This window comes from Podarcis tiliguerta, assembly GCF_965153285.1.
Source record: "Podarcis tiliguerta genome assembly, chromosome: 10".
NCBI classification, from domain to species: domain Eukaryota; kingdom Metazoa; phylum Chordata; class Lepidosauria; order Squamata; family Lacertidae; genus Podarcis; species Podarcis tiliguerta.
The window spans coordinates 7606627-8095975 of NC_139543.1; the positions used below are offsets into that span (position 1 = coordinate 7606627).

Genomic DNA, 489349 nt, shown 5'->3' on the forward strand with positions numbered 1-489349 from the left:
AACAATTTTTTTTGAAAAAATCCCTAAACCGCGCGGTCACAATTTCAGCAAAAATCTGACGTTCTGATTAAACAGAAGCGTACAAATCTGAATCATAGCTGTCAACTTTTCCCTTTTCTTGCGAGGAATCCTGTTCGGAATAAGCGAATTTCCCTTTAAAAAGGGGAAATGTTGACAGCTATGATCCGAATGTATTTGGCTATATAGGCACCCTCTCCTTACATAACAAGCAGAAATTTACAAGATGCAGCCTTTCTGCACCATAAAAGTGTAGTAAAATCAGTAGATATTAAGTTTATGCATACCATGCAGCTCTTAAAGACAAGGCACACACGATCAGGAAAGAAGATGAAGTATGCATTATCATCACACGAAAAGGCACTGTGCTACTTTAAGAGTAAAACCTGGCCTAGTAAAGACCTTTACACTTACCAGGTTCGTTTCTTGGGTTGCTTGCGAGCCAATATGTCAACAATGAAGTTTGCCAAACCTAAAGCTGTTGTGAAAGGGGAATGTTCCTTCTAAACAGTTGCTGTCATGAAGCTCCGTCATTTATTCCTGAGATGCATTTTGTTATATTGTCCAGTAGATGGCTGTAAAACATTTTCTAAGAGACAGCCGGAAACTACACAGTATTGGGAAACTGGCTGGCTAGCATCCCAAGAAAAGCAAAGTGTTGATGCTTAAAAGACGTACAGTTTGGAGAAAGGAAATTATATAGGCAACCCCACAGAGATTGTTTTGTTCCTCTTTATGCACTGGAAAGGTAAGATGTTATTTTAATAAAATAAAAATAAAATGGTATTGGGAAAACAGAGGCCTCCGTATACGCGTGTGTGTGTGTGTGTGTGTGTGTGTCTGTCTGTTTTTGCTATTTATTTTGCGTTTTTGTGGCTCTTTTTGTGTGTGTGTGTGACCGTGTGGAACCCAGTTCAGCTACTGATTGATTGATTGATTGATTGTGTGACTGCAGTACATTGTTTATTGCTTTCATTTTATGGATCAATGGTCTCGTTAGATAGTAAAATTCATGTAAAACTGCTGTTTAAGGGTTGTTTTTAAAAGTCTGGACCGGATTAATCCATTTTGCATTACTTTCTATGGGAAAGCACGCCTTGGTTTTAGAACGCTTCAGTTTTGGAACAGACTTCCGGAACGGATTATGTTTAAGAACCAAGGTACTACTGTACAAATATCCAATAAATAGTGGAGTACCTGGAACGAAGCTAAGTCCCATCTGAAAGGTTAATATTGAAACAAGAGTCAGAGATCCTTTGCAAATATTTGTCCTGGCCAGGGACAGATACTCTTGTTGTGACACAAGGGATGGATTTATTAGGAAACTTGAGGTGAAGAAGCTGAGCGGTTCTTGATCAAAGCTCCATGGCTGCAGCAATGTGAGTTTGCTGGTGCTGCTGCTTCCATCACCAACAGCTGTGTTATCTGGCCCCTCCTTTAAATGTTGTTGTTGTCGTTTAGTCATTTAGTCATGTCCGACTCTTCGTGACCCCATGGACCAGAGCACGCCAGGCACTCCTGTCTTCCACTGCCTCTCGCAGTTTGGTCAAACTCATGCTGGTAGCCTCGAGAACACCATCCAGCCATCTTGTCCTCTGTCGTCCCCTTCTCCTTGTGCCCTCCATCTTTCCCAGCATCAGGGTCTATTCCAGGGAGTCTTCTCTTCTCATGATGTGGCCAAAGTCTTGGAGCCTCAGCTTCAGGATCTGTCCTTCCAGTGAGCACTCAGGGCTGATTTCCTTCAGAATGGAGAGCTTTGATCTTCTTGCAGTCCACGGGACTCTCAAGAGTCTCCTCCAGCACCATAATTCAAAAGCATCAATTCTTCGGCGATCAGCCTTCTTTATGGTCCAGCTCTCACTTCCATACATCACTATTGGGAAAACCATAGCTTTAACTATACGGGCCTTTGTTGGCAAGCCATAAAAAGCCAAAGGTGAGATTGACTGGCAAAACTAACATTCAGCTCCATATCAGCAGCTAGTGGCCACAAATTCCTACCCTACAGGGTTGTCTGTTCTTTGTATTTATCACTCTCTGAGAAGTTGAGAGCAGCAGCAGCAGCAATAGGGAGGGTACCACCCTGTTTTTTTCTCACAACGATCCTGTGAGGTAGATTAGGCTGAGAAGGGGCAGCCCACCAAGCATCACCCGGTTACTCCGGTAAGGAAGGCCTATAAAGTCTCCTGTTTCCTCTTTGTGGGAATACAAAGGCAAGGAGTCTATTTTATGGGCTCAGCCTGCTGTCGTCATATCCTCCTGGGTTCGTGCTTACGAAGAAGCCTTACATTCATCCCCGGAGCTCAACGCAGCGTTTCCTTCCCGCAGAGGAAGCTGGTTCTTGTTTCTTTCCCCTCGCAGAGCCCCACCTTTGCTCTCCTTGGAAACTCCAGCCGGTCCCAAGTGCCTCTGGGACAGACGCCAGGGTAAACATGAGCAGCAATTGAGGCTGCTGCTTCTCAGCCCCGCTGCATGAGTCAGCTACAGCTGGGTTGGTTTAAGCGAGCTCATTAGGAGTCAAGTTGTCCAACTCTGCTGCTCTAACCTCACAAAGCTTTTTATGCTGGGCTCTAATCTCGACCAGAAAGACGATGGTCTCCATAGCTACTCCCAGCCCCGTCGTTTCAGCTGTGGCCTCACTTCCCCTTCTCAGTTCATTACGGGACTAAAGATTTGTGCTAGAGCATGGCCCTGTATGGGATGCGGGTGGCACTGTGGGTTAAACCACAGAGCCTAGGGCTTGCCGATCAGAAGGTGGGCGGTTTGAATCCCCGCGATGGGGTGAGCTCCCGTTGCTTGTTCCCTGCTCCTGCCAACCTAGCAGTTCGAAAGCACGTCGAAGTGCAAGTAGATAAATAGGTATTGCTCCGGCAGGAAGGTAAACGGTGTTTCCATGCGCTGCTCTGGTTCGCCAGAAGCGGCTTAGTCCTGCTGGCCACATGACCCAGAAGCTGTACACTGGCTCCCTCGGCCAATAAAGTGAGATGAGTGCCGCAACCCCAGAGTCGGCCACGACTGGACCTAATGGTCAGGGGTCCCTTTACCTTTATGGCCCTGCAACACTGGAGCCATGCCATGCTTGACAACAGTGCCATCCAATAAGTCCCCTTTCGCCAAACAGGTGCCCTCCAGATGTGTTGGACTACAACGTCCATCATCTCTGGCCACCAGCTATGAGCTGATATGAGCTGTAGTCCCATCATCGGGGGGGGGCACATGGTTGGGGAAGGCTGCAAAAAGTGCACAAGATGGGGTACATTGTCCTAAGTAGGCCCCTAGACAGCATCTTAAAAAACAGAGCCATCACCTTGCTGACAAAGGTCCGTATAGTTAAAGCTATGGTTTTCCCAGTACAGTGGTACCTCGGGTTAAGTACTTAATTCGTTCCGGAGGTCTGTACTTAACCTGAAACTGTTCTTAACCTGAAGCCCCACTTTAGCTAATGGGGCCTCCTGCTGCTGCTGCGCCGCCCGAGCACAATTTCTGTTCTCATCCTGAAGCAAAGTTCTTAACCTGAAGCACTATTTCTGGGTTAGCGGAGTCTGTAACCTGAAGCGTATGTAACCTGAAGCATATGTAACCCGAGGTACCACTGTAGTGATGTATGGAAGTGAGAGCTGGACCATAAAGAAGGCTGATCGCCAAAGAATTGATGCTTTTGAATTATGCTGCTGGGGGAGACTCTTGAGAGTCCCATGGACTGCAAGATCAAAACTATCCATTCTTAAGGAAGGGCAGATCCTGAAGCTGAGGCTCCAATACTTTGGCCACCTCATGAGAAGAGAAGACTCCCTGGAAAAGACCCTGATGCTGGGAAAGATGGAGGGCACAAGGAGAAGGGGACGACAGAGGACGAGATGGTTGGACGGTGTTCTCGAAGCTACCAGCATGAGTTTGACCAAACTGCGGGAGGCAGTGGAAGACAGGAGTGCCTGGCGTTCTCTGGTCCATGGGGTCACGAAGAGTCGGACACGACTAAACAACAACAACAAAGCAGACGCAGGATTGTAGCCTGGAGCAATGTAAGCATGTTAGCTTCAATGCACATTCTTTTCCTCAAAGAATTCTGGGCTCTCTGGTTTGTTAAGGGTTGTTGCTGGGAATTTCAACTCTGTGGGACATAAACTACAGTGCCCAGAATTCTCCAAGGAAGAGAATGTGCCTCAAATGTACTTTGGAGGTATTGTGTGTACACAGCCTTGGACTGCACAGAGGAAGCCGATCTCGATGAGCCAAGTGCGGCCTCTAAGTCAACAGGCTCTGCTTGCCTCCTGCCTCAAAGCTGCTATCTGAGAACAGTGATAAATCACTTGACAGTTTTCATGCATTCATTCAATCCTAATAGTAGGCCAGTATTTATTTTTCTCTCCTTTCCGTTAGCACGTTCATTTCATTTATTAATTTTCTATCTTGCCTGACCTTCCAAGGGAGCCCATAAAAACAGATGTGCACTTTGTCAAGAAGGAAAGGTCCAAGAGTAGAATTGGTTGTTGTGGCTCTTAAAAACAAACAAACAACAACAACAACAAACCATTTACACAATAGCCTGTTCTTTTCCTTACTCCAATTCTAAGTTTTTAAAGAGAGATATATACCCAATTTTAGATCGATAGATGATAGAGACAGACAGACAGACAGACAGATTAGATAGATAGATGGTAGATAGATAGATAGATAGATAGATAGATAGATGATAGATAGATAGATAGATAGATAGATAGATAGATAGATAGATAGATAGATATAGATAGATGATAGACAGACAGACAGACAGACAGACAGATAGATAGATAGATAGATAGATAGATAGATAGATAGATAGATAGATAGAGATAGATAGATGATAGATAGATAGATGATAGATAGATAGATAGATAGATGATAGATAGATAGATAGATAGATAGATAGATGATAGATAGATAGATAGATGATAGATAGATAGATAGATAGATAGATGATAGATAGATAGATAGATAGATAGATAGATAGATAGATAGATAGATGATAGATAGATGATAGATAGATAGATAGATAGAGAGAGAGAGAGAGAGAGAGAGAGAGAGATGATAGATAGATAGATATAGAGATAGAGATCTAGGTAGATAGAGATCTAGATAGATAGATAGATGATTGATGAGCGAGAAAGAGAAATACTCTCTCACTCTCTCACTCACTCTCCCCTCCCCCCCCCCTCATGCACACACCATTGGAATGGCAATGCCCATCAACTGGGGGGGGCAGCCCTCTCAAATATTTTATTGGGGAGGCCGAAGGGACCTCAGTCCCTAGGAGTTGGCTCCTATGATATACACACATAAACATGATGGAACCAGATGTGTGTACGTGTGTCTTGAATATGTGAATGCAAACAGAGAAAGTAAAGCAAGAATCAATAACTGGAAAGTTTTCATTACTCAAAGTTTATTTGCAATCAAGGTGATTTAATCACCTGGATTGAATCAGATGAATGCATGTGTGTGTGTTTGCATTTGAAAGTGGACGTTTCTGAACATCATGCTGATCTGCAGAGGATGTTTGGCGAAAGATGAAACTGATGTGCCATCTCAGACCATTCACGGACCACTTACATGATGAACTGGTATATATTCACTTGATAATGAAACAGTATAGAATTGTTGCATTAGACTCACATGAGCCACCAATCCCTGAAGTGGGATGGGAGCTAAAGTGAGTTGGATTAAAAGCTGTTTTCCCTTTCAGGTTTGTTTATACCACCAGGTCCAACGGTATAAAAGTCTTACTAAGGCTGATAACTTTGAGGGTATCTGGTGGCCTCTCCTGGTGTTTGTTACTTGATCGGGAGAGCACAGTCAACCTCTACTCTCACAACTCAATTTTTGGAGACTGTTTAGGTCAGTGGTCGTCCATTATTCTTGGTACATCTCATATAATAGTATGACATTTTACCATTTTAGCTTTGAAGTGCTCTCTCCCTTCTGTATTGTTTGCTTTTCTCTCTTTTACTGTATTATCCTTTTTTTAAATTCCCTTTCTTGTTCTGTTTGTCCTCCTTTGAGGTTTGTAACTGCTTTCCTTACTTACGTAACAAAACGAAATAAAGAAATACTTTATGGAAAACAACGGCAACGACATCTGACAGAGCAATCAGCAGATTTCTAATGAGGAGCATGGGAACTGCGCATGAAAAGAAAGGCTCACTCATGCAGACAGGATGCTCTTCCTCAGAGTTGCACAAGGCACCCAAGCCACAAGACCTGTTCGTCTTTTTTATTTTCAGGGCGTGGTCCTCTCTGCTCTGCTGTTCCTTTGTGTAAGGAGACCGCTGCTGCTCCATCTTCTGGGCTGCACTGCTTTTGATCAATGTCTTCTCATCTGCAAGCCTCTACTCATGGGAGGTTATTCCGGTGATGCAGACGATAACGTCCATAGATTTGCCATGGCCCCTCTACTGATTGCAGAGCCCAATGTGAAACCCCAAGCACCCTTCAGAGGTCTTCTTCCAGGAGTCCCTTTTCAAACAGTGGTCCTGTGTTGCTGGACTCTTCATTCCCATCAGACCCAGCCAACGTGGTCAACAATACCTGCAGGTGACAAATTAGCCACCTCTTGGTCCAACACCCCTCAAAGGAAGTGGCTTTGTAAGTTATTTTGGCTGTTTCCCTGTTACTTAATTTGATCGTATCTTTAAGATATATCTTAACTCTACATGAACAGCCTGCATTTTTCTCCCCTGCAATTTAAACCCGTTGCATTTATTGTATCCTGATGTGATGCTTTTAAAATAAATCAATCATCTGACAACATTACTCAATATTTGAAAGTTGTACATTTTGAAGGTGTGTAAGATGGCATAACTTCCCAGAGCAGTATGCTATTATGAAAATAAAACTATACAGTGGTACCTCGCAAGACGAATGCCTCGCAAGACGAAAGAGGTTTTTGTTTTTTGAGTTGCTTCGCAAGACGAATTTCCCTATGGGCTTGCTTCGCAAGACGAAAACGTCTTGCGCCTTTTTCTTAAAACCGTCAATGCATTCCTATAGGAAACCGTCAATGCATTTCCTATGGGAAACCGTGCTTCGCAAGACGAAAAATTCACAAGACGAAAAAACTCGCAGAACGAATTAATTTCGTCTTGCGAGGCACCACTGTATAATAAATTTAACAGCAAAAAAAAAAAGTGTTTTCTCCCTCTTAGGCTGCAACTATATGCCAGAGTGGCGAACCTCAATCTCAGGGGCCAGTCCTCTCTGTCTGGCTCTCAGAACTCTCCCCTGGCTATCCCTACTCTGCTCACACCCTTCGTGTGCTCTGGTTTGTACCCCAAATATTTTTACCTGACTGGAATGTGCCTTTGACCTCTGAAGAGTAGAGAAGCCTGTGTGAGTGTGTGGAGAAACTAGGCTGCTGAAACAAAGGTAAAATGTGTGTTTATTGCTCTGCCCACTTTTACCTCTGGCCTGAAGGATGAGAAGAAGATGCCCTCCAGGCTAGCAGATCAGGATAGATGCTCATTGTCATCGGGCAAATCAGAACAAACGCTCAATCAAGAGTGGATGCCGTAAGTTTTGTACAAGCAGACCAGGATGGTTGCTCCATCAACAGGTTGCCTGGGTGAGACACAGGTGCCCTTATCAAACAAGAAAAATACCCTCTTTGCATGATGATGCCTCTTTCATGCCCTACCTAAAATGGCCACTCACCCAGTCCCGGCGGTGGGCCATGTTTGCGGCCCAGCGTGTGGCTTCCCCGTCCTCCCAAAGCCAACTGGCGGGGCACAGTGCCCATAGGGGCAGAGCGCATGGCACCCATAGGAACTGGACGGGGTGCATGGAGTCCTGTGCTGTCCCTATGGGTGTCATGGCATGCCCAGCCCCGTCCCTGTGGATGCCACGTGCCATGTGCCGTGCCATCCCCATGGGTGCTGCGGCACACCCGTCCCTATGGCGGACAGCGCAGAGCCTTCAAGTGACAAAATGTGTGACTCATGCACGCTGCAGGCCCCGTGGTGACGAGTGCCGCCCGCCATTTTGTCACTCCCATTCAGGGTGACACCCGGGGTGGACTGCGCCTCCCGCACACCCCTCCATATGCCCCTGCCGAAGCCACGCTGCTTTTGTCAGCTGTCGCTCCACTCCCATGGCCATTGTGGAGCCTGCTGGGTTCCCACCAAAGGCAGATTCAAATTTGGCCTATCTATGGCAGCCTGGGGGGCAGGGCAACTAGAGCAGACCAAGTTGGAGCTGGCTCCACTCCGGTCCGCTGATGGCAAATAACGAGGGGTGTGCTGGGATGCCCTCATGCTGAAATTGCAATAGGCAGGCACTTCACACGATCCCCAGGATGCTCATTCATCTGGGCAAGAATGATCTGGTTGCACAAAAGAGCATCAATTTAATCATGGCAGCAATCGTGGACATTGAAAGAATCCAGGCAATGTGCCCAGATAACACCATCTTTTGGTGTGAGCTCCTGCGCCTGCGATGGAGAGGGGCCTTCAAGCCTTCTCGCCTCAATTAGGTAAAGGTAAAGGTACCCCTGCCTGTACGGGCCAGTCTTGACAGACTCTAGGGTTGTGCGCCCATCTCACTCAAAGAGGCCAAGGGCCAGCGCTGTCCGGAGACACTTCCGGGTCACGTGGCCAGCGTGACAAGCTGCATCTGGAGAGCCAGCGCAGCACACGGAAACGCCGTTTACCTTCCCACTGGTAAGCGGTCCCTATTTATCTACTTGCACCCGGGGGTGCTTTCGAACTGCTAGGTTGGCAGGTGCTGGGACCGAATGATGGGAGCTCACCCCGCCGCGGGGATTCGAACCGCCAACCTTTCGATCGGCAAGTCCTAGGTGCTGAGGCTTTAACCCAGAGCGCCACCCGCCTCAATTACGCCCCAGTAAAAACCAACAGGCCTTTACTTAACGCGACCCTGCCTCTTGGTGGCCGAGTGATCAGACATCCGGACCTTAAAACTGACAAATTGGACCTTTTCAGACCTGACGGAGTGCACCTCACCCCTATAGGTAATGAACATTGGTTGAGAGCTTTGAAGCAGGGCCTTGAGGAATGGTTTCAGTTGTAGGTAGTCTTGGTGGCCAGACTGCGGTTTTGCTGTCTCGAGTGGCGGTTTTTAGGCCTTGGGCGGAATCCCTTAGTCTGATAACTGATGAAGGGGTGAAAGGATAACTCGCCCCTTCCATGACGGCAATAACAGGGTACCCTGTTAGAGGGGTCTTGAGGGGAGTCTCTGTCCACAAGCGGACAACAGGTGGGACATCGCACGTTTTGCAGTGGTTCCATATTCCTGTTTGACCCTGTCATGCCTCAGACCCCCAGCAGGGGGCTGAGAGGGATACATGCCCAGTGCCTATGCCAAGGTTTCCTACGTCTGAAATTTAAAGAATGTTGTGGCCAATTTAATCCCAAAATACATTGTCATGTCTTCTACTTTGATATCTGGGGAAACAAGGGGGGCTGTGCCTGGGCATGCAAAGAAACGCTTGTCCATGCTTAATACCTCTACTCAAGTGCAATTCCCCAATATCTGTGAGCAGATATTGTTGTTTTTTGTTTTAATGTGGATTTCTTGCACCACAGCAACGGAGAATTTTAATCCACTTGATTTCCTTAAACCTAAATTTCCAATATGCAATTGAATCCCCCCCCCAATGCCACCAATCTGCAGGTGATCCAGCACACATTTCCACTGAAAAACAGTTCCTCACTCAGCAACTGGGTGCTTGCTTGTTTACTATATTCTGTCCCCTATCAGCACCATTCTTCATATGAAGCACTCCATTAATCTTCTTTGCCTTATTCATCTTACCTGAAGTGTAAACCCCCTCTAGACTCACCTGGAGCCCCTTCTGTTTCCTGTGCAGCTGCAGCAGTTAGCACAATGTGGAGGCTAAATAAATGTGAAGCTCTAGCCAACTCCCTATCCCCTGCTGGGAAGACTCTGCTGGCTTAGAATCGCATACTTGTTCCCACAGGCATGGGTCCAGACTCCACAAGCACAGAGCTGTTGGTTTGAGCATGTTGCCACATCAAATAGAGGAAGTCTCAGAACACAGAGCACATTCATGCTGTTTTACCAGCCCATGGGGTCCACTGATCAGCTGGCACTGGGAGGTGGAGTGTGCAGGCTCCTAGCAGCCGAGGCAACATTCCCCCGAGGCTCTGCTGGAAATAAAAACACAGAGCTCTCACCTGGATTTCTCCAGCTGGGGTACAAACAAGAGTTGCCGTTTGGCCATGCAGTGTGTGCATAAATGTGTTGCCTCTTTCCCTGTCTTTGCCGGATAAGACAAGACTCCTCTCTCTGGGAATTCAAGGGGTAATGGCTAGCACAGGGACCTTCGCAGCGGTCATTGCAAGAGGCTGCATACAAAGGAAGCACTAAAACCACTTACGTCCGGCCATGATATGTGGCCATATAGCTTCAGCCATAAAGCAAGAACACCTGTAGTACTTTGGAGGTTGCTTTTTATTGCTGTTGCCTCTCTGAAGTTAAACACCAACAGAGGAATAAAATCAATGGTCCTTAAACCATGCTTGTTTTAATACTTGCTGCTACGGTTATTCCCCAGCCAGCTCAAGCAAGCAGTTGTTAATGTTGTGCTAGGCTTGAGGATGGCTAAACTTTGTTGTACACCAGAAAGGTGCAATGTCCAGGATACCTGAGGTGTGGATAGTGACTTTATATAGCTTTGTCATAAGGTGGCACTATTGAACTGGGTGGAGTCGGAAGCTTTCTGTTCCTGTTCTGTCTTACTTAAGAGAGAGAGACAATCATCATCATCATAAAATCTTTATTACGGTCATAGACCGGCACAAGTAGGGTGGGGGTACAATCATTTAGCATATGTAGAACATTTTGGAAAGCTAAAAAGTATTAAAACAGAAGGTATATCTAAAGGACTATAAGAATCTAAAAGAAGGGTTAGGAGCATTAAACGGATGTGGAAGAACATAAAAGATTAGTATATAAAAGACTATAAAGGTAAAGGGACCCCTGACTATTAGGTCCAGTCGTGGTTGACTCTGGGGTTGCGACGCTCATCTCACTTTATTGGCCGAGGGAGCCGCCATACAGCTTCCAGGTCATGTGGCCAGCATGTCTAAGCCGCTTCTGGTGAACCAGAGCAGCGCATGGAAACACCATTTACCTTCCCGCCGGAGCAGTACCTATTTATCTACTTGCACTTTGACATGCTGTCGAACTGCTAGGTTGGCAGGAGATGGGATCGAGCGACGAGAGCTCACCCCATCGCGGGGATTCGAACCGCCAAACTTCTGATCAGGAAGTCCTAGGCTCTGTGGTTTAACCCACAGCGCCACCCGTGTCCCTTATAAAAGACTATAACTCCCTACTAAACATCTTACAAGACAATAATGCCCACTCACAACACAAAGAGCTCATAACCCACCTACCCTCAGCAGCCTGAAGCATCGTAACCAGACACTGGAGAGACCTGTCAGGAGTAAGCATGGACCAATGGTATCAAATAGTATGGGAAACAGCCTTGTTAGAAAAACTAACCAACAAATTGAAACTGACAAGGGGACAAATAGAAGAAGATGCCTTCGCCTGGTATGGTTCCCCTTTATCACATACACAGCCCAACCAGACAATGACAAAAATTCACCAACAACACACAAATCAATATGGCTAACCTGATCCGAAACACCCACCCACCCCACTCACACATGAAAACAGAGATCACCACAGCCAATCAAAGACAATCAACCACACCCTTGGCCACCCCCAATCTCCCTCACCACCAAAGGAAAACAAGCGAATAGTAAAGAGAACCCGCAGAAGAGACCCTGACACAAAGCCCCACACATACACTGAGTAGAATTGAAGCATTGCCCCCTGACCCCACCTCATTCACCATTCTACCTCTTTCCGAGCTGCCGAGACCACATAACACCGGTCTTGAAAGACCTACATTGGCTCCCAGTACGTTTCCGAGCACAATTCAAAGTGTTGGTGTTGACCTTTAAAGCCCTAAACGGCCTCAGCCCAGTATACCTGAAGGAGCGTCTCCACCCCCATCGTTCTGCCCGGACACTGAGGTCCAGCGCCGAGAGCCTTCTGGCGGTTCCCTCATTGCGAGAAGCAAAGCTACAGGGAACCAGGCAGAGGGCCTTCTCGGTAGTGGCGCCCTCCCTGTGGAACGCCCTCCCATCAGATGTCAAAGCGATAAATAACTACCTGACATTTAGAAGACATCTTAAGGCAGCCCTGTTCAGGGAAGTTTTTAATCTGTGATATTTTAGTGTATTTTTGGTTTCTATGGAAGCCGCCCAGAGTGGCTGGGGAAACCCAGCCAGATGGGCGGGGTACAAATAATAAATTATTATTATTATTATTATTATTATTATTATTATTATTATTTCCCCCTTTTTCTTCATAATGTGACACTAATGTCTCAACAAATGAAACTGATCTGCAGGAAATGTAACTTGGAAAAAGAGACATTGCACATGCTTTTGTAAACCAAGAAATCTTTAATAAAAATATTTTTAAAAAAATAAAATGCGATAATTATCCATTTAGGGAGCACTCTGATGTGAGTGTTCATTAAATCTAGTTTGTGACACAGGTCATCATCCGACGAATTTAAAACCACTCTTTGGTCTGTCTCTGCACAAAAGTCCAGTTTCTGGTAGTGGTGAGAGCCAGTGTGGTGTAGTGGTTAAGAGTGGTGGACTCGTAATCTGGTGAACCGGGTTCGCGTCTCCGCTCCTCCGCATGCAGCTGCTCGGTGACCTTGGGCCAGTCACACTTCTTTGAAGTCTCTCAGCCTCACTCACCTCACAGAGTGTTTGTTGTGGGGGAGGAAGGGAAAGGAGAATGTGAGCCGCTTTGAGACTCCTTCGGGTAGTGATAAAGCGGGATATCAAATCCAAACTCTTCTTCTTCTTCTTCTAGTTATACCAGGACTGGCCAATCCCCAGGCTTTGTACTGTCTCCCAATAGCAGGATATGACATCACACACCCCTTCTGTGCCTTAAGATGTCTTGCAGCCTGACTCCTAACAGTTCTTCAGTGGGCTAGGTGCCAACTACACCTCATTGTGGTCTCAGTTCAAGCTCTGGCGTCTTCAGACGCTTTTATTTAATTAAAATATTTACATCTTGCCTGACAAACCCCCAAAGCATGTGACAATCAGAAAACATTAGCACACAATGAACCTTTTTTAAGGGCACAGATCACTGGAAGAGTGAAGCTATAAAAAGTCCACACCCTCATATTCAGAAGTCATGACTGCAACTGATGTTTTTGGAAGCTTTCCCCGATAGCCACAGGGCGAAATAGCCTCCCCTGGAAGTGTGTTGCCTAGCAACTGGAGGCAGAGAGCACAGGCTGGTTCCATCCCTGTAGGTTAGTGTACCTGGACAGGTAGACAGTCTGCAGCTTCCATCTCTCCTCACAGCTGTAGCGGCTGATGAAGGCACTGTGGCGAGGAAGATGTAAAATGCCTGCTCTCCAGGCCTTAACTGCTCCTGCTTTTGTTGCTCTTACGATGATCGCCTTTGCTGAAAAACTCCTCCATGTGCCACATTTACAGTGTGGCGCTGTGGGTAAAAGCCTCAGCGCCTAGGGCTTGCCGATCGAAAGGTCGGTGGTTCGAATCCCTGCGGCGGGGTGCGCTCCCGTTGTTCGCTCCCAGCGCCTGCCAACCTAGCAGTTAGAAAGCACTCCCGGGTGCAAGTAGATAAATAGGGACCGCTTACTAGCGGGAAGGTAAACGGCGTTTCCGTGTGCGGCTCTGGCTCGCCAGAGCAGCGATGTCACGCTGGCCACGTGACCCGGAAGTGTCTTCGGACAGCGCTGGCCCCCGGCCTCTTGAGTGAGATGGGCGCACAACCCTAGAGTCTGTCAAGACTGGCCCGTACGGGCAGGAGTACCTTTACCTTTTACAGGCATGTGAAGGACACCCTCCCATCAAATGTCAAAGAGATAAATAATTGTACGACCTTCTGTAGACACCTGAAGGCAGCCCTGTACCAAGACGCTTTTAATGTGTGGTGTTCTGTTGGGTTGTTGGGGTTGTTGTTGTTGTGTTTCTGTACGTTATGTTGGAAGCCACCCAGAGTGGCTCGGGCAACGCAGTCAGATGGGCAGAGTACAAATGTAAATTATTATTATTATTATTATTATTGATGGTTATTATTATTGATGGTTATTATTATTGATGGTTATTATTATTCATAGTTATTATTGCCTTCCTGCAGTTTTACATTTGCTTGTGCGGTGCTGAACCCAAGCACTTTTGCCCCAGACACAAAAGGTCCGAATGCCAGAACCGCCTCTCCTGCCCATTTTTAACATTTTATTCAAGCCGGACCTGAAAGTTACAAAGGAGATGGAGCAGTTTCTTTGCAGGTCTTTCTCTCTCCTTTCCCTGATACCGCATCAGAACACCATGGATGATGAAATATACTCAGAGTCGCAAAGTGATTTCATGCTCTTTATTCAGCTCATAGTGGTGAGGAGGAATGAATGAATGTCCCCTCAAATTATCTGCTTTATATACATTATTTACACAATGGGCTGCACATGATTGGCTAATTCTGGAATTCTACTGTAAGCCAATCAGGTTGTGGATTCACTTATATCTGGAGCATGATTGGGTGGTTCCTGCCAACCAATCATACTGCTGCATTGTTCTAGGACCAATCAGACTGCTGCATTCTGAATCCTATTGTTCTAGGACCAATCAGACTGCTGCAATTTGGATCCTATTGTTCTAGGACCAATCAGACTGCTGCAGTTTGGATCCTATTCAACTCAGTACATAACAGATGATGTCTTAGAATCCTATTTATTGTACTAAATTTACGAAATTTGCAAAGGCTTGCCTAAAGAGGAGGAGGGAGATCCTTTTGACAAAATAAGCTGTAAACGGGCATTTATATCCAGCTGGGGCGGGCTGATCTTCCCTTCTGGTGGTCATGCGCCTCTGTTTCGTGGTGGCAGAGCCCAGAGTGGCTCCCAGGTCTCCTGGCAGCTGGAACTCTTGGTTTATTTGGGGTTTTTTTTCCAGGCTGGGAGGTCTTGGTCCTTCGGTTCTGCAGCCCTGGGGCAACCGGGGTTGCTTCCAGGTTGAGACATAGTTTGCAAACGTGCCACTGAGATCTCGGGAGCAGGTCACTGGCAACAGGGTTGTTGGTTTTGTAACAGGATGTTCCCTGGGATACAAACTGGATTTTGCATGCCCACAACGCCATGCGGATACTGCAGGAAAAAACTTGTGTGCATGAGGAGCACTGGTCGCACATCTGGAAGCGCCCTAGTGGGAGAGCAGCTTCTGGCAATGTGATATCAAAAGAATAAAGGGCAGTCATTGCTTCAGATCAGGTCTACACAACTTGTAGCCCTCTTTAGGCTAAACCTGCCCTCGCCTCTCCTTCCCTGTATTTGTAGTTCTAGCAGACAGTAAATGCAGCACGATCACCAGCCCTCTCACTGCTACAGATGCTCATGGGATGCATTTCGAGCACTGGGGCACTTTGGTCCGTCCATCCCTGTATCTTCCTCAACCCAACTTGTATCAAGCCAGCCAGCAGACAGATGACGCTTCTGGTGACTCATGGGAAGTTAAGTATATTTTGGCTCAGCAGATGTGCACATTGGCTTGCGTTCTGGCACTTGTAGATTGATTGAGGCATGCTCAGTCCAGTCACTTAGTCTAAGCCTCTTCCTCCCTGCCAGATACAGCCTTGGGTCCTTTTTATCGGCCTAGAACACATTTATCCTTAATGCACCTTGTTTTCAATAGAATGGCTCCAGGCAGCGTTTTGCTGCAGAGGAGAAAAAAGGGACAGCTGATCTTGTTCAGCCTTAAGTCTTCGGGGAAATCTCTTTTTCTGCCTGGCGAATAAGAGATGAGGTGGTCAAAAATTACTGTCCTATCCAGGACGGAAGATTAATACCTCAATCTAGGAGCGAAAAAGGAAAAGGAAATTAAGCCGAACTTGTTTCTGTGTTGCCAAGGAAAGACTTCCGCAAGCTACTGAGCAAGGGGTGGTTGAGATCCTGTGAACAATGCAGTGAACAAAGTCTCTTTTATGAGCTGGACTGTAGTGCAGTGGCAGACCTACATTTTGGGGGGCACTGAAGCTTGAATTGATAGGGGGGCCCTTTGCCACCAGCAACAAGGGACTCAGCTATACAGCTGCTGCAAATAAAACGTTTTAAGTGTGTTGTAAAGTGCATTATACAAATGTGACACTAGAGGGCGATGGTGAGCTATGGCAAATTGTGTGTGTGTGTGTGTGTGTGTGTGTAAATTAAAAAGCATTTTCACAATGTTTTTTATATGTGTCTGGATTCCACCAAGGTCTGGGGAACCACTGCTATCTTCTTAATGGGGTTGTTCCACAACATACCACCACACACGCACACACACAAAAAGCTACATCATTTCAGATTTTGATTAAAATTGCTGCACTGGATTATCTCACATGTCAAAGCCACTGGTGTGAATAAAAATTTCCTATGCCGTATAATTTTCAAGTTATGGAAGAGGAGTGACAATTAGGAAAAATTAGGGAAATGTTATATGCAGGCATGATGCATTTTTAAATCAATTTTTAAAAGCAATGTGAACTAAAGTTGCTTTTGGGTCCCCTCCAGGAATAGGAGGTCTGAACTTTAAGCTTCTTTCATTTCATTGTAGAGCCATCTCTTCTGTAGTACTCTGGGTTCACAGTCTGTCTAAAGCAGGAGTAGGGAATCTTTTTCTGCCTGAGGAGACATTCCTTTCTGAGAAACCTTCCAGTAGATGGCAGGGCCAAAGGCAAAAATGGGCGGAATGTAAATTTTATCCATGTACAGAAAGCTAGTTTGTACACACGGGTCTTTCTGTCCTCTGTCCAGACACACAAGAGTCGTCGTCAAGAGTCCTATGAAATTCCAGCCAGGAAGAAACACTCAAACAAGGTGTGATGCAAAGCTTGGGCTGCCATATTTCAAAAAGTGAGCTTTGTTAGTTTTCCCCCAAAGTTGTTGAGCTTTTCCTGCAAAATCTCAAAAAAAAAGTTTTTGAGCTATTTTTAAGGAAATTCGCCAAAAACTAGACTTCTGACATGGGTTGTTGTACATCCAGAATTTCCCAGACAATTCAGTGATTTCCACCTGGACACTGTTGCCGACAGCTGAATTCTACCTATGTCTTGGAAATTCCAGATGTATGGCAACCCTAAGCAAAGCAGGTGAAAGGTCTTACCTGGGGAAGAGTCTGTAGGGCCATGTAAGAGAGGCTTGTAGGGCTGCATTTTGCCTCCAGGTCTAAGCATGAGAACATCTAGAAGTTATCCACAGAAGCCAAATATTACCAGCATCCCCTCTGCTGCTACCAAACTGTACATTGGCTCCAAATGGCAAATGCAGAACCAGGGAAGAGTGACTGGTGCCCCAGTTGCAGAACCTCTGGGGTGCTGCAGGGGGTGCTGCAACTAAGGCATCTGTTACGTACTGAGTTGAATAGGATCCAAAATGCAGCAGTCTGATTGGTCGTAGAACAATAAGATTCAGAATGCAGCAGGCCGATTGGTCCTAGAACAATAGAATTCAGAATGCAGCTGTCTGATTGGTCCACAGGAGCCACCCAATCCAGCTCCAGGTGGAAGTGAATCCGCAACCTGATTGGCCTACAGGAGAATCCCGGAATTAGCCAATCATTATATACAATAATGTATATAAAGCAGACATTCTGGGGGAACTTCCATTCCTCCTCACCACTATGAGCGGAATAAAGAGCATGAAATCCACTCTCGACTCCGAGTATATTTCAGCATCTAACAGAAGGTGAGAGGCGAGGGGCAGCAGATTTAGGTGTCGCACAGACCACCGTTGAAATTTTAGATGCCAAGGTCTGCCACTGCAAATGGGGAGAGTGCAACACAGCTAGTCTGCGACTGCTTTGGACTGTGATTCACTGCTGCCTTGCAAGAGCCGCCTATTATGGATCAAAACTGCTGATGCATTGGAACCTGAAGCCCCATCTGAATGGCAGAATCTTCTTTGTAGGAGAAGGCAGCTGTATTGCAGTGTGCAGCACCTTTCATGGGGTTGTGAAGATGGCATCAGCAGTCTCATATGTGTACATGCGTACATTCTTTGTACCTGCGAACACAAATAGCCCAGATGCACACTCACAGGTAACTAACTTTCGGGGACGCGGGTGGTGCTGTGGGTAAAACCTCAGTGCCTAGGACTTGCCGATCGTGCGGTCGGCGGTTCGAATCCCCGCGGCAGGGTGTGCTCCCGTCGTTCGGTCCCAGCTCCTGCCCACCTAGCAGTTCGAAAGCACCCCTAAGTGCAAGTAGATAAATAGGTACCGCTCTGGCGGGAAGGTAAACGGCGTTTCCGTGTGCTGCACTGGTGCTGGCTCGCCAGAGCAGGTTCGTCACGCTGGCCACATGACCCAGAAGTGTCTGCAGACAACTCTGGCCCCCGGCCTCTTAAGTGAGATGGGTGCACAACCCTAGAGTCGGACACGACTGGCCCGTACGGGCAGGGGTACCTTTACCTTCTTAACTAACTTTCAGTGAGCATGCTGTCTGAGAACCTGCACGGACAATAGCTGAGCTGCCCAAATCGGCAAGCGTACAGTCTTCCACGCAAACACTTGCATACGCTTAGAAGCAGCTTGTCTGTGTGTTCCGTGTAACAAATGAGCAAGCCTTGCTCTTCGAGATAAGCCTGATGCTAGATAACACACTGCTGTGAAAGAAGAGTAGACGTATTACTGTTCTTTCGATTGCAAAATTGAATTATTGCCTCGGGCATTATGCTGGAGGTTCTCCTGCTTCCATATAATCTCCGGAGATGGAGAGATCCATTATTGATACTCTAGGCGTGGGTTGCATTAAATTTTTCATGACAGCTAATTTCAATAGCACCTTTCATTGCACAGTATACTCTCAGCCCACCAGGGCCCTCTCTGTGCTTCCCTCTCTCATGTCTCAAGGCTGACAGATGGATAGCGGCAGGCAGCTTGCCTCGCAAGAGCCGGGTGTCGAGCCAGTGAAGAATGGACGCCTCCATCTTGCCTCAATTTCTCAGCATTGGGGAACCAAGCTATTTTTTACCTTCTGTCATGCCAAGTGCCCTCCTTCTGTATAATGTGCTGACAAAGGATGGCAATCCCATTCTTTTTCCCAAGGTGACAGAATTGTAGAGGACATAATGATACAACTGCGTTTGGCTAAAGCGGTGTACGTTTCCTTCGGAGCGAGTCCCACTGAAGAAGAAGAAGAGTTTGGATTTGATATCCCGCTTTATCACTACCCAAAGCGGCCAACATTCTCCTTTCCCTTCCTCCCCCACAACAAACACTCTGCGAGGTGAGTGGGGCTGAGAGACTTCAGAGAAGTGTGACTAGCCCAAGGTCACCCAGCAGCTGCATGTGGAGGAGCGGGGAAGCGAACCCGGTTCCCCAGATTACGAGACTACTGCTCTTAACCACTACACCACACTGGCTCTAGGAAATCTGGGGCTAGGAAATCTGCAGAATGAATCCCTGATAGCAGGACAGAGGTGAGGAGAGGGAAACCTGCAGTCTTTACATTTTAGGCTGACTTGTAAATCCCTCCTCATTCCCATGAATTGGGCCCAGAAAATAAACTGACAATCAGTGCAGCTGTTTTAAAATGGAGTTACCTGAAACTTGTTTTGATGAATTGGAAGAGCTGCGAAAAGATTCCATTGAGCACATGGATTGATAATATGGACAGATTAGCTACATACGAACAAATTTCATGTTGACGCAAAATAAGAATGGATAAATATGAGGAAATCTGGAACGAATATTTAAGCGATAAGGCGGATAGTGGTGGGAAGTAGGGGGAGGAGAGAGAGGTGGGAAAATATTGTTTAAAAAGGTGTAGTCGTAGGTATATCAGTGTATTCAAATCTGAATTGTCAGATTGTGTTATTATTGTTATTATGTTTTTTGTTGTATGTGTCTTTTGCGGCTGATGTTTGTATCGAAAAAATGATTAAATAAATTAACACTTGAACATTTAAAAGGGGGGGGGGGTATCTGAGTTCTAAATGGATCCCCCAGCCAGTAAATCTGCATTTTGGACCCACCTGAAGTCTCCAAATCATCTTCAAAGCCCCACAAAAAGCATGTTGGAACCATCCAATCTGGAGGTTACTAGAATATCATAGTGCCGAGCTCTTCAGCTGTAGCACAGACCCACTCAACCCAGATGAGGGCACGCCCTGATTTGCCCGTCCCCTTTAGCATATCTGGAGTCAGAGATACCAGTCTTCCAAAACTGGAGGGGCCTGGCGTGCTTTGCGCATGTGTGATGCCACACAAAAAAGGCTCGTCTCCCAGCACTGCGCAGACCACTGCAGTCTTCCACGACATCATTTCTTCTGGATGAGGCCAAGCTCTCTGGCGGAGCCGGGTACTGAAGCTGTGCTGTGCGTCACAGAGAAAAATAATGATTTTTGCTTGCTCCTTTGCTTCTGCTTTCTGATGCCTTAATGTTTCCATTAGTGTGCTTAATAAGGATGTGGCACACTGCACTAAGTGCACCATTGGTTTACTTGAAATGTGCCCATAAATCGTTGCATTCTTGAAACTGTTCACCCCTTTCTTTGGGGGGGTCACTCATTGAGAGAAAAGGGGGAGGCCGCTGGCTTGCGACTGCCTGCTTCTCTCTTGCTTTGGCAGCCTCCTGTTCACAATTCCCTGCGCACTGGTGATCTTTCGCCTGCAGCGAGGATGGAATTTGGCATTTGCTAGGGGTTTCTGGAGTGAGGCTGAGGTTTCCAACCAAAAGAAGCCTTCTATGGGAGTAAACAAACTGAAAGAACAAACAGCCAGAGACCACACATACGGTTAATGACAACATCTTGCAATTGGAAATGGCAGATGCTGTTGAAAGAATGGCCTGCAGGAAGAGTCGCAAGCTGTTTTTGTGGAAGGAGTGTGGCTCTGTACCGGAGCACACACTTTGCATGCAAAAGGTCCAAGATTCAGTTCCTGGCATCTCTGAGTTGGACTGGGAAAGGCTGAAGTTTCAGAGAGCCACTGCTAGTCAGATGAGCTAATGGCCGCGATAGAAGGACGCTTCCTGTGCTGCTTCGGTTTTGTCTTTTGTGCCACAGTAGGTACAAACATGTGCCATGATGAAGACAGAGAAATCTATTCTCACTATATTGCATCAGAGAGACTGTGACCACCCTGATTTCATGTTTTCCACCTGCAATTTGTTCTCTCTTCACCTACTAGTCCAGCTCGTATGTCCCCAGTGATTCTTCCCCTGCTGAACCATCCTAATCAATTTCTATAATTTATCCACAGTCCCAGTGCCAATGGGATTTCTCAGTGGTGGAACTTGGGCTCTCAGATTTCAGTGGTGCCTCTTAGGGTTGCCATTTTTCAAAAAGTAAAAACCAGGACACCCTGAATGAGTTTTGTTTTGGTTTTGTTTTTTTTTTTTTTTAGGAAACCACCAAAATTGTTGATTTTTTGATTGACTTGCCTAAGATCCAAGCAGTGGCGTAGCGTGGGTTGTCAGCACCCGGGGCAAGGCAAGTAATTTGCGCCCCCTAACCCTAACCCGAAGATGTTGTGCCCGGTGCGGCCGGCCCCCCCTGCACCCCCCACGCTACACCACTGGATCCAAGACAAAGTGCCGCCTTTCGAAAATTCCTTCCGGACGTCAATTCCACCTTTGAAATCCTGATAATGTCCAGAAAAATCCAGATGTATGGCAGCCCTAGTTCCATTCTAAATAACAGTTGCGGCATCCCTTGTGCTCCCCTAAATCCGCCTCTGGACAAACCTTGGCCCCTGGCCTTTTGTCAGTATCCCCTGCAAAGGTTAAGGGGAGATGTCCCTCCCCAGGCATAATGTTAGTGAATAATGTTATAGGCTGGCTATATGCCTTCAAGCCAACACAGTTCCCCCAAGCTAGCTGTTTGGCAGTCAGAGCTATATGAAAAAAGGGCTCTGTTTGCCTTCTGCCCTGTTGTTAACTGTGCAAACAAGCAGTTATCTTATTTACAATGGAAATGCTGCACCTTTACTTACTAGGGGAAAAGGCTGTGTTAATAACCTATTCTGGGATTTCAGTACTATGTTTGGAAGTAGTCCAGCCTTTTCCAATGTAGGACTCCTCTTTCACCACAACCTGCAACAGAGGGGACCTGCTTCTAATTGTTTCCTTTATGTGTCTTCCTCCTTTCTCTTTTATTTTCTTTTTTAAAAAGAATAAGCCCAAAGGTTTTAATGATAGTGTTATGTACTGAGTTAAATAGGATCCAAACTGCAGCAGTCTGATTGGTCCTAGAACAATAGGATCCAAAAGGCAGCAGTCTGATTGGTCCTAGAACAATAGGATTCAGAATGCAGCAGTCTGATTGGTCCTAGAACAAGGCAGCAGTATGATTGGTTGGCAGGAACCACCCAATCATGCTTCAGATAGAAGTGAATCCACAACCTGATTGGCTTACAGTAGAATTCCGGAATTAGCCAATCATGTGCAGCCCATTGTGTAAATAATGTATATAAGGCAGATACTTTGAGGGGACTTTCATTCATTCCTCCTCACCACTATGAGCTGAATAAAGAACATGAAATCACTTTGCGACTCTGAGTATATTTCAGATAGTAAAGACAAAATCCAAATGCTGGTGGTTCCCCTTAAGCTAGATCCAGATATGCAACCAGACCTATGCGTTGAAGATCAGGCCAGAGCTATGGTCCCCTGTGGATCACTTGAACATTGTTGAGGGTCTTAGCAGACCGTTTTATGGCTCTCCTGCTGCTACTCTTTGAATTCCATAGATAAAACATAACAGAAATAGAAGAAGCAACAAAAACACAATTCAAAATCAATATGAGCGCATTGCAGTAGTCCAAGAGGGAGATAACCAGCGCATGTACCACTCTGGCGAGACAGTGCGCAGGCAGGTAGGGTCTCAGCCAGCGTATCAGATGGCCCTGGACACAGAACCTGTGTCTCCCTGGACAGCTGTGAATCCAATATGACCCCCAGGTTGCACAGCTGGTCCTTCAGTGGTACAGTTAACCCATTCAGGACCAGGAAAAGTACACTAAAGGGGAGGGCTAAGAAGCATCTCTTTAGGACCACCAGAATTCCTAGTGCCTAGTGTCCAAACAACTCATTTATCCATCAGACTCCTGAGGTCACTTGTTGGATGAAAACACTGCAAGGTGGAAGCAGCCAGGCTGACTCATCTCAAAGAAATTGATAAGGTACCTAAACATTTTGCTCCTTTATATAGAGTCCATGACGTATAGCCATGCAAAGGCGGTGATCGCTCAAAGATTAAGGGATATTGCCAGACAGGAGGACATAGCCCGTGTGAAACCTGGGTTGTTTTTGGGGGAGCAGTTGTATCGGGCTGCTCCAGCTCGCTACCTGGCGGATATCCACTACGTGGAATACCGCAGACTATTTACTGCGGCTAGGCTGAATGTTCTTGACTCGGCGGTTCTGAAGGGAAGATATGGAGGAGTCCCATATGACCAGAGATTATGCCACTGTGCATTGGGTGAGGTAGAATCCACAGAGCACATTTTACTGAGCTGTCCCATCTACAACGATTTAAGACAGTATCTTATAACTCCATACTTACCCCAGCTCAGTTCCCGACAAAGAGGAAAGCAGACAGCGTATCTGCTAAATAACTCTTCTGGGAAAACAACTTTGTCAGTGGCTAAATTCCTTTTCCTGGCACTCAAGTGTCGGAAGCGTATAATTGAATGCCTTGATGTGGGTTATCTGTGAGAGGTCTAGTATTGTGGCCCTATTTATTTATGTACCCCCACACGATGTTATAGATTATATTTATTGTGTAATGTTTTATTTCTGACTATCGGTCGAATAAAGGAAATTGATTGATTGATTTTGCTTCGTAACTTTCTTTTTAGGAGTACAAGACACACAAACTCTCTCTCTCTCTCTAACAAAAACTCAAAGTCTGGGGGCCTTTCTGGCTGTGGCCCCCAGGACCCGCTGCTCCAGCTTCTCATCGGCCCTAGTCCTAACCACAGGCTTAGCCTAAAGGGCAGAAGGATGGAGGGGGGGGCACAAAAGTTAGACTAACTATTAGGGTAGCAGAAAGAACTGGTCACCTGAAGCTGATTAGAACTTTTAATTGATAGGCACTCCTATTATCAGCCGGGAGAGGATTCTGTAGAATGGAACTTTCGTATACATATTGTTATCAAATATTCACCTCCTCCATGGAAGCCACAGGTGGGGCATGGGGCTGGACCAGGAGCCAGGAGTGCCCCAGGCAGCAGGTCCTGAGGGCAGGAAGCAGACAACACTATGTGTATTACAAAGATTGCTGCATTCCCTGCTGGCTAGCCTGCTACCGCCAGGAGTGTGTCACCTGTGTTGGGCAAAAAAAATGAGAGGCACAAATACAAGATGGGTGACACCTGGCTTGAGAGCAGTACATGTGAGAAGGATCTAGGAGTCTTGGTTGACCACAAACTTGACATGAGCCAACAGTGTGACGCGGCAGCTAAAAAAGCCAATGAAATTCTGGGCTGCATCAATAGGAGTATAGCATCTAGATCAAGGGAAGTAATAGTGCCACTGTATTCTGCTCTGGTCAGACCTCACCTGGAGTACTGTGTCCAGTTCTGGGCACCACAGTTCAAGAAGGACACTGACAAACTGGAACGTGTCCAGAGGAGGGCAACCAAAATGGTCAAAGGCCTGGAAACGATGCCTTATGAGGAACGGCTAAGGGAGCTGGGCATGTTTAGCCTGGAGAAGAGGAGGTTAAGGGGTGATATGATAGCCATGTTCAAATATATAAAAGGATGTCACCTAGAGGAGGGAGAAAGGTTGTTTTCTGCTGCTCCAGAGAAGTGGACACGGAGCAAAGGATCCAAACTACAAGAAAGAAGATTCCACCTAAACATTAGGAAGAACTTCCTGACAGTAAGAGCTGTTCGACAGTGGAATTTGCTGCCAAGGAGTGTGGTGGAGTCTCCTTCTTTGGCTTGACAACCATATGTCAGGAGTGCTCTGATGGTGTTTCCTGCTTGGCAGGGGGTTGGACTCGATGACCCTTGTGGTCTCTTCCAACTGTATGATTCTATGATTCTATGAGATAAAACTCTGTTGCCCGTCTCGCCAGCTTCTTTGCACAGAATATGGGGGGATGGCCACCCTGTCTCCTCTGAGGCAGCAAAAAGTCCCTGTACAGAGTTATCCTGATGTGGCTATCCTCTTGCAGTAGAAATTTAAGTTTCTTCCTACAGTGGAGGCATGATTGATTAATTAGTACTGCTACTGGGGGGGGGGGAGCGGAGTTTAAAAATAAGGAAACCTGGACCCATGTCAGGACAGCTGGTGAATGATTTATAAATCTACAAATAAGGAAGTGGCTGAGAAGAGGAGGGAGGAGAACAGTCAAGCTCTTTGATCCGCAGAAAATCACAAGCCTGGCTCTCCCCATTTATGTGAATATGAAGTTAGTGTGTTGATAAAAAAAGGAGGAATGGAGGCATAAAGACATTTATGGAAGAATGGAAAGGTTAACTGAGGGAGTTGCATGTTATATTTGTGGCAAAATAATAAAACAGTTTGCATAAGGCTGCAGCTGCCCTTTTATTTATCATTTTTGTTTTGACTTTCAGTTTTCTCCTGCATTTTCTGGTGGTGGGGGAGGGAATAACTATCCAGCCAGTGTGTTGGACCTGATTAAAATATACAAGTATTTAGCATGCATGGTCTTTATTCTTTAAATCTCAGTCATGGCAAGGGGAATAAAATCAGAACTTGGACCATGGCACAGGAAGGGCTTTTTAACCATTTCCCCACACACTGCTCTCTGAAAGATAACCCTGTCCCACACTGTTATCCTATACTTGTTCATATTGCTTTTTAAAGATATGGCAAGAAAGGTTCTAAAAAGGAGGAAACAGTATGCAAGATTCCATAAATTCCATATGAATTTAGCTTCCACATCTGACATTAGTGTTGTTCACTTATTTTGTTTTGTATGCCTAGGACTCCTGCCAGTCTTAATAATATTAATAATATCTACCGAATAACCATTAGTTATATCACACTTATTCCAATATCTCCAGATAGGACCTATACCAAGACTGTGATAATGTGCACATTTAACTGAATAGGTTAAAAAGCAGATCGTCCATTCATTAAAAACTTAATTGATGGGCGGTCATAGTGGCAGTGCACCCAAGCTAAATAAAACTATGCACAATAACGAGATGAAATGTAATATACATATCTTTTGCACAATAAATGTGACAAAACACTTGTTTTCCTAAAAGGGGAAAGATTGTGTGTGTTCTAACAAAAAGGAACACTAGAGGGCACCAGACATCTCCCTAGAATCTCAACATCCCTATTTCAGGTACGTTTATTTCCTCAATACTGTATTGTGTTTACATAAATCTCTCCACTCACCACTGTGTTTTAAGAAGAGCATTGGTATGGTCTGGGGTGTCGCACCTGGACCCAGAAGAGAAGAGTTCAAATTCCTGCTCATCCATTATTACCATTAGCAAGATACATCTTAGGCTCTTTATGGAACAGAGAAACTGTTGTAAATCTCCCTTAATGGTTTTGAGGCTAATGTTGGTAAACGACTTTCCCCACTATGCAGATAGGGACAGGATAGGTTCTTACTGGCTGGTGTCAGCAATGACAAGGGCCAGGTTTATCCCCCACCTAATTAGTGGTGTCCCAAAACGTATCCCTTTTAGAAGAACATAGAACTGAGGATCAACCTGAGTTTTGTAGATTCTCCTACCTAGGCAAACATGTCCCATTCATTCTTATGGGATAGTTATAAATCACTACACTTGAAGATGGGAGAACTTGCAATTGGGAAAAGAGAGTTAGAGAGATCACCTATTTGCAGGTGTTTAATGGATAGGGTTGCAGGTCACACTGTGGTCTAAACCACTGAGCCTAGGGCTTGCCAATCAGAAGGTCCCAGTTGGTATTTCCGTGCGCTGCTCTGGTTTTGCCAGAAGTGGCTTAGTCATGCTGGCAATGTGAGCCAGAAAAACTGTCAGTGGACAAACACCGGCCCCCTTGGCCAGTAAAGTGAGATGAGCGCCGCAACCTGAGTCATTCACGACTGGACTTAACTGTCAGGGATCCTTTACCTTTTAATGGGTGGTTGGGAGAGCTGTAGGGACACAGGTGGCGCTGTGGGTTAAACCACAGAGCCTGGAGCTTGCCAATCAGGTCGGTGGTTCGAATCCCCGCAATGGGGTGAGCTCCCGTTGCTCGGTCCCTGCTCCTGCCAACCTAGCAGTTTGAAAGCACGTCAAAGTGCAAGTAGATAAATAGGTACCGCTCCGGCGGGAAGGTAAACGGTGTTTCTGTGTGCTTAGAAGCAGCTTAGTGATGCTAGCCACATGACCCAGAAGCTGTACGCTGGCTCCCTCGGCCAATAAAGCGAGATGAGCGCCGCAACCCGAAAGTCGGTCACGACTGGACCTAATGGTCAGGGGTCCCTTTACCTAGAAGAGCTGTGCTATTCCACAAGGCAGGGGAAGGTTTGGACCAGTTTTCCTTCTAGATGGGCTGCCTTCCCAGTGGATGAGCCCAATCTGCCCCTCTACAGCACATGCAGAAAGCATTTTCTTAACCACTGGACTCACTATTGGTCTTGTCCAACCTGCCAGAGCTTGTCTTCACATGCAAAGAAAGTCCCTAAGCCACCAAAGGTTTTAGATAACATTGGCTACCCCCACCTGGTTTAGCCAGCTGGTCAGTCATTCCTGCGGTGGGGCTGCTTCTAGGAGCCACAGGTGAGAGCCAAGTGCAGAGTGGGGACCAAAGGTGGACGTACTATTCCAGCAGCACAGTGTCCCCCCGTCAGTTAATACCCCTGCTCTAGCACCCCAACTCTCAAGTGCATGAAAAAACTTGTGTATTCATTAGGCACTGTCCAAATTACTTCGGAAGCCCAAACCTCCTTGCCTGACGCCAAAATGAAAAAGTTGGCACCAGGTAGATCTCCCTGGGGAAAGTGTTTGATAGATGGAGAAGCTACTGCAGGAAAAACCACCCTCCTTGGAAGTGATATGCAGAGGAGCCTCCAGTAAGGATCTCGGGCTCTGGGGCAGGTTCCTACGCAGAAAAGGAACAAGCTGTGGGGGAGATAATGAATGGGCACTCTGCATGTGTCAATCTTCAGAAGACCTAGCATGGAAGTGTAAGAATCAGAGAAACTGTTGAAGTAGAAAGGGTTTGGTGGCTGCATTCTTTTTGAAATTGCTGGGCTTGATCCTAAGAAGTTACAACTTGCTGCACTCCATAAAACATAGGCCAACACCTATTTCCAATTAAGCAAAACCGGTTATGAGACAATGGTTATAAAATGATTTTTAAAAAATAATTGTATTTTCTGTTTCTACTTTGTTCCCTTGGTCATTCTGTGCATGCGAGGAAGAAATACAAGAATAGATTGGGCACTTTTTTTCCCAGAGGGGAAATGGTTCAACCCAGAGTGATTTCTTAAAACAATCGTTGTAGTGGCTTAAGCTGCAAGTTCGTAGTTTGTTATGTAAGAATCCACTTCCTGAGCAGCAAGAGGCCTATTAATATTGTTTTGCATTTCCTGGGGCCGGGCTTCTCCGTTTATTAGAGGCAAAAAAAAGGCACAAAACACTCTATACAAAGCTCTCATTCCCCACTCTTGTTTTTTAAAGAAACCAGACTCTGAAATGCAGTGTTGGGGAACAAGGACTTCAGTTCCACTCATCTGTGAGCATTAGCCATGAAGTCTGGGGGTGGTGGGAACGCAACAGTATTTGGGTCGCAGGTACATTATCACGGATTTCTTCCTCTTTATACCTGCCAGCAGGCAAGAGCAAATGAAGACAGGTACAGTAGGGAAGCAATGGCACAGCCCTTTCTCAAAGCTCAGGAGCTAAAGAAGCAGTGGGTAACCTTTTGCAAATGTCAACTCGGCCACTTCATGTGATCCACTTGGTTTATTTTATGCCAGTGCTGCTACACTGAGCAATGCCACAATGTGTTGTATAGCTGTGGGGCTGTATTAAAGGATGAGCAAACTGCTGTTCCTGTTGTGTTCAGTTTGTGCTTTGTGTTTACTTTTTTAACAAGACGGTGCCCTTAACCAGTAGAGGGCCCCATTTGTTTGCTTGCATAGGGATGTGCCACGGAAGTTCCCAAATGCCTTTCCAGCTGCAGTTTCCACATAGCCCTTGAAAAATCAGATTAGAGGCACAAAAGCAAAGCCGAACAATAGGCATTCCTGTCAGCTGCTTCTGTGAACAGGATGTCTCCGGAGCTTGTGTGAGCTGTTTCAAAGTCCTTAGTAAATAGCCAGACACATAGACAGCATTTATTCAGTTTTATTGCAGGAAGGAGAGTGCATTTCTAACATCTTTCATTCCAGTTCTAAGTCTGTTATTATATACTGGCAGGCAATACTTGAAGGCGTAGCAGCTCTAGAGGACAGGGTTCCTGGGTTTTCATTACTGTCTAGGAGGAATATCACCAGCTCTCAGCTCTTTGGTAGCCTATCGCCAAAACCATTTATTTGTGAAAATACACGAAAACAAAGCTGAAAAACAAAACGTCAGTTTGACTTACCATTTATCACACCGCAAGAAGGCAAGTTTTGTGGTTTTTCTAACTTCCTGTTTACAAAACTCTTCACATTAACTTGTCTGCTAGGAAACCGCTGCAGTGTTCTAGAGGGCAAATGCAGGGTACCCGGGGTGTTATCCAGACCTTAAAATGGGAGTGCTTCCCCTTTCTCATTTATTGATGAACAGTTCGAAAGTCTGTGAAGAATAAAAATTCTTATTTGTACTATTAAGCGGTTATTCACCCGTGCATATATATCACTTGATGACTTGCAGCAGGCTAAGTATGTTGATCTTTAGGCGAGTAAAGCTCTGCCTGGAACTTTCACAGATGCAGGTCACTGCTTGATGTTGGGGGTTAAGTTCAGATATGAACCAAGGCTTGGCAAGACTAACAGGTGTAAATGCCGCTCTGTCCTATTTGCCACCATGCCAGAGCTAGCAGGACTGCTTTGTCCCAGTCTCCAGAAGTGGAACACAGAGAGGCATTAAGTTGGGAGAAGCCAGTTTCACTTTATGTTCAGTCTCGGTGTTCTTCGGCTATGCAAGCCAGCAATAAAGAAAGATGAAGGGGGGGTGGTCTGTAAGAGATGGAATTTAAAATGGAAAGTTTCTCTGACAAGTTCAGAGAACTCCCTTTGCTGCCTTCAAGAGCTCTGAGAAGTATGGGAGGGTAAGGAAGAGTTAAAAGTCTGCCTTGAGCTCACCCAGCGAGTTGAAAGCTGGACAGGGATTGAAATCCTTCCTCCCTGGTCCAAGGCCAAGACTCTTATCAACTCCCCCACACCAGTGTTTTGAAGTCTAGACATAGTTGAGAAAAACTCCCACCTCGTTGTGGTAATTAAATTTAAGCAAAAGATAAGGAAATTGAGATTACTACAGCCTTGTCCAGCAGCAAGCACAGCGGTAGCACAAGCTGTGGTTTGCTCTTGCTAAAAGTCTCAGCTTTTGTTTACAGTATTTGCCTGATTAGTTGCACGGGAAAAAATATATTAGCAACAGAAAAATCAACTTCTACCTCTCCGTGGTCTTTCTTTCTTTGTTTCTGTATCTTATTGTGTTATTGCTTCTCTCACTTGCTTTTAAACTTGTACTTTCTTTAGAATGGCTGGGTGCATTTTAGAGCAGTCAACCACGTAAAGACCTTTGGGCCTCTGCATTTGTTAACTTGCCTTGTTCTTTTAGCACACGGGTGTCAAACACAAGGCCCGCGGGCCGAATCCGGCCCACCAGACCTCGTCCTGTGGCCCGTGTAGCCGCCGCCGGCCTTCACCTTTTATTCTCGCTTTTTTTGATGACACAATAAAGCCGCCTCTTCAGCGCATGCGCGGCAGCCTACAAGCCAGAGAACGTCTGCCCTCTAGCGGCGCCGGCCGTTCTACCCAGGAAACCTCCACTTCACATGCATTCAGGAAACCTCCACTTGTTTTTATATTGAGCGCATGCCATCCTGTGATGTGACAGATCCAACGGCTGCCTGAACCCTTCTCACCTGTACTGTAAGTCCTACAGATACAACCGGCCCTTTGAGGGTGACCAAACTGCTGATGCGGCCCCCGGTGAATTTGAGTTTGACACCCCTGTTTTAGCAGGACAACAGCTTCTTCAAGCCTTCGAGTATCTAAAGCACTTGAAGCCTGCCTTTCGGAATAAATCACGTGTTCCTCTCCTTCTGCTGCATATAAAAGGAGAATACAGCTTACTCCAGCAGGAGAAAGGGGACTGTGGATTAATGGACAAGACCTTGCACAACTCTTCCTAGTAGAGCTTGCCCAAGTCTCATCTTTGTATGCACCGCATATGTACCAATGTAGGCATGCAGGCAGCCGTTTTACCTGCATGTATAGCCATTATTATTATTATTTTGAGATATGGGATTTCTGATATATCAGATTTACACAATATAGTTTAATAATAATAATAATGTGTCACGCCTACCCCCCCCCCCCCACTCATGAAGGGGCACCTCACCAAAGCAGCAGGCAATATAGTGTTAGATGTTAGATGGCACGCAGCAAAACACAAGAACCCACCCCACACAATTCACTTCAGTATGCCCACAGTTGAGCCACATACAACTGTATGCCCCCCATACTGTTCAGAGCAGGAAAATCCACATTAAATTGGGGGAGGGGGGAGGTCTGCCAGTTGGATGAGGACATCATGTTGACGATGCAAAAAAACATGCACACATGGGATGCAATGAAACCAATTTAAACTGCTGTGTGTACAGTTTTGACAGCCATTTGCCCAAGGTCACCAGTTGGGCTTGAAGAAGGGAGATTTGAACCTGGTATTCAAATCTAAAAGCTGCCACTGAAAAGAGCAAGAAAACCCGAGGCTACTTTGGTTAATACACGGGCATCTAGAATGTAAGCTTAGGGCTGAAGAAATCCTCCTTTTACCAGAAATGAAATCCACATTGTTCTACTTTCAACTCTGCTAAGACAGCTGTAATAGAGAAGATGAAAGAGGGAGATGTCCTCCTGCGCTTTCAATGGGACAGGGCGAAATGAAACAAGTGGAGCTTTGCAACCACACTGATTGAGGTGAAAAGGTAATGTGCACCTCTTATGTTTCTTCTACCTCCAGCCATTAGGGTGAGGGGGAAATTGCAGCCCTTTAGGAAAAAAAAGGGGGGCAGATGCTTTTGTACAGCTGCAAACACTACATTGGCAAATTTTCTTCATCACGGTTTCCCCTCCGGTGAAGTTGTGTGAGTGGCACAGCTAGAGAAGGGAAAGAAGCTGCGACAGGAGGCTGCCCGTCACTCAGCCTATGTACTGAAAAGGCTCCAAAGATGTAACAGGAAGCACAGCAATCTTGAAACTAGGCTGCCACCTAATTGTTTCCTGATGGCGGGAGGGGGAGAAGAACATCTCTCAAAAGGAAACTCCCTCCTCAACCCCTGCTGCTAACATTCCTCTATGCCAAACAAGATTTCCATCTCTATGAACCCAGTATCGGTTTCAGCAAAGCCGACAAAGGAGTCTCAATCACACCACCACTGCCCCCAATATCTGTAATGAAACTCCAGTTCTAAAGCAGATACAGGGGCTTCCTGTTTGTTCCCAGACCCAATTCAAGGGGCTCATCTTTTTGTGTAAAGCCCTAAACAACTTAAGTCTTCTTAGTCCTCCTGGTGGTACCACCACCTTCACAGAAGGGAGAAGTAAAAAAAACACACACATTTAAATAGGATACATGTCCATGCTCCCAATTGTCAATTATGGATGGAAATAAAGCAAAGACATAAATATAGCTAGTTACAAAAATATTACCAAATACAGTGGTGCCTCGCAAGACGAAATTAATTCGTTCTGCGAGTTTTTTCGTCTTGTGAATTTTTCGTCTTGCGAAGCACGGTTTCCCATAGGAAATGCATTGACGGTTTCCCATAGGAATGCATTGACGGTTTTAAGAAAAAGGCGCAAGACGTTTTCGTCTTGCGAAGCAAGCCCATAGGGAAATTCGTCTAGCGAAGCAACTCAACAAACAAAAAACTCTTTCGTCTTGCGAGTTTTTCGTCTTGAGAGGCATTCGTCTTGCGAGGTACCACTGTATATTCTAGGACAACCATACACATGCTTCCTAGAGCAGCCGCCACGGTGGTGGGAGCAGCATGAAGGGAGGATAGACAAGGGGAGAAAGTCATTCCTCTCTCTCCTGCCCTTGGAGGGGGGCAGGAATGCAACCTCCACACAACTGGGGGTTGCCTGTACACCAATGTATCGTTTCATCAGTATTCATGGTGCTTTAACACATAAAAGGGGGAATTTTCCTGCCCAAGGCCCTTGCAATCTCAAATTTAATCTTTTTTAGGGAGGAGGAAGAGGAGAGGAAGGACGTAGAGGCAGGGCAAGAGCAGAACCAACACGCAATTGTTAGTTCCATGTGCTTAGGCTTGACTGTAATAGGGCAAGGGAACTGGGCTGTTGAATCAAAGGCTAGTTTTAACCTTCAAAGCCCTATAAGGCCTAGGACCCTCGTACCTAGGGGACCGCCTCTCCTGGTATGCCCCACAGAGGAACTTCCGGTCTTCAAATAAAAACATCTTGAAGGTCCCAGGCTACAGAGAGGTTAGGCTGGCCTCAATTAGAGCCCGGGCTTTTTCGGCTGCGGCTCCAACCTGGTGGAACGCTCTGTCACAAGAGACCAGGGCCCTGCAGGACTTGACATCTTTCCGCAGGGCCTGCAAGACAGAGCTGTTCCACCAGACCTTTGGTCAGGGTGCAGCCTGACTCCCTCCTTTGGCAATCTTTACAAAACTTTAGTTTATGGTTGCCATCAATTTTGATTTTAATTAATTTTTATAATGTTTTTATAATGTTGCACTATTTTAGTGTTGTTAGCCGCCCTGAGCCCGGCTTCGGCTGGGGAGGGCGGGATATAAATAAAATTTATTATTATTTGTGGAAAAGATGGGCTTTGAAAGTAGCAAGAGAGATGGAATCGCACAGGTATTCCAGAAGGCAGTGCCAAGCTCACATGGAAGAGAACCCTTCCAACCAGGTGGAAATGTCTATCACAAGAATGTCCAGAAGGAAAACACAAGTAGGGACAAAACTGGGAAGTCATTTAGTGTTCTGCACTTGGGGGCATTTCTACAAGTTGGAACTAGTGGATGATATGGGAGAGGCTCATGTTTTCTTCACACTTTGTAATGGCAGGGCCTATTCATCATACACACCCTGCAACTGCAGGCAATTCAAACTTAGGTTGATGTAGCAAAATGAATCTGTTGAAATCTTGCATTTTTGCACGCTGATTAAGGTGGTGCAGAAAAGAAGTACACTGTTTATTTACAGTGGTTCACATAAGCCAGCCAGCTACTGATTCTCCCCCCCACCCCCATGCAATCTCTAACATATAGTGGTGCAGTTAGGTAATTTTAGATTCTGAAATTAAACATTGTTAAGGAGCGAGTTCAACTTTTCTCCACTATCTATCCTTGAAAGCCCATTGTTCTTGGGAGTAGAACTCCAATTTTGTTTCATTCCACCTTATCTCCACCATAAATATAAAGGTAAAGGTACCCCTGTTAGGTCCAGTCACAGACGACTCTGGGGTTGCGGCGCTCATCTCACTCTACAGGCCGAGGGAGCCGGCGTTTGTCTGCACACAGCTTCCAGGTCATGTGGCCAGCATGACTAAGCTGCTTCTGGCGAGCCAGAGCAGCGCACGGAAACGCCGTTCACAGAAACCACAACAGTGCAGGCCTCGTGATCCCAGCAACTCTTCCCACTAGGGCTTGCTCCAATGAGGCAGTTGCAAGGACTGAAGGTCCCTGCCTTCCCAACATGCTCTAAGGCTCCTTCTCTCCAGGGTTTTCCCCACCAGTCTCAAGCTGCATCTGCACACAACCAATCTCTGCTCTGCTGTGTTCTAGGAGACTGGGGGGGGGGGGAGAGAGCTGGTCGCAGAAGGGGGACACTCCCTGGATTCTTCAGCAGCGTGTCTCAGCTGTCTCTTGGTCAACCTCCTCTCCAGTCTCTGCATCTGAACTGCTCTCTGCTGCAGCCTCCTCCTTCTCACTAAACCCTGTTGCCTATTTTGTTCCCAACACCTCCTCCTCCTCCCAGTCTGCTCCCTCTGACCACTCATTATCATTGTCCCACCACCACACCCCTAGCTCTTGAGCCTTCTTCTTTTGCTGGTTCCCTAGCTGGTGCCTCACACGATTCCTGAATAGCTGACTCTAAAAACTCCCCATGCTGTACCCCTCACTGGCAGATTCACGCCTTCTTCCAGTCTAGCTGGAATGGGTCCTTGAACTCTGATAATGCCTTCTGTTTACCTGGAGAGAAGGGTGTGGAGAGAGGGGTGTGGAAACTAGCCTGCCTACCGTACAAAGGTAAAAATTGTATTTGCTGCTCTGTGCACCTTTGCCTCTAGCTCCACCCACCACACTGGAATGCGACTCTTGGAAAGTTGCCCAGAAGGGAATGTAGCCTTTAGGCTTAAAACGTTTCCCCATCTCTGTTCTAGATCTCTCGAGTAGGGCCATCTATCAATAGCTAAAGCACCTTTTTGGCTGCAAGGAGCAGCACTCTAGGGGTCGAGAAATTCCTGTGGGCTTTCACGGAACGGATTAGGCAACTCGTATAAGGGAGCCATCAGCAAACACTTCCTTACCTAACAAACTCTGCATAAAAACGTTGCACAATTACATTGGACTGTATTTCTAATGCTTACAGATTATGGGTTCCTACCACTTGTGGATTCCCCCCCCCCCACACACACACACATTACACCACATGAACTATTAAGTTGTATTCCCCCCCCCCTTAACTTTTGTTTTAAAATGTTTTTTGTTTCAACGAAACAGAAAGCCTAGGACACACAAAGGAGGGTTCAAGGTAACATATGGGGCTCTCCCTCCCCCCCCCCTTTTATCTTAACCACCACGAGAGACAGGTAAGAACAATAACTGGGCCAAGGTCACCCAGTGAGCTTCATGAGCATCCAGACCTATGCTGTTGCCTGACAGGTTCCTAGTCTGACACACTAAGCATTATTCCAAACTGGCTTTCACTAGAAGTAAGATAGTCCCCAAGGCCTATCCTGTCCTCACAAGGGTATTCAGATTGCTACTCCAAAAGGGGTTTCCAGAAACAAGAGGTTCAACTTCCCAAACTGATGCCTTCCCAGTTTAGTCATGGGAGCTCCTTCAGGAAAGAGTTGTAGCCTTCAATATGTTGCTGGAGGGCAAGTTTTCCAAGCCTGCTTTAAGTCTTTTAGACACCACACGCTTTCACTTTTGCTGCCAGCCCTTGGAGATTAAGTGTGTGAATGCAAATGATATGGTGCCATAGATATCCCTACTTTTTCCCAAGTTCAATTTGAAGGTTTCAGTCTTGCATTATGTAGTGGCTGCACTAGTCTATGATAAACAGCATTTCCTTACCATTATAAATATTTAAAAGTGGCTGTATTGGATCACAACTATCGCCAGGTATCCTCAAGTCCAAATAATTTGGTATTTGGTACTTTTAACAAGAGGACAGATCCATTCCTTAAACAGATAGCAGTACAGTAGTTGTGTTCATGGTTAGGACCAGAATTCTGGCAGTAAGCACTAATGCTAGGTTCCTAACATTACTGCTTACATTTCCCCCCTCTCAAAATAAGTTGAACTGGAGCCACAAAATGTTTTGAAGGCCATAATTCGAATACATACATCCAGCATGATCATGATACACCCAGCTTATCAATTGCTCCCAGCTGCAATCTACTAAACAGTTAGGAATAAACCACAATTTATTGTTTGTGGTTTGAAATGTTAGTTAGTTGGTAGATTGCCATTCAATTTATTTTACAATCGGAGAAGCTGTCTTACAGTGCAACCTTATACGTATCAACCCAGCCCAATCAAGCTGAATGGCACTTGCTCCCAAGTTAAGAGTACAGAATTGCAGTCTTACTTGATTTCATTCTCTTGAAGTAATTCAGGATTGCACTAGCTGGGATACAAGTGATTGAAGTTCAGAGGCTTTGCAAGATGCTGAGAACACCCTCATGCACTTGTATGATTTCCTTTTCAAACAAGCAGCTTGGGAGCTGTTCAATGCTCTTGTCCCACCATCACCAAGGATGCCTCGCAATCCAGGTTTGTCACAGTTCTGGATGTTAACCTCACTACAGAAAGGCGATGCACCGTTATTTGTTCCCCAAAAGTTGCAGACTTATGTGCACATCTAATGATGTAAAAAACAGTATCTCAGATTATAAAGTTAACAGGCTATAGTTACTGGCATTGTTTCAGCAGCTCCTAAAACCCTGACGTGCGAGCAGCGAGACGTATAAATGCTTCCAAAGTACCATATTCTCTCCTCCACTTTCTCTCCTCCAAAAATGAAGGGGAAATGTGTGTGCGTCCTAGGGGGTGAATGCAGGCTTTCGCTGAAGCCTGGAGAGCGAGAGGGGTCGGTGCGCACCGACCCCTCTCGCTCTCCAGGCTTCAGGAAGCTATCCACAAGCCTTGGGAGCCCGCGGGAGTTCCCGCTGGGCTCCCAAGGCTTGCGGATAGCAGCCTGCAGCCGGAAACCCGGGGAGCGCAACGGAGCGCACCCCGGGCTTCAGGCAGATATCTGCAAGCCTGGGGAGACCGGCAGGACCTCCCGCCGGGCTCCCAAGGCTTGCGGATAGCAGCCTGTTCTGGGGGCTGGGGTCGGGCGAAGCTCGGGCTTCCCCCGCCCCAGCCCGGGGGGGGATAATTTTTTTTCCTTTATTTCTCCCCCCCCCAAAAAAAAACCTAGGTGCGCCCTATAGGGCAAAAAATATGGTAGTCTGCTCATCCCTTGTGTTGTCAAGTGGGCCTTACATTTTCCCATAGCCTTAATAACAATGATAGAAGTAGCAACATGAAAATTGCTTTTAAACACCAGACAAGCTTAAGTTAAATAATCCTCCAGTACCAAAAACCTACATCTAACCAAACCTCAGACTACAATGAGAAAGCCTGGTCATACTGCTTTTAGAATCCCATTGCCCAAATTTGCATCTTTTTCTCATATCTTTTTTTTTTTTTTGGCCTTGTTTACATTCTATGGTCTTCCCTGTCAGGGGGGTTCAAACTTGCTCACCGCAGCAAATCTCAGCCAGCCTCTATTAAAGGTGATGTGTATCCAAGGCTTCCTCACAGTCTTGGAGCTGCAGGAGGCAGAGAGAGTTCTCATTCTTTCCTCAGCTCCCAAATTAGGCAGGAGCCTCAAAGTTTTTTTGGCTCTATCCTGTCTCTGCACCTGCCTCAAAGGAGGGAGGCACAGAGGCAGGCAGGCATTCAGGGCACCTGGCAAATACAAAGGAAAGTTAATATTCTTCTCACCATCACCTCTGAGCTTGAGGGCAAAGGTGAAGCAAAGCTTATCTGCATTTGCTGGATGCTCCAAGTAGCCACCAAACAGAGCCAAAGCTACCCTTCACTCTTAATCTGCTCCAAGCTGGGATTGAAGAAGGGGACAAGGGCTTCTTCTTGCACTGCATGGAATGCCCCACTTTTGAAGCTGCAGAAAAGATTATACACAGTAAAAAAAGTTGGGAGTAAAAAAAACGGCAAGACATCACAACAGGAACACAACCAGCAGGGAAGAGTTAGCAGAGATCGCTAATCCTCAAAAGTATTTTCAACTGGTATGTAAACATCTTAGAAGTATGTGCAAATTACCCTGGGGAGGGCATTCCAAAACTAGGACAGGGCTACTGGGAAATCAATTTCATAGTCACCCACCTAACCTCTGTAGGTAAATGTACATGAAGAGCCTCTCCGAAGCCTTCCTAAAAAAGTCAAAACCTTTATTGCATTAGCAAACTGCCATAGCAAAGTAAGACAATACAAAAAAGAAAAAAGACAAACTAGAGACAAGCAACCCAGCAAAATTCAGGTGTTTTGGCTGGCGTAGTGACATTTAAGTTACCCGAAGACAATAATGCAAAGATATAATAGCCAGCGCCCAAAAACTAGTATGCGGGTATATATAAAGCACAAAATGGCCCCAGAACAGACTCAGCATATTGAGTTAAAAGTAATAAAAAGATTAAAACAGGTCCAGGTCTAGGGCACGCTACCCTTTCAGAGTAGCCCTGAGTTTCAGAGCCTGCACTATGAATATTGCCACCCCACGTGAGATTTGGGGATTTGCGTCCACAAGAAGCGATTTCAAACAGTCTTCCTTAGATGTAATGGTGGACGGGATCAAAAGGAGGAGCTTAGATCTTATTGGCTCATAAATAGGGCAGTAGAAAAAGAAATGTATGAAGTCCTCTACTTCATTCATTGTGCATGGACATAGACGCTGGATAATAGGGGTCTTAGAATAAATCCCCTGCAGGAAGGCCGTGGGTATAGAATGGAAGCGGGCCATAGTAAACGCTCTTCTCAAGTTGGGCTCCGTCAGGTCTATCAAGTAGTTGGCAAGTGATCTTACCACTTTCACTTTAGGGAGCCACATGGAGAGGCGAGCTGAGGTGGACTGTGCCCGGTCCATGGCCTCGTCTCTTGTAAGAATCCAGGCCCGGATTTTATGTTTGTCCCAAGAGGACAGCGAGTCAAGATTTGGGAGAGAGTAGCGTGCAGTAATAGTCACCATGGCCTTGGACCATTTATTGCTTTGAGAACACGTTAAAAAGGCTTGCCTGGCTAGTAGGGGACCTGGGGCATTGATTAATTTACAATAAAAGCTAATAATTCTAATGTGGGCTCTCGCAACAATGGAGGGGAGGCCCAGTTCTGTTCTTAACTGTGCTGCAACCGAGCCCTTGGGGAGACCCAGTATCTTCCGTGCAAAAGAGTTTTGTAGAATCTCCAGCCGTTGTAGTGTTTTTAAATTCCACCCCCAGATTTCAACCCCATACAATAACATCGGGAGGACTTTGCTGATAAATGCTTTTCTGATTGGTGGAACCAGCTGGCCGCCTTTTGCATAGTAGAATTTCTCCAAGGCTTTGATGGTTCTGCGGGCAGCCAGGATGGTTGTATTTAGGTGAGCTGACCAGCTAAGCCCATGCTGAAAAATGATACCCAAATACTTGAATGCTGAACAATGTTCAATAGAATGGCCCTCAAAATTCCAGAGTGACTTCCGAGTTTTCATGCCAAAAGTAAGAATTTTGGTTTTGGCGAAATTAATTTTAAGGGAGTTGGTATCACAATATGTCATGAGCCCTCTGAGCATGTTGTTTAAGCCCAGCTTGGTTAATGACAGTATCACCATGTCGTCCGCATAGAGTAATATGGGGATCTTGAGCTGTTGTAAGGAGGGGGCAGGTTGATTTAGGGCCTTCGTAGTTGTGACGATGTCATTGATATAGAAATTGAATAGAAAAGGGGCCAAGAGGCAGCCCTGTTTGACCCCTTTATTCAGAGGGAAAGAATCAGAAAGAGCTCCCAGAGGGCCGAATTTTACTCTGGCCGATATGTCATTATGAATTTCCATAAGAAGGAGGAGGAGTCTCTTATCTATGCTGGTATGACTAAGCTTCTGCCATAGCCTATCTCTGGGAATGGAGTCAAAGGCGGAGGTCAGGTCCACAAAAGCCGCGTGTAGTTTGCAGTTGAACCTGTTTAGGTATTTATCAATCAGGGTAAGTAGAACAAGACATTGGCCAGATGTGCTGTGACCTTTGCGGAAGCCAGCCTGTTCCGGATGGAATAGCTTTGTTTCTTCTGCCCACTCAATTAATTTCTCTAGCAAGAATCTAGAGTAAACCTTGTATGATATGTCCAACAGGCTGATAGGTCGGTAGTTGCGCGGATCTTGTGGGTCCCCCTTTTTATGTATTGGGATAACTATGCTCTGTTTCCAGTTAGGTGGAATCTTAAGAGTAGCATTAATGGTGGTAAAGAGAGATGCTAAGATAGGGGCCCACCACGACTGGTTCGATAAGAATACCTCAGGTGGTATCATATCCTCCCCCGGGGATTTATCCCCTGATAGCATGCTAATTAGTTGAGTACATCTCTCTGGGGAGACTGGCTCCCAGGTGGGCAAGGCAGATGCTGGAAGGGTGGTGACTACATTTACGTCAGAATCTGAGGTGGAATACAGCTGAGCAAAGTGAAAGTGCCAGCTGGCTGCTGTGATGTTATTAACAATGAATGAGGGGGGTCTTAGACCTGCATTAATTAAATTCCAAAATTTCTTGTCGTCACGGGTTTTAATGGCCACTGACAGAGCCGACCAGCGTTCTTTCGCAAAGAGCAATTTCTTATGTTGGAGCAGCTTCTTATAGTATGAACGAAATTGGGCTAACTCCCTGATTTTGCTCTGAGTGCTGTCTGCTTTCATGTCTGACTGGAGAAATCTAAGCCTACTTCTGCACTGTTTGCATTCTTGGTCGAACCAGGTTTGATTCTTCCAGGATAGAATCGCACGGGAAGGTTTCGTAAGCGAAGGGAGCAAGTAGACTAGAATTTGCTGGAAAATTGAGAAATGATTCACATTCGTTGTTAACAGCTGAGCTTTCAGGGCTAGGATCTCAGGGGAATTTAGGAGGACTTTTATGTCTTGCTCCAGGTAGATGTCCCACTTCTTGCGACCGGGGGCCAGGGTCGATGAATCCTGGGGGTGTGGTGAGCTGGGAGGCCCCAGCTGTGTGTGGTGAAAGGAGATGGCAATTGGAAGGTGGTCACTTTCGGTTCTGTTGAACACATTGAAACAGTATGCCTCATCATTAAATGCTGAGGAGGACCAGATGTAATCTATAACACTTGCCCCTCTAGATCCTAGAAAAGTATAGTATCCCCCGGACCAGTCTTTGGGTGTGCCGTGCAAGCTGTGCAGCCCGCAGTTTATAGTGAACTCCAGCAGTATGATGCCAGCCCTATTAATGGTCTTGTCCTGTGAATTCCACGTAGGAAACCACTCCTCTTCTATGAATAATTGCGACTTATCGGTGAATAAGCTTATATCTGCTCCGATTCTGGCATTGAAGTCCCCCATTATAAGGATCTCTGACTTTGGAAATTCAGCCCCAGATTTATCTAGAATAAATCTTAAATCCTCCCAAAGCTGATTTGAGTGAGAGGAGGAGTAGGTAGATGGATTGTACAAGTTTACACATATGAATTCCCCAAGCGAGCTGTTAGTGATGTGCAAAGTTTGAATGTAATTACTCTCTAACCAAAAGATAGGAGAGATATTAAGCTGAAGCTCCTGCGAAACAAATGTTACCAGGCCTCCACTAGGGCGCCCATACAAGTGTGTTTTGGTCGCAGGAATCACAAAGGCGTCATAGCCCGGTAGGAATGGGGGGGGTGAAGATTCTAAGCACCAGGTCTCTTGTATACCCATAATCTGGAATTTCGCTAAAAACTCTTTCATATCCCCGTCATCCTGTTTGGGCGTCCATCCTGCCACATTCCAGGATAGCACATTAAAGCAATTTGAGGAGGGACTATGTGCTAGTCAATTGCTCTGGTTGCTGGTGGGAAGGACATTGCCAGGGGTCTGAGACAGCTCCAGGCGAGGTACTACCGAAGGTATCGAAGGGGTGGTGAGTTGATTGATGTGACCAGCAGGGTCTTCAGTAAAACCTAAGTTGTCTCTTTGCACAGTGGGTTCCTTAACGTTTATATATTGGCTTGAAAAGGTTGCTTCCTAAAGAAACTTGTCCATCTTATAAGGATCACAGTGCGCACAGGATATTCACATCTGCGGAATAGATTTTCCTGAAAATTCTCCAACACAACATCCAATCTGCCTGCCACAATATCTGCATTTTTTCAGTAGGGAGATGTGGTCTATTTCTATTCCAAAACCATATTCTACGTTCTAAGGTCAGTACTTCACTACATTTGCTTGCCTGGCCATATCTGTTTTCAGTATATTCCTTCCAAACACAGTTCAGTACAAATACAGAAATGTCTTGCCCAAATCAAATGCACTTTTTTTGAAGCTGTGGTAAACATACAGGCAGCCCAAGTGAACTGAGCTGAGAGGAAGCTACCAGGTGGTTTCTCAATTCAGCTAAATATACCCACAACTTTCAAGGAAGGCGTAGCTGAAGAGAGAAAACCAGCTTGAACCTTCTTTCACTCAAAATAGTCAGAAGACAGAATTTGAATACCTAGGGGCTTTTTAATACTTTCTGTATAAGCTGTGACATTCTAGGGTTTAACTCTAACTCAAGGGTGGCTAACCTGTAGCCCTCCAGAAAGCAACAACTTCCACACGTTCCCCACCCACTGTTCTAAATGTTTGGCTCAAATGCCAATTTCACTTGACTGCCTTTACTTGGAAACAAAGAAATTTATACTGGCTTTATTTCAAGTGTTCACGATGAACAGCAAGGTGAAGTATGAACAATTTTTGTGGTCCGAGTAACAATTTTACTATTCTATTACAGTCTTTTTACTGCAAACTATGTTACTCACCACCACCAAATTTCCTGTTACATTCACCCACACACAGAAAAGTTTAGCAAACGTATAGCAGTTTTGACAAAATAGGCAGTACATCTTGTTTTTGGAAATTCACAATGTCCTTCACAAGAGAAAATTCAATAGTTGTCCTGGGTTCTGGAGCTGGGTTCACTGCATGGAAAGAACTCATTTGCATTAATTACACGCTATGTGCCATTCATGGCATGGAAGGAATTGTGCCCACTCAGGGGCACACTGCTGGCCCTTTTTGTTGGAACACCAACTTCAGAAAGGTGTTTCCCAAACTATAGTTTCTGCTTTTCTGATTATCCAAATCAGATTGCAAGGAGGACGGACACAACTACAGTGGTGCCCCGCAAGACGAATGCCTCGCAAGACGGAAAACCCGCTAGACGAAAGGGTTTTCCGTTTTGGAGGTGCTTCGCAAAACGAATTTGCTATGGGCTTGCTTCGCAAGACGAAAATGTCTTGCGAGTTCCTGCGGGGTTCCCCCCCCCCCTTTTCCCCAAGCCGCTAATCAGCTGATCCGCTAAGCCGCTTATCAGCTGATCCGCTAAGCCCGCTAATAGCACTAATCCGCTAAGCGGCTTGCTTCGCAAGACAGAAAAAACCGCAAGACGAAGAGACTCGCGGAACGGATTCTTTTCGTCTTGCGAGGCACCACTGTATTTGGAAGAGCATCTTGCAATACCTTTGAAGTACTGCCTGTGGAGGTGAATGCTTATGAGTAACTTGCAAATGTGACGTGAATTATTGTGGATGCACTGCAGCAATGACAGCATGCTGGATTGTGAAGCACTTAACTTAGTAACTCTTTCCCCAAAGCATTAGAAAACCAATCAGATGTCTAAAAATTTCATGAACTAGAGATTTGTCCCAAGGCCATCTTGCATTGCTCCTGGGCACAGATCACACTCCCGAGTATGAACATATCGCAATATATCTGCTTATGCATCTTTTTGGGAGTCACTTTGTCACTGTGCCGTTTCTCTCCAAAAACCTTGTAGGTAAGCCCAGAGAAGCAACTCAACTTCTCCCTGCTATTTCACCTATAGTTACCAGCTCTCCAAAATATAACGATATATTACTTTTTATGAATATGGGCATTTTTGCATCATGGCTACAAGTTCACCAGGATACTCGCCTATCTTGTGGAAATTGAACATCTTGCCTTGATGATCTGGGTGTCCTTGGTTATGGGCTAAGATAAATGGCAATGAAACAGGATGACTGAAGCACATAAAGCAATGGTGGTAGTAACACCCTGTGGCTGAAGTCAAATCCATTATGCAGTTTATCCAAATCTGGATGCTTCCCCCACCCATCAGCACACTTCTCAGTCAGGATGTAACTTCAAGAGTTCCACTTCATCAAATGGGTTTTTTCAGTATGAACGTTCACATGAGCTGTGTCTGTCAGTCTCCACAAAAGCAGTTGCGTATCTTAGAATCAGAATCTTGAGTGAACTCGTTTTTTTCTTGGCTGATGTTTTTGGGTTGTACCTGATGATTCTGTCACACAAACTAAGTTTATTCCTTTGATATCTGGCAGAGTTCAAGACTTCTCTGTCTGAAATACTAATCATTTTTGGACTTACTGAAATTCCTCAAGGGTTTCTACTCTTCGTGTAACACTTAAAATAATCAATTCTTATTCAGCTGTACTTCTCCGCTGTACTTGAATTGCTGCCTCTACAAATAAATAATACCATCATTAGCACCTGGTACATAACAGTATTTATGGGAATATGGTGCTTTTAGTTAAACACCTGCCACTTTTCAATACAGTGGCTCCTCCTCCCCAAGCTGGGTATATTGGGATTTTCCATGTGGTTTATTACAGCTATCAAAGGAGCAGATCCTATCATTTTGGCTTTTAATTCTAAGTGAAGAACTAACTTCACTCAACTAATGGGTAAATTTCAAGATCATGATTGTGCTGATGATGACTATCAAATTTCATGCCAGGTATTACTGTATTTCTGTTGTGTTCACCAAGTCCACAAACAAGCTGAAGTAGTTTTTTCGTCACCAAGCTAGCAATGAAGGAGAATAGGTTTATCTAAATACTTAGGCTTCAGGATTCATAAACAGTTGAAACTGCCAATAATACCACCTACAACAGACCAATCCAAGTCAAACATTTTTGGGGGCACAGTGGGCCTGTAACAAACAAAGTTAAAAGCAGAAGGTTATAAAATGGTTAGTAATCAAATGGGGGAAGGGTGAAATAAAAGAAGAAAACTGGTAAATTTGGTCCTGAACTATTCTGACAATAGGTATGAATGGTCTCAGAAGAGTTTGTCATCAAATTTACCAGTTTCTTCTTTTATTTCACTCTCCCCTCAATCATCCCAGTGTGAAGCAAATTTTGTAAGGAGGAAATGTCATGCAAGCCACTGTTTGTCTAACACTTGAAAGGAAGCTGGGTTTGACACTGTCAAGGTTGCATCTTCCTGAAACATTAGTCTTCAAATAGATCTACCTCAATTTTAAAATCTACAAAAAAGCCCCATGTTAAACGTTACTTCCTACAGTGTTTTAAAACTTGTATTCTGTTCGATACCATGGAAAAGCAAACAGCACACTTTTTAAGAATTCCCATTGTTGTATGCTATTAAAAAAAAATTCCCTTCAGAGCTGTAACTAAAGAAGATAACTTTAGCAACAAAATAAAGTTATGTAAGCAACTGGGCTTCACCCTCAGCTATAGCTTATATATTTTAGATTAATATCCCTAAATAGTCCTAACACTGGGGGCGGGGGAGGCCAAATGTTCAGGTGTCTGTTTTTAAATGTTACCACTGTAAAACCAAAACAATCCAAGATCCACCTATTGATGGTTAGGATTAATAATGCAGTTCAGCAACAAGCACATGCAGCACAACCTAGTAATATTTAGAACTAGAAGAATGTAGGTTCTTCTTTTTTTAAGAGCACACAAGTTCCAAGGGTATTTCCAGCCCTTGCTAATTGATTAGTTAACAGCATTTTTTAAAAGTCAGGCTACATCCAGATATGGTCAAATATGTCCAGTCTGATGGGTTAGGAATGTGCCCTGTTACTTTAGGTTGCACCAAGCCATGTATTTTCTTCAAAAAGAGTGTAGCTAAGAAGGTCTATCCTGTTACATTTAGCCTCTCCTTCACCACCGTCATCCTTGGAACCTAAAATGGAGATCAGAACGCTCCCTGCAAGGGGAGGGAGATCAGGATCCATTAGTTTCACAGAAAGGCAGCTGCACTACACTAAAACAACCATGCTATCATCGATGACCAACTTCCTCCTTGCATCCCCAACACGGACTAGGTGAAGTGTGTCATATTTTCCCTTGCAAGGCGCGGATGTGTCTGGAAATCTGGAAAAAAACTGAAGGATGGAGTCACTCTGCGCCACCACCAGCTGGCAAGAAGAAAGAGGCCTTAATGCGGGGTCGCACAAGCCGGTTAGCAAAGTGGATCCCCACCCGTGGGCAGGATTCCTAACTGCAGGGGGGGTCAGACTACAGGACCCTCGGGACCCTTCCAACTCTGCCTTGTTTTACAGAACCACAGAACTGCAAACACGAGCCCACCCTCCCTCGCAAAAAAAAGGGAATGGTTTTACTCCGGAGTCCCAACAGTTCCTCTGCATTCTCAGTCCCGCGAACGCAACGGGATCGCAGTTCGCGTCCCTTCCCCCCCCCCCCGCCTTTAAGCCGCCGCGGGAGTCACGCGCTCCGCCTCCCCCTCCCCCCGCGCGTGGAAAAAAAAAGGGAGCGAGAACTTTCCCTGGCAGAAGCGGCGGCTGCGGGGGGAGGGGAGGTCCCTGTCAAAACAGTCGACGCCCTTCGAGGGAGGAAGGAAAGACGCTTCGCTGAACAGCTGCTCGACGCGGGTGGGGGAGGGGGGAGAGGGGCGTGTATGTGAAAAGAGGAAGGCAACCGCCGCGGCAACTGCCCCGACCGCACGGAAAGGGACTCCCCCTCCCCCGTCACATCCCTGTCAAGCCGAAGAGCCACGGACGCCGCCGCCGCCGCCTCCTCCTCCTCCTCCTCAGCCAGCTTGGTCCTCCGCCAAGCCCCACACAAGAATGCAACGCGGTCACATGACCTCCGGCGGACGTGCGGCTCCCTTCCCTCTCCAGGGACACCCCGCGCCATCTTGGACTGACGCAGTTACAGCGGCCGACGAGACGCCGCCGAGCAGCGGACCTTCCTCCGAGCCCCGCCGCCGCCGCCGCCGCCACGGTCGAGGGGAGGGCGGGCGGGCGCGGCTGCCCGAACCCCGCTGTCCTCCCGCCCCCTCGGCCCCGCCGTCCCTAACGCTTCTCCGGAGAAGCCTCTGCCCCCTCTCCTCACCCACCGCGGCTGGTATCATGGCGCCCGTTTTCTCCCTTTGCACCAGCCACCCCCGACAGCTCCCCGAGCCCTGCCCAGCAGCTGCGTCTGCCCCTGCTGCAGGATGATGTCAGCGCCTGCCAATCGGAGCGCGCCTCCGCGGCCCGTCCACAGAGCTGATTGGCTCCCCACCCTCCCCCCGCCTCCTCCTGACTCAGTGCGCTCTCCGCGGTTCGCTGCGGAGAAACGGCCAAAGACAGGAAGGGGGAGGGGAGGGGAGAAGGGCAGAGGGAGGAGGAGGAGAACAACAACCTCGCGGCGCGACAATCACCAACCGCCCCGAGACGGCAGTCGCCATTTCGTATTACAACAGGCGGAACCCCGGGCGAGCAGCCCCACCAAGCGTCCTAGAAAAGGAGAGAGAAATAGATACACATCGGGATTAGACAAGGGGGGGGGGTGAAGAAAATAATAATAAAAAACAATAAGCACATCCACACACTCCACCATGGTCACAAGACATTTAATCGCCCTCCCTTTCTCACCCCTCTGCATACTCCCCATGGCAGCCGCCTTCTGTGGGGTCCAGTCGGGCAGCCAGACAAGTGCCATTGCCACCTCAGCTGCTTCTTCCTCCTAGCGGGAGCGAGCTCCTCTTATCTAAGCCTGTTCCTAACTCCCTCCTCCTGCCACTCGATGGTCTCGGCTCCATCAAGGCAGGGCAAGAGCTGCCAGCCCAGCTTTTATCTGGTGCCCCGAGCTTGCGCACTGAAGGAGGCTCACTCAGCCCCTGGTGGGCGTCGAGCGAAAACCCCAGCCTGCCTGCCTGCCTGCCTTCCCCTCCCTCGCTCGCTCGGCTCCCGCCGGAGGGGCTGCGAGCAGGCGGGCCGGGAAGCGGGCTCCGTGCGCAGGCAGAAGTCGAAGCCGGCGGGGAAGGAAGGCGCTCGGCCTTGACGGGGAGGCCGCGAGCAAAATGGGGGACTGGGACGCGCGGCTACGAGTTGCCCTCTGAGCCGGGACAGGTGTCCCGAGATTTCCAGAGAAGGGCCATTTCCTCCGCTGCAGTAACCGTTTTGAGGAAGCGGATCCGACCCTTCGCTCGCACCTGTCCGAGGGTGAAAAGGAGAAAAAGAATCCCTCCGATGAAAGGCTCGTGCTGGCGGACGCCACGAGTCGCAGCTGCCGGAGACGAGCCGCCGAGCTGCAACCCTGAGCCCTTGGCCTAGAAAACAAACGCAGTCGAGCGCGGCTTCCTCCCTGGGCGCCCAAACGCTAAAGGGACCCGTTTCTGCCAGCTGCTGAAAAGGACTAGTTTTCACGTCTGAAGTCCAATGCACGGCTTATACGCGTGCACAAACCCAGAGCCATCCCAGTGGTCCCGAGATGACACTTTGCACGTTGCTCACCGAGGCCCCAGTTTGTTTTGTAGATCCTGAACGTGAACTCTTAAAACATACATAGACGGTCGGGGCTGCGACCCGTCAGTCTTCCTTAGGAAATCCTTAAGGCAGTCACTCGCTTCGGGCAACTTCCCTCACCGCCTGTCACAGCTGAAAGCCTTGCCTGGCCGCCCTGAATACGAACCCAAACGTCTCCCCCTGCCCCCGTCCCACCCGGCGCTTCCCCGAGCCTCCTTTCCTCCGTGCGCGCTGCCCCTATTCGCGCTCCCGTCGCCTGGCTTTATTAAGGAAACACACACACATTGCAAAAACGGGCCCGGCGAGGGTGGGTGTCGGGCGGGGGGCGTCTTGCGCTGCCGGGCACCAACGGAACTCCAGCCCACAAGCAAAATGGCGGCTGTTTGGCTTCGCCCTGGTAACCCTGCCCCTGCCAGGCGGGACGGGTGAACCCCGTGCAGCGGGAGAAGGGGGGGGGGGGTGAGGCGACGCCATTTTCCCAGAGAGAGAGAGAGGCAGTGACATAGGAGGGAGCGTAGGCGGCTGCGAGGAGGGAGACGGGAGCAGGAGCAGCGGCGGCCGCGGCAGCAGCAGCAGTGGCAGTTAGGGGGTTTGTGCAGAGGTCCTGAGGCGAAGGCGCTTCTCCCTCGGCCGCCGCGGGACTCCGGTGCAGCCCAGCCGCCTTCCTCGGGGTTCCCTGCTGCCAGTGAGCCGCCTCTCCCCACCCCCAGCTCCCCACAGGCGGCTGAGGGGCTCCGTCCTGCCCAGGCGAGGGACATCCGCAGTGGGACTGTTGCATTGTTTTGGTTGGGGTAAGAGAGGGGCTCGGTTAAGGGGGTGCTGCTTGCCTGGCCTGTGACCATTACAGGTGAGTCTGCCATTATTATCCTTATTTATTGTGGTTGTCATGCCCCGTGATGGGAGCCTGAGGGGGAAAGGCGGCCGGGGGGGGGGGGGGGAGAGACACCTTTCAAAAAGAAAGGCTAAAAAGTGGCGGCGCATCTCGTTTCTTCTGGGGGTGTGTGTGTATATATCTATATATACGCGTGTATTATATTCATTCTGGATTGTGGCTCTTCTTTTTACTCCGTAGGCTCACCTCGCTCCGGTGGTGGGGGTGGACTGGCTTAAAAGGGAGAGGGAGTCGCTCTATCTTGCGAATATGGCGCGTTATTGTAACTGGCGGAGCTGATGGGTGGTGTGTGTGTGTGTGTGTTTGGGGTGGGGGCCCCCGCTATGCCAGCCTCCTGCTAGAAATAAACCTCCCAGGGGTCGCTTAATGCGATGAAAGCGTGCTTTTTTTTTTTGCTTGTGTTGTCTCTCGCTTTAAAGAACAGGCGCGGGTTTTTTTTGGCAAATATTTATTGGGAACCGAGGTTCCCGTAAGACGAATTCGGGCGCTATGTCCTTGTTCAACCCCCCCGCACCGCCCGCCCCGGCCACTGTTATTTGTTGTGTTTTGTGGTTACTGATAGGGCTCATTACGGGCCTAATCTTCCTTTCCACACACACAGACACACATATATACATATACACCTCTCTCATTATATCTTCCATCTTCTCGTTTCCCCGATCCGTGTATATAGTAGTAGGCGAACGGCGAACAGTTCCGAAGACTTTGAGGAGCAATTTAAAAGGGGGTGGGGTGGCAGGTGGGGGGTTTACCCCGGGGTCCCCCTTTTCAAAAAACTGGTTGCATAAGGTTATATTTGCCCTCATCTTTGTGTTACCTTCCGTGCCTCCTGGCCAGGGCTGGCGTACCGGGAACGACACATAGGGAACCTCTTTCTTGAAAGGAGTTGGTGGCATAGACCCTAGTGCTGCAGACATGGGGGAGGAGAAACAAACGGTCCACTGTGTAGTACTAAATAGGGTAGAAGAAACATACTGTAATATAGTCCAATTAGAAAGGTCCCGTCCTTCTCAGCACTCAATCATCGAGGAATGCGCGGTGATTAAAAGCCTAGTTAGTGGTTTTCAAACGATGTAGTAGACAACTCTCCGAAATGCTACTCTTATAGTAAACCAGATGAATTTAGGGCTGTTTTCCTCCTCCGTATATTTAGATTACCTTTAAAGAGATTAATAGTGGAACACTTTCCCCCCCCGTTTAAAAGCATAACTAAAAGAAATCAAAGCAACGCCGGGAAACCTAGGTGACCTACAGAGGAGGTTTGATGACACACGCTATACTTTTAAAGTTACTTTCCATAAAAGTGGAGTAAAAACTGTAATTTCCCTCTTTTGTCCTTTAGAGATTCTAAAAATGGCGGCCTCAGGCTGATGTTGTGGTAATCTAATCAGCTCGGGTCCTCCACACCCCATGCAGTGCATTTGTCTGCAGCACATTTATAGGCTTAATATGCTTAAATGAAAAAAAGACTGCCGTCTTTAAGTCATGAACGAAACGTATCTCGTCTTTGCTACGATTAAAATGCTGGGTTCCAGCTGATTAATTTTATTGGTTATTTGTGTGAAAGGCACAAATCAACGAGACCAGTCTTCCTAGGGGAGGGGATTGATGACGGACTGGTGTAGCTGCTGTGGTCTATGTGTGTATGTTTGAAGTGAGTTCATATGCATGCCATATTAATCTTTTTACTTTTGTTTTTAAAATGGTGGACAAGTTCCTCTTGGCCTCTTAATCTAGATTTGTGCTGTAATGTCTAATGCTGGCATGCAACCAGCATTACAATGAGAACATGAAAATAATTTTTATCATGGCACTTCATTTGAGATTGTGATAGCACTATCAAGCCAAATAATTTCTAATCTATTAATAATCTGTTGCTGCAGGACAGATTTTTCCTGTGTTTCTCCCTCCCCCAAGGAATTATACAGACAGATTTAAAACTCCCCCTTCTTCGAGGGGTGGGTGTGTTAAAGGTTACATGTCTTTAAATGTGACTTTTCTACATGATTTTTTTGTTACACATTACATGTGAAATGCATATTTCACTGTGAAAAGGGATTGTTTGTAAGGTGCTAATTGCCACTGACAAATGAATAGTGATGATGCATTTAAAATACAGTAACTATTGTGCTGTTAAGCCTTCTCCTTTATCCTCCCTCCTCCCCTGCCCCCCTTCCGGGTCTGTTGAATACAGTTGAGAGCAACATGCTTATCTAAAAGTATACGAAAGTTTCACTTAATTATATTTTTAATATTTTTGCAGTTAGAATGACTTGAGGGTCAAGTTGCAACTTTAATGTGGTTGTGTAACCTTCTGCAAAATATTATTTAGCAGTGGATTTTCCCTTCAACCCTGGCAACATTAATTTACATATATTAACTTGACTGTCTTGCATAGTTAATAACCTGCTTCTTATACGTGTAAATGGGGACAAGGTATGCATTACAGGGCTATTCATGTATGCCTTCAGTATGTTGTGAGGCCAAGAACATGTTAGTTTACACATGGTTTAATGTATGGGACTACAATCCTTTATCCATTTAGCAGGGAGTAAACACCATTGAACTTAATGGGACTTGCAGCTGAGTAAATGTGCATAGGCATATCTAGTCAAAACGATTGTCACTTTAATGATTTTAATATTTTTCATACTGTATATACAGCCTTGTAAACCTGGAAAAAGTTGATCCTTGATTATAAACAATTTTGCTTAGGTGTTCATCTTCTCATTTGAATTATAAATTGAATTTTGTGTGCTGAAAAATCAAGGGTGGCATCTAACTGAGTTAGAGTAGAACTTAAATCCATTGATTTAAATGGGTATACTCTGACTATAGAATAGTTAGTTGGGTGCCATCCAGATGGTTTGCTTTTATTTACTACTTATGATGTCAGTATTTGGTTTCTCCAAAATGGGATCCCAAGAAAACAGAATATTATGTTAATTCAAAACCCACCATTAAAAGAGAATTGAAGCCATTTTAAGGCCTTTGTTCTATGTTGTCTGTAATGTGGAACTGCTAGTAATGTTGCATTCCACTAGTGGGTTCTGAACTGTACATATCCTTATTCTAAGTTTTATTTTGTTCATTGAGATTTTTAAAGAAGGCTCACCTGGTTTAGTGGAGCCACAGTTCCTGGCTGTCACTTACTGGGGAGGGGCAAAGCAGTGAGCAGATTGCCATGGTGCACTGGCAGAGCCAACTCAGTGCTTCCACTAGTGTTTGATTCAGGATCTCTTTGCCCCTCTCCCTCCCAGCAAGCAGCAGTGACATATCTTTTGGGAAGCAGCATTGCAGCTCTACCTCAACAAGAAAGGCAGTTCTGCACCCAGCAGAATTTAGGGTTGCAGCCTAAATGATTTCGTACTGCAGATTCATTTGTTAGAATCCAAAAGTGAGCTTCAATGGGTCACAAATCTGGGACACAACTCGTATATTTCATCCAGTGAACCATAGTGTACCTTTTGGTCCGCTGAGAGTCACAGTAATAGGACTTAAGAAAGTCTTACATGGCTTAAATTATTTTTTCCATATGTGGAAATCTTATGCATGTTTATTCAGATATAAGTCCAGTGGTGGGCAGCATAGTGGTGTGGCAGTGCTCACTTGACCTCCTGGCAGCAGAGTCACTTCTGCTTACCTGGAGGAAGAGCGGGAGGGATGATTTGGCTGGGAGGTCAGCGCTGTGCAGATGCACAGGTAGAAGAACCATGTTGGCTCTGCTGCCTTGTTTGCATCGTGCTGACTTCCCCACCACCTCACCTCTCCCACTCTTGCTTTTGGTAAGTAGCAAATCAGTGATCCAGAGGTCTGGTTATTTCATTTTTCAGGAATTACATTCTTCCTTTAAAAGTGCAGCAAGGTCTTTGATCTGAGCTTCTGTTAAATAAACTTTGGTACCAGAAGTGAGATGAGCCTTGGTTGAATTCTGAAACTTCTTTTCAGAAAACTTCTTTTTGTAAATTGCTGAGTTATGGAGCACTATAAAATAGAATAAATAGAGCTAACCTAAAATTTGTTGGCATATTTTCTCTACAAGGAGGACAAATTCTTGTACAGCAGCTAAGTAAACATATGGGGCTCCATTCTTCTCATAGAAGGAGCTTCTAGTTTACAGAAGAAATCTTCTGTATGAGGATATCAGAAGCACTGAATCCAACATATGACTATAAGAGGTCCACTGCATGCTGTTCGTCTCAAGCCTTTGACCAAGACAATGTCTCAAATAAAAATTCAATGTAATTTGTAGTACAGTTGATCCAAAATAAGATGGTTTATTATTTCTGATAAGAATTAAAATATTCTCTGAACTACACTGAGTGACATCCATTTGTGTCAGCCTGCTTGTGCCAACAGGGCTCCCCCTACCTGTCTCCACTGTTGCTTCCTGAGAGCCCCCCAAATCTGCTCTAGGGGATTGGAGGATTCTCTGAAACAAACTGGGGTGTGGTTGGGTTGCAGCGGTGAGGAGAGGAAGGGGAAGTTCTGTTGCTTTTGCTGGCACAGCTGGACATCGTCTCCTGAGTCTGTAGCTCAAATTTTCATTAGTCTGTGATGTAATGGAAGCCTTCCCACACCCCGTGCTTTGTAACCTGTAAAAAAATACAATTGTATTTTATCTCTTTAAAAGAGTGAATATTCAGATTTTTGTTTTACTTAATTTTAAAAATGCCTGGCACCATCTTTATCTGTTTTTAGATGGCAGACAAACCCCCTCCCATGAGCTTTTGGACCTTAAGTTGAAGAGTTTGAAGTGGTTCTCATCTCTTAGTGGGGCTGGTTCTGTGAAGCCATTGTATTGTAGGTTTTTTTTTTTTGGTTTGTCATCACTCTTTTTAGTGTTTATACTTTATTGTAAGTCACTTTGGGTCTCTTTTGTGAGTAAAGCAACTAATTAATATAAAAAATAATAGAATTAATCTTGTGTACATGTTTTGTATCAGGGCTTAACATCTAATAAGGTTCAAAGCTTGTGGCTCAAATTTTTTTTGGTGAAGTTTCCAAATCATATCCTGAAATATTATCTTAAAAGGAGCAGCACCCTCTGCATCTTGGACTGAAGGTGGGGAAAGTAGTGGTGCTTTCTTGTCACTTATTTAAATGGTGCAGTGCATTTCCTTTTCATTTGAATTGCAATGTAATAATGGAAAGCTTTAGCAGGAATGCAGTGAACCTGACACTAAGCCAAAGATTAGCCTCAAATGCACATTTGGAACTCCAATTTAATTTAGGCCGTGATATACAGAAGAATATATTTTGATTCACCAGTTACAATTCCAACATTTTCAGATTTCTTTGTTGTTGTTTTTCTTATTTATTACATTTACAGTATATGCAACCTTTCCCTCCAAGAAGCTCAAGGTGACAGACATGTGTCTTCCCTCCTCATTTTATCCTAACAACCCCCCCATGAGGTAGGTTAGACTGAGAGGCAGTGAGTGGCCTAATGTCGTCCAGTAAGCTTCATGGCTGAGTGAAACCAGACATTCTATAATCTTCGAAATATGCCTTATTTGACACTGAAAAGAAACCACCTATCCTTCTACTGTTTATTGAATTTAAATATAAGGAGAAGTTGGTTATTGGGGGGGGGGTGTTGCATGCATGCTTTATATAGTTGAAAGTAATAAACTGCATTATTTTTGTGGGATGATTTCAGCTTTCTCAGGAGTAGAATTCTATTACTGGAATACTCGCACTGGAGGAAGAGAGGCAATATTTACTAATTCCTCCTTCCTGCAGTTCTCCTTGACCCCTGAAAAGCTGCTCTAAAAGTTTGATGATTCTCCCCCTTCCCTCTTTCCAGCAGGAAATCCCTTTGATTTCAGTCCTGTCTGTGAATGGAAGGAACACTGAATCCAATCTGATGGCTTTTTAATGTTTTAAACTACAATAATAGAATACCATTTTTCAGCATCACCTCCTTTGCAGTGCATTGATGCAAGACTATAGGAGCGCAGCCTTCTGGGCAGTGTTAGAAACTCAGATACATAAGCTAATTGCTAAATGGCACCTTAAACCCAGGTTATGATTACCACAGTTGAATGTCTAGGCACCCCCCGGAGGGAGATTTATTATTATTATTATTATTATTATTATTATTATTATTATTATTATTATTGATTTCATTTCTATACCACTTTATATTTTAAATTAAAAAATCCCAAAGTGGTTTACAGCACATTAAAACATCAAATCAAACAATCCAGAATACAAATTCAAGCTTCAGGGGAAATATTTCAGATCCTTCTCCAAGTGACATTTTGTTTTCCACATATTTATTTACCGACTTAATGTATATAGCTGCCCCATAGTACTGTAGGAAGCCAGTGTGGTTAGAGTGTCAGACTAGGATCTGGGAGAATCCCCACTCTGTCATGAAGCTTACTGGGTGACCTTGGACCTGTCACAGCCGTGTAACCTACCTCATAGGGTCATTGTAGGGATTAACTGGGGGGACGGGACCATGTACTCCTTGGAGAAAAATGTGGGTTATAAATGTGATAAATAAGCTCTTCTGCTTACCAGTTTAAGAAAGCTGGAGAGCCAGCCAGATGGAGATGTCAGTCACCAACCTGCCATCCAGAGATCTCCAAGTGGTCGCAATTGGACCTGCGCCAGTAGCAAAATGCGCCTGGCTAATTTCTAACACTGCTTCTGGAGTAGTGCATATTTTTTAAATAAAGAGAAAAATATCTTCTCATCATGTTATTTCCGATGAAATAACCGTTAGTAGCCACCCACCACAGTCAAGTTGCAGCACATATATTCCTTTCAATGTAGCATTCTGTTTCAGTGGTTAAAGAAAAGGCAGCAACCTTCCTTAGAGACCACAGACTAGAATGCTTATGGCAACTGATCATAGAACCATTTTCTCATATGTTTTGGGAGAAGGTTTAATTGTTGTTGTTTATTCTACCCAGTTCAGGAGTAAAAACTAGGAAAAATATCTAAGATTGCAATCTTAACTACACTTACTAGGGAGTAAGCTCAATTGAACACAGTGGAGCTTACTTCTGGATAAACACAGATAGGCTTGTGCTATAGTTTCTGCTGTCTTTTGAGAAGGTACTAATTTTGTCAGGGCCTGTACAGGACATTTTGCTGCTTGAGGCAGAGCAGCAACCCCTCCCCTCAAAAAAAAATATGGTGCATAATATCCAAGGTCAAACAAGTTATTCTGGCAGTAAAAATACAGCAATAATAAAATAGTTTTAAAAGTTGCTGCCCTTTCAAAACAGCCCAGATCAGCAGCCTAAGCATTGCTAACTCTTAGAAACATTAAGTTCATTTCATTGTTATCCCATCCTTCCATGGGGCAAAGTGTGGCATTAACTTCCCCCATTATCCTCCGTAGGAGAGAGAATGAACAGAGATCCCAGATGTCCCTGATTTAGTCCACCAATCTGACCACTACACCACACTGCCTTTTTAATATCAGGACTTTATAACACAAAATTATTTCACTTGATATGAAATGACACAAGCTAATCCACATATAAAAAGTACAGTAGTACCTCCGGTTACATAACCCTCTGGTTACGTAAACTCCAGGATGCAAAAGCAGCAAACCCGGAAGTATTTGACCAGGTTTCGCCATGCATGCGCAGAAGCGGTCTACTGCCACACGCGCATGCGCAGAAGCGGTCCTCAGGTTGCGGAAACCTCGGGATCCGACCGGACCTCTGGAACAGATCCTGTCTGCAACCGGAGGTACCACTGGATTGGCTTTATTATTTTCCAATTAATCTGTTCCACTACCACCACACACCCTATCCTACATTTTCCTTACCTAATCACCACTTGATTCATGTTTGTCTTCCCTACCATAGCTAGAGAAGGGGGGGAATCCAGGACCACATTATTATATACTAGATTTACAGTATATCCCAACCTTCTTCCAGTGAACTAAAGTTGGTGTATATTATTTTCCCTCCCCTTCACCGATATATCTCCACAGCAACCCTCTAAAGTAGTTCTAGTTAGCCGTGTTGGTCTGCCGTAGTCGAAACAAAAACAAAAAATTCCTTCCAGTAGCACCTTGGAGACCAACTAAGTTTGTTATTGGTATGAGCTTTCGTGTGCATGCACGCTTCTTCAGATACCTCTAAAGTAGGTTAGGCTGAGTGATAACTTAAAAAAGAAGTAAGTGTCAAGTTCCAGACTGTATGGGAGGGACCCACAACTTAAAACGGGGACTTCAGTCTCACCTCCTCGTGCCCAGCAATGCACATGGTGTTAGGGAGAGCAGAGGTACTTCTGCTTCCTTGTGATGTATTGTTTTCTTCCTCCTCCTGCTGTTCCCGCTCTTCTACAAAACTGGCAGGAGGAGGAAAAGCAGAGCACAAGAAAGTGATGTGGATGGCAGAGTTCATGGGGTCCCAACCAGTCTGCCACTTGTAAAGCTGCCCCCTATTGTGCCACCTGAGTGGCTTGCTTCAATGTGCCTCATTATAGAATTGGCTCTAATTTTTGTACCATCACAGTACTTGGGATGCTAACAGAGTAAGAACCAAAAAGTTAAGTCTCTGTACTGAGGAACTTACAATTTGAAATTTTAGATTTGGGCTGCCAGGGGATGAAGATTGGAAAAGAGATTAATCAAAAGAATATGTGCCTAGTTAAGTTAGACTTCACTTTAGTGAGGAGTATACCCAGCAATAATTTCATGGAAAAATTGGTTTTCCCAATTAAAGCAGCTCCATACATTAATTATTCAGAATTTTAAAAGGTGGAATTATGAATGTATTTGTATCAGTACTTTCCATTGTGCAAGCAATACTTGGAAGTTGTAGATTTCCTGGCCTGGGCCTTGGTCACCTTAAATGCGGAGAGATTGACTGTTACAGTTCTTAGGAGTTTGTTTGCTTCCAAATCTCAAACTAGATTAGTCTTTGTTCCTGGATCTGAATTTCCAGGCCACAGGGGAGGCTTTAAAGAGGGTTCAAACTTCATTTTAAAAAATGGAAGCAGAATGATGCAGATTAAATTTATTTTGTGTTGCTCCCCTCCCACCTTAAAAATTACTGTTTCCAAAAAAAGGCACCTAAAAAAAGAAAAAATAGCAGGACTGGAATGGAGACTGCTACAAAGAATGGGCTGGGAGGAGGGGAAAGCCATAGATAAGTGAGTTAGGTAAAAGGGACAGGGAAGCCTTTCCCACTGGCCTCCAGTAGTTCTACATAGCTTGATATTCAGACTTAAAGATACAAACATGCATTCAGTGCATCTAATACCTGCTAACCATCTTCATCATCATCATCTTCTTCTTTTACTTCCAAATGAAAGTTAGAATTCTAAGGATGTCAAATTCTACCTTGCAAGGTAAGCAGATATGAGGTAGGCTATATACACCCTAAACTGGACTGCTCTGGCAGGTCCTCCGCCTTTCTGCTTTGAAAACAAATGCTTGTTATTTCTAAACTTAGACAGCTGTTACTGCTTTAAATACCCTGTGTTCTAGAAGTAGAATAGAGCTTAATTGTAGGGAGGTACTATAGGTGCTTTTACTATTTGGAAAAAGTGATTTTTCTTTGTATTTTGATTGCTCCGTGGAACCCACAGACTTGTGAAGGCCAGATAGAACTACATTTTTCAGAACGTCAGCAGACATATTCTAACTCTTTATAGGTTGACATAAAAAGCTGAGTAGGATATGCTGTAGAGTCCCATTACTTTAGTCAGAGTCATTGGCTCTTCTTGCAGTACATGCTAACAATTACAATATGCTTTTTAAAAAATAATAATTAAAGAATATGCCTGTTTCTTCTCCATCTCTCCACTTCCCTTCCTTGTTTCCTTTATTCTGTTGTAGAAAGGGGCTAGAGACTATGTAGGAGCCAACATTTTCTTTAGATAGAACTGTTGGCAAAGCACAATTCTATTCAGGTGCTCCAGGAGGGCATGCTGAGCATTGTCTATTACAGCCACTTTGAGCTAAGTAAAGATAGATATGGATATAGGTGTGGGAAATCGACTGAAGGAGCCAACCATCTGGCTTAAAATACTGGTCCAGGATCGTACTGTACACTACCAGAACACCTTGCAACGTAAGATGGGCTCTCCAGGTGTTGTTGAACTACACTTCCCATTATTTCTGGTCAGTGGGTGTGCTGATGAGGGCTGATGGGAGTTGGGAGACCAACAGCATCTGGAGTGCCATAGGTTCCTAACCCTTGACCTAAGGAAACTGCTGGCCTGAATTGCTGTACTAAAGCAACACTACTGCAGATTGCTAGATAACATTATTGCAGCTTCCAGCCCACCTGAGTCTTGCTGATATGAGGAGCCAGTAGATTCTTATCTGACCTCATAAAGCTGCTGACCTTGGTCTGATTCTTCAATTAGAGATTGTAGGCTGATTCTCTGCTGAAACACCTGCCTGCCTCTAGACTCCTAGCCCTAACAGTTGGCTATAGTGTGAACTTGAGATTTTAGTCTCTTATACCAAAACCACAACAGAAGTATCAAAAAAGCAAAGCAGAACAGAATTGTAGAACTGTTACCCTGAAATGTCGTCAAAGCAGCCTTAAGTCTGGCACTATATGAGGTAATAAAACAAATTTGCAAAATAAACAGGATTCCTGTTTAACAGATGTGAGAAATTGAGAATAAGACTATAAATAGATTACCCATGATCCATCATTTTAATATTTTTGAATTAATAATTAATATTTTGTGAAGGAAAAGGTTGAAAATAAAGTGTATACTTTTATGCAAATATTTTTATTTCATCATTTGAAGTTCTCAAAGGAAGATCAAGAACATCCAGTCGATGGATCCAGATCAGGATAAATGCTGAAGGTTCTGTAAATAAGTTGCACTCTGTTTCTAAAGCTTTTGTTCTTTACTGAGTGCAATCAAGTTCATTTATGTTGTGTAGGAGTCAATAGGTGAGATCCAACTAAACTACACATGGAGTAGATCTGTTTAAATCAATGGATTTTACTCGTTCATTTGTTTCAATGAGTCTGCATTGAGAATGGTGTAGTTGGATACCACCCAACAAGGGTTTCACATTCTCTCTTCATCAGCACAACTGTTCAATGAAGAGGATAAGATTGCATTTAAAGATAATATAATGGGATTTATACAGTTGCCCATAGTTCTCATTTTTGAATTCAGGGATTTCAGAATAGTGTGTTTTGTTTTAGGAAACTGTGTTGCTTTGGAAATTTATCCCTGGGTTAGCGATGGTGGACAAGCATCCCCAGATGAATGCTGCAGTTCATATTCACAGGGGAGTGCTCATGTGCCCTCTCCTGAAGCTTTCCTTGTTTGAAAACATGGTTTCACATGATATCCAAACTAGGAAGGGACTGTTGTTTAAGTGCTACTGCCAACCAGGATATTCCTTCCTGAAGACTTCACAGCCTAAATAGACAAGATACAAGGGGGTGGATTAGGTAGAATATAAGAAGAGTGGTAATTAAGAGAAGGGGAAAGGGTTAACCTGGAAGGTGAAAGCAGCTTGATAAAGAAGTCCTAATCTATTCCGCTCTCTATCCTCCATTTCCCTTTTCAAATTGCTGTGGAGAGTCTATGCATTCAGACATATAATCTTGACCATGGTTTATGTTATCAGGAATGACCTGAGGCATTCCTCTGGCTCATGTTCCTTCTCCTCTCCACATAAGGAGAGTTAAAGCATCTACATCATGCAACTTGGGGAACTATGATTTAACCAAAGTTAGTTTAAACAAAATTGAGCCTAAAACTGGTTTAAGATTCTTCTTGTGTTAACTAATTTAAGTTAAATCAAACCACAGTTGTCAAGAGATTGTACTGTTTTGCATTCAAGGGAAGAAGTTGGGGCAAGAGAGTGTGCAAGTTAAGATTCCTGCAGTTCATTCCAAATCACCTACACCAGACCAAACCATAGAGTTTGTATTCTTGCCGCATCCCACTTCACCATACAATTTCAGTTTAGTTGATATTTTCCTTTATTCCAACAGCACTTTGCTGTTACATCTGAGCCAGCAGTCCTTTGAGCGAGCCTTCTAAAGCATGATTGCAAACCATAGTTTGATTATTTTGGTTCTATTTTAGTTGAATAAACATCCAGTTACTTACTTTATGGGGACTCATTTAATAATCCCGTTTGAGGACTGTTAGTGCAGGAAAATAGTTATGTTGATATTGTATGCAACTTTCCTGTAAATAATGAAGACATCTGGGTTTGTCGGCCAAGGGTGGTTCTTCTGTTTGTTCATTCAACATATTGTAGCATTTTGCTGGGTGAAGCTTAATTCAGCAAAGGTCAAGCTGACTCACAAGTATGTCCTTTTGGGTTGGGATCTAGTGCTAAAAGTGAGCTTTTATAAAATACTTTCTGAGTATTCAGAACAATTAACATACACTATCTCAATAATCACAAATATTCTATAATGTAGGCAGCCATCACAGTTGGGGGCTTGGAAGATAGTAGTTTGCTGTAGGCCATCTTGTGAGTTTGTGCGTGAAGTAAGATCTAGGAACATCCCAGTTTGTAACTCAAACTCTTAGCCGTTGTACTATCTATACTAGCTAGTTCATAGATATATAGGTGCTATTAATGGAGTGAGCTCAATGTTAGATAGTTTTGGAAATACATTGAGGCTAAGTCAGAATAGGCTTGCATACCTGTACACTAGGACTGGGCAATATACTGGTTTGAAGTCCATATCATTTTATCTGTTTAATAAGTTTTGACCTGGCAATATGTCGCAAATCATGGTGGGTGTGCTACACAAAAATCACAATGCGGGGAAAACCGTGACGCCAGCCAGTGCCTCCTCAGACATCACAATATTTCTGTGATATATCACAATGTTGAAAAACAGATATTGTCCAGCCCTCCTGAATACTTGAAATACCATGTTTCAAGTGTGTTCTCCATTTTGAAGTTTGAACCTACATGCAGTGAATATAGCTTGAAATTTTGGTACATGAGACTTACCTTACTATCGTTATAGTCTGTTGGATTTCTGTGTCCAGTGTTAACCATAGCTTTTGAAATATCACAGCGATATGAACTCCTAAAGGTGTTAGGAGTAGAATTTCATGTTTATTTTTATGGCATACGAAGCTGTTGGTTGCTACATCTAGGACAGTGCCTACAGAAGATGTAATGAATATTGCATCTTCAGTATCTTCTTAGAGTAGAGGGCCATACCAGGTGGCACTGACTTGTGGAAAGCTGTCACTGGAGATTCATTTGTATACTACAACATCTTTCTTCTCCTGCAAATCTTCCTTTTGCACTTTTCCTTCTCTGAACTAGGAAGATGGATAGGATGTAAGACCTCATGCCAAAGTTATGTTTCTGGCATGGGATGAGGGAAAGATAGGAAGCAGAGATTATTGGACTTTTGACTAACAGTGGCTCTGCAGCCACTTATTGCCTCCAGATGGCATAACTTTTTCATATTTGATGCCTCTCTCCTTCCTTCCATATCCTGCACTGCCTGATACAAAGAGGCCTGTGTCTGCTGCCTTGGCTCATTGCCTCATACTACCTCTATAGTACTGGTCCATCAGCAAATTTAGTTCCACACCCATATTTTAGTATGGTGCTATGCTGTAAATATCGACATAATTCACTGTTTCCTTGTTAAAAGTTTTTGAGGTGACTGAATTAAGAGATTAAAACAATTATTGTTACTAATGTAGTTAAAGTGGACTAGTTTTAACTTTTAGAGCTGTTTGACGTTAACATCATGGTTATGAGATGCCTATTGCTTTCAGGTAATAAAGATGATTTACTACAGTTGGTTGAACAGCTTCATCCAGACAATAGTAATGAATGGATCAGCATCAAACTGGAAAGAGGTATCAAGTGGGATTCCACAGGGATCAGTTCTGAATGCAGTGCAGGTCGTCTCCATTAATGGCTTAGATGACTGAGTGGACCTCAACTCTTAGCAAATAGGTTGGAAATATTTTAGAATATTCTACAGTGGCCTTGATAAATTGGATAGCTTGCTAACAATAACATTTAGACTACACTTACATAAAAAATGTGTATGGGGTTTAATAATCGGGACTAACTGTTTTTCATGTTCCTGGGTTCATTTGATGTGGCTCAAAATTTGGTGTTCTAAAAGTCTTGGCAAGAAAAATTCAAACCCACCAGCTTTTTATTTTCCTCTGGTTAGAGGTTCTGATGAATGCAGCTAGCCTATTGGCAGGGCTTTGTTGTTTAAATTGAGTTCTGAAAAAATATTTGATGAATACTAAGAAAATTGTGTGTACTCTCACTAGTTCCCTGTCAAACTCCACTGTAAACACATTGGTACATGAAGGCAGGATTTTTCGAGGCCTGCAAGTCTGTGTTAACATAACTTGTTACATTTGATGTGTTAAACTTTAAGATCAGTATTAGTTTTAGCAACACTGGGATGACAGGATCTCTGTGAATGTAATGACATTTCTTAAGAAGCTGTATATATAAAGATTCTGTTTTAAGTGACATCACTCAGCTTACTTTAAATATATATATCTTGCCCATCCTGTGTCTCTCTTGTAGATCTGTCTTGCAGTTAGCAACAGTCTTTTTTTTAAGGATCTGTGAGGCTTTTGTATCCCCCACCACAAAAAAGTCAGTATCTTCCAGTTAGCTTTATTGGTTGTTAAAAGTAATTACAGCCAAACAAGATCCTAGCCATAATTACAGTACCCTTACATTTCATATTGTGCACCACAAAAGAAAGAAACAAACAAAAAAAGAACAGGTTTACATCTTTAGTGGAGTACTACAATTTTTTTAAAAAAGCAGGGAGCCATTTAAAACTTGAGCTTTAAAGCCAGAACAGTGTTGTAATAGATGCACGCTTCTGAAATAACTAGTGTCTCCTCCTCTTCAGATCAAGATTTTCTCTGCTTAGAAAACCAACCTTTTCTGCATTTTTTTCTGGCAGATGTGTCAGTTTCATTCCTGCTGAGGCAGTCAGAACAGATGGTAAGCAATGAAATAGTTCAGACACACAAGAGGTTTGCTTATCGAACCTATTCCATATATATTTTACAACTAGGGAAAGTTTCTAAGCTGGGAGATTGGGTACAGTGACTTAAAATTTGTAATTCCACACTTGTTTACAGCACCACTGGTTGAGCAATACCTTTCTCTGAGATTTGGTGAAATACTACTTGTGAATGGGTACCTTGCCTTACAAAAGGTTAAATTACAGAGGAGGAAAAGGTTACAGAAATAAAAACACTAGACCCAAATGATATTCAGCGTGCACAGGTTAATGTGGTACAGATCTAGCTACCTTACTGAAGAGAACTGTAACAGATATTGTCTCTTGTGGCTAAATTTTAAAAAAGGGAGAAAAACTATTTCAACAGCTCAAGTAGTATAGGTTTAGAAAAGGAGTGCTATACTTTGTGATTCAGGCAGCATTTGGCGGCAGTCGATGTACACAAGTTGTTTTCAGGCTCCTCCTAAAAACAGCTGGTTTGTTTTACACAGGAAACTGCCTGTGGCATGAATGTATATTAAATATAATGAAGTGAGCATGCGTGCATTCACACACACACACACACACACACACACACACACACACACAACGTAACTTTTTAATGTAAATAGTGAATCATGCACATACATATCCATCCTGTTGAGCTACAAATGATACTCCATGTAGAGCTAGAAATGCAGATTTTTAAGATCTTCAATAACATTTTCCATCCTTCATCAAATCATCAGCATTATTATAATACATTTAACTGAAATATAACTATCTCTGTTGATTCAAAACAGCATAAGAAACAGGAATTTGAATATGGTTTGAAGAGTTCTCTGTAGGGCTTCTCTAAGTGTCTTTTATATTGAAAAAAGTCTTTAGTGTGCCTGTATTGGGGTGGATAGCTTGACTTCAGTTAACCATTTAGACCAAGCGTCGGCAAGGTTTACCTTGCCTGGGCCGGTTCACTCCAGCGGAAATCCCTCTGTGGGCCAGATTGCACGCCCACGATTTCTGGCGTCTGCGCAGATGTGATTTCCGGCACCGTGGAAGCGAGTCCCTGTGCCAGTTTAGCACAGGGACTCACCGAGCGCGTGGCTCAGTTCTGGGGTGGCTTGTGGGCCGCTTGTGGCCCATGGGCCTTAGGTTGCCTACCCCTGATTTAGACTGCAGTTCTGTACATACTTATCTGTGAGTAGAGTAGATAGCTCCATTTTGAGTTCTTATTTTTTTCAGTAAGTTTGCCACATTCCACATTGTTTGTCAATTTTTTTCAAAAAAGAAAAGTCCTGCCAAAAAATCCATCAGCTTATTCGTTCACTTTTCTCCTAATATACACTTCTTGCCTACAATTTCCCCTATATAAACATACAAAAATGCATTTTTTTATCTAATATGTACATTTTTGCACACATTATTTGGTTAGAAAACTCCCATCACAAAATTAAGAGACGTACAAATTTGGAAGGATAGCTGCATTTTGGTTTGCACATTGTTTTCAGAGATGTGAATTGGCAGGTTCACATTAAAATCTGAACTGACTTTCTCCATTCCTGCTTGGGATTTAGCTCCACTGAATTCAGTGAGACTGTACATCTGTGTAGATATGTATAGAATTGCACTATTTATTGACAGTATTAAATCAGAGATAACCTTTAATGCAGAGACTGGAAATCTAGGCACTGATATCATCACCCAGTTTCAGCATGTGGGCTGGGAAAAGATATTTGGTCTGTAGACTGAAGAAACAGGCAATGACAGAATCAAAAGTAGCATAAGAAACTGGTCTCCACTTCCTCTGCTGCTGTTGGGACAGAAGGAGGAGAGAAAGTGACTGCAGAAGACTTGATGTGGATCAGGGTTTCCCAAAATTGGGTTTCCAGTTGTTGTTGGACTACATCTCCCATCATTCTGTGTCTAGGGCAGTTGTCTACCATTTCCATCTGGTATGCTGGCTAAGATCCTGCCTGCCTGTTGCCAGAGTGGTACATGCTCTGGTTATCTCCCTCTTGGACTACTGCAATGCGCTCTTCGTGGGGCTACCTTTGAAGGGACTCGGAAACTACAGCTAATCCAGAATGCAGCTGCCAGATTGGGAGCATCTGTTGCGACCATTTTACACAGGTCCTAAAGGCTCCCAGTAAGTTTCCGAGCACAGTTCAGAGTGTTGGTGCTGACCTTTAAATAGCCTTTTCACACCTGAAGTAGTGTCTTCATTCCCATCATTCAGCCTGGACACTTAAGATCCTGTTCCAAGGGCCTTCTGGTGGTTCCCTCACTTGGAAGTTACAGGGAGCCAGGCAGAGGACCTTCTCAGTAGTCGCATCCACGCTGTGGAACGCCCTCCCATCAGATGTCAAAGAAATAAGCAACGATCTGACTTTTAGAAGACATCTGAAGGCAGTTTATAGGGAAGTTTTTAATGTTTGATGTCTTACTGAGTTTTAATTTGTTGGAAGCCACCCAAATTATCTGGGCAACCCAGTCTGATGGGCAGCATATAAATAATAAATTATTGTTAATTACCATCAGGGATGATGGGAATTGTAGTCCAAAACCAGCTGGAGACCCAAGTTTGGGAAACTCTGGTATAGGCTCTCAGTTGGTCACCCTTAGTTTCAAAATTGGCATGTAGAGTCTTCATTTTTAATTATCTTAATGTTCTTTATTTTTGCTACATTTATTTGCTAAAGGAATCTCTAGACCTGTTTACTGTGAGTAACCATTAAAGCCTTAATACAGATGTTTGCACATAAACATGCACATTTATAAATGAAGGCTGCATGCATTTGTTAAGGGCATACAGTAGTGATGCAGATACTAACTTAATCAGTTTACTTTTAGCAGAAAGGGTTGGAATTAATAAGTAACATGTAAGAAAGTAGTTGAAATAGATTTTACCCTTTTCTAGGATTGACATCTGAGTAAATGTGCTTAGAGACTGTGCTTATTAGAGACTGTTCAGTCTCCAATAATTCAATGTTCATACTGAAATTTTTAAAAAAGGTAAGCTCTTTTAACTCATACATTTGAAATAAAAATTTTAAGTTTCTCTTTTTCTCTTTTGGTTAACAGAGTTTGTGGATGCACTTAGATGTTTGCAATGAGCACTGTGGCTGGCATGCCCCAGTGTTTTGGATACCAATGCATAGAACTCCATAGTAATCGAATTTATCAGAAACGAACGTCATGAGCATAGTGGTCCCGTTGGGGGTTGACACAGCAGAAACGTCATATTTGGAAATGGCTGCAGGCTCAGAGTAAGTATTGTGGCACAACAGCAAATTTGCAAAATTGGTTCTATCTTACGTTTCATTTTCTGCATCTCTGCAGTGTTGCTGAGTTTCAGTTGATTCACTTCTGGGCATAATAAACAGAATCAAAGTTTGTTGAACTCTACCTGAAATAGATGTAAATTTTACAGTTCTTAGCTTATAGTTTTCCTTCTTAAAAGTCTTGACTTCACTTACATTTCAGTATGTATTGGAGCCCATTTGGTTATGTTCTGACAAAATTGCTGTTTTAAAAGTTTTGGCAATTTTTTTTTTTCATATATAGTGTTCATTCATTTCTACTTTAGCATCTACGGTGATTCTTAAATTAACATTTATTAACTATTCTCACAGTGAACATCCCCCCCCCCCCCTTTGCTCTGAGCTATTCAGTTTGGGGTGAAATCAGAATACTGATACATAACTTGTGAACATAATAGAAAATAAAGTAATCAGGAGCACCTTCCTTCAGGGTCTAGCTTTATTGTTCCTTAGTACAACCTGTAAAATACATCCTTTCAGGATACAGTGCTGGCAACACAGGAAACCTGTGGTGCTGTGCTTATTCTGCCACTAGATGTCATAATTTATTGGGGTTTCAGATACTGCTAACAGCATATGGGCAGACTCCTACGCTGCATATGTGTTCTCAGAAACAATAAGAATTATTGATACTTGTGTACTCCTGCCTTGTAATCTTTTTTGTGCTTCTTTGTTTTACAACATTGTTGTCAGTGTTGTTCAAATGGATAGTATTCACTTGATAGTGCACACCCATGCCACTACAGAAACTTTAAATTAATGTTGTTACTGACAGCTTGCCAGACATTTATTTATTTTTGACAGGAGCATAGGAACAAACATTTCCTTCTTTACCTTTATCATAATACCGAAATATTCAGCAATTTGGAACAAAAGGGAAAGCTTAATGTTTGTCTTGCTTTTCAGACCTGAATCTGTAGAAGCTAGCCCTGTGGTAGTTGAGAAGTCAAACAGTTATCCACACCAGCTATATAACAGCAGTTCTCATCATTCACACAGTTATATTGGTTTGCCTTATGCGGTAAGTTTTGTTTTTAAAAAAGCATTTCTTCAAGGTTCTTTCCAATAAAGAGAACTTTTAAATGTGCCTTGTTTGGTTGATTTTCCGGCTTATTGTGGGAAGTCCTCCACTAAAACAGCCAAAATCATGACACTTATATGGTAGAGTGGTTCTGATACTAGAAGTCTTGTATTCACTCTTTATTACTGTCTCTCTTTTTTCTTTTTTTTAACAAAGTGGGTTGCATCCAGACCTAAATTTTCACGAATGGAATGCCAAGATGAACATATAACACCAATCTTGGCCTGATTGTACTGGCTACCAATTAGCTTCAGGGCACAATTCAAAATGCTGGTTTTGACCTACAATACCTTAAATGGCTGATAACCGCAATACCTCAAGGATCACATCTACCCCTGCAAGCAGAACCGGACCCTGCAATCATCATTTGAGGCCCTTCTCTGTGTGCCTCTTCTGTGACACTTCTGAAGGGTGGCAGCACGAGAATGGGTCTTTTCTGCAGTGGCTCCCTGCTTGTGAAATGCTCTCCCCATGGGAGATGACCTTGCTCCTTCATTACATATCTTTAGGTACCAGGCAAAAACATTTCGCTTCTCCCAGGCCTTTGTTTAATTAAACAATCTATGGCCTTTTAAACTGGGGTGGGGTAATTGTTTTTATTTGTTGCTATGGTATGTATTTTTGTGTTTTTAAATTGTAAACCACTCTGCGATCCTTGGGTGAAGGGTAATAATAATAATAATAGGCCTCAATTATGTCAATGTGCACCAGTTTTTGATGTAATATGGCCCTGGGTGCTGCACCAAAGAACATTAACTGACACTGATACACCTGAGCCTGTCAGTGTAGGATAATGGGATCAATCTATAAATATTTTCAGAGTGATGAATAGGCTTGCTTTTCTTCGTGTAGATAAATGGCACCTAAATGGGGACGGTTGCTATACATGTATAAAATAGAAATATGCCTTTAGTTAAAGAGGGTAAGTCATGCACTTCACGAAAATGCACTCCATTTTGAAGAATTCTGGCATTTCTTCTAGCTAGGTGAAATCTGTATGGGTGCCGAGAAACAAGGTGTGCTTTGTGTCAGTGCCCTTTTTAAAATTCAGCTCAGATAAATTTCTCTGCTTTATTATGTCATGATTGGGGAATGTGAGTGTGCATGTAGAGCCTTGACTAGTACCATGCTCAGTGATGCCTGGCAGTTTTCCTAGATAAAGTTATTAGTGATAAAAAGATGTTTGCTGTTCAGATGAAATGTGAATATCAACAAGCTAGCGTGCAGTGGAAATTTGAGGAAAGCAACGCTTTCTTCACTGTTTAAAGAATAGTAGAAGATTAATTAAATGAAAATACTTTTAGTGTATACATTAAACCATCCTTTTCTGATCTCTTCTAAGTTAGCCACACCCAGCTGAAGGTGTATGCCAAAATCATGTGAATGGAAATTAACTACTTCTGGTAACAAAACCAGTTGAAGCAGATCTCTCCAGTACACAAGTAATTACATTAGTTTTCAGGTACTGATTTATGCTTAGTGCCTTTCAAAACCAGGATAGTTTGTCACCTGTTTTTTAACATCCCCGTTAAGGTAGCTTGAGCTTCAAAAGTTTGGGAAAAAAGTTTATATGAAAGTTATAAAAGAATGGAAGAGAGTGATATGTACATTGATTCTTTTAGAGTAAGCATTCCCATGAAAAGAAGTAATATATATAAAACCATCTACCTTCTAAATATCATTTCCCAGGACCATAACTATGGTGCTCGCCCTCCTCCAACACCTCCAGCGTCTCCTCCTCCATCAGTTCTCATAAGCAAGAATGAAGTAGGCATATATACTGCTCCAAATTTTGATGAGACCTCCAGTGCTACTACTATCAGCACTTCTGAGGATGGAAGCTATGGAACTGATATAACCAGGTGCATTTGTGGATTTACACATGATGATGGATATATGATCTGTTGTGACAAATGCAGGTAAAGTAGTGCCATATATGCAAACATTTCTTAAATATTTTTCTTCTGTGCTACTGAAACCAGCCCTTCTTGTCCCTAATTGCTTAGAGCCATTTCCTTCCTCAGGCCCTTCATAGGCATTGTAGGGCATTATGCAAAGATGGGAGAAAGAGAAACCATCGCCATTTTGTTATTGTGATAGCTGCCATTTTGCCTTCAGGATGGAGAGGGGAGGTGACAGACCAGCCAAGCCAGCAAAGACTTTCTGCAAGCGGGGGTCATACTAAGAAGGGTCACGGCTCACAAGTCATTGTTAACCCTGCAGAAGGGTAAGAGGGAGGACTTGGGTAGGAGGAGCTTGACCAACTGTTGGACGGGTTTTCTGGGCCAAGATTAATGCCAGGAGGCGACACATAACTAAAAGGGGTGCATGGAAATATACCAAGATGTGACATCAGTTTAATTGGAAACCCTGGGGAAAACGCAGCGTGTATTTTGGCTGCGTTGTCCCTTGGAACTGAATTTGTTTAAGATTGCTAGACTGCTTTATGAACTGCTCTTATGAAGGAGAATTCAAAAAAAACAAACATTTTGGAGTTTGGTTAGGGAAATTCTGTCATCCAAAGAGGTGCGTATGCACAGCTGAACTTGTTCACAACAGTGAAGTGACTTGCCTTTTTGAATGTTCATAATTTATATTTTTAAATATTGTTTGAGGTGGAGTAATAGGGTATGTTGATAAAGCAGTGTATTAAATGAGTGATCAGATAGTAGAATGGAGCTTTTGGGGGAAAGAACTTGTAGCAGTATATCCAGTGGAAGAGAAATGATGGAAGCTGTGTGAACTTCCAATATCCTGCAAAAGTAACACTATTCTATTTTCTAAATCATTTAAGTGTTTGGCAGCACATCGATTGCATGGGGATCGACAGGCAGCATATTCCTGACATATACTTGTGTGAACGTTGTCAACCTAGGTAAGTCGCCTGTGGTCAATTAAAAAAAAACCCCTGTTGTTTGCATGAGGTTTGAAATTCATAGCTCGCATGTTGAAGTGACTGTTGCATGTCATCTTCATGTTGTTTAAGTAGATGTTTAAAATTCCTAAACTGTATTGCTAAATTAATCATTAGAAATGGAATAATAGAAATAATAGACTTGGGCTACAACCTGGAAATAATAATTCATTGAATTAGCCTATAATGGTGGCTTCCCTGCCATAGGTTATAAAAGTGCCTTTGCCTAGCAGAAAAAAATAGTGACTGCTTTTTCAATGAATGAAAGCTATTTTGCTATCTTTGAAAGATACTTCTATCACTACATGAAACTATTATTGGAGATCACAGTAGATTTAATAAAATGAGAAAATCAGTTGTCCAAGTGCAGGTGTGAAATAAGGTTTTTGCATGTAGGTCAACTGCTGAATGGGCAAAAATATGGGCCTGATGCTGGGGAAAAGCTGCAATCTTGTACCCTCTTACTTGGAAGTAAGACCCATTGACATGAATAAGTAAGACCTGAGCAGTCATGAATAGGATTACACTGTTATAGTTCCACACAGGAGGTGATAGTATTTCAGCAATGCACACCCTAATGTACAACATACAAGTAGCTTTCTGCTACTACTGTTCTCTGAATTGGAACCATTGGCAATCAACTGCCATTGCTCCGTATCTCATCTGAGGCATAGTTTTGATACCCGACTCCTTCCTCTGTCTTGGGACAGTAAAAAGACATGCAATCCATGTGAGAAAGGGATTTGCTTGCTGCTGGCACTTGGAAGGGTGGGTTGAAAACAGCTCCAATAACAATAATTGGGGGTTGAATGAAGCAGCCATTCTGCAGCACAGTTTTTGTTGAATGGCTGAAAGCACCCTCTTGTTCACTCTCACCGCTTATTTAATTCTCCCCTTTTCACAATGAAGTATTATTTATTTTACTTATATCATTTCTTCCCTGAATTTATGAGCCAGGAGAATCCCTTAGCTAAATATTTCAGCAGTTTCTCCTCTTAACTGTGAAACTGGAATACTGGAAGGGACTGCAGTGCTTTAGTTCTGCTTTGTTTTGGTACAACTGTTTCATTATGGGCTTTATACTAAATTGTAAAATTCCTAGAGCAGGGAACTCCTTGCTAGGGAGTTTAAGTAGTTATTGTGAATATTGAAAATGAATTTCCATACAACAGTGAGTGGAAACAATCATTTTATATCTCTAATTATTCCATTTAATGTGTAGGAGCTATCTGTCAGAAAGTTTAGATGCTTCAGCAACAGAGTAACATGTATTCAGTTTTATTTCTTATTTTCTTTTTTTGTCAACAGGAACTTAGATAAAGAGAGGGCAATGTTGCTGCAGCGTAGAAAAAGGGAAAATATGTCAGGTAAGTAACAAAGTTCTTAAACTAAGATACAATTAGTGAGTGATTCTCCCAAAAGCTACTGACACAATGCTTTTGATTTACAGCCTTATACTGTTCAAGTTACTGCCAGTGGTTATTTTTCTTTTTAATTCTGTATGACAGCCATGTTAGATAGGCAATAGGGCAAATGCAGAAGTAGATGCTACACGTACTCATACTCTATTACAGTAGTAGTAGTAATAATAATAATAATAATAATAATAATAATAATTTTTTATTTATACCCCGCCCTCCCCAGCCAAGGCCGGGCTCAGAGCGGCTTACAAGCAATAATAAAAACAAGATGAATGATTACAACTTAAAAACAAAAGTAAAGTACAACATTAAAATAATGGAACATTAAAATATTAAAATGTAGCCTCATCGCAGGAGGAGAAGGAAAAGAAAAAAGAAAGAGAGGGAGGGAATCAAATTGGCTCCAAGCCAAAGGCCAGGCGGAACAACTCTGTCTTACAGGCCCTGCGGAAAGAAATCAGATCCTGCAGAGCCCTGGTCTCATGAGACAGAGCGTTCCACAAGGCCGGAGCCAGAGTTGAAAAGGCCCTGGCTCTGGTTGAAGCCAATCTAACTTCCTTAGGGCCTGGGACCACTAGGGTGTTGTTATTTATGGACCTTGAGGCTCTCCGTGGGACATACCAGGAGAGGCGGTCCCGTAGGTACGAGGGTCCTAGGCCGCGAAGGGCTTTAAAGGTCAAAAGCAGCACCTTAAATCTGACCCTGTACTCCACCGGGAGCCAGTGCAGCTTGAAAAGCACTGGGTGAATATGCTCCCATGGCAGAGACCCCGTGAGGAGCCTCGCTGCAGCATTCTGTACCCGCTGGAGTTTCTGGGACAGCTTCAAGGGCAGCCCTGCGTAGAGCGAATTACAGTAGTCAAGCCTGGAGATGACCGTCGCATGGATCACTATTAGACCCGCATAAGTTAAAAACATGTAAACTAGACCTTCCGTTTTAGACCTGCTATGTGACACATACCATCCTCTGACGTATGTCAATCATAGCAGCACAGTATCTGGCAATTGAATATGTTATATCAGGATTTATATCTTGGAGCAGATATAAGGTTGTTGTGGGGATTAAATGAGGAGGAGGAGAACCAAGTGTGTCACCTTGAGCTCAATGGAGGAAATATCAATAAATAATCAGAAAGGATAATGGGTGCACATGCCATGCCAGGCAAAATTAGTTTCTCTTGACATTAAGAATCCTTTAACTAAAAAATGCATATGCAAATTTTTGGAATTAGCCAGACTAACATTAGTGTTATTGCTACACTTCAAAAATGTTTTTTCTCCTGCAACAAAAGCTCATGTTTTTTCAGGGTTCCAGTTTGCACACATTTTTTATGGTTTAACATGCCCCAATGCTAAGTGCCTCCTCTACTCAAGCTGCTGCCACACCAGGGTGAAAACAAGCCAGAGTCTGGTTCGTAATGACATGTGAACCTGAGCTTATTATTTGTTTCTCTCTAAGGAGGCCACAAATGGTAAGCCTAGAACAGAAATTGGCCCCTACTCATCGTTTGTTTGGAGAGAAACTGTGAGCTTAGGTTCATATGTCACAACAAGGAAGACATGTTTTTTTTAAAATATTCTAAAATAAAGATTTATCTATACCTCTAATCCCTATTTCTATAAAAGAATGAAGGAAAGGGTATAGTTGATCTGATTATGAGACAAATTGCTCTCTATTTTGCAGTTAACAAAAAAACTGATATCTTACCAAAAAAGTGAGCCAAAACCTTTTGGGTGTCTATGGTTTTTATCTTTTGTATTCTTGAATTTTTGCCACCCTGTGTCCTGATTTTTTTCTATTAATTGTTGATAAAATCTGGGCTCATAGTTATGCGCTTCCACAGACTATTAACCATATTTTGATTACTTTGATTCCCAGGGGTTCAAAGTGGACATAAAGAAGTTGAGACCACATGGTTACAGTTGTTTGGATGGTGGAGTGTTAGATTTTTGAGAGCTCACTTGGTGAGATAAGCCACATGTTAGGTGATCTAGCCTGAAATCTGAGAACAAATAAAACCTATATTTATGTTTGAGATGCAAGCAGCCATTTACGCACATGAAAGGGGACAGTGCTTGCATGCCTTTCTGTTTGGCTTTTACTGCCACCATTCCCACAGTCTGTGAAACAACCAGTGTTTAGAAGAGGTTAGTGACTTGCTTGGTTGCAAAGGCTTTAGCACCAAACGCTGCAGCTGTGGATGTCATTTCATTACCTATTCTAGATGGCTCTTTTGGACTGTGAATAAAACAGTGCTTCAGGTGGTTACCAGGCCAGAAAAATACCACCCACTTCAGAAAAGGCTTATTAGCTAACTTAACAGTTTTCACATAATATTAGCATATTTCCAGGAATGGTTTTAGTCTTATTAATCCTTATTTATTATTACTGAAATGCTTCTCAAGGTCAATTTGTATCATCATTTTTGTATTCAGTTTTTTTCTTACATAAATTTATACTGACAAATTGATGCACACTGAGTATAAAACCCTTCTTGCAACCTAATATGTATTTTATTATGTTGTACATTGTGGATTAAGCAAATATAAATAAATGAATTTCTTATCCAAGCTTTGATTTGATTTCATGCCTTTGGAAATCTTGTAATACTTTTGAAAAAACATAAGCTCCCCTAAGTTAATTAGATTACTTGAGTAATCTAATGCAAAACTGGTGTGGTGTTCCCATCCCCCAAAACCTGAACATGTAAATATAAATTTTACTGTCATTTAGTTACCAGTTTTATTACCATTTCCATAATATTATTTCCATAAATTGGTAATTGTATGTAAATACTTTTGGCAATTCAGGGACATGCATTCATTATTGGAAACAGTTTATAAGATATATTTCCTGGCTTCCTTTTTCTTTTTAAAGATGGGGATACCAGCGCAACAGAAAGTGGCGATGAAGTTCCTGTAGAACTATATACTGCTTTTCAACATACACCAACTACAATTACTCTGACTGCTACACGAGTTACCAAGGTCACAGATAAGAAACGGAAAAAAAGTGGGGAGAAAGAACAAAACATTGCAAAATGTAAAAAGGTAAGTTAATTCAATTTTCAATTTCTCTTTATGTTTTGGGAGGTTCATTGTGTTTGAAAACTTTTCTTTCTATTTGAAATAAATCTGGATCACTGCTCTTGAAGGAGCACGATCATTCTCCAGTGGGGTTTGGAGAATTCAGAGGCATCTCAGTAACTGAGAATGGGCTATTGCAGAGTAGGACTGAAGGATGATGATGATAAATTCATTATTTATACCCCGCCCATCTGGCTGGGTTTCCCCAGCCACTCTGGGCAGCTTCCAACAAAATATTAAAAATACAATAAAACATCAAACATTAAAAACTTCCCCAAACAGGGCTTCCTTCAAAAGGAAGCAGCGACAGAAGACTATTGAGATGAGAAAGTATAGAGAGGCAACACCCATGGCAAAACGAACAGCAAAAAGAAGGTGGTATTCAAGACCCAGGAAAGAAAGATGGAGGAGAAACTGGGGCTGGCTCCTAAATTACACCACACCCATTTTCATAATTTGGTGGGCATCTCCTTCCCTCCCCCCAGTCTATAATAAAGATAAAGTAGCAATATAGAACACAGCATTAAAGTTTTGTGCTACTGGTTAAAAAGCACATAGGTGAAGGAAAACTTCTGGATTTGTTTTCACAAACAACATTTTCTATTCTGCAAGATAAAATATTTTTGTGAAATGAATCTCTCCTTCTCCAGAGGAATATATATACTCATACAAACTGACATTTTAAATTATATTACAGGCTTTTCGTGAAGGTTCTAGGAAGTCTTCAAGAGTAAAGGTAAAACTTTTGTGCTAAATTCTTGCTGCTGTTTGGTTTCGAACAATGAACCATAAATTTGTCATCCATTTTGTCCATTATTATAGGGGATTCAGAAGAGTCAGGAGGCTGGTTCACAATTCCTGCCTTTCAGAAAGTAATGCTCAAAGTGGTGATTCATGAAAGCACTAAAACCATAATAAAAACTGTATAAAAGCAAGCGGCAAATAAAATAACAACAAATATCCCAAAGATCTACAACACAGTTACAGCAGCAGACTATCCAGAAGATAGCTAAAAAGCACACTAATGAGCTTCAGGCAGCTTTGTACAGTATAGACAAAATGCTTTCTTTAAAAAGGAAGGTTTTCATCTTGCAGCAAAGCCCAGTAGAAAGTGGGCCTTCCAAAGAATGAAATTTGAGTACTGAAGTGCTCAAAAGGGGGCCCTGTCTGATTCTTGGGGTCGTTGACCTGTGGGATACCTGGTTTGTCCTCCAGAAGACTCCATGTCTTGTCTAGGCATGACAGTATCCTCATACTAAACAGTAAAGGACTTTAAAGGTTATTCCCACACATTCATTTGGGCCCAGAAACAAATTTGAGGCTATTAACAAAGTAGTTTCATGCCTCTGATACCTAGCACCAGTCAACAATTTGGCCACAACATTCTAGATCAGCTGCAGTTTCTGGACGCTCTTGGGCATCATTATTACAGCAGAGCAAATGTGATGCAAGGAAGGCATGTTTCACCATGGCCATACTTGGTTTTCTAGAATGGACACTGCTGATGCACCAGCATAAATTGAGCAGAAGCATTCCTGGTTGCCACTGTCACTTGGATGTCCATGCTCAAAGTGGGACCCAGGAGCACTCCCAGACTGTGAATTTGACTTTTCGAGGAGTGATCCCCCATGCAGTAAGCATTAAACTCCTATTCCTAGATTGACATTCTTAACTGATCTGGAGCACCTCTGTCTTGCCTGGATTAAATGTCAGTCTGTTTGCCATCTTCCAGTCCTTTACTGACTTTGATTGCAATTCATGTCCACAGCCTAGGACTAGGTGAAAAGGAGAATTAAAGTTAAGCGCTAGCCAAATACTAATGGCATTGCACTCTTATCCTAACAACCTCTCCCAGCAGTTTTCTGTTGATGTTAAACTGCCTTGAGTGACAATAGAACACCGAGAGAAGTCAGTATCCAAGGAATCCAACAGGAATCTATCCCCTGGTACCCACCATAAAATAGTTCAACACAATCCCATGCTGGCCAGTACATCCAGAAGGCAACAGAATGCTCACCATGGTGCAGGTGGCAAGTGAAACCAAGGCAGTCAGCTTTGTTTTCAGTTTAGCAATGGGTTTCTAGTGTCAAATTAGCCACTAAGCATTATAAGCTGATTTGCTGTTCCTTAACTGAGTAGCATGGGGATTTAAATAGCTAATTTCTTCATACAAATGCATACTGAACTCAACATTCAGGAGTTATGTGTCTGTTCTATCCATCTTAATTGTACCCTACACTTCTCATCCAAGGCCCAACTCCCCAAGAGGTTCGGACGGTGGCAGCAAGAGAAAGGGCCTTTTCTGTGGTGGCTCTCCAACTGTGGAATGCTCTCCCCAGAGAGGCTTACTTGCTGCCATCATTACATGTCTTTAAGTGCCAGACAAAAACAATCCTCTTCATCCACGCCTTTAGCAATTAAACAAACAACGGCCTGTTAAAGCTGTTGGTGGGGGACTGTTCCTATGATTTTTTTACACATTTGATCAATTTACAAATTGATTAGCTAATTATTTGGCTGCAGAGTTTTAGTTTCATACCAGACATCTTGTCTAATTTTATATATCTTAACTGCGGTTTAGGGCTCAGCTCCAGAGATTGATCCTTCTGAGAGTTCCAACTTTGGATGGGAAACTAAAATCAAGGCATGGATGGATCGTTACGAAGAAGCAAACAACAACCAGTACAGCGAAGGGGTTCAAAGAGAGGCACAAAGAATAGCTTTGAGATTAGGAAACGGAGATGACAAAAAAGAAGTGATCACCAGCAACTCAGTCTTCAAACCTCCAGTAGAGGTAAGTGAAAATACATTCAACGCAACACCAGTCTTTTATAATAACAACATAGCACTCAGATGTTGCATTTCTCTAAGTAGAAACATAGTTCAATATGTTGATACCACATCTCCTGTATTTTTAGTACAGGAAAACCTCCTTGTTTATTGATTTTACATTCTGAAGTACTCAACAGTTAATGAGGACCAGGTTACCAGTTATGACCATCAGTTTTCAACATTTGGAATTTAATTGTCAGATCACTACTGCAGATATATATTTTTTCAGCTTTCCTGTTAAAACTTATTTTTTAAACAATGTTAGCAATTTGTCATAATCTAAATTAATCAAGTCTACCCGCAGAACAGGTGCAATGCCAGCTAAAACCCATCCCTTCCTTTGCCAGCTTCCCCACAAAAGCTTCTCCAGGGGGTAAGGGGACCTTGCTGAATAGGCTGGACTGTGGATAGTAGAAAGGGGGATCCCCCAAAATCACTAAGATACACATTTACAGTTCAGGATAACGTTCAATATGTAGCTATACAATACTAAAATGGTTCTGGAATGAGCTTCTTTGTGCCGGGAGGAAGTACAGACAGTATTTGATTCAGTGCCAGCTTTTAGGGCTGCTGTTAGATACATGGACATGGCTTCCCTTAACATTATTAACAATTTAAATGTAAATGGGAGAAAATAGACTCTTTTGGTTGCTGTTACCTAGTGGGTACAGGGACGCGGGTGGCGCTGTGGGTTAAACCACAGAGCCTAGGACTTGCTGATCAGAAGGTTGGCAGTTCGAATCCCCGCGATGGGGTGAGCTCTCGTTGCTCGATCCCATCTCCTGCCAACCTAGCAGTTCGACAGCACGTCAAAGTGCAAGTAGATAAATAGGTACTGCTCTGGCGGTAAGGTAAACAGCGTTTCCGTGCGCTGTTCTGGTTCGCCAGAAGCGGCTTAGTCATGACCTGGAAGCTGTATGCTGGCTCCCTCGGTCAGTAAAGCGAGATGAGCGCCGCAACCCCAGAGTCGGCCACGACTGGACCTAATGGTCAGGGGTCCCTTTACCTTTTTACCTAGTGGGTAGCTTTGCTATGCATTTTTGTATTTTTATGTCTTAGGAAGCAGTTTAATGATTGCAGTTGCCTCAACTTCAATTTTTTACTCTCCTCTCCTCCACTGTTAACTCCAGTGGAACTTTACACCTGTATTCTGATGCAGTACAGTTACTGTCACTTCAACCAAAATTTTAAGTAAGTAATGAAGGCAAAAGCATATTTCTTCCAAAATGTGTTTTTATGTATCCAATTTGCCAGTTACAGAATGGAACAAATTATGTTTATGAAAAGAGAAAAACTGCCACAAGTTAACTTTTGATGAAAAAATCCTGTTACTGTTATGGAAAGGTAGTTAAGGTTATTTAGTCAAATATGCCAACTAATAAGTAGGGTTAAGTGCCTAAGTCCTGGGCAGTCCACTTCTTTATTCAGAAAAACGGGTTTAATGGTGTGTACAGGAAAATAACAAAACAGTGTCCATAGATCTGACTCAATTTGAACAGCTTCCATTTCCTCTTTGATACAATGTTTACTCTTGGTAACGCAATTAGCCAAATCATCTTGTGTGGTCTTGGAAGATCCAGTTTGGCTCTTAGTAAAAATAAAATGTAGAAACTGTTTACCCTATTCTTAATTTTTTGTACACATCTTTTAAAAACAAAAGGGAACACAGTCTCTGTCTTTTAAACATCTAGGTATTATAGAAAAATGTTCAACTACAAATACTAATTTCTTAAAGTAAAATACCCCTTTGATATATCATTACAACTTCCATTCAGAGGGAATATTAATACTTTAAAATGATACAAATTGGCGCTTTACTGCCTTTACTGAACTTTTAGCCCAGGGAAGCAATTTCTAAATCCTCTGTTGTTCTGATTATCAGTACACATCTGGCCATTAAATCCTTATAAAGAAAAGTGCATCATCTAATTTAACTACAATATTAACAAGGACAATTATTTCCAGTATAAACAAAAAGTAAAATGTAAACTACTGCAATCTGTTAGGTACTGTAAATATCCCAACATTTCCATTTTTCCAGCACCCCATTCTTTACAAATACTGGCAAATAAGGAGGCACTTTGTATACTTTGTACTCTGTATGCTATACCAGTACGCTTAAAAAGTACATTGTTTGATCAATGGCAAACATGGAGATAGTCACATCACCTAATAATGTATAGTAGTTCCATTCATTGTGTGCTTGTGGTTTACCAATGGCAGCCACTTAAGAACTGACCGGAAAGTTCCTGTCCCTAGCAGAGGCTGTTGCCTTTTGTACCACCTAGATATTAGGTTAATTCACCTTGAAAATGTCATGTGGTATTTCCCCCAAACCCTGAGCAAATAATTTGTCAATAAGTTGCAAAAGAGAGTAGACTACAAAATGGCACCATCAGCCGCCTGTCATGCAGTCTTTGGAAGGAATCTGCAAGCTGTTTGATAAATTAATGTTGTTAGAGAGAGACTAAGCATAAAGGAAAAGTTACATTCTCAGATCTTGTAATAAGAAGCATCTTTGCTTCTTTCCCTCTAGCATCAGCATGGCGCACGTGACGCACTCCTTGGAGGAATGTCCCTGCTTGCAGAGACCTTCGCCTAGATATAGGCCAATTCTCTTTTGCTCAGAAGTGACACAATTACAAGAGGTGTGAGTTCCTTAGTTGTTGTGTCAAGAGTACAGTAAGATTTTTGCTTAGAAAGGTGTATTCCCACCTGAGGCTATTGAAATGCACCAGAAGTTTCCTTTTCCTAGAAATCAGCATGTTGACATTTTCATCAAAATGCCTCTTACTTGGCATCTGTCCTTCTGCTCTTGCCAGCAGATTAGAGAAAAGACTGCATATTTTGTGTGTTGTCATTACTTCCGCACACCAGTTTCTAGCCTTTTTAACCAGAGGGTTTGAAACATCTTTTGAGGAAGGGGTTCCCTAGTATACTTTGAAAGACTTGTATTGGTTTTCATTTTTTAGATACTGTGGTGTCGTTGTTTTCCCCAAAATGTAAAATGTCTACATAAATATAATACTGAATTTTATGGTAGGAATAAAGTCAATTAGCTTTTAAAAAGAAAGAATACTATTGAAATTACCAAGTTGCTCCTTAAAGTTGTATGTTATAATCTGGTTTCTTAATAGCACTAATGCAATCAGCTTAATTAGATTTCTTACATTTTTCTTTTCTTCTTCTAGAGCTATATTCAAAAAAATAAGAAAATCCTAAAAGCTGCCAAAGACTTGCCTCCAGATGCACTTATTATTGAATATCGAGGAAAGTTCATGCTGAGAGAACAATTTGAAGCTAATGGATATTTCTTTAAGAGGTACTTTTCTTTAAAATCTAGCTTTAATTACCTACGATCCTACAGTTATTCTTTTGTTTTTCTCTCTGCTTCTGGCAAATCTTGCATTTTTATTGCCCTGAGAATGCAACTGCACCTTCCGGTCTTTCATTACTTCACATCTCAATCCACTTACCTTTGAATATTCAGCAGCTAAGATTGTTCACTTGGGCTGCTATCCTGTACATACTGCCTTGGCAGTAGGCTCCATTGAACTCAGTGGGGCTTCCTTCTGAGTTGGCTGACATAGGATTGCAGAGTTAGTCCATCCCTTTGACAGTGTTACCCCAGTGTTGTGACAGGCTCTTCACAGCACAGTTTTGCCTCACCTAGTCTTTTCCGTGTTTCTCACTTCAGCTCTGTGTCATTAGACTTCATCTGGCTGCCATCTTCGGAGCCCTCCTCTTTCAGTTTACTTCATTCATTCTTCTTCTTTTTGCCTGGTACCCTTATATAATCCCCTTGTCTTTTGCCACATATCTCTCCCCTTTCAAGATGATAATGAGTGTTCGGAAGAAACGGAGTAATTGCCTAGTTAATGCTGCGCTTTAACACTGAACAAGATAGGAAGGAAAGGTTACTTCAGAGAAGAAGAATTGGCATCAGGGACCCTCACTGCCCCCTAGTGTGCCATATTGCATGAGCTGGCAGTGGTCCTCACAGGGATTAACACAGTTCCCTTGTGGGTCTCATACACTTAGAAAAGCCCTTGAAGGGGAAGCACATATGTCTTTGTATTCGCCTACAGTCTTGACATGTTACATTGCTTTTTGTCTATTTAAACAGGTACATCTTCCTGTATCTAGCATTCAAGCACGTAGGAATACACAAAGCTTTCTTCCCTTGTCCAATGAGACGTGGCTTCATGCTTCCTCCTTTACAATGCCACACACATGTAGGATGCTCTATAATAGTGGTTTTCTTCCCCTGCCTAAGATTTACCTGGGGTTGAAGCAGTCTGTATAAAACAATGTCCTAGTGGAAATGTAATGTTTGAAAGCTTAACGGCTAAAAGTGGGGACGTAAAAGCTAAACAGAGCTCCAAAACTGCCTCCTTTAAAATCTCTGACTCTTATCTACTTTGGCTCTTCTTCTAAAGCGTTTCTGTCTTTACCATATTGGCCTTCCTCATCAAGTTGATAGTCTGCTACAAATAAAGATGCGGGACGTGGGTGGTGCTGTGGTCTAAACCACTGAGCCTCTCGGTCTTGCCAGTCAGAAGGTTGGCGGTTTGAATCCCTGCAATGGAGTGAGCTCTCATTGCTCTGTCCCAGCTCATGCCAACCTAGCAGTTTGAAAGCATGCCAGTGCAAGTAGATAAATAGGTACTGCTGTGGCAGGAAAGTAAACAACGTTTCCGTGTGCTCTGGCTTCCATCACTGCATTCTGATGCACCAGAAGCAGTTTAGTCCTGCTGGCCACATGACCCGGAAAGCTGTTTGTGGACAAACACCAGCTCTCTTGGCCTGAAAACAAGATGAGCACTGCACCCCATAGTCAACTTTGACTGGACTTAACCGTCCGGGGTCCTTTATCTTACCTTTACCTTTTACAAATAAAGAGCACAAGCCAGCAAGCTACCTAGCATCATAAGTACCTGCAGGAAAATGAAACCATTCAGTAAAAACAATTCCAGATGAGGTATTCAAATATTCACAGGAAATCTCAAAAGAAAAAGAAAGATCCCACCAAGGGTTAACAGCCAGTCTGACCTAAGAGCAAAAAGAATAATCCTAAATATGGCAATTTGAGTTATTGTGAAAGCAAGCTTGTGCCATTAATATTCTCTAATAGACCTTGCCAAGGAAATGAATTGTCCCCATCAAATACCCTCTCTCTACTTCTGGGTGTCTGATTATATCTTGGATGATGACCAGGAAATTTCTGAAAGTTTGGGATTCTTATTGCACTCAGTACAGCATGGCTAAATAGGGTCACTATTTTAAGAACATTTAATTAAAAGATCAAGCCAGCTTTAAGATCAAGGCAACATCATGCCAATTTTAATTATGGGAAATCCTTGTAGTTGCATAGTGAATCTAAAAAGCAATTTGTGTACCTGATGCAATAATATTTGTTTCTACCAGCTGGAAATGAAGCTTGTCTACTCAGAAGGAAGTCCTTCTTTGTTCAGTAGGACTTACTTCATATCTGCATAGGATTGCAGTTGGAGAAAGGATCAGCTAACATCTTGAAACACAGGAGAAATTCAACATTGTGCTGTTGCAAACATTCCATCAGCGGAAGCATTTCTGCTTTCCCAGTGGAAAAGTCTCTCTTTCCCTCCTCATATACGCTGTTCTGGGGCTTCCCACAAACCCCAGCACAATTTTAGGGGTGCAGCTGGGTGGCAAGAGTGGGAGAATTCCTTTTATGAGAATTTGCTATTGTTGACAGTTAGCTCAATCCAGCTCACAGAAACGTATTTCCCTATTTTTTCAGAATTTTCCAAATGTTTGAAAAACTAATTTTATATGTGTTTAACGCAACAGTGGTGATATGTCTTGCTGGTTTTCTTAACTCCTTTAGGCCATACCCGTTTGTTCTATTCTATTCTAAATTCCACGGGCTAGAAATGTGCGTGGATGCAAGAACCTTTGGGAATGAAGCTCGATTTATCAGACGTTCTTGTACGCCCAATGCTGAGGTAAGCTTGCAAGTTTTAAAATATTTCGTAGTAAATCTTTTGCTGAGGGTGGCAGAATACAATTTGACTGTGTATACATATTTTCTGGTAATGAAATAGCGGCTCAGTAAATTAAAAAAAATCAGTGAATATATTCAACATAAAGTTCCAGAACATCAGTGTTGCTAGTTTAAAATTAAGGCAAGGACAGTTGCTGTCATTTCACAGCACTTTTGTAATCATAAAGTGCTATAAATATTTCCAAAGGTGCTATTTTCAGGATTCTCCAATTAAGTCTAAAAGAGGAATACATATTACTTAGTTGAAATCCACATATATTATGCCTACACTTAATTGTATTGATTAGGGTGTGGAAACAGAAGGTCTGTTTTTAATTTTTTAACTTAAAGGACCTGACCTGGACAGATTTTGCATATGTGGGACAAAATATGCTATTTTGATCTCTGCACTAGGATATAGAAGGCAACCACTTTAAAGTGATGCATGATTTTTGCAACATCCCACTATATCCAGAAAACTGTTTTCCTATATTCATCTGCAAAGTCTAAAGAAATTTATTGGAATACTGTAATTTTGTCTGTAAGCAGTGGAATGGGCTATATATATCTTTATAACTTACATAAGTTGATAGTAATGTTTACTATTTCAGTTGAGTGTTTCTGAACAGAGGCCTTTACCAAAGAAACAGTAACTGATTAAAGTACTTCGGTGGAACAAGTCTACAATTTTTGTTTCCAAATATATTAAAAACTGTTTAAATGTGTTATTTTTCTGTGTTTAGGTTAGACATGCCATTGAAGATGGAACCATTCATCTGTATATCTACTCCATCCAAAACATTCCAAAGGGAACAGAAATAACTATTGCGTTCGATTTTGATTATGGGAATTGGTAAGTCAGTTTGGGCACCAAATATTAGGGCTGAGTTGTCAGATATGAAATTGGTTTGTTATTGTTAATCAAGTGGTCTCCATTCATTTACATTTTTTAAAGATTACAATAATAGGATGCCATTAAAATGCAGTGTTCTTAAACCCCACAGTTTAACAGAGAATCTGACGTTGCTGTGATTCATATCACATTAGAATTGCAGGATCAGACATGTACATGTAACTAGCACATGTACTAGTTATGAATGCTGCTGGTAAGATTATCATTCCACCGAACACTGCGGAGTTTAATTCAGAGTAAGCCTACAGAGGATTGGGCTGCATAGAAAGCAGTACTGTGCAAATGCTTTTTACAAAGTTTTTCCATATTTCATTTTTTTATTATTATTATTTTTAGCAAATACAAAGTGGACTGTGCTTGTTTGAAAGAAAATCCTGAATGCCCAGTACTTAAGCGAGGCTCTGAACCTACAGAAAACATAAATACTGGATACGATACTAGAAGAAAAAAGGGCAGAAAAGAGAGAGACGCTTCAAAAGAGAAGGAGACTCAAAACCAGAACATCACCTTGGATTGTGAAGGAGCAGCCACCAAAACAAAGTTTCCAGACAACAGACAGAGAAAGCTTTCTCCCCTTAGGCTATCAATCTCAAATAATCAGGTATTCCAGCATATTTAAAATTAAAAACAGGACTCTGAAGCTTCCCATTTCCTTCAGGGTGGTGGTTGGGGCAACTCCCAAGAGCACAGATTTTGTGGGCCAAGACGCCGTATGCAAATACAAAACTCCCAAACCTTCAAGGAACTGTTGGCTTGGGGCATGGGGGTGGGGTTATATTAATTGGATGGCTTTGTGGAAGGTACCTCATCTTGAATTTTTAAAAATTAACTTGTTGAACAGCATCAGAATACTTTTGCAGATCACAAATGTAAGAACATCATGCTGTGCCTTGGGATCCAGGATCTTACCAGGGTTGGTAGGCTGGTAGCATTTATATTTCATAGTTGAGATATAACACAAGGGTAGGGAACTGTGGGCCCTCCAAATGATGGACTCCAACTCCCATGAGCCCCAGCCTACACAGCCAATGGTTAGGGAGGGTGGGAATCACAATGCAGTAACATCTAGAAGGCCACAGGTTCCCCACTCATGATACAATCAGCTGTTGAAAAGAACTAACATTATTTGTGTCACATAGGTCATAGGATGTTAACTTAAAAAAATAAATCCTTACAAAGCATTTATTTGTTGGATTGGCAAATGCAGGAGGGGTTGTTTACACAGTAATGTTTCTTTCCTCGGACATGGCTGAAAGTTCAGTTCCACCTAAGGAATGGAACAGGAGGTTGAGGATTAGATGGATTTGAAGCGATCATTAGTTGTACTTGTTTCTTTTCCATTTTCCTCGCAAGGCACAGCAAATGATTCCTTACAGATACTGATCTGCAGAGTCAAGTTACCATTGTTTTGCTTAGGGCATATCTGCACATATCTATGGAAAAGGAGCCGTTCTCTTGCCACAGGGGTATACTAGCTATTCTGTCGGAGGTATTCAGTGTCCCACATTTTAGATTGGTTTTTATATTCCATTGAAAACAACAAAATCCTTGGGAGACTGTGCATGCCAGGAAAACCTACTGTCTGGCACAACACTGCCATAGTCCTCTAGAAATCCTCTAGGGTAAGATCCACTGACTCTGCAGCACTGTTAATTTTCTTTTTAAGTCATATGTCTAGTGGGACATGAGAGATTTATTTTCTGTTTTAACATACTTTTTCTCCCTCCATTCCACCCCCAATCTGAGATAGACTAAAGGGGAACATAAAGGGAGCTGTTGGGAGCCATGCAGATCAGCGCACAATCTCCCAAGACACCTGAAATCCTCTTGCCTTTCTTTTAAATGCTACTGATTAAAACGCTGTGGACAGTGTTTAAAACTGGGAGGTAAGAGAGGAAGGTGTTTCAACCCACAATGTGCACTGCTACTGAAATGGTCAGAATTCCACAGCAGAACACAGAGCAAAATGAAATTGTGTTTTGGCAGTTGTCCTGTTTTTTTCCGGGGGGGGGGGGGGAGTTGCACTCATATATTTTCAACTTTTGGGAAGCCTGGTACCTCAATCGCAGAATTGTAATGAAGAGTGGTCATCTGTGCCCCAAGCAATATTCCCGTCAGGAGTATCTTGTATTTCTAACCATTTTCTGCACCCTTAAAACATCTAGTAGTTGTGAAAATTGGCTTTACGTGTCTGAAAACCTGCTTTTGAGGGTAGGATTCATCACATCAAGTACTTAAAAACTTTTTTAAAGGATTAAGCAGCTAGTATTATTGACTGCTCTGTGATAAAATAGAAATTTTCCAGTAGGCAATTTTATGCACATACTAGGCATGCAGTCTTGGACACACTTGGGAGTAAGCCCTACTGGTTTCAGTGGGACTTTACTTCTAAGTAGACATGTATAGGATTGTACTGTAAAGGAATAAATATTTTTAAAAACCTAGATTAATAGTGGATTAGCAAAGTTGCATATATATTATTAACTTTGAGGTGATGTTCTAGAAGTAACCCAAACAAAGATTGTCGTGCCAATTTTGGAGGCTAAACTGCCTACATTAAATCCTAGTTTCTTTTTTATTGTTAAAGCAGCTGACAGATTCAGGACACTTGTCTGACTGTACTAGCTTGCATGTGTTCATACAAATTAGTACTAAAACATATTTGGTTATTTCTTTAGTTGGCAAAAAAAGATGCTTTAGTCACTGGATATTTATTTCTAGATGTATGAAAGTTTGAATCGTTGCTTTTGCATGTTATTATGGCTAATTGGTTGGCTGCTTTTGCAGTGGTGATGCGAGGCTTTTTATGGTACAATTCTATATACATGTCTACTCAGAAGTAAGCCCCACTGAATTCAGTAGGACTTCTTCCCAGGTAAGTTGAGTATAGAATTGCAGCATAAGTATCATATAGTATTTGGAGTTCCCTCGGTTATAGCAGCAGTAGTAGTAGAGCTTCTGTAAAGCAGTCATTTCCATCTTTCAGGAGCCAGATTTTATTGATGATATAGAAGAAAAAACTCCTATTAGCAATGAAGTAGAAATGGAATCAGAGGAGCAGATTGCAGAAAGGAAAAGGAAGATGGTAAGTTGGGAAGCTAGTAGCTGCTTAAAGCTGTCACTACAGATTGGTGACAGCTGCTCTTCCCATGCTAATCGTTGCTGCCTCTCTTAGGTGTTTAGTGTTTGAGAATATTTGAAATCTGCTCCTGATACATGCTAACAATATCTAAAACTTGAGTCTGTGTGTTTCTATTTTTGGCTTGAGTGTTACTTTCTGGAAAAGGGCTGTGTGTGTTTGTGTGCGCGTGCGCTTTCTTGGGAGTTTACATATTCTTGATTTTGCGCTGCTGAAGTCTTGTTGCAGATCAAAGAATGAACTTTCTCTACCTTGATCCCAGTATTTTCCATAAGTGATCAGCCAAGTTGAGTAGATGTCTGAAGATTGGGGCGGGGGGGAGGGGTTCCTCCTCTGTGTAGATTTAACAAAGAGAAGTCAGATACCTTGCCCTTAATAAAAAGGACACAAACTACTTACATTGCTGTATGAATGTTGCCTTATTTAATTTTCAAATATGGAACTTCAAGCCGGGGCACAGGCACATCAGAAGGGGTCAGGAAACTGGGAGAATCCTGACGTAATGAAACGTGAGGGTTGACTGAGCAGTTGAGAAAGTTTGGAGGAAGACATAACTGTTCACAGAACTAGCACAAAGCGAGCCGCTGATACACCTCTTATTCCCCCCCCCCTTCCCTTAATTTCATTGTTTTGCTGCTACTAATGTGGAGACAGCACACCTCTCTCTCTCCTCTGTTCCCCACTCTGAGGTCAGGTGTTCCTCCTTGGCAGGTGGCACTCTAGGAAAGGTGGCCTCAGAGAATGACTAGATGCTGCCAGTTTTCTACATGATCACATGCTGTAATTGGTTACATGTCTAGCCATCCCATTATCTCAGGCCACTGCTCCCAGAATGCCTTGCTCTGAGGAACAACGCCTCCCCTTTCCTTCCTCAGAGCGATGCAGGGAGGAGCACGAGTTGTGCTGCTGCTGCTGGGATAGCATCCATAAAACATTTTCATTTGGTAAATCTTCCTTTGGTAATCTTGCTTCTGCTCAGGGAAATAATTAACTGCATCAGCTTTAATTTTAATTTTTGATGTTTTTCCTTTTTTCTGATACACGTCATGTTTTCCTATCATACAGTGTTTCTGTGCAGACTTCCCAACCTAACACTCCAATGCAGTCTAGATATACCTTGTTTTTTCTGCCTATCAGTTACTTTACCCCTTCCTCTTTCATTCCTTGGTTGTAGTTAGCTGTTGCTCATAAGGTTGCCGCTACTTGGAATTTGATTTTGGTATCATATCTTTTTAAATACTCCCCAAAGCCTTCTCACTTGCCCCTAGTCTGTTTGTTGTTCTGGTTCCTTATTTTGGGTGTCATGTTTTCTAATTCTGCAAATTCTGTCCATTTATGCAGCCGTTGTTCTTTCGTAGGAATTCCTCTTTCTTTCCAATTTCTAGCATATACTATTCTGGCTGCTGTTGCATAACACAATAGATTACGTGCCTTCATTGGTATGTCTTCGCCAATTATAGCCAATAAGAAGGCTTCAGGTTTTGGGTGGAATGTAAATTTGAAGATCTTTTTTATCTCATAGACCATCTCCCAATATTCTTGGGCGTGTTTACACAACCACCACATGTGTGTAAAAGATCCCTCTACTGCATCAGCTTTAAAGATCTGTCAGTTAAGTTTGTGTAGGAATATATATGGGTGAGGGTGGTTATTACCAATCACCAAAGTCACTAGCACAACAGTTTTGAGCTAGCACACAAACTAGTAGTTTGATAATTTAAAGATGTTTCTGTTCTGTTGGCAGTTTCCTTGAGTGAGGAGGCCTCATTTTTTAGGTCTCTGGAAAGAGAGGCTTATAATGTAATATATGAAGGGACGTTAATAGGAGGAATTGCAAAAGTGTGAACGCTGCTGGGTGTTATGTGGGTCTTTCATTATTCCACTATTCTTATGACCAGAGTGCATGGCATCTGATGGCAGGGTAGTGCCATGTTTCTGATGAAAGTTCATATTGCCTATACTAGGATGTTATATTGCCCTGTGGCATCAGCATTTATTTTATGCTGTATCTTGATCATGTTAAATTGATTCATATACTACCTTTTCTAGAAGTTCTAGCTTCTGAGTTATCTTTTAATATACCGTTAATATTTAAATGATTCCTTAGCACCAAATACTGGTGCTAGGAAAAACTTGTGATGAAAGTAGTCTATTTTCTCTGTGTTTCAGTAGCACAAGGATTAAAAACAGTAGGCAAATCTTGGGTCTTCAGCTGCTTTGTGCAACAGAAGATAATACATGCTATAACCTTTTTTTTAATGATCCGCCAAGTTCCAGTTAATCATTTTCACCTGTATAAGGGTGAAGAGGGGTCATGTTCCGTGATGAAATTTTTGTTCTTATATGGGGGAGTGGTATTATGAATAGGCCAGCTGCAATTTAAGGGGAGTAAGTTAGGAGGTCATCCACCTTTATTGGTGAAAAGCTATGAAAATCATGTTACCACCAAGCATGACACAGAATTTCCAGTCATACTACCTTTATATAATGCATTTATTATCTGGAAATGAATTGGGAGCCCTACAGGTCACAGCGTGACCTTGTAACAAAGCGATGAAACAGAAACAGTGTTATCCTTCACCACTGGAGATATGGGAGCCCTGACTGCAGAGTGCAAAAATGCAAACACTGTGAGGTAGTAGGTAAACTCTGTTATATTAAGTTGTGACCTGTCTCTCTAGTCTAGAGAAACAGAGCAGACTTGGCTAGTTCTTCTCCCTTAGCTAGGTGTACCAGCTGCATGGCTTAGCTGCCTTGACTATTAACAAGAGCATTTGGAAGGTACTTGCTGATAAACATCAAAGTGAGATGGGGGCACACAACACTTCCTAGCTTGCCAGGACAAAGAAACAAAAATGTTAAGGCAACTTTGTACCTGAGGCTGATACTTCCTCGGCTTCATGCAATGACGTCTTAAGAACTGCTTCCTGGAACTTTTAAGACCTTTCTTAGCAGGTACAGATCCCACCAATCTTGGCGGAGATCTTTGCAATTCTATCGGTATAAAACCACATAGAAATATTGCTGAAGTCAAGTGTTTTGACACACACTCCTGAGGCTCTGTTGAAGGCGCACAGGGCCTGTTCCTGTGTGTGTGGTCCCTAGTTACAGTGGAAATTTTGTTTGATTCCTTGTAGTGTGATGCCATCTCTCCCAGGAACATATGCCACTGCTTCTCATCACTTGAAAGATCCCTGGTAGTTCAGCGATGATTTACTTTCATTTTTCCCTTCCCTTCACTTTGTTGTCTTATGAAAGAGTGATGAAAGAGTGATAAGTTAAGAGCAAAGACTCATTAAAATTGGATCCATGAATGCAGGGATCTGGTGAGTTATTGGTGATGCATAAAGTGCCTGTTGGAGGTCCCCTGGCTTACATAATCAAATAATAGTTTGAATAATATTGTTCATTCTTAAGACTACTAAAAAAATAATAATGGTAAAGTCAATATAATGGATAAAAAATTGGAATGCTTTGTCATATTAGATGACACTTAAATAGAAATTGGGATGATAAGGTCTTCTGGAACAAAATTTATTTTTACACATCAGTAGAGAACAGCCAGTGCACTAAAATGCTCCTTATCATCATGCATTACTTTTCACCATTTTGAGGAACGGAAGTTGGCATTTTGACTGGGCACCTTATGCCTTACTAACATGTGGAAACGTTGCATAGCAGGTTTAAATGAATGCATTTCTCATGCTCTAAGAAGTCTAAACCCCAGTATCCCACCATCACAGATTAATGTTGTCTATCTTTACAGGCTCTGGTACACTCAGCGGAATTTGACGAGGAGCAAAATTACACTTTGTTAACTGTAAATTATAAACAGGTGTTTATAAAATAGTGTGTTTTTTAAAAAATCATGGAAAGATGCTTTTTCATTCAACACAGGTTGAAACGGGAAGATAGCAATGTTGATTTAAAATTGGGTATAATATAGTTTTAAAACAGCATTTTTCATATAGACGTGCACAGAAAATGTACATCATATACTTTCATTGCATCTTATTCTGTTAAAAATATTAATAAGCTTATTGTATTTTAATTCTAGTTAATATTCTTCTTTCTGTACCGTATAAGGAATTGACTGAAATTTATGAGTAAATATGGTGCTTGCACTAATACATAGCTGTTTATTGGCAGGTGTGTACCTAATTTGTTTTCTTTTGCTCCAAGTTAAAAAAAAACCACAGTGCTGTGCCTGAGTGTCAAACATCAGTATATAAGCTAGTATATAATGATAGTTCTGATCCTGTAACTTGTTTTGGCCGTTGTGCAGAAAAAGTTGGAACATGGCTAAGTTTTATGTACTTTTATTTTATCTTCAGCATACATTGCTTAAAAATTAATGTTGCTTAATTCTTCAGACCAGAGAAGAACGGAAAATGGAAGCCATTCTTCAAGCTTTTGCCAGGCTAGAAAAAAGAGAAAAAAGAAGAGAGCAGGCTTTGGAAAGAATTAGTACATCTAAAACCGAAATTAAACCTGAATGCAAGGAAACGCAGATCATCAACGAAACAGAATTTGTACAGGTAGTGACATATAACTTTATTAAGTTTAAGCTTTTCTGTTTATGTGATTTGGGCAACACTTTGCTGCTTTGAGCAGCTTTCTTTCACATCATCAAGGCTTTGTGTTGACCCAAAAGAGTGCCTTCAAAATCCCTTATAAAACTCAAGACTTCTGAAATGGTACTTGGAACAATTTGCATATTGTTAAAAGAAGACTGTCATTATGTGATACCAAAGTATCCATTGCTGAAAATGAATATTTTGGGATGGGGGAAATCACATTAAAAATCTCTTTCAAATATGTACTTACTATTGGAAAAATTTCAGAGCGGTTATTCTTTCTAGCTATGCAAGGTATGCAGTTTATCTGACGTTGGTGTTTCATGCATTTTACAAGGAACCAGCAAAAGAGGAAACTGCCACTAAGCCAACCCCTGCCAAAGTCAATAGGACAAAACAGAGAAAAAGTTTCTCTCGGAGCAGAACTCATATCGGACAGCAGCGGAGAAGGCACAGAACTGTTAGCATGTGTTCAGATATTCAACCATCCTCTCCTGATGTGGAAGTTAGTTCACAGCACAATGAGCCTGAAAACACTGCACTTTCAGCTGAGCCTGAAACTGAGACAACTGTTCCTGAAATAGTTCCTGAACCAGAACCCCCAGCACTTAACAAATGCCCTACTAAATATCCTAAAACAAAAAAGGTAAGTGTATTTCTAAGCTGAAACTGATACTTTCGTTTGTGTATTAAATGTCTGCCGTGATGTTCTTTGCAAAGCAGCTCAGGGCAGCATTTAAGCAGGAATATACTGGTTATCAGCTCCGTTTTGGGATGAGGAGGAGGGAGTGGCAGTGGTTTCTTGTTTGAGCAAGTGCAGCAATGCAGGGGTACCACAAGAAGACCTTGTACGGTTCTGAGATGCGTTATTTAAAGAAGGCAAGCGTGCTTTCTTCCTCTTGTACACTCACGTCCCCTGGGAAAAATAGGGAGGAACCTGGACACTAGAAGGCAGAAGATGAGACTGAGTCTCTGGTAGGAAACCTTGGGTAAGGATCAAGGGCCCCTGTTAACAGGAGGGGGACCCCCACCCCCAATCCAAGACACCAGAATGCCATCATGAGATGGGTAAATAGGGAGAGGTGCAAGACATTGGAAAGACCTCAAAAAAGCAACAAAAAAGCATAAGTGAAGACCTCTGGGTGGTGGGACTGCTCCTTGCATCTCCAATGATTTTGGGCAGGGAATGCTGACTACATACAGTCAGAAAATGAAGGGAAGGCTAAAAGGTCTCCGTACTTCCTCATACCGCCCAGGAGTTACCCTCCTATCTAGGAGAAGTGAATGCAATGGCTTTCAGGGTAGGGAGGGTCACAGCACTGAATTCTTGCACCTTAAAGGGCCTACGTCATGATTTGAGTGTCTGTCTGGAATGAGGAACAGTTGACATCTCTTATTTTGTCCTATAGGATGCATCTCCTGTGAGGTCTGGAGTTTGCCTTCCACTGAGAGGGAGAAAACACAGCATAGTCCTCCCTGTGAAGATATTGAAAGAGTTCATGTTAGGCTTTTTCTGTGAAACCGTAGACCATGGCATTGCTAACAGTCAGTAGTTTCCTTGGGTTGGGTTTGCTTTCAGTTGCTGCTAGCTTGGAAGGAAATGGTGATCTAGGTGTCACAGAAATAGAGCCAGTTCAGTAGTCATTGTTTTTTGAGCGCTTCTTTTCCACTAAGTAGAAACAAAATCCTAAAAAGGGAAATGAAAGTTTGTGGCCATCTTTTAACTGCGGGATTGCTCCAGTTCAGTGCATGCAGAGCATCTATGGAGGGGTTTCTAGTCTGGTTTCCCTCTTCCTCTGTGGTACATATGCATGGATGTTCAGCATACCTGAGCATTCTGGGAAGCCTATATCCAAGTCCAGCCTCTCCCTTCTCAATTCATTCAGGGAACACATTCCTTGCAGCTCACATTCCTTGACCAGAAGGATGGGAAGGGCTGGACACAAATTTGTGAGGTATGTCTCCCATTCCCTATAATGGCCGGGCATATTCTTTTGTGTGCATGCCACCAGCTGTAGATTTACTGTTTGTAATATTTTTATTTTTATCCTGCCTTTCTGTGTAAAATACCCAAGGCAACTAACAAAAACAAAACTGTTAAATGAAGTGAATGCAGCACAACAGCACAGCAATATTAAATAATGCAGTATTACCAGTAAATAATAGGTAAGGATTCTGCCATAGCACCAGAGGCCTCTGAATTAAGAGGGGGCTTTCATCAGAATACCAGAGAGAAACAGGCAGGCTTCTCGAGGAGAGAGTTCTAGAGCCTGCAGTAACAACCGGGAAATATGTTTCCGATGTTTACAACAGCAGCTACATACAGATAGCATGTCGCAGTAGCCCAGTGTGGATATTAATAAGGCTTGAGTAACTGGATAAATTGAAAGGGTGGTCTATTCCTGGTCACTGCTGCCATCTGAACAGCTCCAGGAAGGTCCCGTTTTTAAATTCAAACTTTTCTTAAGATAAGGAAATTGATTGGAACTTCAAGAGAGGACAGGCTGCTTGAACTGGCTTAAACAGTCCAATCCTGTTCACATTTACACAGAGATAAGTCTCACTGAATTAAGAGTGTGCTTTAGGTTGTTAACTCAGTGAGCAAAGAATGGCAGGGCTTGTGCGTGGTAAAAATGGTGACACCCGTTAGAAAAAAACATAAGGGAAGGCCTATTGTACAAGAACACCCGCCACCCTGCATGCATTTAGACAGAAAAACTTAGGAACGAGTAAATTAAAAAATTGCTGATGCTTGTAGTACACACATCACTTAGTTTAAGAATGCAGGTTGTTTCTCAGTAGCATTGGCAAAAAGGCTTGACATCAGCCTCGCTGGCTAAAACTTTTGAACAGTGGCATTTTACCACAAATTTACCACTTTCTAGGATTTGACAGCAAATCAGCTCTTACCGTCTAGTATATTTTACCTTGACACAGCAGCCACGTCTACACAATTAAATGCTGGTTTAATAAGTCAGAATACGTATGAGCTCTGTGTACCCACTCACAATTCCTTCCTGTGAGCAGGGAAACAAGCCAGGAAACCCCAATTTCCCCATTTGATCAGGAATTAAGGTTAATGGCTTTCAAACAAGCTATGATGCAAAGCCATGGGTTTAAAGGGGCTTACAAACTTGCTTGTTTAGAAGCCATTAACCTGATTGTGCAAACCTGGTCAGTTTCTTGGATTACCAGTGAACCTATAAATGGTGTATCTGTGTGCAGTTACAGCTTTCGTTAGTTACTTTAGTATTTGCACTCTCCCATGGTCTTAATGTACAGTTGATAACTACCTTCAGCAGAAGGGCTATGTTGACTTTTCCCTTTTCTGTTTAGCACTTGGTGAGTGAGTGGTTAAGTGAGAAGAACGAGAAGACAGGAAAACCGACGGACAGCCTTTCAGAAAGGCCCCTGCGTATAACGACAGATCCTGAGGTTTTGGCTACACAGCTGAATTCTTTGCCCGGTCTCACTTACAGCCCACATGTATATACTACTCCTAAGCACTATATTCGTTTTACATCGCCATTCCTTTCGGAAAAGAGGCGCAGAAAAGAACCTGTGGAAAACATTGGCTCTTGCAAGAAGGTAGTGTTGCCTTTTTGTTTTTCCTACTTTTGATATTAAGACAAATAGCTATTTCTTAAATCTTGTAAAATATCTACAGACTAGATAAGGCGGGTGGCTACTAGTGAAAGGTTTTTGCATAGTGCTACCTATTCATTAGAAGAGACACGGGTGGCGCTGTGAGTTAAACCACAGAGCCTAGGGCTTGCTGATCAGAAGGCTGCAGTTCGAATCCCCGCGACGGGGTGAACTCCCGTTGCTCGGTCCCTGCTCCTGCCAACCTAGCAGTTCGAAAGCACCAAGTGTAAGTAGATTAATAGGTACCGCTCTGGCGGGAAGGTAAATGGCGTTTCCGTGCGCTGCTCTGGTTCGCCAGAAGCGGCTTACTCATGCTGGCCACATGACCCGGAAGCCGTACGCCGGCTCCCTCGGCCAATAAAGCGAGATGAGCGCCGCAACCTCAGAGTTGTCCGTGACTGGACCTAACGGTCAGGGGTCCCTTTACCTTTACCTATTCATTTCGTCATCAAATGAAGACCTTATTTTCCATGAACTGTTAAATAACAACTTAGGCCACTTTTTGTTCCCCTTGTAAAAGTTTACGCTGTGTCATATCTTACATTATTTTGTAAAACAGGCTAGTGAGTTTTTTTAAAAATTGCACATGGCCTGGAAATGATTTAAATCAATAATTATAATGGATCTCACTTGGCACCCACGGACTAGACTTTAATTATATTCTTTTTCCCCCCCAGCGTTGGTTGAAGCAAGCTCTGGAAGAAGAAAACACAACAGCTGTAGATAGGTTTAATTCACCATCTCATGAAAGATCTAGAAGTCCCACAGTCAACGGTGAAAGTAGAAGTCCCTTGTTATTAAATGACAGTTGTTCTTTATCAGGTAAGGATTTTTGTTATGTGGTGCAAGCCATCCTCTGAAATGGTTTAACCCTTTTCATCAAACTTGCAGGGGATCTGATGCTTAAGCAACCACTTCTACTTACTTTTGTACTAAATGTTTATGGTTCGTGGCATCTTTCCTGCTGGAGAATATAGTCACACTCTGCTTGAAAGTTCAGTTGCTTCCACCAACAGAACACCCCGTACCCCCTGTGTGTGACCAAGATTAAATAGAAGAGCACTGCCCTGAGATATTTTGCTATCACAATCAGTTCGTGAAATCTGACATACAGGCCTTTCTCTTAGGCTAGGATCTATACCTCACCACCACCACCTTGTGGAGAACTGGGCTTGTTGGAAAGTAAATTGCAGGCCTCTAGTTATAATAATAATAATAATAAAATATTATTTATACCCCGCCCATCTGGCTGGGTTTCCGCTTTCCTTCTGTAAGGAAAAGTACCTCTGAGCTCCATGTGTTTTGAAAGGCATTCTTTGTGGAAATGGAAAGAACAGAGTGAAGCATCTGGAAACCAATGTATTGATTTCTAGCCAACCATTCAAGTTTCAGGGACCCACTTGATGGACTGGGAATGTTTTGCCTGTTCTGCATTTGGTGGGATGGTGGGAGGAGGTAGAGTTGGGTGTGTGTGTTTTTCCAAGCATAGCTAGTTTTACTTCTGTGGAATGAGTATTTTGTGGTGCTTTGTGGGGGCAGATACCTGGTTTGGCAATTGAGACTCATGTCGAATCTCTGTACAGTGGTACCCCGCAAGACGAATGCCTCGCAAGACGGAAAACCCGCTAGACGAAAGGGTTTTCCGTTTTTCGATGCGCTTCGCAGGACGAATTTCCCTATGGGCTTGCTTCGCAAGACGAAAATGTCTTGCGAGTCTTGAGATTTTTTTCCGCTCCCCACCCCCTTTTTCTAAGCCGCTAAACCGCTAATAGCCTTTTATCAGCTAATCTGCTAATCCCTTAAGCCTTTAATAGCCGCTAATAGCCGCTAATCCGCTAATGGGGTTGCTTTGCAAGACGAAAAAAACGCTAGACGAAGAGACTCGCAGAACGAATTAATTTTGTCTTGCGAGGCACCACTGTATTGTACTCAAGGTTCTTTGGGCAAGTTGCTATATTTTGTGACTAGTCAGACAGTTTCCCAGGTTTCCAAATGTTCACATGGACTCTGGATGCTTTAGTCGAGATTACTGCATTGCAGGGGGTTGGACAAAAACAGTTTATTGATGGAACCTAATAATTGTGTTCAAATCTTGACAGCTTAACGAGAAAGCATCAATTGTTGTTTTTTGTTTGCCTTCGTAACATGCAGACCTGACAACACCGCTAAAAAAACGAAGAGTCTACCAGCTGTCGGATTCTGCCTATTCAGAAACATCTACACCTATTCCTTCTCCATATGCCACACCAACCCATGCTGATTTCTCTGCCTCAGATCCATTGCTGTTTGCAACTCCTCCCAGAATAAAAGCAGATGATGAAACCTGTAGGAATGGTTATAAGCCCATTTACTCACCTGTTACGCCAGTGATTCCATGCGTACATGGAAATGCAATGCACTTTGAGGTGAGCTTTTGTATATTCTATACTCTTACCTGATTAATCAACTTGCATTGACAGGTTTTTTTAATATAAAAAAAAACCAGCTAGCTTAGCAAACAGCGGGACGTGTGGTAATGGCTACCAATCCAGTCTTTAGAAGGGGATTAGACAAAATTCAGAGAAGTTTTAACTCCTAGCATATATTCCAGGGAGGCAGAGTGAAATAAAGTAGTTTAGATGTTATTTAAAAAATGAGATGCTTCCATGTGTGATTTGCATTAAAATAAAACTTCCATGCTTAACTTTTTTAATGCAGAATATTTCTTCACCTGAAAGTTCCCCAGAAGTTAAGAGGCGAACGTATAATCAAGAGGTAAGGAGAACTGTAAGAAGTTACTGGGAAAGGCTTATATGCATTTTGCAAATCTTCCTCCCAGCTATGAACAGCTGCTAATAATTGTTTGGGGAAGAATTGGAAGCAGAGCACAAAAGGTCCTGCGTTTAATCTCTGGCATCTCTATGCAAAACAGGAAGAGTTCTATCTGGAACCCTGGAGAGTCACCGCAATTGAGTGTAGACAATGCAGAGCAATAATCTAGCTTGGCAAAAGGCAGCTTCTTAAGTTTCCCAGCATTACAAAATTATTTTTTCTTGCATTTTGCTGACAAACCTATTACAGAAAGCATGTAGTATTGCATGGAACATGAAAAAATGCATCTTGGTAAACCCACCATTGTAGCCAAACTAAATAATCCAGATCCTTTAAATCCTTTCTCAATATTGAGGATAGTAATAACAATAATAATCTCCATCCCACCATGTTCATTGGCGTAAGCAGTTCAATCTCCTGCCTTAAACCCATATTTTCCAAATATCTCAGAATTACTGCAAGGTCTCATTTCTCTAATTCCTGTAATTTACACCAGTGTTGAGTTCCAATATTTTTTATGAATTGACATACCTTCCATATATGGACTACATCTGTGTTAAAGGCACAACAACCAAAAATTGGATGGCACATTAGGATTTTATAGATAAATAGATAGATTAAAAAATACTTCAGTGGAGCCATCAATGAAATAACATTCAGCTAGGATCATACGGGGGTATCATTTTCATTTACTTTTCTCAGACATTGTGTGTTACATCTATTTTTTTTTTAAATAATATTTATTAGAGGTTTAATAGTTACAGAAAAAAGAGGGGGGGGACAATAAAAAATTTAACAGAGAATACATCAAAAATAAAAAGAAAGACAAAAAAAACCCAATACATCAAAACAACAAGAAAAACAAAAACATTTAAAAACACATCCAATATTTCCATATCTTTACCTTTCATTTACTTGTTTCCTCGACCTCCTCACACCTCCCTTTTTTGTATTCTAGTTCAATTAGCTATTTCAGCAAATCCTTTCCATCTTTCTCAATTTTTGTTCTATAATTTATCTTAACACAATCTAACTTTTAAATTTTCCACTTTGGCCCATTAACAATCAGTTTTTGCTTAGTTCTTTATAACATTTCTGCTAAAACCATATAACTTCATTCCAGCATTCTTCTAACATTCATTAATTTTGCAATATTTCTGTAAATATACTTTGAATTTTTTCCAATCTTCTTCCACCGACATTGTGTGTTACATCTAATTGCTTCTCTCTCGGTGTGCAGGGATTTGACCGGTCGTCATCAGCAATGCTAGCACTCAACCCTTTCAGAAATTCCAATCTAACAGAAATGTGCCTGCAAGAAATAAAGACTATTGGATATTCCAGTCCAAGAAACAGGACTGATGGCGCCAGGCAATGCTCCGGAGAAAACGAAACGGCCTCAGACCTCCAGTTGGGACTTGAAGCAATTGAGCAAAGTGCACTGCATAAAACTTTGGACAACCCCTGCCATGATAGGACTGATGCTAGCAGCCAGCTGGAAACTGCTCACTGTGGACGGGGAACAGTTTATCCAACTTGGGTAAAGAGTCCTGACAGGACAGGTGTCAATTTCTCAATGAATTCTAATCTGAGGGACTTAACTCCTTCACACCAGCTGGAGCTAGGAGGTGGATTCCGAATAAATGAATCAAAGTGCCTGATTCCCGATGATGCCAGAGGCGGCATGTTCATGGAAACACCTGTTTTTTGTACTTCTGAAGATGGACTTGCAGCTGGCTTTGGAAGAACTGTCAGTAGCGACAGCTTGATGGACGGAAATTGCACACCCCAGAATCCTCCACAAAAGAAAAAGGTTACAACCTTTAAGTATAAATTCACACTTTCATTTTTTTTATATCTGTACCTTTTCTGCCAAGACAAAATTAGATAAGCTCTTCTATTTACTATAGGAGACATTCTCAAATGGGTTTATGATTGTAGCCTTAGTATTTTTTAAGTTGAGCATTTAAAGTTCTAAGTTATCAAATTAACGTTAAGGATGCCTACGTTTGCCATTCAGTGTTTGCTCAGCTTCAAGAACAAAAATAAAATTTATAGTCTGTATTTACTAGTTTTGAGGAGACTTGATTTTCTTTAGCTTAGAGGAAATTCTTTCTATAATACATAATTGTTGCAGATATGGAACCTGGGATGCTTTTAAAATAGTTGAATAATTAAAAATAATACCTTTTGATCAAAACATCTCCCAGTGACATGAAATTTAGTAGTGAATGGTCTAGAATCATCTCATAAATGCAGCATTGTTGAAGCTTAGCAGGGGCCTTGGATAGGTGACCTTCTGTAAGCCATTCTGAGATTTGCCAAAGAGGCGTATGATTATGATATGAATCTAAAGGCAGTGGCTTTGATCCTCAATTCTATGAGCAGAGTGTTCCACTTTTGGAACAGGGTTTTCCAACCTCCCCCTTCATGCTACAGCCCCGCGAAAAGCTAATGCCGGCCAGAAAACCCTCTGGAATAGTCGCAAAGGAAGCTGCAGGAGGAAGGGAGCAATGGTTCACTGCCTCCCCGTAGCTAAACTGGTGTCCTGATAAAAATGAAACACGTGGAAAGGGTTCATTTTTAGCAGAAAGTTTAGCCATTAATGCTGGGGCCAATATTTTAAGACAGACAAACCAAATAGTTATGATGCATATACTTAAAGATTCTGAAAACTGTTACTGCCCCAGTTAATCTGAAAGGAGGGGAATTGCTCAGATTGTAAAAGGACATTTTCAGTAGTTATGCTTCACCGTTTGTTCTAATGTAGGAAGCCCAGTATGCAGTACCCCAAAATTATTTTATTACAATTGCGGCAGGTCATTAGGTTGGATCAAAAGGGTGCACTTTCACTTGTGGAAGTCCTCTTCAGCCCACCGAAGGAGTGTTTGGTACCTTGTACTGGAGCATTGTGTTATAAAAGTAAAATGCAGCCAAATATGTTTTTCTGGTTGCACCAGTGGAAGTGGAAGAACGGTTACAGAATTAACCGCTTACCCTCACCATGCAAATTCACACACAAGCAAGATAAACAACCAGGAAGCCTTGGGTTCATGCTATGTCTTAACTAAGGACAGTGGATTGTTGCTTCCTAAATTGCAATAGCCACAATAAATCAGAAAGTCTGGGTCCTCGTTATGTGTAAACATGCTCATTCTCTTACTCATTCTAATTTTAGATTCATTTTTGCAAGAGAGTTATCCTCAAAGCTAATGCCAGCCACTTTGCAACCAGATTCTGTGTTGAATTTTCTCTAAAAGATTATGCAAACTCCACTTTTATAATAGCCTAGAAAGAAATCTGGGGGAACTGTCAAAACAGTTTGAGTTGAGACATCCCACAACTGTTCTTTCTACTTTTTCCATAGGTGTCGCTTCTAGAATACCGCAAGAGGCAACGGGAAGCCAGAAAAAGCGGCTCCAAGGCAGAAAGCTTTCCCCTTCTAACCATATCGCCACACTCTGCTGGTGGAGGAAACAACGGTGGTTCTGCCGACGGGTATAACAGCAGCGAGAACGGGGAGCCAGTTGAGCGGGAGCACACGGCTAGCCTCCCTTTACCATTGCCAGCCACCGATTATAGCACCACTTCAGAAGAAACAGAAAACTCCTCTTCATCGAAAGAAGCTTCAAGTGAGAAGAACGATCCAGAGGTTCAGTGGTAAGCGCCTTCTAAATAAGTTGCTGTTAAAGGGACGCGGGTGGCGCTGTGGGTAAAACCTCAGCGCCTAGGGCTTGCCGATTGCATGGTCGGCGGTTCAAATCCCCGCGGCGGGGTGAGCTCCCGCCTTTCGGTCCCAGCGCCTGCCAGCCTAGCAGTTCGAAAGCACCCCTAAGTGCAAGTAGATAAATAGGGACCGCTTACTAGAGGGAAGGTAAACGGCGTTTCCGTGTGCGGCTCTGGCTCGCCAGAGCAGCGATGTCACGCTGGCCACGTGACCCGGAAGTGTCTCCGGACAGCGCTGGCCCCCGGCCTCTTGAGTGAGATGGGCGCACAACCCTAGAGTCGGACACGACTGGCCTGTACGGGCAGGGGTATCTTTACCTTTACAAAGAAAAAGAGGACTTTTGAGTAACACAAGTGTTCAGATCCTCAAAATAGGGTGGTGAAATTTCAGATTGATTAAAATTTAACAAGGTGCCCTTCTGCTACCATAAGAAATGTATGCGTCAGCCTTTAAGGGTTTGAGCTCTGTGGGGGCCAACTTCCATACAATTTGTGTAGTAGAATTAGGCAGAACACATGGCGTGCTTGCATGGGAAGTGCTTGCTGTGACCTTTCCCCCTTAAAGCACCAATCATAACTACTTTTAAAGTAGTTTTACTTGGCTAGAAAAGGCAGTATTAGTACTGCACGTTCCTTAGTTCCCATGGATTTGCTGAGACATTAAGAGTACTATAATCTATAAAAATAAAATAACGGATGTGGGTGGCACTGTGGTCTAAACCAGTGAGCCTCTTGGGCTTGCCAATCGGAAGGTCGGCAGTTCGAATCTGCCCAACGTGTACCATGCAACTAAGTGTTCTCTTGAGCAGTAGGGAGATACATTTTTTTCAATAAATAATTATCCAGCAAACTTAGACTTCATTCATTTTTGTTTTGAAGGACTGCTTCAACTTCAGTGGAGCAAGTGAGGGAACGAAGTTACCAGCGAGCTTTGCTTCTTAGTGATCATAGGAAAGACAAGGACTCTGGTAAGAAAACATTTGGTCGATCCTGAAAGTGTTCCTTTGAACTTTGAGCAATTTCATGGTTGTGTTTGGTCTGCTTCTGATTGAGCAGGAAGAAATGTAATTACTGGTCACCATCTGATCTTGCAATTCATATCATTTTATTAAGAATGCTTCAAGCTTGATTTTTAAAATTCAAACTTGAAAGTTTAATCCATCCAGTCAAACATCTTCATGGCCATTGTATACTTCTGTCTATAGACTTACAGTAATTCTTTTTGCAGATCCTGAAAATCCTGAGCCCACAAGTGAATGTCCGTCCCCAGATACTTCTCTGAAGGCTTGCAAGAGTCCTTTAAAAGTGAGCAAGGTACTACTATACAAAATATTTTCACGGTAGTGAATGCACACATACATGGCTTGAATGTCCCTGCTTCTTTCCTGGTCACTATAGCTTAAAACTGATGTTCTGAATTTTGCCTGAATGCAGATATACTCACTGCCAGATGCTGGCAAGAATCCATGTTTGTGAAATTAATTAATATAAGCATTTAAAAGCTTAAAAGTGACTCTTTATCCATCTGTCTCATTGATGCACATCTAAAGGAGGAACAGTAGCTAATCCAGTGAGTAACTACACAATATTGTTTACAAGCCGGATAGTCACTTGCTTCTGCTGCTATTTATATTAAGCACCACAAAGTCCCATTTTTCTTTAAATTTGATTTCAAAGTTTGTGTTTGTCTGCTATCCTCAGGAGTAAGAAGTGTTGCATTGAACCCCCTAAACCTCACTAGTTGAACAAGCCTGCATTGCGTCCATAGCTCTGAAGATAAGGAAATGGATATGCTTTAAAACTGAAGTTACAAGTCTGTTTTTCTTTTTCCTTCATGTAGACTTCTTCACCGAGTCCTGTAGCTCCTGTCCAATCACTTGGGAAAACACCCACAAAACAGGATGCCCAGTGGGAGACTACAGCAGATGCTCCAGAGGCAGAGAACACAACTCACCCCAAACCTGACCAGCCGCAGAAACCGCTGGCAAACAACGCCGAAGCACTTTCAAAAAACCACCAGCCCCAGCCCCATCCGCGCAGCGCAGCAGATCAGCTCTCGCAAAAGCTGCCTCCTGCGCCGTTGAAGCTACACTGTCCCCCATCGCCCCAGGTAGAGAACCCTCCTAAACCCTCTACTCCCCACACCCCCGTTCAGCACGGCTACCTTTCACCAAAGCCCCCTTCACAACAATTAGGATCGCCATGCAGACCTCATCCTCCGTCACCTCAAGTGGGAACACCTCAAAGAGACACTCACCGAAGCTTCTATGCGGCGACGCAAAGCCTTCAGCCTAGCGCCCAGCAGCAAGCCAGCGCAACGCTGTTCCCCCAAACCTCCTCCGTCTCTTACGGCCAGTTTCACCAACAAAATTTGAACGCAGGCGCCCCGCCTCCTCCCCCGCCTCCGCCCCCTTCCTCTCCTTACTATCAAAACCAGCAAGCCCCCTCAGGAAACTTTCAAAATTACAGTCAGTTAAAAAGTAGCATAACCCCCCAACAAACTGTCTTTCCCTCTGGACCAAACCAAGCACTTGCCGGCACCACATGCCAGCAGTCAGTTTCAGGGCACCATGTAAGCAGTGGGCATTTTTTGCCATCTCCGAACCCCAGTATTCACCACCAGACTCCAGCTGTCGGGGCTCCGCCGCCACCCCCGCCGCCGCCCCCTGCTCCGGGACCCCATCTTGTGCAGCAGCAAAGTTCTCATCAGCAGCATCCCGTGGCCCACGTGGTGGGTCCCGTCCACGCGGTGGCCGTGGCTCCGGGGTCACACATCCATTCTCAAGCTGCCGGTCACCACCTGCCGCCGCCTCCACCGCCGCCCGGTCCCCTTCCTCACCATCATCCGACTCACCCCACCACAGGTCACCAAGGTTTGCAAGCACAACACCAGCACGTAGTCAATTCAGCTCCGCCGCCTCCTCCTCCGCCGCCACCTGCCACCGTTTTAGGCTCTGGGCATCACACGGCACCGGCGCAAGGATTGCACCATGCATCTCACCAGGGGCCCCCCCTCTTCCCCTCCAGCGCTCACTCAACAGTCACTTCCTACCCCTCGCAGCCTCATCACACACCTCTGGGACCTGGGCCTCAGCATCAGCCTGCTGGGACGGGACCTCTTTGCCCACTCCCAGGCCAGGGTCCTCACATCCAGCCTCAAGGACCAAGCAGTATTCCAACACCGACCGCTTCCGGGTTCTGTCCTCATCCTGGCTCTGTATCCCTTCCTCACGGTGTGCAAGGACCTCAGCAGGCATCTCCGGTGCCTGGGCAAATACCTATTCACAGAGCACAGGTGCCACCAACTTTTCAAAACAATTACCATGGGTCAGGGTGGCATTAAAATGGACCCCTTGCTTCTAAACATTTTAAAAATGTTCTGTAAAAAACTGTATATTTCATATGTACCTGTTGAAGGTACTTTTTAAAGCTTGTACATGATACTTTGTATAAAAGCAAACACCAGTGCGCGCACTCTCATTGTATTCTTTCCATTTTTGCTTTTAAAAATTCCTGAAACTGTGCCCTTGAGCCAGTATTAGGCATTTTTTATTTTGTATGTGAACATTCCAGCTGTTCGTTCTGGCAGTAGATTTGATGCTGCGTAACTTTAAATTTTATTGTTGCAGTTAAATTCATTTAGTGAATGTTTTCTATATTTACTTTTTATACATATGTAATTAAAGTACACAGCTAAGTGATGGCACTAACAGGTTTTCCATCTGTCAAACAGTTTTTGTGTGCATATAGATAGAAGATGCAATACAGATTTTTATAGTTTGGTGTGGACATGGCTCTTATTTCAACAGTTCTTTGCAGACATTGTAATTTAATGTATAGATTGTTTCTAATGTCTCTGACAAGTGCTGTAAATACTGTTTCCTTTGCGTGTAAAACTGCTTAATGCTTCTCATTTGATATAGTATTGTACATACGAGTCTTTTGCAAAAGCGTGTGATCTTTGTGGAAGTAGTACAGTATATGAACTTTAATTTTTTTTTAATATACTGTCACATTGCAGCACTGGTTGGGCATTTTAATTCATGTTAATAAATCACAATTATGTCAGTTTTAATAATAGTTCCTGATAACTTGCTGTTTAAGAAAAATTATATCGCAACCATTGTGATAAGTAACATTCTGAGGAACACTAATCCAAGGAGAACCACAATTCCTATAGGAGAAAAGCTTCTCTCTCTACAACAGTCCAAAATCCTGGCCAAACACAATGTTCAGGAATTGGTTAAGTTGCAAGAAGCAAAGAGTAGGAAAAAATGGACAGTTCACCAATTGGAGAGTAGAAAGTGGAGCCCCACAAGAATTGGTACTGGAACCTGTGCTTTTCCAACAATCTAGAGTTGGGAGTGAGCACTGAGGTAGCCAAGTTTGCTGGTGTCATGGAATTGTTCAGGGTTATTTAAAAGAGATTGTGAAGAGCTCCAACAGACCTCTTCAACTCGAGTGGATAGGTGGTAAAATGGCAAATGTTAATTCAGTGTAAACAAGTGCAAAGTTATGCATGTTGGGGCAAAAAAAATATTAATTTCACATATACACTGATGGGGTGTAAACAGGCAGTGATGGACCAGAAACGAGGCCATAATAGAGAGCTCGATGCACAGTGGCGAATTTCATGCTAGGGATCATTGGGAAAGGAATCAAAAATTAAATGCTGATACCAAAGTGCCATACTAATCTACAGTAAACCACGTTTGGCATACTGAGTACAGTTGTCATCTAAGGTTGCAGCATTTGGGACTTTTTAGTGGAGAGGAAAGACGAGGCAATGTCATAGAAGTTAATAAAATTAGGCATGGCATGGAGAGACAAGTCCCACCCCCACAAAGAAGCTGAACATGGAAAGATTCACAACAGAAAAATAGTACAGTGGTGCCTCGCAAGACGAAAAGAATCCATTCCGTGAGTCTCTTCGTCTAGCAGTTTTTTCGTTTTGCGAAGCAAGCCCATTAGCGGATTAGCGCCATTAGCGGCTATTAAAGGCTTAAGGGATTAGCGGATTAGCTGCTAAAAGGCTATTAGCAGCTTAGTGCCTTAGAGAAAGGGGGTGGGGAGCGGAAAAAACCCCCAGGAATCGCAAGACATTTTCGTCTTGCGAAGCAAGCCCATAGAGAAATTCGTCCTGCGAAGCACCTCCAAAACGGAAAACCCTTTCGTCCAGCGGGTTTTCCGTCTTGCGAGGCATTCGTCTTGCAGGGCACCACTGTACTTCGTGCAGCACATAGTTGAGCGATGGAACTTGTTCCCATCGGAGGCAGCAAATGGCCATGAACTTAGATGGCTTTGAAAGAGGGTTAGACAAAATCGTGGGGAAGGCTATTGATACTGGACTAGATGGGCCATTGATCTGCCCCAGCAAGCTCTTGATGTTCTTAGTACAGGAGGAAGTCTCATCCTGCCAGGGAAGCCATTTATCTAAGCCTCTTGCCCATTCCTACTTCTCTAAAAGCCCCATTACCACGCTACGCAAAGGGCCCATCAGCAGCTTGCAACACTACCATATTAACAGTCAGGGCCAATGGCCCAGGGTCATTGCATCTACTGCCATCTCATAGGGCAGTGTGCTGGAAGTGGGTTACTTACAGGAGCAATTGTGAAAATGTTAGTATGGGTAGTCAGTTCCATACCTGTTTAACCAGCAGCCCTTTACAAAATAGCCTGCCGGCCATTGTTCTCTGTTCCATGTCTCATTGCCGTCAGTACTTTTACGGCAGGCCTAGGCAAACTCGGCCCTCCAGATGTTTTGGGACTACAACTCCCATCATCCCTAGCTAACAGGACCAGTGGCCAGGGATGATGGGAGTTGTAGTCCCAAAACATCTGGAGGGCCGAGTTTGCCCATGCCTGTCTTCTAGTCTACTGCAGGTGTGAGCCTTTGGCCTCGAAGATACTGCTGAACTACACCACACATAATCCCAGGCAATGCATTGGCTGTGTTTGCCAGGGCTGATGGAAGTTGTAGTTCAATATCCGGAGGAACAAAGTTTAACCACATTTGCTCTACCAGAACAAGCACTAACAGAGATACACCATAGAGAGAAATGGGCAAGTTAACAAATAATACACAGGTTTCATATACCAGCCACAGTCCAGAGATCCTGATGCTGATAAAATGTAGAACAGAAATGGCTCTCACCCATGATCAGTTCTCAAATGCAGGATGAAGATTTCGTCCCCTCATGTGCTTCAACAGATGAACATGAAAAAGCGCTTCTGAATAAATGCAGGTTATGCAGGCAGATGAATAAAGGCAAGATTTCTTCCTTTTACACAGCAGCCTATAGCGCCCCCAGAAGAGCAGACATGTTCATATGGAAAAAATACTGCTTGGCCCAAGATTTAGCAAGTGATAAGCCTTGCAGTTATAAGAATGATTGCAAATTAATAAGAAAAAATACTTTAATGAAGAAGCTGTATGCATTCCAGTTTTACGCTGTAAAATCTGAAGTTACAGTTAACAAGGTGGAACATCCTAATTTCAGAAGCTATGTTCAGTTTCACTTGTTTTATAATTCGGTGAAACGAGCTTGTGATAGCAATAAGCCGATTGTAATTTTTGCCCTTTGCAAGTATTTTAAAATAGCTTTGGAAAAAGTCTGAATAATTAATTCTAAGACCCTGCTTCCAGCATATTAAAATCTCTAAAAGATCTGAACAGATAAGAGGAAATAGGCAGCATACAATGTGAGGCCTGTGACACTAGCAGCCTTTAAGAAATAAAAATAAAATCTCAGTTTAACCCAAGTTCTTTTCCAAAGACATTGGTAAAACACTGATCTATACATTCCTATATTGGATACCTCCTATAATCCTCAGGAGAAGAGTTGTATCTAGTTGACTAAAGGCATTTGCTATACACAAGGTAATGTCACATGCCCCAGAAATTTAAATATTTTGCACATAAATATCAATGGCAGTACAGCTGTAACTTAAGATGAAACAATATAAAACATCGGCTTTGAAAGGTAAGCAACTGTAAATTACTTCTAGGTGTTTTTTTTTGTCCACATATGGATTCAATCCAGTATTAGCCCTGCTAACTCCATGCCCATCAGTCAGTTTTTGTACCACAGAACTGAGTTTTGGAGGCTGCATGGTATTTTTTTCACACTTTACAAAGTTGTCCTTTAGTGAGACAGTGTCATGCACACACATGCTGTAGGGCTAACATGTTAATGCTGGAAGACACTCTTGCAGCCTCCACCTCCTGGTTTGCGGAGCCCTTTGAAAGAAGAAAAACCGGGAGCAGGAAGTTTGTATAGAAAGGAGTGACAAAACAGCTGCAAACATCTGGAAGTGGAAGACTACCCAAAACATTTATAATGCTGCAGTATACATCAGTGGTAGCCAAACTCGGCCTTCCAGCTGCTTTGGGACTACAATTCCCATCATCCCTGACCACTGGTCCTGTTAGCTAGGGATGATGGGAGTTGTGGTCCCAAAACAGCTGGCGAGCAAAGTTTGGCCACCACTGGTATGCATTATTCACACCTATCGCAGCATTAGCTTCGCATTACACTGGCTTTTAGAATGATAGTACTCTTTGGTATGATCATTTAAGGGATTTGAGATTACAGATTTAGAAATGTATTGAACGGTTAACTTCCAATTCAAAAACTCAGTAGGGCAGACTTTGAAATTGATTGTGCGGTCTGGAGCTGATCCCAGTAATGGGCTTGAGGTGGGGCTTACGCTAAAATTCCTTCCAGCTGACCGCAACAATACGAGAGAGGGCAGCTATAGGTTCAAAGTGTGTTTTGGAGTGTAGGGCTCTCACATATGAGATTATAAGCGAGAGGGGCTGTGCTTGGGGATGTTTTATGCTAAAAAATAAGAGTCAGATTCCGTGTCAAAGATTAATTATGCATCAATGCACATACTGGGAGAAGCAGAATATATTATGCAAACTAATAATGAGGATATGGAAGAGACTGCAAGCTAAAAAAGTTCCTCCTCCGCCCCAGTGTCTACAGGAGCTATGTTATCACTATCCTGTACAGGATGCAAATAGATATGGGGCTGCATACAGTATGTAATGTTAGAGGTTTTGTAAAGCAGCTCTCCAATAAATCATTCCTGCTTGCGTCCCATACAGTGGTGCCCCGCAAGACGAATGCCTCGCAAGACGGAAAACCCTCTAGACGAAAGGGTTTTCCGTTTTGGAGGTGCTTCGCAGGACGAATTTGCTATGGGCTTGCTTCGCAAGACGAAAATGTCTTGCGATTCCTGGGGGTTTTTTCCCCTCCCCCTTTTTCCCAAGCCCCTAAGCCGCTTAACAGCTGTTCGCTAAGCCGCTTAACAGCTGATCTAAGCCGCTAATAGCCTTTTAGCAGCTAATCCGATAATCCCTTAAGCCTTTAATAGCCGCTAATAACCTTTTAGCAGCTAATCCGCTAATCCCTTAAGCCTTTAATAGCCGCTAATAGCACTAATAGCGCTAATCCGCTAATGGGCTTGCTTCGCAAGACGAAAAAAAACCGCAAGACGAAGAGACTCGCGGAACGGATTCTTTTCGTCTTGCGAGGCACCACTGTATATGAGCCTAACACTGAAGGAAGTTCAGGTGGTAGAGCATGAGACTCTTAATCTCAGGATTGTGGTTTCAAGCCCCACATTGGGCAAAAAGATTCCTGCATTGCAGGGGTTGGATTAGATGACGCTTGTGGTCCCTTGCAACAATTCTATGATTAGTCAGTGCTGTTATTTCTGCCAACAGGTCTATAGAGTTGACTTCTCTGATTAGGATTTCTTCCACCTATTGAGAAGAATGTAGGGCTATCAATCTACTTTTAAATTTTGCAGATTTATCTTATATGAAACGGTTAAATTAGACCATTTATTTGAACATCTGCGCGCAGCCCTGCCTCTCCTTGTCCTGTAACCTGAAATAATTTAAGAGACTTGCCACAGATGCTTCTTGCAAATGACCTCTGCAGTTGAAAGTTGGTTACTAGTGACGCATATACAACTGCTGCATTAAACAAGGCCAGCCTTGTGGACTGCTGCTCTTTGGTTTTGGCACATGTGGTTTGGGCAGCGATTTTGCAGTACATGCCTGTTATCTTTCTAGGCTGCCCTTCAAAACGAAGCACTTGAAAAGGCAAAGGGGGAAATCTTATGCAGCAGTTGGCACTGGAGGAGATTTCCAGGGAATAGATGACTCTAGGGAACCATTTGAATTCACGGCTATCAAAACATTCCAGGGAGCAGCACAGTTCTGGAAAAACAACCACTTTAATAAGACAACTGCAAGCACCTCAAACAATTGGTTATTGTTACAACACGGGGGGTATTGTCTCACAATCTAGTTATTGCAAAGGCATGTGAATAAATTTAAAATGGACAAAGTCAAGAAAAAGTGGCACCATAATCAAAGTGTAAAACCAGAAATAAATTTACATTCATTCCACTGACTTCTAAAAGAGGCTAAAATACACCTCCATATTTTACATTCTAAAATCTGTATTGCCTATGAGTTCTCGTTTGGAATCTACTTAGCTTTTTCGTATGAAAACACTTAAAATTTTGTGTGCAACTTACAAAGGAATATTAGTTCCTCGGTATGTCAATTCATGGGGGGAAATAAGCTAGTGCAATTTGTTTTAGAAACATGTAAAGCTATGTATGGAAGGTGCCTGGTCTTTCACTGTAATGTAGTTTTTGCATTTATCCTGTCCCTTTTCCTCAAGCGGAGCACCTTTTTTTCATCCAATGTTAATAATTCTGCGTGGAAAATGTTGTACATGTGCTCTTCAAATTCTTAAGCCTAGCACAAAAACCATCCTTATGAAAACACAGCGCCAAGTTTCCATGCCCTTACCTCACAACTGTAAAGCAAATGACACTTCTTCTAAAAAGCACTTAGATATATTTTGTCCATTTGTCCTTTGAATTGAAAGTTTTAGCCTTCCTTCAAGATGTCTCCTGGAGAATGAAATCTTGCAAATTAGAGCCACTTCCTTTCCAGGTAAAATGTGGTCACCTCTATAGGAAGGAAAGTTTTTGAAACTCCTGAAGCAGTTTGAAATCCACTACATGCAATTTGTACACTACAAGTCACTCTCGATTGAATAGCTTTACTCTGAAAATTGTGTCCCCGTCCCATTTTTAATGGAAATAAAACATTTACAAGGTGCATTTACATACACTATTTTACAAGAACAATGTCCCTTTGCCCAAAGAACTGTATGTTTTTTTCTCAATTCTGACTTGATAATGTCTCACACTTGTAAATTATATAATACTCAGCTAAAATATTTTCCATAAATAGTTACAAAACCTGCCAAAACACATGAAGGGAGAAGAAAGGATGTTCTGTTGAAAAACTTGATGTCTGAATGCCACACAACACAAGAAACAATGCTTAAAGACACATTAGTAAGTGTTTTTTTTTTTTTTTCCTTTCTGCAGAGAGTCTGTAAAACTACTAGCTGAAGACAAAAAGACTACCCTCCTCCCAGGAGCACAGTGCACAAAAAGCAAAATGTCAAACAGTACCTCAAAGCAAAATAAAGATCTGGGTTGAAGCCAGCTCATTTATGATCCTGTTAAGTGAATTTATAACAGTCACCATTTAAGTCTGATGTTAGGGGGGAGCGGGTGCTGGCCCAGCGTCGTATCTGGAGATTTTACTACGAATTCAACCAGGGGTGCCTAAGGCATTCACCAGCCGAAGCTCTCTTCTCTGGAACCATTTCTAGCATAGGAACCAGAAAATCTGTAAACTCCGCGGCATCTTCCTGAGGCCAGCCGTACTTCTCCACGAGAACGTCAAAGAGGCTCCAAGGTTTCAGTTTGGTAATGTGTCGAAGTTCTCCTGTATTTTTATTTTTTTTAAAAAAAAGAGGTAGGGAGGGAAAGGAAGAAAAATAATCAGATCTGCTGATAACTAGTCTCGATTCTCAGGAAGCACTTCCAGGAAGATTTAGCCTGGCCATGGAAATTTTATTCAGTAGGCAACAACAATAAAGAGGCTTTTGTACATATGTTCATTCATTTGGGGTGTTTGGACCATCCTATATACAATTAATCAAGTTAGGTAATGTTTGATCAAAAACATATTTGATACATACACACCTTTGAACAGATTTTTTTTTACCCAAACCTGTGACCATGCAAGGACATTCTTTTTCTTCTGTTGAGGACTGCATTTCCTCAAGGCCATTTTGTGAAATCTGCATTGTGGCAGGACCAAAGCCGGTAATGGGCGGGCTAGGATCCATGAGTGTGTGGGACCAGCCCTCTTCTGTCTCTCCCACTCTTCCTGCCTGCCAAGTGGGCTGCTGGGGAAAGGACAGATCGCTCTTGCCAGAAGACTCATCTTATTGAGTGTATGGCTTATGGGGGTGGGACTAAATGACCCTCCGACTCTACAATTCTATTATTCCAGGCTTCCTCAACCTTGGCCCTCCAGATGTTTTGAGACTACACTCCCCATCATCCCTGACCGCTGGTCCTGCTAGCTAGGGATCATGGGAGTTGTAGGCCAAAAACATCTGGAGGGCCGAGGTTGAGGAAGCCTGGATTATTCTATTGTTTGAAGAGAACTTTTGAAATTAGGCCTATAGTCAGAAATTGCCTGACCCAGGTGTAAGCTATAGACTTCAAAAAACATCAAGCACTGGAGAACATCAGCTGATTGACAGGCACCTATGGTTTGGGGAAATGGCCTCGTGGGCCGATAAAGGACACCCTGGCAGGCCAAAGGGGGTCCTGCAGTAGGTAACATCAAAAGTCATTAGCAAGTTGGAGGAACAGCTGCGCTGCACAGTGGCGTAGCGTGGGTTGTCAGCACCCGGGGCAAGGCAAGTAATTTGCGCCCCCTAACCCAGGGCAAGGCAAGTAATTTGGGCCCCCCAAATTGGAGAGGAGGAGCATAAAAATCTAAAAGCAAAAAGATGCACAAAATGGAAGGATCTTTGGACCAGAGCTGGGGGAGCGTAGCTGAATTTGCAACTTTTCAGAAATGGCAGGTGGAGGTGTTCTTGTGCGGTAAAGTGCTAAGGCACCGAGCTTCTAAAGAATTAATTACAACGAAAACTTCCGAGAAGTTACTTGTCTCTAGTGATGTCACACAGGCGCTGACAAAATTCCCCTGGAACTCACATTCCACCAAGTAGAATACGCAACAGCTGGATGGAAAGGGAATCTGATCTACCAAACACAAAATATTGCTCTTTGGAAGCAATGTCTTGAAAGACAAGGAAACAAGTAACAACAGCATATGTATTGTCATGTATTGTCAGTCAATAATTTGGTAAGGTCCCGTGTATTTCTTCCAGTTTATGTATGCAGGATTCTGTTTAATCAACGAAGAGATCAACAATATCAAACTAATTTGAAATGTTTTGTTTCGGATTGAAATGATTTCCGCAGACACTGAGCCTGTCTTAGAGTTGACCTCTCCCCTCCACACAAACACCCCACTCCAGGTATATACAGTGGTGCCTCGCAAGACGAAAAGAATCCGTTCCGGGAGTCTCTTCGTCTAGCGCACAGGTGTCAAACACAAGGCCCGCGGGCCGAATCCGGCCCGCCAGACGTTGTCATGTGGCCCGTGTAGCCGCCATTCTCACTGCTGTTCTCGCCCATCCAGTGCACCATCGCCTGGTTGTGCGCCGCGTCGCCTTTCAGCACGAAGGTGGAGGTGAGCAGAGAGGCTGCTCCTCCGCGCGCCCCGGAAGCCGCTGCTGGTGCCATGCTCGGCCTCCGCTGTGCCGCCGCCGGGCAGGGATGCGAGTCTGGCAGGCGAGGCGCGGAGGCGGAGAACGGGAGGGAGCGAGCCGAGATGGAGGCGGGAGCGCGACGCGAACGCGCGGCGTGGGAGACAACGTGCCAGCAGGGCTTCCACGCCCAGGCGAGGCGCAGCGCCGCCCTCTGCCGGCGGGCCCCACCGAGCCCCGGAGCCCGGCCGCCTTCCCCGACGGCTGCTGGCAGCTGGCAGCAGGGCTGCAGCGAGCGCACCGGAGCAAGTGGACGGAAGCCCGGCGCCTGGGCAAGCGAACGTCCCCCTCAGCCTCGGCTTGCCACGGAGGGCAAGGGAGGCGGCTGCCTCAGGCAGCAGGATCCACAGGGGCAGCTCGGCCCGTTGTGGAAATGTGCTTCCTCCACCAGCACCAGATTTGGGGCCGTGCGGGCGCCTTACCCGCCCCGAGCCAAGGGAGGACAAAATAATGATAACGATGCCTATTTATTCTATGGGGGGGGGGGCACCAAAGTTTGTCCTCACTCAGGGTGGGTGCCATATTACCAAAGTCCGCCCCTGCCCCCCCTCAATGGGATTTGAAATCCAGGGATTTGAAATCCAATAAATTCCTAGGAGTGCCCCTGTCCGTACTGAGTAAGCCCATCAGCCCCTAAAAGCAGACGATACCAACTTTTCAACATTGTGATAGTGATGTTGTGATACGGTAGCGATATATTGCAGTGTTGAAAAGTAGAGGGAAGAACAAGCAGCATTGGCCCCCGTCAGAAACTGGGTTGCAACCGGCACATCTCCCCCCCCCCCCCCGCCAGCACCTGGCACAGGGAGGAGGCAGCACCAGGCGGAGAAGGAAGAGAAGGCGTAGATAAGCCCCAGCCACAAGACGCAGTCCAGTAAAGGTGCCCTCAGACTGGGCCTGCACAATGTTATGATACATCACCACAGGGGCAGACTTTAGTAATCTTTCATAACAGGGGTGTCAGGCTGAATAAAATATTGAGGGGGGCAGGTAGGCCCCACCTCACATCATCATCATCATCATCATCATCATCATCATCATTTATTACGGGTCAAAGACCAGCTCGAACCTCACATAATTTATCACATGCCACACACATCCCATTTAAATGTCAAAGCCCATCAACTTTGGGGGTCTCAGCCTGCTCAAATATTTTAGGCCGATACAACCGGCCCTTTGAGGGTGACCAAACTGCTGATGCGGCCCCCGATGAATTTGAGTTTGACACCCCTGGTCTAGCGGTTTTTTCGTCTTGCAAAGCAACCCCATTAGCGGATTAGCGGATTAGCGCTATTAGCGGCTATTAAAGGCTTAAGGGATTAGCGGATTAGCTGCTAAAAGGCTATTAGCAGCTTAGTGCCTTAGAAAAAGGGGGTGGGGAGCGAAAAAAAATCGCAGGAACTCGCAAGACATTTTCGTCTTGTGAAGCAAGCCCATAGGAAATTCGTTTTGCGAAGCACCTCCAAAACGGAAAACCCTTTCGTCTAGCGGGTTTTCCATCTTGTGAGGCATTCGTCTTGCGGGGCACCACTGTATAAGCTGGGAGACTAATCACATTTGTCTGTAGCAAACTTGTCTTATGCCGTCACCCTCAGAATTCTTTAGCAAAACTTTTTACGCAGTTTGTAGTCAACCTATCAAGGTGTGATGTAGAAAACTTGATAAAGGAAGGGAAAGCGGATGAATCTGAAGAAAGGGACTGGAAGTGGCTGCTGCGAACTGGTTCAAGTCAGCCCTGGGTACCAATGCTCACCACTGCATACTTTTATCTAAAGCAGCTGAAGAAGTGAAGAACTAGATTGTTTCAGATTGGTGGTGGGGTAGAGGCTGAAGCACTAATATAAACAGCAGAGGACTGCAGTGGAAGACCCAAGGAGGCAACAGGATTAGAGCATCTGGGTTAGAGCATTTGAATGAGTAAGTGCATGGCCTTCAAAATAGGTTTCTCGTTATTATTATTATTATTATTATTATTATTATTATTATTAATGTAACATTAACTCATTTTATTAAGCTAACAAGTAAGATTTGGTAGGAAATACCAGTGTCATAAAGCATTATTATTATTATTATTATTATTAATACCCCGCCCACCTGGCTGCATCTCAGGACTCCATTACAGGGAAGGATTTAGCACTGGTGTAAAAACTTAACAAAGGACGGGACATGGTTAAAGGGAGCCAAGCATCATTCCTTAGGCGGCAGAGTCAAATCAAGGCCCTTGAAAAGACAGTATTGTATTGTTGCTCACCTCTTCTTTGACAACAGGTTAAGGAAACAGGATAACCTTTGGGTATACATCCCTCCGGGTACAATTATACAAGGGAACTCGGCATTCTTGGCAATGCGTCATTGTATATAGCATGTTTCAATTACGCAATAAGCTATATCGAAAAGCATTTCAAGAAATTTAGTTTGCTGGAAAGGTAAAAGCCACAAGGGAGCAACATGCAACCAGGTTTCTGCCTTCAACTTATTTCAAGCAAACTACATCTCTTTCATTCTTTTACTTTTCTCTGGAGAAAATGAAGGTCCCATTTACCTGAGTAACAAAGAATACTCTTGGTTGTGGCTCACCTGTTTTTCCACCCTCTTTCTTGGTTCAAATTTCTCTGAGCTACCCATGAAACTCATGAAATGCTTGGTTCAAAGCTGAAACAGCTCTGTTCAGCAGAGCTTATTCTCGAGGTACGGTATGCCCAGAAGGACATTTGAATTTTGATCTCTATGTATGGCGCATGACCTTGCGCAGGCTTCACAATCTCTCCTCTCAACCACCCCTCTCACCCGCCATGTCACTGCAGAATGCAGTGTAACCGAGAGAGAGGAAACACACTGTTGAAGACAGGAAAGGGGGGGGGGGGGACTGCTCATCAAAAGCGTTAGCCCAGCACAGTGACTAAGTGATAAAACTACAAATGAGGAAGCCCCAAACTAAAAGCCTTGCCACGAACTTGATAGATCTCATTTCCCCCCACATCAACAATATTGAGATAATCATACTGATTTGCTTTGCAAGAAGAATCTTTTAAGGATTACAACAATATAATCCGCTTCAACACATTTAACAGAGTGTGGCGCTGTGGTCTAAACCACTGAGCCTCTTGGGCTTGCTGATCAGCAGGTCGTGGGTTCAAATCTGGGCGACGGGCTGAGCTCCCGTTGCTCTGTCCCAGCTTCTGCCAACCTAGCAGTTCGAAAGCACTCCAGTGCAAGTAGATAAATAGGTACCACTGCGGCAGGAAGGTAAACGGAAGTTTCCATGCACTCTGGCACTCAAAAGGGTGTCCCATTGCACCAGAAGTGGTTTAGTCCTGCTGGCCACATGACCCAGAAAGCTGTCTGTGGACAAACACCAGCTCCCTCGGCTTGAAGCAAGGTGAGTGCCCTACCCCATAGTCACCTTTGACTGGACTTAACCATCCTTTACTTTTTTTACCTTATCTGATAGCGCTGTTCCCGGTTTGAAGAGAGAACTACATCCAGGCCTCCCCTTGCCCCTTATGTTCTCAGAATCAAATCAGGCACTGCCTGCTTGCCTGAGCACCCTGTTTGAATGTTTACCACATGAATTCTTACACTTCTAGTTTTCACTATGCAACAACCACCTTCCACAGCTGAATTCTAGAGCAAATCAATATGTACAAAGCACATCTATGCTCTTTAAGGTAAAGGTAAAGGTACCCCTGCCCGTACAGGCCAGTCTTGACAGACTCTAGGGTTGTGCGCCCATCTCACTCAAGAGGCCGGGGGCCAGCGCTGTCCGGAGACACTTCCGGGTCACGTGGCCAGCGTGACATCGCTGCTCTGGCGAGCCAGAGCCACACATGGAAACGCTGTTTACCTTCCCGCTAGTAAGCGGTCCCTAATTACCTACTTGCACCCGGGAGTGCTTTCGAACTGCTAGGTTGGCAGGCGCTGGGACCGAGCAACGGGAGCGCACACCGCTGCGGGGATTCAAACCGCCGACCTTTCGATCGGCAAGCCCTAGGCACTGAGGCTTTTACCCACAGCGCCACCCGCGTCCCTCCTGTTTTTACTTACTGAGCGTTTAAAAGTACGGTCGCCGACCTTTCAATCGGCAAGCCCTAGGCGCTGAGGCTTTTACCCACAGCGCCACCCGCGTCTATGCTCTTTATCAGTTATCAATGTACAAGTTCCCAGTGGATTGTGCCAAAGATTGTTCAAAGAACTGCCAGAAAGAAATATAAGAAGCACTACAGTTTGATAATAAAAATATTAATTCCCTGAAATTATTCCATCTTCACATGTCCTATGTAATCTGATTTTATGTAGGACACCTACACAATGCAGATGTGGAGGACCTGAGAACAGCTAATTCAGCTCAGGGTTACACAGGGTCGTGCATGGGTATCCTTCAAAGGCCTATGCATTTCTGTATCAGTATTTTTTTAACACAGCAAACAACTATGATTTTACTTAAAGTCTGAGTTGAGTTGACTTAAAGTCTGAGTTTTTGAGAAAAGGCTTTTAAAGTATTTTTACTTCCCTCTCCCAGTCAACCAAACAGAGAGTGGAGTCATGGCTAGTTGTATTTAATTGCCAAATTCCTAGGCTGAACTTTTGACTCTCCTCTGCAAAACTTCCTCTACTGACTTTTGTACCTCCTGTACATCAGAACCTCTAAAACCAAAAGCATCCAAATGACAACATAAAACGCAAAAGATGTCAAAATACTTGTTGTTCTTGTGGAAAAGCAACAGCGCTTTGAGCACGGACTTCTCAAACGGTTCTATCATTTCTAGATACAGTATTTTCAGGACATGAGCAAAACGTATATCTTTTGTGGTTAGAGCTTGAACAATATTTTTTTTATTTTTGACTTGCTACAGCTATTCAAGTATACAAGGTAAGAAGGCACAGGGCATCTTAAATATGTTTTCTTTTTGTTTCAGTGATGCTAGGAAACAAAATTCTTTCCTTTATTGATTTCAGATAGAATAAATGGAACACTAAGCAGATATATAAGCCCAATATTTTGGATAGTCAACACACCTGATAAAATAAATAAATCTGAATTCCCTGCTCTTCTTAAAAATGGAGAACATTTACACATCTTCTTTAACATGATGTTTAAAAGCAGCCAGACTCTTCATTACCCATTAAAAAGTGTTCAGTGTCTTCTTTGAAAAGAGCAACAGTTTAAATTAGGGTTGCAGAAATACTGTTACCTTTTTTGGTGAAAAACTCCTTGGAATATTTCCCCAACATAGCGTATTTTCGAGGGATTTTCCCCAGCAGTTCAATGATCAATGCTATGTGATCTGCATTGGAGAACATTTCCAGCAAAACAGAAACATACAACAGTTTAATCAATACATTGCATGCACACACCAACACTGGCCCGGTACAGACAGAAACAGATATGTTCTTAAAGAAAGCAGAAATGCTATTCAGTGTGAGGGTGAAAGCTATTCACTTCTAAGACAATTTAGAGGAAAAAATTCGTTTTGCCGAAAGAAATAAATTATAAGGTGACTGCACTGTTTGTTTTTCGCAAAGTGAAACAAACAATCTGTCAATGCTGCTGCTTTTTTCCAGCATTTGTTTTGCAAATAGAAATTGTTTGCAGTGTCATCTTGCAAAGTGTATGTTAGCTGCACAGGCTACAATGAGCAACTGCCAGTCCACTTCTGTCTGCATCACGGCACCTTTCAAAAAGAAGAGGTACTACCTCTGCGATTGAAGAATTCCCGAGAATATTTTCCAGAAAGAGCAAAGTGCCTTGGGATATTGCCTAGCAGCTCTATGATGTGTGCTATGTGGTCTATGAAGGAGAGAAGAAAGGGCACAGAAATGGGAAGGGAAAGGGGGAGGATGGGGTAAAAAGAGGAGGAAAGAAACTGGAATTAGTTTAAAATTCCAAAAAAAGTTCCGAACGCAACAATGTTTGCAGAAAACCCATGCGGAGGTTTCACGGCCAGCAAAAGACTGCCATCGCTCGTAGCACTTTGAAAGGAAAACCAAGTAACGGATGCCAGTGTTGTTACTGCTGCAAAGGACGTTACAAGCAAACAAGCGTGGAAAATGGACAGGTACACAGATGGAAGCCGGAGTTAATTCTAGCTGCTGCCTTGCTTTTCATTTAGTAATCAGCTTTCACAAACAGATACACGTCGGTTTTGTTTCCAAAATGCTGCAACCGTGCTTCAAAGTCCCACACTCAGATGCAGATCTTACAAGAGTTTAATTCTTTCGTCCAAAGCTTAGGGAAAGGGGCTGTGTCTGCTGCGGGGAGACCGCCCACCTACTGCTACTGGCGGGACTTTAAACTAAAGAGAGAAAATGTGGTGTTTATATTCCGAAATGAGACATTTCTGCCAGTAGACTACTTGAGCAAATAAACGAAGGCCTCTTCACGTTCTTCTGAGTCTATAAAGAGGCGCAGGGAAATACATAGACGTTAAAAAGATACATACCCTCGTCTCTGGAATAGTCTTCACCAGAATGCGGTTCAAACAGATAATCGCCAGTCGCGAGCTCAAATGCCTATGATAAAACAAGATACTGATGGGAGATCCAGGTGAGACAGCCTCAGACTTATTTCTAGGGGTGATAATGATTTTAAATGCACTTAAGTGATTATTATTTTAAATGCACAGAACAGGGGGAGAGGAAATTCCCTTTGAAAAGCAGGTATCTTGCTATACTGTAATCTCCTTCTGGGAGTCTCCCTTGCATTAGCATGGAAATATGGACATAACAGACACTCTGTATTTTTAAGTGATGCAAAGCTCTCCCTAAGACACACACACACACACACACACACACACACTCATGACCATTGTCTCTGCATAGCAAAAGAACAAACAACAGAGTCTGCAAAACACTTTGCCTGCTAAGACTATATTTACACAACACACTGAACTCCGTAATACTCACTGGGGCAAGGCAGTTTGGGCATATAACACCAATCCTGGCCTGACTGCACTGGCTGTCAATCAGTTTCCAGCCACAATTCAAAGTCCTGGTTTTGACCTAAGAAGCCTTAAATGGCTCAGGACCACAGTAACTCAAGGACACCTCTCTCTATGTGAACCGTCCTGGACCCTGTGATCATCATCTGAGGCCCTTATTCACGTGCCCCCTCAAAATGTCTGGAGGGTGGCAACACAAGAGCGGCCTTATCTGTGGTGGCTCCCTGTTTGTGGAATGCTCTCTCCAAGAAGGCTTGCCTGGCTCCTTCGTTCCATATCTTTAGATACCAGACAAAAACCGTTCTCTTCTCCCAGACCTTTTGCTAATTAAACAATCTGCGTCCTTTTAAACTGTGTTTGGGGGGGTATTATTTTGTTTGTTGCTACGTTATGTTATGTATTTTTGTGTTTTTATATTGTAAACCTCGCTGTGATCCTTGAATGAAGAGTGGTACACAAATTAACAAATAATAGTAATAATATTAGTATCAAGGAACCAAACAAAAATTGCTATTTTGTGGAAGTTATGAGATTCCTCCGCCACAAACCCTTAGCCCCCTTAAAGTTCCTACGGTTTCTTGGGAGGAACTTACAATTCTATGAGTCTATGAGAGAAACAAGCACACTTAAACCACCTTAAAAGAAAATAACAACAGCAGCTAGAGCAACCATTTTCATTAGGTTAGAATTAAGCATTCCTTCTCTTCATTTATTAAAATACCAGAAACCTACAGAAGTCTCGGGGTCAAGGTTGTTTTCTATCTCACAACATCAGCCTGAGCACAGCCACTGAGACACATGTGCTCTGTGCAGTTACTGTGAAGCAAGGGCTATGCAAAGTATTGGGGACATAAAAACAAGACAGAGACGCAAATTCACTATTCAACAGCGTTCTCCCTTTGTCTGGTCATCCCGTTGGCAGACTGGAATTGAGCCACACAATTTAGTATCTTCTTTACTGGTGCATGCCTAAACTGTGTTTTGTTTGTAACTTAAAAATAAACAAACAGACCCTACGCGGGTGGTGGTGTTAGCTTCTTTAAGTTATCTTTCAATTATCTGAAAAATTATTTATGAGCCAAGGCAGATGCACAAATGTAACAGCAAAAATAGCTGTGTACATTATCTTCTCTCTCAATGGCCAATGAATACATTAATGCACCAACAAGAGTCTGAGGGTGGAGCTGCGATCGTCACAATCGTTTGCCCTGGCTTGAGTCCAAGGAGTCTGAATAAAGACAAGCAATGGAATCACAGTTCTCACTCCCGTTCCCAGCAGTGGCACACGCAAGCCGCTGGCAGATGTGGCGAATTCCTATACATCATGGATTTCCTGCTGGTGTAATGACATACCTCACAGGACTGTGCAGTCCTTTCCCCAGGGAAAGACCTCTTTCCCCTTCTTTCATATGAGCAAAACACAGCTTCATAAAATAACGGGGACTTAGTCAATGACAGTGTAGTTTCTGACACATTCAGCCCAATTCTGCTTTTTTGTCGCAGCGGTTGCCATTATATTCCTCCCCCACAGGGTGGGGAGAGATCGATGGCGTCTGCTTTGACCACTAAGCAGAAAGGGGGTTTCAGTAACATCCACAAGGCACATAACCACATGTACAGAGTAGAAGCAGCAGAAGAGATCCAAGTCTGCACATGTATCATGACAAACCAATCTTACGCGCATTCCCAGTTACCGAACAGGTTTTTGTAATCCGGGCCCGTTCAGGTAAACCATGTTCCTTCTTAAGAGGGTGAGAAATGAACTAGGAGAGACTAAGCAATGCTTGCCACAAATCTCCATCTAGGCATTTTCAATGGCAACACAACCATTCACAAAAATCTAGTGTGCTATATGGATAACATGGCTCCGACTTTGCACAAAAATTGGCATCCGTATCACAGCACAGGGCAACACTGTGGTAAACAGAAGAGTTTGAGAGTCTGCGGACTGATGTGCTGACTCTTCGCCTATTGTGAAGAACCCTGTCCAAAGAGAAGCTTTCAGAGCATCAGGTCTCTTCACAGTGACGCAGCACACTTCAGAAGAGAGGGAGACTATAGCCTGATTCCACTCCGTGAGCAAAGGTTAGCCATTGTGTCTATAGCTGCCCTATGTCCAACTCACAACACATCTTTTTGTTCTGCAGCAGATGGTGGGCACAAGAGTTTGTCCCTTTGCATTTCTCACTGCATATTTACATAGATTGTTGGATCCCATGCAAGGAGACGGAATAAATTCAACAGCCACTTGTGGGGGGGAAAAAACAAAACTTATGCAGGTAAGGCCTAGCATAAATGGAAGGCCTTAAGTCTACTCCTGGATCTGTCCAGCCTGACTTAGCACAATTGTGCTTATTTGCCTACCAGACATTACATTTGGGAAACACAGATATGGTAACAAATCCACGTACATAATTTTAGCTGCAACCCTACATTTGTTATATGTGACACTGAAATCACTGGGAACAGAACAATACATGAAATACAATTTATGAATCATTCTGAACCAAACAAATTGCAGTTTAATTTATACATTTAGCTTTGAAAATATAAGCTTACGCTCCAATATAATGCTATTGCACGGCAAGCCAAGCCAATGTAATTATTTATACCTGTGGACCTGACACTTTTCAGCGTAAACCAAGCAAAAATGGAAGAGGGGTTTCAAATGTCATTTGTAATGTGGGCAGGGGAATCCGCTGCACAGCAGACATTTGAAATATTCAGCTGGGCACACCTTAAGTAGCTCTTTAGATCCAGGCCAATGCTTGAGAACATAACCAGTCAGCAATTCACAATTATAATCACTTGAGCTATTCCCATCCTGTCTTTTTCCATTTAACAACTTGCTCAGAAATCCTAATAATCTCACTGTGTTTTCAAATGAGCAGCGTAGCAATGAGGCACTGCAATCTCGTTCTTACCATGCATGCCGTACTCCAGATATCAGCCGGTGTGCTGTAACCTGCTCCTATTAAAACCTCTATTGATCTGTACTGCCGTGTCTGGATATCTTCTGTGAAGTGTTTATGCTAAGGACAGAAAAGACAGCAGTGGTAAGAAAACATTAGCATGTAGGTGGTAGACCAAAGAGCAAAGTCTTAAGACACACAAAATAAGTTCTACTTACCACCCAGCAAGCATTGCCCAGGTCAGCAATTTTAACTCTAATTTTATCTGCATTTCTTGGATCCAGCGGATTCACCAGTAAGTCGGCAGCACGGGTTTTTGCTATTACAAGCAAAGAAGTAGCAAGAGTTAGTACCAATGGCATATAATTCAGTTTCCACCTTAATGTGATTCTACTGGACCTCTTCAGGTACAGCCGAAGTGGCAATTTATGCTATTAAGTGGAAAATAGCCATGAAGCTCTATCCCACTTGCCATCAATATCTTCAGCTAATTATGCCTGTACAAAGGAGAATTTCACTGTTTACATCCCATTCTTACACAGGGTGGTAACTTCTTATACATTATAATATTAAAGACACTTTCAAAATGGCTGGTAACTTATATACAGTGATACCTCGGGTTAAGTACTTAATTCATTCCAGAGGTCCGTACTTAACCTGAAACTGTTCTTAACCTGAAGCACCACTTTAGCTAATGGAGCCTCCTGCTGCCGCCGCCGCGCCGCCGCAACCCGATTTCTGTTCTTATCCTGAAGCAAAGTTCTTAACCTGAAGCACTATTTCTGGCTTAGTGGAGTGTGTAACCTGAAGCGTATGTAACCTGAGGTACCACTGTAATTTGGCAGAATGAAAACTTGCCTAGAATACCCTCTTCTGACAACACTTATATCGCTTATCATTTCACACTGTCCCACCCCACCCCCCTTACAAAGTAAACCAACACACAGCATTCAAGGGAAAATTTATTAAGCAAAAATCAGGTAAGTGTTAGTCACAGATATAGCACACTAGTATCCTGAAAGTCTGCTGCAGCAGAGCACAGCGTATGAAATGATTTAGGGGCAAGCAATATCCTGTGACAAGACATGACACGTTCATCTTGCTCTGCAACTTGTCAGCTTTAAATGATTACTGCAAGGACAAAAGTTAAGCCCCCTGTGTTTCATATTTCTAAAGCATCCATGGAATGAAAAGACACCCTGAAGCAGGAAAAAAAAAACTTTTTGCAACTCCTGATATTTTAGGAATCCAGAAGAGAGAAGGTAATACTGAATCCACAGGTGGCTCAGGGGTAGAGCACGTAATTTGCATGCAAAAGGTCCCAGGTACAATTTCTGGCATCTCCAGGTAAGATTGGCAAAGACTTGTTATATCTGAAATGCTGGAAAGCTGCTGTCATTCAGTATAGTAGATATTAGCCTGGGTCACATGTAATGCTAAGTCACAGTTTGTTCAACAAACCAGCAGTTAATCACAAGTTGTCCCTTAGACAGTTAAGCAAACTATGGCTTGCTTCTTCAAAGTCTGATTCATTTTCAAACTGCTCTTGCCTCATGCATCTCTAGCTTGGTTAGCTTCCGGAAGAGGATGGCCAAACAAACCATGGCTAAGTAAAGTTCACACATATCACCAAGCCATAGTTCAAACAAGCCAATGTTTGCAAGCCAACAGCAAACAATGGCTTCAGATCAGTGTTTGTTGGCAGTTAGCAAACCATAGTTAAGATACTGAGCTGTTCACATCTAGAACCAAGCAACTGTTTAATAACTACATTGTATGCAAACTAAGGCAATATATAAAGAAGAAGAGAGTGAGAAGGATTTCTTTGTTTTTCCTCTCTCTTTGCCGTCTAAGTTTAGGATAACCAACTGGTAACCCAAGAGATGTCAGGCCCTTACCATGTAGGTGCTCCTCTCAGTAAAATTATTGTGCAACTGGGGCAAAACTCTTAAGGAGAAAGGACAGTAATGTAATAGCTTGGGATGGAGCTTACAGAAAGGGAACTTTAGTTTCTGATCATCTTAGCCAAGGAGAATCTGGTGATCCCTGGTCCCTGAACAAAACCTGAGTTTTAAATTTCTAAACTTACAATGTTGATCTGTCTTACCCTTGCTGAGCAACTACTTCTGAGTGGGATTCTTCTATCACCTAACACTAGATCAACTGTTCCCTGATTATTCTAATTCTCATAATTCATCAATCTGACGATACCTATTTTCAGAATCTGTTTGCTCACTGACAATTATTATCAGTGGCTGCAAAACCCGACTACATTCCACACCCACACATGTGTGTAATCATTATTCACAAACTTTCAGCTACTGTCAACGCCCACATACACCTTTCAAGCAAAGCTTGTTAAGACAAAATCCAAACAAGCTCTAAAACCTCCCCAGTTATCAGCTATTCATACAAAACTATTCATAACGCAGAACTGATCCTACCAGGCTGCCAGTCCTAAATCTGAATGCATTTACTACTAAGTGGATGGGTTTCTGGATAATTGAGGGGGGGTATGCTTTCTCGTTTATGTCCTTCTTCAATCCTGGCAAAGGAAGGGAGTTTTAAACTCCATGGTGCATCTCCCAGTCCCAATCTCCTGTTCTAGTATCTTGACCATAAGTGGTTAGAGCTGCCTTTATCAACCTCAGGTCCCCAGATTTCTGGAACTACAACTCCCATCATCCCTGACCACTGGCTATGCTGGCTAGGAATGATGGGATTTGTAATCCAAAAACATCTAGGGACCCAAGGTTGACAAAGGCTGGGTTAGATGCTTGATAAGGCAAATTTTCTCCCCTCTCTTTTTTTCTTTTCCTCACCTCATGAGATATCCTCTAAATTTGGTGAAATTACAAACATTCTGAAAATTGCCTAACAAATGCAAACACAATCCTTTACCTCATTACACATTACACAACAACAGATAGTGTGCTTATCATAGGCTTAACTATCACCAGAGCTGCACCAAAATTTTGTCCACTGGTAAGGCCCTATTCTGGCCCAAGTGTTTATAGTAATTAAGAACACAAGTTTAATATCAAAAGGTATGAACTTGAATATTATTTGCCCGATTTTAAAGACAACAACAGTAAAAATAATCCTAAAAATTACCAGCGGATCAGTTTTACAGATGTGTCACAAAAATTGTATGAAAACCTCCTTATCCCCAAATCCCGAATCTCCACATTACAAGTTGGGACATGTGCTGTGGGTAGCTTTCAACAATCTAATCCATTGTTAATACTGAAAGTTAGAGATGGATTTGAAGCTAATTTGACCTTGCAGCCCAAAATCTCCTGTCTAAAACATCTCTGAAGTAACACACTTCCAGTCCAACTCCAGTATCTAACCTGCCTGCAGAAACTTTGTGCTCCATTGAATTGCATCCAGCTGTAAGTAAAGGTAAAGGTACCCCTGCCCGTCCGGGCCAGTCTTGACAGACTCTAGGGTTGTGCGCTCATCTCACTCTAGAGGCCGGGAGCCGGCTCTGTCCGCAGACACTTCCGGGTCACTTGGCCAGCATGACAAGCTGCATCTGGCAAGCCAGCGCAGCACACACGGAACGCCGTTTACCTTCCCGCTGTACTGCAATTTAAAATATTTGAGCACTTTTAAAACCACATTTTTGTATGTTATAGGACTCCAGTTAGAAACGGTATGAACTGGTCTCTATGCTGCTATCTCCTGTGTCTGGGTTTTCCTGCATGTTTCCATTGTTGTCTACAGGCGGCTCTCACTTCCATACCAGGGTTGATAGAATGGGTTCTAAAGAACCCACCTCCATCTCTGTCTCCTGGCTGAGAATGCATGAGGATGACGACAGCACTCTAAACCAAAGCCATGCCATATTGTATTACTGGCTATCTCATCTTTCTTTAAAGTGTCAGTCACTTGAATAAAAACAAGTTTCATGCTAAGACAAGATTCCGAGTAGCTTCCCTTTTACCATCAGGTTATACAAAGTCCAAACAAAGACCACATATTGTGCACTTTTTGCAAATTTCAACCATTGTTTTTAAAAAGCACCTTATTAATTCAGGATATCTGCTAAGCTCACATTAACAAACACATAAATATGAAGTTGCAGTACAAATGTACTTGATGATATGCCCTCCATTAGCAGCGTGCTGATTTGAGGCAACAGTGGCTTACAAGGCTGGAGTTTATAATTCTTCAAGTGTTTTGAATGAATGAAATGCACGACTGCTGAAGACCGTGCCACCCTTTTCTTCTGGCTTCTTGTATTTCACCAAGTATCCTTAATTTCTTTTTCGGGGAGGCCGACTATGAAAGCAGTGGTGGCAACACTATGATCTGGGCTACCAGAGCAGTTTCAATCCCACGAAGAGGCTCAGCTGTACAAGAATATGAAGACATGGAGTGACTAGTGTTCTCATTAGGGCTATCCATTCCTCACGTCTCCAAAATTAAAGCTGCAAAATGCTGGGAGGTACTTTGCCAAAGACCTGTATCATCCGATCCAAGAAAGATGGGTGGAATGTAAACAAAGTCCCCAGGTCCTTAAACATTGAGATAAACTATGCTGCTGCTTCATTCATTTTGGCTATCCATGTTCCAGGTCTCCTTCTGCTTTATTCTCTTCCTTTGTTTGACCAACGGTTCTCAACATTCCTTCTTGGGTTGCTGGTGAAACTTGTTTATTCCATGGTAGAGGACTTCTGTCAATTCCTAGCTAGCTCACTGCAGTTCTCATGCCAGCCCAGGCTCCTTTTTTTTTTACATACAGCTAATATCCTTTGAACAACCTGTTGAGCCATGTAGGAGGGAAAAGAAAATGGAAAACGGCATGTGTTAGATGTAATGAAGATAGTTATTGAGACATCGCTAAAGCATTCTTCTTTCCCCACCATCCTTTTCCAGCCCAATTATTTTTAAACAAAGCATAGCACACATTCAAGAGCGCTCCTACATGACTAACAAAGCTCAAAAGTAAATTCATCCCAGCTCTAGCCACAGAAAACAGCTCTATTGTCTCTTATTCAGAGTGGTACTCATTACGTTTATTCAAACTCTGAGGGGGAAATATTTAATAGGTCCCCAAGCAGTCGTTTTTAGCAACATCTCCACTTCCCCAATGAAATCCGCTTCCCAGTCAAAGACCCTAGCCTTCAAAAAGTATAACACTACCAAAGAGGAACTGAAATTGTTGAAAAACAAGATCTTACCTAGATTTCCTGCTGGAGTGCAGATTTGAGTCAGTGCTTGGGATTAGGCTGGCTTGATTATCCAGGACTATGACGCTCATTTATCTGTGTCAGGTTCAATTATAGGGACATTAGCAGACAAATGTACATCCTTGTCCCGAGTACTAGATAAATGTAGGGATCAACGGAAGAGGTAGGCACACTGGCTGCCTTTTTAAATCACTGGAACAACTGTTTACGTTTCTTACAATGTTTTCACTACTTCGAATCCTTTTACTTTGTAATTGTAGACTGGAAGTGAGTATTTAAAAAGTGGGGACATTATCCATCCAGCATGAGGCATCAAGGTGCAGCTAAGGATACTCTTTGCTAGGAAGACTATAACTGTCAAGCACTGAGGTTGCAAATTAAGTATATGGACTTCCCTGTGTCCAGAACTCTTTTTCAAGCTTTGGGACTGGAATCGTGGCTCTGAATTCTCTGTAGGAGTGGAGGGACACAAAAAATTATTTCCTCCTATCCCCAAAAAAGCAACCACATAAGCACTTACATCCAGAATAGCGTGCAAATCACAAGGCAAGCCTTTTGGAAGTTCCTGGAGTGTCTTGTTGTGTTGCACAGCTTGATATTTCACTCAAAGATCCTTAGCCTTCTGTTGGGATTGTCTGGTAATCTGGCAAACATCCTGCTTCTCAGCATATCAGATATTTTTTTGAATGGGATCTCTTTTTGGAAATCAAGGTTCATGGATAACTGTATGTCTCCAATTAGCACTAAGGGTTCCGACGTCCACATCTGACCACTTCTGTTGCCCAGCAACGCTCGCTTTACTGCCTCCAATTTTTATTTATTTTTTTAAAAAAATACTGTTTCTTTAGCATGGTTCCAATATCTAACACAGGCGAAACTTGTTGGGACAGAAATAAACAACAAGGAGAAAATAAACAGCCTAAAATGCATATCCTTGTCTTAAAATAGCTGTGAACCAGAATTACAGATGGCATATTTTTCCAGTGGTAGAAGAGGGGAATCTCAAAGCAACAAAACCTTGCCTTAGAAGAGCCTGCAAAGCAGCAAAATCAATTAACATCATGGGAGACCAGCACAAGCAAAGCTTATTGTCTGACATATTTCTCAAACGCTCAGATGGGATCCAAACAAAGAGCTACTTTAGGCATGCCCAAGAGCTTGGAAAAGCCCAGTGAGATTTGTTTACTTTTTTATTATTTCCGCAGCAGGCCCTCACATCATGTCACCGCTTCTCGGTGCCCCCTCCATTATTTGCCACATGACTTGGTAGGTTGTTTAAGAAATGCAAGCCCAAAAGGCAGCCCAGGTACATAGGAAACAAATGGTTTTGTGGCTCCCAGGCTTAACAAGCAGTGCTGTGCTAATAAGAGAGCAACTCACTTCTAAAAATGGCAAAAGAACAGTTATGTAATGCAAAGTTCAACAATATGCACACAGAAATATTTTTAAGACCACATGTTTTCTACTCTCTCCCTCTCATTTTACAGTGCTGCCAAGTATAGCAATGCAAAAATTAAAAATGGCTACGCTTTAGATTATTCGTCACAAATTTCTTAAACCAAAACACTTACTTTTTGGCAAGTCTCCAGTACTGGATGCTGAAACCGTCCTGCTCCTATCATGAGATGGAGTGCTTCCGTCTCTTTCAGTTACAGCTGATTCTTCAGAAACAGCTGAACCACAAGCTACAGAATCTAAAGCTCCAGAGAATACGGAAGCCGAGAATTCAGAAAACTGCGACTCAGAAATTTTATGACGTCCATTTGGCAATTCACCATTAAATTGTTCGTAGGAGCTACTATAGCTGTAATCATTTTTTGCATTTGGCTCATCAAGATTATATTGCTCAGTATTTGGGCATTCTTCCTCTTCATCATCTTCATCTTCAATCTGTTCTTCCAGCAAGAAAGGACCATTTATAACGTGGCCATTTGTTTTGGGGGATTCTATCCAAGTGGGATCTGCAGATTCTGAGTTGACAAGTTCTTGTTCAACATCATCGTCTTTCTCCGTGTTTTCTTTTTCTGTATCTTCCTTTTCATCCTGATCTTCCGTTTCACCTTAGGGATTAAAATATATAAAGACTAGATTACACTTTCTCTCAGAAAATTATGGCCTCTTAAAACCAAGTGGGGTAAGTATTATCAAGTATCATTTGAATTTTCAGTTTCAGTACGTGTTATGTAACAATACTATTTCATCTGAGATAGCAAAGGCAAAGTAAAGGACTGCATAAATTTGTGCTTATATAAGTAAAGCAGATAGTCTTCTATAGCTTTTGCCTGGAGGGGAGCTATTACCCTGGGGAAAACTTTTTTTATATCAATGGCTGGTTACTTCTACAGTTGCCCTCGCCAACAAAGATGTCTCTTCAGCATTTTATTTTGGCACCACTCTGAACAAAACTTAGTGTGCTAAGCCGGTGGTGCACCCTAATAGTAATGGCACTTATTGATTTCCATGTTCCTTATGCCCTCCGTATCAAAAAGCACCCTCCACTTGCAGGATGGAATTGGGGGTCTGCTCTTTGCAGAAAAGACATGCAAAGCCTTTTGCAGCTCATGGAATGAGTTTCATGGTTCTTTGGCTCTGACCGATGGCAGCCTACAAAACAGATGGTGCTCAGAGCATCGTTGCAACAGCATCTCTGGACACACTGCATCTTTTATATCAAAATTTAAGAAGACCCAACACTTACCATCCTCATTCCCAAGTTCTTCATCTGCTACCTCCTCTAACTCAACAGTTTTTAGCTTGACTTCTGGGTGGTATTCATCCTCTTGTTCATTGGATGATACAGTAGATGTTACATTTTCTTCTGTTTTTTTTCTTTCAGCTTCTCGCTCCAGTTCCTCTATTTCCTGCAAGCGCTTTTCTAGTAGCTCAGCCTGTCTCTTTTGCTTTTTTTTCAATTTCTTCTTTTTGTTTTTAGATATTTTTCCAATCTAAGAAATTTAACATAACATTACCATTTATTGATCCTTATAGCCATCCAATGTGAAGGTTAGGTTACCCTATAAAAGTCCAGCATCTGTGAACTGAGAACACTAATGCATAGTATTGCACAACTGACTTTCTATAAAATTGAAACTCAAGAGGCAATTCAGAGGATAAAGTAGCCTCAAGCTATAATTGCTTTGCTGACGTAAGATATACAAGCTGAATAGAGAGGCCCCATTATTTCTCACTATATAAACCACTGCAAGCACAGCATACCTATCTTTTAGGCTACAAACGGAACATATTGTCATCTGCACTAGACAAGTTAGTTGTTGGGTGCAATTAAATGTGCTAGGATTGTCCTTTAAACCCCCAATGAAAAGTTTATAGCATCTAAACCTAAATCTAAAGATTTTACACATCTTGCTAAATAACTGGCCTCCCTGCCCAGTCCCGAAAGTTCACTTTCAGGGGCCCTTTGCTAGGTGCCCCCACTAAATGAAGTGAGGCAGGTGACAACTGTACTTTATCATTAAAAAAACCCCTATGGTTATAGCTTGTACAAGTGAGGTTTAGAAACCATTGTTTGAACTTGGCTTCTTTTAAGCTAACCATAATTAAAGTCTTCCTTAGTCTGTCAGTTTGGGTGGAATGGCAACCCACATGGTTAAGCAGAAGCAAACAAGAACACTTCAGAACTCCTCCTCCCAGGTATGCAGGAGAAAAAGGTAATGCAAGATTAATTTAGACAAAAGATCCTATTTATAAACCAAAACTGTAGTTAAATAAGGAAAATGCTAACAATTTTAACTTTCAACTCTTTAAACAGGAGCCCTGAATACTCAAGAAGAATAACACAAGACTACTTACGGGTTTTTGCTGAGGGGCAGTACTCACTAAAAAAGAAAATAAAACAAAAGAGGAAAGAAAGAAAACACTTAAGAGTCAAATTTATGAAGTGATATGTGTAAATTCTGTGCAATAATCAGAAACATCTTCTAATGAGAGGCTGATGGTCGGGTACTACCTTAGATCATCTTTATCCAACCTAAAGTGTCTAGAGGAGGAGGAAGAGAAGAAAAACCTGCACAATTTCTGTGAGACTCTACAACCTTGTTAGGGCCAGTGAATGGGTTTTAGGTTTTAAGCCCTAAGAAAGTTCTTCTAACAAAAGATGAACAATATTGAAATATTACTAACAAAAGATGAAAAATATTGAAATATTACTCTTTTCCAACCTTACAATGTTAAATTATTTGCTTGTAAGTAATCCAGTTCCTAGTTCATCCATTTTACTGATACAGACTATAAAAACTTTTCAAGATTCTAATACTACCAAAGACCACATAAAAGAAACATGGAAACAATGCACAGTGGTACCTCTGGTTATAGATGAGATCCGTTCCGGAGGCCCTCCGTATCCCGAAAAATCTGTAAACAGAGGCGCCCTTCTGCGCACGCACACGGTGTGCAAACACTTTGTTTGCAACCCAAAGATTGCATATCCAGAGGGATACATAACCTGAGATAAAAAGGTAAAGGTACCCCTGCCCGTATGGGCCAGTCTTGACAGACTCTAGGGTTGTGCGCCCATCTCACTCAAAGAGGCCGGGGGCCAGCGCTGTCCGCAGACACTTCCGGGTCACATGGCCAGCGTGACATCGCTGCTCTGGCGAGCCAGAGCGGCACACGGAAACGCTGTTTACCTTCCCGCTAGTAAGCGGTCCCTATTTATCTACTTGCACCCAGGAGTGCTTTCAAACTGCTAGGTTGGCAGGCGCTGGGACCGAACAACGGGAGCGCACCCCGCCGCGGGGATTCGAACCGCCGACCTTTCGATCGGCAAGCCCTAAGCGCTGAGGCTTTTACCCACAGCGCCACCCGCGTCCCTACATAACCTGAGGTACCACTGTATTATTAAAATATTCCACTTACAAACCAGTCAAAGCTAAATTTTGGGGGCTTCAGTTTAGTAAATAAGTAGTAAAGGTAAAGGGTCCCCTGCCGGTTAGGTCCAGTCGTGGATGACTCTGGGGTTGCGGCGCTCATCTCGCTTTACTGGCCGAGGGAGCCGGCATAAAGCTTCCGGGTCATGTGACCAGCATGACTAAGCCACTTCTGGTGAACCAGAGCAGCACACGGAAATGCCGTTTACCTTCCCGCAGGAGTGGTACCTACTTATCTACTTGCACTATGACGTGCTTTCGAACTGCTAGGTAGGCAGAAGCAGGGACCGAGGAACGGGAGCTCACCCCGTTGCGGGGCTTCAAACCGCCAACCTTCCAATCGGCAAGCCCTAGGGTCTGTGGTTTAGACCACAGCGCCACCAGTAGACATTAAAGGGCTGCACACACCCTGACATTACACTTAGATGTTACAGAATGCATGCCTTTTCTGAGAGACTACCACCTCCATGTGATACATTATAATGTATTAAGTGTGAGGAGTTAATATGGTCCACAGTATGAGATGGCCATTACAAGGTGGCAATGACAAACTGACAAATTGCTTATTCTTTTTTAAGTATAGCTGATTGATGTCCTGAATAATACACAAAATAGTAAGAAAAGCAGTACTGCTTGTTCAGCTTATTTAATTAAGACTTCATGCATTTCAGACAGGACTGAACCCAGTTTCACAGCTCAAAGGCAATGAAATATAAGGGACTTATTTGGTGTCTCGTTTGCATGTAGCTATATATATATATATATATGCATGCATATCGCTCTCTGCATATAAAAGAAATCCCCTTCATGTGTGAGGAAGTGGGATACAGAGGGCAATATCTTTAAAAATGCTGCAAGATATAAGAGTGCACACCTAAAACACAGTTTAAAACTTAAAACTGGGGAAATGTTCCAGATCACATTAGCTCATATGAATGTTGCATTAACAGCAGGAAACCAGTATAAATAAAGCTTGTAATTAAGGTTTTTCTGCCTACCAAAAATGCAGAAGTATATGAAGAATTGCAGCACTCGGATTGTTTTGCTACATTAAAATGAACACTTCTTATACATTATTCATATGCTAATAACATTCTTAAACATTCAAATTAACCACGTTTAAATTTACTATTCCCATTAACTAAAACTAATTAAATGTTGCTGCGGCAAGTATGCGATCTGTTTTTACTTAAAGGTAAAGGTAAAGGTACCCCTGCCCGTACGGGCCAGTCTTGACAGACTCTAGGGTTGTGCGCCCATCTCACTCAAGAGGCCGGGGGCTAGCGCTGTCCGGAGACACTTCCGGGTCACGTGGCCAGCGTGACATCGCTGCTCTGGCAAGCCAGCACCAGCACCGCACACGGAAACGCTGTTTACCTTCCCGCTAGTAAGCGGTCCCTATTTATCTACTTGCACCCGGGAGTGCTTTCGAACTGCTAGGTTGGCAGGCGGTGGGACCGAACAATGGGAGCGCACGCCGCTGCGGGGATTCGAACCGCCAACCTCTCGATCGGCAATCCCTAGGCACTGAGGCTTTTACCCACAGCGCCACCCGCGTCTCTCCTGTTTTTACTTACTGAGCGTTTAAAAGTACGGCCGTACCTGCAGAGCCAGAAGGAGGAGGAGCTCCTGCTTTCTGCCACTCCGTTGCTTCCGCAGCCATTCGACGCACATAGGTGTCATCCACGCACATCAAGATGTTCTCTGGCTTGATGTCTGTATGGATGATCTTGCACTTGCTGTGGAGGTAATCTAGACCCTGCAGTACCTGGTTTGCAAACCAATAAAAGGAAGAATAATTTCATTACAATGAAAGTTTCCTCCACTCATTGCATCACAAGAACTCAAAAGGCTACATGTGGACATCACTTTAAAATACAGTGGTGCCTCGCAAGACGAAATTAATTCGTTCCGCGAGTTCTTTCGTTGAGCGAGTTTTTTTGTCTTGCGAAGCACCACTGCAGTTAAACACTAACAACGGCGGGGAGGGGCGGGGAGAAGCAGGGCAGCTGCCGCAGCCGGTACCTCGGAGTCACCCGTGCCTTGTGGCCACAACGCGACGCGGCTGCTGGAGGGCGGCGGGGCTCAAGAGCGCGACTCTGGCTGCAACGCTGGCTGCTGGCGGCAGCGGCTCTCAGAAGAGCGCGCGAGGGCGGTGGGCAGCGGCGCGAGGCAGCCGGAAGGTCGGAAGGAGCCGGAAGAGTCGTCAGCCAGAAGGTGGGAGGGAGCCGGAGGAGTGGGGAAGCGAGCGTGCGTGCGTGCAGTGACCGTCGCCATGACAGGAGAGGCAGGGCTGTTTCGTCTTGCGAAGCAAGCCCTTAGGGAAATCCGTCTTGCGAATCACCTCAGAAAACGAAAAACCCTTTCGTCTAGCGAGTTTTTCGTCTTCCGAGGCATTCGTCTTGCGGGGTACCACTGTACATACATACTTGGGAAGAGAAATGACTAATCTAGTTCACAGAACTTCAGTTCCCATCATCCCTGACCACTGGCCTTGCTAGCTATACCCCTTTGCTGGATTATGCACATAAACTATGACTAAAATATTCGTAATAAAAATATTAGGGCACCTTGTTCTTCTTTCAATCAGATGACGTATGTTTTAGTAAAATAACTGGCACTTTTTCAGCAACTAACTTCTTGTGGAAAAAGCATTTTTCACTTCAGCTACGTGCTGTTAAGTGATGAGATGAAATGCACATAGGATATATTTTAAAGGAATTGCTACTTAAATTGTTCAGACTTAAACAATTTAATCAAGCAAGTAATTGAAGACATCACATGCAATAGCAGTTTTAGAGAGATTTCTAAAAAAATGTAGTCCTATCAGCCTGGGTAGTTATCAATTTTGCAAGCAGAACTGAAGTATTAGCACATTTGTAGCTTTGTTGCATTAAACATCTTACCTGTCGAATTATACTTTTCACACAACGGATAGGAAGCCCCTGGTAGTTGGACTTAATTATCCATTTTAAAAGGTGATGTCCAAGTACTTCAAAAACCATACAGACATCTGAGATTCAATTAAGGATAAATCGTAAGTAATTTAATGACTTTCTAACCATCCTTACAAGCCCACCACACAAGAAAACATTTCACAATATTTCAACTGAGAACATTATCCTTTGTTCTTGTGTAACGTGAGTTTTCCAAAAATATATTTCAAGCATTTTGGTTTCCATCTTCTACTAGCAACTGGGGCATATCCTATGGTCTCACCAATCTATAGATGGGTGGGCTATGCATACATAAAGCAGTTGAATCAGATAATCAGCATATCCAGTTTTGACAGAGCCTATTTTGGGATCAAGCTCCTCTTCCCTACCCTCTGTTTCAGAGCATGGTAGGCAATGGTCTAGTGTAACACTGAACTGTCCTGGAGAAATGAAAGGGGTATGTGTGGGAAAGTTCCAACCACTTTTCCTTAATCCCGGTTTACATTATGTCTTTACTGACCTTGTACATATTTTAGCAGTGGTCAGTCATTCCACTTTGAACCCAACAGAAAAACCAAATCAATGTAAGCCTGCTAACTCATTCTCAAAAGAGACCCACTAAAATTAAGCAGGTCATAGATACCTGACCATTAACTTCAATGGGTCTACTCTTTTATAGCTAATTTTAACATGGAACTGCAAGAGCAAAATAGAGAAGCCCAGAAGATTTTTGGGTTGTAGTCAACTTTTTTATTTATTAAAATAATGTGTTGGCCATTTTTACAGAGCGGAAGGAAAATTTATTTAATACGAATTTCACAGTGTCAACATTGTCAGAAGAAGCCAAATATCCTAGACTAGAGTTTGAACTTATGTTCAGATCAGAACCTGAAATATGTTTTTTAAAAATCCAAACCAACAAAAACATACAGATAGCTTACTATAAAAGCAACAGAAAGAACAGGTACGCCTTCATTCATTTAAAAAAAAACACCCATAAAGATAACAGCTTGCAGGTTTATAAACAAACATGAAGCACCTCTCAAATACACATCGTTTCCAAGTCTACCACAACAGCTTATTCTAAATATCCATATAATATTTTCAGTATTTCCTTCACTGTTATGCACTAATAATAATAACAATATTTCTGGGTTGGATCCAGACTTGCACTCAGCCAAGTTCCATTAGCGCTGGAGGAATGAGGCAGGGTGAGATTTTTGCCAATTCCCACTTCTCATTGAAATAAAAAATAATTGAAGATACCCATTTCCTACAGTTCAAAGGCTGTGTTGAATAAGAATCCCCTATGTGAATGGAAGAAGCCCTTCCATTTGCAGAACATTATGTCTGGAGCCAACCCAATGTCTTAAAAAATTACCTGCTAGCCTAGTGTTTTACTTGAAAAAGCATAAAGGTTTCCTGTCTTTTAAAATCAAGACACTGGGAAATCAGCAAGGAAAAAAAAAGATACGTATGCCATTCATGCCAGAAATTTTGAAGTCATCAATTAATTGTACAACCATGTCTTTATTTGGATCACTAGGGTCACTTTCACGAACCTAAAAAAAGAAATGAAACAAGTCACTTAAATTAAAACTACCGTTTGAAAAAAACTGTAAAGTTATTTTTAAAGATACTGCAGCTAAAAAATATTACATGGTAGCTGCAATTTTACTTACTATGTTTGTTTTACAGAATCACAAAATTAAACACACACACACAAAGAAGCAATTTCATTTACACTCAGTCACTAAGCTTGGGAGTGTTATCATAATACTTACACATTTAAGTAACTTTATTTCATCCAAGGCTGTCTCTGTATAATGTTGAGCACTTTTCACAACTTTCATTGCAACAAACCTTTTCCCCCTTTAAAACAGGAAGTAAACAAGCTATCAGAGCCAATACTTTTTTTCCTATTTAAGACAGACATCCAATGCCCTACTGGAGAATAAGTACAACTTTAAAACAATTTGTGGCAAACTTCAATAATATTCAAGTAAGTGAATGATAAATTTAACCTTTTTCTCAATTATTATTTTTCAAACAGTTAGAGAGCAATGTCTCTTAAGGGTTATTAAAGACACATTTGACTCAAGGCAAAGACAGCATTAATATCCCTATACAATGGTACTTATGTAGGAGATAGACTAGAAACATTTATATAACCTCAGCTAGACTCCAACCCATTAGTTATTCAAAATAAATCAAAGCCACCATTTACATGTATTAGAACAGGGGTAGCCAACCTGGTGCTCTCTAGATGGGATAACTCAGTTGGTAAAACATGAGACTCTTAATCTCAGGGTCGTGGGTTTGAGCCACACACTGGGCAAATGTCCCTGGATTGCAAGGGGTTGGACTAGATGTCCTTTGGGGTCCCTTCCAACTCTGCAATTCTATGGTTCTGTGATTCCTATCATCCTTGACCAATAGCCACACTTGTTATTGCTGGTGGGAACTGTAGTCTAAAACATCTGGGGAGCAACAGGTTGGCTACCCCTGCTTTAGAGAGCTAGCATGCAAAGGAGGAAAGTTGTTGTTTCTTACTGCATATCCCAGCATAGCCAGACTGTAGAGAAGTGTCCCCATCCTAATTTCCTGATAACATGATACCGACCATTGAAAAGATCTCCAATTTTCACTGGATGATAGCCACCTTTCAAAAAAGAGTGGGGGGTGGGGGGCAAAATTAGCATTAATTTGATTACCTATACAACAGTGTCTTAGCATTTCCAAGTAGCTTTAAGCTGTACAGTGGTACCTTGGGTTACATACGCTTCAGGTTACATACGCTTCAGGTTACAGACTCCGCTAACCCAGAAATAGTACCTCGGGTTAAGAACTTTGCTTCAGGATGAGAACAGAAATCGTGCTCCGGCAGGGCAGCAGCAGCAGGAGGCCCCATTAACTAAAGTGGTGCTTCAGGTTAAGAACAGTTTCAGGTTAAGAATGGACCTCCGGAACGAATTAAGTATGTAGCCAGAGGTACCACTGTAATCCTAAACGTACTTACAAGATGTAGTGTCCAATATGGCAATTAACAGGCCCGTTAGTAGGCCCATTACAATTAATAAACATGACTAAGTTAGGTCCATTCATTTCAATAGGTTTAATTTCAGTAAAACTTTGCTGAATACCATCCTAATGAGCAAGTCTCACTGAACTTGATTTCAAGTAAACATGTATATGATTGCACTGTCAAACTTGTTCTTCAACTTTAGAAAAAATATCAGATATGTCAGGAAGTTGCTTGTATAGTTCAATCTATATTTGCTTCTATAGAAAGACGTCAAAAACAAGAAAATCCTGTTGGAACCAGGAAATTAATAGGAGTGTGAACTCAGTTTCAACTAAGAGTATTGTGTTCAGACCAATGTTCCAGTTTAAAGCTGCATTTAAACCTGATTTTCTTCCCCTACAACTGGGATGAACAATTTTATCAGGGTCCAAACAGTGGTCCAGAAATTAATTATGTGCAGGCGTCATAATAAATCTGGCACCATCTAAGAGCACTGAGCTTCCCAAGTTTGAATCACATGCTCCCAAGCATTGCATTACATACAGGAATTCTGATTGACATATTGCACTCACAAGGTTTATAATATTAATGTATGGAACCTCTCATTATATATTTTATAAAACCTTTTCCTTGCTAATCAAGCTGCAGCCAGTTCCGCCACCACCATCCTCCCCACACCCCTCTGTAGTAAAATTTGGCAGAGCACCAAGAACTGGAGTGGGCCAGCAGACTGCCAATTGGCCATCCCTGCTGTACAACCTAATTATCAAGATGATTTTCTGCTGCACCACCTCAATTTTGAGCACAGAACATATTGTATCCAAAGTTCAGTACTAAGTTTCACAAGAGATCATACTTTTATTGAATTACATCAAGTATAATTCAAGCCAATGTTTTTTGAAAGGAATTTCTGCTTCTGACTTTGGGCTCGTCCACAACTTTGCTTGTCCCACCACTCTCCCCACTCTCCCCTGGGAAAACCTGCTCTTTACCATGGAATCAGAGCAATTGACATCTGCTCCAAGTGAGCGGTAAAGGTAAAGGGACCCCTGACCATTAGGTCCAGTTGTGACCGACTCTGGGGTTGCGGCGCTCATCTCGCTTTATAGGCCGAGGGAGCCGGCATACAGCTTCCGGGTCATGTGGCCAGCATGGCGAACCAGAGCAGCGCACGGAAATGCCATTTACCTTCCCGCCGGAGCGATACCTATTTATCTACTTGCACTTTGACGTGCTTTCGAACTGCTAGGTTGGCAGGAGCAGGGACCAAGCAACTGGAGCTCACCCCGTCGTGGGGATTCAAACCGCTGACCTTCTGATCAGCAAGTCCTAGGCTCTGTGGTTTAACCCACAGTGCCACCCGTGTTCCTTGCAGTATTGAGCAGTAAAGAGCAGGTAATCCAGGGGAACAGAAAGCCTCTCAGTCCCGTGCTTTCTAGGAGGCAGGACAAGCAAAGTGTGGTCAAGCCCTTAAACTAACTACTTCAGATGTCCAAAGCTTCAACAGCTCAATTCAGCAAACAATAGTTTGGCGAAGCTTATCTATAACTTGGAGCTTTGTCTGAGTAATGTAAAACATACAATGGTTTACTATTAGCTGACAAGCCAGAATTAAAAACCACAATTCTACATCATGCCTGCAAGCTATGGTTTGACATGACATCCAAATTCAAAAGCCACAGTTAGGGCCATCACTCGCCTCCACAGGCAGTTGCAATGTAAACACATCAATGATACCGTAAGTACATGGAGAACAAAAGCATAAACCACCACCACCCCCGACACACAACTCATCTTCAATAGTCTAATCTTGCTGTAGCCGTGGCTTTTACTGATTGTTTTCTGCATGGCAGACACTGCAAAAAGGTTTCCAGTACACAAGAAAGTAATTAAAATAAAAAGAGACCCCAAACTATACGGCCACAATGCCAACATGTTTGCTACCAACACATGCAGACTGAGAAAAGGTACATGCATAATAATTATGGAATCCCAAATCCATTCTGCTCAAGCCTTTTCATGATGAACTCAGCTGTGAACCACTGTGTTCTTGAGTTTAATTCCACTTTTCTATCCAGCCCTCAACTGAGTACAAGTTCAAAGGTTGCCTACAGGCACTTTAGGATTCTGAGTTAGCAACTGTGGTGAGACAGTGGTGAGAGAGGGCAGAGGATTTCCAAAACCTGCTACCTAAACTCCTTTTAAATGCCGCGGATTGGGATTTTCTGCATGCAGGCCCTTTGCCAGAGAGCCATATTCATACTTCAATGCCAGTTGCTGCCATCCATAAACAGTAAGACTTGATTTAAATCATTTTTTTACAGAAAGACTCATTCTTGCTGGTATAATCTTAATATTTACAACCAGATGTAGGTTTCATTTTTGGAATAATAAATTTTCAGTGTAGTTTTTACAGTTATACCAAAAATTACTGATTTGGATATAGTATTAGAAATACATAGACAATTGTTAAATTATTGTTTATATTTGGACAACTTTTCTGCTGTACTTTATTGGAAGGAGAGAAAAAATCATTTCCTTAATAACAATTTAAACAACTTGTAACAACTTAAACATTATAGCATATGTATCCATGATTGTTAACTGATGTGGTTAAATGGTTTAAAAAACAACAACAACAACCAGACTGAGTTTCAGCACAGGTGAAAAACTTAAATCAAATCCTTATTTCCTGATGAATAGCCTTTGGACTATAATGTAATTTAAATAGAAAACTATCTTTAGAAAGATTTTTCCTCCAAAAGCATTTTATTTTAAAAATCCAATTTTAAAAAAATAAATCCAAAATCTTTTATTTTTATCCACCCTGCTCTGCAATTTTCCATGGCAATGTCAATCTGCTTTTACAAACACTGCTCTTTCCCACAGTTAAGAGGGAGGGAAATCTAATGAGAAACGGTTTTATAATAAGCTATGGGGTTACGATGATAAAATAATTTAGCTTGATGCTATTTGTCTTTAAATGGTTCAGCGGGTATCATCTATCTGTTACGAGCCTGAATAGATACACAAGTTAGGTTTCTGCCAGCATTCAGCTACACTATCTAGATGAGGAGAGGCAGTACTGGAAAGAAAGTGACGTTTTTGGACAAAATGCTCAGGTGACGATTGTAGGGGACTTTGAAAGAAATTAAGGTAGAGGGGCAGAAACTTTCCAGAGACCAGTGCCTAAAAAAACAGGAACATGCTGACAGCTGTCCTAAGTGTTTCAGGAGACAATTAGTCTGCTCTCATGAGTAGACCAGCCAATGATAACACGGTAGTACACATGTCACCACTTTGCCAGCAGTCAGGCAAAGTAAGGAAGCGTGCTTTCTGATCACATCCAGGGACTCTGGTAGGACGGAACTGAGACAAAGAACAATGTATGCTTGGAGCCTCAAACCAACATTTGGCACAATGCCTAAATTGAACACTGTTACATACTAAGGGTTTAGAGTGCCTGGTACTGTGAAAAAGAACAGAATCTGAAAAAGTACAAGGATTTCAGTATACAGATCAAGGACCTAGATCAGTGGTGGGGAACCTCTGGCCTGAAGGCTTGATTAGACGCAGCAAAGGGTCCCGCTGTCCCACACCAGACATCATTTATGATATTGGGTGTGGAGCAGATTAAAGATGTGGCTATAAAGGAACAATCAAGAACCTTAAAGTATGCTCCCCATTGTTCCTTGGCAAACAGAAACTGTATTTGGCCTTTAAATTTAGCAGAAGAAGAAAACTCTGCTGGGATGAGTTCCACTCAGGAGCTCCCAACTGAAGCTGATCTCTGCCAAAAGCGGGGTGTGAAGCCACAGCCAATTGGCAGTGGCTGCGAATCCTGCTTCTTTTGCCAACATAGTTTTAAACCAAGCCATGTGGGTAGAGGAACATTTAGCAAGCCAGTTTGCAAAGGAAAACACTTCAGCTAATGCCACTATGATTAACAGGTGGGTGGATCTAGTTTCCCACTCTTGAACTAGATGCAGCTACCTCCAAGGAAAAACACTTCAGAACCCCAGTTGTAACACATTGGCCACACATCACAGCGGCCTGGATCACATTTAAAGTAAACTAATCCGAACTATGGCTTACCAGGGCCACACAAACAAGATGGCTCCTGGAGAACAGCTTGCAACCACTTTGCTACCCCACAGTCCTTTTATCTCAGAATGGCACAGCAAAGTTAGACTTTGTCCTGTGCTTTCTAGGCACAGGTCAGAACAGTTTGGCCTGTACCCCGCTGCTTCCCCCCGGAAAACCTGCTCTTTAGTGCTAAACTGGAACAAAGAGCAATCCGTGGAAAACCTAGTTGCTGTTTGTTCCGATTCAGTGGTAAACCACAGGTTTTCCTGGGGGAAAGCAGCGGGACAAAGTGTCATCTGAATCCCATTTCAAAATTAAGCTTTCTCTCCTTAACCATGAATCAGATTTGTTCTTGGTTTGGCCTAGCATTACATATGACACAACTGACGTCTTACACTGATTGCTTCACTATATATGCTTTGCTGCAGCACATAACACCAAACCTTGCAGATGTACAGACAAGCAGCAGCACTCCATATCCCCATGCCTTACATACAAATTCACGAGACTCCCTAGATTGCCAATGTGTGCTGGCACTGCCAATCCAAGTGAAAATGATTCCATAAATACTCCTAAATTTGTTTGAGAAGCCCATGCTTCAAAGTTCTTAATAAAAGTTTTGGGGTTCCCTGGCTTCATTTTAATCCAGGCTGGTGAAGGGCTTATTAAACAATGCTAAACCCAGGTAATAGGGAAGCCAAAGAATTCAAAGGGAGGAGACACAGAGTGGTAGGGAGTGCATAATCCTGTGGCACAGTTTCCAATCTCAATTTAATTTTTACATCTACACTGGACCATTCTTTATACCACTGTGTTTTCTTCAAGTGCTGGCATTCTATTTACACTACCCACCATGTTAATTTCTGGCTATCTATTCTAAAGAGTCATTTTTCACATTCGTATCTTACTTCATGTGTAGAATTTATGCTCCTACAAAGCATACAAAGAACCAAATTGTGCACCAGGGGGTGCGGGGAATGAGTCGTTTGGAAACAACAACATTGGTAACCTGAAAGTGTCTCTTTAAATCTGGCACTCCGAAGGTCATAAAGAGCTGTTGTGCAATTTAGCTCTGTATTGAAAATAATGTGATGCTTCATATGACGACTGAATGCTCTTGAAGCAAAAGGAATAGAAAAAGCAGAGATTACTCTTCCAGAGCATCTCATGAATGTACCAGTATTCTTAGCTGGAAATTCCTGCCTTTGTGAATTGGATGAATGGGAGACATCCCCAGAGCTGGACCAACATTAGCAAAGACAAGGGTTGACAGAAAAAATAATAAACTCTTCAGGCTGTGCAGTTTGCTCACACACACTAACCTTTGCAATAATCTGCAGGGTCTTCTTGCTCTTCATCATCGGATCCCAGAATCTCCTCCTCTGGCTCTGGAGGGGCTGGCTCTGGCAAAGGTGGAGGTGGAGGTGGCGGGGGTGGTGGCGGGGGTGCAGAGGGAACTTTCTGTTGAGGCTCTGGCCTGCAAATGCAAAATGGTACATTCAGTAAAGAATACTCTTGCCAAAATTACCCTGTGAGCACTTTATATTTCCTTTCTTGCCATTTAACAGTGCAATCCTAACCATGGCTACTCAGAAGTAAGTCCTATTACATTCAATAGAGCCAGCGTTTGGAAACATCTCAAAATCCAAATCCATCTAACCGCCAGGAAGAGAAAGAGAAAGAACTAGTATATATTTAATAATAATAATAATAATAATAATAATAATAATAATAATAATTTTTATTTATACCCCGCCCTCCCCAGCCAAGGCCGGGCTCAGAGCGGCTGCGAGCACCAGTGGCGTAGCGTGGGGGGTGCAGGAGGGGCCGGCCGCACCGGGCGCAACATCTGAGGAGGGGGCGCGCTCGCACTCGCAGCTCTCTGCCCCTACCTGGCTCACTCACTCTCTCTCACTGCAGTGCTGGCTGTGCGAATCCGATCCGAGCCGCCGGGTCGCCGCCCACTGTGGAGGGGAGGGTGCCAGGCGTGCGGTGCGGTGCAGAGAGAGAGCGAGGGACTATCTGGGGGAGGGACAGTGCAGCGGGCGGGGGGGGCGCAAATTACTTGCCTTGCCTTGCCCTGGGTGCTGACAACCCACGTTACGCCACTGGCAAGCACCACTATTATGCTGCATATTGGCTACAAACAATGGCCCTGACAATGCTAAGGAATATTGCAAAATGTAGTGTAAGTACAAGAAAAATCTGTTACAAACTCCAGAGTATGATACAAATGGGCCTTTGAAGATGAGTTCCATCTTCATTTTTACAAAGTTTTGAGGAGTATGTCAAAGGAACACGGCATTAACAATATTTAGAAATCAGCATAGCAGATTTTTAAATCTAAAAGAGGATCTAATTCATAGATTTCCTTCACAGATTTTTATAATACCAAGCTAGCAAATTAAGAGATTCATCCAGCAAAAAGAAAATCAAATAAGCCAAATATTTAAGACAGCAGCAAAAAAGAAACAAAACCCTCAAGATTTTTTTGTTAACTCAAGATTTCTGTGCAAATGTTTCAAATACAGAATTCTTTATTAAATCAGCCAAATATTTATATGAGAAGAAATCTATAGCAAGTCATGTTTTCAAATGGACCTACTGCACCCCATATGCAAAACATGGTAGATTTCCTATATTGTTTATACAGTAAGTTTAAGTAAGTTTTGTGATGAAAAGATAAAGCCAAGTCAAACTTGCTTTCTTAGATAATGTTCAAAACAAGGATCTCCTTAAAAAGTAATTAAGCAACACTAACAAAACTTGTTGAGTGGTACTGAAGGCTATTTTATATAATTAACTATACATTTTAGAAAGTAAAGCATATTCTATGGTTTCGCCTGACAAACCTGATGAGGACTTGAGGAGCATGTTAGAATATAAACACATTGCAATTGAATTAGAGATCAAAATCAAAATCAAAATCTTATTCTTCAATTATGACAATGGATTAAAGACAATCTATGTTAGTATACAGTTGCAACCAAAAAATATTCAACCCCCACTACAAATCAGGTTTAGCAAAATTTACAGACTTTCAGCTGTTTGCAATGCGCAAATCAAGCAAAAGCAATTGAAATAGGTCAATCCAAAGGATGCTTCAAGTGGTTTCATCAAATTCAGCTGAAAATGCAACTTATACTGCAACTTAAACCTGATTTGCAATGGGGGTTGAATGATTTCACTTGCAACTGTATCCTTTCAATAAATTCACAACTTGGTTCCTTCTTAAAATTGGACAGAGGATAGAAAGCACGGAAGGAATTGTGATGCTCAGGCCAGTTATGTTTCAGATGTCACACAAAACCAAGATGACAAGGAGCCTTTGACTGACGCCACCTATGTTACCAATGATGCCTTCACTCCATTACTAGTTTGGGGCAAACTATAGTTGAAGATTCTTTTGGGGGGAAGACTACAATTCCCATCATCCCTGACCACTGGTCCTGTTAGCTAGGGATGATGGGAATTGTAGTCCCAAAACATCTGGAGGTCCGAGATTGCCTATGGCTGTTCTTCCTTTTATAGGCCTGGAGCAGACTAGTGTGAAACACCTTTCTTTCTCATTGATACCACAACTGTGGGCAAATCACAGCTGAGTACAGAGCAAATCTCTCTTCATTCAACTACCTAATCCACTTCCACCTCAGCATCTCATGCCTGAGGAAGGATCTGAAGTTATCAGTTTGTTAGAAGGAAGATATAGTCAAAACAGAACAATGGCAGCAACTTCCCAGATTATGGAAGCAATCAACTCATTAATAATGTACACACCCATTCATAAAATCCCACCAACCAACAAAATGAGTACATGAAAAAAATGCTCAACAATTCTTCCCAGTCCACCAATAAATAAAAACTCAGTTTCACATTTAATCAATCTTGCATAACACAGGAGACAACCTCGCAAACTGAAATTTTCACAATTTAAAATGCTTTTTACATAATAATGCTAATATATCTCAGTAGGTTGCTGTTCCATGTATTTTAAGAAGGTGTGAATTTTTTCTGTGCACAAAAACAGGAGTAATAGTATATCCAAATAGCAATACCGTATTAATATTGCCTGCTATACTTCAGTGTTCCTATGGCAACTGGCTCAGATTTCTATTCCCATCACCAACCGCCAAAGACAACTCTATGTAAGGAGAAAAATGGCTTTAAGTGTGTCTGTTCAGAAAAACTTTACCAGGCAAAGTTAAAAATGAAAGCTCTGGAATTTTGGGTCTTGAAAGATAAATGACTCTTCTGTAGTTCCCATGTGTTTTGTGATAATCAAACTCTAAATCAAAAAATTGACTTATGTTACAGGATTTTTGACAATTATCTTCTTCTTCATTACCCACCCACCACCCTAAGGTTACAGGGTGGGTTACAAACATTAAAACACAATATTAAAAACATTTTTAAATGTTATGATTTTTTCCACCAGTCCAGACAGGCACACACAAACATATCAGGTAGTGTAAATACGTGCTAGTAGAATCTGAATTGCATTAAAATAGACTAGGAAAAGCCTTATTCTCTAGGGAAATTGAATCTAAACTACATTTCAAAACCAAAGCACACGTTGCAAGCCTAAGTACATGTCTGCAGGAGAAATGTCAGTCACTGCAGCCAACCATCTCATAAATGGATGTTTTAAGGAGCAAACAGGACAATGTAATTCAGTTTCACTGGGTGACATCCAGCACAGCATATGCAGGCACTTGCTAGTGAAATGGCACTTTCCCTTCCTTTTCTCTCCTCTCCCTACAGCCCAGTGGATTCCAAAAACTGCTCTGGGGGATAAGGGCATGAACAATGGACCGAAGGAGGAAGAAGAGAAATGCTAAGTTCTGCTGTACAAGCTGATTTTCACTGTTCATATAGGTGGACATCTTTAGAGCTTGCCACTTTGTATTAGTAACCATAAAATTTCTGGGTGAAAATAACCTTTTTCCTTGGTTTTTCAGTTTTACTTTTCAATTTTACTTTACAGTGACTACTTTCTTCAGAATTAATTCTTCACTACATTGCATTAGTGTTAAGCTGCACTTAATACTTCAGCCTTTTAGTGGGCTTTAATTATCATACTCCCACACTATTATCACTGTTTACAAACATTAAAAACTCCCCCCTCCAGCTATTCTTGTGATTAACAGAAAAACACCAACAACAAAAAATGCTCTAATTAGTTTTGGCTAAATGCTTGCTCACTTTGTCTATAATCTTGGATCTTCTTGCATCCTCAAATACCTACTTCAGCTTAATTAAAACCCTTGTATATTAGTCTGATACCCCAATGCAGGGCATACTTATCTTTACATTAAATTTGCCAATGTGTTTTACTTGTTGCCGATAAACAGTTCTTTCTGATCTTAATAATGAACTTTTTAGTTCCAGGGGCATTTGGGAGAATTTATGGAACAAGAATACGTGAGTAAAATAATAACATGTTGCATACTTCAAAGGATTGAAATATTTCCTTTTGCTCCCAAGCAGAAACAAGGAATTGTATACTTCCAAACATGATCTGGCTTTCCGCTTGACCCTGTTGAGATGGTCACTAAAAGGAAAAAGGAAAAAAACTAGCTAAATCTCTCAGGATCTGTAAATCTACTCCATCTCTTCCCCTTCTCTAGCGACAAGGTGAGCATCTTTTCTTCATTCAAAGAGCTACAGCTAACTGTTATTTTGCCAAAGCTTACTTTCAAAGAGACAAAATTATTATTGGCTGCTGTTTACATGTTCCTACACTGGCTAGCATTCTGTTACATTGCTCCTGCAATGTTTGTGTAGGTATTTTGGCTAGGATGCTCTCCTGGTTCAGATTGGAGTGCCACCTTCCATTTTGCCTGTTCCATTTTGGACAGCATAAACAGGCAAGTAGTTGCTTAAGGATCCTTTAGTTAAACCCCCAAAGATGCTAGGTGAAAAGAAGAAAATAAAAGGGCCCTTCCTTTGGTGCCCCTAATAGGCCAGATAGCTACTGCTCCTCCAGTTGCTTTACTTATTAGTATCACAAGAACCACAGAGGTGCAATGCTGTTTCAATGCTCTTTCAACAAGAAGTACAACTGACTTGTGCACAGCCCCGCTTCCTTCGACAAGCCTAGTGGGAGGCAGGCTACATAGATTTCCCTTGGAATGGGAAATACTCCTCAAAGACATATGGATTCTGAACAGTCCAAGCCTCACCAGATAATGGTCCAATCATGGCAACAGAATGCATTACACTACTCCTATACGCAAACCAAACCAAACCAAACCTCACCAAACCAAACTCATCCCAGGTGAGAGTCAGAGACCTGTCTCCCCTGCCTACAATTCTACATCCTGACTTGGGGAGGGGGGGTGAGCCCCTGCCCTGTGACTCCATGAAGTGTTGACCTAAAGCAATGAACCCTTTAGGATGATCCCACCACCTAGGGCAAGGTCTGGACCACACCCACACCCCAGCTGTACTGGCTCAGCCAGTAATCAAACAGCACCTACACTACAATTAATAGTATGCAAAAGAGGCACTGAGAAAAATTGGCTGGGTGAAAAAAGCTGCATTTAATCACAATTATAGTGTGGCATGTATGTAGGAGGAGAGAGAACCTAGTGGGTGTCATGCAGGTTTCAAGTTGCTCCTGGGACTGATGGGACAAAGAAGAAAAAACAGCTGATCCCACATGGCTCCTTTGGGAGGAACAGTAGGATATAAATTCAGTAAAGAAATAAATTGCTGAAATTATAAAATCCAGCAGTTTGACAGATCTGTCTCTAGCCTTAACCAAAGAACTCAGGTTCCCTGTAAGAAAGAGAACAAAAACAAAGAGAACCACGGAGGTATTTTATAGCAGCAAAGCTAGGAATTAAATTTTATGCGGAGAACAAGGTAAAAAGTAAGGTTGACAGAAGCCAAGTAGCAATACCCTGTGGCTGGAGATAACATAATCATCAAAAAAAATTAAAATAACATCTTGAAGTCCATTTTAGGAACTCAATCCTGAATGCCTAAACTTTGTATTCTTAAGGAGACAAAAGGCAAGTAAGCGGTGTTGGACCATAAAAAAATCAGACCATAGGGGTTTTTTGCATGGATCTACATGGCTTCCTTTGTTTTGTGGATGTCAAGGGTAAAATTATTCATGGGCAGAGAGCCAGTGTGGTGCTGAACTAGGGCCTGAGATACCAGGGTTCAGATCGCCACTCAGCTATGAAGCTCACTGAGTGACCTTGGACCAGTAAAGAAATCTCAGCATAACCTACCTCACAGGGTTCTTGTGAGCATAAAAAGGAGAGAGGAAGCACAATATATGGGACTGTGGTGTCCTTGTTTCAGTTCACATATTGTTTTGTAAAGTCTGATTCACCTTTAAATGCAAACCGGATTGAATTTCTCCACCTCACATATAATTAACATGGACAAGGGTAGTGTTCCTATCCTCTAGTCAGCAGGCCTGAGACCTCTGGAGTACGTACACACCCTACTCTCTAACTGATTCCAATCAATTCAGCCTGATGACATACCTGTTGATGTACAGCCCTTAAGAGGGCAGGAGGGGGGGGAACCACACAGGAAACACTGAGCAACCCAACTGTAGAATACCACTACAGTGGTACCTCGGGCTAAGTACTTAATTCATTCTGGAGGTCCATTCTTAACCTGAAACTGTTATTAACCTGAAACACCACTTTAGCTAGAGCCAGAGCACGATTTCTGTTCTCATCCTGATGCAAAGTTCTTAAGCTGAAGCACTATTTCTGGGTTAGCGGAGTCTGTAACCTGAAGCATATGTAACCTGAAGCGTATGTAACCTGAGGTACCACTGTAATACAATAAATGCATGAGCATCCATTAAGGTTAGGACTCACACCTAAAAGGATGTGCAAGAAAACCCTTCGGCGTCCCAATCACACTTTAGCATTCACTGCTTGCTGTAGGTGTGGTAGGAAAAGGCAATAATAATAATAATAATAATAATAATAATAATAATAATAATAATAAATTTTATTTATATCCCGCCCTCCCCAGCCGAAGCCGGGCTCAGGGCGGCTAACAACAATAAAACAGTACAAAAGTACAGCACAAACAACACTCTAAAATCATTCATTATAAAATTAATTAATTCAAGCCACTGGCAACCATTGGGCCAGAGCTCTGCGAAAATTGCCGAGGGAGGGAGTCAGGCTGTGCCCTGGCCAAAGGCCTGGTGGAACAGCTCTGACTTGCAGGCCCTGCGGAAAGATGTCAAGTCGCGCAGGGCCCTGGTCTCTTGTGACAGAGTGTTCCACCAGATCAGAGCCACGGCCAAAAAAGCCCTGGCTCTAGTTGAGGCCAGCCTAACTTCTCTGTGGCCTGGGACCTTCAAGATGTTTTTATTTGAAGACCGTAAAAGTTTCTCTGTGGGGCATACCAGGAGAGGCGGTCCCGTAGGTACGAGGGTCCTAGGCCATATAGGGCTTTAAAGGTTAAAACCAGCACCTTAAACCTGATCCTGTACTCCACCGGGAGCCAGTGCAGCTGGTATAGCACCGGGTGAATGTGATCTCACAGCGAAGACCCCGTAAGGAGTCTCGCTGCAGCAGTCTGCACCCGCTGGAGTTTCTGGGTCAGTCTCAAGGGCAGCCCCACGTAGAGCAAGTTACAATAATCCAGTCTGGAGGTGACCGTCGCGTGGATCACAGTGGCTAGGTCAGGGCGAGAGAGGTAAGGAGCCAACTGCTTAGCTTGGCGGAGATGGAAAAATCAATACCTTTCTCCTCTTTTGTCTTAGGAAAAAGCCCCCTCCCAGTTAACTGAGGCTTTAAGAGGCATCCTCATGCAACAACAAAGGTTCTATTTTATTCTAGTCTTTTGGGGGTGGCCTCCATTTTCCTTGGTTTTCCCACCCCCTCCATCTTCATTATTTTTGTATTCTGTTTTCCAAGGTCTCTGAGGGACCTTGTATCCGACCAGTGCTTTTGTTCAACCTCCATGACTTTCTCCCAAGGAAAGTTCCAAACGTTATGGAGCTCAAGGGAAGGGTTTGCCTAGCCCCGTTTCTCCATCACAGTATATCCCTTGTTATTTCTTGACAGCATGCTACACTTTGTAATCTAAGGGTGCCTAGACCTTTGAGAAGTCATAAGGAACAACCCAAGCAACTACAATGCCCCAGCGCAAAGGAAGATCTCAAGATCTAAGCAGAACCCAGAAATAGATAATGTTGGCACTCGGGCCTCCTGTGACTTTCTAACTCGCCAAGCAAGCATGTCACAAACACTGCCCCAGGCAGTGTCATTTATATTTGGCTTCTTTCTCTAACCTGAGTCAGCTCTCCATATGTATATCTGGTGCCCATTGCCTTCAGATTTTCTTGCTTAATATTCATTTCCCATCTCCTTTCTTCACCTGCTGCTCTGTCTCAGTCCTTTCCATCTCCTCCTTCTATAGATTTAGTGAAGCAATTATCAGTCCAATATGATTGCTGTGCATGTATCTAATATGTGTATTTTGTAATAAAACGAATATTTAATTACTTTAAACTCTGATTCATCATCTCCTTGGGCTTTTTGGAGGAGGGAGGAGGATATAAACTTAATAAATAAATAAATAAAATAGTGTCTTGGAAAATCTAGGTTTTGACATGACACATCATGATTCTTGGTTTCAATACACTTAACACACATTCCTTGGGTATACATTTGAAGCAAAATATTTCTGTAGACAAGGACACATGGTAGCAAATTGATGCTTATCCTATGGCCTGCCCAAGCCATTTTAGGTCCTCAGCTCCAGGACAGATTTTAAGGAATATGTTGGGTTAGAAGCAACACAGGTGCCTTCTGCAGGTAGAGAATGTTATAGTATGCTTCATTAAAAGTCAGCTAGAAAACTGTAGGAATGAATCAAACTCTCATTATTGAACCTGCAGACCACCCTGAATTCTCTAAAACAAACAAACAAACAAACAAACAAACAGTTTTTCTTCTTTTCTACACACCAGCCTCCTATCCAGGCTTGGGATGATAACCCATACATTCCAGTATGTCACAGGAGATGCAATAAGTTAAAAACTATTGGGAGCCAGCTCATCAGCGCATTAACATTATTTCTCAACAGTACTTTCTGGCATGAAGGCCTATCTAGCAATTGCTATTTATGGATCCTAAACCTTGATTCTTGACTACCCTGGTTCCCAGTACATAGGACTGTTTTCCAAAGCTTTGTAAAATGTGACTGGTGCAGAATGTTAACAGTTACCTGCTACTGGGGTGAGTATCCCCCCCCCCCCGCCGCCTGCACCTCTGAACATTTTATTTAACATTAACATTAAGGGGTAGCTATCTTGGCACACATATATGCATGTTACATGATTGCACTGGCTTTCAATTGCTTTCTTGGTAACAATGACCTTAGCAAGACTATCTGGAACACCATTGGTTCTTATATTCCTCATCATGGTGTCGTTTTCTTGGGCCACAATCTAGCTCAGAGGAAGAGGAGTCATATGCCCAGACTAACCAGGCCAAAAGGTGTGCCCTTCCTTGACTCCTCTAGCTGAGAAGGCATTGAATCTAGGCAGCACTCATCCTCAAGCCAGAGAAGCCAGCAACTGCAAAGTTGGGCAATGGCCTGTTAAAACAAGACATAGCTCCTTAGAGAGCGTAGGGCATCAGGTCAGCTAGCTCTCATAAGATTGAACCATGCTGCCAAGGCAACAATTCACTCCTGGTGAGTTTTGGCCTCCGTGATTCTGCTCAACTGTCTTCTGTCCCACCCACTCTTACTTGGTTGAGTCTCTTCAAGACCTAACAACTCTCCTAAAAATGTGGGTGCCCCAGACTCTATCTGACACCACCGTCCTAGACCCCAACCCAAGGATAGAACAAATACACAGTAACTACAGTGGGAAATGACATCTGAACTTCAATGAGCCTTAAGCCAATATAGGCAAAAGCACAAAGAAGGCATTCCCAGTAGCCACTCCACAACTACTGAACTCCCTTCTCCTAGAGGAGCCTGCCCAATCTTAAACACCCTGCAGAAGTACTGGGGAAACCCCTTTGCAGCCGATTAATTTATTTTTAATCAATTAAGTTTCATGTTTTTGTCCCATTTGTTTAATGGCGTCAGCTACCCCAACTCACGTAACTCCTCAAAAACAAAAACATCACAACATAGCTTACAATAGACAATATTCCAATCAAACACAGCTCCTGGGATGTCAGGTACCGAGAGCAGGTCTGTGTTGCACCATAGAAAGCCCTCAAGAGAATTCAAACACAGCACTGATAAGCTCCAAAGGGAACAAGCCTGCACTACGTTGGACAGTGATTCACTGCCTTTACGGTGAGCGGAATATAATGAGCAAATAAAATAAAAAAATCAATCACACTCTGGTACAGAACTATTAAATGCAGTATATTTGCTACATTTACAGCTGGTTAGAGGTGGTTTAGAAAGTTCCAAATTAAAATGCCAAGCCTAAATTTATGTCAGCTCATCTGCCCTAAGATGTCAGGATGCTGTTATGTTTCATAATAATTTATAATTTACTTTTCTGTAAACCCTCTCCTAAGAACTTACAATGTGCACAGAAAATTTCAAGGGTGAATGTTTGAGCACTAAGCAAAAAATGCACACTTGTTTTTGTAGCCAACATTTCTGACCTTTGGAAAACTTGTGCCCTGACTGGCACACTGAAAGCCCATTAATTGTTTTCACTGCACTGTTGTCTAAGCGTAGCAATGCTAACATTGCAAGATCACAAGGACTGCAACATGAAAGTACAGCTGAATCCAACTTTACAGTGGTACCTCTGGATGTGAACGGGATCTGTTCCGGATCCCCATTCACATCCAGAACCGAACGCAGCCCGCGTCTGTGTGCGGGTCGCAATTCGCTGCTTCTGCGCATGACGTCATTTTGACCGTCTGCACATGTGCAAGCGGCGAAACCCGGAAGTAACATGCTCCATTACTTCCGGGTCACCGCAGCGCGGAACCCAAAAATACTTATCCCGAAGCTACTTCAACCCAAGGTATGACTGTACTGACTTTCTAGCATCAGCTAAAAACACATCTTCTTTATCCAGGCATTGCAAGCAGGGTTTAAATTGTGTTGTCTGTGTCTTGGGATACAGAGGATTGTTTTTATATATTTTCTACACTGCCCTAGGATTCCATGGAAAGAAAGGCAGTCTAAAGATGCAATAAATAAATTCAATAAACAAATAAAACATTTCAGTAAAACGTCTTGGAAATCAGCCAACCAAGACAACTCATACAAACTGACCTCTGAACATCTTGATTATATTTTATTTTACAATCACTACTTCCTAGTCCCTCAAAATTAAGCAGTTTCCTTGATGAGAGGTTTAAATGTAGCTTGCACAAACAAAAGTTATATCATAACTGTAAATAGCTATTTGACCTTGATCAATATCGAGCATGGCCAACCTACTTTCATTTCTCAACTGTTTTCATGTGCCATGAAACCCTCCCTCTAATGAACAATTACTTTGCTCTTTTAATTGAAAAAGTCAAAGCTGGTGACTTGCTTTCACTCAGATTTAAGAGCCACAATTCTAAGCAGCTGTATTTATTTTAGTGCTCTATATCTCATACCTGAGTTTGCTTGTTTCCTCCTTCCATTCTCCATTTGTGCTATTTCTTTTGAGTTTGGAAACTGAACTGATTGTAATTGTGCTAGTTCAGAAATCTGTACTTATTTCATAGACTATGAGTCTATGTTGGAAGGGACCCCGTGCATCATCTAGTCCAACCCCTGCCACGCAGGAATATGCACCCATACAGGAATCAAACCTGTGACCTTGGCATTAGCAGTACCAATATCTAACCAACCAAGCTAATCAGATTTATTCATTTTTTCTTCCACAAAGAAGGGCTTCCAGAATGGCATGCAGATCATTACAAACCAGACAGTCCTTACTCTTGGGTTTACAATATGGTAGGTCTTCAAACTATAACACTTTAATGCAGGTGTTCTTAAGCTGTCTCACATCAGGCCTCCCCAAATCAGGAAGTAACTGTTTGAAGCTTCTATCAAATTAAAGTAAGCTCACTTCACTTTTTATTCTGTACAGTGGTACCTCGGGTTAAGAACTTAATTCGTTCTGGAGGTCCGTTCTTAACTTGAAACTGTTCTTAACCTGAAGCACCACTTTAGCTAATGGGGCCTCCTGCTGCCGCCGCACAACCGCAACACGATTTCTGTTCTCATCCTGAAGCAAAGTTCTTAACCCGAAGTACTATTTCTGGGTTAGCGGAGTCTGTAACCTGAAGCGTACGTAACCTGAAGCGTCTGTAACCAGAGGTACCACTGTAATTTGGATCCTGGAGCACATGATGTAGGAGCCAGCTATCAAGTATGGAGGTAGTGTGTACATACCCCTTTGAAATATTTTATTAAGAGTACTGAGGAATTGACCCTTAGTTTCTAAGTATTTTTAAGTGAGTCATCTCAAAATATTTGCTCCCTATATACTACACAGGAAGCCTTTTATTTAGCGTTCAGCTGCAAAATTTAAAGTGAACACTGACTTTAAAGCAGAAGAAGACAACTGAGCTGTCATTGTTCATTTTCATCCCCCAGCTACATGGCAAGCAATTAAATAGAAAAACGAAAAAGAAGAAGTCAGGACACATGAATGCATAGGATGAAGTGCTGGAGGAAAGAATCCTACAAAAGCAAAGCTATTGGAAAAATAAGTAGTTGCTTCATTGACCCCAGTACTCAATCAAGAAGATGAGACAGGCTGCCTTCTACAGTGTACCTCTTTAGAAGTAATGACAGGGTATTCTGCCTAACCCAATCAGGGGCGTAGCTAGCTGCTCTGGCACCCGGAGCAGAAGGCAGGGCGAGTCACCCACGGGGGCGGGGCGATCTGCCTGGGGGGCGCGCGTGCATTGAGCTGCCCATGGATGCAAGCCCCACACTGCCATTTCAGGCAGCGCGGGGCCCCAAGCCACCGCATCACTCCCAGGAGAGATGCGTGGCTCGGGTGCACTGCAGGCCAGGCCCCGCGGTAAAGGCCGACCCCCACGGTGTGCCATTTTGTCACCCCACTCAAGGATGACATCCGGGGCAGACCGCACCCCCTGCACCCCCCTTCCTATGCCCCTGAACCCAATCAAGGCAAATGTTAAGGAACCAAAGATACTGTTCGGTTGTCCCCTGGCTACTGCCAGATACGCAAGAGTTTATACATGTATGAGAAACTGAGGCTCTCTTTCCAATGAACTTTTGTGCATTCAATACAAATCAGGATTCCTCATTGCGGCACTTTGGGTAGCACCCCACAGCGTTTCTACCGTAGAATCATAGAATCATAGAGTTGGAAGAGACCACAAGGGCCATTGAGTCCAACCCCCTGCCAAGCAGGAAACACCATCAGAGCACTCCTGACATATGGTTGTCAAGCCTCTGCTTAAAGACCTCCAAAGAATATTTTGCATTTCAAAATATTATTTAAGGCACTATTGTGATTTTAAATTGTTGTGAGTTGCCCTGAGTAGTCAATAGAGCTTATTTCATATATTCATATAGCACTTAATATTAAAACACTCACTAAGCAGTTTCCAAAATACAATACTATGTATTTACAACAATGAAACTGAAACACTGGAGCAAAATACAAAACTACAATACAAAACAGTTAAGATCTCCAAAAAGAACAAAGCTGCACAGAATACAGCAGCACAAAATTACAGAAAAAATATATTTTAAAGTAACCATGGCATGCTCCTGAACACAAGAAATTTTAGCTATATGAGATCTATACATTTCAGCCTATACATGGTGTGTCTTAAGTGAAAGTGAAAGTGCCCCCCCTTGGATTATGTCTTTTCCTCAATAAGCAAGTAAACAGCAACTGAGGAGAGATTTAAATTTGGAACATGGGACAGGAAGAGGTCCAGGGGCTCAAACTGTAGGAGGCTCTGGGTGCCTGAGCACCCATAAAAATTTGTTGTGGGTGCTCAGCCCCCACACCGCAGGGGGCCCAATGCAATTTCCAAGATCTCTCAAGGCCTCTGACAACATCTCCGAGGCCTCGGAGATTCTGTTCGAGGTGTCACAAGGCGTTGGAGATGCTGTCCAAGACCTTCTGAGACCTTGGAACCTGACTTCCGGTGGTACCAGAAGTTGGGTTCTGAGGCTGGGGGAGGCAGGTGCATTTAACATCACGACACAATGTGACATCATGACATCATGAACACCGGGCAGCCAAGTCGGCTCCTCCGAAGAGATCAAAAACCTTCCTTCAGCCCCAGTCAAGATCTCTCCCAACCCCAGTTCATGCAGCTGCTATTATGGGAGAGGCTGCGGATCAATATCCTGCGTCATTTATTTATTTCTAGTCTGGCCCTGGGATAAGAATTCTAAGCTGATCAACTGAAAACCGTGATAGACAGGTCATGGTGCCTTAAGAAGATCCACATGACACTTTGAAAATGACTGCCTTTTAAATTTAATATAATGCCAACCAACACCACAACTTCTAATTTCACTTTAGGCCAACAAGGCATTTGATATTTGTCAACATAAAATGAGCACCTTAAACACTACAAGTAACTGATAGCAGCAACATAAAAGTTATCAAAGCCAGTCAGTGTATACACACATACAAATTACTACAAGCAGAACTCAATTGTGGGACTACCACACAGAGGCCAGGAAGAAGACCATCAATGCAAATCCCAACATATGACAATATGCGGCAATTATTAGTACCAGTCCTGGTTCAGTAATTGCTGCATCCATAAGTAACTGTGAAAACATCACTTACTCAGCAGCTGCTCAAGAATAAATGTACCAGGGAAATGACTGTGATAATAATGGGAGAATCATCTGTGTAATTTCTCCTTCACAGAAGGAAAGAGCAATGAGCAAAATGCTCAGAATCCACCTCACATTGTGGATTCTCATGAATACTATTAATAGAAGCTGACGGTGTAGACACAATTGCTGAAGACCCTGCTTAAATGTTCCCTTCTTTTAAAATATCATTTTGGAAATAATTGTTAACTTATATGCCAACTGATTACATGAACTATTTCCATTTTAGGGAGTGTTAAATGTTTACAGAAAATCTGAGTTTATTACATCATGCAACCCTTTAAGTCCGGCTGTTCAAAAACCAAGGAGAACTGGAGTTTTTGAACAGGAACCTGCCTTTTATGTATAGACAGGTGGGAACCCACAACAAAATGTTGCAGTGTTATTCCTAGTCCTTAGCAGGTGTGCTCTGGCTCAGGGTTTTGGAGTTTTGGAGTGCTAAGTACTCATGGAACAGGTAAGTCTCAGGAGGGAGAAAGGAGTGAAAGACATTGCTTCAATTTCTCACACTTGGGAAACTTTCTCTACCTAAATTGGAGGGAAAGATGGCAAGAAATTATGCTCCTGAGGGTAGAATTACATAGGGAGTCCAATCTTATGCAGACTTACTCAGACGTCCGACTAAGTTCAATACAGCTTATTCACAAACAAATGTGCATAGGATTACACCATTAATCACCAAAACTTTAGTATTTTCTACGTAAATTTTTATTTTGAATATACACACCATACTGCTTATATTTGCATATTTAATTGATTGGAAACACTTCAAATATGGATATGTTCATATCACTTGTTTCAAGGAGGTGAATCCCTATATTGTTAAGGCTTTATGTGTGAATGTGTAGCACCCCACTCCTTTTAATGGAAGTACAATGAAGACATCCTGCAGATTCTGAATTTGGGTTCAGAGATACTAATCACCCCTTTTCATTCATCAAAATATTCACATTAGCTTCAATGTTAGCATTAAACAGAGCAGAAAGTCAGAAAGGAATGAAAATTTCTGTTAATATGGCCATTTTAAAAAGGAGAAATAAAAAACAAGAAGATAGCTGTATATCTAAAGTAGGTATTTTCTTCAGCGCTGATAATAATACAAATTCCAAAAATAAGCAGTACTGTACTAAAAAGCCACCAAAAACAAAGTGGAAATAAACACACATGAAGATAGAAAGCTGTTTTGAAAAGGTGAATTTATCTTCTACTATAAATGCAGAGGGGGGAAATTGGGGGCTGGGGGGGGGAAATCAAGGAAAGTAGAGCTGGAAGGGACCCCAAGTGTCATCCAGTCAAAGTAATGAAAGTAAAGGTAAAGGGACCCCTGACCATTAGGTCCAGTCGCGGACGACTCTGGGGTTGCGGCACTCATCTCGCTTTACTGGCCAAGGGAATAATGAAAGTAAGCTAGGCTAAATCATGTAAAATGTCTGGGACTACTGGCAGTTTAACCAGTTGGGGTGCCCACAGCAGCCTGCAAAGCGAGGTGCCGCTCAGTTTTGAAAGCTGCTTATTTGGCAGTTGGATCTGTACATTTGAAAACCACCCAAATCTGTGGGTGCATTTGCATCCCTTCCGCCACAGTTATATTCATACACCTATACCATACTTCCCAAATATATAGTGTAACTAAATTATGCCTGCTGCTACAGGATTAAAGATTATGTATATTTACCCAAAAGACAATTTAATGAAGAAGTAGGGTATGAAAGGGACGCGGGTGGCGCTGTGGGTAAAACCTCAGCGCCTAGGACTTGCCGATTGTCAGGTCGGCGGTTCGAATCCCCGCGGCGGGGTGCGCTCCCGTCGTTCAGTCCCAGCGCCTGCCAACCTAGCAGTTCGAAAGCACCCCCGGGTGCAAGTAGATAAATAGGGACCGCTTACTAGCGGGAAGGTAAACGGCGTTTCCATGTGCTGCGCTAGCTCGCCAGATGCAGCTTGTCACGCTGGCCACGTGACCCGGAAGTGTCTTTGGACAGCGCTGGCCCCCGGCCTCTTAAGTGAGATGGGCGCACAACCCCAGAGTCGGACACGACTGGCCCATACGGGCAGGGGTACCTTTACCTTTTTAGGGTATGAAATGCCTTCTTGGTTTCAAAAGCATATCCTAAACCAGTAATTCTGGTGCATGCAATTGCACACCACACAGGAGCTCCTAAATGCAGAGGAAACTTTGCACAAGAAAAGCTGCTCCATTTGCTTCCATGTCGGAGAATGGTCAGCAGCTACAACTCTACAACTCCTGCAACACAAGGTTCCACAGTGGAGCTCTAGATACTAATAAGAACACATGGACACTGGACCACGGACAGTGCATCTTGAAGTAACTGCCGCAGAGTTCTTTTAGCATCATTTTTATTAGCTCTTTCTTAACTTGAGCCCCAAGATGGGGCAATCACTTGAGTTGTAGAAGCAGCAAGGAAAGCAAGCATCTCATTTGCTCTGAAAGATCAATTACTTCCAATGGGGGAAAATATGGAACATATAGGGAACACTGACAGTAAGTAAATGTATATAGCAGAGAAAAAGTACTCTCTCAAACTCCTTTTTATTATTATTCATTTATATGTAGTTATAGCCCATCCTGCACCATGAAATCCCTACCTTTTTGCGCATTTTGAGTACTGGTCTGAGTATTTTTTCAGGTCTGAACCACCAATTAGTTTTGTAGCACAACATTAAAGCACTCTGTGACCCAGGATAGTGTAGTGGTCCCTATTTGTTTTTTTATCTGGGAGATCTAGATGCAAATCCCTACTCAGCCTATTTTTATGTTTGATTCAGCAATAATTTGGAATTCTGAATAACTTGGGATGGGAAAACAAAATGAATGCTCCCTTGGTGCAGGCAATTCACATTCCCTGTTCTTCATACTCTCCTTTCTCTACAACTCCACAGCCTCCTGCTGCAGCCATCACCCATCCCTTGCCATTTTATCATACTTTTCTGATAAGAAACAGCAATGCAGAGGCAGGCAATGGTCCCAGCAACAGTAAGAGGGTGGGTGGTAGCAATATCAGGAAGAGGAAGTTGCATGCTACTTAGATGTATTCTCCCAGGGCAGTCAGTCAGTCAATTACATTTACCGTATTTTTCGCTCTATAAGACGCACCAGACCACAAGGAGGAGGAAAACAAGAAAAAAAAAATTCTGAATCTCAGAAGCCAGGACAGCAAAAGGGATCGCTGTGCAGTGAAAGCAGCAATCCCTCTTGCTGTTCTGGCTTCTGGGATACCTGCGCAGCCTGCATTCGCTCCATAAGACGCACACACATTTCCCCTTACTTTTTAGGAGGGAAAAAGTGAGTCTTATAGAGCAAAAAATACGGTATATTCTACCTTTCCTCCAAGGAGCTCACGGTATTGTACATAACTCTGTCCCACTCAAAGCACTACACCACGCTGGTTCACTCTTACCCGCCCTGGGAAAGCAACAAGCCACATTAACAGCCAGAAATCCTCTTCACTATGTTTGGAGGAGGCAGATCTACGATGGGTGCATACTATGGGAGCCAACATCATAATCTATTTGCATAGAGAGGACGACGTCAAGGCTGCTTCTAGCTGTGCTACTCCCTGGGGGCGAGTGAGTAACTGCAAGCGTTTTCCAGATCACTGCTCAAGGTGTCTTGCCATATTTAGGTACATGCATGAATGCCAACTGGTAAAGTTTTGGGGGAGCTGGGAAGTCTGTATTTATCTGAAGGGATAATTTACCACTAACTTCCAACAGAAATGCCAAAAGAAAACTCCACCACAATAATCCCAAATACAGAAACATATTGGACACCCACCCACCCCATTATCTGAAGCATTCATCCTCTATTTCATATAATCATAGAAGGGACCCCGAGGCTCATCTAGTCCAACCCCATGCAATGCAGGAATCTCAACTAAATCAATTCTCACTAAGGTATTACTCATCTTTTGTTGACACCTTTTATAGAATGGCTGGCAGGCAAGAGTCCAAAGGTCTGTATTTTCAATTTTTTAAAAAATATATATAATTCATTTCACTAAGTCTATCAACCAAACAAAAAGCTGATGCAAAACAAGGAAGCGAACCCCATTATTGACAAACAGATCAAGCCCAGTTTTAAAACCAGAATATAGCATGATCAAAGGAAGCAAAGAGTATCATGCAAGTGAAACACTAGAGTGTAAGTGCAAACATGGCTTTCAAAAAAATAATAAGAGATAGATGGAGAAGGGACTCTTAGAGAGCCAATCCTGGTGAGTCATTTTCTCTAGGAACATAGGTGCTGTCAGAGTGTTTATCAACATTTTGGATGACATGGATTAGTTGCTTTCCAGCACTACAATCTTCAACTCTAACAAATTTGAAGCCTTCCAAATCCAATCCTCTTCTTATCATTAGTCTACTAGGTCCCTTTCCTATTACGGCATAACTAATAGCATAATCCTATGCATGTTCACTCAGAAGAAAAGCCAAGTGTGTTTCATGGAGTTTAACTCAAGGAAAGTACGCATAGAAGTAAAGGTAAAGGTACCCCTGCCCGTATGGGCCAGTCTTGACAGACTCTAGGGTTGTGCGCCCATCTCACTTAAGAGGCCGGGGGCCAGCGCTGTCCGCAGACACTTCCGGGTCACGTGGCCAGCGTGACATCGCTGCTCTGGTGAGCCAGAGCTGCACACGGAAACGCCGTTTACCTTCCCGCTAGTAAGCGGTCCCTATTTATCTACTTGCACCCGGGAGTGCTTTCGAACTGCTAGGTTGGCAGGCGCTGGGACCGAACGACGGGAGCACACCCCACCGCGGGGATTCGAACCGCCGACCTTTCGATCAGCAAGCCCTAGGTGATGAGGCTTTTACCCACAGCGCCAACGCAGCCTAAATCTGAAAGCTTGCAAAGTGGCAACCATGTGTGCAGTGATATTAGGCAGAACATTTTTCAAGATGGAAATGTTCCCAACACTATATTCCACAGAAAAAAATCCATTTCTAAAAAATGTGTCGTTTTATAAAGGTAACATAATGGACACAATCCCAGTAAAACCAGGCAATTTCAGGTGACTATCCCTATGAAGCATGCATTTACATTACCGCTTTGGGTACACGCTAAAATTCATGTTCTCTCTTTTTGTTGTTAAAATTTAGAATGTGTTTGAGATGTGTATGCTATTTAGCTGCATTTCTTGAACTATTACCAAATATTCCAATTAAGATAGTATCAATTTGTTCAAAATAAATCACATCAGGGCCTGATTTGCACAGCACAGGTAAGTCAAACTCTGGCTTACTGTGAACAAGCAAGCATATCTTTTCCCAGAGTGCAGAGAAAACCAGAGTGTTGGTTTCACACATGTGAACTATCAAATGCAGCTTCTTCTCATAGTTAATTCGGAAATAAATGAACCACAAGCACTGGTTTGTAGGTTTCCACCCACTTGGGAATAGCAGTATGGGCACAATTTTAACAAGATATGTGAACTGGGCCTATATGTGCTTTATTTGTTAAAAAAAAATCCAAATGAAAAATATCAGTTCAATGTCAGCTATTAGAAAAACCTTTGAGATATTTATACAGCATGTAAAATTAACGTGGTGTATTTTAACATTTTGTTTGCTAAATATAAGCAAAACGTGCTAAATCAGAGCCTAAAACACAATTGATTTAGGAAATCAAAGGCACTTCTGGAAAAACCCATCACTGTATGATCAGACATCTGTATACTGTTCCAATTCATGAGAGTTTAAATAAATGTGTGAATGACACCAATGACTGCAAGCATTCACATGAAAGGATGGAGAGTATGCACAAACTAGCAGTGTGAACAGCATGAATGGGTTTTCACACATTGTCCAATAGTCGTGAATGTGCATAAGTCAAAGATTTTTAGCTCTAGGTCTAGAACAAGGGTGAGGGACCTGCGGCCCTCAAGACACCATGATCCATGGTTATGGATGAAGGCGGATGTTAAGTCCAACAATATCTAGAGCAGGGCATCCAATTTTTCATACTAAGTGGGTCGCAAGAGTATTTCAACATGGAACCTGTGCGTCATACACTGCCTTGTCATGCAGGCACGGGGAAGGCCAAAATTTGACACACACACTCCCAGCTCCCGGCCTTTGGAAGGAGGAGTGGGGTTCTGGCAGCATTCTGGAGCCCCCCACATCCTTCCCAAAGCTGGGAAAGCGCTAACTAGGCTTTAGGAAGGAGGCGGAGAGACTCTAGGACCCTATCATGACCCTCACACTGCCTTCCCAAAGCCCAGTGGCTCACAGATCCATCTTTGGGTAGGCAAAATGAAGGCTTGGCAGGGGGCATCAAATGTTCTTGAGGGCCAGCTAAAAAGGTCTCCACGGCCGCTCATTGGACCGCCCTGGTCTAGAGGGCCACGGGTTCCTCAACCATGCTCTGGAATGTTCTGAAGATGTTCAGTGCAGGAGCAGGGTTTTCCATGTGTGTTCTGACACACAGACCACAAATATTATCCTTATTTATGTTGTCAGTTTGTACAGAGTCTCCACACACCTTCATTTGAGTTTGCAGCTTTCAGGGCTTATGTTCGCTTTACACTAATCCCAAACTTTAGATTTCCTACCTGCTACAAAATAAATAATTAATAGTAATAATAGTGCTAATCTACATTTCCTAAGTAATTTATTTAAAAAATGGCACAGAGATTCTGAAATACTATTACCTCCTTGTAGTCAGTAACATAAAAATTACATCTTTAACTCACACAGGACCAATCTAGAAAAAGTTGGTCTCGTTTAGGTGTAACTAACTCTCCCTACATTGGGAGCAATGCAAGAAAGACATACTTCTGCAGTTCCGTGGTTTTTATAAAGTACATGTCTATGAAATTATATCAAAAGGCTAAAATATCTAGCACTTCCTGTCTGACCACAGCTAATCCACAATGTGGTCTTTAAAATTTACTGCTTGTAAAGATATATCTATACGGTACATTCATTTATATTCTTATTATGATATATTCTGTTGCTTTCCTTGCCAATCAAGGACATTTCTCATGGTCCATTAGCACAATGTCTGCCCTTAAATTTACTTCCTCCCTATCTTATTATGTGCATTTATGCATTAAGGAAGAAGATTAATTCCAATTAGATGCCAGTTTCATCTCACAGTTAAAATGTATTTCTGAACAGCATGAGCTATCAGCTCCTTCATTATGTATATGTATGTATGTATGTATATATTATATATATACATATATATATCAAACACAACAATGCTCTCATTGGTTTCACCCCAGTATCAGTGCCATTCTTTTTAAGAGAAAACCTAAAATCATAGTTGGCATTCTTTGCCTGTGCTATTTTCATCTCCATCCTCTTCCCTAACGTCATCACCTCCATTTTATTGGCATAACATTTATAGCTCATATAGAACCAGGTTAGGGATGGAAAAGCTGAACACAACCCAGTTAGCATTTTAATTCCGAGTTTCTATTTCTACAGCAAAACGACTAAACCCTTTCATTACATTTCTCAATTCTGAAAATACACCTTTAAAAAAAATCACCAAAATGAAAATGTGCCTTCCTTGATCCCCTACTCCACCCCACACACCATTTTATGCTTTTTCTTTGCTGAGAATATCTTGCATCTCTATGATAAAATTAAAGCAATCCTGGTTGATTACAGTAGCTTGCTCTCCCTTTTAAAATTTACAAATCCAATTAAATGCCTATTATTGAAAAGCTATACAAAGCATACAGTAGAGGCTCTGTTTTAATTATATGCCCTATATCCTCCTGATTAGCTGAGATACATCTACTGCATTGGAACTGTGCTCTCTTATGCCCATTTTGATGAATATTCGACATAAAATCAGAATTTAGGTTTACTGAATCAATAATTATGCCATCGTCTCCTATAAAAGAAATGGATATCACAGTATAGATCTGAGATGGAAAGATTAATGTAGGTTTAGTAACAGAAGTAGTGTTGCTACATATGAAACATAATTTATTTAGTATACATTCTAGTGTCAAAAATTAATCTTACAGCAAAGATGGTTGAACAGGTTTGATACCCATGCTACATACCAAGAAAACCAAAAGGTTACATAAATAATGCAAAATTAAATTACTAATGGATATTAGAAGCAGATTGACAGACAAAATGATTGTTCTAAAAACACTTCTGAGTCATTTTGTCCTTACCTGCAGGCATGAACCATTACTGCATGCAGCGACTGCTCCATTTCCTAGCACAGACTTGAAGCAGCATCACATCTCTCACACGGAATGTGACTAATTCATAGGTTTGCAATTCCTAAGCTATTAGCAAAGGACACTCCCTTTCAACCTAACATACTGCTTTTAACAGAATTTATTTTCTCTTAGCCTAAATTCAAGTACAATCCTATTTTTAAGTGACATTATCTGATATATGCATGTGTGTGTATGTACATGTGTGTGTGTGTGTGTTTGTGTGTGCGTGCAACATCTCTCAATCTAGATTTAAAAATCAAGATGCTTTCATGGGTGGAAACACACACGGAAACACACACGGAAACACACACACACACACACACACACACACACACACACTGCAGCAACAGTATAAACACGTATGTACCAGACGATGTATTATGGATTTGCATGCTGCACAGATTAGCCCTCATTTAAAAAAAAACATGAAATAATAAGCATTTGCCACTGTCGCAAAGCTTAACCAGCAACAGATTCAATTAATAGATTACAATGGCAAGCATGCAATACATCAACACAATTGGCACACTGGACAGGAAAAATACCCTATACTGCGTCTTAGCATTACTACACCGTTAATTGTTCATGCAGGAGATGTAGCTGTACCTTTCTGAAGAGGACGACTTCTCAGAGTTAACTGACATCAGCAGCTCAATCTTCTGCTTGATTTCTGGAAAAATCAGAAAATATTCACAACCAAAGACTGCCTGCCCTTGTTTTCCAATGCCTTATTCGAGAGAGATCTTTCCCCCTAATAATCCCCTTTGTTCCAAATGAAGCCACAAGATTCACTGTACTTCTGCAGAGGCAGATTCTATGGTGCTGTAAAAGAAAAAGCTCCAGAGGCATCAGGCCTTGCTAAACGATGCACATGACTGTTTATGAAAGCAGGAAGTACCATTTCTTTTACACAGAGGGGTGTTTCCTCTTTTGAGGCTGAACAGACATTTACCAGATGATTCTGAGAACAGGCTGCATGCAGAGGCACATTCCAGCTACTACGAAAAATCCAACAAATGGTTTATTGAGATGCACAGCGAGACAGCAAGAAATCTTTTTGTTGAAATATGCCATCGCTTCAAGAGATTCCAGGTTGGGGGAGGGGGACTGAATCGCTGTCACAAGGAAGGTGTTTACATGTTAATATATGGATTGGAAATATGAACAGTATTAAATAACCTGCATTTCCAGATTCATAGGGCACCAAATCATGAAAGTAAAAAGAAGTATTTTCTCCCTTCTGAAGCTTCCCCCTTCTAATGCTCTCAACCAACAAACAGCAACACCCTCAGACCTGGGCTGGCATATTATATTTCCCCAAGCTGAAATTGTCTGAGAACACCAACTAGATGTTAAAAGGATAATCAATTTTACTCTCTTTTCTGGGAAGGGTGGGGAAGGGGACTGTCATACCATCTGTGATTTCCATGTCAAAATCAAAGCTTATACATTTAATGTTTTCAAATGTTCTATTTTCTAAGCGGTTTCTCATTAGTTTTATGCCAACTGTATGAAAATTGCAGCATTGAACTACACACTTGATATGTATGAAATATGCTTCAAATGTTAACAGGTTTCCTGCAAAACATACTGAAACATTCAGCAACATCTCAATAGGCTAGAGACCTAGAAAAATAACAACTAAAAATGAATTTCAGCGAGGAAGAGAACCAGTCTTAGTGCCAACTATGGCCACATTGAGACCATACATTTATTGGAAGTGATACCCCTTTGAAGAGTCATGGCCTCTTCCAAATAATTCTGGGAGTTGTATTTTGTAACTGGGGTGATAGCTGTTAAGAGACCATTATTTGCCTTACAGAGCTGTGATTCCCAAAGTTCCTTGCAAAGAGAGATTGTTTATTAAACTCCTCTAGGACTTGAACTCTGTGAGGGGAATAGGGGTCTCCTAACAGCTCTAAGAGGATGAGGGTGGCACTGTGGGTTAAACCAAAGAGCCTACAGCTTGTCGATGAGAAGGTCGGCGGTTCGAATCCCCGCGAAGGCGTGAGCTTCCGTTGCTCGGTCCCTGCTCCTACCAACCTAGCAGTTCAAAAGCACGTCAAAGTGCAAGTAGATAAATAGGTACCGCTCTGGCGGGAAGGTAAACGGCGTTTCTGTGCGCTGCTCTGGTTTACCAGAAGCTGCTTAGTCATGCTGGCCACATGACCCAGAAGCTGTACGCCAGCTCCCTCGGCCAGTAAAGCGAGATGAGCGCCGCAACCCCAGAGTTGTCTGTAACTAGACCTAGTGGTCAGGGGTCCCTTTACTTTTACCTTTAACAGCTCTATGCACACTTAAACTACAGCTCCCAGAATTCTTTGGGGAAACCCATGACTGTTTAAAGAGCTTTAAATGCATGGTATGATTGTGACCTATGTTAAGCACATAAGTTTGACATGGCACAATTCTTTTTTTCTTTTAAAATGGAAGCCCGAGGGAGGACAATTGGGATTAGGACTCTAGGGCTCGGGGTCCATTATTTTCTCCTGTGTGGTAGTCCCAACAAATAATCACACACACACAACCCTGCAACCCTGAAGTTACTTAGCCTAGGAGGGAACGCTACTGGTGCCACTGGCATCATCCTTCCCACGGGGCGGGGGAATCTATTAGGATCAGAGTTTTCAAGCCACTCCTGATTCCCCCACGGCCCCTTTTCTAAAAGTTAAAAACATTCATACAGTAACCTATCTGTTTAAGGTAAGATTCAGTTTGGACCAAAGATGGGGAATAAATGACTAGGTAGCAACAGTTCTAAAGAAAATTTAAGAAATCTAGCAGGCACCAACTAATTGTTGACGTGCAAAAGTTCAAAGACATTTTAGATTACATTCAAAGAAGTACTGTTCCGAAGATTCAGCAAAAAGCACTGTTCAACTCAACAGTTATCAAGCCTCATTGTGAATACAGTGGTACCTTGGTTTACAAACTTAATCTGTTCCGGAAGTCCGTTCTTAAACCAAAGCATTCTTAAACCAAGGCGTGCTTTCCCATAGCAGCGGGGGACTCAATTTACAAATGGAACACACTCAACAGGAAGCGAAACATGTTCTTATTCCAAGGCAAAGTTCACAAACCAAAACACCTTCCAGGTTTGCAGCGTTCTTAATCCAAGCAGTTCATAAACTGAGCTGTTCTTAAACCAAGGTACCACTGTATTGTGTTCACTTTCAAGTGCTACATTTAAAATGATAGACAGCTGGAAAACACTAATAGAAAAGCTACACATATGGGTTTAGTTTCAATCCACTCAAGGAAAAGTTGAATGAACAAAGTCTGCTGATCCAACGGGGGGAGGGGGGGAATTCTGTCAGCTCAAAAATATTTAAGAAGGTGAAATGAGGGAGAAATAAAGAGGAAATAATAATTTATTCCATTCAGTATAAGACGGGAAACTACCCTTTATATTTCGAATTTTATTCCTCAAGGGCAACTAAAAACAGAATCATAGAATTTGAAGGGACCATGAGAATCATTTAATCCAAACCCCTGCAATGCATAAACATAAACCACGACCCTGAGATTAAGAGTCTCATGCTCTACGGATTGAGCTATCCCAGCAGTCAAGAAACCATGGATTCTCTTTCAGAAATTATCAAAAGTCTTGTTAGGAATGCTTTTGTATCGTTTCGCTCCAGCTCTTTGGGCAATAATCGGAGTCATACTCAGAGTAGATCTACTGATTTCAGCGCTGGATATCACCCTCTAATCCTAGGATTAAGAAAGCAAAATGGAGAGAATGTGTGAGCAAAGCAGAACTTGGAAAAGAGTGGTTACAAATATATAGATCACATAGATCAGGGATGCACAAAAGGTAGATCTGGATCTACTGGTGATTAGCAGTAGATCAGAAAGGCTTTCTGAGCCCCAGTTGTTTAACCATGGCAGCAACAAAATGGCCTTTCCCTTTAAATTAAGAATGCTGAAATAAAGAAGGCAACGAAGAATGGACTTTTCTGAGGTAGGACTGTGAGCTCAATTCTGGTACCCAAAGCAAATTCCTGATCTCAGCAGCTGCTCATTGGCATCCTGTTCTTTAATTTATTTTGTGCCTCGGCCCAGCTGATGGCTCCTGAGGGTTTAACACCACACATAGCAGGTCCTGGAAGTCTGCCCTCCCCCAATCTATGAACTGCTGTTCAAAGGTGGATTTCTAACCTAATAATGGAATGAGCATAAGGAGACCCCATTGGATCAGATCAAGGGCCCAGCTAGTCGAGCATTCTGTTCTCACAGCAGCCAATCATAAGTTTGTGGGAAGACTATAAGCAGGTCCTGTTTAAAAGCATTTTCCCCACTAGTGATTCCCAGAAACTGGCATTTAGCACCATAAGGCCTCCAACAGTGGAGACAGAATATAGCCATCGTAGCTAGAAGCGTCTGATAGGCTCATCCTCTTTTAAAGCCATCCAGGTTAGTGCACCTAAGTTCATGTTATGGGAATGAATTCCACACTTTTGCTGTGTACTGTGTGAAGAAATACTTCACTCTGCCTCTTCTGAATCTTCCAGAAATAAGCTTTATTGGATGGCCTCAGGTTCTAGTTTTACGAAAAAGGGAGGAAATACATCTCCCTATCCACTTTCTTCACAGCATGCATAATCTTACACCTCTACCATGTTATTTGCCTTTTTTCTACTAGAAAACAACCCAAATGTTTTCAATTTTACTCACAAGAAAGTTGTTCCACTACAATTTAGGTTGCCTTTTTCTGAACTCTGCCCAACTTTACAATGTCCTTTATGAGATGAGACATTCCCAAGAGTAGTCTTAACATACCGTATTTTTTGCTCTATAAGACTCACTTTTTCCCTCCTAAAAAGTAAGGGCAAATGTGTGTGCGTCTTACGGAGCGAATGCAGTCTGCACAGCAATCCCAGAAGCCGGAACAGCAAGAGGGATTGCTGCTTTCACTGCGCAGCAATCCCTCTTGCTGTTCTGGCTTCTGAGATTCAGAATATTTTTTTCTTGTTTTCCTCCTCCAAAAACTAGGTGCGTCTTGTGGTCTGGTGCGTCTTATAGAGCGAAAAATACGGTAGATTTTTTATCACAGCACTATTATATTGGCAGGTCTATATTCAATCGCTTTCCTAATGATCCCTAACATGGAATTCACCTTTTTCACAGCTGTTCCAACTACATTGAGCTATCCACTATGACCCCAAGGTCCTGTTTCTGATCAGTTGCCCCCAGGTCAGACCCCACAAGTGAAGTGGGGATCTTCACCACACACACACATAGTGTGCAACCCTTTACACTTGTTTACACTGAATCTCATTTGTCATTTTACTGCCCATTTACCTCCTCACAATCTCTTTTTCTTTCAACAACCTTGAACATTTGGGGGGGGATCATAAAATCTGGCAACCTCACTGCTCATCCCTAACTCTAGGTCATTACTGATCATATCATCTAAACACCCCCAGACCAACACTTAACTACTGTAGAACAAGTAATACCTATACAGTAACTTGCTCCTTAGTCCCATTATACATGTATACTGGAAACCTGCAAAGGCATTTTATTTACCTAGTAGTAACATGCATGTAAAAACCAGTTTTCAGTCTCAAGATCAAGGCAAAACAATCTAACAGTAGGAGAACCAAGAAAGAAAGACTGGTAACATATCTGACTTTCTCTTAGTTTTCAGAGATAGGTTGAAAAGGTTTTAGGATGCATTTAAAAAATAAAACAAGAAGAAAGCATTGTGGTAGGTATCTTAAAGAGTAGGGGAGAAATTCACACTTCCTGAAACAACTCAAACTGCAGCTATCATTCAAGGGAACACCAAAATAAGTCAATGTCTTATGTACCCTATCAGTGGTTGAACTCAAGTTGTTACTTTACAAGCTACTACCTTCTGCAATGATTATTTGAATCCATTAAATACTGAACTCAAACATGTTATATGGTTTGATATACAGTGTGACTGCTTTTTAAGAGTCCAAACAGAGAATGAGATAAATGAATACATAATGTAGATTATGAATTATCTACAAATTGTACTATTTAAGATAACAGGAATATCAGTGAATAGCAGAAAATAGTTTGAAAGTGGTTGATTGTTATACAAAATGCTGATGGAAGCTTTTTTTTCCAGCATAATCTGAGACTACAAAGCCATGTATGTTATAAGTTATATATTATAACTGAGGGTTTTGCAGCATGCTCAGAGTTGAGATGGGTCCTCTGAGGAGACAGGTTGTGCCATTTATCCCAGCACTGGCTGGCAGGAGGCAGAACCCTGAGAATGAAGTGTCACAGAACACATATGGTTGCTAACACATAATGCTCTTTAGAAGAGCAGCCCACTACAAGAAGCTGCCTGCATGTCTGGCACAGGGAACAGCCAAAAAGTTATAATGAGGGCTATAGCATGCCACTTAGCTGGTGTCCTGAATAATTCCTGAATAACAAATCTAGTGTAGATTTTTAATTCATACACACTTCAATTGTACAACTGGATACCCAGATGAGTTTAATGGTACTTGCTCCCAAATAAGCAACCACAAGGAAAAAGTCTAAATCTCTGAACAGTAGCATTGACTATGGTAGATTATTTGCAGGTTATCTGCAAATATTAGGTCTACTTTATACAAATGTCCTGCTCATGGGCTTCCCATAGACATCTGGTTGGCTACTGTGAAGGTAGGACTAAGGCTCTTGATTTGTTGCTCTCATCATTCTCAAGAATGAATCAACCATGATAGCAACTGGAGTCTATTATCATCTGGAGGGTCTCTGGTCTAATCAGCAACATGAGTCTTATGTTCCTAATCAGCAAGCTCCCTTAAATTAGAAACAGGTTGATCGGGATCCTGTGCATATGAACTCTGAAGAAAGTCCCACTGATTTAACAGGGTTTATTCCAATGTAACTCTGCATAGGTATCAGAAGACACAAGGAAACCTGGTTTGTAGAAGTACAACCCCTGCCCAAAACACCACAACGAGCACTGAAAACACTCAGTGGACATGAAATACTGACAGACATAAACTTGAGTAGTAGCATTCTACACAGCAACACTTTGCTGCAGATTCACTTTTTTAATGTAAAGTCATCGTTCTGGCCTTTTGTACAGTAATTATATGGCTTTTAATAAAATTCAAAAAGAAAAATATATGTACATTTTCTGGTACAAACCAAACTCTGCATATGAAGTTGTGGGTTTGGCTTTTGCTTCTGACAATAAGGTCTACCCAGTTTTATTGCTGCATGCCATATTGTAATGGAATTAGGATTTCCAGCGGGCTATTAGAAAATAATGACTGATAACCATGCCTGGACCTGTTTTGCAGCTTCTGTTTATACATGAGACCACAAATCAAACAGGAAATGGCCACAGAAAGCTCCCAACAGCATTAGTAAGTAAGTAGTAAGTACTTTACCTAAAAATATATATATATTAAACATTAAATAGGAAAAAACGTTCCTATTATCAACTCTGGAGAGAGAGAAAACAAGTTACAAGAAGAACACATAAACAACCTCCAGAAAGAAAACATTTCTATTCTTGCAGGCTTTGGCTAATTAAAACTGTACAGACATTGTTTGTTCCTATGGTATGTATTTTTTGTTTTTATATTGTAAACCACCCTGTGTTCCTTGGATGAAGGGCAGTATAGAAATTTAATAAATTAATTAATAAATACTATTTAGATAAACAAATAGGAAATATCTGACAGTGTCAATGTTTTATTGGAAGCAGATGTTTGTTTGGATTACAAGCCTGGCTCCTACAAAATTAACTACAAAATGCGGCAACACATGCTGGCTTAATACGACACTGAAATGTCATAAAAGTTTGAGACATTTTTCCATGCAGAAAAACTAATTTGCCCTTCACCTCCCAAGAGCTTTGGGTTGCATCGTGCCTCTGCCTCTCTGGTTTAGCTTCTCTAGTAAGCAGACCAAAAACTGTAACTGGAGCAAACCCACAGGGCATTTTGTATGGTCCTTGTTATTCCTCTTAAGCAATCGATTATGCATAGTTAACCCAAACAGAATGTCTAAGAAGTAAAAAAAAAACCTGTGTATATTGAGTTCATAATTATATTATCTCATTATAGACTTCCTGATCTTAGCTACCCTTTTTAATTAAAACTATTTTTTTTAATAGCAAGAAAATGCCAGAGGAAAATTTGCAGCTAGTGTTTTGGTGGTTCAGCTAGATATTAGTTAGCAGTTGCTTGGAGTCGCAAACAATTTGCGACTCCAAATTTAAAATCTCATCTATTTAATTCTCACCTCACCTCTCCAATTGGAACCAGCACAATCACAACCATAATAACCCTAGTGGTGCAGCAATAAAACTGCTAGCATGTTTGCAAAGCTAAGCAGCATTTGGCATGGTTTCAAATTGGATGGGGGGACTGTGTGTTGAAATTCCTGCATTGCAGGGGGTTGGTCTACATGACCCTTGGGGTCCCTTCCAACTCTACAATTCTATGATCCATGATCTATGTTTACTTGGAAATACCACAATTTAATGGGCTTCAAACCCAGGTGAGTGTGCTTAGAATTTAAGGGTATTCAATTTTGGCTAGATAATGGTCCACAACTCCAACAGAATTGGGGGGAAATTAGAAAGTTAAAACTTCAAAATAAGCATTTAGCAAATTATCAAGATCATGATTTAAAAAAAAAATAAAAAATGACACCCCATACATATCACACCCAGAAGTTTCTTACATGCTTAACAGCTTCAACATTTCTGCAATAAGATCTGAAAATAAGGACTTATCCGTAAGGAAAAGGTGATGGTGACTCATTTTTTGTAAGGTGCTCTTTATGGTTCTGTAACACATTCAAACATTCAGCTAAAACAATCTGAAGAGAACGCTGACCTATAAAATAGAAGGGGCACTGATATTTAAGAAACAGATACAGAAAAATAAAGAAGAAAATAACATGTTGGAAAGAAGCATTCCAACTTCCAAAAAGGTATATCCTGAAGCAATATGGAATAGATGAATAAGCGACTGCTTTTACTAAAAGCATTTATCATTAGATAAGATCCACACGTTTTTAGAGTTGGCAAAGGTAGAAATAAGCAGAGGTTAGCCTGTCACAATCATGCTCATTTTCTTACTGAAGCACCTTAAAAATGGATGAGGAAAATAATGCTAGTTATGGAGCTCTTGAGTAAAATTGAGATCTATTGGTAAGTCAAACACTTGGGTACAGAAAACAATTCAAAAAAGTTTGTGATAAGAACAATGTTGTGAAGCACAAGTTAAATCTAAGGAGAAGACTATGCTGAGAATGAATAGGTAGAAAGCACAATGCCATGTGGATAAGGCTGCTCATGTGAACGAATTGTGGCTTCTTTCAGAATAAAATTCAGGTGATCTTTCAGAATAAAATTCAGGGAAAAGAGACAGAACACAATGCTTGCATTAACTTTGGTTGGCCTAGCCCCTATGTGTTCTCATTTCTCCTTCAAGCAGAATGAAGACCCAAGAGAAATTATTATGGGTTTCCAACACTATGGCTGCATTCCTAAACAAACTTACTTGGGAGTAACACAATGAAAAAAGTAGGGTTTACTTATGGGGACATAGGCTGTCACGTTCATGTCATATAATAAAACAGGGTGGTCCAACCTCGCATGGCCTTTTTTTGGTAGCCCCAGACGTGGCAGGGAACAGGAAATAGTGGTTCCTGGGATGGTGGTGGCATTGGGAAGGAGGCATCAAGGCTCTGACAGGTCCCAGAGTCCTCTCACCTCTTTCCCAAAGGCTACTTAGCACTTTTCCAGCTTTAGAAAGGAGGTAGAAGAGCTCTAGGATCCTTTCAGAACCCTCACATCTCTTTCCCAGTGTCACCACCATCCCAGGAACCACTTCCTGTTCCCTGCCCTTCAAACTGGAACAGTACCTAATAGACATAACCAAGATAGAAGACAAAGCATTGATCTCAAGGTCTGGATCCACATTACAGCCTCTTGCATTTGCAAGCTGGTGCAAAAGCTAATGATGCTCATGAAGTCCAATGTATGGAACACCACACTGTAAGTCCCTTGTTTATAATGCAGCTCCATGCAACATGGCACTGAGGTGCATTAAAAATATATATTTTGATTTACTGTTTGTTTTTATTTGTATAGTTGCACTGTTTCACTGCTTGCTCCCCTGAGCTACTTTAAGAGGAAGGGTTGGGCAAGCAATTGAATGCACAAATAAATAAAAATAATAGTGGGAAGATCTACCCTTAACATGCAAGTTCCAGAATATACACAATGTAAACCAAAGTAGCCAACGCGGTGCCCTTCTAAGATCCATCAGTCCCAGCCAGCACAGCTAATGCTCAGGAGTTACAGGAAAGATACTCTAAAACACATGGAAACCATCCAATTGGCTACCCCTGATCTAAACCACAATTAAACAGTAAAGCTAAAGCAGCATAAAACAAAATTCAGACATAAAGTAGCAGCAGTGACAGAAATTCAAATGCACAACAATACACCTCACCCTGCTCAAAAAGTCTGGGCAAAGAAGTATGTCCCTTCACCTAACAGTGAAACTACATCAGTGGTCATAAGTAGCTTCCACTGTTGGAAACTGAATGCTACACTAAGTGGAATCTTGGTCTGATCCAATTTCTTGTGGGTTTTTGGAAAAGGCTGCGAACATGGGGCTATACAAATTTATAATCGTGTCTGAATTTTGATAGCTCATTTACACATATAATTCACAACCCAAATGATTAACGTGTGCATGCATGAACCATTCTTTCAATAGTGAAGAGTAACAAGCACAGAATAAAGCATTCAAATGTCTGTAAGAGCTAAAACAAAGTGACTAGATCAGCATCCAAGGTTATCTCCAGATGGAGAAAAATATGTAATATGTAGTGAGGTTCTAGGAGAACTTGGGAGAGTTTGAGTCCTTGATGCCGATGATATACATTTTGATAATGATAATTAGCTTTACCTAAGAACATATCAAGGAATACAGAGCTGTTTTGTGAGTTTTCCATGATTCCTGGGCTCTGAGGATTCAACGTGCTTCTGTGTTGTTGTGGGTGTCCTTCTCCCCAGCCATTTCTTCCTTCGATCTTCCTCCCTCTTTCCATGTGTTTTCTCTCTCACTGTTCTGTAACCATGTGAATTCTTCCTGAACTTACTACCTTGCCTGAATACTTAACTGACAAACCACCCTTTTGTTCACTGGACATATTGTGACATCAGAAGGTGCTGGGGGCAGTTATTGAAGATGTAGGCCCCCACATGCAGGCTTTTTGCATATGTATTAAAGCTACCCTAAGGTTATTGATTTCTGTACGAATTGGAGCATTGTATTAATATTGGTGAGTCTAGCTCTATATCATTTCTCTGTCATTGTTCGGCTACGTCCTTATGGAAGGTCTCTTTAAAAGTTATTCTATGGATTCAGCAAGCTCCACTGATGTCAAAGGCAATGATACTTTTAACATAGGGTGTCTTGCCTGTTTCCTACCTTTGATCAGAAGAGAGTAAAAGGAATTCTGGAACTCAGCATGCAAGAGGAAGTTCATATAAGAGAAGTAAAATTCCTAAAACATATTTATTTTGGGGAGGGGGTATCTCTGGATTTGTTACAGTAATGAAGCTTCTGTATTTCTATTAAATCTAGGCTGGCCTACCCTTCACTTCTCCCTCTATGTTTTTCACAGTGACTTCTCTCTCTCTCTCTGCCAATCATTTATCATTAGTTCTGGGAGATGTCTGTATTTTAGGATGTGTGATATATGGCATCTTGCTATGTGTAACATGTAGTAAGGAATACTGACCTTTTCTGTCTCATAAATAGTGGGAACTGAAACAAAAAGTTGCAGTACAGTCATACCTTGGGTTACAGACGCTTCAGGTTGTGCGTTTTCGGGTTGCGCACCGCACCGAACCCGGAAGAACCGGAACGGGTTACTTTCAAGTTTTGGCGCTCGCGCATGTGCAAAAACACTAAATCACGCTTTGCGCATGTGCAGAAGAGCTGAATCTCTACCCGCGCATGCACAGACACAGCGCTGCAGGTTGCGAACGCTGCGGGTTGCGAACGTGCCTCCTGCACGGATCACGTTCACAACTTGAGCGTCCACTGTATATTCCTTCTAAAATAACTTATTTTCCCATGTATAAGACGTCCCCATGTATAAGACGCCCCCTATTTTGGGGGACTCTAAATTAAGAAAACACCCCTCAGCACTACCCGTGTATAAGACAAGCCCCAATTTTAAACCTAATTTTTTGGTTAAAAAAACCCCTAGTCTTATACACGGAAAAATACAGTAAGTTCGCTTGTTTAGGGTCCCATAAGAAGAGCTCTGCTCGATCAGAACAGAGGCCCATCTAGCCCATCCTGTTCTCACAGTGGCAAGCTAGTTGCCTATGCAATTTCCACAAGCAAGGTCTGGGTGCAACAGCGCTCTCCCCACTTGCAATTCCCAGCAACTGCAGGCACACTACCTCCAACAGAAGAAGCAGAACTCAGCCATTGTGGTTTGTAGTGTCAAGAATGCAAACCAGAACCAGAGGAGGAGGGCAAAGTGACAAAGGCAATGGCACCAGTTTTCAAATGTGCTTTTTTAATTTCATCTATTCACAAATTCTCAATCATACAACATGTCCACACACACACACACTGCAGGCATACAGCTACCAAAGATAGTTGCTCTATCTTAACTAGATGGCCAGTCTAGTAGCAGAGAGGGATGAAGCAGGGTGATAGTGAAGCTTCACATTGGTCCTTGGGGTGCTGAAGGTCTTCACCCCAAAGTTCTTATACTCTCTCTGTCCTTTCGACTGATGTGTTGGCTATAGGGGTTCCTTTTCAATGTGAAGGCTATTATGTCTTACCTTATCAGGGTACCTTTACGCAAAGGGACACAACCATCCAGAAACATGATATTTCTTCTTCTTCCAAAGAAGGAAGTTAATAAAGTCCTGTTTATAGCTACAAGTGACTTTTTTTCTTTAGCAACCCTACAGAACCCCAAGTATTTAGACATCCATCTCATATATACAATAATTTTTCCTCAAGTTTTACTGCCTATGTAACTTTTTCCAAATGCTGTTTAAAAAATGCACATGAACCTGACCTTTAAAGAGTTTGTAAGTAAACCAATTTTAACTTACCAGGCTGCCCACGACAATTGGGATGAAGCACCCGCTCAGGTGGCAGAAGTGTAAGAGGCAGCACTCTGCCCATCCCACCGCTTCTGCCACCAAGAGGGAGGCATTCCCAGGCATGTCATTGCTGTTCATCTTCCTCACCCTCGGGGGGAAAAGCCGAGTGGCAACACTCTAAGGAGCACCTGGCTCCTGCCGGATTCAGCAAGAGCCAGAGTGTGGCAGCAGTGGAAGTGGGGCACAGGAGGAAGCAATTTCCATTTCACCTCAGATGGCAAAATGGGAGGGGACATCGTTGCCCAGCTAGTTTACACCAAAAATTGTGACACAGCCACTCAATATGATTGACAGTTTAGAAAAAGCCTTTGGATTTACAGAGACAGCAATGTCCTACTAGTTATTTCCATTCCACTAGGTTTCCATTATTTTGACGATAGATATACCCTCCTCTAAGACCAAGCTCTCCAGCTCACCTGTCTTGCTCTGTGGCTTATATAAACAGCCTCTTTCTCCAAACGTTTTCAGCACATATGTTTTACCCTAAGGTATAATTGCTACAATGTGCTCCAGCACCCTCCATGCCCAGCTTTACCCCTCCCCGCTTTTCATTTTCCCTCTAATTCCTGGGGGATGATTTGTTCTAAACTGGTTGCTCCTTGGTTCCCATTGCCTAACCCCTGTTTAATAGTTGCTCTAACTAAAAAAAATAAAAATAAAAATCAGCATCAACAGTCCAGTTCCAATCCTGTTTGAGCAGAACCTGTCCTTTTTCTACAGACCTAGCTTGTCCCAAAATGTTCCCCTGCTTCTAAGAAATCCAAACCACTCCTCCTGGCACCATTTCATCCATATACTGAGATGACACAGCTGCGCCTGTCTAGCTGGCCCTGCACATGGTATTGCTAGCATTTCAGAGAAAGCCACATTGAAGGTCCTGGCTTTCAGCATCCTTCCTAATAGTCAAAATTTCACTTCCAGGACTTTATAATTCCCCACATCACTGGTGCTAAAAGGCACCATGACCACTGACTCCTTCCTAGCACTATCCACCAGGCTATCTAGATGCCATGCAACATCTGTAAAATCCTGCCAGCATGGCCAACAACATGGGGGGAAATGACAGCTTCCCCCCCTCTGCTTTAAAACCCACATCTGGCATATCTGGGAGACATTTTCTCCCATACGTCACTTCACTGTCTGTTGCTACACTTGCATTGTACTCCCCAAGGGAGCTCAGCCTAGTTACCTCCCTGGCATTACTTTATCAGTCAAGTTTAAAAATAAAAAGCTTTGCCAAGGCTTGAGTGGAAATGTGCCAGATAGTAATTTCAGGAGCTGACTATCTGGGACTATTGATGTTAACATTTTCCACCACTGATTTATTGGGTTTTTATTGGGTGTTTTTTATTCTCTTCATATCTGCATTGCATTTTTAAAAATAGTAAAACATCTCAGCTGCCTTCAGAAAAAGAACGTGTGGTTCATACAATAGTTCAACTAAATAAACCTGCCATCTGTATTGCATAAAATTTTCGAAGAGAAAGTCTGAACCAACAACTTAATCTCAAATAACAACAGATTAGCTAAGATAAGTAAAGGTTGTAGTTGCCATGGGACCCTGCATGATGTCACTGCACTGCCATGGTAATCTCTAGGGAGACATTTATGCTCCTCTGGCCTACTTATTTTAAAACTCCCACCAATGATACAGCACCAGGCTGATAGCACCCCCACATTAGCATAGAGAGAGACAATTCACATATGGCGATAGGGAAAAAACCTCTGAATTGCTCTGGGCAGCCACACAAAGAACAAACTGCCAGGCTGTGATACACCATAGTGCCCTCTAACCAACCTTCCACAGCCTCTGATGGCAGAGAATGCCTTTCATCCAAGCAAGTAAAAATGTCTGGCGATCAGATGGCTTGCGAGACTTGCAGCCAGATCCCATACAAAGTTAGATATGCCTAAACTCTCTCTTGGCACACCTAATTATTCATACTATCAGCTGCTACCACAGCAGCAAAAACAGCATGAACAGTGCACTCAGAAGGAAGCTGTGCTTCCCAAGGCAGTAGCAGGGAGAAGATGAACAGAGATAGAGAGACCACAAATGGAACAATTTGCTGTGCATATAGAAAGCCGTGTGTGTGTGTGTGTGTGTGTGTGTGTGTGTTATTCTGCTTCTTAATGCTCCAGCAAAGGAAGCAAGGGGTGGAAGTAGGCAAGGTAATCTTTTTTAAAGGGGAGAAGGGGTTTTCTCAGTATGCAAATAGGATGGGGTCAGGTTAGGAGGGAAATTCTGCCCTTTAGCCCAGCAACTAAAGAAGCAATAGGAGGCAGCAGAAGGGCAGGTTCCCTTACTGGAAGGATGGGCAAGCTGTGACCATCCAGATGTTACTGAACTACCACTCCCATCATTCCTGACTACCGGTCATGCTGTCAGAGGCTGCTGGGAACTAAAGTCCAACAGCATCTGGTGGGGGCACAGGCTTCCCATCACTATAGTAGGAATGGCCTTGCTAACCCCTCCTGCTTCTTTTTTAGTGCATTTTGGTGTACAAAGGCTTGCCTGCCTGTCATTCCCTTTGGGAACATGTCCCACTGCATAAAGGTGTATATCTGCTTGCATTTCCATCCCGTGAGCCAAAGGGACAGCAGGGCTTGGTTGAGGTAGACTCTCCAGGGTGCTCCACATTTTTTGCAATTTCACGTATGTACACAGGGGCTCAGAACGGAACCCCCGCGTAAACAGGGAGTCACCCGTAGATTGAAATTGATATATAGTTCATATCATTCCAGAAAAACCTGCAGTTCAAAGACCACGACATGTTCAAAGACCTTGCCCAAAAATAGAATGTTAAGAGACAGGCCAGAAATTCTCCAATACAGTGGAATTCAGGGAGTTTCTACAATAAATTTATCATCATAACCTCTTTCAAACTTGCTGAGACCTCACCTTCTCATAAAGAGGCATTTACCACTCCCACAATCCACTCAACTAGTCTTGCATGTTTAATACAGGTAATTTACCTAAAAACATGTAATTACAACTTTGAAACAGCCCAATCTGAGTGGTATTTTATCTATTGTTACTAATTAATTTACTGAAACAATGCATTTTTATAAATAGAAAATGTTCTGTCCCACTTCACTACCTGACAAGCAACATCAATGTCTGAATCAGAAGAGGATGGGCAAGCAGGTCTAGAATCCACACTTCACATAGATTTCTAACCCTTCAGCCACGATAGCAGACAGATGAACACTGTGTCACTTAGATCATAAGTGATTTCCACAAGAGACCCTAGATCTGTAGAATACCACAAGTCTGAGATGCAAGAGGTATCGGGTAAAAACCCCTGGATGTGATCTCCCACTAGAAAAGGCTAGGATGAGCCCCAATATGACATATTGTGATAACCTATCAGGGAAGTAATTGCATAGGCCAGCTCTGAGGCTTCTCTCGTGGAAAACCCCATTCCAAAAACAGCCAAGGCATGTTTCACAGGGAAACATGGCAAACTGGCAAACATTTTACCAAACATAATACTGGAATGAGTTCTGAATCAAACAATTACAAATAATTAAATCAAAACATGGGCTTTTGTAAATCACGAAGCAAAAGTATGGAGGGGAGAGGTTTCTTGCCCTGGCTTTTCTGCAGTTATTTTTAAGTTCATATTTCAGTTAATCTCACATCTGAGTCATCAAACTGGTCCTTCAAGATAATGAAATCAGCAAAACCTCACCCCCTTTGTATTTCAAAGAGGGGAGAAACAAACAAAACACGCCCAAAGAAAACCCCATACTGTGCATTTACTTTAAAGCAAGAGCACAAAATCTAGCATTTCCTCCTTTACTGTGAACCTGAAACTGTTCTTACCCTGAAGCACCACTTTAGCTAATGGGGCCTCCTGCTGTTGCCGCGCCGCCACTGCATGATTTCTGTTCTCATCCTGAAGCAAAGTTCTTAACCCGAGGTACGATTTCTGGGTTAGCGGAGTCTGTAACTTGAAGCGCATGTAACCTGAAGCATATGTAACCCGAGGTACCACTGTATTTTGAACAATGATAAGAGATCACACATTGGAACAGGTGCTATTTTGTACCACTTGATACCTACACTACTACTCCTGGTGATTTCCCAAAAGACGGCAGAGGTTTAGGATTAGATGGCTGCCTTCCCAGGTTGACAAGAAATACCGACCCTCACTTTCCTCTGCAGCACAAGCAGAAACCATAAAGGCTTAAAGAAATGTTTCAATGGAAATACCAGTTATAAGCAGCACAAATGAAGCTCCAGTTAGTTAAGGAAAACCAAGCTTATTATTGCAATCCTATATACAGCAATCCAAGAGCATGTCCCATTCAACTTGGGGGCTTACTTCTGAGCAGACATGTGGGGGATCACACTGTAGAACACTGTAAGGACTTCTGTAATCAGAGGTACACACACTCTCTATGGGGCAGCATTTTGAGATCATTCTCTAGTCTTTACATATTCAGAAATCTATAGTAAATATCACCCAAACAAGTCCAGCTTTCAGGCACTAATAAGAATTAAAATCACTTTACATTTTATAGACTATTTATCTGTTCAAGAGATAAACCTATCCAGTCACTTCCAGATGATCAGCTAAAGAAAATTTACAGAAAGCAGGACTTTTGTTGTTGTTTAAACTCTGCAAATGACTAATACTGGCATGTTTTGACAAGAATGCTATTAAAACATTTAGGTAAGGTTATAATGGCTATGGATTTGAGGTTAGCTATTGCACTCAATATATTTTGAAATGGATCTTTTTCTGTCTTGAACTGGACTGAAAACAGATACACTATTTTTTTTTTAATTATTTATTCAAAAGTTACAATGCAGCTTTGTTCACTGCCATAATATCACGGAATGTAATTCTCTCTCTGTATATGTGTGTGTATATGTTTTACTATAATCAGTTTCCTGCCCTATGTCTTTTTATCAGAAGGCACATTAATGTTATACTAAGAAATAATTTTATATAAACTTAGGGTTATATTAAATGTAGGATTAAGCAGATCATTCTGTCAAGGCAATGATTTCTCCTTGTGCAACAGAGCATACTTCCCCTCTCCTCTCCTATGCACCCCCAAAATCTGTTCTAGGATTCTCCCAATCCTCTGTAACTGATTTAGAGACAGCACACGATGCATGCAAAAGGGGGGAGCCCCATTATGCTAGCACTAATCCTTGTGCTGGCGCAACTATTTAGTTGAATACCACCCTGAACATATATTTGATGGCATTCTCAAGCTCATTCAACTGTGTTTAGACTCGCTACTACACATTAAGAGAGCATATTTCTTTGTAATCTTAACCACCTGGTAATGAATTTAACGTGATTAAAGCCTTCCCCTTAAAATTCTTCTCTGTTTACTTTTCTGAACTTCAGGAGGTAATGCCTCCATTATGTAGCCAAAATGGCAGCACCAGCACAGAACAGGGAGGGACCGTTAAACTGGAGGGAACCCCAAAGTTTGCAAGGGTACAAAGCGTCTTACCAAAAAGCATGAATACCCCAATTAAGATCTCTGCGCCATGAGGTGTGAGGCTAAGTGGGGAGAAAACTGATGACTTGAATGGGGGGGGGGGGAGAGAGAGAGAGAGAGAGAGAAGAGAAAGAATGAATGAGAACAAGTGGTTGGGTTGGAACAAGAGGGCAGCACTCAGAGCTGAAAGAACCATTGTCTGTACAGGTCAGTTCCTAATACATCCCCAGAGACAACAGTGAGAGCTGCCTAGAGACACCAATAAATAAATCCAATATTTTAATGTTGCTAGAATTGAGTACCCCAGGGTGGAGGACCTTAAAAGGTAGCAAGCAAAGAGAGGAGTTCCTGCTCTAACTCAATTATATTTTTTGTGCAAAACATCTGAAAATGAAATACTGCTAATTTTAAAGCAAGTGCAAGTAATTGTCCCTGAACAGCTGGTTGAAAGACACTGTGGCTTCAGAAAGAGTGTCTTCAGGCAGCCGTGTAGTATAAGTTACAGTGAATACTGCATGTCTGGCTCTGGGTAGTTTACAGCACTTTGTTTTTGTTCAGTGGTATCAAACTCCTATTACAACGGGGATTGGCCTGAGGATTAGGGAGTACAACAACCCTGAAATATTATCCATTGCTTTTAGCCCAGCCTGCAATCCTGGGATGAAAGTAGCCCACAACACTCCTGTAGTGTTATTCAGTATTATAAAAAGGTACCCCTGCCCGTCCGGGCCAGTCTTGCCAGACTCTAGGGTTGTGTGCCCATCTCTCTCAAGAGGCCGAGGGCCAGCGCTGTCCGAAGACACTTCCGGGTCACGTGGCCAGCGTGACATCGCTGCTCTGGCGAGCCAGAGCCGCACACGGAAACGCTGTTTACCTTCCCGCTAGTAAGCAGTCCCTATTTATCTACTTGCACCCGAGAGTGCTTTTGAACTGCTAGGTTGGCAGGCGCTGGGACCGAACAACGGGAGCGCACCCCGCCGCGGGGATTCGAACCACCGACCTTTCGATCGGCAAGCCCTAGGCGCTGAGGCTTTAACCCACAGCACCACCCGCGTCCCTTATTATACCCCTATTATAATATCAGTATTATACCCCTATTAAAATTTGGGGGGTTGTGCTGAGAGAAAGTAGCCTTGCAGCACAGTTAATTTTGCAGGTTAGAGGTGAGGCTGAGGCTAGTTTGGGTTATAAAATATCCCTCATGCTTTACAGGTTGCAGCAAAGGTCAATCCATTCAAAGTGACCCATCAGACCTCCTCCTGGACCAAATGAAGCCCTCAATTGCATTCAGAAGACTGACTGCCCATTAACATACATGCAGATGGATACACTATTTTGAAAAAGAAATACAAAAGTTTGCACATGAAAAACCAAATTAGAACACTGATGATAATTTAGGGTTACCAGACGTTCCCGTTTACCGGGGACAGTCTCCAGATTTGCGAATAAGTCCCTGGACAAATTCCATCCCCAAAATGTCCCCGGATTTCATCTAATGTCCCCAGGAAATGCAGCATCAGCAGTCTCAGCAGCCCGGAGCAGTTGGCTCTGGCTGATTTCAGAAACTGCTCAGAAGTCCCCATATGATGGCGGTGCATGGTCTCCAAGATGCAGCTTCCAGGCTGCTTCCACCTTCCCTGACCCCAACAACTAAGCTGTGAAGGGAGGCTTCCTGCTGCCTATCAGAGCAGCCTCCCAACTCCTACTTGCGTGCAAGCAGGAGCGGGGTGGGGATGTCTCAGTTAGGCAAGGGGAAGCCTCCCTTCCCAGATGAGGGATCCCTGCCCCCTCCTGCCTGAACGCAAGTAGGAATGGAATTGGGGCTGCTCCGATGGGAAGGGAGGCATCGCGCTGCCGCCGCTCTCGACCCTCCTTCTCCGCCTTCCATGCCTGACCCACCAAACCACTTCCCCACCACCACCACCGAAGCACCAACAACTCAGGGGCTGCCCAGGCTCATGGAGAAAGGAGATAGAAGCCTCGGAGGAAGGGAAACGTGGCCGTTGAGGTCAAGGCGGCGGCTGCCCCTCTACCATCGAACAAACGTGTAGTATGTATGTATTTATTTATTTAAAGTGTTCCCCGGATTCATTGAAAAAAATCTGATAACCTAATGCCAATCCCTAGGGACGCGGGTGGCGCTGTGGTTAAAACCTCAGTGCCTAGGACTTGCCAATCCTATGGTCGGCGGTTCGAATCCCCGCGGCGGGGTGAGCTCCCGTCTTTCGGTCCCAGCTCCTGCCCACCTAGCAGTTCGAAAGCACCCCTAAGTGCAAGTAGATAAATATGTACCGCTTTATAGCGGGAAAGTAAATGGCGTTTCCGTGTGCTGCGCTGGTGCTGGCTCGCCAGAGCAGCTTCGTCATGCTGGCCATGTGACCCGGAAGTGTCTCCGGACAGCACTGGCCCCTGGCCTCTTAAGTGAGATGGGCGCACAACCCTAGAGTCGGACACGACTGGCCCGTACGGGCAGGGGTACCTTTACCTTTTAATGCTAATCCCCCCCCCCAATCTCTCTCTCAGAGATTTGGTAATACAGGAGCATGCTGCAAAAGTCTTGTTGTGACCAGGGATTTGATATACATTCCAAGAGGGTTTTGCTTAGTTTTATTTGATAGTTTTTCAATCTCATTCAGCGACTTTCAAATTAATATGTTGCCACCTAGTGGCTTGTTTTGACATCTGCTATCCAAACAAGCATGACAGTGCCTATTCACAGACAGAATGCCTATTCGAAATCTTCAAATTTTTACACTGCTACTCCTCAAATCAATTTATTTTTGGTTCTGCTGCATCAGACCAATGTGGGGATTAAATAAGTGTCTTTGAACCTAGCGTTTAAAAAATTCCCAATATGTGATAGCACTTGGGGATTACATTCTTTCTAAGGTCTTGAATGAAAAACAGTAGCTCATAAGGAAGGCTAATATGTAAGTTAGCAAATCAAAAGCATCACTAAGACAGTATGACCAATATAATCAATACTTGACACTTGAGCTTGTTTCCCAGATTTAAAAAATCACCACGGAAAAAAAACTTGCCAGTTTTACTACCAGATCCAGCACAAGTGTTTGTCTTTCAGAATCCCAGTTAAAAACAGATTAAAGCAAGAAAAATAAGTACTTAAATCCAATTACACACTACAACATATTAGAGGGGGTGGGGACAACAACAACATACTGGTTGCTAAACCTTTCTTCCAAACAGGAGCACCATCTCCTAGGGGCTGACCCTTTTGGGGGCCCCAATAGTTTCTGGGAGGAGCCGTCCGCACAAAAAAGTTAAATGGTGGTGAAAGCAGCCCCAGGCCAGTGCGGAAGGAGGAGAAGGCACAGGGCTGCTACTGTGCAGGGCTCTGCCCCGATCCTCCAGAGGAGGCCAAGTTGAGCCGTGGCTCCTTTTCCTCCTCCTACTGCCGCAGAGGGGAAGCAGCCCTAGGCCGGTGGCAGCAGCAAAAGGAGGCAGAGCTGCTGCTGTGCTGTTGCCACGTTCGGCTCCGCCGCTCAGCTCCTCAGATGCCCTGATGTCATACACACGTCAGGACATCATGCACACAACATTGCATGCCACGCGCTTCCAGCCCCCCATTCTTCTTTGGAAGGTGGCTCCTATGCTCCCATACATGCTAATATGCCGGAAGTTGCCAACCTGTTGGAGCCAATGGGCTCATTTGAAACCTGGGGAAATGGGTGTGAGTATCCTGCGCTCTCTGCAACTATGCACACACTTACCACAACCATACATGTGCACACATTTTCACCCCACCAACAAATGTTGTTTTTCTCTCTCTCTCTCTCTTTCTCTCTAATTGCTTTTTCAGGCCTAATTTTGGGACACAGGGAAATATTCCTAGAGAATGCAGCTGGAGAGGCAAGAGTTAACCTTCCCTCCCAGTTGCAATCTCTATGAAGATCAGCCCACATCACAACAATTAAGCTTTGAAAAAAGACTTCTAGTGGAAACAGCACAAGGCTTATGTCCAAGCCTACTTTCAGAGTGGGGAGGGGTGGGGGAAATGGGACCCTGCGGACGCCAGGAAAAACCTCTGTGGTTGTCTGTGTATCCAAAAGCACCATGGTGGTGATCTATTATATTTGCACCAAAGAGTTTTTCACGTACTGCCACCAGAGGTTCCTAATACAAGTGAAATATTGGCTTTCTTTACTTACCTGAATGGGATATGAATCTGTACGGTAGTTGCAGTGAAAGCATAGTTTTCAGAACCACTTTTATATAGTGTATTATTTTAAATGAGAAATAATCAGATTAAGCTGCTCATTATTCTTTAAAACAAAAGCATATCAGGAAATAACTCTTCTTATAAGCAGACTCTCTTGCCACAAGCATTTCATTTGCAAGTATCAATATATTTACTTCATTTGATTACACATAATAAACTTCACAAACTTTCTCGGTAGTGGCACCCACCCTGTGGAATGCCCTCCCATCAGACGTCAAGGAGATAAATAACTATACAACCTTTAGAAGACTTTTGAAGGTGGCCCTGTATAGAGAAGTTTTTAATGTTTGATATTTTATTATGTTTCTGTATATGCTAGAAGCCATCCAGAGTGGCTGGGGTAAGCCAGTCAACTAGATAGGGTACAAATAAAATTGTTGTTGTTGTTGTTGTTGTTGTTGTTGTTATACAAAACAACAAAAGTTGTTAATCTGTATGCCAAACAGGGAGGATGAAGAGAAATATTGGGCAGTATCCAATGAAGTGTTTTAACTAGTGCAAGGACTTTTGGCTGAGTGATGGAATTTCCCTTCCCTCTCCTCATGCATCCCCTAAATCTGTTCAGAGGTTTTTCCAATCCTAAGAAGCAAATTTGGGGAGGTGCCAGGGGGTGGGACACATGAAGAGAGGGGAGGGAGGGGAAGTTCCACTGTGCAAGTGGAAATCCTTGCAGAAGAAAAAGCACTTTGCTGAACACCTCCCATACTAATTGGATAAAATATACAGTGGTGCCTCGCAAGACGAAATTAATTCGTTCTGCGAGTTTTTTCGTCTTGCGAATTTTTCGTCTTGCGAAGCAATGCACCCTGGGTATTAACGGTTTTAAGAAAAAGGAAACAAACTTGCAAGACGTTTTCGTCTTGCGAAGCAAGCCCATAGGGAAATTCGTCTTGCGAAGCAACTCAAAAAATGAAAAACTCTTTCGTCTTGCGAGTTTTTCGTCTTGCGAGGCATTCATCTTGCGAGGTACCACTGTATATATTAGCCCAACAGGCCTCAGTTGCCTTCATTGTTGCCAGAACCATAAAACAAATTGTGAAAACAGGAAACTGCAGCATTTTATGAAGTACCAAGGAGGGATTCATCTTTCCAGCCTGACTTCAACAATATATGGGTATATTGACTGATTGATAGCTATTGATAAATTGATAGGGTTTTTTAATAATCATAATTCGAACATTCTGGTCCAACACCATGGAATTCTAAGACCAATGCTTTAGTTACTTAAGGCAATCCAGTTCCAGCATGTATGTCCTAAATTTCTCACTTTACTGCCTTTCAAAAGAAAAACCACATTTACACTCCTGGAAGATGTTCCAAAAGTATATGCAATGACAATAAATGCTTTATTTACTCCATACATAAACAGGTCTAAACAGAATGTGAACTTGCTTAAACTATCATAATATAAATTAAAATCTAACCTTAATGTTAGAACTATTTAGAGAGAGAGAAAATTCAGTGGACTTCTTGATACTACTTGTCTCAATAAAATGGCTGGAAGGGGACCGTAACTGCTTTCAAAGCAAATACATCTCAAGATAGCCAGCTGAAGTTTGAATTACCTTGCAGGTTTCTAAAAAAATATTACTTTAATGTAACACTCAACTAGTCACTTACCCCGCAAATGACAAGGCAGCCCTATTGACCCCGTAACAGTCGGCAGTAGGAAGTGTTAAATGTACACACTCACACCTATGGTTGACCTGTATTAAATAAAAGTGGCACACAGCACCCTTTCATTCTCTTTTCTAGCTTTGAAAGAGGTACTAGAAAGCTGGATTACTATATTCCACAGAAGCACAAAGTGCATCAGACCCTCTTTTTAACTCCTTCCCTCTTTGTTTTTTAAAGGTCAGTAAACAGAGAAGAAGTTGAATTTCCAGTAGTGTTGTATAAGAGAATTGGAGTAAACAGGAGAGAGAAACTGCCTAATTATTTAAAATGCTGACCTGCATTAGAGGAGAAATGCCACAGAGTTAGATCATTTATACAGATAGTAGCATAGACGGTGGAAACTTGATCTGCTCAAACTTCTAGAATGCCTGTGGGTATTTGCCCAAATGCAGTATTTATTAAGAATAAATCTTCAATCCTACACAGAAGCCATAGCATTATTAGTAATGAGTTAATGTGAAACAAGAAAAGTGCAATGTAATAGCATTAATCCAAATGCACTCTAAGAAATGTGCCAGTACTCAGCAGGAGTAAGCCAATGTTATAAATAACAGGTTTCACTGTAAAACTCAAACTGTAATGTGAAAGGAATAGGACATTTAAAAATAAATTCATATTAAAAGAAAGTCTCAAACAGCTACAGAAAGCTGTTTCTTTTTATTACTGAATATATCAGAGTATTCCATTTGGCTTCTAAATAGCTAACAAATACATAAAAACATTGTTTCATGCTGAATAAAACTATTTTGGCATAGTTCAAGAAAAATATACTTAACAGCAGTTCACCAACCTTTTAGTGTAAACTGGGCCAACAGAGCTCACTCTCATTCCATTAAGAAAAGACCCATTCAATCTTTCCCCATGTAACTAAAACACTTATTTCCTTAATGTCTGCTGCTCAACCCATTTAATCAGAATTTTAATTTAAACTTGTTTAAGCTTGATTCAACAAGATTTCAAGATGCAAGCAACAATTATATATATGCATGTTAAAAAGCACGTCTCTTCAGATTTTTATTACTTTGAATTTCTAGTGTTTAAACCAGAAATTTATTTAAGCACTGTCCAAGACCCAGAATCTTCTCAGTCACTACAGAGCAATACCACAAAATTGAGACATCCAGCATTATTTAAACAGTGGTGTAAACAAACATAGAAAGTGACTTTTCTGTTTACACACAGCATTAGAATTCAGATGGAGAAACCAAGTGTCAAACCCATGAATAACAGTTTTCCAGCAGACAGGCAGCACCTTCAGTGCAGATGAGGCAAGAAGAAAAAATACTAATATATGTTGAATCAACTCATTTGCAGTTTAATCCTTCCACTAATACACCCAGCAGGAATCCTCACCACTAATCCTTGCCTCATTTTCTATGCACTCTCACAACATTTGGAGCAAGGCACCGTTGTGGGAGAAAAGGATTTGATCACATGTATGTCAATTTATGTTCACTATTGCTTGATATATATCACATGGGAGCTCAATATACACGTAATCTATGATTGCCTCTGATGAACGTTTAAAGATTGTAGGCATGCTGAGCCCTGAACCACAAACACACACAGTAATACCTGCCAACACTGCAGAAAAACTGCAAAGCTTTCTATTGCTAATGCACATAGATCCCGTTTACCAAATACAATGTGATCCCTGGAAATGATTTTTGTTAGGCGTTCACATAACAAGTTCGTGATTTCCATCATTTCCTACGAAAATATTTCTAATCGGGGATTTGTCTGCTCTCTTTCCCCCTCTCTCCATGGTTCCTTCCTGAAATGGCTGCAGCAAATCAGCAAAAGAGAGGCAACAGAGGGGGAAGCTGATTTGTCCTCTCTCTACTGCTCCCTGATTTGTTTGATTTTTCCTGCTCTCTGATTTGTCCAATCCTGCTCCCCCACTCTGTGGTTTCTGTCCAAAAATGGCTGCTGCCAACTAGCAAAGCACAAAAAAGGGAGTAAGGAAATCAGCTGTTCCGATAAGTGAATCTGTGGAGTTTATAGCGAAGTTTGGGCAGAATTCTATAAGTATGAATAAGTGAATTTTCTGATAGAGAGTGTGCAGATAGCAGGACCTGCATGTACAACATATGAACAAGCCCTAGGAACCTAACTGGTTGAACAAAGCAGTGACAAAGTACAATTCAGTTCTTGAAATACAAGTAAATAATTTAAAGTGATTTTTCAGTCAATAAAACGGAACTGATTATCGAGAATAATAATTTACCTCAGAACATGGCCAACATTATTAAGATAGTTCATATTAAAAGGGGTATATTAATTTTCAATAAAGGGCGTTATTACATTAAAATAAAAGAATTTTTAAAAACCAACATTGAAACCTCATAACATTCCATAGAAAGGCATCCAAAAAAACAAATTACACAACTAAATGTATTAAATGTGTGGGCAAATGTATAAAATTATTGACAATGCACAGATATTTAATAGCCAGGTTCACATGTACTGCCATAATTTAGCATAATATGAGTGAGCCTTAGAATTATACATTCTCTGGCATGGTCACAGAAGCTGAGAGGCATTATTAACGGAACATGTTGAGGGAGACACATGGTAACAAAACTGCACAAGGAAACTTGTTTTGGACATTAGTGTTGCTATTACTTTGCTTCGTGGTCAAAACATTTATCCTGGTATATTACTGGGTCAGATTCAATCTGCTAATGTTATTTTTCAAACTAAGGATCATGTAGAGGAAATCTCTTAAATGAAAATGTAATACAAGCAAAAAACCTACTATGGATCTTGTGACAGAGACCTCTAGACAACAACTATATTTTGTTTGCAAGAAATAAGCTAGTCCTGTGTATTCAATAGCAAGAGTCTTTCTCTAAACATCAATACATTTGTTTCTCAGAAAAAAAGTGTTTTGCGAAGCCTCTTGATTTCAGCAGCAATACTCACTAGAAGATGGGAGTCAGCCTTCTTGTAACTTAATGCTGAGCGAGACATTTAGGGCCAATTCTATGCCACAGTTGCACTGGCAAGGGTAGTAGAGCCAGATATGGTACTCTAAGACAATTAAAACAAATGCTATATACTGGGACAATGAGAAAAAGGAAAGAAATCCAAGAGAATATATGTACAGTTTATAGCATAACGGATAATAACTACAACTTCAAAAAGCAAAAGGCAACTGTCTAGAATACAAATTTTGTGGTAACATGTTGCACTAATCTATAAGGTGACCACCCAATGGACTCCAAATCTTGTGGAACATCTAACAAGGAAGAATTAATCAGTGGTCAATCCAGCAGGAAAGGTGACAACACAAACTCAGCAGAATTTGTCCTGGGAAAACACAGTTACATTGAGGACAAGTAAATTTCCCCAAAGAACAAGTTGTAAACATTCTGATGTGAAATAGTGGAGGATTATAAATTAACAAAAACATCAATCATGTAAAAATGACGCACTCAAGAGGAATGACTCTTTCCTAAAAGCAGAAGTCCTCTATTAAGAGGGAGACAATATATTCCATACAAATATAGAAATATCTCAAAAGAACCCTAGAGACAAGGGATAAGGTAAAGGTAAAGGTAGCCCTGCCCATACGGGCCAGTCTTGACAGACTCTAGGGTTGTGCGCTCATCTCACTCTATAGGCCGGGAGCCAGCGCTGTCCGCAGACACTTCTGGGTCACGTGGCCAGCGTGACAAGCTGCATCTGGCGAGCCAGCGCAGCACACAGAACGCCGTTTACCTTCCCGCTGGTAAGCGGTCCCTATTTATCTACTTGCACCTGGAGGTGCTTTCGAACTGCTAGGTTGGCAGGCGCTGGGACCGAACAACGGGAGCGCACCCCGCCGCGGGGATTCGAACCGCCAACCTTTCGATCGGCAAGCCCTAGGCGCTGAGGCTTTTACCCACAGCGCCACCCGCGTCCCAGAGACAAGTGATAGAAAGATGGTAAAGAATAACCAGAAGGAGAGATGGTACATCAGGCATCTATGTAAAATAAAGTTTCCTTATAAAATAAGACAGAGATTTATTTATTCTGATTTCTGGAAATAGCACTCAACAGTATAGAAAAGCTGTGTACACATTACTAGGTTAAAATGCACATAAAATGTTCTATTTCTCAATTCAGATTGAAGCTGAGGGGGAAGCATAAGAATGCCATATTTCATAAGAAACAAATAGAAATGATACAGGATAGATATGGATTGTGCCTAATGTGTATACACCACTCCCCCAACCAGAGATAGAAGTACACTATGTACATATTAACTGGGTGTACAAAGCTTAAAAGAATAAAATTAAACATAAGCGCAAGCCATCCAAAAAGTCAAAACATTAAAAATCAAGACATAAAACAGCAGCTAAAATTGGAACAGTACAGCTGGCAGATTAACCTGGTTAGACTAGATGACCTTTGGAGTCCCTTCCAACTCTACGATTCTAACCTTAGGCCATAGGCTTGTCTGTATAAAAATGACCTTGCTCGGTTGGGAATCAACAAAAGAGAGAGAGCTTAAAGAACCTATTGAAAGAAGAAAGTTTAAAATATCAGGTGCAGCCACTGAAAAGGCCCTTTCATGTTTTTGGCAGGTCAGAGAAAGGCCTATATGGAAGATTTCGAAGTTCTGGTAGTCTGGATAAACTTCAATTTGTTTGCTCTCATCCAGTCCATTACCAGCTCCAGGCACACAATTACAACAATCTCCCTGGATTGAGATGCACAGGAGAGACAGAAGCTTCATGCAAATGTTGACTTGCCTGAAACAACAAGATGGGATACCAAGAGGCAACAGCCAGTATCAAAAAAGAAATTCTACCAGCACCATCAGGAAATAAACAAAAACTGCAGGAAAGGGGTGATGTTACTGAATGCTTCTCTAGACAAAAGAAAGATTGATCTCGAAAGCTATAATGTCAACGAGAAGACTAGGCTACACCACCTCTCCCTCTGTGGAGGAAAAGCAATCAGTAATTGAATCCCTTCAATAGTGTCTGAAGTTGTGCAGCCGGGATACAACTTGACAACTTCAGCAAGAACTAGGCCACAGCAATATGAAAAGTTATCCTATTAGTAAAATGAGTATCTTATTTGAATTATTTGACTGAAAGGTACATAGATAATGTAGCAATTAGTATATAAATACATACTACTGAAAATAACTATGAAACACCTCTATCCAAATACAAAAGATACAAAAATTAAAGCAGACTAAAAAAAATTGTCCAGTACAGCCAGCTGTGTGGTAAACATGCACTTGAAAAGGAGTTCCTAAACTGATTCCGAATGCTCCACAAGCTTAATTCTGCTTGAAGACAGCACATCTATTGCAATATATAAATTAATACTGATTTTAATTGTATTTTATTGCTTCTTCTGTGTCTTCTATTTTATTAAAATATTTATTCTATAGAATTCAAGTTGTAATGCAATAAATGCAATGCAATAAAATACATATACACTAAAAGCAGTAAAAACATAATTAAAAATTATACTGCATCTAACACAGCTCTCACAGTGGTCCATGGGGAAGAAGTTTTGGAACTACTAGATTGATGGCCCGATGGCTATAGAGCTAGACTTCAAAACTGGGAAGTCTCAAGCACAACAACAGATTGTTTTGGAAGGCTAGCCATTCTTGCTCCATCTTAGTTCACCACAAAAACAGTGACCTAATTCATAGAATTGTTTTCAGACTGAAATAAGGAAGTGCTGTAACCGGTCATCAGCCTTAGGGCTGGGTATAAGTATAGCATGATGTCCGGGGGTGGGGGGGGGGGTGTTATTGCTTTGTTTTTGTTTTATCATGCCTTTTGTTTTTTGTTTGTATGTATTTTGTTTTCCCATTTTGTACTTGAACCGCCCTAGGATTTCAGATGCAGGGTGGCATACGCATTAATCCTTAATGCATATATGCAATAACACCAGGCAGTGGCGTAGCGTGGGGGGTGCTGGGGGGGCCGGCCGCACTGGGCGCAACATCTGAGGGTTAGGGTTAGGGGGCGCAAATCCACGGGTTAGGGGGCGCAAATTACTTGCCTTGCCCCTGGTGCTGACAACCCACGCTACGCCACTGACACCAGGAAGGGCAGCATACGATTGCAAGGAGCAGCATGAGAAAAGCAGTTGTCCGAGGCAGGAAAGGAACATGTATGCACAATTTGCAAGAGCCAATATGTATGGAGGAGGGAGCTGTTCTGGAAATCCCAGCATCAAGTCGTCTAGCGAGCCTGACCCACAAACACAGAAAATCCTCCGTGCCCGTTGAGATCCGGCCGCCCGGACGAGAAACGGCTGCTGTGGCGAGAGGCGCAAACACGCAAAGACCCCCAACAGCGCCAGGAAAAGGAAAACGCGTGTCAACGAGGCGGCAGAAAATTAAAGTACGGGCTCCCAGCAGCAGCCGGCGCGACTTCACACCGCGAGGCGGGAGAAGAGTTTGCCCAGGACGGAGCTTCCCGGAGGAGGCGACGGGGCCGCGAAGCCGCGCAAAAGGCGCGCGCTCCCCCCTCAGGGAGAAGAAACTCACTTTTTGTGTGGCGCCGGCTGAGGAGGCGGCGGGTGCTTCTCTTTCCTGCCGGTCGGGTGCTTGGCGCGGCGCCTCCGGGCCTGCAGGGCCAGCACTGCTGGGCGAGAGAGAGAGAGAGGCCGGTGAGCGGAGAGGCGGCGGCGGCGGCGCCTCACGCTCCCCGTGAGGAGAAGGACGGGGAGACCCCGGCCACCCGCCCGCCCGCCCCGCCAACCCCGCGTCCTCTGGGGACGACGACGACCGCCCGCCCACGGTACCTCTCCGGGAGCTCATCGCCGAGGACACCGCCGTCGTCGTCGTGGGGCCGCCGCGCCCAGCGCCTCACGGCACATCGGCCCCGCTGCTGCTGCTGCTGCTCCTCGCCGGCCTCGACCGCGGGCGCCGGCTGAGGAGCAGGAGCTCCCGGACTCGGCGCGCATGCGCAGTTGGGCGAGCGGGAGGCGGCGCTGGAGCCGGAGGGGGATGGTCGCTAGGCAACCGGAGGGAGGCCTAGAGAGGGCGGCAGGTGCCTGACAGGGAACCCCGAGGTTTCCTTCCCACCCCTGTCCCGCCTTGCAAAGGCGTTGGCGGCCGCTGCTGGCTTATTATTAAACCAGCGCTGCTTCTGTCGCTGGTGTGCCTGAACACGTGGGCTGAGTGGCAGAAATGAGCAAAAGTTGGCAGCCCTCCTTTCTTGAAAGCAGTCTTAAGGTATTCATATATGGTGGGAATGTAAAAAAGTGAAGGGGTTCTGGGAGACGCTATATAATGAGTTAAAAAAGATGTTAAAATATAGTTTTGTAAAAAAACCAAAAACTTTCCTTCTAGGAATAACGAGAAATGAAATTAACAAAAAGGACTGTAAACTCTTTCAGTACGCGATAACAGCAGCGAGAATATTAATAGCCCAAAAATGGAAGCAGGAAGAACTACCGACTTTGGAGGAATGGAGAATGAAGCTAACGGATTATGCAGAACTGGATAAGTTAACTGGGAAAATTAGATATCAACGAGATCACAAGTTCATTGAGGACTGGAAAAAAATTTCGGAGTATTTGAAGAGTGTATGTGATGAGCAAACAACGCTAGTGGGTTTTGAAGAAGCTTTGTGAAAAAATAAGGAATATTGCAAAAATGCAAATAAGACTATTAAGATTTTTTTTTTTAAAAAAAAGGTGATACTAAATTTGAGGAATGCGTGGACAAAATTTTAAATACGGATGATTGCCTGAACACGTGGGCTGAGTGGCAGAAATGAGCAAAAGTTGGCAGCCCTCCTTTTCTTGAAAGCAGTTGCTTAAAAACATATGCGCATGGTTTCGTTTCGTTTGCCGCCTTTCCACAGTTCAGGGGATGCTCGAGGCGGCTCACAATGGAAGGAAAGTAACGTGACAACATCACGGACTCGTGAAGTTGGGAAAGGACCACGAGAGTCATCTCTAGTCGACCCCGTAAATGCAGGAATCTTTTTGCCCAAGGCGGGGCTCGAACCCACAACCCTGAGATTAGGAGTCTTCTGATCTACTGACTGAACAGTAAAAAAACATTTTAAAGAACACAACCAAACAGAAGAAGTTCCACACACAGTGGTACCTCGGTTTACAGACGCTTCAGGTTACAGACTCCGCTAACCCAGAAATAGTGCTTCAGGTTAAGAACTTTGCTTCAGGATGAGAACAGAAATCGTGCTCCGGCAGCGCGGCGGCAGCGGGAGGCCCCATTAGCTAAAGTGGTGCTTCAGGTTAAGAACAGTTTCAGGTTAAGAACGGACCTCCAGAATGAATTAACCCGAGGTACCACTGTATATCGCAACATGATCAAAAATGCAAAAAGCCAACAGCAACGAACAACAGCCTAAAAGCTCAAATAACACCCCAGCCCATTGCTGAAGTCAGTCAGGGTCCTGCCTTCCCATGTCAGGTATAAAACAGCCCTGCAAAACAGGAAGTAGGTCTTCCATTTACTGTAATTATAACACTGCTTTCGCATATGCAGAGTTATCATTAGTTTGCAGGTGGATTATGTTTGGCTTTACAGAAGGTTCATAGTTCAGTGGGCAGAGCATATGCCTTGCATGCAGGAGGTCTCAGCTTCATTTCCTGTGATCCTTGGTTTCATTACCTTCAGTTGTAAAGAGATCTCAGGTAGCAGGATTGAGATGATCTCTGCTTAGACTCCCTTACCAATAGACAAAATAGTCAGCACTGAGGCAGACAAGAGCATGGTCTGACATAAGGCAGCTTCCTGTGGTAGTAGATTAACTCTGGGGCACCGTGCCATAACCATTCATGTGGCAATTTCTCCTAGTTATGAAAAGCATGGAACAGCTGCATACATTTTGCACACCATCGCAATACCTAATGTCACTGAGTTTCCTGTGGCTTGTAAACAGTAAAATCCAGTGTGTACAGACACCCTAGATAAAGATCTCTTGCCTTGGTGAAGGAGTCACTGCCACAACATATTTTGTGCCAGGACAAAATCCAAATGGTGCCTATCATAGTGGTAGAAAATGATAATAGAGTAAAATACGTCCCGTATTTTTCGCTGCATAAGACGCACCTGCCCATAAGACGCACCTAGTTTTTAGAGGAGGAAAACAAGAAAAAAAATATTCTGAACGAAACAGTGGATGTATGATTTTTGTGGTTCATGCTGTGGCCACAGACATGTGATTTGACGGTGAGTTTGGGGTAGCCCAATGCAAAAATCCTGAGGATCCATGTGGATCCATGCTTTGTAGCCATGTTTTTGCGCCATTGCGGCCCGGCCTCACGCAACAGTGGGTGCGTGATTTTTTTGGTGCAGGCTGTAGCCATGGACATGCTATGTGATCTGATGGTGAAATTGGGGTGACGCAATGCAAAAATCCTGAGGATCCATGGGCTTTTACCTCCCCCCTCCCAAGCAGCCTTCTTTATCTCTAGCGTCCCTTATCTCCCTCCCCGATCGCTTGCCAATCAGCTGCTCAGCAGCTTAGTTTCAACACCCCCTTCCCTCTTTCTAAAAAAAAATGCACGACCTGCTTTTTGCCCCTGGGCAATTCAGCTCCAGGGACCACGCATTCGCTCCATAAGACGCACAGATATTTCCCCTTACTTTTTTGGAAGAAAAAAGTGTGTCTTATGGAGCAAAAAATACAGTAATAACATAGGAGTCTGCTGGATCAGGTCAATGGCCCATTTAGTCCGGCAACCTTTTCTCAAAGTGGTCAACCAGATACCCACAAGCAGAATGTGAGCACAACCGCAATCTGCCCAACTGGTATTCAGAGGTCTGCTGCCACTAATAGTGGATGTGGATGGAACATTACCATAATTTGCTGCAATTTAATTGTACCCCAAAACATACTACCTGAGGAATGCCACCCTGCCTGATGGCAGTAGGGCCCCAGTCTCAGCTGTCGCCTGCATGAGGGTCAAAATAGTTAAGATGCCAGAAGATCCATGAGTGGGAATACAGGTACTTCAAGATTGTTACTATTTTCAGGTGGTATTCCATTATAGGCTGGCAAAGTAAGTTTGCTCATATACAGTTGATTGGCAGGTCTTGTGCAATGACGGGGAAATGCACTGTAAAGTGAGAAATAACATTTGCTTTGATGCCACATCATCCAACCTCCCTACAAACAAACCAGGGTGATTATTCAATAAAGAGATCACCTGGAAGTGGCCTGGGTCTCTTTGTGAGTTTTGTCAAAGGTACAACAGCAGGTGCAGATGTCTTGATTTGGTTTTGGACCACAGTACTAAGGTTAGGAATCACCAATGCCATTTCCCCAAAATAAATTGCCTCCTAAAGCTGCTGTTTGCCCCATGAGGGGAAGTTACATGTGAGGAAAGGGTTGGCTTCTCTCCCTAATTATGTGTGGTCTGATCTGAATTGCCATTCCAACTCCCCACCCCCATGTGCCCTGTTAGCTTTGGGAAAACCCACAGGAGATCAAGTCACCCATTTCCCATAATCTAGTCTAGTTTGGACATCAATATACAACATTGGCCCAAGGCTTAATTGGAATGACCGAAGAGCTCCATAAGTTGTTTTTACATCCTACATCCTTCTAAGACAGCTGAAAATTGAATTTTGAAAACACAAGAAGCAATTTTAATGTTCTAAGGCAGGGGTCTGCAACCCGCGGCTCTGGAGCTGCATGTGGCTCTTTTACACCTTTGCCGCGGCTCCAGGGCGGATACTAGCGAGGGGAGGAGGCTCATTGTGCGCCCCGACACTCCCCACTGTGGCGGGCGCTGTACTGGCTGTGATGTCGCATGGGGGCAGTGTGTGCGTTAGCCACACACCGTCCCGACGTCACCTTCCTGCCCGCCCGCCCGCTACATTGTAAGGGGCATGTACGCTGGTCACTGCATTGAAAGGGGGCATGTACGCTGGTCACTGTTTTGAAGGGGAGTGAAGAACACACACACAAAAAAGGTAACTTGTTAATTTAATGTTTATTTCTATGAGGAGGAGTAATTCTGAGGGGTCAAACAAAGAAATAATTAAAAAAAGTGACAAAAAAGTTATTTTTATAATGACGAGTTTTGTGGCTCCCGGGTTTTTTTTCTTCGGAAACGGGTCCAAGTGGCTCTTTTTGTCTTAAAGGTTGCAGACCCCTGTTCTAAGGAGTGGACTTTGCATGGTGGAAGAGGAGGGGTCCTGGTAGCCCCACGTTTCTCTCTCAGTCTTCACCTCTCTCAGGGCTCGTGATGGCCCACCTACAAAGGAAGGCTGGCACCACTGCAAGGATAAAAGGAAGAAGCGCTGTAGAGTTTAGGGAGGGTCTGTCAACTCATCACAACCATGAAAAGGGCAAGAGCTGTCCAACCCACCTTTGCAGTTTTGAAGAGGAGGACCTAAAAAATGTGGGAAAGGCATTCTGTTTGAAGTCCAGATGGAAAAGGGGACACTTTTGTCCCAAAAAGGAACAATCCCATTTTTCTAGGGACAAGTGGCAACCCTATTGGTATCCCAAAATAGCTACTAATACAGTGTGATCATACCTTGCATTTATGCAGCACATGTAAAGTGTTCAACATGCTTAGGATGCATTATTTTGGTTCTTACAACAAACATATAATAAATTGTCCCCATATGCGGAGTGAGGACTCAGGAGCTGAAACACTTGTGATTTGCCTGGGGTCATCCGGTGAGCTAATAGTGGAGGTGAGGTTTGAATCTGAACTAAACACTTTTAGTTACTTTGGTGTCATATAATACAAGCCACATTAGCACATATTTAACTGAACTGTAATACATAGCTATGGTCTGCCATAGTGATTAAAACAGGACACATCAAAAGGCCACATTAAATATATAAGCAGCCTGGCCACAGCTGCCAGAACAACCAAGTTATCCTAAATGCACTATCACAGGAGCAGTCCAATTAAGAACACATTTTTCTTTATTCTTAAAGGATCTAAATTGTCTTAAGACTGTCCTAGATTCTCTCCAACTTTAAAGTTGTACTATTTCAAACTAGTGCTACCAAAAAACCCCCACATGATAATTAACCTAGTTTTTAGGTTATGGGTCAGCACTTTTTTCTAGATCCATGAAGGCTAGAAACTAAAGCATAATCCTCAAACTAAGTAACTCAGGCTTGCCCCATTAAATTCAACATTCAGTAGATCCTTCCTGGATTTGTGAATTGATAACTGCGGTCCAACATTTAAAATTTAAAGCATCATGATGAATAAGATTGCTCCTCCCACACACTGCTTTCCTTCATTTACAATAATGACCCTGTTTACTCTGTAAGAACCTGAAGACACTGCATATTTAAAGCAGTTTAATCACTATTATATGTGAGGCCCTGGGATGTCTAACAGATGTTTAACATCTACAAAACTATAGTGTCCTAAGTTTCTTAGGGACAACCACAACTGTTAAATTGATTTGCAATCTGCTTGTAATGCCAACTAGTGTGTCCTTGCTTTCCACTGTTTTTTACTGTCACGGTTTACTGCATTGTGTGGCTGAAACACTATAAATATCAACATCTACTCCTTGTCTTCAGTAAAGTGCACAGGATTTTTGAGGAGTTACAACATAACGGGCCAACATCCAACATGTTTAAAGCCTATCAAAAGTAATACAGTGATACCTCGGGTTTAGAACTTAATTCGTTCCGGAGGTCCGTTCTTAACCTGAAACTGTTCTCAACCTGAAGCACCACTTTAGCTAATGGGGCCTCCTGCTGCCGCTGCGCGATTTCTGTTCTCATCCTGAAGCAAAGTTCTCAACCCGAGGTACAATTTCTGGGTTAGCGGAGTCTGTAACCTGAAGCGTCTGTAACCTGAAGCATCTGTAACCCGAGGTACCACTATAGTCTCAAGTGTGCTTAACTTGACTTTGGTGACTAGAGAATACTTTGCCCATGGAAAATGCTGCCCAAATGCATTTTCAACTGTTGCCTGGCCTGACCAAAACTTTGTTGATGCCAGTCCTGATCCAAAGAGTCACATGATGTGCTCCATGTATCCTGCCTTTAGGAAACTGTTTTTGAGCCCCAGGAGACTTTCAGAAGGGGTTGTGGATAAAAGCAAAGAGAAACTCTGTGCAAGTTCCTGGGCAAACATAAACAAACTGCTTGGATCTTGACCACTGAAATATACTCAGAGTCGCAAAGTGATTTCATGCTCTGTATTCAGCTCATAGTGGTGAGGAGGAATGAATGAAAGTCCCCTCAAAGTATCTGCTTTATATACATTATTTACACAATGGGCTGCACATGATTGGCTAATTCTGGAATTCTACTGTAAGCCAATCCGGTTGTGGATTCACTTATATCTGGAGCATGATTGGGTGGCTCCTGCAGACCAATCATATTGCTGCATTGTTCTAGGACCAATCAGACTGCTGCATTCTGAATCCTATTGTCCTAGGACCAATCAGACTGCTGCAGTTTGGATCCTATTCAACTCAGTACATAACAACCACAGTATTTATTTACTAGCTGATCAGATGTGAAGTACAAATGAGAGTTTCCTAAAGGAAGGAATGAAAATCCTCATTAGCATGCCAGTCCAACACCCTTCTCTTCCACAGCCTCCCTCTTTGCTCATTTCCATGCCTATTGTATGCATCTGTGGTGACAAAGAGCTTCTATATGTACAAAGAGTTGGCAATTTTTCATTCCCAGTGACTAGCTCCATGCCTGCAGTTACTCTATGTCAACCTGGCTTGAAGAACTCTTGCAACAAGTTTGGTGAAAGGCTGCAATTAATATAACAATTTAAAAATGTGTTTGCACTGAGACAGACTTTGTTACTCCATTGCACATATGTAACATACCGCATCTGTGCAGGCATGAAAAGAGTCAGAATTGGGATTCTAATAAGATGTCACCATAGTAAAACAATACATTGTTTTGTTTGTTTTGTTTTAAAAAAAGCTTACAGTGGCTTGCTGGTGGCATTGTGGCTCTTCTGAAAGGCTACTTGGATGATTTTGGAAAAATGTATTATGATGAGAGACATGTGCTCCTAATTATGTAGTGCTGCTTACAGGTTATAGTAATGTTTTTAAAGAACAAATAAAATGGAAGTAGATAAATAGATGGGGCCTACTTGTAAGTAAGGGGGCACAACAACGCTTGCTACTGTGGATCAAGTGCTATGCTGTACAATTAAAATTAATTGCTGCCTTATACAGTGATCCTGTGCTAGATCCTTTAAAAAAAGAGTAATCTCTGCAGAACGTGACCTATAATGTAGCATGCAGTATGAAGAAAACATGTCCTAATTCTCAACATTTGGCATTTTCCCGGAAATAAAAGTGGCATATCAGTTATGGTTGAGGGCACTTAAATATAGTCTTGTTAGCAACCTTACATGTTGCAATGCAGGTGTTAAGATTAAAGACTGCTTATATGTTTTCCAGTGTTTAAACCACATCAAAATTAAACCATAAAAGTTAAGCCAATATATAAGCCATATTATATTATAGAAGAAATGTGTGCAGCAGCTACACGATCTAGATGCATGCGAAATCTCAACTATACAACCTTCTCCCTAATATAATAATAATAATAATAATAATAATAATAATAATTTATTTGTACCCCGCCCATCTGGCTGGGTTTCCCCAGCCACTCTGGGCGGCTTCCAACAAAGATGAAAAATACACTAAAATGTCACATATTAAAAACTTCCCTGAACAGGACTGCCTTCAGATGTCTTCTGAATGTCAGGTAGTTGTTTATCGCTTTGAAATCTGATGGGAGGGCGTTCCACAGGGCGGGCGCCACTACCGAGAAGGCCTTCTGCCTGGTTCCCTGTAACTTGGCCTCTCGCAGTGAGGGAACCGCCAGAAGGCCCTCGGAGCTGGACCTCAGTGTCCGGGCAGAATGATGGGGGTGGAGACACTCCTTCAGATATACTGGACCGGGAGAGATATATCTCCCTAAAATAATAGCATCAATGTTACATCACAAGTAACTTTTATGAGTCGCATTTTATTCAAAAACTAGCACGAGTTTTTAATGGGATCTGTGTAACTGGTTTCAACTGCTGCCTGTGCTAAGTAACACACCCCATACTCTCAGATAAGTGAGCATACAATTGCAGACTAAGGTTTTATCTTATTTTAAGCAGGAGTGGATGGATGCAAAAGGGTGGAGCACCCACACAGAGAGCCATTAACAGAGAGCCCATATTTCCTCATTTCAAAAAGGGGGCATTAGCCATGGTAACTACAATGCATAGAATTGAACTGTAGGTTCAGCTTTCAGAGACAAATGATGAAGTATTCTTAATTCCTGGGTTTCAGCCTACTTTATCTGGCTATAGTGTTGCTGCTGGTATAACAGTAGTAAAAGAAATAAACCTTGCATTTCTCAGAGAAATACAAGATTACTTCTCATTAAAACTTCACCTATCAAATAGGTTCCCATTTCACGTAGCATCAAGATCTCAAGCTAATTTATTGAACAGTCTGGATACTGATGCTTTCCCCCCCCAACACGTATCCAACAGTTTGGCTCTCAAAGTCTACTTTTGGCTTATCAAAGCAGGGCAACCTTCTTTAACTCAAATATAAACCAGTTACTGTGATACATGTATAAACAAACAGGAGCAGTCAATTAACATGCCGTCCATGACAGTGACTGCAGCTACATCTAGTGTTATGCAAGCAATAAATGAGGAGGCCTTGCAACTAAACTTTAGAATGGAAACCGTCTAACTATTGTGCGTTCATAAGCAGTAAAAATCCTCTTTTAAGTATTTATAAAGATCACTTATGAATGAACTTAGTCAGTTTCACATAACTGGGGAAAACAGCAGCTCTCTGCCTCTGGGCATTGAAAATTCTCTGTACTCCTACAGCAACTTCTGTGCTTTCAAAACAAAGTAATCTCTTGTTAGTGTTTCTAAATATGAAATGTGAGACTAAGAATTAATTTCCATCAGATTCTAACTTTATCTGGTGCAGTTTTAGATCTACATTTAAGTTCCATCAATGCCTGCCTTTAGCAACAAAAACTAGGCAGACATCAGCCAAAATTATATTTAATGTCATTTTTAGTTTAATTGGTCTGGTGGTGGAAGAGCTGCTACATTGTCCTAGTGGCAACTGTAAGATCACAGCCACAAAGGCACTCTGTACTGTGAGAGTTCAGAGGGTCATGTCTAAGCTTAATAAACCAAGTTATTAATAAGTCTCTTGAACCTCTCCCTTCAGAGTGGGAGCTAGCAGTCTAGGGTTTACAAAGACAATACTTTCCTAGTTCATCCGTTCCAAGAAACTATGGTTAGCAGTTTTGGAACAAGGCAGGATATTAAGACCAATGCAATCTATGGTTTAATATTCTGGCTTGTTCCAAAGTTGTTAACCAAATTACGTATGCAATGTATGTATGTATGTATGAATGAATGTATGTATAAATGACAAGCAGTATGCTATTTTATACAAATAAATAAAACTGAATAGTTTCCAGTTGTGTGGACCAAAAACGTTTGTTAATGAAAGACTTCCTGTTTTTTATGCTGATTTGTGCAAATAGAGGTGCAAAGGGGCTCTGTGCAGGGCTAAGATGCTCTTTTGTATCTTATTAAGCTGATTTATGGTTATCCAAGTGTGGCCACTGTGTGAAAACCTGGGCATGGCTTGCAGTTATGCATTCTCTTAGAGCCAGTGGCGTAGCGTGGGTTGTCAGCACCCGGGGCAAGGCAAGTAATTTGTGCCCCCTAACCCAGGGCAAGGCAAGTAATTTGCGCCCCCCCCCCCCGCTGCACTGTCCCTCCCCCAGATAGTCCCTCGCTCTCTCTCCGCACCGCACCGCACGCCTGGCACCCTCCCCTCCACAGTGGGCGGCGACCTGGCAGCTTGGATCGGATTTGCACAGCCAGCACTGCAGTGAGAGAGAGTGAGTGAGCCAGGTAGGGGCAGAGAGCGCCCCCCCAGATGTTGTGCCCGGTGCGGCCGGCCCCCCTGCACCCCCCATGCTATGCCACTGCTTAGAGCTTAATTCTCCCTCCATGTGTAACTCTGCCTCTGCTTTTCTCTCACCAGTGTGTCACTTATGTATGTCCATTCCTTTCCTTATTTTTCCCGTGGGCAAATGGTCCTCCACACACACGGCCTAGAAAAAGATGTATTTTAAACATTATTATTATCCCCTTATATATTTCTTGAAATGCCTCTCTCCATATCCACCAGTCCAAGTCCTAGTATTGGGAGGTAGGGTGGAAGGCTGCTTGTAGTATCACCAAGTGGTGTGACCGGGAACCTGGAGCAAGGCCTTCTCCGTGGTGGCCCCCCAGCTATGGAACTCCCTCCCCATAGAACACAGACGGCCATGCCACAGATGGACTTTCACTGCCTGGCGAAGACGTATTTATTTTCCCAAAATTTTGGAGGCCATGTGAACTTTACTTTACTTTTTAATGCCTCCAATCCTTTCTGATTGCAGTAGCAGCCATTTTTATTTGTTCAAATGCATAAAACAAAGAAATAAATAACAACTAAATCTGTAAAAAGAACTTCTTGATATAATACGGTATCAAGTTACTCTGACAAGGCGTTTTGTGGCTTTGTATTCAGTCCTTGAAATATATGACTACGTAATAAACCTTGGGACTTTGACTAATCCTATTGATTGACACTTGTGATATTTTATACAAATAAAAAAGAAATAAAAATTGCTGGATTGGAAGGAGACCTAAATGGCATCTAGTCTGACTATTTACACGCCTGCAGATCCTTACATTAGCAAAGGTAATTGGCAGTGTAATTAAGACTACAGTGCATAAGATCCTTACATTAGCAAAGGTAATTGGCAATGTAATTAAGATTACAGAGCACAAGATGCTGATTGAAGGAAGGACCAAGGATTAAAACAGTTTATGGTTAAATTGTCATATGGATAAACAAGTTATCACTATGTTACAATTTTCTCAAAGCGGTAAATTCATATCAATGCAAAAGTAAACAGGATTTTTTCCCCATATTTGCACTATCAGCAGGGGAAGATAATTGCTCGACCTCTCAATGCTGGTCACTTACCTGTGGCATCGCATTGTCATATATACAAGCCCAAAGAGGGGCAGATGGGGTTACTGTCACTTTCCTTCTTGGCACTTTTTCATGAAAGCTTTGTTAGCAAACATGGTTTGTACTATGTATGGTCTCGGAAGGGTGCATTAGCCTTCCTCAAAAAGATCTTGACCATTCAGACCACAATCTACCTGTCGACTCAACACCATTGTGACCTCATTTGGCAAGACGGTACATTTTCCAACCACAAGGGCCTATGCTGAAGAAGCCAATGAAATCTAGATGTAACTCTGGCCATTAATTTTAGCCAGGCAAATATAATTACTTTATGCTGTTATGCAGGTTACCTACTATAATATGGTTCCCTGTAATTGAATTCCCTTTGCTTACCTTAGTCTTCCCCTGTTTTAATGTTGCATGTTATCTCTATGTTATGTGATTAATTTCTATACTTGAATCCCAGAGCCATTTAGGTATTGAGTAAATTTTTTAAACATCTAAATAATATTAATAAGCATAATGAATATTCAGTCAGATTATTAGCTTTCAACCGTATATATTTTATCTGATTTTTATCTGGCGAGCTTTTCAAATCCTTTACAAATGAATTATTGTACCTACTTATCAATAGAGGAGAATTCAATTTAGATTAATGATTTTTAAAATAAAGATATAATGGTATAAAGCAGCCCTTCTCAATCTTGGGTCCCCAGATGTTGTTGGACTACAACTCCCATCATCCCTAGCTAGCAAGACTAGCAGTCAGGGATGATGGGAGTTGTAGTTCAACATCTGGGCTCCCACAGTTGAGAAATGCTGGTAAAAAGATATAACAGTATATACAAACATGTCTGAAGAGGGACATCCATTCATGCATTAATTGAAAGAAACTGAAATAATTATATGTGTTCTCCCAAGTTTTTGAGCTTAACTGTATTTTTAAAATTGAGGTAGACCATGTAGTAGTAAATAACTAGATAGCTAATTTGTTATGGATAGGCACTAATTGTGGTTTTGATTAACTTTTTGTATCTTCTTATGTATAGGAAATAATGGTGAATCCGGTTATCACTAGAAATATTATTGTCTTACAAGTTGGCAAACAGGTATCTCTTGGCAAAATCAGTTGTGTAATTGGCACTTGGCATGATCTAGCCCAGAGGTTATCAACCCTTTTGTGTCTGGAATTTTGGAAAGTGCTAAGGGCACCGATCACAAAATGGCTGCTGCCAGGGTTGTGGCCAAACACAAAATGGCTCCTGCCTCCAAAAGGGCAAAGAAAGAAAGAAAATAAATGGAAACATAAAAGGGTTGTAATATGGAAAAACCTTTTTATTTTTCCCAAAAAAATATGTTTGAACAACTTTCTTCTTTGCCAGATACTGCTGAGTTGTTATGTTGTCTGTTACTGGTGTGCTGCTGTAAATTAGAGTTAGAAAATAAAATATAATTGAATCCAGAAATTATTTTGAATTACTACAGCCACCCATACACATGCATAGTTACAAATAAAAAGTCGTACATAATGCTGGCTAGCAAGTTTGTTTGCTGTTACTGTTGCTATGAAATGTAAAAGAAGTACAAGGATATTACACAGAATATATATATATATATAGAGAGAGAGAGAGTGGTAGATGAACAATACTAGCCCAGACTGGTGTGATGTTTAAGGCTGAATATCATCTACAAGCTTCTTAGTATTTGGTGTGTATGAGAAGGTTAGAATAATAATAATATTGCAGCTGCTTTTGCACTGTGTTCTCCCCTCCCCAAACATATTGGGAGCCAGACAAGAGGAAATAGTGGTGATAATAATGATGATGCCTCTGAAATAGCTCCATCTGCCAAAAACAACACCACATAGTAACAACCAGGGAAAAGATTATAATTATTATCTCTATCATCATTATGATGTCTCTACATTACACTTCCTGCCCCCCCGAAACAACTTTGGAACAATCTCTACTATAAGAAACAAGAAAGCATTGCTATGTCCTCACCTCTCTTTAAGAGCTGTGTGCTCCACATACTGGCAGGCAGCAAAATAGACAATGCAGCAATGGGAGCATTCTTGCGTTTCTTCCTCTACCACCATTTTTTCATAGTTTCTCAAGCAAGCCGCCTCCGACTGTTCACATGGTCAGTGGACAACAAAGTCCCATCCTTCTTTCCCTACCCCAAACACACCTATTAAAAAAGCCTCTCAAGTACGGCTTGCCAACTGCTCGATGCAGCTGGTAGGCAGCAAAACAAAACAAATACTGCAGCAAACACGTAGAATCAAGAAATAGAACATAAGACAGAAGCCAGAAAGCTCACTAAAGGGGAGAAACAGCAGCTTTTTTAGTACTGCAGGGATTCCTGTCACCTGGGGTCCAAAGAACTTGGTCCTCAATCACATCTCTCTCTACATTCATTAGCTAAAAACACTGAAATGTGGGAGCAGCCATGCTGGCTCATTTCACAGAAATTGCTTTGAAGGGTACCTGGGCATTTTGCTTCATAACTTTCCTTTTAGGAGGGCTACAGATTTTATTTTATTTTTTAAATGAAAACTCTGGGGCCCTTGCAAGAGGCACCAATGAAGGCTTTTGTGGGTACCATGGCATCCACAGGTACTGGGGTTGGTGACCCCCCACCTAGCCAAAGCTGTGCACTTTAAAATCCTATCATTTCAATGGCAGAGATTTATGTACTTAACTATTCAATTAAAATGAATGGAACAACAACTTTTACTGGATCATGCACTCTCTTATGAAGTAGTCGCCGCCGCCACAGTCTGATTTAGGAGGAAGTAGGGCCTCGGTTTGTTTTGACAGTTCTAGCCTCAGGCCTTATTTTTAAATAGACATAATAAAAACATTACATTACATTCATGTAAAATACTTGTTTTCAGTATACCACTTTTCTAAGGCTAGCAGTGTGAATGAGATCTGTTGTTGTTGTTATTTAGTCGTGTCCGCTCTTCGTGACCCCATGGACCAGAGAACGCCAGGCACTCCTGTCTTCCACTGCCACCCGCAGTTTGGTCAAGCTCATGCTGGTAGCCTCGAGAACACCGTCCAACCATCTCGTCCTCTGTCATCCCCTTCTCCTTGTGCCCTCCATCTTTCCCAACATCAGGGTCTTTTCCAGGGAGTCTTCTCTTCTCATGAGGTGGCCAAAGTACTGGGGCCTCAGCTTCACGATCTGTCCTTCCAGTGAGCACTCAGGGCTGATTTCCTTCAGAATGGAGAGGTTTGATCTTCATGCAGTCCATGGGACTCTCAAGAGTCTCCTCCAGACCATAATTCAAAAGCATCAATTCTTCGCGATCAGCCTTCTTTATGGCCCAGCTTTCACTTCCATACATCACTACTGGGAAAACCATAGCTTTTACTATACGGACCTTTGTCGGCAAGGTGATGTCTCCACATTTTAACATGCTGTCCTACATTAAGGCATTTTTATGCATGATCCACATACACTTTTCATACTTAATTCCCTTACTTAAGCCTCAGATACCTTAAAAAAAAAGCATTATGCAAGAGAGACAGGAAATGTAGATTGAATTTGCATACATTTGCATTAAATGTGTGGGAAATGTAGAACACTATTTCCAGATGGAGCCAGAGGCCTATTCTTGAAGGAGGCTGCAGACTCCCAGGAGCCTAACAGGAAATCCCTTGAGAAAAAGGGTGGAAGATTTGCACAAGCTTCTGTACTACATAGGTTAGGTCCAGATTACATTGGAAAATCATGTTGAAGAGCTGGATAATGATTGGGGACAATGCCTGCCCTGCCTTAAATGAACCAACCAACATCTTATTGAAATACCAGAGTATATGAGGAACAAGAAGAAATCCAAAACATACACTTAGATTTATCGGATATAATGGGCATTGTCAAGATGCTACTGTGTTGTCAGAGAAGAGTTGGCTTCCAATTCAGTCACGCTCAGAGTAGGTCCACTGAAATCCATTGATTTAAAAGGATCTACACCAAGCATGTTTTAGCTGGATACCACCCAAGATTTATAGATGCTGAACTGTCTTTGAAGCTTGACAAAAATTGGTCTGCTTCTCAAAATAAACAGCTGACGTTGATAGGGTTGCCATATTCTGAAGAGCAAAAAAAGAAGACACAGTTGCCGACTTCCACTTTTGGATCGACATGACGACTTTATCCATTAAAAAGAGGATGTGCCCTGGAAATGAGGACATATGGCAAGCCTGAAAGTAGTACCTGCTCTTTTAGTTCCCCATTGCTTGTTCTTTGGCACTATGGAATGGAAGGACAAGTTGCTTTTCAAACAAAGACAGATCTAAAGGTTAATAGGTAAAAATCCCAAACATAGTAGGTAAAGGTAAAGGGACCCCTGACCATTAAGGTTCAGTCATGACCAACTGTGGGGTTGCGGCGCTCATCTCGCTTTACTGGCTGAGGGAGCTGGCGTGCAGCTTCCGGGTAATGTGGCCAGCATGACGAAGCCGCTTCTGGCAAACCAGAGGAGCGCACGGAAACGCCGTTTACCTTCCCGCTGGAGCGGTACCTATTTATCTACATGCACTTTGATGTGCTTTTGAACTGCTAGGTTGGCAGGAGCAGGGACCGAGCAACGGGAGCTCACCCCGTCGTGGGGATTCGAACCGCGACCTTCTGATCGGCAAGTCCTAGGCTCTGTGGTTTAACCCACAGCCCCACCTGCGTCCCGATAACATAGTAGGTATCATCTAGCTAAACATATGCATGTTGTAAAGACCTGCAGCATATTACCTCTGAAGTGGCATGCAAATATACCTTTGGTATATATTTCCGCAGGACATGTACTTGGCCGGATTGTGGCCATTAGGATTTGCATGGAAATAGCATGTTTTGAACCAAGATAATCATATTCTTCCAAGACATTCCCCTACAATAAACTTTTAGTAATCTTTAGTTACCTCAATGACACATGGTGCAGAAAAGTTGGATATAAATGACTGCAATAAGCAGGTCTTCTATGTTTTAATATGGTGCACTGCCTTGCTGTTTTATTATATGGCAGTACTGAAAGACTTCCACAAAGAAACAAGTGGCTATTTTTCCTGCCTGTGTTTTGTCAGTTAATTTGTCTTACTCTACTCAGAGAAAAAGCTGCCATAGACACAGCCAATATTCTATGAATTATGTTCCCACTCACTGCATTCTAGAAGACCTGGCCTCCCTTCTTTTGTTTCCTCCCACTAAAATGCACTTTATTCTTCACTTTGCTACAAACCTAATTTAAAATGGTAATAAGACTATAGAGAACTGTAAAGGTTTCTTTTAATTTGTATATAGACCAGTCGTCTGTGCTTACATGTTTTGGACAAGGTCTGTTACGAATGCAATGCCAGCAATACTTCAGGGTGGCAAAAGGGCAGTCACTCTTAAAAAACAACAACCGGTAAGAACACTTCATTATGTGAAGAGAACAATGATGACCAAAGATAGCCACTGTACCGATAAGAGACCAAGGCCTGGTCATCTTCAAGCATGGAAAGCCAGTGGGAAGCCCTCCAGAGTTGACCAACTTAACTAGAGTTCTGTCTACCACCTTGTACCTCCCTTATTAAACAGAACTTTAAAAAATGCACATTTTGAACTGGGTCACTCGTTTCAATATCATGGATGACCAGAGGACCCCAGCCCACGCAGCATTTGGATGAGCTGTCTTAACAATGGGCATTATGACTATTTTATGTGTATTTTAGTGAACTGAATAGAAAGATTATGAATCACGGGGGGCATGGAGAGAGTGCATATGAACTTAACAATGCTCAGCTTATTTTTTTAGTTGCCTTATTGTTAATGCTGTTTTATAGATTATAAATGCCATATCAATTGCTAATCGTGTAATACGCCTTTTGCTGCAATTGTGATGTTTGGCTTATTTTTTTAGTTGCTGCTGTGTTAATAGCGTTTTATAGATTGCAATTGTTTCATGCATGATGTTAATTACTTTGTAAATCATGGGCGTTTTTCCATTATGTTTTATTACATTATTGTTATTTAATGTTTGTAAGCTGCTGTAAAATTCATTTCAATGAAAAGCGGCAAGGAAACACAATAAATCAAATCAAACGAGAAGGCCCCTGGTATCTTCAGCTGGGGATAAAGACACCTCTTGAGAGGTGCTGCTAACCGCTGTAAACTCAACTGGACGGAGGTTAGAGGTATAGTAGCTCTGAATGAAGCAGGTGTCATCGGAATCATGTTTTTATATGTGTTGGAAACCGACCAGAGTGGCTGGGGCAACCCAGCCAGAAGAGTGGGGTATAGATAATAATAAAAAAAATTATGATCCTGCAAATTGGTGTGAGTTGTCTCAAGCAGCCTACATACTCAGGCAACCTGCTGCAGTTCTAAGAGGGAAGATCCATGTAAAGAAAAGGAAGGAACCTTTTTATCGTATGTGGTGGACCTGTCCCAAGGTGAAAGACTTCTGGGAAAAGATTTATAATGAATTGAAAAAAATGTTGAAATATACATTTATAAAGAAACCAGAGGCCTTTCTTCTTGGAACAGCAGGTTTGGAACTGCCCAAGAAAGATGTTAAATTATTTTTGTATGCCACAACTGCTGCTCGTATTTTGTTAGCTGAAAAGTGGAAAACCCAAGAATTAACAACGATAGAAGAATGGCAGATGAAGATGATGGATTTTTCAGAGCTAGCCGACCTAACCGGAAGAGTCCACGACCAGAAGAAGGAGGAGTATCAGGAACAGTGGATTAAATTTAATTATTACTTAGTTAAATACAGTGGTACCTAGGGTTAAGTACTTAATTCATTCCGGAGGTCTGTTCTTAACCTGAAACTGTTCGTAACCTGAAGCACCACTTTAGCTAATGGGGCCTCCCGCTGCTGCCGCACAATTTCTGTTCTCATCCTGAAGCAAAGTTCTTAACCCAAGGTAATATTTTTGGGTCAGCGGAGTCTGTAACCTGAAGCGTCTGTAACCCAAGGTACCACTGTATGCTAAGTTAAATTAACTGAAAACTGCTTGCAGATACTTAATTGGCTTAGGATTTTATTTATGTTAAGCGATGAATTAATATGTTTAATTTCATAAGGTGAAGATCTAAGGATGTTAATGTTGAAGTTAAATTTTATAAGAACTGTGATTTGTATGCAATGAAATTCAACCAAGGGGAAGCGAGGAAGTCAGTTAACAATGTTAAGAAGTGTAATTTTCAATAAGGCTATGATTTATGTTTGTTTGTTTATAATGTTGTGAAAACCAATAAAAAATTGTTTGGGGAAAAAAAGAAAATCTCCCCCAGGGAGAAAAGGCGCGTGAAGCAGAAGCGCCACCCCTTGATTCTTCATCCTGGAACCAGATTACGCCTCTCTCCCCGCAGCCTTCGAGAAACCCTCGCCGAAGGAGCTCGCATACAAATCCCCATTACGGCGGCCGAAGAGGTTTCTTCCTCTCCTTTCCCCTGCGAATTCTTCCCCGGTCAAGGCGGGGAGCCTACCCGGCGAGCGGCAAGGCATTCCGCTTGGGATTTACGCACTGCAGGGCGGCCCCAAGACGCGCCACGGTCCCCCGGAGAGGCGCCCGAGGCCAGAGCTCGCCAAACCGATCGCCAGCTGCGCCCGATCCTCCGAGCGCTGCCGGATCCCCCTCGGCCCTTGTCCCCAGGCAGCCATAGCGCCTGCCGGGCGCCGGAGGAGGAGGAAGCCAGCCCTGCGCTCTGCTTGGCCGGGGCTGTGCCCAGCGCGCAAGGGCGCACGTCACGCGTTTCTCCGGTGTGCCCCGGAACAGCCTGAGCAGCTCGCCCAGAGCCTGTGGGCCTGAGAGAGAGAGACCGCCCCTTTCCCCTCCTCCTGCCGCTGCTGCTGCTGCCCGGGCCTTCAGTTCGTGTGGAGAAGCTGGGCACGTGTGCGGCGAGGCTCGCTTGGCGCCGGCCGGGGCAGCTCCGTGCGCCCCGCTTCCCTTGGCCAGCCGGGAGAGCGCGAGGTGGGTCAGTGTTTCTAGGGCAGCGCCCTTGGCGGGGATGCCGGCGCAGGGGGAGAGCCCGGGCGGGTTGGAGGAGGACGAGGAGGGGCAGGAAGGCGCCCCGCCGCCCTCGCCAGAAAGGGGGGGAGGGCTCCTCTGCGGTGCCTTTTCTGCGTGGGCCCCCGCAGAGGCAAAGCGCTTTCGGAGAATCTTCCTTCGAAAGTGGGCGCCGCAGGGGAGCGATGCCTTTTGCGCCCCCGCCCAGCTGCCTTTCTGTTGTGCGAAGGCAGAAGGAGACACCTGACTTTCCAAATGGCAATGGGAAAGTTTTCACTTCCTTTGATTTCAGGCTCCTGGCGTGTCTGGGGACCCCGCCCCTCGGAGCCCCGATCAGTGGCGTAGCGTGGGGGGTGCAGGGGGGCCGGACGCACCGGCCACAACATCTGGGGGGGGGATGCGCTCGCACTCGCAGCTCTCTGCCCCTACCTGGCTCACTCACTCTCTCTCACTGCAGTGCTGGCTGTGCGAATCCGATCCGAGCCGCCGGGTCGCCGCCCACTGTGGAGGGGAGGGTGCCAGGCGTGCGGTGCGGTGCGGTGCGGAGAGAGAGCGAGGGACGATCTGGGGGAGGGACAGTGCAGCGGGGGGGGGGAATTACTTGCCTTGCCCCGGGTTAGGGGGCGCAAATTACTTGCCTTGCCCCGGGTGCTGACAACCCACGCTACGCCACTGGCCCCAATTCTCCTGTAGTGTTGCCATGCTGCCCATGACATTTCTTTGGAAAATCGGTGCACGTTGCGCTATGCCAACTTCAAACTTGAATTTGTGCTGCCTTTCCAGCGAGGGGGAAAATCACGGGTTATTTTTTTTAACTGTATTGGGGTTAGGGGAACAGCGTGGGGGGCTAAGTATATTTGGACTAGAGCCACTGAAATAAATGAACATGAATTAATTATGCCTGGTAACTTAAGTGGGAGTATTATGAGTAGGATTAATGTTAGATACAACTCAGTATGCGTATAGCAGTCCTGAACGTTCCAGAGCTATAGTTTGGGCAGATTTTAGGCTTGTAATTTGTTTTCCCCACTGAAATCCCAAGGCACACCCAGGGGAGCCAGATGTGCATTGGGAATTTAAAGGTGGACCCATATGCAATGTTGACTTGGGGGGTTGTAGACACTGGGATAATAATAATAATAATATTAATAATAAATTTTATTTCTACCACTCCCTCCCCAGCCACCTGCATATACAAAGTGCACATCTATATCTGAGTTCTGATCAGGGATTTCAATAACCTGAGGGGTTGGGCAATGGAATTGTTGCAGATCAGATGAGATCTACCAGTAAATCTCAAATCTTCTGCTCACCCCTACTGTAGAGGGAAAATATTTGGGACAAAGGAACTGGTCTGCTGCCTTACCTGATGCAAAGGACAAATATATTTAAAATTTTTAGGAAGAGAAGGGTATGCAAAGTCTTCTTGTTTTTTTGTGGAAGTATTTATCACTGATTGTTTCCATAGAGCATGATATTCTTTTCTGTTCTTCTATAATTTTCCACCTTTGCCTATCCAAGAGGGGACGTTGAAGCTCCTACTGAAGCACCCTGTTCCGAAAAAGTGAGTAAACAGCATTATTTCTTGTAGCAAGTTTGCTCTCCCCTTCCTCCTCAGGTAGCCTATTCACTCTCCTCTGGTTTATTGGAGGGGAAGGTTTTTAGCTCTTTGTCACCCTCCAGGTGAGTTCCAGAAAGAAGGCAGAAGATTCTCTTGGTGTTGGGGGTGGAATCCAAGCAATGGGGGGAAACTGGTGACACTTATGGTGTAGGCTGGATCAAGAGCAAATAACTTCAGATAATTACAGATCCATCAGGAAGACATGCTAGGGTCTAGAAGCTGGTAGTAAACTAAGGTTTGCTCAGAGTAGACGTACTGAAATTAACAAACATAATTAAGTTAGGTCATTTCATTTTCATGGGTCTACCCTGAGTAACACAGCTTAATATCACCCAGAAAAATCTACCCATTCCACAGCAAAACTGTTCCTAGACCATATCATTTCAAGCTGTAGATGGACACATTGAAGATCATCTGCACACAGAAAATAGGTGTCAAATAGGGATCTAATTTATCCATTGGTCTGATGTGTTATTGTTCCCCATTCTCCCTCTTGTGTCTTCTTTGGGCCTGTGCCTATGCACCTCATTTTAGGATGCAAAGGCATATTTTTGTGGGGTAGCAGCCATTCATGACATTCTCCTCTCATAAAACTACCAGGGCAATGGTCCTGTGCCTGAAAAGAGATGGAAAACTAGCTTGGTCTGCCATGTTCAGTTAAAAGAATGCATTTGCCTTTCTTGGAAGGTTTTTTTTTATTTCATGGGTGCAACACACAATGCATAGGCGTAACACAAAACAGTCAACACATAGTTGTCCCCTGTGTAACAGAGGCCTGACGGGCATTAACTAGAATTCAGATATTTAATGTCATTAGTCCCATGACGTGGAACACACTTCCAGCAGAGATTGGGCAGGAATCCTGACTTTTAACTTCCAAGTATTTCTTGAAGATATTTCTGTGCCTACAGGCTGATGCAGCTGTTTGAAACTTTCTTGATGAGCTAATAGTTTAGTAGCGTTTTTAACGGTGCTTTATGTTTTGTTGTCTACATACAGTGGTGCCCCGCAAGACGAATGCCTCGCAAGACGGAAAACCTGCTAGATGAAAGGGCTTTCCGTTTTTCAATGCGCTTCGCAGGACGAATTTCCCTATGGGCTTGCTTCGCAAGACGAAAATGTCTTGCGATTCTTTTTCGCTCCCCACCCCCTTTTTCTAAGCCGCTAAACCGCTAATAGCCTTTTAGCAGCTAATCCGCTAATCCTTTAAGCCTTTAATAGCCGCTAATAGCGCTAATCCGCTAATAGGGTTGCTTCGCAAGACGAAAAAACCGCTAGACGAAGAGACTCGCGGAACGAATTAATTTCGTCTTGCGAGGCACCACTGTATTGCTGTACGCTACACTGATATGTCATGAGATGGTGATATATAAACAAAAATACAGGGAATATCTTTTTGGGTTAAATAGTCTACTTTTCCCCCTGCAGGAGTTCATACCACCAACTTTATGCTTTAAAAATGGAAGCGGTAGAAATGGATAATGCATCCCTTAAGCGTCCTCATTCTGAGGACAAAGAGGCTAACGCGGATGAAATCAAAAGGCAAAAGGTCTTGGAAGAAGCACTGAAAGAAAGAGAGAATACTGACCAAAAGACTGAAGCTGAGGCAGAGCTCAAACCCATCAAACCTCCAGTTGAGGATGCAAAAAAAATAGTTCTTAATGAGGGAAGCGCAGGCCAAGATGAGGAAGAATTGGAAGAAATTGATGGAGAAGGAGACCCAGAGAGCTTTGCAGACATGATGAAGCACGGCCTGACAGAGCTAGATGTTGGCATAACTAAGTTTGTTAGTTCTCACAGGGGCTTTTCTGGAATATTGAAAGAGAGGTAAGTACTAACTCTTCTGCTGCTCAACCCTGTGGATGGATCAATGCTTAACGTAACCACTTTTGCTGGTTCAGCTTTAACATGGGTCCCATCTGCACAATGCATTTAAAGCGGTAAAAAGACATGGCTTTCCCCAAAAGAATCCTGGGAACTGTGGCTTCTTAAAGGGGCTGAGAGTTGTTAGGAGACCTCTAGTCCCCTCAGAGAGATACAATTCCTAGAGTGCTTTTAACAGTCCAGTCCATCTTCACAGGGAACTCTGGGAATTGTAGCCTTAGAAAATAAAGCAAGTAACCACGTCCGTCTGCAAAATCTGTAGTCGGATGGAGGGGGTAGATGTATAGCAGGGGTCAGCAAACTTTTTCAGCAGGGGGCCAGTCCACTGTCCCTCAGACCTTGCGGGGGGCCGGACTATATTTTTTGGGGGGAAATGAACGAATTCCTATGCCCCACAAATAACCCAGAGATGCATTTTAAATACAGTTGTACCTCGCTTTAAAAACCCTTCAGGTTACAGACGCTTCAGGTTACAGACTCCGCTAACCCAGAAATGGTACCTCAGGTTAAGAACTTTACTTCAGGATGTGAACAGAAATTGCACCGTGGCAGGAGGCCTTGTGACTTCGTAGAAACACAGTTTGCAGCTATTAAAATGGCAAGGATCAGTAGAGAATGTGTATCTCATTTACACAAATAATTATTATCCTTAACTATCAAAATGGCTGACATTTATATCTCTGAAGAAGCAGGGGGAGCCTTATACTATTTTCTTCACCCTTTGGATTTTAGGGAGCACAAATTAGCAAGATGTACATTATCAGTGCTTAATACCTAAGGTTGATATATATTGCAGTCTCATTGATAACTTTTGCATATTGACTTGGTTACTTGCTTTATTTTCCAAAGCTGCAGTTCTGTGCACACATATTTGGAATTAAGTCCCATTATACTTCTGAATCAACTTGCTTAAGATTGCATTGCAGAACTCGTAGGGTCCACTCTCTGCAGCAGTCAGGTTGGCTCCTTGTTAAACTGAGAACCAGCCTTTTTCAATGTACGCTTTCCCCCCTTTCTGGAGCAATTTCTCCTTTATACTGTAAAAAAGGTGAGGGTTAGTTTATACCATTGACCATGTCCTTGTGTTGTGTGTTCCTCTGCACAAACCATGGTTTTCTTTTATAAAAACAGAATTTGAAATCCTAGCTCGAAGTGGGTTTGCAAACTGCAGCCATGAAGAGTTCTGATTTTTGTTGACCGCTAGCCTCTTGGGCTTGCTAATCAGATGTGTAAGGTGAAAACACAATGCCAGGAAGAGAGAGGAAAATAACTTGGAGAAGGAAGGGGGATACACATTTCCCAATTTGGCTTTCAGTCAGTCAGTCAAGTTTATTCAATGTGTACAATGTCAATCAATAAAATATATACTAATTTGATACAAAAACTTAAAACATTTGCATTGTCAAAACATGACCTAATCTGCACAAAGCTATAGAAACTCCTTAGTATACAAATTAAAACATTAGACAATAATTATAAGCTAAAATCACTGCGGGGCCACTGATATGTGAAAAGTAATGTTAAATAATACAATAGACAATTATGTACAAAGTTTAGTGAGAAAGAATGTGGTGTAGATGGGGTCAAGTAAATTCATCTCCTTTACCGTTGATAGCTATCCCGGCTATATAATTTTTTCTAATTTTCCTGGCGGCAGTTGCAAAAAGTGCTACACGCCAGGTCACATACTTATCAATGTCTGCAACGAGATACAGTGGTACCTTGGGTTTAGAACTTAATTCATTCTGGAGGTCTGTTCTTAACCTGAAGCACCACTTTAGCTAATGGGGCCTGCCGCTGCTCCGCCACCACGCGATTTCTGTACTCATCCTGAGGTAAAGTTCTTAACCCAAGGTACTATTTCTGGGTTAGCCTGAAGCATCTGTAACCTGAAGCGTCTGTAATCCGAGGTACCACTGTATAGAATCATGTCAGAGGGATTCTGGCCAGGGGACCTTATCATTATATGTGTCAAAAACCGTTCACTTGCTTCAAGATATAATGGGCAGCACAAGATATAATGCGTAAGGTCCTCTAATTCAGGGCATCCCCTAATACAAACGCGTTCAGTTACTGGTTACTCTATGAGGCTTTCAGTCTGTAAATTATGTGTTTTAGGGAGCCCATACTGTCTTTTCATTAGCCTGTGTTTTTCCTGCTTGTTCCTTTTGCAAATGAAACTCTGCTGAAGTAGAATAAATCCTACATTTAGAAGCAAGATTCTTCTTATTTTTGGTTTCTTCCTTTTTAGTTTCTGGTATGAAAGGGCTGATAGACCCAGTGGCGTAGCGTGGGTTGTCAGCACCCGGGGCAAGGCAAGTAATTTGCGCCCCCGAACCCGTGGATTTGTGCCCCCTAACCCTAACCCCCAGATGTTGCGCCCGGTGCGGCCGGCACCCCCTGCACCCCCCACGCTACGCCACTGGATAGACCTGTCCCAAATTTAAAAGTATAGAAGTGTCTTCAGGGTTGCAGTTTAAGCTGAAAAGGCTCTTGTTTGACGTTTGTATCCCATTCTCTGTTGACTGTTCTGTCTTGTTTTCTACTTAGATACTCAGATTTCGTTGTTCATGAAATAGGAAAAGATGGGCGAACGATCCATTTGGACGACTTCTCTGTGCCTTTAGATAAAGAGGTAACTTTTCTCTGCCTACTTCCATCATTAAATGTGGAAGGCCACAATTCAAATCTTGGTTGAAAGATTTGCACAGATTTCTACTTAACATTCTGTGGTGTTTATAGGATCCTTCTGAGGAGATCTTCACAGTGTTGTCAGCTGAAGACAAGCAGCGGTTAGAAGACCTCCAGCTTTTTAAAAACAAAGAAGGCAGTGTGGCCATTGAGGTAATTGACAAAATATCAGAGCTAATAAATAAACAAGTTAATGATTGGCCAAATGATGCAACAGGATCAAACTGTTTTGGAAGTTGATTTTGTTCGATTATGCACCTGTGAAGGGTATATAAAAAGCTGCAAGGCTTTTTAATGAAGTGTTTTAACTTAAATTTCCAGAAAAGTTGGGAATAACTACAATCCTCTACATTTATCATCACACTGGTAAACAATGTTTCTTGTGACTAAATTTACATATAGGAGCAAAGAAGGCCTTTTCCTCTTGGGAATATACCCTCCTTCTTGCCTGAAGGCAAATGAGAGTGGTATTTTTTTGTAGTTTGTTGTATTGGTCTCCTTACTATTCTAAGGGATTATGAAAATGGGATTAAATGATTGCATCTGTTAAAACAATAACATAATGACAAGAAAACTGAATTTAATCATAAAATAATTTATTATTTATACCTCACCCATCTGGCTGGGTTTCCCCAGCCACTCTGGGCGGCTTCCAACTGAATGTTAAAAACATAATACAGCAGCAAACATTAAAAACTTCCCTAAATAGGGCCACCTTCAGATGTCTTTTAAAAGTAAGATAGTTGCTTATTGCCTTGACATCTGCTGGGAGGGCGTTCCACAGGGCAGGCGCCACTACCGAGAAGGCCCTCTGCCTGGTTCCCTGTAACCTCACTTCTGGCAGGGAGGGAACCTCCAGAAGGCCCTCAGTGCTGGACCTCAGTGGGGTGAAGATGCTCCTTTAGGTATACAGGACTGAGGCTGTTTAGGGCTTTAAAAATCAGCACCAACACTTTGAATTGTGCTCAGAAACGTACTGGGAGCCAATGCAGATCTCTCAGTACTGGTGTTATGTGGTCTTGGCAGCCGCTCCCAGTCACCAGTCTAGCTGCCGCATTCTGGATTAATTGCAGTTTCTGGATCACCTTCAAAGGTAGCCCCACATAGAGCGCATTGCAGTAGTCCAAGCGAGAGATAACCAGAGCATGCACCCCTCTGGCGAGGCAGTCTGCGGGCAGATAGGGTCTCAACCGGCGTACCAGATGGAGCTGTTAGACAGCTGCCCTGGACACAGAATTAACCTGTGCCTCCATGGACAGCTGTGAGTCCAAAATGATTCCCAGGCTGCGCACCTGGTCCTTCAGGGGCATAGTTACCCCATTCAAGACCAGGGAGTCCTCCACACCCACCCGCCCTTCCCCCAAGAACAGTACCTCAGTCTTGTCAGGATTCAACCTCAATCCGTTAGCCGCCATCCATCCTCCAACCGACTCCAGGCACTCACACAGGACTTTTACCTTTTCTAGACTATGTCACTTCAGATTTGGGCACCTGAATTGTAGTCCCTGCATACAGAAAAATCTAGCAGGTCAAATAAGGGTTTCTTATTGTGCAAAGAATTCTTTTTCTCCTGAGGAGCATTCAGTCCTAACCCCCACCGGCAGTCTAACATAGTGATGGTCAGAAATGGGCTTCTGTCCTCATCTGCTGTTTATGAGATGATGTTTACTTCTCTCCCCCCCCCCTTTCTTTAAGTTTGTTATTTATTGATTTTCAGAGTACACAAAATAGTAATACAGTGAGGTCTTGCAGGCCTCCAAATATAAACTACAAATACACAAAGAAACTACAAATATATAAACCAACTAAGCTATCACTTTTTGTATTATTATTTTCTATGCCGCTGCTTAGGTCATTGAAGACACTAAGGAAAAAAGGACCGTTATGCACCAGGCTGTGAAATCTTTGTTTCCAGGGCTAGAGACTAAAACAGAGGATCGGGATGGGAAAAAATACATCGTTGCTTATCATGCAGCTGGAAAAAAGGCTCTTGCAAGTGAGTTTGACCTTATTTGAAACTTTCAAAACAAAAATGGCTCCGTCGTATACCCGCGTGTAAAAATCTGTCTTAACAGTGCAATTCCAGACATGTCTACTCAGGTGCAAGTCCCATTGGGCTCAACAGAGCTCGCTTCCAAGTGAGCATGTCTAGGATTGCAGCCCAACTAATCAAAATCAGCATTCATTAGGCATTGATTGTGTTAGTTTAAGTCACATAGGATGGTAGGAAGTCTTGGAGGGACATTAAAACTCTGTGTACTTTCTTTTGCTTAGTGTATTTTTACAAAGCTATGGAAGAATTGTCCTTAAAGAAACAACAGTCTTGTAACAGACAGTCCATAAGTATGTAGTGGAAAATGGTAATATTCTAGTATGGGTCTGCACAGAGATTTGTCTAACTGTAGAACAAGCAGATTTGATGTAAGCTCAGCCTTTCCCCTCCTTTCAAAATGCGGTTTCTGTAGGTTTTTTTTTTTTTTAAGGTCTGAACATGCAGTCAGGTTGTACAAATAAAGTTAAAAGAAGTTGCAAGGGGTTACATAATCAACCTATGTTGCTGAAACACTATTTTGTATGATGGAATTGCTCACAGAAAATAAATACCTCCGTATAAACCTGAGGAAGCAAGCATTAAACAATCTGTGAGGATTTTAGAAAACGTATTGGTTTTAAAATAAATACTAGTCTAACTGTCTAAAAATGGGAAAAGTTTGGAAAGGGGGAAAAAACCCTGTAGGCTGCCATGCTGTCTGCTTACATGGGAATTAAGTCCCATTGAACACAGTTCCTTCTGAGTAGCCTTGGTAGAGGAGAAAAAATATCCAGGCTGAAAATTAAAGCATGGATGGCTAACCTTTTGCTCTCCAGAGGTTGCTGTGCTGAAATTCCCATCATCCTGAACTATTGGGCTTGCTGGGTGGGAATGAGGGGAGTTGGAACCAAAACAAGGCCACAGGTTAACCACCTGTATGGGATGAATGGACCCATTGCAGTCAGGTGCTACCTGAGGATGGGGCTAAATCTGTCATGCCCCACTTCTGCACAAATTTTATCTGTTCGGAAATACAAATTAACAATAAAATTAACAATTAACGATAAAAATGCTTACTTACATGAGGGTTCCAGCGCTGCCTGCCTGGTGCTTTCTGATCTAAATGTGTGTTTGTTCCTTTTTAAAAAACCCCGTCTTTATGTACTCTTTGTGCCTTTAAATAAAAACTAGCCAACCAGTAGGTTGCTCTGCAGCTCGGCATTTTTCCAGCATATGCCAAGATTGACTGGGAGAAAAATAACCCGGCTTGCTTTCTGTGTCTTTATTGGCACCTTGATCTGTTAAACAGCAGTCAGTAGATGATACTCATCTCCATAGAGTGAAAAACGTCAGTTTAAGCAGCTTGATAGGGCAGATAAATTTCTCAATCCTAGCTGCTCTGTGTCTTGGAATTAGAATATTGTTGCTCTTCACAACTGTGAAATCTATATTGCCTATTTTATTTTTATTATCACGGCCTAGGACCCTCATACCTACGGGACCACCTCTCCCGGTATGCCCCACGGAGGACCTTAAGGTCCATAAATAGCAACACCCTAGAGGTCCCGGGCCCTAAGGAAGTTAGATTAGCTTCAACCAGAGCCAGGGCCTTTTCAATATTGGCTCCGGCCTGGTAGAATGCTCTGCCTCATGAGACCAGGGCCCTGCAGGATCTGATTTCTTTCCGCAGGGCCTGTAAGACAGAGTTGTTCCGCCTGGCCTTTGGCTTGGAGCCAATTTGATTCCCTCCCTCTCTTTCTTTTTTCTTTTCCTTTCTTCTCCTGCGATGAGGCTACATTTTAATATTTTAATGTTTCAATATTTTAATGTTGTGTTTTAATTTTGTTTTTAATTTGTATTCATTCAACTTGTTTTTATTATTGCTTGTTAGCCGCTCTGAGCCCGCCTTGGCTGGGGAGGGCGGGGTATAAATAAAAGTTATTATTATTATTATTAATTAATGTGATTCAAAATAGGATATCAAAGATCTGGGGGGAGATGTGGTTGTCAATTGCACTGAATTTATTTATTGCACTGAATATATTTAAGTACAGTCCATGTTTGCATGCGTTGTGCATGGAGCATGCATGTTTACAGGTACAAACAGAAATGCTCAGGCCATGCTCTCCATCTTCCCTACTGTTGGAGCAAAATGCATGTGTTAGCATATGTTATCTGGGTGGTTTTTCTAAAATGGTTGAAGGGAGGGGGTGATGTGAATGTCTTTGTATGGTGCTACCAAACTTCAGGCAGTGACCTTTCAGACAGTCGTACGTTTTCCCAGACGTCTAGTCCAAGTGAATTTCTCCAGTGCATACGAACAAACTTCCTTCTGCGGAAGAATTTGCAAGTTTACTGTGTTCTGTACTGGTGGGGGGACGACACAACCTGACTCATTGAAATTTGTATTAATTAGACTCTCAGTTTTGAACTGGATTCTGCAGGCGCTTCTGTTCTAAATGGAACGCTTAATAACCTTTGTTTATCCGCTCTTTGCGTCGCTGCCCTCAGTGTAGTTTGTTTGCGTGTGTAGCTGAAACCTTTCCATTTGTTCACTTCTCCCTCTGCACGATTCCATTGCATAGCTGTCTAAATAGACGTCAGTCGCCACATTCACTGTTGAATGCTCCAGACATCTGCAGAGTTATAACACATAAACTTGCATGTTCCCATCTGAAGCACTTTGATACCTTTAAAAAACAAACACAAAATAAAACATTGCTCTCTTATGCTCTTTACCCCATGCCTATGAACAGAGGTCAGAACTTCAACAGGTAAGAAAGAGATGTTGGCATTTCATGTTAGGAAAAAATGAAATGCCAATCCCATCGACAGTAATTTAGACCAGCTAAACAGTTTTCCAATTTCATGACTAACGGAAATAAACCTTTCTCCAGCCCAATCCTATCTATCATAGAGTTGGGCCACAAGGATAATCCAGTCCAGCCCCCTGTAATTCAGGAATCTTGTTGCCCAGCATGGGGCTCAAACCCACAACCCAGATGACAAGACTCTCCTCTCAGCCTCGCTAAGGTGGTCCAAAGCAAAGCAGAGTAAGACATTTGGCACCAGCTTAGCTGCCTGAGCTGCCGGAAAGAGGTGTATAAGGCACCATCCAACTGTCTTAGGGACTCCACTCTGGGTTTGTGTAGGGTTTGCTCCTTAAGCCTTTTCTTTTCTCACAAGGCAGTGGAGATTAAGGACTAGAAGATGGGCAAGCCTCATCTGCCCCTCACTCATTTTCTGTGAGCCACCCAGAGAAGCATTGTGACACTACAGCAGTGTTCGCCAACCTTGGGCCTCCAGCTGTTTTTGGACTACAACTCCCATCATCCCTCGCTAGCAAGACCAGTGGTCAAGGATGATGGGAATTGTAGTCCAAAAACAGCTGGAGGCCCAAGGTTGGGGAACACTGCACTACAGCATACAAAAGCCATAAATCAATAAAAATAAATTTGTCCTCAACAAATATGATCCCGGATTGTCATAATATTAATATAGATAGCCTCTTTGAGAGTTAGGTTTTCAATATGCTCAGAATTCTTACATTCTACATAGCTTTTTTTGTAAACTGCCTTGAGGGTTTTCCCCGGTATGTAAATTTTATGAAATAAAGGATAAATAAAATAGTTTAACCAAAGTAACTTGGAAATAATCCCAAGTACAGTGGTACCTCTAGTTACGAACTTAATTCGTTCCGGAGGTCCGTTCTTAACCTGAAACTGTTCTTAACTAGAGGCGTGCTTTTGCTAATGGGGCCTCTTGCTGCTACTGCGCCGCTGGCACACAATTTCTGTTCTCATCCTGGGGCAAAGTTCTCAACTCAAGGTAACTCTTCCAGGTTAGCAGAGTTTGTAACCTGAAGCATTTGTAACCTGAGGCGTTTGTAAGTACTGTCCTTCTGCTTGGTTGCAGACCATAGCAGTTAATCATTCAGAAAATTATAACCCATTAATATTGTTCTCTCTATATAATGCTTTTCCTTGCACTTGAAACAACAGAAGACAAGAGAATTAAGTGTTAAAAGAAAAAGAAAGAAGTTCAAAGGCCCCTGAGGATACATTTGCATCATAACACTTAACTGCGGTTAATGTGAACCATGGTTTGCAAGTTCTGACCATAGTTTCTGCCCAATTTTGAACCATGGTGTAAATGTTCACCATATCTAACCAAAGTTAAGGAGAGCAAGCAATTCTTAGGCATTATGTCTTCTCAGAGCCTGTTTGAATGCAGTGGTGTACCATAATTGACTGCTGTGGGAACAAGGTTTGGTTTTGGCTACAGGTAGTGTTTAGCGAGGAGAGTGCTTAACCACGGTCCCAGGTTTGGATGACGTGCTAAGCCTAACCTCGACTTAACTGAGTGTAGCTCAGAGTAAAAAAGGGCAGGGAGGAGTGAAGTGGTTGCAAGCTCCTCCATGGGAGCTTTCACAGTCCAGGTAGACCATAGGTTGGTTTACTGTGACATGGGAAGAAGACCATTGAGTTTGTTCACATGTACTACCCAAACCATGGTTTAGCACTTTAGGGACAAGTCCTCTGCTTGAACAACGTTGTTTAATTAGGTGTGTCAAAAATGGAGTATGAGGAGGAGCATACTAGCCTCAGGCTTGGTAATACAACACTAAACCATGGTTTGGTATTAAGTGTGAACCAACCAAGTGCGCTTTTGAAAACCACCCAAGAGTCTTCATAAGGAAAATGCGATTTGAAATTCCCAGTTTTCAGTCCCATTTGCAATGAATGAAATATCTGGCAAGAAGGGTAATCGTTGCATTAATAATGTGTGACTTTGCCCTAAGACTATCCAATATAATGTTTTTTTTTTGTTGGTGGGACCCCTGACATCTGTGCATATGGGCAAGCTACAACAAACAATCTTTTCAGGTGGCGATACTTTGTTTTGCCCAGTACTGTTTTGTGGGATGAATTACGTTGCATAGTAGTAGCTCTTTGCAGTGTTCTGATGGACTCTTGCCAAGAGGAATTTAGCATTGTCGAAGGAAGAGGTAAGCCTGATATATTCCACCCCCACAAAGAATGGATAAAACACCAGCAAGTGTACAAATGATTTGCAGGGGGTGGGGGGAGGAGAGAGAGATTTACACAATATTTTTTTTTTTTGGTCTGAATTACCAAAAAAAACCACAACAACAAAAAAACCACCCTAAATGGAAAACAATGAAAATGGCCATACTTTAATACTTTGTATTTTTTAACATTTTGTCTTTAAAGATCCAAGAAAACATTCTTGGCCCAAATCTAGGGGAAGTTATTGCCACTTTGTCTTGTACAAAGAGAATAAGGACACCATGGATGCCATCAACGTGCTGTCGAGATTTTTAAGGTGGGTCAACCTGCAAAACTTGCTGTTTCTGATAGGTGGTAGAAATGCCATCCTTTGAGACGGTTGGTTTGGGCAGCATTGCAGCATGCTGAAGGTAAAGTGGCTGCTTTTTAGTGGTCAGTTTTGGAAATAACGTGTAGCCCGTGTGTAACAATTTGTAATTTTTGATCATTGTGGAATCCTGAGGCGGTAAGACTCCATTACAAAAATGGGAGGGAGAGAGAGAGAGAGAACCATGCATCCACGAGAACTATATGTGATTTAAAATAGTGTTTCGAACCCTCAGGGATAAATTCTCCCATTCAGTTTAAATCCTATGCATTGTAATAATAATAATTTTATTATTATACCCTGCCCATTTGGCTGGGTTTTCCCAGCCACTCTGGGCGGCTCCCAACAGAATATTAAAAACGCAATAAAACATCAAACATTTAAAACTTCTCTAAACAGAGCTGCCTTCAGATGTCATCTAAAAGTCAGATAGTTGTTTATTTCCTTGACGTCTGATGGGAGGGCATACCACAGGGTGGGCACCACCACCAAGAAGGCCCTCTGCCTGGTTCCCTGTCACCTCACTTCTTGCCGTGAGGGAACTGCCAGAAGGCCCTTGGAGCTGGACCTCAGTGTCCAGTCTTGTGTGTGTTCAAATACTTCTTTCCAAATTCAGTCTTGACATCAGCTTGGGCACAGCGCACATTGCTTTTGTCCTGCCAAGCTGACAACTTCTAAGACTATAACTGGCGACACATAATAGAAGCAAAAGGTTGGCTTTTGCTTGTGTGCTCTGGCTCTTAATTGCGGTTAACCGTGGTGAGACAGAGATGTGTGTTTTTCGCCTAGACTGTCGGAAGTCCTTTCCCTGAATTTTTGTTCTGCTTTGTACTGAACTTCAAGAGAAGCAGCCTCGGCATAAGCGCAGGGTAGAAATAAATAAAAAGTTTGCACTTAGCATCGGCTCGCCAGCTATTCAAGTGGTGGCAAACAGAAATCCTTATGGGTGGTTTTTATTTGGGAGAGGTTTTTTTTGGGGGGGGGGTGGCTCTTAACTGGATCAGATTGTTGTTGTCTCTCGAGTTTCTCTCCTGTGCATGATTATCCAGTTCTGGGCACCACAGTTCAAGAAGGACACTGACAAACTGGAACGTGTCCAGAGGAGGGCAACCAAAATGGTCAAAGGCCTGGAAACGATGCCTTATGAGGAACGGCTAAGGGAGCTGGGCATGTTTAGCCTGGAGAAGAGGAGGTTAAGGGGTGATATGATAGCCATGTTCAAATATATAAAAGGATGTCATATAGAGGAGGGAGAAAGGTTGTTTCTCTGCTGCTCCAGAGAAGCGGACACGGAGCAATGGATCCAAACTACAAGAAAGAAGATTCCACCTAAACATTAGGAAGAACTTCCTGACAGGAAGAGTCAGTGGAATTTGCTGCCAAGGAGTGTGGTGGAGTCTCCTTCTTTGGAGGTCTTTAAGCAGAGGCTTGACAACCATATGTCAGGAGTGCTCTGATGGTGTTTCCTGCTTGGCAGGGGGTTGGACTCGATGGCCCTTGTGGTCTCTTCCAACTCTAGGATTCTATGATTATGGATCAAATCAGCAATGGGGAACCTCAGATGAGGAGGCCAGACGTGGTCACCATGGCATCTCTGACCCTCGAGACTCATGCAAGCCCTGCCCCTTCCCCAGGCCACCCTCTCTCCCGAGACCAGGCCTCCGTGGGTCGTGCTCTGCCCTTGCGCAAGTCCTCTTACAGGGTGGAATATGTCCTTTAATTGTAACAGTGCTTCGCACTTGCCTGGATGAAAAGGAGCGTGTGTTTGTAGAAAGCACTGACATTTTTGCAGGGCTGGAAGGTAGCCTCCTGTACAGAGGTAAGAGTCACATCCGTTACACCACCAACTTTGTCCACCTGCTGACATTGCAGCCCCTTTCAAGGTCGCCCTAGCGGGAAGCTGGCCCTCAAATTTATTTAAATGATACACTGCTGGCAAGCAAAGGTACCGTATTTTTCACTCTATAAGACGCACCAGACCACAAGACGCACCTAGTTTTTGGAGGAGGAAAACAAGAAAAAATATATTCTGAATCTCAGAAGCCAGAAGAGCAAGAGGGATCGCTGCGCAGTGAAAGCAGCGATCCCTCTTGCTGTTCTGGCTTCTGGGATAGCTGCGCAGCCTGCATTCGCTCCATAAGACGCACACACACATTTCCCCTTACTTTTTAGGAGGGAAAAAGTGAGTCTTATAGAGCAAAAAATACGGTAATAACTTCTATGCTTCTTTCCCCTGCCTGTTTTGCTAGTGCTGAAGATTTTTCTTTCTCATTTTTTTAAAGAGTTAAGCCAAACATATTTTCATATATGGGGACGAAAGACAAAAGGGCTATTACAGTTCAAGAGATCGCTGTTCTCAGGTAAGTAGAACCAGGGCGGTGTTTAAATGTTACCTGGCTTGCTGACAGAAATATTTGAATATTATTATTATTATTATTAATTGTATACTGCCCTATACCCATAGATCTCAAGGCAGTTCACAAAATAAAATCACAATATAAAAATAATCTTACCTGTGTGCAAGATGGAAATAATTGATTTTATAAAAGTGTTGTGGCATTCAGTAAATACCCAAGGCATTTGAATCAGTCATCCCCCAATTCTGCAGAGTACGTGGCTGCAGTTAGATTTGAAAACCCTCAGTTTTAAACTGGGGGCATGAATGTTAAAAAGATGTAATGAATGGGCTGCTGGAATCACGGTTTCAGAAATAGGTTTCAAAAATACAGTCTGTACCTGTGCTTCAGTCACTGTACAGTAACTCCAAAATCAATTATCCGGTGTGGAGACCCCATTTTTGTGAAATCTTTCCCTCTCTATCTCCATGTTTAGAATCACGGCCCAAAGGCTGGCTCACTTAAATAATTGCTTGATGAATTTCAAGCTTGGAAACTTCAGTTACAAGAACCACCCGCTGAAGCTGGGAGAATTGCAAGGAAATCATTTCACAGTAGTTCTCAGGTAAAAGTTCTGTTTTCCAAGGCTGCTTTGTTACAGTTTAATGCTTTATGTTAAATCCCACTGTGTTGTGTGAAAGATACGATAATCACAGTTGACTTGGTGTTCTGTATATTTTTTTCTGTTGGAGAGATAGAAAATCCATTCATGTAAGAGTGGGGGCTGTATTAAAGAGATTTCTGAACTTCACAATCGTCAACAAAAAATGTGTCCAGCTTTGTTTTTCTTACCCAGGGTTATAGGAAAGATAAAACAAAGGGAGGTGATTGGTCTGGTAGCATCAATGTTAGGAATATCCCAGATTTAAAGAATGGTGGGTTAGATCCAGATTAAATTTGTTGCATTGGACCCATTGGGTTCTATTCAGTGCTGCATGAGCAGCGTTCCGCTTGCGCAGCATAACTTCCCCTTTCTCTCCTTTGCCTGTGTGCCCCCCAAAATCTGATACCCCAGATCAGGAGGGTATGCAGGGGGCTGCGGAGGAAATTTCATTGCAAAAGCTGAAGTATGTTATATGAGTGGGAACAGCAGTGTTGATCTAAGCGATATATTTATATCTAAGCATTGGCTACACTGAGGAGTCTTAATCGTGGCCACAGTGATCCATGCGACGGTCATCTCCAGGCTTGACTACTGTAATTCGCTCTACGCAGGGCTGCCCTTGAAGCTGTCCCAGAAACTCCAGCGGGTACAGAATGCTGCAGCGAGGCTCCTCACGGGCTCTCCGCCATGGGAGCATATTCACCCAGCGCTTTTCAAGCTGCACTGGCTCCCAGTGGAGTACAGGGTCAGATTTAAGGTGCTGGTTTTGACCTTTAAAGCCCTTCACGGCCTAGGACCCTCGTACCTACAGGACCGCCTCTCCCGGTATGCCCCACGGAGGACCTTAAGGTCCATAAATAGCAACACCCTAGAGGTCCCGGGCCCTAAGGAAGTTAGATTAGCTTCAACCAGAGCCAGGGCCTTTTCAATATTGGCTCCGGCCTGGTGGAACGCTCTGCCTCATGAGACCAGGGCCCTGCAGGATCTGATTTCTTTTCGCAGGGCCTCTAAGACAGAGTTGTTCCGCCTGGCCTTTGGCTTGGAGTCAGTTTGATTCCCTCCCCCTCTTTCTTTTTTCCTTTCTCCCCCTGTGATGAGGCTGCATTTTAATGTTTCAATGTTTTAATGTTGTATTTTAATCTTGTTTTTAAGTTGTAATAATAATAATAATAATAATAATAAATTTTATTTATATCCCGCCCTCCCCAGCCGAAGCCGGGCTCAGGGCGGCTAACAACAGTAAAACAGCACAAACAACACTTTAAAATCATTCATTATAAAATTAATTAATTCAAGCCACTGGCAACCATTGGGCCAGAGCGCTGCGAAGATTGCCAATGGAGGGAGTCAGGCCTTGTATTCATTCAACTTGTTTTTATTGTTGCTTGTTAGCTGCCCTGAACCCGGCCTTGGCTGGGGAGGGCGGGGTATAAATAAAATTTATTATTATTATTATTATTATTATTATTATTATTATTATTATATTTCAGTAGGACCTAAATTGTTTCTAATGGGACTTAAGTTTGTCTAATTTACCCTGAACACGATTCTTTCTTTTTAATACTTTTTTAAAAAAATATTTTTTGCACAGCCTGATTTTTCTTTATCGTGCCTTTTTCTTCTGGATGCAGCTCTGCCTGAACAGCTGCCAGGGCAGCGTTTGCATGCCTGGGCACGATTGCTCTGCAGTTGTGGAATCTGGAACTTTGCCCCAGGTTTGGCTGCTTGACAATCTTAAGCAATTCAGGGAGCAGTCATAACAATGACACCAGGCTAAGTTGGTATAAAGTCTTCTTCTTTGGCAATCCCTCGTAGCCGAGTAAGATTGTCTTCCATAAACACGGTTTTAACAATGAGTCCGTAAGTGACTGTGGAGGCCAATTCTGGATCCACATGTCCTTCCACAGCAGGGACATAGGTTTCCGGGTGGGAGTTGATCACAGTGTGGATTTGCCAAGCATGCCTTCCTCTTAGCACGTTTCTCCCTTGCGTCCTGAGTTCAAGCGTCTTCAAAGCCCATGACACCTTTGGTAAAGGCTGTTCTCCAACTGGAGCTCTCGTAGGCCAGTGTTTCCCAGTTGTCAGTGTTTATACTACATTTTTTTAAGATTTGCCTTGAGACAGTCTTTTGTTAACCACCAGTATTACTCTTTCCATTTCTAAGTTCGAAATACAGTACAGTGGTGCCCTGCAAGACGAATGCCTCGGAAGACAAAAAACTCGCAAGACGAAAGAGTTTTTCGTTTTCTGAGTTGCTTCGCAAGACGGATTTCCCTATGGGCTTGCTTTGCAAGACGAAACGTCTTGCGCCTTTTTTTAAAAAACCGCCAATGCATTCCTATGGGAAACCGTCAATACACAGTGGTGCTTCGCAAGACGAAAAAATTCACAAGACGAAAAAACTCGCAAAACGAATTAATTTCGTCTTGCGAGGCACCACTGTAAAGTAGTTGCATTGGAAGACTATCATCAGGCATCCACACAACATGACCAGTCCAACGAAGTTGATGTTGAAGAATCGTTGCCTCAACACTGGTGATCTTTGCTTCAGAAGTAGGCGAGGGTCTGAGAACTGATCTAGTCAGAAAAGCTATTTTTGCAGATAAACTTGATTTTTCTTCCCTGCTCCTGTTGACTCAGGGCTATAAATCTAAACACTCAATGGAGAAGCAAGATTGACCTCTGAATATATCTGTGCATAGGATTGTGCTGTTCACGTGCCAATTCATCGTCTTCACGTTCTAACGCGCGGTGTGTGCCTGTGTACTTTTCTCCTAATATAGTTTTTTCTTTTATCAGAAATATAACCGGGACCGATGATCAAGTTCAACATGCCATGCAGTCTCTCAGGGAAATTGGGTTTGTTAACTACTATGGGATGCAAAGATTTGGAACCACAGCTGTGCCTACATATCAAGTTGGAAAGTGAGTTCCTTTTATTTGGCATATATGTGGCACCCTAAAGCAGCTGGGAGCCCAGTGAGTAGGAATTTGGGGCCTGACAGATACGGATTCAAACCCCAGATCACCTGTCGCCTGTGGCCGGGAATGGGCTGCTATTTCTCAGCTTTAGCCCCTGTCAGTAATAAAAAATCAAATCAAATCATAAATCTCCTAGGCCATATGAGTGTGGGAAGGATTGCATATGGAATACAATGTTTAAAATTTTGGCTGCTGAAGGCACACTGTAAAAAATTTTCATTTTATAGGAATGGCATGTCTTTCCTTTGGAACCTTTAGTAGAACTAAGATTGCAGCCCAACCCACTTGTTTGCTGGTTCAAGCGATTCTGTGTTTTGCCTTGGCAGACTCATAGGATTTTCCTTCCTTGCTGGCAATGCAATATTAACCAGATGTTCTTCTATATTTTTAGAGCTATACTACAGAATAACTGGAATGAAGTCATCGATTTAATCCTAAAACCACGTCCTGGAGGTAAGTAATTTTTTTAGCCGTTTTGGACTCAATTTCATTCAACAGTGGTTTTACATACTGAAAGGAGCACTTCTATATAGTTTGCCTGTTTATGTTTTGAAAGCAAGGGATTATATTAATAAAAATATCAATAAACAGCTACAGTGGTGCCTCGGGTTACAAACACTTTGGGTTACAGACTCCGCTAACCCAGAAGTGGTACCTTGGGTTAAGAACTTTACCTCAGGATGAGAACAGAAATCGTGTGGTGGCGGCACGGCAGCCACAGGAGGCCCCATTAGCTAAAGTGGTACCTCAGGTTAAGAACGGTTTCAGGTTAAGAATGGACCTCCGGGACTAATTAAGTTTGTAATCAGAGGTACCACTGTATTCATTTAAAAAAATAGTAATAGAATGGTTCACCACAGTCATACATAAAACCATACAATTAAATCCATATAAAAATTTAAAATCAGAAATCTACTGAGAAGGATATTTTCTTCATGGCCAGCAAAAGTTTGGCAGCGTATAACAGTTTCCAACAGCCGCTTAAAGTTTAAAAGAAGCGGCTGAATCTCTGTTAGCAGAGCATTCCACAGGACTGGGCCAATAATGGTAATGGCACATTTTCTTGTTGCTGTCAAATGAGCCAGTGTCCAACATATAGATCCTAATTCATTTCAAATTGTGTCCTGATTCTATAATGCTAAGTATCGTAAGCTGGTGCTGTAGGATGGAGCTTGATATTTAAATTCAGAAGCTTTAAAATGGGGAAACAAAAGGATATGTGGGTTGCAGGGTAGGGAATAGTTAAAAACCCAGCTAAGAGCACAAATTGAAGATGGAAATATAGGTGGTCCACTTGATATGTGGGGACAGCTGTGGTTCCAGATCTTTGCATCCCATAGTAGTTAACAGTTAACATGAAGCTCTGAGGAAAATGGATTTTAAGGGCAAGCATGCTGGATTTTAAGGGCAAGCATGCTGGTGTTGGGACGCGGGTGGCGCTGTGGGTAAAAGCCTCAGCGCCTAGGGCTTGCCGATTGAAAGGTCGGCGGTTCGAATCCCCGCGGCGGGGTGCGCTCCCGTTGCTCGGTCCCAGTGCCTGCCAACCTAGCAGTTCGAAAGCACTCCCAGGGGCAAGTAGATAAATAGGGACCGCTTACTAGCGGGAAGGTAAACAGCGTTCCGTGTGCGGCTCTGGCTCGCCAGAGCAGCGATGTCACGCTGGCCACGTGACCCGGAAGTGTCTTCGGACAGCGCTGGCCCCCGGCCTCTTGAGTGAGATGGGCGCACAACCCTAGAGTCTGTCAAGACTGGCCCGTACGGGCAGGGGTACCTTTACCTTTATGCTGGTTTGTGGATCTAGATGTCAGACAGCGTACTTTGCACCCAGCGGATAGGTATTTGCTGAAATTCAGAGTGACTTTGATGAGGCTAACCTCAAGGAAGATGAGTAAGGTGTGCAATATAGCATGTTTCCATCTGTTCCAGGTGGTTAACTGAAAATGCAGGATAGTTTTGAAACTGGCTGAGAAGTATTTTGTGTTGTAGATACCATTGACTTAGGTTCTGTGTGGGCCTGTTTTTGAGCTGAACTCCTTTTACAAATAAAAAGGAAACCCGCTCACACGGTTTGAAATTAAAGCCCGTCCCATTTATTCAAACGGTTGTTGCAGCTGAAAAGGGATACTTGGTAAAATGCCGAGAAGAGTGGGCAAAAACGAAAGACCCAGATGTGGCCCTCAAAAAACTGCCCGTGAAACGGTGTGTGGAGGGACAGCTGCTCCGGGGACTTTCAAAGTACGGACTGAAGAATATAGTCTCTGCATTTGGCATAGTAAGTTGAAGCGTTTGCTTGTTTTTGTAGACAGTCTCTGAGCATGTCTGAAAACAACTTAGGGGTGAAGTCAAATTTATAGTGAATGGTAAATGGCCTACTGGAGAAAGTATGTCCCCCCCCCCTCCTTCCGTCCATATTTTTCATTAGGGTTTATTAGTTCTGACTTGCCAGGCCAAAGGGAGTTGTTTTTTAAAGATGTAAATTGAGCCAGAGGCCCCTAGTATTTTCTGGCGTGTATTTAAACCATTAACAGTGCCGTCCTTACATATGTCTGCTCAGAATTGAGTCCATTGGGTGGTGCTGTGGTCTAAACCACTGAGCCTCTTGGCCTTGCCAAACAGAAGGTGGAAGGTTTGAATCCGCACGATGGTGTGAGCTCCTGTTGTTTTGTCCCAGCTCCTGCCATCCTAGCAGTTTGAAAGCACACCAGTACAAGTAGATTAATAGGTACGGCTGTGGCGGGAAGGTAAACGGAGTTTCCATGCGCTCTGGTTTCCGTCAGGGTGTCCTGTTGTGCCAGAAGTGGTTTAGTCATGCTGGCCACATGACCCGGAAAGCTGTCTGTGGACAAACGACAGCACCCTCAGCCTGAAAGCGAGATGAGCACCGCAACCCCATAGTCGCCTTTGACTGGACTTCACCATCCAGGAGTTCTTTACCTTTACCTTACCTTACCCCAGGCATGCGCCTTACAAAATTAGCATCATGTTGATTAACACTTTTTCCTGGTCTGCAGATCCCAAGAAATAATCGTTTGATGTATATTCATAGCTATCAGAGTTATGTATGGAATAACATGGTGAGCCGCAGAATAGAAGAATATGGACTTGTTGCTGTGCCAGGAGATCTTGTACTTAAAGGAGGTAAAATGTCAACATTGCTTGATGTCAGGGCGTGTGTGTATGTGGTGGCACATAGTCAATAATACATTTTGGAATATTTTCCTAGTATCTTGTTCCCTAAAACTAGAGGTGAGCACATACACCCTCTCGTTTATTTAGAATAAGGCTTGGCAGACCAAACTTTTAAAGTGTTAAGTGGAACAAGTTTTTTTTAAAATGCCCAATTCTGGATTATGCTCTTGGTTATATCATTGGAAGTTCGATGGGATCTGAAAGTCCTTTGAGCCCGTCTCCCTTCTCACTCTGGATATGGCAGCGAGCTCTTCCTCCCAGTCGTTGCTCCCAGCTGGATTCTGGTATCCTGTGGGGTACTACATAAGGAGATTTCACCCCTCCCATATCCAAGAATCTCCTGAGGAGTCTGCGGATTCTGCAGAGAGGAGGAGGCATGTTCTGCTCTCTACTTATTCTGCTCCAGCACCACATCAAAGAGTCGGTCAGTGAGTCGGTCGGTCAGTCAGTCAGTCAGTCAGTGTGCTGGAGAGAGAGAGTGTTAGAGAGAGATTGTGTGTTTAGATAAGGTTGCTGCTAAGAGCAGCTGCAGACACTCAGTGCGGTTTAGCATTCATTTATGCTTAGGCTCATTTAGCTCTGTATATAGTTGTATAATAGTTGTAGATAGAATAAAGAAGATATTCCACACAGCTGCTCTCCGAGTTGTTTATGTACTCTGCTAGACTCTGCTGTACTCTGCTGTGCGACGACTGTCTACTTGTGGAAGTGAATCCGGTGCTCACAACTCTAAGCTGTGAGTCCACAGCACTTTGACCTGTTCCTGTGCAGAAGGTGGTCTCTGGAATGGCTACCCAGCTCGCCTAGCCCAGTCGGGCTGAAGTGGATGAGTCCAGTTAGTGGCATTGGCTCAAGGGTGATGCTGACACTACGTTTCCCAGGTTACCTGAGCTCTGGAACATGGTTGTTTGGAAGTCCCCTGTGTTCACAGGAAAGAGGGCTTTTCAGGAAGGGCTTCAGTGAGATACTGCTATCACTGCCTAAGTTAAGTAGGAGGTTTGGTGGGGGAGGTCTTCAGAGGGCAGAGGCACAGATTTTGGAGAGGGAGGACGTGGTGATCCGACTCAGCAACACTAGGACTTAGATTTGCCAGTAATTTGTCAGTGTACCTACCGGTGACAGTCTGGTGCCTTCCATTGTGTACAATTTTGTGCTACCCAGGCTGCCTAATCCTGTTTGAAACTGTATGTCCTCTTTGCTTTGTTCCTTGTTAAGGAGCTCATAAAGATAACACAATCAAGAAAAAGATTTCTCAGTAGGAAATCTGGTTGAGATGACCTGGAGATTACTTGAAACATCCTCTTGCTTTTAGGTACAGCTGTTTATATCGAAGAATCAGATGTTGACAATTACACCATCCATGATGTTGTGATGCCATTGCCTGGTTTCGATGTTATCTATCCAAAGCACAAAAGTAAGAATTCTATTTAAAGTCAAAAGTGGATGATATGTGCATAATCAGGTTTGCTATGCTGGCAGATAAGTGCTGGGGATGAGTGTCTGTACAAAAGTAACTGTCAGGGAACTGCCATCAGTGCCGGAGGGAGAGAGCAAAATCCAGAGGGATTCCAGAGAGCGTCCCGGGATTGGGAGAGGCAGCCCATCTTCTGGGGAAGAGAATCAGCGTAGCACCAGTGGAGAAGGGGGGCAGATGGGGGAAGCGGCGAGGCGGTCCCATGACTCCTTGCCGGGGACCAGCGGGGAGAGGAAGGGTCCTCCGCTGCCTAGGCCCTCCTTGCGCAGAAGGCTTTCGTGCAGAGAGAGTAGGAGGAGACTAGGCGTCAAACAGCTTCTTTGCTGGAAGAAGTTTAAGAAACGCCCACTGACGGATTCTGCCAGCGATTGAGACAGCCACGGGTGAGTGGCTGTCCGGACAGAAAAGGTTCACTCAGGCAACCCAGCCAGGTGTTTGCACCGGCTTACGCGCGAGCAACCCCTAGAACCACTACAGTAACTAAATGGGTTTTGTATCTGATTTCAATAAGCACAGATTAAATAGGTCCACTGACATCAGCTGGCTTCATTGATTTCAATGGATTTACTAATGTGACTAACATTTGATGTATAAATATTGCTGTATATTAATGGAGAATTAGGAGTATTTTCTGTATTTGGATCAACCGTAATTTAGTTGTAACCATATTTTAAGAGAAGATCATTCAGTCATTAAATAGTGTTCTCCAAACTAGTAGGATCAGGCATTAACGAAGTGCGGCTAGCAGGAGAAATAGAAAAGTTTTTTTTAATAAATATTCATCAGCTTGTATGCTAAAGGGAGAAGGAAGGAAAGAGAAACAGTTTGTTGGAGACAAATAGTCTAGCAGCATCCAGATTTAGGGCGTGTGCTGTTATTACTTCGTTCCTCTATCCCCAGCTGGTACACATTGTGTGACTGGAAGCATGTTAATAGATATTTTTAATAGGAGTGGAGGCACATCTAACTAATAGGGGCTTATATGATCATGGGCTTTGCTGCCACCCTAGTTCTATTTAGGATGATTGCCTGCTTACCAAAATGGCTTGAAAGTAGGTTTTTATATTCCAGGACCAGGGATTTCCTACAAATAATTCCTTATTAAATAGAGCTTTAAAGAACAAAGACTATGCTTTTGGGCCACGTTTCAGCATTACAGGTCAGAATTGCATCACATGCAAGAGTGGAAACTTACAATGCATTTGCCCTGAATTCCATGATGCCATTCATTTATATGTCTTTTTACGGCAGTTGGGAAAGCCTACGAGGAAATATTAGCCGCTGACAATCTCGACATCAGTAACATGAAGCACAAAATTCGAGACTATTCCTTATCTGGAGCCTACAGAAAGATAATCATCCGACCTCAGGATGTGAGCTGGTAAGTAAATAGCACACAGTTTAGTAGCCAGAGGAGGAGACGGGTGATAAGCCTAACAACTGCTACTAGAAATGATGACTTTATTGCTTCCAGAGTGTACCAGTTGCTTGATCTTAAGAGGGAGAGGGCTGCTGCGTTCATGTCCTGCTTTTGGAGACCCCAATGAGCATGGAATATTGCACTAGATCGGTCTTTGGACGGATTCAGCAGATTGTTTTTACATTCTGAACCATGTGCTTACTGATGGTTGTGCTCCACTGCTTATCTCGAAGAGCAGCATGAAGCCACAAGTCTATACTGCTGCTGCTGCTCAGTTAAAAAGGAGATAAAAGTTCCATGTTTAAAGGGGAACCCAATATGTATGTAACAAAGGTAACATTTAGTGTTTAACCTTCGTTAGAAAGAAATCCCAAGTCCTCCAAGATTCAGCCGCAAGACTCTGCTGAAATACTTGAATAAATCCCATTGGTTTCAGAAGGAACCAAGTAGGCGTGGAAAGTATTGCAGTGTTTAAGCTAACAGGCTTTGCACTGAAAACTTGTTGCCATCTTCAAGCTCAGATGTGGGGAACCATTTCTACCAAGTGTTCTGCTGCTTTATAAAACAGTCTCCTAGAATAATGATACAATGAGGAATTTCTAATACAGGTACAGTGGTGCCTCGCAAGACGAAAATAATCCGTTCCGCAAGTCTCTTCGTCTAGCGGTTTTTTCGTCTTGCGAAGCAACCCTATTAGCGGATTAGCACTATTAGCGGTTTAGCGGCTATTAGCGGCTATTAAAGGCTTAAGGGATTAGCGGATTAGCTGCTAAAAGGCTATTAGCAGCTTAGTGCCTTAGAAAAAGGGGTTGGGGAGCGAAAAAAAATCACAAGAATCGCAAGACATTTTCGTCTTGCGAAGCAAGCCCATAGGGAAATTCATCCTGCGAAGCGCATTGAAAAACGGAAAACCCTTTCGTCTAGCGGGTTTTCCATCTTGCGGGGCACCACTGTATATGATTCATTGTTGGGCACATTTTAAATCTCTCTATCTTTTTTAAAGGGAGCTAGTTGTGTATGATGACCCTAAGATTCCATTATTTAATACGGACTTAGATAAACTGGAAGGAAAACCACCTGCAGTTCTTGCAACAGGTAATATTTTTTCAATTGTGCCAAATATGATTATTCAGCCATGCATGTCCCTTTTTAACAACAACAACAACAACAACAACAATAACTTTTATTTGTATCCTGCCCTCCCCGGCCGAGACTGGGCTCAGGGCAGCGAACATCAAATATATAACATTGGTATAAAATCAAACAATAATTAAATTACCTCCCAAAAACAAGTCAGGATCAAATTAAAATCTAATTAGATGGCTTTCCGCAGAATTAGGGTTGGGAACAGTAGATGTTCATAAGGCCCAACTGATGCTCACAGAATCTAACTGCTTAGTACAATGGGTTTTTAAAAAAATAAAATGTTGGGCTGAAAGCTTTAAAAAGTATGTTTCTTCCCAAAATTAGATACTGAGCTAATAGACAGAGTTAAAACAGCTTACCAGAAACACTGGTACTTTTGCAGTAGAGATAAACATGAGCTGGCCTCTTTGAAGAGATGCGAGATACTGCTGATGGAGGCAAAGTTGCTGCCAAAACAACTCTCTCATTTGAGGGAGAATTGAAGACAGCCCTCAATTCTTGGTCACCTCACCCTCTTTTGCAATAGTTGCTCGAGGATATCAGATGCCTCTTGGCAAAAATCTGGTTGCCAGTCTAAAGACAAAATGTAAAAAAACATGGCGCAAGCTCTTTCAGGGGCAACTGGACTTGCTAGCAGACTGGTTTTGTTGAGTTGATCCTTCACTACTACCTTAGAGATGTTGTTGGATTACAAGTCCCATCATCCCTAGCTATAGGACCAGTGGTTGGGGACGATGGGACTTGTAGTCCAACAACATTTGGGGACCCAAGGTTGAGACAGGCTGCTATAGAGAATTTTATCTTTTTTACTATAAAGGATGTGTGTGTACTCCTGTAATGACACCGCCCAGGGAACACCCATTATTTCTCCCTCGCTCTGTACATTCCCACCCAGGAGATCAGATTCCGAATTCCTGCAGATCTGTATTTCTCCCAGCCTACATCTTGTGGCTCGATTTGCTTAAAGGCATCCGTCATTGTGACTTCAAATCTGCAAAGCAGGTTGAGAGATCCCACGGGAAGGAAGTGGCAGCCCACCTGAGTGTATGTTTAACATTAAGATCTTGGGAGTGATGTAAACTGAGCGGTTGGAGGCAATGTGTCTCTGAATACCACCTGCTGGAAACCACAGGAGGGGAGAGCACTCTCTTGCTCAGGTGCTGCTTCCAGGTTTTCCACAAGCATCAGAGAACAGGATGCTGAATAGATGGGCCATTGGCTTAATCAAGCAATCTCTTCTGTTTTTTGTTTTTTAAAAAAATAATATTTATTAATGGTTTTTTAGTTACAAAAGAAAAGAAAAAGACAGTAAAAAAAAAATAGGAAACAATACATCAAAAATAACAGAAAAAAAACCAATACATCAACACAAGAAGAAAAAACAAAAACATTTAAAAACACATCCATTTTCCATATCTTTATCTTTCATTGACTTATTTCCTCGACCTCCTCCCACCTCCCATTTTTGTATTCCAGTTAATAATTAAATCAGCAAATCCTTTCCGTCTTTCACTGCTTTCTATCGTTTAGTTGTCTTAATTTATTTTAACCTTATCTTACCATCAAGATCTTAAAATTTATCTATACTTAAATCCTTATCATATTTCTACTAAAGTCATATAATTTCATTCCACCATTTCCCAACATTCCTTAATTATGCTATATTACTCTGAATAAAATTTTAAAAATTTTCCCAATCTTCTTCCACCGTCTCTTCTCCCTGGTTTCGGATTTTGTCAGTCTTTTCTATCAGTTCCATGTAGTCCATCAGCCTGGTGCTCTTCTATCCGAGGCTCTTAACTCTTCTCCCTGTCCTGTCTGTAGATTTCTTTTGATGCCAAAGATTAAATCCCAAAGGGATTAGCAGCTCCTTGATTCCGTCTCAGTAAGTTTGCCCATACTCCATATTCGAAGCTGTAGTCCAAAAGATGTTCCAGGACAAGCAATCTCTTCTGAAGTTATTACGTCAAACTTAACACTGGTTGATATTTTGCTCCTCTGGGGGAGGAAGTCAGCTGTGTGACAAACTCTAGGCATATTTGATAACCCGTGGTTTTTTCCTTCTTCTCCTAAACATTAATTTACTTATGACAGAAGGCAGATACAAGGCATTGAAGATGGACTTTTCTCTTCCCCCATCAACTTACGCTACAATGGCCATTCGAGAAGTGCTAAAAATGGACACAAGCATAAAAAACCAGACACAGCTAAACACAATATGGCTACGCTGAAGATCCTTCGCAGTGATTGGATGAAAGTTTTAACATGAATCTGGTTTCGTATTTACTAGTTCTATCCAGGCAATTTCTAATTAAAATTGTATTTTTGTATTAGCTCGAGGTATATAATTTCAAATTCATTGTAAAATGGTGTTTATAAAAATGTAACTTTTGTTTTTAAGTAATCTGAGCAAACACGGTGCTTGAGCTGTCTGCACAGTGCAATTTTGCTGGCGTAGAAGAACATGGGTGGCTTTGCTAGTATTTTCGGGTCTGCAGAAAGCGTTTCTAAAATGTTTTCTCCAAATACAGTAGTAAACATGGCTTCATGAGTTTGGTACAGATGAAAACTGATTGCAGGCATGCGTAACACTGCAGTTCAGGAAATCTAATTAGAATAGGGTACTGATGAATGCATATTTATAACCAGTGAACAGATATATTTAGCCTTAAGAGTGCTGATAAGCTCTGCACTCACAACTGGCAGAATGTTCATGTCTTTTATGCATACACAAATGTGTACAGCTGCTTTTATTTGAGCTGTAGTTCATTAAACTTTTGTGTTGGTTTTTCACAACCTATTTCAGTTTCTGCTATGGGTAAAGCAGTGAGCAAACTATGTCGGAGTTTGTACCCTCAACAAACAAGGTTTAGCTCTAACATTTGTGGTTTGTCTGTTGCTGGCAATAGATGAACTAGGAAAATCTCTATCCTGGCATGTCAGGATTAAATAGCCATTCTTAATTGAACAGCTCTGATGTTGTACTCTCATTTTATTTCTAACACTCAACAAAAATATGTTTTCTACTGCTTGGTTTATTAAAGAGTGTACTGAAACCTCTTCCCCTTTTTTTGTTCTTGTGCCCCTAATTTCTACCAATATTATTTATGTCTTTACAGGCAACTCCCCCTTTCCGTGGCAGTTGTGTTCTGGGTCATTTTGCGCTTGTGTGAAATTGCTTATAATCAGAACGCCCATTGAAAAATCCTGCAAACACCCCATTCTGCCCCTGCCATGATCCGCCCCTTTTTGTGACATTTTTGAGTCACTTCCTGGTTTGGCATGATGCATGTGTGCGCGGTTGCGCACATATCGGAAATGCCTAAAATGGTTGCCGCCTGCATTTGACTTATTTAGTCACTTACTACAAAAAAAAGTTTCCAAGCAACTTACTAACAGGATAAAAGACAAAAAGGCTTTCTTCATTATCACACAGCAAAAAATGTATTTCTGCACACATTCATGTGACAAATGTACAACTTTGGGAAAAGTTGTGCTTTTGCAAACAACTCCACAAATCCAAAGCCATTTCCCCCAAAATTTACTAAGTACAGTGGTACCTCGGGTTAAGTACTTAATTCGTTCCGGAGGTTTGTTCTTAACCTGAAACTGTTCTTAACCTGAAGCACCACTTCAGCTGATGGGGCCTCCTGCTGCCACTGCGCCGCCGGAGCCCGATTTCTGTTCTTATCCTGAAGCAAAGTTCTTAACCTGAAGCACTGTTTCTGGGTTAGCGGAGTCTGTAACCTGAAGCGTATGTAACCCGAGGTACCACTGTACTGTAAAAACCAAGATACAGGTAGGTAGCCTTATTGGTCTAACGTAGTAGAAACAAAATTAAAAAAATCGTTCCAGTAGCACCTTTGTTGTTGTTTAGTCGTTTAGTCGTGTCCGACCCTTTGTGACCCCATGGACCAGAGCACGCCAGGCACACTTCTGTCTTCCACTGCCTCCCGCAGTTTGGACAAACTCATGCTGGTAGCTTCGAGAACACTATCCAACCATCTCGTCCTCTGTTGTCCCCTTCTCCTTGTGCCCTCAATCTTTCCCAACATCAGGGTCTTTTCCAGGGAGTCTTCTCTTCTCATGAGGTGGCCAAAGTATTGGAGCCTCAGCTTCACGATCTGTCCTTCCAGTGAGCTCTCAGGGCTGATTTCCTTCAGAATGGAGAGGTTTGATCTTCTTGCAGTCCATTGGACTCTCGAGTCTCCTCCAGCACCATAATTCAAAAGCATCAATTCTTCGGCAATCAGCCTTCATTATGGTCCAGCTCTCACTTCCATACATCACAACTGGGAAAACCATAGCTTTTACTATACGGACTTTTGTTGGCAAGATGATGTCTCTACTTTTTAAGATGCTCTACTTTTTAAGATGCTTTTTAAGTAGCACCTTAGAGACCAACTAAGTTTGTTACTGGTATAAGCTTTCGTGTGCATGCACACTTCTTCAGATACCTTCAGGTCACCTTAGTTGATCTCTAAGGTGCTACTGGAAGGAATTTTCTCATTTTGTAAAAACCAAGGTTTCTGTTTTTAAAATGGATAAAGGCAAACTCTGAAAAATGTTTGCCCCATGCCTATTCTCTAAACAGGCAAGGGGCAATCATTTTTCATCCTGTTCCTTTTTGTTCAAGCTAGAGCAACTTCACAATGTGGCAAGGAAATGTGTAATTCTTTTCCTTCTGGTTTAGAAATGGCCCATAAGAGTGACACTCATAATCTATTTACTGATCTACATAATATACCTTGCATCTTGTAGGTAGTGAGAGGTAAATATAAACAATAGGTATCATGAAGGAGAGAGTTTGGGGCAATACATATTTATAAAGCCTCCCCCCCATGCAGTAAAGGGACTAAAACTGCTTAATTTTGGCTATAATGAGCCCAGTATTTATTTGACAGGCCAAATTCTAGAATTGCTATAGTGTTGGTGCAGTTGTTATTACACCAGGAAAAGTCAACTATATATAATAGAAATACTAGTTTCTCAAAAGTAAAATATGAAGTCAAGCAGCTTTAGATCAGAACACTGAAGATTAAAATGCTCCCCACATTTCAGCAAATTTTTTCATCCTGTGGGAAAACAAAAAGCAACAATTAGAATGTATAATGGGCATACCATTCACTGTTCCCAATATACAGTATGAGGCTGAGAAGCATGTCTTAATTACATTGAACAGAGAAATTTCCTGCATGTATTTTGTTTACTCAACATCATTGCATGCTAAATCTGTTCTGGATTGTGGTCATTTTATTTTAAGTACCGAATGTTCTTCAAAGAATCTTTGCTCTGCGTTTGTTAATGCCACTTATTTCTATCACAGCTCACACTTTCCTAATTTTTCCACAGTAAACATGGCAAGTTTTCTTTAAAGTTAATCGCCTTCAAATGCCATAAATTTCAGTGGGAGAGATTTAAGCATTCACTTAACTCTCACTGAAATAAAGGTAAAAGGTAAAGGTACCCCTGCGCGTACGGGCCAGTCTTGACAGACTCTAGGGTTCTGCGCTCATCTCACTCTAGAGGCCGGGGGCCAGCGCTGTCCGGAGACACTTCCGGGTCACATGGCCAGCGTGACAAAGCTGCTCTGTCGAGCGAGCACCAGCGCAGCACACGGAAATGCCGTTTACCTTCCCGCTAGAAAGCGGTCCCTATTTATCTACTTGCACCCGGGAGTGCTTTCGAACTGCTAGGTTGGCAGGCGCTGGGACCGAACAACGGGAACACACCCCGCCGCGGGGATTCGAACCGCCGGCCTTTCGATCGGCAAGCCCTAGGCGCTGAGGCTTTTACCCACAGCGCCACCCGCGTCCCATAAAATAAGTGTACCGGTAACTTAATGCTAACTGGCTAGTTTCTGTTCCCAAAAGCTGTAGCCGGGAAATTCCAAACGTTGTAGTTGGCATTCGTCTTGTCTTGAGAGACAATGGAGTGCGCCTTTGTGAGTAAAGCCATACTGCTGTGTTAGCAACACGGAAGTGACCTCCCTGGGGTGCAAGCCTGAGCAGCGTGTATGGAGGTCCTGGGCTGCCCACACGACAAGCCCTTGCTTATGTGGTCCGAAGGAAACAAGGAGTTGCTGGAAGGAGGCCACCCAGCTGCCTTAGGGACTCCACTCTGGATTTGTGTAGGGTTTGCTCCTTGGCCTTTTCTTCTCCCACAAGATATCCCACAAAGCAGCAGAGGTTTAGGATCAGTTTTCCTGCACCTATATGGGCTATCTTCCCAGGTTGACAAGCCCTATCTGCCTCTCACTTCCCTCTACAGCATGGGTAGGCAAACTAAGGCCCGGAGGCCGGATCTGGCCCAGTCGCCTTCTCAATCTGGCCTGCAGACGGTCCAGCAATCAGCGTGTTTTTACATGAGTAAAATGTGCCCTTTTATTCAACTTACACTTTTCCCCTGAACTCCTCTGCTGTCATAATGTCAGTTTCTTCATAAATTTCATCCTGGATACTTAATCCCAAAGATTCAAGTGCTAAAATAGGGGAGAGGAGATGAAAGATGCTTAGAGAAATGGCTGCTGAAGCATACAGAACTCTTATAGTCAGTGCATTCTTTTCCATCTTCAGTTCTGCTTAGACAACTACTCAGATGTGGATGGGACAAAAACCTCAACCCAGCAAGCAACCTGTACATGCATGTATCCTCCTCTACCACTGCATAAAGTAAGGAGAATCACATTTTACTGGGTTTATCTAAATGAATAATAATAATAATAATAATAATAATAATAATAATTTATTTATACCCCGCCCTCCCCAGCCAAGGCCGGGCTCAGAGCGGCTTACAAGCAATAATAAAAACAAATTGAATGATTACAACTTAAAAACAAAAGTAAAATACAACATTAAAATAATGGAACATTAAAATATTAAAATGTAGCCTCATCGCAGGAGGAGAAGGAAAAGAAAAAAGAAAGAGAGGCAGGGAGGGAATCAAATTGGCTCCAAGCCAAAGGCCAGGCGGAACAACTCTGTCTTACAGGCCCTGCGGAAAGAAATCAGATCCTACAGGGCCCTGGTCTCATGAGGCAGAGCGTTCTACCAGGCCGGAGCCAATATTGAAAAGGCCCTGGCTCTGGTTGAAGCTAATCTAACTTCCTTAGGGCCCGGGACCTCTAGGGTGTTGCTCTTTATGGACCTTAAGGTCCTCCGTGGGGCATACCAGGAGAGGCGGTCCCGTAGGTACGAGGGTCCTAGGCTGTGAAGGGCTTTAAAGATCAAAAGCAGCACCTTAAATCTGACCCTGTACTCCACCGGGAGCCAGTGCAGCTTGAAAAGCACTGGGTGAATATGCTCCCATGGCAGAGACCCCGAGAGGAGCCTCGCTGCAGCATTCTGTACCCGCTGGAGTTTCTGGGACAGCTTCAAGGGCAGCCCCGCGGAGAGCGAATTACAGTAGTCAAGCCTGGAGATGACCGTTGCATGGATCACTGTGGCCAGGTCGGGACTGGAAAGGTAAGGGACCAACTGCTTGATGCGGCGAAGGTGGAAAAATGTCGCTTTGGCTGTTGCTGTAACTTGCGCCTCCATGGAAAGGGAGGCGTCAAGGATTACACCCAAACTCTTAACGGAAGGCATTAGATGGAAGGCTGAATGAGCTCAGATCATAGATTAGGCAGATCTGACATTCAAACACATATAGTACAGCGTAACTCGCATGCCGTTATCTCCATATAGCAAAGAGATACCCTTATCTTCTCATATCCAGTATCTAAAAACAAGGCTGGTTTATGATGGGTGGGTGAGAAAGGAGAGATGGCTGCTGAAGAAGAACCCAGCACGCTTTACTGTACTGAGTTTTTTTTACAGAACATCGCTCCCCAATGTTACTTGTTTCCTTTTATCAACATCAGGAACAACTAACAAACAGTAGAAATTTACTTAATATAAATCTAAAGGATTTGTTGTTTTACTCACTAAATTTCTATAAAGATTAGGCTGAGAATAATCTTGAAGCTGTTTTTCTCATGCCTAAACTTGCCACATGTGGCCAAAATATCCCACAGCAGGGGTGGCAATCTACTCACAGTTAAAAACTTGCAGTGATCTGCCCCCTTTTTGGGGGGGTTCATGAGGAAGCACCCATTTTGGGGGGGTGCATGGGGAGCAAAGGTGTTATCTGCCACAATCTACCTGTTGGACATGCCTGACCTACAGTATATGAAATGAGATGTTCATTTAAAAAAACGAAGGGCCGCTAACCTCCTTTGTACTGTGGTATGGTTATGTAACCTTGGCCTGCAACGTCTAGCATTTCAAACATTGCGTCCACGTTTGACTCGTCCATAAGATAAGGAAAGTCCGTAGAAGTCATTTTTGCATACTTTATCTTCTCCAGTGTCTTTATCAAAAACTCTCTTGGTCTGTCTGTAAGATAAAAACACACATACGTTCCCACTTCAACTTGTCCTGGTAGATACTCTCACTAAAATGTCTAATGTTTTCTAGGCATTGTGCAAAGGTTAAAAAAAGATGTAGGCTTTATCTCCAGACTTTCAGACTAGGATACAAAAAGAAACAGGTATGGGGTTGGAAGAGGAAAACAAGCAAGTTCGGGTACCAAAGCTTGCCAGTTACATAAGGTCCAGGTTGAATGGCCACTAGGTAGTTCTGGAAGAGGAGAACCCAAATAACAACTTGTCATAGCCAAACTGTTGTTGGGAATGTTTCTACTATTGTTCAGAGGCAGCTGAGCATCTTTGGTTCATTAAGTTGCACTTTCCCTGGGAACTGAAGCACTTACGGTATTTAATCATGATTGACAATGGTTTTCATGACCATGCCGTGGGTAGGGAGAAACAAACTGTGATTCCATGTTTGGAGGCACGGAAAAAGCCAAGCATCACGAGCAAGGTGAGAGTGGTAACTGGGCAGTGTGCGCTAGCAAACTGCTTGTTCACGGTAAGCTATTTAACCGCGGATGCCGGCAATGACAAAGTTCCATTTGTGAAAGAGGGTTTTCCTGTCGCCTTCTGTAGCATCACTGAAGTTTCTTCCGACACAGTTCTGTCTTCACAGGAAATATGCATGAGCTCTCATCTACAGGTCCTTGCCCCTAAAACACATGTCAGCCCGTGAACATTGTGAGGGGCTTGGCAACCAGGCCTCAATTCCACATGTTCTCTGCACTTCAATCCTCCCTACTAACTTCTTTTACTAACGGGACGCGGGTGGCGCTGTGGGTTAAAGCACAGAGCCTAGGACTTGCCAATCAGAAGGTCGGCGGTTTGAATCCCTGCGACGGGGTGAGCTCCCGTTACTTGGTCCCTGCTCCTGCCAACCTAGCAGTTCGAAAGCACGTCAAAGTGCAAGTAGATAAATAGGTACCGCTCCGGCGGGAAGGTAAACAGTGTTTCTGTGCGCTGCTCTGGTTCGCCAAAAGTGGCTTAGTCATGCTGGCCACATGACCCGGAGGCTGTACGCCGGCTCCCTCGGCCAATAAAGCGAGATGATCACCGCAACCCCAGAGTCAGTAATGACTGGATCTAATGGTCAGGGGTCCCTTTACCTTTACTAACGTCCAGTGGCGTAGCGTGGGGGGTGCAGAGGGGGCCGGCCGCACCGGGCGCAACATCTGGGGGTTAGGGTTAGGGGGCGCAAATCCACGGGTTAGGGGGTGCAAATTTCTTGCCTTGCCCCGGGTGCTGACAACCCACGCTACGCCACTGGTAACGTCTCCACCAACTAAGTGCTGCTGGGTTAGAGGACTGAATTGGCACCCCTGCCACACATTCTCACATACGGACCCCCCTGGGATCCAGGAAAAATGGGTGAGCGAAGATCTTCATTGGGAACAAGCAGGGAAGAAAGACTTAACATCCAGGATCTGCTGCCTGAGTGGATCCTTTTCCCCTGAGGCAGTCGCCTCACCTTGCCTCATTGGCAGGCCGGCCCTGTTCTGACATTTGCACCTGTGGCAAAATTATCCGTGTCACATGGCAGTCAGGACCAAGTGAGCTGTGGCTGTTGGGAGGGAGCACCCAATTTGGAGCAGCACAGATGGGTCCCCTACACAGGGTGCCAAGCCGAGAGGGGAGTAAATATTATTAACAACACCAAACAAACAAACAATAATACAGTGGTACCTCGGGTTAAGTACTTAATTCGTTCTGGAGGTCCGTTCTTAACCTGAAACTGTTCTTAACCTGAAGCACCACTTTAGCTAACGGGGCCCCCTGCTGCCGCCACGTCACCAGAGCACAATTTCTGTTCTCATCCTGAAGCAAAGTTCTTAACCCGAGGTACTGTTTCTGGGTTAGCGGAGTCTGTAACCTGAAGTGTATGTAACCCGAGGTACCACTGTAATGATAATAATAATAATAGTAATAGTAATAATAAAAGCTATATTTATATGGGCACCTAACAAGAAGATCCATTTAAAAGCAACTGTACCAAAAGGAATTATTGTGAAAATAATGGTTCTTTGGGTGGGTCAAATCCTGTCCTCCCTCCAGGCACCATATTTACCTGAGGGGGACAAGAGGCATGGCCAGGGTGAGGCGGGCTTACCTGGCCGGTGGTAGAGCAGCAAGGCGCTCAGGTTGTGCAAAAGCTCCGGGATTTTGTGCTGCGCCAGGTAAGCGCGACCCTCCGCTTCGCGGTCCATCGCCGTTGCTAGGAGACCGGAGGGAACGCTCCGGAGGTGGCGGGGGGGGAAGGGGCGGGTCACGTGACGAAAGGGCTTGGCGGCGACGGACCAATAAGGAGAGAGCCCTTCAGTCTCGTTTATTTTAGTACCGCCCGCTCGGCTGCAGGAAACACAGAGCAAGCGGGGCAAGCAAGCTTGCAGCTCACTTCAGAGGAAGCAGCAGTGGGAGAGAAATTCGGAGTTAAGCCTCTCCTGAAGCGGAGACTCTCTCTCTCTCTCTCCCTTTTGCTGAATTTGGGAAGCAGCCTCCGCGGCAGCAGAAAAGCCCCCTCGATCCAATAATATGGAAACTAAAACCTGCTGCCCCGCCGCACCACATTCGCTGCCCGTGTTTTATGATACACACGAAGGACCAGGGTGGGACTATAATAATAATTTTCGCGTTTTCTCAGGGCTTCCCTCCCCTTGCGGCTCCTTTCCCACTCAGCTCCCATGAGGGAGGTGACGGCATTGCGAAGAAGCTCACAGGGTTGTGAGGATGAAGCGGGGAAGAGAAGCATGGACAGCGCCTTGAGCTCCCCGGAAGAAAAAAGTGGCATAGAAATAAAATAAAGATATGGGAAGAATAAGCTCTTGAACGGGCGGTATTTCTTTGGTTTCCAAAATTAAAATTGGACCTCAGCAAGATATAGCTCGGTCGGTGGGAGCAGAAGCCTCTTAATCCCAGGGTTGCAGGTTCGAGCCCCACGTTCGCCAAAAGATCCCCGCATTGCGCTAATGACTCTTGTGGCCGCTTCCAAGTATATGATTTTATACTTTTTTTTGGGGGGGGGCGATGCAGCATATTTTGGCTGCCCAGTCACAACTACGCTGAAACACGCCGACAATTTAAACTCTTTCCCGCTCCTGTCCGAGCGCAGAGGCGGTTTTCCCAAAGCCAACCCGGAAGCACGGCGTGCGGGCGCGGCTCTAACGATTTACAGCGCTATCTTGCGCAGGCGCACTGGGCTGGAGCTCTTGCGTCTAAACGGCGCGCCTCCCTGCCACGTGACCCCTCGCGCTGCTTCCGCGCCGTCACGGCGCTGGGCTGCCGACGCGTCGACCTGGAGGCGGCGGAGTGGGCGTGGCTTGAGCCCGGTCCTCCTTCGCGCCCCTCTGAGGGGACGAGACTGCGTGGCGCTCGAGGCTCCAGCAGCGGCTCTTCTTCAGGTGGGACGACGGGGAAGGAGGTCGCTGAGAGAGCCGGGGTGGGGTGACCGCGTCTGGCTGGATGAGGTGGACAGGTGGCAGGGGGAGGCTGAGGGGTCGGCCGGAGCAGGGCCCCTGTGTTGGTGGCCCAATAAATGTGATAATGTGTAAGCCCTCTAAATCCTTGGGTGTGCTTCTAATAGAGAAGTTACGGTAGCCTGTTACTTTATGAAACTGCAGATTTTGCAAGTTGCTGCCCCCCATTGGGGCAGAAATACAGCTAATATGCGAATCACAAAGATCCAGCACAAAGCTAGAACATAAGTTGCTACGTGTAACACAGGTTCCCAACATGCACACTAACACAATGTAACAGAACACGGTGGGAATCAACCTAATCAGTAGAAATTGCCAGTGTTTATTGTGCATGTGTGTCTGGTCCCATCACCTCCTGGCAAATAGAAGGAGAAGAAATGGAGGCAGTGAGCTCCATGATCACTGCAGATGGTGACAGCAGCCACGAAATTAAGAGACGCCTGCTTCTTGGGAGGAAAGCAATGACCAACCTAGACAGCATCTTAAAAAGTAGAGACATCACCTTGCCAACAAAGGTCCGTATAGTAAAAGCTATGGTTTTCCCAGTAGTGATGTATGGAAGTGAGAGCTGGACCATAAAGAAGGCTGATTGCCGAAGAATTGATGCTTTTGAATTATGGTGCTGGAGGAGACTCTTGAGAGTCCCATGGACTGCAAGAAGATCAAACGCATCCATTCTTAAGGAAATCAGCCCTGAGTGCTCACTGGAAGGACAGATCGTGAAGCTGAGGCTCCGATACTTTGGCCACCTCATGAGAAGAGAAGACTCCCTGGAAAAGACCCTGATGTTGGGAAAGATGGAGGGCACAAGGAGAAGGGGACGACAGAGGACGAGATGGTTGGACAGTGTTCTTGAAGCTACAAACATGAGTTTGACCAAACTGCGGGAGGCAGTGGAAGACAGAAGTGGCTGGCATGCTCTGGTCCAGGGGGTCACGAAGAGTCAGACACGACTAAACAACAACATTGTGCATGTGTATTAAACATGAAATGAGGTAATGATGTTCCATGGACGCTCGGGTTGCGAACGTGACCCGTGCGGGGTGCACGTTTGCAACCCGCAGTGTTCGCAACCCGCAGCGGCGCGTCTGTGCACGTGCGAGTTGCGATTCGGCGCTTCTGCGCTTCTGCGCACGCGCAAAGCACTATTTAGCGCTTCTGCGCATGCGAGACTGCCGAAACCCGGAAGTAACCCGATCTTCCAGGTTTCAGTGGGTCCGTAACCTGAAAAAACACAACCTGAAGTGTCTGTAACCCGAGGTATGACTGTATATGATTGGTCAAAATTGAAATGCTTTGTTTAAAACTTTATAAATACCACTGCCTAGACCACCAGGCGGGGTTGCAGTTTTGCAGAATGATCTGACTAACCTATTGCTTTGCAATAAACAACATTGGACTCCTAACTTCTCACGTTTCTGAGTTTTATTGGCATAAACTCAGGAGTCCTGTTGTTCTGTGTAGCTGTTGCGGACAAGGAAAAAACTACAAATGAAGGTAAATCTTAAGAAGACCAGTAGTTTGAAGTTGCTATTACAAACATCAGAAGAGCCCTGGTGAATCATCTAGTCCAGCATCATATTTTCAAAGTGGCCAGCCTATAGGAAGCCTTCAAGCAGGACCTGAGCGCAACAGCATTCTTCCCAGGTGTCATTCTGTGCTACTGACATTCAGAGGCATTTTGCCTTTGACAGTGGAGGTAGCATATAGCCGCCATGGCTAATAGGCATTGAGAGTTTGGATTTGATATCCCGCTTTATCACTACGCGAAGGAGTCTCAAAGCGGCTAACATTCTCCTTTCCCTTCCTCCCCCACAACAAACACTCTGTGAGGTGAGTGGGGCTGAGAGACTTCAGAGAAGTGTGACTAGCCCAAGGTCACCCAGCAGCTGCATGTGGAGGAGCGGAGATGCGAACCCGGTTTCCCAGATTACAAGTCTATTGCTCTTAACCACCACACCACACTGGCTCTCTAATGGGTACATACATTTGTTCCAGTGAACCCCTTTCAAGTCTCGTGTGCTGGGTTCATTTTGTGATTACATCCAATATAATCTCTATTTTAAAGGCAGATCGTTTGATATTGGCACACTTCTTCATGTCAAATTATGCTGCTTGGTTTGTAATTTTCTGAAATGTAGATTATTTTTTTCCTGCAGAAAATACCCCTTCAGAGTGGGCTACAATGGAGATGGTTCAACCACTCTTGAACAGTGATGCAACTTTGGACCTTCAAGAGGCAAGTGAACTTTATTTCACTGTTTATCTATTTTCCAGATTTATACTTATAATATTTTTGCATTTCCAATCTGCCCATCCGAAAGCAGATGTAATGGATATTGCAAGACAGTGTTTCATTGCTCCTGAAAGCTGATATTGAAAGGAGGTGGACTCAAACTGTGCCTCTTTATCTCAGCAGGAGGCCAACAAAGAGGAAGGGCTAGGAGGAGAAACAGAAGATTCTGAAGAAGCTCAACTTCTATGGTGGGTACTCTCAGGGCTCTTCCAGACAACCTGTTTATTCAGCATTCATCCTGATTTACATGCCCAAAGCTTATGCAGTGGTTAGATGCTGTTCAGTCCTCATTGAGCAATCACTGATTTCTTTGAGATGAGGTTATATAACAATGAGCATTTATCCTGATTTGCTTGCAGGGTGTTAACATGTCTGCCCATTAATTATTTGTTCATCTCACACTTTTCAGTCTGTTTCTCCACCACTTTCCAAACGGCAAAAGTCTTGAGTTCTTGTTTTTAAGTGTTTTTTTCATACAGGGACAGCAAAGCATTTGCATTACCGTATTTTTCGCTCTATAGGACACACTTTTTCCCCTCCAAAAATTAAGGGGAAATGTGTGTGCATCCTATGGAGCGAATGCCGGCTCCTTGGCTTCAGCGATATCAACGCGAAGCCTCCAAAGCGCAGAGGGAGCGCTCCCTCCGCGCTCTGGAGGCTACGCATTGCTTTCGCTGAAGCCTGGAGAGCTTCTCGCTAGGATTTTTTCCCTTGATTTCCCCCCTAAAAACTAGGGGCGCCTTATGGTCCGGTGCGCCTTATGGAGCGAAAAATACAGCATATTAAATGCAAAAAGCATAGTTCTGGTATATGGATAGGAGCAGATTCCAGTTTTGTAACATTGCAGTAATACTTTTTTCTCATTGAAAAAAGTCTCTGGAGTAATCTGTTCTGAAGAAAATAACCACTCAGATATTTTGCAGCTTTTATTTCCATCTTTAATAAAATTTGCGCACCTCTGTCTATTAATATTTTTGTTGAACTGAAGTTCAATTAAAATTTCTTACTCCAAATGGACTTCACATTTGCTTTGCATACAGGTTAATTCAAACCTTTTTAACTCAGTACTGCAGGTGATCCAAAGATGGAAGCCCTGGGCAGCAGGAAAGAGAGAATTCCTAGAGACCCGGAGAGCTGTGATATCCCTTTTTATGTGTCTGAATTTGTGGAAAGGGAGGTTGGAACAGACTACGAGTCATTAAGCAAGCTTGGCAGACTTATTGAACAGCTGTCAGAAAATAAAGCAAAGCTAGAAGAACAGGTGAGTTGAATATGTTTGGTATGTGAACAAAGCGCACCCTGTTCACAAACTTTGAGCTGTGTTGTCTGTACAAATGATGGGGAGCATAATCCCTGATATTAGGGCTATGTCATGTTCACATATTGGGAATAACAATTCACTAGATTTAAGAATGCAGCCCCAATCTCTCCTTCAACATCTGGGAGGGATTTAAAAAACAATAACAGTTGTACAATTTGGCTTGCATGTGTTATCCTTGTAGATCATGTTGAAATATCATGTCCTATGCATGGATGGAATGCAGAATGGACACAATCCCATTCTGCTGACTAGTTGGAGGCCCATGCAGTTAGACCATTCTTTGCAATTTGCATCTTCACCATATATTCTTCCATTTATGCATGCTTTCTGTATCTCCTATGCTGTAGGTATAGTCCCTTGTTTACTTCTGTGGTTTCATTTCTTTAATACAGTTGCTATATTCCTTCTTTTATAATAGTTGTTTATCTTACATAAATGAGAACATGCTATTAATAAGGAATCAATTACAGTGGTGCCTTGCAAGACGAAAAGAATCCGTTCCACGAGTCTCTTCGTCTAGCGGTTTTTTCGTCTTGCGAAGCAACCCCATTAGCGGATTAGCGCTATTAGCGGCTGTTAGCGGCTGTTAGCGGCTATTAAAGGCTTAAGGGATTAGCGGATTAGCTGCTAAAAGGCTATTAGCAGCTTAGTGCCTTAGAAAAAGGGGGTGGGGAGCGAAAAAAAACGCAGGAACTCGCAAGACATTTTCGTCTTGCGAAGCAAGCCCATACGAAATTTGTCCTGCGAAGCACCTCAAAAACGGAAAACCCTTTCGTCTAGCGGGTTTTCCGTCTTGCGAGGCATTCGTCTTGCGGGGCACCACTTTACATTTGTTTCAGGGGAGGTGATAAGGGAACTAGAGGAACTTTGGCCAGAGTCCAAAGCAGACTTAAATGCTGTCAGGTTTTTTTATTTTCATAATTTCATTTCATTCCAGTTTTAGGTTGTTCAGGCTATTCATGCATATCTGAGAGTTGGCTCCACTGAACACAGTGGCCTAGTCCTCATGTCATATTAAACCATAGTTTAAAAGAACCCAAGGTTTCTATGTAAATAGGTAGCACTCATTTACATTAAATTCCTGCATTGCTTCTCCATGGATGAAACATGCCAGTCTTCTAGTTTGTTTCTCTCCACGCAAACCATGAGTGGTTGCCAAGACTGGCTCTGACCATTGGCCATGCTAGCTGGGCTGTTGGGTGTGGAAGAATAGCAACATCTGGAGACTCACAGGCTCCCCATCCCAGTTATAGATGGTCAGAGGTGTGAGGAAGCTGGGATTAATTCAACCAGTAGGGCCTGAGGCTCTTAATTTCAGGGTTGTGGGTTTGAGCCCCATGTTGGGCAACAGATTCCTTCATTGCAGAGGGTTGGACTAGATGACCCGCATGATCCCTTCCAACTCTACAAGTCTATGATTCTATGAGGTCTAGTATAGTGGTGCCTCGCAAGATGAAATTAATTCGTTCTGCGAGTTTTTTCGTAGAGCAAGTTTTTTCGTCTTGCGAAGCACCACGGCGGGGAGAAGCAGGGCAGCTGCCGCAGCCGGTCCTTGGACTCACCCGCGCCTTGAGGACACCGCTCGACGCGGCTGCTGGAGGGCGGCGGGGCTCAGGAGCGCGACTCTGGCTGCAACTCTGGCTGCTGGTGGCAGCGGCTCTCTGAGAGGAGCACGCGAGGGCGGTAGGCAGCGGCGCGAGGCAGCCGGAAGGTCGGCCATCAGCCGGAAGGTGGGAGGGAGCCGGAGGAGCGGGGAAGCGAGCGTGCGTGCGTGCAGTGACCGTCGCCATGACAGGAGAGGCAGGGCTGTTTCGTCTAGCGAAGCAAGCCCTTAGGAAAATCCGTCTTGCGAAGCACCTCAGAAAACGAAAAACCCTTTTGTCTAGCGGGTTTTTCGTCTTCCGAGGCATTCGTCTTGCGGGGTACCACTGTATAGTCTTACAGCTGAAACGAGGATTTAGGGATTGATCTGTTAGATTGCATGCTTCTCTTGCCTTTTCCCTCTCCAGCCTGCTCTCTTTGGGTTTCCTGTTACCTGTTCCCAGGGCAAGAAGAGAGAAGCAGTTTGTGTACAATCAAATCCCATGTAGCCCTTATTACGCCTTAAGCCTTAGTTTCAATTATTTGTCTGAACTGGACGAAATCAGCTACATATGTGTTCCTCTGCCACATAATAGAAATGTCTTACAGTGTTGCCTCTTTAACGTATATTTATATAGGTGCTCACGGTTTCGTCTGAAGTTCCCAAAAGAATTCAGAAGGCCTTACAGAATGCAGAAGACTCTAAAAAATCTCTCAATCAGCTTCTAGAGAAGGAAAGCCTGTTGTACGATTCAATTAATGATCACTTGATGACATCCAAGCCATGGATGGAGGATCTTGGTGTACTGATAAGTCAAATAAAAGAAGTTGAAAGGCACCTGGCTTATTTAAAATGGATTTCACAAATAGAGGAGTTAAGGTAAATAGTACCTCACGTTATGTGTTTTGGGCATGATGAAAGATTTAGAGTCTCCAAATACTTTAAATTGTTTTTATGTGTTGCATTATATCTTGTCAATTTGTTTTCATACTTTTTTTTGATAAAGTAACTATAACAATAGTAATAATAATAGTAATTACATACATGCCTTGAAACAAGGTAGGGTTCATAGAGCCCCCTCTTTAAAATTAAAGTTGCAATCCTATTGGTTACTGTGTGACGCAGAAAGGGTATATGACTGAATCAAGAGCCCTGTGTTCCCTCCCAGATTGGTAGAATTCTTATGTTTTTGAAAGGACTCTGTGTTGGATCAAACAGAGGAGTTATGTGCTCCGCCATTGCATATGCTATTCCCCATCCGAAAGGATCATTGCTATGGGTCCATTGTTTTATTTAGGTGTTTTTGTGCATGTGTGTGGATTTCTTTTAGTTTGCAAGCTTCTTTGAACAAGCTATAAATGGTTAACATAATCCAGATTTATTTGGTTTAAATAATTAAAAACTCCATAGGCATTGTAAATATTAATTTCCTACACAACAAAGTAGGAATATATGGAGCCTTCAGTTGGGTGGGGCAAGATAATAAAAATAGTTAATCAATGTTGTGGTGCATCTGAATTTTTATAGTTTATTTAAATAGATTGCCATGTGTCTTAGGTTGAGGTTTTTAACATTTTTAGCCTGATATTCTCTTGGTGTCCTGATATGCAGTAATCAGCAGTTGAAGTTTCTTACAGCATGGAGATGAGCACTGATACCTGCTAATCCCTGCATATCCTGTTGGTGGATATTAATTTTCTGTTCTCTTGTTTTGCGAGAGGGTTCAGACAGATTTCTATGATTTAGATTTATTTACATGATTTTAAGTGCAATTTTTGTAGTGGTATTTGTTCAACTCCTCTGTCTACAAACATGTCAGTTGGCCACGTGATAAGGCGCACCAGCAACTGTAATATTAAGCACTTCATAAATAATTGTAAAGGGACGTGGGTGGCGCTGTGGGTAAAAGCCTCAGTGCCTAGGGCTTGCCGATCGAAAGGTTGGCGGTTCGAATCCCTGCGGCGGGGTGCGCTCCCGTTGTTCGGTCCCAGCGCCTGCCAACCTAGCAGTTCGAAAGCACTCCCGGGTGCAAGTAGATAAATAGGGACCGCTTACTAGCGGGAAGGTAAACGGCGTTTCTGTGTCCGGCTCTGGCTTGCCAGAGCAGCAATGTCACGCTGGCCACGTGACCCGGAAGTGTCTTCGGACAGCGCTGGCCCCCGGCCTCTTGAGTGAGATGGGCGCACAACCCTAGAGTCTGTCAAGACTGGCCCGTACGGGCAGGGGTACCTTTACCTTTTTAAATAATTGTAAAATCAAGCAAGATCTTTTCACATTAGCCGGCTCACTTTTTTCTTTTCTAGTGACAACATTCAGCAATATCTCATGACTAACAATGTTCCAGAGGCTGCTACAACTCTAGCAGCCATGGCTGAAGTTGATATCAAGCTTCAGGAGTCATCTTGTTCTCATCTTCTTACTTTTGTAAGATCTACGGTTCAATTCTGGCACAAGATCCTGAAGGATAGATTGTCAAGGTAGGAAGATGAAATAATGCTTTCAATTTTGTTTTGCATTACTAAATCAGAGTAATTTTTATATGTTCTTCTATTGCAGTGATTTTGAGGAGACTTTAAATCATCTTCATTGGCCTTTTGTTGGACCAACACAATCCCAGCCATTTGGCTTGGCTACACCGCCAGCCAACGCCCAAGAGATATACACAAACTTTGAGACACTCTTTTCTCAGCTTCTGAAACTACAAACTTCGTATCCTTGGAAAAACCATAAAGCTGTTCCTTTCCTAGTGGGCATATGCATAAGCTCCAAAGTAGTGTAGATTAAAGGTAAAGGGACCCCTGACCGTTAGCACCAGTCGTGGCCGACTCTGGGGTTGCAGCGCTCATCTTGCTTTATTGGCCAAGGGAGCCGGCGTACAGCTTCCGGGTCATGTGGCCAGCATGACTAAGCTGCTTCTGGCGAACCAGAGCAGCGCATGGAAAAGCCATTTACCTTCCCCCCGGAGTGGTACCTATTTATCTACTTGCACTTTGACGTGCTTTCGAACTGCTAGGTTGGCAGGAGCAGGGACCGAGCAACTGGAGCGCACCCCGTCGCGGGGATTCGAACCGCCGACCTTCTGATCGGCAAGTCCTAGGCTCTGTGGTTTAACCCACAGTGCCACCCGCTGTGGTCGATTACCTTGTGCTAAATGAATTATTATGGCATGCTAATTTTGGCACTAACTGGGAAAACAAAACAAAGCGGCCTGGCATGCTCTTGTGCCTTGATCTGCAGAAACCGGCAGGTGAAGATTTTCACAACATGGAGATATGCATTGCCACCACCTTGCAACTGCAGATCAAGATGCGGGTGTTAAGGATGGGATCCAGACCAAGTTTGGTCCCATCAAAATCAAGAGTCAAAAATTAGTCATGTCTAAGTCTCGTAGTGTGACTAACTTGTTATGAATCCAACCAAATTGTCAGAAGTCAAGAATTCTGTGTTTAGTTTTAAAAGTTTGGACCAAGAGAAGTTTGAGCAGGGTTTCATTTCTACATTGGGATTTTATTTATTACGCAGTGTACACTGTTGACCTCCCTGTAAAACGGTTCCGGTTATGGGGATCCTCCAGAACTGTGTGGGATATGGGGCAGGTGAGCTGTAGCTAATATAAATCAATGCTTCTTGTCGTAGCAAAGTGACTTAATAACGCAAATGGAGTCCAGAGAGATAAGCCCTGATGACACTTTGCTAAGCAAACTGAACAAAAACAGGGTATAATTTGAGGAGGAGTGAAGAGAGAGGCTTTGTCTTTCATTTTGTATGCTGTAGATAGCAAGGAGGCGTACAACCAGATCACACTACTCTGCCTGCTTATCATGATCCCTTCCAACATTTTTCTCACTTAGGAAGTGGTCCAGAGATATATATGCCTGTATCTGTATGAATAAGACATTTAACTTTGACTCTTAAAAATCTCAGAGATGAACTATTAACCAAACCGAAACAGCTTCCAGAAAAATACATTCTTCCTCCATCTCCACCTATCATACTACCTATGCAAATCATGCTGGCTCCTCTCCAGAAAAGATTCAAGTATCATTTCACAGGAAACAGACAAACAAATGTGCTGAGCAAGGTAGGTTGATGGTGTTGTACAAAATCATTGTCTTAAATAAAGGTAAAGGTAAATGTACCCCTGCCCATACGGGCCAGTCTTGCCAGACTCTAGGGTTGTGCGCCCATCTCACTCAAGAGGCCGGGGGCCAGCGCTGTCCGGAGACACTTCCGGGTCACGTGGCCAGCGTGACAAGCTGCATCTGGCGAGCCAGAGCCACACACGGAAATGCCATTTACCTTCCCGCTAGTAAGCAGTCCCTATTTATCTACTTGCACCCGAGAGTGCTTTCGAACTGCTAGGTTGGCAGGCGCTGGGACCGAGCAACGGGAGCGCACCCCGCCACGGGGATTCAAACCGCCGACCTTTCGATCGGCAAGCCCTAGGTGCTGAGGCTTTTACCCACAGCGCCACCCGCGTCTTGTCTTAAATAGAACCTTCTAAAAGGATATATGAAGGAAGGTGGGGTGGAATGGGATGTGCATATGTGCCTCTCAAAATTTACTAGTCTTCCATTTTCAGCCTTCATTTAAAATACAACCTTTAGCTCTCTGGATGTTGCTGGACTCCCGATTCCCATGCGCCCCAGACAGCATGGCTAATGGTCAGGGACGATGGGCGTTGCAGACCAACATGCAACAGGCCACAAGTTCCCCACCCCTGCTCTTGCTCTTTTAACTCACACAGCTGCAACAGCAAAAATATTCAGACAACGTCTTATCAGTCGGACGTAAACCTCTTCCTGCATTACATTGGGAAGACTGGCATGTATTTGGCATTTTGCGCATCTTTTAAGATGTATGAAATGACGCCTGATTTTAGTAACAACTTTAAGTGAACTCTATTTTTTTTAAAATGATATTTATTAGAAATTTAATAATTACAGAAGAAGAAAAAAGAAGAAAAAATACAATAAAAAAGAGAAAAATAAAGATAAAAAAATAAAAAAAAACATAGAACAACCCCTCCACCCCACTAGAGAAAAAGCAAAAAAAATTAAAAAACCCTTCCATTTTTCACAATTCTATCCTTCAATGACTTATTTCCTCGACCTCCTCCCACCTCCCTTTTTTGTATTCTAGTTAATAATTAAGTCAGCAAATTCTTTCCATCTTTCACTACTTACTATCATTTAATTATCTTAATCCATTTTAACCTTATCTTCCCATCAACATCTTAAAAAATTATCTATACTTCACTCTAATGATGGGGGAAAAAAGAACCTTAAATCTTAAACCCTTAAATCCTAAAATCTTAAGTCCTTATCATATTTCAACTAAAGTCATATGAATTCATTCCACCATCTCCCAACATTCCTTAATTATACAATATTATACTAAATAATGTTTTTTTTAAAAAATTCCAATCTTCTTCCACCGTCTCTTCTCCCTGGTGTCGGATTTTGTCAGTCTTTTCTATCAATTCAATATAGTTCATCAACCTGGTGCTCTTGTGTCCGAGGCTCCTAACTCTTCTCCCTGCCCTGCCTGCAAGTTTCTTTTAGTGCCAAAGATTAAGTCCCAAAGGGCTTTCTTCTCAGGAGCAACTTTATCCCATCTCAGCATGTTTGCCGAACAACTTTAAGTGAACTCTAGACATCTTATAAACATATTGGACTAACTTGATCTAGGTTTTTGCTGCTTTGCATTGATTTCCAATGTACTCCATTCTCCCAGTTTCCAGAAAGGTAGCTGTGTTGGTCTGTTGCAACAAAAACAAGAAAGTGCCACTAGAGTTCATGGTTTATATCCCTTCTATTGGCCTGTGACTCGAATAGTCTATTTCCTATATCTTTTAAGGAAATTCTTGTCTGTACTGCAGCACACACCTATAGCAAGCAAGTGTTCTGCTTATTAAACTATTTTTGGTTAAGCACTTCCCTTGCCAAGCACAAACCACTTAATTTCTGGGAATATAAAAAGCAGTGGCGAGGGCTGCTAGAGGGGAACTGGGCCAACAGGCTAAGGTGATGTATGATGCTATGATCGGACAAAATAGGTTGCATCTTTGACCTAACAACCAATATTGTGAATTCTTCTCCTTTCTCAAAAGCCTGAATGGTACCTAACCCAGGTACTCATGTGGATAGGAAATCATGCTAAGTTTCTTGAAGACAAAATCCAACCAGCTTTGGACAAGGCAGGTGTATCGGTGAATGCAAAGGTAAGCATCTCTGTATATTGTTAACATACTGATAACCATGAAATTATACATCCAGCACAGGATGGGCAGAAGATTGACTGGAAACAACTGTTACGATCACTGGGTGTTTTCCAGTTGATCAGCAAGGATTTCTGACTCCCAATTGATTATTGGCAGCAGCAAGAAAGTGACACATGCAGATTACTGAAATTAAGAAAGATTGGGGGTGGGCAGGATACTCAATTTGAAAGGACTGTGAGAACACGTTCTAGGCTCAGGATTTTTTAATTCTAAATGTGTCTCTTTTGCGCATGGGTGTTGGGGCATTGATTTTTAAAAAAGTAGGTTCCACTAGCCTGAAGTTTAACCATTTCTGATACAAATGCAGCTGTCATCTGAATTAATCTCTCCGTTTCTTCTTAAGCTGGAATTTTCCCGAGCTTTGGTGATGCTGATCCTTGAGAAGCTGGCTGCCGATATCCCTTGCTTGTTGTATGACGACAACCTCTTTTGTCACCTGGTGGATGAGGTGCTTCTCTTTGAGCGAGAGCTGCACAGCGTTCATGGGTATCTCAACAGCTTCCCCAGCTGCATGCACATTCTATCGGAAGAAACCTGTTTTCAAAGATGGTTAACTGTGGAAAGAAAATGTAAGACCTGACTTGGTTAAAAACCAGACCTGAAGAAATTGGGTGTTTGGGGAGGGGGGGCCATTCCAAACTCCACTACCTTGGGGGAATAACTCTTTTAAATCTGAACAAGTCTTGGAACTAGAGTTGTGCCCTAAATGTTTGCATTTGGGATAGAATTTACGGTGTACAGTGGTGCCTCGCAAGACGAAATTAATTCGTTCTACGAGTCTCTTTGTCTAGCGGTTTTTTCGTCTTGCGAAGCAACCCTATTAGCGGATTAGCGCTATTAGCGGTTTAGCGGCTATTAGCGGCTATTAAGGGATTAGCGGATTAGCTGCTAAAAGGCTATTAGCGGTTTAGCGGCTTAGAAAAAGGGGGTGGGGAGCAAAAAAAAATCTCAAGACTCGCAAGACATTTTCGTCTTGCGAAGCAAGCCCATAGGGAAATTCGTCCTGCAAAGCGCATTGAAAAACGGAAAACCCTTTCGTCTAGCGGGTTTTCCGTCTTGCGAGGCATTCGTCTTGCGGGGTACCACTGTACGTAGTTTTCTGCAGAGGCCCATGATTGTAAGAAACACAGTCCGTGCTGCTGCTCCTAACGGTGTCAGGCTTTTGGTGGGGAGAGGTGTATAGATCTGTCTGATAATAATCCTGATGCACAGCAAAGGATATAGCTTGTTTCCTAATCAGGAGGCCTACTTGATAGCCGCTAGAGGGATATCCCAGGAATATGAGTTGTCAGACATAGCATGGTAGAACCAACTTTACTGGGAGAGGGTTAAGATGCCAATATCCATGAATTAAGGCTAGATTTTTTGCCATTGAGACTATTGAGATACACTTCTAGGAGATGGCTGAGCTTGCCAAAGGAACACTGCTGTAACATCTGAGCTCTTCAGAGCTTTTTATCTACTGCAAAGCAAATCCCTGACAAAAAAAATAGAGGCAAGAACAGACTGTACCACCAGAGATCAGGTAGCTGATGCATATTTACTTTCCATGTCAGATCCATCTTCCTATTTCTGCTTGAATAGTACTCTCTTTGCTATTGTTCTTGTTCCTTTTATTGTTCAGGAGACTTTAAAGTAGAGAAGAAACCACAATAGCAAAGGTAAAAGGTAAAGGTACCCCTGCCCGTACGGGCCAGTCTTGACAGACTCTAGGGTTGTGTGCCCATCTCACTCAAAGAGGCCGGGGGCCAGCGCTGTCCGAAGACACTTCCGGGTCACGTGGCCAGCGTGACATCGCTGCTCTGGCGAGCCAGAGCCGCACACGGAAACACCGTTTACCTTCCCGCTAGTAAGCGGTCCCTATTTATCTACTTGCACCCGAGAGTGCTTTCGAACTGCTAGGTTGGCAGGCGCTGGGACCGAAGGACGGGAGCGCACCCCACCGCGGGGATTCGAACCGCCGACCTTTCGATCAGCAAGCCCTAGGCGCTGAGGCTTTAACCCACAGCGCCACCCGCGTCCCACAATAGCAAAAGCAACCTGGAAAAGGATGCATTATTGCTAATTACCCCCTTATTACAGTTTATCGTAAAATTGAAGATCAGGTCAATAAGAAGTTGAGTTTGTAAAACCTATGAAATTCGAATAAACAACTGTAAAAATGTGGCACTAGAAAGTGTTAAGCTTTACTTTGGCTAATACTTGCATAAAGATAATACTGTTTGTCAGTTTTGTAAGGGATTTTAGCAGTTGGTATAAGAGAACTCATCTGATTCCAGGACGTTATTGATAAACGTGTTCTCTTACTGGGTTCATATTGGCTGTTTTAGCTGTTACTAATGTTCATTCAGTTAACTCCTTTAGTAGAAGCAGCATCTTAACTTTGATTTGAAATTGCCATATTTGATACGTTTTCCCCCTGTCCCAAATTTCATTTTAAAAAGGAACAATTTGTTTCCCTCTTGAAATAAAATTTGAAATAATAAGGTAACTACAGTAAGTTATTCTATTTTAACTAAGGTAACTATTTAAATATTCTTCATTGGTTTTCTGTGCCTGGCAGTTGCTCTTCAAAAGATGGACTCGATGCTTTCATCTGAAGCTGCCTGGATATCACAGTATAAAGACATTACAGATGTCGATGAAATGAAAGTCCCAGATTGTGCTGAAACTTTTATGACTCTGCTACTGGTTATCACAGGTAATTATAACGTTTCTGGCATTGGGTTCTGGCATTGGGTTGTTGATTGTGTTACAGTTCTTGAATTATTCAAGAACTGTAACGCAATCAGCAAGGAAATCAATGTCCTATCAGTGGCTACAGTTGTCACCAAATAACAACAACAACAACAACAATAATTTATTATTTCTACCCCGCCCATCTGGCTGGGTTTCCCCAGCCACTCTGGGCAGCTTTCAACAGAACCTTAAAAACAGAATAAAACTTCAGACATTAAAAACTTCCCTAAACAGGGCTGCCTTCAGATGTCTTCTAAAAGTCAGATAGTTGTTTATTTCCTTGACATCTCATGGAAGGGCGTTCCACAGGGCAGGTGCCACAACCGAGAAGGCCCTCTGCCTGGTTCCCTGAAACTTCGCTTCTCACAGTGAGGGAACTGCCAGAAGGCCCTCAGTGCTGGACCTCCGTGTCCGGGCTGAACGATGGGGGTGGAGACGCTCCTTCAGGTATACTGGGCTGAGGCCATTTAGGGCTTTAAAGGAGTAAGAGTTGGAAATTGGAATTGCAAATCAGTGTAGTTTCTGTTCATTCTTCTTTCCATCAGTGCATAATTCACAAGGTAGTCATGGCACTGTTAATACTAACAGCATGGATATGTTGGGCAATTACTGCTGGGATAATGTACCTTTAAAAAAGTAAAACTATCTAAGAATACTCAGAAACCTAAAAGAGACCAAACATTGCTAATAATTATAGTATGGATTTTGAGTGCACCGTAAGCAGGTACCTTATGCTTTGAGTAGCATGGAGCAGCATCTGTTAATTCAGAGGAAGTTAATTGCCCTTTCCATCATTATGTCATGCGTATTCCATTGAGTTGACTCACACTCAACTGTGTGTAGTATTTCAGGCTTAGGCCTGCTGAAATCAGTGGGGGAAAGTTAGTCATTGTTAACTTCAGGTCCATTGAAACCATGGTGGCTAACTTCCTCTCGATCCAGCCTAATGTGTTTTAGGTTGATACCCCTATTTTATTAATTTAGTTAGCAGTCAGTGTTTGCCATAGAACAACAGACAAATGCCATTAGGGGAATGAAATGTGGCCTTTGTGTGTCTACAGAACAAGTTCCCAGCCTGTCTTGTATCCATTAAAAATGGAGTACTGTGTCCAGTTCCGGGCACCACAGTTCAAGAAGGACACTGACAAACTGGAACGTGTCCAGAGGAGGGCAACCAAAATGGTCAAAGGCCTGGAAACGATGCCTTATGAGAAACGGCTAAGGGAGCTGGGCATGTTAGGCTGGAGAAGAGGAGGTTAAGGGGTAATATGATAGCCATGTTCAAATATATAAAAGGATGTCACATATAGGAGGGAGAAAGGTTGTTTTCTGCTGCTCCAGACAAGCGGACATGGAGCAATGGATCCAAACTACAAGAAAGAAGATTCCACCTAAACATTAGGAAGAACTTCCTGACAGTAAGAGCTGTTCGACAGTGGAATTTGCTGCCAGGGAGTGTGGTGGAGTCTCCTTCTTTGGAGGTCTTTAAGCAGAGGCTTGACAACCATATGTCAGGAGTGCTCTGATGGTGTTTCCTGCTTGGCAGGGGGTTGGACTCGATGGCCCTTGTGGTCTCTTCCAACTCTATAATTCTATGATTCTTTCTGTGGGACAGCAGAGACTATGAAAAGGAGGCAAAAATGTTAAGTGCCATAGCACGAAGCATTGAGCACATTAATAAACAACTTTTTGTAACACCATTCCCGTTCCTTAAAAAGGGCCACTTAAGTCTGTGATGAGATCTTGGACGGTAGGTGCTTTCTAACAAAAGAGAGCCTTTAAAAAGATGTAATAATTTACCAAATTCCTTGTAATGTGTTCTGCATAGACAGGTATAAACACCTTCCTGCAGCTGCTCGAAAGCTTCAGTTCCTGGAGTTGCAAAAGGAGTTGGTGGATGACTTCAGGATACGGCTCACTCAAGTTATGAAGGAGGAGACCAGAGTGCCCTTAGCCTTTCGCTACTGCGCCATCCTCAATGCTGTGAACTACATAGCAACAGTCCTGGCAGACTGGGCGGACAACGTCGTAAGTGATGGTCGTTTTACATAACTAGAGTTGCTCTTTGTGGATTGCCAAAACTTAATTTCAAAAGCATTTTGTGTTCTTAATTGAGTTCGACCTCATTCCAATAAATCTCCTTGGACAGATTTATGGTCTAATGGCGCCCGGCATGCTTCCTCTGCGCGGGCCTCTGTAGGTCGTAAAATCATCAGCAGAATTAGCACAGCTTTGCGTGTGATAAGGGATGACACCAGAGACGGCAGCTCCTCTTTCTCTAGCTTCTTTATTGTTCCGAAAACACATATATATACAGATTAGAATCCATCGGAGTGTAGCTGCATTTTCCCAGCTCCTCTCTCCCTGAGCTGGGCAGCTCAACTAACACTTTCGCTTTCCCCAGAACACAGACAGCATAGCAGGCTGTTTACGTCACGTCCTGCCTGATAAGCTCTTCCCTTCAGCTCCGAGGCACAGCAGATTAACTCCTTACTGCTCTCAACATTTTGTTACACAACTGCCCCTATTTATTCACAGTTTAGAATTGCCTTTCGCTTGCACTGATAGAATTCAGTACATTTTCAAAGTGCAGGGGATCAGGTTGCGGCCGTTTTAAGGTGCGACAATTTTGGGGCGACAGTGCACACAGCAGGATCTTCATGTCTATCTAGTTCTTTTTGCAGCTTCAGCAGGCGGCGCTGGAAGTTTGTGCTGAGAGCAACGCACTAAGTAAGCTGCAGCTAGGACAACTGGCTTCCATGGAAAGCTCCGTATTTGACGACATGATCAACCTCCTGGAGCGACTAAAGCATGACATGCTGACTCGTCAGGTGGACCATGTCTTCAGAGAGGTCAAAGAGGCTGCCAGGATGTACAAAAAGGAAAGGTGATACTTTGCTGGGCACATTTTAATTTGTACACAGTTTGGAAGGGAGTGATGGGGAATTTTAAAAACGTATAGCCTGCGTTCTTCTTCCCACAATACTGTATGCCATTACCTTGTTTTATAAAACCTGATCCTGCATCTGGCAGGATACAGATACAGTGGTGCCTCGCAAGACGAAAAGAATCCGTTCCGTGAGTCTCTTTGTCTAGCGGTTTTTTCGTCTTGGGAAGCAACCCTATTAGCGGATTAGCGCTATTAGCGGTTTAGTGGCTATTAGCAGCTATTAGCGGCTATTAAAGGTTTAAGGGATTAGCGGATAAGCTGCTAAAAGGCTATTAGCAGCTTAGTGCCTTAGAAAAAGGGGGTGGGGAGCGAAAAAAAACCCCCAGGAATCGCAAGACATTTTCGTCTTGCGAAGCAAGCCCATAGAGAAATTCGTCCTGCGAAGCACCTCCAAAACGGAAAACCCTTTCGTCTAGCGGGTTTTCCGTCTTGTGAGGCATTCGTCTTGTGGGGCACCACTGTATCTGAAAGGAATGATCTGGATGACTATTTTGAGGGAGAACAATCATCAAGGAATTATATTCCGTGCTTGTTGTGAGATTGATAAATAAATCGGCTGTTTTATCGTGCCATGAAAAACACTTGTGTTTTCAAGATGTAGTAACAATTTTGGCCATTTAGAGAACCCAGTCTTGTCACCTGAATATTCAGGGGGGGACAACCTTAGAGTAATTCTTCCAGTTCTAGAGTAGTTGTGCGGTTTGACCCAGTAGTGTTACAGCTTTGGAACACAGAATTGCTTCCAAAAACTGTCTTAATGTTCAAGATGGTTAAATAAAGCTGTGTTTGTTTTTATTTTAAGAGTCCACTATGATTCCCCTTTGTTTTATCGTATATCATATCATATATCACAGAGTTTGAAGGGACACCCGAGGATCATCTAGTCCAGCCCGCTGCTAGCAGGAGCATGCAGCTGTCCCTCCCATTCAGGGATGGAACCTGCAACCTTGGCATTATCAGCACCATGCTCTAACCAACTGAGCTATCCAGGATGGATAATAATAATAATAATAATAATTTATTATTTGTACCCCGCCCATCTGGCTGGGTTTCCCCAGCCACTCTGGGCGGCTTCCATAGAAACAAAAAATACAGATATCACAGATTAAAAACTTCCCTGAACAGGGCTGCCTTAAGATGTCTTCTGAATGTCAGGTAGTTATTTATCGCTTTGACATCTGCTGGGAGGGCGTTCCACAGGGCGGGCGCCACTACCGAGAAGGCCCTCTGCCTGGTTCCCTGTAGCTTTGCTTCTCGCAATGAGGGAACCGCCAGGAGGCCCTCGGAGCTGGACCTCAGTGTCCGGGCAGAACGATGGGGGTGGAGACGCTCCTTCAGGTATACTGGGCCGAGGCCGTTTAGGGCTTTAAAGGTCAACACCAACACTTTGAATTGTGCTCGGAAACGTACTGGGAGCCAATGTAGGTCTTTCAAGACCGGTGTTATGTGGTCTCGGCGGCCGCCCCCAGTCACCAGTCTAGCTGCCGCATTCTGGATTAGTTGTAGTTTCCGAGTCACCTTCAAAGGTAGCCCCACGTAGAGCGCATTGCAGTAGTCCAAGCGGGAGATAACCAGAGCATGCACCACTCTGGCGAGACAGTCCGCGGGCAGGTAGGGTCTCAGCCTGCGTACCAGGTGGAGTTGGTAGACAGCTGCCCTGGATACAGAATTGACCTGTGCCTCCATGGACAGCTGTGAGTCCAAAATGACTCCCAGGCTGCGCACCTGGTCCTTCAGGGGCACAGTTACCCCATTCAGGACCAGGGAGTCCTCCACACCAGCCCGCCTCCTGTCCCCCAAAAACAGTACTTCTGTCTTGTCAGGATTCAACTTCAATCCATTAGCCGCCATCCATCCTCCAACCGCTTCCAGGCACTCACACAGGACCTTCACCGCCTTCACTGGTTCTGATTTGAAAGAGAGGTAGAGCTGGGTATCATCTGCATATTGATGGACACCCAGTCCAAACCCCCTGATGATCCCTCCCAGCGGCTTCATATAGATGTTAAAAAGCATGGGGGAGAGGACGGAACCCTGAGGCACCCCACAAGTGAGGGCCCAGGGGTCTGAACACTCATCCCCCACCACCACTTTCTGAACACGGCCCAGGAGGAAGGAGCGAAACCACTGTATAACAGTGCCCCCAGCTCCCAGCCCCTCTAGACGGTCCAGAAGGATGTTATGGTCGATTGTATCAAAGGCCGCTGAGAGATCCAGCAGAACCAGGAAACAACTCTCACCTTTGTCCCTAGCTCGCCGGAGATCATCAACCAGCGCGACCAAGGCAGTTTCAGTCCCATGGTGAGGCCTGAATCCCGATTGGAAGGGATCCAAATGGTCCGCATCCTCCAGGCGTGCCTGGAGTTGTTCAGCAACCACGCGCTCAATCACCTTGCCCAAGAATGGAAGATTTGAGACTGGGCGATAGTTGGCCATACTGGCCGGGTCTAAAGATGGTTTTTTAAGAAGCGGTTTAATGACCGCCTCTTTCAGCGGATCTGGGAATGTTCCCTCACAGAGGGAAGCATTCACCACCCCGCAGAGCCCATCGCCCAGCCCTTCCCGGCTTGCTTTTATTAGCCAGGATGGGCAAGGATCAAGGAGACAGGTGGTTGGTTTCACGCGTCCAAGCAGCCTGTCCACATCCTCGGGGGTAACGGATTGAAATTGATTCCATGCAACTTGACCAGACAGAGCTCTAGCACTCTCCCGCCCCGGCCCTGCTCCCACGGTGGTGTCTAGCTCCTTCCGAATATGAGTGATTTTATCTGCAAAAAACTTTGCAAAATCGTTGCAGGAGATCTTGGGGTCTTTACAAGTCCCCGGTGGTAAAGGTGGTTCCGTTAAATTGCGAACCACCTGAAAGAGTCTCCTGCTACTATTTTCTGCAGATGCAATAGAGGCGGTGAAGAAAGTCTTCTTCGCCGTCGCTATCGCCACTTGGTAGGCTCGACGTTGAGCTCTAACCTGTGTCCTGTCAGATTCGGAGTGAGTTTTCTGCCACCGACGCTCTAACCGTCTCAACGATTGTTTCATCGCCCTCAGCTCCGAAGAAAACCACGGGGCTGTTCGGGCTCCATGCAATCGGAGAGGGCGCTTCGGAGCCAGACAGTCGATAGCCCTGGTTAACTCCGCATTCCAGCGGGCCACCAGGGAATCAGCTGAAAGGCCATCAACATGGGCTAAAGCATCCCCTACCACTCTCTGGAAACCATTTGGATCCATTAAGTGGCGGGGGCGGACCATCCGAATTGGTCCCACCTCCCTGCAGAGGGGAAGGGTCGCGGAGAAGTCCAGTTGCACCAGGAAGTGATCTGACCATGGCACTTCTTTTGTTTCACTTTTACTTAGTGTCAGATCACCCACGTCACTAGAGGTGAACTAGACTAGATGGATACTAGTCACTGTGGTTTTGGGATCTAGTAATGTGTGTATTAAAATACATTCCTCCCCCTTGCCCCACCCTGCTGGCAAGGATGATGCTGCTGCGTTCCCACCATCCCTGGCCCATTAGGTACCTTAACTGGGGCCAACGGACTCCAGGAACATCACAGGTCACAGGTTCACCATCCCTGTGCAATGGAGAGATTCCTAATGCCAGTGGCAAAATGCAAAGACAATGTAGTGGTTGTGTCTCCTAGACATTAACAGGTGTTCTTCTGGACTCTCTACTCCTTGAGAAGCTTTGAACCAGAATGTCAGGGACGGAAGCTGGGCTCTGCCATTGAGCTAGATGTGGTCCCCTTCCCCATCTGTCAAGGCTTATCTGGAATCACAAACGGAAACAGATCTCATGAAGTGTCTTGTAAACTCCCAAGCCAACTTTGAGTAGGGTGCTGTCAGAAGCCTTCCTTTGCAGTGACGATTTTCTGTTTCTTTCAGGTGGCTGTCTTTGCCTTCCCAGTCAGAACAGGCTGTGATGTCTCTGTCAGCCACTGCCTGCCCACTGCTAATGACCTTGAGAGACCAGCTCCTACAGCTAGAGCAGCAGCTCTGCTACTCGTTGTTCAAAATCTTCTGGCAAATGCTTGCAGAGAAGGTGGACTTGTTTATCTATCAGGAAGTAAGTGTCTGTCCTGGGTGACTAGGGCCGTAATGATAAATCATGCCATAAATGTTCACTATGACCTGCCTGTTCTTTGTATGCTGTGTACAGATCATTCTGGCCAATCACTTTAATGAAGGAGGAGCAGCGCAGCTGCAGTTTGACATGACCAGGAATCTTTTCCCTTTGTTCTCACATTACTGCAAGAGGCCAGAGAATTATTTCAAACAGTAAGTAAAACATGTCTCACTTTCTAGTTTACTTCAAAACTTATATATTGGGGGGGGGGGGAATAGAGGAGTTGCAAGGATCCTCTTCTTCCTACCATTTTGTTATGAACACTTTTCTGAGAAAGGGTATGTGTGTATGTGTGTGTGTGAGAGAGAGAGAGAGAAAGAAAGAAAGAAAGAAAGAGTCATCCCTTTTAAGAGTTTTAATAAAAATGTAGACTGGCAACAGCCAGTGTGGTGTAGTGGTTAAGAGCAGTGGACTCGTAATCTGGTGAACCGGGTTCGCATCCCCGCTCCTCCACATGCAGCTGCTGGGTGACCTTGGGCCAGTCACACTTCTTTGAAGTCTCTCAGCCTCACTCACCTCACAGAGTGTTTGTTGTGGGGGAGGAAGGGAAAGGAGAATGTTAGCCGCTTTGAGACTCCTTTGGGTAGTGATAAAGCGGGATATCAAATCCAAACTCCTCTTCTTCTTCTTCTTTTTCTTCTGCTAGCATTTACAGTAGGGTTGGTTATATTGCAATTTTATGTTGTGAACTGCCATGAGATCTACAGGTATATGGCAGTTAGTTAGTTAGTTAGATAAGCAAGCAAGCAAGCATATAAAGACCACTGCTTAATACTTTTACATCACTGTTGGGGAATAATTATGGGACAAGTTTAAGGCGTAAAAGCGTAAGATCATGATCCTTGCCAAATTAACTGGAAGATAGTAGTTAAATAACATAACTTCTGCAAGCATGGGTTCCCTCCCCCGTTTTGTACAAAAAAGTGAACTTACCATTTACAGGCTGAGGTATTTAGTGAGATATTTGTCACTTAAAGAAAAAAAAAGCTGATATAGCATGAAGATCTGTTGTTCCAATTTCTCTGTTTTAAATGTGGTTTGTCATGTGGCAGGATGGGCTGCTATATAAGCAACAAGCCTAAAGTTCCCCTCCAAGCATTTGCATAGCTCTCTAGTTTTTCCCCTGTTCTGAAATGAGGACTTTCTCATTTTCTTTTGCAGCATAAAGGAGGCCTGTATTGTGCTGAATTTAAATGTTGGCTCAGCCCTACTTTTAAAGGATGTGCTTCACTCAGCCACTGAAAACAGAACTGAAACCACCCTGAATTCAAGTCAGCCCACAGCAATGGCAGCATTAAATGAACTTGGAATTTACAAGTTAGCGCAGCAAGATGTCGAGATTCTTCTTAATTTGAGAACAAACTGGCCTAACACTGGGAAATGAGCAAATAGAGAGATTAATCACTGTTGAATTCTGTGAGAAACAAAGCCAACTTTATCAATGCTCTTACTTTTCTCTGTGCTAAACTAACTTTTTCAGTGAAGATGAAAGAGCTGTATACATGTCACAGTTTCAAAGATACTGTTTCGTGCTGGGTACAGTTCAGCAAGTATTATAACTGAACAATATGTTCAGCTGGAATATATTCTTGTCTAACACCAGTGTGACAAATACAGTTTTCTCAGCTGACTTTCTGTGGTTAATCAAGTAAAGTTATTGTCATTACAGGGCATATTCTAATACATCTAATACATTGTGTACATACATGTACAATACTTGCTGAACTGTACATACATGTACACAAGCAACAAGCCCCTTACAGGAACCAATTAAGAATGTGTGTCTCTTAATCTCAAGGTTGTGTATGGGGCAAAAGATTAATACACTGCAGAGGGTTGGACTAGATGATCCTTGTCCTCCCTTCGAACTCTACAATTCTATGATTTTATTCTAGGATCCTTCTAGGAGTTTGTGGGAACTGCATTTTATGAGCTAACCTAAGTGGCTTCCCCTTGTTGGCTGTTCAGTCACACAGAATCCTGTTAAGTCTGGCTGGATTGTTGCAAGGGTTTTCCAACAACTCTTTGCAAGGGCTCTGAGCTGTTAACACCAGACATATTGCAGTGGTCTGCTGTCAACACTACAGTGGTTTGTAGCATTTTCTGTGATTTCTATGTCTTCGTCTGGAAGCCTAGAGCACTTTGAAACAGCTACAGCCCTAATCAAACTGAAGACCAGCCAGAGAGAACTTGAGAACTGGTTTGTCTTTTTGTCTTCCTGGGCTCTTGTTCCTGTCGACATCCCCTGTTGCTGAGGACTGAGATTTTGCATTTTCCCTGATGAAGAGCAAGTAGACAACTGTTTAATTATTTGTTTGTTGAAAAAGTGGGCTGGGGGGTTGCTACAGGTAGAAAGAGGGGAAAGCAAAGGCTGGAGAAATAAAAAGGAGTGGTGTCAAGATATAGGTGGCCCAGCTAAAGACCGTGGCAGATCATGAATAGTGCAGTATTGATAATTATCTGGTGGAGATTGGGAGCCAGTGGCCAAGCTGGTCTGAGAGGGTGCCTTGTGTAAAAGGTTGCACAGGTAAGTTTTTAAAGGTGGCCAAACTGTGCAGTCAGAAGTACAGCCATAGGAGCTTTGGGGTGCAGAGAGAATTTAGTTTGTTTCATTTCATAAAATTAATACACTGGTTTAAAAAACACAAGGCTCCCCCAAACCTCAAAGCGATTTATAAGACAGGATTTGCCACAAGAGCTGAACTGGGTTGTGAGAATAATTGGCTGGCATGGAAATGGGGGGGGGGGGGAGAGAGAATTTGGCCTGAGGTAAAAGTCTCTTAGAGGCTGGCTCTTGAGTCTTTGGAAAGACTGCAGCATGTAAATATCAGTATTTCCTTGGATACAAAGGATGTTTTTAATAAAGCAATTATCTTACTTTAAAGCAGGCAAGTCCAAAGTCTGTTTTGGGGGCTTGACCCGGCCCCTGTGGCAGTTTATTTTCTGGGGTAAAATCCTAAAAAAACCCTCAACAAGGGGTGGGGTTAAAAGAAAGCTCAAAAACTTCAATCCTAAAAAAAGGTCAACAACTTTGGTTGGTCTTTTGGTCGGCCCTCACGGCCCTTCACTTCATCAAATTTGGCCCTCTTTGAAAAAAGTTTGGACACCACTGGTTTAGATTATAGCACTCCTCTCCAGCCAAGTGTCCCTAAAGATGGTTGGCTTAAGAACAAGGTATATATAGCTTTTGCTTCCTTGGGGTTACTGTTTTCTTGAGTCTGTGTGATGGCAGGAGGAACATTGTGTATGTTCCCTTCTTCAAAATGGAGCAGGTCCTAAATTTAAGGATGTAGACTAGAGCAGCACTCTTGACTAAGGTGTCTCACCACGAAGAGACCAAAACACTTGATCTGGGAATGTGCTACCTGCTCCTGAGCTTGAAATTCTCCATCGTGGGGCTAGAACCATCTGAACAAGCTATGAATTATGGACTCCCCAGACCCCAACCCGCCTATCCCAGCAGCAGCCACCACTGCCTCTTAAGTAGGAAGGAGTGGGGATGAAGATCCCCACAGAAACCTACTTCTTCATGTGGGCTGGACCTTCATGGATCAATGGTGACATTTTAGAGTGAACCCCAGTCCTAAGTGAGTGCCTTGTATTTAAGGTAAAGGTACCCCTGCCCGTACGGGCCAGTCTTGACAGACTCTAGGGTTGTGCGCTCATCTCACTCTAGAGGCCGGGAGCCAGCGCTGTCCGCAGACACTTCCGGGTCACGTGGCCAGTGTGACAAGCTGCATATGGCAAGCCAGCGCAGCACACGGAATGCCATTTACCTTCCCGCTAGTAAGCGGTCCCTATTTATCTACTTGCACCCGGGGGTGCTTTCGAACTGCTAGGTTGGCAGGCGCTGGGACCGAGCGACAGGAGCGCACCCTGCCGCGGGGACTCGAACCGCCGACCTTTCGATCGGCCTTGTATTTACAACAGTGACAAAATGAGGTAACAGAAGCACTGGTTGACGCCGCATGAAACAGAAAAAAGTTTCCGAAAGGTAACTTTCCTTCAAAAGCTAATAAAAACGCTTCACCTATTTCTTACAAACATATAAATTATTTTATTTACAAAGCCATGTTACAAAAAATAATAATAATAATAAAGCAAAAACAAAATGTAACCCCAAAACAAAAGAAATACAATCGCTCACTAGAGAATATCTCCAGGCCTGGTGTTGAACTGTGGCAGTATCAGTCAGATACATGTTTGTTCTTTTTTTCAAAACTGTAAGCCATAAAGTTTTATTATTTACACCTTACTCCCGACACAATTTTCACAAGCATGGAATGGGCTCTTTCTGATACTGCTAATACATAAAAGGTGCAGAACGAAGAATGAAAATACTTAGTGTTACAAAATATGGGCTTGTAGAAAAGAAACTGACTGTACACATATGGCGTTTTCTTTTAGAATGATTGGACATGCTTTCTTCAAAAGTCTTCTGGAAAAAGATTCTAAAATCTGTAGTAGGAAAGCACAATGCAGGAGGTGCAAAGTCATTTCTGTGCAACAGTTAATATTCCCCATGACGGACGAGCTATGCAAAACCCACAGAGTTTTGTTAAAGTGCCATGGGCCAACAGCATAACAAAATATAAGGTGTAAATAGAAAATTTTCTTTTTTTCCCAAACAATAGTTCACTGAGAATCAGCAGTAATAGAATATGCTGTATAAACTATTCTCTACAAAGGTTGATCAGCACTATGTACAATTGTTAACATTGATACAAAAGAAGGCATACAAGTTATCCGAGTCGCTTTTGTTTTTTTTAATATGGCTGAAGGGCCTATGCATTGCGTATGTGTCACAACCAAAGCTGCTGAGCCTCTATTGCTGGAAACGAATCACAAAGTCTTCAGGCAAAGGTGGGAGGAAGGAAAAGGAAAAGCAACTGTTGAATGAATGCTACACTAATAATACATTATAGGCTGGTCCAGTTCAAATCCTTTTTTAAAAAAAAACAAAACTGCATTTCACTTTTCAGGCTGGACATTTTAGCACGTATAAAATCAATTGGTGATTTTTTAAAAAAATGCAGGGGATAAAAAAAGTATGAGGTTTTTACTTGGTTTCCAAAATGCTTTCAGACCGATGCCACTGAAAATAAAAGGATACATACATAAGCAGCAAAGAACACTCTCCAGTCCAGCTTCTTACATAACAGATGCATGTTAAGAGCTAAGGAATTCTTAACACGACTGAATTGTTCCTTCGGTCACTGAGTGACATTAATTCTCAGAAGCAGCCACTGAATCTCACCACCATCCCTGTTTCCCCTCTAGAAGTAGAAAACAGCAGTTCACTTATATCAGATGGTGTTTTCTTACTGAGATTTTAAAACTCCTGCAGTTATACAACACAAAATAAATTAGGTTTTTTTTATATTAAAAAAGAAGTCAACAAGGCTCTGTTCCTACAACTGAAGACAAAAATTGTGCAAAAATAACAAAGATATGTACACTTTTTTTCAGTCTGAAGAAATGTACAATAAAACCATAACTCAAAAGTACATGAAAAATATAAGCATTGCTTAAAACTTTCCTAAGTTTCATATTGTTCATGAAACGATTCCTGTCACTTCCCAAATATAGCAAAACATAAATTACAAAATTAACACTATAAAATTTTACTTTAAGAATATCTTCTAATTTCCCCCCAAAGGGCCTAGCCATGTTTACAATTGTTAAACATTGTATAAGCTTTAAAAATTTCCTTAAGCCTTCCCCCCCAAAGTAAACGGCTTCCTGCCCCCTTGAGATGTAAATAAACCAGCATTTAAGTGCACTTTTAACACTGTAGAAATAAAAATTAACTGCTCTGTAGTAATTTTGCAGTACCCTAGTATTATTAAGTTCCTGATTTCAAAATCTACCTTTTTTTTTTTTTAAAGCAGTAATTCCTGTAAAACATTGTCAGTGCAATTCTAACTGATACAAATTCAGTATGCTCAGCTCCTGTCTTTTCAAAGAACAAATTGTTTCATTAAGGAAAACAGTAGTATAGATTCTTTGTGGCTCTGCCATCTACAAGGGAGGAAATTTTAACACGGCGCTCCTATTAATCTCACTGGGAACAAATTGAATAAACCCTTCAGTACATTGAGCAGATTAGGAATACCATAATCAACAAGAGGTGCTGCACACTGAAACCACTGAACAACGTCAGTGAAACTTCTGGCCACACAGTTGTTAGTTACTGCTGAGAAATGCACTAGGACAATAATAAATAATAAATACAGAAGTTACTGTAAAATTTAAACAATGAAGGGGTGTTTTAAATACAATATAACCACACATTGCATTATTTCGGAATGTTCACTGCTGTCATTTGTTGCAAAAAACGAAAAGGGGGAGATGCAACAATTTGCTTTTAAAAGCTTGAATCCGAATCAAACCAGATTGCACAGATCAGAGGCCGATGTATACTGAAGAACTGAAATATGCCACAGTTTTATGTAGATTTAAAAACATTTGTTTTTTAAAAAACCCCACCAAAAATATTAAGTAAATTTTATCTGCAGGAGACAAAAAAATAAAATAAGAAACCAGAGTAGGGCTGCTAAAACGAGAGAGATTATAGGCTGGTTGCTTTTCCTTGTTATGGAAGAGTCCTTATCCTACCAGTCCGGTTTAACGTCTTCTGGAAGAAAGATAAGAGTTGATTGTAAAACAATGCAACATTTTGCTACACTACAAGAACTTAATTAACTACAAACCCCCAAATTTGGGATACCCTCCAAACTGGTGCCAAAGTTTCGCAGTCCTTTTGCAGCACGAACCCCACATTTTGCAGCAACCCACTAAACTGAGTAATTCATGCTCAAACCAGAGGTCCTGGTATCACCCCAAAACCCAACATACTTCCAGTTTACAGAACCTTCCCAACAGTTGGCTAGGCGGAATTCTGACTTGCTAGACAGAGATGAGTGGCTTTTTAGAAGCCTGCATTAAATCATTACAGTACTTCTTACAATGCAATAAACGTGTGCAGCTTCGGTAGTTTATATTAAAATCACTGGTCAACAAACTGGTTATATAACCACTTCAGGAAAATTTGTAAACTGCAACTCACTTGTTTGTTGTGCACTGGGTTCGGTGTACTTGAAGGACTGGACTGAGACAAAGCTACACTGCTATTTTTTCCAATCTGTAAGGGACAAACAGTATTCAGAAGGCAAGATGCAGAAACCGTATAGAACTGCCGTAAAAGCAAGCGTACTCTCAAAATCTTTTGCAAACTTTTTCAGCAGGGGGCCGGTCTACTGTCCCTCAGACCTTGTGGGGGGCCGGACTATATTGGGGGCAGGGAATGAACGAATTCTTATGCCCCATGAATAACCCAGAGATGCATTTTAAATAAAAGGACACATTCTACTCTTGTAAAAACATGCTGATTCCCAGACCGCCCGCGGGCCGGATTTAGAAGATGGTTGGGCCGGATCCAGCCCCCGGGCCTTAGCTTGCCTACCCATGATTTAACTCCCTATTAACATACAATGGTACCCCGCAAGACGAATGCCTTGGAAGACGAAAAACTCGCTAGACGTAAGGGTTTTTCGTTTTCTGAGGTGCTTCGCAAGACGGATTTTCCTAAGGGCTTGCTTCGCTAGACGAAACGGCCCTGCCTCTCGTGTCATGGCGACGGTCACTGCATGCAGGCACGCTCGCTTCCCCGCTCCTCCGGCTCCCTCCCACCTTCCCGCTGACGGCTCCTCCGGCTCCCTCCCACCTTCCGGCTGACGGTTACGCCGCTGCCCACCCCCCTTGCGCGCTCCCCTCAGGGAGCCGTTGCCGCCAGTGCCTCTCTCTCCCTGGAGTTGCGCTCCTGAGCCCCGCCGCCCTCCAGCAGCCGCGTCGCACGGTGGCCACAAGGCGTGGGTGAGTCCGAGGTACCGGCTGCGGCAGCTGCCCTGCTTCTCCCCGCCCCTCCCCGCCGTTGTCAGTGTTTAAATGCAGTGGTGCTTCGGAAGACGAAAAAACTCGCATAACGAAAAAACTCGCGGAACGAATTAATTTCGTCTTGCAAGGCACCACTGTACTCTCATTTAAAAGCAATATGGAACACGCGGCTCTCAATTTCAGTAATGTATCATGCATATGTCAGGCTACCCTGGGAAATGTTTGGGGCCGACGGTTGGGTAACCGTGGTATAAGAAACTAGGAAGTTGCCTCTGCAGCCAGGAGCGGAATGGGAGATGCAACTTTTCTTCAACCTCATTGCTCACTCACAGGCCAACGGAGGCTGGCTGGAGTTGTGCATTAGATTTGGACAGGATGCTGACTGGGTGCTCCCTCCGCAGTGCACCTCTGTGGGCATCCTGATACATGGTCAAAGGCCTGGAAACGATGCCATATGAGGAACGGCTAAGGGAGCTGGGCATGTTTAGCCTGGAGAAGAGGAGGTTAAGGGGTGATATGATAGCCATGTTCAAATATATAAAAGGATGTCACATAGAGGAGGGAGAAAGGTTGTTTTCTGCTGCTCCAGAGAAGCGGACACGGAGCAATGGATCCAAACTACAAGAAAGAAGATTCCACCTCAACATTAGGAAGAACTTCCTGACAGTAAGAGCTGTTTGACAGTGGAATTTGCTGCCAAGGAGTGTGGTGGAGTCTCCTTCTTTGGAGGTCTTTAAGCAGAGGCTTGACAACCATATGTCAGGAGTGCTCTGATGGTGTTTCCTGCTTGGCAGGGGGTTGGACTCGATGGCCCTTGTGGTCTCTTCCAACTCTATGATTCTATGATCCGCCAGACTACTTTGCCCCTGCCAAGTCAGGGAAACAAGACTCAACAGACCCGTGAAACCCTTACCTGCCGAGAGATGGAGCTGTTTGGAGTATCTGGCACCGTAGGAATAAGGTTGGCAGTGCTCTTTTTGTGAACGCTATTCATACCAGGCATTTTAGTGATTTTACAGGCTTTGCTAGCAGAACTAGAGTTTTTGCGCTTCTTCCCTTCCGATTTGTCAAAACAAAGGGGGAGAGAGGACACGGCGTTGTGTGCTGTTAGGGAGTGGTCCCCTGAATGGTGGAGGAGGGAGGGCACAGACAAACCAGAAGAGTCAATACTGTTTACTACGATGCTCATGTGTTTCACTGAGTCTGCTGAGCTACTTGATAACGAAGTCCGTCCTCCGGAGGGCTCCGATTTGGCACTGAGTGGGGTTGTTCCATTGTTTGCATTGTGCACAGACAGACTGTTATAGGAAGATGTGGCCTGATAAGAGTTCAAGGTCGAGCTCGGGTTCAAGACGCAGTTCTTTTTGTGAGACCCTGAAAAGGAAGAAGAGGGGGACGAGGAAGTCTGCAAAGACAGCGAGGAAGAAGAAGAGGGCGGCCTTTTCTTTTTGTTACTAGAAGACTCATCACCGCGGCACGAGAGTTCTCTAACTTTTGAGGATTTGCTGGTTTTCGTTTTGGATGGCTTGTGGGACGGGGGAGGGATAACCGCTGGCACAGGTGACATGGCCGACGGGGTCTTAAATGTCGAGTCTATAATACTCAGGCTGGCAGCCACGTGAGGGAACGCCGTAGTGTGCGACATAATGGAATTTGTATCCGATGCAGTCACAAAAGCCGCGTTGGACAACATGGCAGAGGTCATCAAGTAGGAAGAAGGTATTCTTGAACTGACAGGTGCCGAAGGAATATACACTGCACTAGGATTGCTGAAAGGTTGCAAAACCGATGCTGGAAAAGGGGTGGAGATATGTGCTGCTGGAGAGGGCATCGGACTATCCACCGCAGGAGGGATTTTCCTGTAACCGGACAGAAAAAGAAATACTTTGAGGTTCGGGCACCTCGTAACTCAGCTTAGCTACAAGGCCTGAGCAATAAACACATACACACAAATAAGAATTATTGGATAGTTTTAATTTACCAATTCCAATTCATTACGTTTTGGGATTTATTTCCGGATTCTTGCAACTGGGCCTCCTCTTACTTCACACTGGACTGAGGGTATATGCCACTCAATCGCGTATGATCTCCCAACTTCCCCGCCCAGCCGTCTTATGTGAAATTTCCTTCCATTCTTTTCTACTTACCAGTTAATCAGGAACGCTCCTAAACTTACTTTGATCAATTGAGTTTAATCTGGGTTCTCAAAAAGAAGTAACACCACAGTTGTGTTGTTAGTACTCAAATCATACACAGAACTGGGCCTGATCCACTCAAGTGTCAGAGTAGGTTTCCTAAGCGGTTAAGTCCTATTTCTCCCATTCTCCTGCCATCACCAGGAGACACTGCAGGGGATGGGAGATGTTGTTCATGCCTCCCCCAGCTACGTTCAGCCCTCCCTCCCTCTGCCAGGCAAGTTCCTTAAATTCACCAGACAATCTACTGCAATCCAAATAACTTCAAATATAGAAAGACTATCATAAACATTAACAACCAATTAGTATTGGGATGTGCAAAGTTAACAGAAGACTATGTACCAAGTCTGACCCCCCAAAGTTCCAACTCTTGTACATTATTATTATTATTATTATTTATTGAATTTATATACCGCCCTATACCTGGAGGTCTCAGGGCGGTCATCAATAAATTACCACTAAAGAACAAGTGAGCCATGGTCCTTCAGGCAAACAAGTGACAACATCCAAGTTCAAGACAGTGCAAATGACAATCAAACCCCCAATCTTCAGAAGTTCTCAGAGTTTGCTTTTAACGGCCCAGGCCCTGTGGGGGTCACACAGCGAAAGAGGAAGAGGCACAAGATCTTCTGGCAATTTTCTATCCTATGGTCACAGTGGAGGCTTCATTTAGCCATCAAGACAAACAGCCTCTGAGAACCCTTATGAATTGGTATAAATCCCTTTAAAGCCATTTCTGCCAGTGGATATCACCACAGATTGTGGCATTGACACTGAATACATTGTGCAGAATACTTCTCTTTTGGGTGGGTGGGGCTGCCCTGAATCTGTCAGGTGGGGCTGCCCTGAATCTGTCAGGCCAATCAAGCTGGTTGAGTTGAGCATAGAACTTCGCTTGATCCACTTCTGAATACTATCCACAATGGTATAAACCTGTTATGTCTCTCATTCACATTTTTTCCTGGTTAAAACAAAGCAATACTGAACATTCTAACCTTTCCCCATGAAAAAGGTTCTCTAAACCTCTCGATTGTTTTCTGCACCTTTTCTACCTCTACAGTCCTGTGTTTTTTTAGTGTAGTCAGAATCGAGTATATACACTTCCAGAGTTAACACTAAATTCATTAATTCTGGTAAATGAACCACCACAGCCGCTAGACTCTAGAGGGCCGTGAAAATTTGTGACATGGGCTTTTTAGACTCATCTATCCATGCACTATCTGAAACCAAAGGGGCCCTAGGAGCCAACTTCTAAGGACCAAGGTCCCTTCAGCCCCTCCCCCAAAATAATTTATTTGAGGGGGCTGCCCCCCCAAAGTTGATGGGCATTGCCATTCAAATGGGTGCATGCACTGTGTGCTGTGATCAATTATGCAGCATGGGGCTTACCTGCTCCCCCCCCAAAAAAAAACCCCTTTGAGGTGATACATTGGCATTATTTTCTGCTCTCATACCCCACCTTTAGACCTGTAGGATAACATGAAAGCAGAAGCCGTTTACTTACCTCCACATCTGTGAGTTTAAGTGTCTTTCTACCATGGAATTCAGTGCTAGTCGAAAACGATCCCATCTTCTATCAAATACATAGTAACCTCTTCCCATCAAATGACTTCCAAATGAACAAAACTGGAAAGGATAAAGGGGGAAAGATACAGGGATCTTGCAAAAATCAAAGGATGCTACTGATCAATACATTGACTACAGAAGTTTAAAAATGCTAACTAAATAGGGATTAGTCTGCTATCTATTTGAGTCTAGTGAAAATAATTGCATTAGTAAATACCTAGGCTTTCTCCTTTTACCCCAAAACTTGAGTTCATTTTCAGGTGATTTGGATGTATATCACTTTTGGTATCTGTAACTAACATCCCTAAATTTATGCTGCTGTAAATATATATATATATATATATATGCTTTCGTAGATTTTCACGGGTACAGGAATGCAGGTTTTGGTGTCCTCGGGTGTCTTCCCGTGTAAAAGTTGGGGTGTCTAGGCGACGTTTCGACGAGGTCTCACTCGTCATCTTCAGGCTGGTGCTTTCGGCTTCTTGTTACTGGAACAGAGCAGGATCTTAGTGTTTGAGTTCCTATAAATACTGTTGAGGAGGTGTGGTGTATAGCCTCCAATGTTCTGGGCAGAGAGGAGGTTCCCAGGCTAGTGTGCCTTTTCTTCTTTTGTTCCTTAATTACTTGAGGGATATCTTGAGTGATTTCTTGAGTGATTTCCTGAATCCTACTTAGGTGGGTCATTAGGTGTGGATTAGTTGCTAAAGCCTTCGTGTCTTGAACTCTTGAACTTTGTGAAGAGTTTTTCTGAGAAGATGGCTGTACTGCACTTGGTTGTGCTCTGGCTTGGCTTCGTGTATAGGGGCGAGCTGTGGTTTTGTGGCCTGTGCCAGCCAGATCTGTGTAGGGATTGCAGGGGGGTGCAGCATCCGGAGGTGCCACCCTGGTTTGGCTACTGGATGGTGTCTGTAATTTATCTGTGGAGAGGGTCTGGGTTTGGGTCTGGTGTGGTTGATTGGTGATGGCGTTCTGTGTGCCTCTGGATCTGGTGTCAGATTTTGTGGGGAGGGCTAATTTCCAGATGTCTGGCAAGCGGGATGTGTCGTCACGCTTGTTCATGTTGTGAGGGTGTTTCTCTATCTCGATGGCTTCCATGATTATTCTCTTGTGGTGATGTTCCATGTTAAAGAGCAATTTGGAATCTGCACAACCAAGTGCAGTACAGCCATCTTCTCAGAAAAACTCTTCACAAAGTTCAAGAGTTCAAGACACGAAGGCTTTAGCAACTAATCCACACCTAATGACCCACCTAAGTAGGATTCAGGAAATCACTCAAGAAATCACTCAAGATATCCCTCAAGTAATTAAGGAACAAAAGAAGAAAAGGCACACTAGCCTGGGAACCTCCTCTCTGCCCAGAACATTGGAGGCTATACACCACACCTCCTCAACAGTATTTATAGGAACTCAAACACTAAGATCCTGCTCTGTTCCAGTAACAAGAAGCCGAAAGCACCAGCCTGAAGATGACGAGTGAGACCTCGTCGAAACGTCGCCTAGACACCCCAACTTTTACACGGGAAGACACCCGAGGACACCAAAACCTGCATATATATATATATATATATATATGCTTTCGTAGATATATACGATGACGAGTGAGACCTCGTCGAAACGTCGCCTAGACACCCCAACTTTTACACGGGAAGACACCCGAGGACACCAAAACCTGCATATATATATATATATATATATATATATTGCGGTCTCTGGCTTGCTGTGCATGCATCCTCTAGTAAGATGCAAGTCATCACAAGACACAGCATGGGAGAAGCCACAAATTGCATTAACATTTGCATTCGCAAAAGCTACAGCCTTAAATACTATCATTTTAGAGGATGTTATTAGCTTTATAATAGCTATTATCTTACTTTCACTCCTAGGTTATCTACCTGGTAAAAAAAGGTATGATCTACTATTAGATTAAATGAGATAAGGAATTTCACACAAATACACTAAAACAAAAAATATTCTTGAAACCAGAAGAGCTCCAAGGTATACTATAGGGAGCCAAGATTGCAAATTAGTTAAGGGTCTTTGGACTTACTGTGAAATCATTCTTCTAAATCAGGCATAGGCAAACTCGGCTCTCCAGGTGTTTTGGGACTATTGAACAGGACCAGTGGTTAGGGATGATGGGAGTTGTAGCCCCAAAACACCTGGAGGGCCGAGTTTGCCTATGCCTGTTCTAAATACATCTAAAGATGACCTCAGGTGGGACTTGAGTTCCACCTAGTGGTTGAAGTCAGGAAGTGCTGTTCATTTGCAGAAGCTTCTGGGTATCAATTGAATCATATGGCTGGTTCTTTTATGACAAGCCATACAGAGAATAGAACACAAGACCAGTGGCAATAAGGCAAAAGACATACAGCGCTGCTCCTGGTTCCTCTTTCCTTCAACCCAGTGGGAGAGATGGGCATCAGATGAGGGCGCTGAAATCTACTGGGGCACATTCAAGATCTTCAACAAACCATCCTCAAGCTGGGAGGTGCAGGGGTCATTTGCATCTACATTAACCACAGAGGCCAAAACACAGCCTTCTGGTTTGGCAAGAGAGCTGCGTGCATCATTTAAGGAAGCACAGGCAATTTTTCCTCCGCTTTTCCCTAATTGCTGCAAAACACTTTGCCTGGAGCTAAACAAGAAGTCTGGGGCACACCAGGTCTGCTGGAGACAGTCAAGGCAGAACGACTGGGGGCACAACCTTCACAAAGGGAAGGGCTTCTGTGGAGCAGGAAAAAAAATAAAAATGGACACAGGTGACAAAGGGCTCTTTTATTATTACCACTTAAAGAAAAAAGGTAGGAATGGGAAAGCGGGGGAACTAGCTTAGGGAATGGACAGACAAACTGATATGACAAAGAGAGAGAGTGTGTGTTTAATGGAAAATAGGTATCTAGATGGGCTCCATGGAAAACATATACACAAACCAAGAAGGGAAGAAATGAGTAAAAACACACCTAAATTGAAGGAAGGAGGTAAAGTGTGTGCTCAACAAATACTCAAGGTCAAGCCAGAAACAGAAGAAGAAGAGGAGTTTGGATTTGATATCCCGCTTTATCACCACCCGAAGGAGTCTCAAAGCGGCTGACATTCTCCTTTCCCTTCCTCCCCCACAACAAACCCTCTGTGGGGTGAGTGGGGCTGAGAGACTTCAGAGAAGTGTGACTGGCCCAAGGTCACCCAGCAGCTGCATGTGGAGGAGCGGAGACGCGAACCCGGTTCCCCAGATTATGAGACTACCGCTCTTAACCACTACACCACACTGGCTCTCAGAGTAGTCACAGAGTGAAATGTGGTCCAGGAGCATCTGCAAATGAATTTCTGCCTTCAATAACTAGGTGGAATTTCAAGTCTCACCTGAGGCCATCTTACATTCAGTTGTTTTTCAGTGTTAATGGGCTGCCTTCTACCTGAAACACAAATATATGTCCCTAGACATAGGGGTGATATGATAGCCATCTTCAAATATATAAAAGGATGTCACATAGAGGAGGGAGAAAGGTTGTTTTCTGCTGCTCCAGAGAAACGGACACGGAGCGATGGATCCAAGCTACAAGAAAGAAGATTCCACCTAAACATTAGGAAGAACTTCCTGACAGTAAGAGCTGTTCGACAGTGAAATTTGCTCCCAAGGAGTGTGGTGGAGTCTCCTTCTTTGGAGGTCTTTAAGCAGAGGCTTGACAACCATATGTCAGGAGTGCTCTGATGGTGTTTCCTGCTTGGCAGGGGGTTGGACTCGATGACCCTTGTGGTCTCTTCCAACTCTATGATTCTATGATTCTAGGATCTTAGGTTTGGGTGTAATGACAAACCATGGTACCAAGCCACCATTCATAAGCCAAGGAATCATGAGTTCAAATAGTGGCTTGTTAAAATCCAAACCATGGTTACTTGCTCAGAGCAGGTTCAAATGTTTAGGCAAATCATACTTAGGTTAAGCAAACCATGGTTTAGCATTACATGCAAAAACAGCCAGTTTGTTAATAAGGTGCAATGAGGTACCTCTTTCGTAAGTGTATACAGCCAGTCACAAATGTCAGCAATGAACAGGGTTACTGGAGATAAAAAAGACATACCCCAAGAGGTCGAGGATGGTGTCCAGAATAGTGACAGTCTAACTTCTCAGATTCTTCGGATCCCTCCACTTCGCCCTCATCACTAGATAATCTGCTAGGCAGATCTGCTCCCATAGAAGGCAGAGGCAGTTCTGGAGCATAACCACCATGGTTTGAAGAACTAGTGCTATTTATGCTGTTTGCAGAGGAAGGCCTAAGAGGGTAAAATGACCAACACAGGGATCAAACTCCACAACTACCTTCCTAGCTAAAAGGAAACTTACAGTAGGATACTGCAATACATACTTATGCCGGAGTAAATGTCACCATGCTCAATAAAACTTATTACATCCTAAGCATGTTTACGATGGAAGTCTTATACAACTAACTCACAACTTGCACACATTTATCTTGTGTGCATTCAGCTTTACACACTTTGCAAAAAATAAAATAAAAGGGGGATGGGCTTACAGGAAAAAAGACGTTGGCAATCCCACCCACCATTGAACCCAGTGTGTTTTGACTATACACAATTTGGATTTCCGCGCTATCTCCTGAACGTAACCCCCACTAAGCGGAGAGTCATCTGTTACTAGAAACACATTAAGTAAGCAGTAAATCCCTCTGAATTCTTTGTTACTGACTTCTGAATAAATGTGCATAGGATTGAGCTGTGTGCGTTTCAATAAACTATGCACATAAAAACCTTTTGCAAAAATCCATCTTCAAAATGCCATTAGTATTGAAACATTAAATGCATTACTGCTAGACAGAAAGTTTGGATCGGAAAATAGACATTTCCTACAGAAAAGGAGAAGATACAAAATGGTGCAACATTCAATGCCCCCGCTACACAGAAAGCACAGAAGCTTTTGAAGTATAGTAGATTTACTATGACATTGACATCAGAAATTTAGAAGGGCTTGAAGTCTGCAGGGACTTTTATCAGGAACTGAATTGCAGAATTCTGAATGAAATTCAGAATGGAACCTGATCATTTCCTACTTCATTAAAAAGGTGCAACTTTCAAGCCCTGATTGTGGAAAGAAGTTGGAAAACAAGTTCCTGGTTCTTGCTAGGGTCCCCTCGGTCTCTAACATTTTGCACTGCACACGAGGTGTGTGTGTGTGTGTATATACACACACACACACAAACACAAATAAATATGATTTCCATAATTTATCCACGCCACTGTATTTGAGCTTGCTCATATCATAATTTGGCATTTCCCTGGGCCCTCTACTTCTTTTTTTTTTAATAAATATTTTTATTAGGTTTTACATAAGAAAGATAAAACAACAAAAAATGAACAACAACACAAGAAAAAAAAAGAATTACAGTATAACACAAACACAAAACAACAAAATGTATCAAAAAACAAAAATAAAAAAACAAAAATAAAAACAATTTTATCTTCATTATATTCCTTGCATTAACTTATTTCTCCGACCTCCCCAGACCTCCCTTCTCTGTATTCCAAATCATGTATTCAAACAACAAATCCCTTCCCTCTGTCTTAATTAGTTTTTGTCTTAATTTTAGTGTCTTAATATAACTTAATTTTCTTGTATCTTAAAATATTAGATCTTTTTTATTTTTGAACTTTTTGCTAATAACCTTTTACATTCAATCAGATGTCATCTAACATTCATTAATCTTATAATATTTCTGTAGATAATCTTTAAACTTCTTCCAATCTTCTCCCTGGGCCCACTACTTCCTGTGGAAATACTCACTGAACGCCAGAATCCTGTGCCCATTTCCACTTACCTAGGAAATGCTGAATTGGGCAGTCTTGATTTTGCAGGCGACGTTCCTTTGGGCTCTTGCCCAGAGTTCACTGATGTTCCCGACAGAGCGTCTTGGACTAGCGCAGGCTGGGGCTGATGAGTTTCCCGTATACATTGCGGATGCTCCTTGTCTTTTGCTACTTCTTTTTCCCGCGATCGAGCTTTGTGTTCAGCTAAGAGAATGTCAAACTGTTTTTTACGGCCTGGAACTGCTCGCCGGTGATTAAGTGAATGAGTCTAAAAAATAGGGTAGTTGAAAAATTTTTTTGGGGGGTGTAGATATAAAAATCAATTAAAATATTAATCTAGAAGATAGCTAGGAATATTTGACTGATCATTGATTTTATGACAAGACGAAACAGTTCTTCTATACAGGTTAGTTCACCTGTCCTCGGAGGCACATACAGTTTAATGAAACATTATTTTGGTGATAAGAAAACTTTCCATGAAAACACTCTACACATTAGTAGCATAACCAGAGCATTGTGGTTTTAAAAAATGGGGGTGTGAATATAAAAACAGTTAGAATATATTAATCCAGGAAATAGCACAAGTTCCATGATGTTATTGTGTAAATTAATTGCAAACCAGACCTGGAAATTGCATACTCTGTACCTTCAACATAAATGTTCAATAGCTTTTCATCTACAAGTTTGTTTATTATTTATGTCATAAAATTTATACACCAGTTTTAAAAAATCCTCAAAGCAGTTTACAAAGAGAATAAAACCAAACCAAAAAAGAAAAAAAGAACTCTTTAATTCGTTCAAAACAAAGTCGCAGGAATATTTTCCTTTTGTTTTTAAATGAATGGGTAGAAAGCAGGTGTTCTTGTCTTTACAAAAGGCAATATATCCTAAAGACAAGGGTTCTCAGTTTGGGTCAATCAGTCAAAAATAATATTTTCTTTACTCTGAAACAGGAGCTGCAATGCTGAAGTCACTCAGATGCACTCTGACTTTTCCACATTTCTTAAAAGGGAAGGCAAATATTACTATTCTCCCCTACCCCTTTGTAATCTGTTAAATTATGGCCTTAAAAGGATTTTCCTTAGCTAAGGGAGTAAGTTGTCATATATGACAAACAGCTCAGGTATGTCTGTGTGTTTCAACCCTTTAATTGGAAACCACCCAATTGGATATTCCTGGTCAGATAACGTTGGTCTGGGCTTTGGAGGCCGGAGTTTGGGAGCTCCTGCGATGAGACAAGCTCCTTTCTGCCCTCCAGTGGCGTAGCGTGGGGGGTGCAGGGGGGGCCGGCCGCACCGGGCACAACATCTGGGGGGGGGGGGACGTGCTCGCACTCGCAGCTCTCTGCCCCTACCTGGCTCACTCACTCTCTCTCACTGCAGTGCTGGCTGTGCGAATCCGATCCGAGCCGCCGGGTCGCCGCCCACTGTGGAGGGGAGGGTGCCAGGCGTGCGGTGCGGTGCGGAGAGAGAGCGAGGGACTATCTGGGGGAGGGACAGTGCAGCGGGGGGGGGGGGGGCGCAAATTACTTGCCTTGCCCCGGGTGCTGACAACCCACGCTACGCCACTGCTCCCCAGTACTGAGAAGAGACAGGGAAATGCTTACTCCACTTAAAGGGATTTTTGTTTGGTTCCTCTTGCTGTCCCTCCTTGCACTCCAATGCCTGAAACCTGCCATTAAATGCCTTGTCAGCCTCCCTTACTCCACCAGCCATCAACACTTCATTCAGCAAACACCTGTGTCTTCAAAGCATCATGTGCTTAACCCCTATGAATTAGCTACAAAAAGAAAAAAAGATAAAGCCTATCCATAAATGAGGACTGCACTACTGCAGAACTATTGTTTTCATTCATTCATTCATTCATTCATTCATTCATGTTTGGCAATGAATAACCACAGTGCCCAAATCACCCTTTTGATTTAATATTGGGTTGCTCTTGGCTATTTAAAAATACACGACGTATCAGAATGACCTTTATGCATTAGTAAAGATGTCAGTCACGGCAAAGCATTATATATATTTAAATTAACAAGAAAACTACCTTGCAGGTGAGTGATCTTGTGCAGGGTTTCTTTGTCTCAGGATCCAATACTCCACAATGTTTATTTGGGTCAAACTCTCTTTCTGTTTGAAAATAATAATCGTAATAAAGTGAGAGGGTTTTCTCCCTTTTTTATAAAAAAAACCCTTAACATGTTTACAGTGACATGAAACAAAAACTAAATACACTTTAATGGTGCAGATTAGAATAAATATATAAAGATATTGTACTTTTCCTTAACACATTCTGATTTTTAGCATACCTGCATCAAGGAATGATGCTTGCAGACAACAGATTCACAGACACTCTCACACAGAAACTTAGCAAGATTCCTATCTAGTTAGTAACAAAGCTACTTTCTCTGTTCCGCTCTGCTTCTTGAACTGAAGCTTGAAAACGACCCCACCAGCATCACCTACCCCTTAACAGCAGAGCATTTAATGTAGCAAAGGGAACGGCTGGTGCAGGCCTGCTTTCCATACTGTTCTTGTGTAACGGATGGATGTATTAGCACTTCACTAAGCTCAATATGAAATGTAATGAAAGACCGGGAGGGAGGGAGATCGATGGAGGTTACAGGCTTCTTGCTATGGGCGTAGGTGTGCAGAAGAACTCTCATACCTGTTAGAAGGCATGTGAAACTATTCTTTTCCTTCCCTCCATTTCCTGTGGCTTGGACAAAACGAGCTGCGTGTCCTAACTGCTCTATCAAAAAAGTACAGTGGTGCCTCGCAAGACGAAAAGAATCCGTTCCGTGAGTCTCTTCGTCTAGCGGTTTTTTCGTCTTGCGAAGCAAGCCCATTACCGGATTAGCGGATTAGCGCGATTAGCGGTTTAGAGGCTATTAGCGGCTATTAAAGGTTTAAGGGATTAGCGGATTAGCTGCTAAAAGGCTATTAGCAGCTTAGTGGGGTGGGGAGCGGAAAAAAACCCCAAGGAATCGCAAGACATTTTCGTCTTGCGAAGCAAGCCCATAGAGAAATTTGTCCTGCGAAGCACCTCCAAAACGGAAAACCCTTTCGTCCAGCGGGTTTTCCGTCTTGCGAGGCATTCGTCTTGCGGGGCACCACTGTATGGGCTACTCTTAGGATCAAAGCAATGGCCAGTCATCCTGTTTTGGTTACACTTGCCTTGGGCTAGATCAGGGCTGACAACACGAAGCCCACAGGCCACGATCTGCCCTGCTACGGGTTTTTGAACAGCTCACATGCAGTAGCTTACCTGTTCACTCTTCCATCCAGGCAAAAAGTTTTACAGAGCCAGGAATAGGGAACCTCTAGCTTCCAGGTGTTGTCTTACTACAGCTCCCATCAGGACTGCCAGCTTGGCCCAGTGACTGTGGGTGCCCAGGGCCTTGGGTGCCATGCAGTGTGCATGGCCCTGGCACCAAAATTTGTGGGTGCCCGGCTCCTTCATGGGGACTTTTGTCGGTGCCCCAGGGCACCAGGGAGTTGGCACCTATGGCTCCCATCATCACTGCCTGTACTGGCCAATGGGAGTTGAAGAAAATTAGCGTTATGTACAGCCATAGGCTCCCCACTTAAGGTCAAGGATTGGACCCAATCTGCATGCACAAAGACATCATCAAACATGAAAAAGTGTTTCCCTAATACAGAACAGCGTTTAGATCCTGCCATTTAAATCTAAAGCACAACACTAAATTTAAGTATGTGCTTCTCAAGGTATGTCATTCAAAAACAGAACAGACATGCCCCTTTCTCAATCTGCAAAGGTCAGATGATTCTGTATTTCTGATCAAAGCATGAGTGGTGAAATTAATGGGATCAGAAGACTTTCCCACAATAAAATGCGTCATTTTTACTATTACATAACAGAACCAAGAATGTGATAAGAATTCTCAGGATGGTTCAGAGGATCATTTTCTACCAATTTCTTGCCACTTGCAACTTTTGGCAGACTGCATGTTAAAGGTCTAGCATTAGCTCTTACGAATGGTTGCAAACACTCCTGAATATGGTATAATTATGCACTAATTACAAAGATCTTTCTTGTGTTTATTTTGTTCTATTTCTCCAGCAAGGTTTTTTGTTCCATTTTTAATGTCAGGAGAAAAGCATACACCATAGCTTGCTCATTTGGATGCAATTGCAAGCTATGGTTTGCCCAAAACTGAAGTCAGTGAGGGAACTGGAGTGTATGAGGGACAAGGGAACATGCAAGCCCAAGACTTGCTCATGTAATGCCAGATCGCAGTTTGGTATTACATGTTTAACAGGTCATTTAATTGTGCTCCCTTACTAACTGTGGTAAACATACGTTCCCAACTTTGCTTTCTGACATTCTTTAAAATATTGTTCTGCCCTTAATCTTGTCTCGGTTACACATACGCAACTCCTTCAGCCTTTCCTTATATGACTTGCCTGCTGGACCTTCTGTCACCCTCATCACAGAATCCTCTGAACTTTTCCTCTTTGTGGACAATGTTCTTTCATTGTGGCACCTAGTGCGGAACACCCAGTGGCGTAGCGTGGGTTGTCAGCACCCGGGGCAAGGCAAGTAATTTGCGCCCCCTAACCCAGGGCAAGGCAAGTAATTTGCGGCCCCCCCCCCCGCTGCACTGTCCCTCCCCCAGATAGTCCCTCGCTCTCTCTCCGCACCGCACGCCTGGCACCCTCCCCTCCACAGTGGGCGGCGACCCGGCGACTCGGATCAGATTCGCACAGCCAGCACTGCAGTGAGAGAGAGTGAGTGAGCCAGGTAGGGGCAGAGAGCTGTGAGTGCGAGCGCCCCCCCCCCATGTTGCGCCCGGTGCGGCCGGCCCCCCCTGCACCCCCCACGCTACGCCACTGGGAACACCATACTCCAATTGGGGACCAGCCAATGCTGAGAAAGAGGATACTATTCATTTACTCCATATAGCATACCACTCACAGCCTTTACTATCAAATCAACATTGCCTCTTCGCTATCATCCCTGGGCAGAGGATGTTGCAAAGTGGACTTAAACTGAGAGAAACATGGAGAGGTATTCTCAGATGAGTGTTCCACAACTGGGGAACTCCTCCTGTCGGCCTATTAAAATTTGAGTCTGTAAGGTACCTGTTTCAAGTAACCTACAGCTATACTTCAGCTGGTGGGTCAGGACCCACAACTAAGTCAGAGTAAGAGAAGTGATGAGCGTCGCAACCCCAGAGTCGTCCACGACTGGACCTAACGGTCAGGGGTACTTTTACCTTTAAGAGAAGGTGACTCTCACTGTTTGCACTAACATCCAAACACATGCATGGTAAAAAATTAAGAAGAGATCCCCCTAATCATGAAAGTTGGGGCCAAAAATGAGTGCCAGATCTGTGATGCAAGTACTATGCAACCCATAATAAAGTCTAGGAGGACAGGAAGCTGCTATTATTAGACTAATGCTATGGTGGAAAGTTCATCTCTTCTTAGAACATCTATATAACTATGCTAATACGAATGTGTACATTCAAATACCTATCAAACCAATTACTGTTTAGTATTTCTAAGGTATTAATAAAACGTGCCAAATAGCCATTAATGTTCAAATACAATCTTTCAATGTTCTTTTATTGCACAAGCCTGCTAAAAGTCAATTCTTGGAGAAAAATAAAACTTCCTGGAAAGCTTTTCACTCATTTCATAGAAGCATCACAGTGCTGAATGACAAGGGCACACAGTCTTGAGCCAAATGCCCCTGTTGCTGCCTTTGAACTAAACCACTAAAATGGGATAATGAAAACTTTACATATGCGAAGTAATCTGAATTGTCTGCTAGAAAGACAGCATCCATTTTTGGGCATTTCCCATTTATCTGATCTCTCATTAGGGAGTTACCAGTTGGGCTTCTCCAATTGCGAAAAGACACTGCAGCTTTGAAGCAACATGCATAGATCCATAAAAACACAAAGCAGCTGGATAATCAAAGGGGGTGAGTGGATAACTTCCTCCGTACAAGAGCTAGTATTTCAGCACACACAAATTTCTCCAAAATTGTAGTTTCCCTCCTATAATGTTAAGCGCTAATACTTTACTCAGGCATTGCGTACATTTCTCCCCCGACATTTGAACAAAGATGACTTGATTGTTCAGCATTGCTTTCTCACCTCAAATGTTTCTTAATGCTCATTTATTTTTCTTGCTCACACATTTCTCAATTCTAGACTTGCATCTCTGTAAGATTCTATTTTCTGGTCCTCCTATTTCTGACCTTTGTCCTACTCTCAGTTCCTTTCTTCACTTGAATTGCTCGGAATATTCTCCCTTTTCCTCTTGTCTCTTCTTTCGATTTACCACTAACTTTCTTGCTTTCGAGCATCTTCATACCTTTGGACCGCTACACCTTTCCTATTTCTCCTTCTTCCACCACATTCTCCATTCTCCCATTAACCTTCCTTCTTAAATCTATCCCTTTCCTCCGGAGGTCCACTTTATGTTCCTTCCTTTTTAAATAACCAACCCGTTGAAAATAATCATTGCCAAAGCGTCCCATGGTTACTCCTCTTTTCCCACCCTCTTTTCCTTTGTCTTGTTCTATTCCTTATCTTTCAAGTCTATCATGGCTATGAGCCCAGAGCCAATGGTTATCTTTACTTTTCAAATTTTATGCATTGTCCAGATTTTAAGCGCTGAAAACAAACAAAACACATTTTTTAAAAATCACATTCTTTCCTATATCATGAACCAAATGGAATTGTACAAGCAACATTCCTGCATTAGAAGGCGTTCTATCTTCTGGTCACCATCAGTACACATGAAATGATCTTTACTTCTTTAAGTTTTTAGGAGTACAGTAATAAGTCAACAGTTAGTAGTTTATACAGTGATGATTGCCAGTTGAAATGCAATGAGCAAAGCTATGTGTCATTTCAGCAAGCCTTTGTTCCAACAAAGGCATGAATATTCACATGAAGGGAATGCTGACAAATGAGACAAGTAAAGGACACCTACCTTTATCCAAGAGAGAAGAAGTAGTAGCATTTCTCATTTGTGCAAACCAATTGCTTTTTTTTGCTTGTTCAAATTTGGGAACACTGGGTTAGTTCCAGAAGTTCCCGCCTTCCACTGGGGCAAGGCAATATTGAGATCCAAATCCATTTTATTTAAAAACCGCTGAAGGGAAGAGCAGCCAACAGCCTCCTTTATGAGATAATCCTGTTTGATTTTTACAGAATTTGTTCCTTAGTTCTCTCCTACGTTATATTAGGTAAAGGACCCCTGACCATTAGGTCCAGTCGTGACCGACTCTGGGGTTGCGGCGCTCATCTCGTTTTATTGGCCGAGGGAGCCGGCGTACAGCTTCCGGGTCACGTGGCCAGCATGACTAAGCCGCTTCTGGCGAACCAGAGCAGCGCACAGAAATGCCGTTTACCTTCCCGCTGGAGCGGTACCTATTTATCTACTTGCACTTTGACGTGCTTTCGAACTGCTAGGTTGGCAGGAGCAGGGACCGAGCAACGAGAGCTCACCCCGTCGCAGGGATTCGAACCGCCAACCTTCTGATCAGCAAGTCCTAGGCTCTGTGGTTTAACCCACAGCGCCACCCGCATCCCCTACATTACGTTTTGCAAAATTAAGAAATAATACCAAAACACCAATATAAAGTGTGAGGCAAGTTGTGCTTCGGTACTGACGCTTAAACAGATTTGACATGTGGGCCGAGATCACCATTATGTAAATAATAGCTCCGGGATATAATAAATAGCAACAAACGCTACTAACGAAGAATGATGGGATCTCATCAAGTCATGCTACAATGCTACTTACCTGAAACTCTCTTGTAAGACTTGTTACTGTTTTTAGTGCCATTTTGGTGTTTCTTGTCTATTGATGGAGCTATGACGCCTTTGCCATTCAAAATCTTTTCTGGCGATGGTGGCACCGATTTACATGTCAAAGCAGATTTAATTGGAGCGGATGTGGTAGATGAAGAGGCCGAGGAGGTGGAGCTGGTGGTAGTGGTTGCAGAGTTCATTTTAACATTGGCACCATCTGCCTTCACTAGGTTAGGAATTTTCTCTAGACTGACTACGGGAACAGGAACACTGAAACACCAAAGAGAAAGTCTTCAGGATCTGTTTTCTGCACAATGTGACATATAGTCTCTCAACTTCCTTCCATGCTTGGCTTCACATTACAGCTACTAACCCTGGAATTAACCTAAAACCGGCACATTTAGTTATACAGTGGTACCCCGCAAGACGAATGCCTCGCAAGACGGAAAACCCGCTAGACGAAAGGGTTTTCCGTTTTCCAATGCGCTTCGCAGGACGAATTTCTCTATGGGCTTGCTTCGCAAGACGAAAATGTCTTGCGATTCTTGAGGGGTTTTTTCGCTCCCCACCCCCTTTTTCTAAGCCGCTAAACCGCTAATAGCCTTTTAGCAGCTAATCCGCTAATCCCTTAAGCCTTTAATAGCCGCTAAACCGCTAATAGCGCTAATCCGCTAAGCCGCTAATAGGGTTGCTTCGCAAGACGAAAAAACCGCTAGATGAAGGGACTCGCGGAACGAATTAATTTCGTCTTGCGAGGCACCACTGTACTGTTTATTAACATGTGCGCATACTATTTTCTTAATGGCCAGTTCTAAACACAAAAATATAAGCAGTGGGATATATATGTATTTTTACAAACCTATCTGTACTTGTTTTTAAAAATGTTTTCTCTTTGATTATTATTATGCCTACTCTTGAGATAGTGTAAATTTATAAGGCTTACTGGCTGTATAGTGCAGGCCTCTATCACAGGGAATAAAGGTAAAGGTAAAGGGACCCCTGACCATTAGGTCCAGTCGTGACAGACTCTGGAGTTGCGGTGCTCATCTCGCTTTATTGGCCAAGGGAGCCGGTGTACAGTTTCTGGGTCATATGGCCAGCAGGACTAAGCCGCTTCTGGCAAACCAGAGCAGCACACGGAAACGCCATTTATCTTCCCGCCGGAGCGGTACCTATTTATCTACTTGCACTTTGACTTGCTTTCGAACTGCTAGGTTGGCAGGAGCAGGGACCGAGCAACGGGAGCTCACCCGATTCGAACCGCCGACCTTCTGATCGGCAAGTCCTAGGCTCTGTGGTGTAACCCACAGCGCCACCCACGTCCCATCACAGGGAATAAAAGGAGTCAAAAGAATATTAACGTTTCCAAATTTATCATCCAAACTAAAGTGTTTGATAGACAGAAGAGAAGTCTTAAAAGATTTTAATGGCATGCTTTTAAATATTGTCACAGCATTTAATAAATCGAACGGACCCTGAAATAGAGGACCAGAACGGAACCCCTGTGCGAAATGATCGCCACCTGTAATTCAGTTCCAAACTACTGCAAAATGTGGCACAAATTCAGACTCTCAAAATTGTAAGTCCTATGACTACAGAGACCTTTACTCTGTAGAAGACTATGTACACTGATCGTATTATAATAACAGATTCAGTGTTTCATTAATTAAAAATAAGTTTTCAGACACTGTAGTAATAAATACATATTTTGCAGTGGAACTGGCAGAAGTATACAAAGCAAGCAAGAAGGATCATTGCACTCAGCTTTAAGTTCTCCTCGCTCCATTATAGTCTTGTTGCTTTATTATATTATTACCATACTTAATTTCACTTTCTGATCTCAGTCAAACTCAGAAGTAGCTTTCACACACAACACTAAAAACACATTCAGTTAATGTTGCTGATACAGGAGAAAAAGAAAAAAGGAAACTGGCATTTTTTAAGATCTTCATTGTGGGTCATTCTTTGGGTGCCCCAGATTTTACTGGTTAGACCAGAAACCTACTGCCTAGCCAATGGAAAACTATGGCAATAGACACTGGCATTGTGAATAATTTGTGTTGATTTCAGTGCCAAATTAAAACTAACTTATTTCGAAGACTTTATAACCAAGGCTTTTCTGTTTTATAGTTATCTTGCTGATATTTTACTTATTATTATTATTAATCATTAATTATTTATATTATTATTTAGAGATGTGCTTTAAGTACACTTATGGTAACCGCCTTGAACACTGCCCGGTGAAAAGGGAAAATACAATGAAACAGACACAAACATTAAAAAAAAACCAGTGTACAGTTTAACCAATACAGATTTTACATCCGCGTATGAGATTTGGTAAATGTGCCGTAAGTCAAAATAGCCTGAATCACCATGCATCATTAGGACATTGAGAAGATCTTTGATTGCCAAAAATATTTCACAATCAAAATTCTGGCCAGTACCTTTTGTAAAATTTCACATTAAAGTTAGCTTGTTGTAAGAAATGTTTAACCTGGTTGCTTTAAGAATTTGAAAAGGGCATTCAATTTTTTCCCCTTTTAAAATACCAGTTCCTTTTTTTTTTTTGTTATTCTTGTTTTCAGTACTTCAGAAGTATAAATACAGAGATAGAGATGTAGTCATAGGCAGAACGATAGCATGAAGCTCCATGCCTCTCTTGTCTCATGCATCAATATGCCTTCAACCCATATTATCTTTCTCCATTTCACGATACGCTATTCTTTCATTCATGGAAGATTTTCTACGTGCAGCATCTGTCCTGTGTTTACCAGTTTTTAAATTTCTCTACAGTTGGAAATGAGGGCTGTTGCTCCTTTAGTCACATGACGGGAGAATATTCACTGTGTTCCAATCTGTGCAGAATTTTAAAGGAGCCCAACACAGACTTAGCAGAAGTGGTGTCATGCTATCACTGCATATGAGGCCCTATTCTATCGTATCAACATGGTTAAACCAGCTCTGGCTGTGTTTTAGCATCCATTGTTGGACGCTGGAATTTAATTATAATGGAGTTACTTTCACAGCTAACTTGCATCAGCAAAGTACATCTCTACAATAAACATGATGGCATATACTTCATGGGTAAGTGAATCATTCAGAACTGTATTTTGCACAAGTGACAATGACTGAGTTTTGAAACTGGGCAACTTGCAAGAAGATGGGTCAAAGCCACAACTGATTCCATGAAGCAGGTCCTATTCCTTAAAAAAAAACCCCGTAAAACTGCAATCCAGTAAAGGGGGACGAAGAAGCCAGACATGAGGATGAGTAGAGATAGCCTAGTGATAAAGCTGTAGTTGAGAACATATGGGATTGGCGAAAAGGCACCCTAGCCAACCGGAATACAAGTTGGGATAGCTCAGTTGGTAGAGCAGGAGATTCTTAATTCCAGCGTTGTGGGTATGAGCCCCACACTGGGCAAAATATTCCTGCACTGCAGAGGATTGGTCTTTTAGTCCCTTCCAACTCTACAATTCTATGATTCTAAGTGCTGCTTTTCAGTAGATGCTGGACAGAGGCTTGAAAAATTAATCTGGATCAACCTCTCAGTAGAACCTCTCAGTAGAAACAGGACTGTTTTCTCTGTTTTAAAATGGGTTTGAGTCTGTGGTTGCTACCTTTTGCCTATAAATGACAACTTTGGAATGGATAGTGCCTGTTACCTATTGAGAATTCATACTCTTGATGTTATAATCCAAGAACAAAAAGTAGCAGACATTCCCCCAGGTATATAAAATAACTACTGGGATTAACTAATATTTCATCAGCTTTTTGCTGTCGCCATGTTGTCATGGAGTGGGGTTCAGCCATTTTGATGTGATTCCTCCTATCCCCTCCTCAGGAAATGTCTTTTCCAAAGGAAGTCAGAATTCCTTATTAACTTGCAACATCACAACCTCTTATTGGGTCATATACAGCTAACTTTTACTCGGAGTAGACCCACAGAATTTAATGGACCCAAGTTTGGTCTCACCGAATGTGGTCCAAAGGAAAGTCTCACATTGGAAACAGCACAGTGGCAGCCGAGAAAATAAGTAACGTCCCTTTCTAATATTATGTCATTTTTAATTAAGAGCAAATGAACTAGCATACCCTCCAACATTTCTCCGATGAAAATAGGGGCGCCCCATTCCATAATGATAATTTTACTATTTATACCCCACACATCTTACTGTGTTGCCCCAACCACTCTGGGCAGCTTCCAACATATATAAAAACATAATAAAACATTAAGCATTTTAAAAAAACTTCCCTATACAGGATTGCCTTCAGATGGCTTGGGGGTCGGATAACTCCACACCCTCCAACATTTCTCCAATGAAAATAGGGATGTCCTCAGGAAAAGCGGGACATTCTGGGATCCAATCAGAAATTGGGACGGCTTCTGTAAATCAGGGACATCCCTGGAAAATAGAGACACTTGGAGGGTGTGAACTAGTGCATATCCAATCTAATTCTCACAGATAAAGGAATCACCTTTTCTACTCTATATGCTACAATTACAATGCATTCAACTTTTGTCCCTTAGGAAAGAAAACTGTTCAGTAATGGGCCTTGTCAAATATTAAAAACTGCAATAAAGATACAACAGCCCATATCCTATCACACAAAGGCCTGAGGTTGCTCCTTCTTCAGATGTTTCCAGGACAGAAATATCAAATGCAATATTGACAAATTATTATTTTTTCTAGAGAAAGCCAGAGCAAGATATGGCAATATGCTGCCCTAGAGTTAGAGGCTGTTCTAGATTATAAATTAAGGGAGGATCTATATACTGAAGACTGCCACAGGAATCCAGGACAAAGGAGACATGATGAATAGGGTCACCACAGCTGTAAAAAATGATATAGTATATTTGACTTCCTCGCAGAAGTCCTAGTTTTCCAGATCTCAGGAAGTTCAGGCCCTGTTAGAGTTCCTGACAGTCATTTAGCAATGCCTAAGGTTTGTTTAAAGGATGCGGGTGGCGCTGTGGGTAAAACCTCAGCGCCTAGGACTTGCTGATCGTAAGGTCAGCGGTTCGAATCCCCACTGCGGGGTGAGCTCCCGTCGTTCGTTCCCAGCTCCTGCCCACCTAGCAGTTCGAAAGCACCCTTAAGTGCAAGTAGATAAATAGGTACCGCTTTATAGTGGGAAGGTAAACGGCGTTTCCGTGTGTGGCGCTGATACTGGCTCACCAGTGCAGCCTCGTCACGCTGGCCACGTGACCCGGAAGTGTCTTCGGACGGCGCCGACTCCCGGCCTCTTGAGTGAGATGAGCGCACAACCCTAGAGTCGGTCACGACTGGCCCATACGGGCAGGGGTACCTTTACCTTTTAAGGTTTGTTTTGCAAGAGAGACTTCCTTCTGCACATGTGCAGAGACACTAATATTCAAGTATGTTTTAACCCTTTTGGCATAAAGTGCTATTAAAAAGCAGCCTCAAAGGGCTGAAAAAACAGGTCCTCATTCAATAAAGGTAAAGGTAAAGGGACCCCTGACCATTAGGTCCAGTCGTGACTGACTCTGGGGTTGCGGCGCTCATCTTGCTTTGTTGGCCGAGGGAGCCGGCGTACAGCTTCTGGGTCATGTGGCCAGCATGACTAAGCTGCTTCTGGCAAACCAAAGCAGCGCACGGAAACACCGTTTACCTTCCCGCTGGAGTGGTACCTATTTATCTACTTGCACTTTGACGTGCTTTCGAACTGCTAGGTGGGCAGGAACAGGGACCCAGCAACGGGTCCCCGTCGCGGGGATTCAAACCGCCGACCTTCTGATCGGCAAGTCCTAGGCTCTGTGGTTTTTGAAGATGACGTTCTGTCGCATGCATGGAAGTCTGTTGCAGCAGCAGGGCTGATTACAGTCCAGAATGACAGCACAAATATAACAATAAACGAAATTATTGACAGTTTGATGCTTTTTACTGGTACCCATAAATCTACTGTATCTGCTTAAGAGCTGGTTGGGCTTGCCACTAAACAAACATTTCCTATTAATGCCAATGGAGCTGCAACATGAAATGACTGGGGGGGGGGGGTTAGGTGTGCACATATGCATGTGTTAAGTACACACACACATACCACAGGGCATAAATGGAAGTTTCCAGCTCTTGCGCCATGAATGAATTCCCGTATGTAAATAATTCACAATGAATTAGTCAAATAGAACACCACAGGCAATTGGGCAGATACAACACACAAATCATGCAGTAACAGTATTATTCTTATATACAGCTATTGTCTGGGATCCAAGTACCAAATGGGGAATTCTATACTTCCAGCTGTGCTCCTGGAGCTCCTCCTACCAAGAGCAACACCCGGAATTCAGGGGAAATTTTGGAGCAACCGTCAACACAGCACAAGGAACTAAGGAGAGGCAGGAAAGTAGTGGGTGTGCAAATTCAGGGTCCTAAGTGTGGCAGCAAAGCAGGCAGGCACCTGCAGTATTGGCACTGAAGTACCTGCTGAAAACTCACCTGTTCACTCAGACTTCCTTTGAGGGACAATTCAACTATGTTGATAAATTCATTTGAGCTACTAATTTGCGCTGTCTTTGTTTTGTGGATATAATCTGATGGTTTATTTTATGTCATTTTGTGGTACACCACAAAAACAATATGCCCATCTTCTATTTAAGACACACACACACACACACACACAACTCCAACGCTAGAAGAGATCCATTATTCAGCCACATATTAAATTTCCTTGCCTGTTTTATAATAAATATTAAGAAGGAAAAGGAGAAGGAAAAAAAAACACCAAAAGTTTTCCAGGACAGCAACTTACCAAGGTTTATCCCTTGATACTTTCGAAGAAAAGACCATGTGCTGTTTGCTAGTGGAGGTAATTAGATTGTCTTTGGGCGTTTTGAATGGCTTTGAGTTGTTATTGACGGGGTTATGGCCGCTGATACAGGATCTCGGTTTCATCTGTATAAATGATGCCCTGGAATTGCAGGGTGGAGAAGCTGGAGATGGCGAAGGCTTACACATTGAACCGTGTCTTCGTTCTAAAGCAGGGAGGGGAAAACCCACAGACAATGAATAGGCAAGACAATGGCAGCTAGGTAAGAAAAAAGAAAGAAACCCAAGCAGCAGTATAGAAACCACAAGCCCAAAGCATCCTGAATAAAACTGATTTGCTATTCAAACATTATTTATACTATAATATATATTATAATATACAGGTGGCCAAAATAGTAATGGAGTACAGTGCCACACTGTGTGCTTCATGAATCAATGCTAAAGGCTATTGCTGAGCTGGCATTGAAATACAGTCCTTGGAAAAGCCAAATGGAAACCAAGTGGGACTCTTAGGTCTGATGAGTAGGCTGGTTTGCAGGTATCTTCAGCCTAGATACAAGCTGTATGGATAATAAATAGAATTCTCCTTAACAATTCTTCACTCTGTGCTATTCAGCTTAACAGGGTGGCCGAATAATTACACAACAAAGGTACAGTTCCCTCGCAAAAATAATTCCCAGCATTCCCCCCCCCCCCCCGCAAGTCTTGTTTGTAGACTTGTAATTAAGAATAGAGTAATGTTGAGACTAGGGCAAATAATTTCAGACGTGGTGGCAATTACCATGATCTTAATGGCACATTTGTAAAATAAAAAGAGAATCGCCAAAATGGCTGCTGTACATATATGTCATCATGTGATCCCATGCTTGAGCAGCAGAAAATAAAAGTAACTGGCTCACAGATCAGTTACAAGCTTTGAAACAGTCCTAACTTTTTGTCCTGACTTCCTGTACCTGTTAGCAAACACCTCAGGTTACATACGCTGCAGGTTACAAACACTTCAGGTTACATACACTTCAGGTTACAGACTCTGCTAACCCAGAAATATTACCTCGGGTTAAGAACTTGGCTTCAGGATGAGAACAGAAATTGTGCTCCAGCGGCGTGGCGGCAGCAGGAGGCCCCATTAGCTAAAGTGGTGCTTCAGGTTAAGTACAGTTTCAGGTTAAGTACAGACCTCCGGAACAAATTAAGTACTTAACTTGAGGTACCACTGTACTATGATATGCAAAACTTCAAATTTCAGCCTTTTCATTTGCTCATGATTTGATCTGCAGTAACAGTTTGCACATACTCGTTCTCATTAGGGACCATTAATTACCACATTTCTAGGAAATGCCAGATCCTATCTTTGCAACGGGGAAGAAATTGAACTACGAACTGAATCTGAATGAACTGCCTAAGTGTTTATACTGATCAGTATTTAACTATTTATATTAACGGTCATAATCAATTAAAAACAAAAGGGCAAGAAAGACAACATTAATTCCTTCTTTAATCCTTCAGTAAAATTAAAGTGAGAAGCCCATGGACCTTAAAGGTCACATTCTGTTCAACCAATACAAGGGGAAAGACGCTCAATGTGTAAGAGTCAAGGGCCTCTCTTAAGAATGCCCTCTCTTCCATTCCTCAGCACATGCACATATCAAATGTCTAAGCTGATCTCTAAACTGGCTGTACAGTCTCATGCATGCAAAAGCCAATACCTCGTTATACATTTAATTCACATACCCCAATGTTAAAACTGTGTGGATTAGCTTTATGTCAATAGATTATGAAGTCGGATAATCAATCTTTAGTAGCAACATGATCTCAACCGCTCAAAAATGCCCAGTGCTTACTAGAGCTCTTAAAAAGAACACAAGCCAAGTATCACTGCAAACATTAGAAAAAAGAGTAAAGAAAATTGGAATGTGTGAAAAGAACAATGCCTAGAAGAATGAATATTTATGCCTTTACATTATCAAAATCTAGCATATCAGATCGTGTTTATGCATGCTACAGTCTTCAGCCAATAACTTTTGCATATGCCTGAATAAAGTTATGTCATTCCTGTTTATTATCCAGGGTTGTTTATTTGTATTGAATTTTGAACTTTGTGATTACCCAAGTCACCATATGCTACAGTGGTCAGTTATTCAGAGAAAAACACAAAAAGGTGAGAGCCAAGAACTCCAAATTATTACTATGCTTTCGTATTTCCCCCCAGGCTTACAGATTAATTGCTGATTGGAGTGAAACAAATCATTATCATCTCAGGATAAAGAATCATATGAAAAGCCCTAGGAACAACAAATGCAAAAAGGCAGGAAGTGAAGTAAATTTCAGTTGCGCAGCCACAGGATGCTAAGTCAGCGGCAGAAGAGTAGAAATGAGTTACTAAAGAAAAATCTATAAAAGGAACTTGGTGGGCTAAGAATGCGACCATTTCAACCCCATTTCTGCTGATTAAAGCATTTTTCCTTACTGGACCAACCATAAAAGGACTGCTGAGCCCCTTTTCGGTGATTTTTGAAAAAAACTTTTCTTAGATATGCTTCCACTGCCAAAGCAATCAGGCCAGTATTCCCCCCACCCTATCAGATCATGTGTGGTTGATTAAATGTAGCTTCTTTATCGCCAACAACATTCTGTTGCAAATAATCATAGCTGCATAAGGGCAAGAGTTCTCCCGTGCAATGGTGGTGGGCAGTAAAAACACCAGCATAATACGGCTGATAGTATCAGCCTTGCTGCCTAGTCAATGGGATAAGTTTCCTCTCTCCATTCACAGTTAGGATAATAAGAGAGCTTAGAATTCCTCCATTGATATTCTGTCTTTTAAAAACCCCCTGTTTTTTTTTTAAAGCTCTCTATAAAATATAAGACTTGGACTAGGCAGCGATATGATGTCATTATGTTCATTGCATGATCCCTGATTGGCATGGACTATGCCATGACTATCAGCATGGACTAACCCCTTCATGGATCACTGCCTTGCCGTGGCGAAGGGGCTTGAATAACTCAGAGAAGCTATGAGCTATGCCGTGCAGGGCCACCCAAGATGGACAGGTCATAGTGGAGAGTTTTGACCAAACGTGATCCACCTGGAGCAGGAACCGGCAAGCCACTCCAGTATCCCTGCCAAGAAAACTCCATGGACAATTGGTGCTGGAGGAGACTCTTGAGAGTCCCATGGACTGCAAGAAGATCAAACGTATCCATTCTTAAGGAAATCAGCCCTGAGTGCTCACTGGAAGGACAGATCGTGAAGCTGAGGCTCCAAGACTTTGGCCACCTCATGAGAAGAGAAGACTCCCTGGAAAAGACCCTGATGTTGGGAAAGATGGAGGGCACAAGGAGAAGGGGACAACAGAGGACGAGATGGTTGGGCAGTGTTCTCGAAGCTACAAACATGAGTCTGACCAAACTGCGGGAGGCAGTGGAAGACAGGAGTGCCTGGCGTGCTCTGGTCCATGGGGTCACGAAGAGTCGGACACGACTAAACGACTAAACAACAACAACATGCCATGAAGAAGCCCTTTAAAATAAAATGAGACAGCAGCAGTAATTCAACAAATAATGGTTGCAAATAGGGTGCAAAAAATGCACGAAGTAACTGAAGGGGAGGTGTGCAGTTTGCCAGATTCTTCCAACTTACTGAAAGGGCACTTTTTACATTGAAAAATGAGCCTCATGAAAATAGAGCATACATAGCGTTATATGAAACCCTGCAGGTCACCACGGCCTTCCCAACATTTAAGCGCTCAGAGAGTGCCAGATATGGGGACATAACTCTGTGGGCAGACAAAATCCTGGGAGCAAAAGAAGAACAGAGGCAACAAAAATTTTACTTGTCTCAGGCAGGCTTACTGAGATACAGCTCAAGATCCCCAGTGAAAACTGGAAAATCAGGCCACCACCCAGCTAGAAAGCTACTTATCAATGTTAGCTTACAAAATTGAAAACCAGAGACTCAGAGCAAGGTAGGGACTCATTTACAATGGTGTTAATGTGCTACTGCAATGTACTTCCTGTTAATATCGCAAAACTATAGATTGACACACTTCATTTGGAATTTTCATTAAGCATGCAACCAAACTGATTTCGTACAGGCATACCCGTCATAAGTCAACAACTTTGTAGGTTACTATCTTAGTAACTGATATGACGTATGCTTCCAGTTTAAAAGGTTTAAACATTAAACCAAGTGCCAAGCATATTTTAATACAAAAAAGCATACTCTTGTAATGAGCCAAATAACTTGAGTCATTGGGGAGATTAGGGATAACAAGGCAGTTACTTCACAGCCAATCGCCATAAACACCTTGCTAAACACTTTCATTTTCCTTGTGACAAAGTCTAGCACACACTGTTGTCCATTAAATTAAATAACAGAAAGGAAGGAAGGGAGAGGGAAAGTCTGCTAACAAATTAAGAGCGTTGTAGGAGTGGTAGAAAATATCCAAAGAAAAATGTATAACCTGAGAGAGTTGGATAAACAGAGTTTCAATTTTGGTTGAAAACAATCTTCAAACTGAATCCACTCCAATTGTATTTGCACTGTTGAAAAGGAAATGGCAGAGAGTTTAGCTTTGGCTCTTCGAGTAAACTGACAAAGGAAACAGACTGCCGGGTCGAAGAAGAGTACTGATGTTTTTGATTAAAAAAAAAAGCAATTTAAGAAACTTGTTAACTCCAGAGACGTAACTGGAAAACAATCAGCTGAAATACCCACCAAGTTGCACTTTTCCTGTATTGGTTACATACATTGTCTTCCGACATAAAACAGCTAAAAACTCCTCATTTCTGCTGGGGAGGGGGAAATCAGCAAGAAGACACAGTATACAAAACAGCTTGCTAGAAGAAATGTAAACTAAAAGGACTTACACCGAGGCCCAGTCTGCCAAGTTAATCCAATTCTAGGGCGACTGTAAACAACTTGTACTGCTGGAACATGAAATGATTCACATTACGGACACTGTCAGAGAATGACAGCAATATGATTAAGTATTCTGCAAAGGCTGGAAGTGAGGCAGGCGACTGCTCCAGTAAGCAGCACACTTGCAGCGCCAACTGTTTTGACTACAGACACAAAAACACCATCACTAACCAGGTTTCACACCCTACCAGTTAGACAATATAACTTTATAAACAGCTTAAAAAAGAGAAAGACAACTACCATAAAAGGAAAATACTCCGCACATTAATAAAGTTTTGTTGGGGGCAAATCTCAAGGTGACTAAGTAGGGATGGCGGTAAACTTACCCTCCCAATTACCATGACCTTTTGCATTTTGAAAACACAGCTCAGGACTACCACACAATTAGGTACTGTCTGTGTACAATGTGGCTTAGCATTGGCCAGCAACTCTGTTCACACGAAGACAGCTATCTTGTCTGTTGTTCAATCAGTCAAGAGACCATCATTTCTTTTTCTACTGTCAAAAGTTTATTCACTGCTCCTCAGTGTTTCTCAAGCTGGAGTGACCAGCTGTTGTTGGACTACAACTCCCATCGTCACTGACCACTGGTCCTGCTAGCTAGGGATGATGGGAGTTGTGGCCCAACAACAGCGGGGGACCCAAGTTCTGCAACCAACCGATGAGGAGGCGTACTCATAACAACTATTTCATTTGCTGCACAAACATATGAATCTGTCTTATATGGTGTAAGATTATTGGCCCAGATATTCCTGGACTTCAACTCCCATAATTCCTGAACAATGGCCATGTTGGCTGAGGCTGATGGGAGTCCAAAAACACCTGTAAGGCCACAAGTTACTTGCCCCTGCTACTATTGTGACTGGGACCAGCTCTTCAAGGTCTCAAGGAGAGGTTTTCCCCCACCTTATTATCTAAGTTTCATTTATACTGAATTAACGTATAATATTTTGCATGCAAAACATGTGCTCTACCCACTGAAATATGGTTCCTCTATAGAATCAAAATCCAGCCAAATAACCCATTTGTGCATTTTATGTAAACAGAGGAGTGTCATAATGCATTCTAAAAAACCAATATATCACAAATGGTGACTATATTCATTTATACCGGGAAAAAACCCACCCTGGTTCTGTTTTAACAGTGTATGCTTTATCGTTTTCCCCAATATCTACAGATCCATAAACCAAACATTAGGAGCTTGGGAGAGTGCACCTGGGCTGGAATTGGGAGATTTGGCTACCAGACCCAGGTCCAATACATTACCCACTGGACCACAGTGATCATATCTAGGGTTGGGGAATAGGTGAGTGACCCCAAACTCTGAAAGTAAAGCCATGTTCCCAAGAGTCTAAAGCATGCTCAAATGTTTCTGCATGTGTTCTGTGGTATTTTTTGAGCTGGTCTGCTCTTGAAGTTCTCCCAGTTTGCATGCATGGAGCTTCATAAACCACCATTTGATTCTCCACTTCAACAGGCAATTAGAAGAAGCAGAGTCTATTAGCTGACGACTGGCAACTTTCCCCTTCATTCCCACTTGATGAATTTCTACCTCCCACATACCTTTCTCCTAAATATTTTGCCAAAGCTCCAATTCGAACTTAACTGCTACTTTTAACAAAAAGCATAATAATGTGAAAAGCAACTTTAACCCAACCCCCTCAAAGTAAGTTGCAGTACTGCTTTCAACAGAAGCAAAAGTTCTCAATATGTGGCAGTGTCAGTAGCTGCTCTTTGTAGCTTATGGTTACAACATGTCCCTGTTTCCCGGGGACAATCCCTGGATTTACAAATCTGTCCCCGGACAAAATCTGTCCCCGGATTTCATTCAATGTCCCCGGATTTATATTTTAAGTGTTGTAGATTTATTAGTAGGGAATGAATGTTGCGTGATTGGTTCAACGGCACAAGTACAGTGGTGCCCCGCAAGACGAATGCCTCGCAAGACGGAAAACCCGCAAGACGAAAGGGTTTTTCGTTTTCAGAGGTGCTTCGCAAGACGAATTTCCCTATGGGCTTGCTTCGCAAGACGAAAATGACGAAAATTTTTGAGTTTTTTTTCGCTCCCCAAGCCCTTTTTCTGAAGCGCTAAGCTGCTAATAGCCTTTTAGCAGCTAAACCGCTAATCCCTTAAGCCTTAAAAAGCCGTTAATAGCCCTTAAACTGCCAATAGCGCTAATAGCGCTAATCCGCTAATGGGCTTGCTTCGCAAGACGAAAAAACCGCAAGACGAAAAGACTCGCGGAACGGATTTTTTTCGTCTTGCGAGGCACCACTGTACATCATATGGGGACTTCCAGCGAGGCAAAATGGGGGGCGCCACAGCAGTAAGCGGCTCCTGAAGCCAGCCAGAGCCAACTGCGCTACCAGGCTAGCCCCAACCTTGCTGCACTGCCACTGCCGCTGCTGAGAAGAGGTAGGAGAGCACCGGGAGGGCAAGGACACGTGGCCGAGCCCAGGCCCGATCCGAGCCTACTCCACAGCTGCTAGCACTCCAAGAGAGCAGGCTAGGGCTCAGAGGAAGGTCGCGTGACCACAGAAGAGAAGCTATTTTAAAAAATATTTTTTTAAAAAATTAAGAAGTAATACCTTTTTCTCTCTTTTCAAAAAAAAAGTGTCCCAGATTCTTTGAAAAAAATCTGGTAACCTTACTGTAGCTTGCTTTGTAATTATTTGACAGTGGAAACTACAGAAATGGCTTGAGACTGAAGGGTTAAAATTAAGGGGTGGCATCTGACAAAATCATACGCAAAACAGACCCACTGAAATCACCCTCCTTCCCAAAGCCTAGTTGTGCTTTCCCAGCTTTGGGAAGGCGGTGGGAGGGCCTAGGACCCTGCCAGAGCCTCGTGCCTCCTTTTCAAAGACTGACACTTCGCTTAACTGGCTTTGGGAAAGCAGCGCAAGGACTGGGGTGTGTGTGTCAAATTCTGGCCTTCCCCCCCCCCCCCCATGAATGCACAACAAACCAGCACGTGGCCGGGGGTTCCATGTTGATCCAAAAAAGTTGGGTCGCCCTGCTCCAGATCACCTTCAAAAAGTATGGAATAAGCATAGCCAGGAGGAAAAGCTAGGAAAGGGGGAGTTTGTATGGAGGGGGAGCAGCAAGCAGGGCAAGGGTTAAGCACCACCGGACTATATGGAATTGGCGGAAATGACCGGCAGAATCCAAGACCAGGGAGAAGAGTTGGTGGAAGAAGATTGGAAGAAATTTAAAGATTACTTACAGAAATATTGCAAAATTAATGAATGTTAGAATGATGTTGGATTGAGGTTAAGTGGTCTTTAGTAATAATGTCATGAAGGAATATGTAAAAACGGATTGTTTAACAGGTGAAAATTTAAAGTTACAATATATTAAGATCAAAGATAAGGATAAAAGTAAAGAGGGAAAGGATTTGCTGAACAAATAATTTGAACTGGAATACAAAAAAGGGAGGTGTGAGGAGGTCCGGGAAACAAGCAAATGCAAGATAAGTTATGAAAGATTGAATTGTTTTTAAATGTCTTTTATTTTTGTATTTTTCTTCTTTTTCTTTTTTCTTTTTGTAATGTTCTGAAAATTTTAATAAATATTTTTTTTTTAAAAAAGGGTTAAGCACCACCTTCTCCCACAGATTCTCCCCATCATATCACCTACATTAGTCAGCAGATATGGCAAAGGGACACGACCTGCCAAGGTAATATACAGTCCTTTACTCAGCTTCCTCCAGACAATTGTGTGCAGCCTGCACACAAACAAGCAATCAAATCAGCCCAGAAATCCCCTGACCATATTTGTTACTCATCGCCAATGAAACTCCGGTTGCACCTCACAAGTGGGCACTGCTAACTAACTACAGAAGGAGAGCCTATGCTTATCTCTAATTTGGTGAAATAAAATTAACAGGGCTCAAGAGAATATTAAAGTAATTCCAGGCGGAAAGAGGACGCCAGCCTGCAACAGTCACTCTTGTAACAGGGAAAAAAACACCCTTGAATAACAACTAATAATAAATTAAATATACATTGCTCCTCTTGGGAAAGCTATCAGGTGATTATCAAGCGTGGAACAATAGATCTAGTATTGGATATATTTTTGTTCACGTATGACATGCTATGAGATAATTCTGCTTCAAATCTTATTCAGTTTAGGGAGGGGGCAAGGAGGGGAGAGAGGAAAGCTGAAATCTGTTTCTGTACCTTACTGAGCAACACTGTTGGATGAGATTCATACAATTCTGGAAAGTTTGCTCTCATTTGCTCTGCTACTTACTGCAGTGTTTGTGAACCAAGAAAGGCAACAGTACAGGTTACAATTTGAATCCAATTTAAAAAGCGTTCTAGGACACCAGTTAATTTGCGGGCTAAACTTCCAAGTGAGGTGGCAAGAATTACACCTGCTGAAATGAAATCATTTGACTGCAGCTTTCTACTGTTAAAGCCTCCTTCAGATCCCAGAAGAGGCCAATAGTTGCAAGGCCAAATATGTAATGATATGATCTCCCTCTGCTGGCTATGTATATGCAAGCAGCTGAGAAGCTATGAAAATCTGAGTGTTCCAATAGGACGCTTTTCAAATGACAAGAAAAAAACTAAATTAAGTTATTGCCACATTGGGAAATTAAATAGCCTTTTCCTCCTGTTCCTGCGCTGAAATTCCTGAATAAACCCACGGGCCGTGCAAAAATACAAAATTGAATGTAACAGTGGTCAGAGTTCCTAAGCTATGGTGTGAATAATTTCAATCCACACACTGTCTTGCAGGCACACATATTTGGAAAGACGCTCCCCAGCCTCACCACTCCCCTCATATCTCTAGCATGCTATACAACTTTCTTAAAAGAAAAGAAAAATAGCTGAAAGGCATGGAAGGAAGACATCCCATGCTGGACACTCGCATCATCCCAAGGTGCCTGATGAAAGATTCAGCCACAACATAATAGCAAGCAAACAACTGTAAGAGATTTACAGCCATACCTATATGGCGAATGGTTTGAAGAAGCGCCTTAACATTGTGCGTTTTGAATTTCTTCCCCCATTCTTAAAAAAAAAATCTAACTCTTATCTACACCTCATTCCTAGATCTCTTGACGAGATAAAGGTAAAGGGACCCCTGACCATCAGGCCCAGTCGTGGCTGACTCTGAGGTTGCGACGCTCATCTTGCTTTATTGACCGAGGGAGCCAGCGTACAACTTCTGGGTCATGTGGCCAGCATGACTAAGCCACTTCTGACTAAACCAGAGCAGCACACGGAAATGCCGTTTACCTTCCCGCCGGAGGGGTACCTATTTATCTACTTACACTGCATGCTTTCGAACTGCTAGCTTGGCAGGAGCAGGGACCGAGCAACGGGAGCTCACCCCGTCACGGGGATTCAAACCGCCGACCTTCTGATCGGCACGTCCTAAGCTCTGTGGTTTAACCCACAGCGCCACCCGCCTCCCGTTGACGAGTAAGCAAGTCACAAAATATTGTGGTGGTTTACTGTACTGTGAGAATTACAGTAAGAGAGGGTTTTTTTCCTGATGACCCACACCTACTATGATTTGCGAATGGGAATGTTATGATCCGTATGCTAGACAGAGAAATAGAGATTAAACACAGTTTTAAAGAATAATATTCTTTACAAAGGGGCCACAAAGTCACATGCTAGACCAGCTTTATTTCACACTGTAAGAGAAGCCCCCGTTCTTTATCAATAAAGTCGGTGTGGTGGCCTACGGTGCCTTCGGCTTTTACGCAAGAGGTAGCTGTTATTTAAAGCAGCCAAGGAAGTGATCCTAACAAGTGCGTAAATGTGTAGGAAGCTTTCAGATGCTGAAAATAAAACGAGGCTGTTGATTAGCTGTGCACTTTCAAAGAAAGAGCAGCCTAAAGAAGCAAACTGTTTAGCCACAAAAGGTATCTGAAGCCTTTTCCTCTACTTATACAGGCAATCTGTAAATTTAGCACAATGGAATATGCTGCTCCAACACACACACACACAGGCCCAGGACGTACCTCCAGATCAACATAAATAGAGTTCGCACTCACAGCCAATACTTTAAAATGAGGTTTATCTCCAAATTGCTCAACTCTGCATTATTAAAGAGGAGGCAATGCATATAGCATGAAAATAAGAAAGCAGCACACGTGGCTGATATGAACTCCAATATTTAAATTGAATATTTTGCTGTGCCCATTCGCTTGCATCAAGCTACTTTTTCATACGGCTTGAATCCCAATTTGTGGGGCCAGTGTGTGGGGGGAGAGATTCAAGGTGGAAATCTTATTTGTTCACAGTTGGCACATGTTCATTCTAATGCAATACTCTTTTCGGCAGGGTGGATCAACGTAATTTCAAACCCGAACCTAAGTATGTTGATTGAAAGCAAATCTCGCTAATTTGAAAGGGAATGGTCTGCTGAGTAAGGATGCTTTAAGGTAGGAACTTCCCACAGTCCTGGTCTGCTGCTTTTGTGATGAAGTGCAGAACACACTAGCTTAAGCAAGAACATTTAAAGCATACAGGAAACCCACAATTTATGCACACTGAACTCGTGTGCATTCAGCTTTACACTAGTGGCAAAAATAAAAATAAAAAAGGGGGGAAAGGGGGCAGGGTTTTGGGGAAGATTACTTTGGCCCAACCAGCCACCACTGAACCCAATGGGTTTTGACTATACACAATTTTGGCTTTAGGCAAGATCTCCTGGATATAACCCCTGCGTAAGTTGCGGGCTTACTGTATTTTGTTAACAGAGCTAGCTTACAGAACCCTTAGCAATCTACAGCTCCCAGAACTATTTAGGTGGGTGGGTGCATGCTTGGAATGTGTTAACGCTATAAATGCGTTTTATGTAGGGCTGCATTTGAAGACAGTTTGGAAACTTCAGCTAGTGCAGAATTCAGCGGCCAGGTGGCTCACTGGAGCAAGACAGCTTGAGCATATTACACCGATCCTGGTCTGACTGCACTGGCTACCAATTAGTTTCCAGGCCCAATTGAAGATGCTGGTTTTGACCTATAAAGCCTTAAATGGCTCAGGACTGCAATACCTCAGGGACTGCCTCTTTCCATCTGAACCCTGGGATCAACTTCTGAAACTCTTCTTCGTGCCTCCTTGAGAGGTTTGGGAGGTGGCAATATGAAAACGGGCCTTCTCTGCGGTGATTCCATGTCTGTGGAATGCTCTCTGCAGGGAAGTTCACCTGGCACCTTCATAATACACCTTTAGGCACCAGGCAAAAACATTCATTTTTAACCAGGCCTTTGGTTGATTTCATTGACAAATCCTATGCCCTTTTAAAACGTGGGGTTTTTTTTGGGGGGGGGGGTTATTAGGTTGTTGTTTTTATTTTGATTATATATTTTGTGATGTTATATTTTGATTTTGTTCTGTGAACCGCCCTGAGACCTCTGGGAATAGGGCAGTATAAAATTTTAATAATACAGTCATACCTCATGTTACGTTTGCTTCAGGTTGAGCGTTTTCAGGTTGCGTCCTGCGGCGACCCGGAAGTAATGGAATGGGTTACTTCTGGGTTTCGCTGCTCGCACATGCACGCAAAACGACATCACGCGCATGCACAGAAGCGGCGAATTGCAACCCACACAGACGCGGGTTGTATTCTGTTCAGGTTGCGAACGGGCCTCCGGAACGGATCCTGTTCGCAACCAGAGGTACCACTGTAGTAGTAGTAGTAGTAGTAATAATAATAATAATTAATAATAATAAAAAATGCATACAGCCATGGACTGGCAGGTCTGTATCAGTCCTGTATTCATTGCCCCTTGTGATGTGGACTGGTGGGACCCAGCATAGGGAACAGTCCCTGACATTTAAAGGAACAGAGGCAGCCCAGCTATAAAGCAAGGGAAGACTGATTGTGGCCCAGTTCACACAGTCCTCATGCTGCACAGATGCTATGAAGGGGGGGGGGGGGACAGGACTGTGTCCACCCTTCCCACATCATAGATTCCCAGGTTGCATGTAGCATACTGACTGCAACATCTGGACCCATGTGCAATGAGTTCTACATACCCCCCTTTGCAAATGTTGAATAGTTTCTGCCTAGTAAGAAAGTAATCCAAACTTGGCCATTGAAGAGACAGGCAATTCTGATCCATGGGCATAAATATTTCTTTCAATGGTGGCTGCACAGGGATAATACCTCATGTCTGTAGGTTGTCCCCCGTGTTAATTAGTGGCAGCAATCAACAGAATGTGATTTCCTGGCCAGTCAAAAATTAATTGCAGCTGGGACCCTCTTTATCCCAAGTGTCGAATGTACAGCAAGCTCGTGGGAAAATCTGCTCCTCTTTCTACCTTCAACCTTGTGGCTAGGAAGGAGAGGCAGAAAATCAGAGGCTCGCTCTGCCTCTGCACCTTCTCTAATCTTGGCATGTACCGTGTATGCAAAGCAAGCCAATGCACATCCACCTTTACCCCTTCAGCTCACAGGTGCATTGACCTGCTCTGCTTTGGTGCCCTACAAACACTCAGAGCAGCCCCCAGGCACGGAAGAAGAAAATGAAAAGCGCCTCTCACTAACCCCTGTAGCTTGGAAGTACAGAAGCATCTGACTTTTGCCTCCAGGTCCAGAGACTAAGCTCACTCAACAGAACCCGTCTCCCTTCTTGCCATGCCAAAGGGATGAGCGAGATTAAAAATGTAAGAAGAGGCTGCCGGATCAGGCCAATGGCCCATCCACTCCAGCATCCTGGTGGCCTAAGGAAGCTTGCAAGGGGGATCTGAGAGCAACAACTCTCTCTCCTCCTGGTACAGTGGTGCCCCGCAAGACGAATGCCTCGCAAGACGGAAAACCCGCTAGACGAAAGGGTTTTCCGTTTTGGAGGTGCTTCGCAAAACGAATTTGCTATGGGCTTGCTTCGCAAGACGAAAATGTCTTGTGATTCCTGGGGTTTTTTCCCCCTCCCCCCCTTTTCCCCAAGCCCCTAAGCCGCTTAACAACTGTTCGCTAAGCCGCTTAACAGCTGATCGCCAAGCCGCCTAACAGCTGATCTAAGCCGCTTATCAGCTGATCTAAGCCGCTAATAGCCTTTTAGCAGCTAATCCGCTAATCCCTTAAACCTTTAATAGCCGCTAATAGCCTTTTAGCAGCTAATCCGCTAATCCCTTAAGCCTTTAATAGCCGCTAACACCCGCTAAACCGCTAATAGCGCTAATAGCGCTAATCCACTAATGGGCTTGCTTCGCAAGACGAAAAAAACCGCAAGATGAAGAGACTGGCGGAACGGATTCTTTTCGTCTTGCGAGGCACCACTGTATTCAGAAGCACACTGCCTCCAACAATGAAAACAAAGCGCGGCCATTAAGGTTTTCAGCTATGGATAGCCTGATTCTCCATTAAATGGGCCATCCTAGTTGGTGGCCATTGCAACAGCTCATGAAAGCAAATTCCATAGTTCAGCTATGCACTGTGCAAAGAAGGGCTTTCTTTCGTCTGCCCTCCATCTTCCAACATGCAGTTTCGTCGGATGCCCCTGAGTTCTGGTGTTTTAGGAGAGGGAGAAAAACTTTCTCCAAGCCAAGAATAATTTGAGGCATCTCCATCACGACTCCTCTCCTCACCTTTTCTCTAAACGCCCCCAAATGTTGCGCCAGCCTGGTCCTTGCCTGGTCTTCTCTCCTAACCAGCAAGTGTATTTGCGCTGCAACAGCTGTTTGGCCCGTGTATCATCTGGTTGCGCTGTTTGTACTGGGGGGTTAGTACTTTAACTGCTGGCTGAGTGCATGCAGCTGGGGTGCAGCTGTGATCTAGGGTTCGGCCCCGAAGGGGACAACACGAAAGGGATTCGCTACTTTTGATCGCCCCTTTGGGGAGATGCTCTGTCAGTCAGGGTATAGAAGTGTAGGCCTGGCACTGTGTGAGACAGGTCTGTGAGTCTAGGGCCAGGGTGAGAGTTTGGTGGAGTTTCCCCTGCATGAGAGTCAAGGGGAGGAGATCAGCTAGCGGATTTAACCTCTACCTCTGAAAGTGTAGGGTGCCTATTACCACTGGGCCTTAGTTTACTGTTCTGTGGTCCATGAATGGTGGCGTCAACAACTTTTCTGTCCGGATTTTCACTTTTTGAAATATGGCAACCCTAGGTAATGCTCCTGAGTGGAGTGGCAGTTGTGAGGCTGCTCCAATTCCAGTGGTGGTGGGTAGGGGAAAGTGTGACTGGAGTTGGGGGGCTTCATTCTTTGTTCCAGCCCTTTCACTCCACCGGAACTCTCTGTGGGATGTGAAACACAGAGCAGTCAAATACAACATTCCTAGAGTGGACATAAAAAGGGGATGTCTGGACCAGCCAGTCGGAACTTCCTGTTTCCTCCTGGGCTGGGACAGACTTCCTCTGCATGTGACCAGAGGTGGGCGTGGCCTCACCTGTGCAGGTAACAAAATACCTCAGGGGAAGCAGACACCTCTCTCTCTGACTCCATTCCTCAAGGAAGCAACATCTTCTTAGCCTGGGATGGTATCTTGGCTCCCAGCCAAGAGAGGTCAAAGGAACTATCTCCTTATGGGATAGATTCCAGGTGTATATATTTAAGTCTGCCTTCTGGGATCCTAGTGTGAACAGAATGTGAGTAAACTATTTTATATACTTTTATACAAAGACTGTGTCTTGTCTATCTTTTTATGAGGGAATAAAGGCAAATTACCAAGGAAACTTATTTTAGAGGCTTATACAAGCCTGGCAAAGACGTTATCCGCTGTACAAGTTTAAAAAGGGGAATGTTGCTCTGCTAAATTGTAGAACTTGTTAACACAAGTTGGGAAGGCTATAATTTAACAATATATCCTCTCCTGCCTCCCTGAACATTCCCACACTCTCTGGTAGCATATCCGCTGAGCCCTCTGATCTGGTGGTTCTGTTGCTGAATCACAGATCAGTCCACAACAAACTTGACTGCGGATGAGCAGACTGATTTGCCTTGTATTACTGAGACTTGGGTGAGTGAGCTGGGTGGGCCTGACCTTAGCCAGCTGTGCCCTGCCTCTCGGGTTTTCGATACTGTACCAGGCTAGACTGGGGGGCGGGTGTCGAGGTGGGGATGCTGCTGTTGTCTACAAGAAGACCATCTCCTCTTGGAATGGGCTTGGGTCTGCATCTGGTATTGAGCCAGAGAGACACCTCAGGGATGGTGTGCTCTACTGATTTCTTTGCAATCCTGACCAGGCTGGCTTAGGAGGACTCTAAAACAATAATCCTGGATTATTTCAATATCCACACAAAGGCTGCTGTCAGGCCAGGCGAAGACTTCATGGCCTCCATGACAACCATGGGTCTTTCTCAGATGGTCATCAGTCCCACACACCAGGCAAGGCACACTCCTGATCTTTGCCCCAAGTGATACAAGAATGGACTGAAGATAGGGGGACTGCGATGCACGCCCTTGTCAGGGTCCGACCATTACCTGGTTAAGTTTGGACTAACAGTGGCAATTCCTCCCTGTAAGGTTGGAGAACCCATTTGACTTCCGGGTTAGCGCCTCCAGGCAATGGCGGATTTCCTCTAATCTAGAGGAATCCGCTCCGCGAAAACTAGGGTCTGACTGCCACGGCGATGCGGAGACTCATTAAAAACCACAGGCGGGAGAAGCCTGTGGACTTGGGATTCGGCTGGCACCTTTTGCGCCTCCCCTACTCGCAGGGAAACCCGGTTTCGGGGATCCGGAGTGATGTGGGGTGAGCGGCGCGGTGCTTCGAATCGATCGCTTTTTTCATGGAGCGAAGCCGCATTGCTGTTGCTGGAGAGCGCTGACTTTTTCCTGTGGACAATTGGACTTTAAACAACTACTTGTAAGTAGAACGGAAAATTGGATTTTCAAACATCGTAATTCGGCACTGAAACGGGAAGGTTCTAAACAGGAAGTCCGCCTTCCGTTTTGTAAATAGATCAAAGCAAAGACGTCGCAAGCTGAAGTCTGGGAAAAGCCTCTTGTAAAGGATTAAATTTTTACCATTTAAAATATTAAACCCCCCTTGGAAGCAGGAGAAGAGGGGGAATTCTTTTTGGACTGTTTAAGCCTGCAGGAGAGAGAGTGAGGAGAGAGAAATTTCCACCGTTTTGAACCTGGGACCGGGCTGTCAGAGGGCTCTCAAAGACTGATGGAACTTGGTGTGTTTCCGAATGCTCTGGGCAGTCAACATGATCATTCCTAAGCGTCCTCCTTGGAGTTTGGGAGCCCAAGCATCCCTTCGCTACTCTGAGGATTTCCAGACAATCTGGGTGAGGACCAGAGCACAAGTGGCGCAAATCTCACTCTGCAGCAGACCTAACACTGGTCAGTACACATAACCGTGCCTACCATGTGGCAGTATTCCTTTTGGCACCTGTTGAAAGCCTGCACAGAAGTTTAGAAAGTTCGTAGGAGTTTAAAATTGTTTTAGTCTATTTTATTGCAACTTTTAACCTTCTGTATGTTGTAAATTTTTGTCTTTTTCGTAAACTGCCCTGAGGTTTATTTTCTGCCATCAAGCGTTATATAAATTTAATGAAATAAATAAATAAACCCCAATGAGCAGGAAGGGAAGTGCCACTTGGATTTTCTCCTCTAGGTAATAGATCTTTTTTGGACTAGCTTTGATGAGCAACAAACATGTACCTGCCGCCCCACCCTCTAAAAAAAGTGTTTTCTGTGCGTTTAAGGTTCCAACCTCGGCAAGGTAAGTGAATTTCAAGTGGTTTAACAAGATGAGAAGCTCAGCTTGAAAAAAGAGGAAGGAGGAAGTTAACTGCTAGTGCAGCATTTCTTTTGGGACATGTACAGCGAGCCCGTAATCCAGGAACAAAAGTTTTCACTTACCGCAGTGTGACTGGAAAACCTGTGGCTTGACTACCTGATTGCAGATATTGCACACTACTAGATAGAAATCATCATGAGCTGGATAATGGCCAAATAAGTGCATATCTGTGGGAAAGTTAAAAATATATATATACAAGTATTAGAAGTTGTCATTTCAAAAAAAATTAATGTTTTTTTTTTTTAAAAAAGTTAAAATTCTACCATACTGTATTTTAAAAAGACACTCAGGGAAAAAATATATTAGTATCACTACAAAGAAGAGAATCTTAGGAATACAGCTTTTCTAACTCTGTAAAGTCTATATGTTTTTTCTTTTTAGTATACCAGGGATGGGACGTCTGATTACCTCAGTGCAAAAAACAACATGCTCAATCACCGTGACTATCAAAGGTAACTGGTGTTCAGGTAAAAGAAGAACCAATGCAATTGTCATCACCCCCATCCAAAAAGAAAAAAAGAATCAATTTCTGAAGTTATTTCAAGAAGGAAGCTTACCCAAAGTTATAGTCATATAAAGTTTGGCTCCTGGCGAAATCTTAAGAGAGTCAGGAACTAGTGACAAGGCGAGACAGAAAGGGGAACGAGGAGAAATGTCCCCTGGTTGTGCTGGTAGTCACAGGAAATGTCAATGCTGATTACCAATCCTCAACCAGTATTCCCAAGGATGTGTCCTACACAAGGCAGACTGACATGAACTCCTGGCCATGGACCCATTGTTTCCACACACATAAGCTGCTGAGGTGCAGCCTCCACTTTTCTCATTAATTTTTACAACCTAGGGGTGAGGTATAGAAATGATTGGCATAGAATTTTCCATCAACAACAAACCTGGGAAAACTCTTCAGCTAATTAGGAAACAATCAGCAAAAAATAAATACATTAGTCTGCCCTCGGACTTCTACATCCACGGAACAGAAATCAAATATGAGTCATGGTCTCAATACGGAGAGCAGTGATGGTGCATCTGTGCAGTAGTGACTGTGTCATCCCCAAAATCCCACTTAAAGTACTTGCAATCTCACTCCCCAGTCTCTTTTTAAAATATAGTACATGCAGCAATATACCTATAAGGCATTCACTTTCGCTCTTAAAGAAAGAGGATGATTCAGGTTAAAATGCAATGGTCAATAACTGTCAACATGAGGACTCGCAGCACTGCTTTTCACTAATAAGCATAAAAAGCTCACTGTCTGCAAATACCGCATTTACTCGGGTGTAAAGTGCCATGGAATGGAATGCGCACCACAATTTTCAGAACCTTGAAACCAAAAAAAGTATTTGTTGACAAATGTAAATGTGCCGTCAAATCGAAGGCACACCTTAATTTTCACAACCTAATTTGGCCCAAAAAGGTGAGCATTAGATTCGAGTAAACACAGCATTGTGAATTCAAAGGGTTCCTTCCTCTACAGGAAGAAGGCTCTTTCAAGCCAGAGGAAAGGAACCTGGGATTTGACCCTTTGCATTTCATAGAATCATAGAGTTGGAAGAGACCACAAGGGCCATCGAGTCCAACCCCCTGCCAAGCAGGAAACACCATCACAGCACTCCTGACATATGGTTGTCAAGCCTCTGCTTAAAGACCTCCAAAGAAGGAGACTCCACCACACTCCTTGGCAGCAAATTCCACTGTCGAACAGCTCTTACTGTCAGGAAGTTCTTCCTAATGTTTAGGTGGAATCTTCTTTCTTGTAGTTTGGATCCATTGCTCCGTGTCCGCTTCTCTGGAGCAGCAGAAAACAACCTTTCTCCCTCCTCTAGGTGACATCCTTTTATATATTTGAACATGGCTATCATATCACCCCTTAACCTCCTCTTCTCCAGGCTAAACATGCCCAGCTCCCTTAGCCGTTCCTCATAAGGCATAGTTTCCAGGCCTTTGAAACATTGTGAATTCAAAGGCTTCCTTCTTCTACAGGAGGAATGCTCTTTCAAGCCAGAGGAAAGGAACCTCGGGATTCGACCCTTTGCATTTATCAGTCACCTCCAGTGACTTCAATTAGTGACCTAACAGGTTCTCAGATAAGGGGCAATTCTTAACTCCCACATGCTAATAGGCTTGCAGCGAACACCAGCCACCGTCTGAAATATCCCTAGCATTTTCTAAAAAGCCTGAACTGCCGACTCCATCCATTCTTCAATGATTATGAGGTCAGTCATTCCCTGGGTGTTCCATCTCTTCTCCTGCCACAATTTCAACTTTTTCTTTCTTTTAAAGCTTTAATTTTAAGCAATCGGTATTTCGATTAACCCTTGTTGAAATGAACGGTAAAGTAGAACTACTGAATGGTTAGACTAACTGAGAGTTCATTTATCTCCAGCAACACCTTATAAAGGGGGGTTATTCTGTGCATGATGTCAATGAGGTGGACACCATCCTGTATCAGATACACTATTTGTACCACTTCCAAAATCCTGCTCTTGACTCCTAAAGCAGCCCTCTGCTCTTACCTACGAGAAAACAGAATTTTCTCCATTTCTCCTGACAATTTTATCACAAATGCCACCAGCTTTTAATTCAAGTTGTCCAACTGAAGCCCACAAAACCCCCAGCACACTAGATTCAACAGTGGAAGAAATTGCGATGTTAGATGCTAACACATTCAAGGTGCAACACAGAGAAAACGCTGTGTGCCTACCAGTGGCGTAGCGTGGGTTGTCAGCACCCGGGGCAAGGCAAGTAATTTGCGCCCCCCCCCCGCTGCACTGTTCCTCCCCCAGATAGTCCCTTGCTCTCTCTCCGCACCGCACCGCACGCCTGGCACCCTCCCCTCCACAGTGGGCGGCGACCCGGCGGCTCGGATCAGATTCGCACAGCCAGCACTGCAGTGAGAGAGAGTGAGTGAGCCAGGTAGGGGCAGAGAGCTACGAGTGCGAGCGCGCCCCCCCAGATGTTGTGCCCGGTGCGGCCGGTCCCCCCTGCACCCCCCACGCAACGCCACTGGTGCCTACCATTCGCTGAAAATAAAGCAACCGAGCCTAGAGCACATAATTGTGCACCTGAATTCTACAGACCACAACAAAATTTAGACGCCCAACGTCCCCTAGACTGCACCCAATCCAATGAGATGATGCAGTTCAACAGCCTTTATAAAGATTCACTAAAGAGGATTACAGGTTTGAAATTTTAAAAGCACAGAGGGGCTGCACCAATGATCGCTACCACAGCTAAACACACACTTAACGAGGTGGTGGAACTTTTTCATAAGAAATCACTTTTCAGACTGAAAGGTATGAAATTTCACCTCAATAATGTGTAATTTGGGGGAAACGGCAAATAACCTGACAGTGTTGAAAATAAAATATGTAGGAGGGCATTGGCAGTGTTGCCATCCTATCTGCAGTCAAAATATGTAAATCTAATGCACTTAAAACCACTTCATTCCCCCCCCCCAATTTGTTTCCTTCTTTTTGGTCCTCTGAGAACCATCAAGATGACTTACAACAGCGTTGTCCAAATTTTTTCAAAGAGGGCCAGATTTGATGAAGCGGAGGGCTATGAGGGATGTTGGGATTGAAGTTGAAGTTGTTGAGCTTTTTTGGGGGATTGAAGTTGAGGTTTTTTTAGGATTTTACCCCAGGAAAATCTGCCACAGAGCCCCCGAAACGGACTTTGGACATGCCTGGCTTACATGCCTTTTCTTCCCTTTCTGTGTTCAAACACAGTACTTATGAGCCGGGTGTCCTTCACGTCCAGCCAACATGGGGGAGTCCCTGGGTGCCCATGATAGGTGGGCACAGATGGTGTTGCCATGGGTGCGGTGAACATGCCTACTGATGCTCCATTCTGTGCCTTTTCGAGCAGTTTGTTTTCACCCTCCAGTTCTGGGCTGGAAAAACAAAGGCTATGGTGGACATCACGCTGACTGACCTAGGGGTGGCATTTTTCTCCCTGTCCTGGGGAAAAAGGATTGCTCTGTCGATTAAGCTCAAACGCAAATGATCTTCTCAAATGATTTTATTACCCCAAACAAACTAGTTTACCAGTAGGACTCCCCGTCCCCTTCAACATGGCCTCTCTTCAGCAGCATAAATCCCAATTCAGATTCCTAGGGAGAAAAATGGGAATCTAGGCTCTATGCCACTCTTGAAATGTTCAATATCCCTCGCCCAGCACTAAAAGCTCACTAACAGAAGAACAAATTCACTTCCGCCATTCAGTTCTGTAATTTGGTTAAAGTAAGCTCATAAAAAGGAGGTAAAAAAGAAATAGTGGGTCTTCAAAGTAACTCTTTATAAAGGTAAGATACTTAATTAGTTTTTCCCTCCTGCTTTGGAGCACAATCACAGATGGTGTATAAAACTACTGGCAATATTTCCTCTTCCCCTGGAAAAAAACCCCCATAATTGCACAACTATAGCAGATCAAATACATTCATTTTGTTTCATTTTGTTTGTTTGCAAGAGTGCATGATTTAATGTTCTCTCATAGCTGACTCAGAATAGATGCTTAGATTTCCAAATCATTTATTGGCATTTTAAATGAGGATATTTGAACAACATCACAATAATTGTTTTTGATGAAATGATGATTGTCCCAAATGAAACTAGAAATGATTTGTGGTTTGAAGTTATACATATGTCCTCTGTGTGTTCTCTTATGTAAATATGTAGATATATTTATCTGTATAAACACACACACACTTCCAAGGAGAAGATAATTTAAAGACCTAACCTGCCAGTATGGATTTTACACAATAGAGTTGAATCACACTACTCAAATCACAGAAAAAGTATTCAGGACTAACAAGAATTCAAAGACTAGAACCATGCAATCCTATCATTACCCTTTGAATAAGGTCAAGATGTTCCAAGTGAATTATACCAATTTAGCTGTATGACTCTTTCACAGGAATCACACTCTTACGTCCCCACAATGGAACACACGCCTAGAATGGAACAACAATTTCCAAGTAAATAACTCAGAAATCACTAAACATGTGGCATGCTGGCCCTGCAAGTTCCTTAATCTTAGAAGGGATCCCGATTTCATTTAGTGGGGGTAAATGTAAAGTCGGGGGCATGTGCTTTCAGTGGGCAGAGGAGTGCTCAAACAAACAGGTTTAATGAGGAAAGATTAAAAGATTTGCAGTTTGACACCTGCAAAAAATGCTCTGGTTATAAGTAGTAACAAGGCAACATGTGGCTTTCAGACAAATACATCCCCTTTGGGTGAAAGCAAACATGGGAAGCACAGACAAATTATTTGCGGAGGAGATAGCACTAAAGCAGGTAACAAAAGAAATCCGGCAAGTCATTAAGAGAGTCTCTTGGCAAAGCTTTAAAACTTCTTTAGCAATTGTGCCAAGATTTGTGAACTATTTTCACATAAACTGTGTGTGTGTGTGTGTGTGTGTGTGAAGGGTGGGGAGAGAGAATCAAGCAAAAGCAGCAAAATTCAGCTGTTTGGAAAAGCCCTGGAATGGGAGATATTCCCAAACAATTCCTCTATGGGTCAGAAAGGAAAACCCAATTTTGCCAAAGAGCTCTGCAAGGTGCAGCCTATCATGGCTCTCCAACAAGTGCACTTCTGTAATACATTTATTTGCCATAATCACAACTTTATATATATTTTTAAGTGAGTACCTAAAAAATAACGTAATGTATAAAGGGATCCTAGGATCAAGTAGGGAAATGCTCCCACCACTTCAAAAAGCTGCCTATCTTTGACAAGCTGAGCTTTTTACAGGCTGAGCGTTTTATATGCAACACATTATTTATTTTATTTATTTCATAAAATTTATGCTCCACTTGGTTGTTAAAAAAACCCTTACCTCAAAGTGGTTTACAAAAAGATAAAGCAATATAATCAAGAAAAATTCACAACCACACTTTAAAACAAAGTTAAAATACTAAAACGGATAAAAAATTACCTGAAATGCATCGGATCCATCAACGGGAGAGGGGGAAGGCAGAAGGCAAGGAATCCAACTAGCTTACTGACATCCCCTTAAATTGCCCACAATGATGAGAAGCAAAAGATGGATTCAGGGGCCTGGTAATCTCATAAAGGTTTCAGGCTTTGAGGTGGAAGGGACTGCAAAAGCACCAGCCTGTTTGCACCTGAGAAAGCCCTCGTTCAAAGCACAGTTACTCAAAATAACTACATACTGAAAACCAGTGGGTCTTCGAAGTCAACACACTTCAGATCACGCTGAAAGTTGTGCTGTATCTTATTTAGAAAGACAGTAATATATATGCCATAGAACAGTGCATAGGTACAGCATGCTTTTCGCAAGCATAAAGGTAAAGGTACCCCTGACCATCAGGTCCAGTCGTGACCGACTCTAGGGTTGCGTGCTCATCTCGCTCTATAGGCCGGGAGCCGGCGCTTGTCCGCAGACAGCTTCCGGGTCACGTGGCCAGCGTGACTAAGCCGCTTCTGGCGAACCAGAGCAGCACACGGAAACGCCGTTTACCTTCCCGCCGGAGCGGTACCTATTTATCTACTTGTTGCTGTGTGCTTTCGAACTGCTAGGTTGACAGGAGCTGGGACCGAACAACGGGAGCTCACCCCGTCGCGGGGATTCGAACCGCCGACCTTCCGATCGGCAAGTCCTAGGCTCCGTGGTTTAACCCACAGCACCACCCGCGTCCCAGTTTCGCAAGCATACTAAGTCCCAAAAGACAAGACCTACAGCACAATATTTTGCGTTTGCACACTGTTCTCTGGTCCCTTTCCTTTGCAACTGTTCCTGACAAAGTCCACCATGTAGAAGCCACAAGTGACAACAGACCCACAGGCCCATCGTGAGGGGTGAAAACCATTTGTTTATCACTAAATTCTGAATTTCTTGGACCTGCCTGTTCACAGACTGTAAAGCCATGGTGCTGCACATAATTAAAGCGCCAGGCCTCTCATGCAACAGTCAATTTGTTATACTGAGCCCATTTTAAGATAATATTCACAGACAATTGCTTTTTCACCAGAATGCATTCAGAGTGAAGTGTGGCGTGCTGAATGAGGATGGCCAACCATGATCTCATGAATGTGTGAGAAATACATTGACAGATTAGTTGAAAAGGGCTGAACAGAGATGCTGCATTTGGCAGAGAGCTCGGTTATTTTTACTATCTCACATTGTGGTACAGAGTTAAGATTACCTGGCTCAGGAATCTTGCTATCTTCTCACCACTGAAAGGAAACAAGAAGTTCATGTCCTTTACTTAGTATTTTAAAGCAATGATGCACATTTGTGGTTAATGCCAAGAGGCACAATCCACCAGACATTTCTCCAACAGAATCCGAACAGGAAATGAATGGATCACACTGTCTTAATAGACGCTCTAATATTCACAACAGCACAATGTAAAATTGCTACAGATCCAGGGATGAACCTGAGAATGTAGCAATTAAACAGGCCAAATTGGAAAGGTGTGTTACATTTTAAAATCCACAACACAGGCAGACATGCAGCTAAGATTTCCAATTTTAGTGCACTACAGTAGCATTCTTAGAAAATAGTACACACTGTATTTTACCAACTTAACAGTTATAGAAATAAGACATTATCAAAAGAAGAAAACAGATTTATTCTCCAATAAAGATAGAGTTGTAACAATAAATCCTGTCTTGAATGATAAGACTAACTTAAACCATAACCCTACTACATATAGCCATAGCTGACCCCAAAAGTATGTGTGTGTGTCCCCCCCAAAAACTCTGCCCCCTCCCATGGGAAAACCCCCTTTGCTATTTCACACTTTCTAAACTCTCCTACAATAAAGAGGCTGAAATGGAAACACCTCAGAATAAACCCCACAATCTCTGAAATTTGGTTCTGTTCTTACACTGAGGATTCCGCTGAAAGACAAAGCAGACTGTTAGCCTCCAAATAAAGTGAATAGGGGGCAATCAAATACTTTATCTCAATGACATGAGGCGAAGGGGTGTTGATGACTCCTACACAGTGGAATTACCGTATTTTTCGCTCTATAAGACGCACCAGACCACAAGACGCACCCAGTTTTTGGAGGAGGAAAGCAAGGGAAAAAATATTCTGAATCTCAGAAGCCAGAACAGCAAGAGGGATCGCTGTGCAGTGAAAGCAATCCCTCTTGCTGTTCTGGCTTCTGGGATAGCTGCGCAGCCTGCATTCGCTCCATAAGACGCACACACATTTCCCTTTACTTTTTAGGAGGGAAAAAGTGAGTCTTCAACACGATAGGAATCTATGCTGATGAAAAGTTAAAACAAGGTATGAAGATTCAGTTTTTTTGTTTTATTTTTCAAAATTCATACTTTTTAGTTGAAGGCAAACTGAATTGCTAACAATGAGGCCCATAACAGACTCCAGAGACCATCTTTCTATGCTTCAAATAATAAAAGTTTCATTTAACATTGCACACCGCTTTCATTTGCCTAAATTTTACATTGTTAGGATTTAACTCTTTGATTCCAATATTGTATTAGTAAAGGACTCCTTATAAGTATAGGAGGGTTTTATAAAAAGCATAAACACTGCTGCAGAAGAAAAGCAGCATTAGCTTATTTGCAATATCATGTGACCAAAGGCAACTTAACAAGGGCTCTGTTCTTAAAGGGGGTGGGGGAACTATATGTCTATCTATCGGAACCGGACAAGGACCTGCACCGGATCCTCTGCCTCAGGCGGCATCTGAACCGAGTCTGGGGCCTGATCCTGAAGAGTCCCAGTCTGCACAGGTTCCCCTGCAACAAACACCAGCTGGGCCGGAGGGCGGCGGGGCTCAGGAGCGCGACTCTGGCTGCAACGCTGGCTGCTGGCGGCAACGGCTCCTGAGGGGAGTGCGCGAGGGCGGTGGGCAGCGGCGCGAGGCAGCCGGAAGGTCGGCCATCAGCTGGAAGGTCGGAGGGAGCCGGAGGAGTGGGGAAGCGAGCGTGCGTGCGTGCAGTGACCGTCACCATGACAGGAGAGGCAGGGCCGTTTCGTCTAGCGAAGCAAGCCCTTAGGAAAATCCGTCTTGCGAAGCACCTCAGAAAACGAAAAACCCTTTCGTCTAGCGAGTTTTTCGTCTTCCGAGGCATTCGTCTTGCGGGGTACCACTGTACTCGCAGGAGCAGTGCTCGCCTTCGGGCGAGACAGGGAGGTGAGTCGCCGGGGATCAGGACTGGCCGTTACCCCGACAGAGATAAAAGGCTGCTGGACCCCAGGCTACGGGAGCAACATTGCTTCTACCGGCCTGTTGCCCTGCGCCTGACCTAGCCTGGTTTCCTGCCTTGGCCCTGTTGGACTGACTCCTCGTGGAATCCTTGGATTCGGGACCAGACCTGGACCGCGTTGCTCAGGTTAACCCCCGGGCCCAGCACAGGTGCCTTATCTCTCTCGCCCTGACCTAGCCACTGTGATCCATGCGACGGTCACCTCCAGACTGGTTTATTGTAACTCGCTCTACGTGGGGCTGCCCTTGAGACTGACCCAGAAACTCCATCGGGTGCAGAATGTCGCGGCGAGACTCCTTATGGGGTCTTCGCTGCGAGATCACATTCATCCAGTACTATACCAGCTGCACTGGCTCCCGGTGGAGTACAGGATCAGGTTTAAGGTGCTGGTTTTAACCTTTAAAGCCCTATACGGCCTAGGACCCTCGTACCTACGGGACCGCCTCTCCTGGTATGCCCCACAGAGAAACCTACGGTCTGCAAATAAAAACATCCTGAAGGTCCCAGGCCTCAGAGAGGTTAGGCTGGCCTCAACTAGAGCCAGGGCTTTCTCGGCTGTGGCTCCAATCTGGTGGAACGCTCTGTCACAAGAGACTAGGGCCCTGCGGGACATCTTTCCGCAGGGCCTGCAAGACAGAGTTGTTCCACCAGGCCTTTGGTTAGGGCCCAGCCTGACTCCCTCCTCTGGCAACCTGCACAGAATTTTGCTTAACGGTTGCCATTAAGCTGATTTTAATTAATTTTTATAATGGAATGTTTTTAGAATGTTGGATTATTTGATTGTTTGATTATTTAATTGTTGTTAGCCGCCCTGAGCCCGGCTTCGGCTGGGGAGGGCGGGATATAAATAAAATTTATTATTATTATTATTATTCCAACTCTAAGATCCTATGAATGTGTACTACACAACAAATAATCCTCTTCTGTAACATTTACAGAGATGAACCAACTCAAATGCTTTTGCCCCATCCACTGTGAGCTGGCAGTGAAATGCACAGCTTCTTTTACACAAATGGCTTGAGGAAGCACATACATGTTCAAGTTGAGAGGAAGGCTTTCCCAACATGAACAATTCACTCAGGGGAGGGAACTACAGAGTAAATTGAAATACAGTCGTACCTCGGGTTACAAACGCTTCGGGTTACAGACTCTGCTAAACCGGAAGTAGTACCTTGGGTTAAGAACTTTACCTCAGGATGAGAATAGAAATTGTGCAGCAGAGGCGCGGCGGCAGGGGGAGGCCCCATTAGCTAAAGTGGTACCTCAGGTTAAGAACGGTTTCAGGTTAAGAACAGACCTCCAAAACGAATTAAGTTCGTAACCAGAGGTACCACTGTATCAGTTGCCCCCACCCCCAGCTTTAAGAGAGACATTACAACATACAGTCATACCTCATGTTATGTCCGCTTCATGTCATGTTCTTTCAGGATACGTCCCACAGCGACCTGGAAGTACCGGAAAGGGTTACTTCCGGGTTTCGCTGCTTGTGCATGCGCAGACACGCAAAATGACGTCAAGCGCATGGGCAGAAGCAGCGAATCGCAACCTGCGCGTGAGCAGACGTGCCGCTGCGGGTTGCATTCTGCTCATGTTGCGAATGGGCCTCTGGAATGGATCCCGTTCGTAACCAGAGGTACTACTGTACTAGAAAGATTAAGGGCACAAGGAGAAGGGGATGACAGAGGACGAGGTGGTTGGACAGTGTCCTCGAAGCTACAAACATGAATCTGACCAAACTGCGGGAGGCAGTGGAAGACAGGAGTGCCTGGCGTGCTCTGGTCCAGGGGGTCACGAAGAGATGGACACGATTAAACAACTAAACAACAGAGAAGCACAAACATTCTCTTATCTGCCCCACGGTCACCAAAAGAACCCTTCTTCAAAACAAAAACAATCCATGACTGATATCCACAGCCTTGCAGACCTAGAAAGAATCCTTGCTCACGCCACTTAATACCATAAGCCGATTGTAGTTACCCTCTTACATCCATATGAACTCTGATACAGGTATCACATGCCAAGGAGACTCACGTCTCTCTGCTAGGGAGTAATGAGAGGGTAGCAATGCCAGGGCAGCAGGGAGAACACCTTCAAGTTTTTTAACTCTCTTATTCTCCAGCTTCCTGACATTTATAGCAAAATATCCAGCAAACCTTGAAGGGGGGCTTTTTGGAAAGCTCTCTTTTATTCGAAGCACACTGAAGCCAGGTGACCACCCTCAAAGTCAACAAGTTTCTCATCCTGTACATAAACTGCTGGTGCACAACAGCAGAAACCTTTCTGCCCAGAAGTGGTGCTATTGAAAGAACCATTAGCTGCCTTTGGTGAGCAATTAGAGACAACTGTAACCAAAGAAAACCGTTAATGATAATAATACAGTGGTACCTCTAGATACGAACGGGATCCGTTCTGGAGCCCCGTTCGCATCTAGAGGTAAATGTAACTAGCGGCGGTACATCTGCGCACGCACGCGTCGCTTTTCGCCGCTTCTGCACATGACGTCATTTTAAGCGCATGCGCATGCGGCGAAACCCGGAAGTAACGCGCTCCGTTGCTGAGGAGCGCAACTTGAACGTGCTCAACTCGAAGCATATTTAACCCGAGGTATGACTGTAATAATTAAATATTGCTTTAGTAGCCTCAAATAATTAAAAGAGAGCTGGAAAAGAGGATAACCTATCAAGGTTTAGCAATTAAGTTGTCAGGACAATTAACTGTCTATTTTTATTTTTTATTTTTTTGGCGCATCACTAAAAAGTCTTAGCTTCCCACCAAGACAGTAACCTTGTGTGTGGACTGTAACAACTTCAAGCTGCAATTGGGCTCACATAACTGAATGCTTCCCCATTCCAAAGAAGACAATAAATAAGAATCTCTGCTGTTGGAAAACTAGAATGTCAGGGAAAACATTCTGCTTACCGTATTTTTTGCACCATAACACTCACTTTTTTCCTCCTAAAAAGTAAGGGGAAATGTCTGTGCGTGTTATGGAGGGAATTCCTCCTCTAAAAACTACGTGCGTGTTATGGTCGGGTGTGTGTTATAGAGCGAAAAATACGGTAACTTACTGGTTCCTTATGTGTAAAATATTGTTTTCATACCAACACACCAGCAAATGAGCCCCCACTCACTGTCTAAAGTGGTTCTCATAAGACCCAAATTTGCTACCCCAGCAAGAACTTGGTCAAAGGATATGTAAGCACTGAAAACATTAGCAAAACTATTTATTTAGGAGCAAAAAGGACTACATAACTTTATGCTATTATATACTGTGATTTTCTCTAATACTCAAAGGTAGTCAGCACCATAACATCATGAGCAAGCAAATTTTCAAAATGGATTAACATCATATGGTAACTGTTGAAGAAAGAGGTTTGGAAGAGATATTTCTTACTCTCTTGTAGCAGTGTTAAACACAACAGCAATTGCTTTGAGCACATTTAAATTTGGTTAGATTTTGCTATCTGGCCCCATCCACAAAAATACACTTTAAGCAAATATTCCCTGTGGAAATACTTAGGGTAGAATAAATCACAGACACTTGGTAGTAGATAAAGATGGGGGGGGGGAGGTTCCAAACAACTTTAAAAGTACAAAGTTTTCTTACAAAAAGGATAATACAATCTTCGAATGAGCAAATATGCATGTTACAGATAGCACAAAGAGAAAGAGAAGGGGGGAGCAGAGGCTGCTGAGAGCCACCTACTTGCAGCCTGAGCTCAGATTAACCCATGCATAGGCAAACTCCACCCTCCAGATGTTTTGGGACTGCAACTCCCATCATCCCTAGCTAACAGGACCAGTGGTCAGAGATGATGGGAATTGTAGTCCCAACACATCTGGAGGGTCGGGTTTGCCTATGCCTGGATTAACCCTTTCATACACACGTGTGAATTAATAAGTGTTAATTGCGACAGTAAAGACAAGAGATTCCTGTATTTCCACTTCATTAATTCCTCATGACTGTCCAGAAGTTCCTCTTTTTAAATCACCATTCTATGTCAGTACAGTGGTACCTCAGGTTAAGTACTTAATTCGTTCCAGAGGTCCGTACTTAACCTGAAACTGTTCTTAACCTGAAGCACCACTTTAGCTAACGGGGCCTTCCGCTGCTGCCACGCCGCTTCCGCAAGATTCTGTTCTCATCCTGAAGCAAAATTCTTAACCCGAGGTAATATTTCTGGGTTAGCAGAGTCTGTAACCTGAAGCGTATGTAACCTGAAGCGTATGTAACCCAAGGTACCACTGTATTAGGAATCAGCAGCTTACTCTCAACACCTGGTTTTGTATGCTACTTTTTGTGGTCAAACCTGTGGCTGTTTGAAAAGCCAGATGTTCTCTCAGTTATGAATTCTCCGTACAATAGAAAGTATGAACATCCTCATTGATCACACATGCAAATCAGAGTACATCACAGCTGACCCCCACCCCACCCCCAGTTCTCAGAGCCTTTTTCACCAATTTCACTGTTATTAGAACTTTTTTTTTTTAAAAAAAAAGTGGTGCTGCTCATCTATGATGCAATTCATGATTTAACATAATTTCTGAGGAGTTTTGTTTTTATACACCAGCTGAGGAAAAGACAGAGCTGCCAAGTCAGGTCACTGGTCTGCATAGCTCAGCACTGTCTACCCCAGCCTCTCTCAACCTTGGGTGCCCAGATGTTGTTGGAATACAACTCCCACCATGATGGAAATTGTAGTCCAACATCTGGACCACAGATGCTGAGAAAGGCTGGTCTACACTGAATGGCAATGTGATGGCAGTAACTCTCTCTCTCTCTCTCTCTCTCTCTCTCTCTCGCATGAGTTAGCATGCCCAGGTAAGGAAAGAGATATTTATGGGTTTTTTTGCACAATCTCCAGAACCACCTTAAGCCATCCAAGCCTTGCTCTGGGCCTCTTCTGTGCAAACACTTTTGCCAGTACACTAGGAGCACCTTCTCTGACACCTTCCCAAAGCATGCCTGATTTTGACAAGGCAGCGTAAAGGGCTCTTGCGATGCTGGCGCAGCCCTAGCACTGCATTCCCAGAGACTTTGGAATTCCTGGCATATGGGAGATGAGTTAAGAGCCTCGGATAGAAGAGCACCAGGTTGATGAATTATATGGAACTGATAGAAAAGACTGACAAAATCCGAGACCAGGGAGAAGAGACGGTGGAAGAAGATTGGAAATTTTTAAAACATTATTTAGAGTAATATAGTATAATTAAGGAATGTTGGGAGATGGTGGAATGAACTTATATGACTTTAGTAGAAATATGATAAGGATTTAAGATTTTAGGATTTAAGGATTTAAGATATAAGGTTTTTTCTTTTTTTTTTTAGATTGAAGTATAGATAAATTTTAAGATTTTGATGGGAAGATAAGGTTAAAATAGATTAAGAAAGATGGAAAGGATTTGCTGACTTAATTATTAAGTGGAATACAAAAAAGGGAGGTGGGAGGAGGTCGAGGAAATAAGTCATTGAAGGATAGAGTTGTGAAAAACGGATGTGTTTTTTAAATGTTTTTGTTTTTTCTCTAGTGGGATGGAGGTATTGTCTTATTTTTTTGTTGTTTTTTTATGTATTTCTTATTTTTTTATTTTTCTCTCTCTTGTATATATATATACTGTGTTTTTTCTTTTTCTCTTTTTCTTCTGTAATTATAAAACTTTTAATAAATATTATTTTTTTTTTAAAAAAAAAAGGAATTCCAGGCATATGGGAACTCCAGAACCTGAAGAGGCGAGTGCCTGGTCACTTCCGCTTCCAGGGTACAGCTTTTTGCACACCCAAACCTCCAGATATTTTGGCCTTTTTAAAACATTCCCCCGGACGCTATTTTCGCTGTTTGAATCCCGGACGTGTCTGGGGAAATCTGAACGTATGGCAACCCTAAAGCAGGGATACGCCCAGGGTTCGAACCTGGAACCTTCTGCATGTAGAACAGATGCTGTACCAAGATATGGCGCTTCTGAAGTTTAGGAAACTAACAGACAAGAAAGCTAATGTAAATGTCCAGTGCCCACACTAAATAACAAGTTATTGTGGTGCAGGCATGGCCTCTGGAGCAGTCCAAAGGAGAATATAAATTAAGTGATTGAGAAAATGGAGGAGTAAACAACACGTCGCAGGGCTCAGGAAATGATATGTTGCAACAATGTTGCAACCACTCCAGCAAATAAATCTTGTTTCCGATGGAAGAAAGTAACGTTTCTTTACATCGTCCCCTTTTCAGTGGCGTAGCGTGGGGGGTGCAGGGGGGGCCGGCCGCAACATCTAGGGGGGGGTGCGCTCGCACTCGCAGCTCTCTGCCCCTACCTGGCTCACTCACTCTCTCTCACTGCAGTGCTGGCTGTGCGAATCCGATCCGAGCCGCCAGGTCGCCGCCCACTGTGGAGGGGAGGGTGCCAGGCGTGCGGTGCGGTGCGGAGAGAGAGCAAGGGACTATCTGGGGGAGGGACAGTGCAGCGGGGGGGGGCGCAAATTACTTGCCTTGCCCTGGGTGCTGACAACCCACGCTACGCCACTGCCCCTTTTTGATCCAGTTCACCTCTGATTCAATTGGGAACGACTGATCCCTATAAATACATTTACTTTAAAATCATGTTTTATCCTTCTCCTCATCAGAAAAGGTTCTCAGAGTGGCAAAGAAAGAAAGAAAGAAAGAAAGAAAGAAAGAAAGAAAGAAGTCACTATCCTCAGGCTTACAGTCTAAAAAGACATGGGAAAATAAAAATGGATCATAAGAGTTGGGAGAGACCCTGAGGTTCATCAAGTCTAGGTATGGCCAAACTTGGCCCTCCAGCTGTTTTGGGACTACAACTCCCATCATCCCTAGCTAACAGGACCAGTGGTCAGGGATGATGGGAACTGTAGTCCCAAAACAGCTGGAGGGCCAAGTTTGGCTATCACTGATCTAGTCCAACCCCCTGCAATACAGGAATATAATATTATGGGGATTGAACCTGCAACCTTGGCGTTATCAGCACCATGCTTTAACCAACTGAGCTAGGAAATAAGCAAACTCAGGTTCCAGTTCTTAATTGCAAGTTGTTCCAATTACCAGCCGGGATGGAAAGATTCAAGGAGAGGAGGAACCAAAAGATGCTGGCCTCCCAGCTGTTCTGATGGAGTGGCCCTGCATCCCACCTCCTCCCTCCTCTGCTGCAGACTGATGTAATGTTACATCCATGCCCAATTATCGTTGGCCGGTATTCAGTTCCGATCTTTGTTTTTATAGACAATTACGTCAGCTCCCTAAGATAAACGCCATATCTTTTGAGAATCCATAAGCAGGGTGGGCCAAGCAACCACTTAGCCTGCCAGCAACCTGCGATCATCATCGGAGACCCTTCTCCGTGTGCCTCCCCTACGAGAGGTCCAAAGGGTGGAAACATGAAAATGGGCCTTTCCTGCAGTGGCTCCCCATTTGTGGAATGCTCTCACCAAGGAGGCTCACCTGGCACCTTTCCTGCAGTGGCTCCCCATTTGTGGAATGCTCTCCCCAAATGGGCCTTTCCTGCAGTGGCTCCCCATTTGTGGAATGCTCTCCCCAAATGGGCCTTTCCTGCAGTGGCTCCTCATTTGTGGAATGCTCTCCCCAAGGAGGCTCACCTGGCACCTTTCCTGCAGTGGCTCCCCATTTGTGGAATGCTCTCCCCAAATGGGCCTTTCCTGCAGTGGCTTCCCATTTGTGGAATGCTCTCCCCAAGGAGGCTCACCTGGCACCTTTCCTGCAGTGGCTCCCCATTTGTGGAATGCTCTCCCCAAGGAGGCTCACCTGGCACCTTCATTACATCTCTTTAGGCGCCAGGCGAAAACATTTTTCTAACACCAGGCCTTTGGGTTATTAACATAAGCCTTTTAAATATGCTTGTGGGAGGGGGTAGTTATTGGTTGTCTTTGTTTTATTATGCATTTTGTGTTCTCATTTTGTATTTTTATGCTGCGAACCATCCTGTGTTCTTCAGATGAAGGACACTATACAAATGTAATTAACAACAATACAGTGGCACCTCGGGTTACATATGCTTCAAGTTACAGACTCCGCTAACCCAGAAATAGTCCCTCGGTTAAGAACTTTGCTTCAGGATGAGAACATAAATCGTGTGGCGGCGGCAGCAGGAGGCCCCATTAGCTAAAGTGGCGCTTCAGGTTAAGAACAGTTTCAGGTTAAGAACAGACCTCCGGTACGAATTAAGTTCTTAACCCGAGGTACCACTGTACTAGCAACCTGATGTACACGGGTGTAGCACACCAAGAATACCAGACTACCAGTAAGTAGCTTTGTGTTCTCTTCTACATAGTAGTCCGAGAGAGAGAAAGAGAGAAACATAGAGACTAAGAGTCCTGTTATGTCCTATAAAATAGCTGCTGTAGTTACTGTATAACCTTATTAGCATTAACCTGTCTCCACAGCACCTTGTAGAAAGTGTGATCACAAATGAATAGAATTAAATGAATAGAATTAAAAATTCATTCCTTTCCTAAAAGAAAGCAGGGGGGAATTAAATCATTCTCAGACTATATCATAACAATAAATAGAGAAGTAGGCTATCTAAGCTCGGTGGTTCCTACTTCCCCACAAAGACCACGAACCACTTGAAAATGGCTTGGTGGACCACTTTATGATTTTCCTGCCTGTCATAGCAATTACACCTTGAATTCTGTGGAATTACAACGCGTATAAGATGTGCTGTCTACTATCTGCAGCCACAAACCAACCCGCATGTCACAGATCACCTGAATGAAACTCGCCCAAGGACCACAGTTTGGGAGCCCCTGATCTAGCTGGCTACCGTACAGTGTTCTGTTTGGAAGCTGCAGCTAGAGCAGAATTCACCTGTGCATTTAACACTGGGACGCGGGTGGCGCTGTGGGTTAAACCACAGAGCCTAGGACATGCCGATCAGAAGGTCAGCGGTTCAAATCCCCGCGACGGGTTGAGCTCCCGTTGCTCGGTCCCTGCTCCTGCCAACCTAGCAGTTTGAGAGCACGTCAAAGTGCAAGTAGATAAATAGGTACCGCTCCGGCGGGAAGGTAAATGGTGTTTCCGTGTGCTGCTCTGGTTTGCCAGAAGCAGCTTAGTCATGGTGCCACATGACCCGGAAGCTGTACGCCGGCTCCCTCGGCCAATAAAGCGAGATGAGCGCCGCAACCCCAGAGTCAGTCATGACTGGACCTAATGGTCAGGGGTCCCTTTACCTTTACCTTTAAACTGTTTGGTTACGTTGGGTGCAGAGCTTCGCAGGCACTGCAGAGGACACCACAAATATGATTTAGAATGCTGCGTGAGAGGCAGGGGGCAATTTTTTTTTTGGCATCACTGAAATTTGAGACCCCCAAGAACCGCCAATCACTGCAGGGTTGGCAAATCAACACTGACCGATATTGGGGGGTTTCTAAGGAACTTTAGTGGAAAGTCCTAAAGGACCAGGGATGAGCATATATGCCAACCTTTCCACTCCTTATACGCTACCAGATGAGGCCTTGCTCCACATCCCTTTACTGAGTGAAGTAAAACCAGCAGCACCCAAGGCTGGATGACATGCTCTGTATTAGCATGTCCCTGCATGCAAATGGCTAGTCAGGGGTCAGCAAACTTTTGCAGCAGGGGGCCGGTCCACTGTCCCTCAGGCCTTGTGGGGGGCCGGACTATATTTTGGAAAGAAAAAAAAAAAGAAAAAAAGAACAAATTCCTATGCCCCACATATAACCCAGAGATGCATTTTAAATAAAAGGACACATTCTACTCATGTAAAAACACGCTGATTCCCGGACCATTCGTGGGCCAGATTTAGAAGGCTTCTGGGCCAGATCCGGACCCCGGCCTTAGTTTGCCTACCCGTGGGTTAATGTCTATCTCATTACTTGCATTTGTGCATAAAAACAGAACCTTCTTATTCTCCTGTGCTTTAAAGACACTTTAAATTTTCCCATTGTTTTCTGTTTTCATTTATCCAGTTGTTTCTATTGTCATGACATTCAAATTGCCTTAAGGAAGTTTTAGTTGTTATTTTTATTAGAAAAAAGGGAGCAATTGCCATATTTTTCGCCCTATAGGACGCACTTTTTCCCCTCCAAAAATGAAGGGGAAATGTGGTGTGCGTCCTATGGGGCGAATGCAGGCTTTTGCTGAAGCCTGGAGAGCGAGGGGGGTCGGTGCGCACCGACCCCTCTAACTCTCCAGGCTTCAGGAAGCTATCCGCTAGCCATGGGAGACGCAGCTCTCCCACGGCTAGCGGAGACCTTGCCGGCACCCAGAAGCTTGGGGTGCACTGAGCTCAGCACGCCCCAAGCTTCGGGCTTTGCGCAGCACTCCACTAGCTGTGGGAGAGCCGCGCGGAGTCGAGCGGCTCTCCCATGGCTAGCGGATAGCAGCCTGTTCTGGAGGCTGGGGTCGGGGGAAGCTCGGGCTTCCCCCGCCCCAGCCCCACACCTGGGGGGGAAATAAATTTTTTTTCTTTATTTCCCCCCCAAAAAACTAGGTGCGTCCTGTGGGCCGGTGCGTCCTATGGGGCGAAAAATACGGTAATACTTTATTTTAAAAAATCAGCAGGTTATGTCTTAAGTATTGTCCACTTCAGCCTATATTTATAAATCTCATTAAGGTTACCTTCAAAAACACAAACTATAACTTCAGGTAAGCAATATTTTATATAGTTTTCTGGGAATCTTTCACTGGGATTGTTTAAAATGTTTCTCTCATATAAATTAGCTCTCATATCCAGGCAGTTCTTCTGTCTCTGTCCCAGCTGCAAAGCCTGTTCAGTAGAACATCACCTTATAGCAAAGCACAAAGAGATGGAAAGTGACAAAAAAAAACCCACAACAACAACCCAAAAGAATAAAACAAACAAAAACATTCTTTCTAGTGGCATGGCCAATTCTCCCTTCACAGCAGTGGTAAGAAGCAATAATTTCCCTGGGGCACTCATCTTTTGTAGCACCAGAGTCCACTTTGCCAGACAAAGGGGAACCTGTTAACCCACTGTATGCCGACATTCTTACTATAACCCAAGTTGCACCCCTCCCTCAAAGTTTTAAGGACACACAGAGCAGTTACAATCTTGATTCACGTGAAGGGAGAGAAATCGTGGAAGGAAGCCAGTGTTCATACATCATTCCTCCACTAGATTCACCATGAAAATATAACAAGGAACCAGTTATTATACATCAGATTCTCATACCTGGCATCTTTTTACAGTTTCTGTGAAAATGCAGTGTGACACAATCGATAACCAAACTGAAGAAGCAACACAGGAAGGGTTGTGGTGCAGTTGGAAGGCTTAAATACACATTCATCAGAATTCTCGCAAGAAAGCAAAATATGAGAAACCACGCAAGGTGTTATCTCAGAAGCACCAATTCATGAAATAAACACAACTGGGAGACTGCCACACCAGCCTCCATCAACCTGGTCCCTTCCAGATGTTTTCGACTATCATCCCATCATCTCCAGCTGCCACAGTTGTGTCAATAACAACGCCAACCAAACAACTAAGACTGGAAAAAAATAGGCTTCTGTGAAACAGAATGGAATCCCTCAGTTAAGGGAGACCCTGGTAATTTACATAAATCTTAGAACTATTAGTGGAAATGTTATTCATTAGTGTTTAGCTGCTTAGGCAAGAGGAAAGCGAATGTTTTCAGTTTGGGATATTGCAAAGCCATAAGAAACAGGCAGGGTTTTTCAGCTACATCAAAACTGGCAATCTGTTGAGGAACGTGGAGATCATTTTGTTCTGGATTAGTAGTCGACTTGTCCTCATATTATCTCCGACAAGCATGATGGCGGTGGTTGTTAAGACTTCGACTTTAATGGAATTTTTACTATTTTCTTTCCAAAGAAAGTGACAAACAGAAATGTTCAAAAGTTACTATTATGGTTTTAAGTCTGCAAAGTACTTATTTACAGTCTTACAGAAGAACCCTTTGCTTGTCTACATAGAAAGAGCCACTAAGTTTAACAGGACATATCCCAGACAAGTGTGCATAGGATTGCAGCCTTCCCTGTGCTTTGTCATCATAACTATCTTCAAAAGTAGGTTGATATGTGCCAAAGCAGATGCATGAATGTTTTATAAACATATGCTCTCTGGTTTTGCTTCAGCGCAAGGGTTAACATTTAATACTGTGCTTTACAGCTGAAAAAGTGTAGTGTATGTGAAAGACACACGCACCTGATTTGGCACCATTTTACTGATTTGCGATGGAATAGAGTCGTACCTTGGAAGTCAGACGGAATCCGTTCTGGAAGTCTGTTAGACTTCCAAAATGTTTGAAAACCAAAGAACGACTTCTGATTGAAGCCGCGGGAAACCCATCAGACGTTCGGCTTCCAAAAATAGTTGGCAAGCCGGAACAGTCACGTCCAGGTTTTGTGATGTCCGGGAGCCAAAACGTTCAAGAACTAAGCTGTTTGAAAATCAAGGTAACTTGCTCAAGTCCTTCCAGTAAATCCTTGGCAAAGGTGGGACTGGAACATCAGCAGTCCTACGAAATCCATGCCTACCTAATTTCTAACCATAGCTGCTCAGATGTGCAATCCTAACCCCACCTGCAAGTAAGCCTCACTGAATTTGGTTGGAACATGTGCAGAGGAGGGTGACCAAGGTGATCAAGGATGTGGAAACAAAGCCTTATGAGGAACAGTTGAGGGATCTGTGTATGTTTAGCCTGGCAAAGAGGACACTGGGAGGAGATTTGATGGGTGAAATATTTAAAGGGCTATAACATGAAAGATAGAGCAAGCTTGTTTTCTCCTGCTCTGGAGGGTAGGATCAATGGATTCAAGCTACAAAAAAGGAGATTCCGACTAAACATGGGGAAGAACTTTGTAACAGTAATACCCGTTCCAACAGTGAGACAGGCTCCATCGGAAGGCTGTAAACTCTCTGTCACAGATGCTTTGGTTAAGATTTCTTCAAAGCAGGGGGTTGGACTAGATGACCCTCGTGTCCCTTCCAACTCTACAATTCTATGATTCTACTAATTAAGCTGTTATCCTATCAGCATTACCTATTTAGCTCATCTGACAAACACAAATACATTTACAAATTTGCTGCCTCAGGCAACCATTTGAAAAGAGAAACTAAAACTTCACCTATGTGCTGCAGCCTTCCATGCAATTATAGCTAAAACAAATGAAAACCATCATGCCTGCTATGGCAAGATAAACTACTCCCATGTGAGGACGGCATTCAGGAAACCTCAGTGGGCCACAGTTGCTCCAAGCAGTGAGCTTGCCACAGCGATGGCCTCCTACCACACAGTTTGATTTCATGCTGCTGCCAAGCTGTTTTCAAGAGTTGTTTGGTGGGACCATGAAACAAACCATTCTAGGAGCTGGTTCACATGACAGCTGCACTGAGAAAAACGAGCCTTAAGTACAGCTGTACCTTGTGTTAAGAACTTAATTCATTCTGGAGGTCCGTTCTTAACCTGAAATTGTTCTTAACCTGAGGTACCACTTTAGCTAATGGGGCCTCCTGCTGCTGCCGCGCCACCAGAGCATGATTTCTGTTCTCATCCTGAAGCAAAGTTCTTAACATGAGGTACTATTTCTGGGTTAGCAGAGTCTGTAACCTGAAGCGTCTACTGTAACCCAAGGTACCTTCTATAAGGGTGTGTGTGTAATTTTTTCTGGGCAAAAAGTATAATAGACACCAGGGGACCTCTGGGCTACAACAAGGCGAGTCAAACACCAAGGTACAGTGTGATTTCAGGATCCCCAAACAACCAGCAGCATCCAAGCCGGACAAATACCAGGGGATAACTGTAGAACACAATACACTATCCCATTCCAGAGGCCTGAAACGGTTGTGCTACTTTATATTCAGTCCACCACTCTGCAAGCAGCTGATTCAGATTCTGGTCTTTCTCTCTTCCTACGCTTACAGCCTGGAATCAACTTCAATACCACCTCGAAGACCTCACCCTTACTCAACTTATGCCCCTTGTTTCAAAACCCTACCATAAAAAAGATGAAACATGCAAAACCGAAGTTCATCCCGTATTATTTTCCCACTTGATTCCCCCCCCCCCCGTTACCTTTGTGTCAGATTGCAGACCCCTTAGAGTCAACTTCTTCTTTGTGAAATGCCATATATATTTATCTATTTATAAAAGTATTTCTATGCCACCGTACTGTAAGATATTGAGGAAGGGAACAATGATAAAACATAAAACAGTATTAAAAACAATGTGAATTAAAGTAACTGGCTAATTAAAGAGCAGCAAATAATAATAATAATAATAATAATAATAATAATAATAATTTATTTATACCCCGCCCTTCCCGGTTCAAAAACCGGGCTCAGGGTGGCTAACAACAAATTTAAAACACTTTAAAACACTTAATTATAAAAGCAGCATAAAATATAGTATAAAAACATGAATAACAATAAAATTCAAAAATCAAAAGGCCTACAGGCACGGAAACCTATTCAAGAGATGCCTGGAAGTGAAAAGCAAGGATGCCTGCTGAATCTCTGCTAAAAGGTTAATGCCCAACTTCCGGCTGAAGCTCGTTGGGCCTCTGTAAGACGGGGAATAACCTGAAACTGGCCTGGCAGCATATGGGCAGCCAATGTAAATGTTCTTGCAGAAGTGCCACATGCTGTCAGCCGTCTGCCCACACACTGCCAGCAGTCTAGTCACTGTAACAGCTGGAACTTCCAGAGAACGTACAAAAACAGCAACTACCATTGCTACACTGAGTTGCCTAGGCAGGCAAAAGCAGCCACGGAGATAGGTCCAGAACAAGGTCCGTATGATAAGCAAACACTACTGGAAGCCCACATAAGACTGAAAAAGCAAGGTGCCAGAGCAGTCTATGCCATGGAAAGCTATGCCAGAGGCAGCCTGATAAACATATGCAGTGGCGTAGCGTGGGGGGTGCAGGGGGGGCCGGCCGCACCGGGTGCAACATCTGGGGGTTAGGGGGCGCAAATCCACGGGTTAGGGGGCGCAAATTACTTGCCTTGCCCCGGGTGCTGACAACCCACGCTACGCCACTGAACATATGGGTAAAGCTTATGCAAACAGTACCAAAGGAAGAAAAAGTTCATGTCATGCTGATACCCAAGCTTCTGTATTAAAGATATGGCCAAATTAATTATCCATTTCCTGCCTCCATTGTGAACCAAAGCGGGAAGGAAAAGGCTCGTGTCATCACCCTCTCCCAATTATCACTTCCTCTGTCTTCCACATGCCGAGTTTGTACAAGGAAAATGAGATACACAGCTGGGTCACCAGCAGCATATTTGGACATGACATCACCCATCTTATAATTTGAACAGGAGAATCAAGAGTGAATGTGTTGCATTCCCAGAGGACATTCCTTTTCCTAGATGGGCTACCTTCCCAGGTCGACAAGCCACATCTGCCCCTCACTTCCTGCTACAGCACGTACAAAAACTAGCCCCTTGACCGTTGGACCAGTGGCGTAGCGTGGGGGGTGCAGGGGGGCGGCCGCACCTGGTGCAACATCTGGGGGGGGGGCGCGCTCGCACTCGCAGCTCTCTACCCCTACTAAAATCCATGGGTTAGGGGGCGCAAATTACTTGCCTTGCCCCGGGTGCTGACAACCCACGCTACGCCACTGCGTTGGACCCACTATTGGTCTCGTCCAAGCGATCCACCGGAGCGTGACTTCGCATGCAGGGCAAATCCCTAACTCACCGAGGGTTTGAGACCTATCAGCTAGCCTCATCCGGTTTATCCAGCCAGTAGAAGCCGTTCCCAGGGTACAATGCTGTCACATGATGAGCTTCTAGGAGCTACAGGTGAGAGCTGAGCGCAGGGTAGGGACCAAAGGTGGATGAAATACCCCAGAAGAAGCACAACCTGTCTTCTACCAGAGGTACTACCCCTCTCCTAACACCCCATTACACCTGTATAGGCTGCAAGGAATAGCAGTAACCAACAGTAGCTACATGCAATATTTCAGACTTTACTTTCAGAATTGTACAGTGTATTGTACTCAGCATTTAGTAACCGATAGGCTATTCTGTGGCAATAGGGCAATGCTTCACCATGCTTTGTGTCCTTCCACTGAAATCTATTTCCAACTATGTGATCATCAACCTTATAGGTAAAACAATCATATGCCACATAGGTAAAACACCTATATGGAAAAAACCACACGCCTTATAGGTAAAACAATCGTACGTCATAAATGAGACCTGGAATGGGATTTTGTCTCAAAAGCAACAAAATTAAAATAAGTTCCACTGGAAGGCAGCAACATATGAAGATAAACCAAATTTTCTCGCTGTAAAAGAGATCCAACATATTCTGTCTTATTAAAGTTTTGCTCAAGATGGACAAAGTAAAAGCTTGTGAACTGAACCAAAGTGTTCAATGAGCACGGAACCTTAAAAATATTTTCCTCCATCTATCACTAACTTTCAAATAGTGTGCCTTCATACCTAAATGTTAGGCTTCACTGACAACAACGACGACAACAACAACAACAACAACAACACTAATGGTTTAATTAGTACAGGTGGAATTTGTATTTGATGGAATTTCTCTCCACATTTGTCTTCCATAAGCAACAGTGAACCTGTGGTCCTCCAGACACTGCTGGACTACAACTCCCATGATCCCAATCGATTGACCATGCTGGCTGGGGGTGATGTAAGTTGGGGACGCAACATTTGGAGGGCCACAGGTTTCCCACTCCTGCTTTATAGAATACAATTTCACATTCAGAAGGACACGTTTCAAGTCTGCCAAACAAGCTACATGTTCTTCAGTCGGGATGGGAAGGGAACCCGTGGGTTATTCTGCAGAAATGGCGCAGGAGAGTCAAGATACACTAGCTGTTTACGTGAGAGTCTAATTTGTTTTGCTCCAAGTTAACAATGTAAGACAGAAGTGCCTAAAAGGCTCAAGATGTCCTGGATATCTCTTTGTTCTCCGGAAATTTTGAGGGTTCTAACTTCAAGCGTAAGAATTTCTTACTGCAAGCACGAGGATTCATCCATTCTCACTCCCACATCCTTCACTGCTGAATGGAAATTTCAACCAAAGGCCTAGGAAAGAGCACCTGCCTTCTGTCTTCCTTTATCTTGCCCATTGGCCAACTATGCAACATCTATCTCAACAGATGCATAGTGAACACAGTAAGTAATAGGGAAGCCTGAGTTTTAACATGCCAAATTTTAATGAGTCACTACAGAGTAATCTATAGTTTGCATTTGTTGCAGTGGAGATCAGTGTTCTGGTTTCTTACATGGTGCTATAATAATCTTTCTTTTGCCTATTTTATTTTATAATAATCTCACACATTCACACTTAGCCATGATTTGCGCTATGTGCAAACCAACCAATACAGTGGTGCCTCGCAAGATGAAATTAATTCGTTCCGCGAGTCTCTTCGTCTAGCGGTTTTTTCGTCTTGCGAAGCAACCCTATTAGTGGATTAGCGGATTAGCGCTATTAGCGGTTTAGCGGCTATTAAAGGCTTAAGGGATTAGCGGATTAGCTGCTAAAAGGCTATTAGCGGTTTAGCGGCTCAGAAAAAGGGGGTGGGGAGCGAAAAAAAATCTCAAGACTCGCAAGACATTTTCGTCTTGCGAAGCAAGCCCATAGGGAAATTCGTCCTGCGAAGCGCATCGAAAAACGGAAAACCCTTTCGTCTAGCGGGTTTTCCGTCTTGCGAGGCATTCGTCTTGCGGGGTACCACTGTACTCTGCAACGGGGACAACCTAAATTTTCTTAAAGTAGCAGATGAAATAGTATTGTTCAAGAAAAAGGGAACGACAAAGAGCAATTATTCTGCTCAAGACTATTAGGGAAAGGAGACCGCCTCAGCCTCTAACTTCAAATAATGAGAATTTATTCACACAGTGTACTTGCATATTATAAGGGCCAGGATGATCTTGGGAGATCTCGGTCCCCCAATAAATGACATGCAACATGCTGAAAAAATACATTAGAAGTTTCCCTCCAACACAGATCTGAACTACTTTCTTCTTTTTCAAGATGTTTTACAAAGATCAATCAAGCTCTTCCAGCCTTGAAGAAGCCAGCAGGAGATGCTTATTTGGTTCCCCCACTCACAGCATCAAAGCCAACGAGCCAGTTTCTGCCACTCCAGACACAGAGGTTCAGTAACAATATCGGCGCCGAGTCAAAAGAATTTCTCAAGTGAAGTGCTACAAATACAGCAAATGGACAGCTAACCCTAACACTTAATCCTAAATCATATCACCACTACTCTGCCTTACTCTATGACACATATGCAAGGTTTCCTCGTATTGGTAAGCTTCATTCCAAAGAATCACCTAGGTGAGAAAGATTTCTTTTCATTCATGATCAAATCCCCTAACAACTAAAAACCACAACAACCCACAAGCATCTACTCCATATGCACTTAATAAAAGTATCTCTGCAAAACACCACAATGTAAGAGTTGATTCACACACCGTTGTGTGGCATGATGGCTAAGGGATGGGACAGAGCCCACGCCTGAAACTTGTGAAGGCAACCCTAGACAACAAGTCATTGTTTTCAGCCTCCACCCCATCATCTAAAATATAGGAATAATACTGACAGACCTAACATGGTTATAATGATTTATAAGGGCGCTTCCAGACTGCTGCCGTTTTCAGGTGGGATTCAATCACACCTAGAAATTCAGGTTACATGATTAAAGTTGATTCAGTGTTCTTGCAGAACAAATCCGTCTGTAGCCACCACCACCTCACTGGACTTTTTGCTGTAAGAAAAGTGACAGGAAAAAGAATTGGAAAGTGGGAAGATAACACTTACTTGACAGAACATTGTCTAACCTCTCTGAAAACAAATCAGAACAAATACTCAATAAGTAGCCAACATCATCTAACCTCCCCACAAACCTTGTGCAAACAAATCAGTATGAAATGTTCAGTAAGCGGGTCGTCTGGAGGTGACCTAAGATAACACTGTAAGGATTACAGGCAACTCCGAATGACGCACGATCACACACATGCACACAGCTCAGAACTCAGAAGTAGCCCCAAAACATCATAAAGACGTCATGAAAAGGGATGGAGCACGCTTACTGTTGAGAGCAGTAAGGACCTTAACACTTACACACACAGAGGTCTGGAACAGAACCAAACAAGGATTGCCTGTACTACAAAAACACTGAAAGTTCCCTTACACAAAGATCACTGTGCCTTCTTGGTCAGTACCGTCTGCGATGGCTCAGTTTGCATGTAATGCTAAGCCAAACTACGGCTTAGCTCCAGGTACCAAGACAAGGAGGGAGCAGCAAAGCAGCTGCAATTTTTTACTGTAACTACAGCGTGTGTGTTCATGCTTAGCCATGGTTTGGCTTAGTGGTACATGTGAACTGGACCACTGACATGATTTAAGGCATGATCTCTCCCAGCCCTACCTAAAGGTGCCAGGGAACGAACCTGTGAACAACTATATGCAAAGCTCTCCCAACCAATGACCCTTCGTACTATTTTGAACATTTCAAAGATACATGCCAAGTATCACTTTTTCCCGCATTGCAACTGACTGCAAAAGCTGCTCATGCGGGCAGTATACTCATGTGAATAGTGTTAACATCGAAAGTGGCACTTACAGAAGGTACATAGTGGCTTCTTCCCGGGAGCAGATGTGCAAGAAACAGGGAGTTGCTTTTCAATGAAGTAGCTACTGTAATCTTTCAGGAGATATAGTTCCTCCACCATGACACTGCTTATGGGAGTAGACCACTTACACACACACACACACACACAGTTATTTCCACATATTAGCCAGTCAGATTCTGTACAAACTGTTTTTCAACCACTGAGTGGTTTGAAGAGATTGCATGGGCAATGCATGCTATCGCACCGAAACAAGCAAATTCTGTGCACAGATTACGTCTGTATCAAAGAGACTCAAGCACACAGTGCTCTTGGGATGAGGTCTCTGTTCCCCAAGCTTTATTTCCCAAAAGAACAAGGCTCTGGATTCCCTAATGCAAGAAAAACATTGAATATTTAAATTATTATAATACATTTCAGTGTTGTGCAGCAACATATTTTAACAATATATTCAAGCACATGGTCTGCTTAAAAAACAACAACACCCAGTCAAGATACTACAGTACTTCAATTTTATGATAATTTAGGTGTTGTTTTAGTGTTCCTTTTTCCGTGGATTGTTTTTATATACACCACTCAGAAATGCAAATAACTAAGTGGTATGTAAATGTCTTAAATAGATATTTTGAAAGGACTATTATATATAACCTGTTTGCGGTATAATTCTAATCAGAGCAACTCTTTGCTAAAGCAGAACTGCGCAAACCAGCCTATCCTTGCTCCCTAGACTGTACTGACAGCCAGTGGCGGAGCTTCAGGCGTGTGTCTCGGGGGCATTGCGCACCGCCCGCAAGGGCGTGGTGTGTGTCCTGGGGGCGTGGCGCCAAAGCGGGTGGGGGGACAGCTCCCCCCACACTCCTCTTCCTCTGCCAGTGCTGACAGCCAAGCCCCATGGACCTCACACATTTGCTACCAAGTCAGAACTCTGAGCTCTAAGACTGACAGGCAGTGTCCCTTGTGGTGTGTGATAACATCAGCGTACAAGAAGAAGCAAGAGCAGGAGGCATTATTCCGCGATCCTCCCAACCAACAGAATAACCACTACCACTTAGTAGGGCAGGGGTGGGGCTGCAAGGTTGAGGCTGCGCAGAAGTGAGTACTGGACTCGCTCTGCCAGTGTGCTCGCAGAGCCCCAATTTCACCCCACCACCTGCCTTACCCTGCCTCACTAAGTGGCAGCACAGCATTGCTCCTGAGCAGAAGGGACTACACAAAATATAGTGGAACCTTGTTTTGCAAACAGTCTGGTTTGCATACGTTTTGGATTACAAACACGTCAAGTGTGTGTCCCTGTTTGCAAACTTTTTTTGGATTACAACCCTTTTTTTGGGGGGGGATTATGAACATTTTTTGTTTTTTGAGGCCCCATTGGCAAAAGCGTGCCTTGGGTTACAACCTGTTTTGGTTTACAAACAGACCACCGGAACGGGTTATGGTTGTAAACCAAGGTACCACTGTACTCCCTGCCACCTTCGAAATGGGTTTGTTACCCCAGACAGTGAAAAATAGCTAATGATGAAAGACAGCTGATGAGGAAGTCCTGTGCATGTTTACTCATAATTAAATCCCACTGTGTTCAAATAAATGTGCACCAGACCGCAGCCCAAGAATGTAAGCCACTAGATCCCAAGTTCAAGTGAAGGCAGTATTTCTCAGCATCCTACCACTTGCCAAATGAAGATATCCATAATAAAATGAAATCCTCAGTTCACTGAGAACTGACGTGAAGTGTGCTCTCAAAGCACTTTATAGCTGCTTAATATCGCCGTAAGATCAAGATGTCAAATGGACAGCATCTGGTGCTGTTCTGGGATCTGGGGACCTGACCCCCCCAGAAATTGATATTACAGTAAGCTGCGATATAAACTGCAAGATAGCCAAGCGAAGTTGTCCACCCATCCTGGTAGTATTTCTAGCTGTGTCTAGGCAGTCTTCTGCCACCCTTCTGATGCCGAGAGAGCCTAGTGCCACAATGGTAGACATTAAGAGAGTACAAAAAGGGATGTGGGTGGTGCTGTGGTCTAAACCACAGAGAGTACAAAGAGTAGTTCTCAATTTCAAAAGCCTCACTTATCCAATACTGTAGATTAAAGTTATTCTCCAACCAAACAACAAGTATAACCAAAGCTCATTTTGACAACTGGACCTTCATGCACGCCATTCAACGGCTCAGCCTGAAGGCATGTTACTTTAGGAGGCAAATGCCGACAATGAGGTACATCAACAGCTATGACGGTGTGATATCACGGTGTGATATCAGAAAACTCTGCTCTCTCACACAGGATAAATGCTTAACATTGGTGTTGGGGGACCCCAGCAACAGAACTTTGCCAGCCAAACACTTTTCGTTCTCACACAGATTCCTTGGCTAAACTATTCAGGTACTAAATCAAGAATCAACATTTAAGCAAACAACAACCACAACCCCTTTTCAAAAAGCTGCCATCAGTTACAAACAATGAAAACAAGAGCCTACAGGTTGCAGCAGATTATATTGTGGAGAAAGGAAACTTTTCAGTTTAGGCCCGACAAAGGGGGTGCCTAAAATAAGCTAGGAATATACTACAGCTAAAAGTAAACTTTTAATATGTTATGTTTACATCATAACAGGTTTAATTTGAATTTAGTAATTGCACTGTGTTTTAAAAGCATAAAGTTTCCACCTCCCTAAGAAATAACTATGGAGGGGCCAGTTTCATCGCAGAAGCAACAATGTTTTTAGGGGAGCCATTACAGCAGAATGTGATCCAAGGGCTTTTGCAATGTCAAGTAATATCCCTGGGGCGTACCTCTCAGTTCACTAGATTCATGCAGAAAAGCTGCTTCAGGAAGTAGCGCATCTTGAATGAACCCTACAACAAATATAAAAAACACTACTGTTTTTAAAGACCCACGTCATACAGGAGCTGAAACTGCGGCAAGCTCCATGACCCTGTCTATATACAAACTAGTGCAAAATACATTCATCCACTAAGTTCTCGGTCTTCCCTTCTACTGTATTATCTCAGCTATCGAAATATTACATTAATCTTCATATTCAGGGTCATCAAGCAATTCAAAGCAACCGCACAGCACACTTCCTGGGAAATAAGTTCAGTTAAAATATGTGAGGATTTGAACAAGGAGACATATTTAACACTATTTTAAAAATTGGAGAACATTTTTAGCCTGCAACGTTTATACTACAGTTCAAGTGTCCTCCTATGGATCACACAACAGACCAGGTGGTTCTACAACGGAATTTTCTGAGGTACATCTGGAGGCAGTTATCGTGAGAGAATTTTCAGCTCAGTCTGATATAATTTGGGAGGGGGATTAATTTGAATTTATGATATATCCTGGCAACAGCAATATTACAAAATGTTATAAAACCCTAACTATCCCCCAAACGTATGCTTGTGATACTGAAAATAATTAATAATATTGGTCCTAGACTTGTGCTAAGATTTATTAGAAGCTGATGTATCTATACTTGGAGTTGAATTTTTCTTACAAGGTAAATAATTATATATCCTAATCTGCTGGTGGAGCATTGATGCCCCTTCCGAAAGCCTCTTAATGCCACAAAACCTCAAAAGGGTGTAATAGAGTTAATTTACTGTTCTTGGCTTCAGGGCAGATAAAAGCATGCGGTGTGCAAGCCTGGGAATGTAAGCCTCACAATATTTAATGGGGCTTACTCCCAGTTAAGCGCTAATAGAAATGTACCCTTAGAATGTCATCGTATGGACACCATCAGCAGAACTAAGACTATAATCCTTACCTGCATTTACCTGACAGGAAGCCCCACTAAATTCAAGAGGACTTGCTTTTGAGTAGGCACAATTAGATTTATAGCTTTACCTCTGAGTAAAAACACTTAGGAGTATGCTGACAGTTGCCACTTAAAAAGCTACTAACCTTACTCTCACTCATTCCCACACGTCCACTTAAAAAAAATAGCCCTTGCACAGCTCAGTAGAGTGGAAAAGGAGAAGCCCAGGGCTCATCCTGCTTCTGTGCTTGGGCCAGAGTTCAGCACCAGCATGGCAGAATGAGCTATCCACCTTCAGTGGTCCTGGAATCTACATGCCTGATCTTGATGCTGTATTGTCTCAGCACATTAGTTAACAGGATCTAGCCATTAGCTTGTCCTATCAAGTTCCAAAAATACAGTGTTTTTCTACAACATACACACTAGTTAGTTTCAGTTCTGCTACAAGAGTGTGTCAAACCCTTGCTCATGCCATCGTGAACCCACGCAGCTTCTTCAATGTACATAAAATCTGACAAATGCTTGCTGATAAGTCTATGGATCACATTACAAAACAAATCTGTCAATAGGAACAGTCTGCAGTCATAAGTTCTTCCTTGATAGAAAGTATAGGCTTGTTTGCCAACTTCACTCACTCGTAAGTTGCACACATGCTCACAAACCTGGTGCCATATTAACAATCCTCTGAATTACAATTTATGTATGCTTCTTTACAAATGTCAAAAATGCTCATTTAGTTTGAAAAGTTGCCCAAAACTTAAATACTCACTACGCACTGCACCTCTGTGCACCAACAACTTTATCATCATGAAAATCAAAGCTTATGTTGAACCTTGATCCAACATCTGGTTATTATGACAGACCTGTTTTCAGCAACACTAGAAGTAAAACTATGTGATTGTTTGATTCAGCTGTTGCCTTTTCAGCTACAGAATAAGTTAGTAAAAAGAAAATTAAAAGCTGACTAGCCTGGACGCAGATGAGCAGATATAAGTGTGTACTTACTTGCATATTTAAAACACAGCACTGTCTCAAATTAATAATGGGATAGCCAGTTCCTTATAAAACAAAAGCTGAAGAGAACCATGCAAGTACTGAATATTCATACATGGAACTATCTCAACACATAGGCCCAGTAAGCCTTGTTTGTGGTTAGATTCAATAGGATCCACATGGTTGTGAGGCCCCAGCCATACTTGACAAAACAAAAACAAAAAAACCCCTGAGCTCTATAACCAGAGCCACGCGGAGAGCAAGGTACAATAACATATGGTCAGACCCCTGGCCCCTTCCTTACCTTCTTTATTAAGCCTCATCACCTCCCTGCTTTTTCCACCCTCTTTTCCAGCATCTTCTAGCTCTATACCTGCAGAAGAGAAGCAAAAGTCAAGGGAGAGCAGAGGCAGAGGCCGCTATATCCGACGAGAGCGCTAAAGAGTTAAAGGGTGCTCCGCTAGCCAGCGGCTGCAAAAAGGCAAGATGCAACAATCGCTGCATCTGCCAGGCAAGAGCATCCCCCGGGCAGCCTTCAGCCAGGCACCAAGCATCCTTCCTGCCTCCTCATTCCGCACCCAGCCCTCACGCAGCAGCACCCTGGCCCAGATCGCCCCCCCAACCCCCTCCCCAAATGCAACGGCATTCTCCTGCCCCTCCCCCCCCCGTCCCTCTGACAGCCAGCCACCCAGACAGCATCTTCCTCCTCTCCTGCAGCCGGAGGTGCCCAGCAGGACAGCACCGGCCGGGCACAGCGCACCACCCGCACACATGGATGGATGGATGGGGGTGGCTGGGTGGGTGGGTCTCCATGCAACTGGGTGACGGGGGCGGGAGCAAACCCCGGTGCCATGGGGGTCTGTGCAATGCAAGGCAAGTGCAATGCAATGGGTCGGTGGTGTGCTGGGGGAGAAGAGGGCATGCAAGCTCCCTCCCTCTCTCGCTCGCATCCACCCCGCTGGGCTGCACATCGCATGTGCGTGTCCGGGGAGAGGGGCGCCTCGGCTTGCCCCCCACCCCACCCGCTGCCCCGCCTGGCCGGTCCTTGTGTGCGGCGGGCGCCCTTACTGTGCGGGGGGGCGGCGCAATGCGTGTGCGGAAGGGCGGCCTCCCGGACCCAGGCGGCCCAGGGCTGGCCCAGGAACGCCTCGGGACTGGGCACGGGCCGCTCCAGGGCCGCCATGGCGCCGCCGCCGCCGCCGCTCCTCCGGCAAGAGTCTTCCTCCTCCTCCTCCTCCTCTTCCTCCGTCTCCTCCTCCGCGCCGCTCCTGCCGCCGCCGCCGCCGCCGCTCCTCCCTCCTCCTCCTGGCTGCTTCTTCTTCTTCCCCCGTTCCCTTCGGCACAGGCGAGCGAGGAGCCAGCGAGCGAGACACGGGGTTCGAGAACGCCGCACGTCATCCTCGGGACGTTCCGCCGCCCACACGGGGGTAGTGTCAGCCCTGGCTTTCCCTATCAGATCGGGCTCCCCGGCCGCCGCCGCCGCCGCCGCGCAGGCGCGGTGCGGGGAGGCGAAGCCGGTGCCCTGAAGAGGGCCGCCTCCTCCTCCCGCCCGAGTCCGCCAGGAGGGGAGGCGCGCCGAGAAAGGGGGCCGCCGCCGCTCGGGGGCGTGGGGAAGCTGGGAGGGCGCTGCAACCGACCCACGCAGTCCAGTGACCAGAAGACCCCCGGTCGGGCCCCTGTCTCCCTCAGCCGCCGCCGCCGCCTCAGGTGGCTCCGCTTCGGAGACCGCGCTGAGGGGACGAGGCTCGGCAGGCGGGGCTCGGAGAAAGTCATTCGGGTGACAGAGAGCAAGGAGGAGGGGAGGGTCGTGGACGGACGAGGCTCCTTCGCCCGCCTCAGCTGCTGTCCCTGCGGACACGCGGGCGCGTCTGGATGCTCGCCCTCCGTGAGGGAAGCGGGAGAAGAGACACCTGTCAAAAAACAAAACCCGAAGCCCAGCGCGCGCTGCGTCGCGTCGCGTGACTGGGGGGGGGGGGCGGGCGAGGAAAGTTTTCCTCAGGCTCCCGCTTCACAGCGGGGATAGGCGCCTCCTGAGGCGTGGGCCGAAGAGCCTCCCCTCCTCGCAGGAGGCTGGCCAGGCAGAGAGGCGCGCTGCTTCTCCGGGGTTCAGAATATCATCCCGGGAGAGCGGAGGGCTCCCTGCAGGGAGATGGGAGCTCTCTGCAGGAAGGAGAGTCCGCTTCTTCGGAGCGCTTCCTCGCTGGCGTGGTTTTGGGTTTGGGTTTCCCTAGCTCAACATCAAAAAAACGAAGATCAGGGCCACTGGTCCCATCGCCTCCTCAGATACACAGATGACACAGCCTTGGTGGCAGAAAGTGAGGAGGAGTTAAAGAACCTTTTAATGAGGGTGAAAGAGGAGAGCCCAAAATATGGTCTGAAGCTCAGCATCAAAAAAAGAAGATCATGGCCACTGGTCCCATCATCTCCTGGCAAATAGAAGGGGAAGAAATGGAGGCTGTGAGAGATTTTACTTTCTTGGGCTCCATGATCACTGCAGATGGTGACAGCAGCCACGAAATTAAAAGACACCAGCAATGACAAACCTGCAATGACAGCATCTTAAAAAGCAGAGACATCACCTTGCCAACAAAGGTCTGTCTAGTTAAAGCTATGGTTTCCCCAGTAGTGATGTATGGAAGTGAGAGCTGGACCACAAAGAAGGCTGATCGCCGAAGAATTGATGCTTTTGAATTCTGGTGCTGGAGGAGACTCTTGAGAGTCCCATGGACTGCAAGAAGATCAAACCTATCCATTCTGAAGGAAATCAGCCCTGAGTGCTCACTGGAAGGACAGATCCTGAAGCTGAGGCTCCAATACTTTGGCCACCTCATGAGAAGAGAAGACTCCCTGGAAAAGACCCTGATGTTGGGAAAGATGGAGGGCACAAGGAGAAGGAGACGACAGAGGACGAGATGGTGGGAACAAACCGCGGGAGGCGGAGTGCCTGGCGTGCTCTGGTCCATGGGGACCAGACAGGAGTGCCTGGCGTGCTCTGGTCCATGGGGTCACAAAGAGTCAGACACGACTAAATGACTAAACAACAAAACAAAGGACTGGGATGAAGGTAAAATACAGTCTGGAGTGAGGGGCACGGGCATAGCCAGGATTTATGGGGGGGGGGGGTTGTGGGGACAGAACCTCAGTTTAGTTAAGTATTGATTAACTTGATTGGGGAGGGGGGCAGCTGCCCCTCCTTGTCCCCCCTGCCATAGTGAGGGGTTATTGTTTCATTAATATTAACCCTCAATGCCGTATTAAAATGCGAGGTTTTTTGGGGGGGACTTATTGGACTGTTCTTGATTTTATTTTGATTCTGCATTTTGTGTTTTTGTGTTGTGGCTTCATCCCATGCACCCTGCAGGTGTACAAATTTGAATGAATCAACAAATCAGCTCATGGGGTTTCTTCCATCTGGGAAGGCAGCCCATCTAAGAGAAGGAAAACTCTGTTCCTAAACCTCCACTGCCTTGCAGGACATCTTCAGGAGAAGAACAAGCTAAGGAGTCCCTAAGGTGGTTGGGTGGTGCTGTGAACTTCCGGCAACTCCTGCAGCCAAGCTGGTGCCAATGACTTGCTCTGCTTTCCTTTGGACCACATCAGTGAGGCTGGGGGGGGGGGGTCCTTGTTGTCTGGGCAGCCCAGGACCTCCAGACAAGCTGCCCAGGCTTGTGCCCAGTTGATGTCACTTTGGTGCTGCCGACATAGTGGTTTGACTTTGGCGAGGTCTTTACACTTGGCAACAAAGTCACACTAAAAAAATATTAATGTGTGTTTTTCTTCTTTTTCTTTTAAAGCAGGCCGGAGCTACCAAAAAGCAATCTTGACACCCCAAAATTCCAATGTCATTTTGAAAATGCTCTGATGTGGTCAGTTAAGTAATCATGGCAGTGGATGGAAATGTGTTGAGAATTAGACTGCAGCAATGTTTACATAGGAAGCACATGGTCAACGGGCAGAGGAAGGGGTGGGGTTTGACCTGTTACGGGTGGAGCTTGGTGAATTTTTGGTGGTTCACTGACTGGAGTCTCTTGCAAATTTGGTTTGAGATAATTTATTTTCTCAGTGATACTGAAAATCAGTCGGGGCCTGCTGATTAAAATGTACTGGAAGGAAAAGCTGTGTTTTGTTTTGTTTTTGTGAGTTTTATCTTCAGAAGCAAAGAGCAGGAGGATTTACCAGCTTTTGGGAATGGAAAGTAATATTTTAGTTTGCGGCAACCTTTGCTCCTACTACATTTTCCGTTGACTACTGCTGGACTGCATCTGAGCCCAGTCTCTTCCATACTGGGCTTTCCTTATTTGTATACAATTTCTCTCCTAGAGAGTGATTTTCTGAAGTTACTCTCCCCAAGTCTATATATTCATGTTAAATATTTACTCCTCTTCGACTGCTGTCTTTCCTCGCCCCCACCTTCTTCCATTTCCCCCATGCATAACCTTCTCACCTGGCCATTGCACAAAAATGGAAGATACTGGAGGGTTTGGATTTAGACTTGTGATATTGCAGATATATTAGTGTCTGAGAGAAAGACTCAGGCAAGAAAACTCCAGACAGATTTTATGTCCTATGGCACAGATTTATTGAAACTTTTCTTCATGTGGAACAGAAACACAGATATGAGTTTGGCTATTCTGCTGACAAATACTTTGGGACTACAGTGGTACCTCGGGTTATATACGCTTCAGGTTACAGACTTTGCTAACCCAGAAATATTACCTCGGGTTAAGAACTTTGCTTCAGGTTGAGAACAGCAGCGCAGCAGCAGCAGGAGGCCCCATTAGCTAAAGTGGTTCTTCAGGTTAAGAACAGTTTCAGGTTAAGAACAGACCTCTGGAACGAATTAAGTTCTTAAACCGAGGTACCACTGTATAGCTTTTGAATGGATACGCCTTTTGAATGAACATTTATATCTTGATTTTGCGGGACTTAACTTGAAGGAAGCAGAGGAGATGAGAGACATACTAAATTGCATTGGCTATGCATTTAGTTCTAACAACTCTTTTATTGCTGTATTTGCTGGCTAATTTCATATGCAGCTTAACACACTTGTTGTTGTTGTTTTCCTGCTTTATTTGTTTGCTGTTTGACCAATACGCCATTTGAAAACAACAACAAATTCAGCAGGGACAGTACAGAAAAATAAATAAAGAACTGCATAATCTTATCTGATCAACTGCCTGCTGCTTATGCATTTTGGAAAATTTCTTAACACTCAGTTATCTTCCAGGCAACACTTTCAGAGTGCTTGGTAATGTCCATCAGGAAACAAGGTCTGGATAAACACTTCCTACAGGAAGTTGCCACTGCCGCTTTGGCATTTTCTTCCCTCTATTTGCCCCACCAGCACAAGGGGCTATTTGCCACTTCTATCATCTCTATTGATGCTTCACATGCTTGTGTGGGTGAGGAGCTGGGATGTGATTTGCCTTCCCATACAGATAAATGCTATTTGGATTATGAGCGCTTTTAAATTTTAAAATAGACTGTGTGTGCTATGTTTCCTAATGCTAATCACCTAAAAGGTTCATTTGAAACTAACCAGTTTGCCTGACATTTTATCCATTCGTTATAGCACAAATTATTTTTTTATAAAACTGTCTTTTTTAAATTGAAAAAAAAATGTTCTGCAGAAAAATATAGTTGTAGGACAATGTCCATTCCATATTACTTTTAATAAGCACATTCATATCTCTTTTTGGTTTGATTTCTGCTCACAGGGCTTTGAAACATTGCAAGAAACTGCAGGTCTTGTTTACTAGAGGCAAAGGTGGGGTGAATATTCACAGCACCGGCCGCAAACCCTCTTTCTCCCTTCGGCTCCTTGTCTTCAGGCTAAAGCTGTGGTAGGATAACATGATTTCTCTCAACTTGCCAATATCTGAATTTGCCTTTGTTAATACAGACTGTGATTTCAACATAAAACAAGTATTTCTGTAACATATATGATGTTTTCTGAGTGCAATCGATTAGATATTTTAGTCACATACAATCATTTCAGGTTTTGCTGAAGCTGAGGTCAGCTGGAGCCTGACAGAGACACTCTGCCCTTTCTTACCCTAGAAGTGCGAAACTTAATCGCTGCCCTATTAAAATGAGCTAACACTGTGTGGAGTCCCTGCTCAGACTGTGCACTAGCAGCTGTAGCATTCTAATAAGAACAAGCTGTGATTTTAGTTTTGCCTTCAGGCATGGCAGACTGGAGAGAGTTTACCTTTTCAAAATTGGATGCTGTTTCCTGCCCAAAGCTTTTCTTAGTGGATTCAGTAAATGAACAAAGTGCAAACACGCAACCATTTTTTACACCTGTTTTGCTTTGCAAGGAATCAGAGGGGTTGCTAGTGAAGCTGGCTTTCAGTCTTCTGTCCTGATAAAATGAACAGTTTATAACAAGAGCACAGATGTAATTCTGCAGGAAGATAATCTATTGTCTCTTTTAAATCAGTATGAGGTGTACTCAGGAATTAGTATTATTCGTCTGCTAGCATTTCCTGAGTCTTGGGGAAGGTTGACATCCACAATTCTGGTAAAGTATAAAACCATATTGACTCCCCAAAAGGAATGGATGGTGGTACACAATGCGCAGGAAGAACCAGAAAACCCCCAGTCCTGTTAGCCCAACTCTCACAGGATGTAGGAATTCTTTAAAAACTGAAAGGAAGAGTCTTTGAAGCATAATTGGCCTAGTCCATGATAAAATGTGGGCAGAGGACATGTTCAGGCCAGAACATGCTTATAAGGAGTAGCAGTTAAGACAATGAGCTTGAAATCCCTACTTAAAATCTCAACTCAATCATAAACAGAGACTATGTACACATCATTGTTTACTCTGGCTCCAGCAAAGTACACATGATGTTTGCCATATTCTATAGCTCAGGCATAGGCAAACAGATGTTTTGGGACTACAACTCCCATCATCCGTGACCACTGGTCCTGTTAGCTAGGGATGATGGGAGTTGTAGTCCCAAAAACATCTGGAGGGCCGAGTTTGCCTATGCCTGCTATAGCTTCTTGAGAAATACTCCTGTTTGATGTGCTTTTCCTTAGACCAGCTTCCATCCAAATTGAAAAAATAAGCTTTGGTTAAGCTGAGATGTGTACATTTCAGGCAGTTGTTGCGCAAGTGTAGATGACAGCTTCATTGAATTAGAGCTTAGCTCAGGGAAACAAATCAGGTCATGTGCATCAGGTGAATACACCCCCCTCCCTCTCTGCTGTTGAGCAACGTAAAAATGTGACTTGAAACACTGGGGGGGGGGGGAACGACCTTACTGTGTTTCAAGCCACTAATGTGTACATTGTCAGACTGTGCCATGGACAAGACTTCAGCCTCTCATCCGTAATATGGACATCAAGCAGTGCCAGTACCAGGCTATTTTGCACCCTAGGCAAGACTAACTATTTGCACCCCTCCAAAGAAAGGCTAACTCCAGGTTTTTTAAAAAAAAAAACTGTAGAAAAAAATGAAAAGCACAAAACTTGAAACTTCTGAATTTATTCTAAATTGCTAGAATAAGTAACAGAGGTGGTGACTATTTTAAGGGTAAAGGGACCCCTGACCATTAGGTCCAGTTGTGGCCAACTCTGGGGTTGCGGTGCTCATCTTGCTCTATAGGCTGAGGGAGCCGGCGTACAGCTTCCGGGTCATGTGGCCAGCATGACTAAGCCGCTTCTGGCGAACCAGAGCAGCGCACGGAAACGCTGTTTGCCTTTCCGTCGGAGCGGTACCTATTTATCTACTTGCACTTTGATGTTCTTTCAAACTGCTATGTTGGCAGGAGCAGGGACCAAGCAACGGGAGCTCACTCCGTCGCGGGGATTCAAACTGCCGACCTTCTGATCGGCACGTCCTAAGCTCTGTGGTTTAACCCACAGCGCCACCCGCGTCCCGTTGACGAGATAGCAAGTCACAAAATATTGTGGTGGTTTACTGTACTGTGAGAATTACAGTAAGAGAGGGTTTTTTTCCTGATGACCCACACCTACTATGATTTGCGACTGGGAATGTTATGATCCGTATGCTAGACAGAGAAATAGAGATTAAACACAGTTTTAAAGAATAATATTCAAACTGCTAGGTTGGCAGGAGCAGGGACCAAGCAACGGGAGCTCACTCCGTCGCGGGGATTCGAACCGCCGACCTTCTGATCGGCAAGTCCTAGGCTCTGTGGTTTAACCCACAGTACCACCCGTGTCCCTGGTGACCATTTTAGGCATGTCCAATTGACAGGTGATCACCAACGCATAGGGACCCGGAAGAGGGAAGAATGAGGGTGGGGCAGGTTTATGTGCACTCACATGCACTCTGTTGACGCACGTAGGGGCTGGGAATAGAAACCCCACACGAGAAATGGTTGTTGCCTGTACAACAGACTTTGAATATCTTTCTCAAATGCAAAATAAAATGTTTTGGCACACCAATATGTTTGAATAATCTTGTGATTTGTGATGTTAAAATTTAAATTTCTTAAAAGTTCCAATTTCAAGCCCATCAAATTCTCACTTTGCGTGCCTTTTCCTTTGTAAATTTTGTCACAAATTCCTTCAGGTCAAGTGCTGATACTTGGGCATGTTCAACTGATATAGTTGCCAAGCCACCTAGTCCCTTTTGCAACATGTTAGTTGTTAAGTTGTGGGTTGACATAGCAGACGACACAGCGATTTCTCCAAAGCAGCTCTTTATTTTGTAAGCTGGAACAGAACTAAACTGAGGAGCTCAGTCAGCATGCTTATATAGAGCTACAGAACAATTGTAACTGTTGCAACATTCTAAAACTATCCAATCACTGAACGTCACTTTTCGATCCTTCATTTGCATAACTATCTACAGTATCCCCCTGCTGGCCCAGGGTGAGAACTTCAGTACATAACATTAGTTTTTATAAGTTTGAGCTTTGAGAAACTGCATTCAGAATATTAAATAAAGTAAAATATTACCAGAAATTTATAAGCTATAAAAACCTAATCGGTATCAAACTGTGCCCCTCTGAGGTCTGTGCCCTAGGCAGCTGCCTACACAGCCTAATGATAGCACCGGCACTGAGGTCAAGGATAATTATGCTGATGACCTTGACTGCAGCACTTCAGTAAAAATTGAAATAGCAAACACAATTCTCTTGTAGTTTGGTTAAAAAGAGTTGCCCGATTCAAAGCTGGTGAACACTCATATAAATGAGGGATTCTCATGTGTCTGTCCATACTTTGAGTCATAGGTCTGAGGTCCTTCTTTGGGTTTCCCCACTGTCTAAGGTTCAGTGGGCGGTTACATGGGAAAAGGCATTTTCAGGATGGTACCCCAGATTTCGAATGCTTCCCTCAGAGAGGTTTAGTGGGCACCCACTCAAATTTGTTCCCATGTCAGGCAAATATTTCTTTGTTTCCCCAGGTGTTTTAACTTTGGTTGACCTGCATTATGGCTCCACATTTTGTTTTTCTGCTGCTTTTATACTTTTTAAGCTTATTTTATTGTGTTTTTTATATGTTATTGTAAGATGTCCTTATCATGTGATGGAAGGGTGGGGGGGTGTATGTCTCTCAAGGCAGGAGCAGTCAAGGCAGGTGTTCTTTCTCCTACATATTTCCTCCAGCTCATATGGATAGGTGGATGATAGAATGAACAAGCACAGGAATCTTCACCTGCCTTGTTATATCCACACTCATTGAAAGCTCTAAAGGTTATGAATATTCTCTGGCTTCCCTGTTATTAAGAAATCAGAACCGTGTCTTGGGATTTTATGCTTTCTCCTCCAGCACCTTCCTTCTCTCCACAGCAAGATATTTGTGCTGCAATGCTAATGTGATATGTAGCAGAATTGCACAATTCTCTTTACCTAGGAAGTGAGAATTCCTTATAGCACTAGATGGCGATATTCCCTAGCTCTCATTGACTATGCAAAAGCCTTTGACTGTGTCAACCAGAGCAAACTATAGCAAGTTAAGGTGCTACACTCAATATGCCAGCAAGTTTGGAAAACTCAGCAGTGGCCAGAGGATTGGAGAAGATCAGTCTACATCCCAATTCCAAAGAAGGGCAGTGCCAAAGAATGCTCCAGCTACCGCATAATTGCACTCATTTCACACGCTAGCAAGGTTATGCTTAAACTTCTACAAGGCAGGCTTAAGCAGTATGTGGACCGAGAACTCCCAGAAGTGCAAGCTGGATTTCGAAGGGCCAGAGGAACCAGAGACCAAATTGCAAACATGCGCTGGATTATGGAGAAAGCTAAAGAGTTCCAGAAACACATCTACTTCTGCTTCATTGACTATGCAAAAGCCTTTGACTGTGTCGACCACAGTAAACTATGGCAAGTTCTTAAAGAAATGGGAGTGCTTGATCACCTCATCTGTCTCCTGAGAAATCTCTATGTGAGACAAGAAGCTACAGTTAGAACTGGATATGGAACAACTGATTGGTTCAAAATTGGGAAAGGAGTATGACATATTGTCTCCCTGTTTATTTAACTTATATGCAGAATTCATCATGTGAAAGGCTGGGCTGAATGAATCCCAAGATGGAATTAAGATTGCCGGAAGAAATATCAACAACCTCAGATACACAGCCTTGATGGCAGAAAGTGAGGAGGTATTAAAGAACCTTTTAATGAGGGTGAAAGAGGAGAGCGCAAAATATGGTCTGAAGCTCAACATCAAAAAAACTAAGATCGTGGCCACTGGTCCCATCATCTCCTGGCAAATGGAAGGGGAAGAAATAGAGGCAGTGAGAGATTTGACTTTCTTGGGCTCCATGATCACTGCAGATGGTGACAGCAGTCACAAAATTAAAAGACGCCTGCTCCTTGGGAGAAAAGCAGTGACAAACCTAGACAGCATCTTAAAAAGCAGAGACATCACCTTGCCGACAAAGGTCCGTATAGTTAAAACTATAATTTTCCCAGTAGTGATGTATGGAAGTGAGAGCTGGACCATAAAGAAGGCTGATCGCCAAAGAATTGATGCTTTTGAATTATGGTGCTGGAGGAGACTCTTGAGAGTCCCATGGACTGCAAGAAGATCAAACCTATCCATCCTTAAGGAAATCAGCCCTGAGTGCTCACTGGAAGGACAGATCCTGAAGCTGAGGCTCCAATACTTTGGCCACCTCATGAGAAGAGAAGCCTGGAAAAGAGCCTGATGTTGGGAAAGATTGGGGGCACAAGGAGAAGGGGACAACAGAGGATGAGATGATTGGACAGTGTTCTTGGTCTTGAGTTTGACCAAGCTTCGGGAGGCAGTGTAAGATAGGAGTGCCTGGCGTGCTCTGGTCCTTGTGGTCACAAAGAGTCGGACACGACTAAATGACTAAACAACAACAACAAGGCAACCTAGTTCTAATTTTCTCTAGAGTTGTGTGGCAGAGATGCACAGCCCCAGTTTTGTTGTATACAAAATGATCAGGTACAGCAGACCTGCAGAGGTCAGCAGAGGACAAATTGAAAATAGAAAACGGATTTTCAGGTGCTGTGTGGATGACCCCATAGAATCTATCACATCATTGAATCTATCTATCATAGAATCCCTCAGTGTGATTACCCCCCCCCTTTTTTTTTTCATAATCAGGTTAAGAATTGGATTCCTGCAGTTTCCCTTCAGGGATTCTTATTAATAATAAGGGAAAATGAAAAACATGTGCAAAACAACACAAGGCATGGTCCTAAGCATGTTTATTCAAAAGCCCACCACTTGCTTATAAATATGTTTCAGAGCCCAATTCTCACAAAAATGTCACTTTCTCTATTTGTGCAAGTATCTTATTTTTTTGAAGGTATGATAGTGTCTCAGTTCAGTTTTTCTATGAAAGAGCTGTGTGTTTAAAGCAACAAATACCCATTTTGTTTAATGGAGCTTCAGCGTAAATTTGTGCCCTAACTAGACTTTCTCTCTTTGGCAGTTTGTCAAAGGATTAATGTTTATATTCTACAATTGTGGGGCCAATCCTCTACACACACACACACACACACACACACACACACATGTTCCTATACAAAAATAATGTTTGTGTCAGAAATAGCATGAACCTCACCATGGCCAGCACAAAACAGTTTAGCACCTGAGGCGAACCCCAAAATTGCGCTTCCCCACCAGGGAAGAAGGGGTGAGTGAAGGTCTACATGAAGAACAAGGGAGGAAGAAAGATTTACATTGGGGACAAGGACAGAAAGTGACCAGCAGTGCCTCCTATCTGCCAAGAGACTAGTGTAGAGGCAATGGGGGGCCTGCTGAGGATACAGTCTCTTTCTCACACATACACTGAAACCAGTACCCATTCATAACATTTATTACTCATTCATTTCAGAAGAAATGAAATGTTAATAGAGTGGGCCCCATTTAGTTGAGTTTCTCAATCATTCCAAAATTAATGCCCACCCCAACATACCCCCTACACCCCAACTAAGTCAACCTTTGAGGGGTTTAAACTTGAGTCTCTTTGTCCTTCTCTAAATACAATACTATATCCATACTTCTGTTACTGGGAAGGCTTGACACCTTCTTGTGTCAAAGTGTATTTATTCAGTTTGGCAGTATGTGTAGCACAGATTGATTTGCAAAATGTCATTTAGACACAGAGATTTCCAATTCTGTTGTATTTGCTATAATGTATTTCCACTTTTCTTTCTTGAATTTACTATGCATTTTTCTTGGAACAGATTTGCATAGTGGGAAGAGATTATTGACTCTTGGTTTTGCTCAACAGTCCTGAGTAACAGTATCTTGCTCCATCTCTAGGTAAATATTGAAACTGCTTCAGGAAAGCAGTGGTGATTTAGTAAAGGACATGTACCTGTTGGATGGAATTTTTGTGCAAGTGCTACTACAGGGCAGGCTGAGAGATCACAAACACTTCTCTAAGGCCATAGCAGCACTTACTGTTAGAATTAATCATTCAGTAAATATTTTGAGAGCATGCTACAAAGCCATAAAGTGATGAACAGAAGGCAGGGACGTCTTTCAGACATGTCATGGCAGCCTCCTGAAGGTGGAAGATTAAAGTAGGACTATTGACCAAACTGCGGGAGGCAGTGGAAGACAGAAGTGCCTGGTATGCTCTGGTCCATGGGATCATGAAGAGACGGACACGCCTAAAAGACTAAACAACAACAACAATTAACAAAGTGCTCTAATTGCTTCCAAGTAAAACAGAGGGAGGCTCTTGCTTATCCCAGTCTACACCCCACTTTGTCAACTGGTGCTTCAGTCTGAGTTTTCCTGGATCTTCAGCCCCATGAACAGCACAGTTCCATTCTCTCAACCCTTGCACAGATCTTCTAGAAAACGGAGATTAAGAAGCGAAGTGGCGCAATGGAGACTGGGAAATGCCCCATTGCTTTGTATGTGACTTGACCCCTTTCTTTCTTACCCAAGCAAGCAAGAACCATCAGTAGCAACACTGTGCTATTAGTCAGCCAGCTCTCTTCTGCTCTGTCCATCCATTGGCTTATGTTCCTGAGATACTTTTCCATCTGCATCTGGCAGTGGCTTGATGCTTCCACTTTCCAAAGGCTCATTCCTCAGTTATCAAGTCACACATAAAAAGAGCTCTGGTGAATCAGATCAGATATCAAGTTCTCCTGGTCTTGTTCCTCAGCAGCTGGTCAGTAGCATGCTGAATCTGATTTACAACAAGGGATAGAAGAACCCGTCAGTTTCTCTAAGATCCTCATTTTCCCAAGCTTATGTTTGCATCATATCCCACATCAGTTTGAAATTTTAAAAATTATGCACAAAATGCTTATTATTATTATTATTATTATTATTATTATTACTACCCACTCTTCATGAGCAGATTTCAGAGTGGGTTACAACAATGTTAAAATTCAGAATAAAAACACTTAAATTGTTACATTCACAAGAATAGGGTGGGCCCTGAAAACACACATTTCAGGTGTCGAAGGCCAAGGTAAAGGAAGTGCACCTTCATCATTTGCCAAAATCTCATACATCATTAAGGTAAAGGTAAAGGGACCCCTGACTGTTAGGTCCAGTCGTGACCGACTCTGGGGTTGCAGTGCTCATCTCGCTCTATAGGCCAAGGGAGCCGGCGTACAGCTTCTGGGTCATGTGGCCAGCATGCCTAAGCCACTTCTGGCGAACCAGAACAGCGCACGGAAACACCGTTTACTTTCCCGCTGGAGCGGTACCTATTTATCTACTTGCACTTTGACGTGCTTTCGAACTGCTAGGTTGGCAGGAGCAGGGACTGAGCAACGGGAGCTCACTCCGTCGCAGGGATTCGAACCGCCGACCTTCTGATCGGCAAGTCCTAGGCGCTGTGGTTTAACCCACCCACGTCCCTTTCATACATCATAGGTAAAGGTACCCCTGCCCGTACGGGCCAGTCTTGACAGACTCTAGGGTTGTGCGCTCATCTCACTCTAGAGGCCGGGAGCCAGCGCTGTCCGGAGACACTTCCGGGTCACGTGACAAAGCTGCTCTGGCAAACCGGCACCAGAGCAGCACACGGAAACGCCGTTAACTTTCCCACCAGTAAGCGGTCCCTATTTATCTACTTGCACCCGGGGGTGCTTTCAAACTGCTAGGTTGGCAGGCGCTGGGACCGAGCGACGGGAGTGCACCCCGCCGTGGGGATTCGAACCGCCGACCTTTCGATCGGCAAGTCCTAGGCGCTGAGGCTTTTACCCACAGCGCCACCTGCGTCCCTACATCATAGAGTAGTGTAATTACTCTACATCATAGAGTAGTGTAATTATTTACCTGGAAGACTGGAGATAATTTTTGATTGTTATTCTAGGAACATTTTATCCATTATAAAACCTCTGATGAAATCTTCTTTGCAGGGAGTGAAAAAATATAGGCTGCAATCCTGACCCCATTTACTTGGGAGTAAGAACTTACTTCTTAGTAGACATGGGTTCAGGTCATGTGTGGAGGAAACCCACTTAATAAAGCAGGAAAAGCTGTTCCTTTCCAAAGAATGAAGAGATAACACATTCTGGGAACCAGATCTCTGCTGCCACTGTAAAGTTGTTTTCTTCTTCATCATCATCATTTAAAAATCCAGCAGTGCTACAATGCTGTTCAACACTACTAATGTCAGACCAAGCTTTTATTTTATTTCCTTGTGGGAACAGAACATCCTTGAAAAACTTAGGCATGAGTTTCTGTACATAGAAACCTCACAGTTTCTGTAAACCTATTTAAGCAGCTCTGTTTCCTTTGTGCCATTTGCTACTTCAAATAGACATTTGTGTATTTGCCAATCTCATCAGCTCAGGAGGCTGAGCAATTATACAGCAGTATGTAAACGAGTCAGTAAATAAACTGTAAGTACTGCAGCCTGCCAAATAGTTTAGTTGCCTTTCTTGTATGTCAATATAAATCCAGATCTAATTGCTCACAGCATAAATCTCTTCTCAGGGCACAGATCAGGTCCATGTGTCGGGGAGAATTCTGCACAGCGAGTTCTGATGTCCAATTTTGCTGCTTCCCCTTTCACTGCCTGTTCTGGTGGGGAGAGGAAGAGAGATTTCACATCCTGTTAAATTTAAAGAACAGCAGGATCAGAACAAACACCAAGTCTTGTTACCTTCTGTATGCTGGGTTAATTTGGACTGTCATGTTTGATCAAGAATGTAATAAAAATTAACCCTTCTGTGAATAGTGTGAAGACTTACCTCTATTAAATTTATTCATCCATGAAGAAGCGCTGAGATAGACATGTGGGAATTTAAAGGCAGCATGATTTTCTATGTTCACATTTAAGAAAGGAAGCCAAGAGCTCTGTCCCCGGAGTTCTTCTTTTGACCTTTCTACAGGGCATGTCTAGCTGCATCTACGGCCTCTTCTCAAATTCTCTGGTTGGATCCTTCATTATACAGTATTCAAGTCCTACAATCTTTCTAGCCCAAGCCTAGAATTAAGATTCAACAAAGAATATGGAAAGAGTTGTGAGAATGGGGGGAAATCTTGAGGAACAGAAGATATCTAGATTCTAAATTGTACATTCTAAAATTAAGCTATATCTATACTTGATCACTCAGATTTAGTCCTATGAGGAAACAACAACAACAACACTGCGCTAAATGGACCACTGATCTGGATTGGTATGAGGCAAGTGTAGTTTACTGGTAACAGCTACAATTCCCAGCACCTTCAGTAAACCTCAGTTCCAAGCATTCTTTAGGAGAAGCCTTGTTAATGAGACCTGTGAACTATTAGCATACTCTTCCCATCCACTGCCTACATTGTAAAGTACTGAGGTTCTTGCCTAATACCACTGATAAGAGGCATTAAGTGAACCATGATTAGGCTGTATTTGTATAACCGTTTAAATGGGAAAAAATACATCCATTACTTTAAATTATGAAATGAAACATGCAGTAAAGAACTGCATGTTAGGATATTTCCGTTCCACCTTAAAAGGGAGCAGGCTTTGTGAGTCACAGAGTCTGCGTATTTCCTGTTTCACAGGATGTTTCTGTTGTGTCTTTGCTTTCGTGTCTCTCGGTGCCGGAACACTGAAGCAGGCAGTCATGTTTTTCTTTGTTCTGATCAACGCAGAAATAAACTTGTAAATAATGCTCTCCTGAGTGCATCTTTCGCTGTGCATTATCTTCTGATAGAGCGTGCATTGGCTCTGGAATGTGGCAAGCTAATTCTGGAGCTCGTGTCGCTAATTGCTGATACTGCGTGTCTACGGGAGTTCAATGGACGTCCGGAGACGACGTGGAGTCATGATGGACTTTGTCTCCCTGGCAGTATCCCAACACTGCATGCATTTTTTCATGTTGTCAGCCACATTGAGCATGGTTTGAACTGTGGAAGGGTGGAATACAAATATATGTATGTATGTCTGTTTTGGGGAATCTCTATTATACCACTTTTTTTCAAAAGCACTCTCTTCATCTATGAGATCCTTCATATACCCCAGAATGAGAAGAAATAGATACAGTGGTATAAAATATACAACCCCTGCATAAATTCTCTTATTTATTACAGTTGCCCATGCGAATTTGATTTTAAACCATTGCCACCAGCAGTACATAAACTCAGCATTGAGATTACCCAACATTCCAATACCCCAAATTAATATTATAGGTTTTATTTATCCTGTTGGCATTAAATGCTGCTTATAAAGGTAAAGGTACCCCTGCCCGTACGGGCCAGTCGTGTCCGACTCTGGGGTTGCGCACCCATCTCGCTTAAGAGGCTGGGGGCCAGCGGTGTCCGAAGACACTTCCGGGTCACGTAGCCAGCGTGACAAGCTGCATCTGGCGAGCCAGCGCAGCACATGGAAACGCCGTTTACCTTCCCGCTAGTAAGCGGTCCCTATTTATCTACTTGCACTTTGACGTGCTTTCGAACTGCTAGGTGGGCAGGCGCTGGGACCAAACGACGGGAGCGCACCCCGCCGCGGGGATTCGAACCGCCCCCTTATAATGCTGCTTATAAGAACCATCAAATGTCTTTTTAAAAGCTATAATAATGATAAGCATAAATAAAACTGATTCTGTAAGCCTGTTTTAGTAGAACCATATCTTACATTCCCAGTTTTTGCCATGTGAATTTCTCCATGTTGTTTAAGATTGAAAAGAGGCCATTGAGATAATCAATTCTGGCTACCTGTAAACTTTCTAAAATCTTCTGCCCTCCTCCTTTCATTACTACTCTATGAGGATCACTAACTTTGTGATGGATTGTTATCAGTGAGCCATTCACAAGATGGTAAACAGACTGATGTTTTAGAAACTGCCCTAGCTACAGCAGAATCTTTGTTTGATTTGTCACTTCTCCATGATAAGGAAGAAATTGAGCAATGAGATTGAAGTAGGCTAGGAGAAAGATATCTCAGTTTGATCATGGATAGCCACATTCAAAGAAAGACTCAGGACATGCTGTGCTTTTGCCTCCTTCTTTTGTTAGGAGAAATATGTGGTAAGGACATGATTTTATTCATAGATTAAATATGGAACACTATTTTGATTGTTCTCAGTAAATCTTTAATATTCTGGTAATCAGGAGACCAAAGCCCAGTCTTTCAGGGTCTCTCTTTGATTTTTTTCTATGAAAGGGAATGTACTAAATATCTTTTTAGCAGTTAAGGCTTAATTGGTAACGGGGTTCACTCTCTCTTCTCTAACTGTGACCCCTCCTTCAATTGGGAGGCTGATTTCAAGTCTAATTGCTTTCCCTGGGACAGGCAAGGATGTGAAGCCACAGACTAGGTTTTGCAGACCACTTCTTGAATTAAGCTATAACTAATCAGTGTGAAAAATATTTTTGCTTCATATTCTTGCTTAGGAACATAAGACAATGCCTTTTTGAATCAGGTCTAGGCCCACCACAGACAGTGTTCTCTGAAAGTACATCACCAGGTGCTAGGTGATTCACCATAAATTTGTCGGTGGCACACTAAAGACCGCAATCCAGCTTTTGCCCATCCTAAACTAGACAGTGACTTCCTAGTGGTTTTGCTATGGACTTATAGTGCACAATTGCAAACATGGGAAGTAAAGATGGATGCATTGCTTACTGGGAATGACCTTGCTATAGGATGTGGGGTGTGAGATCAATGCAGTGGCGTAGCGTGGGTTGTCAGCACCCGGGGCAAGGCAAGTAATTTGCGCCCCCTAACCCGTGGATTTGCGCCCCCTAACCCATGGATTTGTGCCCCCTAACCCTAACCCCCAGATGTTGCGCCCGGTGCGGCCGGGCCCCCCTGCACCCCCCACGCTACGCCACTGGATCAATGCAGCTCACAGTGTTGACTGTAGACTAGAGGGAAATGAATGTGATAAGAAGTACTTCATACCCCCCCCCCTCGTGTGTGTATGTGTGTGTGTTTTAAATGTTAGTAAATGAATTTCTTTTTTAAAAAAAATATATTTGGGGATGACTAACTGACTTACTTGCTTTTACATGGGGATTGATTGCATGATTTCCCCTCTATTTGCTGTTGATATTGATTTTATTGTTGCTATAATTATATTAGCTCTTTGATATAGATTATTTAGAAAGGCCATTTGACTAGATGCAGCATTTAGGTTGCACACAACAACATTTTATTCTAGAATCAATGGAGACTGAGTGTTTTTACTGCCCTATGTAGTACACATATAATTTAGATCTGTTGCATATTTTTTGCCCCTGAAAAACACTTATTGATAAACTGGTTTCACAGATTCCACAAATAAAAGCTCATTGTAGATTGATTCTGTATTACCCAACAATGGTTTTCAAAGGCACATCAAATAACCATGTCCACTTTTGTGGACAGCAGGATCTAGAATCTATATGGATTGAAAGCAGCATATTGAACATAAGCATGAATGATTCTGCATTGAGAAAAACTACATTTTTTGTGCTATGAATGGGTTAATGTTTTTGCAGCCATAAAGCTTAAGGTAGACAGATGGATATAGTTAGAAAGCAAAGTGGTTTCTATTTCATGGGAAGATACTGTTAAGACAAAGTGTACGTTGTTGACCAATCTGCACTTAAAAATAATATTTCTGAACAATATATGCTTCGATTCTCTGTAATCTGCAGGGGGAAGAACACTGAGTTTTTCTGGCTTACCTGATACAGCCAATGTAACAGAAAATTCTCCAGCTGGTACTGTGGTGTATACTTTCAGTGTTGATTTAACCCCAAATGTTTCAGTGGCAAGAGGATATCCTAAAATAATAAACTCAAACCCACTCACACAAGCTTTTGCTATCAACTCTAGATCTACAATTCTGTACCAGGTAAATGTTTGCTTAGTCTCAAAATCTTGCCTGTCAGATTGTGGTGGTGGAGGATACTGTTATAACATCGATAACTTTTCCCCCCTTTAATAATAGAATGTTGAATCTAATATCTCAGTGAAACCAGTGCAAAGTAGAGTTTTGTTTAAATATATTTCCCTATAAACATAAAATGTAAGGCTGTCATCCCACAGCCCTCATTAGAGGATTTGTAATGCCACATCACCATCCTGATTTTGCATGAAGTCGGTGTGGAGGAGGGGAGGAAAAGAGAAGGCAGGTTGCACAACACCAGTGGCCCTGGCAGAGGTGGGTTTAGGGCAGTGGAACCAGTTCCCCCACAAGGGGCACCTTCCCCCCTCCTTCTCAAAGCCTAGTAAGCATTGGGTTTTGGGTAGAACGTGTGAGGGCTCTGACAGGGTTCTAGGGTCTTCTTCTAGGGTCGAGAGCCAGTGTGGTGTAGTGGTTAAGAGCAGCAGACTTGTAATCTGGGGAACCGGGTTCGCTTCCCCGCTCCTCCACATGCAGCTGCTGGGTGACCTTGGGCCAGTCACACGTCTCTGAAGTCTCTCAGCCCCACTCACCTCACAGAGTGTTTGTTGTGGGGGAGGAGGGGAAAGGAGAATGTTAGCCGCTTTGAGACTCCTTAAAGGGAGTGAAAGGCGGGATATCAAATCAGTGGCGTAGCATGGGGGGTGCAGGGGGGGCCGGCCGCACCGGGCGCAACATCTGGGGGGGGGCGCTCGCACTCGCAGCTCTCTGCCCCTACCTGGCTCACTCACTCTCTCTCACTGCAGTGCTGGCTGTGCGAATCCGATCCGAGCCGTCGGGTCACCGCCCACTGTGGAGGGGAGGGTGCCAGGCGTGCGGTGCGGTGCGGAGAGAGAGCGAGGGACTATCTGGGGGAGGGACAGTGCAGCGGGGGGGGGGGCACAAATTACTTGCCTTGCCCCGGGTTAGGGGGCGCAAATTACTTGCCTTGCCCCGGGTGCTGACAACCCACGCTACGCCACTGTATCAAATCCAAACTCTTCTTCTTCTTCTTCTTCTTCTTCCTGCCTCCTTCTCAAAGCTTGACACCTCCCTTACCCAGCTTTGGGAAAGGCATCTCGAGAGCTGTTGGGGTGGGGCGTCAATTTTTGGCCTTACATAGGGCGCCATGTTACCAAGGTCTGCTGCTGATGGGAGCAAGAAGGGAGACACACTGACAGGGTGAAATTGGTGATTTAAAACAATGGCATAAGTTTGTAGAGCAGGGATGACGGGAACAGAGGGGGGAAATGGTGGTTTTAAACGGTGGCAGAAATTTTAGTAAACCAAGTACTTATTCCATAAAAGAAAGCCCTCATAAAACCGGAAACATCGTGGAGTTTGATAAAAGGAAACATTATTTTTATATGCTCTAATTTTGTACTGTAAGGGAGATTTAAACACATAACTGTAGATCTGGGTCAAGTTAGATGCAATCAGTGCCCAATGAAATAAGTGTAAAAAGTTAGTAATGACTTGACTTGAGGCCCAGTGTGGTCTAGCGGTTAGACAGTGTCAACCACTCAGTTGTGAAGCTCACTAGTCACCACCTCTCAGCCTAAGCTATCCCACATAGATGAAGTGAGGGAGGCCTATATAAGTCATCTTGAGCTTTTTGGTGGAAAGAAGGGATATAAATGTATCAAATAATCTTCTTCTTTGGTGATCACTCATAGCCGAGTAAGATTGTCTTCCATAAACATGGTTTTAACAGTGGAGGCCAATTCTGGATCCACACGTCCTTCCACAATGGGGACATAAGTTTCTGGGCGGGAGCTTATCATGGTGAGGGTTTGCCAAGCATGCCTTCCTCTTATCATGTTTCTCCCTTTTGCCCTGAGTTCAAGTGTCTTCAAAGCCCATGACACCTTTGGTAAAGGCTGTTCTCCAATTGGAGTGCTCGCAGGCCAGTGTTTCCCAGTTGTCGGTGTTTATACTACATTTTTTTAGATTTGCCTTGAGAGAGTCTTTAAACCTCTTTTGTTGACCACCAGCATTACATTTTTCATTTTTATATCAAATAATAATTAACATGAGCACCATCGATTTCATTAGGAACTAATTGCAACTCACTTATTCTGGGTCTAACCCAATGTTTGCTAATAATTACTCATTTTTATTTTAGGTTGTTACCACTGGAAACCCTGTTCCAGATTATGAAGCTATGCCACATCGATTTGAATTACAGATCCTTGCTTATGACGAAGCTGGGGCAAATGACCTGCAAATACTGACAATCCAAGTGCTTGATATACCGGAACCTCCAATGTTTCTAGGCAATCTGAAATATCAAAGTAAGTCATTTGCTTGAAATAAAAAGAGTGTTTACTACACTACTGATAGCTCAGGTCCACTGGAAGAAGACTTCACCTACACCTGAAAAACGTTACTATTAGACTTGTAATAGTAAAAATCTCCCCTGCCTTCACCCCCATAATGTTTCCACTGATCTGGTGGTCCCCCTCTTCATTCTGTTGAATGGGGACATCTGCCCCAAAGTCCCAGTCTGAAGGCACCACTAGGTTTGCATCTGCCTTGTGATTGGAAGGGAGCGCACCCGCAGGCAGTGATTCATGCGCATTGCTGACCCAAGGCATTTTGCTGCCTGAGACGACGGACGCCACCTTGAGTTCCTTGGAGGAAAGATGATATATAAATGAAATAATGAACAATAATGATTTTAAAACACCATCTCTCCATTCTATGTGCAGAAGCTGATTGGATTGGCAATTGAATGCTATTTCAATGCTGATAGTAACAGGATAGCACACCTGATGGCAGCAGGCCAGGTTGCAGAGGGTTGGGGGGAGGGTCCAAACAGGCCATGCATCTCACACAACTCTATCCTTCTAAAGAGGGGGTGGTCAGAGGCTCAGGGGGAACAGCCTGTGGATTCACAGTGCTGGCCCCCCAGCATCTCCTGCTGGATGTGGTCTGGGCCAGCTCACACATGGAGTGGCCTAAAGTAGCCACCTTGATTGGCAGAATCCTATGGGGCGCCCGCCCCCCGCCAGTGACTTCTTCCAGTGAGATCTCACAAGTTCTCATGAGAACTCACCAGAAGCCACCTGCAAAATGCTGCAAAATAATTGCCAAACCTTGGCACTGGTTTGGAGTGAATTAGACAATGTTGGGCTCTTGGGCGATACCCCCTGTTTTGAATATGATTTGCTTAGGGTTTTTTGGGAGGTGCTTCAAAATGTGGGGTTTTCACTGCAAAACTTTGGCACAGGTTTTTTGGGGGTCCCAAATGTTAGGGTTTGTGGTTAATGAAGGGCAGCACCTTCCTGTTTTGCCTCAGGCAGTGAAACAGTATGGGCCACCGCTGGAGGTGGTCATTTCATTCTGCCTAATGGTAGTGCTGGTCCTGTTCATGGAAATACACACTGGGCAATTCTCTCTGAAGGCAAGCAAGGCATCTCCACATTGGGAGTTTTTCACCCGCTTTCACACAGTCCAAAACCATGTGGTTTGAACATTTGGAGCAGGTGAGGTGTCATGCCAACTGTACCCACAGATTAGCTCCTTGTGTACGGAACCTGTGTACAGGGGTGTCGCGGGTGTGTGTGCAGTCCGCTCTGGGTGTCATGCCTGGGGGGTGACTAAATCCCCCCGGGCGGACCGGTGTGGCAGCGCTCACACCCTCAGCAAGTAGATTTTCCCGATTGTCGTGAAAATCCACCTGCTGATCACACAAATACACCCAGCGGGCGGCACTGGCCACCGGGGATGCACCCCCCGGCAGGCAGTGCTCGCATCCCCGGCGGCCAACGCCACACACCGGGCATATTTGCATGATTGACGGGCGGCGCTGGCACCCCCAGGAGGATTGGCATGTCCCCTGGTGCACATCATGTTTGCCACTCCAGGTGCCCAAGTGGCTTCCTATGCCACTGCCTGTGTAGATTTGCATGTATGGTCTTACTCTGAATTAATCATTGGGTAGAGACAGCAAAGAATATATGCATACAGTACAAACTTAAGGAATGCTCTCCCTGCTTAAATATGGGAAGCCCCATCTGGCACTCCCTTGATGTCTGTCCTGAGTCTTCTGTTTTAATTGCTGTGCTGTTTTAATGGGATTGTTTTAGTGCACATTTTAATTATGGAAGTTTATATTTTAGTGTTTTAAGGGAAATGTTTTATTTTGTATTTTAATTATGGAGATTTATATTTTAGTGTTTGTGTAATTGGTCTTTATGCTTGCAAACTGCTTAGAAGCCTCTTTTTTGCATTAAGCAGTACATAAATTAATTATTTTGCATTGCTAATGACCATGTAAAAAGTGAAAGAGAGAGCAAGTAAGATCTCCCTCTTCCTCCTCCTCCTCTACACATCCAGCCTACATGGTTTTGCCCAGCATGCCGGCATTAAGCCAACTGTTTGATTGGAACTTAGGTAAAGTCTGAACAGTGAATCAAGCAGATGCATCAGACCACATCCTTTCAGTGAGCACTTTAGGCACACAAGAATAGTCTATTGTGATATTTTTTTAATGATATTTTATTAGTTTTGCAATCAATAAACACACAATACAAATAAACAGATACCAAAAAAAGGGACAAAAGCAATACATACAAACAATACAACAACAAAAGAATACAAAAGAAAGAATAAAGAAAAAGTTAAAATCAATCATTGTGTCTTTGCATTATTTAACATTAACCTGAGTCTGCGACTTCCCCAAACCTTCCCACTCTGTATTCCAAATCTTATATTCTGACAGTAAATTCTTTCCCTCTGGCTTGTCTTTAGTTCAACATATTCTTAGTGTCTTAATATAATTACATTTCCATAAGTCTTGAAACATTAGTCTTTCTTAATCCTTAAATTTTTATGCTAATAATCTTTTAGGTTCAATCTGATGTCCTCAAACATTCATTATCTTGTAGTGTTTCTGTAGATAGTCTTTAAACTTCCGCCAGAATAGTCTATTGTGATTTGCTCAGTTGGTTAGAGCATGGAGCTGATAATGCCAAGGTTGCAGGTTCGATCCCCGCTGCATATTCCTGCATTGCAGGGGGTCAGACTAGATGATCCTCGAGGGTCCCTTCCAACTCTATAAACCTAGACTCTAGGACCTATGCTTTAAATTAACTGGGTTTTTAAATGTTATGTTCTTGTTAGAACCTCCCTCCAGTTCTGCTGGTGCTTACTAGAGACTGGTGGCATTTATGTAACATTTGAACACTGGAAAATATCAGAGTGAGCACATAGTACAAGAATTTCTTTTACACTTACATACATCTGTTTTCTCTCTCAGCTGGAGGTGCAATAAACCAATGCTTACTTCTGAGTAAACATGCATGGGCTTCAGGGCCAGCATAAAAGCACATTGGTGGACCCTGAAGCATGGCACTGCTGATTGGTCCCGGGCCAGAGCCAATCTGACCTGCATTGCTGCCACCTACCGTTGTGCCACTGCCATTGTACTGTGCTGCTACCTCCACAAATCACCCCCTACATTTCTCAGTAGGCATTGGGCGGCGGCAGCTCATGAAGATGGGAGCCAGTCTGACACTTGGCATCACCTGCCATCTTACTCATCAGGCAGTGCATTTTGAGCAATCTATGTAGAGCACTGTATTTTAGGCTATCTAAGGTAGGACGCGGGTGGCGCTGTGGGTAAAAGCCTCAGCGCCTAGGGCTTGCCGATCGAAAGGTCGGAGGTTCGAATCCCCGCGGCGGGGTGTGCTCCCGTTGTTCGGTCCCAGCGCCTGCCAACCTAGCAGTTCGAAAGCACCTTCGGGTGCAAGTAGATAAATAGGGACCGCTTACTAGCGGGAAGGTAAACGGCGTTTCCGTGTGCGGCTCTGGCTTGCCAGAGCAGCGATGTCACGCTGGCCACGTGACCCGGAAGTGTCTGCGGACAGCGCTGGCTCCCGGCCTCTTGAGTGAGATGGGCACACAACCCTAGAGTCTGTCAAGACTGGCCCATACGGGCAGGGGTACCTTTACCTTTACTAAGGTTGCAGCTGGTCACCATAGATCAGAGAGTTGGATCAGCTCCCATTCCAGAGTGCTGCTACCAGCCAGGGATATGTCCAAGGAGGATGGGTGACTAGTGGTCCCAGTATGCAGCAGCACCAAGTAGGAGGTCCCAGTGTGGCGGTCGGCAGCTGCACAGGAGCCCTGGTCAAGGTGGAAAGGGTAGTGATGATGGGCCCTTCTAAGCCCCAGGTGCCCAACCATGATGGCCCTTGAAATCTGGGCCCTGATAGGATGGTTCTGTTAGTGATCCTTCACATGAAAGAACTCTGCAAGGAGGGTGCAATTTTTGAGTATAGCTTCACATCCAGTGTCCTTTACACTGCATCTTAAAGCTGCATTTCCATAAACGCTTAACAGACTTCTTAAACGAAGCAGCAAGCTTTGCAAGCATTTTCAAAGCCCTTTATTGTGTTACACCTGAAAGATACACTGGGTATTATATAGGCATCAAGTCATAATGTGTTCAGGCCTACTTACCTATATGCTTGCATAATATCTTCATAACCTCTTTAATTTAATGCACATTATACTTTCATCTCCACAGCTGTTATGATCTACCAATTTGAAGGAGCACCAAGTGGAAACATATACCAAATTAATGTAACCACTCCTGTAAAGGTAAGTCAATGTGAGTTTAATTTTAGAAAATTATGTTCTAGGAAATACAACAGTTAAAACTCTTCTCAACTGAATTCGGTAATCAGAAATTATCAAAAGCCACACAGCATATCTGAAACTTATTGCACTGAAGCATTGAAGTCTTTGACATTGATTGACTGAGTTACAGTGATGACAAGCTGGGTGAAGGAAACACATTAAAAGTGACAATCGTCATAGTCCAGCTTTGGTGAGTAGGAATAGTTTTCAGTTTGACGGCGATTAAGATATCACACAGAAAACTAGATTGAGTAAAAAAAAAAGGTTCATTTTTTCAGATGTGTCCACATTACTGTGCAAATACCTTATAATTTTCCTCTTGATAGTAGTTGGAAGATTTCCAGGTGTTGGGAAGTAACGACGTCTTCTTTTTTAAAAAGATTGTTAAATTCATTTTATAAAGTGTATTTTATAATGAGAAAAATTATAACAACAGATGAAAATTAAAAGAGGAAACGCGAACCATAAAATAGATATGTACAACAAGTAAGGAAAATAACTTATGAGCTGGTATGCTTGGGTATAGTCTATAGTGCATTGCTCTGACTGGGGGGGAAATGACCTATAATAATAGGCTTTTAAGGAGATAAACTACTCTGATACACTTAAGTCTATCTGGTTTCCATTTTTGTAAACACCTGCAAAAGAACCTCCAGAAGAAATTTCAGAACTGATTTATGGGGCATGCAATGGAAAGCGAGAGTGGGAATTTCTGTTGCACAAATGGAAATCCTTGCATTGATGAAACAAATTGGTTGGATCCTGCCCATTGTCTTAGTTCAGCCAAGACGTTGTCAGCGTTTTCTGACTTCCCGGAATCCAGACAGAGAGACATTATTGCCCTTAAGAATTCCATTAAGACCTGCTTAAACTATGCTAGGGTTGCCATATTACCGACAGTGACAATCAGGACAGAAAATATATTAAGCTTTTTTGGCAAAGTTGTTGAGCTATTTTTATGAAAAATTGGCAAAAACAGCACAGCCGACATGGGCTGCCATACATCTGGATTTTCCCCGGACATTTTTCCGATTTCTGCACAGACACTGGATTCCAGATATGTTCGAGAAATCCTGGCCGTATGGCAACCCTAAACTATTAGTCAGTTTCTTGACCTAAGTTTGTTTCCACTCCATACCCAAACATTACCTAAGTAACACAACTAAGAATGATTTTTTGCAAGTCACACAACTATATATTAGGACCACATGCTTCTTTGCTTACCTCTTTACAAAGGATGATGTGTTTTGGTGCTCCTTGGAATTCTTAGCGCATTAGCTTCTTTCCCTACCCATCTCATGAGAGTTTGATGTTATTGTTTCTGTCTTGGAAGCAGCAGTTATCCCATGTGGGATTGTGTGAAGTTGATATTGGTTGTGGGGTTTTTTACTATACAGTTCTGAGTATTTATTTTAATAATTTATATATTGCTTAATACAACAGTTTTTATGTGGTGTACAGTATGTGTAGAGATAAGATGTTGCGCATGTGAAAAATAATCAGGGTTAAAATAGAATGAAGGTGATGACATAACACAGTGGGACAAAGGCAGAGATTAGGTATAACCTGGTGAGACTGTCCAGGCTAATCGCTGGAGGAATTATGGCTCTGCAGCATTTCCTATAAAGAAAACAGGAAGTGAATTACCAAATGGAGCACAATTCACTAGCCATTTGCATCTCTCTGATTCATACTGCACAACAAAGCAATACTGTGATCTCCCAATTTGTGTCATTTATTTCAGTATTCCATGACCCCAGCATCACCACTGTTCTCTATTTCTGGAACTGGAACCATTTCTTCCTTGAAGGTATTCGATTATGAGAAAGATCCGCATGGGTGAGTACGTATTATGTAGGTAGTCCCTAAATGAGCACCTAACTTGGCTTTTTTAATCGATTAGAGTTAGCAGAGAAGAGATCTGTCGTATGGAACCCACAATGTGACATTTTGGGTGTTTTGGTTTTACAGCTATATGTTAAACATCACGGCAACAGACCACCTTGGTCGGAATACCAGTGGGACTCTGATAGTCACTATCATAAACAGGAATGATGAACAACCTTATTTTACCATGTAAGTGAAACATTCTAGGTGTATCAAAACAGTGTATTTTGGCTTTATAAGTGGATGGCAACTCACACAAACCACTCCATGCATAGCTGGGCTAGATGAGTCTAAGCCCTGTCCTGTCTGTGATCACCTCATTAGCACCAACACCACCAGCACCACCACATTCAACCACCATCAGAAGGAGCTCTATCTATGTACATCTGTACATACATAGAACTCCTTTTGATATCCACTGAAAGTGTGAACGGTTGGAGTGAGGTGGTGGGTGGATGAGACTAGATGTCCTCTGCTCCTTCTGTGAATTCTTTCAATATGGAGGAGGCATCTGGAAGTGTCCCCTTTCAGTGTTAATGATCCATGAGTTTTGGATGGTTCCAACACAGTGATTAACAAATTTGAGTTTTCTGCTCAATATTTGGCAGGTTATTTCAGTTCAGCATGTCAGGGCCAAACAGATTCAAGACTGAATCTTCCAGATATTATTATTATTATTATTATTATTATTATTATTATTATTATTATTTTGCTACTGCTGCTGTTGTTGTTACTTTAAAGCAGCTGTGAGGCATTCTTATTTTTATCGGAAAAGTGACACCCAATTCTATACAGTGGTACCTCGGGTTACATACGCTTCAGGTTACATACCCTTCAGGTTACAGACTCTGCTAACCCAGAAATATTACCTCGGGTTAAGAACTTCGCTTCAGGATGAGAACAGAAATCATGCGGCAGCGGTGTGGCGGCAGCGGGAGGCCCCATTAGCTAAAGTGGTGCTTCAGGTTAAGAACAGTTTCAGGTTAAGAACGAATTAAGTACATAACCAGAGGTACCACTGTATTTGTGTTTACATATATTGACAATGATTAGCATGTGGGACGCATGCTAGACAGTGATTTTCACCAAATAATTTTTTTTGTCTGGTCACGATACTAGGACATATGGGATAGTGTTATGAGTGTGTCATCTAGTGTAGCACAAAAGTTACTTGGAGGTCTAAGCCCCCTCCACCAGTTCATAAATGCAGCCTGGGCTTCTCATGTTAAAATGTGCCATGGCACCCTGGGGTGCCTTGAATGATGGCCAGAGGAGCTGTGGGCAACACTGGCCTCTGTCCCTCTTTCCTTCTCTCCTTCCTCTGATGCCCTCCTGCGTCTCTGCCTCCCAAAGGCTTGCAGAGCCTTTGTTGCAGCAGCCCTGGCTACAAGCTCCACAAGTGAACGGTGCCTCAAGGGCTGGCCAGGGAGTGCTTCCCAAGTCCCTATGGGGCAGTGTGAAGGGGGCACCTATCTTTGGGGTGGGGTACAGCTCAGAGACCAAGGGCAGCAGTGGCAGCTGCCCTGAGGACTCCCAAGGAGACGAGGCTGAGGGAACAGGGGTCAGCAAACTTTTCCAGCAGGGGACCAGTCCACTGTCCCTCAGTCCTTGTGGGGGGCCAGACTATATTTTTTTTGGGGGGGGGTGAATGAATTCCTATACCCCACAAATAACCCAGAGATGCATTTAAATAAAAGCACACATTCTACTCATGTAAAAACACCAGGCAGGCCCCACTAATAACCCAGGGAAGAATTTTAAATGAAAGGACACATTCTACTCATGTAAAAACACAGTGATTCCCGAACCGTCCGCAGGCCGGATTGTTCCAGATCCGGCCCCTGGGCCTTAGTTTGCCTACCCATGCTCTACAAGGAAGGGTGTTTGAAAAAGGATGAGAGGCTGACAGCTCTGCAGGCAAGGGGTGACACAACTGGGCTCCTGAGCCCCACAGGGGTGTCACAGAAAGAATGCAGTTGGTCAAGGGGGGTCGTGGATGAAAACCTCTGTGTTAAAGCATATTGCTCAAAAAGGATGCTTTGGGCCAGAGAGAATTCTGCTGCATCTCAAAGGAGACAACCTTCCAGTCATAGGTTGTACGATATGGGGTAGTGCAGGCTTTTTTTAGATATCCAAATGTCAGACACATAAACTTATTTCGGGATGCCATGTATGTGAAATTTAAGGTGCTCATGCAGTTGCTTGACAGACAAGGATCTGTGGGCTGGGAATATTTATATTTAAGCGTCATTTAATGAAAGCTTTTTTACCCAATTTTTCAACTGAAAAGCTCCCCGAGTAGCGTACAAAGTTCATTGAGAATACAGTAATAAGGTATTGGGAACTTCAAGTTCGTGGTTCCCATAAAACTATATTTGTTGAATAAGTTGATCTTAATAAATGCATCACTAAAGAGTATGATGAGAATAATAAGCTCTTGGTGGGAGAGGAAACATACACACCACAACGGATAGCCTAAGTGTTTTATTTTGCTACCATGTAGAAAAGCTACTACATGCATCTCAGAATTTTATGCTCAGAGTAAGTGTAAACATCTTGGCTAGGCTACATGAACAGAGAATAATAACACAAACAGCTATTATTATTATTTAAAATTTTTATGCCGCCCTTCATCCATAGACCTCAGGGCAGTTCAAAACATAAAAAAACCCTGTGAATAAGAGAAAAGTAAACTAAATAAATGCAGGCCCTCACATTAAAATTGGGGTTAAAAGTGAGTCCTGGTACTAGAAAATCTAGATTTTATTCATTTATCATACTTTTTGTCTAAGGCACGCAAGGTAGTGGTCATCTTCATAACAACTCTGTGAGGTAGGTTAGGCTGAGAAATAACGACTGGCTCGAGGTCACCTAATGATATTCACACTGGTCACACTAAAGAGACAATAATTTAGAGTCTAGATATTTTTAACCCAAGATGCCGATTCTCTTTTATGCAACATTTTCTACAACAGGAAACAAAGAGCTTTCAGTGTTCTAGAAGAAAGTCTACCAGGAGACATGGTTGCCAATGTAACAGCTAAGGATCCGGATGATGAGGAAGATGTTAGTAGTCTTCGCTTCAGGATCATTCCTGAAGGGATTCCTTATTTCTCCATAGATGCAGGTCAGCATTTCATTTTACGGATTCCTGAAGGATTTGGAATGGCAAGAAACATTGTGGGCTACGGAAAGCAAGTTCACTGAGTAAATGTTGAAGGAACTGAGCTTGCTTGGCCCAGAGAAGAGAAGGCAAGAGGAGGGTCGTGATATCACCTTTCAAATATCTGAAGGGCTGTGTTATGCCTATCAGTGTGGTTGCTCGAGAGCGATCAGGCAAGGTCCCTCGCTGGTCTTTTCAAAGGCTTTATTATTGGTGCAAAACATTGACAATGCAGAACGCCTCTATTCCTTGTCTTGCTCACTCACTAGCAGAATCTGAGAGTAGGTGGTCCTTAAACTGCTGCTTCCCACGATTTTTGGAGGCTCTCTGTAACCCAGCTGCCCTTCCACCTCTCGCCTCTGAGCTGATGGCAGTTCCCTGACAGGCTGGCACAGAAGGGGGCAAAGACATGCTCTCTCTGCTGCATCAAGGGGCAGGAAAAGATCTAATGGGCTTACATTACAGAAGACAGTAAGGGTTTTGCTTGAACCTTGGCAGAAATGTCTTAATAGAAAGAGGAGTTTGGCAATGGAACCTGTTACCTAGAGAGGTGGTGGTGGGCTGTCTCTCATTAGAGGTCATCAGGCAAAGGCTGGCAGCCAACAATTGAGGAAACTCTGGTTTGGGCTTTCCTACCATGAGCAGTAGCTTGGGCTACATGGCCTATGAAACTCTCTCCAGCTCTCTAGGATTTTGTTCTACTTGCTTCTCTACAGTTTGGAGGTAACCCAAAAAACCTGTGGTTTATCATTAAGGGAACAAGTCACAGTGAACTTTGGCTTCACATGGTCAGTGCCCTGTTCCTCTTTTGCTGCAATTAGGCTTTTTTTAATTATTATTTTAAAAATCCCAACCTTCTATTGGAAGCAATAGAAATTTTTCCCCCAAGTCAATTTGCCATTCATTGGGTATTTTCAGTGTGGGGACGGAGATCATCATAGCCGTGGGGAACTCTCCTCTCTCTGTGTTCATTGACCTCCTGCACCGAAACCCTAAATGCAATTAATTTAAGAAAAAAAGCTGCCATTTAGTTTCTATGGATCTCTCCCACTGACTGCTGCTGCTGCTTCTAGAATGTCTCACAGCTCAGAAAAACTGGGAGTGCATAACTCTATATTTAGAGTGAGTGGAGGAATTGGTGTTTGGAAACAAATGCATGTAGGATGTGGAACACCCTTTCAAAATAAAATTCCTAAGTCACAGAAGATATTTGTGCTGCACGCAATTGGAAATGCTTACAGTATATTTCTTTCTCAGTAACTGGTGTGCTTCTGGTGGCTAGAAGAATAGACCGAGACTCGGACCCATTGCGAGGACATCCCAACATTACATTGATCATTCGCGTTGATGATAGGCCTAGCGGTGGACAATATGCTGAAACAGAAATTGTTGTAACTATTGAAGATATTAACGACAAACCACCAGAATGTGACAAATACAATTACAGGTATTTGTATTTTTGCACTTTTATCAAATTCCACAACATTTGAGCAAGTTTTCAGAAGAGATTATATCTCCCGAATCTTTTTAGCACAGGGATTGTGCTAAAAGTTACGAAGTTGTAGTGGTAATCGTAATTTATTGCTAGAATAAAAACCAAGCCCCACCAAAACATTAGGATTAAATTATTTTCTTAATAAAGGCCACTCTCCAGTACTAGCAACACTATCCACTGAAATATATAAATTCAATAAATAATAGCAGTAATAATAATAAAATGTCAAAATAAAATCCTTATAAGAAAATGTAGTAGGATAGTTGTTATATATGTATATATTTAAAAATCTTGTCCTAAGTCACTGTCAAAACTTCTTAGGAAATTGTTAAAACTTCTTAGCAAATTTTGCCCTCTTGAGCTCTCCTGCCTTTTTGGCTATCTTCTCTTATGTTTTCCAGCCCCCACAATGCTCCTTTCTAAATGCCAGCAGCTCATATTTCATCACAGGACCTATTTTAGATTTTTCATAATCAGACCAACTTTCTGCTTTTCCCAAAGAAGCTGTGCTTTGTCATTTTTCTTAATAGCCAAGCTCCCCCCTCCCCCACCAGAATGTTTATAGACATTCTGTGACGTCACAGCTGCTCCGCCAAAGGCTAGAGTGGACTCGCGGACAAACAACAAAGGATAATGGATTTTTTATCCCATGTACAATATTAATTTGGCCTGGAATAAGGATTATCAGTTATTTGTGCCTTTCTTTAAAAGGATAGAGATAAAAGAAACAGACCGCCCTGGAGAAAGAATTTGCTATTTGAAAGATTTCTGTCGTGACTGTGATGCTGAGTTACAAAACCAGCTGTTTAACTTCACTGGATTGTCTGGCGTTGGAAGTAGCAAGTTCACACAGGTTCCACCTGGTTCTGGAAGGATCAAGGTCAGCTTATTATTGATTTATTCTCAAAATATTTATTTACTAAATTAAGAAAATTTAGATCCCCCAGAGCTTATTGCTCTGTACAAAGCGGAAACTAATATTTTTTTTAAAAAACACAAAATGAATGGCAACAGATATGTAATGGAAGTAACAATTGCCAGAACAGCAGAGGTAACCTTAAATTACTAGAAAGTAAAAACGCATTTAGAACTACTGGTTCTCAAAGCAACCTGCATAGAATTATCAACACAGCAATTAAAATGAAAGTATAACCATCACTAAAACCAAACACTGTACAGAAAATAAAGCAACAATACAGTTTCTAGAGTCTCTTTCTAGGTACTCAAATGCCTTTTTTAAAACAGGAAAACCTGTAAGTCAGGTGGACCCTGATGATTGTACAGTTCCAGTACACATAGTTTGGCTTACCGTGTCATGTGAAATAGTTCCTCAACTGGAATTGTTGTTCTTCCAAAACAGGAAGTATGCATATGGGGTTTTTTGCTACAGTTTTTTTTTTTTTTTTTTTTTTTTGCATAAATGAATTACAGGAAACAGGTCTAAATCACAAAAGAAAGCTCTGCTAGTGGAGAAAAATTTCTGTGTTACTCTTCAATAAAATCTTTGTGGGCAGCATGTTTAGTCGTGTCTGACTCTTTGTGACCCCATGGACCATAGCACGCCAGGCACTCCTGTCTTCCACTGCCTCCCACAGTTTGGTCAGACTCATGTTTGTAGCTTCGAGAACACTGTCCAACCATCTTGTCCTCTGTCGTCCCCTTATTCTTGTGCCCTCAATCTTTCCCAACATCGGGGTCTTTTCCAGGCTTCTCTTCTCATGAGGTGGCCAAAGTATTGGAGCCTCAGCTTCAGGATCTGTCCTTCCAGTGAGCACTGAGGGCTGATTTCCTTAAGAATGGATAGGTTTGATCTTCTTGCAGTCCATGGGACTCTCAAGAGTCTCCTCCAGCACCGTACTTCAAAAGCATCAATTCTTCGGCGATCAGCCTTCTTGATGGTCCAACTCTCACTTCCATACATCACTACTGGGAAAACCATGGCTTTAATTATACAGACCTTTGTCAGCAAGGTGATGTCTCTGCTTTTTAAGATGCTGTCCAGGTTTGCCATCACCTTTCTCCCAAGGAGCAGGCGTCTTTTAATTTTGTGACTGCTGTCACCATCGTGGGCAGCATACAATAACATAATAGAAACTATAAAACTGCTACCGGATAACACTTAGAAGCAGCATTAAAACTGGATACCACTGTAATCAACATCCACCTTATGCTACATGCTGGAACATCCTAGCTAACAAATAGGTCTTCACCTGGTGCCAAAATAACATCAAGGTTGAGGTTTCGTTGAGCCACCCCAAGGAGGGGTGCCACAACTGAAAAGGCCTTCTTTCTGGTTGCTTCCCAACTAACTTCAGATGGCGGGGAACATGGAAGAGGGGTTTGAAGATGATCACAAAGTTTAGGCAGATTTGTGTAGTAGAAGATGGTCCTTAAGGTAGCCAGGTTCCAAGAGCTTTCTAGATACAGTGGTACCTCGGTTTAAGAACACTCCGGTTTAATAACGGTTTGGTTTACAAACTCCACAAAACCGGAAATAATGTTTTGGTTTGAGAACTTTACCTCGGTCTACGAACGGAATCTGAACGGTAGAAGGGCACCGGTGATGGGAGGCCTCATTAGGGAAAGCGCACCTCCGTTTAAGAACGGTTTTGGTTTAAGAACGGACTTCCGGAACGGATTAAGTTCGTAAACCAGGCTACCACTACAATTGCTAGTATTTTGAATTGTGCCTGGAAATGGACTGCCAGCTGGTGTAGCTGCTGGGAGACCTGGCCAAGTATGATTCATATAGCCAGTCCCAGTTGGTAACCAGCTGCATGTTGCACTGACCGATGTTTCCAGGAAGTATTTATGGTTAGTCCTATATACATTGCAATAGTCAAATTTTGAAGTTACTGTTAGGATAATTAGTCCGGTGCTGCCAATAAATCTTCCCAGACAGATTTATTGCTCCTCAGTCCGGCACGCTCCGCTGCGTGAACTCTTGCTTCACTCCTACAGCAGTAAAACACCTTAGCAGAATAAGCGCAGCATACGTGTGATAAGGCTAATGAGAAAGGCAGATTCTTTCTGTAGCTTCTTTTATTGTTCCAAAAACACTGGAAAAAACAGATCTCACGCTCCTCCAGACTGGAGCTGCATTTTAGCTGCGCACTCTCTGAGCACAGCTCCTCCACTCCAACACTTTCGGTTTCTCACAGAACACAAAGAGCATTCCAGACCACTCACGTCATTTCCTGGCTGACGTCCCAGGAAATACCTCCCCTTTTGAGCCGAGGCACAGCAGTTTACCTCATTACTGCTCTCAACACCCCCTCTTGCCTCGGATCGGAGGGTAGAATCGACCCTTGGTCGTCCCAAACGTAAACCTACGCAAAACTCTCCATGTCTCTGGAAGGAGAGTGGCTTCGTGAAGCCATCAGCTAGGTTCTTTGCTACTAATCCCTCTTGAACTCTTTGACACACATTCCGAACTCTCAGTGCTTCACAAGCTACAAGCGTTCTCAGAGTCTCTGCTCTACACTGTGGTTGCCCAGTCTCTGTGGGTTTCAAACGGTAAACCCACCTGCAACCTACTGCCTGTTTGCCTGGTGGCAATTCAGTGAGTGAAAACACACCTAGATCTTTCATGGACTTCATCTCTTTGTCCATTGCCTTGTGCCACTCAGCTGCTTCTTCCTCAGGTAAACTCTGAATATCCTCAAAGGACTCAGGTTCACATCTAGCTGAACCTACCCAGACACCTGAAGCCTCATACCGATCAGGAGGTCTCCTTGTCCTCGCTGATCTCCTCAGTGTAACCCTTGGTGACACTGCTTCTTCTTCCTCAACCTCAGCATCTTCCCCCTCTGACCTGCTGCGCCTCTTGGGCTTCACAGCTGGCTCAACGGGTGAAGAAGGCTCGCTCTTTGGTTCAAGCTTGACTCTTGTCAGAGGAGGTGTTCTAGGTTCCCCTCCCTGAGGGAGTCTAAGTTGTCCCTGTCTTGGACTTTGTTGCTCTGGACCTTGGTCCCTTGCAACCACTTCATCATCTTCCTCTTCAGCGTCTGAGTCATAGGACTGTTGCATAACCACCTCTGGGTTTGCGTGCAGACGCTCCCAGCCTGCTTGCTCACAAAACTCTGCACTATTACTCACAACCAGTCTTGACTGATCACCACTGGGGTACGCAAACCTCCAGGCCTTTGAGCCAGGCTCATACCCTACAAAGATCATTTTCTTTGCTCTTGGCTCGCCTTTTCTGCGTAGAGCCTTTGGAATAAGCACCCAGGCTTCACAACCAAACACACGGAAGTAATTAACCTTGGGCTTTTTTCCATGCAGTAAGAAATACGGTGTATTTCCCACACTAGAGTTGTACACTCTGTTCTGTGTATGTACCACATACTTCCAAGCTTCAGACCAGAACTTTTGGGGTAGCCGAGCATCCCACAGGATCGCAGAAACTGCCTCTTGCACTGTCCTGTTTTTCCTCTCTGCCACACCATTCTGTTGCGGAGAGTAAGGAGCAGTGAGTCTGTGGCTAATCCCCTGTTCCCTGAAAAAGTCTTGCAGAGCGGATCCAGTGAATTCCGAACCTCGGTCACTCTGAAAGGTTTTAACTTTGGTGGAATATGTCACTTCTACAGCTGTGATCCAATCCCTGATCACTTTAGCTGCCTCTGCTTTGGTCTTCAAAGCAAATGTCCAGGCGGATCTCGAAAAATCATCAACCAGAATCAAAGAAAACTTTGACTTCCCCAAAGATTCCACCGCCATTGGCCCACACAAATCTGCATGAATTAACTCAAAAGGTTGTGTGGTGCGTCTCTCTGATTTTGGATAGGAGCAAGTTACAATCTTAGATTGCTTACATGCATTGCAATCTAAAAACTTGTCACAACTCTTAAAGTCACACCCTTCAGTTAAACTTGGTGCTTTTCTAAGAAATGCCCACCCCAAATGAGCAAAGCGTCTATGCCAAATATGAGCACAACCATTGTGGGGCGCTACATTCACACATTGCCCCTTGGCGTCTTCTGCGTCTTCTTCTCCTGTGGACAAAGACAGGTTAACAGTAAACAAATTGTCTTTGGCATGCACTGTATAGACATGTTTGCCATCCTTGTAGAATTCGCACTTGTCACCTGCAAAAGAAATCTTAAACCCCTCTGTAAGTAAATCATGTACACTTAACAGACAATTGGTCAAACCAGGCACTGCAAAAGCCTTAACTTCATGCTTAAGAAAAGGACAGTAAAACAATCCTGTCTCAGTCAATTGCTTTCTGCTTCCATCCGCAAAAGTCACATATTTCTCAGTTTCAACTGGCCTGCAATCTCTCAGCAGACAGCCAGATGTCACTAGCGAGTTTGAAGCACCACTGTCAATCACAACAGTCAGTGAGTTGTGTTGTTGACATTCCTGGGTCGCCATAGCAACAACCCCCCTTTCACTGCCCCCTTGGCTGGGGCCTGTGTTGGCTTTCTTCACTGCAGCCAGTGTTGCAACTCTCTCAGTTGCCATGGAGACTGGACTTCTCTCACGCAAGTCCACCGCTCTTATCTCTCCTTTCGCCAGATGGTTGACCTTGAAGGCTTCCACTGTAGACGGCTTCCCACGGGAAGATTTCTGTGCTCCATCACGTAAACAGCTTATGGTAGTAGCCTTTGGAGAAAGAGGCTTCTCTGCGCTGTGGCTTCTTTCTGCCCCCCCACTCTCAGCACCGGGGCTCCCAGGTCGATAACCTGCACCCTCTCTGGTGGGTCTGGGGTCCTCCAAGCTTGGCCCCTCTCCAGGCTTCTCAGACAGACTCATCTCAGCATCAAAGCAGCTCTCTGCAGCAACCACAGCAGCTTTACTGCCCCCCTCTCTTGGGAGCTTCTCCCAGCTTCTCTCAGCTAGACTCTCAGCGCCATCTTGGCTCTCTGCCCCTTCTGGTGTCGCAGCAGCCACGTCACGGCCCAGGCCTCCCACTCCTGCTTCACAAGCCTCTTGGAGTGCTCGCCACGCTGCGTCAGGCCTTCTAGCCTCTAGTACCAGGGGTAACAGGTGTACGTCCACGTTTTCTGCTAGAAACGCTAGCACACGCTGCTCTTCTTCTTTCTGCACCTCTGTGCTGCCTTCTGGGGTTTCTGGACAACACCCCACAAACCTGCCCCCACTAGGGAAAGCTCCACATGAAAGCTCCACGCCAGCCACGTGCTGGGGGTAAGCTTCTGACATGGCAAAGGCTCACGGCCAAAACTGTGCTTCAGAGCCATCTTCTGCCCTTCTCAGCCCCTTTCTACTCACTCAGTCTCTCAAAGGGGATATTAAAGTTTTCTGAAGCTGCCTGAGCCATGGCCCTTCCCTTCTGTAGGCTTATACTCACTCAGCCAAAACCGGGAGTCTGTGGGGCTGTTGGCTCCTTGCGTCTTCCCTTTGAAGTTCCGGCAAGCGATCTTGCACTCCACAGCTTCAAAGCCTTTTTCCACACGTGCTGAAGTCCATAACCTTGTTAGGATAATTAGTCCGGTGCTGCCAATAAATCTTCCCAGATAGATTTATTGCTCCTCAGTCCGGCACGCTCCGCTGCGTGAACTCTTGCTTCACTCCTACAGCAGTAAAACACCTTAGCAGAATAAGCGCAGCATACGTGTGATAAGGCTAATGAGAAAGGCAGATTCTTTCTGTAGCTTCTTTTATTGTTCCAAAAACACTGGAAAAAACAGATCTCACGCTCCTCCAGACTGGAGCTGCATTTTAGCTGCGCACTCTCTGAGCACAGCTCCTCCACTCCAACACTTTCGGTTTCTCACAGAACACAAAGAGCATTCCAGACCACTCACGTCATTTCCTGGCTGACGTCCCAGGAAATACCTCCCCTTTTGAGCCGAGGCACAGCAGTTTACCTCATTACTGCTCTCAACAGTTACCAGGGCCACACCACTTCTGTCCAGGAGGAGTCACAACCTAAGCTGGTGGGAAGAGGTTGCTCAGGATCGATAGAGGCAAACTTTCATGAGTAACTGGTGTTCCTGAAATTGAATAATACTAACCTTTAAGAGGGACGCGGGTGGCGCTGTGGGTTAAAGCCTCAGTGCCTAGGGCCTAGGGCTTGCCGATCAAAAGGTCGGCAGTTCGAATCCCCGCGGCGGGGTGCGCTCCCGTTGTTCGGTCCCAGCGCCTGCCAACCTAGCAGTTCGAAAGCACCCTTAAGTGCAAGTAGATAAATAGGGACCGCTTACTAGCGGGAAGGTAAACGGCGTTTCCGTGTGCGGCTCTGGCTCACCAGAGCAGCAATGTCACGCTGGCCACGTGACCCGGAAGTGTCTGCGGCTGGCTCCCGGCCTCTTGAGTGAGATGGGCGCACAACCCTAGAGTCTGTCAAGACTGGCCCGTACGGGCAGGGGTACCTTTACCTTTACCTTTTTAACCTTTAAGAAGCAATCCTAAGCTCCTGGGAAGGGTAGTTGAGGAGGCCTCCCATACTACAGATCTCCATCTCCAAGCCCCACGGGTGGAGAAGGAGCTTCACCTCTGGGCGGCGTCTTGTTTTGATGGCGGAAAACTTCTCACCATGATGATAATAATAATAATAATAATAATAATAATAATAATAATAATTTATTATTTGTACCCCGCCCATCTGGCTGGGTTTCCCCAGCCACTCTGGGCGGCTTCCAACAAAGATGAAAAATACACTAAAATGTCACATATTAAAAACTTCCCTGAACAGGGCTGTCTTAAGATGTCTTCTGAATGTCAGGTAGTTGTTTATCTCTTTGACATCTGGTGGGAGGGCGTTCCACAGGGCTGGCGCCACTACCGAGAAGGCCCTCTGCCTGGTTCCCTGTAACTTGGCCTCTCTCAGTGAGGGAACCGCCAGAAGGCCCTCGGAGCTGGACCTCAGTGTCCGGGCAGAACGATGGGAGTGGAGACGCATGACTCCACTGCCTGTGTTCTGACAAGGGAAGAAAAGGAACATGTTGGGGTGGATCAGGGAGGCCTTTAAAAACAGTTCCAAGGAGCAATTTTTGAAAAGAATAACCAAGTACAAAAAGTGGGGCGGTTGCTCCCCATCTACTTCACATTCAGTTCATTCAGCAGGGCTTAGGAGGCAGTGGTCCTTCTGCCATGAATTGTCCTCTCTCTCCCCTTTCCATTGGATTACTCTGTTAAGGAAATAAACCTTTCCCATGCAGCTTATCACTAAAGTCACAATACAATAGTAAAATCGCAATAAGCCACAAGCAAATAAAATTCTCCCAATTTTTATCTAGCTGATAGGAAATGTGGATCTTGAAAATGCAACTGATGGAGCAGAGAAGGAAGAATATACTCTGACCACTGAGGTGCAGAACATTGCTTTCCCATACTATGCTAGCAAGTATCTCTTTTATTCTTCTTATTTATTATTTTAATTTTTAATTTTTCTACATTCTTCTTCTTCTGAAGGAACTGGTCTCTTTAAAATAGGATTTGCAACTTTAAAACAGGATTTGTTTCATCCTTCCCTTAATTGCTATATTTACAGATATTATCTACATTTATGTCAAAATACAACCGGTCAACGAGTTTAAGCCAGTATTCAGTGATGCTTCGTATGTTTTTAATGTGTCAGAAATAGCAGCAGGTAAGTAACAACACTGCTTTCAGAAATGTACAAGGCTGTAGAATGTAAGTATACTCCAAAATAATGTCCGATTGTATAGGGCAATCAGCCACTCATCCTTTCAAGCAAGTAGTCGTGCTGTGCTTAATGCTGCATTCATTCGTTTTAGTTAGTAAGTTACACAAACACACACACACACACACACACACACACACACCAGTCAAGTGCTTGCCCCTCTCTCTGCCAAGCAGTGGCAAGAGCCCATAGGGTCCCAGGCACTCAGACAGGATCTGTGATGCTCTGGAGAATTGAAGGCATGGTGGAGAGTGTTGTGGCTTTAAGAAAAATGGTTTATTCACCTATTTATGCCTTCAGTCTGCATGAAGGGAGTCCAGATCTTACTGCGTGGTCATTTCAAGAGGGGTTTGTACCCCACAGCTATGCAGCGCTGGAGCCCAAGGCATCTCTGCAGCCAGCCTCCTCCAAAGATGGATCTCAGCTCTTCTTCCTGCTTCTTATTCCCAACACACCTTGGCAACCTGTTCACATCTCAGGGTGGTGGTGCTGGGGGGGGGGGAGTTCTCTGGTATTGCTAATAGCCCTCTATTGTTCTTTTGATAGCCATAGCTCAGCCAGGTTGGTTTGTATAAGCCAGCCCAGGAATTCCCTGCCTGGCACAGCTCTGCAGCTTGTACTTTAATTCATATCCCAATTGATCAAAATCCTAGCATTTAGCATATAAATAAATAAACAATAGTGGGTGGTATTCAACTAAGTTTTACTCTGAATGGGACCCATTGAAATGAATGAATATGACTCAGTTAGGTCTGCTAATTTCTGCGGGTCTACTTTGAGTAAAACGTAGTGGAAGATTTATTTATTTACCTGTCAAATTTATAAAGCTTTCCATCACCAAACATTCCCTAGGCAGCTTACAGCAGAATATTAAGAATGCAGTTATAATAATAATGAAAACCATCAATAAGAAAAGCAGTTATGGAAACTGCTGAGGCAATCTGCAAAGTCCTTCGCCTTTAATATTGAAAATATATTTCCCTCCAAGATGTGTGTGTTTCAAATGTTGCTTCATTTCAGTTTATTCCAGAATCGGACAAGTGATTGCTACAGACAAAGATGTACCACCCACCGGAATATCATATTCAATTTCAGTTGGAAAAGGCAACCCTAACTTCTCAGAAATTTTCTGGATTGATCCTACAGGGGGCTACTTGACAATTATAGCTAGATTAGACTACGAAACATGGCAGAGTGCCATTCTCATGGTGCAAGCCTCTGACAACAATGGCGAGTCTGCAACTGTGCCAGTGAGTAAGATGCTGGCTTTTAGGCCAATATGTCTACTTCTAATATGTGTACTTTTCTTCCAAGTGTCTAATAAAAACAATAGGGCTTGCAAGGCATTCCAAGAGTGCAGAGCCATGGGGGTTTTCTGAACTGGATGAGTTTCATGTTTCAATTTCCACTATTCCATTCCAAAACTCAGAGCCATCCTTCACCCAGACCTGACAGCTTCTGGACCCTGAGTCAAATGGGACCTCCTTAGAAAAGGAAGTTGCTTCCAGCTAGCGAGGACTTTGAGGCAGCCTCTATAAAGGGCACGCCATCCTTGCACTCAAGGGCTCCAACATCTACGCTTTGCCACATGCCTGCCTTCCCCTTATGCCACAGCAGCTCCAAAAACAAACAAAGGCAATAGCAAACCTGAAGAGAAATGGTCAGCTGAAGAACGGAGTGGTCACTTGGCAGCCTGACATCTTCACTAAGGTCTGCTGCTGAAGAAGAAGAAGAAGAAGAGTTTGGACTTGATATCCCGCCTTTCACTCCCCTTAAGGAGTCTCAAAGTGGCTAACAATCTCCTTTCCCTTCCTCCCCCACAACAAACACTCTGTGAGGTGAGTGGGGCTGAGAGACTTCAGAGAAGTGTGACTGGCCCAAGGTCACCCAGCAGCTGCATGTGGAGGAGCGGGGATGCGAACCCGGTTCACCAGATTACGAGTCCACTGCTCTTAACCACTACACCACACTGGCTCTGAGGGATGAGACCTGACTTAAGTGCTAGCAGGATTGAGTACCCCACATGAAAAGTAGGCTTCCCATAAGGAGAACCACTCATCAACCTCTGCTTGGCTGGAGCTGGTATAACACCTATCCTTTCTTTGTGGGCAGCTCTCCTGCTATTTCAGCAAATGCCCTGGACCCTGGTTCCCCCATCTCCCTTGTAGGCCTGCGACTCCATCCCACCTGCTCCTGTTTGCAGAAATGGGACACTCCTTGTTCACACTGTTTGTTCATTGGAATGGATAAACAATTATGAAAGAAACCCTCTCTTGACATCTTTTAGACCCATTGAAATTAATGAGCCTAAGTTAGTCATGTCTATTCTGAGTAGGACTAGTGTTGAATACCACGCAATATCCCTATAAGGTGGGTGGGAGAGGATCAATCAGTTCTTGCCAGTGAGTATAAAAAAGTAACCCGGCTTAATTACAGGAAAGGTGGTTTCATACACACACCCTGCTCCCTTCTTTTAGGTAACAGTGAATGTTCTTGAAGCAAATGATGAGCCACCAATCTGCAGTCCTAATTCATATTTGCTGAACATCCCAGTAGACCAAACTTCTGGCAACATTGCTGGATTCCATATTACATGTGTGGATCGCGATTCAAGTCCTAGATCATTCCGTTATTCTTTTGATTCAGGTAATTCACTTTTGGACTTTTGAATTTCCCTGTGTGATTGTTCGCTAGCAGTCTTTAATAGAATCAAGTGTGTATTACAACCAAGCATTTCATGTGTTTTTGATTGTATATGACGTTGGTTCCCAGGGCCAGTCCTACCTTTAGGCAGAATGAAGCAACTGCCTCGGTCAGTGGATGCTGGAGGGTGGGGCGAGGAGTAGTGCAAGAGGTTGGAGGACAGAATTGTGTGGGCTATGCAGCCTCCCTAAACTAGCTCAGATATAGCTCTCAGGTACAGTGGAGGATGCTGTCCCATCATCAGTATGTGTTCTGGTCCATAATGATGTCTGTAGTCAAGGGAAGATAATGGCCCAGGCAACATGGAAACCATTAGGTCCAGAAGCAGATGAGAAAGTCAGGACACCTTGGATAGGGATCAAGGTGGTGGTTCAGAACCACAGTTCCTGATCTTGCAGCTGAGCTAGAAATTACAAATTTTCTCAGCATAGCAGCTGGCAGAGCTTTATAGTCCGCTAGCATGATGACTTGGTTGTCTGAAACATACATCAGCTGTAAGGGACAGAGCAACGTAAGTCAATGGGGAGCAAAACTTGTGCATTGAGATTTCTATGCAGTAACCACCAGGTTAATTGGAAATGCCACAAATCCATCCATGCTAGAGAATCAAAATCAGAAGCTTCCTTCTTGTAATTTGCTACTCGTTTTAATCTGCAATTTTACCTTGGCTTTGTTTTAGGTAATGTGAATAACCACTTCGCTTTCTCACCAAATGCTGGCTCTAATGTCTCGCGGCTCATCCTTGCATCCCCTTTTGACTTCGAAAGCGGCTTGGATAAAATTTGGAACTACAAGCTGAAAGTCTTCATAACAGACGATAACCTACTGTCAGTGGGAGACAGAGCTACAGTCCGCATTGAAACTGGCACAGTGACACTAACCATCAACGTCATCCCAAAGCCAACCACAGAGGCACCAACAACAGTAAGTGCTCTTGCGTGCTGAAGAATGCAGGTCCCTGTCTGTGTGGCATTAAGAGACATCAGTAAATATGCCTCTTAATAAGTGGAACCTCTGAATTCCCCTAGGGGGGATGTGAAAAGCCTGGGCCCACCTCTTCACAGCTTCTCCACAAAGTAGTTTTCCAGTGAAACGATTTGTTGACTAGGAGTGTGTCATTAACGCTACCATTTTGAATTAGGCTTGGGAACCTTTATCCGTGTGTGTGTGTGTGTGTTTGAATCTGGCCCTCAGGACTCTCCCTCAGTCATGCCTCCACCCTAGCCACGCACCACTGAGTATTTTTGCATGCCTGGGGTGTGTCCTTGAACTGTGATATTGTCTCTTTCTATCCTCAATTCAGGGAAACGAGGTGGGGAGGGCTGTGCTTGGGTGGGTGTAAAAATGAAAAAATTATATTTCTCCGCCCACTTTTGCCCCTGGCCCCCCAGAAGGTTGCCCACAAAGCAATATGGCCTGCAGGTTGCAAAAGGCTCCCCCCTCACTTCTTTAGAAGTCTCTCTATCTATGACAATCGCTGAGCTAAAATAAACCATAGTTTCTAAACACATCCACAAAGGCTGCAATCCTATATTCATTTGCTTGGGACTAAGTCCCATTGGCCCAAGGGGTTTACTTATAGAAACTAACCCCCTGCAATTCAGGAATCTTTTGCTCAATGTGGGGCTTGAACCCACGGTCCTGAGATTTAAGAGTCTCATGCTCTACCGACTGAGCTGGACAGAGAGACATGCATACAATCGCACTCTAACAGTCTCAAAAGTACCTGCAGTATAATAGTTACCACTGAAAGGCTAACCTTCCATTATGAATGTGTTTCTTTTGACATTTTTAAATTTTGTTTTGCAAGCCTCGTGTTATCATTTTGACTAGCAGAGAAAATGTGTATTCTGCCTTGGCTTGGTACGTGCCATTCATCATTTCCCTTGGCAGCATGCTCCTCCTTGGGCTTCTTGCGTATCTCACCTTTTGGCTGGCAAAATACATCCGCGCCCACTGCCCACCAAAGCCTAGAGCTTCAAAACCTAGAGCTGATAAACAGCCACTGTAAGTAATTGACAGAAACAATGCACCTTGTATCATTTCTTTCTACACTAATATATTACTGCCTCCACTAAGAATCCATGCAGGTCAGCAAGATCACATACCCTCAATTGTTTCTGCTACACTTAAGTTTCAATGTAAAATATGCACTTTACCTAGAATCTCACATGGTACATGGAATTTGTTTTACAGCAGCGTGTCTTTTTTTGCACAAAAGAAAACTGAAAGCAAAACGCAAAATACTAATACTGAATATAATACAGAGTAGCCTTTGTTCAAGAAAGACAAAGTAAAATTACTTTTAAAACATGCAACGTTTTCCCATTCACGTAAATTGCATTAGACAAAATTCAGTAGCAGAAATTAATTATTATATGAACACCAAGTTGCTCTTATCTGTCTGCAGCAAGGCAACTGGAGGAAGATGGGGGGGTATGAGATAACAACAGGAATTAACCCTCTGTAGGAGGAGCACCTAACAGAACATCATAGTCCCTGGTATGTTGCTTTCTTCTCCTAGAATAAAAGCACTAAAATGTTATGCCATGCATATTGTGTTTAGGGGCAGACTTCATTCACACTGCCATCAGTACTAAATTGCAGTGTTATGATATCTGCCACTTAAACCTGGATCATGAGCAAATGCCCGTCACCCAAAATTTGGAGTCTCCATTGTGTTTGATATGTATTATAGGATTAAATGCTCATTTGTGTATTGTGTTGCCAAATGACTGCTCAAATAAACATTTATCTATTTATTTATTATTTTACGACAGGATGAAACCACCAGGTATGCATTTCCCCTTTTTTTCAAATTGTGTGCATATTTCTCAGATAACTCTTCAGTCCAGATTTGCATGTTCTAAAGTCCTGTTGAGGTCAAATAACAAGGTTAGATCGAAATCTAGACCAGAATGTAATGTTTCAAATGTTAGCAGAGCTGGGCAGGGTTTTGTTATATAGTTTATAGCCAACGAGGCTGGTACTCTCCACCACATTTGTTTGATGCCGCAGTGCCTGCTTCCTTCCCCATATGTATCACTTGCTAGGTCAGTAACTGGAGGCACAAACTGGATTCAGGTGTGCATTTGAATTCAATTTGAGTGTGGAAACCACCCACCGCTAATTCATCCATCCATCTGCACTACATTGCTTTCAATGGGGTGCATATTATTTATTTAGTGGGGTTTTTTAAATTTAAACTATGCCCATAATTACAGGTCTAGTTTAAATCTGGGGTATTGTTAAAAGTTAGCATAAGCAAGACCATATTTTCCTTTTTTTTTTCCAATAGAAAAGAAGAAAGCTAAGAAAGAAGTGGTTTGGGTATGTATGCTATCAAACAGAAAATAAAAAGAAGTGTTGCTAGCATAAGACTCTCCCTTTCTTCTTTCTTCCCATCCTAATGTTATAGAAGCTTTTCCTTTCTGTTCAGAACCTATATTCAAAATACAAAGCACACAAGTATTTGGGTCACTGCTTTTCTTGCTGTAATGCGCAGAAGCAAGAGCCCAGCCACTCCCTAGTTGCTGTTTCCTTGTAATGCTTTGTTTATGGGGAATAGCCAACATGGCCTCCTCCAGACTACAGCTCCCATCATCCTTGACCATCAACCATGCTGGCCAACAGCAGATGGAAGGTACCACATTGCTTACCTCTGCTTCAAAACATTATTGTCATTCACAAGTGAATCAAGAATGTAACGTGCTTTGAATAAAGTTGCCCTAATTTGCATATAGGCGGTTAAGATACATTTATGAGCCATGAATAAATCATCTTGTCATCAGGTTTTGAAACCTGTATGAAATATACTCAGAGTCGCAAAGTGATTTCATGCTCTTTATTCAGCTCATGGGGTGAGGAGGAATTAATGAATGTCCCCTCAAAGTATCTGCTTTATATACATTATTTACACAATGGGCTGCACATGATTGGCTAATTCCGGAATTCTACTGTAAGCCAATCAGGTTGTGGATTCACTTCTATCTGGAGCATGATTGGGTGGTTCCTGCCAACCAATCATACTGCTGCATTGTTCTAGGACCAATCAGACTGCTGCATTCTGAATCCTATTGTTCTAGGACCAATCAGACTACTGCGTTTTGGATCCTATTGTTCTAGGACCAATCAGACTGCTGCAGTTTGGATCCTATTCAACTCAGTACATAACACTGTAAAAGTACTATTTCTTGCATTCTAAGTTACATTTCCCATAAAATATGGATAAAGCATGGATAATCTATAAGATTTGTTTGGAAAACCTTGTGCAGAAAAGCCTGAGAACAGCATCTCTCTTTAACCAACCAATTTACCTGGCACAATGATTAGATTCCCCGCAACCTACCTTTCATAGGTCTCTGAAATCTGCTTCATTCTATATAGGTCAATATTTCTGCTCTTCTCACCATTTAAAAAATAATAAATGACACTGATTTCTTGATTTCTTTTTCTGGCTAGGAGATGACCAACATAAACCCTGTTTTTGATGGTGAAGCAAAAGACCCAGGTACCACTACTTCTAATGGGAGGGGAAATGAGAGGAAGAAATAAGTTTGAAATGAAAGAGCTTAACTTTAATTGCAAGGAGACACTGACATTTCCAAGGCAAATATCAGTGACATACAGTTTAAATAGGAAAGTCAAACTGCAATCTTTGGAAGTGTACTAAAGTAATAACACATATTTGCGGCTATTGAATAATTGGTTTGCCTACCAGTTAATAGTGCATGTGTGGAATAACTTTTCCATGTGCAAAACTCGCCTTCTGCTTGTCTAAGGAAAGCCGCAGCAGATCCACCCAAATGCACAAGCACATTATGATGGTTTTGTTGCCTTTTTCACATAAGTGACCCAAAGCAATTTAAAACATTTAACCAAGCATAAGAACAAGAATAAAATAAGTACCTAAGTACATGAATATATTCAGTGCAAAGCAAGCTGTAATGTCTCTACAGAAGACATATGGATATGCATTGCTCCTCTTTCTTTCTTTCTTTCTTTCTTTCTTGATGAGGATGAGAGACAATGTGCATCCTTGCTGTCCTTTGCCCAAGGTCAGGCAGCCTGGAGCTTGGATGAGAGATGTTACTTCACCAATGAAGCAGGGGGCTTATGTAAGAGCCAGGCCCTGATCTGAGAAGGTGATTCTGTGCCATTTCCCGTCCTCCCAATTAGCCTTCCAAGCAGCTCTTTCTGGCAGCTTGGTGGCAGCATGCAGTTCCTGCCAGGCTCACTATCTTCTCTGGTCCTGGGGGAGATGTCAGACTGCAGGGGTCAGCAAACTTTTTCAGCAGGGGGCCAGTCCACTGTCCCTCAGACCTTGTGGTGGGCCAGACTATATTTTGAAAAATATATATGAACGAATTCCTATGCCCCACAAATAACCCAGAGATGCATTTTAAATAAAAGGACACATTCCACTCATGTAAAAACATGCCAATTCCCAGACCGTCCGCGGGCCGGATTTAGAAGGCGACTGGGCCGGATCTGGCCCCCGGGCCTTAGTTTGCCTACCCATGTGTCACGAGGGTCTGAGAGCTGGCCAGGAACCCAGGCAGATGGTGTGGTGGTCTTTAGTCTTGGGGCAAGCATGTCCAGATCCGACAGCTCCTTGCATTGTAACGGTGCGAAGATCTGTTGGGGTGCTCTGCTTCCCCCCTGTGTACTGTGGTTTAAGGTCTGGGTATGGCTGAACCCTGACAGTGACCTCATCATCACCATCATACAGATGTTAGCTACTTGTTACCTGAAGGTCTCCAAGTGACAAACAACACAGTTTAAAACATTGAGTACATTTATACAATAAAAACTGAAACCCCTTAATAACAGCTACAGGAAGCTTTGCCAGCACACTAGTGACAAAACATCATCTCAGTGTATTCAAAGATCTTGGGGGAAAGGTAAGTCTTTACCTGGCACCAAAAAGATGGCAGCAAAGGCACCAGGTGAAAATGACTGAGAGGAGTATTCCACAAACAGGCAGTCACTGTGATTCTTTGGCTTCACTGTTAATATAAACTAAATATACTCTTATCCTTTAATCTGTGATATGGAATAGCTAGATTATTGTTTTTCCCTTCTCCATAGTCACTGGCAAATGGTATGAATATAATTCCAAGTCTGGGGCTCGAAGATGGAAAGATTCCAACATGCCTTCTAAGTTGGAAGCAAAGGACCCAACTGCAGAGGTGATGACTACGAACAGAGTCCAACGGGATCGAAGCCAACAGGAAACTCAGCCCAGTGGCCCAAAGTTGGGCGGACAAAACAAGGTGGCACAAAAGTCCACAGAAAGGAAGACAGAGACTTCTGACCCAAATAGCAAGCTAAAGTTGCAGAAGCCAAAAGAAGAGCCTTTGGGCAAGGGGTCTTTGTCACCTGCTGCCCCTCAAAAGTCCCCGGTCCCTTCTCCCAAAATATATCCCAAGTACGAGAATCAGTCTATACAAAAATGAAGGGGGGTGTATTTGTAACCCAGAAAAAAACCACCTGTAATCTTCATCAAAACAGCAAGAGACAAATTGTAATCATTTTCAGTTTCACCCCTACACAAGAGTGAAGATACCAAGTGATCTCTTCTGGCTGCCTAGCAATTCTCATTGCAAAGACCTGTTTAGAGCCCAATCCACTCCAGTGGCTTAATACAATGGGATGGCGAGCGATTGTATAATTTACAAGCAACTTCGGCTTTTGTAATCTCAACAAATCAGATATGAAACAGGGGTGTGGGGCGGGAACTGAACTTGATTTTGAGAAAACAGAGTGAAGTGCATGTATATTTCATTGGAGTTCTTGTGACAAGATCATTTGCCTGTGGGAAAGTTGCAATAGAAGGTGGCTGCAAACTGCTATGGGATGTTTTGATATATGTGTAATCAGAAACATACTAGTAGCATAATTTGGGCACAATGGCTTTTGACAAAAGTGGCTCTATTTTGGCTCATCCTATGTATCTTAATTTTTGAAGCAAAATGGCCATGCAAGTTTCTCCAGAAATATATTACAATAAACCAGCCATTGTGGCAATGAGCCTCTTTTGTAACGCTTGCGTCAGCGTCCATATTTGGGTTCCATGCCCCTTGTTTCCAATTCTGGCTTGAGCTGTGGCTCACAAATCTCTCATACTATTAGTAATTTCAGGCAAGAGTCCAGAGTCCCTAACGACCCAAAAGCCCAGAGAAAGTGAGTTAGCACAGTGCTAAAAGGAAGAATAGGGGAGTGGGTGTATCTGATCTTGGAGCAGGTGTGGTGTCACAAGTCAAGGAATTGAGATATGTGTCTTCTCTGCAAGAGTTAAGCTCTCCACTTCAAAATCCCATTTCAGCAAGACAATATTGTGTCTCAAATGTTCCTGTGGTCCAGTGGAGTGTAAGGTTGATCTTTCAGATCGCTAAGAGACAAGGATGGGTCTTGTTGGAGCTGTGAGCTAACCAACCATTGAAAACTTGAGGATGAAGCATATTTTGATTCCAATGTCTATAGAGAGGGCTTCCTTAGTGAGTGACTAACATGACACCAGATTCTTTGAACGGTTTTTCCTTCTAGTGCACTATTGTGTTTTGTGATGCAAGAATGAAAACACAACCTTAATTTTTGTGAATACCACATCTTTAGCTTTTACCATTGCTGAAGCATAAATTTATATCAGGCATTTTTTTCACAGCCTGTGTGATGTCTTGTTTCCACCAACAGAGGAGACTGATAACTAGATCTTTATGGCAAATACAAGGGTTCATGTTCTGATCTTTTCTGCAAACGTTAGCTGTTCTTTCCAGGTCATGTTTATGTTAGGAATTTGCACCATGGTCTCAGATAGTTCCGGGAGGATATATTTTATATTAAACATGCCAGCTACACTGATTCCTTCATCCATAGAAGTATATTCTCCTATTGTCAGGGTAGAGATTAGTGCATGATTTATTTTATTTGGCAACGCCAACAAATTAAGGAGACAAATGTCATTCTACTGCAATTCATTTTTCCCCTTATCTGAAAATCACACAATAAAGAGTGTGATTGAAAGCTGGTGGGTAGCCCTGACATGTCCAAAGTTTACTGTGGCTCTGTGGTTGCGATGGCGATAACGGGTCGGGTAACAATGATGCAAGTTCACCATTCAGGTCTCTACCATGCCATTGTTGCCACTGATTTCATGTAAATAAAATGCATCCAGTTTTGTCATGGGTGACCTTCTAATGAAGCAAAAGGTGCTGTTGCTAGACGAACCGATCGTTGCACTCATGTTCCCATCCTCATAGCTTTGAAAGGACCAAGGCTACATACACCAAACCTGTATAATGAGGCTGCACACGTCTTAGTAGTCACACATTCAAAGTGACTTTAAAAGAATGCACGTATTTTTGCTTGCATTTCAGTTGACAACCCTCCTGATCTTCTGCCATGCAAATGATCACAATGCAACTCAAGACACCTCTGCAAAATTAAGCCCTTTTTGAGTTCAGTGGGACTCAAAAGCAAGTGTGTATAAGACTGCAGCCTTAGCCTGAGTATCTTACTCCAGTTTCCTGGCATTTTCAGGAGGTAAAATTAACACTCTTTGGTTTCCCAAAAGCAATTTGTACTTCATCAAATGTACACTTAACAAGTTAAATGTTTCTCAATAACAAAAAGAGCAAATTTGAATTTTTCGCACCCAAAAACATATTTAAGGCACCTTACTAAAGAAATTTGCCAAAATTAAGTTTCTCTCTCCCCCCCCCACATCCGCCCAAAAAAGTGACACACTGTACAGTCAAAAGAGGAAACCAATAACCCCGGGGCAAGCATTGCAATACTCTAACAATGCTGACAAGAAATCAGAAGGAAGAATATTCCCAACAAAATTCCTAGAAACTTCCATTTATTTAACTGAAGACAAAATACAGGCATGTCACAGGTGTTTCCTCAAAACGAAGTAGCAATGCTTATACATCCAAACTTAAGAATTAGGAGCAATCTTCCTAAAGGGAAAACTGTTTGCGTAACTAGTATACTCCAGAACAGAATCTCTCTCATTTTAGCACATGTCAACAGCTTTTCAATTTTAAACATGTTGTCACTGTTTAAACTTTGGTTTTAAATGGGCATGGGTGACTAACAAGTGGTTAGAGCAATCTTTGCCAACCTGTGCCCTCCAGGAGTTTTGGATTACCACTCCTACCACCCCAAGCCAGTTGTAGCCTAAAACATCTGGAGAGAACCAGAATGGCAAAGGCCGATTTAGAGCACTTGGCCCAGTATTTTTGTCATCCAAGATTTACTCTCTCTTCTAAATCAAGAATTAAACTATTATATACCAAAAGCTGGAATGCAAGTGTGCCAAATTTGGAGGGGAAAGGCTTTTAAACCAAGCAACTGAAACCTGTTTAAGCTTGAGAATTACTGTTTCAGAGCATTAAAATAGGCAACGTTATTTATAGCTCCTTAGATTGCATGTTAAACGGAAGTGCAGCACAGGCTTGGAAGAGTACTAGTTACACTGGCAAGGTTTTGTAGAAATCAAATGCCGCTAGCAAAATATTACTTCCAGAGAGATTGCCCAAATTTTTATCAAGAGTGTCTGTGAGTTAGACTGAATGAATACTCAATCAAGTACAGGCAACCCTTCCAAAACTTACAGATTTTTCTATGCAGAGTATGTACTTTGAAGTGAATTTCCATTTTTAAAAAACAGCTAAAGTACATTGAACTTCAAGGTTTTTAAACTATTGTCAACAGAATGCAGCTTTTTGTTGTTGTTATAGTTAAATTCCTGATGCAGGTGGATAAAGTCCGGAGTCTGGAGAAGCATTGTTAGGTTTATGCAGAATCGTCTCCTTGTATACAAACCAAGCATTTCCTGCCCACAGAACCATATTTAACAAGCCAAAAACCTGCAAATTAAGACATGTGTGTTATCAGCTAGTTACATTACTATTGAATACAACCAGCTAAAAGCCTTCTCCTCTTAACAATTCAAAAACGTTTATTGTGCAGCCTAAAAGTTACCAATTTGATTTGTTACCCACCCTCCACCCCAGCATCTCAAGGTGCGTCAAAACCGTTCAAAATGCAACATTAAAAACAGTTTAAACCAAATGACAGTCACAAGAATAGGGTCCTAGAGGATACATCTGCAGGGTCAAAGTCTAGGGCAGGGGTGTCCAACTTCCAAGAGACTGCAATCTACTCCCACTATAAAAAAACTGGGGAGTTCCACAACTTAGGGGTTGCCACTGAGAATCCCGTATCCTCAGTCACCAGCACGCCTGAGGATGCTGAAACTATCAAGAAAGCACCCTCTGATCTTACCACCTGAGAAAGTCTGTAGGGAAGGAGTTGGCCTTTCAGACTGTTGGAGCCGACATTGTTTAAGACTTTAAATACCAATGTGAGTACCTTGAGTTTAGTTTGGAAACAAACTTACAACCAGTGCAGCTGTTATGAGTTATACAATTTCTAAATGGAACCCTAGCTAGTATTCTGGGCATTGTATTTTGGACCATAGTTTAGAGATGAGGCAGCAATTACTACATTATTATATTCCCATTTGTGTGTGTGGGCATATGCAAGGACACTGAGAAATATCAGTTAAACATTAATATTAAATACTACAATACTGGACCCAGTGGGGAACAATCTCTAGCTGCATTTAGACTGGAAGGTTATTAGTTCCCTGATCTCTTGCATTATGCCTAGTTTGGCTCCAAGTTTACAGACTCGGGTGGTTATTTACGTTTGATCTGCTGACGCTACTTAGATTCAGCTCGTAACACTAGCACTTGAATGCTCAAAAGCTGACATACATACCACAGACACATTCAGACTTCCCATGCTGGTTACCGAATCAAACAAACAGGAGGTTCCTGGTATTTTGCAAGCAGCTATTTCTTCAATAATGCGTGGACCAGTTGAGACTTTGATATCAACAAGTGCCTTTGCCCACGCAGCACTGCTGACTAGCCACAGAAAGACGGCACTAAGAGTGAAGACATAATCCTGTAATGAGACAGTCCAAAGTTACCAATTGCTTCAGTCTAAAATGCATTCAGGGGTTGGGAGGGGGTAGTCAATGTTTACTATCACTTGACATAAAACCATTTTCATTTTAGCAGCTGTGTTCATTTTACTGCAAAGTATCTAACCATCCAACCACACTCCTAGCAAGCATGCTACTATTTTCTGGAAGACATTTTCCTTATGTAGCAGCGACTATTTGGCCAAAATACAGACTGCTTGAGAAATCCACAACTCCAGCTTTTTATCTAAAAAGTCACTTGGGTGCAGCACTGATGATGCCTTTACAGTTTGCAAAGAAGAAACCATAGAGCCTAAAAGCGATGCAGAACTGATAGCTAAACACAGCTCAAAAGATGCTGGTTGTGTCCTCTATTTCAAGAAGTTGAAAATGCAAGTTTACCCTCTTCAGCAGCAGCCTTTCTCAACCTGGTTCCTTCCAGATGTTTTAATGATGGCCGGGTTGATGGGAGTTGTAGTTAAAAACATCTGAAGGACATCTGATAGAAGACTACTTTTCAGGTTCATGCAGGCATGCTCCATTCACAGAACTTGAGGGAAATTCTCTGCACCAACCAATAGATACTATGCAAAGTAGGAATTGTGGGACACGGGTGGCGCTGTGGGTTAAACCACAGAGCCTAGGACTTGCCAATCAGGTCGGGTGAGCTCCCGTTTCTCAGTCCCTGCTCCTGCCAAGCTAGCAGTTCGAAAGCACATCAAAGTGCAAGTAGATAAATAGGTACTGCTCCAGTGGGAAGGTAAACGCTGTTTCCGTGCGCTGCTCTGGTTTGCCAGAAGCGGCTTAGTCATGCTGGCCACATGACCCGGAAGCTGTCTGCGGACAAACGCTGGTTCCCTCGGCCAATAAAGCGAGATGAGCGCGGCAACCCCAGAGTCGGTTACAACTGGACCTAATGGTCAGGGGTCCCTTTACCTTTAAAGTAGGAATTACATCTCCTAAACACACTGACTTGTTCTTCAATTCTTGCATTTATAGCCTGCCCTTCCTTTACGTAGCCTAGGGTGGTGCACACTGTTCTTTGTATGTCCCATTTTATCCCCACAGCACGCTCCTGAGACAGATGTCCCCTCTAGATGTCCTGTTTATTGCACATTCGTGATGACTTGTGCTCATGATGCTGTTAGTTAGGGTGTTAATAGGCCGCACTGCTTTCAATAATACAGTTTGTGCCTGCAAGGGTTTCGGGGTAGTCATACAACTTAATTAATTAATCAAAACAATAGAACCCCCACATATTTTGAATGATGAGTTTACACATCAAACAAGTAAAAAAACCCAGAGTTCTGAGTTACAGAATTAAACTTCTGGTAACTTAAATTCAAGGGGTTTTTTTAGATCTGTCCTTAGTATCAACCTACCATCATTGGTAAAATGCCACCGCTTTGGTACAGGTGCATATAACCAAGGTACAGAACAAGGGCAGCCATGCAATACAAGAAGATCAAGATTCCAAAAGTTACGAAGAACTGTGCAGTGGTGGAGAAGTTGCCCACCAGATGGACTTCACCCCAAGTGCCATTGCATCGGGTTGGATCTGGCGAACCAAAGATCACTTTGTTCAGCCTAAAAGAGAAGTAGGCAGAAATTATCAAGGGAAGCACGTCTTAGCTACTACAGTCATCACAGAGCACAGGCAACTGGGCTGTTAAGCTTCACTTTCTGTACAACCGTCAGCTAGCATATCAATTTCCATTCCACTGGTATGTATATTGGAAAATAATGAACTGCATAGTGTTAATCTCCTAGGCCTGCATACCTATCATCCTCAGCAGTTAAGGCTAGTTTAATGCACACAGCAGAACAGCTTAAGGTAAATTATCATTATTATATATGCATACCCCCCCTTGCCCCCCGCACCCATAGAGGCTCAAGGCAGCTTACCGATAAAATAAAGACAGCTTAAAACATAGCAGGAGAGGAGTCATTAAAAAACAAATAAAGACCAGTAGAATCATCTGACTTTTTGTGTAAGCTGCTTTTTGCTGCTGTGGGTGCAATGTGTTGAGGCCTTGACACTGTGATAAGAGTAGCAGCCACGAAGTCAAACAAAGATGGCAGCATAACACGTTTTGACAAACCAGTATTTCATCTTATGCAAGTCTGCCCATATGAGAAATGACATTAATGGAAAATTAATGGAAATTTCCATCCCCAAGCCTTTTGTTGATCCAGGTCAGCCACAGATTAAGCAGGAAAGTAACAGGTTAACTATAGAATCTATCTAGAACCGAGCATTGAACTATATGTTACATTAAGCATGTTTTAAAAAATATATTCATGTTTGGCTTTTTTCTTCAAGAAAAAGCAGCCACACAGGAAGGCAAGCGTAGACAGAGGAGGCTGCAGGTGTATTTCACTAGATAAAGCAAAATGGTCTCTTAGCAGTGAACAAATTTAATAGGACATGAAAGGAAGTAGTAGTCAATCCAATACACTGGTTCTCCCTGGCCAGGATGCTACATCATCATAATAATAATAATAATAATAATAATAATAAATTTTATTTATATCCCGCCCTCCCCAGCTGAAGCTGGGCTCAGGGCGGCTAACAACAATCAAAATAATCCAGCATTCTAAAAGCATTCATTATAAAATTAATTAAAATCAAATTGATGGCTACCATTAAGCAAAATTCTGTGCAGATTGCCAGAGGAGGGGGTCAGGCTGCGCCCTGACCAAAGGCCTGGTGGAACAGCTCTGTCTTTCCTGCGGAAAGATGTCAGGTCCCGCAGGGCCCTGGTCTCTTGTGACAGAGTGTTCCACCAGATTGGAGCCGCGGCTGAAAAAGCCCTGGCTCTAGTTGAGGCCAGCCTAACCTCTCTGTGGCCTGGGATCTTCAGGATGTTTTTATTTGCAGACCGTAACTTTCTCTGGGGGGCATACCAGGAGAGGCGGTCCCGTAGGTACGAGGGTCCTAGGCCGTATAGGGCTTTAAAGGTTAAAACCAGCACCTTAAATCTGATCCTGTACTCCACCGGGAGCCAGTGCAGCTGGTATAGTACCGGATGAATGTGATCTCGCAGTGAAGACCCTGTAAGGAGTCTCGCTGCGGCATTCTGCACCCTCTGGAGTTTCTGGGTCAGTCTCAAGGGCAGCCCCACGTAGAGCGAGTTACAATAATCCAGTCTGGAGGTGACCGTCGCATGGATCACAGTGGCTAGGTCAGGCGAGAGAGATAAGGAGCCAACTGCTTAGCTTGGCGGAGATGAAAAAATGCCGCCTTTGTTATAGCTGTAATCTGCGCCTCCATAGAGAGGGAGGTATCGAAGATATCTGAGAAGACACTTTTCTTCTGAGAACATTTCTGCTATTACTGGAGAGAATGCGCATTGGACACAACTGCCATGCAAGGGACATCAAACTTTTGTTCGAAAACAAACTTTTTCCACTGATGGCACTATAATAGAGGATTCATTCTCCTTTCAGATTTTTTTTTAAAAATAATAATCTGTAGAACAGGCACATGTTGTGCCACGTCACATGAGAAATGTGATTCCCCCTGCCCTAATTTTAGAAAGACAAGATTGTTGTTTGTTCTGTACATTTGTATAGTTCATGTTCTATCATTAATTACTGATGTAGCCTCTGCTAGAAGACCTTATCAGAGCAATATTAAGTAGTTCATTAAAGCTGGAAAGATTTATCAACTATAAATTGCTGGACTGACCTAGTGCTAATCAGGTAATGGTAACCAACGATCAAGCACTGGCAGGAAAGTTTACATACAGAAATATACTAGACACTGGCCATTTAAGAGGCTCACCTGAAAGGATAAGCAAAACTTGCTCTTACTGTTCCATTTACAAGTCCATTACAGGATACTAAAAGCGTCGTTACACCTTTATAGCCTCCACATGTAGCAAATGCAAACATGGAAAAGAACTGTATAAAGAGAAAATACACCACATGCATTATTATACACATTTATGTACATTCGGAAAATTTAACAAAATGTAAGGAACACTTTACATCCATTCTTAATTTGACTCATTAATTCCATCCAAATTTACAGCTTTAGTGGGTGAAGCTACAGTCGAAACACTATGTGCACTTATCTGGATGAAAGTCTCAGCCAAATCAATGGTGATTACTTCTGAGCAGTTTATATATAGGACTGCACTGAAAAATGCTGAAAGTTTGTTCCTTTTATCAGAGTTCCTAAGCAATATAAATGTACAGTGCACTGAAGCATACAAGTTTTTTTATATTAGTATTTTGTTGAAAAGTTTTCAATTATAAAGAAAATGAAAACAAGGCACAAAAATGTATAGAGAAAAAAATGTGTATACGAAAAATACCCTACCCCATACATTTTATAAGTTTGATATTATCCTAATATATTTGTAAATGCTAACAGCCTACATTATACAAAATATTGTATAATTCCAACTCATTCCAAATATTGTCCTATTTATCCAAACAAAGTCTGTCTGTAAGCATACTTAAGCATACAAGTTTATCAAAGGGGGAAAAAAGAAATTCAATTTTATATTGGCATAATCTGTTGAGTGTTCATATGGAAGGTGTTTGATAGACAGTTATGAATGTTTCTTTACTCTTTATAGGGCTGCTGGCATCGTTATTAATGGCATGGCACCTAGAATGTTTTGTTACTTGAAATTAAAAATCAATTTAAAAATAGTTATGGGGAAAACGTTTTAAAACCTGTTTCTGTCAGAAGCAGTTCCTTTATCAGCTGCACAATAAGCAGTTTAGTAACACGCAAAATATGTTCAAGTTGCTTCCATTATAAAGGAGTTGGAGGCAGTCAAATTATTATCAGATGTACACCTAATTGCTTGGGAAACTAGGCATATTTGTCTTCTACTAGAAAGTTTACTAAAGCAAAGGCAAGCATAACTAGGTAGCTGTCTAAGGCAAGGATAGGAAACTGTGGCCCTCCAGATGTTGGATTACAACTCCCATCAAGCCCCCAATCAGCAGGGGGCCAATGGTCATGGTTGATGGAGTTGTAGTCCCCAACTTCTGAAGGGCACCCTCTTGGCTACCCTGGTATAGAGTACCTACAAAGGGAAACAAGTGGGTGAGTCCATCATGGCATAAAATTGTTAAGGCTAGATATAGGAAATTGGTCAGGGTCGGGGGGGGGGGGGAGGCAGGCATATTGGGGTGTTACAGCAGGGCCAACCTTAAGGGTTTGCAAGACTTTGCACTAACCTAGTGAAAAAAGCAGTAGGGTCTTTAATAACGTTTTTTACAAGCTGCCTGACAAACTACAAAAACGAATTCCCATCAAATTAGCTTCTTTTTCAGGCTATTGCCACGTGTCCTATACAAAAATGAGACCGCTGCTTTATTTGATGCATCATTGCCGTGTACAACAAATATAGCTTGTGTGTATGCATACACACAGAGACAAATAGAAAAGAAATGTGCAACAGTTCAATTTCAAAATTCTGTATCGGTGACAAAAAATTATCCAAACATCCTGTCCGGAACTAGAGCAGGAGGTTACTGGCAGGAAAGCAGAAAGTGCAAAAGAGCTGTTGGACTTTTCAATACACAACTTTTAGAAGACATCTGAACTATTGGGAAGCTTTTAATGTTTGACATTTATTATATATTTTTATTTTGCTGGAAGCTGCCCAGAGTAGCTGGGAAAACCCAGCCAGATGGGCGGGGTATAAATAATAAAATTATTGTTGTTATTATTGATGGTAGGACCTGGGAGCAGTGGGACTTCTTATACTGCTAGGCTTTGCATTCCTGCACAAGCCACGCAAACTAGGCAACACTACAAAGCTGGCTGGGTGTGCTAGATGCAGCAGAAAAATCATAATGGGGTCTAGAATGCTTTAGGGTGTTAACATTAGTATTTCTAAAACAGAAGGAACTGCATCACTTTGTAACAGGATGCAGAAAATCTGACTGGCTGTTTACCTTGCTGTAGCACCCTGCTTGTGGTTAACGCTTAGCTGGAATGAAATATTCAACGCAGCAATAGAGAAATTAAAATAATAATTTATTTGTCAGACAAATAAATGATTGGCACAGTGGTATATTTACCAAAAGCTCTGCACACTCCAGCCCTGGTGACCAGCACTTATATTCCCTCAGCCCAGCCTCCTTACTCCTCCTTTGGCTGCCTCTGTCCAATCAGCCTGATTGAAATTCCTATTGGCTGTTTGCTAGAACCAATCATAAAAGATACACCCATTTCCTATTACCTTTTATGGGAGACAAAGAGCTATATTTCCTTCTATCAATATCTTACATTTGCCTTGACAAGCCATCTTAAATATCAGATCACCCTAATGCCCTTTGCTCTTCTGCTCTTTGCTCTTCTGCCCTTGGCAACAGGGGCAAATGGCTAAAACAGATGGCTCATGGTTTCAAATTTTGTCATATAAACAGAGGTCTTGGGTTCACCTTCTCACACACCATCAATGAAATAAGAATCTAACATAAGAATCTAACATTTCTTACTTTTTACATTCTTTTGTATAGTTATATTAAAGTCAGTACATATATACTTAAAGTACATTATACATTAAATATACATTAAAGTCAGTACATATAGCACATAGATTTTTAGAAGAATAAAGAACTTAAGCAGTTTCTAAAGCAAACCCTTCAATTTACACCCCCCCCGCCAGCTGTTGTTGCTTTTAGCTTTTTGCCTTTTAACCTTCTCAGGATACCTTAAACCATGTTTGACGGGAGGCATTATTTACCAACTCTAATTAGTGTTTTTGCAGCTTGGATTGTATTCTGTAATTCGTATGACCTTTTGTTCCCAGCTTTTGCTCCTTTTTACAACTTTGAGGTACTGCAACAAATCAATGAGGGGCCCTTGTTCAGGAGAATAAACAAAAGGTTCTCAGCCAGCTGGCTTCTGCCTGGCCTGGAGCAAGCATTTGGAGCAAGCATCTACAAATATATTTTTAAGCTTATTTTAAAATACAGATCTTTGATCAGATGCCTCATTCCCCCCTTTCAAGCTCAAGGACCTTCATCCCAAGTGTCCTTGATAGCTTGACCTTCATCATATTCCTGAGGTAAAGCTCTGTATAGGGCCATGATATGAGGTAGAGTTTCATTTGAAATCATCTTGCTAATTGTACTTCTAAAACATGAAAAGATACATGGCACCATACATAAAACCATGACTACTACCGTCAAGAAAAACAAGCAAGACAATAGTATCCCTTTGAGTCCTGCAACATTTGGTAACCAATTGGTGAGCCATCCCATATCCCATCCTTCCCATGTTTGTACTGGGACATGTGCTATACTCTCCATCTTTGTGGCCAACACACGGATTGCCTCACCATTATCAGAAATGTTAAAGCAACAGGCATTCCCCGTCAAGTTCAAGACTCCACATAGGCCTCCTTGCCTGGCAAGTACATAATCCATTCCCAATTTTAGCTGCAAAATAGCGGCTCTACTTTCATCCAACTGTTTTGCAATAAGTCTCAAACTCTGGGCCGTTGCATTGGTTACAAGTTCCACTACTGCTTGCAATCGAATTATTCTGTTTAGATTATAAATAGGATCCCGTGCCCCTTGTATCAGCTCATCAGGATTCCAGGAGGCAGGATCATAATAGGCTATAATGCGCTCTGGTGGCCAATCGTTAGTATCGCTCCAACTCTGGGTACTTCCTCCTGCTATATGAGAAATATCAGCATTTCTTCGTGTACGTTTGACTGAACTAGTGGGCATAACCCACATTGGTGGTAATACCCATCCCAGGAAACAAGTCCCACTCCATTTAGAAGGGAGTTGCTTGTATGCCCATTCTCCACATATCCACCACAACCATCGGGTCTGAGATTTTTGGAACGTGGAGTGCATATGGCGAAATATCACAAGGGGTAAAGAGTTCACAATACAGTATGTTAGATTGCCTTTTGCTGTCACAGTTTTGTTCCACACCATTTTCCATGCATGAATAAAAGGAGGTGCACAGGGCAAGGTATTCCGAGTTCGATAGGAAGTACCGTCTGCCCAGGTTTGATTATTCTCAATATAATTCCAAGTATAGTGGCAACGAGAAGAACCTACCATGGTAGAATCAGCTGTATCTGATGATTTATGTACACAGAATTCCCCTTGTACAGGTATAACTCGTATTGGTTTAGGTGAGTTCCATCCAGGGAAATTCTGTACTTCTGTTTGATGTGGCATTTCGCTTACCATACCAATGGCATTTAATGGTATCGGTAATAAGGGCATACCTCCCTCTGAATCATCTGGCCCAAGAGAGCAAACAAGGCAATTAGTCTTATTTGTAGCATTGGCTACCATTTCAGCTAAGCCTACCCACATATTGTGGTCATGGCGGAATCCATATTTAGCAAATTTGGTCAGATTCAAGGACCCTTCCCCTTCCCAAGGGATCAGGATTAATAATAAAATCATGTTGATGTCTAGTATATGCATTCCTCCCACAAAAGATTACCTTATTGTGATAGCAAAAAAATATTAGCCCCAATATAATTCCCCCAGTGACAGAAATGGGAAACCACCAAGACCAAAACATATATCCCGAGGATCCCCAATGAGTAATATCCCTGATAATTGTTCCACAAGGGGGGGGGGCAGTCAGAGAATCTTCCCGTTCACAATCGCTGGTTTAGACGCTCCTCAAGCTTCAGGCGTGCGCAGGTCAGCCAGCTTCCAGGTTGTGGCTGCAGCAGGCCGGTCGTCTCAATGTTGCCCGTGACCTAGCCCGTTCCCCGTAGGGCTAGATACAGGGGTTTTTGGAGAGAGTCAGTTTTAAAGGATTAGAGGGGTCACCTTTGCACGTCCAACTGCCTTCGGACTTCTTCAAACGGGAGTGATGAATCCAGGGGGTCACCTCAGCTACCTTCACCGCTGTTGGAGTAGAGAGCAAGACGGTGTAAGGCCCACGCCACTTAGGTGCAAGTGGATCACGTTTCCACTCTTTCACCCATACGCTATCGCCAGCCTGGAACTGATGAATCGGCTCGGCAATGCTGCACGGCGTGCGCTCGAGGGCCCACCTGTTAAGAGAAACAAAAACACGGGAGAGAGATTGCACTTGTCCCTGTGTCACATGGTCTCCTATTTGTTTGAGGTCAGCTGGAATATCCTGAACAAAGGAGGGTGGCCTCCCATACAGGAGCTCAAAAGGTGACAACTTAAGTCTTTTTGTGGGTGCACACCGAACACGAAACAGTGTTATGGGTAGCACATCTACCCATCCCAATCCTGTTTCCTGGGTTAACTTTGCCAATTGGGTTTTCAGAGTCCGATTCATTCTTTCAGTTTTCCCTGAACTCTGAGGCCTATATGCTGCATGCAGTCTCCATTTCACTTGTAGGACTCGACATACTTCTTGTACTACTTGATCAATGAACGCTGGCCCATTATCACTTCCAATGCATCTAGGTAATCCAAACCTTGGGATCAATTCAGTGAGGAGTCTCTTAGTTACCTCTCGCGCCTTTTCAGTTCGGGTGGGAAAAGCTTCAACCCATCCGGTAAGAGTATCTACAAACACAAGGAGATACTTGAATCCCTTAGAAGGGACTAGCTCTGTGAAGTCCACAATTAGGCTTTCCATGGGGACGTATCCCACATGTTGGATTCCAGGAGGTTGTACCGGTCCCTGCCTAGGATTGTTTTTAGCACAAAGAACACATTTCTGTGAAATGCGAGTTGCTAATTGTGATAGGTTAATAATATACAACTTCCGACTGAGACTCTCTCTGGTTGCAGTACCGCCAAGATGAGTAGATTCATGATAATTTCTTACAATTGTGCCTGCTAGGTGATGAGGTACATAAATCCTATTGTCCGGCAGGATCATCCAACCGTCCTTCACAACCGCTCCTTCCTGTTCAGCCCACTTCCTCTCTTCTGGGGTATAGTGAGGTTTAACTTCTTCTGGAACTACCTCTGGTATGAGGGCTGCTATAAAGCCTCCCACAGGCTTTTGGGCTGCCTCTCGGGCTGCTTTGTCAGCAGCATGATTTCCTCTGGTTATTGGATCCCTTCCACGTCCATGACCTTTGCAGTGCATTACAGCAATCTGTTCTGGAGCCCATACTGCTTCCAACAGGATTTCTACTTCAGGTCCATATTTCAAGGCCTTCCCGTGGGCTCCGATTAGACCTCTTTCTTTCCATAGAGCTCCATGTGCATGCAGGGTTAAGAAGGCATATTTAGAGTCAGTATAGATATTTGCCTTACATCCGGCTGCCAACTGCAAAGCTCTAGTTAAACCTATAAGTTCAGCTTTTTGTGCTGAGGTTCCAGCAGGCAAAGCTTCAGCTTCCACAACTTCCTCATTGGTGACCACAGCATATCCTGCTCGCCTGGCACCTTCATGCAGGTAACTGCTACCATCAGTATAATATACAACATCTGGATTTTTCAATGGTTCATCTTTCAGATCAGGTCTACTGGAATAAACTTCATCCATTATTTGGAGACAATCATGTGATTCCTCATCATCTACCTCTGGTAGGGGCAGCAAAGTTGCTGGATTGAGCATATTCACTACTCGTAGATGAATCCTGGGATTTTCACACAATAGGCCTTGGTATCTAGCCATCCTTGGGTTTGTTAGCCAATAACTACCCTTATATTCCATGAGTGTCAGAACAGCATGAGGTACATTCACATACATCGTCTGGCCGAAGGTAAATTTATCAGCTTCTTTGACAAGGCTTGCAGTGGCCGCTACTGCCCTTAGGCATGGAGGCCATCCTTTTGCTACTGAGTCCAATTGTTTAGACAAATAAGCTACTGGACGGTTCCAACTCCCTAATCTCTGGGTCAGGACTGCCGCTGCAATCCCATTCTGTTCATGTACATACAGCTGAAAGGGTTTTTCCGAATTAGGCAGTCCAAGGGCTGGGGCCTCCATAAGTCGTTGTTTGATAACTAAAAAGGCTTGTTGCTGCTCAGGTCCCCATACAAATGGGTCCTTTTCTGCACCTCGAGTGCTTTCATGTAAGGGCTTGGCCAGACTGCTGAAATCAGGTATCCATAGTCTACAAAACCCTGCTGTTCCCAGGAATCCTCTGAGTTGTTTCCTTGTGGTAGGTTCCTTGATAAGGCAAATAGCTTCTTTCCTCTCTGGTCTCAATGCTCGTTGTTGGTGTGAGATGTCAAAGCCCAAATATTTGACCTTTTCTAAACATAACTGTGCCTTTTTCTGGGAAACTCGGTAGCCAGCTTCCCAGAGCAAGTGGAGCAGTTCCTCTGTCCCTTCTTTACAGGTATCAAAATCCTTTGCCGCTAGTATAAGGTCATCTACATATTGCAGAACCACCTTTTCTCCAGGTATTGAGGGGTAGCTTGTTAGATCCTTCGCCAAGGCAGTGCCAAATAAAGTTGGGGAATTTTTGAATCCCTGGGGCAATCTTGTCCAGGTTAGCTGGCCTTTTGTTCCTGTCAAAGGGTTTTCCCACTGGAAGGCAAATATAGGTTGGCTCTGTGGTGCCAACCGGCAACAGAAGAATGCATCTTTCAAGTCCAATACAGTAAAAAATGTTGCTTCTGGTGGGATCAAACTCAGCAGGGTATATGGGTTTGGTACATTTGGGTGCAAGGTTTCAATAGCCTGGTTTACGAGCCTCAAGTCCTGTACTGGCCTGTAGTCATCTGTCCCAGGTTTCCGAACAGGCAAAAGGGGTGTGTTCCATTCTGATTGGCAGGGCTTAAGCAGACCATATTTTAATAGGCGGTCCAAATGTTTCTGGATGCCCTCCGCTGCTCGCCGGGGTAAAGGATATTGCTTTACAGATACAGGGGTAGCCATAGGTTTTAGGGTTACTACAATTGGAGCTATATTCTTAGCCATTCCTGGTGGGCTATTTTCGGCCCATACTCCTGGTGGCACCTGTAGGGTTCGGAGGAGCTTGTTTAATTCTGTATCCAATGTAGGTTGGACTTGCAGGGCTGACATTAGGCGCCATGATTGTTCCTTAGGTACTGAGAGGGTAATTATTCCTGCTGCCTTTGATGGCAATTTCATTTCTGGACCTCGAGGAGTGAAGGTAATTTGGGCCTGCAATTTGGACAGCATATCTCTACCCAAGAGAGGTATTGGACACTCAGGTATATACAAAAACTGATGGGTTAAACGATGTCCCCCAATCTGGCATTCCAAAGGTTGGAGGAAAGACCTCTTAGCTGACTGACCAGTGGCACTTTTAATGACTACACTTTTGGATGCCTTTTTCTGCAATAGTTCTGGGAGTACTGAGTATTCAGCCCCAGTATCTATCATAAAGTCTATTAAATGGCTCCCTAATTGAATCGTGACCGTGGGCTCCTGGAAGCCTAACTTTATGGAGTCCGGTCGTTCCTAGTCTTGGGTAAAATCCTCCTCTGCCAGTCCAATAAAATTGTCTCTACTCCGTCCTTGTCCCGGTCTCTGATATCTTCCATCTCGGATCATTCCCCGTCCTCGTCCCTGGTTTCTTGGGCCGGAGCCTGGGCCTGGGCCTGGGCCTGGGCGTACTTCTTCCAACCTCAGGGGTTCAGGACACTCTCGCTTCCAATGACCCTCCTTCTTGCAATTCGCACATTGATTCCTTCCCAGGGGTGGATTCCTTCCCCGCCCTCTCCCTCCATTTAAGGGGCGGTACTCTTGTTTCACTGCTGTGGCCAGCATTACCATCTTTTCCTTCTGCCACTTCTTCTTCTCTTGTTTCTCAGCCTCATCCCTATTCCGATAAACTCGGCGTGCAATGGCCATGATTTGGCTCATCAGCATCCCTTCCCATCCTTCTGATTTCTGAATTTTCTTACGAATGTCAGAAGCGCACTGGGCCACAAATGTAGCAGTAATCATTCTGCTGTTTTCAGGGGCTTCAGGGTCAAAAGGAGTCCATATACGATAGGCTTCCTGCAGCCTCTCTAAAAAGTCTCCTGGACTCTCATTTGGTTTCTGTTCTACTTCTGAAACTTTAGACATATTAGTGGGCTTCTGGCATGCCCTGCGGATACCTTGCACAAGCGTCTGGCGGTAGGTAGTAAGCCTGGCCAGGTGAATTGCATTGTTTGGATCCCAATTAGGATCTTCCAAGGGGAAGTTGTCCTGGAGATGACGGTCAATATTAAAAATATTTCCCACTCTGGCCTGCTCACGCAAATATATCTGTGCTTTTTCAATTATGTCTCTCCTTTCCTCAGTGGTGAAAAGAGTATTGAGGAGCTGGCGGCAATCTGTCCAAGTAGGACTATGAGTATTTACTATTGAAGTCACCAAGTCCATCATAGCCTGAGGTTTTTCTGCAAAAGTCGGGGTGTGTGTTTTCCAATTCATCAGATCCGTAGTCGTGAATGGAATGTATTGGAGGGTCGAAGTTCGAGGTGGCCGTGGTCCGGGTTGCCCGTTAACCAGCACAGGCTCCTCAAGTGCATCAAATACTCTTCTAAGAGGGGCTACTACGTGACCTTTCTCTTCACTTTGCTCTAGGGGCCTCAAATCATAGGGGATGGTATCTGTCCCAAGGCGTTCTTTTAGCAGCTTTATACGCCTGGCTGTATTGCTTGCTGACCGTTCAAGGTCTCCCTGTAACTTCTGTAATAATTCTCTAGGACTTGGATGTACAGGGGTTTGGGGTGGGCAATCAGTTGTTCCACTAAAGGAGACTGTAGATGGAGTTCTACTGGGACTCACAGGTGGAACAACCACTTCTGCTTGGGCTTTATTATAGGACTCCAATGCCTCCTGAAGATATTTATCATAATCTATCAAGGAATCAAGGTCTGTGACTTCAGCTCCATTACTCATTCCACTTTCTTGCCTTGGGGTTACAACTGGTGGAGTGTTTGGATTAGGCTCCCCCCGACGTGGAGCATAGGGTGGAGGTGAAAGCACCTCTTCCTCTGGTCCCTCAAAAATGGGTTTGAGTTTATTTGGCAAGATTCCTTTCCTAGCTTCGGCTTTTACAGCCAATAATTTGCATTGTTGGACTTTGCATTCCCTTATCCATGGAGGATTATTATTTAATGTGCTCAGCCAAGAGTCTATATATGAAAATTGTTCTGGGCACCCTCCAGTTTCTTTGGTGATGTTAGACCAAAGTTTGCTTGCTAAATTTATATCAAAAGTTCCTTGAGACGGCCATCCAGTATTTTGTTTCGGCCAGTCTAATTCACATAACGTTCTCAAGCGCTCTGGGGTCATTTTGACTCCATATGCTCCTGAGAAGGCTTTCTTAAAGTTATTTAACATACATTCAAGAGGTGTATTTCCCCCCTTTGAACCTCCAACTCCCATTGTATGGCCCTGTGAAGTATCCACTCAGTCACTCACACACTCGCTTCGTGGGGTTCCTTGCCCAGTGAAGTCGCCTTACTGGGAAACGAAGTACTACCCACTCCACACTCAGGTCAGCTACAAATAGTACTTTCTCACACATACAATGCACTGGATACTTCACCACACTCTACCTCCCAATATTTCCCTTTCCCTCCACCAGACCAGCATCTGATGTACCCAACCACCTAGCGTACTCAGTTCCCCTTTACTGAGACGCAGAAGTTTGATCAAGACTTCTCTTCCTCCCAATTAATTGGAGGGCCACAATCCCTTTTGTGCACTTACCCTTAGCTGGTTCCCTGTTAATTTCTCTGGTTCCCCCCGGTTCCGTCGCCGTTCAGTGAGCAGGGTAGTAGACAGACGAGACTGCTGCGTTCCCCTGGAGAAAAAAAGGTTCCAGTGCGCGCTGGGTAAACAGTTAGTGTCCTCCCTCTGGTACCCTGCCCACTAAGGCGAAGGGGCTGCGTTCCAGCAGACCACTTATCCGAGTCACAGAGGCACCATAAAATGTAGCACCCTGCTTGTGGTTAACGCTTAGCTGGAATGAAATATTCAACGCAGCAATAGAGAAATTAAAATAATAATTTATTTGTCAGACAAATAAATGATTGGCACAGTGGTATATTTACCAAAAGCTCTGCACACTCCAGCCCTGGTGACCAGCACTTATATTCCCTCAGCCCAGCCTCCTTACTCCTCCTTTGGCTGCCTCTGTCCAATCAGCCTGATTGAAATTCCTATTGGCTGTTTGCTAGAACCAATCATAAAAGATACACCCATTTCCTATTACCTTTTATGGGAGACAAAGAGCTATATTTCCTTCTATCAATATCTTACATTTGCCTTGACAAGCCATCTTAAATATCAGATCACCCTAATGCCCTTTGCTCTTCTGCTCTTTGCTCTTCTGCCCTTGGCAACAGGGGCAAATGGCTAAAACAGATGGCTCATGGTTTCAAATTTTGTCATATAAACAGAGGTCTTGGGTTCACCTTCTCACACACCATCAATGAAATAAGAATCTAACATAAGAATCTAACATTTCTTACTTTTTACATTCTTTTGTATAGTTATATTAAAGTCAGTACATATATACTTAAAGTACATTATACATTAAATATACATTAAAGTCAGTACATATAGCACATAGATTTTTAGAAGAATAAAGAACTTAAGCAGTTTCTAAAGCAAACCCTTCAATTTACACCCCCCCCGCCAGCTGTTGTTGCTTTTAGCTTTTTGCCTTTTAACCTTCTCAGGATACCTTAAACCATGTTTGACGGGAGGCATTATTTACCAACTCTAATTAGTGTTTTTGCAGCTTGGATTGTATTCTGTAATTCGTATGACCTTTTGTTCCCAGCTTTTGCTCCTTTTTACAACTTTGAGGTACTGCAACAAATCAATGAGGGGCCCTTGTTCAGGAGAATAAACAAAAGGTTCTCAGCCAGCTGGCTTCTGCCTGGCCTGGAGCAAGCATTTGGAGCAAGCATCTACAAATATATTTTTAAGCTTATTTTAAAATACAGATCTTTGATCAGATGCCTCATTGCATTGTATATATCTATTATATTTAAACCCCTTCATGGATCACTGCCTTGTTGTGGGGAAGGGGTTTGAATAACTCCAAGAAGCAATGAGCTATGCCAGGCATGGCCAGGTCATAGCCCAGAGTTTAGACTAATTGTGATCCACCTGGAGAAGGAACTGGTAAACCACTCCAGTATTTTGACAATAATAATAATAATAAAACTCAAGAAAACTCCATGGACATAAAAAGGAGAAGCTTTGAAAAGAAAGAGTTTCCAAGATATGCTCTGGTTCATGGGGTCAGGGAAAGTCGAACTCAACTAAGACAACTAAACAACAACAACATATTTAAAACAGCCCCCTCAAATTCAAATGGATTTCCTATTTGAATGCAGAAGTCCAACTTTAATTTATAGAAGGAAACAAAACATGGAGCTTTCACTGAAAAAAGTTATTTGGTAGTACATATGGTAATAATTTTGCCCAACAGACCTGTGCAATGTGACTGTTGAGAGATTACACAGAGACCCCAACACTTAAAAAGACATTTTACTCCTTACAAATTAAGCGTTCAAAGTCGTCGGCTTTCAGGGTTTTCACCGGTGCACACAGGCATTACTGCAGCAGAATTATTATTTTTTAATGGAAATTATTTCCAGTAATTTAGTGTTTTGTAATAAAGGAACGTACTGGGAGATTACAGCCAACAGCAGGATTCATAGAGACCAGGAATTTTAAGGGAACAGAGGCTTAGAAACAGCTGGGGAAGGATTTAGGCCACGCCAGGCCCAACAAGACAAGGCAACTATTTTAAAAGTCCGTTCCAAAGCACGCACAAGTCTAGGCCTCACCATTTCGGAGGCAAGCCTAACCCCACATTTGGGGGGGCGTGAGCCTCCTTGAACCCAACAGGCCTTGCTTCCAAATAGGATGGCTCTGCAACCTCAGCCTAAAAAGTTTTTATTCCACCGTCCCTCAAGGCCTTTTAGGAGAACACAACACAGCCCCCCACCCCATATCAAAGGAAAGAGCCCTGCAAGACAGTCTAGGAAGGGGGGTGACCCATATGACCTGAACCCCCTAACCCAGCAGACTCACCCACTCAAGAAGCTTGATGAACCCCAGGGGCTCCTTGAGCGGGCTGAGATCCAGGTGAAAATCACTCATTTTCTGCAAGAGAAAGAAAAAGGAGGAGGAAGGGGAACACATTAGGACGGAGAAGTGCGTGGAAGGGGAGCCCAAAGGCACAAACAGAACCATGCGAGGCGTAAGACCAGACCTGGCGTCCTCCCCCTGGCCTGGCCGGCGCTCCTCCTTCCCTCTCTAGGGCTTCACTGCAGCCGCCGCCCGGCCTCCGTCCCCTTATATAGGCTGCCTCTTCAAGCTCCGCCCACATCTCCCAGGCAATGGAATCACCTTCTCCTCCTTCCCCAACTGCCATCTTGCAATGGGCCCTGGAGGCTCTCAGGTGTGTTTGCATCCTGCACTCTATGCAACGCAAGGATGCGCCACTTAAAACCATGTGGGGTTGTTGTTGTTTTTCTGTTTTAGTACCTTGGCCGAGTCTTCCCTGCCATAAAGAAGTCTTCTTGTTCAGGGACAGCCTCCTTCCGATCCTTCGCTAAAAAGCCGGATTTTGAGGGGATCGCAGTCGTCAAGCTGGTCTGAAGCCTTGAGGAAGCCTGGCATGCTCGTTTCTGCCTTAATCTTCTACAACAGCCAGTATTTTTTAAACAGAGACAGGGAGGGTTAGGGGCCTTCAGAAAAATATTCAAAGAAGTCCATTTTAAATGTTAATATTTTAAGTGATAATTAAAGTCAATGTCTGCCTGCAAATTGGCAATGGCCATTTCCCCTCCCCCTTTGAAAGAGGTGGTCACTCCAAGAAGGACCCGAATTGCTCCTTCTTTGAAGAATGCCTTTCTTTCTTTCTTTCTTTCTTTCTTTCTTTCTTTCTTTCTGGGGAGTAGTTTCCAATTTAACTGTCTGCAAGGTTAAAGATGATCACGCTATGAGAAAAAATCAACTATTTCGGAAAATAAAGAGGGAACAGTTGTGGTCTTCCAACGGTTGGTGCTTTTGTTCTGGAAAGGAATAGATATAAAGAGAGAGAAGGAAGATTAGGGCCCCTGCAACTTTATTTTCAGCAGAGTTTCTTTCAAATGCTTGTAGCACAATGAAACATCAGGCTACACCTGCTGAGATTCCCAATTCAGCAGTTAAAGGTAGAGGAACGCTCATGCCGAAAGCTTGGTCATCCTTAAGCTAAACTAAGGCCCGGGGGCCGGATCTGGCCCAATCGCCTTCTCAATCTGGCCCCCTTGGACAGTCTGGGAATCAGCGTGTTTTTACATAAGTAGAATGTGTCCTTTTATTTAAAATGCATCTCTGGGTTATTTGTGGGGCCTGCCTGGTGTTTTTACACGAGTAGAATGTGTCCTTTTATTTAAAATGCATATCTGAGTTATTTGTGGGGCATATTTGTGGGGAATGTTCATTCCTCCTCCCCAAAAAAATATAGTCCGGCCTCCCACAAGGTCTGAGGGACAGTGGACCAGCCCCCTGCTGAAAAGGTTTGCTGACCCCTGAGCTAAACCAATTCCACAATCCTTTCCAGTGTAATTTCTACCAGTTTGCTTTCAGAGCCAGTTATATGTGGGGGGTATAGCTGCAGCAACAGGACAATTCAAGAAAAGCTTTTTAGTCTTCTAACGTTTCCCCTTGGAGCAACATACTTTAGACTGCCTGATGCTATGGCTTAATAATAAGCTATAGGTAACTTCTCTGAGGCCAATGTTAGCAGAGGATGGTTATCATTTAGATGGCCTATTGGATTAACCTGGAAGGCTATCATTTTCGTTTTCTTCTGCTTTTGTAAGTTTGGATAGAAAGGAAAGAGTTTATATTGACTCCAGAGTATTCCTATTTACTCTTGCAGACCTAATCCACAGTAATGGTTTGGGGTCTGTTTGGACATAAAGGTAAAAAAGAGTAAAGGAACAGTTAAGTCCAGTCAAAGGTGACTATAGGGTGCGGCGATCATCTCACTTTTCAGGCCGAGGGAGCTGGCATTTGTCTGCATGACTAAACCACTTCTGGCGCAACGGAACACCGTGACGGAAGTCAGAGCGCATGGAAACGCTGTTTACCTTCCCATTGTAGCGGTACCTATTTATCTAGTTGCACTGGTATGCTTTTGAACTGCTAGGTTGGCAGAAGCTGGGACAGAGCAACAGGCGCTCGCCCCGTCACACAGATTTCGACATATTCATAACTGGAGCATAAGTCTTCTTAGAACTTCTGCAATTACATTGTAAAAGATAAATTGGGAGGGTCTATAAGTATGATGGCCCGTGACTGTCAACAGTCCTTCCTCCTGGCAGTGCTATGCTGTTTTCTGCTAGCCCTGTCCTTCTTGATATTCTTGTAAAGAAGCTGGTAAAATGCGGTCTTGACTATGCTACCACTCAGTGGATTTGTAACTGGCTGACTGACCGGACCCAAAGGGTGCTCATCAATGGTTCCTCTTCATCCTGGAGAAGAGTGACTAGTGGGGTGCCACAGGGTTCTGTCTTGGGCCTGGTCTTATTCAACATCTTTATCAACGACTTGGATGATGGACTCAAGGGCATCCTGATCAAATTTGCAGATGACACCAAACTGGGAGGGGTGGCTAACACCCCAGAGGACAGGATCACACTTCAAAACGCCCTTGACAGATTAGAGAACTGGGCCAAAACAAACAAGATGAATTTTAACAGGGAGAAATGTAAAGTATTGCACTTGGGCAAAAAAATGAGAGGCACAAATACAAGATGGGTAACACCTGGCTTGAGAGCAGTACATGTGAAAAGGATCTAGGAGTCTTGGTTGACCACAAACTTGACATGAGCCAACAGTGTGACGCGGCAGCTAAAAAAGCCAATGCAATTCTGGGCTGCATCAATAGGAGTATAGCATCTAGATCAAGGGAAGTAATAGTGCCACTGTATTCTGCTCTGGTCAGACCTCACCTGGAGTACTGTGTCCAGTTCTGGGCACCACAGTTCAAGAAGGACACTGACAAACTGGAACGTGTCCAGAGGAGGGCAACCAAAATGGTCAAAGGCCTGGAAACGATGCCTTATGAGGAACGGCTAAGGGAGCTGGGCATGTTTAGCCTGGAGAAGAGGAGGTTAAGGGGTGATATGATTGCCATGTTCAAATATATAAAAGGATGTCACATAGAGGAGGGAGAAAGGTTGTTTTCTGCTGCTCCAGAGAAGCGGACACGGAGCAATGGATCCAAACTACAAGAAAGAAGATTCCACCTAAACATTAGGAAGAACTTCCTGACAGTAAGAGCTGTTCGACAGTGGAATTTGCTGCCAAGGAGTGTGGTGGAGTCTCCTTCTTTGGAGGTCTTTAAGCAGAGGCTTGACAACCATATGTCAGGAGTGCTCTGATGGTGTTTCCTGCTTGGCAGGGGGTTGGACATGATGGCCCTTGTGGTCTCTTCCAACTCTATGATTCTATGATTCTTGATGCAACTGGGCAATCTGCTTTAAATTATTATTATCCCATATCCTGGCACATGGTCTGCAGGTCTGAACAGTGCTGGGAAGGAAGACTTCCTCACAGGGATGCCAGCTTGGCCCTGCGACAGTGGGTGCCCGGGGCCATGGGTGCCATGAAGCGTGCATGGCCCTGGTGCCAAAATTTGTGGGTGCCTAGCCCCTTCATGGGGGATTTTGTGGGTGGTCAGGGCCCCAGGGAGTTGGCACCTATACTTCCTCAGAACTCTGAATTCTTTGGTATGCTTTGATATAAGTGATTTGTGGATATTCATGCCACAAGCTTTGTGTAGGCCCACGTCGGTTGAATGGTCTTGCTTTACTGCTTACAAAGTAGGATTAGGAGGCCTGAAAGTCCACTCATATTTTATGTTCTTGTCTGTTTGAATGGGAATATATTATCTGCCAACTTATTTTGGAGTCGTGTTGTAATTTAACCTTTGTAGGCTGCAAGGATTCCCATTAAATTAATGCAAAGTCTGCCCCTTTTAATTTTTATTTAAAATTATTACAGACATAACATAACCATCAGCTGCACTCTAATCTGTTTTAAATTGTTGTGGAAATCTCAGGCCCATAGGATCAAACCTGATCTATAGTTCCAGGCAGAATAACAAGCTTCTGGGTTGGAAGTCTGTTAGCAATATTTCTTGGGAAGATAAAGTGCATGTTGGTCCATAAGAAGAAAACTAAAAAAATTGACAGTTTGGCAATACTTTTATTGGGACCAATCCAAATACCACTAAATTTTGGGAAGCTTTCACAGCGGGGAGGGGAATTTAACAGTAAAAAACATAGAAGTACAAAAATTAGGCTAGATATTTGTAGCTATGAGGTCAATATGTAGACTTAGATCCAAGATGTTGATTGCAGGTTGTTCAATCCCTGTTTTGTGTAACTTCTTGCCTGATGAAGAGCACCAGAGAACTCGAAAGCTTGCCAAAAATTTGATTGGACATTTTGGCTAGTCCTAACAAACGTATTGTGGGACGCGGGTGGCGCTGTGGGTAAAACCTCAGCACCTAGGACTTGCCGATCGCATGGTCGGCGGTTCGAATCCCCGCGGCGGGGTGCGCTCCCGTCGTTCGGTCCCAGCGCCTGCCAACCTAGCAGTTCGAAAGCACCCCCAGGTGCAAGTAGATAAATAGGGTCCGCTTACCAGCGGGAAGGTAAACGGCATTTCTGTGTGCTGCGCTGGCTCGCCAGATGCGGCTTTGTCACGCTGGCCACATGACCCAGAAGTGTCTGCGGACAGCGCTGGCCCCAGGCCTCTTAAGTGAGATGGGCGCACAACCCTAGAGTATGTCAAGACTGGCCCGTACAGGCAGGGGTACCTTTACTTTTACCTTTAACAAATGTATTGCTAAACTGTTGATTGTGGAGTTTTGGGTAAGGGTAGACATGCCCTCTAGTGGCTAAATAACACCAGAAATGGACCAACTCAGTTGAAAAGTTGCAAATGGGGGCAAATGGGGACATTTTCCCATTTTCTAGCCCAGCAGATGGCGCAATCTCCATTCCAATGCCAGTGGCAAAGTGAAAAGATAATTCTCTCCTTCCATGCACTGCCTTTACAGTAAGACTCTGGCTCCCCCACCCTTGTAGTTAGTTGAGGAAAGACAAGATACGCTGCTGCCACAGGTGTTAGTGGCACAGGGTGCCAGGGTGCCAAGTTCTGGAAGGTGCCAGGGAAGAGGCGAAAGCTGGACACAGCACCTCCCGGCATCAGCTCGCCACCCTTGCTCGCTGCCGCGTCCAGCCTCTGCCTCTTCCCCGCCAAAGGAGCTGCCCTCCGGCCGCTGCCCGCCTCCTCCAGCCATGCAAAGCTGGGTGTGTCGCCGGCAGCGCCGTCCTCCCTGAAAAAGGTTGGCAACTCTGGGAAACGGGGGGGGGGGGCAGAGGGATCTTTGCACCACGGCGCCTGATATGTTTAAGATGGCCCTGGTTGCTGCCTACCCTGTATTAAGTGCATGTCTACTTTGGGTGGCCCTTACAAATGGTGGCATGCCTCACTAATCATTTACATGGGGAATGTGTAAGTTTGGGGAGAGAGAGGGTTCCTCCTTAACTTTATGAGTTCTTCACCAGACAGGGGAAGGGATGGCAAGCTGTCCCTGGACCCCTCAATATGCCTCACCGTCAACTTTCTCCGAGTCCCTTTATCTAGCCCTGGTGATGAATTCACGGTGAAATGGTGCAGAATGTATTTTCTCACTCTCTTCTTCAGCCTCTGTGCCATTGAGAAAGCTTGTCATGGATTTAGGCAGTGGCGTAGCGTGGGGGGTGCAGGGGGGGCCGGCCGCACCGGGTGCAACATCGGGGGGGGGCGCTCGCACTCGCAACTCTCTGCCCCTACCTGGCTCGCTCACTCTCTCTCACTGCAGTGCTGGCTGTGCAAATCCGATCCGAGCCGCCGGGTCGCCGCCCACTGTGGAGGGGAGGGTGCCAGGCGTGCGGTGCGGAGAGAGAGCGAGGGACTATCTGGGGGAGGGACAGTGCAGCGGGGGGCGGCGCAAATTACTTGCCTTGCCCCGGGTGCTGACAACCCACGCTACACCACTGGATTTAGGACAAGAAGAAGAAGAAGAAGAGTTTGGATTTGATATCCCGCCTTTCACTCCCCTTCAGGAGTCTCAAAGCGGCTAACAATCTCCTTTCCCTTCCTCCCCCACAACAAACACTCTGTGAGGTAAGTGGGGCTGAGAGACTTCAGAGAAGTGTGACCAGCCCAAGGTCACCCAGCAGCTGCAGGTGGAGGAGCAGGGAATCGAACCCGGTTCCCCAGATTACGAGTCTACCGCTCTTAACCACTACACCACATTGGCTCTCACAAGCCACTTTTATCTCCTGCGTCCAAGTCTCTGTAGCCTAGCACCCACAGTGGTTTCAGGGTCAAAGTAACCGTGTGTGGGAGGTGACACCAAAGTCACTACAGTGACTTTTTTACGAGGCTGGAGGGAAATGAATGCCAGGCTTCTTGCTTCCTTTCAGCCACCTGCAATTTGATCCTCGCCCGCCAAGAATCATAGAACTGTAGATCCAGAAGATACCTTCTGCAATACAGGAATCAAGGGACTTGTAACTGTTTTTCTAGACTGAGCAAAATAATAATAATAATAATAATTTATTATTTGTACCCCGCCCATCTGGCTGGGCCTCCCCAGCCACTCTGGGCGGCTTCCATAGAAACAAAAATACAGTAAAATATCACAGATTAAAAACTTCCCTGAACAGGGCTGCCTTAAGATGTCTTCTAAATGTCAGGTAGTTATTTATCGCTTTGACATCTGATGGGAGGGCGTTCCACAGGGCAGGCACCACTACCGAGAAGGCCCTTTGCCTGGTTCCCTGTAGCTTTGCTTCTCGCAATGAGGGAACTGCCAGAAGGCCCTCGGCACTGGACCTCAGTGTCCGGGCAGAACGATGGGGGTGGAGACGCTCCTTCAGGTATACTGGGCCGAAGCCGTTTAGGGCTTTAAAGGTCAACACCAGCACTTTGAATTGTGCTCGGAAACGTACTGGGAGCCAATGTAGGTCTTTCAAGACCGGTGTTATATGGTCTCGGCGGCCGCTCCCAGTCACCAGTCTGGCTGCCGCATTCTGGATTAGTTGTAGTTTCTGAGTCACCTTCAAAGGTAGCCCCACGTAGAGCGCATTGCAGTAGTCCAAGCGGGAGATAACCAGAGCATGCACCACTCTGGCGAGACAGTCTGCAGGCAGATAGAGTCTCAGCCTGCGTACCAGGTGGAGTTGGTAAACAGCTGCCCTGGATACAGAATTGACCTGCGCCTCCATGGACAGCTGTGATTCATTTCCCCCCCCAAAAAAGGATATGCGTCCTATGGGCCAGTGCGCCCTTAAGGGCAAAAAATACGGTAGGTTATCAAGTTCAACTGGTTAAAAATGAATAATACTTGTTGGAAGATATAACTATAGTTTAACATAACACCTTTAATTCTTTAAGTTTCCCTCATTTATATGCAGACAACAAAAACAAAACACATGAGCCTATGCACATAATTCCATGCAGTTTTATCTTCCTCTCAACAGGCCCTTTAAATATTACGCAAGCCACGTGCAAGCTGTCTTTCCATAGTTTAGCATTGCATGCACTCATTCACTTCTTGCCTTCCTCCTCCAGCATGGCTGCAGCAAGAGTGGAAGCTTTTGCTTCCATTTTCAGCTATCTGTGATTCCATGTTATGCCCAAGTCTGGGCAAATCAAGGTCGATATTAACTATGGTTTATTGAAACAAGCCAACTTCAAACAGTAGTTGTTATCATATTACAATAAGGTAGCCACAGCGCCCAGTTCAGACATAACAAGAAACTATGGTTAGGTTAAAACGGAAGTGAAAGCTTTTGATCTCATCATAGCATTGCCAGCAAAGGAAAGGGGACAGGTTAGATGAACCCAAAGCTTGTACGTGTATTGGGTAAGGTATGGTGACGTTAGGTGGAATCCTGGCCAATGCATGAAGAATTCCTACATTTTTATTTCAGAAGTCTTTATCTGGTAACATATATTGCTGCTTCCTCCAATTTTCAGGAGATGGAGCTCATGTATTACAAATACCAGATTCTTCTTCATATATTTATGGCATTCTGTTTAATTTTTATCAATTCCTCACACACACCTAATTCTTTTTGTGAAATGATTGCTATACCAAATATTTTTTTTGAGAAAATACTCTTTGAACATTTGAAATTGCTGTACTGCTTAAACTGAGAAAATTGTTTGTAATCAAGCATATATCTAAGTTTGGTTTTAACCTTTTTTTAAGGTGCAGTAATTATAGGGAAAACAAGACAATCATTTGGAAGAAAGTAATATGTGAATGTATTTTATTCCAATGGAAGGTGGGAGGTTTAAAAAAAATGCAAAGAATTGGAGTTTTGAGCATTGTTTTCAGTAGCTTTCATTACTAGAAACACATATCTTCTGACATTATTGGGATTGTGGAAGCGGCACATTCTGCATCAGGAGCATCCATTTGATTAATTCCCCAAGGCTTTGCACATGTATGAACCTGTTCCTAGTATTAAAGACTCCAGCGTAGAATCCAGATGTCTAGATGAATGTATTTTTCAAATGTCCAGATGAATATTCCAGATCTGTGAAACATCTAGTGGACAAAAACTGGTCATCATCGTCCGTCCGTCCCCATTACAGTGTAGAAACATTTTTATTCAACATCCAGAGGATGATGTTTTCTGTTTTGAAACTCATTCATTTTTTAATGTGTTGATATTTTGAGTTCCTGGGGGCATCCACCCCCTCCAAAAAAGGAACCAACATTATGTCCGGATCTGGTTTTGTGTCTTACTGTGTGCATACACATGTGTTTAACAGCCTGCTATTATTTTCTCTCCAGTATAACTGCTGTTTTAAGCTGCCTGAATTCCCATCTATGATTATTTTGACATTTAAACGTGCAAATTGTGACAGCCTTCTCCTCCTCACTAGATGTGTGTTACAGTGTGCGCCACCTCTCTGATATGTATAGCTGGCGGAGCTCTGCTTGCTTCCAAAAACAGACCAATTTAGTATTTTATGCTCAGTGATTTGGGCCACGTTGCGGAGCGATGTCGGGAATTCAACGCAAACTGTGCTGTCTAGGCAAACATGCTAATAGTGCGGCTTGAGTCCCTCATTTATACACAAAATCCAACTTACTTCAACACTGATGATGGGGCAACATCCTGCAATGTACCTGTTGGCAGTAGGTTGGTTAGGAGACAAGTTAGCTTAAGGGGAAATGGTAGAGGGCTGCTTTCATCCCTGGCATTTTCTGCCTGAGGCAAGTGCCTCATTCTACCTAATGGTAAAGGTAAAGTTACCCCTGACCATTAAGTCCAGTCGCGGACGACTCTGGGGCTGCGGCGCTCATCTCGCTCTATAGGCTGAGGGAGCCGGCGTTTTGTCCGCAGACAGCTTCCGGGTCATGTGGCCAGCATGACTAAGCAGCTTCTGGCAAAACCAGAGCAGCGCACGGAAACACCGTTTACCTTCCCGCCAGAGCAGTACCTATTTATCTACTTGCACTTGAAGTGCTTTCGAACTGCTAGGTGGGCAGGAGCTGGGACTGAACAACAGGAGCTCACGCCATCGCGGGGATTCAAACCACCGACCTTCTGATCAGCAAGCCCTAGGCTCAGTGGTTTAGACCACAGCGCCACCCGTGTCCCTCTATTAGTGTCTATGATAGGGGTGATGAATTCCTGGCCTGCTGGTCTGATCCAGCCTGCCAAGGTTTTCTCAGTGACAAGCCAGACCTCCTTGTCCAGTTTTCCATTGTGTTGCAGCCCTGCCAGTTTTCTTTCTCATCAGATCACCCTCATTATCTGATTAGCAGGGAGGGGTGATCTTCGAACCCATCATGGCACTAGGACTGAGGGGGAAAGGAGAATTCTGTGCTTGTATGTGTGTGTGTCCTGTTTGTGCATATAGACTGTATAATATAATGATTTATCCAGCCCCTTGATTTATCCAGGGACATGATGAAGGATAAGCTTGTGGCAATTACACCATAGCTGGTTTAACAACATCATTTTAGCCCCAGGGAACGAAACATAAAGATCAGCACCTTTCGGGAACAGTCACAACAGGAGACCTCATCAAGCAGCTTTACAGGGAAACGATGGGCCATTTTGTTTGTGGTTAACAACTGAGAAACAGGAGATTAATTTGCAGTTTAGGGATGGAAATAGGAGGGGCTCAGCTGCATGAAAAAGAGCGTTGTCTTTGTGGCAGCCCCCTCCCCAACCCACAAGAGTCCTGCGTGGGGAGCCTTGCCAAGAACATTAGCCAAGCAAACGTGATGGGTTTCAGCGAGCCAATGATGAAATAATACAACTCCTCCATCGCCTACCTACTGTATGGTGAATCCTTGATTGGATAAAAGCTGGTTTGTTTTAAAATGAGCTCTTCACATGTTTTCAGTAATGCCTTGTCTGCAAAGATGAGTAAAGATTCTGATAGGAATCAGACCCCAACAAGGGAAGATATCTGGGATCTACAGCCACTTGAATCTGTGACAAATCCTTTAGGTAGGCATTGCTGCCTCTACCACTTGCCAGAGGTCATGATGGGCAATCCAGAGAATAAGCAACAAAGAGCTTAACCGATGTATTTTTGCATAAGGCCCCAGGCCACATTATCAGATGCAATGAAATGTTTTCTGCAGTTGTGTGTGTATGCAAACAAGCACACTCGTGGATTTTGTAAGCACGCTGGGGCCAAATGACTGTGAGGTGCAGTTTGTGACTGTTCTGTACAAGCAAAATTAAGCACAGTGATATTCACAACAACAGTAGCGCAAAACGGTTGCCCCCTGTCCGTCATTCCACAGAACTTTTGCTTTTCTCGGGTCATTTAAATAATTTGTTGTCGCTAGTCTAAAGATTTGGGGAATAAATATTGATTATTCTTTAATGTAATGTGTCAGATCTACATGGAATCCGCAGGTGCTAATTCCAGAGTGGCGAGATCTGTCACCTCTTTTTCTATAAAAATAGCACTGATAGGTAGGTAGATAGATCAATAGATCCCACTGCTGAATATTGACTGATCATGGTCACACATTTCATGCACATGATATAGCTGTGTTCATAGCTGTCAACCTTCCCTTCTTTTGCGGGAAATTCCCTTATTCCAGCGCCATTTCCCGCTGCTTCCCACTGCTATCCCAGATTGTTAGATATCCCGTAGACTGTCCCTTGGACAAGTGAGGCCGCTGATCCCTTATTTTTGAGGCTGCTGATTCTTTATTTTCAAATCGGAAAGTTGGCAGCTATGTGTGCATTACACTGTGGCAGGGCCCATTCAGACGTTGTTGGGCACCAGCTCATCTCAGGTCCAGCCAGCATAGCCAGTGGTCAGAGGTCATGGGGTCCAGCAATATCTGTGAGGGAGGAGGGATAGCTTACCTACCCAGGTTTTAAAGTATAACTATTCAAAGCACTTTCTGAAAATCCTCAAGTTCTTGCATTATAAAGCTCAGTGGATTACTGTCTGTACACTTGACTGCTTTGTCTACTCCATCTTATTTATTCCTTAATACAGTGAACCAGAACACTTATTATCCTCTGTTAAAATAATAACAATCTTTAGATATTTGAAACGGCAGGAAATCAGCATATTAAGATACTGTAAACAAGTTCTTAGTATATTATGCCAATCAAGTTAAAGGTCCCCACCTGCTGGGAAAGATGAGACTCAATATGGTTTCTGCTGGTAAAAGATCTCTTGTGGTTTTGTATTACACTGTTAATGTGCGGGGTCAACAAGCATGGAGTGTTCTTTCTTTTTTGAGCCTTTTATCTGCCAATGTCCATTAAGCTTATAGGAAGCTAGATATGATCTGAGGAACTTCATGACCTATGAGCCTGTTCATAATTTTCCAAAGCTTGTCCTTGATTCGAATGCACATGATTAAGAGATAACTTCTCTTCTTGAAAGGTGTTTTTAATAATCGGAATAAACCATAATACACCTCTCTCCTTCCTTTTGAATCTTGAAAAAGTCTCAATCTAAAAAAATAAAAAAATGTCTCGATCACATTTTCGGAACACACTGAAATGAATATATTGTTGTAAAGAGGCCTAGCCTAGGAAAACGTTGGTAATTTAAGGAGCAGATGGGGGGAAAACCTGTTTCTCTCAGCTGCACTACTTCAGACTGCAGGTGGAGGAATCGTGTAAATTAATGCTCTTCTACTCAAATAAATCCCTGCCTGGGAAATTTAGATACCAGAGGAAAGGGCACCGTACTAGGCCAGCGGCCTTCCCCACAGGCAGCTACTTTACTGTATTTGTATATGTATTCAGATCATAGCTGTCAACCGTCCCTTATTTGGCGGGAAACTCCCTTATCCCAGTGCTGTGTCCCGCTGCTGTCCCTTATTGATGATGTCCCTTAAACTTCCCGGGTTTCAAAGGAAGCAGCTCCTCTTCCTCCCTCCCTGCCGGCCAGGGACGAGGGAGGCTCCAACTGTGTTGCTTGGCTGCCCGGCCCGCCCCCTCCGGCCTCCTCTCACCAGCCTCGGCCCCTGGGAGCCCCTCCCTGCTTGGACTGGCGGAAGCCTCTGGCCCTTCCGCCACCATCTTCCTCGCAGCCGCCGAACTGAGCGTCTCTGCCTGGGGCCTCCCCTCTGCCCATTGTCGCTCCCGCTAGGCTGTACTGCGGCTGCACCGCCAAAGGACCCGGATGAGATGGGCAGCCTGGCGTGGCCTATGAATTGCTGAGGAGCCTTGAGAGGAGAGCGAGGGCAACCATGGAGAAAGCAGTTCAGAGAGAGGAGGAGGAGGCGCAGGCAGGTGTTCCAAGGGCTAACCCTAGAGGGGGAAAGCGGAGGAAAGACCACAAGCGCTTCTCCCATAGATTTGTAGTGGTAGACTAGCATAGATGGTCTGATCTGCGGGTTTACTTCGGGCGCTATTCTCCCCCCTCCTCCCGCCCCACCTGATGGAACTGAGAGCTGCAGATGGAGCACGAGAGAAAAGATACAGAACTGCAGCAGCATCTTCGTAGCTTGGACTTCGTTTTGCGCGAAAAGTGGTTGCTGCTTGTAGTTATTGAATTGCAGTGTTTCATCAGCTGGTGTCTTGAGCAGCAACCTCTGGAAACGAAGGGCTAAAAACCGGCACTGCTCTCCAAAATTATCTGGTCCCTTTTAACTTCGTATTTCAGCTGGTTGTCTAAAATCCCTTATTTTGGCTGCTGATCCCTTATTCTCAAGGCTGCTTGTCCCTTATTTTCAAATCTGTAAGTTGAGAGCTATGATTCAGATATGTGAGCTCACACGTGCAATCTAAAGGGCTACCTCTCAGAAGGCGATTTACCTAGCAATTGTGTATAAGAACTAGGCAATATAATCACTAAGCACCTTGAGCAAACAAAACAGATAAAGCTGCTGAGCTGTGGGGTAAGGAAAAGCACCGTGCTTTGGATTTGGCAGCTATATCATGACTCACGTATGCAAGCCTTTTCTGTTAAGTTCTTACCTGCCATCTTGACCTGCTTGCGACACCCTCCACCCCGATATTCCCTTTGGTTTTCTCGGATAAATTGCAGCAGCAAGAAATGCCAGCCCTGCAAACAGGAGTGCTGAGAAACAGAGAAATGTGTGTGGCAATGAACGCCAGTTTAGAGGGCTGAAAAGGCTGAAAGAAAATATTTGTGCTTCAAATAATAGACCGTAGTTTTGTGGTGAAAAGACACAAACAGATTCATCGATCTACTGGGAAAATGTCTTGCTTTCATTCTCTCTCACACAGCTCTTTCAATAAAGCCCTTAAGATTATTGTTAAATACGTGAAAATACGTGAGTAATATCTCAACCTTTTAAAAAAAAACTAGCAGGGGTTGGGTTTAAAGGGCAGTGGGGGCATTTTTAATAGTTTGCTGTACTCTTTCAGGGCCAGCCCAAGACATTTTTTTGCCTGAAGCAGAGCAGAAAATGGTGCGGACACATCCCAAGAAAAGTCTGCGTGGTAGTCAAGAGCAGCCGAGTAATTTTGGACCTGAGGTAAAAAATCCCACAAGGATTGATCCCTCATTGTGATGGTAAGAAGAAATAAATAAATTGTATCACAGCTGTTTGCCTCCCATTCATGACAAGCAAAAGCAGTGGCCCGAGGCAGTCACCTCATCCGTCTAACAATAGGGCCGGTCCTCACTTCCTTCATCCTGTCTACTGTGTCCCAACTGTGCTTCCATTGCCTCAGTTCTTCAGGGTGTAGGTGTGGTGAGGGCATGGATATAGATTCACTGGAAAGACCTGGTTCAAAAATCACCATTCAGACATTAGACACACTCGGACCATCACTCACTCTCTCAGCCTATTCTGCTTCACAGGATTGTGTGAGGATAAAACATACGCACTACCCTGGGCTCTCTGTGGGCCACTGGTTTAAAAATAAAATAAAACGCCACGGTTCTGAACAAAATAAATGCACCTAAATTGACAGAATGTTTGTGAGGTGCATTCAAAATAAGCCCAGTATTATAGTCATCAAATGATAAAATCTGTGTTTCTATTGAAACCAGTTTGATTTCCCTGCCTTCCTAGTTCCTTAACCTCAAATTCCCATGTCATTTTAAGAGCCAGACAGCAAATTGGGATGAACTGGAATCTGAGTCACTCCAGTGCCCTTAATGCAGTTCTGTTGCATTGGGCCCATGAAGATTTGGCGTTAAAGCTTGCATTAATACTAAACAAGGTGTAAGGCTGTATGATAGCAAATATAGACACATTATTATGGTAAAAATTCCAGAAAATAGAAGCGGGGGGAGGGGGAAATTGAAGCCTGACTAGATAGACACATATACCCCCCCAATTGTTTATTTTGTTATTCACTAGCACCTTTCTGAAATGTCAGATTATAACCTTAACAATGTAAAAACATATTGGTTTTTTTTTTTAGTTTATTGTTGGTTTTTATTGGAAGCTGAATGCCTTGGCTCCCAAATGATCGGAACCTGGAAGTGAGTGTTCCAGTTTTTGAATGATATTCGAAAGCCGAACATCTGGCGTGGCTTCCGCGGCTTCCGCTTGGCTACAGGACACTCCTGCAGGCAATTGGAAGCCATGCTTTGGTTTTCGAATGGTTCTGGGAATTGAACGGACTCCCGGAAGGCATTCTGTTCAAAAACCAAGGTACCACTGTAATTTGAAGAAAGCCACATTGTTTTCATGATGCTACAGCTTGAATAAAAATGAAGAAATAAAAATGCAGGGCTTTGTAAAGCATCATGTTTTCCAGCATCCAATTGGCATGGTAATATTGCATTTTATTTTGCTCATCCAAACTCCGAATTGCACATCAGAAAACAAATATTTTTGAACTTTGAGAAAGAATCTTAGATGAGCTTCTGATATATCAGAAGGATAGCATTCAGAAAGGCCTTGACTTTTCAAGAGAGCCTTGACTGGGCATTCTGCCATTTTAATAGAGAAATACCAAAGAGGTGAACCTTGCAGCTTGCCAAATATGTGGAGACAGTCGGACACTCCTGTGAACTTCATTCCCATGTTTCCAAATCTTTCTCTCTTGCTTGCTAGGCTCCATACATATTCTAGCAACCGCGCATTATATTGACTTTTGCATGATGGAATCAACCCATTTACTTTCCCACCTATTAGCAGAAGGGGGATATAACTCACCATAAATGAGTTTTGACAGGACCATTGATTTCCTGACTGAAGAAATAGGTGTACGTTTTCATTTTGTCTACCTTGTTGCCAGTGTCTGCGCTCCAGTTGTCTCAAAGGATCAATAGAAGGTCTCTTCTATGGTTAGGACTGGGGCTGTGGTTTGTCAATTAAATGGCACAGCACAGCAGGATTTAGGAGAACATTGCTCATGGGGAGCCATGTCTGAGAGCTAGAAACCAAGCTGTAGGAAAGCTTTCTCCACTTGGTGCTCCTTTGCCGGGAACACTTGTCAGTCACAAGGAACTGAAAATAGCAGACTGAGCTCATAGTGCAGCTGCTAAAAATATAAGGGAAAACATAGCCAACAAGTGCTCTGGGTTATGGGGTTCTAAAGCAGGCAGACGAGAAGCCGCAGGGAGCAGGGAAAGTCAAACTTAGTAGTCTCAAATTTGGTTTCACATTCTGTACTTGGACAGTATGAAACTCTACATTGCCGATAGCTTGCTACAAGTCATGGGCTGAAGAAAAACTTGTAGAAGCAGATTTGTTATAATTTATTATAAAAACTATAACCCATCCTTCAAATAGTGTCTCAGGGTATTAATAATAATAATAATAATAATAATAATAATAATAATAATAATAAATTTATTATTTATACCCTGCCCATCTGGCTGGGTTTCCCCAGCAAAATGATAGTACAGCAAAAGCACAGAAGTTAAAAGAAATGGGGTTTGAAACCTAAAGAAGAGCAGCGTACAAACTTCATACCAATAAAACGGTTTTAAACTGAAATTATAATCATTATTATTATCATTATTAATTTTATTTATACCCTCCCCCCCCCACATCTGGCTGGGTTTCCTCAGCCACTCTGGGGAAGGTGTGAGAGGAAAGAACAAAAAGGAGAGTTCATTTACTTTGTTGTAGAAGTTGCTCAGGATTGAGCGCCACACTGGAAATATATCCTAAGCCAAAGGAGCGCAGCGTTGTGTAGATTTCAGTACAACAATATTAGCAAAATTTGTCCTGTGAACTTGGCAAATGCAGTTTACATGTAAAATCAGAAGCATGACTTAATGGCAAGTACTGTACGTACGTTACGGAGAAAAGTTTCTTGAAAATAAAAGAAAGAACCATGCTAGCATAGTTCAAGTAATTCTACTGGAAATTCTTTAAATGGTAAGATAACAGTCACAGATATTATGTTTGACTGCCAAGAGATGGAAACTAAGAGAAAGCCTATCTATTCATAAAGAGGTTTTTGGGAGGGGAGGGGTTAAATGTGTTGCCAGGTAGACAAAGCTTTTGCCTTCTGCAAAGTGGGTGTTTTGTCATTGGTAACACAGCTGGCTCGGTGACAGATACAAAAGTTTTTTACCATCAACGAAATGGGTGGTTTATGAATGGCCATGTATGGGTTAGGGTTAGGGCAGGCATGTCCAAAGTCTGTTTCCGAGGCCTAAACCCTAAAAAGCTCAACAACTTCAACTCTAAAACAATGTCAACAACTTTGGTTGGCCCTTTGGTCGGCCTTCACGGCCCTTCACTTCATCAACTCTGGCCCTCTTTGAAAAAAGTTTGGACACCACTGGGTTAGGGTGCATCAGCAGCCATTTTGTGACATCTTTATAAATGACTTGGATGAAGGAATTGAGGAGATGCTCATCAAATTTGCAGATGACACCAAGCTGGGAGGTAGCGAATGCCACGGAAGACAGAATCAGAATTCAAAATTACACTAACAGATTGGAAAACTGGGCCAAACTAACAAAATGAATTTCAGTAGGGACAGATGTAAGGTTCTGCACTTAGGCAGGAAGAACCAGATGCACAAATAAGATGGGTGACACCTGGCTTACTAGTAGTATATGTGAAAAATATGTGGGGGGTTTTAGTGGCTCACATGATTCTAGGTAGCATCAACAGAGGTATAGTGTCCAGATCAAGGGAAGTAATAAAGGTAAAGGTAAAGGTACCCCTGCCCGTACGGGCCAGTCTTGACAGACTCTAGGGTTGTGTGCTCATCTCACTCTAGAGGCCGGGAGCCAGCGCTGTCCGGAGACACTTCCGGGTCACGTGGCCAGCGTGACAAGCTGCATCTGGTGAGCCAGCGCAGCACACGGAACGCCGTTTACCTTCCCGCTATAAAGCGGTCCCTATTTATCTACTTGCACTTATGGGTGCTTTCGAACTGCTAGGTTGGCAGGCACTGGGACAGAGCGACGGGAGCTCACCCCGCCGCGGGGATTCAAACCGCCGACCATGCGATCGGCAAGTCCTAGGCGCTGAGGTTTTACCCACAGCGCCACCCGCGTCCCTAGGGAAGTAATAGTACCACTTTATTCTGCCTTGGTCAGAATACTGTGTCTAGTTCTGGGTGCCACAATTTAAGGATATTGACAAACTGGAACGTGTGCAGAGGAGGGCAACTAAGATGATCAAGGGTCTGGAAATCAAGCCATATGAGGAACAACTGAAGGAGCTGAGTCTGTTTAGCCTGGAAAAGAGGAGACTGAGAACAGCTATGATAGCCATCTTCAAATATCTCAAGGGTTGCCACGTGGAAGAGGGAGCAAACTTGTTTTCTCCAGCTCTGGAGGGTAGGACTCGAACCAATGGCTTCAAGTCACAAGAAAGGAGATTCCAAGTAAACATCAGGAAAAAACTTTCGGACATTAAGAGCTGTTGGACAGTGGAACCATCTCCCTCTGGAGTTTGCGGAATCATCTTCCTTGGAAGTTTTTCAACAGAGGTTAGATGGCCATTTGTCATGGATGCTTTAGCTGAGATTTCCCTTGGGGTCCCTTCCAACGCCACAATTCTAAGATTCTATAAGAGCAGCCCAGGTATAGCAGCCCAACTTTCTGTCCTCCCAGAGGCCAGCCAGACACCAAGCAGGGAATGAAAGAAGTATGTTCCTGTCTGCCCCAAATTTGCAATGGTGACAACGTATACAATTCTCAAAATTCCAAATGAGCCCATAGATTCAAGAGGTTGTGGAGCCCTGTCACACAGGAAGAAAGTTGTTAAGCTACAGGAATGCAATTTGCATCTTGCTAACAGGCCAACTCCCTGAAGGCAGGGGTTTGACCTATATGCCGCTGCTTTAGGGCCAGTGACTCCCACAATAAACCCTTTAACGGGCCCTGTAAACCCTGCTGCTTGGGGGTGCATCAATATGCTGCCCCAACTATAGACTATAGAATACCGACCAAGGCCTAAAACCGCCACCTGAGACCCTAACTAGGGTTTCGCCGCCAAGATACTTACAGCTGAACATCCTCTCCTACTGAGGACTAGACCCTGAGGAGATTTCACCCCTCCCATATCCAAGAATCTCCTGAGGAGTCTGCTGATTCTGCAGAGAGGAGGAGGCCTGTTCTGCTCTCTACTTATTCTGCTCCAGCACCACATCAAAGAGTCAGTCAGTGAGTCAGTCAGTGAGTGGGTCAGTCAGTCAGTCAGTCAGTCAGGGAGAGAGAGAGACTGAGTGTTAGAGATTGTGTGTTTAGATAAGGTTGCTGCTAAGAGCAGCTACAGGCACTCAGTGCGGTTCAGCATTCTTTATGCTTAGACCTATTTAGCTCTGTATATAGTTGTATAATAGTTGTAGTTATAGAATAAAGAGAATATTCTACAGAGCTGCTCTCCGAGTTGTTTATATACTCTGCTGTACTCTGCTGTACGACGACTGTCTACTTGTGGATGTGAATCCAGTGCTCAGAACTCTAAGCTGTGAGTCCACAGCACTTTGACCTGTTCCTGTGCTGAAGGTGGTCTCTGGAAGTGCTACCCAGCTTGCCTAGCCCAGTCGGAGCTGAAGTGGATGAGTCCAGTTAGTGGCACTGGCTCAAGGGCGATGCTGACAGACCCTGCCACCCACCAATCCCTGAGGCTCTAGTGAGTTTGTGGCCTATCTAAGCACTGCTGGGGGAGGAGTTTGGACCATAGGATGGTCGTTGCCGGACTTAGGGCATATCCCTCCAAGTCCGCCTTCACAGATCTGTGCTGCTTAGGCAACTGTGCACCCCATCACATGCCTCGTTGTCAAGGTTAGGCCCCCAGACCTGGGAGGCAACAGGAGTTGTATCTGTACACCTACAATTGCCAAGGACCCCAGCTATGTGTGAGACAAGGCACATGAAGCACTGTATCTGTGGCTAGAGGACATGAACTGCCAGCATATGCCCGTCGATGGCAGTACCTTGAGAAAGAAGGCACTTCAAGGATCCTGCAACGGAGGTCAGCGCCAGTTGGCTGGTCCACTTCAAAATGACACTTCCAATTTGAAGAACATCAAACTGTATCTGCAGACCAAGCGGGCCCTGAGCAGCTGAAGAGACAAAAGCACCCGCTGCTCATCGCCATGTTCCTCAGCAAGACACCATCAGCCCCATCTGACCCACAGCCAAGCACTTTGGGGTACTGGTCTACCTCGCTTGTTGTCGTTTGCAACCTGTCCTCTAGCAATGAGGAAGACAGGGCCACCTTTCGTGTCCGTCCAACACTAAAGCTGTTGTTTTTTTCAAGGGTTTCCAGAGGTTAGAAGATGTTTGCAGGTTTTTCCAACAGGTGCTCCAAATACAGTGGTACCTCGGGTTACAGACGCTTCAGGTTACAGACTCCGCTAACCCAGAAATAGTACCTCGGGTTAAGAACTTCTCAGGATGAGAACAGAAATCATGCTCTGGTAGCTCGGCGGCAGCAGGAGGCCCCATTAGCTAAAGTGGTACCTCAGGTTAAGAACAGACCTCCAGAACAAATTAAGTTCTTAACCTGAGGTACCACTGTACAATAATGCTGAGCATAAAAAGTTAAGCAGCCTATTTAAAAGGTGAAATGTGTTCATACATCTTCCACCTTGGTAAGGTAGGCTGGGATCCCCTTTGCAGCAGCAGATGAGTCCTAGGCAAAGTTCAGAGACTTGCCTGGCCTGCTTTTATGCTGTTAGCTCAGTTGGTAGGAACACTGGTGGTGCTGTGGTCTAAACCACAGAGCCTAGGGCTTGCTGATCAGAAGGTTGGTGGTTCGAATCCCCGCAATGGGGCGAGCTCCTGTTGCTCGGTCCCTGCTCCTGCCAACCTAGCAGTTCGAAAGCACGAAGTGCAAGTAGATAAATAGGTACCGCTCCGGCGTAAAGATAAATGGCATTTCCGTGCGCTGCTTTGGTTCGCCAGAAGTGGCTTAGTCATGCTGGCCACATGACCCAGAAGCTGTACGCTGGCTCCCTCGGCCAATAAAGCGAGATATGAACGCCGCAACCCCAGAGTCGTCCGCAACTGGACCTAACAGTCAGCACAGTAGCAGATTCTGGTCTCAATTCTGCCCATCACACAAAGAACAAATAATTGTTGGCGTCTAGAGAACTTTGAGGCATGGTTCTTTGGTCAGGGGCTTGCTACAGGGAAGGAGGAGGGTTACGCTTTTGCCACAAAGACACATGGCATTTCCACGTACTAGTAACACCTTGTCATAAATCCTACACATGAAATTGCACCACTGGTCTCAAGAAACTCAACAAAACTAGACCTAAGTAGAGCACATGATCAGCACTCCTTTTGCTTTAGTGGAAAATAAGGGTGCTCTATTCTAATTTAATTTTAAAAAGCAGTAGCATATATCTGCACTTGTGCAGCTGCGTCAAGGTGAGAGTGATGTAGGATTTCACAGGGAAAACATACATTTTTGAGTTTACATCTCAGACAAGTGCTATATGAATCTAACAGAGATACGAATTTTTGGCTCTATGAAAGAAGAGCCCAGTTGAGCCCAGTGCTGACTCCTGAAGGGTCAGTGGCTCCAAAGTCACACACTGAAGCCTTTATCAGAAGATGGCAGGGAATGAACCTGGGAGCTTCGTCATACAGTGCACATTCTCTAGAAGAACTACAGCACTTTCGCAACTTGTGCTTGTCAGAGAGGTTGAAGGTGCTTAAAGCAGACATTTCCCAAGTCATCAGCTTATTGTTTTGCTAGCTACACACTATTTTAGAAGTATAAAGCACCAACACAAATTTAAAATGCATTTTATTGAAATATTTGTGTTCCATCAAAAATTGCTCGACTCAAGACACACTGTAGGCTAGAAATCTTTAAGAACTGCATGTTTTAACCAGGTTTTTTGGGTTACAGAAGGGATGGTCAGCTGGCAGGCTGTGGCCTAGATGCAGAGCGCAGATAAAGTATGTGTCGTTCTGGATGACCATATCACATTTTATTCAAGGTGCAGCAAGCAAGGGGATGGGGACTGTTGCCCTGAGTGTTGCAGACAATATATAGTATCGCTGTTCCTTATCAAGGCAGACAAAGGACCGCTGCTGATCTGGCAGATCTTTTAGGAAGCACATTCATAGAATCATAGAGTTGGAAGAGACCACAAGGGCCATGGAGTCCAACCCCCTGCCAAGCAGGAAACACCATCAGAGCACTCCTGACATATGGTTGTCAAGCCTCTGCTTAAAGACCTCCAAAGAAGGAGACTCCACCACACTCCTTGGCAGCAAATTCCACTGTTGAACAGCTCTTACTGTCAGGAAGTTCTTCCTAATGTTTAGGTGGAATCTTCTTCCTTGTAGTTTGGATCCATTGCTCCGTGTCCGCTTCTCTGGAGCAGCAGAAAACAACCTTTCTCCCTCCTCTATGTGACATCCTTTTATATATTTGAACATGGCTATCATATCACCCCTTAACCTCCTCTTCTCCAGGCTAAACATGCCCAGCTCCCTTAGCCGTTCCTCATAAGGCATCGTTTCCAGGCCTTTGACCATTTTGGTTGCCCTCCTCTGGACACGTTCCAATTTGTCAGTGTCCGTCTTGAACTGTGGTGCCCAGAACTGGACACAGTACTCCAGGTGAGGTCTGACCAGAGCAGAATACAGTGGCACTATTACTTCCCTTGATCTAGATGCTATACTCCTATTGATGCAGCCCAGAATTGCATTGGCTTTTTTAGCTGCCATGTCACACTGTTGGCTCATGTCACATTCACGTTCAGCTTCTTGAGTCAGTGACCTCACACCATGCAAGCCAATGAGCTCCATACCTGTGAAGCCTTTTAGTGCAGTGTGGTGGCAGTTTGATTATAGAACTTGACTCTCCACAATGGGTTCAGGTTGCATGTTAAAATATATTGCCAGGCTTGGGAAATAAAGTGGCCAAGCAGAATACACCGGCTGGCCATCCCTGGCTTACAGCATCGCCCTTTTTTCCGTAAGTAATTTTTGACAAACAAAAAGCACAAGTCTGAAATAAAATCAAATAGCTATATGTTTTACTACTGGAACTAAAACTTTATTTCCATGTTTATTACATTTGTCTTTAATGCAAAGTACATTTTGACTAAAACACAGGATTTAGGTGAAGAATACTTACTCGGCTAAGTAGGTTAAGAAGGAATGTAAAACTAGAGAAAATTCTGTTTACTTTTTGAATTTTGGCAAACAATAAATACATCTCAAATCTTCCAAGGTGGATTCTTTGCTATAAAAAGATTTCATATCAATTTCATAATCATTCCTCTGAGAAAAAAATAGTCATAAAAATAATTTCTTATGTTAAATACAGGTTACAAATAAATTAAACACAAAGCTTCCCAACTGCCGTTTTTAAAAACAAGTACTGCACTACAATGAAATGGGAGCTAAAGATCTGAGTCCATACGATCCTAATTGATAAAAGCAAACCCAAACACACTGCTTGCTTTTGCATGGAAGAATTAGGATATTTAAGGTTCAAGCTCTGTGAAGTTGTATCCAGCACCAAACTACTTCACGTTTCAGGTGTCAACCGTCTTAACACTAAATCCTTGATGGTAAGAGCCCAGGATTTTCCAACTAGGATAGGTGAGGAAACCTAGTGTTTTACAAAGAGGGGGGAAACCACATACCTGCCCCTCCCAGAAATAATTAGAAATCAAACACCCAGGGAACGCAGGGTGCATAGAAGAAAATGCCTCTCCATTGCCCTCAAGTATAAAAATATCAGTTGAGAGACTTGCCAGGTTTCTTGTACCACTTATCACACAGTTCTTTCCTTGGTACATTATGTGGAAGCTTAACCATGCTGACCTTTAACCAGTTTTTGAACTTTTTCAGCCCAAGACAAGCTACTTCAGTTATCAGGGTAAGGACATTTCTAGGAGTGAAACTCACTGTTCAGAGTGCTAACCAAACCACTATTTCTGATAGCAACAACGTAGAAAACCTTCTAACACAAAATAGATCGGGACTGTGGAATTAAATATGTTCCATAGCAGGAATATTAAAATATGGCTTTTCAAGCATTTCAAAAAGTATATTATCTTTGTTTTCTCCATTATGTTAGAGCTCTTCTGAACCATTTCCCAGATAATTGTTTAAACCCACTTATGCGCCACCCATACAGCGATCCGAGATTTTATCCCTCACCAGAGCTAACAAACCAAAATTATATTGCTTCCTCTAGAAAGGCTGACAAATCCATGTCTTCTACCAACCTGAAGTATGGCTGTACACCTGAGAACTTGATACAGCATGCCAAGTCATTCGCCAACAGACTTGTTCTTTAGTAAGAAATTCAAAGCATGTGTAGAAAGTGAATCAAGTGCAGTCATGAAAAGAGTACCTTTCATCACCTTTAGTATTTAAAATAGTTAACCTCTGCATAGTATCCCCTATAGGGGAGGCTACCAATGTAAAAGGAGTTTGCTAGTATAATGTTTTATTAAAGTTGTTCAACAAAAAAAAAATAGTTAAGACGTCTATACAAGTCAACATCCAGTCTGACAAAAAGGCAAAATCAAAGACCAAAATACAAAAAGTAAAAAAGTGCACAACTAAGACCAGTATTCTGCTTTTAGGTTTGTCACAATATATGTAAAAATAAACCCCGAAGTGTAGTTACTTTAATACATCACTTCCCTACCTGTCAATATTTTAGATATAAATATATGTTCCGTAGCGGAAGGAAATCCCTTAGAAGTTCTGCTGCCAGATCTCCTTCATGCTTACTTGGAAATGATTTCAGATTCCAATATTCTTGGAATATTGAGGTGCATTTGGCAATCTTTGTTGCAGTAAGAAGTCCTTCCTCATTTGGCATTCCAGTTATATTGCCTACTGTCTAGCAAGTGTTTATGTGTTTATATATTCTCACAGCACCTCAGCAAGAACAGGAGGTTTCGCTGACCAGTAGCTACAATGAACAGCAAAGTCCCTTTCTCTGTGGGTTTTGAGGGAGCTATCCTGATTAAAACTTCCAAATAGTACAGTTGTCACAACAAAACTTAAGGCCATGTTTTATTTGCTGATCAATGGACACAAAGGCAATGTATTCCCCCACCCCAAAATATTTCCTTGAAAGTCTGTGCTCATAAAAATCATGAAAAGTTGGAAAGACATTATAATTGTAACTTTTAAATATATTTTACACAATCTTGTTTGTACAAAAATACAAGGTAAATATAAACATAAAGCAATGATACTTTTATGCAGATCTGTTTTGTGGCATGTTGCTATATATATATATATTTATATGTATAAAAAGTCTCAGTTGTGTCTCATTAATGAGGAGCTCAATACCAGATTGAATACCAAAGGACTCCTAGAAGCACATATTTTACACTGCAAGTGTTTTCCCAACTCCATTTTTTTCTCTAAAGGCTGGCAAAAATAAAGGAAAAGAAGAGAGAGGGCAGTGATGTCCATAAACCAACAAATAATTTGGCTATAATGTGGCAAACAGAAACACACAGATCTGTACAAGAAATCATTAGCTATGCAGTACACAGTTGTTACACAAATACAAACATGGAATGAAACTTTAGTGAGATGCCTCTGTCAGTTCACTACTCTTCAGCTTGGCATTTTTTCTTACTTCATCAAACGAGTAGGACTTCGTTACTATTCCATTCTTAAACACTGTATGAAGGAGATCCTGCAAACAGACACCATTTTCTCTTAGTTTCAATAATAAAACAGTATTTGGCCTGTCTATGTCAAGGAGTCTGCTTTGGCTATGAAGACCCTCACTCAAGAGCGACACAGCTCATCATTCCAAACTCAGACACATATAAGCCAGGCTTTGACTGGGAGGAATTTGAAGTCCCCCAGAGACAGGCAGGGAACATAGATTTTATTCTCTATATCTGTCTTTCAGACTGTTGCTTTTCTACCTACTTGTTTTTAAAGTTGGTTGATTTTATCTGTATTTTAATGAATATTTTGTATTTATGTAAACCACTTGGAATGTTGGTGTTGTTGTTAAGCAGTATATAAATCTGTTTGAATAAATGAAGAAAACACCTTACCTCTTTTAGCAGCTAACTGTGCCTAGGGCTTGAGAGTGGACAATTGTATGGACAATTAGCCCCTAAATGAACATTAATGTCTAACAGATTCTATTTCAAACTGGGCTCCTCAAACCTGGCAAAGTGTGCTTGCTTCAGCAGCACATAAACTCAAAACCTGGCGAAGCCACAGCTTTAACTGAGTTTATTAATTTACGTATCATGGCAATTATGATTTAAGTTAAAACCCATATTAAAATAGAACCAAGGGCTGATTCACACACTTGTATGTCTTATCCCTTTACGGCTCTGTTAAAAACGCGAACTATTGCAATTGAAAATGATTGCCCTGGGATAGGCATTGGTTAATACTCAGGTTCTTCCTGGTGCTGATTGGTTCACACATTCAAGTAATCACCTGATGCTACAATTAAAGAACATCAACTGTATTCAGCATGCTATAAAAATTAGTTAAGTCCACAGATGGGTCTATGCATGACTAACTTTTGATATCACCCTACATCAAGGCATACATACCTGCCCATATTCTTCAAGGTCTCCCTTGCCTTCTTCTAGCGTAACGAAGTCTCCATCAGGAGTCCTGTGTAAAGACAACCTGCCTTTCTTTGACCTTTTGTTGGGATCAGCTACAGGGTCTTTAAACACGTTTACCTAAAATTTGGAATAAAAAGATGCTATGAGTAAAAGATCATCCCTCCTCCAAAATTAGCACATTCACACTGAAGAATGAAATCAAGGCGCTTTTTTTCCTAATGTAAAATCTACATTTAAAGAACATACCCCAAGGCCGTTGGTTACCACATAACTGCATTTGAAGGAACAATTCAAGAGATCCCTAGTTATTTTCTGCAGTAAAGCTCCACCAGACCCAAATGAAATATTTTCAATGCTCCATTTATTTTGTTTCATTCCTTCCACCATCTGATAAGAAAGCAATAAAATAAAATTAAGAGGTGCACAAATAAGACATTTTTCCTATTAAGCATTTACCATGGTGTTTTTTTACAGACTAGTGTATATTATGGGAACAGGAACTTTAGACTATATGAGGCTCAATGATACTTCGCAAACCCTCTGAAAATATTTCATGTTGTTACAGCAAACTGCTGCCAACAAATACCGTAATATGCATAAAAGTGCAATTAATTATCTTTGGGGGAAACAACTGCACTGGTAGGTAGGCATATTTTAAACACAAAGATACTGACTTTACAGCAACATGTGAGGATAAAAACACCATTTATTTTTCCAGCTGAAAGGCAAACACTTGGACTTCACGTCCTCCCTTCCGCTGAGGTTTGCTCACATGTTATTTCAGTTCAAGGTTAGATGGTGCTTTTGTATGTCAAGTGACAACTAGCAATGTTCATGCACTACAGCTGTTACTAATCTATTGAACCACAGAAACACACAAATGAGTGAGCAATTGATTTCTGTGGTTTAATGGTCCAAGAAATGCCTTTGAAAGCACAGATCAGCTCCTGCTCTATTTACACCTTCATAACTCTTTTCGCTCCCCAATTTCCCACACCCTATTTCATCTTCCTGTCTATACTGGGTACCACTGTTAGAAGAGCCCCAGAGAAACTTCCAGGAGAATTGCCTGACCAGGTGCGCTCTCTTCTCACCTTCCAAAGGCTCTTCTACACCAGATAATCTGCATCTTTGGTGTCTTCCCTCCTTAGGCTGGGGTGGGTCGCTATCGAGTGTTATCCTGAGATTAGGCAGCTCTCAGCTGTTTCAAGACATCTTCTTTCAAGGTAGTGTCTTTCACAGCACTGGATAGCCTTCAGTCTGAATACAGCTTTCAAAGGCTAGATGCAGCCAGTTAACAGCCGGCCAGATTTCTGCTTTCAATGGGATCCCTTGGCAGGGCAGGGATATTTTTGGCATCGCATTAGCTGTGACATACAATCCTACATCTCAGGGACGCGGGTGGCGCTGTGGGTTAAAGCCTCAGCGCCTAGGGCTTGCCGATCAAGAGGTTGGCGGTTCGAATCCCTGCGGCGGGGTGCGCTCCCGTTGTTCGGTCCCAGCACCTGCCAACCTAGCAGTTCAAAAGCACTCTCGGGTGCAAGTAGATAAATAGGGACCGCTTACTAGCGGGAAGGTAAACGGCTTTTCCGTGTGCGGCTCTGGCTCGCCAGAGCAGCGATGTCACGCTGGCCACGTGACCCGGAAGTGTCTTCGGACAGCGCTGGCCCTTGGCCTCTTTGAGTGAGATGGGCGCACAACCCTAGAGTCTGTCAAGACTGGCCCGTACGGGCAGGGGTACCTTTACCTTTACAATCCTACATCATAGAGTTGGAAGGGACCTGAGGGTCATCTAGTCCAACCCCCTGGTATCCTGGGTGGGCTCAGGCTAGCAACCATCTAGTCAGGCACACTGACCCATTTGGGAATGATATGAACGAAAACGTGAACAAAAACAAAGTTGTTAATCATTTCCCCCCTCTGAACATCTTATTTAATTGCTGTGTCAGAGAAGACACTGAAGAAGCAATCTACATATTAATAAAAAAGGCGCACCTCTTGTAATGTGTTGATATCTACACCATCTCCTTGAATAATTCTTAAGTAAGGGGGCAACACTTTATAGCCTTTTTCATTTTCTGTAATAGGGAACTTCCTTCCTAGAATCTCCAAAACCTGCAGAAAGCCAAATTGAACAATTAAGTCCATTACTCCATTGAATAAGCCAGTTAAGTCATACAAATATGTGTGCCTTGAGTCAAAATTTTATGCTTCAAGAAGGTGAACATAAAGGAATTCAGCCACTGTATTGAGGCCTACAACTCCCAAGGCTCAATCCCTGATATCTCTAGGTAGGGCTAGGAATATTCCATGTCAAGAAACCCGCTGCCATTCAGTGTGTGGAGAACACTGAACGAGATAGACCAATGCAAACGACTTGGTATAGGGAGGCCAGACTGTGATATTCTTAAAAGTAAACTAAGTTTGCGAGGCTGGATTTTTAGTACAGTCGTACCTTGTAAGTTGAACAGAATCCATTCCGGAAGTCTGTTTGACTTCAAAAACATTAGCGGCTTCTGATTGGCTGCAGGAAGCTCCTGCAGCCAATCGGAAGCTGCATAAGCCACGTCGGACATTCAGGTTCCAAAGAACATTCACAAACCGGAACACTCACTTCCAGGTTTGCTGCGTTCGAGAGCCAAAACGTTCAACTCCCAAGGCGTTTGGGATCCAAGGTACAACTGTAGAAAGCTTCCAAAAAGCGGTAGTCCTATTTACTTAGGATTAAGCCTTAACTACTTGTGTCTCTTGGCTGGAAAGTTAGTTGAAAATTTGTTATAGTAAGAAGTGTTCAAGTCTTCTTTACCTTCTGCATGGCTGCCTGCTAAAGTCACTAGCTCATCTGAAGCCTTAATCTGAGACTTACGGCTCTATTTAATTACAAAATTGTTTGTGCCTACTCAGGTCTTTCCTCAGGTCTCAGTAATGCCTTAAAATTGTACAGTATTCCGCCACTGGAACCTGTGCCAATTTAAATAAACCAGATATATTTGTATTTGTTTTTGTAGATAGCAGCAGCTGAAACATTTGTCATTGTTTATCAAGCACTCCATTGTGCTGGTAAACTGAAATCATTAACTTTTATTGGCAACGCAGAGGCACTATACAGTGTTGTTTTAAATTTCTGAAAGCCAAAGCTGGAATCCCCAAGTTTCAGAAACTAGTCTGGAAGTCACCATTCTAAACTATTATCCTGGAAATAGTGATGTCACCCCCACCCCAAAATGCTGTTGTAATTATAATTGAGATGTGTTCTATGCAAAAGAACAAACTGATAGCTTAGAACTGCTTCACTTAAATAATATGCTATCCTGCTACCATCCATGATGGTTGGGAAAGGAACGGTTAGGACAATCAATTTACAGGCAGCTATATGTAAGAATGGAAAGACTCAGTGGTCAAAACACCTACTAGTCAAAACATATGTATTGCAAACAGTTTAGTTTTATGGGATTTTGATTTTATGGGGTTATGAATTTCTTTTTAAAAAATTGCATAGCTAACAAAGAGAAAATTAAAAGGATTAAACAAATATAATACATACATGTCATTAAGGATACACTAATAAATCAAAACACAAGTTAATACAATATATATTATTATAACATGTTCAAATAGTTATCCACACAAAACTGGTGTGAAATATGGCCAGGGCAGTGAGGTCCTCTGTTCACTACATGACACACCAGTATTATCTTTACGTGCCCTTAGCAACCGTAAGGGCTTGTGAAATCCACTTTCCGCACAGCCAAGTGCAAAGCCAAATGCCCATTAGGTCACTGGTTCCCATGCATGGCCTGAATTGTCTTTCATTGGTGGCCTCATTCCTATGTCATGATCTGTATGACTTATTGGGACCATGCAAATATGCTTGCACTCACTGCGCTCCTTCGCAGTCCTTTTCTTTTTAGTCCTTTTAGCACAGAAAAGGCTTGAGCTATCATTACAGGCTGTGTTTAAGGAAGAAAAGCCCTTAACCATGGTCCCAGGTTCAGAAGACACGCAAAGCCTAATCTTGACTTGGCCACTACACTGTGCTAAAAGCACTGGGAAGGAACAAAGGCAGGCATAGGCAAACTCAGCCCTCCAGATGTTTTGAGACTACAACTCCCATCATCTCTGACCAATGGTCCTGTTAGCTAGGGATGATGGGAGTTGTAGCCCCAAAACATCTGGAGGGCCAAGTTTGCCTATGCCTGAACATAGAAGCCAAGTTTGCCTATGCCTGAACACAGAAGCCAACGTAGTATGCATGGTCCCAAGCATAATTTTGCTTACCATAATGTGTGAACCAGGTCACTTTATGAATTTCAGGTTAACTATATGAGATGTTTAGGTCTTTCTATAGAAACTTAATATATGCCAGACACCAGTTTAATAAACGTCAGCATAGCTCATGAATATGTTTAGATACAGAAACTGAACAGATCCAACAAAAATTATCTGTATGCATAGCTAGTGAAGTCCACATAGATATTTCTAAGTAATTTTAGATAAACGATATTGTCAATCATACAATTTTGTAACAGAGTAGAAATGGCATTAGACTAAAAGAAAAGGTGTTTCCCAAATAACTTCATTAAGTAAGTTTAAAAACTGAAGATTTTTTAAAGAATTACCTTTAGCACAGTGTCAAGAGGATTTCCTGAATCTGGCCTAATAATCAGTGGCGCTTCTGCACTTCTTGATTCAATTAAATGCCTTAAATCTTCACCCCATATCTTTTCACAAGCATTGTAAATGTCGTAACTGTCACTGACCACAGATACAGGCACTGAAGAAAACTGTGTCACAATGTGTTCAAAAGCATCTTTTTCGTGGTCTTTCCCCCAAGCTGTTATAGTACTGGAAGAACAGAAGAGATTTACTCATTTGATATTTAGTTGCCACGTTATGTTTTCCTTTTAGCATGCAGCAGACAACTCTAATCTATGCTAATACAAATGCAACCATTCCTTATCTTCACACTACTTTTTAACCAACCGACAGTACAGGTTTCAATCAGTGATGCTTTCTGGAGCACTACAGAGTTTATTCATGTTCTGCTTTCATTCATGTGGAACCATTTTTGCTGCCTAATTAAGCCCAATATCTTAACTGCTTCTTAGAAGTTCTTGGTTACTCCCAGGTTTGGCGGGCAGGTATCAAGATAGCAGTAACAATGCTCACCCTGATCAACTGTATGCACACAAGCGAACATAGGGTACCAGCAGAATGTCAGACTACAGTCGTACCTCGGCAGTCAAACAGAATCTGTTCTGTAAGTCCGTTCGACTTCTGAAACGCTTGGAAACCAAAATGTGGCTTCCAATTGTGCAGGGGCATCAGAGACATTAGCGGAAGCTGCACTGGATGTTTGGCTTCCCCAAAAAAGTTCAAAATTTGGGACTCGAAATCTGGTTTTCAATCATTCAGGAGCTGGAACGTTCAACTCCCCCAAGGCGTTCGGGAGCCGAGGGATGACTGTAATTGCTGGGACATTAAATCTGCACTTAATCCCATGTGTGTAATCAGATTTCTCAGGAAGTGAGATCTTATGTATACTAAATGTCAGGGAACTGCCATCGGAGCAGGAGGCGGTGAGGGGGCTCCCGGACGATGGTGGAGAGGGTCCTAGTAGGAGGAGGGATAGCCCATCCGCTGGGGAAGGTAATCAGCGTAACACCAGTGGAGAAGGGGAGGAGATAGAGGAATCGGAGAGGTGGCTCCAGGACTCTTCGCAGGAGACCAGCGGAGAGGGCACAAGTGCTCCTTTGCCCACACCCATCTTGCGCAGAAAGCTTTCGCGCAGGCAACGGGGGAGAAGACTGGGCGTCAAGCAGCTTTTATGTTGGAAGCGGTTTAAGAAACGCCCACTGACGGATTCTGCCAGCGACTGAGGCAGCCACGGAACAGAGGCTGTCCTGTCAGAAAGGGTTCAACCATGCAAGCTAGCCATGAGTAAAGGCAACTTACGCACAAGCAATCTCTAGAACCATTACACTAAAGAACCATCTTATACAAAAACAGTTCCAAGGTCTACCAAGTATCTCTTAGACAGCTGAGTAGCAAAGAAAGTACCCAAATCTTTAACATTCTAAAGACAGTGTAAGTAAGAAACAGAATATAAAAATCAAACTATATTCTTGCCAAAAGGTACTAAGGACTGTGTGTAGTAGAAAGGCACCGGAATTTACCACTGACTTCAGCAGCTCACCTCAGCATGATTTTTAGGACAGTTATGTACCTGATCATAGCAAGTTATCAACTTTATGGTATATTATTCCCCACGCTGCATTTCACCCATACACATTGAACAAACTTTGCAGTGTTGTCTTATGCCACCTAAATGTAGTAACTTGGCAAGACCACCAAAAAGAATAAGAAAGATTGAATATGGGTTGAAACCGAAGTGCAAGTATCAAATACTGAGGCACCCTGGTTTTTTCCAGCGCGACTTTTCTTTGAACGTTGTATGCAAGTTATTCAATCTGTTCATACTGACCTATGAAACGTGGTTATTAATGGGTTAAACAGCACTTAGAATTTGGGGGGGGGGGAATTGGGTTACGCAGCACTGACTCATTTTGCTGTGCTATACATACTCAAACTTTCTGCTCTGGAACACTCCAAAAACCCAAGCTTTTTATATTGTAGTGGAAGCATTTGACAGCGATGGAAAAATTCGACATGCTGACAAAAGAGGTACTCAGTTTCTAATTAACTAAATATCAAATATCAATAATTAAATAATTATTCTAATAGTTATTGCTCAGATCACAAAAATATGGCAAGAACAAGCTGTAAAAATATGTTACATATTAAAGTTGCTGAATCAAACTTCTATCTTCCTGGGACCTGGTAACTAACTATTCAGGCAAGAATTTACTGACTAATTAAATAATGTAAAATCAGAGTCAAAAAGAAAATTGAATGCTACATATAAAACAAGCAGAATCAACAGCTATAATTGCTTGTCTGTAATTATCAACTTGTTAATGAACTGTTTTGTGCTTCCTTTTTTTTAAAAAAAAACAAAAAAACAGGATACGTGGTCCTCAAAGATGCCGTAGGACCAGACCTTCAGCTAATCTACACTTTGATTTCCACATACAATGCATCAAAGAAATACAGATACCTGTGTTCTGCAGCTGGTACTGAATAGCCTGGCACAGGGTCTTTCGTTCCATAGTACTTCTTAATTAAACCAATTCCTGCTACTGTGTCAGTTCCTTTAAAGTTCACTAAATGTGCAGAGGCTCCTATTCCTGCAGTCTGAGAATAAGACACAATTATGAATTACAGGCATGCAAAACCAAAATGGCAGTTCCTAGAAGATTCCATTTCAGAGCAGAGAACTCCACATTAATAAGTACTCTCTTCATTTGGTCTTAATATATGCGGGACAATGTAAATAAGATATGAAGCGCCAGACTTATTGACTATTACTGAAGAATTTAAGGCTGCAAGAAGAAATACACATTATACAGTGTAAGTTTATGGATTCCAATTTTAGAAAGAAAAAAAGATAATATGTAATTTCAATACATTTTTTAAAATAGCATTACCTCTTGCGAAGAGACTCCTCTGTAACCGAAATCATGTAGCTTGTACTCCAGACCTTCTAAACTGCCTGAGGTTTCTAGCAGATATTTTGCTAAGATTTTCTTTTGTTCTCTGGAGTTTGTGGCCACTGTGATGGGATACCATGACTGAACAAGAATTGTCTATAAAGATGAAAAATGTTTCATGCGTAAGTGTGAAGATACCCACTCCTAGATACAATAGGGAAAATGAACCTTTCCACTAAATGGAAACTACAATACACAATCAAATTAGATATGGCAGGTAGTTTTCATATATGCACAAAAGTAATTCAGGTTTCTCTTGGTCGCTTTCAAAGTTTAGAAATTCTCTTGAAGTATTAAAGGTTTTCAAACCCATACAAAGACATTTAAGAAGTAATTACAGAAATACAAATATTTCATCTGTGGAGAAATAAGCACGACTGGGCTTAATTTTCACTGAGTTTGGGAGGGGGAAAGGATGGCATAATATGGTGGTTGTGATAGGAGCCTAGTAAGTCATGGAAAACTCAAGGCTCTATTTCTACAATGTACTTTATGTGGGGCTCACCCTTGTATCTGGTCTGGATGCCATAATCCCTTCACCATACCAGCACATCCACAGGAGCCCTGCCCAGTTGCTATGCCAACCCTGATGATCCCAGACAGAAGACAATCAAGATCACAAAGAACTTGCATATGGGAATGGATTCAGCACAGACTGGAACAAAGGACAATGATCAGATCTTCCCTCAGGGGGCAGGAAACTGAGACTAGCTTTTGTCTTCAGAAAATGACTCATGGGGAGGGTTAGAAGGGAACCAGCCAGGTGACAGGACACTCAGGTTACCACCACAACTCCTCCCTCAACCCCTCCTTTCTGTAATGTATGCATGATGTTTCTGGGGGTGGGCTTGACCTAGAGGATGGGAATTTCAAAAGTTTTTATAAGGTCTTGCACACCATTTTCTATGTCTTTCCTCTCTCCTGCGAGTGAGGGGAACACCCTGCTGCAACAGTTCAATAAAGGCCAAGCCTACAGGCTGCTGATTTGCTCCAATTTACTCTGGTTGGTGTCTTTACTTTTTGTCCAAGGGAGCCCTTGGATTTTTCTGGTAACACTGGCAATTCCACTTCAAATGCTGAGGTCTTCTGGTGGGGCATTTTTGGTGCTCCCCATGACCCTGAGGTTCATCTGGCCTTTATAAGGAACTGGCCTTTAGCGTGGCATCTCCTGCCCTGTGAAACTCCTTGCCATAGAGGTTCAGCAGGAATCATCCCTGCTTGCTTTCAGACATCTTCTGAAAACTTTTATTTATACAGGCCTTCCAAACCTGATTTCCTTTGCCAACCAGCTTTTACAGATGTGCTTGATATAGTTTTAGCATAAGTGTGCTTTAGCATAAAGAGATGGGGGGAAATAGTGACACTCTTAAAGAACCAGTTGCCCTTTGGGGACAGAAGGGAGAGGTGGAACCATGCACACAACTTGACAAGAGGTCTGTCCACAGCACAGGCTCTCTTCTGCATAAAAGATGCCTTGGCACCACTTTATACCAAACAGGGCACACATGGCTTCAATCTTAAAACTCATAACCCTAGGAAACTTGATTAATCAGCTTGTGGGCCAATCAGTAAGAAATACAAGCCGCCTTACATACATCTGGGAAAAAGAGACCCATGCAAAGGAATAAGCCAATGCCTTTTGAGTGTAGTCTAAAAGCACATGGAACGCAGTACAATTAGCACAACTTGTATTTAATTATGTGTTTCCTCATATCAAAGGGCAGACTGACGATAGATTCAAATATATATGATCAGGGCATGTTGAAAATAAAGCAAATTAACTAGAAAGTTATCATCAATCACAGAGATATTTTTTCATTAATTACCTCGATCCAGTTTGTGAGCCAGTAACAGTCTGGATCGGTGTTTTCAACAGTGAAGAGAACATTCCCCCTGGGAACGACACTGCCCTCAGGAACAGCCTTGACTTCTATGGGAAGACAACCTTCGTACTTCTGTAAACAGATACAATAATTATTAGGAAAGGGTGTTGAAGACTTTTTCATTGGGTGAAAAATAGGCTTTGTATCCATGAGTATTTTTTTATTTGACAGTATGTTCCTTTAAATGGGGATTAATCAAAGTACAAAGCTACACAACTTTCAAATTTGATTCAAAAAACACTACATTTTCTTCTTTCAGTTACAATGCTTATACCATATTTTTTGCTCTATAAGACGCACCAGACCACAAGACGCACTTAGTTTTTGGAGGAGGAAAACAAGAAAAAAAAATATTCTGAATCTCAGAAGCCAGAACAGCAAGAGGGATCGCTGCACAGTGAAAGCCGCAATCCCTCTTGCTGTTTTGGCTTCTGGGATAGCTGCGCAACCTGCATTCGCTCCATAAGACACACACACATTTTCCCTTTCTTTTTAGGAGGGAAAAAGTGAGTCTTATAGAGCAAAAAATACAGTAATTGATTTAACTTAAATTTAGCAAAGCTTAGCTCACATGCAGAACCTGTGCATGAGTCACAGTGCCTCTTTAAAAGCAAGTGATTTCACAAGGGAATTTAAGGCTGTACCTTCAAACTGTGGGGTGAGCTTCCTTAGAAGGGCACCAACAAATTGCTGGTGTATCAACATGTTGCCCAGTTTCAACTCAATTTAAATTAATATAATATTGTAAAAAACAACTGGTTTTTCTATACTATCAGTCAAAAGGAATAGAACAAGATTATAATGCTCTTTCCAAATGTGTCAGTTTTCAATTCTATATGGATTCCTCCCCCCCCCCAAAAAAAAACCCCACGCCCAATTCCCACATATTTTTGTGTGCAGTAACAACTCCCAGTAAAGGATAGGCATTGCTTTGCTCTATGAACTATTAAAAAACCCAAAACCCACAAAAACCAATACCAACAAAGTACCGTATTTTACGCTCTATAGGACCCACTTTTTCCCTCCTAAAAAGCAAGGGAAAATTTGTGTGCGCCCAATGGAGCGAATGCAGGGGGGGAGGCAGGCGGGAAAAGCCCCCAAGAGCCGCACACAAGCTCCGTCACTCTTGCGGGCTTTTCCCCAGGAGGGGGAAGGGACTGACTGGCCGCATCAGTCCCTTCTCCCACCTCATAGAAAAGCCCACAGGAGCCACGCACCCTTTAAAGAGCGCGCGGCTTCTATGGCCTTTTGCGAGAGGTGAGGGAATTCCCCCACCTCCCAGAAAAGCCAGGAGAAGCCGCGCGCTCTTTAAAGGGGTTGTGCGGCTTCTGCAGGCTTTTGCGAGAGGTGAGGGAATCCCCCCACCTCCCAGAAAAGCCAGGAGAAGCCGTGCAGCCCTTTTAAAGAGTGTGCGGCTTCTGCCGGTTTTGCAGGAGGTGGGGGAATCATATTTTTTTTCCTTGGTTTCCCCCTCTGAAAACTAGGTGCGCCCTATGGTCAGGTGCGCCCTATGGAGCGAAAAATACGGTAGCTATGCTATTCCTATCAAACTGAAGAAGCTAAGCATCTGTCAGCAGATAATATTAGGCAGTTTAGTGTGTTTGTGTCTTCACATTTGAAGTGTTCATTATTATTTTTTTACCTCAAGGATGTAGTTCCACCCAGTTTCGTTGAAGACATCATCCTGAAAATGTTCCTTGTATACCTCTTTGGCTTCCTGGATTTTCTCTTTGGTTACCACTTTGCCTATGGTGAAAATTTTTAAAAGATGTATAACAATTTCAAAAAAAAATAATACTGAATCATAAGAATATGTTCTAAAAGTTGGTTGGGCATTGCCATTTATTGTTTTATGGAAGTCCTGAAGGGAAACAAACTAGCCAAACTATGCAAAAATTGTGATTTCTTGGCCACGGCTAGTGCCGTTCTCTCTAGGACCATACAGGCTTGTGGTCCTATACCACTTACCTGAATGCAACCCTATTAAATCAATGGAGCAGGTCTGAGTAGACATGCAAAGGGTTGCATTGTTGGGCTGCTGCTGGGAGAAGACCTGATGAAATTGGTAGGATATATGTCCAAGTAAACGTGCCAGAGATTGGGCTGGGTGCATCCAGATTGTAAACACTACTTACTCAACAACAGATTCCATTGCTTAAAGTGCAATTTAATTTCAAATGAATGATTTACAATTAGGGCATAGAGTAAATCAAATAGCCAGTTAATGTGCCAGCAAAAATAGCATGCTTATCTCGACCCATTGGCCGTAATCAGATGAGTCTGACAGCGATTTCATGTACTCGAATGAAAGTTGCAGTTGTCACATAGCAAATCTTAGATTACCATTACAATCCATGGCAAACAGAAAGCTTTTCCTTCAGATTGGGTCTCTGGACACTACGCTGATCAATATAAATCAAGAAAATGACGACCTGGTTGCATGCCAATGACAAAATGATGACCCTAACCCAGGTTATAGAGATATATATTATCATCGCTGTACTTGCAGAAGCTGATATGATAAACCAGACAGCTCCACATGTAAATAATAATAATAATAATAATAATAATAATAATTTATTTATACCCCATCCATCTGGCTTGGTTTCCCCAGCCACTCTGGGCGACTTCCAGCAGTATATTAAAAACACAGTAAAAGATCAAACATTAAAAACTTCCCTAAACAGGGCTGCCTTCAGATGTCTTCTAAAAGTCAGATAGTTGTTCTTTGACATCTGGTGGGAGGGCATTTCACAGGGTGGGTGCCACTACCGAGAAGGCCTTCTGCCTGGTTCCCTGTAACTTCACTTCTCGCAGTGAGGGAACCGCCAGAAGTCCCTCAGAGCTTGACCTCAGTGACCGGGCAGAACGATGGGGATGGAGACGCTTCTTCATCTATACTGGGCTGAGGCCACTTAGGGCTTTAAAAGTCAGCACCAGCACTTTGAATTGTGCCTGGGAACTAATGTAGGTCCTTCAGGAATGGTGTTATCTGGTCTCAGCGGCCACTCCCAGTCACCAGTCTAGCTGGTGTAAAGTATTGGAAGAATTATTACATTATGGAAGAATGTAAAGTACTTCCATAAAATGCTTTTCCAAGTTACACTATCATATTTGGGGATAATTTTTAAAATTAGATTCTGTGCAAAGATTGTGTATGCCACTTTCTTACCAAACCTATAAATAAAAACAGTAAATTGAAGAAATTGCAGCATTTACTGAGGCCATACGTTTCAGCTTATAAGGCCAAAGGCCATCTCTCTTAAATAAAACGTCTTTGCCTGCTGCTGAAAGGTCAGCAGAGAATGAGCATTTGATTTTATCAACATTTTTTAATAAATATGTTGTAGAGTCATAGAATTGCACAGTTGGAAAGGACCTTGTCCAACCCCCAGCCATGTAGGAATCTCAACTAAAGGATCCACGACACATGGCCATCCAACCTCTGCTTAAAAACCTCCAAGGAAACAGAGTTCACACCCTTCTGAGAGAGAGGCTTCCACAGTCTAACAGCTCTTACTCTCAGAAAGTTCTTCCTGGCCCCTGAGGGGTGGCGAAAACAACAATAGGATCCAATGACCACATCCTTTAAAGCCCTATAAGGCCTAGGACCCTCGTACCTACGGGACCGCCTCTCCTGGTTACAGTCTTCAAATAAAAACATATTGAAGGTCCCAGGCCACAGAGAAGTTAGGCTGGCCTCAACTAGAGCCAGGGCTTTTTCGGCCGTGGCTCCGATCTGGTGGAACACTCTGTCACAAGAGACCAGGGCCCTGCGAGACTTGACATCTTTCCGCAGGGCCTGCAAGACAGAACTGTTCCACCAGGCCTTTGGCCAGGGCACAGCCTGACTCCCTCCCCCGGCAATCTTCGCAGAGCTCTGGCCCAATGGTTGCCAGTGGCTTGAATTAATTAATTTTATAATTGAATGATTTTAGAGTGTTGTTTGTGCTGTACTTTTGTACTGTTTTATTGTTGTTAGCCGCCCTGAGCCCGGCTTCGGCTGGGGAGGGCGGGATATAAATAAAATTTATTATTTATTATTATTATTATCCAGTCGCCCACCCCGACTTAAGTCTTAAATTAAGTCAACCATTAGAGTATCAAACAATATTACCGTTTGATAGTTATTTTATCATGAATGAAGACATCTTCATAGCTGCTCCTGCTTAAAGGATCCACGAAAAAAGTTGTGAAGTTAAAGAATGGATAAGTAATTTTATTTAAAATTCCAACATGAAATACCTTTTAAGTATTTATTAAGAATGTACTGCAACCCGTAAAAAACCGTTTCCTCATATTTCACCTTCCTGAATTTAGAGTTTTCTGTCTTCTTTTCACGACATTCGAAGTAGGAATAAACTTTGCTTGTATTGGGTGGATATTGTTTATAATGTGTCACCTAAAATGAGAAAAACTTGGGTAAGGAAACATTTCACCACATACAAAATGGTTATCCAAACAAGCTTTGACAGTGCCATATACATTGTAGTGAGGATCACTTTCACCCTTCCTCCTCCAGCTCAGCCTGGCAAGCTTGAAGTAGTTCAGCTTTTCCAGGATTTGGAAAACAAGGAGCAGTTTAGCCCTCTGCTTCTCTTGTAGCATATCGAACAGACGATTTCCAACCAGACATCCCTTTGTCTGTCCAGTTTTCAGCTGGCCAAGCAAAAATGTCCATTACTATATTACCTATGGGGTTCGTTTTCTACCTTGCTTATCTAACAACTTTTCCATAACTGAGAAGTGAAACTGACCAGAATTCTGAACAAATGTGAAAAGTGACATGTTTGGTTAATTTTTGCTTAGGGGCTCCAGTGTCAAACCTAGTATAGGAGCCTGACTTTAGAGGTGTCAGTGATCTGCAATGTCTGTGATCTGCAGTATTTTTGCTATCCATATTAGAAGTTTTCCTTCAAGCCCAAACCAAATGTTTGCTTGCAACCAGTAATTCTGGTGGAACATCCGTATGATCTCAACACCCACCACCATGTGCAGTTGCGTGATTTTTACTTGCACAGCAATTATAAAGTGCTTTGTCTTGTCTATAAACAAGCTCTTTTTAAACTTCACCTGTCAATCATGTGCTTCCTGGGGAAATTGCACAGCTACACATAAGAACTCCAGGGGAAGAAAGATTAACCAAATTTTATTGTCCACATTAGTGACACCACAGGTAATGAATGACATGGTCCAGAATATTTTCCCCCTCAATTGCAACAATGTTATAAGTGGTTATAAAATTACGGGAAGCTTAAGAAAAAACAAGAGCTTTGATTGATACTTTAATCAACACAGTTTTCAATAAATGACTCTGCTAACGTTCTACTGAAACTAAAACAAATCTATAATAAGACATGAAAATGGGATAATTTTACACATAGAACATCATTTTGATGGACCTCTTCTGAGAAAGATTTCCCAGCTTACTTTAAAATATGTACTTCTGACATTTTCAAGATAAAAGCATTTTATTTTTCCCTTACCTGCAAACTAAAGCTGTAGATTAAAAGATTTTTAAAAGTCAAATTTCCTTTCCACCATTTATGCTTTTTTTATTTTTTTGCATTTCTTTCAGGTTGGGAAATGAATTAGACTGGTCAGTTTCACTCTCTGTTTCTGACACACCAGCACAATGCTGTAATATTTGGGTTTCCAACACTGCAAGGGAATGTTTGATAATGGTAAAAAAAAATTAATATAGTGAAAATATTTTCAGTCAGATTTTTTAATTCTAAAAATCCTAAATTTGAATTACTGGTGTATTACAGTGTGTAAACAACTTCAGAATTTTAGAGTTAATTTAAGCAAACCACTCTAAAGAGTTTGATTTAGCCCTACAAGCAGGACACCAATTTATTAAACAAACAAAATGGGGAATTATTTTGTTCCGTCATCTCCAAAGGTAGCATTTTCTACAACAATTGGTTGTAGAATTTTCTACAACAATTTCTACAACAACTGGTCCACAGCTAACACCAGCAACCTTTCTCTGAAATAACAGATCAGAAGGTTTGTTGGAATGCTATTAAAAGTTTTAAGAATTCCACAAGGTCTGGAATTTTTTGTTTAGTGCCATATTTGAAGATTCAATGTCACATCCAGGTCTTACTCTAAGGAATATGCCTAAACTGAAAACACTTGATAAGAACGCTCTTTCACTACATTCTGTGGTTCACATATCACATTAAATCATGGCGCTGCTTACATGTTCCTCACACATCCCATAGACCATGGTGCTACTCAAAAGTAACCACTCCTGCTGCCTTCACACCTTGAACAAAGCATCTTGTTGAATCATCTGAACCCAGGCTCAGTGTATGTTTCTGTCAAATAAACCACAGAGTAGTGAGCCAGGTCCAAACTGGTTTGACACCCATGTACGTTTGCAGAGAAACAAACTATGAGCCTGGGTATGGACTACCAAAGCCAGACTCTGCTTTGTTTCATAAGCAGCACAGAGGCGGCAGGAGCTGAGGACTAACATGGGAGGTTTGGAGCACCTTCCTTTGAATGTATGGTTTAGTGTGATGCTCGAACCAAGCCTATCTTTGCTTGAAAAACCGAATGTCCACACACTACAGCATAGATGTTTTCTGGATAGCAAACAGTATCTTTTTGGATTTAGTTTTCTGATCCGGGAGCTACTATGTTCACTTTTAAAGCTTTCATCCTAAACTTACTTGAACTATGTAAAGTGATATGGAACCTATCAGGACTAAAAACATATGAATATTTTTAAAAGCTTTCCAAAACTCTGCAACAACTCTGATTAAACACTTTTTCAGGCAGGACTATGTACGCCTGAACATTGTTCTCTGAACTAGACAGCATTCCAGTTGCAGAATCTAGACAGGTGCAAAAACAGACAGGAACTCAGCAAATTAAAGCCTGGATGCCTAGTAAAATTAGCTCCATATCAAGGGAGTTTCATTGAATGTGAATAGAAGTATTTTTCAGTCTGGAATGTGATGCCAAATAATGAGCACTTATGCAGCTTATATTAAAAGCTTCATGGCACTGATCATTATGCAATACTACGAATGGTTAAAACAGGTTATAATCAAGAACGAGGTGGGTAGTAAAATACATATATTTCATATATATCTATATTTCAAGGATCAGGGGTGATGAAATGTCTTTTCAGTGTACATCACAAACTATACAATTAAGGTGACAGTCACAGACAATTCCACTGCTTAGAGCCTGCCACAGAAGGTAATGAGGCTATCTGAACTGTTTCCATTCTAGCTGGTTGTTTTAAGAACTGTAACTTTCAGAACTTTTTCATGAGCTTACTTTTTCTCTCTTCCCTCCCCAACCGCTTTCCCTTGTATGTCACATCTTTCAGACTGTCATTTTGAAGGCAGATACTATCTTCCTACTGATGTTTGTAAGCCACTCTGGAACCCTTCTTAGCAAAAGGTTGGGGTAAACATGCTTCAAATAACTAATAAATGTGATGGTCTATGACAGCGAGTTGGTTCAACCCAAACTACAAAATTTTATAAATCTGGGAAATTAAGGTCATCTGTAATCAGGTAATGTGTTTAGTTTAGTGTCTTATATTTCCTGTGAATCCCAATCACTTATTTGCATCAACAAAGTCTCCATATTAAAAGGAAAAGCATTCTAATCAGATGAGCAAGATGTCTCACAAATGCTCTTCCAAGGGAACACAGCGCCAAACTTTGTGTTCTTATCCACCCAACACTTATGTGGCTTCCCTTCCAAAGTATTTTAAAGGTCCAGCTAGTGGAGAACATGGCAGCTTCTCTGTTCAACTGGGAAAAGGCACCGTGAATATAACGCCTGCTTTGTGTTAACCACAATGGCAACCAGTCAGTTTTCTGGCAAAATGCAAGTGTTTTAACCCACAGCTAAAGACTTTGCAGTCTTCCCACCCATTAAAATGGAAGTCCTGCTCTGAGTGCTAATGACTTGTGAAAGGAGCAGGGCCTTCACAGTGGCTGGTCTGGTTTTGCAGCAATCTCTTGTTAAAGGAGTTCAACCAACATCCTTGCTTGACTTTCAGTGATGAACTTAACATGTTTGCTTAAGTTTTCTGTAGGAATTTAAAAGACTGCCAGTGTGGTATAGTGGTTAAAATGTAGGACTAGAACCTGGAAGACCAGGATTCAAATTCCCACTTGGCCATAAAGTGCGCTGGGTGACACTGGGCCAGCCTTATCACTCTCAGCCTAGCCTATCTGATCTCAACTACCTCACCAGGTTAAAGGAAGAGGGAGAGAACCATGTACACCATCATCTTGAGCTCTTGGGGGAAAAGGTGGAATGTAAATGTAATAAATAATAAACTTGGATAAGCTTACTTTTAAATTTTAAGCAGCTCCAAGAACATCTATAAAGTGTTCTTTATAGATCTTCTTCAGATCCCTCTAAAACATTTATCACCTCATATTAGCTGCATGTTGCCTTCCCAGTGTAAAAATTTAGACTGTAAGGTCCATAGGGCAACCATTTGTTTGGGGGTTTTTTGTTTAAGGCACACCGACATTAATTTTTAATTGTCCCTATATACTGGTACACGTACCCAGGTTAAAATGCCAATTGCCTCTATTTTGCCTTTCAGGCAGCTGTTTGAGGCACGTTTTTTAAAATGATCAGTACACATGCACTCTACAAGTTTCTTAGCCTCCATCCAAAGGTCTGTACAAATGAAATGTCTTTGGTGATAAATCTTCACTAGTGCATATACACAGAAATTCTCTAATTTGCATGTCTATGCCATTTTCACATTTCTTCATTCATAAGCTCACACCATTTCCACATTCTACATTTAGACAAATGTGCATGAAAATTCATGTTAAATAGCTATTTAAATACACATGTTCAAATGTGTTATCTTCAAATAGATTTCTAAACCAATTTTCTATTAAAAAGAGCATTTTTTGTGCTGAAAACTTTGACAGAAACATTCAGAAAGTGCAAACGCTGGTGGATAACTAAGTTCCAGTCAGCTGTGCGGGTGCAGATCAGGTCACCTCAGATCAGAATTCAAAATTCCCTAAGCATCTGCACACACACACACACACACCGTGATGGTACTGCTTCCCTTCCATCCTTGATTCATAACTATCTCCCTGTCTAGATAGTAGAGGCTGACGAATCTGTCTGAACTGCAATTAGGTCTGCTATAAATAAAATCAGTGGGACGCGGGTGGCGCTGTGGGTTAAACCACAGAGCCTAGGTCAGAAGGTCAGCGGTTCGAATCCCCGCGACGGGGTGAGCTCCCGTTGCTCAGTCCCTGCTCCTGCCCACCTAGCAGTTCGAAAGCACATCAAAGTGCAAGTAGATAAATAGGTACCGCTCTGGCAGGAAGGTAAACGGCGTTTCCGTGTGCTGCTCTGGTTCGCCAGAGGCGGCTTAGTCATGCTGGCCACATGACCCGGAAGCTGTACGCCGGCTCCCTCGGTCAATAAAGCGAGATGAGCGCCACAACCCCAGAGTCTGTCGCTACTGGACCTAATGGCCAGGGGTCCCTTTACCTTTACCTAAATAAAATCAGATCACTTGTGGGGTTCAGCATTCCTCTGTAATAAGCATACAGTCAGGTTACTAGCACACTTGCTTCAAAAGCAAATGTTGGACAAGATATTGGACAATGTTGGACGAGTACATCAAGGCAATACACAGCAAGTGGAAAAAACCTTCAGCAATACAGTGCTACCTTGGGTTACATACGCTTCAGGTTACAGACTCCGCTAACCCAGAAATATTACCTCGGGTTAAGAACTTTGCTTCAGGATGAGAACAGAAATCGCACAGCAGCGGGCCGGCGGCAGTGGGAGGCCCCATTAGCTAAAGTGGTGCTTCAGATTAAGAACCATTTCAGGTTAAGAACGCACCTCTGGAATGAATTAGGTACTTAACCCGAGGTACCACTGTATTTCTCCAATAGCCCCCAGCAACCAAGAATTCCATGCAGGCAAGTGATCAGGCTGGTGGAGGTTGGAGGGATCTGTCCATCACTCCTTCAGCAATTCACTTGGGAGTGGGCTTTTTTTACTGGCAGTCTGTGTTTTTATGCTGGTTACTGGTGAAAGGCTCTCCTTCCTTCAGGGTCAGCATGGAAAGAAGGCTACTAGACTCTTAGCAGTAACCAGTGTAGGGCTTTGTACAATGCTATTGAAGATTGCTAAGGCAGGGATTACAGGGGTACTGTAAGTAAACAAGACTAGTCCATTCAAATCTAGTCTTCACTCTGAATTCACTAGAGGCCCACAGGCATCTAGCTGCCTCTCTCTTTTGAGTCCAGCTGCAATCTGGGGGCCTAGAAATACTGACTTACCTTATAGGGTTGCTGGTAAGGATTACAGCTAAATACAGATGAAGTGCTTTGAACGCTTGAAAGCACGATTTAAACAACCTTTGCTATTTGATACTATAGTAGCATAAGGCTCTCTCTGAATTGCTTTCATTTACTGTTAAATGACAAAGTCTCTTGGGCAAAGATTAGGAGACTCCTTATACATAACAGAAGGATCTCTTTCACTGCTATTCCCGTAAAAGCTAGTCATTGTTTCTAGCAGGGCACAATCTAGCAATTAAGGCTGCAATCCTATACTCACTGACCTATGAGGTTGCACTTAACTCAATGTGGTTTAGTTCTGAGTAGACATGTAAAGGATTACATTGCAAATTACACTGATATCTGCCTGCAGCAGGTAAATCACTACAGCAAATCTGAATCAAATGCATCATTTGAAATTATAATTTTAAGCCAATTATTTCCATTTATCATTTATTTTAATTCCATAAATTGATCATAGTTTCCTGCAAGAAGAACTTTCCCCTGAAATCAATACGACTATTTTAATGCTTTTATCATCAGTAACAACTGTATGACTGGTTTAATGGTTTCAGTTTCACAATGCTCGATCTACCACCATATACAGTTCCAAGTTTTTAAAGACTGACAAATGTGTAACAGAATTAAACTTTGGGTAGTACTATCACTACTGTAATTATAATCCAACCATTTATGCACCAAAGGCAGGTCTTGCTAAGAAACAAATATATGTATGCTGAAGGATAGCTAAACCAGTAATGAGTCCAAACTGTGATTTAAAACCTTGCCGGAAGAGCTTAACTTCCTTATCTTTTCTCATTAACCTCCTCTTTTTTGTTTTTCTGCAACACTGTACTGTTGTTGTAACAGTTAGGAAATACCAAAAGTATAGGAAATACCAATAGTATAAGTGACGCTTTCAGAGCTGTTAAGTTCTGTACAGATGAGTAGCTAGAATCTATTATCTTGATAAAAAGCAAACAGCATGCTTACTTTGATCAGGTTCTTTCACACACAGAAACCTGGTACTTCTACTATCAGATAAGTGTTAAGTCAGTTTGCCTGCAAAGATTGCCTTTCCTCAGAAACACTCCCTTTCCTGCCACCAGAGAACTAAAATTAGCGCTTCCCACAGTCTAGTAAGTGAAGGAGGCAGGTGTTTCACTATCATTGCATTCCCCCTGCAAGAATTTGGAAGTGAGATGAAAGAGCCATGTGAGGTAGGAGTTACAGTGGGGAGCCATCTCCTCCATGCCACAGGTGTCACTTTCTATCTTGCCCCATTTTCGCTCTCTGCACTTGCCTATTACTAGAAGCTTCTCAGCACAAAGCATAAAGGTAGAAGGAGTAAAGCCACTGTCTCCTGCCCAACCTCCACCTATGTCAGCATGTGTGGATATGATAAACCTCTGGGCTCCATTTTTGGGCCAAGCCAGTAAGGATATGAGAGAGAGAGATGTTGCACTCCAAAAAAGCAAGAAGCTTCACTGTCGCTCGCTCTCTTCTCCATTAAAATTATATACCACTTAATACATTCAATGGGGTGGGCAGGTGGGAACAGCCCCCCCCCCCCCCCCCGCGCCGGACTCCAATGTCCAGACCAAGCCATCAGAGCTGACAATTGTGCCCTCAAGAAACAAAACAAACAGCCCCTTGCAGGCGAGCTACCAAGCCAAGTGTACAAAGGACCGCAAGCTTCAGCCTGCGCTTTGCATTGCATAAACCAAGGCGAGCCCGAGGAAAGAGCGCGCGCAGGAGAGAAGGGCAAAGGCCAAGCGGGGCGGCTTTCCCACCCCCTCACAGCCTCCTGCATGTGGGCATGGTCTGCGAGCCGCCCCACACGTAGCTCCGGCGCCCCCCCCCCTCGCCATGAGGGCAGCCCCAGCCCCGTCCTGGCCCGGTGCCTGGCCTGGCGAGGGCGGGGTGCGAGGCAGGAACACGAAACAGAAAGGAACCTGGAAGGAGGGGGGGGGGAGAAGCCCAAGGCAGCGGGGGGAGCCCAGCCAGCCTCCCTCCCGAAGGGGCCACAGGGGAGACCCTCGCCCGCCCGGCCTCCCCCTCCCGCCCCAGACCCTCCTCTCTCCCCCAACCTTGTAGGAGTCGGTGGCCAGGAGAATGTTGAACTCCTCGGCTCCCCCCGCCGCACTTTCCATGTTGCTCGGGGCCTGAGGACGGAGAAGCACGACGACCCCGCGAGCCGCTGAATGGGGAAGGAGCACGCACGCAGAACAGGGGCTTCGACGCGAGGCAGGCAGGCTGACTGCCACTGGCTGACTGAATCTCTCTCTCTGCCCGCTGCCAAGCGCCTCAGGGGGCAGCCGGGCGGCGGGGCGGGGCCACGACGTCACGGAGGGCCGAGGGACCGCCCCGCCGCCGCCATCCCCGCCCTGGATTGGACGCCGTCCCCAGAGTGGCGGGAGGGACGGTACAGATAAAGAGCTGTGAGGTCACCGCGGCGAGGAGGAGGCGGGGCTTTTCGGCGTCTCCGTCAATTGGTTCCGCAACCTCGGCAGCGGAGGGCGCGTGGGGTTGGTGGAGCGCCGGAGACGTCGCGCGACGAGCAGCGCGCGCGCGCGTTCTCCCCTCGTCCTCCTCTGGAGTCAGGAATTGACGTCACAGGGGCTCGCGCTCCGCTTTGCGTCCCTCCGATTGGGCGGCGCGGTGGGCTTAGCGGGCGAAGGAGTGGAGGGAAGGAGGGCGGGCGTGAGGGCGCGCTCGACGCAGATGGCGAAGGTTGCGGGAGACGAGAGAGAGAGAAAAAAGGAGCTACGCGCATGCGCGGCAAGCGGCCGCCTGGGCTACGCTTTCGATTCTCCTCAGCTCACGGGCGGAATTTGCTGAGGCGTCTGAGGGGAATGGAAAGCGAACCTGGAGCGCGAAGGGACATTCCTCCCCTCCGCACCCTCGTGGGCTCTGAGTTTACTGGAAGCGGCTGGGATTCCCGTAAATCCCCTCAGGGGACGCCACAAGATTGCGTGTAGGATGTGATTCGGCCCTGAACCAAATATATTTTTAAATATTTTACATAAAAAAATACATTTTAAATATATTTAAGCTTTCAATGGTGCTTTGTGATCGTGCTTGAGGGTTGCGTTTAAAAATAAAAAAACACCGAACGGTCCAGGTGCAAGTCCTGCTATGTCCAAAGGCCCTTGTCTACTCGAGAGTAGACCTCACTAAATTCAGTAGGGTTTGCTGCCAGCGAAGTGAGCAGAAGATGGCAGCCTCGGCGCGACAGTATAAAGTCCTAATGTTTCCAACTTTAACCTCCATAAAATGTGCTCTGGGGAAACGTAATTCTAAAATACAGACGCACACACTTTTTTTGCTAAAGAAATGTTTAGGGGTAATCCCCTTTTCCTATCATACTGAAATACTGCCCCTCAATGAGGCCAAACTTAAATTCGCAAAATGTTTAGGAGTATGCGTACTCCCAGAAAAAAGCACTGGGTGTGTGTGTGTACAGTGGTACCTCAGGTTACATACGCTTCAAGTTACAGACTCCGCTAACCCAGAAATAGTACCTCAGGTTAAGAACTTTACCTCAGGATGAGAACAGAAATCGCACAGCAGTGGGAGACCCCATTAGCTAAAGTGGTGCTTCAGGTTAAGAACCGTTTCAGGTTTAGAACAGACCTTCAGAACGAATTAAGTTCTTAACCCAAGGTACCCCTGTATTCGAAATCTGTTGTGATGGCTAGGTATCCCAAACAGGGCTAATGCAAAATAGGAGGACATGTTTGGGGGAGCAACTCCAGATTTGCAGAACTGCTTTGCAGAAAAACCTTTGTGCCATTGCAGAACTGGGGCTCTGGTAGTTGGAATGGAGTATCCTGAAAACGGCATGGCTGCGCACAGAAATCAGGGCCTTTTCAGTCATGGCAAAGGGTACTTTGGGAAGGCCCTCCCCAGGGAATCCCATCCAGCCCATCATAAATTTTGCTAGTTGTGTGAAATATAATTGTTTCCAAATTACATTCCTCTCCCCACCTTTTCTTCCTGAACAGTTTTCCTACCTGTTCTCAGACATTATTTTAAAATAGTTGGCTTGCTCTGTTTAAACTCTCCAATCGATTCTGTTCTACATCTGAAGTAAGCTAATTCCCTTTTTGATATAATAAATTTACTTGGGATTGATCTTCCTGTTGACACTTGGGGTGCCATCTTTCAGAGCACATCCAGCCAGCGCTGTGGAAAAATCCCTAGAACTGAGTGTTAGGATTGCATGTGAGAACTGCAGGCTTCCAGGCAAACTGAACACTTCGTAACAGGAAGTAGCCACTGCTGAGCATAGCACAAAACACACTAACATGAGTCAGTTCCTATTTGTAGTGGTTTCAGCAAAATCAACAAGTAAATCTCGTGGCACGTTAGAGTCTACCAAATTAATTATGGCCCACATATACTGTGGACTACAGTGCACATTTGTGAAATTTGTGGCCCTCCAGATGCTGTTGGATTCCACATCCCATCAGCTCCAGCCAGAAGGATCAAAAGTTATGGATGATAGGAGTTGTAGTCCAGCAACATCTGGAAGACACCATGTTGACAACCACTGTTCAACCCTTTACTTGAAAGAAATAATCCTATTAACCACACACTGTTGCTGTTTTCTTTTGTTAACAACGTAGCATAACCATTTTTGGACATTCTTTCTGCCAAGAGGGGCTGAAAGGGGAGATGCTTTGCATTTATGTGGCACAAAGGCAACATTTTCACCAGTGAGAACAACCTTTTTCATTTGGTTGTTTGATGTGGCTATCGAGAAATCAAAGCCCAAAAGATCAAAAGATTACGGTATTAAAGGAAGATTATTGTGCTTCAGTTTAATTGAAAATACTCCGCACAAGCTTTAAAAAAAACACACAAAAACACATTGCATCATAACTTTATGAACAGTAGTTTGCTCTTTAATCCACTTATAACCTCCACAGCTATTACCAAAGAAGAAACAGGTTGCAATCCTAACTCTTGACTATAGTGGGATTTAATTTGGAGCAGGTGTGGGGAACGTTTTGCCCACCAGATGTTGATAAACTACAAGTACTATCATCCCTGACCATTGACCACGTTGACTGAGACTGATGGGCTTTGTAGCTCAGCCACATTTAGAGGGCGAAAGGTTTCCTAATGCTAATTTTGAATAAAACTGTTTAGGACTGGACATGCAGCTTGTTTGCAGTCTTCAGGGTGGTAGCCTAGGATTACCTTCTGCTTGTTGGCTCCTTTTCTTTTTACTTCACAGACAACAGTAGTCATGGTGCTGCCTCCAGGGTGGAGCTGCTGCACACTTCAGGTGCTAACGCACATTCCCCACATATTTCTTCTAGGGCGTATGACATTGACTCACAACAAAATTGACTGTAGGCATCTTGTTATGCATGGTGGTTGTGTTGCCAGTGCTTAAAGCAATGGCGTGTTGCTGTCATTCCATTGACTCTGCAATGTTGCCAGTCACAATGCAAAGCACATGGTTCTCCTCAAACAGCCTTTGGTGAGTCATCCCTGTAGTCTCTTCTACACCAAAGGCTTGTTGGACTTGCAGGGGTGGGAAAAGTTCAGGGAGAAAGAGAAAGGTCTTCCTTCGTTTTATCACCTCCCTGAAGTGTTCTGAGCTTGGCCAAGATAAGTCTCCCTCAGGTAAACATTCAGTCTGAAATAAATGTCTCTTTATGGTCTTCCCTTCACAAATACAAGCCTTGTTGAACCAGATGAAAATGGCAGGAATTGCCTTGAGGGAGCATTCCAGGTTTTACTTTCAATGACTTATTTCCCACACTTTTCCTGTCCTCAGCCCAATCCTCCAGCTTGTCATGACTTCTCACTTTTGTGCAGAGGTAGGCAGAATGTAGACT

General features: G+C 43.3%; 9 protein-coding genes and 4 long non-coding RNA genes across 66 annotated transcripts; 5 read left to right on the plus strand and 8 right to left on the minus strand.

Moving 5' to 3' along the window:
• Window positions 1–25943: 25943 nt before the first annotated feature.
• Window positions 25944–29092, plus strand: LOC310658333. The gene is made up of 2 exons (XR_014502243.1): window positions 25944–26407; window positions 28874–29092. It is a non-coding gene; the product is annotated as an uncharacterized lncRNA (long non-coding RNA).
• A 2124-nt stretch (window positions 29093–31216) lies between these two features.
• On the minus strand, window positions 31217–38873 carry LOC310658259. Its single transcript, XR_014502142.1, has 4 exons — window positions 38857–38873; window positions 38213–38418; window positions 37052–37324; window positions 31217–32078 (listed from the first exon to the last, which is right to left on the minus strand). It is a non-coding gene; the product is annotated as an uncharacterized lncRNA (long non-coding RNA).
• Window positions 38874–43372: 4499 nt separating this feature from the next.
• LOC310658257 lies at window positions 43373–48116 on the minus strand. Of its 2 annotated transcripts, XR_014502139.1 has the most exons (3): window positions 47848–48116; window positions 44174–46910; window positions 43373–43849 (listed from the first exon to the last, which is right to left on the minus strand). It is a non-coding gene; the product is annotated as an uncharacterized lncRNA (long non-coding RNA). The 2 variants fall into 2 exon arrangements; XR_014502140.1 differs by lacking the exon at window positions 47848–48116 and having other exon boundaries at window positions 44174–47038.
• Window positions 48117–48669: 553 nt separating this feature from the next.
• On the plus strand, window positions 48670–108646 carry KMT2E (lysine methyltransferase 2E (inactive)). Of its 27 annotated transcripts, XM_083399261.1 has the most exons (29): window positions 48939–50091; window positions 63865–63948; window positions 64983–65077; window positions 68160–68344; window positions 69305–69419; window positions 71169–71398; window positions 72274–72354; window positions 73702–73760; window positions 76692–76864; window positions 77598–77636; window positions 79482–79694; window positions 82269–82380; window positions 82924–83054; window positions 85602–85719; window positions 86501–86610; window positions 87007–87271; window positions 89657–89755; window positions 94183–94347; window positions 94724–95032; window positions 96273–96341; window positions 97723–97974; window positions 98709–98853; window positions 100183–100436; window positions 100729–100785; window positions 102083–102655; window positions 104210–104502; window positions 105448–105536; window positions 105797–105882; window positions 106409–108646. In XM_083399261.1, exons 12-29 carry the CDS (start codon window positions 82276–82278, stop codon window positions 107909–107911), a joined length of 4623 nt encoding a protein of 1540 aa, XP_083255387.1. In that variant the 5' UTR covers window positions 48939–50091; window positions 63865–63948; window positions 64983–65077; window positions 68160–68344; window positions 69305–69419; window positions 71169–71398; window positions 72274–72354; window positions 73702–73760; window positions 76692–76864; window positions 77598–77636; window positions 79482–79694; window positions 82269–82275; the 3' UTR covers window positions 107912–108646. The 27 variants fall into 27 exon arrangements, with proteins under 27 accessions (XP_083255394.1, XP_083255396.1, XP_083255373.1 ...); XM_083399268.1 differs by lacking the exon at window positions 82269–82380 and having other exon boundaries at window positions 48670–50091; window positions 63865–64048; window positions 65037–65077; XM_083399266.1 differs by lacking the exon at window positions 82269–82380 and having other exon boundaries at window positions 48786–50091; window positions 63865–64048.
• A 5155-nt stretch (window positions 108647–113801) lies between these two features.
• Window positions 113802–202914, minus strand: SRPK2 (SRSF protein kinase 2). 7 transcript variants are annotated; one of them, XM_083399618.1, is made up of 18 exons: window positions 202632–202914; window positions 202375–202471; window positions 171919–171982; window positions 148612–148766; window positions 142732–142840; window positions 141963–142050; window positions 141653–141740; window positions 140149–140255; window positions 138845–139010; window positions 136167–136192; window positions 135055–135301; window positions 133928–134416; window positions 127377–127477; window positions 127171–127278; window positions 123749–123818; window positions 123004–123096; window positions 122501–122593; window positions 113802–115402 (listed from the first exon to the last, which is right to left on the minus strand). In XM_083399618.1, the coding sequence occupies exons 3-18, from the start codon at window positions 171954–171956 to the stop codon at window positions 115218–115220; spliced, it is 2163 nt and encodes a 720-aa protein (XP_083255744.1). In that variant the 5' UTR covers window positions 171957–171982; window positions 202375–202471; window positions 202632–202914; the 3' UTR covers window positions 113802–115217. The 7 variants fall into 7 exon arrangements, with proteins under 7 accessions (XP_083255744.1, XP_083255743.1, XP_083255746.1 ...); XM_083399617.1 differs by having other exon boundaries at window positions 202375–202468; window positions 202632–202798; XM_083399620.1 differs by lacking the exon at window positions 123004–123096 and having other exon boundaries at window positions 202375–202468; window positions 202632–202798.
• Window positions 202915–221182: 18268 nt separating this feature from the next.
• On the plus strand, window positions 221183–251745 carry PUS7 (pseudouridine synthase 7). 4 transcript variants are annotated; one of them, XM_083399728.1, is made up of 18 exons: window positions 221183–221813; window positions 223371–223413; window positions 224899–225297; window positions 227905–227989; window positions 228097–228198; window positions 229897–230041; window positions 232834–232851; window positions 235312–235423; window positions 237757–237834; window positions 238307–238435; window positions 241274–241399; window positions 241848–241909; window positions 243568–243728; window positions 244468–244594; window positions 245958–246059; window positions 247371–247500; window positions 248543–248634; window positions 250780–251745. In XM_083399728.1, the coding sequence occupies exons 3-18, from the start codon at window positions 224930–224932 to the stop codon at window positions 250914–250916; spliced, it is 1974 nt and encodes a 657-aa protein (XP_083255854.1). In that variant the 5' UTR covers window positions 221183–221813; window positions 223371–223413; window positions 224899–224929; the 3' UTR covers window positions 250917–251745. The 4 variants fall into 4 exon arrangements, with proteins under 4 accessions (XP_083255854.1, XP_083255856.1, XP_083255855.1 ...); XM_083399730.1 differs by lacking the exon at window positions 232834–232851 and having other exon boundaries at window positions 221186–221813; XM_083399729.1 differs by lacking the exon at window positions 223371–223413 and having other exon boundaries at window positions 221425–221813.
• A 1805-nt stretch (window positions 251746–253550) lies between these two features.
• Window positions 253551–259341, minus strand: EFCAB10 (EF-hand calcium binding domain 10). The gene is made up of 4 exons (XM_083400168.1): window positions 259203–259341; window positions 256896–257060; window positions 255082–255166; window positions 253551–253760 (listed from the first exon to the last, which is right to left on the minus strand). Exons 1-4 carry the CDS (start codon window positions 259297–259299, stop codon window positions 253724–253726), a joined length of 384 nt encoding a protein of 127 aa, XP_083256294.1. The 5' UTR covers window positions 259300–259341; the 3' UTR covers window positions 253551–253723.
• A 975-nt stretch (window positions 259342–260316) lies between these two features.
• On the plus strand, window positions 260317–284169 carry RINT1 (RAD50 interactor 1). 4 transcript variants are annotated; one of them, XM_083399594.1, is made up of 16 exons: window positions 260317–260490; window positions 262725–262804; window positions 262985–263049; window positions 263927–264122; window positions 266402–266643; window positions 268068–268241; window positions 268321–268473; window positions 269689–269845; window positions 271877–271987; window positions 272391–272616; window positions 274611–274748; window positions 276615–276814; window positions 277459–277673; window positions 281619–281799; window positions 281893–282011; window positions 283021–284169. In XM_083399594.1, exons 2-16 carry the CDS (start codon window positions 262751–262753, stop codon window positions 283241–283243), a joined length of 2454 nt encoding a protein of 817 aa, XP_083255720.1. In that variant the 5' UTR covers window positions 260317–260490; window positions 262725–262750; the 3' UTR covers window positions 283244–284169. The 4 variants fall into 4 exon arrangements, with proteins under 4 accessions (XP_083255720.1, XP_083255723.1, XP_083255722.1 ...); XM_083399597.1 differs by having other exon boundaries at window positions 260341–260490; window positions 262982–263049; XM_083399596.1 differs by having other exon boundaries at window positions 260353–260490; window positions 263935–264122.
• Window positions 284170–285892: 1723 nt separating this feature from the next.
• Window positions 285893–366364, minus strand: ATXN7L1 (ataxin 7 like 1). Of its 9 annotated transcripts, none has more exons than XM_083399576.1 (13): window positions 366159–366364; window positions 365395–365463; window positions 363133–363195; window positions 331618–331722; window positions 313897–314119; window positions 307118–307395; window positions 301377–301459; window positions 299345–299601; window positions 297596–297788; window positions 293455–293576; window positions 290669–291614; window positions 288929–289003; window positions 285893–288493 (listed from the first exon to the last, which is right to left on the minus strand). In XM_083399576.1, the coding sequence occupies exons 1-13, from the start codon at window positions 366271–366273 to the stop codon at window positions 288455–288457; spliced, it is 2568 nt and encodes an 855-aa protein (XP_083255702.1). In that variant the 5' UTR covers window positions 366274–366364; the 3' UTR covers window positions 285893–288454. The 9 variants fall into 9 exon arrangements, with proteins under 9 accessions (XP_083255702.1, XP_083255701.1, XP_083255703.1 ...); XM_083399575.1 differs by having other exon boundaries at window positions 285893–288496; XM_083399577.1 differs by lacking the exon at window positions 363133–363195 and having other exon boundaries at window positions 285893–288496; window positions 366159–366323.
• A 3576-nt stretch (window positions 366365–369940) lies between these two features.
• CDHR3 (cadherin related family member 3) lies at window positions 369941–416356 on the plus strand. Of its 7 annotated transcripts, none has more exons than XM_083399537.1 (19): window positions 369941–370933; window positions 384591–384790; window positions 386946–387114; window positions 391356–391429; window positions 393213–393307; window positions 393440–393544; window positions 396331–396482; window positions 397776–397965; window positions 398725–398893; window positions 406218–406320; window positions 406472–406570; window positions 407645–407874; window positions 409102–409270; window positions 410007–410251; window positions 411138–411334; window positions 412108–412121; window positions 412626–412657; window positions 413789–413837; window positions 415418–416356. In XM_083399537.1, exons 3-19 carry the CDS (start codon window positions 386985–386987, stop codon window positions 415783–415785), a joined length of 2421 nt encoding a protein of 806 aa, XP_083255663.1. In that variant the 5' UTR covers window positions 369941–370933; window positions 384591–384790; window positions 386946–386984; the 3' UTR covers window positions 415786–416356. The 7 variants fall into 7 exon arrangements, 5 of the variants coding, with proteins under 5 accessions (XP_083255663.1, XP_083255664.1, XP_083255666.1 ...); XR_014502089.1 differs by lacking the exons at window positions 369941–370933; window positions 412108–412121 and adding exons at window positions 382529–382976; window positions 411738–411833; XM_083399536.1 differs by lacking the exon at window positions 369941–370933 and adding an exon at window positions 382535–382976.
• A 1817-nt stretch (window positions 416357–418173) lies between these two features.
• Window positions 418174–438089, minus strand: SYPL1 (synaptophysin like 1). The gene is made up of 6 exons (XM_083400041.1): window positions 437435–438089; window positions 437254–437325; window positions 424114–424232; window positions 421709–421913; window positions 420119–420307; window positions 418174–419202 (listed from the first exon to the last, which is right to left on the minus strand). The coding sequence occupies exons 1-6, from the start codon at window positions 437675–437677 to the stop codon at window positions 419074–419076; spliced, it is 957 nt and encodes a 318-aa protein (XP_083256167.1). The 5' UTR covers window positions 437678–438089; the 3' UTR covers window positions 418174–419073.
• A 10921-nt stretch (window positions 438090–449010) lies between these two features.
• Window positions 449011–453190, minus strand: LOC310658312. Its single transcript, XR_014502218.1, has 2 exons — window positions 452876–453190; window positions 449011–451489 (listed from the first exon to the last, which is right to left on the minus strand). It is a non-coding gene; the product is annotated as an uncharacterized lncRNA (long non-coding RNA).
• Window positions 453191–460137: 6947 nt separating this feature from the next.
• NAMPT (nicotinamide phosphoribosyltransferase) lies at window positions 460138–486093 on the minus strand. Its single transcript, XM_083399853.1, has 11 exons — window positions 485585–486093; window positions 477427–477583; window positions 474824–474927; window positions 473125–473253; window positions 471236–471394; window positions 470806–470942; window positions 468308–468533; window positions 465684–465803; window positions 463935–464075; window positions 463671–463805; window positions 460138–462781 (listed from the first exon to the last, which is right to left on the minus strand). Exons 1-11 carry the CDS (start codon window positions 485645–485647, stop codon window positions 462668–462670), a joined length of 1485 nt encoding a protein of 494 aa, XP_083255979.1. The 5' UTR covers window positions 485648–486093; the 3' UTR covers window positions 460138–462667.
• Window positions 486094–489349: the final 3256 nt, after the last annotated feature.

Excerpts from the sequence above, each read along its gene's own strand:
- KMT2E (XM_083399268.1), top strand. The coding sequence starts at position 68,274 with ATGAGCATAGTGGTCCCGTTGGGGGTTGACACAGCAGAAACGTCATAT. Across the intron at positions 73,761-76,691 it reads AAAAAGGGAAAATATGTCAG|ATGGGGATACCAGCGCAACA; the intron begins GTAAGTAACAAA and ends TTCTTTTTAAAG. Across the intron at positions 100,437-100,728 it reads GAAATGCAATGCACTTTGAG|AATATTTCTTCACCTGAAAG; the intron begins GTGAGCTTTTGT and ends TTTTTAATGCAG.
- SRPK2 (XM_083399615.1), bottom strand. The coding sequence starts at position 182,391 with ATGGAAAGAGGGAGGAAGATCGAAGGAAGAAATGGCTGGGGAGAAGGA. Across the intron at positions 136,193-138,844 it reads TCCTCCTTCTGGCTCTGCAG|TGAGTACTGCCCCTCAGCAA; the intron begins GTACGGCCGTAC and ends TTTCTTTTTTAG. Across the intron at positions 115,403-122,500 it reads GGAGTTTTTCACCAAAAAAG|GAGAACTTCGACACATTACC; the intron begins GTAACAGTATTT and ends ATAAAAATACAG.
- PUS7 (XM_083399728.1), top strand. The coding sequence starts at position 224,930 with ATGGAAGCGGTAGAAATGGATAATGCATCCCTTAAGCGTCCTCATTCT. Across the intron at positions 228,199-229,896 it reads AAGGCAGTGTGGCCATTGAG|GTCATTGAAGACACTAAGGA; the intron begins GTAATTGACAAA and ends GCCGCTGCTTAG. Across the intron at positions 241,400-241,847 it reads CCTACATATCAAGTTGGAAA|AGCTATACTACAGAATAACT; the intron begins GTGAGTTCCTTT and ends CTATATTTTTAG.
- EFCAB10 (XM_083400168.1), bottom strand. The coding sequence starts at position 259,299 with ATGGACCGCGAAGCGGAGGGTCGCGCTTACCTGGCGCAGCACAAAATC. Across the intron at positions 255,167-256,895 it reads CATACCACAGTACAAAGGAG|CACTTGAATCTTTGGGATTA; the intron begins GTTAGCGGCCCT and ends CCCCTATTTTAG. Across the intron at positions 253,761-255,081 it reads GAGGAGTTCAGGGGAAAAGT|GATGAAAAAATTTGCTGAAA; the intron begins GTAAGTTGAATA and ends GTTTTCCCACAG.
- RINT1 (XM_083399597.1), top strand. The coding sequence starts at position 262,751 with ATGGAGATGGTTCAACCACTCTTGAACAGTGATGCAACTTTGGACCTT. Across the intron at positions 269,846-271,876 it reads AAACAAATGTGCTGAGCAAG|CCTGAATGGTACCTAACCCA; the intron begins GTAGGTTGATGG and ends CTTTCTCAAAAG. Across the intron at positions 281,800-281,892 it reads ACTTGTTTATCTATCAGGAA|ATCATTCTGGCCAATCACTT; the intron begins GTAAGTGTCTGT and ends TGCTGTGTACAG.
- ATXN7L1 (XM_083399574.1), bottom strand. The coding sequence starts at position 366,273 with ATGGCGGCCCTGGAGCGGCCCGTGCCCAGTCCCGAGGCGTTCCTGGGC. Across the intron at positions 365,464-366,158 it reads TTGCGCCGCCCCCCCGCACA|GTATAGAGCTAGAAGATGCT; the intron begins GTAAGGGCGCCC and ends TCTCTTCTGCAG. Across the intron at positions 331,723-363,132 it reads TGAATCTAGTGAACTGAGAG|ATATGCACTTATTTGGCCAT; the intron begins GTACGCCCCAGG and ends ACTTTCCCACAG.
- CDHR3 (XM_083399536.1), top strand. The coding sequence starts at position 382,901 with ATGGATAGCCACATTCAAAGAAAGACTCAGGACATGCTGTGCTTTTGC. Across the intron at positions 382,977-384,590 it reads TTTGTTAGGAGAAATATGTG|GGGGAAGAACACTGAGTTTT; the intron begins GTAAGGACATGA and ends TGTAATCTGCAG. Across the intron at positions 410,252-411,137 it reads CCACAGAGGCACCAACAACA|CCTCGTGTTATCATTTTGAC; the intron begins GTAAGTGCTCTT and ends TTGTTTTGCAAG.
- SYPL1 (XM_083400041.1), bottom strand. The coding sequence starts at position 437,677 with ATGGTTTTAAGTGGCGCATCCTTGCGTTGCATAGAGTGCAGGATGCAA. Across the intron at positions 437,326-437,434 it reads GGCCAGGGGGAGGACGCCAG|AAAATGAGTGATTTTCACCT; the intron begins GTCTGGTCTTAC and ends TTTCTCTTGCAG. Across the intron at positions 421,914-424,113 it reads AGTTTTGCTTATCCTTTCAG|GCTGAACAAAGTGATCTTTG; the intron begins GTGAGCCTCTTA and ends CTTCTCTTTTAG.
- NAMPT (XM_083399853.1), bottom strand. The coding sequence starts at position 485,647 with ATGGAAAGTGCGGCGGGGGGAGCCGAGGAGTTCAACATTCTCCTGGCC. Across the intron at positions 474,928-477,426 it reads TCTTAATAAATACTTAAAAG|GCAAAGTGGTAACCAAAGAG; the intron begins GTATTTCATGTT and ends TTTTCACCATAG. Across the intron at positions 470,943-471,235 it reads GAGGAGTCTCTTCGCAAGAG|ACTGCAGGAATAGGAGCCTC; the intron begins GTAATGCTATTT and ends TCTTATTCTCAG.